At 45.6% G+C, this 576,716-nt stretch overlaps 3 protein-coding genes, 1 long non-coding RNA gene and 1 pseudogene across 23 annotated transcripts in view; 2 read left to right on the plus strand and 3 right to left on the minus strand.

The window, feature by feature from the left end:
• Window positions 1-22,328: 22,328 nt before the first annotated feature.
• Spry4 (sprouty RTK signaling antagonist 4) lies at window positions 22,329-37,181 on the minus strand. Of its 2 annotated transcripts, XM_085833447.1 has the most exons (3): window positions 37,008-37,181; window positions 35,458-35,561; window positions 22,329-26,781 (listed from the first exon to the last, which is right to left on the minus strand). In XM_085833447.1, exon 3 carries the CDS (start codon window positions 26,732-26,734, stop codon window positions 25,832-25,834), a length of 903 nt encoding a protein of 300 aa, XP_085689573.1. In that variant the 5' UTR covers window positions 26,735-26,781; window positions 35,458-35,561; window positions 37,008-37,181; the 3' UTR covers window positions 22,329-25,831. The 2 variants fall into 2 exon arrangements, with proteins under 2 accessions (XP_085689573.1, XP_021006217.1); XM_021150558.2 differs by lacking the exon at window positions 35,458-35,561 and having other exon boundaries at window positions 22,330-26,781.
• Window positions 37,182-37,345: 164 nt separating this feature from the next.
• Window positions 37,346-281,314, plus strand: LOC115029857 (uncharacterized). 8 transcript variants are annotated; one of them, XR_015046088.1, is made up of 11 exons: window positions 37,346-37,534; window positions 51,190-51,458; window positions 53,123-53,287; window positions 62,699-62,831; window positions 72,645-72,810; window positions 114,305-114,392; window positions 262,151-262,331; window positions 264,790-264,883; window positions 275,938-276,059; window positions 278,172-278,322; window positions 281,090-281,314. It is a non-coding gene; the product is annotated as an uncharacterized LOC115029857 (long non-coding RNA). The 8 variants fall into 8 exon arrangements; XR_015046087.1 differs by lacking the exon at window positions 51,190-51,458; XR_015046091.1 differs by lacking the exons at window positions 51,190-51,458; window positions 275,938-276,059.
• On the minus strand, window positions 154,419-155,023 carry LOC110285031 (large ribosomal subunit protein eL27-like; annotated as a pseudogene).
• A 650-nt stretch (window positions 281,315-281,964) lies between the features above and the next one.
• On the minus strand, window positions 281,965-371,854 carry Fgf1 (fibroblast growth factor 1). 8 transcript variants are annotated; one of them, XM_029471753.2, is made up of 5 exons: window positions 371,669-371,753; window positions 360,680-360,828; window positions 300,872-301,074; window positions 289,886-289,989; window positions 281,965-285,410 (listed from the first exon to the last, which is right to left on the minus strand). In XM_029471753.2, the coding sequence occupies exons 3-5, from the start codon at window positions 301,038-301,040 to the stop codon at window positions 285,216-285,218; spliced, it is 468 nt and encodes a 155-aa protein (XP_029327613.1). In that variant the 5' UTR covers window positions 301,041-301,074; window positions 360,680-360,828; window positions 371,669-371,753; the 3' UTR covers window positions 281,965-285,215. The 8 variants fall into 8 exon arrangements, with proteins under 8 accessions (XP_029327613.1, XP_029327612.1, XP_029327614.1 ...); XM_029471752.2 differs by lacking the exon at window positions 371,669-371,753 and adding an exon at window positions 371,510-371,662; XM_029471754.2 differs by lacking the exon at window positions 360,680-360,828 and having other exon boundaries at window positions 371,669-371,854.
• A 63,949-nt stretch (window positions 371,855-435,803) lies between these two features.
• Arhgap26 (Rho GTPase activating protein 26) overlaps window positions 435,804-576,716 on the plus strand; it is a 386,814-nt gene continuing 245,901 nt past the window's right edge. For 3 of the 5 annotated variants that reach the window (XM_085833661.1, XM_021150728.3, XM_021150729.3), the window contains exons 1-10: window positions 435,805-436,316; window positions 539,534-539,629; window positions 541,468-541,529; window positions 544,466-544,537; window positions 552,678-552,779; window positions 553,962-554,072; window positions 562,324-562,428; window positions 563,913-564,042; window positions 568,821-568,921; window positions 573,954-574,048. In XM_085833661.1, coding sequence (XP_085689787.1) covers window positions 436,163-436,316; window positions 539,534-539,629; window positions 541,468-541,529; window positions 544,466-544,537; window positions 552,678-552,779; window positions 553,962-554,072; window positions 562,324-562,428; window positions 563,913-564,042; window positions 568,821-568,921; window positions 573,954-574,048 — 1,028 coding nt within the window. In that variant the 5' untranslated portion in view covers window positions 435,805-436,162. Of the gene's footprint in view, window positions 436,317-539,533; window positions 539,630-539,855; window positions 539,968-541,467; window positions 541,530-544,465; window positions 544,538-552,677; window positions 552,780-553,961; window positions 554,073-562,323; window positions 562,429-563,912; window positions 564,043-568,820; window positions 568,922-573,953; window positions 574,049-576,716 lie in introns of those variants that run through there. The other 2 variants (XM_021150730.3, XM_085833662.1) reach the window with 2 other exon arrangements.

Raw genomic sequence — 576,716 nt, forward strand, 5'->3', positions numbered from 1 at the left:
GTTTTCAGGAGGCTGGTCCCCTGCGTACTGAGCAGAATATTGCAGAATAGTGGGAGCAGGACTGGGAAGATGGCTCAGTAGACTTGAGAGTGGATTCCTGGAACCCACTCAATAGCAGAAGTCTACAATGCCAGTACTCCTCCAAAAAGATGGGAGGCAGAGAATCCCCAGGAGCTGGAAGGTAGCTAGCCTGGTGTGCACAGCAGTGAATAGCAAAGGACTCCATCTCACACAAGGTAAGGACCAATGCCCTAAGTTGTCTTCTGCCTTCCACAAATGTGCCCTGGTACGTGCACTCGCACTCTCAAGAACACACACACACACTAATGCGTGAGCACACTTTCTCATGCAACACACACGTACGCAAAGATTTTAAAAGAGGAGGCACTCAAAGCAAGAAGAAATGACTAGAGGGGGCTGTGAGTGGCACATCGGGCTTCCTGGGTAAGTTGGGCATTTTGATCTCTCAGGAAGCTGCTTATCTCATTGGTCAGCAGAGAAAACTGAGGCTAATTATATTTGATGTTAATTCCATTCTCCTGTGAGTGGCTGTGAACAAGGAATGAGTCAGCACTCAGGTGATATCCTGTAAACCTGCTTCCCACCTTAATTTGTAAAATAAAGGAGAGCTGATGATTGGGCAGATAAAAGGGAAGGTGGAGCAGAAGGTAGAGAGAAGAAGGAGAAAATGGAAGAGGTAGAGGACACAGAGAAGGAGGAGGAAGAAAAGCAGAGCAGAAGCACATGGCCTGGAGAAACCACAAGTTCTAAAGGGTCTCATAGTTGTTGAAGGTAATAGTGTAGCGGTAGATGCCCAGTCTAGGTGCATAGCATGTATTCATATTAACTGAGTTGTGTTTTCATTGCCGGGGCATATTTGGGTTGGAGATTTACTGCAACACTGAGACTCAAAATAATCAAGGAAATCAACTAGCATTACTAAGCAAAGCAAAAGCAAAAGCCAGTGTGGCCCAACCTGGCTGGCACCTGCCTTCGAAAGTTTCCACAGGCCGTTTGCAAAGAGTCCCTAAGAGGAGCAGTCGGCACTGGGGGCAGTCTGAGGCTCTCCAGGTCCTGAAAGAGTTTGGCATGGTGTAGACACCTGGCATTCAGATACTGCGATCAGACTGTTTGGTACACACCTGTAGTGCCAGCACTTGGGAGGAAGGAGACAGGAAGTATCAGAAGTTCAAGGCCCTCTGCTACAGAAGACCCTATTCTTAAAATAAAAATTCAAGTTGCAGATGGCTTGGAGCTCATGGTGACCCCTCTTCCCTGGAAGGCTAGAGAAACACTCTCTAGGTTTGTTCTGTCCCAGAACAAAATTGGAGCTAAGGTAGGCAGCTGGCTTATCATGGGACAGTGACTGGCATCTTTTGGCTAGGCCCCTCTTGGTCCCAAAGCCAAGGCACAGAGGATTGGGAAGCACCATGCCTCACTCTTATGGAGACAGGAAGTGTTTGGGAATCTGTGAATGTCCCTTTTGTCTAAGACCTTCCTGTCTCACCACACCCCAGGTGACCGGTCTGAAGCCTTATCCCAGCCAGGCCAGGGGCCTCAATCTTTGCAAGCCCAGCTTCCAAATGGCCTCTTCCTAAACATTAAAACTATTCACTTACTCCAGAGGCCAATAGGTGATGAGGGCAACTCCCAGGGCTGGAACCCAGGTGGTCCCTTAGGGTGAGAACAGCAGGGACCAAATGGAGGCACCTTTTGGCTCCTCCAGTCACCCCATCACCCTGGGAGGTGACTCTTTTTATTTCCAGGGTGGGGAGGTCTGTTTTGTCCAAGGTTGTGGAGAAGAATGAGGCTGAGGCTCAGGATGGTGGATAGTGACAAGAGGCAAAAAGGCAATCCACAGAGAACCCGCCTCACTGCCTTGATGCCACAGAAAGGCCGCTGTTTACAGGGTCCTGGGTCTTTGTCCATTCCAGAGGAATTGGTCAGGATGACCTTCTCAAAGACCAAATGCCCTCCTGGCAGGGAGGGTGTTCTCAGCCACCCGATGTTTGCTCAAGACTCCTTTGGACCCTAGGAAGAGACTTAGCATATAGCACCTGGTCTAAGACCTGGAAGACCGGTTATGCATCCCAATAGCAGTGTCTCAAGAGTCAGGAAAGCCTTGATTTGCCATCCCTGGGAATGAGCTTTGGTGTTCTCTCGGAGGCTAGTCAACTATCGGTTCCTGACTTCCCTTTTGCTTTTCTCCGGTTTGCCAGTGGTTTCCATAAAGCCGAAATGGTGTCAACGGGTTCCAGGACACACACACACTCAGAGCAGTGCCTTCACCTCACCCTGACTCCCTGACTTCTCCATGTCTACTCACCTCCTGTCATGCTACCCCCTGCATCTTCTGTCCTCTCTGGCCACCTCAGCTCTGAGCCTAGTTGGCTATGACCTGTACCTACCTCTCTAACATATCCCATAAATGCCTGGTACATTAATTTTCCTAACAACAATTATTACCTTCTCTCAGGACTTAATAATCACAGTTGGCATTCAGTGAACAGGTTCTATGACTCAAATGCCCTAGAAATTTCCATTAAGGTTTCCGGTACTACCGCTATGCTGTACTCGAGGAAACAAGTTGAGGAATTTGTCCAAAGTCATAAATCTGATGAATGGCAGGATTCTAACACAGCCAGCCTGGGTACTGAGAGTGCACGGTTATCATTAACTGGACCCAGAACTCAGTCTTTCTGAACACTGACCAGGAAGAGAGCACACAGGCCAGGCAGGAGGGCATTTGAACCAGAAGAATCTCTCCAGCAGTCCCGGCCTCAGCAAGGGTCACCTAGGAAGGAAGACTGAGTAAGACAAGCCCAGAAATCATGACTGCAGGCAAGGCCAGGCCACATGCCATGGGCAACACCGGAAGAAAGAGTGAGAATTCACATCTGCCTTGGGAGACTCAGGTAGGAGATATCCCAGGACAGGGAATAGCTGAGGGGTGGTTTCACAGAAAAGACAGGCTTGGTGCCAGGATCCTGACAGGAGGAAGGCAGAGAGAGAACAAAGAGCATGGATCGGAGTTCCAGAGCTTGTAGAATAAAGGGGAGAAAGACAGGATGGAGGTTGAAAGTCCCTGACTGTGAGTCACCAGTGTAGCAGAACAGCATACAGTCTTTAAGGGTAGGCTCGAGCTGAGTAGTGTGGTACACTGGCGTGGGAGGCAGAGGTGGAAAGATCTCTGTGAGTTTGATATCACCCAATGAATTTTGACTACAGAGTGAGGCCCTGTTTCCAAACAAACAAAACATAAAAAGGGATTCTTGGGGCGGGCAATGTAGCTCAATGGTAGAACTCTAGCCTAGCATGTTCAACCTACTGACCTAGGTTCTACATCTAGTACTAAAGAGAAAAAAAAATTAATGATTAATATAATTTCAATGAAATATGTTTAGAAAATCAGAGCCCAGCTGGGGAGATGGCTCAGTGGTTAAGAACACTGATTACTCTTCCAGAAGTCCTGAGTTCAATTCCCAGCAACAACATGGTGGCTCACAACCATCTGTAATGAGATCTGATGCCCTCTTCTGGTGTGTCTGAAGAGAACAATGGTGATTACATTTAAAAAAAGAAAAAAAAAAAAAAAAAAAAAGCTGGGCGGGGTGGCGCATGCCTTTAATCCCAGCACTCGGGAGGCAGAGGCAGGCAGATTTCTGAGTTCAAGGCCAGCCTGGTCTACAAAGTGAGTTCCAGGACAGCCAGGGCAATTACACAGAGAAACCTAAATAAATAAGTAAACAAACAAACTTACAAAGCTGATGGCACATGCCTTTTAATCCCAGCACTTGAGAGACAGAGGCAGTTGTATCTCTGTGAGTTCCAGGCCAGTCTGGTCTGCAAAGGGAGTCCAGGACAGCCAGGGCAATTACACAGAGAAACCCTGTCTCAGAAAACCAACAAAACCGGGCTGGTGAGATGGCTCAGCCGGTAAGAGTACCAACTATTCTTCCAAAGGTCCTGAGTTCAAATCCCAGCAACCACATGGTGGCTCACAACCACCTGTAATGAGTGCATCTGAAGTCAGCTACAGTACTTATATATAATAATAAATAAATCTTTGGGCCGGAGTGAGCGGAGTTGACCAGAGGGAGCAGGGCTGACCGGAGCAAGCAGAGGTCCTAAAATTTCAACTCCCAACAACCACATGAAGGCTCACAACCATCTGTACAGCTGCAGTGTACTCATATGCATAAAATAAATAGATAAATCTTTAAAAAGAAGAAAAGAAAGGGAAAAAACAACAACAAAACAAAACAAAGCCCCCACACCTCATAATGAGCAAAACTTTTAAATAAAAAGAAGCCACACGGCTGGATAGGAGCCTGAAGCAGAAGGACAAATCAGCAATGTTGATACTGTCTTAAGATAAGATAAAGACCTCACCTCAGATGAGACCCTTCAGGTTGAGGGTTTAGCACCGCTGTCTGGCAGGGGTGTGGGTGTGTGGGGTTGGGTGGGGTGGTTTGGGACTGAGACAGAGCTGTACATGAACACCTGCTTCACCAAAGCTTCGAATCCCTGAGACCTGAGGCATATCTTTCCTTCCCTGGTCAGCAATGGGATTCCACACACATGCTGTGCCTGCTGGGTGAGTGGAATGCTTCAGGAATGGCCAGGGAGGGAGAGAGAAATCCTGCTCTGCAGCAATTGCCAGTGCTTGCTGGGGAGCCCAGCGGACCTGCACAGGGAGACTGTCTGCTCATTTCCGGTGAGTTATACTTGTTGGCCCTTTAAATAACAGCACTCCAGGGGCTGGGGAAATGATGGCTCAGTGGGGAAAGTACCAGCAGGGTCCGGACCTGAGTTCAGTTCCCAGAACCTACGTACACCCTGCAGGAGATAACCTCTCTCCCTCTACCTTGTGGGTCCTGGGAACTGAACTCAGGTCATCAGGCTTGGTGGCAAGCATCCTAGCCCATGGATCCATGATCCTGCCCATGGTCCCGATCCTACCGACGTTCACTTCCCAAGAGCTAGGACCATCTCTTACATGCATTTGATTCTGTGCGGGAACCAGCCCAAGGCTTTGTGTGTGCTAAGCAGGCACTCACTCCACCAATCAAGCAATCCCAGCGGTAAAACAGTTTTGAATAAGCAACATTTCTCACTCTTCCTTAATAAACTGGCTCCTCTCATTTCATTCACCTCTTGTCTATACCTATTTATTTATTTATTTATCTTCTTTTTTGAGATGGGATTTCTTTGTATAGCCTTGGCTATCCTGGAACTCGCTCTGTAGACCAGACTGGCCTCGAACTCACAGAGATCCCCCTGCCTCGACCTCCCGAGTGGTGGGTGTGAGACAATGAACTTGGAAGCCACACTAAATAACAAAGAAAAGCGTCACTGTCCTAAAAATCCTCTGCGAGATGGCGAGATGGCCCAGCAGTCAGGAGCACTTCATGCTCTTGCAAAGGACCCAGCCTCGATTCCCAGCTTTTATCTGACACCATACAAACACCTATAACTCCCCTTTCAAAGAATCTGACCCACTTCCATCTTCTCTGAGCAGTATACACCCACATGACACAAACACATACATCATGCATGTAGGCACATATAAAATACAAATAAATTTTAAAAATTTCTCAGCCGGGTGATGGTGGTGATGCCTTTATTCCCAACACTCGAGGGTGGGGAGGAAGTGGGCAGAGGCAGGGGGATCTTTCTGAGTTCAAGGCCAGCCTGATCTACAGCGTGAGTTTCAGCATGGCCAGGGCTATACAGAGAAATCCTGTCTTAAAAAACAAAAGGAGAAAAAAAAAAAAAAGATTTTTTTTTTCTGAGCTGTACCTGGCCAGCTCACCCCCTTTCCTCCCCAACATCCATTCCTGGTGAGATACAGTTTCCCAATCAAAACGATCTGTGTACTGCTCTTGGAGTCTTTCCTAACCAGACTGATAGAGCTGGCCTGAGACCTGGGCTGGTCTCTTCCATCCTGGAAGTGAAGCTCTAGCTAGGCCTGTCCGTCTCCCTGAGGTGGGTGCCCATCTACCTTCCACAGACTAGCATGGGTTCTGGAGCTAAGGGCTCTGTGGGGACTAGAAAGACAGATCTCACACAGCTGGAAGTCCCTTAAAGAAAATAAAATTGAGAGCTGGGTACATGCCCCAGTGCTTAGAGCAAGTAAGGTCCTGGGCCCAGTCCCCAGCATCAAAAATAAGCAAGTAAATTTGAGTCATGTGTGTTGAGATCCCAGGGTGGTCAGGGGATTCTCCTGGAACGAAGTGACAGAACCTGAGAGGGACTGTCCACGGTGGAAGGAACAGGAAAGGCAAAGCTTTCCCACTGGCCTCTAGGAATCCTAACCAGGGATCATGCCTCTGTATGCTACCTACTCTTTAAAGTCATGCAATCCTTAGGGTGGAATTGATCTGAGCATGCTCAGTGACCGTGGAATGGGTGGGGCGGGGCATTGCACACCCTTTTAAGGGAGCCTGGGAACACGCCACAGGAATTTCCGCCCAGTAGCCAGGCCAGTGGGGTGGGGGTCGGGGAGAGGGGTTGTTTGCGCTCCTGGCTCCTGATAACAACCAGCTCACCTAAGTAAAAAGGCTATTGCCTCTTTAAAGAGTTCAAAAGCCCAAGGCCTTCTTTTTAGAAATAACTTGTACCCTTTCACCAGCCCTTAAGGGAACGATTTATGGCCCATTTCCCCCCAAAGGCAGACAGACCTACAGACACATTACTTTCCTTGATGGCGGGTTCCTACAATGGCGGGATGCTTCACTTCCTCTTTGCATTTTATGATCTCCTGATTGCTTAATCCTGAAATGGGTTCCTTTTCAAGACGTGTGGATTCAGCTACCTTGGAAGCCAGAGGCCTCCCCAGACTCTGGAAGGGGGTGGTGGGCAGCGAGCGGGGCAGGTCAGGTGGGAACCCGGCGCTTGGACCACTATGACTCTCTCTGCTTTTATCCTGAGGGACATGTCCCAGCAGAGTGCATCTGGGAACTGGAGGCAGCACATTAGTTTCTCTTCATATAGAAATGGCTTCTCATCCTCAGAGCCCATGCATGCCCCTTGTGTATGTGTGAGCCAGAGGACAGTCTGCCGCTCCTCAGTCTGTCTTTCTTTTGTGGGGGAGAGGCGGCATTGGCAAGAGTGGAGCCAGCCCATAACATAATGAGTGAGCTAGGCTGGCTGGCTGACTGCCGGGATTGGCCTATCTTCTCCGCAGGGTTGTGTTGCTGTGGGCTTGTTTGTGATGCAGTCTGGGGATCAAACTCGGGTCCTTCTGCTTGGATGAAGAGCATTTTACTATCTTGTACCCTCTGCCCCGAGTCCTCCCTGCCGGTTCTAATTAGGCTCTTAGAGATTTCCAATGAGGTGGGGCTCCTTGTAACAGATGAGAAATGGTTCAGGGACAGGCTCAAAGGTGATGGTGGCTTTCAAAGAGGCACTCCAGGGAAACTGAGCAGGCTGCCTGGGTTTTCAATGGTGTGCAGTGAACCAAATGGATGGTCTAGCCTCATGCAAAGCATAATAGGATAGCCATATAGGTCTATGAGAAAGGCCTGTAGCAAAGATGGAAAGCCCAAGTAACACACAGGACTTCCAGGCTCCTTGCCCATCACCCAACGGCTCTCTCCTGTCCTACGCCTTTTGTCTAGTTCATTGCCTTTTGCCCAGAAGCACGCTTCGAATCCAAATCTCCTTCCTGGCCATGGAGTCTGAGACCAGTGGACTGGGGTGGGGCACAGGCTTCAGCAACTACAGCTGATATTTTAATCATCAAAGCTCTAGTCCACACCTCTCTCTCTCTCTCTCTCTCTCCCTCTCTCAGAGATTTATTTATTTATTTATTTATTATAAGTATACTATAGCTGTCTTCAGTTACACCAGAAGAGGGTGTCAGATCTCATTATAGATGGTTGTGAGCCATCATGTGCTTGCTGAGATTTGAACCCTGGACCTCTGGAAGAGCAGTCAGTGCTCTTAACTGCTGAGCCATCTCTTCTGCCCTATACTTTCTTTTCTTTTCTTTTCTTTCTTTCTTTCTTTCTTTCTTTCTTTCTTTCTTTCTTTCTTTCTTTCTTTCTTTCTTTCTTTCTTTCTTTCTTCGAGACAGGGTTTCTCTGTCCTGGAACTCACTTTGTAGACCAGGCTGGCCTTGAACTCAGAAATCTGCCTGCCTCTGCCTCCCGAGTGCTGGGATTAAAGATGTGTGCCACCACGCCCGGCTTGCTTCTTTTTCTTAATCACAGCTTCTAGTCTGTCCTTTGCCTGGCTTGAAATTAAATGTCAAGATGGCTCAGCTGGCAACGGCACTGACAACCTGGGTTTGAGTCCTGCGACCCACACACCATGGAAGAAGAGAACTGGCTCCTACAGGTTGTCCTCTCGCCTCAACAAACACTCCGTGGTACATGGAGACACATGTGTGTATCTGCACATATACAGACACACAAAAAGGAATGTGGGGGGGGATGACTGTCACTTTGGTGGAGTCGGGAAAGCTGGTGCTTGAAGCCTGGCTCCCACACTGAATCTCAGCATCCCAGCAGTAGGTGGAGTCTCTACCACTGCTCTGTCAGTGTTCTGAGTGGCTGATACCATGACAAGCCCCGCCTTTTTGGAAGGTATCGCAAGTGCTTGTCTCACTTCCACAAATAATTCCCCCGCTATCTCTATTGGAGGGATTCCTGGAACCCATTAGCCAGGGGCGTGCGTGGCCATATCGGTTATTTCTCTGCCAATGGTGAAGTGAGACAATTCAAGCTATAGATTCAAGCCAGATTAGACTATATTAAAGGTAGGTTTATTGGGAAACTGCTCTTAGGTGGGCGAGTTCACTGACCCCAAAGGCCAAGGCCAGGGAAGTTGCCTTGGGGAAAGAGGGCATAGAGGAGAGAGAAAGAAGGAGGGAGACCAAAATGTCTGGATTGTATAGGGAAGAGCCTCTGGGGGATGGGCAGCCCAGCCCCTGGGCAGGAAAGTTCAGGGTTGGGGACAGGATATGCCAGATAGAGACTGCAGGATGCTGGGAGAACCTGGAGGTCAGGTCTGCTTTGATATGTAAAATACTTACCTCAGTCCCTTGTCCCGGAGGAGTCAGAAACTAAATGTCCACCTAACCACTGTACCTTTGCCTTGTCTCCAGAGCTAAAAGTCCACATTCCCAGATTTGGGGGCCTGATGTGTGTATGTCTTGAATGGAGATGACATTAAAAAGAAGCTTCCAGCACTGTGTGCGCTTAGTGTGGGGACAAGTGTGATACGATTCTATGGATCCAAAAGGACTTGGAAGTAACTCTTGCTCCCCAGAGTGCATGACAGACAGTGATGGATAGAGAAGCCACAGTCCTATGGCCCAGGGCACAGGGACTCAAGAGCAGGTTCATATCAGAGGAGGGGGCACGTCACTATGGTAGCTCCCCCTCCAGGAATGGGACGTATTACAGGGTGTCTACCAGGACCTTAACTTTGGCATCCTGTGGCTACCATCCTGTCCATGTCAGTGCCAGTCAAGAAAGGTGAGGACAAGGGCTTCTTCTGCAGATGAGGAAACAGTGCCAAGTGATGGGTCTTAGCATAAGTGGGATTTGAACCCAAGGCTACCTTGCAAGCGTATGGTCTTCGGACCACCCACGCTTACTGCATTGGCTGGGTCGTCCCCCGTGCCTTTCCAAGGATCTGTTAAACTTATTTTCAGCGCCTGCTTTTTGGCCAGCAGGACCCCGGTGGAAGGGCCAGGCAGGCTCAGGGTTTGTTTCCAAACCACTTTGGGCTGGGTGCTGCCAGCACCAGGTCCTGTCCCTGAAGAAGGTTGAAACTCAGGGCAAGTGGAAACTTCCCCCTGCGTGGCGTTCAGAGATGGATTTTTTTTTTTTTTCCTTTTTCCCTTCTAATTTTGAAATAGCAGCAGGGTGGCGGCCGAGCGGGGCGGAGCTCCTCGGGGCTTCATGATTTATTCAACAGGTGGCTTCTTGCTGCTGAACGTGCACTGCAGGAATTGGTTGTAGTCGGAAGTGGAGACTCAAGGAAACCTGTGGGCTCTTATCTCCCACCCCCCAACTTTACCCCGAAGCGAACAATGGCAACCTCAGGGAGAAAAATGAGATTTGCTCTCCTACCCCAGGCCGGGTGACTGATTGCCACAGAGATAGTGTCCCAGCAGGAAACAATTAACTGCCATTGTATTATTTAGGCTAGAGCCAGGGGGAGGTGAGGATTGGGTGGGCGATTTGCAAGTTTATTAGCCCCCTCCTGCTCTTTTCCACACAAATGTACACTAATCCCCTTGGGCCCGGGGTTGGCTAAGCCAATAGTAAGGTCAAACTGATTGTTGGATTCCTTCCTTCCGGTTAGGTTAGCTTGAACTCTAGCCTCAGCCCTTACTAATTGGGTGGCAGTTTGTCCATACTTCAAAAGCCTCTGTTTATCTATAAACGAGCAAAACCCCCAATACTTCATGTGTCTGCCTTTGCGAGTGTTTGGTACCTGGCCTGACACATACAGGGAATGCCTTAGATGTAAGCTATCGCTGTACCCACTGCTGGCTCGGCAGAGCACCGCTGTGCCAGGTGTCCGATATAGTACCTGCGACCAGGCAGGAGAACCTTGTCCTCATGGGCCGCTGTGACAAAAAACAAACAAACAAACAAACCCGTGAAGGTGATTTGTAAGCGACAGAAATGTATTCGTGGCTCTGGAGAGGAGGCTCAAAATCCAAACCCAAACAGATTCAGCTTCCAAGATGGTACCTTGAGCGATGTGCTTGGAGGAGGGTGGGAGTAGGGGGAGCGCACTGCGCAGAATCTGTAATCTCACGAGTAGAAGGAACCGGAGGTAAATGCTGTAAGAAGCCTCTTTTATGGGAGGTTGACTCCTACTTTTGAGGAAGGAGACCTCAGGACCCAGCCCTGTCCTAAAGGCCCCATCTACTGTGCTAGAGATTAAGTTTCAGCATGAATTTTGGAAGGGAACGTTAAATCATCAGTTATAGCAAGCATGGTGAATGGCACAGGCAAGTCCTAGTGCCGAGACTCTGCATGGGGTCCCAGGGACCCGGGGAAGCCAAGTCTGCTCCATGCACTCTATGTTTCATGAGGAAAGAGCTCCACGGATGCATAGACTCTACTACAGAGGGACAAGCCACCTCCATGTGGCTACCCGGCTGCAGATGGCCTCTGTTCCCTTTCTCTTAACTAGAGGGCACCTGTGAGGGGAGAAGGAGGCCATGAACCAGGAGACCATCAGCAATGATGTAGGTGAGAAAGGATGGCTCCTGGATTGCTAACATGTGAGATTCTGACCTGTTTTAACAGAGGTGGTTTGAGTAGGTCATACTCTGGACATATTTGAATATATACCATATAATTCTTCGGTATAATTTTGCTGCAAAATCAGGCGTACTCTGGGAAATAGAGAAGCCAAGAATGAGTAAGCACGAGGTTCTCATTTATATTTTGAGACAGAGTCTCACCATGTTGCTCTGGCTGGCCTGGAACTCACAGGGACCCACCTGCTTTCCAAGTGCTGGGATTAAGGGCATCTGCCACCAGGACTGGCTTTACAAAAGATTCTTGAGCAAGGCATGGTGACACACACCTTTAACTCCAGCACAGGAGAGGCAGAGGCAGGTGGATATCGGTGAGTTCCAGGCCAGCCAGGGCTACAGAGAAAAAGGAGAGAGACAGAGACAGAGAGACACACACATACACACAGAGAATGTCTGGATTATGTAGGGAGGAGCCTCTGGGGGAAGGGCAGTCCCTGGGCTGGTAAATTCAGGGTTGGAGGCAAGGTATGCCAGGTAGGGACTGACTAAGGAATGCTGGGAGAACCTGGGGGCGGTACCTCAGTCCCTTGTCCTAGGGCCTGAGTATGGGTGTTTTGCTTGAAGTATGTCAGCAGCCGGGCGTGGTGGCGCACGCCTTTAATCCCAGCACTCGGGAGGCAGAGGCAGGCGGATTTCTGAGTTCGAGGCCAGCCTGGTCTACAAAGTGAGTTCCAGGACAGCCAGGGCTATACAGAGAAACCCTGTCTCGAAAAAACTAAAAAAAAAAAAAAAAAAAAGAAGTATGTCAGCTTACTACATGCATGCAGTACCTATAGAGGCCAGAGGGGGCGTCGGATCTCCAGGACCTGATATTATAGGCGGTTATGAGACATCATATAGATAATGGGAATCAAACCCAGGTCCTCTGGGAGAGGAACTAGTGCTCTTAACTGGAGTCATCTCTCTAGCCCCAGACTGGACTGTTTAAAAAGCGACAAACAAACCAAAACAGAACAAAACACATTTCAAGAATAAATGAACAGGCTGGAAAATGTTATTTATCTGTCCCACATACATTCCACATTCTTGGGCCAGGGTCTTTCACTTAGCAGCCCTCAATAGCCTTGAATTGGGAGTCCTCCCTGCTCTTTACCTAACCCTAGGTGAAAGAGAGAGAGAGAGAGAGAGAGAGAGAGAGAGAGAGGCCCTTTGCTGAGTGACCTTCTCACGTTGTGTTTACACTTTAAACCTTGTTTTGGCAGCTTTGACCTAAAGACAGCAGTTTCAATTCCCCTAGTGCTCCGGGGTCAAGGGGAAGCTTCCTGCCTTGACCTTTCAGTCCAGCTCCCCTTGACCCCTCCCCACCTCAGGCATTTCTTTGTGTGTAGATCACCATCCTGGTGGTCCCTGGGGAGAAGGGGGGCTGGGGGTGTGAAGTCTCCCTCCCCTCCTGTCAAAGGAAGCCCGGCTAAAGCTGGGAGCTGAAGCACTGTCATTAGGAGGAGAACAACACCTAAAGATCTCTATCTGGGCCATTTGTCTGGTGCTTCCCAGGAGCTCCGCAGTCCCTTCCTGTCTTGGCTTCTGCCCTGGAGGGAAGATTTTTTTTTTTTCCAGTTCTGAGAAACCCTGAGCTTGTCGCTTCAGCCATGCGTGTTTGGTGGGCCATTTGTATAGTTTTTGTCATTGAACACCTTTTATGGTGTGTGTGTGTGTGTTCCTGTATGGTAGGACTGAGTCACAGGAGGCCTGTTGGAGAAGACCATTTTTTCATGAGAAGGTTCAGATCTCAAACTTTCTTTCCTTCTCTCTCTCCCCCTTCCTTTCCTCCTTCCCTTTCTCCTCCCCAGTTTTCCATCCTTCCTTTCATAGCACTGGGGAACTAACCAGGGATTCCCAGATGCTATGCAAAGCACCTGGGACTTCACATTTCCTTCAGGATTTCAGTTCTCAGAGACACCCTGTCTGACCTCCACTTAAGGCCAGTCTCTCTATCCAGGAGCCTAATCTAATTGTTTTGTACCAACTTCCACTCTAAAACTTGTCCCGAACATCTATTTCTTAATTTCTTTTTTTAAAGATGATATTTTAAAATTCTTAACCATGTGTATAGATGTGCACATTTGTGTTGGTACCCTTGAAGGCCAGAGATGATATCTGATCCCTTAGAGCTGTAGTTACAGGGGACTGAGACCCTCCTGATGTGGAAGCAGGAATAGAACTTGGGTCCTCTGCAGAAGCAATGCGGGCTGTTAACTGCGGAGCCATCTCTCCAGCCTCTATGCATTTCTTATTTAGTTCTCATCTGCTTCCTTCCCTCTATACTGTAAGGCCTATCTGAAATGGTCTCTCCCACTACATGGCTTCCAGAGCCCAGACTATGACTAGTCATTTCCAGGCCCTTAGTTAACACTGAGTGACGAGCTGTGAGCTGCAGAGTCTGGGGAATACTCAGTCCCTGCCCAAGTCCTTTGTTCTATCTTTAATCTGAACTTGTGCTTCCTGTGTGCCTTTTGTAGATTGTGGGATTCCTGTCATCCTTTATCAGCAGGTAGTGAGGACTCTGACCCTTCAGCCCAATTCTTGTACAAGATAGAAGTGATAGATCTTTGGCAATCCTGTGCTGGGAGAATAAGCCATATGGTCCTTTACCCTAAGGAGTTTCCCATATGGCTGCAGAGTTCCTAGGTTTCTGTCCAGGCTGTGCTGTGTGCTCTGGCCAGGGAACCTCGGAGACACCTGGGGAACCACAGCAAAGGTAGGCAGCTCCAGTTGGCCCTTCTTAGGATGACAGTCATTCAGCTCTCTCTTCTTAGCCAACCCACAGATGTACAGGCTCACAAAGCTAATGGATGCCTGGAGTCCCAGCACTATGGCTAGAAGCAGTAAGATCAGGAGTTAAAGGCTGGCCATTGCTGGTCCCTACATGAGACCTTAAATAAACAAGAAAAAATTTTAAAGGAAAGAAGGGAGGAAGGAGAGAAAGAAGGAAGGAAAGAAGGAAGGAAGGAAGGAAGGAAGAGAGAGAGAGAGAGAGAGAGAAAGAAAGAGAGAGAGAGAGAAAGAAAGAGAGAGAGAGAAAGAAAGTCAACTTGTCCTACAATATGAAGGCTCATAGGCTTAACTTGCAAGAGCAGTTTGGGTGACCTTGGGAGGAGTAGCAACTGTCAGTTGGCCTTGCAAGAAGCTATCTTAGAGAGCAGGGGATGCTCTCGATGAAAAGATGCTGCTGGCCTCACTGCCACGTTGAAGGTGGCCATTATTTACAAGACAATCTTATTGAAGCCACTGACGTTAGGAGGAGGCAGGATGGAGACTGGATCTAACAAATGAGTTATTTATATCTCTATCCCAGACCTCAGAGGGAAAATTCCCGTACTTAGCCATTCCTAGATGGCCTGTGACACAGGATATTTAAAGTAACAATGGGTTGAATTCTTGTTCACATTTTTTGGCAGGGTTCCAGTCTGAAAGTCCGCAAGAGAAAGACTCGTTGGACTGTGTAGCTTTGGGGGGCGGGGACTGTTTCTAATTTGGGATCTATTTAAGATCCGACTCCCCTCCCCCTTCTTCCTGGAATTACAAAGAAAATAAAAATTTGATTTTAGAGACAGCATTCCCTGTGATCAACTTTGGAAGGTTTGGGAAGCGTAGTTCTTTGTCCTTTCCACTCTGTTGTTGAGGGAAATGGGGTTATGTTAAAGAAAGAATAGCATATAGTTTGAAAAGCCCAAACATCCTTCTTTAATTCTTCAGACTCGAAAGCGGAAATAACCACTACCAATGAGAACAGCCTAGTAGCCAAGTTCTGAACACTTTGTGACAGCTGTCTAGAGGCAGACATGGCTCTGTGCATAATCACTGACCCACTTACGACACACTTGCAGGGAGCCACTCAGAAAGAGCTGGAAATGACGACTGATTCCTTACTCAGTTGAGAAGATAGTCGGGTGACTTTTCCCATAACTGTATTCTAGTATGGTTGACATAAATAACAAAGCTGTGCACATTTAATAGATAGTGTTGGATGAAATACAATAATTGCTTTTTTTGTTGTTAGTTTTTGAGACTGGGCATTATTTAACCCTGCCTGGCCTTGAACTCTATATGTGGTAAAGGTTGACCTTGAACTCCTGGTCCTCCTATCTTAACCTTCAAAATGCTGGGATTATAGGTAAATTTTAAAAGGCTCTTCCCATCCCTAGGTTATTGCTAAACACCGGCTTTGTAAAGAAATAGAGATTGTGGGTGAGTGGCCAAGCCTGCTGGTCCACGGGCACCCTCATGGTGGAAGGAGAGAACAGGCTCCTACAGTTGTTCTCTGAGCACACATGTACCTTAGCATGCTCACACACTCACACTTGCTATACAGACCAGACTGGCTTCAAACTCTATAAAGAGTCGCCTATCACTGCATCTCAAGTGCTGGGATGGAGGCATGTACCACCATACCTGGTGACTTTAGCCCCCAAATTTGAAAATAAGAGAATGTTTTATCAGTGAGAATGACACAAAAGATTTATTCCCTTAAACCTAGGTGTCTCTAGGTTTAATGACTAATGAACTAGCTAACATTTTTATTTTGTTTTTTCTTTCTTTCCTCCCATTTTTGTTGTTGTTGTTATTGTTACCCAGGTCAGCCTCTATCTTCAAATGCGCTTGTTCATAGCACTAAGAAGGCTACAGTCTTATTGTAACAAAACCACAGCATTTACTTGTTTTCTTCTCCTGGGTCTCAAGATGAAGAATCTTTGGACTCAGCGGAAGAACTCTTGCCCCAAGTTAGCCAGTAGACTTCCTCTCCCACCCCATTGGCCAGCACGATGTCACATGTCCATCTGTGAGCCAATCACTAGTAAGATACACAGGTCCACTAGGCTTTGGTTAGACTCTCCTATTCTCCGCTCTAGACCAGTGAATTGTGAATTACTTTCCCGCCAGGCTGGTGGCCTGAGAATGGAACAATCTTGGGTAACAAACACATTCTGGGGATGGGTGCCAGCTAAGTTGTTTGCCAAGACAGTTATGAGAGGGAAAATGTGGAAGCCCCACTCCTGCCTGAGGAATTGTTGGTGATTCATGATTGGTGGGGTAGGGTGGGGGTAAGGTTCATCTTCCTCAGTGGTATAGCCACGATAACCACCCATGGTTGGGCAAGAAACTCTAATTAAACTCTGGGTCACACACAAAAGGAAGCCATGGAAATAGGAGATGGACTTGTTAAAAAGCAGGGATCTAGCCAGAGAAGAAGGAGGATGAGAAACAAGAATGGGAGGGGTGTCAAACTGACTTTAGTTCATTACATAGATGTAAGAAGCTGTTCAGCTTAATTGGAGGTAACCAAGGAGACAGGAAATATATAGAACTGCAGAGAAGGTAGTGGATGAAACCTCCCTTGGAGAGAGGTAGACAGTAAATAATGAACATGTATGTGTGTGAATTGGATACGCATACGCACCACGCTGGAGCTTCGGTGAGAGCGCCTTCCGGGTGAAAGCTGTGAGACAGATGAACCGAGCCAAGCCAGAGATGTGTGGGAGGTTGGGAGAAGAGGGGGAGCAAGAGCTGGTGTCGGGCAGAGGCAGGGCGCACCCCAGTAGGTTGGAAGTGCACAGACACGCTGCAAAAGCTGGACGACAACCCAGTACAGTGTCTTTCGAACACTGACAACGAGCCTGTTTTCCACATTAAGTTCAGTGAGTCTCAGAAGGGTTGTTGGTTTATTCTAACCCCCTTTTTATTTAAAAAAAAATTTAAGGCTTAAGCTATTATTTTTTAAATTTTTATCTTGTGTAATGGGTGTTTTGCCTGCATACATGTCTATACACCGTGTGGGTGCAGTGCCTGCAGAGGCCAGAAGATGGCGCAGGATCCCCTGGAACTGGAGTTAACACCCTGTTGTGAGTTGATGTGTGTGGGTGCTGAGACTCGAACTCAGGTTCTTTGGAAGAGCAGCCAGTGCTCTTAACAGATGAGCCACCTCCGCAGCCTTTATTTTGAAATAATTTTAGATTTAAAAAAATGTGCGCCTGGTGTGGTGGTGCAAGCCTTTAATCCCAGCACTCGGGAGGCAGAGGCAGACAGATTTCTGAGTTCGAGCCCAGCCTGGTCTACAAAGTGAGTGCCAGGACAGCCAGGGTTACACAGAGAAACCCTGTCTCGAAAAGCCAAAAATAAATAAATAAATAAATAAATAAATAAACATTTGCAAAAAAAAATGTAGAAAAAAAATGCCTCCTATTTTCTTTACCTTCTTCTCCAGTCTTCGACCAATGCACAGTTATCAAAACCAGAAACTAACTACAGGACAGGCTTCATTTGCCTTTACTCACCTTATTCCACTTTAGCGCATCTTCCCATCGATGGCTCCCCTCAGTTCCGGGGTCTGGTCAAGACACCACTGTACTTACTGTCTTGTCTCCCCCACTCTCTGACTTCTGTCTTGGTTTTCAGAACCTTGACTAGCAATGGGCAAGTATTTTGTAGGAGAATGTCCCTGCTTAGGTTCCTTTGCTGCTTTCAAAGATTCGAATGTTCTAGTAGAATATTTAGATATTTTGCTTACATGCCTGCCTGTGCACCACATGCACGCTTGGTACCTGTGGAAGCCAGAAGAGGTCGTTAGATCTCTTGGAGCTGGAGGTATAGATGGTTGTGAGTCATTGTGTGGGCGCTGGGAATTGAGCCCAGGTTCTCCTGAACAGCAGCCACTGCTCCTAACCACTGAGCTATCTGTTCAACAGTCATATTTGGTTTGGTTTGAGAAAGAGTCTTTCTAGGGAGCCCTGGCTGTCCTGAAAATCACTAAACCAGGCTAGCCTCAAACTCACTGAGATCTCCCTGCCTCTTTGCCTCCTAAGATTAAAGGAGGGATTAAAGGTGTGTGCTGACACACTTGACCCTTTGAAAGTATAGAGAGGGTATGGTGGGCAGCTTCATTTTGAAATTCTTTTTTTTTTAAGATTTTATTTATTTATTATTTGTAAGTACACTGTAGCTGTCTTCAGACATCCCAAAAGAGGGCATCAGATCTCATTACAAATGGTTGTGAGCCATCATGTGGTTGCTGGGATTTGAACTCACGACCTTTGGAAGAGCAGTCAGTGCTCTTACCCACTGAACCACCTCACCAGCCCCAGTTAAAATTCTTAACTAGTGCCAGGCATGGTGACGCACGCCTTTAATCTCAGCACTTGGGAGGTAGAGGCAGGTGGATTTCTGAGTTCAAGGCCAACCTGGTCTACAGAGTGAGTTCTAGGACAGCCAGGGCTACACAGAGAAACCCTGTCTCAAAAAAAAAAAAAAATCTTAACTAGTTAGTTAGGGGTTTTGGGGGGGGTAGGGTGCAGAGTTTCTCTTTGCAGCCCTGACTTCTCACTGTGTAGACCAGGCTGACCTCCAACTCAGAGATCCACCTATCTCTGCCTCCTGGATGCTGGATTTAAAGGCATGAGACACGGTATCAGGCTGAGCTTTTATTATTAATGTGTGCCTTGGGAGATGTGCAAGCCATGGCCCATATGTAGAGGTCAGAGGACAGTTTTGTGGGGTGAGTTCTCTCTACCATCTTACATGGGTCCCAGGAACTGAACCCAGGTTCTCAAGACTTGCACACAGCCAGCGCCTTTACCTACTGAGCCTCCCTTGGCCCTGGCAGCTTCATTTCGCTGGTGGTTTTCCTTTTTTGCAACAGTTCCATTCTTATAAAAGAGATGATCTGAAGCTGGGTATGGAGGTGCACTCCTGTCGTTTCAGCACTTGAGAGAAAGAGTCAGGCGCCTGGGCTATAGGAGCCCTTTCTCAAAACCCAAACCAAGATAATTTGATTCTTAATAAAATGTTAGAAAACAAAAACAAGCAAACAACTGTGCACCAAGCATGGTCACGGGCTTCCTCCGACTACATTTAGTCCATCGGGTTGGTAAGCTTGCCGGGAGATGTGCTTTGGTTGTTCTAATAGCCCTCATATAACTAGAGGGGTCCCTTCAGTGGGAACTGAAGCTGCAGACGGTGTGGTGGTAGCAACTCAGGTGAAACAGACATGCATTAGGTGTGAAGGAGAAGCAGGACCAATGACCGCGAATATGGGTGTGGTGAGGAGTGTCCTGTGCCCCACCACCACCACCACAAAGTGCTTATGCAAGGTCAAAACGTGTTCAGCAAGATCATCACATTCACTAAGAGCCCTTTCCCACACACCACTCAGCAGCTGTGACATAAGACATCCAATCAGGTGGCAGTTGCCCACCGGAAGTCTCTTTATTATCTGTGGTTGGAATGAGGGGCAGCTGCTTTTTTTTAACTACTTTGTCTGGGAGGCTGAGGCAATGGGAATTCCTCCCCCACCCCCACCCGAGGAAAAATATGAACTCAGGAATTTGAGACTGGCATTCATATAGCCATCTTTTCCCTGGAGCAACGCTTTGATGGGCAGGTGGCAGAAGGTGACAGAGATGATGGCATCTGCAGTGAAGCTGGCTCAAAAATACTCAAAAAGCAGCTACCTAGCCAATTACACGTGTCTGACACTTTCTTGTTCTTTTTTCTTTTCTTTTCTTTTCTTTTTTTTTTAAAATTCTTCTGGCTTTTTGGGACAGGGTTTCTTTGTGTAGCCATGGCTATCCTGGAACCAGCTCTGAGAACCAGGCTGGTGTCAAACTCCCAGAGATCTGCCTCTGGAGTGCTGGGACTAAAGGCATGTTCAAGATTGTAAACAGTAATGTCCGTCCCATCCGTGCTCCCAAGTGACGCTCTCTGCAAATGTTCCACTTGGCCGGTTACCCCGATGCTCTGCTCCGTAGCCGGCTCCAGACTTTCCCAGTAGTCGTTCCGATCTGAACCTCACCTGGAGCTCTTTGAGGTGTGGAGGGCTGGCTCTTTAATGCAGAGCCCTAAGTTACCTCCTGAGATTTTCCAGGTCCAACGGAGAGGATGGGGAGAGCGCGGGTGGGAGGGGCGAGGAGGGGCTTTCAGCTTGCAGCAGTTACTGTTAGCACACGTGTGGGCATAGGAAGCAGAGCCCAGGGAGTTTCTCAGTCATCTCCTGCTTAATGCGTCCAGATGCATCCATAATTAGCCCTTGCCTCTGGCCTCAGGGCCCAGGTGGGCTCCAGAAGGCCCACACTGCCGCCAGACAGAGAGGCCTTAAAGAACACCGGGCAGACAATTGGAATGCCATTTATCGTGCGAAACACAATAAAACCCTGAGCTCTCTTCCTGTCTCAGAGACCCATAAATTATGAAAATTATACCTGCCTCGGGCCATGGACATATTGTTTTATTAAAGTTCTGATGAATAAACTTCAGGTCTCTTAAAAATGTCCTCCCGGCTTTCATCTGGCAGCACCTCCAGTGTGGGGCAGGTCGCTTGGGGGTTCATGCTTTGGAAAGCTAGATTCACTTCAAGCTATTAGTTAACCTAGGCGGGGTAGAGCCCAGAGTGCATTGGGGACTCTAAACCAGGGGACAAGGCTGCAGAGGTGCTTGCTGGGTAAGTTCTTGGTGGGAGGCTCCCAACCAAGCCAAGGCCTTTGGGGTGGGGGTGGGGCAGTGCTGGAGATGGAACTCAGGCCCTTGCACATGCTGGCAAAGTACTCAGCACTGAGCTGCTCGGCCTGAGGCCCAGCCCATTCCTTCTTTGAAGAGCACCATGTGGTTACAGACAGGAAGAAGGTGGATATAGCTTCTCTTTTACTTTTATATTTGGTCACTGGGGCACTTTCAAGCTTCTTCATGGTGGACTTCCCCTAGTCTAGCTACTGAACCCTCCGTTTACATTTCTACATTCCGTATGTGCAGTCTTTCCCCCTAACTTCCATCTCTGCATCTCTAAAGCCAGCAGCTTCAGGCAAAAAAAAAAAAAAAAATCACTTAGCAAATGCGGACCTTTGGGGTCACCCTAAAGCCACCTGTACAGGGGAACTAAGAAGGAACAAGGCCATACAAGAAAGATGAGGGTAGCAGTTACAGGTTTCCCTTGTGGATATTCTTGGCTTCCTCCTTTTCCCTAAGGCCATTTGGGTGGTCGGTCACACATGCAACTCACGAGAGGGTTTTTGTTATTAACCTCTAAAACCCCCAGAATCAAAATGTAAACCCGACCAACCGAGCTATGAGTGACCCTGATGAGTCAATGCATGGTAGACACGATTTGGAACCAAAGTGTTACTTCTGCAGGGCTGGTAAAGGTCACACAGACAAGAAAGCTGCAGGGGCTGGACTCAAGTTCATTGTAGAATGGGCCCTGTGGTGGTAACAAAGGTTTTAATCCCAGCACTCAGAAGCAGGGGCAGGCAGATCTTTGTGAGTTCAAGGCCACCAGGTCTAGAGTTTCAGGACAGGCAAAGCTAGAAAACCCTGTCTCAAAAAGTTCAAAGAGTGGGACTAGGGGATCCCAAACCCTTACTTGTGGTCTAAAACCTCAAGATTGGATCCTAAGAAGCCTAAAGATTCCACTAAGTGACCAAGAGAAGGCAACAGAGCCAGGCATGGTAGTGTCTGCCTTTCACCCCAACATGCACAGCACAGAGGTAGGCAGGTATTTTGAGTCTGGGAAGCCATTCAGCGGACAGGCGGCCTTAAGACAAGCAGACAAGAGACCTTGGTTTGAGGTCTCATTAGTCCAGTAAAAACCTGTTGGAACTCTGCTAAGAGTCTACGGCCCCTTGAAGCCTGTAGATTTTGCAGCATCAGAACCAAAATTGGGCCCTTCCTTTTCCCAACCTTTAGAAACTTTTTAACCCATCTATGACTAGAACACCCAATGGCCAGGCCAGGCCAACCATGCAACACACACTTTTAGTGCTATCCTGGGCTAGCATGATCTTGGGCTAGCAAGGCTAGATCTCAAAAAGAACAAGAACTCCTCCAAAGCCCAGATAGCCTGTGTAAGGGGACAGGGCACCCAGGCTTTTGCATCACATGGCAGCAGCTGGCTTCACTGTGAAGTACAAAGTTCTTCAGTAGCTTCCCAGAGGCAGGATGAAGGTCTCCCCAGTCTATAGACGCCCAGCCCACTGTGTGCCCATGCCCATGCAGCCTAGAGTGTGGGATTTGTGGGATGTCAGGCAACTCAACACGACACAGGAAGAGAATGGCAGCCATGTGTATATTTAACAATATATATTTATAGATATCTTCTAGATCAGTACATTCAGTTTTTAACTTGTTTTTTTCTTCACAAACAGAAGAACTCTTACAACAGTAGACTTTCTAAAATAAATACTATTAAAATAGAGCTTCAAAATAAATATTTTTTACAAAGGAAACCTTCTGTGGTAACTTTTGTGGTGGGATGAACGGGGGGGGGGGGGCTACAGAGACACAGGAATGTGGTGGAGTGGGGCGCTGGGCACAGCTCTAGTGCTGCTAACAGGAAATCAACCACAGGACACAAGAGAGAAAAGCAAGCTAAGAAATAGCACAGTCACCCACAATCAAAATGGAAACACAGGATCGACATCCACCATTACAGAGCGGGGAAGGGCACGGAGCTACTCACCAAATGCATAAATCGGGAAGCCGGGGAAGCCCCGGATGTTCAATTGTACAGTGCAAATGTGTGCTGCCCACACGCCTCCACTATTTCTTGGAGCAGCACTAGAGACCAAGCTGCTCCAGAATGACGGGTACCTACCTGGGTTCTGCCCCTGACCAACTTGATGTGTGTTGCTCCCTTGAGGCTGTGATCCAGCTGGGCCCCATTGATGCAGAACTACACTAGCTCAAAGAACCTATCAGTTGTAAGGATGCCTCCCATCGCTGAGAAAGGCCGGTCTTTGCTCTCTTCCAGTTGGCTTGAGGAGCTTTGATGGTACCTTGGAAGGTGTTGCTAGCCTAAACTCAGCTCCCAGAGTGCTTACAGGAGAACCAGCCTTTCCCAACAATGGTACCAAGTAGCCCAGGCACCTTAAGAAAGATCCCGGAAGCCATCCTTGGCTCCAGGCACAACTGAAAACCATCCCAGGTCTAGAAGTGGGAACTAGCTGGCACTTTGGAAGTGATGTTAACTCAGCCAAGCAAAAGCTGAAAATGCTAGCCAAGAAGTCAGAAACAGCTACAGAAATGTTGTTTGTGATAGCCTGTGTTCCCAATGCCTGTTGACTAACCTGGGAAGGGAGGGGGGCCCTATAAACAAACTACCCCTTTTCTGTGTGTTTGCATCCCCTATGTGTGTTTGCCAAGAAGTCAGAGAAAAAACAACAGAGCAGAGGAAAAAGGATGCTTCCTTCCTTCCTTCCTTCCCTTACCACTGAGCAAGTGGGTCCCAAGGTCAACTTCTGGGGGGAGGGAGAGTTCTGTAGACATCATTTCCAAACCAGTAACAAGGGTCAGTGGGGTGGGGATGCAAACCAAAACCCCCAAAATCCGTGTTTACAGCTATGTACACAAAGTCAGGGTTTGGGAAGGGTTGCCAGGAAACAGGGTCTGTGTATGTAAGTGTCATGTGTGCATGTGCGCATACACGGCTTATGTAGCTCAACTGTCCACAGAAGTGTGCAGACCAAGATCACCCAAGTGCAACCTGCCACTGGGTCAGCTGTCCTGTGGATACAAATTAAGGGAGGGACCCTGGGTGAAGCTCCCAGGCTTCTTAGAAAGAGTGCACGTGTGTGCTATCGGTTTTTTTTTGGGGGGGGGGGTTCCCTTCACACCCCTCATTTGAGGAAAACATCTCCAGCCCCTTCAGAAAGCTTCTAATACATTCAATTAGTGTAAGTGGTTTGCTGCTGATCGCGGGGGTTTGTCTTCTATCTTTCCTTCTGTTCTGTGCAAGAACACTGCAATGTGGCAAGGGCAGGTGTATGTATGGATTAGTTATAGACGATGAAGATGCAGGATTTTATACTTGCCTTTTACAAGCCAGTAAATGTTACATAAATAAAGCTGAAAATAAAACCCTCCCTTCCTCCAATCAATAAATACCTATGGTTACAATTAACTTATTCTAAATCATAAGGTGTTACTATTACTACTAGTAGCTTCCAAGGTGGGGGTGGGGGTGAATCCTTGAGAAAAGAGCAATAGGTACACTCCACTTACAGCTACCTGACTCCTTGCCTCCTCCCTGGGGGCCGCTCACACAAAAGAACCAGAAATGCTCCACATGATTTTTGCCTAATGCTCTCTCAATTTACCTGGAGTACCTCTTCTGACCCAGGCTATTTCTTGAATCAGAAGCAGGGATGGGGACAAAAATACCACACAAAGAAAAAAACAAAAACAAAACAAAAAAACCCACCCACACAACAGCTGGGGGCAAGGACCAGAGACAACCATAGCTTTTTGCATGCAACAAGTACCTACCCACTGGACGGGCTGCGCGTTCTGAGTCCTTTAGCACCGTGAGAGAAAGAGTTGCTATGTCTTTGGGGGCTGTTGGGAGGGGTGTCTGTGTGTGCACACAAAAAGTGGGGCTCAAACCCAGCAGCCCCTGGAGAATCGTTCCCCACCTTCTCTGGCATCTTCCGACTTCCCCACCAGGGCTTCTTAACACTAAAATAGACTCTGTCATCTCTCTATTTACATAAAGACAGACGCATCACTATACACAAAAGGCTAGAGACAGCAAGCAGCAGAATCAGAAGAAAACCCAACCCCAGTTCGGCTCAACTGTCATCCTGCCAATGGGAGGTACGGCCTCTTCTTTGCCATTCTTGGATGTGCAGGGGAAACGCTCCTTGAGGTTGCTTGCCCCCAGATTTTGAAATCAGCCCTTCCTGGGGGTGGCCCAAAAGGAAGCAAGGTTGTTGTATTATTATTGTTTAAACACCAATAGCATCTAGTTTAATTAAACATATAAAAACATCATGGCTGGATCCAGAGACCACAGCCTCAGACTCATTGGCAAAATGATATTTGGTCTTGCTTGTGTCATCCTGGCCTTCTTAACCCAGCCAGTTTCTACAAAGAATCCGAGTAGAAAAGAGCTCAGGACGCATAGCAGGCAGGCCAGTCTGTGAACTGGAGGATGACGTGATGAGCGGACAACCCCCAAGTTAAGTGATTGAAAGCTAGGAGGAACGCACTGCCAGGTGGTTCCTTCTCCATCCTGCTACTCCCGGGAGGCAGCAGCTTACCAGCGATTTTGTTCTCAGACATCAAGTGCGTACAGCAGGAATTGCTACGGTGCACCTTCCCAAGAGGCCAAGGCCAACAGGCATGGACGGAGACAGCAAAGATAGAAGTCAAGGCTCTGAGGGTCTTCCTCGAGGTATCTTGCCTCCCATTAGCTGTTCCTCCCAGGTAGAAGGCTCCAGCAGGAGCCAGAGAGAATGGCAAAATGAGAGGAAGCAGAGGGGCTGGGAAGGCCATTGAGTGGCTGAACTTGCAGACCCTGTGTCCACATCTGTCTTCCGTCTTCTGAAATAGGAAAACTGGGCCCCTTTCCACCATACCCTAACACTGTCACTGCTGTTTAACAAAGTTTCAAGACCGTGAAAATCCCCAAAGTGCATCTTCATCCTTTTGGGGACTCAAGGCTAGGCAGTAGTGTTCTCTGCCGGTTTCTTCCCAATCTAGGGTTTTAGGAGAGGACAGATGAGCAAGGTCAGTCTCAGGAGACTGGCAGGAGGGACCACGTTTTTTTCATCCGAAGTGTCAGAAAGGCTTGTCGGACCTGCTGGCCTTGGTGTCCCCGCTGGCTGCCTTGCAGATGACGCTGTTCGTATGCTTGCAGCGGCAACCGGGGCGTCTCAGGCGGTCATAGCCTCGCTGGGCCAGCTTGACGCAGCCTGTGGCCGGCAGGTAGCACAGCAGACAGGGCAGCACCACAGAGAGGGCGCCCATGAAGGACCAGCGGGCGCAGCAGTTGGAGCCGGAACAGGAGCAGGGATGGTCGGCGCAAGAGCCCTCATCATCCTCATTAGTACAGTGGTAGAAGATACCTTGCACCAGGCACATGCATGTGCCATAGTTGACCAGGGTCTGAGCGGAGCACAGGCACTCCTGGTTGCAAACCCAGCAGGAAGGTAACGTCCGAGGGGACGCACACTCCTTGCACTTACACTTCCCACAGGCCTCACACAGCAAGAAGTGCTTGTCTAGCTCTGGTGGAGCTGTCGGGCCCTTGAGGTCCAGTGGCTTACAGTGGACCACCTTGGGCTGGAGGCGCACAGCCCTGGGTGAGGCCTGCTCAGCCACGGGAGGTGGAGCCATGTGATCTAGGAGCCTCTGGTCGGAGGAAGTGCTGCTGCTGCTGCTTACAGAGCTGGGCCGACCGCTGAAGGAGATCCAGTGGTGAGTAATATCCTGGTCACAGCGGGCAGGTGTAGGAGCCAGCTCTGGTGGCCCGCCCCGGGGCCGCTTGGGACCCGTGGCAGGGGCCAGGCTAGGGTTGTCTATGTAGTCATTCTCCACGTGGCTGGTCTTCATCTGGTCAATGGGTAAGATGGTGAGTGGGTGCTGGAGCCGGCTGTGGGGCGCTCTGCCGTCAAGGAGGGGCTGCACCATGACTGAGCTGGGATTCACAGGGACGCTGCTCTGTGGAATCGGGGGCTCCATGAGGCTGGAGGTACTGAACTGCACCAAGGGACAGGCTTCTAGGGGTCCTGAAGGAGAGGAAAGAAAAGGAGAAGATGGATTCTGAGCATCAATACATGGCCTGTTACTACACTCCTCTCGGCCTTAAGATGAAGTCTTGGGGGCCTAAATAAAACGGGAGCTAAATTCCTTCATTGAACTTCCTAGAAATTCCCAAGGCTTTAATGGTCAAAACATGTAAGCTGGGCAGAGGTGGCACATGTCCGTAATCCCAGCACTTGAAAGGCAGGCATTTCTAAATTCAAGGCCAGCCTGGTCCACAGAGTTAGTTCCAGAACAGCCAGGGCTACACAGAGAAACCCCGTCTCAAAAAAAAAAAAAAAAAAAAAGGTAACAATACTAGAAGAAATTACATCTATTGGGCTGAAGTGCAGCTTGGTGGTAGAGGGCTTTCCTCACAGGTTCTGGCTTTGGTCATAAGCACCACCATGTGGGGTAGGGGAGGGGGCCAGGCATAGTGGTAGATGCCCGTAATCCCAGAACTTGGAAGGTGGAAGCAAGGAGGGACTAGCCTGGGCTACAGACTAAGACTGCCTCAAAAAACAGCTTTAATCCTAACAGCATTGCTGTGAACAAGTTACAACTCCCTTTTAATAATTTCTGGGGGGAAGGGGATGTGGTTGAGACAGGTTTTCTATGTGTAGCCCTGGCTATCCCCGAACTCAGAGATCCAGATGTCTCTGCCTCCTTAGTGCTGGGATTAATGGCGTGTGCCACCACTACCTGGCTGAAATCTTTTTTTTTTTTTCTGGTTTTTTCAAGACAGGGTTTCTCTGTATAGCCCTGGCTATCCTGGAACTCACTCTGTAGACCAGGCTGTCCTCGAACTCAGAAATCTGCCTGCCTCTGCCTCCCAAGTGCTGGGATTAAAGACGTGTGCCACTGCCGCCCGGCTTGAAATTATTTTTAATGTATGTTTGGATCAGGGGACAACTCCTTCCCTCTGTCTTCCACCTTTCCGTATGATGATAATGATTGAACTCAGGTCCTCAGACTTGTAAGCAAGCACCTATACCAACTGAGCCCTCTCACTCCCCCTAGTACCTTTTGGGGAGGGGGGACAGCAGGGGAAGGTCTCTGTGTATAGACCTGGGCTGGCCTTGAATTCACAGGAATCCACTTGCCTCTCTCTTTTTGGTAAATGCTGGGACCCTGAGTTTTTTTGTCTTTAAAGGAGTTCTTGCAAGGATGAAATGAGAAAATAAATGTACACCAGGTACCTAGCACACAGCTGGGTACATAGACAGTACTAAACAATTCATCACTGCCTCAAAGGAAAACCATTTTGATTTCCTAAGGAAGCACTTCCAAGTTCTGCAGGGAGCGCTCTGCTCTGGGCACTGAGGACCACGTATGTGGTCAATATAGGAGTTCCTGTGTGCTGCCCAGAGCTCATGAGCAGGAGAAACAAAAGCCTTCATTTTGGCTCCTGAGAAGGAAGGGATGCATCTGATGCCTGCGCATCCAGGACATTAGCCCCATTACTCCCTCTTCCAAGAGCAGCCACCGCCAGCAGCCAATAACCCCTGGGTAGGTGAGCTCCCAGCAACCTGCATGGGAAATCCTCTCAAGGGGCACTCACATCACCCATTTTCAAGTGCTGAGCTGAACATTCAGACTAAATGCTATTTACTAGAATAGCTAAGCCAGCCCTGGGTCAGTTTCTAATTTCACTGAGAGAGTGCAATTTTAAGTTGGCATCTGGCCAGAGATTCAACTGCAGCGCCTGACACGGAACCCCAGGAAGTCACTTAAATCAAAGAGCGGAAACGGCTTGGTTCAAATTTAGAAAGTGCACATTGTTTTCTATTAGAAGTGCCATTTCCCTGCCTGCTGACCTGTACATTTGGAATTCGGATGGAGATCAATTTAAAGAAATAGCAGCAGAAGGCCGGGACCTCTGCTCAAAGGAGACACAATTTTGGAATCCAAAGGAAAGATTACACTGTGGGAAGATTCCACAAAGAACTTCAAGGGCCTGGGGGAGGGAGGATGGAGAAGAGGAAGAAGGGTCTCAGAAAGACAACACGCTCTGGGCTGTGTCAAGGGTGGTGTTGCTGTAAATGCCCTTTCAAAAGATGTTAACTATCAAAGGGGGACGTGAGGTGGGTTTCTGGTTTCTAGTTCCGGTTACCCCACTTGCTGGGACCATCTCAGTATCACAGGAGAGTGACACTTGTCTCCCTGGGAATCAAACTATGGTAAAGTTTGTGATGGAGGGAGGGGCTGAGGAAACTCACTACTATGCTTGCCCCTGCTCTTGGTTACACATAACGGAAGGGTTTCCTTGGAGGCTTCTAGTCTGCATGAAATAAGGGCTATCCACAGTCAATCTACACATCATCTATGTCACTAAACGCAAAGACATCCAGTCTTCTCTACCAGCTTCAGTGCTCAGTCATCAGACAGCTCCCATTCACTCACACAGATCATTCACTGACTACTGTGAGCCATCATACAGAGCCCAGAGCATCACCTTTGAGTCAGTTTTTGCCTTCACCCCCTGGCAAGGCCCGCCACTGAAGAACATTCTCTTGTCAAGGCAGCTTCAAGTGAACCGCCGTGGTCAGTGTTGGGAAGAGGCATCCATTGGCGGAGGGCATCTCTAAGGAATGCTACCTTTCAGATAGTACACTTGTCCTAAGAAGGTTCCCAAGGCCTTTCCTCTAGAAAATGTTACGATTGGGGTCAAATGATCAGCTAGTTAGAAGCCCCAGATTCTCCTTCCAGGGCTTTGGTTAAATGGGGGAAAAATGAAACTTTTGCATAATATAATTAAGTGTCATAGGTAAGACTCTCAGGTGTCAGTCAAGTAGTGCCTCAGCCAGAAACTTCCTCCTTGGACTACATTAACATGAGCCTCCGATTCCAGAAAGCCCAGGTTGGGAACACCTGCCAACAAAATGCCTCCGTATTGGCCCTTGTAGCTAGGGATTTTATCTCAGGACCCAGCCCGGAACTGACCAAGCTGCAGGAGAAAGAAGAGATACTCTCCTAAGCCACAGAGGTAGACTGATTTCCCTACTCTGCTTTCCCAAGCAGGATACCAAGACTTAAAAGAACAAACAAACAAACAAACAAAAAAATCAGCTGCATTTCTTGCAAATGAAGCAAAAAGCACAGGCAACTCTGAAAGATGTTTCACAGGCCCTGGAATCGAGCAGACAGACTCTCCAAACCATGAAACCAGTTTGGAGCAGTCACTGAAGGCAGTGAGGATACTGCCATCCACAGGCTCCCCTCATGCTCCAGAGGCAGCTGTCAACATCTGGGCCAACAGTCTAGGCCAGCCTCGAGAAAGTGTGGGATCTTAGCCCCCAATGACTCAGCTCTCTCAGGACACACAGCATCTATCTGACATTTGGTTCCAGAAGGCATGTTCAAAACGACATCTCCCTTCCATAACCCTCAACTCTTCCAGCTAGTATCTCAGCAAACCCCCGATGGCTGGCTCAGAGAGCCAAAGCTCACACTTGCTTAGGCCTGCCCCAGCCAGCCTCTGAGAGCCTCTGCTGAACTCATGTGGCTGACTGAGAAACACAACTTCCTAGACAGCCTGTCTTGACAACCCCTCAGCACAACCCTAGGAGGTCTCCCTGGCCTGGCAACCCCCTCTCCCATCTGAGCTCTATTTCCAAGATCAGTCTCCACCCTAGGACACTTCCACCCCTCAGTCAGTGCATCTTTGCAGATGTTAAGTACACTTCCACGGGCACCTCTGCTTCTCCTCCAAGGAAGAGAATTATATAAGATAAACGGGACAGGAGGCTTTGCCTCAGTAAGCTGTTGAGAAGAGCTTGATGGTCAATTTGGAAGATTCGGGATGGAAATGACGCCAGCCCCAGCCCTGCACTTAGCAGGAGGAAGTGCCTCAAGGCTATCCGATTAGCATAAGAAGGAACTTTCCCAGTCACCTCCCCCTCAACCAATTAATATTAATAATAATTGCTAATTATTAGGAGGGCCTAATATTTATGGAACCCTTCCTGGTGCCTGGCTTTCGCTGCACCTGGTCATGCACCTTTACCTTAGGGGACGGCACCCATTCTGGAGTTAGAAAAGCAAAGCAAAGGGCTAGGGCGATGCCTGGTCAGCAGTGTTAGTCATGCAAGGGTGGTGGTGGTGGTGGCGGCAGCGGGCAGCGGCGGCGGCTAAGTTCTATCCCTAAAGCACAGTTTTGTCAGATTTGTAACCCTAGTGTAATGAAGACAGGAGAAGCCCCAGAGCTCCCTGGCCAGTCACATTGCTAGATTATCATTGAGTTCCATCAAAAGACCCCATCCCTATCTCCAATGATAAGGCAGAGGGACTTGAGGACTTGAGCAAGCTAAGAGTGCTTGCTGTGTTCTTGGAGAGGACCTGGGTTTAGTCTCCAGTACTCGAATGGTGGCTCTCAATCATGTGTTATTTCTCATTCTAGGGAAATCTGACACCCTCTTCTGGCCTCCAAGGACATCAGGCATACGTGTGGTGTACATACATGCATACTAACACACATACATATAAATAAGATAGAGCCATTTGGGGAAGACAACACATACATGCACACGCATGAGAGAGGGAGAAGGCACTCTAAAGCGCAAAGGGTCACAGGGAAGATAGAGCAAGTGATCAGGGTGGGATTCATTTCTATACAGTCATGTGACCCTGGGGCTGAAGTCTCAGAGCCCTAGCTGACAAGGACTTGTGGAAGCTTTCCCTACCTGAGGTGATCCATGGAAATTGTACAAGCACCAATCATTTTCCTAGCCATGGACCCTTCAGGAACCACCCCAGCCATTAAGCTACCAGCCCCAGGGTGTGAGTGGAGGTGGAGAGAGAGATTCAGTAACCCAATGGGCAGATCAATGACGCCAGATGGGGCATTTGTCTCCGATCGCTAGCTAAAAATTTCAATTTAGTTTTCTGGGCTACTTTTTCTGACACTTCACCCTTTTCTTTGCTGAAGTGTTTGCATCTCTACGCAGATAACCTCACAGGGTTTCACTGTAAAACAGCCCTTAAGGGAAAGGAAACACTGGGGTGAAAGGGGACTCCCTCCCCCTCCTCCCCCATCAAGCTAAGCTTTGGGGCATCAGAGGCATCTTTGATGATAAGAGTTCCCAGTGCAGGTGTGTAGGGGAGAGGAGGGGAGGGAAAGGGAAAGACATTCAAGGAAACTAGAAGAGGCCAGGGCTGATGAATCAGTAAACTCTCCACCCCTCAGCCCCTTTCCCAGCACAGTCCCTTGATCTGGCAGCTCAGAGCTGCCTGTCTTGACTATCACTGCCAATGGTAGGTAGGTACCTTTGGGGAGGGAACTAGACCCAGGCTGCAAGAGTCAAGAGGCATGTCAACTGTTCTCACAAGCTGGTCATCCTACCTTAAGAAGGGGAGCTGGGGAAAGCTGGGCAAACCAACCTACCGGGTTGTACATGAAAATCTACAAGTCAGCTAATGCCAAACTGGCAAGAAGCTCTGAATGAATGTGCAGTTTTCTCTGCTACCCATTCAGTCTTAGCGGGTGCTTGCACAGAGGGGTGTTTAACCCTTTCAACAACTCGGAATATAAAGGAGTTTGGCTGCGAGAGCCCACCCGCCCCTCTGCAACACGGATGCCTGGTCCTTTGTGACACTGTCCCAGGTTAGTTCATTAAGCCACAGCCAGGGGATGATTTAGTGCTTTTAGAAAGACCCTTAAGAGAGGGGCTAGGGAAAAGCCAGGGATTTCCCTCCCTGGGCCTTATGGGGGAAGCCAATTTGTCAAGAATTGGCCCAGTGGAAGGAAGGCAGCGTCTGAGGACACACCCTCACCAGCTCCCTAATTTACTAGCACTAAAGAGCTCACAGCTGGCCATGTTAGGGTATCCCAAAAGAAAACAAAGGTTCTCCATCCTTTGTCCCATCACCAGTTTCCAGCCCTTTTCCCTTCCCTTGTTGTATTTCGAGCAATTCTGACCAGTTTTCAAGTTTCAGTGTTGGCGTATTCATACCCCTGTACTTACTGTCTGCCCAGTACCCCATTCAGAGGGATCAGAAGCCATGTCACAAAGGAAGGGGACTAGATGGAACCTGCTAACCAGTAGCACCATTCATGAACTACTGGTCCAAGCCAAAGTGTAACCTGCAGCCCCCTGCACCTTGGAAGGCTTCTTTTTAGAAGTCATCAAGATGGTCTCATTGTCTCCCTTAGCTCCGCCAAGAAACAGAACTGACAATAGATTTTTAGCTCTCTCTTGGGATTGAACAGGAAATGACTTCCCCTTTTCCCAGCCAGAAACAGACTGACAAGGGAAACCGCTCTTCTCCAAGTGGCCACCTGCCCCGGGGGCCCCTTCCCCTCCTCTGCTAGACCTAGAACATCTGTGCTCTCTCTACACTGCCTTGCTTCCTCTCTCTTCCTTCACAGACTGGAAGCCCTTTCTCAATAAGAACCCAACCACAGCTGAACAGCAGGGCCTCTTAAGCCTGACCACATGTCGTGGGTACATCCTCCAACCTAGTCAGCTGTCCCGGATCTGCAGGGTAGCCCCAGCTCCCTAAGAGCCAGTAATACCCCACCTTTTACATTATAGGTACTTCCTGTGCTTTTTATTCTAAATGTCTTTAAAACTTGAGGCTTCTCCTAGGAGTGCAAGATTAACAGTGAAGCCTAGTTCTAGCTACTCATTAGCAGCCCTATTGGCTGCCCCCTGGTCCCTCCCTCAGGCCCTTGGAGAGTTTGTTCTTCATTAAGTCCTCTGCTTACCAACCCCTAGCCAGGTCTGAAAAGACCAACAACACATAAAATTTCCCTGTGTTAGTCATTGTCTCTTCTCAAAAACCTAGTCACTGTATTCTCCTTTTACCATCCTTATTTAAAAACAAAACAAAACAAAACAAAAACCTGTTGTAAAAGGTGATCTGTGGAGCCTGCTCCTAATACCAACACTCAGGAGGCAGAGGCAGGAGGATTGCTCCAAGTTGAAGGTGAGCATGTCTACATGGGAAGTACCAGGCCAGCCAAGACCTTGTTTCAAAAAATTAAACAAAATCAAAACAAGGCACAACTCATCGAGATAGCACATCTATAAAACCGGCACTCAGGATTAAAGAGGAGGCAGGAGAATTAGAAACTCAAGGCTATGGGGCTGGAGAGACGCCTTAGTGGTTAAAAGTAGCATATACTGGTTTTCAGGAGGACCTGAGTTTGGTTTCCAGCACCACCATCCCATCAAGCAGCTTACAAGTGCCAGTAACTCCAGCTGCAGGGCATCCAACAGCTTTGGCTTCTGTGGACAAAGGCATTCACATGGTAGTTCCCGCATATGTAACTAATAATAACAACAATAAACCCTGTAAGAGTTCAGGACTAGTCTGTGCCTACAGCACAAGACCCTGTTTGAAAACAAGCAAGCCAGCTAGCAAACAAGAAACCCAGTTCAGTCTACTCTCCAAGTGCCAAACATTCTAGTAAACTTAAGTCAAATGGCAGTTATTCTCCCTCGGCTAGGCACATGGAACTCCCTTCCTTGGTTCCACCACAGGACAGACACCTGAGATTAAGAACCAAATTAAATTCAAATGATGGCTTTTTTTTCCCCCTTAGGCCACCTTGAACACCCAGGCCATATCTAACAGGCATGAATTAAAGAAAAATGTTAGCTGGATCCAGCTACACAAGACTTTAATTCGAGCACTTGGGAGGCAAAGGCAGGAGAATCTCTGTGTGGGTTTGAAGCCAACCAGGACTAGATCATGAGTCCATGTCTCAGAAATAAATTAATTTAAAAATGCTATATGAATCCAAAACAGGGCTGAAAGATACCGCATTAAGGGACACTTGACGGCAGAGAGTGGGATCTAAATCCCTTATGAATGATCCAAAGATTTTAGCACTAAAGAACATGTTAATGGGTTTTGTGTCTCCCTTAACGTTGGATCACGGATTTGCCTTCATTTGTTTTCTGTTGTTTTAGAAAGTCAGCCAACCCCCTGGGCACATAGAGCGCTCACTAAGTTTGCAAGATAGTGAAAAAGAGGCATGAACTGGGCAAAGGGTAATTTCCAAATTGCCAATTCTGGAATGAGATACAGGCAAAAAAAAAAAAAAAAAGAACCACAGATGCCCAGCCTCCCACCTTCCCTGAATGGATCCAGTCTACGTGCTGTCTGTCTCCTCCCACCAGACTGAACCAAAGCTGTGGTTGAGGCTACCATGTTAGAAGGTCGTGAGACCCAAGGAGAAGGCTGGGACATCCCAGGAGAAGGGAAGTGACTCTTGGACTTTGGTTTAAAAATTTCAGGTGGAATATAACCAAGGGATGTCACTAAAGCTCCTGCCACCTAGTTGACCATCTAAGAGTTCTGCAATCTGCTCTAGCCTGGCGAGGACTTTCCTGGAATCATGGGACCCTCTTCTCAAAAGAAGTAGCAACAGAGGAAATTCAAACTCAGGCAGGCGTGTCAACCCTACAACTTCTTTCTTTCAGAGAAAGGACCTGCAAGACTGCAGTCCTTTCCTTCCGGACCCATTCATATCCACAGGCCACTAAAGCAGCGTTAGAAGCAGAAAATTTCAGATGTTTATGCTCCATTTGTGTGAAGATCCGGAGAACTCTAAACATTGTGAAATGCAGCACTGCAATATTGGGTAGGGCCTTAGGCCAGACGGAACTCATTAAGAGATTGATAAACCCCTATTTCCCAACCACTCTAGGTCTCACCTTCCAGCTCTGTACCACGTAGAGGCCTGTCAGGAAGGTTGCAGCGCTGGTCAGCTACAGAGATGTGCAGGACTCCTGCACGCCCCAGGTTCCTTTTGCCTCTCCTGAAAATGGGGAAATCACGCCACTGGCTTGGAGACATTGAAGAGGAAGGAGGTTGCCACTGAGTCTGTGAACCCCCCAAAGAATCTATCTTTTCCTTGTAGCGTCGCAGGGTTCTGGGAAGCCTCCCTGCGCAGTAGGAGGCCTTCTGCCCCAGCCAGGCCTGACAATATGGATGCCCAGCCATTAGCTCTCCCCCTCGACTCAGCATGCAATCCCCTCCAGCTCACGTCGCCTAGAACTCCATTCCTTCAAGTCATACAATCATCCTTCTGCCTCTCGCCTCCTTTGCTCACAACCCCCAGCCCCCAATCAAAAGAATTGAGAAACCGTCTTCTTGCCCAAGAGCAGCTACTGTAAATGCTTTTTGATCGTCTGCTTGGAGAGGGAATTGGGGCACAGCCGTGGCCCCAGTAATGGAGCCAAGCTCCAGCTGCCCGGGTTGACCAAGCCCATCCTCCCCCTTACCCTCCTCAATGCCCCCGTGGCCCTGGCGACTCCGAGTTTTTCAGAACATACCGTCTTTATCCTCTATTCTCGGTGTTGTCAAGCCTGGTACCAACAAGGAGGGAAAGTGGGCACCTTATCTCTCCTACGCACGCAACCTCTTCCTCCAGCTCCCACAAGCCCGGCGTTATGTAAACGCACCTTCAGCCCCCACCACAGCCTAAGTGAGAGGCCCAGGGGCCGTGGGGCTTGGCAAAGATCGATGTCTGAGGATAGGGGGGCACCGGGTGGCTAAGGAGCCTCAGGCCCAGAAGAAGCGAAGCAAGGCAGTTGTACAGCATAAAATGAAGCAGCCGAGCAAAGGTCAGACGGCCTGGAACCTCCTAGCTAAGGAGAGGGAGCAGAAAAGCTCAGTCCTTGGCTGGCCCCACGCTGACCATCCAGTAGAGAAGCAGAAGGGTAGAAAACCTTGTCCGCCACGGGTCGGAACCAAGCAAGAAAAAGCTACGTCGAGCATAGGCCGCTAAGGCGAGCTGGGAAGACCCACGGCAGAGCTGGCACCATGGGCACGAAGCCCGGGGGTGGGAGAGCTGCCTAAACCTAGGGCGCCCCCCCCCCCCCAGTCCCAAGCGGTCGCTCCAGAGCGAGCCCGGGCTGCGGGTTCCAGCGCTCAAGGAGAGTGGTGGCAGGAGAAAAGGCCAGGCCAGAGGCAAACTCCCCTGACACCCACAGGGCTTCCAGAGTCGCACAGGGCGCGGAAGCCCGGCTTGGCAATGCCCGGGGTCGAAAACGGCAGTGCCAGGCTGTGAACACCCCCAGCGCCGTGCCGGCCGGGCGCGCCTGGTAGCTGCGGCGTACCGCAAGGGACCCGAGGAGGCGCAGACCGAGGGAAGGGACACTAAAGCGGATCGAAATAGTGCACCATTGGCCCCAGCCCGAGGGGAGCCGCGTCACGGTATCGAGGGGGTACTTTTGGTTCCCCAAACCGACTGTAGACTTACTTTGAGGAGCTGCAGAGTCACAAGCATCGCTCCACGTCTGTGTAAATCCCTGAACCCGAGTGGGTCAGTCGCCGTTGAAGTCGCAGACGTCAGTCAGAGGAGCCGGCAAAGCTCCCTGAGCCCTGCAGCGCCAGCTCCGCGCAGTCAGCTCTGTTCGCTGCCTCGGCGGCGATGTTGCAACCCTTGCCTGGGAAAATGGCTTTTTTATGAATGGGAGGGCAGAGAGCTCCAGTGCGCACGCGCGCCGCTCACGATTCTATGAATGGGTGGGCACAAGTGACCCCGTGCGCGCATGCGCTAGGCTCCTTTTTTTATGAATGGGGGGCCGGAAAAGAGCTTAACCCGTGATTGCTGGGGCCGGCTGTTGCTCCTCCTGGGGCCGTCGTTCTTTTACAAAGAGGGGTGGAGGTTGTTGTTCCTTTTTTTTTTTTTTTTCCTTTTTCTTTGTAATGAATGGAGGGCGGCGGCGACTGCAGCAGCTGGCTTAGCTGCGTGGGTTGTACCCTCCTCCCAGCCTGCGAGAGGAGGTAAAGGCCACCTTCACGCCACTGCGGGCTTGGGCAGGAACCGTCAGTGTGACTAGAGGGTGGGGGGCGCTGCGGCCTCCGGATCCTGAGCTCAGCGCAGGGTGGGGGAGGACACACCTCGATTTGCGTATCTCTTGTCACCGCAGGCGATGGGGAGGGGGAGCGAGAGGACCCCTACTGGGGACCTTCTCTTTTTCAAGATCTGTGGCGCCTGGGGACGTCGGGGGCAGGGACCTTACAGCCACGTTTGCCAAAAATTAAGAAAATGTCCTTTGTCTATTTCAAAGAAGGGCAGGGTGGGGGTTGTTGAGTGACTCTGGCTCCCTTTCTAAGTGCAGACCACTCCTCCTCCCATTTCTTGGGTGTGGACAGTATCTGGGCCGAGGCCTCTTCCGGCTCTAGTACCCCCCGGGGCGATTCTGTCCACTCAGCCAGAGGCCTGGCCCTCACCTCTCAGCGCCCCGCCTCTCCCCCGCCCCAGTGTAATGTCCGCAGTGCCTGGAGCTTCCGCCCGCTCTCTGCTGCCCTGGCTAGGTGCCCCCTTCACCACTCGCGTCCTTGTCTTCCAGTCCTTCTAGGCCTTTGTATTCTTGTGGCCCTCTCCCCTTTGTTATAGAAGGCAGTTTTCTCTAATGCTCCCCCTACCTCACTCCCCTAGAGGAATAGGGAGAATGAGCCAGGTGGATGGGTGGAGCAGGCCGCGGCAGGATGCTGCCGGGGTGGCCACGGTATTAAATAACAGGGCTCTTGAGCCATAGAGAGAATGGAAATGGCCGGAGAGCCTTTCTTTGCTAGAGGGTAGCAGCCCAAGCCGGTGAAAAGAGAAGCCCCTCCATTCGGCCTGACTCCTGTAGTCGGGAGCTCCAGCATCGGGCCCAGCTCCGTCTAGCAACAGGGAAGCCTGGGATAGAGGTGGCTTTGATGCAGTATAAGAACTGGTTTTCTGAATCCTCAGCAAGATAGATCTATCTTGCTGGTGTTTGGCCTTCATAGGTTGTAAGACTTTTTCTTCCTACGCCATCATAAGACTGCGCTCGCTCTCGGCTGTTGTCAGAGGAACCAATTGAAAGACAGCCCACCGGTGAGGTCTGGCCTGGGGCTGGGGCTCCATCTCAGGCTGTTCAGACCAGAACCCAAGGTCACTGTGTCTTAGCGTAAAATGCGGTCGCAACCCTCAGACTCAGTCTCAGTGATTACTTACTCAGTTCCTGGGACCAGAACAGACTCTCCCACGAGCCTCAGCTTCCTTCCTGGGACAGAACTTCCATCCAGAAAAGGGAGGGGGGTGCCTTTCGGCCTTCCTTATCACTGTTCCCATTTGTCAGATCTAGAAATGGAGGCCAAAAGTCCCTCATCTGGTGACACGAAGGACAAGTAAATGTGCTGCATTTCAGGGCTTGCAGCCCAAGTCTCTATTGAGTCTAACCCCGCCCCACCATCAGGGTGCGAGAAACCTATTTCTTGTCTTTTAAGCAGTTAAACAATGACATTTTTTCCAGCTGGTTTCACCCATGGCCCTTGTTCAGTTTCAAGGATGAGAATGAATAACTCCTTTTGTAAACTGTGGAGGAAGGAGAGAGGGATGCTTCCTGATCCATTCATTTAAAAAGTAGCCAAAAGACAGACCGGGTTCCACTTGGTGAATCTGTGCTGAGGGAGGAAAATGCCCAGCCCAAGGGAGGAGTGGGAGAAGCTTCAAGCCCCGCCACCCCTGCAGGGTGATCAGAGTGCCTGAGAGACCCTGGCGGGCAGCAGCTTCTGAGGAATCCATTTGCTCGTCGTTGCTGCTGTCTGTGGTGATCGGTGGGGGACAGATAATCCTCCTTGCCCTTGTGAAGAGACAAAGTGAATGCAATTTGAACATTGAAGTTAGCCCTCTCTGAGGTCATGGAAGTGAGGCATGTGAAAGGGGACTGTGTTTGCCTGTGCGTGGACAACAGAAGTCGATCCTTAAAAGAATTAGATTTATTTTTTTTTATGGTATGTATGTATGTAAACTCTAGAGGTGCCTGGTGCCTTTGGAGATCGGAATAGGATGCTGGATTCCTGGAAGCGGACTTACAGGTGGTTGTGAATTGTCAGGTGGAAGCTGAGAATCAAATCTGGGTCCTCTAGCAAGAGCAAGGAGTGTTCTTAACCACTGAGCCATCTCATCTCTCCAACCTCAGGCTCTCTCTCTGAAATGCACCTGGAACTCATTACTTAGCTAAAACGGGTGACTAGCAAGCCTTGGGATTCTCCTGTTTCTCCCTCCTAGGCTGTGGTGTTACAGGCATAGGGGTGTGTGTGTGTGTGTGTGTGTGTGTGTGGCTTTTCTTTAAAATGTGGATTCTGGGTATCTAGATGAAGGTCCTCATGCCTGCAGAGTGTCTTAGTTAGGGTTAACGTTATGACGAAACACCATGACAGAAGCAACTTGGGAAGGAAAGGGTTTGTTTGGCTTTCAAGTCGTGAGTCACAGTCCATTGAGAGAAGCCAAGTCAGGAACTCAAACAGAGCAGGAACCTGGAGGTAGGAGCTGACGCAGAGGCCAGGAAGGGTGCTACTTAATGGCTTGCTCTTCAAGGCTTGCTCATCCTGCTTCCTTGTAGACTGCAGAACCGCCAGCCCAGGTGTGGCATCCCTCACAATGGGGGCTGGGCCCTCCCCTAGCAGATTTTTTTTTAATTAGTTAAGAAAATAACCTACAGGCTTGATCTTCTGGAGGCTTTTTCTCAATTGAGGTTCCTGCCTATCAAATGACTCTAGCCTGTGTCAAGCTGACATAAAACTTGCTAGCACACAAATCAAGCACTTTACAACTGAGCCATTTTCCTAGCCCCGCGGGTGGCAGATTTCAATGTAGGTAACAGGAAGGATCTCCCAAAGGAGCCTGTGGTTTTAGATTGCAACTGGGGGCTGAGATGTGAGTCCAAGGAACGTTAAAGCACGTTAGGCAGAGGTGTCAGGCTTGGAGGCTCACCACACATGGGCAAAAGCCAGCACAGAAAGTCTTTGGCCACAACGCAATGAGCAAGGATGAGGAATTCTAAGCAGGTGCAACACCCAAATTTAACTCAGAATTAACCCTGAGGCTGAGGTTTCCAGGGAGTGAGAAGACAGAAAGATAGTGGGGGATCAAAACATTTGTTCCTCAGCAGGTGGAGAGCCTCACATTAACTGTTGTCATGTGGGCAGCTGGTAGGCTATGTGCGTGCCTTCCAAACTGCCAGTGGTCGGCCCTGGAATAACGTGGGTTTTTTTGTTTTTTGTCTGTCTGTGTGTGTCTGTGTGTGTGTGTGTGTGTGTGTGTGTGTGTGTGAGAGAGAGAGAGAGAGAGAGAGAGAGAGAGCTTTTCTAGCAACAGACTCTTAACACCCATTCAGCTCGCCTGTGCTGGTGACTGTCTTTTTACTAAGCACCAGTATAAATTCAGTTCATCCCCTGCAGGAGGAGTGGTTGCAGTTCTAGGCTTTTGCCCTTTTACCAAGGATCCAGGAGACATGTTTGAAGAGGGAAGAGAGACGTTCCAATTCAATGTCAGACATTAATGGAGCGCCTACTGTTTGTCAATCCTGTGCTCGGTGTATTTTTCACCTCCTAGCTTGCTTTCTTTTTTCTTTTTTTCTTTTATTTATTTATTTATTTTGTTATTTGGGCTTTTGTTTGGGGAGTCTATTATTATGTAGCCCGTGTTAGTCTCTGACTCAGGACAGTCCTGCCTCAGCCCAAGCAATCTCCATGCATTACCATGCTCAGCTATTTTCATTCATTCATTCATTCATTCATTTACTCATTTTTGAGACTTGGTTTCTCTACACTAGCTGTCCTGGAAAATACTTCTATACAAGGCCGGACTTGAATGAACTCAGAGACCTACGTGCCTCTGCCTCTCAAGTGCTGGGATGAAAATCATGTTCCACCACTGCCTGGCTTCAGCTATATTTCTTTAAGACGTGTGTGTGTGTGTGTGTGTGTGTGTGTGTGTGTGTGTGTGTGTTGGTGCTGAGGAATTCTGAGTTGGTACATAATCAGCAAGATCTCTACCACTGATCTACATCCCCAGCCCTGTCATGTTTCTTTGGAAAACTGTATCCTGGCCAAGGTTACAACTAGGAAGGAGGTTAAAAGAAAAAGATTGCAAATTCAAGTCCTGCTTGAGCTATGGGGTGAATTCAAAGCCACCTTGGGCAACTTAGAGAATATTGTCTCCAGATAAAAATTGATACAGGACTGAGATATAGTTTAATGATAGAAAATTTGCTTAGCAAGCATACATAATAATTTCCAGGCCCACTAAGGCCACACAATGAGACTCTTCTGAGAGAGAGAAGAAGAGACACACACACAAACACACACACACAGAATCTTGATGGTTTATAGATCATCTGTAAATTTTAAGCCTGACTAGGCTGAGGCAAGAGAATGACTGTGTATTCAAGGATAGCCTGAGCAACATAGCTATATTGTGAAGTAGAAGGTAGCCTGGGCTACAATAAGAGCCTATCTCAAAAAGGAGAAAGAGAATGAAGGAAAAGTCTTATCTTGGTATCTTAGTTAGGGTTTTACCGTTGTGAACAGACACCGTGACCAAGGCAAATCTTTTAAGGACAACACTTAATTGGAGTTGGCTTATAGGTTAAGAGTTTCAGTTCATTCTCATTAAGGCGGTAACATGGCGGCGTCCAGGCAGGCATAGTGTAGGAGGAGCTGAGAGAGCTACATCTTCACCTGGAGTTTGCTAGCAGAACACTGACTTCCAGGTAGCTAGGATGAGGGTCTTACAGCCCACACCCACAGTGACACACCTATTCTAACAGGGCCACACCTATTAGTGCCACTTCCTGGGTCAAACATATATAAACCATCATACTCGGTCTTTCTTTTACAGCTAAGAAGCCCAGGGTATTAGCTGAGTGGTGACACACATCTTTGATTACATCACTGGGTAGGCAGAGGTAGGGAGGGATCTTTGAATTCGAGACCAGCCTGGTCTATGGAGCAAGTTCCAGGACAGCTAGGGCTACACAGAGAAACCCTGTCTCAGAAAAAGAAAAAGAAAAAAAAAAAAAAAAGAGGGAGGAAGGAAGGAAAGAAAGAAAGAAAGCAAGAAAGCAAGAAAGCCAAGGTATTACCAATGGTGGCACACGCCTTTAATCCCACCACTTGGGAGGCAGAGGCAGGCGGATTTCTGAGTTCAAGGCCAGCCTGGTCTACAAAGTAAGTTCCAGGACAGCCAGGGCTATACAGAGAAACCCTGTCTCGAAAAACAAAACAAACAAAAACAACAACAACAAAACAAAACAAAAAAATTATTAGATGTTTCCTTTAGGTCAAATACACTACCAGGTGCTAAAGTCACAGAATAGAAGAGACAGACACTAGTGTTGAAGCTACAGAGAGGAACAGGGGGAATAAATACACAGTAATCTCCATGACCCACATTTGTGTGTTAGATGGATATTTCTCCATCCCCCAGCGACTGTGGCTGCATCTACATAGATGTTAAGTAGGGGAGAGAGACATTAAGTTAGTTAGTATCAGCAGTGTATACAAAGGACAGAATGCAAATGAGGGGGCACAGCCTGGAGCTCTGAGAAGTGTCCTTGATGCCTAGAGCACCACAGTGCATGCTAGGCTGGGATACATTAGCAGGCCTGGTATAATGGTGTGATATTAATTAGGCTTGGTGGTACATCATCTATATTCCCAAATCTTGGGACGTCAAGGCAGGTGGACTGAGAGTAAGTAGCCTGGTTGGATAGTGGTAGGACAGGTTGGAGTTCAAGACCAGTGCAAGTGACTTTTCATACCCTCTCTCCACTGGAACCTAGTGCTGCACACAGCAGGCTAGTTCTCTGCAATCTTGCCTTTGCATTCTTTGGGGACGGCGGTGGGGAGCTAGTCTTGAAAAAGATCTTGTGCCGGGCGTGGTGGCGCACACCTTTAATCCCAGCACTTGGGAGGCAGAGGCAGGCGGATTTCTGAGTTCGAGGCCAGCCTGGTCTACAGAGTGAGTTCCAGGACAGCCAGGACTACACAGAGAAACCCTGTCTCGAAAAACCAAAAAAAAAAAAAAAAAAGAAAAGAAAAAGATCTTGTTATGTAGCCTTGCCTAGTTTCAAACTAGAAATTTTCCTGCCTCCATCTCCTCCTCAGTATGGGTATTTTACCACGTGTCACCATGCCCCCAAGTTGTTAACCTCTGTGGCTCCCACCATCCCTTGTTTGGTGCTGTGTGAGTGTTAAATGGCCTGATACTTAGCGCCAGCTGCACAGCTTCTCTGTGCTCTTCTAATTGGTCTGTGTAACAGGGAGAGTTTGAAGATGCTGAGCTTGGTTACGACAGCATAGTTGATTAGCATCCCCTTTCTTGCCCTTTCTCTAAGAACTTAAGCAAAAAGATTGTTCTTATCTTTGTGTGTGTGTGTGTGTTTGTGGGTGTTCTGAGTTCGTTCATGCCTGGTATCTGAGGAGGCCAGGTGGCATTGGATACCCTGGAATTGGAGTTACAAGTGGTTGTGAGCTGCTCGCGCTATCTACTCTTAAATGCTGAACAGTCTCTCAAGGCCCAAAATTCTTTTTTTTTTTTTAAAAGGAATTTATTCATGTATGTGAGTGTTCTATCTGCATGTATGCCTGCATGACAGAAGAAGGCATCAGATCTCATTACGGATGGTTGCTGGGAATTGAACTCAGGATCTCTGGATGAGCAGCCAGTGCTCTTAACAACTGAGCCATCTCTCCAGTCCCATGTGCATACTCTTGCTGAGTGACTTTATGGGTAGGGCCTCTGCTGCAGAAGTTTGTGAAGGACAGTTTCCATTTTATTTTTTTCCCAGAATCTGATAAGAACTTTTATTTTTACTCAGCCAAACTGGGCGGTGGCCTATTGTGTAAAAGAAGCATTCTTTTTAGCTCATGCTTGTGCTACAGACCTGGAATCATACCTGCTGTGGAGGCTGAGGCAGGAGGATTTCCCAGTCCTAGCTAGGCTTGCCTGGGCTGCAGACTACCTATTGTCCCGCCTCAGCTTCCTGGGTGCTAGGATTCTACTGCCTAGAAGGAGAGAAACAGCTCCCTGAAGCTGCTCCCTACATGTGTGTGGTAGCACATGCACACCCCCAACACATGCTATGTACACATGCACAACAGTAATCAATAAAATTAACAAAAACTCAGCTAAGAAGAGCCTTGGCCCTTGCTTGCAAATCATGGGTTCAGTAACTTCAGACTCTTTTAAGATAAGGTAATGACTGAATGAGCTAGCCTGGGTGCTATGCTTCTTAGTTGAGTGTCTGTGTTTCTCTCTCTCTCTTTCTCTCTCTCTCTCTCTTTCTTCCTTTCTCTCTCTCTCTCTCTCTTTCTTTTTTTTTAAGACAGGGTTTCTCTGTGTAGCCCTGGCTGTCCTGGAACTCACTCTGTAGACCAGGCTGGCCTCGAACTCAGAAACTGGCCTGCCTCTGCCTCCCGAGTGCTGGGACTAAAGTCTGAGCTCCTTTCTCCTCCTGGGATTGTTGCGTGGTCTTAAGTGAGCTGTTCACAGTGACCCCATTGTAATGCATGTGGTGTTCTTGATGATCCCAACCCCACAGGCTAGTGTCAGTATCTCCCTTCCTAAGAGGCTCCTCTAGTAGTGGAATGGGAGCCTTAGGAGAAGCCCATGTGTCAGGAAAGGACTGAACTGTCCACCTGAGCCCAGGATTCAGCAACTCTCAGCAGGCCTAGACTAGTCTTTCCATGGGAGAAAGGGGGCCAGCTTCCTTTTGACTGGTCAGTGGTGCTTGGGACCCTCTTTTTTACCTGGCTCCCATTCATGCCACATCAGTTAGCCAGCCACCATGCCAGGTCCTGAGAATGCTGCAGCCAGCACAACGCCCTAGAGGAACACCTCGATTTCCCCTGGCATAGTCTGGTGAGAAGAGTCGAGTGGGCATCCTGGTGCTGACTGCCAGAAGGGATTAAACCCTGGAGGAAAAAAAAAAAGAAGTCACAGACTTAGTGGAAGGAGATGATCTTTTCTCAAGGCCCTGGGATATTATTCTGGAGACCAGGAGCCTCACTATGCCAAACAAGGAGTTTGTTAAGTCTAATGACCCCAGGAAGTCACACTATAGATTCTGGACCCCTGGACACGTCGATTTGAGATACAGGCTATACATTTAGGATACAGTGGACTTGGGCCTTGTTGGGGGGCAGGGGGAGGACTTTAGTAAAGTCAGAAGCCTTGGGCTCCAGGGAAGATTTTACACTGACCCTTAACCTGATGGCCACCTGCCAAGGAGCCCCAGGGAGACCAAACCGGATTTACTCAAAATCAGGGTTTTTTTTTTTTTTTTTAAAGAACCTTATTGAAAGCAGTTCAACTGGGCAGGATTTTTTCTTTTCATAAGTAATCTTTTTATTGAAGTATAAAGTGTAAGTTGGACCATATGTGACTGCCAGTATCCACCCACTTTTCATGTATAAAAATGCCAATTTCGTGTGATTTAACATAAGCACATTCAGAACGGGCCCCCGCTCAGAAGTGTACAGCCCTGGGAACGTTCACTAAATGAGCAAGCAGTATAACCAGTTCCAATTAAGAAACAGCTTTCCCCTGGCTGGGGGGTGTGGCTCAGTGAGTACAGAGCTTGGCCAGCATGCAGGAAACCCTGGGTTTGCTCCAGAGTCACAGAAAAACAGATAACGGTGATGCATACAGCTACACAGTCAGTTCGAGGCCAGCCTGGGTAACATGAGTTCCTGTTCTCAGACCCAAAATGAGCAAAACCCCTTCAACCCTCGAGCCGTTGGTTAAAAAGGAAAGAGAAGAGAAGGGCTGGAGAGATGGCTCAGTGGTTAAGAACATTAGTTATTCTTCTGAAAGACCTAGGTTCAATTCCTGCCACCCATAGGGTGACTCACAACCATCTACAACTCCAGTTCAGGGGGTCCAGTGCCACCTTCTGACCTTGTGGGTACCAGCCATGCCTGCATGCAGGCAAATCACTCATACACATAAAATAATTGTCTTTTTTTTTTTTTCCAAAAAACAAAAAAATCGACTGCATCTGGACCAGGAAATGGCTCAGTGGTAAAGCACTTGTCAGTCATAAAGCCCTGGGTTTGATTCCTGGGTTACATTGCAAAGAAAGGATATGAGACGGTTCTGTCTGTCGTCCTAGCAATGGGGAGGTAGAAGTAGGAGGACCAGATGTTCAAAGCCAGCCTTATCTATATAACAAGTTTAAGCCAGCCTGAGCTACATGAGATTGCATCTCAAACAATAAGAACCAAGGATCTGGAGAGATAGCTCAGGTTAAGAGCTCTTGCTAAGAAATCATGAAGACCTGAGTTTGAAACCTGATACCAACATAAAAAAAAGCTAAGTGTTGCCCCAATGGGTAACTCCAGAGCTCCTGCTTGCTCCCTTGCTCTTGCTCTCTTGCTCATTCTCTCTCTCTCTCTCTCTCTCTCTCTCTCTCTCTCTCTCTCTCTCTCTCAAAATCTCTCTCAAAATCTCTCCCTTCCCCTCCCGCTCTGTTTTCTCCCTGGGGTGGAGAGGGGAGGACTACTTGCTGAGTGTAGGCCTACCTAGTAAAAAGATAAACAAAATAGCAACTAAACAAGAAATGCAGAGGGAGTGTGAGGAGGTCCCTGACAGGGAGTGGTGTACGTTGGAATTGGGACGACCCTAAATCTAGGCTGACAGGCCTAGCCTGTGCAACCTATCTTGAGATACTGTGCAACATGTCATGAGATCCTGCCTCAGAAACCGAGACCTGGGCTCTGCAACACAGGGCTAGCTTAGCGTGTGTGAGGCAAGCTGACTTCTGAGCTAGCTAGGGCAGGGTTTGGACTTGACTGCCCTCCATACCCTACTCCGTATTGACAAGTTAGCTAATAAAACCACACGTGGGTGTAACAACTCCTAACTCGCAGGTTCTGCTACCCACACAGGTGTTAGAGCGGTGCCATGATGCCTATGGACTCCATTCTAGGACTGAGAAGTCTGAGTGAGGTCCTCTACAAAGAACAGATATGAGAAGACTCAGGGTGGCAACAAACGCCTAGCAGTTGGGCGGTGGAGGTGGGAAGATCAAGACTGGGACAGCCTTAGCTGTGCTCTGGTGCTGCGTACGATCCAGACAGGATGCAGTTGTTGGCCACAGACAAGATTTGTTCTGCATGACACATGCTGTTCAGGCTATAAAACACCGTACACTGTACGGAGACTGAACTCGGGTAGGGCTTGGGGAGTGGGGTGGGGGTGGGGGTGATGATTCAGCTGACACCCAAATGATAGCAATGGGTGCTCCTTGGGCAGAGGGAGGCTGAGCTTAGCCTATGCAAGACATGGAAAGGGACTCCCTGACTTTGGAGGCTGACTTTCTGAGAGAGAGCAAAGAACAGAGGTCTGGTCACGCAGGACCTTGAAGGCTGTGGTAGTTTGCATTTCCTATTAAGATCTGTGGAAAGGTTTGTTTGTTTGTTTGGGGGGAAGGGGAGCATAAAGTATCCTAAATACCACGATGATTATTATTCCTGATATCCATGAAGAGCCTCCTCCTCTGGAGGAGGGGGAGGAGGAGGGGGAGAAGGAGGGATGGGGGTGGGGTGGGTGGGGGGAGGCAGCAGCTAAGAGCCTTACTCTCCCCAGGTAGAACCATTGCATACCTTTGCTCCCTGTGAGTTCAAGACCAGCTTGGTCTACCTAGTGAGTTCTAGAACAGCCAAGGTTGCATGGTGAAACCCTATCTTGGAAAATAAAAGTTTACCTGGACCGGTGTAAGGTGTAGATTGGAAGGGGCCAAGAGGGGTTTTGGTAACTTGGAGACACCCCATCTACCCGCCCACCCTTGGGCTCCTGGGGTAACAATGGAGCTGGTTTCCTAGTTCGGGCTGGCTGCGTTCACCTCTTCTCTTTCCTCCCATCCCCTCTCCTCCCATTCCCTGCTCCTTCCATCCTTCCTTTCTTCTGCTTCTAGATAGGGGCTCATGTAGCCCAGGCTAGCCCCGAACCCACTGTGTGGCCAAAGATGACCTTGATTCTCTGATCCTCCTGCCTTCTTCACCTCTGGGATTATAGGCAAACACTTCTGCTTCCAGTCACACACGAGGCAAGCACTGTACCCGCCCAGCCACTGTCCTCTCAGAATCTTCTACCCACGTCTCTGCAAATAGCAGCCCCCCCCCCCCCCCCCGCCGGGAGAGGTCACAGGTGGACATCGTGAGAGGGAAGTTCAGCGTCTTTAATACTGGATTTGCCTCCTGAAAGTCTGCTAAACCTTGGTGTTTCAGTACATAGCAGTACACTTCAGTTTGCTTATATTATAAATACTGTGACTGGAGGTGCCTGTTGAGGTTGGTTCCCCTGGAGTCACAGAAGGTCGTGAGCTGCCTGACCTGGGTGCTGGAAACTGAACTCCTGTCCTCTGGAAAAGCAACAAGAGCTCTTAACCTCTGAGCCATCCCTCTAGTCCCAAGTTCACTTTCCTTTTCAGTCTTGAGACAGTCTTAGTAAATTGCCCAGCTGGCTTTGAACTTGTTTTGTAGCCTAGGCAGGACTTGAACTTTCAGTCTTTCTGCTTCTGCCCACTCCTGTGTTGCTGAGATTACAAACCTGTACCACCAAGCCCAGCTCAATGGTTTTTAAAGTGTAGCTTGTTTCTAGGAACTTCATGGGTATTCTCTGATGCTTGGGTTGGAATTATAGCGCTGCAGAGGTGTATATTAACTTTTACAAGTTAGTGAAGTTTTCCCCTTGGAGGACCTCATTCAGATCTGTTTCTGGCGGAGTGTTGTCTACACCTGCAAACCTCACATTCCGAAGGCTGAGGCAGGCAGGTCTTGAGTCTAAAGGCAGTCTAGAATACACTCAAACATAGAACTAAAATAACATTTCTTTCTGCTTGAGGATTTTTGACTTAAGTGGGTTACAGCAGCTGGAATGACTCAGGTTTAAGCTTATGGTAAGTAAGGCAGGCTTACAGCTAGGGGTTTATCTTATTTTACTTCTTTTTATTACACAGCATCTCATGTGACCCAGGCTGGCCTTGAACTCCATATATGTAGTTGAGGATGGCCTTGAACTTCTGCTCCTGCCTCTATTTCCCCAGTGGTGGGATCACAGGCATGTGCCACCATGGCAGGTTTATGTGGTCCCTGGGATTGAACCCAGGGCTTCATATGTGGTAGGCAAGTGATGCCCTGGAGCTACAGCTGCACAGCCCTAGCAGGCGCGCTCAAGGCTTACTTACTTCCTCTTTACAGTCCCAGCACTCAGGAGGCAGAGGCAGGTGGATCTCTGTGAGTTTGAGGCCAGCCTGATCTACATAATGAGCTCCAGGACAGCCAGAGATAAAATAGTGAAAACCCTATCTAAAGAAAGGAAGGAAGGAAGTTAAATCTGTCAAAGTATTTGTCGATATCTGTCAAAGTGGGGGTAGGGGGAGAAAAACCAAAATACAAGTAAATGACTGGGCAACAGAAAGGGTGACTTTGGAAAATGCTCACATCCCTTCACTGGCTCCTCTGAGGGAGGAGAGAGGGCTGAAGAAAAGATAGGGTCAAATTGGTTGTACTAGTGTATAATATGTAGCACTTGGTAAACTGAGGCAGAAGGCTTACAAGTTTGAGGCCAGCTGGCTGCATAGAGAGACCCCTCTCTGAAAGCAACCACAGACAATGACCACAGTCTTGAGAGTGGCCACATAGATGCTACCTCGCTAAGGGGCAAGGATTCAGGAGGAGGCTGAGATTTTCCTTTGTTTACTCTTTGGTAAAAGCACCAGCTCAGCCTTGTATGCAAAACAGGGGGACTGGCCTGACTTTCCATGGCTCTGTGGTTCTGGACCTCCTCGGGTTTAACAATTGGCAAAGCAATTCAGTGTTGGGGGGTAGTGGACACATTGTCTGATCGTTAGCTCATCTGGAACTGGAGTGTGAATGGTGGGCCCAGGTCTCTGTGTGGTCACATTGACCTGAGGCAGGAGTTGGAGAGAGGAATGTAGCTATAGCTTTGGGGGTTAGTGGATGTGGGTGACTCTTGGGAGCACTGGCTGTATGCTAGGGGTGACTGAGTTTGCCACCATTGCCATAACAAAACATTGATTGCAGACTGAGAAGCGCAAAACTCAGAAACTTACCAATTCACATTCCTGGAGACCATAAGTCTGAGGTCAGAGTAGTGACCAGATTGCTTTCTTCTGAGACTCTTCCTTGAGTTTTAGATGGCTGTCTTCTCTATCTTCACATGGCCTTCCCTGTGTCCTGATTAATCCTTGTTGTAAAGGTACTAACTATATTGGTTGAGGGCCCCACCCTGGTGTCCTCATTTTAACAGTTAATGTCATGAAAGTCCTTATAAATATGGTCACAGTCTGAGTTACAAGAAACTAGGACTTCTACCAATGAATGTAAGGATTATTAAAAATCTATTCTTAGCCGGGCGGTGGTGGCGCACGCCTTTAATCCCAGCACTTGGGAGGCAGAGGCAGGCGGATTTCTGAGTTCGAGGCCAGCCTGGTCTACAAAGTGAGTTCCAGGACAGCCAGGGCTATACAGAGAAACCCTGTCTCGAAAAACCAAAAAAAAAAAAAAAAAAAAAAAACTATTCTTACTTTATGTTGTGTGTATGAATCTTTACACAAATGTCTCTGTATGTGTTATGTATGTGTGCCTGGTGTCCATAGAGGCCAGAATAGTGTCCGATGCCCTGGAACTGGAGCTACAGATGGTTGTGTGCTGCCGTGAAGGTGCTGAAAATTGAACCTGGGTCCTCCAGAAGAGCAGTACTTTGAACCCCTGCCACAACTCTCCATCCCCCCAAGATGTGGTTTTTGAAGATGAAATTAAAGCCCTAAGGACAGATGGGAGAGAAGACACTAGCAGGAGAGTACCAAAATCCAGGACAGCCAAAGGAGACGGGTGCCTAGAGAGCGATCGGGATCGGAAGTGTTCGGTACGGAGTGTGGGATGCAGGTGGACCCTGACTGTTCAGTGGTGTCGAGGCCACCTCAGCAGAGCTGGCAGGAAGCTCTGGGGGGCTGAGCATAAGCCAGTGAGTGAGGAGTGGAGGGAAGGATGGGATGCAGCTTCTGCTTTCCCCCTCTGCACAGTGGATTATTTCTTTATATCACTGAAAAAAGATTTTCTTTTTACCCATTCCTCTGATATTCCAAGGCCTTAGGTTTCTTTTTAGAAATTCTGAGGAAAGGTCTGTGTTCTAGGTACCCCGACTCCAAACTTACCTAGGTGATTCTGGGCTGGGAATAAACCAGGGTAAGAAGAATGTCTAGACTATTCTTTTTGTTGCCTAGAATATCCTTACTTCTGGGAAGAAGGAGAGAGGAAGGAGGGAGACAGAGGAGGAAGAGCAAGGGCAAGAAGTATGAGCTGAGCTGTGACTGTAGTCCACTCGGTAGTGTACTTGCTTGTCATACATGAAGCTTTGGGTCTGCTCCCCAGCACTGTATGAACTAGGTATGGTGGCACCAGTAATCCTAACACTTGGTAAGTGGAGGCAGGAAGTTCAAGGTCTTTCTCAATTATATACCGAGTTCAAGGTCCATTTTGTCTGTGTGTGACTGTTTCTCACATATATGCACCCCTACCCCCCCCCCCCAAACCCTTCAGGCTTCTGGTATTGTAGTACATACCTTTAATCCTAGCACTTGGGAGGCAGGAGGAGGAGGATCTCTGTGAGTTCAAGATCAGCCTGGTCTACATAGTTTTCCAATCTAGCAAGGGATGCACAGTGAGACCCTATCTCAAACAAATAAAACAAAGGCTAAGTCAAAACTTGGTAGTGGGACCCTGAAGTTACAGCAGCCACAGGAAGCTGAGGAGAGAGGATTGCTTGATAGCAGCTGTTTAAGGCCAGCTGAGGCAACTTAGCAAGACCCCATCTCAAAATGAAAGGAAGAGAAGAGCTCTTACGGGTTCCTATGGGTTATAGCTCCATGGTAGAGCAGCACATAGCTACCATGCACAAAGCCCTGGTTCAAGCCCCAGGACTAACAGCGAATGAGTAAATTAACAATGAGTGTCTGCTGAGCCCCTCCTCTGAGTTAGTACAGTGTGAGAGGGCAGAAGGAAGCAGCACCAAAGCAAATATCAAGGATTTATTGATTGCTCATGCAATGCTGTGTCCTGTGCCGGGCACTTAGTGTGCATCCTGCTCTCAAGAACTGCTGCCGTGGCTTTTTATTGACAGGATAGTTTGATGACTCGCTGAAGGTCCCTGGGTGGGCAGTGAGCTCCTAAGACCCAGCCTTTGTTTCTACTATAGCTTTGCCCCAGACTCATACGCAGCTTCTCTGGGTACGGTCAGAACTGCGGGCTGGGTTGTGGTGGGTATGGTGAGTCACCCTGCGCAGAGTATCACAGTCCTGTTTCCTGTAGTCCATCCTGTCCTTGTCCTGTGAAAGGACACGGTGTAGTGGACAGATGTGGGCTGGAACAATGGTGCCACATCACTGCTGAGTGTACATTCACATCAGTCCCTGTCTGAGGCTCGTCACAGTGCCCGTCCCCTTGTCACATTTTTATCCCTCTAGCCTCATTGAAAACAAAGCAGCTGGGATTGTGTCTCATGAACCAAAACCGTGTTTCCTTCCTTCTCAGGGCCTTCTCAGGGTCACCTGAGAACACAGCTGGTTTCTGGAGTATTCTTCTCCATGTCCAGGATTTCCTCTGTGCTTCAGGGAAAGGGAGACGCCTGCCTCTGGGACAGCATACTGAACAGGTTCAGGAAGAGACAGCCCAGGGACCCTTTTCTTCTATTTTGAGGTGAGGAGGGAGGTGGCCCCGATGCTGAACGGTGAGTAAGTCAGTGGATGCATTATGGAACTCTGTATCCAGGTGGCAGAACCTGAAATAGAACCGAAAGAGAAGCTTCACTTTCTATCTAGTCTAATGTAGCATTCAAGAACAATGAAGACTTAAAGAGTCCACAGAGCTATGTATATAAGGATGTTCATTAGAATGTTCTAGAATTAGCAACCTACTAATCTCTAGCCCCTTGTGGAGGGAGGGGGCTGATGAAATCTGTGGCCATTAAGCAGTGGGTGGAGGACCTGTGAGATGTGGGCGTTGAAAAGTGCTCAAGGATAACTGTGTAGAGCTATCCTTGAGGTGCGATGGTACACATTTGTAATCCTAGGAGCACTGGGAGTTCAAAGTCAGCATGGACTACATGATACACACACACACAAACACAGAGAGAGAGAGGGAGAGGGAGAGGAAGGAAACAAAACAAAGCATTGATTGGTACATGTAGAGAGTTGGAAATATTTGTGTGTGCATGTTCGCGAGTGTGTGTGTATGCATGCACACATGCATATGTGTGTGCTTCTAAACCCATAGATATATTCTGGAAATGCACAGGAAAACCTGCTAACTGGCTGCTTCTAAAGCATATGAGTAGTGATTTGGGTGGGGAGTAAGACATTGTTCGTCTTGTACTCCAGTGCCTCTTAAGAACAGTGACCATGTGCTGCCTCGGCACTATCGTAGCGACAATAAATGAAGACTCAGGAGGCTCATAGAGCAAACATGTCAGACCTCAGGGGATTGAATCCAGAAGTGCTGGGGATGGAATACAACTGACTGGGACCTGAGATGTTCCAGAATGGCAGAGCTAGTCTCCAGCTCTTGCCTGTAGAAGTGTGTTTTGAGTACTCAAAAGTGGATACAGGGCAGGGCCTGGTAGGAAGTCTCTATTCATAAAACCGAGAGTAAAACAGCGTCAAGGCCAGAGTTCAAATCAAAGATCAGGGAGTGGAGCGTCTCTCTCCCAACTGTCTGTTCCTGGAGGCAGCTCTCATTGCTCTCTGTCATGTTTGAATTTTAACATGGCCAGAATAGGACATTTTAACTCTTCGTGCCTCTAATTATAGTACTTAGAAAACTGAGGCAGGAGAGTGGCCACTACTTCAAGGCCAACCTGGGCTATGCAGTAAGTGTCACTCAATCAGTAAATAAAGATCAGGTCTGGTGGTAGCACATACTTGTAGTGCAAGAACTTAACTTGAGGCCCAGGAAGAAGGATCGTGCATTTAAGGATAACTAGGGGCAAATATGAGGTCCAGACTCTCAGGGTCCACTTATCAAGACCTTATCCCATAAGTAAGTCAGTGTATAAAATAAGAGAACCTCTTGGGCCCCTTTATATCGAGAAATACCAAGGTTAGTTGGAAGATGATCACATCAAACTGAGTCAGCTTGGTGACTTGAATAAGGCACTCATCATGGTTGAATTGGCTGCAGTAAGTACTATTTTTTAAAAGTTAGGAAGATCAGCAAGTCTTTCTTTTGCTTTTCTTTTTTGTTTTTTCTAGCCCTGGATTAGCAAGTCTTGATACTGCTAATGAAGGCAGTCCACAGGAGGAATGATTTAAACTAGATCTGGGCCCTGCATGGTGCTACACCCTTACCATCCTAGCACTAGGGAGTAAGAGGCAAGAAGACTCCATCCCATAAAACAAACCAAAGTCAGAAAATAAATAAATGTAGACTAACTGGTTCTGGAGTGGAGGACTGGCTAAGCAGGATTATTTGGCATTTGGTATACTAACTAGCTAACTAGCTAGTATAGCTAACTAGCTCCATTGTATTGAGACACTGAAGCAGCTTGCTTCAGCAGAGCGAGAGTTGTAAGTGAGCAGATTTGTCTGCAAGGGAACCTAGACAGCACCAGTGTAATTCTTACCGGGAGTTGTTGGCTGAACCTAGAATCTCAGCATTGGAGAGGCGGCAGCAGCCTGGACTGCGTGGCAACTTTTAGGTCAGCCCAGGCTTACGTAGCAATATCCTGCCTCACAAAACCAATCCTGGGATATAGCAAAAGGCATTGGATTTGATCGGCAACACTGCAAAATGGTTTATAACAGTAATTCTAGAACTAAAAGCGGACAGAGGAGCTATAATTTAAGGTGAATAAAAATGAGGAGCCTTAGAAGGTGTTTTGGGGTATTGAAGGGAGTTATAAAAGTGATACCTCAGTCAGGGATCGAGGTGACTTGGAGTAAAGGAGAGATTGTTACATGAAGCAGTGGTCACAAAGGTCCAGTGGAGGGCCACCAGGAGGAAGAAGGCCAGTGTGACATCTGCAGAGAGAGTGGAAGCAGGAGAACCAGGTGACTGAGAGACACACTGAGGACTGTCCACTCAGTGGAGTGGCCAAGCCAAGCACTAGCTCGGGGAATAAAGTGCAGGCATCCAAAGGACACTGCCTGAATGGGGGTGGGGGTTGGGAGGGAATACATGATGAGCTAGGTTTTCATTTTGAATCCCCCTTCTCAGGATGGCCAAGCACTGTAGGGATGTTTTTGTTTGCTAGATTCTCTCTCTTTCTGTCTCTTTCTCTGTCTCTCTCTCTATCTCTCTCTGTCTCTCTCTCTGTCTCTCTCTCTCTCTCTCTCTCTGTTTGTGTGCAGTATGTATGTTCCTATTCATGCCAGTGCATGCACATGCATATGTGCTCCTATGCAGAGGCTAGAGTTTGACATGAGGTATCTTCCTTGATCACTCCACACTGTATCTTTTTTTTTTTTTTAAAGATTTGTTTATTTATTATATGTAAGTACACTGTAGCTGTCCTCAGATACTCCAGAAGAGGGCATCATATTTCGTTACGGATGGTTGTGAGCCACCATGTGGTTGCTGGGATTTGAACTCGGGACCTTAGGAAAAGCAGTCGGTGCTCTTAACCACTGAGCCATCTCGCCAGCCCCACACTGTATCTTCTGAGACAGGTCTCCCTGAATCTAAGTTTCTCGACTCAGGTAGGCTGGTTGGCTCCAGGGCCTGGCTCACCTCTGCCTTCTCAGCACTGGGATTACAGGTACATCTTGGCCATACCTGACTTTTCCATGGTGGCTGGAGAACATAACTTAGGTCCTATGTTTTTATGTTAATCTATCTCTTCAACCCAGCTGCTAGTTTTTCTGGTGCTGCATTAGGTATTCATTCAGCTTTCTTAATTAAGGGCAAGAGGGTGGGTCTATGAATCCAACCCAGTACCACTGAAGCTAGGCAAATGCTCCACCATTGAGATATTCACTTCTTCACTAACTTATTAACCTGCCTCCCTCCCTTCCTCCCTCCCTCCCTTTCTTATTCTTCTTTTTTTTTTTTTTTTTTTTTTTGGTTTTTCGAGACAGGGTTTCTCTGTATAGCCCTGGCTGTCCTGGAACTCACTTTGTAGACCAGGCTGGCCTCGAACTCAGAAATCCGCCTGCCTCTGCCTCCCGAGTGCTGAGATTAAAGGAGTGCGCCACCACGCCCGGCTCTTCTTTTTTTGATACTGGGTCTCACTATGTAGCACTAGCCTGGAACCCTCTATACTGACCAGACAGGCCTTCTTTTGCCTCTTCTTTCCTCTCTATGGGAACAGCAGTGAATAGAGCAGAATTGGTCCCTGTCCTCACAGAAGACAGATACTGGAGAAGAAACAGCAAGGGCTTCTTGTGTGCTCTGGCTCTTGAGGTGGCATGTCTGTCTTCTAGAGCAGTCCTTTTTTCTCCCACTGAATTTGGAAGGACCACGTGCCAGCTGGTAATGGCATTTATCAAACACTTTACCATAGATTATATCTTCAGATTTTTTTCACCGAGAGGTATAGCCCAGGCTGTGTTTAAACTCTGTGTTTTTGCATCAATCTTCCAACACGTGCTATCCTGCCTGGCACTCAATTATATCACTTAATTGGAAAATAAAAAAAACCCACTTCACAGTACATGATATACTTCGTGAAAACATCTTTATGAAACCATCAATATATGATGAATATATTCTGTGGTTACAGCACTTGAGGTGACATGGGTGAAGACCAGGTGATCTCCTAGGCCGAACCCACATTGATACTGGGTGGGTATGGTGGCCTGCCTGCAATTCCAGCTCCTGAAAGGTGAAAACAGGATCCCCCAGAGCAAACGGGTTAGCCAGACAAGCTATATCAGAGAGCTCTGGGCTCACCTGAGATACCTTCCTCAAGAAGATGGATCGATATTAAGAATCCAGATGATAATCTCAGGCGTATCCATACATGTAGCCATACATGCAAACACTCATGCACACATGGATGCACATGACACACTGTGTTGGCTAATTTTAGGTCAACTTGACACAAGCTATACTCATCTGAAGGGAGGGAGCCTCAACTAAGACAATGTCTCCGTAAGACTGGGCTATAGGCAAGTCTGTAGAAGGTTTTTTTGTTTGTTTGTTTTGTTTTTTTGAGACAGGGTTTCTCTGTATAGCCCTGGCTGTCCTGGAACTCACTTTGTAGACCAGGCTGGCCTCCAACTCAGAAATCTGCCTGCCTCTGTCTCCCAAGTGCTGGGATTAAAGGCATGCGCCACCATGCCCAGCTGTGGCTGTAGATTTCTTAATTAGTGATTGATGGGGGAGAGCTCAGTTCAATGTGAGTGGTGCCATTCCTCGGTTGGTGCTTTTAGGTTCTATAAAGGAAGCAGGCTAAGCAAGCCATGAGGAGCAAGCTAGTAAGCAGCATTCCTCCATGGCCTCTGCATCAGCTCCTGTCTCCGGGTTCTTGCCCTGCTTGAGTTCCTGTCCTGACTACTTTTGATGATAAATTGTTAAATGGAAGTATGAGTGAAAAAAAAAACCCTTTCTCCCCAAGGTGCTTCTGATCATGGTGTTTCAACACAGCCGTAGTAACCCTTATTAAGGTATATATAAACTAAAAAAAAAAAAAAAAAAAAAAATCTCAATAACCATTCATTCATTCATTCATTCATCATTCTTGTTTTTCTACACATACTTATGGAGTGGCACTTGGTATGGCTACGAATTGCTTCAGACTCTATCAGAAGAGCCAACGGTATAAACAAATAGTGATAATGTGGGGTAAAGGCATGCGCTTCATACCAGATGTTGTGGGAAGCGCCTAAGAGACAAAGCCACTCACTCACCCTCAGTGTGTATGCAGGGGTAAGTGGCTGGCAGGGAAGTCTCCATGATGACCCAGAATAATGACCCAGTTGTTTTTTACAGGTATTTAAGGCATAGTATGAATGGGGGTATTTGTTCTGTACAAAAAGAGGGACTCAAGAGATAGCTGAGCGGCTAAGAGTGCTTGTCGCTCTTGCAGAGCACTCTGGTTCCGTTCCCAGCCCTCACATGGCGGCTCAAAAAAGAAACCTGTGACTCAAAGACCTGGACACTGGAGACCCTCATACTTCTTGGGAACAGCGGCGGTCAAGCCAGGAAAATAAGATTTAGAATTCTGTAATCAATCAGATTGTTGTGAATCAATCAAAATATGAAGAATTTCAGATGCAGGAGTATGAACCTAGTGTCCTATCTACTGTGGGCTAAGGTGGGCGGATTGAGTCTGCCTCAGGGGAAACAAAAGGAATAAAAAGAGATTAAGTAAATGAAAGCAAAAATTAAGGAATAAAATGAAAGTTATTTTCAGATGTGAAGGTCTGAAAAGTTTACCACCTGCATTTCTCTTTGTAGGAACCTACTGGAGGATGTAGCCCAAGGAAATTAGGAAAATGATTGGATGCCAAGGGACTGACAGCAAGAGCCAGGCAGGCAGGACCCAGCAGAAGCTGCCATGGCAAGGGGTCTGGTGGGGACTTCAGTGGGGTGTCTTTTCTCCTTTCTTTCTTGTGGTGATGAGGATCAGTCCTGGGCCTTGACATACAAGGCAAGTTCTGTTGAGCTCCATTCCCACCTGGAAGTCAGGATCGCTTCTTAGAATAATAATAGATTGGTGCTCTAAAGTAGCAATTTTTTCTCCTCCTTCATATTGAATTCATGAGCCTTTTTCATTCTTTTTCTCTTAGAGAAAATTTTTTGTTGTTGTTTATTTTTCTGAGACAAGACAGGGATTTTCTCTATGTAGTTTTGGCTGTCTTGGAACTTGCTGTGTAGACCAGGATAGCCTTGGACTCACAGAGATCTGCCTGCTTCAGCTTCCAAAGTGCTGGGATTAAAGGTATGAGTCACCACCACCTGGCTAATTTATGTTTTTAATTTCTCTTGCCTGGAGATGGTGGCCCATCCATTTGAGCCCACTACTAGGGAGACAGAGGTAGGCAGACCTCCAAGTTCAAGGCCAGCCTGGTCTACAGAGGGAATTCCAGGACAGCCAGGGCCACACAGAGAAACCCTGTCTTGAAAGAAAAAAACAAAAACCCCAGAAACTATACTTTTAATTTTTTTATGTTTTGTTACTTTGAAAAACATTTTACTGTTTTTATTTTTTAATTCTAGAAATCAGTGTTACTTGGAAAAACTAAAAAAATATGTAGACTCCCACCCAGTTTATGGTGGGGTTTCCATTCCCATAAACTCACTGGACATTGAAAGCTCATGGAGTAGATCTCAGTGAACAGCATAGTAGCGCCATCTCCCTAGCTTGCTGGTAGCTTCCCAGTGCCATGAGAAGATCTGTCTGCACATTGATAGCTCAGGAAAGATTTACATTAGAAAAGAGGGAATATGTTGTCTACTTTGTTTGGTAGAAATATTATATTGCTGTAGACCCTCTTGCAGCTTGAGTAACGGTCGAACCATCAGAAGCTGAGCCATCTGTGTTCTTTGAGCAGCTTTATGTGGTTTGGCAGGGCCCTGGGAGATGCAGAGTCAGGAGGATAAAGGAAGTTTACAGGACTTGGGGTAGCTGGTACCTGAAATCTCAGTATGTAAGAAGCAGAGGCAGGAAGATTACTCTGATCTCAAGACCAGTGGGCATAAGAGCAAAGAAATCAAATAGGCAAACCAGAAATACGCTGCCCTGCTGCTGCTGCATGTCTAAATCCCAACCTTGGAGAAGCAGAAGCAGGAGGATTATTGTAAATTAACAGCCTCCCCCCATCCCTCACCCCCCCACCCCCCCGCCAGCTACAGATCGAGTGTCAGAGCTTCATAGTAAGATCCTGTTTAAAAAACAAAACAGAAAGAAAGGAAGAAAGCCCAAATAAAAGCAAAGGCTTTATTGGGATTTATTGAGGCTATGCCCAGTAACTATGGGATGTGGGAGCCCAGGAGCAGTGTACTGGAGAATGAGGGACGCCTGGCCTGGTGGTGGATACAATAATTTCAGCACTCGAGAGGCAGAGGCAGGCAGATCTCTGAGGCCTGGTCTGATAGTGATCCAGGACATCCAGGTCTATGTAGCGATACCCTGTCTCTGCTAATAACATAACAACAACAACAACAACAACAGTGATCCAGGACAGACATCCAGGGCTATGTAGAAAGACCCTGTCAATAATAATAATAATAATGATGATGATGATGATTGATGATGTTGCTGATTGATGATGCCATTGATGATGATGAGAAGGAGAAGGAGGAAGAGGAGAAAGAGGAAGAAGAGGGTGGTGGTGGTGGTGATAGTGGTAGCAGCAAGGTGGAGAGATGGGAAGGCCTATCTGCCTACAAGAGTTCAGCAACACTTCATTGTCCCAGGCCCCCTCATAGCAAAGGTAATCCCCGAGAGCATTTGTACTAGAAAGGCCTCCTTCAAGGTGCTTTTCCTCAGGCTCTGCACTTGTGATCACCAGGGATGGTGAGAATCAGTAAAGCTGTATGCCATGGCTGAGAAAAGGAGCTCTGTCTGTCTGTCTGTCTCCCCCCGCATGTGCGTGTGTGTGTGTGTGTGTGTGTGTGTGTGTGTGTGTGTGGTGCGCATGCGCGTGTGCGTGCATGCTCAGTGGCTTTAGACAATATTTAAGAGTTATATCTCAGCAGATCTCCCACTGAAGCCTGAGCAGGGATCCCGGTTCCCCTCAATCTGAAGCCAAAAGAGAACCTTTCAGCTCTGATCTCGGCCAACAGGAACTTTCTTCCTCCAAACCTGCATTTCACACAAAACTATTTAAAATGTCTGTACACACGCCAGGCTGTGGTGTGTGATAATGTTTACTGGTTTTGCTGGCCATAAAAATGGGCGTTCTCTCCAATTCCCCACCAGCCAGGAGCAAACCCTCCTAGTCCTTGCTCCAGAGCAGAGTTTTAAATAGCAGCGCTCCAGAGTTGGCTGGTGACCTGGAAAATTGCTTTTGCTTTGTTATGCTGCTAATGGCCCATCAGTTTCAATCTTCCATCCTCAGAAACTTTCTCCAAACTAAATTGGAAAGGAGGTAGTAGGTGTTTTTTGTTTGTTTGTTTGTTTGTTGTTTGTTCATTTGCTTTTAAGAAAAAAAGGGAGGAGGAGTAAGGAAGGAAGAAAAGGAAAGAAAGCAAAGCAATTACTATCTGAAGGAGAGTATTCGGGGAGGGAGGATTCAAAGCTGATCAGGCCCCTGTAGGAGCAGGGAAGGGAGTTTATCCATCTATGTCAGTCTGTAACAGCTAGCACTCAGCATATATGTTACCATGTAGTAGGGATACACTTTGTAGCGCTGGCTGTCTTGAAACTTACTACATAGACCAGGCTGGTGTCAAATTCAGAGATCCATCTGCCTGTCTCTGGGTGCTGGATTAAAGGTGTGCACAACACTAAACCCTTCATGTGTGTGCGTGTCTGTGTGTCTGTGTGTGTGGTATTAGCAAGCCTCCTGGAGGCTGGCAAGTGCTCCAACAATGAACCACACCCCCAGGCCAAAGGTGATAATTTTTGAATAACTAATAGCCCCATCACTATTAGATTTGAGGGAGCCCAAGCCCCTGGATGACCAAATCAGTGTGATGAGCTGGTTAGCTCAGTTCACTCCGCTTCCTCAGCTAAGGCCGAGGTTAATCACTGCCTGGGGTCTTGTACTTACAGTTCTGAAGCTGGCCATTTCCGAGTCCTGTGCGTGCCAGGTACATGGCTGAGGACTTGGCTTAATTGGTGCATTTCATTCTTACTGTCAACTACGTTTTCAGGAAGCGGGAAGGAAGGCTCAGAGAGGGTGAGAGAACTGGCCTTTGAGAGCACTGAGTTTTCCATCTCCTTGGCTTCTGCCTGAAAGCAGGATATTTTGCTGTTTCTAAGTGGAAGAGACTAAAACCAAAAAACCATAAGTAGGCGAAATCACAGAGTGATTTCTTAGAATCCATCCCCTTAGAATCCAATGTGGCAGCTTTTGCTGTTGGCCCAGATCATGCACTTGCTGAATTAGTTGTTCCTTACTGGAGGAGACTGCTCTCCATGGGATGGTATAAGCCGTTCCCACTGCATACCCCCCAATCTCTCTCTCTCTCTCTCTCTCTCTCTCTTGCTTTTTGTATTTCTAGACTTAGGTTTTGACCACCTGGGCCATTTCTTCCTCTCCCATGAACACTGTCATCTTTCATCTGTTGGAGCCTGCAGCTCCTAACTGCCTTCTGGAATCCAGAACACTTCTTGGGGCATGAAGGTTAGCCTATGGTAAGATAATGTCTACAGGAACGATGACCGTGGCAGACACGGTTGGTGGAGCCATGATGCTTAGACTTTGAGAAATGGTCTCAAAGGGTAAACTCCACACGATTGTTCCAGGGTCCAGCCTTAGTTTTGATACGTCCCCTTTTAAGATTTATTTCACCATAGTACATATGGCTGGAGAGATGCCTTAGTGGTTAAAAGGACTTTCCTTCAGGACCTGGGTTCAATTCCCAGCCCATATGGCAGCAGCCCCTCTGGAACTCCAGATCACCAGATCTGATGCCCTCTTCTGGTCTCCAGAAGCAGCAGACATCGAGCCGACAAAACTCTTACCCAGAAAATTAAAATTCTAAAAAGTTTTTGAAAAGATTTATTTCATCACAGTGGAGTGCTTACTTAGCACATACAAAGCTCTGGGTTTGATCCCCAGTGATTTTTGGATACTGTTCCTTGTGAGTGTAGTGTGCATGCAGATTTGAGAATGAGTAGATTTTGTTCACACTTTCTAGCTAGGGCACCGAAGTCTGGAGGATGTCTTACAGGTGTGGATAGGAAGTGGCACCGTTTCTACACGGTGTGGTGGTGCATGGTAATCTCAGCACTATGTAGAGGCAGGAGGACTCTTACACTGGTGTTCAAACGGCTACACAAGATGAGTTTCAAACAAAACAAAAATAAGCATTAAAAAAAATGTGTATTTATGCATGTGTGTGCCTGCATGCATACCTGCCTGCCTTGCCAAGAGTGCAGAGTTCAAAGGACAACTTCCAGGAATCCATTCTCTCCTTTCGCCTTGTTGAGGCAGGGTCTCCTGCTTCCTCAGCTCTGCCTACTCCAGGCCTGCCAGCCTTCCAGCTTCTCAGGCCTCTGCCTCCTGGTTCCCATGGCCCCTGTAAGAGTGCTGAGACTACAGATGAATGCTACCACATCCAGTCTATTCTGGCTTCCTGGGATGGAGCTCAGGTGATCAGGCTGGTAATTAAGAGCTTTTTATTAAAAACAAACAAACAAACAAACAAACAAACAAACATCATTCTGGCCCAGCATTGTCCTTAAATAACTACCATACAACTATTACTACACTTTAAATAAAATGGAGATTAAAGCAGAGAGTAGAAGTATACAGTGGTCTGGGCGTGGCTCTCTGTGAGTTTGAAGCCAGCACTGTAGAGTCTGTTCTTCCAGGGGATTAAGATGTTTGCAGTTTATGCTCGCCTATCACAAGATCACTGCAGTGCTTCCTAAACACTGGAGGAAGATCCTGCTCTGCACTTGCACATCTTGGGTTTCGTTTCTCTCTTCTCATAGGTAGCTCAAGCCGGTTGCAACCTCATGATCTTCCTGTCTCAGCCTTCCTGGGTTCCTTCTGGTCACTAGGACTCTTTCGGGATATTTTTGTTTTTACACGGGATCTCACATCTTATATCTGGTTAGGCTGGAACTCACCTAAGTGACCAGGCTGGACCCAGACTCTGAAGTGCTGGGATCAAAGGTGGACAGCATACCAGTCTGTCTTCAGCTTTTACCAGCACCACCCTATTCTACCGTAAATTCAGATGGCTTCCTTTTCTTTCAATCTCTGCCTTAATGGGACATTTCCTTCCCTAGGGAACTTCCCCTAGTTTGAGCTTTCACCACACCCTCCTCTGGATCCTGCCTCGGGCAACTGAACAAATGGGAAGGTGGTGACCTGGTCTTCAGTGGCTTCAGGTGGGGGATGTAAAGGCCCCTGGGAGAGTTCTATTGTAGGAACATCCAGGCAGTTTCTTCTCTGTGTTCTGCCAAATGGTTTCTCTGACCTAAGCAGAACCTCGGGGTCTGTGAGAATTGTCTCCGAAGAACCCAGAGAATCAGCAGGAGACAAAAAAGACTGTTATCTTAGGGCTGCACTCTGTCACTTTGGACCACTACCCTGGGCATCCAGGCCACAACCCCTGACCTCCATTATATAGGAATGGCCAAGACTCAGCCCAGATAGGTTATCTCTCCACTGGTGAAATAAACCAATTCAAGTCAGATACGATTATATTAAAGGCAGGTTTATTGGGAAGCGGTTCACTGGCCCCAAGGACTGAGGCCAGGAAAGTCACCATGGGGATAAGGGGAGGGGGAAGAGAAAAAGACAAAGGGCCCACTCTCTTTCAGAGAGAGAGAGAGAGAAAGGGAGAGAGCCAGAGAGATGGAGGGAGGTAGGGAAAAGAGAAGGAGGGAGGGAGGGAGGGAGGGAGTGCACCACACACACACACACACACACACACACACACACAAAGTTTGGATTATATAGGGAAGAGCCTCTGGGGGTGGGAGCTCAGTGCCTGGCCTGGAAAGTTCAGGGTTGGGGGCAGGGTAGGCCAAGTGGTCAGGACTTAGGGGGATCCGGGGAGGACCTAGAGGCCAGATCTGCTTTGATGTGTAAAATATGCACCTCAGTCCTTTCAGTCCAGGGGTCAGAAACCCAGCAAACTACTTCACCTGAAATCCACCTCTTCAAGGTCTTCCTGGCTACGTGACCCTGACCCTGACCAAGTTCCACTTCCTCCTTGTACCCGGTTCCTTATCTGGAAAGTGGGAATAAACGTTATACCTATCTTATTAGGCAATTTGTCTTCTAAGTTAAATTAGATGAAGTGTGTATGTCCTGGTTGCCTTGAAACCCACACTTCAGATTTCTAGGTACCTGATTCTGAGCTCCTCCTTTGAGAGATTGTGTCTTTTACTGCATAGCCCTGGCAAAGCAGGAATTTGCTATGTAGAGCAAACCAGCCTTGAACTCAGGGATCCACCTGCCTCTGCCTCCTGGGTGCTGGAATATAGAAGGACATCACAATTCTGGATCTTGGCAGTTCATGTGCCCCCTGTGCCCCCTGAGCCTTCACACAGTGCCTAGGCTTCCTTACCAGGAACTGTGATGCCTTAAATCTCAGGTGGGTTAGTGGTTTTGGTTTTTGAGGTACTGTTGAACTGACTTGGGGTCACAAGTCTGTACCCTCAATAAGTCAAGTTCAGCTAGTTGTCCTTAAAATTGTCAAATTAATATTTTTTAAAAAATTTATTCATTGTGGCCATATTGGGGAAGAAGCAAAAGGATCCAGTGTTCTTCCTTGTTCATAGTATCTATCCCAAGAATCAAATCAGCGCTAGAGATTCGCTTAAGTCTAGGGTCCAGCCTCAGCCAAGGAGACCAAGGTTTTGGACATTTTTTTTTTTTTTTTTTTGGTTTTTTTTCGAGACAGGGTTTCTCTGTGTAGCCCTGGCTGTTCTGGCACTCACTTTGTAGACCAGGCTGGCCTCGAACTCAGAAATCCGCCTGCCTCTGCCTCACGAGTGCTGGGATTAAAGGTGTGCGCCACCACGCCCGGCTTGGACATTCTTTTGAGAGTTCTAATTTGCATCCAGAGAGGATGCTCAGAGGCCCGGGAACCCCTGGAAATGTCCTTCAGGTGGTGATGGGTGACATACTGTCTCTACTTCCGGCTCTTTCCTAACGCTCTGCTTGGACCCTTCTTTAGGCCTTAAGTCTCCAGTGAGCTGGGCACCCCTTCCGAGTTCTTACACAGAACCGCTGTTCTGATCTTAGTCTACAGGTGTGAAATAGTCCACCCACCCATCACTCATCCTTAAAAGATGTAAAGATGTAGGCATTCTGGGGTCAAAGACCGTATCGGAGATATTACTGTGGTGCCGCGGGGCAGAGTGATGACCAGCACTTAGTAAAAAAATAATCATTAAGTGACCGAATGAACGAAATCTCGAGAGCAGTTGAGTGTTTTGTATTTTTGTGTATTTTTCCCCTAGTCTTAAGCATCTGATTCTCATTATTCCTACAGCTCGGAAATTCTCTCTCTGCCTTGGCGTTTTATAAATCTTGTGTGCACACATCGACATTTTAAACATAAATCTACAGGTCGGGGGCTGGAAAATTTGAGGAAAGGGGATTGGTAGAAGGGGATTAAAAAAAAAAAAAGTACGCAGAGGTTCAAGATCCGTCAGGCACAGCTGTTCGATTTGGGAGGGGTGACCCTGGATGCTCCACTGTGGAAGATGCAACAACCATAAGAGGGGTTGGCCACTGTTCCCTCTCCTCCGACCTTGGAGGGGGGCAGGCCGCAGAGAAAGGGGTACAATCTAGGTCGTGCTCAGGAGCCCCAAGAGCAAGAGCTTGGCCATTCTTTTTTTTTTTTTTTTTTATTTATTTATTTATTTATTTATTTATTTAATATAAGTACACTGTAGCTGTCTTCAGACACTCCAGAAGAGGGTGTCAGATCTCGTTATGGATGGTTGTGAGCCACCATGTGGTTGCTGGGATTTGAACTCCTGACCTTCGGAAGAGCAGTCGGGTGCTCTTACTCACTGAGCCATCTCACCAGCCCGAGCTTGGCCATTCTTGTTCTGAGGCGGCGCCTAGGGGAGGCTGGATGTAGAGATTTGGGGTGAGCTGGGGGAACCTACGGGGACGGGCTGGGGAGGGAGGGGCCTGTGCATGTCTCTTTAAGAGCCGAGTGCTGCCCCCGCCTCGCAGGCGCCCGGAGTCTCACAAAAGAACAGGATGTTGTTGATTTGTCACCAAACCACAGAGAGGAAATGATTGTAAATTTCCTTTAAACATCCCCACCGCGCTCCGGCCGCCCCCGCTTCCGCCTCCGCCGCCCCCGCCGGGCCCAGCGCAGCGGGGCCTCTGCGCTCCTGTGGCCGCTTCGGCTCCGGCTCTCCGGCCTGGGCTCCAGGCTCAGGCTCCTGCTAGCCCAGGAGGGAGCAACCCTCTGTGCTTGTGGGAGCATCCCAGCCCTGGGTCCAGCTGCTTGCTGAGAAGCATCAGGCATGCTTTTTTTTCCCCCAGCAGCTGCAGCCAAGGATGGTCCGCAGTCCGCTTGGGCGCTCACGGCTGGTCGATCATGCATTGTTGCTTCTGTTGCTGGGTGCCCTGCCCAGGAAGCGCCACTCCTCCGAAGACTAACCAGGGGGTTTATTATCTAGGGAAACCGAGGCACATATAGATGACTTGAGTCACCAGATTCTTTCTCCCCACAACTGGTTTAGGTCATCCAGAGCTATGTGCGGGGGAGGGGGCGGACAGGGGGGGGTATTATAGAATATGGTCCCAAGCCACGATGGCAATCTCACTTGTCAAGTCAAAGTAGGGATACTAATCTGAGTTACTTCATGGGGATCACACCTGCCTGCAGCTGGCGGTCTCTTTGGGATCCACTTGGGTTTCGGTGCGCCCTTGCCTGTCTGCCACTTCAACCCCGCCAGTCCCGTGGTTCTTGTTGCCTTCAGTTTAAGATAACCTGGAATTCTCTGATCAAGTTAGTGCATTGTGCCAAGCCAAATTGTTGCTTTTAATCTTGGCATTAAAACCAAGAGGTAGATGATGCTATTGGTATGAGCTGGTGAGGAAGGTTCTAAGTTGAACTGAAGCAGCCTTTCAGCCCAGTCATTTTTCGCATTACATTCTGATAACTGCTGAGCCCTCTGTTTAATACATTTGAATGTGTTAAGGTAGCTGCTGAAGTCTTTACAGGGGAAGTATTTGTTAGGTCTTTTGTCTCCTTAATGTCCAGGGGGACCTTGGTAAGTCGTTGTGCCTCTCTCTCAGAGCTAATGTGTTTCAGGTCCACAGGCTGGAACTACTATTTTCATGAAGTCCCCTGAGTGGCCATTAGAGCCGACTTGAGTGGCTTGGGACATGGTGTGGGACCTGAGCAATATATTCATTCTTTCTCTCCCTCCCCCTACCCCTCTCTCTGTGTGTGTGTTGATTGTTGATGTTGGGAATTGAACCCTGGTCCCACAGATGCTAAGCCAGTGCTCTGCAACTCTACATCTAGCCTTCCACTCTACTTGAATGGAAAAATGAAGTCACCTGGTGCTAGTCTTCGAAGGTTAAATAGGCCCTGAACTCAGCAGACAATGTTTGATCCCCAGCTCTAGGGGCAATGGCCAGAGTTGCCGAGTGGATGGGGATATGACTTTGGGTAATTCACATAAATCAGTTTTTGTTAGCTATTTGCCCCGTGCCTCGCTTTGTGTGGAACGCTGTTTAATTTTTCTCATTTGACCCTAAGAGATGAACAGTTGACTCGGGGTACTGGGTGAGGTTATATGCCTAACAGTGCTGAAGCTGCCGTGAGACTTGTACCCCGAGATCCCCGGGTCTATACATAAGGAGGTCGGTCACCCAGGCTCTCTGGATCTCAGACTGCAGTTGCTTGCCTTCAATCACTGTGGAAAAGACAAGAGGGTCCTTGGTGCTGGTGGAGTTGGAGAGACTTTTTGCAGCCGCCTTGGCTCCTGTGTGCTGCAGCTGTCTGTCATTCTTCAGCTTCAAGCACATTTGTTGCTGGACCTCCGGAGTGGATCTCAGTGTTTCCACCTGTCCTTTTATAGAATGCCAGTCATGGAGGGAGTTCTGAGTGCTCATGGACCAGAGTGTTGCTTTCCCAGATGTAGCATGAGAAGGTACTGGCCAGTGCCACTAATACTCTCTGGGCACTGAGTAGGTAAGCCCAAAACCGGAGCAAAGCTACCAAAAGGAGAGGGTCTCCACCCTCCCCTACTCAGGTCTAAGGAACTGGGAGCCAGAAGGCAGGTTATCTGATGGCTCCTAGTATCAGTTTCCTAGCTTATGAATAACTGGTCTTAGATGACCCTTCCAGCCATTATAAGAAAGTTGAATCCTGTATACTCACAGAGTTAACCGTTTTCAATTTTAATAACTTAATTTTAATACATATTTTGTGTGTACTTGTACACACACCTGCATGAGTTCCTGTGCATCACATGTATGTGAGTCAGATGGCTTCAGACCCTGTGGAACTGGAGTTCCAGGCATCTGTGAGTTGCACAATGTGGGTGCTGGGACTCACACCTGAGTCCTCTGCAAAAGCCTGAGTTAATATTTATTAAACACCCATTAAATGCCAGGCGCCACCGTCACAGGTCGTTAGAGATAACAGCAGTCAACAGAACACAAGCCTGCTTGGAGGTTAACAAGATCCCCAAAATTATGCATCTAGCTACCATGTATACCAATATGTGCACGTGTCTCTGTATATGTACATTAGGGAAAGAGCAGCTCGGACTTTGGGTTATGATAAAAATGGAGAGTGAATGGGAGCTTCAGTGTGTGTGTATGGGAAGGGGAGTTAGTTCCTTCTGGTGTGGTCAGGAAGCCTCACTGATCAGCTGGAGCGTGTGTGTGTGTGTGTGTGTGTGTGTGTGTGTGTGTATGTGCGCGTGCGCGCGCACGGCACACAGATTCTAGGAGTTGGGATGGCAATGGGAAAAGGCTGGGGTGGGGCTGTGCTGTGCTGTGCTGTGCTGTACCTGCTCTGCAGAAGTCTGGCCCGCCAACAGCTTTGTGAAGAAGGAAGCTCAGAGAGGTTATGTGATTAGCCTATGGCCATGCAGCTAGTACAGTGTGTAGAGGAGGTGATATTTAAGCAGCCTTAACTCCACCTTCCGAGTCCTGGGGTTACAGATATGCTGCTGGCTCTCTCGGATGCCATTCTGAACCGGCAAGCTTCTTCGCGCTGGGAATTCTGCTTTCACAGACAAGCTGGTGTTTAATTCATGATGTGGTTCTTCTGGTTTCTAGAGGGTTAAGCATCCCATGGACCAAGGAGATTGCTAGCCCAGGAGAAGTCTGATTGATCCCAGCTCAGTTCCTTTCTGTGAATGGGATGGAAGTGGTTCCTTAGATTCAGGAAAGCCCCGTGTTGAGTTATGGCAGAAGGGAGAGAAACACCTTTGGATTATATTGTAAATAAGAGAAATGGGAGTATTGGGGTTGCCTGGATCCCTCGGGCCCCCACCTTCATTTTAATTTTCCTAGGATATGCTCAACACAAGTGTGCTGTATTATACAGTGGTAATTAAAACACTTGGATTAGTGGACTGAGGTTTATAGGGCAAACAGGAGCCTCTCTTATTCACAGGCAGGAATCCAGATTACCACATGCTTGCATTTTCTTCCTGAAACCATGGCCTCCTCTGCTTAGATACCCTGCCTCCCTCCCTTTTTCCACAATCCTGCTCAGTCTGCTGTTTTAACCCAGTTTGTGAGGACTGTAGACCAGTACTCCCCTATCCCAACAGCCCAGGGAAAAGTGAGTCAGAATCCAGCAGGCTGCACATGAGTGGCAGAGAGCAGAGGCAGCCAGGAGCAGAACTCAGGGCCAGGGCGAGCAGATGCCAAGCCTCTCCCAGCCTCTCTAGACAGCTTTCCACAGGGTTGCTATGGGAAAGGGCAATGGGAGTTGACTCTTCCAAAAGCAGACCACCCCAGAGCACCTTCCCAGATCTGATGCTATCATACTGTACTGCATTCACAACATTGTTTTCAACTATGACATCGAGGAATAAGGCAACAGAAACGGGAAAAAAAAATGGTACCCGATTTACAGTCTAGATCCTAGAACTTGTTCTAGACCCTAGAACAAGGAATAGTTGGAAATAGCGGATGAGAAATTTTTGACCAAACTAGTTTGTTTGGGGTCCAAGATAGTTATTGAGCGCTTATTATAGGACAGATGTTCTTTTTGTTTGTTTTGTTTTCAAGACAGGGTTTCTCTCTGTAGCCCTGGCTGTCCTGGAACTCACTTTGTAGACCAGGCTGGCCTCAAACTCAGAAATTCGCTTGCCTCTGCCTCCCAAGTGCTGGGATTAAAGGAGTGTGCTACCACTGCCCAGATGTTTTAAGTGTCCATGCATTGGAGAAGTGGAGTTGTGGTTACTTATGCATACACCTTGTGGGTTTCTGTCTCTGCTTGGGTAAGGGAGGATTTGACTGGCAATCTTTGTTATAGAGAGCAGAAGAGGTATGCATGGTTTAAATAGCATTGGCCAGAGTGTAGTCTTGAGTTCTGGTTCTACAGGGTAGTCTTGTTAAAGCCAGAACGTCGTCGTCGGAAGTCTTTATTGCTTGAGGGGAGCAATCTGGACCCCAGAAGACAAATCATTCCTTCCCAGGGCTGATCTCATCTCATCACCAGGTGATGGCCTTGAAGTGTACTGTTCCTGGAACTCAAGGTTACTAAAGACAATGAGTAGAGACCTCTGGCGCCTTTGGGGTTTGTTTTGAAAACACCGACAGATACCTCAGTGACTGCTTGTGTTTCTGCCTGCAGCACTGGAGGGGGCTGAGAGGGTTAGATATCCATTGTGTTTTAAATAGACACTCCAGAGTGACTCAAAACACCTACCTGTGTACAGAGCAGATGACTGACCCAAAGTAAAGGAGACAGATACAAGAGGAAGGAAGAGATGCACTCTTATCCAGCTTTTAGTTGAATGTGGACCCAAGGACAGAGCCCGTGTTGCTCCGCAAAAGCAGCTTTTACAAGCCTGTTATAAAAAGCCTAGTGTGGTCCAGACTGACATCTGACCTTGAATCTGACATCTCCTGGTCATGTGACTCTTACGTTTTGGTAATTTACTGTTCTGATCTTTACTTTCCTCATAAAGGAATAAAATGAAAAAGAAATATATAAAGCACATACCTAATCAGGACTAGGTGGGATACTAATCTGTTCCGCTTAGTAAGTGTTAATAACGGGATGACCGAGGGCCTGAAGGATGATGACAGGTGGAAAGAGATATGGTTCCTGTTGCCTGCCCTTTGCTCCATATTCTTGGTTGGACCGTATGCCAGGAAGGCAGCGGGAGTGCGCGGGATTCTCACGTAGAGTTCAGGTGGGAGTGGCTTCAGACGCTGGTTTGGGATGTGAGCTACTGGATGGAGTAGAGAAATGTTAAGTGTTTGAATTCATTCTTCAATATTCTTTCCTACATGCCTTGTGTTTATCCAAATAGTCCACAGCAAGTCCCGTGAGAGGCTGACAAACAGGAAAACAACGGGCACCGGATGTAAGAGTTCCCTGCCAAGGTCACCTCCACTCTCCTGAGGAGGTCTCCTGCCAGCAGCCACCAGCAGTCAGTGATGAGAAATCAGAATGATGGACGCTTGGAGTGATTGCAGGTGGGCAGCACAGGGACACCAGAAGCAGGGCCTCCTCCACCTGCAGGGTCCAGCACTCTCCTGCTTCCCAAGAGGACCATGATGCCCCTCAAAGCTTTTGGACCTGCTCTGGGGGGAAGGGGAGGGGCTCATTACGCATAAAGGGGAGAAGCAATAAAGACAGGAAGAGAAGAGTGTGGGATGGAGGGGCTGGGGATGTAGTTCACTTAGAAGAATGCTGGCCAGGCATGCACAATGCCTGGGGCTGATCAGAAGCCTCACTGAGTATGCCAGGAATAGTGGCCCAGGCCTGCAATCAGTGCAATTCAGCACAGGCTGTATTTGCACTCACAATGAAAAAAAGATGCTCCAGGGTGACAGACACACGCTAGGTGAGAGTCCTCTACTTCCCTGAGGGTGTGCAATTAAAACAAAACCAAAAATGTCAGGCTTAGTCACTTCTACTGAGTTTTTGTCTGCTTGCTCTTTTCCTTCCTTCTTCCTTCCTTCCTCCCCCTCCCCCTCTTTCTTTCTCCTTTCCTTTCCTTCCCCTTCTTCCTCTTTTTCCTCTTCTCCCCCTTCTTCCCCTTCTTCCCCTTCCTGTTTAGTTTCTCCAGTCAGAGTTTCTCTGTGCAGTAGCCCTGGCTATCCAAGACTCCCTTTGTAGACCAGGCTGGCTTCAAACTCAGACATCCACCTGCCACTCTGCCTTCCCAGTGCTGGGATTAAAGGTGTGCTCCACCACACCTGGCCTTGTTTGCTTATTTCTGAATTAATGAATTATTTTTTGAGATAGATTTTCCCAATGTAGCCTTGGGTGGTCTAGGGCTTGATACATAGACTAAGCTGGCCTTGAACTAGTGCAGTTGAATTTGCTACTTTGTGAATTCTTTTCTAACCCTTTATCCCCTAGCCGCCAGTTTCACCCTCTGTCTATAGATAGGAGAAAAAGATAAGAGGGGAGAGAGACAGTGAGATCTCTAAATCTAATTTCTTTCTTCCTGTTTCTTTGAGCATGAATTTGAACAAGACAACCCCCACCACCAACCCCACCTATTGGGGCTCTAGCGTTTATATACCCTCAGAAAAATTCCCGGAATTCCGAATGTGACACTACTGCAGAAACTATCTGCAGCTGGCAAAACCAGACCTCTGTTAAAGCATGAGGTAAACCAGTCAGCTGCTTCGGACAGTTCAAAGCAGCGCTATATTCCACCCCTGGGATTAAAATGAAAATACTTTCTTACAGTATTTGTGTGTGTGTGTGTGTGTGTGTGTGTGTGTGTGTATAAAGAAACCAAAATTCTAAGATTCTCGCCACAGGCTATCAATGAGTCCTCCTACCTCTGCCTCCCACTTGCTGGGATTGCTGGCCTGCCGTGTTTTATGTGGAAAATATCGTTGAACAGATAATAATACAGATGAAAGATTAGCAGGCCATTTTTAGGAAAAGGGGTTTGCTAATGCAACCATGTCTATATATGCAATGAAAAAAATAAAAATAAAGGCCCCTGAGACCCTTCCTGGGACAACCAAAAAAAAGAGTGTGTCAGAGGACAATTTTCAGGAGTTGGTTCTAAAATTTGCTTTTTATTGTTAATGGCTTATGTCCTGGTCAGTTTACTGACAATCTGACCCAATCTAGGGTAAAAATTCTTCTTTGGGAAGAGGAAACTTCAATTAAGAAAATGCCCCCACCTGAATATCCGGTCAGTAAGCCTGTGGGGGTGTTTTCTTTTTTTTCTTTTTAAGATTTATTGATTATTTATATGTAAGTACACTGTATCTGTCTTCAGACACACCAGTAGAGGGGTCAGATGTCATTACAGATGGTGTAAGCCACCATGTGGTTGCTGGGATTTGAACTAAGGACCTTCATAAGAACAGTCAATGCTCTTAACCACTGAGCCATCTCTCCAGCCCCCCGTGTTTTCTTAATAAATGATTAATTCCTGAGGTTCCAGCCCATTGTTCGTGATGCCACCCTCCCCCCGTGGCAGGTGGTCTTGAATTTTTATAAGAAAGGTGGCTGAGGATGCCATGGAGAGCAAGCCAGTAAGCAGTACTCTGCCATGGTTTCTGCTTCAGTCCCTGCTTCCTGGGACCTGTTTTAAGTTTCTATCTTGATGTCTGTCTCTAAGTGACTGAGTGTGACCTAAGGATTGTAGGCTGAAATAAATCCTTTCCAAGTTGCTTGTGGTCATGTTTTCTCATAGCAATAGAAACCCAACTAAGGCAGAAATTGGTACCAAGTAGTGGGCTATTGCTGCGACAGACATGATCATGTGTTTTGGGGAAGATCGTGGTGGCATTTGACCTTTGGACTGGAAAAGCTATTGAAGAAGGTTCATCCCCATGAGCTGTTCCGTGGGAGCTTGGAAGGGCAGAATGTTGGGAGCAGGTGAAGATGCTGGCGGCCTGGCTTGTGAGGTTTCTGAGGGAAGCAGGGCCTCTTCACGTGTCATCTTGAATTAAGGTTCGGTGGTTCTGGTCAGCTACTGCTGAAGAACTGAGTGTGATTAACCAGAGGCCAGAACCAGTAAAGCAAAGTTTTGCTTTGCTGGGACAATTGATGCTAGTTAGGTGGGTTGGGCTGAAGAGTCAGCTGTCATGAGGAAGAAATCAGTGTAGCGGCACAGTGGCTCCTGTTTCATCCTCGCACTTAGGAGTCAGAGGCAGGAGGATCTATATGAGTTGGAGTCCAGCCTGGTCTACATAGTTCCAGAACATGAGAACAAATGAGACCTTGTCTAAAAGATTGCACACCCCTCCACGGGGGTGGGGGTGGGGTCGGTGGCACAGCATTATTGTGGTGAAATCTTGTTAGTATTTCTTCAAGGTTAACCTTCCTTGGGCTGGCAGCTGAAGCCAGTAATGTCTAAGAGTTTCTCAGATGGTAATGGTTACGGCTTGGCACTAGAGAGGCCATTGGTGAAGGTACAGCCTCAGCTGCGGTAGAAACCCCCACATTGAAGGGATCATGGCCAGATCGGAGTCACTGAAGACAGCCTGAGAGAAGCTGTTGGTGGAAGTGCGGCTCAGTGGCATCAGGGTTCCTGGTATGTTGGCGATGCTGTACTATGAAGGACCAACCAAGGACAGCAGCAGCTGTGGAGTGGAGCCAACCAGCGCCTAGAAGCCAATCTTCACTTGCTCTCTGTGGTAGAATCAGAGAAGCAGAAGTGCTTAGGCCCTTTGGAGCCCAGCAGGTCATGGTGAATCCCAGGTACATGGTTGAACTTTGGTTCTGATTTGATTGTAACTGTGCCCTGGCTATTCCTAAATAAGAAGTATATAGCTTCATCTATAATTTACAGGATCCCATAGTAAAGAGGCTTTGAAGTTTTAGACAGACAATGGATATTTTAGAGAGACTTTGGATTTTCTTTTTTTTTAAGAGATTGAATTTTTAAAGTGCTTGAATTTTTAAAGACTGTGGGACTTCTAAAACTTGGAATGTGTTATTTATTATTATTATTATTATTATTATTTGGTTTTTGGTTTTTCAAGACAGGGTTTCTCTGTATAGCCCTGGCTGTCCTGGAACTCACTCTGTAGAACAGGTTGGCCTCGAACTCAGAAATCCACCTGCCTCTGCCTCCCAAGTGCTGGGATTAAAGGCGTGTGCCACCACGCCCGGCTTTGGAATGTGTTTTATGTAGAGATAATTGATACTAATATGAAATCTTGGGGGATAAAAAAGAAAGGGAAGGTTATGGTTTAATAGTAGTGGATTGGTGTGTCAAGTTGACAGTGGGTCAGTTGTCATGATGTTTTATGTTTACTTTTTTGTAAACTTGACCCAGATTTGAGAAGGAAGCTCACTTGAGAAAATGCCCCCACCAGATTGGTCTATGGGCTACCCTGTGGAACATCTTAATGATTATGCAGAATGGCCCAGCCTGTGGTAGGCGGTGCCATCCAAGGGCAGGTGATTTTTGGTTGTATAAGAACGAGGCTGGGTAAGCCATTAAGCAGCATTCCCTCATGGCTTCTGCTTCAGTTCCTGCGTGACGTCCCTCAGTGATAGTGTGACCTGAGAGCTGTTAAGTTGAAAATAAACCTTTTCCTTCTCGAGTTTCTTTTAGTTATAGTCTTTTATCACAGCAATGTAAACCTAATTACAGCAATAGAAACCTAACTAACACAGATTAGATCGATAAAACAGGCAGACTTACACCCAGAGCCAAGCTTTATGGGTAGTGTTAACTATGTTTGTGTCTTTCAGAAATTTGGTCAGTTCTCTTTCTGTGCCCTTTCCAATGAAAGTGGAAGAAGCCACCATGGCGCTGTGTAAGGGATGTCTGTATAATGCTACCGGACGTATTTCTGACAGAAGAGGTTTTCTCTTTTGACTAGGGAATGTCAGTCCTCTCACATACAGTTCTGCAGGACTGTTGAGTGGAAACATCTGTGTTTTTCACCCCCTCCTTCTCCCTCACCACATGCTTGCTCACATAGTGTCTTAGGGTTTCTATTGCTGTGAAGAGACATGGTGAATACAGCAACCTTTATAAAGGAAAACATTTAGTTAGGCTTACAGTTCAGAGGTTGAGTTCATTATCATAGTGGTAGGAAGCCTGGTGGTACACAGGCAGACATGGTGCTGGAGAAGTAACAGAGTTCAAGGGCTGGATCAGCAGGCAGCAGGAAGGGACAATGAGTCATTGGCCTGGCTTTAGCATCTGATACCTCAAAGCCCATCCCCTAGTGACACCCAGCACTCAGGAGGCAGAGGCAGGCGGATTTCTGAGTTCGAGGCCAGCCTGGTCTACAAAGTGAGTTCCAGGACAGCCAGGGCTATACAGAGAAACCCTGTCTCAAAAAACAAAAACAAACAAACAAGAAGACAAGAGCTGAGATGGTGTCAGGACCACCAGATACTCATTCCTGGGAGGTGTACCTGCACCTGATGGTGATTGGTGATGTCTGTTTTCTGTGGAGGTGAGAGTGAACCACACAGATATACTCTGCTAAACTCTGTATTCTGGGGCAGTTCCCATGTGCATCCACTCTCAGAATGCATGTGGCTGCTCTAACTGCTAAACAGCAGTGAGGGAGGAGCAACAGATGGCAAAACACAAGGGAGAGAGACAGTGGTGTTTACTTTGTTGCAACTAAAAAAAAAAAAAAAAAAGATTATTGGCAAATGGTAGAGAATCTGACTGTGGCCACACATTCCCCCACCCCCAGGTTCTTCCCAGGGCCATGGAAAAGGCTAATGCAGAAATGGGTCCTAGGCTCCATGTCATGGCTGTGAAGTGGATCTGATTAGCAATTCTTAACATTGTGGTTGGGCTGGAGAGATGGCTCAGAGAGTAAGAGCACCGACTGCTCTTCCAAAGGTCCTGAGTTCAAATCCCAACAACCATATGAAGACTCACAACCATCTGTACAGCTACAATGTACTCACATACATAAAATAAATAAATCTTTAAAAACAGAACAAAACAAACAAAAAAACCATCATGGTTAAGAGGAGTTTCTTTCCAGGTATGGTGACTCTTAACTTTAATCCTAGTATTTCTTTTTTTTATTATTATTTTTATTTTTCTAAATGCAAATGCTTTATTTAACAGTTGCAGGTCATTCCGTGGGCTAAGTAGTGGATATCCAAAACCCAGCAGCAAGGTCAGCGCACCCTCTTCTCTTTCTGACTCCAATAGGTTGAGCACATCACCCTTTCGAACTTTCGAACAGGTCCTTTGACATTTCGGATGAAAGAACGGCTGGTGTCATTCATAAATTCCACTTGCACCTGCGTGCACTGTCCTTGAGAACCAGTCCTGCCCAGCACTTTGGTTACCCTAGCCAGCTTGATAGTCTGCACGCGCGCAACTCGTGTCCATGATGGCGGCGATCTGTTGGAGAGCCAATCTTAGTATTTCAGAGGCAGAGGCAGGCAAATCTCTTGTGAGTTTGAGGCCAGCCTGGTCTATGTATTGAGTTCCAGGACAGCCAGGGCTACATAGTGAGACCTTGTCTCAAACAAACAAACAGAAGGGATTTTTGCTTTTGTTTTGCTTTTTGAGTCAAGGTCTCTGTGTAACCCAAGCTGGATGCCATGTTGCTGCCCCAGCCTCTGGAGTGCTGAGATGACAGGTGCAGACTGCCATACCTGTCTAGTGCTGTGCCCATAGGGTAGCATGGCACTTTTGGCATGTGGGTTACTCAGTTAAGTTAATCAGGACACAGAAACAGTATGTCCATAACTGAGACTATACGCCCCGGTTAACTGTTTAATTAATTGGCTGTTTAATTAATTGACTGCTTAATGTCTAAGGTGGAAATCCTAACTCCATCGTGTGACTTTGGATGTGTGAGCAAGACAGCGCCAAGGTCTTAGAGAAAAGGTCTGTCTTGACCCAGAGCACACTGGGGACTGCCTGTATTCTATTCAGAGCCAAAGGTGAAGATGGCCCACCTGCCTCTCCTGTCAAGGGGAGTTTAACCAGCACTGGATGAGTTATCCTTTGGCCAAGGTTATGAAGAGAGGTTCCTGGGTATTGCTTCTGGAATTGGTTCTGATCATCCCTTCCAGAGAGTCTGTACCTTTCCCCGCCTCCCCAGCCTGAGTCCCTGAGCTGCTGTGAGGTTAGGAGTCAGCGGAAAGATCAAAGGTGAATGATTTTTTTTGCGCCATAAAGTAGCCTGAAAAACAAGTTTGGGAGATGAATGGCTTTGAGTCCGTGGGGCTTAGCTGGGCAGTTCTGAGAACTATTGACATTCCTGCTTGGGAGTTCTAGAGTCCTGCACCACTCAGAGGCCTCCCCCATATCTCCCCTCTATTCCAAGGGGACCACAGATTATGGGATGGTCACCCTGTGTCTCAGGACCCTGGAGATGAAGCCAGAGTGAGCCTTGTCCCTATATGATAGGGCTGTGATCCCAGGACCTGAGCAGGTGTAACTTGCAAAGCAGGGAAGAGATTGCAGTGTGGTTTCCCACACCTCTGTCCTGGTTCTCCTTTGCCTGGCAGCTGAGCTCTGCACCAGCGTCCACCGTGGCTCTTTTTGTGTTGACTGTGTCTGTACAGGCCGGCTTGGGTCTGCAATGCCTCCCTTTTTCATGAGGCCTCTAGTGGGACCGGCTGCAGGTGTTCGAGTCTGCCCTGTCCTTTAAAGACATAAGTAGGATGTGCCAGCCTCTGCCTTCAGCAACTTCACTCCACTCTACCCCATGCCCCCACCCCACCAGCCCTGGGATAATGTTTATATACAAATTCTGGCTTTGATCTCCACCCAGGAAAACACCAGCTGCTATTGGAAATCTTTTTGCTCCTGATAGAAAGCAGGACAGGCGGGCCTCCTGCGGGCCTACTCGGGCTTCTCTGGAGGGTGTTAGGAAACACCAAGTGTGCTTTATTTATATTTTTCAAAGTCATCCCAGAACCGTGTCCAGGCAACTGAAGGTCTGTCAAAGAGCTGAAAAGCCTAATTCTGTTTAGAAGAGACAAAGGGATTAGGTGTCCCTGGGACTTTAACCAGAGCATTGTTGGTGGTTTTGATTTAGGTTTCGTTTAGGGAAAGCAAGTGCAGAAAAGATGCCAAAGGTCTGGGCAGCCAGTGTTGTGGAGATGTTAAGAAACCGGGACACAATGAGGTGCTGGCAGGGATATGAATTAGTGTAGCCTTTTGGGGGAAACGTTGGCAACGTGTTTCGTAACAAATGAGTGTGACCTTAGATGCAGTAATCCACACACTGGAAACAGTCTTACTGCAATAGCTACACATATATGCAAGGACCTGTGTTCAGAAGTTCTCACTGCAAGGCTGGAGCTGTAGGTTAGTGATAGGGTGCTTGCTTGCTTAGCAAGTTCAAAGCCTTGGGTTCAATCCTTAGTACTGGAAAAATAGTACTCATTGAAGTAAAAAAAAAAAAAATAGAGAATCATCATCAAAGAATCAATAAAAATATTATATTGGAAAAGAAAATATTCACTTGAGTCTATTAGAGACAGGTTCAATTGGTTATGGTTTATCCAAGCATTATATAGGAATTAAAGAAAAAAAAAAGTAAAAACAATGAACAATATACAGATGGTACTTGGTGACCCTCCTATTCCCAGGGCTATCATTTAGGGTATTAGCTCACTTATAATATTAACTGAGCCTTCACAATAATACTTTGGTTTCTGTTATTAGAGCTTTTTTTTTTTTTTTTTTGGTTTTTCGAGACAGGGTTTCTCTGTGTAGCCCTGGCTGTCCTGGAGCTCACTTTGTAGACCAGGCTGGCCTCGAACTCAGAAATCCGCCTGCCTCTGCCTCCCGAGTGCTGGGATTAAAGGCGTGTGCCACCACGCCCGGCTGAGCTTTTTTTTTTTTTGTCTTATGGGGAAAGGGTTGTTATGTAACTTGGCTAAGGCTCCATCACTGCTGAGTACAGAACTCGGCTCAAACTCTCTGCCTCAGAGACAGTGACTACCATACAATACCTGTACAGACATACTTTTGATTTACCGTGAAGTGAAAGATGCAGGCAGCAGAAATATAGGGCATGATCTTATATATGTAAAAATGAAACCGTAGACATGTATGTTTATCTGGAAAAAGGAGCAGTCTGGAAGAACATACATTGGTTTAGCAATTCTTTGTAGAAAGGAAGGCAAAGTAAGCTATTTTAAGACGTTTTTTTTTTAGCTAGACATTTATATTTTTGCAGTCATTACCCCCCCCCCCCCAACATACACACACATAGACTTTACACAGTGTATGGAATTAAGTTCAGGGCCTCATGCATGGTTGCTGTGTAACAAAAGTTCCCTGGGGAGGTGCAACACACAGGTCTCACCCCTGATAGAGAAATTCCAGGATGGAATGAAGTACGGTACCATTAAATCCAGTTTGTGAACCCAGTGAGTTTTGTTGGGGTAACTTACATGAATGTGGGTTAGGGGTTACTTACAGGAGCAGAAATGACTTAAGACAGCTGCATCACCAAAGCCCCTTGAAGGATAGGTGACAGCTCACAAAACTGGGAACCTGGAACTCACAGCACAGCCTACAGGCAGCTCAAAGGCTTGGGAGAGTGTCCTGCCCAGGTGCCTGGGTTTGTCTAAACCTCTGCAGGCAGCTGCTCTGGTCTGTCTTCTTTGCCCTTTGTTGCTTGGCTTTGTTGGATCTAAGGGTGACTCTTAGCTTTTATTGATTATTCTGTAAGGAAGGAACCTAGTGAATCTGTCCAGTTTCAGGAACTTCCTGAAAGTATTCAAGTTGTTTTCCTTTCCTTCGTAAGGAGCCTCCCTTTAAAATGGAAAGTTTCAATTTTGGAGAAAACTGTTATGCAACATTTCATACATAAGTTTATGCCTCCAGCTCTCTTGAACAAGTTTTTTTTTTTTTTTTTTTAGAAGAAACAAACAAACAAATAAACAAACTCAAATAACCAAAGTAATACTGTCTTTGTTCTCTCTTGTTGTGATAAAGACCATGACTAAAAGCAGCTTGGAGAGGAAAGGGTTTATTTTTACCTTATATATCCCGGGTCACAGTCTATTGAAGGAAGCCAAAGCAAGAACTCAAGGCAAGAATTGAAGCAGAAGCCATGGAGGGGTGCTGCTGACTGGCTTGCTCTTCATGGCTTGCTCAGTCTGCTTTCTTACACCATCTAGGACCACCTGCCCAGAGGTGGCATTGCTTACATAGGCTGGGAACCCCTTCATCAATCGTTAATCAAGAAGATGCCAGCAGATTGATTTTTGGAGGTATTTTCTCAATATAGGTTCCTCTTCCCAGGTAATTCTACCTTCTGTGGGGTTGATACACACACACACACACACACACACACACACACACACACACCAACCACCTACCAGTACACTAATAATAAAAAAAACAAAAAAACAAAAAAAAAAACCCAACAACTTAGGGCTGGGGAGATGGCTCAGTCAGTAATTGCCTGTCACAAAAGCCAGTGTGGGGACCTGAGTCTGGATCCCCAGAAATCACATAAAAATCTGTAGATCCAGTGTTGGGAAAGCAGAGAGAAAAAGATCCCTGAAGCTCATTGGCCAACCAACCTAGCAGAACTTCCGGTTCAGCGAGAGACCCTGTCTCAAAAACAAATATGGTGGAGAGCGTTGAAGACAGACACATAGTGTTAGTGAGGCCTCAGGTCTCCACATGCACTCACATATCCAGATGGGCAAGCACCCCACCCCTAACCCCTCCACTCACACAGTGTGAGCCTCCAAAAGAAAATTAGCTTAGTTTCCTTTTCTAAATAGCCTATTAGAATGAGGAGACTTCCTGTAATCCTGGGCTAGGAGTGACTCTCTTCTGGGATACAAAATGTGGCACCGTGCTCAGTGGGGTTATAGATCACCTGAAGGGAGCAGAGAGATCCTCTCTTCTGGCTGGCTAAAGGTGCATGAGCTAATGATTGCTGACCTTGTCCTTCAAAGTCGTGCCTCCTCTGGGAAGGAAGCTTCGTCTCTGGTCATTTTCCTGACGCTAGCCCTGCACACTCCCTCATCAGCCCCATCCCCCATTCGGTTTGATCACTTAATGTACTGTTGGACATTGCATAAATAATCCAAGTACCTGGTCTCTGTGTAAACCCCTTCTTCTCCATCAGGGTCACTCTGCAAAAATGGGTTCCTTGGGCATTCTGTTTATAGGTTTCTTCACAATTTGCAAATCTGATTCCTAGTCATTACTTCAATTAACTGGGTTTGGGACCTGACCCTCTAATGTACCTTGTACAACCTTTCTTTGAGAGTTAAGCTATGCATGGGCTTAGGAGAAGTTTAGATGAGGAACATGAAGTCTATCAAACTGCCAATTCTCCCCACCCCACTTTTGTAGTGCTGGGGATGGAGCCAGGGTCCAGAGCATGCTCCCTGACTGCACTGACTGTACCTCAGCTGCACACTGCCTGTACCTCAGCTGCACTGCCTGTACCTCAATGTCTCTTCCCTTCAATTCTTTGCTGCTAAAAGCCACTACTCCTGTGTTCAGATACTGATTTCTGAGGTATCATATCACAGGAAAAAAAAAATATATATATATATACACATAAAACAGTACCCAGGAGGCAGAGGTAGGTGGATCTCTGTGAGTTTGAGGCCAGTCAAGTCCACAGAGCAAGTTCTAAGATAGTCAGGGCTACACATCAAAACCCTGTCTTGAAAAAGCAAAAACCGAACCAAACAAAGCAAAACAACAGCAACAGCAGCATTGTAGGAGCTGGAGAGATAGTGAGACAGTTAAGAGCAGTTACTATTTTTACAAAAGATCAAGTTCAGTTCCCAGCACCCACCCAGTGGCTTATAACCATCTGTAACTCCAGTTCTGGGAACCTATTGCCCTTCACATGTAGTGCGCACATACATGTGGGAAAACACATTTAAACAAAAAAAAAGACAGTAACAGGTTGTACTGGCTATTTTTTTGTCAACTTGACACAGCTGGAGTTATCACAGAGAAAGGAGCTTCAGTTGAGGAAATGCCTCCATGAGATCCAACTGTAAGGCATTTTCTCAATTAGTGATCAAGGGGGAAAGGCCCCTTGTGGGTGGGACCATCCCTGGGCTGGTAGTCTTGGGTTCTATAAGAGAGTAGGCTGAGCAAGCCAGGAGAGGCAAGCCAGTAAAGAACATCCCTCCATGGCCTCTGTATCAGCTCCTGCTCCCTGACCTGTCTGAGTTCCAGTCCTGACTTCCTTTGGTGATGAACAGCAGCATGGAAGTGTAAGCCGAATAAACCCTTTCCTCCCCAACTTGCTTCTTGGTCATGATGTTTGTGCAGGAATAGAAACCCTGACTAAGACACAGGTCTACCTGTTGTGTCAGGTCAGAAAGCACCGTGTTTCTGTGCTTTCTTTCTTTTTATTCTCAGGGTGAGTTTAGGGAGTCCTTATTATTATTATTGGCTTTTTTTTTTTTAATTTAAGGGCCATCTATTATTTCTATAAGGAAGCTAAGGCCGTGTGAAAGATCCTCAGTGTATCATGGAGAAGTAGGAGATGGATTTCTTTCTCAGGCCTGTCTGTCTGTCCCTGTCTACAGAGTTCAAGTGTTGAGCCTTTTCATGGAGGGAAAAATAGAAACAAGCAAAAACCAGGGGGAGGTTGCAAACATGCACCTCTCTAACATACTGTCAGCAGTTCCGCTTTATTCCTTAGAAACAAACCCGGAAAACCAAATTGGCCATCAAAGAGTAAGTGTAATAATGCTTAGAGCCTATTTTGATTCTTTCTCTTACATCATCGCTGTCATCCTGGTGAGCATCCTTCTTGGTGTTTCTTGCTGTTGTTTTAAATGATCACACGGTATTTCAGGAGAGTGGTGTCCTTGGGAGAGAGTCCTAGACGTGGGTTGAATAGATCCAAGAGCATCCATCACTCACGGCTGATGTTCTGTGTTTGTCAGCTCAAACTGCCTTCTAAAAGAGCTGTGGGCTTTTTCTTTTTTTTTTTTTCCCCAGTTTTATTTATTTACTTTCTTGATGAGACCTTGTCTTTTGTGTCCCATGCCAGTTCAGAACTCCCTATGTAAAGGAAAGTGACCTTGAGCTTTGAATCCTCTGCCTCTCTCTCTGCCTCCTAAGTGCTGGCAAAACGGGTGTGTGATGCCCTGCCCAGCCTCAAGAGAGCTGCACTAATGTGAGTTGTAATCAAATGGCTGCCATGTGCACCACTGTGTGTGTTCTTTTTTTTTTTTTTTTTTTTTGGTTTTTCGAGACAGGGTTTCTCTGTGTAGCCCTGGCTGTCCTGGAACTCACTTTGTAGACCAGGCTGGCCTCGAACTCGGAAATCCGCCTGCCTCTGCCTCCCGAGTGCTGGGATTAAAGGCGTGCGCCACCACGCCCGGCTCACTGTGTGTGTTCTAATGTGGGGTCTCACCCCTGCGTCACTGTGTGTTCTGAGGCAGGGTCTCACCCGTGCATCACTGAATGTTCTGAGACATGGTCTCACCCCTGCACACGGTGGTACATGGGCTGGGAAATGGAGTTGGAGAGGCTTTGCTACAACCCTTCAGCCAAGTTAGCCCTCTACAGTTTGTTTTCTCAAGTGCCTTTCTCCCTTCACTAGGGAAGACTCTCCCATCACCACTGGAGAAAGGCTGGCTGCTTGTTAAACACTTTTACCTTTCCTGCCTCAGTGTCCCCCCACACCCCATCCCAGTCATCACCCTTTCTTGCCCCAGGAGAGGCTGCCAGGAGACCTAGGATGGGTAGTATGCCCAGCTTTTGGCTCTAGGTTTTCCCACTGCAGCTTTTGTTGAATGCTGGTGCCCGCTGTCCCCAGCCCCTAGGGGACATTTAGGACCTGTTTGCCAGGCTCTGTTCATCTTGCTGGGGTCAGCAAGGTATAGCCTTAGGGTGTGGTCGCCCTCTTTATATCCCTCTGTCTGCCTCCCCCACTGTCAGCTGAAATCCTCTCTCAGGGAGAGGTGGTGTTTTTCCCCCCTAAAGTAGATGTGGTCATGTCACCTAATAGGTTTGCTTAGTGCCTTAACAACCATGGGAAAGGAGGGGGTGGGGAATGAAGTCGGAGGGGCACAGGTTGCCAAACTGGAGGGCTTTGCATTCGGAGAGGAAGGAGCACCTTCCAAGCCTACTCCTTGTTTATTGTTTCCCAATTCAGCATCCTTGGAGGAGGTGGAGGAGGGAGGGGGTGGGGCTCAAAGCTGGGCTGGGTGACTGCTGCTCAAGGGGGCTAGGGCAGGAGCAGTGCTTTGAGTGCAGGAGGTGGAGACTGTCCTGGTAACCCTGGAGACCCAGTTTCAGAAGAAGGGAAGCTGGGTGTGCTGGTTGGTAGAAGGCTGAGGCAGGAGAATTTTTTTATGAGTTTGAGACCAATATGGGCCATACAGTTTAAGGTCAGCCCGAGTTATAGAGTGAGACCCTGTACAAACAAAAACCGATGATGTAAAAGCCTTCAGACAAATTTGAAAGTGTAGAAAGTCCTAGGTAACAGCAGCCAGTAGTCTTACTAAGTGAAACAAGCTGCCGTCTGTACGTGGGCACAGTGCCTGATGCTTGGTTAGAACATAGCCTGGGCTCTGGCAAATTGTTCTCCTCACCAGCAGGGTACTGGGCAGCCCCGGTTAATCCTTTTAAAACTTCAGGGTTTTGTTGCTGTTGTTCTTTTAGGTGCCAAGAGCAGGAGACCTGGCCTCTAAATGTTGTACCCTGAAGTACAGTTGAGCCCCAAGCTATTTTATATGTGGCAGAGGAAATGCCAAGTGTGGCCATGCCTTTAACCCTAGCACTTGGGAGGCACAGGTGAATCTCTGTGAGTTTAAGGCCAGCCTGGTCTATGAGTTCCAGGATAGAGAGAGACCCTGTCTCAAAAAAAAAAAAAAAAAAAAAAAAAAAAAGAAAGAAAGAAAGAAAAGAAAGAAAAAAGCTAAGTATAGTGGGTTTTACCCTTCCTAATGCTGAGACCCTTTTTTTTTTTTTTCTTGGTTTTTCGAGACAGGGTTTCTCTGTGTAGCCCTGGCTCTCCTGGCACTCACTTTGTAGACCAGGCTGGCCTCGAACTCAGAAATCCGCCTGCCTCTGCCTCCCGAGTGCTGGGATTAAAGGCGTGCACCACCACGCCCAGCTCTGAGACCCTTTAATACAGTTCCTCATGCTATTCTAACCCCCAACCATACAGTTATCTTCATTACTACTTCATGACTATAATTTTTCTATGAGTGATAAACATCTGATATGCAGATGGTCTTAGATAACCCCTGTGAAAGGGTTGTTCCACTCTGCAAAGGTTGAGAACGGCGGGCTATGGGCCGTACGTAGGTTTTTTTAAATTTTTTTAATTTTTTTTTTTTTTTTTTTTTTTTTTGGTTTCTCGAGACAGGGTTTCTCTTTATAGCTCTAGCTGTCCTGGAGCTCACTTTGTAGACCAGGCTGGCCTCGAACTCAGAAATCCACCTGCCTCTGCCTCCCGAGTGCTGGGATTAAAGGCGTGCGCCACCACGCCCGGCCTAGTTTTTGTTTTTATAGAGTGTCTTGTGTAGCAGAGGGTGGCCTTGAACCCCTACTTCAGGATTACAGGTATGCACCACCACACCCCACATAGATGTTTGTATGTTTATCAGTATTTTCTTTTTTTAAAAGCTTCTGTTTCAAAGAAATCAATGGAACTTTGGAGGGAACTATATTCCTCTTAAGCCAGTATGGGGGAGCAAGCCATACAGAGAGAAGCAAACGTCTCTGAGAGCTGAGTTACCTTTCTGAAAAGACAAGATCACCCCCAAACCTGAGGATAAGGCTACAGCATCTCCACCCCATACTAGAGCATGGTGTTCTTTCTCTGTCTCTCTTTCTCTGTTTGTCTCTCTGCCTCTGTCTTTCTCTTTGTCCCTGTCTCTCTCTCTCTCTCCTTCTCTCCTTTTATTTTTATTTATTTTTTTTAAAGATTTATTTATTTATTATATGTAAGTACACTGTAGCTGTCTTCAGACACTCCAGAAGAGGGCGCCAGATCTCGTTACGGATGGTTGTGAGCCACCACGTGGTTGCTGGGATTTGAACTCTGGACCTCTGGAAGAGCAGTCGGGTGCTCTTACCCACTGAGCCATCTCACCAGCCCTCCTTTTATTTTTTTGAGACAGGGTTATTCTGTGTAGCCCTGGCTGTCCTAGAACTCACTCAGTGGACCAGGCTGGACTTGAACTCACAGAGCTCTGCCTGCCTCTGCCTCCCAAGTGCTGGATTAAAGCGTGCCACCACTGCCCCAAGGACATGGTGTATTCAATGCTAAACCCAGACAGTTGCTGGCATACCTGATGTTCAGTCACCTCTAGCATGGTGACAGTGTGTAATGGGATCCTGTGGAAAGCTCCAAGACAGTGAAGGGACCCTTGCTAGTGAAGGGCTTGTTTTTCCTTTCACTGTTTGGCAGATCCTCACCACACTCTTCTTCCCTGCCTTTTCAGGGAGCAGATCACTGCAAGATGCTGATGTACCTGGGTGGGCTGGTTAGGAGTTAGTAAAGTGCCCTCCAGAGGAAGGGCAAGGAGGTTTTAGCGCGTTACAGATTCCTGGGGTGTGAAGTGCCAGCGGCATCGCATGCACACAGGACGTTCAGTGCAGGCAACTCCACCTGTTCAGGCCAACTTGCTGAATGGTCCTTAGGGAAAAAGATTGGTTCCTTCCTCTTCCCCTAGGTACCTTCCTGACCTCTGGGTCTCGTGTGTTTAATATCTCATATGGGGTGGAGCCAATGCCAATAGGGACAATACTTAACCTGCAGCCCAGGGGGTAGCTGGTAGTGCCTCCTCTATGCCAAAGTATTTTGGAAAACCGGATTAGTGTTCCAAAAAACACCTGTAGCTTTGCATTCCTATGAGAGGCTCAAAGGCTGAGGAAGAGCCCACATCTGTTTACTTTTCTTTCATTTGGAACTCCTTGGGCTGTTCCTATAGCCAGTCACCCCTCCCCCAATCTACTGCCATCCCCCCAGGGTTTGGGTGGTTTGAGTTTTCGAGCCATTGGCCTTTAGTGGCTCTGATGGTTCAGTGGACACTTCTGCTGTCCAAAAGCACTCTTTGAAGGCTAGGGATTCGCTGATGCATGCTGGATTGGATGGACACTGTGCCTGTCTCTTGTACAGGCAAAGCTGGACTTGCTACTAGAAACCCAGGGCCTCAATTGCTAGGCAGATCCCCATTTACTGCTGAGCCACTCAAGGTCCCTGCAATGGTTCTTCCTCTCCCTTTAAATTAAGCTCTAGAGGGATCTAGGTGATGTATGCATGTTGTGGTCATGTATGAAGATGTCATATATGAAGATGGTCATGTATGAATGGATGTGTAGTCACAGCAAAAGGCTGGATGGGCATTGCAGAGATAAAGAAGGGAAGAGGGCAGATGGTCTATGCTAGATTCTGCTTATGAGCGTATTCTATTATTATTTATTTTGTCTGCTCTCTTTTTGTTGTATTGCTGGCTGTCCTAAAACTCTCTTTGTAGATCAGGCAAGCCTTGAACTCACAGAGATCTTCCTGTCTTTGGATCTCAGGTTCTGGAATTCAAGGTGTGAACCACCATACCCAGCTACATATTCTATATTCTATACTTCAGATTACATATGAAACCATAAAACCACCCTAAGATTGGGTGATCATGGCTAGGTGAAGTGCAGTGTCACACAGTAGAAGATTCAAGATTGAATTCCCAGAAGTGATAATGGGTAAGCCTGAGATCCACTGCTAAGTAGAGTAGATTTATTCATTCAACAAATATTTGCTGGGCTCGAGATGTAGTTAATCTGGTAGAGTGATAGTGTAACATGCATATGGTCTTGGGTTCCATCCCCAGCATCTTGTAATATGGTCGTGCACAGCTGTGATTCCAGCATTTTGTGGCTGGGGGCAGGAGGATCAGAAGTTCAAGGTTATTCTTAGCTACATAGTGAGTTTGAGGCCAGCCTGGACTGACTATGTCTCAAAAAAGAAGTTGGGCATTTAATAGAATATAAGGTAGAACTTGTAGAACTTCAGTCCAATGGAAGGAAAAAAGAAACAAAAGGGTTATGGAGTTAGAGGGTAGAGCTCAGTAGTGGAACACTTGCCTAAGATCTGTAATACCCTCCCAACTCACTCTCTCTCTCTCTCTCTCTCTGAATAAGTTTGTGGGTTCTATGAAGAAAAAAATAATCTGGGCTATCGGATACACAGAACAATAGGGATGCTCCTTTTGTGGCACTGGTATTGAAATAAGACATATACATGCAGCCGGGCGTGGTGGCGCACGCCTTTAATCCCAGCACTCGGGAGGCAGAGGCAGGCGGATTTCTGAGTTCGAGGCCAGTCTGGTCTACAAAGTGAGTTCCAGGACAGCCAGGGCTACACAGAGAAACCCTGTCTCGAAAAACCAAAAAAAAAAAAAAAAAAAAAAAACCCCAAAAAAAAAAAAAAAAAAAAGACATATACATGCACCGGGCAGTGGTGGCTCACACCTTTAATCCCAGCACTCGGAGGCAGAGGCAGGTGGATTTCTGAGTTCGAGGCTAGCCTGTTCTACAGAGTGAGTTCCAGGACAGCCAGGGCTATACAGAGAAACCCTGTCTTGAAAAAAAAAACAAACAAAAAGACCTATACATTCTAGGCAAACTATCCTGAGCTACATCTTTAACTCCTCGTTAAAGGACAGGGCTTTGGACAGAATCTTACTATGTAGCCTAGGGTAGCCTTGTACTTGAGATCTTCAGCCTTCTACATATTGGGATTAAGAGAACATACTGCCCTATGGTGGGAGTGCACACCTGTAATCCCAGCACTCAGAAGGCAGAGACAGGCAAATCTCTGAGTTTGAGGCCAGCCTAGTCTACAGAGTGAATTCTAAGATAATAAGAGCTACACAGAGAAACCCTGTCTCGGAAAACAAAACAACAAACAAGCAAACAAACAGGAAGTATATATTATGGCTAGCAGAGCAATTGTTTTGTTTATTTTTGAGATTGGGTTTACTCTGTAACCCAAACTGGCAAGAAACTATGTGCATAGAAGCTGTGGTTGGACTAGAATTTGTGTCCACCTTGTTTCAGCCTCCCAAGTACCGGGGTTACAGGCATAACACATCCAACAGGGAGGCTTTTCTTTAAAAAACAAAAACAAAAATAAGCAAACCTATTAATTTACTTTGTTCCATGTGTGATGTGTGCTCTTGTGCATGTGTGCGCATGAGCACATGGATACTTGTGGAGTGCACGTGGAGGTCAGAGGACAACCCGTAGGTGTGGGTGTTCTTCTTTCACCATCTGAGTCCTGGGAATGGAACTCAAGATGGTCAGGCTCACCAGCCGTTGTCTTCATCTGCTGAGCCCTATCCCTGGCCCCAGCGATGGTTTTTGATAGAGAGTGTTAGCAAGGTCTCTGAAGGGTAGAAACCCAGTGATGTGAAACAACTAGACTTTCAAATACCCACAGGAGGTAGGTGTTTGAGGTGTCTGTGCAGGGCAGCTAAGGGCATGTTACAACAACTGTAAGGAGGAGGTAGCTTGTAGAGGATGCTCTACGTAGCTGGGGGATGGATCTAGAGCTTGCAAGGCCTTGTAGGATGCTATGAGGAGGAGCTGAGTGGGCAGGGAGGAAGGACAATTGGACATAGAGATCTTTGCCCATCTGGAGGACATCAGTGTCTCAGGGGTTGCAAGAAGTGTGTACTGAGGGGCTTGAGTCAGGAGCAAGCAAGTAGCAGGAAAGCAGGCTAGTTGGGCAGAGTGGCTCTTGCCAGAGAGGGTGGAATGGGACACACAGGTCCTTCTCTATCTTTTCAGGCAGGAATTCTCAAAGCCTTCACCCCTGTGTAAAAATCAAGCCATAAAGGGAAGAATGCCTCACCGTTTAACTTGAGGAATTACAGAAGACAGAAAGACAGAGTTAGCTCAGATAAACTTGGAGCAGGCCTTGCTTGGCTGGTTGCCCTTCCTATAAATATCAGCCTCCCAGGCCTGGAAACACAGCGGTCAGGAAGCTATTGGGGAACATCCTTCCTGGTCCAGTGTTTAGGAGTTGACTGTCTGCACACATCTACACGCAAGTGCCTAGAAGCAAACGGGGTGGGCATGGCCCTAGAAGGTGGTTATTCTGAGACCACGCCCCTTGCCCGATGGGATGCCTTCACTTCCTCTGGGGGCCCAGACAGTTCTCTGGCGGGTCCTCAGCAGAGAAACCTGTAAAAGTCATTGGGCTGCCTTAAGAGAACTAGGTCTTTGTGCAGGGGCTGTTGAAACAGAGGGAGGTCAGCTCCCCAGCCAGAAAAGGCATGGTCCTCTGTTGGTGGTGAGCCATGCTGCCACTGTAGTCTCGAGGGGAAGAGTGGGAAATGGATGGAGGAGCTAGGATAATTCGGCAACATGTGAGTTAAACGGCCGATGAAAACCCACAGAGTAACCAGACATTCTTCCTCGCATGCAAGCTCCTGCTGAAAGTTGGAAGAGGAAGGGGTATTTGTCTTGCTTCTTAGACATGACATCCTGTGAGGGGAAGATTTAGAACAGATGGGGACCAGGGGAGCTTCGTCGGATTTGCTTGTTTCACCACAATTTTCCCCTGTCCTAGGGCCAGAAATGCCTCCCCCATCCTTTTGGGGAAGTTAAGAAAGAAAAGGGACTAAAAAGATGTTTCGGGTGAACTATGTGGCTCGGCTGGTAAAGTGCTTGCCGCTCAGGCATGAGGACCTAAGTTCAGGTCCCGAGTATCACATAAATGTGACATCAGGTCCATGGCAGTGTTAGCCCATAATTCCGGTGCAAGGGAGGCTGAGACAGGAGGCGCTCTAGGGCTTGCCGGCCTGCTCATCTGGCAGATTCAGTGAGCTCCAGTTTTAGTGAAGTGATGTCTTCAGAACTAGGGTAGAGAGCCGGGTGCGCACCGCCTTTAATCCCAGCACTCGGGAGGCAGAGGCAGGCGAATTTCTGAGTTCGAGGCCAGCCTGTTCTACAAAGTGAGTTTCAGGACAGTCAGGGCTATATAGAGAAACCCTGTCTCGAAAAACCAAAAAAAAAAAAAAAAAAGAAAGAAATAGAGTAGAGAGCTAGAGAAAGGCACACTGCAGCATCCTCTCCTTGTGCACGTGTACAGACATGCCTCTCTGCTTCCCCCATTTACAGACGTGTACTCGTGCATACTGCACAGACTCCCCGCCACACAGATTTAAACAATAATTCCACCAGCTGTGAAGGCACACACCTCTCATCCATCTCACTGTTCCGGGGGCAGAGTCAGGCAGATTTATCTGAGTTCAGTGCCAACCTGGTCTTCATAAGGAGTTCCAAGACATCAAGTAGCCAGAGCTACATTAGTGAGACCTGGCAACAAAGAGAGGAAAAAAAGATCAAGTCGAGTTTTTATTGTAAAGCATTCCTTTGGGACCAGAGATAGAAAACAAACTTGAAAATGTATTTAAGGGGGCTGGTGAGATGGCTCAGTGGGTAAGAGCACCCGACTGCTCTTCCGAAGGTCCAGAGTTCAAATCCCAGCAACCACATGGTAGCTCACAATCACCCGAAATGAGATCTGATGCCCTCTTCTGGTGTGTCTGAAGACAGCTACAGTGTACTTACATATAGTAAATAAATAAATCTTAAAAAAAAAAAAAAGAAAAGAAAAGAAAATGTATTTAATTTGTGATTTCAGAAGGAGGAAGGAGAAGCTGTCATGAGTTAGGTCAGGTCAAGAAAACATGGCCCTGAGGGCTGGCTAGTAGGAGTTTAGAGCAGCCCAGATAAAACAGTAATAACTCGGGTTATTGATAGCAAAGTAGATTTTAATAGCATAAAAGGGTAGAGATCTGCCCAGCTCTTATGCTGTTTTAAGCTTATTGTAAATATAAAGGTTGTGTGTTTTTTATCTAGGAACTGAGTGATCAAGACCAGGTAGAAACCTTGGATTGGGATTAAAAATTTCTACAACAGACTTCTCTGTGTTATCTATATTAAGGAGGGGAAGAGAAAGGACCCCAGTCAGGTGGGGAAGAGGCTGTCTGGCCAAAGTGAGGGGTGTTCTGAAATCTTCCAAGCACCATGTGTGGAAGAAAAACTGTGTGCTATCTCAGTTCAAGGATGTGGGCTTTGGACCCCAGTTTGGGTAAACAACAGAAGGTTCTCAAAGTAGGGTATAGAAGCCAGGTCTGCCACAGCATACCTATGACCTCAGCACTCAGGAGACTGAGGCAGAAGAATGGACTTTTAGAGGTCAGCCTGTGTACTGACTGGTTTTGTGTGTCTGCTTTACACAAGTTAGAGTCATAAGAGAGAAAGGAGCTTCGGTTGAGAAAAATGCCTTCATGAGATCCAGCTGTAAGGCATTTTCTCAATTAGTGATAGTGGGGGGAAGGCCCAGCATATTGTGGGTGGTGCCATCCCTGGGCTGGTAGCCCTGGGTTCTATAAGGAAGCAGGGTGAGCAAGCCATGGGAAGCAAGCCAGTAAGCAACAGTTCTCCATGGCCTCTGCATCAGCTCCTGCCTCCAGCTTCTAGTCATGCCTGAGTTCATGTCGTGACTCCCCCCAGTGATGGACTATGATCTGGAAGCATAGCCAAATAAACCCCTTTCCTCCTCAACTTGCTTTTTTTGTTGTTGTTGGTTTTTTTTGTTTTTTGTTTTTGTTTGTTTGTTTGTTTGGTTGGTTGGTTTTTCAAGATAGGGTTTCTCTGTGTAGCCCTGGCTGTCCTGGAACTCACTCTGTAGACCAGGCTGGCCTTGAATTCAGAAATTCACCTGCCTCTGCTTCCCAAGTGCTGGGATTAAAGGCGTGCGCCACCACGCCCGGCCTCAACTTGATTTTTGGTCATGGTGTTTTGTCACAGCAATAAGACAGTCTGGGATATGATGAACCTGTCAAAAAGAGGAAAAAACCAAACCAAACCAAACCAAACAAACAAGCCGGGCGTGGTGGCGCACACCTTTAATCCCAGCACTCGGGAGGCAGAGGCAGGTGGATTTCTGATTTCGAGGCCAGCCTGGTCTACAAAGTGAGTTCCAGGACAGCCAGGGTTATAAGAAACCCTGTCTCGAAAAACAAACGAGAGAGAGAGAGAGAGAGAGAGAGAGAGAGAGAGAGAGAGAGAGAGAGAGAGAGAGAGAGAGAAACCAACCAAGTGTGGTGGTTTGAATATGCTTGGCCCAGGTAATAGCACTATGTTTGGAGGTGTGGCCTTGTTGGAGTAGCTGTAGCCTTGTTAGAGGAAGTGTGTCATTGGGCATGGGCTTTAAGACTGTCATCTTAGCTGCCTGGAAGCAAGCTATAATCTTCTAGCTGTCTTCAGATTAGGTTGTAGAATTCTCAACTCCTCCTGTACCTTGTCTGCTCCTGCCATGATGATAATGGACTGAACATCTGAACCTGTAAGCCAGCCCCAATTAAATGTTGTCCTTGTAAGAGTTGCCGTGGTCATGGTGTCTGTACACAGCAGTAAAACCCTAACTAAGACACCAAGGCAGTGGTATGAAGGGGTCATAAAGTCCTCAAATGACTGCAGCACTGTCCTTCCTGGAGCCATGTCACCTGATCCCTGCATGAAGTTGGCCCCGAGGCTGTAATCAGCCAGTTTTGCTAGGAATATCTAGAGTTATTCCTTACTATGTTTCATCTGGGCTGTTCTTACCTCCAATGGCCAGCTCTCAGGGCCATGCTTTCTTGACCCAACATAACCCATTGGCGGCTTCTCCTTCCTCCTCCTGAAATCAGCGACTGCCATGTTCTGCAGAGGGAGCATGTCAGTGCTTTCTAGAGATTGGGAATCGAAGAAGGGTTAATTATAAAGGGGAAAAAGATGAAAAAACAAAACAAAACAAAAAAAAACCTTTGAGACAAACTCATACTTTCTAGCCCAGGCTGGCCTTGAATTTGATCTGTGGCCTAACTCCTGACTTTCCTGTCTCTGCCTACTTGAAGGAATTTTTTAAAAAAATAAAAAGTTTTTTGTTGTTGTGATTGTTTTTGTTTTGTTTTGTTTTGTTTTGTTGTTTTCTTTTTGAGACAGGGTTTCTCTATGTAGTCCTGCCTGCCCTGGAGCTCATTCTGTAGATCAGGCTGCCCTCAGACTCACAGATCTGCCTGCCTTTGCCTCCCAAGTGCTGGGATTAAAAGTGTATACCACCACTGCCCAGCTTTAAACTTTTGTTTTACATTATTTAGTGTGTGTGTGTGTGTGTGTATGGGAGATATGTATGTGTGTACTTGTGCATGTGTGTGTATATGTATGTGTGTATGTGTGTACTTGTGCATGTGTATGTATGTATGTATGTGTGTATGTATGTTTGTGTGTGTTTGTTAGTTGTGCTTTCTAACCATCTGTACCACTGAGTTATCTTGTAGGCCCCAAAGAAAGTTTTTGATACTATGAAAATGTTCTCTTCCATGACTGTGGTTTAGTAAGTAGTTATTAAAATTCATAGGACATTTTACTAAAAAACATGAATTTTATTGTATATAAATCTTACCACAATAAGCTTAACAAAAAATTCCTTACCTATTAGGTGGCTGGAGTCATACTTTGACCTTTCTTGTTTGCCTGATGTAGTTTTTGAGACACAGTCTCACTATGTAGCCCCACCTGGCCTGGAACTCTCTCTGTGACCAGGCTGGCCTGATTCACAGAAATCTGCCTGCTTCTGCCTCCCTAGTTTCGAGATTAAAGATGTGTGCTAGCATGCCCAACATATTTGGGCTCTTCTCTTCTCTTCTCTTCTCTTCTCTTCTCTTCTCTTCTCTTCTCTTCTCTTCTCTTCTCTTCTCTTCTCTTCTCTTCTCTTCTCTTCTCTCCTTTTCTTTTGTTTTTGTTTTTGTTTTTCGAGACAGGGTTTCTCTGTGTAGCCTTGGCTGTCCTGGAACTTACTTTGTAGACCAGGCTGGCCTCGAACTCAGACATCCACCTGCCTCTGCCTCCCGAGTGCTGGGATTAAAGGGGTGCGCCACCATGCCCGGCTATTTGGGCATTTCTTGAGAAAACTGATAACAAGACGCTTTCCCTGAGTGACAAAGTGCTAAAGCCTGTTGTGTCATGTTTAATGGAGTCAGGGAGGAGTGTGCCCAAAATATGAGTTTTTTGTTTTGTTTTTGTTTTTTTTGAGACAGAGTCTTGTAGCCCGGGCTGACCTTAAATTCTATATATCCTAGGGTGACCTTGAATTGCTGATGGACATGAATCTACCTCCCACAAGCCACCCCCCCCAGCTAGCCTCTCTTTCTTTTCTTTTTTCTCTCTCTTTTTTTCTTTCTTCTGACTAGTCTTCCTATATAGCCCTACCAATCCTCATGGCTCTGTCTCCTCCTCCTCTGAGGGGGGAGAGAGAGAGAGAGAGAATGCTCATGACCTGAACCAGACAATTCATTCCTTGGGATACTTTTCCTTCCCTTCCCATGTCCCTCCCGAGACATGGTTTCTCTGTATATAGCCCTGGCAGTCATGGAACTTGCTCGGTAGCCCAGGCTTGTCTCTTCCTCCCCAAACCTGGGATTGAAGGCAATGCACCACCACCACCATTCATGGTTCTTTTTTTTTGTAAGCTGGAGTTCTTGGGGCAGATGGTTATTTATTTATTTATTTACTTACTTACTTACTTCCTGTATTTGGTTGTATTAGAGCGTGAGGCTCTGATGAAGAATCTACTCATCATGCAGAGTAAAGACCTTTAGAGCTGGTTTTTGATGTGTCAACCTTGAGAGCCAGCCATGTCTGATCTGGCTTTGTACCCAGAACTCTCCAGGGACATGAGCTGATGATTTCTGCCCTTTTCCCACTTAAGCCAGATTGACTCGGTCTTCAACCACTTACAGATGTGTTTGTAGTGATGTACCTTCTGGGCTATACAAATTTTGACTGAAAAACTAAAGCTTCTTGTCCTAGCAGATTATGGTGTGGTAGAACAGACAGCTCAACCAATGACTCTCAAGAGAAGCCTCTCAGGGTTTTGGGGGCTCTTTTTATTATGGACACTGGAGCAGGAGCAGAGGGTTGTGATGGAGAAGAATTTGGAAAACTGAAGGCTGGGAGGATGGGCATGGCCTTGGCCCAACATGGGGGAATGCCAGGGCTCCATCCTGTCCCGGCAAGGGGGTCTCTGGTGGTGGCCAAAAAACCAACAGGAATCTGGACTGGAGAGAGTTCCCCACTGCAAGCCAATCATGTGACTTCTTGGGCCTCATTTTCCTTTCGATCAAACCCAGGTGCTACATGTCCATGATGAACTTGGCTATGGACACCTTCAGAACGTACTTCTGTAGGGAGGCTGGTCTCTTTCATTTACTTGAAGGTTGTTCTAGATGACATGGGCTAGAAAGAAGCTCAGGTGTCCTGTGGGACTTAAACCATGATCTGCTGCTCTTTTCCTGTGCTGCAATTAGAGATCTGGAGTCAAAGCAGGCATGAGGAAGGCTCATAGGTGTGGTTCTAGGGCTCTGAGTACCCACACAGTGGTGGGCGAGGATGGAAGGGAGCCTCCTGAGGCTGGGCAGCGCAGCCTCTGACTGAGCGCTCAGTTCAGTACCTGCTGCGGATACTCACAGGAAGGACAGGAAGCCAGGGTGTCTTCCTTTGAAAAAAGATTGGAGAATTATTTTTATTGTAAAAATGCCACATACTTGTTAAGAAGTTTGAAAAAATGTATAAAAAACTTGTGATAGGAAAGGTATGCCACTTAATGACCATTCAACTTGGAAAGAAAACACTGGTGAGTTTTTTTTTTAAATATTTCTTTCCAATATTTACTTCAGCATCACACACACACACACACACACACACATCAAATGACTTCTCAGAAAATTTGACTTTTTTGTATGGTTCAGACTTTTTCTTTTCTATTCCTTCTTTCCTTTCCTTTCCTTTCCTTTTCTTTTTCTTTTTTCTTTTTCCTTTTTCCTTTTTCCTTTTTCTGTTTTCCTTTTTTTTTCCTTTTTCCTTTTTCCTTTTTTTTCCTTTTTCCTTTTCCTTTTGGACAGGATCTCTTGCTGGCTAGGCTCACCCTTGCTGCATAGTCAAGGACAACTTTGAACTTCTGATCAGTCTGCTACTCCTTCCCAAATGCTGGGATTGCAAACACTATCAGGCCCTGTTTGATTCTGTCTGTACTTAATACATAATATAAAACCCTTGTCTTCCTTTTTGTATGGTCTGATTCCTCACTGTTACTTAACAGTTTAAACCAGTTCACCATTTACAATGTCTCACTTTTACTGAATAACTCTCTTTTCCAGAGTTGTCGTCGTCGTCGTCTTCTTCTTCTTCTTCTTCTTCTTCTTCTTCTTCTTCTTCTTCTTCTTCTTCTTCTTCTTCTTCTTCTTCTTCTTCTTCTTCTTCTTCTTCTTCTTCTTCTTCTTCTTCTTCTTCTTCTTCTTCTTCTTCTTCTTCTTCTTCTTCTTCTTCTTCTTCTTCTTCTTCCTCCTCCTCCTCCTCCTCCTCCTCCTCCTCCTCCTCCTCCTCCTCCTTCTTCTTCTTCTTCTTCTTCTTCTTCTTCTTCTTCTTCTTTTTGACTTTTGAAGCAAGGTTTCTTTGTGGAGCCTTGGCTGTCCTGGAACTTGATTTGCAGACAAGGGTGGCTTTGAATTTAGAGATTCAACTGCCTCTCCCTCCAGAGTGCTGGGATTAAAGCCACCATGCCCAGCTACCTTTCCAGATTTGGGGGCTTATAAAGCACCATGGTTAAATCTTTAAAGATATATATTTTTGCCCACATCCTTGACTATCTTCAGATGTAGAATTACGGGGTGAAATGGGATGCCCATTTGTTTGTTTTAAAATGGTGGTGCTGCTGGAGTTTGACTTTGACCATGCTAGCGAGGGCTCTTCCATGGAGCTACACCCGCATTATTGGGAGGCCCACTTCAAAGTTTTTGTATTCGTATGGCAACATTGGCCTTAGAGGAGGATAGAGGAGTAGTCCCTTTTCTATTTGGTGATTCATTGATTGAAATAGGGTCTTGTTGAGTGTCTCTGAATGGCTTTGTGCTCTCTGTGCAGACCAAGGTGGCCTTGAACTTGCAGTGATCTTCTGTACTCTGAGTCTGGAGTGTTGGGATTGCAGGAGTGTGCCACCAAACCCAGCTGAGAGGTTGTTCTGATTTGCTCTCCTGCTAATGATGTGTGAAGGTGTGTGTGAGGTACTGCTGGGCGTTAATGGATTTTCAGGACCTTGCTAACTGATACAAAGGAAAAGGTATCTCACTTATTTCAAGTGGAAAGGAATGGTGTTTTCATAATTTGGTACAGTTGGAAGACAGATCCTTGGGAGTTGTCTTTAGGTCACTGGGATTTATCCTTGAAGAGGATTAGGGCAGTCTGTCTCTTCTCTTATCTCTGCTTCCTGATTCGCAAGGTTGAGTGGTTTGCTCCACTATGCATTCCTCTAATATTTTGGAACAAAATAGGGGAGACATCTTGGTGATCGAAATAGCAGAAGGTTCTAGGGAAGTGACATGTTCTAGTGCATTGGGGATCCTTACAGATGTTCAGTTTAAGGTTGTAAATGACACGTTTAAATAAACATTGGAGATCTGAGAGCTGGCAGAATGCCTCAAGCATGTAAAGCCACCTGCTGCCAAGCCCGCCCACTTTAGTCCTTGGGACCCACAGGGTAGAAAGAGGGATGTAGCTCCCACAAGCTGTCCTTTGATGCTGTGACCTTGGCTGGTTCTCTGAAGGTTCCTTAACAGTTTCTTAGGGAGGCTGTGCCTCTATCCCAATACATGGAGTCTGTTCCTTAAAGGCACCTGAATTGGCTTGTGGTCAGCACCACAAGGGCTCTCAGAGGCCTCTAGCATGGAGTTCTGGAGGGGAACTTCCCAAATTGTTGGATAACCCTTTTCATTCCCTAAGTTACTTACATGGTAGATACGGTCACATGAGGCTGACAGTAGCGCTTCACGGCCTGATGTGCTAAGTCCTTTCTTGTTTATATCAAGTTGTCCAGCTTTGGCCTCCTGGATCATCAGATCTAAAGGTCTTACCAGAACCGTTTTGATAAGTATCTGGGTTGTGTGCTGTTAGTTCCCAGAAACACCATGGCAGGGGGGTGGGAGAGATCTTGGAAACTAGAACATTGTCCAATATTGCTAAGAATGTAATTGAAAGTGCACAAGGGGGGTGGAGAGATGGCTCAGTGGTTAAGAGCATTGACTGTTCTTCCAAAGGTCCTGAGTTCAAATCCCAGCAACCACATACATGGTGGCTTACAACCATCCGTAAGTACAAGAATTATTATATGTACTTACATATAATAAATACATCTTTGAGCCAGAGCGAACGGGGAAGGAGAGAAAGTGCACAACAGCAGCCTTGCTCTCGATCTTTCTGACTTAGAGATAGGTAGGGAGGTGACACAGTGGGTTGAAGTGCTTGCTATGTGAGGCCAAGGCTAAGCACTAAGCACAGGGCACTAAGGGAAAACGGCAGGCTCAGCATTGTGGTGTGTCTGTCATCCCAGCACTGAGAGAGTGGAAGCCAAGGATTGTGGGGGCTCAATGCCTGCCTAGTCTAGATAGTATGTGAGCTCCAGGTCTGGAGACCCTGCCTTTAAACAATACAATGAATGATAATAGATGAAGACCTGGTGTTGACCCCCCCACCCCCCACCCCCGCCTTCTACAAGAGTGCACAAGTTTGTGCTTCTATACACACGCATACCCCTGTGTAAAAATACACACATAAAAGTAAAATGTAATTCATCAGTAGGTGAAAAAGAACTCACAGAACAGTGAATAGAACTGGAATTTGGAAAGCACAAGAGTATGCTATGGTTGCTTATTATATCAGATTCCCCGGTCTGATACTCATTGCAGATCGATGAGTTGAAGGGCATGGAAATGTTACCATGGGCTGGTGTCAGGCAGACTGGCTTCCATGCCCACAGCACTACCTCCAGCTTGAGGTTCTGGGTAGGTGGGCAGTTGGTCTCTCTGATTATCTGTTCCCTTGGCCATGACATTGGCTGAGGGCCTTTGCTAGTGTTTGTGAGTTACTTCTTGTGAGCCAGGCACAGCTGTCAGTTCTCAGCATCCTCTCCCCACCCCATTCTCTCAGAGACAGGGTATTACCCTAAGTTGGCCTAGAGCTTGCTATGTAGACCAGGCTAGCCTCGAACTCACAAAGATCTTCCTGCCTCTGCCTATCGAGTGCTAAGGTTTAAGGTGTATACTAACATATCTAGATATCTCTTTCCCTTCTTTTGTACCTGACCCCTTTGTGTGTGTGTGTGTGTGTGTGTGTGTATGTTTGTGTGTGTGTGTGTTTAAGAATTAGAGTTCTGCCATGGGTTTGAGCCTAGTCAGACTTCTTTCAAGATCTAAAATCCTAAGATACCAGTCTGTGTTGGCACACTATCTATGGAGCCATGCTGGTCTGTACTCACTCTTCTGAAAGCAGGTGTCCTGTGAATAGTTGTCAGCAGGTGGAATGCCAGGCCAACTGGGCTGGGCTGGTCCAGAAATGCCACGTTTGAGCTGTGCAGCATTTGAGGTGCCCGGCATGCAGGGGTCTTATGTCTTTTCCTGCCTCTGAGGTAGCAACCTTTGTCCTGCTGGGCAAATGGTCATAGCTCCAAGAGTAGAAGCATCTGTTTAAGCATATGAGAGCAGGCAAGGTAAGGACTGGGTGTCCAGGCTTGTCTGGTCCCAGAGCCCGTGCTTTCTGCTCTGCTCTGTATGCTGGGTGAGCAAGGAGGCAGAGATAAGAGTGAGTTTGTATGAGCGCGGTTGGAGTAGGTAATAAACACATGGTCTCAGACATGGAATAAACTGAGGTTCAGATCCTGTCTTGTTCCTTTCTTATCTGAATATATTTGTTATGGTAGGAAACATCTCATTGGCTTATTCCAGTAGCCACCCCCTCTCAGTTCTTCCCCCTGTTTTATGGAAGAAGAAACAGGTTTTCAGCCTGTCTGGTACTTCTAGGATAACACACCGATAGGGACTTGCTGAGCCAGGAAGTTAAGGGTCTTGCTTTCAACCAAGATAAAAAGCTGTGGCTCTGTGGCCCTCAGCTGCCTCCCACTGCTGGATGGAGGCTCTGCAGTGTCCTTTGCTGCAGAGGCTCTTGGGTATTCTCCAGCTCTCTCCCTCTCTTAGGGTCCCCTTGCATCTTTGCCTACCCTGTGGTGTCCCACTGAGTCAGAGAGCCTATCCGTCAGACCTCCTCCCAGATTTCCCGTTCTACGTGAAGTGTAAAAAGTGGCACTTAGAACGAATATATTCCGATGGGAGCTGTATGAGACACGAAAATAAGGCTTTTGAGTTGCTGCACATAAACTTGAGCATCAATGAAAAGCGTTTTATTTGGTTTCCCAGCCAGACTTGGAGAAGACAGCGGGGCAGGCGGTCTGCTCTGGGGGCATGCTATCGGTGGTGGGTTGGAACAGGGGCCACTTTGAAGAGTGAGGAGGGAGAATTACTTTGGGGAAGTTAGGACAGCCAAGAGTCTGGGATGTCAATAAACACAGGTGGAATACAGAGAGGCTTTTCTGAAAAAAAAAATAAAATGGAAGTCAGCACCTCACCTCACTCTCCGAGTGTCTGAGTGGGGAAATGCTTAAAGTAGCCCATGTTAGCAACTTTTATAGCTTCCCCCTCGTAATGTGCTGGGCAGTCCCTGAACAGGCTGGTGTTTCATTTCCATGTAACAGGGCCCAAGGAGCAGGCACAGTTCTCCAGCAGAAGCCTGACTGGGGCCTTGCCCATGGAATGAGGGGATTGCTTTGAGCCATGTACGGCAGCATGGCCCTGATGATTGCTGGGTAAGCGGGGAGGAAAGTGAGGGGGGACCAGGATTTCTGGCCTCCTCTCTAAGCTTGTTCAGCTTGTTAGATACTTAACCCTAAGGTGCTTTACAGCCAGTGCCAACAAAGGAGGGGGCGGGCAGCAGTGGGAAGGCAGCCATGCTGGGGAGGGAGGCACCAGTCCGTGCTATCGATCATGCATAGGAACCTTGATGTGGGAAACCCACAGGAAGGTCTTTGTGGCCTGTGCTGGACGGGACACTCTCCATTACTTGATTTTTTTTTCTTTTTTTCTTTTTTTTTTTTTTTTTTACCTGCGCTTATATTCTCTTTGATAATATGTGCATCTGTATATGAAGTATTCTTGAACATGGACTTATGTGCATGGTTTTAAGACTATGCATCTGGTACATTAGTGATCTGTGTGAGTGCATTATGTAATGTTTTGGAGTGTTATACATTGCAGGGAGGCAGCAGCTAGTTGCTTTAAGACATGAGCAGAACTCACAACATCTCTCCTAGATGATGGTAGGCACTTGGGTTTACTATTTTACTATAGCAGTAGTAGATTCTTTCTCTTTTTTTCCTCCAGATATTGTTTAGAGACTATGTCTTTGTGTAGACGTACATGAGTCTAGCACAAACCCAGGGCTTTGCACATGATAGGCAGGTACTCTACTACAGGAGTCACATTGTTAACCCTTTTTGGTTTGGTTTTGTTTTGAGAGGGATTTCCACTATAGAGCCCTGGCTATTCTGGAACTTGCAATAAGACCAGGCTAGCCCAGAGTTCACAGAGATCTGCTTGCATTTGCCTCGTAAGTGCTGGGATTGAAGGCATGTGTTAGAAATGTTCTAACTAAATATTTCAAATATATCATACTTATAAATTTAAGTTTCTTTGTTTTGTTTTGGCTTTTTATGTCCAGGAGCCTGTAAGAGGAAATGGTTCCCCAGGTTCCCTTAACACGTTTCATCAGGGAAAGGGTGTGGTCTTCAGAGGCTAAGTCATTTGCACAGAGCTGTAGCTCAGCTCAGCAGCAGTGACACTCTCCTACTTGGCCTAACCTGTGTTTCTATCCCCAGCCAGCAGGGGAGAAAAAGAAACAGTTATTTGCTGAATGCACACAGCTACTGTAAGCTTTCCAGCCGGCACTCCTGTGTTCCTAAGACCACCTCCGTGACCCCCTTTCTCCTCTTCTAGGCTGAGGTTCTGAATGCAGATGTGTGTATTTGTAGGAACTAGTGTTTGCACAGACTGTGCATAAATGTTCCCCTCCTCTAGGCTTCCATCTCTGGAGCCTGCAGGAGTCAGACCTCAGGGACTGGGCATTGAGCCCAAGTCTCCATTCAGAAGAGGAGAATTAGGTCAGCTCAGAGGCCATCTGCTCTGTCCTGTGTTGGCCCAGCCTGCACCCCGCCCCCAGGGTGGATCTGGGCCATGCACTCCCATAAATCCTCTGCCTCATCTTCTTGGTTGTCTCTTCCCAACTCTCTTCCATGGTTGCCTCTTGGTGAAGCTTCCAGCCACTTGGCTCTGCATTCGCTCATGTCCCTCGTGTGCCTGTGCACAGCAGGGCACGGGTGAGCTTAGCTTCAATCCCTCTGACTTCATCCTCATCTTCATCCTGTGGAACTTGTCTCATCATCCCAATGCTTGTGCCTTGTGGCAGGTTGCCAAGGACAAGAGGAAAAGTCCTGTATGTAGGGAAGATCTAGAAGATACAATTTCTCTAATGTTCTCAGTGGAAAAAGTGTGTTTCTTCCATTCCGCCATTTTTGTCTCTTCCTGGCCAGCTCTGTCTTTCTTATTGCCTTTCCCCCCCAACTTCCTTTCATAACTGTAACTATTATCCTAGTCTCTCCTTGTAGAAAACTGACTGTGGCAGTCAACATTGGCATACAACATCTGGAACAAAGCAGATGTGTGTTTGTGTGTGTGTGTGTGTGTGTGTGGTATTGGATATTGAACTCAGGCCCTCAAGTGTGTTATGCAGTCACCTTATGACAGAGCATATCCCCCACTCCAATATTCCTGTTATTCCTGTTTCTTTAAGAAACCAGGGTCTCTGAAGTGGCTGTGCCCAGGTTTCCATGGGCTGTGTTTGCAGACTGGATGGGAATGTAGGGCTGTGGTGTTCCACCCTCCTGTACCCACTTCAGAAACACCATGTCATTCTTCGAAGACCCTGTGAATGTGCTTAGGTATGTGTTAGCATCTTTTGACTTGCTCGCATGGGCCTCCAGAGCAGTGAGAGTCAGGCATTCAGTCCCTCAACCTTATGCTTGCCTTTGGTGGAGAGCTGACCTCAGGGTCTGGGGCTGGGCCTGCGATGGTCAAGACTTGGAGATGATTAATTAGAAGGAGTGCCACCGGAAGCCAAGGTTGCTAAAATGGCATCCCTACCTCCAACCTCATTAAGTGCAGGTCCCTGTCCCCTGCTGCCCTCTGAGGCATGCAGAGAGAATTTGTTTCCTTACAGGAAGCTCCCTGGGCCAGCAGGAGAGGAAGGAAAGAGGATTAACCCACATCCTCCTTAGGCCTGCCTATCTTTCCTTAACTGCAGAGCTGAGACCTCTGGTATGCAGGGAGTGAGCAGTCCCCTCCCTAAACAAACAGGTGGGCATAGATAGGGACTTTTCAGCTAAGGGTGATAGGCAGACCTGACAGAGGGTCTTTTGTCAAAGGAAGAAAATACGGGTAGTTCAGTTATCCTGGTTTTTGTTGTTGTTCTTTTTCTTTGTCATCATCCAGTATCTCTTTGCCCCACCCCCTACCCCCCAATCTTCAACCCCCCTCTCCCATCTCAGATAGGGCTTCTTTGTTAGAGCCCTGGCTGTCCCAGAGCTTGCTCTGTAGACCAGGCTGTCTTTGAACTCACAAAGATCCTCCTGTCTCTGCCTTCAGAGTGCTGGGATTAAAGGCATTTGCCCACATTGGGGCTATGGTTTTTTTCTTTTCAATTGACCTGGGTTTGTTTTGTTTTTAAAATTAAGTCTTTGCAGTTTATTGTGGGGGGCTTCATTCCAGTCTGTGTGACACAAAGGTGTCAATGCCGTTGTTCTTACCCTGAAGGATGGTTCTTGGCCTAGCACCAGCTACAGCCCCTGGAACATGCTCGAAATATAGAATCCAAAATTCAGTCTCAACCTCACAGAACCAGAGTTGACAGTGTCTTGGGTCTGCTGGGGCCTTGCTTATGCACTGGTGTTGGGAAGCCCTGGACTAGTCCATACTGCCCACTTTGTCATTCTGCCCGTGACCCACATCACCAGGTAAAGGATGTTCTCACTGCTCTCTCACTGAGTCTCCAACCCGGTGTGACATATAAGGACACACAGGATAGGTGTCTATATATGAAGATGAGATGACAAGGCATATGTATATTGTGTGAAGGCGGCTGAGGTTGGAGGATTTTCAGCAAATACTAGAAGTGAGAAACTTGGAACAGAGTGTCTCCCAGATCTTTTGAGGTGATGTGAACACACTCACACACACACACACACACACACACACACACACTGATTCACACTTGGAGTTCAAACCGTGCATTCTAGGCTGTGTTCCAGGCTGTGGCTCAGTGATCAAGCCCTTCCCCTGGGTTTGAATCCTAGCATCTCAGAAACTGAAATAACAACTCGAAGTGCTTTAAGGTTTGAACGCTATGGCAGATGAAGCCGAGGTTGAGTGGGGATTGCATTCTGGGAAGTGGCAGGTATCCGGACACTCTTTTGATAAGCATTTTGGGGCTCTGCCAGTGAGGGGTGTGACACAGGACAAAGTTCCTGTCCTCGGGGGACTCAAATTACTATGGGGAGGACTGACCGATAAGCAGAAAAGAAATTTACAAACAGCCAACTTTGATGATCAATGCTTTGAAAGGGATAAACAATGGCGGAGGGAGTGGCCCGAGATAAGGGAGCCTGAGACAGGAATGAGATAGCCCAAGACAACAGCTACTGCAAATTGGCATGTTAGTCTTCCTTTGAGGACCGACATTTTATCCACAACCCTATCGCTTTTTAAATGACATACCCTCCCTCTCTTCCTCCAAACAAGCACGAGAGCCAAACATTTGCCGTTCTGTAGCCCTCGCCCTGTGACTTTCTCAATCTCTGATCACAAAGTCCACCCATGCTTCCAGCTGGAAGTGACAGTCTATAAACAGACAAGTGGGATTTCAGAGCCAGTGGACTGGTCCTCTGAGCCCTGTCATCAGGTGTATCTGAGTTGTCTTTCTCTCCCTTCCCTCCCTCCCTGCGGTGAGAACTTCCTTCCTCTTTGCAGTGTCTTCTGTCTCTTCTTGGGAATGTTGTCCCTGGTCCTCAGACTCAGGTCCCATCACATCCGTACCTAAGTGTTGCCTTTCCCAATCTCTTTCTTGTTTGCTGTGTGCCTGTTTCACACCAGGCCACATGCTGCATGATACAACTAAAGTGACCCCCCCCGCCCCCACTCCACCCTAAGGTTCACAGATAGACAAAGATGCTGTCGGTATCATTCTTCAGATTCGTGGGAAGGAAGCCATCCCTGAGCCTATCTATACTGGGGAGGAAACAGGCCCCTGGAAATGTGAGTCTGCAGCGGCCAGGACGGGCAGGTTACCTAAGATCAGGCAGGACTCAGAGTGTGTGGCAATCAGTAAAGAGGGCTGGAAGGTGTTTGTTAGGTGGAGGAATCCCCATGTGAACAAAGCAAGTCTTGAGCAAAAGGGCAGAAGCCCCAGAGAGAGGTGAGAGGACCCTGTACTCTTCCCCTCACACCTCCCTAAGTAAATAGCCCAGCTGCTGCCAGCCCTGCGGCCTGCCCTTGCCAAACCCAACAGCCACCCTCAGGCTCACTTTCTTTGACCTGTCAGCAGCAGCAGCAGCATTTGGCACAATTGACCATTTTCTTCTTCACTTGGTTCCCAAGGCTTTACTGCCTCCTGGGTCTCCTGTTGTCCCCACCCCCCACCGCTGAGGCTTTCTCTGCTTTCTTTTTTGTCATCCTTCTGACCTCTCCTGTTGGAGAATCTCTTCTGTCAGCTCTCATTCCCTCCATCTTACAGTGTGAAATGCCATCTCCCCAGCTCCACACCCCCAGCGTCCATGTCTCCTCACTGGGCCTAGCCTCGCTTCCCCATTTCAGCTAGACATCTCAAACTTTGTAAGGGCCAATTCGATCTTTCTCAGACTATCCTACCAGATACTTAGGGCTCAGACCTTGGAGTCTTTCTTGACCCTTGTCCCCCAGGTCCTCACGTTCCGTGTCACCAGTACCTGTCCGTCCATGTGGCATCTTTTAGCATTCTCACCCCCTCTCCCTGGTCTCCCCTGGTCACTATCAGTTCTTGCCTATTCTGTGTCAGCCAGTCTGACAGCTTCTGTGACTGACCCTGCCCTTTACAACTCAACCAACCAAAGAGACCTTCTGGAATATCACCAGGCTATGTCCCTCTGCTCAGTGTTTCAGTAGTGGTGGCTGGCTCAGCTGCCCCAGCACTTGCTGATTCAGTGGCTGCATGCTCAGAGTCAAAGCCAGTCTTTATAGTAGCCTCAAGGCCTAGGTGGACTTCCTTCCTCCCTCCCTCCCTCCCTCCCTCCCTCCCTCCCTCCCTCCCTCCTTCCCTCCTTCCCTCCTTCCCTCCTTCCCTCCTTCCCTCCTCCCCTCCTCCCCTCCTCCCCTCCTCCCTTCCTCCCTTCCTTCCTTCCTTCCTTCCTTCCTTCCTTCCTTCCTTCCTTCCTTCCTTCCTTCCTTCCTTCCCTTTCTGATGTTCTCAGTTTCATCAGAACCCAGGGCTTCCAAGTCCTCACACAAAGCACTCTACCAATGAGCCCCCAGGGTCCTTAGCATTCCTGCCTACCCTTTTACTAGATCGGTTCTGGGCCTGCTACTTTAAAAAAGTTGATGACTTTGGATCTAATCAGGCTTTCCTGGAGATACTCCCTCCAGTCAGACCTTAAACACTTTGTTAGTTCCTCTGCCTAGGCCCTGCCCACCCCCACCTCAAGAGCAACACTCCTTTCATATCAGGTCTTGTTAGAGTATCTCCACCTGTATTTTACTCCCTTTCCTCAGGCCATCTGATGCTCTTCCCTACATTTTTTTTCCTACTTCTCCTGTACTTACAGCTATGGAACACACCAATGTTTGGCTTGTTTATCTTTCTCAGTTAAAAGGTGAGTTCTGGGAGAACAGGAATTCTCCTGCTTCCTCTTCCTTCCGTGTGTGATATGTGTGTGTGCGGTGTCATTGTTTTGTACCTTATTAATAACCTTGAGACTGAGTTTCTCTCTGAACCTGTAGTGTGCCATTTTGGCTAGCCTGCCAGGGAGCTCCCAGCATCCACCTGTCTCTGCCCAACTGAGATGCTGGGGTGACAAGAATAGGCAGCCAGGCCTAACTTTTGCAAGGGAATGAAGATTTGAACTTGGGTCTTCAGGCTTGCAATATAAAGATTCTTGCTTACTGAGCCACTTCACTGACACTTTTTTTGTTGAGATAACATTTCCCAAGCCAGGAATGGTGGCTTGAGAAATGCCTTTAATCCCAGCACTTGGGAGGCAGAGGCAGGCAGATTTCTGAGTTGGAGGCCAGCCTTGTCTACAAAGTGAGTTCCAGGATAGCCAGGGCTATACAGAGAAACCCTGTCTCGAAAAAACAAACAAACAAACAAACAAAAAATCCAGTTCCAGGGGCTCTGAAGCCCTTTTCTGGTTTCTGAAGCAGTGCACACAAATAGCACATGGACATACACATGTAAGTAAAACACTCAGACATGTCAAACATCTTAAAGTAGTACCTATCAATCAGGAAATGCTAAAACACACCTTTTTTGGGGAGGTGCTGGAGATTAAAGCCAGAACTTCATACACAATGAGGCCCTAATGAACACACACACACACACACACACACACACACACGCATGCATATATATTAATGCATATACAATAACACATGTATATAGCATACAATAACACACAAATATATAATTCACATGTACAGTAACACACAAGTACACAATAACACACAGCAAGTACACCTCTCCACTTACACAGATCTTAATTAATTTCTCTTATAGTGGGTTTCAGTATGTATGCCATATGCAGACACTTGCTGTGAGTGCTCTGCAAGTCTGGGTACCTGAGTTTGAGTCACCAGTATCCATATGAAAGGCAGGCATGTGTGTGCTTGCGACTTCCATTGGGAGGAGCAAAGATAGCAGACCCTGCCTAGCTGAAATGGCTAGCCTTTGTCCTTCCATGTAAAGAGTTTAATATTTATTCTTTATAAGTAGTAGCAGGAAAGATAGCTTTGAGGTTGTCTTAGTCAGGGTTTCTATTCCTGCACAAACATCATGACCAAGAAGCAAGTTGGGGAGGAAAGGGTTTATTGGGCTTACACCTTTACAGATGGCGGCCATTTACAGATGGCTAGATGGAAAATGCGGGGACAGCTAAGGCACTTTCTTGGAGAATTCATGGTCTCAGTTTCTGCACTTCATCTTCAAGGCAGGATGTTTAGGAGACACATTCCAGCCTTTTTCTATCACTCTTTCTGGATACATTCCTGTTGGTTTCTCTCTTCCTCTCCCCTCTTCCTCCTCCTCCTTCTTCTTCTCTCTCTCTCTCTCCCTCTCCCTCCCACTGCATGCATGCATGTGGAAGTCAGAGGTAAACTTGCTAAAGAGCTCTGACTGTTCTTCTGAAGGTCCTGAGTTCAAATCCCAGCAACTACATGGTGTTTCACAACCATCCATAATGAGATCTGACGCCTTCTTCTGGTGCGTTTGATGTCAATCAGCTACAGTGTACTTATGTATAATAATAAATAAATCTTTGGGCCGGAGCAAGCGAGCAGAGCAGAGGTCCATAAAAACAAAAAACAAAAACAAAAACAGAAAAAAAAAAAAACAACCAACTTTCTTTTCCTATGAGTCCTGGGGATTGAACTCAAGTCATCAGGCTTGGTAGCAACTGGCATAATCCACTAAGCTGTCTCACCTCCCTGCTCTTGGTATCAAGCTCTCTGAATTCCTGGAGCATCCTGGATATGTTTATGAGATGAGGCTTCATGGATTTAGTCACTGTGCCAAGGCTGCTCCTTCCTTCCTTCATTGCTCTCTCTTATTCTGGCCCATTCCTTCTCAGGCTGGGCTCATGTGTTTCTCTCAGGGGCTCTCTGTCAGAGTAAGTCGTCTTCTTGTCAATCCTACCACGAGAACATGATCACTGCTTGATTCTTTTAAAATTCCTTTTTGTTTTTTGTTTTTTCGAGACCGGGTTTTCTCTGTGTAGCCCTGGTTGTCCTGGAACTCACTTTGTAGACCAGGCTGGCCTCAAACTCAGAAATCCGCCTGCCTCTGCTTCCCGAGTGCTGGGATTAAAGGCATACGCCACCACACCCAGTTTTAAAATTCTTTTAACATATGCATATTGTGTGTGTGTGTGTGTGTGTGTGTGTGTGTGTGTGTGTGTGTGTAGGCCACAGGGCAACATCTGGGATTTGGTTCTCTCCTACTGTGTAGGTTCCAAGGATCAAGCACCTTTACCCACTAAACCATCTGGCCAAACCCTTCTATTTTTAACCTTTTAGATTTAACAGTAGTAGTTTATAGGGCACAAGTACTTGAGTAGATGAGTGAAGGAATTGATCTTTAACTCTATGCTTCACTATTTCAAAATTACTTCAGCAGCTGGAATGGCTTTTATACATTAGATTGCATATCCTCTACCCAACCCCTGTGTGTGTGAGCCTGTGTTTTTTCTATCTGTCCATCTGTTCCTCTTCTCTCCTCTCCTCTCCTCTCCTCTCCTCTCCTCTCTCCTTTTTCTCCTCCCTCCCTCCCTCCCTCCCTCCCTCCCTCCCTCCCTCCCTCCCTCCCTCCCTCCCTTTCTCTCTGTCTCTCTGTCTCTTTCTCTCTCTTTCTCTCTCTCTCTCTTTGTTTCTTTCTTTTCTTCCCCCAACTGGTCTAGAACTTGATGTGCAGACCAGGATGGTCTCAGACTCACAGAGCACCGGCCACCTGCCTTCTGAGTGCTAGGATGAAATGCATGAGCCACCATAGCAGCCTCCTTTCTTTTCTGAGGTTGAACACAACTCTAATTTATCTGTATACTAGTATAACCAGGCCAATCCGTTCTTTTGTTTTGTTTTGTTTTGTTTTGTTTTGTTTTGTTTTGTTTTGTTTTGTTTTGTTTTGTTTTTGAGACAGGGTTTCTCTCTGTAGCCCTGGCTGTCCTGGAACTCACTTTGTAGACCAGGCTGGCCTCGAACTCAGAAATCTGCCTGCCTCTGCCTCCTGAGTGCTGGGATTAAAGGCGTGTGCCACCACACCCGGCCATTCATTTCTAAGTAAATATTTAGGTTGTCCCCAGTTCTCTTTCATTTTGGTTTTTTGAGGCAAGTCTCATGCAGCTCAGGCTGACCTCAAACTCCTGATCCCACTGCCTCTCCCTTACTCCTGAGTGAGGAGATTATAGCTATAGGTGTGTGCTTCTCTACATTTTTACTATGAAGAATAGGGCTGAAAATAAGATCTTAGAGATTCTTCCTTTCTCTCTCTCTCTCTTGTGTGACTGTATGTAGTGTGTGTGTGCGCGCTCACATGTGTGCATGCTCCAGTTCATATATGGAGGTCAGAGTACACATTTGTGGAGTTGGGTCTCCCCTTCCATCTTTATTTCCATGAGTTCCAAGGATCAAACTCAGGTCAGATTTCCAAAGCAAGTGCTTTTTCCTATTGAGCCATCTTGCCAGGCCAAGATCCCACTTTCAGTTGGCTTTATACCCAGCAGTGGGGTTGTTGGATGGAAGGGTAGTTCTAGCCTTAAGGTTTTGGCGCTCCCGCCATTTTCCATGATGGCTCCCACCATTCTCACCAGCAGTGCAGTTTCCCATCTCTCTGGATGCTCACCAATAAGTTGCCAATGTGTTGTTTTTATTGCTTTATTATAGCTGTGTTGATAGGTTCTGGTAAGGCAGCAGCTGCTGCTTCCACTCCTCGTCTTCCTCCCCTTCCTGTTCCCCTCCCTCTCTTCATCCTGACACAGTCTTTATGCCCAAGCTGGTCTCAGACTTGGGACCCTCTTTCCTCCATCTCCCATGTGCTGGGGTCAAAGGTGGGTGCCACAACACCCACCTGGCATTTTTTTTTCTCATGTAGCTGTTGGCTATTGGTGTGTCTCCGTTAATGAAATGTCTGCTTTTAAATTGGGTTTTTACTCTCTTGTTGGTGTATTGTATTGTAGAAGTTCCTTACATGTTTTGGAAATTAACCCCTGACCAGATACAAGTGAGAAATATTTTCTTTTCTATTCCTTTTTCTTCTTTCTTTTCTTTTTTTTTTTTTTTTTTTTTTTTTTGCTGTAGAGACTGCCTTTAGCGATTCTTAACATTGTCCACGGCCATTACAACATCAAAAAGAGGCATGAGCCAAATGTTCTTCACAGGAAACTGGGTAAGTAGATCTCAATCCATGCATATAACACAATTGCTCATGTTAGTTTAAAAGACATATGGTTCTGGGCAGATTGATGTGGAGATATATAAATAAATGTAATGTTGAGCAAAATGAGAAGTGTTTTTTTTTTTTTTAAAGATTTATTTATTTTTATGTGCACTGGTGTTTCGCCTGCATGCATGTCTGTGTGAGGACATCAGATCCTTTGGAACTGAAATTACAGGCAGTGTGTGAACTGCTATGTGTGTGTTGGGACGTGAACCCAGGTCCTCAGTGGAAGTGCTCTTAACCACTGAGCCATCTCTCCAGGCCAAAATAAGAAGTTTTAAAACTACAGATATGGCAAGGCTGTAGGGTGTTTGCCTAGCATGAGTGAGGCAAACACTCATTGGGGATTTGGTTCCCCAAGTTTGGAAAATCCCAAAGCTAAAACAAAATTCCACAGAATAAGATCCTGATTTCAAGAAACAAAAAGTTATAAATATATAGAGGCAGACATACTGTGAGTTAGTGTTTGTTTTATGTTTGAAAAGAGCCTTGCTATGAAATCCAGGCTGTCCTTGAACTGCTATCAGGCTTCTAGCCTCTGACTCTCATGTACAGGGATTACAAGTGGGAACTCCACACCTGGTGTGCATTCCCCTCCGCGTGCGCTCTCAAACACACACTCGAACACACACACACACACACACACACACACACACACACACACACAGAATATTGATATGATTTTAGAAGAACCTAGTGCTGTGGATGTAGCTCAGTGGTAGAGTGCTTTTCTATATCTATGAGGTATGAGGCCCTGGCTTTTGATTCCTTAGCACCACAAAGGGGGAGGAAAAAAGAGGGGAAAAAAATCCCTTAAGACTCAGAATGACTGGGACATGCAGTAGAAACTGTTTCATTCTTATTTGTAGACTTTGCTGCGGTTCGTTATGAACTTGCTTTTGCTTCTAGAATGTAAAAAGAACCATAGAAATTAAGAAAACAACACCTGACTGGAAAGAGTCATTACCGTATTAAGAATTCCATATGTCTCAAAAATTGATTCTTAGCTGGGTGATGGTGGCACACGCCTTTAGTCCCAGTGCTCTGGAGGCAGAGACAGGTGGATCTCTGAGTCCAGATTGGTCTAGAGTGAGTTGCACAACAGTCAGAACTACACAAAGAAACCCTGTCTTGATGAGAGAAAAAATTGCTTCTTAAGTTGATTATACCTTTGTGGATTTTTGCAGCATCTTCCAGAAATATATCACTTTCACCATTCTGCTCTTGTTTTTACTTTCAAGGGTCTTTTTTTTTTCCCTATAACTACTGAACTTTATTTATTTATTTTTTAAAAACAAACATTTTATTTATTTTTTTAATTCAAGGGTCTTTTTAGAGTGCACAGAAACCCAAGTCCAGGGAGGGGAGATGCAGTGTCTACCCAGAGTCAGAGACTGTAGATTGGGATTTTGTTCACATGGATCTAGCCCAGGATACATGCTAGGATAGGAAATCCCAATTACAGGCAGATGGGAAAGGTAACCAACTGTGGGTTTTAAGGCACATAGTCTTCTTTTTAACTCCTGCCTTTACCAGCTACAGGCTATGTGAGATCTTGGGTAAGTGGGCAAGATTTTTTAAAAATTTTGTTTTGTTTTTTGTTTCTTGAGACAGTGTCTCTCGTCGTAGCCCTTGACTGTCTTAGAACTCGCTATATAGACCGGGCTGGCCTCGACTCAGACATGTGCTTGCTTCTGCCTCCACCTCCTGATGGTAAGTTTCTTCACCTCCCTTTCTGAATGTGGGCTCTTATCATAATCAGAAATGGTCTCCTCACATTCATATTACAGGATTGTTGAGAGGTGAAGGACCCAAATGGTGCTTCATAACTGTTGGTTTTTGTTGTTGTTGCTTGGGGGGGGGGAAGGACTGCTCAGCACCTGAAAGAAATTAGGATAGATTAAAGGAAGTCAAAAGAGGAAAGGAAGATACGATTCCATTTCCTAGTCACTGTCTCCCTCCTCCCCACTCTCTTTTTTCCTTTTAATTAAGCCTCCTGTTGCTAAGTGCTAGCAGATGCGTAGTAAGTGGTAGCTCAGTAGGAATTGTAGGAAGGGCCTGAGGCAGTACTTTGCAGTCTGTGGAAGGATAGGGGGCTTGCATGGGCTGGTGAGAAACATCCACAAACAAGGGACCAGGTTGTTCTCGGCAGAACTGCGTCAACTCGGGAAGCCAGGGCCTCTCAGCTCTGAGAGAGGCTTACTAGTCATGAAAACACCCAGCCTAAGGAACCATAGCCTGGTGTAGATAGGGCTATTACAATAGCCCCTAGGCCAAGAACTCTGTCAGATTTTCTTGAGGTCTGTGCCAACTAAGAAGGCACCCTGAGATTTTCCTTCTGACGAGCTGAGAATTCCTAGTCTTGGGGGGGGGGGGCGGGGCGCTAAGGGGAGGGGAAGAGGGAGAGGGAGAGAGAGAGAGAGAGAGAGAGAGAGAGGCAAGAGGTGCTAGGTATTAGTAAATTATTTCTCTGCTGGTGAAATTCAAACCAGTTTAGATTAGATTAGATTAAGGGCCAGGACTCCCAGGGCAAGTTCACTGGCTCCAAGGACTAAGGCCAGAGGCGTTGCCATGGGGTGGGGGGTGGGAGGTTGAGGGTGGAGAAAGGGCATGCGCAGACAGAGAAGAGAGGAGACCACTAAGTCTGGATTAGTTAGAAGGAGCTTCTGGGGAAGCCTAGCCCTTGGGCTGGGAAGTTCAGGGGTGGGGCAGGATATGCCAGGTAGAGACTGAGGAATGCTGGGAGAGGCAGGAGGCCAGGTCTGCTTTCATATGTAACATGTCCCTCGTTGGGGGTGGTGTGGGGTTAGAAACCAAATAGAGGTTTGAGAGGAGTCCTACCTGGCACCCCATGCGGGTCTGCACAGAGGTTTCCCAGTCTGCCTTCACAGCCATGGGGATTGAGATGTATGGTTCTATGACTGTATCCAGGCTGGTGTAGTTTCAGGGGTGCCTCATATGGACCCTATAAGAAGCATTTTTTTGTTCTATACCATCCTAATGCTGCAACCTTTTAATACAGTTCCTAGTGTTGTGGCGACCTCCCCACAACCATAAAATTATTACATTGCTGCTTCATACATGTAATTTTGCTACTGTTAGGAATTGTAATGTAAAATAGATGTCTGATATTCAGGATAGGTGATATGTGAACCACTGTTTTGCATGGTGCTTGACAAATAATGGTGTGTTAGTCAGTGTTCCGCTGTGAAGAGACACCATGACCTCTGCAACTCTTATAGAGGAAAGCATATAATTGGTGCTGACTTACAGTTTCAGAGCATTGTCACCTTGGTGGGACGCATGCTGGCACGCAGGCAGACGTGACCCTGGAGAAGCTGAGAGTTCTGCGTCAGGATCTATAGGCAGCAGGAAGGGAGAGGCAGTGGGCCTGTCTTGGATGTTTGAAACCTCAAAACCAGTGACACCCTTTCTCCAATAAGGCCACATCTATTTCAACAAATCTATTGCTCCTAATTCCTGTCAAGTAGTGTGACTCCCTAATGACCAAACATTCAAATATGTAAAACTGTGGGAGCCGTTCTTACTCAAATCACCACAGATGGTAATAGGTAAAAACTTTTTATATAGTGTTTTCATGTGCTAGCCACTGTTAGATACATGCACACGTGCACACACACACACACACACACACGTGCGCACACATACAGAAATACACACACATATATACACAAATATGCACACACAGGGACACATACACACACATTATGCACATACATATGCACACACACAGGGACACATGCACACACACATACACACACACACACACACACACACACACTTCTTTTATTCCTCACAGTAGTTCTAGTGGTGAAATATCTTGTCTTTCCAGTTAAGAAAATCGAGACATGAAAAGGGTAAGGTATCCAAAGTCACTTGTAAAACCGACAGAAGCCTGCAGTGAGTGAGCTGGCTAGACTTGGGGTCCTCACTGCTCACTCTCCCATGTTATTATTGTCATTCAAACTTTTTTTTTTTTTTTTTTTTTTTTTTTTTTTTTTTTGGTTTTTACGAGACAGGGTTTCTCTGTATAGCCCTGGCTGTCCTGGAGCTCACTTTGTAGACCAGGCTGGCCTCGAACTCAGAAATCTGCATGCCTCTGCCTCCCGAGTGCTGGGATTAAAGGCGTGCGCCACCACGCCCGGCTCATTCAAACTTTTGAGCCTACAGTTAAAAGTGGGAGGTATGTTAGGCTATGAGAGAGCTGGCTTCTCTTGGTAATTCACCAGAGGATATGAGGATATTCTTATGTCACATAGGACATGTCTTAGTTAGGGTTTTACTGCTGTGAACAGACACCATGACCAAGGCAAGTCTTATAAAAAACAACATTTACTTGGGGCTGGCTTACAGGTTCAGAGGTTCAGTCCATTATCATCAAGGTGGGAGCATGGCAGTATCCAGGCAGGCATGGTGCAGGAGGAGTTGAGAGTTCTACATCTTCATCCAAAGGCTGCTAGTGGAAGACTGACTTCCAGGCCATTAGGGTGAAGATCTTATGCCCACACCCACAGTGACACGCCTACTCCCACCAGGTCACACCTATTCCAAAAAGGCCACACCTACAAATGGTGCCACTCCCTGGTCTAAGAATATATAAACCATGACACCTGGCATGCTAGCCCCTGAATGGAACATTGTACCTCAGAGTCCCCTCATTCCTGATCAAGTCCCTCCCACTTTATTCAGTAACCCATTTGCATTCAGTGTTTGTTTGAACTTGGAGCCTCAGGTACCACCTGTCAGAGCTGCCCACATTCCAGAACCAGATCCTTCTCTGCTTTTCCAACCATTCTTTCCCCCATCTCCCTCATCTCCACCCCACCCCGCCCCTGATCAATTCTCTTTGTTGCATTAATCTTCCGTCCACGTTGTATGATTGTGGCTTTTCCTTCTTATTTTATTTTATTGAGACAGGGTCTTTCTTTGTAGCCTTGGCTGTGCTAGAACTTTACTCTGTAGACCAGGCTGGCCTCGAACTCACAGAGATCTGTCTGTTTCTGCCTCCTGGGTGCTGGGGTTAAAGGCGTGCTTCACCATGCTTGGCATTCTTTATTTTCTTCAAAATTTATCCATTCATATATTTTCTTTTCTTTTCTTTTTTCTTTTTTGGTTTTTCAAGACAAGGTTTCTCTGTGTAGCCCTGGCTGTCCTGGAACTCACTTTGTAGACCAGGCTGGCCTCGAACTCAGAAATCCACCTGCCTCTGCCTCCCGAGTGCTGGGATTAAAGGCGTGCACCACCACGCCCGGCTATTTTCTATTTTTAAAAGTATATTTACCTTTTAACTGATGCTTATATCAAGAAAAATTGTACACACTGGGTTGGGGATTGTAGTTCAGTGGTGGCCCAGCAAGCTCAAAGCCATGTTTGATTTCCAGCACTGCCAGCAAGGGAAAGTATATATTTATGTGGTAGCAAGATTTCAATACTTATATACCTTGTCTACTGTTTAAATGAGGTTAAGCATATTTTCTTATTTATCATTGTGTGTATTGAAATCATTCAAAATCCTTTCCCCCTGATTTTTAAAATTGATTAAATTATATTTAAAATTTTTATTAGACTTACTCTTTTCATTTCTTTTCTTTTCTTTCTTTTTTTTTTTTTTTCAATTTTTTGAGACAAGGTTTCTATGTGTAATAATAGTCTTGGCTGTCCTGGAAGTTGCTCTATAGGCTAGGCTGCTTTCAAACTCACAGAAATCCCTCTGCAAGTACCGGAATTGGTGCCTCCCAAGTACCAGGATCCAAGGTGTGCACCACCATACCCAGCTAGATTTATTCATTTTACATATGAGTGTTTTGCTTGCATGTATATATGTGTACTGTGTGTGTGCTTGGTGCCTGCAGAGGTCAGGAGAGGGTGTAAGATCTTCTGGAACCTGGTGACCCACTATGTGATGTGAGTACTGGGAATCGAACTTGAAACCTCTGTTAGAGCAACAAATGTGTTTAACTGCTGAGCCATCTCTCCAGTCCCTTCAGCCCCTCCTCTAGCTCTTTAAAAATGTCCAGTGCATTATTATTCCCCTACTGAACCATGACACACCAGAGTGTCTTGCTCATCTCTCACTGTGACTTCAGAATGAAGGAAGGGAGTCTGAATCAGGCTGGAGGCACTTCTGAACTTTGCCATGCCCCAGGGCTGTGCTTTGCTCTTTGTGTTATTTCCCATTATGTGGTTTGGGAAGATGCTGCTAGATGCCAGGTTAGAGGCTGTGGTGGTCAAATTAGCCAGCGGTGCAGAACACATCCCACTAAAGGAGAAAGTGCTAAAAAGCCAAACTACAACTATAGTATGCTTTTGGAGACGGCTCTGGCCAAAGAGGCTGCCTTTTGCTTTACTCTGTAGTCCAGGTTGACCTCAAACAATCTATCCTGGCGCTTCTGTTTCCTGTGGATTGGGTTTATAGGTGGGTACCATCACACTCAGCTCTGGTTTAAAAAACAAAAATTATTGTTTTTAGTCAGGGTGTCACTATGTATCTCTGACTGGCCTGGAACTAACCCTGTACTCCAGGATAGCCTGGAACTCATAGAAATCCACCTGCCTCTGCCTCCTGAGTAATGAAATTAAAAGATTGAGAAAAAATTTAAAACTGTATTAACAACTACAGAAATTAAAAAAAAAAAAAAAAACATTTTATGAGCTATCAAGATAGCTTAGCCTGAGTTTGATCTCTGGGACCCTCATGGTGGAAGGAGTAAACAGGCTTTCTCATGTTATTCCCTGCATGAACACACACACACACACACACACACACACACACACACACACACAGAGAGAGAAAGAGAATAATGTAAATTTTTTTTTTTTTTTTTTTTTTTTTGGTTTTTCGAGACAGGGTTTCTCTTTATAGCTCTGGCTGTCCTGGAGCTCACTCTGTAGACCAGGCTGGCCTCGAACTCAGAAATCCGCCTGCCTCTGCCTCCCGAGTGCTGGGATTAAAGGCGTGCGCCACCACGCCCGGCTTATGTAAATTTTAAAAATTAAAAATTTTAACAATTTTTGTAAATTGCTTAACTGTGTGTGTGTGTTGTTTTTAACGTCCTTCTTTTCATTGTTATGGTCATTGTAAGATAATTGTAGAGTTTTATCCGATTTTTCAGGCACGCTTATCTGAACATCCCTAGAGTTCTTCTTAAGTGGCTCAAGAGATGGAAGGAGGGGCAATAGGGGCAGCTGAGAAAGGGGGCTTTGTCCTGCTTATGGTCCCCCAGGTGAGTCGGGGTCCCTGAACTCTTAGGCACTTTTGTGCTTCCAGCTGTGTGGGGAAGGGCGGATTAGCAACATAGGCAGACTTCCGTTTTTGTTTGTTTGTTTGTTTGCTTGTTTGTTTTTTTAAACTCAGCACCATCTGCTTCAGGGTCTTCCCAGGCTTAGAGCATTCCCCCAAGTCCCTCCTCCCAAGAAGGTACCCACATCTGGAGGTCTGAATTCACTCTGGACAAGTGACAGATGTCCAGACTGGAAAACAACAACCAGTCAGCCGGCTACCAACTCAGTCTGCAGTCATTTCTATCACCTAGGCAGAGCAAAGAGCCCAGGACGCTGCCGTGCAAAAGTAGCCCGGCCTAAAGAGACTTGGCTGCACCACAGTCTATCAGACAAAGGCATGCAAAGAGTTTGATGGCGAGGACATATAAAAGTTCGTGACAGTAGGTAGGAGTGATTACTCAGGCTGAGACTGATGCCCACAGGAAGGCTGCAGATGCCAAGCGCCATGGGAAGCTGAGTTCTCTTTGACAGGGCTCTGTCTTGAGAATCAGTGCAGTCCTGAGGGAATGTGCACAGTGCAATTAGAGGGAGACTGTGATAGGAACAAAGCTGCTTGTGTAAGTGTGTGTGTGTGTGTGTGTGTGTGTGTGTGTGCGCGCACTAAACTCTCTTCAGCGTAGTCCGGAAATTCATTCTGTAACAATGAACTGTAATTCCAAGTCAGTGACACCTTCTAAATCCTCGCAGACTCTGCCCAAAATTACAGAGGAGGCATGGTGAGTCCATTCCGTTCAGTCAGAACTGGATAGCTGTGTACTTTGCTCAAATGCCTGGGATCTAATGGAGATGGGCCGGCAGCCAGGAGCAAAGCGAGTCAATACAGGGCTTGGAGGAACGCTGATTCTCGGACAGATAGTGAGGAAAGGGCCAGGATTTGAAAGCCTGACCTCGGAGTCTTCCTGTGTAATGAACACAGCATAATGGAGGGCTGAGATCTGAGCCCCGGTGCACCTGTGTCTGAGCGAGCCAGCCAGCAGCTTGGCTGTATCCCTCAATAACGTGGTGAGCCCGGTGGGAACCCGGCGGCCTTCAAACTGCCTTGTCTGTGCACTGGACAGAGCAGGAAGCAAGTAATTTCTTCTTTGGGAGACAGGCATGGGACTCAGCGGTCAAGAACTTGAACTTGGCTTAGAGACCTCGTGTTCCATTTATTAACTATGCGGACTTGAGCCCATTTATGCTGAGTCTTAGGTTTATCTGTAAAGTCGGGGGAGGAAAGTATAGCACTTATCCTACGGGAATGTTATGAGGATTGAGTAAGACGAGGGATTTAAAAAGCACTTTACAGTGTATATGGCACTACAATTGAGTACTTGATAAATATATCCAGTTATTAAAGAATATGGTCATGGGGCTGGGGTGTGTGTCCAGTGGTAATGAGGCCCCATGTTTGTTCACCAGCACCGGGAGAGTGTTGGGGGAGGGAGATAATGGCTCAAATGACTGAGTGGGTAAAGGTGCTTGCTGCCTAGCCTGGCAACCTGAGTTCAGTCTCTGAGACCCACATAGTTGAAGGAGAAAAATGAACCCAGAAAGTTGTCCTCTGGTTACATGGGCACCACATTGCACATATACATGTATGTACACACACACACAGAAATATAATAACAAAATTGAAAAAAGGGTTGGTGATCACTGTAATAGTTAAGTGCTTTGTTGCTGTGACAGATTACTGGAAGATGCAACCTCAGGAAGGGTCCATTTTGGCTCACAGTTTGTGACATGTTCATTGACAGCAGGATGTGAGGTAGCTGATCACAGTGAGGAAGCAGAGACATGAATGCAGAGGCTAAACTTGGGTTTTCCTTTTCATTCAGTATGGGACTCTGGTCTGTGAAATGATGCTGCCCATGGCTCGCCTCCCCTCCATTTATACACTCTAGCTACTCCCTCATACATGCTTAGAAACTGCCAGGATCTGGTCTCCTTGGTGATTCTGGGTCCCTGTCAATCACCACTGCCATTACAGTATGATGATAACTATGTTTTCATCTCTCCCTCTATGCTCTCCTGGCATGGCTTCTTCTACTTTATTCCCCACCTCGAAATATAGAATGGACTCAGGCTGTTGGATAGAGGTGGGTTGAAGTTTTAGAACAAGGCTCTCATGACCACAGCCTTAAAATTCAGACTCACAAGCCGGGCAGTAATGGCACACGCCTTTAATCCCAGTACTTGGGAGGCAGAGGCAAGCAGATTTCTGAGTTCGAGGCCAGCCTGGTCTACAGAGTGAGTTCCAGGACAGCCAGGGCTACACAGAGAAACCCTGTTTCGAAAAACAAAAACAAAATCAAATAAACAAATCAGGCTCACAAACTCAAAGAACAGTTTTCTGAAGTTGAAGTGGGAGACTTGCCACAGAGGAATCATAATTTGATTTCACTCTTAGCCAACCTTGAGTATCTCAGAGAAATACTTCTTCCAAGATGGGAAGCTGTGAGTTGACCAGGAGTCTGCATCTCTAGCAAGCTCCCAAGTGATGCTTCTGCTCCTCGTTCTGAGATCACGTTTTATCTCTAAAAGTCCTAAAAGGCCTTGAGTCCCTTGGCACAGTAGCACATCTGAGCTTTAGACTTCTTCACTTCCTTGAACACACTCAGCTAGTATTGGATGTAAAGCACCTCACTTGCTAGGTAACCTTGGTTTTCAGATGAGAGGTGTGTGGATTCCTTTTGTTGACCTGTTGCCTGGAGCATCTTCCCAATGATTCTACTTGATTACTTTGGCTTACAGTTGGCATTTGCATTTAGTGGGAGATAGCCATGGCCAGTGGCCGTGAGGGTTCAGCAATCCCTGGAAACATTCACAGGATTTTCTTTGCCTGTGTCCTTGTCTGGAGAGTTCCTGTAGCTTTTAGCAGCAGTGTTTCCGGGGGAGTCTGTTTCCTCAAAGGCATTCACCCAAAATAGCTCTGAATATGGCCTGACAGAAGAAAATCGCATACTTACTAAAATCTTTTTGATCCAGTTGCGTAGTTCCCCACGTGAACGATGTTGTGTGTGGTGTCCAAAGGTTGGAGACGCCTACACGGGGCTGGAGAAGCAGTGAATTCTCCTTGGATCTTCACAGCATGCTGTATTCCCTCACATGTCCCTTTGGAAGGTATATATAACTACCCTCCTAGCCAAACTGCCACAATCTTTATTAGAACAGCTGTGCCCACTTGCAAACGATCATCACAGCTGGGCTCGCTGATGACCTTCCATCATAGAAGGAGTGTTGGGGAGGGTCGTGGGACCTGGCACTGGGTATCCAGGTACTCCTCCCAGTCAGTCATATGCAGTTCTGCTGTCATTGCGTGAGGCCTTGGGTTTGGAAAGGGACCAGCTTACACTGCCGGGGAAGACTCCTCCACAACCATCCTGGGGATTTTTATGTCTGTTGGGTGCAGACCTTCCAGTGTGGCTGCTTTCAAGTCATCTATGTTTCTGCCTGTACGCACTCACTTCTCTGCTCTGTAAGTAAAGTTAATGAACTCATTGGTTTTCCAGAGTAAACAATGGGGGATGTTATCCTGTTCTGTCATTGGTTGGGACCTTCAGAGATTGTTTACATCTCTCCCAGGGAAGGAGTTGTGCCAACAGAAGCCTAGACTCTCCCTGGTTGCTGTACATCTCATCTATTTCTTTCTCTTCTGTAATCTCTGTGGAATATGCTTTATCTTCTTAACTGTTTTTCTTAGGTATCTGTGTATCTCTAAACTTGGTACCCCAGGCCATAGCTTCTGGATTTGATCAGAGGCTTGGCTTCTCTCTTCTCTTCTCTTCTCTTCTCTTCTCTTCTCTTCTCTTCTCTTCTCTTCTCTTCTCTTCTCTTCTCTTCTCTTCTCTTCTCTTCTCTTCTCTTCTCTCTCTCCTCTCCTCTCCTCTCCTCTCCTCTCCTCTCCTCTCCTCTCCTCTCCTCTCCTCTCCCCTCCCCTCCCCTCCCCTCCCCTCCCCTCCCCTCCCCTCCCCTCCCCTCCCCTCCCCTCCCCTCCCCTCCCCTCCCCTCCCCTCCCCTCCCCTCCCCTCCCCTCCCCTCCCCTCCCCTCCTTTCCTCTCCTTATCTTTAGATAAAGTGCCACATCTTTAGAAACCTTTGTCTATTGGATAATGTTAGGTTTGGAATGTTAGTGCTATAGATTAATTTTCTTACTGCATTCATTTGGTCTGTGTATGGGCTGGGATAGGTGTGGGTGCAGCACTACATGCATGTAGAGGTCAGGACACAACCTGTGGGAGTTGGTTCTCTTTTCCCATCGTGTGGGTCCTGAGAATTGAACTCAGTTATCAGGTTTGGCAGCAAGCACTGTCACCCACTCCCTCTCTTTCCCCACTTGATTTTTCTCTTAAGGCAGGTCTTACTGTGTAGCCAAGGCTGGCCCTTCAACTGTGATTCTCTTACCTTACCTTCTCAAGTGCTGCTATTGTAAGTGCCAGCCACTAAGGTCCACTAAAGAAAAAGTGTGTGTGTGTGTGTGTGTGTGTGTGTGTGTGTTCAAGACAGGGTTTCTCTGTATAGCTCTGGCTGTCCTGGAACTCACTCTGTAGACTAGGCATTTTTTTTTTTTTAATGTGTGTTTTAAGAAGCACACAAAATCTGTTGCTTTCTGTATTAACTTACTGTCACTGTAACAAAATACTTGAAATGTTGGTCCTTCGAAGAAAACCCGTATTTTGGTTCTTTGTACTTCCCTCAACCCCTCTTTACCTATGTAGCTTAGGCTGGGCTTAAATTTGTTATACAGTCAGAGTGGCTTCCAGTGCGTGATCCTCCTGTCTCAGCCTCCCACTTGCTGGGGTTATAGGTGTATATCAGTATGCTTGGCTTGACTAGGGTTCCTGTCCGTGGTTGAGTGTAACCATTTGTTTTCAGCCTCTGGGGACAGTGTTAGCCCACAAGGATGGGGAGGATGCTTACCTCCTGGCCAAGAAGCAAGCAAGCAAACAACAACAAAAGAGCCTGGGGCCCTATAATCCAATTTTCCTAAGGGCAGTGACATAACCATCTCCCAGAAGTCCTTTCCCCTTAGGTTCATAGCATCTTTCAATAGTCGTTCCTCTGGGGATCAAACCCTTAGCAAGTTGGCCTTAGAGGACTACTATTCACCATCTGTTTACTAGACTGGGACAAAGGGCTAGTAGCAGCTTTGATCAAGCCATAATCCAAAGGTTCAGGTATTATGACCACGAACCAGGTTTTCTCTTTTTGTGAGCACCGAGGTCCCAGGTTTGTTGGTGATGGTTTTGTTTTGTTTTATTAGCTAGGTTATCACTGTGTAGCCCTGACACTCAGGTGTGCACGCAAATGCTAGGATCACAGGCACAAGCTGCCTTTTTTAAAATTTATTTTTTTGTGATGCTAGGGAATGGAACACAGGGCCTCGTGCATTCTCAACAAGTGCTCTACAGCTAAGCTGTACTGCTAGTTCTTTAAGCATAGTTTTATTTCGAGACAGGGTCTTACTAAATGGTTCTGGCTTGTCTACCATTCACTTTATAGCCCAGGCGGGCCTTGAACTTCTGCTGCTCCTGTCTCAGCCTCCTGCATGGCTGAGATTACAGGCCTGACATTGTTTTTCCAGGTGCTGGCTTTTGCCTCATCTTCTTCCATCCCGAGTGCTTTGTGTTGCTTTTCAGGTGGTGTGTAAGGCCTGCTCTTTGTTCTCATAGAGTATGCCTATAATTAGACCACAGCCCCAATGGCACCACCTCCTCTCTCGGTCCCGCATGGGATTTAGCATCATCTTCATGTCTGATCAGCATGACAACAAAATAACGATGTCGAACATTCAGGGTCAAGGACAAAACCAACAGCATGCCCCTAGAGACGGATGCTGCAACCCCTTTGAACAGGGATGAGCATTTCTCAAAGCCTGTGCTCTGTAGCATCCTCAGGGTGCTCCTCAGAGGTAAAGCCAAGATCAAAGGCACAGAGAGAACGTTCCGTACCTCTACCCCTTCTCCAAGACTCACCGTGGTGATTATCAGTGCACATTAAAAGTCAGAGAAAAGACAATGACAGGCTTAGTTTTCAGAACACATTTGACCATAAGGAGCCTTCTCTCCTTCCTCAGCACATACCACTCAGCCATGGTGAGTATGATCTATAGATTGGTATTCTAGAAAACAGAATTTGAGATGAGCTTGCATGGACATTCAGCTCATGACAGCCTATGGAGTGCTGTTATTCTGTGGCCCATATTCCTCTCTTGTCGGGCAGAAGGGGAAAATGACAGATGATACAAACTCCTTGCTTAAAAACAGTGTGTCTTGCCAGTCTGTTCCTCGTTTGGAAGGGAAATTCTTAAGTCAGCCCATGACTTGGGGGTATCCTGGTATTTTTTTAGGTATTATGTTACGAACAAAACTAGGTATATATTTAAACTCCCAGGCTGGAAGAAGCCTCAAGGGTGGGAGAAATCTACTACTGCTGGCCTATGGCTGCTCACTGTGGTAGTAGGAATCGGAGTGATGGAATAGCCCAGTTATTGAGGTTGGTGCGAGATCCTCCATCTGTCATATATTGTGCTATCTCTCTCATACCCTGAGGCTGGACAACACCAATCTTAAAGAAGTTCAGCATTGCAGAACTTAGAAAAGCTCTCCTTAAGAGGCACAATGAGCAGGGAATAAAGCCAGTACCCAGCTCAGTGTCTGGGTGTTCCACCCCGGAGCTGTGCACTCAACACATTCACCCTTCTGATTTTTTTCCCACACCTGTGTAGGCCTCAGACATTTTTTTTCCATGTCAGCTTTGGGTCTGACACAATCCCTGGTTAAAACGAGGACATCTGCAACATAGATGGCTTGCTCTTTGAGGGAGCACGTGACCTCAGTTGGAGACTTTACTGCTCGGAACCACAAGAAGTAAATGTGAGGGTTTCGAGTGTCAACTGTCACAGGCGTGGCACTGGATGTGCACCCTCCAGCTCCACAGAGCTTCGCAGGCATACTGTCCTAGCTTGCCCATGAGTGTCCCCTGCCTACTCCATTCCACGTTACCCATTCTGTACAAGCGCCCTTCTTAGTTTTCATCTTTTTTTGTGTGACCTCAGCTTGTCCCCAAGGAAAACCACTAACCACTTGGCTCCGCATTCAAGGTCTGCCGTGACCTGCCAGCTGACATCTACGAGGCTTGGAGGTGACCTACTTTGAATGAAATGCTGGCTTTTCAGTCCCATGTTCAATAGGCAGACTTGGCAGCTGGTCAGGAGGCTTATGTCATCGAGTGATTGTGTCAGTTCCCTCCCTGTTTGGCTTCCTACTGGCAGATACCCTCAGGGTACTCTTGGAAGCCAGAAGGTGTGGGAGGCCTGTGAGAGACCACAAGAGAGAAAGAGAAGCTGAGGAGACCCAAACCGAATTGTCAAAGAGGAAAACAAAAACATGCACAAGAAAAAAGGGTTTTCTCAAACAGAGAGACAATACCCTGCAGTGAGGTGACTCCCCACAGAACAGCTTTGCTCCCCTCTCCATTTCTTTAGTCTGGATGTTAAAACCATATCCCATCTCCTCCGTACTAATGACCTGCAGGGATGAGAGTGGACAGGTTCCTAGCCTTACGGCCCTGACTCTTACTCCACAATCCCCCCCCCCCCCAAGTTCCATGAGTCTCTCTGTGCACCTTTTCTTCAGGCTGGTTTTGTTAAATCTCACAAAGTGTAGCTGTGTTTGGGACCTAATTTCTCTGCCTCACAAGGGCATCCAGTTCCTGCTCTGTGGCTGCCATTCTGCACAGTAGCTGGGAGTCCTGAAGTGAGATGGTGTATGCCCAGAGCTTTGGCTCTGGGATCTGGGCACAGTAAGTCAGTGCCCTCTTTCCCTGGGGAGTGGCCCTTCTTTCTCTGTTAGAGTTAGGCCAAAGATTTCCAAGGGCTATGGGGACGCTAGCCTGGGGCCACATAGGGCCATCCTAGAGGCCTGATCCGTTCCAAGATCCCCTCCAAGGACTGCCTTTCTGAAGGCAAAGGCCAAGTCTGTAGGAACCACCAGAACACATGAATTGGTGAGAATCCTCTGTCACTTTTTCTAAACTGGTTAAAAGCTTGGATTTATAATTGTGAAGATTAGTCTCATATTTTCCCACCAGAACCTGCTCTCTCTCTCTCTCTCTCTCTCTCTTTTCCCTAGACAGGGTTTCTCTGTGTAGCCTTGGCTTTCCTGGAACGCACTCTGTGGACCAGGCTGGCCTCGAACTCAGAAATCTGCCTGCCTCTGCCTCCCGAGTGTTGGGATTAAAGGCATGCGCCACCACTGCCCGGCGAACCTGCTCTCTTGATGAATGTGTGTCTTCTAGAGATTAGAGGCCTTAGGCATGATTTCTTCCCAGGCCTCAGTCTGTCAGGTCATTCATTCATCCAAGTGTTGTTGCTCAGTCCTAAGTGTTGAGTGCTTTGTTTCTGGGTGCCAGACACATACAACAGACGAGACCTGTGCCTTGTGGTGTTGATGGTGAAGAGATAGGGAATTCAGGGGGCTGGAGAGATGGTTAAGAGCACTGGCTGCTCTTGCCGAGGACCCGAGTTCATTTCCCAGCATCCACATGGTGGCTTACAACCATCTCTTATGTGATCTGTTGTCTTCTTCTGGTGTGTCTGAAGACAGAGCACTCATACATAAAATAAATAAATCTTTTAAAAAGAGAGACACAGAGAGACACAGAGGCAGAGAAAAAGACACAGAGAGACAGAGATAAAGAATTCAGAAGTGAAGCCCTCTGAGCTCTGCTCAGTGCCAAATGATGGTGCTGCTATAATGTGAAGCAAGGAGAGGCCTCCAGTGAATCATTAGGCAAGGTCAACCTGAGACGGTGACATTTGGGCTCAGTATAGAGTATAGGAAGGAGCCAAGACACTGGAGAAAGCTGGTCTGCAAGTTGCCTGCACAGTGTCAGTAAATGTACACATTCCATGACAGAGTGAACTTGGCAAACAGTTCCATCAACAAAATGTGTGGAAGCAGGTGTGCTGGATAGTTTTATGTTAACTTGACACAAGCTGACGTCATCTGAGAAGAGGCAGCCTCCCGCAAAGGCCTCTGGAGTACCCAGCTGTAGGGGGTTCTAGTAGTTAGTGATTGACGGGAGAGGGCGCAACCCACTGTGCGTGAGGCCATCCCTGGGCTGGTAGCCCCAGGTTCTATGAGAAAGCAGGCTGAGCAAGCAAGGGGAAGCAAGCCAGTGAGCAGCATCCCTCCATGGCCTCTGCAGGTGCTCCTGCCTCCAGTGCCTGCCCTGTGTGAGTTCCTGTCCTGACTTCCTTTGATGTGATGTAGAAACATAAGCTGAGTAACTGCTTTTCAGCCCACTTGCTCTCAGGTCTTGGTGTTTCATTTCAGCAATCGGAATCCTAATAAGACACCAGGTGTGTTGGCTCCTGACCATATTCCCTGTGCTTGAGAGACTGAGGCAGGAGGATTGCCATGATTTGGACGTTAGCCTAAGTTATATAGAGTATTTGTAGCCAGTCTGAGTTACATTGTGAGAGCCTGACTAAACAACAATAACAACAACCAAAACCAAAACCAAAACCAAAAAACAGATGGGATTTGGGGGCTGAAGAGATAGCTCAATGGTAAAGAGCATTTGTTCTTGCAAAGGACCCAGATTCAGTTCCAAGCACCTATATAGTGCCTCACAACTGTCAATAACTCCAGTTGTGGGGAGTTCAGCATCCGCCTCTGACCTCCACAGGCATTGGACAAACACAGTGCACAGACATACATGTGAGCAAAGCACTCACACACAAAATAAAATAAGTCAGTTTAGAAAAAAATGACGGAGACTGGTGCTAAGTTCTGGGTTGTGACACAGAAACAAACACACGGCTGTTTGAAGAACTCAGGGGATGAACATCACCACATCAATAATTTGCTCTGGAAAATCTGGGACCCATGTGTGACAAACAAAAGATATGTAGCAGCTGACCCTACACTGGGTCTAGCCTTCTCTACCTAGCTTGGTATTCTCTCCTAGGTGTGTTCTATACCCTGGTTGTGTCTGTGTGCTAGCTGATCAGTGGAGTCTGCAATCCCTTGGCAAGTGTACTCAGAGGATCCGAGGCCCTTCCTGCCCCTCCCTCGTTCTGTGGGCGTGGTCTCTGCCGCCTGTTACTGTGCCACAGCGCTTGATGCCTGAAGTTAGAACAAGAGTTTGTGTGATGAGTGTCATTTGTGATGTGCCTGATGGTTCCCGTCAGAAAGTACAGTGTTCCTCTGTTCACAACTTGCTTTCCAGGATTTAGTAAACTACTCTGAGCTTCAATTCAACAGTAAGAGATGGAAAATTCTAGAAATGAGCAGACTATGCTTTCAGTTACTTTTATCATAGGGCGTTGATGGAGTTCTACTTTCATTATTAGTTATTGTTTATCTGTTATTTTGTGTAGTTTATAAATCATTATCATAGGTGTGTAGATGGGGGAAACCATTGTGTGTGTGTGTGTGTGTGTGTGTGTGTGTGTGTGTGTGTGTGATTAGAGCTCATTCATGGTTTCTTTTTTTTTTTTTTTTTTTGGTTTCTCGAGACAGGGTTTCTCTGTGTAGCCCTGGCTGTCCTGGAACTCACTTTGTAGACCAGGCTGGCCTCGAACTCAGAAATCCGCCTGCCTCTGCCTCCCAAGTGCTGGGATTAAAGGTGTGCGCCACCACGCCCGGCTCATTCATGGTTTCAAGCATCCACTGAGAGTCTTGGGCATTGTCCTTTGTGAATAATGAGGGTCCACCACCCAGGCCAGATGGCGTGGCGGTTCTCAGAAGTTAAAATACCTCAGCTGGCTGGTGTGGGAAAGAAGCCGGGAATCCATCCTGTATTTTCTGACTGAAAAATCACATCCCCCCCCCCCCCCTTTACCATGTGAAATTGCCATTTCCAGCCTGGATATCAATAGGAGATGTTTAATTCTACGAAGGGCTGGAATATTGGCAAAACCTCTTTATGTAGCATGAGCAAAGTCCTGGGTTCAACCCCCAGTACTGGAGGGGAAACAAACTGCACAGTCAGATCCCCTATCCAAAGAATTCGGAGCCTGAAAAACCTCCTCCTCTTGCCTACAAGGCCCATTGTTCTTGTCCCTCCCTGGTGAGACTTCCCTGAGCTGCAGGCTGGGTGGAGTGCTCAGTGTGTGTCCTGTTACAGTTTCATAAGGGAGTGCTGTGTCTCTCTTGGCAGCAAAGCCAAGCAGTGTTTGAGCAGGTGGTGGTAGCTGGGTCTGGGGTCCCTGGTCTTTGCTCAGAGACTCTCTGGTCAAGCCTTTGATACCAGAACAAGATGAGAAAGCAGCCGCAGGACACTTCCTCTGCCAAAGGCAGGAGAAAAGTTTTACTAGAGACACTTTTTTTTTTTTTTTTTGGACATTAGAGATTCCTGTCCCCTAGGAATCAGTCATTCAAGATTTGGGACTTGGGGCTGAGGACTCTTACACAGACCCACAGAGTACCAGAGTGTGTGAGGGGCGTTTGGACAGAAGTGAGATTGGTTAGGCCGGTTATTGCAACAAATTTCAAAGTGTAGCTGATTGGCTTCGTCCTCTGTGAGCTCGGAGTAGGCTCAGCCCTGACCACCCGATTTCTGTCCTCACAGAGGGTATGTCTCCATGATGGACAAACAAGCAGGCATGAACATCAGTGTGACGAAGTTTAGTTTTTTTAAACTATTTATTTTTATGTGTGTAGGGTTTGTACTCATGTTTGTCTGTGAGGATGTGAGAATGCTGGGCTGTGCCTGTGGAGGTCAGAAGACAGCCCCAGGTTGTCCTTGCCTTCCACCTTGCTCCTGAAGCAGAGTCTCAGCTCAAAGCATTGATGGTTTAGTTTACATTTATTCATTCAGTGTTCATGTTTGCTGGTTTGAACGTGAATGGCCTTCATAGACTCATATGTTTGGATGCTGGGTCCCAAGTGAATGGAACTGTTTGTGAAGGATTTGGAGGCGTGACCTTCTTAGAGGCGGAATGTCACTAAGGGTGGAATTTGAAGTTTCAAAAGCCCGTGGCAGGACTGGTCGTTCTCTCTGCCTGCTGCCTATGGATCAGGATTTAAAGCTCTCAGCTACTGCTCTAGCAGCGGACCTGGCTGCTCCCTGCCATGATGACTAAGAATCCTCTGAAAGTATAAGCAAGCCCCTAATAAAATAATGTTTTCTTTTATAAGGCTTGCCTTGGTCACGGTGTCTCTTCACAGCAATAGAACAGTAACTAAGATTGCGCATGTATGTGTGTGTTCACACACATGTATATACATTAAAGTAAGGACAAGGTGCAGTTGTCAGCTCTCTCCTTCTACCCTGGATCTAGGGATTGAACTCGTCACGCCTGGTGGCATGTGCCTTCATCTGTAAACCCATCTCTCAAATCTCTTTCTTTTTCTCCCTATTCTCCCCTCCCTCCCATTTCCTCCTCTCCTGTCCCCTAACCCCTGCCACATATATGTATATTTTGAGACCAGGTCTTTCTATGGTGCCCAGGGTGATGCTGAACTCTTGGGCTAATGATTTTTCCTAGCCTTAGCTTCCTTGAATGGCTGGGAGTATGGGCATAGATTGTCACAGCTAGGATGGTCACCTTCTCTCCCTCCTCCACTCCCTTTTTATGAGATGTGGTTCATATAGCCCACATGGCTTTGAACCAGCCACGTAACTGAGGAAACCTGAACTGCATCTTCTGTCTTGAGTTCTAGGATTAGAAGCGTCCCAGTTTTATGCACTGCTGGGGTTTGAGTCCAGGTCTTTGTGCATGCTGGGCAAGCATTTTACCAACTGAGCTGCATCCTCAGCCCAGTGTTTGATGATAGTTAACTTTTGTCTCATTTATTTATTTCTTTATTTCAGGGGCATGGTGGTGTGTGTGAGTAAAAGTCAGAGGACAGCTTGCAGGAGTCTGTTTTCTCCTTCTCCCATGTGGCTCCTGGGGATTGAACTCAGGTCATCATTTTGATAGCAAGTGTCCTTACCCATGGCACCATCTCATTGGCTCCTGCAATACTTTTAAAAAGAGAAATCAGGTGTTCAGATTTGTAGATTAAATCACGATTATGTTCTCTTTGTTTAGTGCTAGGATTGAACCTAGGGTCTTGCTTAATTAAGCTAGGCAAGTATGCAGTCATTGGACTATACTCTTGCCTGTAAACTCTTGCAATTTTTAAATGTCAGCACTAAATCCTTGTTTAAAAATTGTCTTGTGCTAGGCCTGGAGAGATGACTCAGTGGTTAAGAGCACTGGCTGCTCTTTCAAAGGACCCAGGTTCAATTCCCAGCACCCACATGATAACTCACAACTTTCTGTACCTCTAGCTATAGAGGATTCAACCCCTTCACACAGACAGATATACAGACAATACACAATGCGCATAAAATAAAAATAAATAAGTCATTTTAAAATTGTCTTATGGCAAACAAAGTTGTCTTGAGTTCAACAGTCCTTAGGTGGGCCATCTGAATGTCTTCCTTTCTTCAGATGACAACCTAACAGCCTGGCATGAGTGAGGGAAAGCTTTATGTCTCTACTAGAGCTGCAGGGAAGCAGTGTGTGGTGGGGGCAGATGACTCTGGCAAGCATAGATTTGTCTCCCCCATGATGAGCTAGACAGGGCTGGGCTTGCCCTCTCTGAGCTCCCAGTTTCCCTGTCAGTGAAAAGCAGCCGTGATAAATAACACCTTCATCTTGTTGTAGCAGAGATTTTGTGTGAAGGCCCCAGAGAGGCACTCATCCCAGGCCTGGTGTGGACTGTATACTCAGGAAACCGGGATTGCTCCCATGATTGTTTTTTAGTTTGCGGTGGTTCCAGCAAAACCCACGTGATTCTGGTAATGTGCTAGGGCCATCTCTGGGGCTGTATATGGAGTAGAGATGGCTTAGATGGGAAAATCCATGGACATCCTTTCCTCGATTGGTCTGGTGTTCACTCTGTGGGTAAAGAACCTGTATGTGTGTGTGTGTGTGTGTGTGTGTGTGTGTGTGTGTGAGAGACAGAGAGAGAGAGAGAGAGAGAGAGAGAGAGAGAGAGAGAGAGAGAGAGAGAGAGAGAGAGAGAGAGCGCTCTGAGGTATATCTCCAACCACACTCCCCGTCTCAGCACCAACTCTGTTTCTCTCATGGAATCACTGCTCTTCGTGACATTGTGGTGTAATCTTCTTCCCAGGCTGCAAGCTTCAGGAATCTTGCTCAGTCCATAGAGGAAAAGAGGAAGAGAGCAAACTCTAGTGAGGTTGTCAAATTACTAGTAAAGTCTAGGATTGTGATCTGCCATTGACTCTGACTGGATTGGCATCCCCAGGAACTAAGGAAGGCAGTTCTAAGTGCAGTTCAAAGGGCTGGTGAGATGGCTAAGTGGGTGGAGGTGCTTGCTGCCAAGTCAGAAGACCCGAGTTTGATCCCAGGGACTCACAGGGTAGGAGAGAACTCATTTCTGCGAGCTATCCTCTGACTTGCACATACAACCCTCCAAACAAACCGACATAAGCCAGGACATGCCATTTAGCTGCTCTTCAGTTTGGTCTCTGGTAGATTCAATGTTATACACATCTTTCCTTCCATCTTGGCTTTCTGAGGAAGATGAAAGTGAGGAGCCTGCTCATTCCACCTCTGGCAAAGACTGGTTTTCTTCTTGGCCTTAGGCTTGGGCTGTTTGAAGGCTTTTTCTTGATGACCTATATCGTTAGCAGGAACAGGCCAGGCAGAAGTAAAAGTATCCGGTGTTCTGCTGTGGGCCTTCCAGTAAATCCTATGTCATTTGATTTCCACAGTCAGCCAGTGGGGCAAATGTTTGTGTTCCCCTCCACTCTATTTTTAAAGTCAGGGTTTCTCTTTATAGTCCTGGCTATCCTGGAACTTGCTCTGTAGACCAGGCTGACCGGACTTCAGAGATTGGCCTGCCTCTCTCTGAACTGTGCTGGGATTAAAGGCATGGGTCACCTGGCCATAACTTCCCATCTTAAGGATCAGGAAGCTGAATCTCAAAGACTCGTGGGGTAGCCTCGAACCCTGAGGTGAAAATTGCAGAGCCAGCCTTGGAGCTACGTTATCTGGTTTTCTAAGCGACCTCTCCAGCTGTTTGATTTCACATCGTCATTGAATTTTGGCGTTGGGATATGTTACAGGGAGTGAGAGAGAGTAGAAATGGGTGGGGTGGGGTGGGGGAGGAAAAGTTTCAGATTTATTTTCCTAATTTTCCTTGGCTTAGGCTAATATTAAAATTATTTTGAGCACTCTGCTGGCAGAGGCGGAAGAGAGAACCCAGTTCGATATTAAATATTTGCAATGGAAAATTCACAAAGTCTTTCTGAATGGAAGATATTTCCGCGCGAGTCCTGTGGGACTCATCCAGCCCGTTGTTCCCTGCTGCAGTATGCTTCCTGTGGTTGCTACACTGTTCTCAGAAATGAGCATCCAGGACTTTGAAGTGCTGGGGTTATGCCGGGTGGATGCTGAGCTATGCCTTGGCTTCCCTGGCAATGGATGAATAAAGGGGAGAGGGTTGCAAATGGTACTCAATTGTCCGACTCGTAATTGTGTGATTTATGAAAATTACATTAAAGCAGGCGCCTCCAGTCGGGATAGACTATATCAGTCATAGCAGCGGAGGCTAACTCAGTATTCCCTGTGTGCCCTCACCACACCAGGCATCCCACATGTGTCACCTTTTAGCCCTCACAGGGAGGTTCTAGTCACCATGCTGTGTTGGCCAAGGAATGGGGAGCACAAAGGCTATGTTCTGGGTCCAATGGATGAGGAGCAAGGTTGGGAGGAGAAAGCCAAGTTGCTTGACTTACCCCATACCCCATACCCCAAACCATATGCTACAGTGATCTTCGGAGCTTCCACTTGCCCTGGTGAGGCGGGATTCCAGGCTTTAGGGGTAGAGCTTCTAGAATGACTCAGTTTACCCATCATCTGCTCTATTTCCATGGGTGGTATCTATCTAGCATACATCTGGGAAGAGAGGGGATGACCGTTGTTCTTCCCTTTAACTTTGCAAGCGTGTGCTCCAGATTGTCCAGTGAGTGTATGAAGTGGGACCATCCGTGTGCTCGATGTACCTTTGTAGTTTGAGCTTTTGGTGGTTCGGCCGGCCAGTATCTGGTTCCCAGCTAGGTTAATGTCTGGAGCATAAACTCCAGGAGGCCTGGGGTTTTGTGTGCTAGGGTCACTGTCATGTTCTCAGAACTGTATCTGGGTGTCATGGGAGCTCAGGACATATTTGTTGAGTCTTTGTGTCTAATAGGCTCTCTGCTTAAACTACTGACCCCGTTGACCTGCCTCACCTTAAACTGTACTGTTTTCTGTACTGTTTCTTTTGTATAAAAAGCTATCTGCACCCCCCCCATACATATCATGTGATTCTTACTGTGCCTTTTAGCTCTGCTTTAGGTCTGAGCTTAAACACGCCCCCCTCGTTGTCCATATGCAAATGGTGGTGTACTTGGGTCATATGTTTTCATAATTTTCTTCAAGACATATGTCTCAATTTATAGTTATACGTAGCAAGTAGGACTGCTTTACATTTGACCTCTTAATTTTTGGCACAGGGGCAGATAGTTCATTTATTTTTACTCTTCTACCTTCTCCCCCTCCCCAGGGCTTAGGACAAGGACTCAGTAAATATTTGTGAGCAGATCGCCTCTTTTACCCCCCTGCTGACATCAGAATCTCCGGAGTAGTAGCATCTTCTGCAGTTAATAAATACATGTGGTTGGATGAAGTTGTTTCTTTCTATCCCCAATGCTCACAGCCCTGGCTCAGTACCCACAGCATCTCCAACAAACTAATGCATTTTCCTGCTGGGTTTGCATAGTTCAGTTGGCTCTCTCTGCACCCCCAAATTCTAGGCCAGGGGACAAGGGTTGCTGCTTTGAAGGCTTTAGGCTTCCTGAGAGTCATCTATAAAAGCCTTTGTTTCCAATAATTTATTCAGTGCCAGCCTCACTCACTCCTCAGCACACCCAGCCCCCCTTCCCCCAGTGTCCTGTTAATACAGAACTGAATGAAGCAGTCACGGGGAACCTAGAGGAAGGTAGAAACATCAAAACCCCTAGTGCTTTCCTCCAGGTAGGAGCTGGGTTATGGCTGATATCTGAGGATGGACAAAGAGCTCTGGGGTTGAAGGTCAGAGCAGGAGGAAGTGTCTCATCAAAGCCTCTGCAGACTGTGCACTGCCCCTGGACTTCAGCATCCTCAGCCTGTCTTATCAATTGCTACTATGAAGATGAGACAAGCAAGAGTGGCCAGAAATTCTGCCTGCATCCCTCAGGTCATCCTAGCATCCTCCTTCAGCCATCTATTCCATTGACCAAAGCGGTCCAGGCTCTTCCTTGCCCTTTCGTCGGCAGTATTGACTTTCAGCCCTCCCAGCCGACATCCTGTGGACTCTACAGTTCCGATGAATAGCGAGAGCATCAAAGAGGAGCATGAATGAAAAACTGCTTTCTGTCATGCCTTCAAAGTGTCTCTTTAGAAGTTCAAAGGATGTGGAGAGGAGGCAGGGGAATCAAAGAAGATGAGGAGGGGAGCAAATTCTCTGAGGAATCATTGGGGTTTTCATTGTATATTTTCTACAATACTGTGATGTAAAAAAAAAAATCTAAAGTACCCCAGCACCATCACCTCCAACTCCCCCCCCCCCCCCCCCGGGGCCCTTCCCCTCCCTACCATGAGCGGATTAGATGCAAAAGCGGAAAGAAGCCACCTTGCAGGCCCAGGGCTTCATCCGGGTATATTAAGTCACGCATTTTATAGCTGCATTTCCTGTTTGGACCTCGATCGAATATTTTGATCTGGGCAAAGACTGTGTCCAGAGACAAAGATCGAACGCTGCTTATGTAGTTCAATGGCCATGAATAATTTAGTCTGTGCAGAAATTCCCATTACCTCTTCCATTTGAAGACAAGCTAGAGTCCAGCTGCAGCAATGAATGCACAGTTTGGGAAAGACCTGGCCCGGATGCCAGAGACTTCTGTTTTGGTGACCTGGAGAACCAGGGTCCTGCTGTGGACTGCAGGTGTCCCTCACTGGTGTGCCAGGGACAACCCTCTGGTTATTTCCCTGCAGTCTTGTGCTCAGCCCACTCAGAGTATGTTAACACAGTGTCTGGCATGTAGAAGGGGTTTGAGGGGTGAGGACAAATGATCTGAGAAATAGCTTTCTTTGCAGAATCTTGGAGTTGAGTCTCGCACGGCTGGCTGTTCTTGGCTTAGTCAGGCCCAAGAACTAAGTTGGGGGATGAGAGTTAGATTACTACCCTGGTCTGGTCTGCAGAAGATTTTAATTATAAGAGAACTCACCCTGATCCAAACTGCCTTAGATGGAAGGGATTTTCTTGATTAAATATTGAAAACCAGCAGTAGATTTGACTTTGGCTTAGCTGGGGGAGGGGTGAGAGGTGTGTACGCAGTTCTTTAGGGCTGTTCTACTCTCCCCATGCCTGAGCTTGCCTATTTTTTCAGCTTTCATATATATACACAGTGTAGCTGTGTTTAGAAACACCAGAAGAGGGCATCGGATCCAATTACAGATGGTTGTGAGCTACCACGTGGTTGATGGGAATTGAACTCAGGACCTCTGGGAGAGCAGTCAGTGCTCTTAACCGCTGAGCCACCTCTCCAGCCCAAGCTTTCTTCTTTCCATACAGAATGTCCCCTAGGGTGTTAAATATGGAGAATGTTGTGTTTGATGGTCCAAGAACAAAGTCTCTGGAGCTAGAAACAGCCACGAGTCTAAGCCTTACACCATCATCTATCCGTTGTATCACCCCAGACGAGGCATTTCGATGGCTTGGTTTTCTTGTCTTAATTAGTTCATTAATTAAGTGTGTTGTGTTGTGGATGGCAAGGTTTTACATAATACTAAGCACAGGCACTCCCGCCTAGCCTCCTCCCTCCTCCCAGTTTCCTTTTTTTGTCTTTAACAAATGATGACAATGATCGCCAGAGCTAAAGTTTATGTTCTTCTCTGTTCTTTCCATATTCAGTTCACTAACCTGCTGGGTGATGTATGAGATGGACCCTGCATTTGGCCTCTGTTTTATAGTTAAAGAAACTGGGGCCACAGAAGGCCTAAATACTACTAACCAGGCAGCATGGTTTGTGTTACTACCCTTTGAAATATATCATCTTGTTCCATATAAGAGAACTTATAACATGCAGGGTCGGTGTGGGAATTAGGTGCGGTCATGTTCCTCAGAACCCAAGGCAGTTTTAGCAAATGGGTCATTTAGTTTTCATCTTTAGAGGGGAAACATGCTAGCGACTTTTGGCCTGGATTCTGTGCGCTCGATGACATGAGCAGAGATGGGTGAGTGTCTTTCTCTGGTTCCACCGAGCTCTCCATATTGGGTCTTTACTCTTTAGGTCACACAGCATTGTTGACACAGCCGTGTTGGCTGAGATATCGCAGAGCTCTGTGAACCAGATGGTTCTGTGCCCCACTCACACCCTCTGAAGGACGGGTAGGGTTGCTGTTAATTAGGGGGAGAGCAGAGAGTTGCCAGGGAGGCTGCCTGAATTTCCCCAGATGAAGTTGCTTTACAGCGAGGGACTGAGAAAGGGGTCTGCAGCTGATCCTCCTCTCAATCTCACGGAGTCCTGCACAAAGTAGCAACGAGGGAAAGGGGTTGAACTACTTAGGAGGAAGCACATCTTGAAGGCCCCGCTATTGCCTTGCTCAGAGAGATTAAGTCCGGAAGTCCCCTGCTAGCTCTCTGAATCTGCAGGAGGGTAAGTCGGGGGACGTAATTACCCAAGTGGCCTGTGGGCAGGCCTGGCAGCCATCCTGTGAGGAATTCTGGGCAGGCATTCACAACCACTAATGATGTCCCTGAAGGCCTTGCTTGGGTGATGAGGCCACTGGATCCAGAGTCACTATTCCCATGGTTCTGGGTGAGTCAGGCCTCAACCTGATTCACCAGACTCACTTCTGGTCTTGCTGGTGGTCCTACCCACACAGTTACCACACCCAGGTTGGTGCTGACCACTGGGGCCAAAATTAGCTTCAGAGACAATATGGAAGTTTTAGTCTGTAACCGAGGGGCCTGATACTAGTTTCCTGGTTTCCACTTAATTCTCACTGCCTTCCTCTTGCTCCATTTTTGATGCCGGAGTTAGCATTAGGGGACATTTCCTTCAGTGCTAGCTGTCGCAGAGCATTTGAAGCAGGTCAGGAATGCCACTGTGAGTTAGGTTCTGCTGCTCTCTCATTAATGTGGAAGAGTCAAGTTGTTCCAAATACTCTTTGCCATATTGGTTGTCCCAAAGACCATGTGTTACCCTACCATACTATAATGCACGATTCTTTCCGTGCTTTGGTGACGTTGGCATTGAAAAATGAGACCATCATCTACATGCGATGGTGAATGTCTGTCATCCCAACACTCTGCAGGTTGAGGCAAGAAGATTGTGAATTTTAGACCAACTTGGGCTACAGTGCAGAACTTAGTCTTGGGGCCAGAGAGGTGACTCAGTGGGTAAAGCATTTGCTGCATTCATGTGAGGAGCAAAGATGAGATTAGAACCTATGTGAAGGCTGGGTAGGTGTTTGGGCCGCCCGTGATTCCAGTGCAAAGGAGGTGGGGGCTTTGCTCATTTTTTTTTATTTGTTTGATTGCTTTTAGTTTTTGAGACAGAGTTTCTTTGTGTATCCCTGGATATGCTGAAACTCACTGAGTAGACTCAGTAGAATTTGAGTAGACTCAAATTCACAGAGATCTGTCTGCTTCTGCCTCCCAAGTGCTGGGATTAAAGGTGTGAACCACAATTGCCTGGTAGCATTGCTAATTTGTAAACTTTTAAAAAAATTGTGTGTGTGTGTGTGCATATGAGACCAGATGACCACAGAGATGGTCACTAAATTGAGGAAGACACCTCACATCAACTTTGAACCTCCGCATGCACAGACACACGAGTGCATGTACACATAACCTTATAAACACATACCAAACACCGTGTGTATATGTGTGTGTGTGTGTGTGTGTACAAATGAAAAAGTCTACAACAGAAGCACACATCCTATCTCAAAAGTGGGGAGCAGACAGGAGGGATGGCTTGCTTCGCAGGCAAAGTACTTTCCACACAAGTATAAAGCCCCAAATGCAGTTTTCTGCCACCCATGCAAGAGCAGAGCTGATAGCTTAAGCATGTAACCCCAGTGCTTAGGGAGCAGAGACCAGTGGGCCCTCTAGGTTTGCCAACTAGCTGAACCCTGACCTCCAGGTTCAGTGAGAGACTTGTCTTGAAAAATAAGCCCAAGAGTGGTAGAGAAGGTCATCCCACATCAAACTGGCCTCCATGTGTTGGACACACGCACACGCACAGGAACACATACACACCTCAGTGACAGCTTTGTAACTCTGTCTCAGTCTTAGCTCTTCACTGTGGCTCCCAGACCATCTCCTGCTGAGAACACATTATTCTCTCTCAATTCTTGATTCCAATTCTTCTCCTTTTAACTTGACTAAGTTGACCCACCCTAGAAACAGTCACCTTCCTTTGCCTCGCCCCTGAGGAGCCCTTGCCCAGAGCCTTCCTCTTGCCCAGAGCCCCGAAGTTCTTTCTCCCTTCTCCATCTTGAAGGAACCTGCCCAACATCTTGGTATCTCCCCCCGCCCCTCCAGCTTCTGTGCCACCAAAGGCTTACCCTGGAAAGTTTGAAGTCTCCAAGGGCTTTAAATGGGTCTCTATCAGCAGGGAAAAAATGAGTACAGATCTTAGTGTCTGAGCACTCACTTATAAATAATATACATATGCTAATGTATGAGCATAGTGTACACACTAGAAAATGTAGACCAAAATAAATATTTTAGGAGATGAGTTAAATATAGAACTTGGATGTCTTCCCCTAGGGGAGTCTCCTGCATTCTTTTCTGACCTCATCACTAATTTCAGTCTCTTCTAGTTTGTTTTTTAAAATTATGTATATGTGTATGGGTATATATGTATGTGTGTGTGTGGGTATATGTGTGTGACAGCAGATGTCCACAAGAGGTTGAAAGTGATTTGAGGAAGACATCCGATGTCAACCTTGGGCCTAAAAATGTATATGCATGCATGTGCATCTACGTGCATACACACACACACATACACACACACACAAACATACACCACACATGCTCATGTAAATGTAAAAATATGAAACTAAAACAGACATCCTGTCTCAAAAGAGGAAACATGAGCTGGAGGGATGGCTTAGCCAATAAAGTGTTTGCTGCACAAGCATTCGGACCTCTGTGTATATACCCGAACCCATGTTACAATGTCTGTAATCCCGGGGCTGAGGTGTTAGATCCCTGGACCTGGAGTTAACAGGCCATTGTGAGCTGCCTGGTGTAGGTGCTAGGAACCACCATGCATGCTTTTAGTTCTGGAGTTCTGGGTCCACAAGCAGTACATTTTTAACTACTGAGCCATCTCTCTAGCAGGCCTAGTATATACTTTTTTTTGGGGGGGGGTTGGTCAGTTGTATTGGTGATACTAACTTAAAGCATTACAACCTCTGTGTGCGTGTGTGTGCGTGCGTGCGTGTGCGTGTGTGTGTGTGTGTGCGTGTGTGTGGTTTTATTCAAGACAGGGTTTCACTGTGTAGACCAGACTTTCCTTGAACTAACAGAAATCTGCCTCTGTGTCCTGAGTGTTGAGATTAAAGCAATGTGCCACCACCACCCAGCTACAGTCAGTTTTAAGTGTACAGTTCCGTGGGGTTTAAACAAAAGGATTGTCTTTGCTTTGGGACAGGCTCTCTTGTGTCCTAGGCTGACCTTGACCTCACAACATGCATGCTTTTATTTCTGGAGTTCTGAGAGTACATCGGTATGTCACCATACCTGACTTACACAAAGCCTTTAAACTTTTACCCCAGTCATAACATAGCACTTTCTACACCCCCGCCCCTCCAAACACCCATCACACCCCTCACCTCTGCTCCTACTACCTACCAACTAGGTTGTTTTTTGACTTTTAAAATCATTATCACTAGTATAGCCTTTTAAAGAATTCCATGTAAATTAAACCACACAGTAGGTATTTCTGAGGTGTGCTAGGCTTCTTTCACTTAACATGTTGTTTGGCTAAACTTGGCCAAAAAATCTGTCAATCTTGTTCATTTTTTTCAAAGAAAATTTTTCCTTGAGTCTTTTTGCTATTGTTGTTTCTGTTTTATTAATTTCTGCTCTGCTCTTTATTATTTTACCCTGTCTGTTGCCTTTGGGTTTGAGTGTTTGCTTGCTACTTCTTAGTACTCATCCATGCTGCTGTGTGTGTAGTTCATTTGTTGCAACACCTTAGTTTTGAGGTTTCATCGTACCGTCCTATCTGGCCTGGAACTTGTCTACAAGGCTGACGTGTGTTAATGGTGATCATCCTGCCTTAGTGTCCCAAGCAGTCGGATTCAGACATAGTGATCATGCTTGGTGTTAGCAGTGGTGGCTGCTGCTGCTGTTGCTTCCTCCTCTTCCTCCTCTTCCTCCTCTTCCTCCTCCCTCCTCCTCCTCTTCTTCCTCTCTCTCTCTCTCTCTTCTCTCTCCTCCCTCCTCCCCTCCCTCCCCTCCCTCCCTCCCTCCCTTCCTCTCTCTCTCTCTCTCTCTCTCTCTCTCTCTTTTTTTTTTTTTTTTTTTTGCAACAGGATTTTTCTATGTAGTCTTCTGGTTATCCTAGAACTTACTTTGCAGACTAGAGAGTCTTGAACTCAGAGTTGCAGTTTCCTAAGAACCTTCTAAGAGGTGGGACTAATGGTGTGCACCACCATGCCCGGACGGTGAGACATTTCTTTTATCCACTTTATGTCTTCAATTCCTTTCTATAGTTGAGTTCTAAGAGTTATTATATACCTTTTTAAATTTTGGTGGTTTTGTTTGTTTGTTTGTTTTTAATTTTCTGAGACAGGGTCTCACTGTATAAACTAGGCTGCCCTGGAACTCACTGTGTAAATCAGGCTGACCTGGGTCCCACAGAGATCTGCCTGTCTCAGCCTCCTGAGTGCTGGGATTAAAGGCGTGCATCACCACCACCTAGCCTTAGTTTCATTTTTGATGCTGTGATAAAACATCATGACCAAAAGCAATTTAGGGAAAGGAAGGGTTTATTTCTTCTTCTGTTTCCAGGTTGTTACAGTCCATCATTGAGGGAAGTCAGTTAGGAACTTGAAGGTAGCCCTGTCACTGTTTCACTCACATGGCCTCCAACTAAGGAACTCACTTCATAGCTAACGCAGTAAGTGCATCAAGGACCACGGGAGGGGGGGGGGAAGGATGCTCGTTAGCTGTCTTACAGTATGTCTGCCTTCCTGTAGCGGTCTTACACAGTTTAAGATCACAGCAGGTGAGACCTTCCATCCATTAATGATCAGGACAATCCCACATCTCCATCTGATCTGGGAAATTCCCAAATGGAAGTTTTCTTTTTAGGTCATAGCAAACAGACCTTTATCTGGGCTTGGTAGTCTACACTTTTGGTCCCAGCACCCCAGGCACAGAGGCAGGCAGAACTCTGTGAGTTCAAGGTCAACCTGGTCTAGTACAAAGCTACTATGATAATATTATCTTAAGATAATAAGAATAAGAAACTAACAGCACAATTGATAAAATAGCTAAAAACCAACACACTCATCATAGCTAGTTATCTAAGTCTGTTTTAAAGTTAAGATAAGCTGTAATCTACTCAGAAAGATTCTAAATGTAATACAGCGTTGTTATTTGTAATCTCAGAATATACTTTAGGTCCCTAGACCTGTTCATACCATGTGCTTGTCACTTGGCTTTTTCTAACCTACATCTTTCTTTCTTTCTTTCTTTCTTTCTTTCTTTCTTTCTTTCTTTCTTTCTTTCTTTCTTTCTTTCTTTCTCTTCTTCTTCTTCTTCTTCTTCTTCTTCTTCTTCTTCTTCTTCTTCTTCTTCTTCTTCTTCTTCCTGCTCCTCCTCCTCCTCCTCCTCCTCCCCCTTCTCCTCCTTCTCCCCCTCCCTCGTGTCTGAGTCTCTGCCTGTGATGATTGGCTTCTTTGTTGCCTAGATTTTTTTCTTTTTTAAAAAAGATTTATTTATTATTATATCTAAGTACACTGTAGCTGTCTTCAGATACACCAGAAGAGGGCATCAGATCTCATTATGGATGGTTGTGAGCCACCATGTGGTTGCTGGGATTTGAATTCAGGACCTTCAGAAGAGCAGTCAGTGCTCTTAACCACTGAGCCATCTCTCCAGCCCTGTTGCCTGGATCTTTACATATAGGTAAGATCAATGCATTATTCAGCCCTGTGTATCTGCTTTTACTTCATTTAACATAATGGCCTCCAGCTTTAGCCATGCTATGTCAGATGGTGGGATCTCTAGTCACTGTTCTATCAAGTGTACTGTGTAGACATATCTTTTATCAAAGACATGCCTTCAACTGTTTTTTTTCTCCTCATTCAGACATGGCGGTACTGTTAATCCCACCAGGAGAGAATAAGACTACTACCACAATTTTTGAGCCAAATTTAAAGCAAACTTTATTAAATTCTGGCCAAGACAATGTCCAGGTTCATTTCCAGGTCCCCAGAGTATGGAAGCAACTTGTATTTGTCAGAGACTTAGAAAGGCAGAACTCACAAGGCTCTATACTTCCTGCCTTCCTCCAGTGGGAGCAAGCATACATCCTGATGTAGCTCCTCCACACATGTGTGTGATCAAGCACATCTTGGGCAGTTGAGGCACCCAAGCTTGTTTACAGAAGTTTGAAAACACGTGGCTTGTTACCTTACATGAGCAGCCCCCAACATTCCAGGAAGTCAACTCTCCTTAGGCAAGTGGGGCTTCCAGGCGAGAGGCATTTTATGCTTTATAGATCTGTTAAGCGCAGTAATTTAAACTTAAAACATAACATCAGTCCTCAAAGTTCTATAGCTGGAATTTTTTGGGCAAAGCCTGAACCCTGAGAGGCTTGTTTTTTGTTTTGTTTTATGTATGTGGGTGTTTGCCTATGTGAACGTCTGTGTGTGCATCATGTATATGTGTACAGGGGTAAGGCAGAAGTACAGTGAAAGAGACACTTGGGAGCTGCCAAGTCAGTGTTGGGAGTTGAACCTGGGTCCTCTGTAAGAGCAATCAGAGAGCCATCTCCACAGCCTTGTCTTGAAAAAAGGAGCCGGGTGTGGTGGCGCACGCCTTTAATCCCAGCACTTGAGGGGGCAGAGGCAGGCGGATTTCTGAGTTTGAGGCTAGCCTGGTCTACAAAGTGAGTTCCAGGACAGCCAGGGCTATACAGAGAAACCCTGTCTCAGAAAACCAAAAAAAAAAAAAAAAAAAAAGGAAAAGAAAACAACAACAACAACAACATCCCAGCCTGGTCTACGTAGTGAGTTGCAGAACAGGAAAGTCAGGGATACACAGAAAGATCCTGTCTCTAAAAAATCTAAAAATAAAATGTAAAAATCCTGTGTGTGTATGTGTGTGTGTGTGTGGGGGGGGGATAAATCTCAGAAATTTCTTTTTGTCTTCCATCATTTGGTTCCCCGGGATTGAACTCAGGCCATCAGGCTTGGCAGAAGTGCCTTTCCCTTTGAGCCATCTCCCTGGTCCTTCTTTACATTTCTTCTGCTTGAGATTTGTCTAGCCTATTGCCTCTATGGGCTTTCCTTTTCCCCAATTTTGGAAAATTTGGGCTGTTGTCTCTTTGTATATATTTTCTCCCATCACTTCCTGCCTTCCTTTCCCCCCAAGTTCTTGTTGGAAGTACATCCGCTTGTGTACGGACGTCTCCACTTCGATGATGCACTGCTTCCTCTGGCATTGCTCTCTACTATCAACATTTCATTGTTGATGGTTTCTGTTGCCTGAATTTGTTATTTGTGTGTGCATTCCTCTCTCTCTCTCTGTGTGTGTGTGTGTGTGTGTGTGTGTAAGCCAGAATGATCATGTAGGTCCTAGGGATTGAACTCAGGTCTTTGGACTTGGCAGCAAGTGCCTTTACCTGCTAAGCCATCTTGCTAATTCCACAGCTGTGATTTTAAATTCTCTGAACCCTTCTTCTAATTGGCTCTGTGGCTTACCCCATTTGTTTTATTTTTCTTTGTAGATGTGACCTTTCCTATACCACATTCTCTCCCCATGATGCGTTGCTCTCTTGTTTCTCTGTGGAGCACACTGTTATAATTCCTCTTTGGTGTCCGTGTGCTCATTCTATCATCTGTGGCCTTTCTGGGTCTGCTCCTCTTGACTGCTTTTACCCTCATTATGGGCTGTATTTTCCTGATTTCTGGGTCTGTCCCTCTTGACCGCTTTTTCCCTCATTATGGGCTGTATTTTCCTGCTTCTTTGCAGATCTGACAACTCTGGATTTGGATGGTATGAGCTCTGTATTGTAGCATGCTGGGTTCTTGCATCTCTCTAGTTCCTGTCTGAACTTGGTTGGTCTGAGATGTAGAGCTCCTTGGAGAACTAGCTTGATCCCTGTGAGTCTGCTTTTCAGCACAGCTAGGGTGAGTGTAGAATAGTGTTTATCTAAACCAGAGGTTGCTGCACTATGCCCCACAGTCCAGCTGCCTGTATTGGGAAATAAAGTTTTATTGGGACACACCATGGCTGTCTGTTGACATCTTGTCTGTGGCTGCTTTAATGCTCTGGCAATAGAGCTCTGGGGCATTGCAGCAATGACCCTGTGACCCACAGCCGGAAATACTTAGTATTAAAGGAGCACTTTGCCAATATCTCGCTAATTTGGGCTCAGTAGGGAAAGGCCTGCTCTGAAGGACCGTACCCAAAGCTGTCTGTGTTCGGAAGTCATTCTAATCTGGTTGGGTGGAATGCGAACCTTTCCTTCCCCAGCAAGCTCCTAGATTGGCCTGCTTACTCATTCTTCCCTGCAGTGGCCCAGGACCCTGCCCCTAGGCAGTTTGCTGGGTGCTCCTGGATTTACCTTTATTTTTTCCCTCAGGGAATCCCTTGTCTGGTACTTGGTCTAAAAACTTACCTAGTTTCTGAAACCATTTGTTTTATAAATGTTGTGTTGTCTTTTGTGGCTGGAGGCTGATATGACTTTTGTCATTGTTTGAGACAGAGTGCCATGCAACCTACTCTGACTTTACATTCATCATTAGCTGAGGCTGGCCTTGAACTCCTGACCTGTCTCTCTTCACCTCCCAAGTGCCTTGCCCAGTTTACTGAACTCTGTGTCGTTGCTTCTGTGTCCTCTGGGTAGACACAGAGTGAATGCTTAAGGACTTCACATTAGTCTAGAGCTAGCCAATTCTGATCCGAACTCTCCATTATACCATTTGCTATGATGTGGGCGTACTCAGGTTTTCTGGGGGGGAATACATTTCTGACATTTTTTGCTATCTTGATGCCTAGCTGGGATGTGTCAAGGGCTTTATGTTTCTGCCCCGCCCCCATGCTCTTAGAGGGAGGCTCTGCTGCTGCTAAACATATTGTTAGATGGGAAAACTAAAGCTCAAAGATGTTGTCACTCTTCCCAAATGGACCCACTAGAATTTGGGCCCAAGTTGGCGTGACCAGCCTGGGACAACCCACTGGCTACTCTGATATCCTGAGGTTAACACTGCATGTCGGGTGACTGGAGACTCATCAGTGTTGGACAGACTGAGGCTGTTGGCACCCTAGGAGAATGCCATTTCCTTTGTAGAAGAAACTACAGGCTTGCCATGTACTTGGTATAAAAAAACAGCAAAGCACTCAGAGCACTTGTAATCAGGCCTGACACATTGTAAGTGCTTCAGAGAGGGAAGCACTCTGACCCTCTTCCAAGCCTTCTGATTATAGTACTACAAATATTCGCTGCTTTGGCTACTGAGTACTAGACTATCACTCCTACCTTACACGGCCGGGCCCATCCACCATTCCAGAGGCTTATTCCATCCAGGGGTAAACAGGACCTAACTCATGTTTCTCCTAGCACACTGGAATGTAGATCAGTGCTAGAGTATTTGCCTAGTGTGAGAGTGCATGCGTGAATGAATGAATGAATGAATGAATACAGTTTCCCTCAGAAGCAGCGATGCTGGAGTCAGTAATTCAGGGTTTACGGTGACTTTGTAGGTTAGAACTATTACAAATAGTGACAGACAGCCCTATTCTGGCTGCATCAGCTCTTGAATACTTAATAGTGGTTAACGTAGAAAAGAGGAAGTAGCTTTACTTGGCTTACAAGTTAACCCTGGTAGGAAGTGTATCTCAGTCAGGACTCAGCTGGAGAGGTGAAGCCAGGGGAGACTGCATATGTGAAGAGCTGGCTTACACAGAGGCTTGGGCAACTGTGGGGTGGGATGGGGAAGTGAGACTGCAATTTGCAGGGAAATGATTGAGATGCTCTCAGGTCTCTGTGGCTGTGCCAGCTGTCTGAAAGAGGGTGCACAGGAAAGGAAGGGAAAAGCCACTGGGGCTCCACCAGCTGATGGAGTTTGTCAGTCTATCTGTGGGTCCATCTGTGGCCCATCCTCCCCACCCCTCCTTCCTTGTTTACTTGCCAGGAAAATCTCAGTCCCTCTGCTTAATTGAGTTGAACCCACTAAGGGTAACCTGTTTAGTTAAAATCGACTAATTAGGCCTTTAATGAAATCTATAAAACCTCTCCCCAACAACACAGCAATTAGGGCTTCATTGCAGAACTGGAGGGTGAGGAGTGTGGTGGACAGTGGCTGCCTGCTCCCTTTAGACTCTGTTGTGTAGAAGCCCAGTCTGTGGATGTTTGTGGAAGTATTTTGTTTCTAGGAGTTAGAATGATAACCTTCTGTGTGGGCGAGGTCGCATGATCGTCCCTGGCTATCTTCCTATGCAGGCGACTTTTGTTTAACTTTTTTCTCAGGATGGTGAGTGGAGGATCATGGGGCCATCTTTATTTTACAGGCGGAAAGATTGGATGAAAAAAGTGAGTTACTCTATCAAGTGATGGGAGCAGGGCCTAGGCTCAGTGTGGCACTGGGGCATGCTTGCCCCTTAAACGCTCCTGCATGTTGTAGGAGGACAGGGTCTCCATGGGAATCCCATAAACCTTGGTTGGTCAGAAAGCACAGGGCCACACACTGTAGGGGATATCATCTCCCTCAGTGCTGCAGCTATAGTTTCTGCCTCAAGCATGCTCCTCAGGTGCCATCAAGAGACCTCTGAGCCACGTGTCCTGTCAACAAGATGTGCAGGGACAAAGATAGAGTACAGACTAAGAGAAAGGCCAACCAGTGACTGCCCCAAACTGAGACCCATCCCATGAGCAAGAACCAATCCCTGACACTATTAATGATACTCCATTATGCTTGCAGACTGGAACCTAGCATAGCTGTCCTCTGAGAGGCTCCACCCAACAGCCAATGGAAAGAGATGTAAGGACTCACACCCAAACTTTAGGTGGAACTCGGGGAGTTTTATGGAAAGATGTGGGAGAAAGATTGAAGAACCTGAAGAGGACAGGGACTCCACAGGAAGACCAACAAAATGAACTAACCTGGACCCTTGGGGGCTCTCAGAGATTGAATCACCAATGTACTGGCTGGTTTTGTGTCAACTTGACACAGCTGGAGTTATCCCAGAGAAAGGAGCTTCAGTTGAGGAAATGCCTCCATGAGATCCAACTGTAAGGCGTTTTCTCAATTAGTGATCAGGGGGGAAAGGCTCCTTGTAGGTGAGACCATCTCTGGGCTGGTAGTCTTGGGTTCTATAAGAGAACAGGCTGAGCAAGGCAGGGGAGGCAAGCCAGTAAAGAACATCCCTCCATGGCCTCTGCATCAGCTCCTGCTTCCTGACCTGCTTGAGTTCCAGTCCTGACTTCCTTGGTGATGAACAGCAGTATGGAAGTGTAAGCCGAATAAACCCTTTCCTCCCCAACTTGCTTCTTGGTCATGATGTTTGTGCAGGAATAGAAACCCTGACTAAGACAACCAACCAAAGAGCAAGCAGGGCCCCTGCACATGTGTGTAGCAGGTAAGCAGCTTGGTCTTCCTCAAACGGCTAGAGCAAGGGCTATCCCTGAGCCCATTGCCTGCCTGCCTACCTGCCTGTGGACCCTGTGCCTCTAAAAGGACCTCATTGTCTGGCCTCAGTGGGTAGGGGATGTGCCTAGTCCTGCAGTGACTTGAGGTGCGCAGGGGGTGGGAGTCGGGAGGGAGTGGGGTTTGACATCCAGAGGGGGCTTCTCCTTAAAGAGAAGGGGAAAAAAGGAATTGGGGGAAGGACTTACATGATGGGGTACTGGGAGGAGAGAAAGGGCTGATATTGGGTTGTAAAGGGAATAAATAAATAATTTTAACAACAACAGAATCCCATGAGCCATCTATGTTTGGAACCAAACAGACTCCTTTGCCACTTGTGCCACACCGGTACATATCCAGACTTGCCAGGTTCCTGTCCCGAGGCTTCACTGTATCCCTTGGCCAGGTTCTCACAGAACCTTCGTGATGAGCTCTGCTCCTCCCCATCTCCTTTACTCATGAACACCTGCACACTGTGGTGGTTAGGTTTCTGCTGGCATGACAGACAAAACATCAATGAAGAAAAGAACAAGAAGATCTCAAGGCAGGAACCTGGAGGCAGGAACTGAAGCAAGGGCCATGAGGGATGTTGCTTCCTGACTTTGTCTCCATACAATTTGGGATCCCATGTCCAGGGGTGGGGTCTGCCCCTGTGAGCTGGGCTCTCCCACGTCAATCACTAAATCAAGAAAAACGCACCATAGGCTTTCCCATAAACCACCCTGGTATGTGTGTGTGGGTGTTTTCAAAGTTGAGGAGGAACTCCCTTCCCAAATGCTTATATCAAGTTGATCCAATAAATTAATAAGATAAATAAATAAAAACAAACACGCAAAACCTATCCAGGACACGTGTGTCTAAGTCACGTTCGCCATGGGATGAGTATGGCACTGACAACTAGAGATAAGACATCCCTGGGACAAACAGTCATGAACCTTCAAACCTTCCATTCTCCTGTCCCAGAGAAAAGGCCGAGAGAGGAGGGTGCCACATGGAACAGGAAAGCCAGGCCCATCGTGCCCCCCCCCAACTGCCTCTGTCCTTCCTTTGTTCTGCAGATAAACACAAGACTGTGTGGTTTTCCTTTTATAGACAAACACATTGAAGTCATTGACGTCAGCCAAAGTCCCCCTTTATCAACATCCTTGCCTCTTTCCCCTCCTCTCTCGCAGTCTACTCTAGAAATGACCATGACTGCCTGCTCAGTGTGTACCTTCATAGGTTTTTAGTCCATGTACTTACTCGAAAGCGAATATGCTGTTTGGAAGATATTTATGACTATTTAATATAGTCGGTCTGTGTTTTCCAGTGGGTGGGAAGTTGGGAGGATGGACTGTTTCTATGGACTTCTTCCTGAGTTTTCTTGCTGCTTCCCAGATGTCTATATCCTTCCTAGGCACAATGGCTGTGTAAAGAAGGTCTTGTGCCTGGATTCCAGTTTGTACCTATGAGCTAGGTAAACTAGGCAAGGATGTTGGCGTCTGTTGTCTGTGTTTTAAGCTTGGGCTCTGAGACAAGACAACACGGGCCAGGTGTCAACTGCAGAGGTTTTGGTTCCCACAGCTGGGGGCTGAGATAACCAAGGTTGTGATGCCAGGGTTTGGTCTGGATCCTCTTCCCTGCTAGCAGACAACAGCTACCTTCTCATGGCGCCTTCATAATGCAGGGATAAGGGGTCGGGGGTAGAGTGAAGAGGGAAGGAGGAAATGCCTTCTATCATTTATTTATTTTTATTTTAAAAAATTTTAATGATGAAAACAAGAATATACCTAAAATTGAGGCTTCTGGAAAAACTATTTGTTCTTCCCTGTCTTGTTTCGATCCTCAAACTTGACCTTGGCCTCCTGCCTGGCCTTGCTTTTCAAAGCTGGATCTCTGATCACATTCTTGTTGACAACAGAGTTGTCCAAAGGGGATGTCAACAGAGCCCCTTGCTGGGCAGTGGTGGCGCATGCCTTTAATCCCAGCACTTGGGAGGCCAAGGCAGGAAGATTTCTGAGTTCGAGGCCAGCCTGGTCTACAAAGTGAGTTCCAGGACAGCCAGGGCTATACAGAGAAACCCTGTCTCGAAAAACCAAAACAAAAAACAAACAAACAAACAAAACAAAAACAAAACAGAGTCCCTTATGTGCATGAGGTGGTTGTAGTTATAAACTTTCACAAAGGACTGGATCTCAGATCGCTTGATGATTTCCTTCTTGCCCCTGGCAGCTGTCACTTTTCAGGGATAGCGGTCAATTCCAGCTACCAGGGCATGGCTTTAAGGGCTGTCTGAGGTGCCATCATCAATGTTCTTCACGATGACAGCTTTGCATCTGGAGCAGCATCCAGCTAGGACCAGCACCACTTTCCTGGGTTTCATAAGCTTGCCCATTTGGACTGCGATCAGCTGGCAGCCAGCAGAAAGGAAAGAAGCGCACTTCTGCTAAACCTTCTAACATTTCAAAAATCATGTAGTTCTTTTCATTATTTTAAATTATGTGTAGGTGTGTATGTGTTTGCATGTGGGTGGGTGTGTACATGTGAGCACAGATGCCCATGGAGCCAGAAGTATCAGATCCCCAGGAGCTGGAGTTAAAAGCAGTTGTGAGCTGCCTGACATAGATCATGTGGACCAAATTCTGATTCTCTGGAAGAGCAAGTGCTCTAAACTGCAGAGCCACCTCTCCAGCCACATAGTCCTCTTTTTAAAGGGGGAAGTTTGAAGGGACACCATTTATTCCCTAGCCTTGCCCACAGCCTTACCTCGGGGCCACCACATGTAGCTCTGAACTTCGCTGGTGTCCTGAGTTCAGGGTTCTGCCCTAGTGAGCCCTTTCTAGGATGCTCATTTGACACATGCACTTCTCACAGTGGGATGACTTGCCTGGACGGAGGGAAGCTGAGGGCCTCCCAATGGCCTCCATCCCTAGCATTCCATTTGAATTAGTGGAAATTTCAACCACCGCATTGTGAATGGTTCCAGATGTGAGGCCTGCAGAGTGAGGTAGCTGGAAAGGCAACTTAACATTAAAAGCTACGCTAAGCTTGGGGTGGGGGCCAGTTACCAGCACCTAAGGATCTAGGCTGGGGAGAGAACCATGACGGGATGCCTGAAGCCTGATAAAACGGGGAGCTTGACGCATGTCGCCATGAAACAAGTGGCCTGCCAAAGCCAATTAAGGGACCTCGTCCTTAGGCTCAGATCTCGGTTGGCCTAAAAGGCACAGGACAAAGACCGAAGGGAATAAAGTCCACACAGACTTACAGGGAAGAGACAGCTGTGCATTGGGGGATTTGAAGGCTTCAGAGGAACAACTGGGAAAGGCCCACATGGAGATTCTGTGGTGGGGACTGTGAGTCTCCCGGGATGCTCCCAGACACGTTTCAGATGCCAGGATGAAAGCGTGGGAAGTGGGGCTTTAGGGTAGATGGTGCGGATGACGTTTGTGGAGGCAATATTGGCGGAAATGAGCTCCCAGCTTGATGTGGCGGGAATGCTCGTAAGAAAGCTAGACATGAAGACAGCGTGCATTATCCTGTAATGGAGTGCTGGCTGTATATGGAGAACCGTGCGGCAGAGGGCCCACCAGGCTGAGCCTGGAGAAGGCAGAGGGTTGGTTGAGGGGACAAGAGGCTAGGGTGGCGAGCTGACCATTCATTCTCCTGGTGGGTTGACTCAGGTCATCTGTGAGTGTGCACGTAGGTGACAGTTAACTTTTGTGGTACCAGATAGTCACCATAGGGAAAATCACTGTTGGCAGTAGAGAAGGGGCAGCGGTACGAGGTTTGATTCTAGACTTTGTGATTAGGCAGCACTTCTGTAGGTGATAAAAAAAAATCGTAGAGTCAGCCCTTTGTATCCATGGCTCCCATAATCACAGATTCAACCAACTGTGGATGGAAAATATTCAGAAAAAAATAATGAAATCTAAACTGAAAATACACCAACATTTTGCTTGCCTTTCCTTAAACAAGACAGAATAGTAATTTAATAGTGTTTATCTCATATTAGGTATTGTGAGAAATTTAGGGCACAAGAGGTTGCAAATATCACTTATTTTATATCAGGAATATAATCACCTGAGGGCTGGGATATCCTTTGGGGTTCCTGGGACCAATCCCCTTCAAGGGTCCTGACTGAGGGGCTGAAGAGATGACTTAGTAGTTAAGAATACTGACTCCTCTTTCAGAGGACCCATGTTCAATTCCCAGCATGGACATGTAGCTCACAGCTTTCTGTAATTCCAGTCTCAGGGGGTCTGACACCTTTTTCTGAACTCCACAGATGCTGGCATGATCATGAAGCACAGACATACATGCAGACTAAATACTCACATGCATAAAAATAAATAAAACGAGCCACTACCACCACCACCACAGCAAAGGGGACTGAATGGGAGAAATACCAGGAAAGCAATAAATTCATTTACGACAAGTGCTTGTAAGTCCAGTTCTGACTGCCATGTCTCAGCAAAACAAACTGTGCTCTTACAATCAGGGAGAACATTTTCTGCTTCTTCAGTCAGGAAGAATAAAGACACAAAAGAGAAACTAACTAAGTGCAATCAAATGGATGTTGGCTAAAGTCACATGGAAGAGAGAATAGAAAGTTCTCGAATAGGAGTAGGAGTGTTTATCAAGTCAGGGGCTTCAGTTGAGCAGCTCAGGGGTGGGGGTGGCTGAAAGGGAGAAAATGAATGGGAGTGAATTGCACATGCCTGTACCATGTGTCTCAGTAAGGGGTTTGCATGGAGGTAGGGCAGCCAGCTCCTCTCTTGTAGAACGTACTGGGTGTGTTGTCTTGATGTGGCTGTAGCCTTAGTATAAGAAGTAAGCGGAACAACCTTGAGAGGGCTCAGAGTCAGGCACAGGCTGGTTCTGTGTCCTTGAAGGCTCACTGGATCTGCTCTCTGGTAGAATTTGAATGTGTGCTTTGTGTATTGTATTGCACCACCTCTGACCGTGCAGCTGGGTTCCTAGTCTTATTTCAGGAAAAAAAGCAAAGGGGGGGGGGATGTCTGGAAAACTCAGAAGTAAAAGAAAAACAGCCCCATGGGGGCACTGAGATTGTCACATCATAGATGAGGCATAAAGAGGAAGACACCCCCCCCTTTCTTTGGGTCACTCAGACAAAATTTGGATCAATGTCCCTTATGTTTTGTGTCTTTAACAGCCACTGAGATGACACTGCAGACTCTAGTCTTACTGCCTCTGTCTCTCAGGGACCAGTCCAGGAACTTTCCTTTCTAATAGGCACCCCAGAAGGTCTGCTGCAGGTGGCCCACAGATAACAGATTGAAATTTTCTGTGCTAGAGAAAACCTACGTCTTAGTTTTGGGCCTTCAGAAAGCGGGGCCAGAGGTCAAAGCTATGACAACAGTTATTGTTTGAAAGATGGAATTACAAAATGGCCCGAGTGACAGATAGAACCGTACAGTGGAACACATGGGCTTGACAGGTTGCTACCATTTCTGAATGAGCCATGAAGGTCACACAGTCTTCTGATATTTGACTCCAGGCATGTTCAGGGAGCAAACATCTCAGCTTAGTCAGACAGAGAAGGCAGTGAGAATCTGGGCTTCCCTCTATTTTTTCTTTACTCCTGTTTCACGGCAATGACATATTCACCCTGTGAGCAAACAGCCACACTTTCTAGGGTTAGTCAGGGATCTTCTCTGGATGGTAGACTTTAGACCTTTGGCAGGAAAGGGTCATCAGGGTAGGTGCAATGCTGGCCAGAGAGAAAAAGAAGGAAGCAATGGAGGAGTGTGAAAGGGTCTACAAGTTGGTCCCCAGTACGGTAGAGAAGCAAGGCTGGGAAAGATACATTGCTTGGACCATAGTAAATTGTTCTGAATAGGCAGAGGAAAGACTTATAGAGAAAAACAATCTAATTAGTTTTGTTAATCATGATGCTAAGAGAAGAGGTCTAGAATTTGTACTGATCATAAATACCTATTAGCTTTTTAAAATTCCCATTTCTTACCCCAGAAAAATTTCTGATAATAGAAGACACTGAAAATCAGATGACATCCATAAGAAGGTGCAAATTTCTGCAAAAGTGAGGCTTCAGAGGATGACGGTATCACGTGTCTGTATCTGAATTCTCTCTCCACCCCCCACTCCCCAGCCCCGTATTCTAATAAACGCTCTCACCTGGATCAGAAAGCAAATGAGCTTGTGAAGCTCATCCAGACTCTCAGGGCTCTTTCTCTGACAACTGTAAATTCACAAGACACTCTGACAGGCATATAAAAATAATAATTGCCCTTCCTGAGGGCTTCCAACTGTGTGCTGGGTTCCAGAGAGTAGTACCCTTATTTCATGTTTGCATGAAGGTTTCCATCTGTGCATTGACAGATCTTGGCTAACCCTAAATGCTGGCAAATGCCATGAATCTGTCATAGAAATAGGGGAATTTAGTCACAGGGACCAAAAATAACTGATCATGTCATTTAAGGAGTCTGCAGGAAGTAGGCAATTAGACATACTTTGTGCGACCACCCCGAGCCTTTTGAAAAAGTGTCAGGTACTTTAGGTTTGGTGGTCTTTCCAGCCATCTGGGAAGCCGAAGCAAGCTTGCTTGTTCCCAGGAGTTGGAAGCCAGCCCAAGACCCCCGTCTCTGAAAAGATATTTCAGGCAACTGAGACCTAACCATAGGAAGAAATACTTGTTTTACCAGAGAAAGATTAGTAAGTTATGAACAATTGATTTCAGAGGACTGTGTGTGTGTGTATGTGTTTACTTGTGAGCACAGTGTAAAAACACTGTAGCTGTCTTTAATGCACTTTAACTCCTTGTGAGACTAGAGAAAGGCTGGAGACGGCTGGGCAGGTAATTGACGGCATGAAGTTTAAAGGATGCAGAGGTGAGTGGTGTAGGGTACTTCAGTGTCTGGAGGCGGCTTAGACTCAAGAAGAAAGGGCTTTGAGCAACTGAAAGGGCAGACTCGTGAGCAGGACTAACCAGGATGCGGCTCGTATCAAAGATCACGGAGGAAGAGGTAGGATGTGGAAGTGGTCTATGCAGGAAGGCATCGGAAGACGCCTCTGCTGTAATAAAAGGAAAAGGGGAAGATGCTTTTGTTAGCTGAGAGGGAGCTCTGCAGTGTTCAGTTCAGGCTTTAGGGAACCCCAGCTGCATGTGGGACTCGGAGACAGCAAAGGGAAGAATTTGTCACCTGGCTGCTGTGGGACCTCTTCCCTTTACCGGCCTTCATGTGCACACCTGTGAAGAAACAATTGGCAGAGACAGCTGACCTGGGCCTTTGCCACCAACAGTTCTCTCGGCTCTGGAATCTTTGGCTATGGCCCTTCCGAGGTTGTCTCATTGTGTTCCGTGAAGGTTTGCATGCTCCTTGCCTCTGGTCTTATTCTTGCCAGACGGGATGATTTTATTCGTACATAGAAAGCCCACTGGAGCCAGTGCAAATACAAAAACAAGTTATTAATGTACAGTTCTTTTAAAAGTCCTGAGTGGATTCCTTCAGGAGTGGCTTGATCTATCATGGCAACTACCCAGTTGTAGCTTCCTTCTTTCTTTTCTCAGTTCTGTCTTCCCAGAGAGGCCTCTTTGTTTCAGATCTGCTCTTCCTTAGGACAACTATGTACAGTACTTCTAACCCCGACTTGAATAGATAACATGTCTCCCCCCCCCCCCAAGTGTTCAGAGGATAGTGCGCCTTGGCTCAAGTACACATTCTGGAAACAAATGGTAGGGCAAGAAGGGGCTGTGTGTGCACGTCGACTGTGCCCAGGCCACGTGCTCCTGCTTTGGAGTCCGGCCTCAGCTTTGCACACTGGCTTAACTAGGAAAGAGAGGAATGGGTTCTGGGTAGCCAAAAACTAATTCTGGGAGCCCACCCTCACCCCAGGCTCCATGAGACCTATAGGTAAGGGAGGGACAAAGATTTTGGGCCCAAATCAAGAGAAGGCCATGGGACTGAAAAAAAAAAAAAAAAGGCCAATCCAGAGAAGGCCTAGGGATATGTAGACGCCAGGACTGTGCCAAGTCTCCCGAGAGTGCCCTTTGTGCTGGAGGCACTGAATGTAAGACTTAGGATAAGGCTGATCCATAGGCCTGGCAGGAGATCTCAGGGGTGGGGGTGGGGGGTGGGGGGCTGGAGGAGGATGTCTGCTGGGCTTCCTGCTCTGGATGACACCAGCTGCCCTCCCCTCCCATGCAAGCAGTGTCCTCTCTACATCTCAGCACCCAGCCAGAAAACGCCTTTTGTGTTTTCTTGGCAAAACTAGGACCCCGTAATTAAAGTCCATATGCAAAGCTGCTACCTCCAGCGCACCGTGGTCTTTTAATTAGGATGTAATTGGTCAGAGAGGTACCATCAAACAGTTCCCAGCTTGGCCTACTGCAAGCAGAGTACTTGAAAAGACCCAGACTGGAGAAGGATAATAAATGCCTTAAGTCCCATCCGCTGGAAAGATTTGTTCAAGGTATACATTTCTGTTTGGTTACCTTTTTTTTTAATTGAATGAAGCATTTCTTCAAATGCTGTAGCAACTAGCATAGTGTTCTTTGGGGGTAGGAAGGTGAAGAAGTGAAGTAGAAGGTAGCTTAGGACATGCCTGTATCCCTGAGGGAAAGAGCATAGAGCGTAGTGGGCTGGGCAGGGAAGGAGGGAGGTGACGTGGAGGTCAGGTTTGAGTGACACGTCAGGGACTCTGCGGTCATGTCCTTCCATGAAAACAGCCCCTGGTTACCTCAATAGTCTGTTGCCTTTGAGGTGGCCATGCCCTTGCTGTCTATCCTTCAGCCTCAACCAGCATGGGCTGCTGTTCTGGGAGTCTGTCTTGATGTGACAAAGGATTTGGACTTTATTTTGATAGACAAGGGCTAGTAGCTGTGGGGGAAGCAGAGAGGGGGACTCATGGTGGCTCTCAGGATCTAAGACAGATTGTAGCACTAAGCCACCTGGTTTTATTTGACTGAAATATCCTGGGAGGGGAAAGACAGAGGAAGGTTGAGTCTCTTCAGGTTCGAGTTGTCCCATCAGTCCTTTGGGTAAAGCTGGTCTCAAAATTTAGGGAAAAAAAGGCTTAGGAAAAATTCTAAGGGCTATGGATATCACTCAGTTCCATTCCCAGCACTTAAACCAGGAGTGGTGGCCTAAGCTTGCAGTCTGGGTTGTAGGGAGGTCGAGACAGGGGGATCAGGAGTTCAAGATAATCCTTGGCTGTATCTCAAGTTTGAGGCCAGCCTGGGCTACATAAGACCTTATCAGAGGAGAAAAAAAATGAACCTAGAAACAATAGAATGTGTGCTTGTTGGGGCTACAGAATTGGGAGGAGAGATGGGGAGATGTTGGCCAAAGAGTGTGTACTGAGCTTGGTTGAGTAAGTTCACACATGCAGTGCAGTGTGATGTGACTGTTGTTAACGGTATCCTTATGATAAGGTTGGCTGAGTGAATGGATCATAGGTACTCTTACCGCAAGAGTGGTGATGGGTGGGTTTGTTACGCCCATTATGGTCCTCATTTCACAGTGTGTACATGCATCAAATCCTTACTCTGGTCTCTGTAAATATATACATTATGTTTTCCAATAAACTCCCAGCAAGGCTGTAAAAGAACAAGCAGAACAGAACAGTGTAAGGTTTAGAGGCACTGGGGTGGGGGTGGGATTGTGTGCTGGTGCTGGCTGAGGGACTGAGTTGGGAAGGCTCAGCTCCTTTGCCTCCACCTCGGGCCCTTCTAGGTAGTAAGGAGTGTGGCTTCCCTGTCACCCTGTCAGCCTGACGCTCCCAGGCTATCACCCTGAGGAGGTGTCAGGAGATGCTGTGTGCGGAATGATGAGGGGAGACAGGTGCAGATTTCAAACCACTGTAAGGTCCTCACAGCCTTGCAAGGGCCTCTCTCAGTCTCTTACTATGGGGCCAGAACCAGGATCCCTGTTGTCTCGGGGGAACCTTTTCTCCTGTTCTTCCCAAACTCTTTGCTCTGTGAGTTACGTGAAGAAGTCATTCTTGCTGTGTCAGAGCAAGAGATGGCATCATTTGACCTTAGACCTGGGTGTACTAAGTGAATGCCTGACTGACTACATTTATTTGAGAATCATTCATTCATACATTCATTCATGTGGCCCTCTTCTGGTCCTTGATTGGAAGTGGTCTGAGGGAGGTACCCTGGGGTTCTTGTCAGTTTGTTTTCTCTTGCTTACTCTCTTCTGATGTTTTGTCAGGGTGGCTGGCCCTCACTGGAGGCTCCAATTGGACCTGGGAGGGGACCTTCAGGGACCCTTGGGGTACAGTAGCTCACTGACTCCCGTGGGGACGTCCCAGCCCAACACTGGGGGTGGAGTTCCGCTCAAAGTTGAACATTTGCATTGCTGTGCTTTCTGTATCTGCCTTTTAGGGATCTCCTGGAGAGGGGTGGCTGAAGTACTGCAGAGCTTGAGTTTTTTCTATATCCCAGTCCCTGGTCAGTGCTGGGCAACTCTTCTTTGGACTGCTGCCTTATGGGAGATGGGCAGACTACATTCAGGGAGTAGGCCTGGAGTCTCCATTGGAGGAGATAGGAAAATCTCACTCTCCTGTTCTGTTTTACAGAGAGAGAGAGAGAGAGAGAGAGAGAGAGAGAGAGAGAGAGAGAGAGAGAGAGAGAGAGAGAGAGGCAAAAGCATGCATAGAAATTACCCAGGAAACCAGGAAGCGGAGGAGGAGAGAGCTGTAGAAATTGACAAGAAAGGGAGGCCAGAGAATCTGGCTTCTAGTGGAAGATAAAAGTAGCGACGGCTTTAAAATACCATGTTTAACATAAATTAAAGGGGATGGAGGCTGGAAACTGGAGTGTTATTTGTCTGACACGTAATTCCTTGTTTCTAGAATGCTCTCCTTGCAAAATAACAGTATTTTAGGCGTTGGTTGAAATGCCGTATGAACAAATCTAGGTTAGAAAAAAAACCCAACAAAACAAGTGAGTAGCTGCTACGGGTTATTTATAGAATCTTCCCGGCTGTAGCATCTGAAACAAAGATTGGTGTTAAGGAGCCTCTGGGGTATTCTACATGCAGTTTGGTGCATGGTCGAGGGATGAACCATTCCAGAAGACCATTATGGAGAAGGTGTTTCTTTGTGGCTCATCTATACCTGCTAGAGGTATGGTTCACCTCTTAGGATTACATGGCAGCTATTTGCCACCAATGGACACCAAGATTACAGTTAAACCCTGAATTGGTTTAAACCGTAGCATATGTCCACCAGACGGAGAGCAGAGTGAGGGGCTGGGGCTGGTGGTTGGAGATGCGTTTGGAAAGTGGTAGAAAGTTTCCCAGTCTTGGAGTGAAGTTTGTGCATTAGCAGTGGTTTCCCAGTGAGAAGCTGGAACAGGTGGGTTCAGACTGTGCAGTTCTGGTAAGCCTCAGTTTGCCCTCTTGGAAATGGATATGCACATACCCAGTCCAGTCTCAGTCTACAGGACCTGTAGGCAGGAGGTGCCTTGGCCAGCATTTTCCTATAGCTCTGTTTCTCTCTTAGAATACTGGGTTTTCCTGTTCTACCCAAGGTGCTCTCCAAACCTGCCTCTTTTCTCCTCCTCCTCCTCCTCCTTCCTCCTCTTCCTTCTTTCTTCCTCCTCCCTCCCTCCTCCCTCCTCCCTCCTTCTCCTTTCTTCTTCTTCTTCTTCTTCTTCTTCTTCTTCTTCTTCTTCTTCTTCTTCTTCTTCTTCTTCTTCTTCTTCTTCTTCCTCCTCCTCCTCCTCCTCCTCCTCCTCCTCCTCCTCCTCCTCCTCCTCCTCCTCCTCCTCTTCTTCTTCTTCTTCTTCTTCTTCTTCTTCTTCTTCTTCTTCTTCTTCTTCTTCTTCTTCTTCTTCCTCTTCTTCTTCTTCTTCTTCTTCCTCTTCTTCTTCTTCTTCTTCTTCTTCTTCTTCTTCTTCTTCTTCTTCTTCTTCTTCTTCTTCTTCTTCTTCCTCTTCCTCTTCTTCTTCTTCCTCCTCTTCTTCCTCTTCCTCTTCTTCCTCTTCCTCCTCCTCCCTCCTCCTCCTCCTTCCTCCTCCTTCTTCTTCCTCCTCCTCCCCCTCTTCCTCCCCCTCTTTCTCCTCCTCCTTCTCTGGAATTCATCCTGTTCAAAGCCTCGGGGATATAGGGCATGTAGAGAGGTGGTGGGGTATGCAGTGGGGGTGGTGGTAGAGGTAACTTTGATCTCATGTGGTATGGGGATCTGTGCTCCCCTTGGTGTATTTACCCGGGGTGTTACTTACCAGAGACCATTTCATTCCCCACAGGGTGTAAACTTTGAAGCTCTAAGGAAAATTTTCTCCCTGTTTTTTCATCCCTTCCCTGAAACAAGAAGCACAGGCTAGTCTCACTGAGGGCAGGACAAGGGTCATTCTCAGGACCATTCAAAGGTCATTCCTTCAAGGAAACCCAGAGACAGCATCTCCCTGTATATGATTCATGAATTGCTTGAAATCAGGGGCCCCTATAAACTTCACCCTAGAGCCTCCCCAGGTCACTGAAATAATATGTTATACAGAAAAGGTCCTGGATGCCTGTCTATTAATTATGTGGATTCTTTTTTGTTTTGTTTTGTTTTTTGAGACAAGATTTCTCTGTATAGCCCTGGTTGTCCTGGAACTCACTCTGTAGACCAGGCTGGCCTCAAACTCAGAAATCCACCTGCCTCTGCCTCCCAAGTGCTAGGATTAAAGGCATGCGCCACCACCGCCTGGCACAATTATGTGGATTCTTAACCTCTTATCCAGTTTCACATCTCACCAGTATTAAGAGACATCTAACTGTCTACATGGGATAGTATACTCTAAATAGAAAGACTGGAGAAATGGCTCAGTGCATTGGTTGTGAAAGCTTGGGGACCTGAATTCAGATCTCTTAGAAAAATGTCCCGTGCAGGTGTGTGCACCTGCAACTTCAGTGCTCAGGGAAGCTTGGAGCCCTCCTGGGGATTGCTGCCTGCCACCTAGCCCCAAATCCACAGGCTCCAGCTTCAGGTGGGAGAACGTGTCACAAGGAAATAAGGCAGCGTGATGGAAGAGGACACCTGCTGCCCCCTCTCATGTCTATGTGTGCACACCTGTTCACACATGTACACACATGTGGATACCACACATACACAGTATGAGTAAAGTCAATGCCGTGGTTGGTCTGACTGGATAAACAGGTAAATAAATGAGAGCAGCAAAGCCTGATACACTTGGTTCATCCGGCCATTATTTGAGAATAGTCCGTGGGTCATGGACTGTTACGGGAGACCATGACTAAGGAGGGCTTTAGCATTTCACCAAAGGAGCCAGCGTGTGCAAAGGCCCTGTGCCTGAAAGAAACATGTCCATCTTCTCGTGAAGCTATTTTGTCAGGCTATCAGATTATTTAATTTGGGACTGATTTCCTTAGGTACATTTGTCTTGGTAGATAAAACCTGCCCTTTTTAGAAGATGCCAGCATATTCTTTGTATCGTCTGCTTCATAAAGTGATGTATTTCTACCAAGAGTGATAGTTTTTAGTTGTGTCAGTCATGAGGGTGATACTTGGAGGACTAACCCGGGTATAATCTGTTGATTGTGATTACTCTGATCACTGACTTACCGCCTTTTACTTGGACTTGTGAAAACTTAGTGTTTGCAGATGTCAAAGTGAGGCTGCATGGGAAAGATGAGGTAAGATTTGAGCTTGTGCTGTCTACAGCAAACACGAATGTTCCCGTGGCTTAGTCTATGCTGGCTTCCGAGGACTGTTCCTTAAGAGCGAGCACACAGTTCTCTCCTGAGCAGTGATTCCCATGCCTAGGTTCCTTCTCTACTGTGGTTCTGCCACTGTCAACTCCAAGGCCGGGTACATAGAAGAGCCTGGTGCCCATTGGTTGAGGAGTTGTATGGCCCAGGCCTTGCAATGATAGTCATATCTCAGCCTGTTTTCCTCTGGCTGGACCACTCTCTGGCCATAGATGTTTGTAGGAAGGATGGGAAATGAGCCCAGGACAAAGTGGATGGAGTTAGAATGAGTGTCTACAAGTCTCCACCAACCTCTGGATGCAGGTGTGTCCAACCCTTTGACATTACAACACAATAGCATTGCTTTATAACTCAAGAAATGTGCACTCAGGTTAAAAAAACAAAAAGATTTTATAGGAGTATGGGATTTTGATTTGGGCTTCTCAGCTGCACACAGCTTCATAAAGCTATAGTTTAATTAGCCCTGGCACCTTTTCTTTCCCTATTAATTAATTTTGAAAGCATTACTAGGTAACGGGTTTCATTATGGCATTTTCATACATATATACCATTACATTTTAATTGTGTTCATTACACACATGCTCACACACACCTGGTACTGCCCTTCCCCTCCCCCCCTGCCCCTTCCTGCTCATTCCCTGCCCCTCTCCCACCATAGTCCCCCTGTCTGCTTTCAAGTCACATCTGTCCATCCTTCTTGCTTTTCCCCTTTCCCCTCCTTAAGTTCTCCCTTTTTCCTGGTCCCCTTTCTCCTTTCAACACACACTGAAGTGCATGTGTGCGTACACGTGCATGTGCAGATCTAGATTTAGCGTATGAGAGAAAGCAGGTGATGTTTTACCTGTGTTTCTGAATCTGCTTTATTTCACACTTCGCTTTCCTTCACATGTCGTGATTTCATTTCTTCTTTATAACTGAATAAAATTCCACTGTGTCTGTGTACTGAATTTTCTCTATCCATTCATCCACTGACGAATGTCTAGGCTGGTTCCATATCTCCGCTATTGTGAATCGAGGCGTGCAGCAGGACACACGGATGTGCAAGTGATGGGCTGGCTAAGGTTCTTTTGGGGATTGCTGTAGGTCAGATAATGTTGGGATTTTTTTTCAGTTCGTTCTGTGGTGCTGCGTGTGTGTGGTTGTGTGTGGGTGTGGCACCTCCATACTGACTTCTGTCATGGCTGGACCAGTTCACATCCTGACTAGTCCTGCCTGCCTATTCGTGTGTAAGAGCTCCTCGTTCCTCATTGAAACTTGTCCTGATGCTGTGTTTTTTGTGACAGGGTGTCTCTATGCAGCCCTGACTGACCTGAAAATCTCTACATAGCTCAGGCTGGCTCTTCTGTGATCCCTCTGCCTCTGCCTCTGCCTCTGCCTCTGCCTCTGCCTCTGCCTCTGCCTCTGCCTCTGCCTCTGCCTCTGCCTCTGCCTCTGCCTCTGCCTCTGCCTCTGCCTCTGCCTCTGCCTCTGCCTCTGCCTCTGCCTCTGCCTCTGCCTCTGCCTCTGCCTCCAGAAATTAGGGGCCTGACTGACTGCATCCAACAGCTGTCCTTTGTGGCCCTGATAATAGCCACTGTAACAAGGGTAAGAGGGAGTCTCAGAGTACGTTCAGTTGGCATGACCCTGGTGGCTGAAGTTGGTGAAAACACTTTTCAAAGGTCTATTGGCCATTTGTGTTTCTTCTTCTGAGAACTATCTACTGAGTTCATCACACCATTTCTGATTGGGTGCTTTGAGTTTTTTGTTTTGTTTTGTTTTAAATTTTGTTTTTGTTACTTAATTTTTCCAGCTCTTGATATATTCTAAATGTTAATTGCCTGTTGAGAGTTGAAGTCTCCAGAGGGGAGAAAAGCTGGTGCCAAACTCTACACCGCTATTGATAGACCGAAACCTTCGGTGATTTCAGAGGGTTAGACGGTACACGTTGGAAGCCAAATTATCTTGGGCTATGTTTATCCCCCTAAATTGCCATTTACTGCACACCTCTGCGTGTGACTCAGCGTCCTTGTGACTATGAGGTAAATCCTTCTGGGATGTACAAATACAGCCTTAGCATCCAGCCACCCAAAGGCTAAGAGTGTCATCAGACAGCGCCTGAGGCCTGGAATGGAGGCGTCTCCATCTTATCATTCCTCACCTCTCCGTGTTTCCACCGATGTATTTGAAAAGTGCTCTGGTTTGTGATCTTCTTTGTTTTATTCCTATAACAACTTCATGAGACCGTTACCAGATTGGAACACGGTATTTGGTATAGCCTGAATCAGTGTTCCTTGGCTGTGGCCCCTCAGATTTGACTTTGGAATAAACCATCCCTTCTTCCCTTTGAGGTGAGAGCTGCATTTGTATCATTCTGCCTGGTGGCGAAGCTTCCCCCCTGCTGCAAGCAGTCTGTCCTTCCGTTGATTATTCCCTTTGCTGCATAGAAGCTTTGTATCCTCTCGGAACCCCATTTGTCAGTTCCTGGAATGGTTTTCTGGGCCCTTGGGGGCCTTTCCAGAAAGTTCTATTCCCGAGCTATTTCTTAAAAGGCCCCCTAACACTTTCAGAGTTTCAGGTGTCACATTAAGATCTTTGACCTGATGCTGGAACGATGGCTCAACAGTGAAGACCACTTGCCGCTCATTCAGAGGATCAGGGTTTGGTTCCTGGATGCACGTGATAGCTCATAATCCCTGTAACTCTAGTCTCAGGGGATCCAACACCCTCTGCTGGCTTCTGAGGCTTGTGTATGTATATGATGTGCAAAAAATTTTGCAGGCTCTCTCTCTCTCACACACACACACATACACACATGCACAGAGACAGAGAGAGAGAGACAGAGAGAGAGAGACAGAGAGAGAGAGAGACAGAGAGGCAGTCAGGCTGAGACTCTATATATTCATGTCTGTCCTCAGATTGTCTCGAAATCATTGACTTCCTCCTGCCTCTGCCTCCCAAATGCTAAGACTAAAGGTGTGGGCCACCACACCCAGCTACATAAACTTAAAAAGAAAAAGAAAGGTTGACCCAGGATGAGAGCTGTGAATGTAGTTTCATTCTACATGTGAATATAGGTTATTTGCTGAAGAGGTTGTTTCTTTTCTAGTGTGATATGTGACACACACACACATACACACACACAAATAAAATTTAATTTTTTGGTCAAAGATGAGGCAACTGGAACCCTGTGCGTTATTTCTGGATCCTCCATTTTGCTCCATTGCTCTGCAGTCTTTCTGTGTCAGACCCATGCAGTTTCAGCCACTGTGGCTCTGTGCTGTCATCTGAGCTCAGACCCTGGGATGCCTTTTGCAGATCTTTCCATCTATCATTACTTTAGATATTTAGGATCTTTTGTGCCTCCATATGGACTTTAGATTTAAAAAAAAACCAAAAAACTTCTGTGAAGAACGTCATTGGGTTTTGGCTAGGGATTACATTTGAAGCTGGAAGGTCACTGGTGGTAATACGACCATTTTTACAGTATTAATTTTGCCACTTCATGAGGACGGGGAGGTCTTTCTCTCTTCCAGTGTTGCCTTTAATTTCTTTCATTGATGTCTTACAGGCTCACTGCAAAGGTCTTTGATTTCCTTGGTTAGTTATATTCCTAGGTTTATCTTTATGACGCTATTGTGAATGGGAACCTCTCCCCTGATCCACCTTAATTTGTTCTTGGCAGCTTCCTTATTCCTGTAAAGGCTACTGATTTTTGTGTGTTGACTTTGTACTTACTGGGTTTAAGAAATTATCTTTTCTTGGTTTCTTTGTTTCTTTCCTTTTATTTTTCAAGACAGGGTTTCTTAGTACAGTCCTGGCTGTCCTGGAACTCCCTCTGTAGACCAGGCTGGCCTCAAACTCAGAGATCCACCAATCTCTGCCCTTTTTTTTTTATTTTTTTTATTTTTTTTAAGATTTATTTATTTTATTATATGTAAGTACACTGTAGCTGTTTTCAGACACTCCAGAAGAGGGCATCAGATTTTGTTGCGGATGGTTGTGAGCCACTGTGTGGTTTCTGGGATTTGAACTCGGGACCTTCGGAAGAGCAGTCGGCGCTCTTAACCACTGAGCCATCTCGCCAGCCCAATCTCTGGCTTTTGAAGGCTGGGATTAAAGGCATGTGCCATCACTGCCTGGCAGGCCTAAGGCATTTCAATGGTATCTTCCTGATTCTTCTAAGAATATGAGCACACTGTTCACAAATAGGAATTTGATTTCTTCCTACATATGTCCCTTTCATCTCTCTTGTCTTATTGATTCTCTTTTCTCTGTGGCTTATATCCACTTCTTAAAAGGGACAAGCTGAAACTGGAAAGCATGTTGGCATGTGGCTTGCATAAATGATACCCAAAACATTGCTTGGTACTGTTCCTTTTTGTTTTTCTTCCTTAAGTGCCCCCCAAGCCCATTTTGAGAGCTAGGACTCTGATTCCTATGTTATGAGTCTGAATATTGTCAGCTTACCTTTCTTGTATTTGTCAGTATTATAAACTCAAGGAACAGTTTATAATTTAGGAACTGACTACACTGGTTTGGAGCAATCCCAAGGAAGCAGACGCCAACGGATGTGCCAGCAAGGCATGGGCAAGCAGGTGAGGAACCAACAAACCCTCTTCCATTGTCCTTATCTAGGCTTCCAGCAGAAGGCACATGGCCCAGATTAAAGGCCCAGATTAAGGGCTCAAGATCTGGATTAAAGGAATGTGAATTCCTTCTTCAAGATGCAGATCAAAAGCCTGTGCCTCAAGATCAAAAGGTGTATTATCTTCCTGTCCCAAGATACAGATTGCAGCTTTGCCCTTCAGTTCTGGATTGTAGTTCATTCGAGATATAGTGAAGTTGACAACCAACAGTAGTCATTACAGCCTGCCTACGGTATTGATACCAAATGTAGTAGAGGAGAAAGAGTTTGGGGTCTGTTTCTCACAGTTCTTAATTTTCCCCTTAATTATATAGTAATGTGAAATGTGGAAGGTATTGTGAACTCTGAGCATGGTCCCCCCAAATGCCTAGCTTCCCAAAGGGCTGAAGCTGCAGCTGACAGTCGTGTCTCTACTTTGAAAATCTTGTTGGTCCAGAGTGATTCGAGATGGGAATTATAACAGATATGATGATGGAGCAAGAGCTCTTCCTGGTCTTAAATGTGCTGGACCTTCTTGAGAGATCAAATAGCACAAGTGTCTGGCTACATGTGCCTCATCTGATCCTCTACTCTGTGAGTTAGCCCTGGCTTTGTAGGTGAGAACATTAACTCGCTGAAGACCCAAGTCATTTGAGCAGAGTCTTGGGGGAGTGCCAGGGTCAGGATTCAGATCTAGGATCTATTGCTGGGTGCTAAATGCCCATAATCCCATCACTTGGGGAGCAGATATAGGAAGATTGGTACAGATTTTAGGATAACTTAATCTATACAGTACAGGGCTGAAAAATGAGACCAGTCTAATTAGAACTACATAGTGAGACTTTGTCTCAAAACAAGCAAACAAACAAAGAAACAAACCAGTCAACCGGCAAACAATCCAAACCTAGACCTTAACCTTAACCTCTGTTTTTATTTGTTTGCTGGGATGTTTGTGTGTGTATATGGAGATGTGTTCACGTGGGTGCACATATGTGTATATGTGCATGCATGGCCACTCATGTACATATGAAGGCTTGGGTGTACAGTACTTAATGACACAGAGTCTTGTAGTGTCTAGAACTATGCCAAGTAGGCTAGACTGGGTGCTCAGCGGGCCCTAGGCACCTTCCTGTGTCTGCCTCCTCTGGTAATGGGATTATAGAGGCAAGCCACCATGCTTGGCCTTTTAAAATGAGTGCTCATAAGGATGGAACTCAGGCCATCATGCATGAACTGGGCCATCTCCCTAGACCTGTTTTTTGCTTGTTGAGGCAATCTCACTGTGAAGCGCTCCATGTTCTAGACCTTGCTACCAAACCAGGATGATTAACAATGTCTGATGGTTCTTCTGGCTCTGCCTCCCAAGTGCTAGGACAACAGGGATGGACTACCGTGTCTGGCTTCATCTCCAAAATTTGACTTCTGATCTTTCTCCAGAGATAGACTCGGCCTGAAGGTTTCTCTTTACCTCAATTCATGGCCACTCCATTCTGTTAAGCACTCAGGCTAAAAATGATTGTGGCATCCTTGGAATCTTTTTTCTTTCTTTTTTTCTTTCTTTCTTTTCTTGATACCCTAAGTAGAGTTTATCAAGAAGTCCATTGAATTATATCTTGAAACTCCATCTAGAAGTTGATCACACCTCATGTTTTGGAGACTGCCACCTTCATTAAAGCTGCCCTTGTTGGTTTCCTTGAGAGATGACCCAGTTGTCTTTCTGCTGCTGACCTAGTTCCTCCTGATTCTGTCTTCCCCATGGCAGCTAGAGTGAGCCGGGCCTAGGAAGCACCTCTGTTCTACAGACTCATCCTGCGACTGGAGACTGAAGTTTCCACCCATCTGGTTGTTCACCTTCCCTCGGGTTTTGTGCTCATCTGTGTGGTCAGAGCTGACACATGTCATACCTTCTTGGCCACTCACAAACATGGGTGTAAGAAAAGAGGTCATTTTTGGAAAGTCATTTCTTTTGATTTTTTTGGGCAACTTCACTGCAAAGGAGTCTGGGAGGGAAATGTGGGCTCTGGATAAATCACCACATTCTTAATTCCCTGAGAAGAGCAGAAGGAACTGATAATTATCCCCTAGATCCATACCACAGTGGTCAACTTCCTCCAGCAAGCCTCACCTTTCACTACCTCCTAGTATGTATTTAAGACAAGGGAGCTAATCCATTGAGTAGAGCAGAGCCGTGATGATCTAATTGCCCCAGAAATACCGTCATAGATACAGCTAGATATGTGCTGCACCAGTCTCCTAGGTCTTCCATCCTTCCTCCCTCACCTTTCCTCCCTGTTCTTCTCTCTCTTGCCCCCCACTCTCCCTCCCTCTCCTATCTTCCTTCCTTCTTCCCTCTTATCACCTTCCCTCCCCAAGCCCCTCCCTTCTTCTTACCCTTTCCCCTTCCTCTCCCTTCCTCTCCCTTCCTCTCCCTTCCCCTCCTCTTCCATTCCCTTCCCAAGGGTGAGCTTGAACTTGAGTCCCCTGCCTCCACCTCCCAAGTGCTAGGATGGCACTGCGCTGTCTTCATGTTTAAAGGCTCAAATACTGTTTTGTTTTGTTTTGAACTCTGCCCCACCCCCACTCTGGCCCATAGGTTTTTTTATTTGTATGGATGGTTGTGAGCCACCATGTGGTTGCTGGGATTTGAACTCATGACCTCCGAAAAAGCAGTCAGTGTTCCTAACCACTGAGCCATCTCATCAGCCCCGTCTTCATGTTTAGGGTATGTAGCGTTGGGGATGGAACCCTATGCTACAAACATGGCAGGTAAGCACTCTGCCAAATGAGCTACAGCCCCAACATAAATGTTTGTTTGTTTCCCATTCTTCTGGCCTTTATTGTCACCATCTCAATGTATACATGTCTCTTTTATGGAATTATACTGGGTTTTTGAAGACATGTTTCTTTTTATTTGCCCCGCCCCCTATTGTTATTCTCATTCTTACTTTTATACAGTGTACAAAATGCCTTCATTTGACCTACGTGTTTCTTATTTTTTCAAACTGACAATCCAAATTAACCGTTGCACTACCCACCATAAGAGTTTCTGTGAGGCACGAAAGAAGGGTGTTATTCTAAGTTCAGTGGTTGGACATAGTACATGTTTGCCTAGATAAAACATGGAAGTGCCGACCACGTATGACATACTTTTAAGTGACCGTGAAGGACATTTTCTTCATGTTCCAGGCATTTTTCTAGATGGCGAGGATCAGTCATGACTAGGACAGTCCATCTTTGTCTTCGGAGAGCTTATGGTCTAGCAACAGATGTGAACAATACACAGACAAACTCACAGATGTGATTTCAAATAGTGAAATGTGGCTGAAGGGCAGTGAGGCAGGGTAAGAGAACAGATGCGAGGCGGGGACACTGGAAGGTTTGTTCCGTAAACTGGTGCTTGATAGTCCTGTGCCCCTGCTGCAGCCTCTGCTTAAATCCTCCCTCCCCACCTCTTACTCTCCAGACCCGGCTCTGCCAGGAGAGTGGTGAGCAGTGGGGACATGGTGAGTGGTGGGGACATGGACTGCTGTGTCCCCTGTGTGGGCAGCTTTGCCTGCTGTGCAGTGTGCCCTTGATCAAGGCTAATAAGAACATGCAGCTTGCAGAGACAGAACCGGTCCTCACAGGCAGCAGCCTCAAGGGAGGGTCTGCTCCGTTCTCCATCTCCACACCTCAGTCCCCCAAAATTGTTTCTGACAGATGGATGTTTAGCATTTTCTCTAAAGAAGATCCCACATCCCCTCTGGGGAGATGTCTGCTGGCTTGAAGCATGTAATTCAAACCAGGTGAAAGAATGCCAGCTTGCCTACCTCTGCCGCCCCCAGTTTTTGGAAGAAATTAAAGCATACTGCTTTTTGTGTGTGTGTGTGTGTGTGTGTGTGTGCAAGGACTACACCCAGATTTTATTTATTTATTTATTTATTTATTTATTTATTTATTTATCATTTTCAAGATCTGGAGGAACTTTTGAGACATGGAGATTTTCTTTATTGCAGCAGCACTTCATGTTGAGAGAGTTTCTTCTGTAGAGTTTCCCCATGCTAAATTTTCTTCTCTGTTTCTTTTGCCTCACAGAGAACTTTATCGTAAAATAAATAAGACATAGAAGAGAGAGAATCAGGTAATTATTGGGTCAGAAAATTCATTAAAATGTCGATGGAAAAAAAATGGGGAAGGCCACACACTCAAATATACACTAAACAAACAAACAAATGCAATTTAAAAAAAAAAATGGCTTCGCTAAGCATGTCCCCAAAGGAAGCCTAACGCCTTGGGTAGAGGAGGCTCTGGAGCAGCTATGGTCAGGATGAATAGCAGAGCCCACTCATTATGTCTTCAGGAATAGGTGCCAGAGTAATACCTGCCCCCCCCCCCAACTCCCCTACAGCTGTGTGAAAGCTTGTATTTGTGAGTTGCCCTGCAAGATTGCATTGTGCTGATGGCCCTCTTGGTTATGGCAGATCTGTCTGGAGTGTGTTGTGCGTAGGGGACGTGCGGAGTAGGCATTCGAACTTGGACATGCTCTGGAGAAGGCCTAGGGCCAGGTGTCTGACTCTTTCCAGCTTTTATGGGAGTCAGTGCCCACTTCCCCTTCCCGGCTCACAACCGTGCTGGGGGTTGGGCAGGGGGCGGGGTTGGGCTTGGAGATACAACTCTTTCTGCCCCATTGTTGGCCTCCAGGGCTTGCTTTGCCCATCAGGGCTTGCTTTGCCCATCACCCTTGCTTCTTGTAAGCTAGGTCCTGTGCTGACCTGCCCACACTCCCTCTCTCACTTCAGTCTTGGTATCAAAAGGGAAAGGAGAGCGAACCCTGAGTCACTCCTTTTGCCTCCACCCTCCCCCAACAGTCACAGGTCCATTGATAGCCAGCAGACCCCTAAACAGGCTTCTTTGCACACAGCACCTTTGTCCCTTCCCCTCTGTCAGCCTTGCAGGCCTGAATACTTCTTGCTTGTATACACAGTGTATCCACCCATCTGTACTTTCCCATCTTCTCTTGGACTTCCTTCTCTTCATCTCTGTTATGTTTCTCCAGGCTCCTTCCACTGCTGGCTTCTTTTTCCAGGATAGAGTGCTGTCACTATCCCTTGCATGGGGCCCTTATTTTCTCTCTGACCCTGATGGTCTATGCATGCTGTGTTCACTTACCTGTCATCCTGTATTCAGCCCACTGCCCTCTGGCTCATTCCTTAACCCTGCCATGAAACAGGACACCCTGAAGCATCACAGCCCAGTACATTCTCTCTGTCTTTAGACTTCTGCTGAATTAGACATGGGGAGACCACTTGTAATTTCAAGCTCTCTCTTTCCACCCCACCTGTTCTCTTTATTTCTGTTACCAGCAAGAATTTTCCTCCCCACCAGGGGTGAGGACACCTCTCTGATTCCTCCTTAATGCCATCTTGTTCTGTTGCACTTTTTCCCTAGGGATGGCTCCACATCAGGGGATTGGGCCACCTCGTAGATGCTGGTGAGTCTTTAATGAGTATCCCCCATCTCCTTACCTCTTCCCAAGGTTCTGATTTGGAGTGTCAGATGAGAATGCCTTCAGGGGGAACTGGGGGAAGGTTGGACAGGTCATTGTTGGGCTCCAGCCAATTGTTGCAGATAGGAATTCAGAAACAATGTTGCTAAATTTTCCAGTTTTGAGCCTCTTAAAGATTAACAAATGTTTCTACAAGAGCCAGAGACTCTTGTAGACTCTGACCGTGAAGCAGCTCTCTGGGGTTGCACTCATGTAGATAGATGCTTGCTGACTGTCTTATATCTTTGTCCTAAGGTTGGCCCCTTTAACTGAGCTTGCCCCAGCCAGCTTCCCCTGGTATCCATTCTTCCAAGCCAGACATGAGTAGGAGGGTGACCTCACACACTTCTCTTTCTTTCTCTCTGACACTGTACTGTTCCTTCTCCTTGTTGCTGTGTTCAGATGCCCGAGAAGCAACTTAAAGGAAGAAGAGCTGATTGTAGCTTACAATTGGAAAGAGTCACAGCCCATCATGGTCACAAGACCTGGTAGCAGAAGCATGAGGCAACTGGTCATGTGACACATGTCACATGCCACAGGAAGAAGAGAGAGATGAACGTTGTTGCTCTGCCCATTTTCTTCTTGCTGTCCAATGCAGGACCTGACTCCATGGCGTGGCACCACCTACATTTGGATGGGCACTGTCATTGCAGGAACCCAGTCTCCAAATGCCTATACAGACATGCCTGTGTCCTGAGAAATTCAGCCAGTGGTTGTCAGTGTTTTATGTTTAAGAAACCCAGAATTGCTGGGTAGGGACAGTGGAACATACCTTTAATCCTTTAATAAAGAACAAATAAATTAAAAAAAAACAAAAATAGAAAGAAAGAAAGAAAGAAAGAAAGAAAGAAAGAAAGAAAGGAAGAAAGGAAGGAAGAAAGGAAGGAAGGAAGAAAGGAAGAAAGGAAGAAAGGAAGAAAGGAAGAAAGGAAGAAAGGAAGAAAGGAAGAAAGGAAGAAAGGAAGAAAGGAAGAAAGGAAGGAAGAAAGGAAGAAAGCCAGAAGTCCCTCTGACTGGTCACTTTCCCAGTTGCCTTGACACTAACCACATGCACTGTCTCCTGTTTGTGACTTTCAGTTCTCACAAGATAAAATCCCAGGGCCTTGGTAGAATATAGAACACTCTCCCTGACCATGTCTCCTGCATTGACACCTGAATTGATTCTCACTCCTTAATGCAAACATTATGGCCCTTGTGGTATGATTGGCTTCTGTTCTCTATATACATGATACATCTGGAGTGTGTGCCAGGAGCAGTCCACCTTCCAGGTTACAGAAAGATCCCCACGTTCATGGATTTCTCTGGCTGCTACCTGCAAACTCCCTATACTAGCCCTTCATTCTCCCTAGAGCACGTTTCCCTCAGTCCTTAGCTGACCCACACCCACCTTTCTTTTCTTTTTTTCTAGTCTAGAGTTGTAACCTTAGCTTTATTTATTTATTTATTTAAGTCCTAGTTTTGATTATATTGCTATCATAAAACATTATGACTATGTTTTTTTCTGAATTAGAAAATCCCCTATAAGCTTGCATAGTTGAATGCTTAGCATCTGGGAGTGGTACTATTTGGGAAGGATTAGGAGGTGTGAGCCTTGTTGAAGTGGGTGTGGCTTTGTTGGAGGAGGTGTAATCTTATTAGCAGAAGTATGAAACTGGGGGTGGGATTTGAGGTTTCAAAAGTGAGTGCCAGGCCCAGTCTCTCTCTGTCTCTCTTTGCCTTCTGATCAGAACATAGCTTTCAGATACTGTTTTAGCACCTGCCTGCGTGCTGCTATGTTCCCCGCCATGATGAAAGTGGTCTAAACCTCTGAAACTGTAAGCAAGCCTCAAGTTAAGTGCTTCCTCTCGTAAGGGTTGCCTTAGTCATGGTGTTTCTTCACAGTTATAGAACAGTGTCTAAGACGATGACCAAAAGAAGCTCAGCTAGGGAAGGGTTTATTTGGCTTATACTTCCATGTCATAGTCTATTATTGAGGGAAGTCAGGGCAGAAACCTGGAGGCAGGAACTGATGCGAGGTCATGGGGAAATCTTGCTTACTGGCTTGCTCAGCTTGCTTTCTTACAGAACCCAGACCTACCTGCCCAGAGATGGCACTGTCCACAGTGAGCTGGACCTTCCCTCATTGATGAAGACTTGCCGATAGGCCAGTCTGGGAGGATTCACTGATGAACTTTGAAAAAAATCCTTTAAAGTCACCAAAGCACAAAATGGGTCTAGTTTCTTAGCCAGCATAAGGCTGATCTTTAAACCAACCCCCCCCCCCCGCCCCCCGACCCAACACACACCATTTTCCTTTCCTGCTGGGCACAGATCACTCTGGACTCCTGTGAAGGGCCATAAAGTGTGGATACAAAGTAAATAACCCGTACCCTCCAGCCACCCCTGAAGGCAGACAGACACATAGGCCAGAGTGCAGTTGCAAGAGAGAAGTAGGAGGTTGTAGACCTCAGGGGAAGATTCTGTCTCTCTTGAAGATGAACTTGAACTCAGAATAGCTAGAAATCAGGTAGGCAACCTGGGGACCTTCTAAACCAGAGACACAGAGAGGTGATTACAGAAATGTGCATCATCCTGGAGAGCATGGGGTTCTAGTGGGTCATTGATCAGACATTAAGATGCCCAAGAGAAGGGCTGGAGAGATGGCTCAGTGTTAAGAGCACTGACTGCTCTTCCAAATGTCCTGAGTTCAAATCCTAGCAACCACATGGTGTCTTACAACCATCTGTAATGAGATCTGACACCCTCTTCTGGAGTGTCTGAAGACAGCTACAGTGTACTTACATATAATAAGTAAATCTTAAAAAAAAAAAAAAAGATGCCCAAAGAATATAATGTCTTGGATAGCGTTAAGCTAGCTCCGTCAAGACAAAGTTTCTCTTGGAGTTGGTGTTCCATGATTCTTGAATATTCCTCCCAGCAAGGGTTAAAGGTAGAAAGACAACCCCCCCCCCAAAAAAAAAAAAAAAAAAGCAGCCAGTGAAGGTAATTATACCACCCTCTATTTAACTGCTAAAGAATTTACCATTCAAGGAGATAGGACCCGCCTCAACAGAGGCGTTTAGCAGTCCAACACTCTCACATTACCCAGATTGTGTAAAGAGCATGAATGGTTTCCGCTGGCTCCCAGACCTCTAACGGAGGTGTCTCTTTACAAAGCCCCTGCTTCAGGCCAGCTGAATGCCTCAGCGGTGCTTCCAGAGGCCCAGGGTCCTAATCCCTTTAGCAACAAAGATCTGTTTCTTTGCTTAGCATGAAGTAGGCCTCAGAGGCCTGTGTGTGTCTTCGCCTGTAGGCCAGAAGCCTCCTGTTTACAATTTCCCTATTCCTGTTTTTAATGTTGTTCCGAGAGCAGCCACAAAGGGCTAGTTTTGTCCAGCAGGAACAAGGGAGCTATTAGAGAGGGACGGAGGAAGGAAGGAAGGAAGGGAGGAAGGGAGATGGCAGGGACACTTCTCCAGGGATTAGCAGACACAGCTGTTCCCGGAGGGAGAGGAGCTTTGGGCTGTTTACAATTTCTGTCACATTTACATTTTTTAATATTTTATTTCCTAATGTTCTTTTCTTTTTTCTTTATTTTATTATTTATTTATTTATTTATTTATTTATTTATTTATTTATTTTTCCTGATCAGTTTCCTACCCACCATTTAAAGACTGCATCTCACTGCTGTAGTGTTGAGTGGAGGCACCTGGTCAATTCAGATGGAGCTCTTTGCTTTGGTCCCCTGTAGCTCTGGGGTGGTAGTCTGTGGAGTCTGAGGTCACAGGCTTCAGACAACCAGATGCCCGAGGAAGTCCATCTTCCAGGGAAATGGTTCCCATGCTTACCCTGTCTGTATGCATGGCTGGAGCTTCCTGGGCCCGGCGTGATGCATTCAGATCCCACGGAACACTGCCCGTTTGCAGGGTATCCCAACCCGCTGGATAAATGGGTCTCATCCCTGTCTGGCTGTTCCGTAGCTGAGGGGTATTTTAAGGATGCTGATGGCAGGCGGAGAGAGGGAGTCTATCATACCCCGAGTTTCTAAGATACCTCATGGCAGTCGCTTTAACCAGATTATCAAGAGTTTGGACCAATCCCCAAGGCAAGCCATTTGCTCATTTGTGATTACCTGTAGTCTCCCCTCCCCCAGCCTGGAACCTGCTTGCTCAGGGGTGGAGTTTTCTGCTCATTCGTTCTGCCACGCCCACTGCTGGACCGTGCCGCTTTGCTGTTTAGAGCCACACACATGCTCACCCTGCTACTGGACCGAGATTATTTGGCGGGAATCGGGTCCCCTCCCCCTTCTTTTATAACTGAGTGTCGGAACAAGTAAAATTGAGCTTTGATCAGAGTGACCATTGTCTTGGCTCCGTTTCTTCTTTCGCCCCGTCTAGTTCATCTCTTTCAGCTCGAGTTGCCATCTCAGTTGAACCGGCCAGCCGCAACAATTACCCACATGTTCAGTTTTTGCAAAGTTGTGATGTAACAGGTAAAATAGGTAGAGGGGTTGGAGAGGTGGCTCTGAGGCTAAGAGTACATGCTGCTCTTGCAGACTTCCCGAGCCTGGTTCCCAGCACCCATGCCAGGCAGTTCATAACCACCCACAATTCTAGCTCTAAGGGATACCTTTATTCTAGGAAGATACCTGCATGGATGTACAGATATCTACACACTGCCACACATATATATCACATATATATGTGTGTGTGTGTGTGTGTGTGTGTATACACATATATTTAAACATGAAACACTTTTTGTTTGTTTTTGTTTTTTGAGACAGGGTTTTTCTATGTAACATTGACTGTCTTGGAACTCATTCTATAGACCAGGCTGGACTTGAACTTACAGAGATCTGCTTGCCTCTGCCTCCCAATAGCTGGGATTAGAGGTGTGCGCCACCTCCACCTGACTTAAAATGTATTCTTTAAAAAAAAAAAAAGGTTTATTTTTAATTTTCCACAGTGTATGCCTATACTACACAAAACAAAATTTCTTATCTAACAACTCTCTCTCCCTCTCTCTCTCCATCCCTCCCTCCTTTCTTCCCTCCCTCTCTTCCTCTCTCCCCTTCTTCTTTTGACCATTTCCCTGTTGTAAATAGTAGCAACTCACGGTATATTCTTCTACATCTTGCACCATGCCCAAACAGTAATGTGGAAAAATTAACCTTGGGTTGGGGGATGTTTTAGTCAGGGTTCTCTACAGCTATAGAACTGAGATGTAGTAGGTGGCCCATGTCATGAAACCCATGCATAACCTGCATCTCTGCCACCATGGCCACTTTGTTTATGGGCCCATTGGGCAATGACAGGGATGGCTGGGGAAAGAGGTTGAATATCCACAGACTTGCTCATCCTATCTGGTCCTATCACTGGACTTCTCCTCTGCTGAAGTCACCTCTTGATGAGCATTTACATGGGATACAAGTATCTTCACATTCTTTGATCATATGAAGAGATCTGTCAATATACTTCTTCCCCAGATTTCTTTCTCACCAGTTTTCCAATCAGGTTCTTTCTGCATCCCTGACCATCCATCCAGTCCATTGGCTATAACCCGCAAATCAATGACCAATTGCACATCTGACCATTTCATCCAAACAGAATGTATGATGATGTATGCTGCCTGAAGTTCTGCCCATTATGAAGATTGTACTTTACCAGTGTCTTTCATGGTTGTCCCAGAAAGAGGTTATAATCCTGCAGCTGTCTGCTTCTGGGTGGTGCCTGCATAGCATGTAGAACCATCAGTAAACCAGGCTCTAGTCTTCTCTTCCTCAGTCAACCAATCACAGACCACCCCCCATGAGGCTACAGGTACATGCTTGACAGCAGACAGCATTGTAAAGGGAGTAGAAACCATAGGCATTTGGGCAACTTCTTCATGAACCCTCAGGCTCTCAGGACCTGGTTGGGCCCAGTCACATATATACCACTTCTGTTTGTTAGTGGAAACTAGTTTATGATTTGGTGGATCAGATAACACCAAGTTCATAATGGACAGCTCAGTTAACACATGGTAACTTGGTGACCCATTGTCAAATGTTCAGTTTCCAGTAAGGCCCAATAGTGAGTCAAGAGCTGTCATAAGGAGAATAGTTCACTGCAGATGATGGTAGAGCCTTGCTCCAAAATCCCAAAGGTCTCCTGTGTGATTTGCCTATAGGGGTCTGTCAAAGCCTTGAAACAGCACCTCTATCTGTCACTGCCACCTCAAGTATCATTGCATCTGCTAGATCATATGGTCCAAGTGGTAAAGCAGCCTTCACAGCCTGTTGAAGAGCCTTCTCCTGTTCCAGATCTCACACAAAGCAAGCAGCCTTCAAACTCACTTGGTATATGGGCCAGAGTAACACACTGGGGTGAGGAATGTTTTGTCTTTAAAATCCCCAAATCTCCTACTAACCGTTGTATTTCTTTCTTGGCCATGGGAGTGGCCAGGAGCTTATCTTTTTCCTTAGAGGAAATATGTATATGCTCCACATCACTGGACTTCTAAGAATTTCATTGGTGTATAAGGACCTTGAATTTTGGTTGAATTTATTTCCCATTTTCTGATGCATGCATTTGTTACTAACAAGTTCAATGTGGTTGCTACCTCCTGTTCACTTGGTCCAATCAGTGTAATGTCATTAATATAGTGAAGTGATGTGATACTTTGTAGAAGAGAAAGAATCAGGAGCCTTTTGAGCTAAGTTACGACACAGGGGTAGAGGGTTAATATATCCTTTGGATAAAACTGTAAAGGCAGACTTGTGGCATTGCCAACTAACTGAGAGCAAATTGTTTCTGGTGGTTCTTTTGGACAGGTGCTGAGGAAAAGGTATTGGCTATATCAGTAGATGCATACCATGTATCAGGAGGTGTGTTCATCTGCTCATGTACGGACATCACATTTGGTACAACAGCTACAATTGGAGTCACTGCCTGATTGAGTTTTTGATAGTCAGCTGTCATTCTCTCTCTCCTACTGGTCAGATAGGACAGTTAAAATATCACTCTCCCTGCATCTTTCATGTCTTTGATGGTACTAGTTTCTGTAATTCCTGGGACTTAAGAAATAACCATGACATGAGTTTTGGGACCCACTGGACCTACTGTAAGTTGGACACTAGCCAAAACTCCATTAATCACAGGCCTTCATTAGTCCCTACTTTAACTGGAAGGACACAGTGTTTCTTGGGGGTCTTCTGAAATCAGCATAAATTCAGAACCAGTATCCAATAGACCCCTGGAAAGTCTGATTGTTTCCTTTCCCCAGTACACAGTTACCTTGTAAAGGGCCATAGGTTCCTCTGGGGAAGGACTGGAGAAAGGCTAACAGGAAAACTCTTTGATATCTTATCATGGCTCTTCCTCAGGGGAACCTGGCTGTCCATTCAAGGGATTCCGGGTTTGCAAACTGTCTCAGGTCTAGAAATTGACTCATGGTGACTCATGGGCTGAGGTTCCCGTTTGCCACTCTCCAACATAGCCATTATTTCATTTGTTTGAGAGTTTTTCTGCTTATACAGATCAAACAAAAATCCAGTAGGCCTTATATCTATTTTATATCCTGGAAACACCATGATTGATTAACCAGTACCAAAGATCTTTATGAGTCATGAGTCATACTATCATAAAAGTCACTTTGCCTGCGCAGCCTATTACAGGTCAGGCTGTTATGGACATTGCTTTGTCTATGCTGCCCATTACAAGAAGTACAGTCACGTTGCCTTTGGAGATTTAGGGCTACCACCTGGCCCCTGTGCCCAGTTAAACCCATTGTATTTAGTTCGTCCAGCTGAGCAGCAGCATCTCTGACCCTATGGTCTGGCACAAGGAAAGGGGCAACAACAAAACTCTTTGAGTGTGCTGGTGCCCCTCTCACCATTTTGCATCTTATAGGGTTAGTGAGGGCATGTCTTCTGGGCCTTCCCATTGTATTGGATTAGATTTTACACAGCATGCCTGTGTTAGTATTATAATTTCCCTGAGCCTTAAAATCCTTTCATCAATACTAACCCAAGAGGTCTCAGGGATCTCGTCTTCTACTGACTTCGTTTCAGTCAGCCATCTTTTAACGACTGCAGACGATGAAGGATTCATTTTCTCAGCTAAAGGAGAAAGAAGAAATATTTCAGGAGGGGGAGGGTAGGAGTACATCTTCTGATGAGGATGGAGAGAATATTTTCTCAGGTGAGCTAAACTCCTGAGAATCTGAGGGTTCAAAGTTTTCAGCTTCAATAGGTTTCTGCCACACATCTCCTTCCCAAGTTACTGGATCCCATTCTATACCAGTTAATGCCCTCACTTTACCCTCTGAAGCTGGGGCTTGAATTTTCAAGGTAATTCAGTCAATTTTGTGATAAGGTGCTTTGGTCTGATTTTCTACAAGTTGAGCTCTGTGAGTGTAGGAGAGAAGATTCTATTCCAGGGCATACTTAGAAACCTATAGGCCAGTGCTTCTCAACCCATGGGTCACAACCCACTTGAGGGGTCTGTGACCCTTTCAAAGGGGTTCCCTAGGGCCATCAGAAAGTACATAAATTTATATTACATTCATTTCATAACAGTAGGTGAATTATAGTTATAAAGTATAAAGAAAAATAATTTTATGGTTGGTGGTCACCACCGCATGAAGAACTGTATTCAAGGGTCACACCATTGGGAAGGTTGAGAACCACTGTTTATGCGCATCTGAAGCCAGGAAGTTCTATCACTGACTTCATTGTCCTTTCCTGTGTTGTGATATGATAGAAGTTGGTTAATTTTATCACAGAGCTCTTTCTTTTCCCTTGTCAGTTCATTCTGAAGTGCTAGGAGCAGCTGGCCATCAGGAGTTTTCTTAACGTCCCACAAATTGTCAGAAGTTTTATATCCAGAGTCACCAAATTCGTTGTCTCTCACAATTGGTGATTCAGGATAATCAAATATATTTGTCTCCCCACGTTTGTAAAAATAGTTCATACCCTGGGCTTTCAGCACTCGCTGAGATTCTAGAGAGGGTTCAGTTCCTGGAGAGGCTTCAGTAATTGTAGGTGTTAGCTAATGCGAAGCCTTTTACAGATACTTAAAAATCCATCCTTATACTTCTGTTGCTCTAGAAACACTTCTGGTACCAGAATCTGTATTAGTCAAGGTTTTCTAGGGGGTAGTCTAGAACTGATAGACAGAATCTATATATGTATTTAGAAAGGGGATGTATTAGAATGGCTTACAAGCTAGTCTAACAATGGTTGTCTACCAACAGAAGGTTCAAGAATCCAGTAGCTATCCAATCCACAAGGCTGGATTTCTTAGCTAGTCTTCAGGTATATGATAGAATCCTGAAGAAGTACGCTTTAATGCCAGTGAAGGAATGGACTTGGCAGGATAGGGGGGAAAGGAGCGGGGGGGGGGGGGGGGCGAGCGAGCGAGAGAGGGAGCACACAGGCAAAGAGCTCTTGGGTTTTAGCTAATTCCAGATGTAGTCAGGGTGACAACCAAGAACAGCCATCCCAGGGAATTGTTTTTTTCTTATTAAAATAGATCTGCAAATTGTCTGTTTCTCCATATCTTGCTCTTCTTCCTTGGCTACATTCAGAGGTCATTGTATTTCATTTATGCTCAACCCAACACAGTATGTGTAGCTCCACTTTGCTAAAGACTCTGCTTGGCTAAAGTTGCAGGTGCCTGTGTATAGGGAATTTTCATTTTGCTCTGTTTTGTTATGTTGTCCTCTTCCTGGGGAGCCTTAGTTAAAGAAAAAAGAATGATTTTCTTAAATGTCTAGTCAGCCCATTGCTGGCCCTCTGGGTTCTTGAGGTCTGGGGGTAAGTTTCTGGGCTGGAGTGTGTTTCTGATCTGGCTGATAGGTTACTACTATCTCAAAAGACTCTGTGCTGTTTCCTTTTGCTGGGGCCTGGGATGTGAGCTAGTCTCAAGAATGGACAGTGATTATTAACATTCTCCCAACCCACTCAGGGACAGCTGTTCTAAACCTTTCCTTCCTGCTCGAAGTCCTAACTAGTTTTCAAGAGGAAATTTAAAAAAAAAAATTCTTTTTTCAAAAAAGAATATGGAGTTCTTCCAAGATTGCTCAATTTTTCTTTCTCTAAAGTAGAATAGTTCAACCTATGTGCCAATCCAAATGTGCTTTCTGTATTTGGCTGTTGGAAATGTGGACTGGGAGATAAGATGCATGGCCTCTGGAATATTATTTTTCAGTGCTTGCCAGGAAAAAGCCACATTTTCAACTGCTCCAATTGCCCTTGTGCTTTTAAAAGTGAATACCAAGGGTATTTTAGGGAATACAGGCTTCCAGAAGCCTTGCTATCAAATGACTCTGGCCACATGGGCTTCCGTGCCAGGGTAACAGATTAGAGTTGGTGGTCATTGCTTTGGTGATCAGGAGACTGTTCTCTGATGAAGATGCCTTCCCATCGCAAGAATAAATTAAATGAAAGGCTCTGTGAATGTAACCAAATGCTTTTTTTTTTTTCAAACAAGTTTAAATTATTCAATGTACTCGTAGTATTTAGGTTATGACGTTAACATTTTATTAGCCCATGTTTGCCCTCTGCAGAACTGCCTGTGGGTTTCTTTGGTATGAGGTGGTAGCTACATGTCTAGGGACATGGTGGGAGCTAGGATGTCTGCCTGGCCGTTCTCAGTAAGAGCCAAGCCTGGACTCTGAATGGATGACAGACATCACAGGTCAGCGTCTTCCATTCTTGGAGAGGACATCAGTGAAAACCAGTAGGTGATTCGTGAGGCCAATAGCACCATAGTGTGTATCGGTCAGACTAGCTCCATATTTGTGTGCTGTCACAGCAAAGTCAAGTGAAGGAGAAAGAAACTGGAGTATTTTTAAAGAATATATATATATATATATATATATATATATATATATATATATTATATATATGTGTGTGTGTATGTATATATATGTATATGTATACACACATATGTATGTGTGTGCATGTGTATGTATATACATACACGTACGTATATATGCACATATACACACACACATATATATACATACACACATGCACACATTATGTATATAATGTGTATATGTAAAATGTATACATATATATATAATGTGTGTGTGTGTTTATGTAAAACCTTTTAGAGAGGAAATAACACAGAATCAAAGAAAGTCAAAGAGAAAGTCATTTGAGCACATTTGACCCACATTTGACCTTGGCAATTATTATTTGTGAGTCATTACAGTCAGTATAGGGGTACTTACATGGTCGGATTCATTGGTGACATGCTCACAAATGCTATGTCATGAAGATACTCATTCTGAAACCAGTTTTCCCAGATACTCATGGGAAACATAGAAGAGTGTTAGGAACAGGGTAGGATGGAATAGAATAAGCTGGTTTCTGGGATTCGGGCAATACTGGAGCAGTCTTATCTCTGCCTTTCTGCCCAAGACTGTGTGTGCCAGGAAGGGGAAAGCATCCTTCTGCTGCCAAAGCCTTTGACAGTGACAGTTTAGAGGCAAGTTCATGTTTGAGCAGGGTATTCCCTTGAGACAGGGTCTCACTGTGTGTCCCTGGCTTAGAACTTGCTCTGTAGACCAGGCTGGCATAAATTTGTGAGAATCCTCTCCTCTGCCTTCCAAGTGCTGAGATTAGAGGCATGCACCACCGTGCCCATCTCTTCTGCGCTGTTTTCAGACATGCCTTCACTATGTAGCTCAGGATAGCTCTCACTCAACAGTCTCAAGAATTAGGATAAAAGGGTGTGAACTACCATACTTAACTTGAGTAGAGATGTTTGTTACTTAATAGCAAAGTGTTCTATAAGCATTTTTTTGTTTGTTTATTTGTTCTGCAATAGTTTTTAAATGTATCCTCCACCCAGATATACTGGATGGAACCCAAGCTGTAGTGCATGTTTGACCAAGGCCAGTGCATCCCAGATACGCCCAGCTCTCAGTAGTTTTAATACTGTTTTAGTTAACAGTATTTAAGGCTTAGGCAGGCAAAGCACAGTTAAAATGATGGGTGGATTTTTGTGAAAAGGCACATGTCTCAAAATTGCCCAGATTTAGAGCCTCACAGGGGTTGGAAGTGATTGGAAAATATTTTTCCATGTCGAGCATTAAGGGAGGAAACACACTCCAGGTGCCCTCCCTTCTTACACTACAAATGGCCAAACCAGTTCTCAGAAGTTCTCTGTAGGAAAACCCAAGGAGGCCATCTACAGAACATGTGAAGGTTGAATTGGTGACACACGGCCACAGTTGTAGACCATCAAGATGTCTATGCAGGAAAATACCCGGAGGTCTTCTTTGTGATATTAGCTGTTCCTCATACCCATTCTGATAAACATTCTTCCCTTGTGTCCTAGGCAGTGACATGGTGCAGATTAGATCCACGTGTTACTCTTTCCACTCTCTTCTCTTCCGTGTGTGTGTGTGTGTGTGTGTGTGTGTGTGTGTGTGTGCACGCGTGTGTGTACAGTCTGCAGAAGCAGACTCTGGAAGCCCGTCCTGGGTTGCCAACATTCATCCTCTAAGAGGCTCTTTTGTATTAGCAAGTGCCCTTTGCTTTGCGACTGTAAGTGCTGAAGTTAGGAGCGGCAGCCATCCTTCTGACTTTCCAATAAGGTGTCCTTTGGGCTGGAACTTTCCATGCTTCATTTCTGCTCCAAGGTGAATTTATTCTGGAAAGTTCACACTAATTTAATTCATGGACTTGGAAGGGACGTGAGAGTAAAAATATACCTTCTTCTACTCTACAAATAAATGTAAGACTTTGGTCTTGGATAACTCCAGGGCAGCTGAACAGTGGAACAATAAACAGGCCTCAGAGAGTCGCTGTTAAAGCAGGTCGAAGTGATTAACCACACGTCTCCTTTCCTGCGTTCTTTGAGTTTTAAGAGTTCCTTGAGGCTACGCAGTTCCTTCTTAAGGACAATGGTCAGGACAGGGAATTTTAGGGTTTACACAGAGGAGATAGTCGACATTAGAGCAAACTGTTTCATGGTCCTACTAAGTTTAAAAGTACACTTATTATGGTATAGGCTCTTCTTGGAAAGGAGAGCAAAGTGGAATGCCCTAGGGTTGGAACTGACCAAGGCCCGTGGCATATCATCTGTGTGTGGGAGAGCAGTCCCTTGATATGGTGAATGGCAGGGGCATACCACTTCCTAGTATGCTACTTGTGTGAGCTGGAGAATTGATTGCTGGGCAAAGAGGCTGTGTCATCAATGCACTGTAGGACATTTCTTAACATCCCCAGTCTAGTATTAGAGTCCAGTAGCTGTCCACCAAATCACAGGTGCAAATAGTAAAAACTGTCCCCCAATACTACCAAATATCTTGGGGCGGTGGGCTAGGAATTGTCCCTGTTTGAGGACAACTGAGATAATTTTGAATTTCGACTTATCCTGAGGAAGGTTTTTAGCCAGAGATGGGAATCTGTGTGTTGGGAGTATGGTATCTGTAGCATAAGAAACTGAAGGACTATTATTGCAGAGAGATGGGCCTCTTGTCCAAAGCTGCCTGCTCCTGACTCATGCCTGGCATAAACTGGGCTCAATCATGGCTCCAGAATCCCCCTCTGATGTGCTATGCTCTGTCCATACAGTGAATAAAATAAAAAAAAAACAAACTATTTTTAAAAAGAGGAGCTTAGTATTTCTTTAAGCCCTCAATAGATGCTTATCAAGTATGCAAAGGCCCTGAACTAGCGGTTGAATGATGCAAAGGTGAGCTCTGCCTTGTGGCCAACAGTCCTCTGACTTTCCAATAGAAAAACTTAACAGATGCTCACTTAATAGTGGTGCACGCCTTTAATCCCAGCACTCGGGAGGCAGAGGCAGGCAGATTTCTGAGTTCGAGGCCAGCCTGGTCTACAAAGTGAGTGCCAGGACAGCCAGGGCTACACAGAGAAACCCTGTCTTGAAAAAACAAAAAACAAAACAAACAAACAAACAAAAGACAAAGAAAAAAAATAGATGTGAGTATCAGAGAATGTCACATACCGTGAAATGGCATCATGAGAAAAGTACAAACCAACAGCTTACAGCGAAGGCTGCTGAGAACATGCAGGCTTGCAAGGAAGGACAATACCACACTGCCTCCTGCTTCTGTGGGACCTGATTGTACAGGAGGCATTGTGCAGAACCCGAGGGAAGGCACCTACAGTCCAGAGGGGGATGAATCAAATGGTCACATATTTTTGGTAGGGGCTGCTCAGTTTCAATGGGAGATGGTACTATGGAAGAATCTAAAAGGGAATTGGCAAAGTTTGCAGGAGGAATCAGAACAAGTGCTTTTGAGGAAATGGAAGTGTGTGTGTGTGCATGTGTGTGGAGAAGAATGCAGATAATTGATGACTAGAGACCAGTATATACAAAGGTCCTGAGGGTGAAGAGAACACAGGAAATTTCAGAGGATCCAGTAAGAGTAAGGTCTGGAACCAGGAGCCAGAGTCTGGAGGGCCCAGTGTGCTGGGTTGATGATGGCTTTATTTAAAAAGTAGTAGGGCATCCATAAGGGAGTGAGTGTTATTATTACTGGATTCTAAATTTCAAAATAACCCTCTCGCTACAGTGATTTGAAAGAGTCCAATGCAGAAGATCGATCGAGTTGCTTTTGACTATGCCAATGAGAGATCTTGCTATACAAAGCTCCTAAGCATGTTTTCATTAGTGAAAGATTTTGTTCCGCACAGCTTCCGACAGTTGCCGACAGTCCTTGGCATTCCTTGACTTGTAGGTAATAAAATTCCACTTGCTGCCTCTGTCTTCATGTGGCTGCTTTCTATCTCTGTGTTCGTACCTCCTGCCTGTCCCCTAGTCACTGTATTAGGGCCCACCCCAGACTAGGATGACCTCATCTTGATTAAACTCATTACATCTGTAATGACTCTTTCCCCCAATAAGATTGTATTCCAAGGTTCCTGGGGGATATAGGACTGGACCCAGCATACAAACCATCCTGACAGCTCCTCAGGACATTGTTTATGGAATTATTTCAACCAGAAGAGTTCTGCAAAGGAACTCAGTTCGAGAACATCCTGAAGTTGAAACCATGAATCACAGCCACGAGTGGCCTCTCCCTGGACAAGCAGGTGTGCTCCAGTTGTCGCTTAGAGTCCTTCAGTCATTTATTTTGTCTGGCTGGCTCCCAAAGACATTTGAGCCTGCGATCCAATACTGCAGGCAAAGTGTGCAGTATTCTGGTGAGAATACAACTTAAGAGTTTGCTGGGGAGCCAGTCACAGAGCCCCGGTTCCATAGAGACGGCTTGGCGAGTGCCAGAAGAATGCAGCAGGCTCGATCTGGGGACCGAATCTCCGGAAGACCACAGATGATGTCTATTATGTCCCCAGGCATCGGTCATCACCTTGGAAGCAGGCCATCTGACAACACGTCAAGGAAGTTGTTACACAGAATTATTTCAGCCGGAAGAGCTCTCTGCAAAGCAATCCATTCCAGCCTGCTGTGTCATGGAGTGGTCCCCACGTCCCGGACTTTTTTTTTTTTTTTTGCTTGTGATGCAGCGGTGGCCAGCGTGAAGCCTACACCTGTCATGAGCTAATGTTTGATCCTTGCCAAGGTTTGGCTTGGGCTCCATTAATAAGCTGGAAAGGACCTTCCAGGGAAGTGTGTTAATAGTTAACCCTTTCCTGATACTCTTCCTCTTCCTGGGAGGAAATAGCAGCTAGCCAAACCACCCCTGGGCAGCTTGGGGTTTTGCTTCTTGCTTTTCAATATTTTTTTTAGTTTGGGAGACAACTGTAGAAAGAAGTTGATAGAAACGGAGCCTCCCAGGAGCTGGGGCTGTGGATTAGTTGGTATAGTACTTAGATTAGCCCTGACTTCAGTCCCCAGTACCACATAAGCATAAAATTGCCCCAGTGGCTCTTGCCTGTAATCCTAGCACTTGGGAGGATCCGGAGTTCAAGATCATTCTTAGTGCAAGGGCCAGCTTAGGTTACACGAGGCCTTGTTTAGAAAGAAAAATAGACAAAGGAGAAAGTGAACATTCCATACAAGGTCTGTAAATCTTTATGAAAAGAAAAACCAGTGTGCATCGGAGCCTGGGCCAGGAGAGCGTTGTAAAGCAGAGGTAAGAGCCAGACTATTGTAACCTCCCTACCTATAGCCAGAGCAGACTCAAGGCTTGGAGTGGGCTGGGGGCAGTTGGCAGCTCTGACCTCAACACCTAATCCCGTCTGTGTCTTACAGGCTCCGGGGTGTTTTTCCTATGACGATTTCCATTTTGCTGTGTGAGTTTCTGCAGTGGGACCCCAGTGGTGGTTGTGGGGGATGGTCCTTCCCATTTCTAGCCCTTGTGGCCTGGGATGCTTCCGTCAGACCACGGGTGCTCTAAGAGCGTCTCTGGGAAGTGCTGCAGAGGCTCAAGGCTGTGGTGGTTGAAGAAGAGTCCACCTGAGAGGGCTGGGGCTCCACAGGTGTGGAAACCCGAGTCCATGAGTTTAAATGACCCTGGTAGCAGAAAATCTGGGGTTAAGGGACAGGTTGAGGGAAGGCGCAAGGGACGAAGAAACTACCAGGGAGTTCAGTCCAGAGTTTGTAGAACAGGGCTGGTACATAGAAGACCCTTGGGAAATATTTGTTGACTGACTGACTGACTGAATGAATGAATAAGATGAGATGAATAGAGAACTTTTGTTAGTAGAAAAGTTAAGCTCTCCTGAGGCTAGTGAGGGTGGTTTGTTTGTTTGTTTGTTTGTTTGTTTGTTTGTTTTTAATGTTATCTTTGTGTATGTTGGGGAGAGATGCAGTCCATTTTGTGAACAAACCAGCAGCCCTCTTTCTTTAAATGTCTTAACACATTAAAATTATTCTACTTTTATAAACTGTATTTGCATACATTTGTTTGTATGTATGTGTTTTGTATACATGTAAGTATGTGGGTAAAAATGCCCATACTTGTGTACCCAGAGGCCAATGGAAGATAACAGACAGCAGGTTTCTTCCTCCATCACTGTCTTCAGTATTGCCTCAAAACAGGATCTCCCAGGAAGTAGGAAGCTTGCTGATCCAGCTAGGCTGGCTGGCCAGGTATGCTCCCTCCACAGTTACCTGGCAACAGCCAGGTAGACCTGGCCCCCTATAAAAGGGGCTGCTTGCCCCCTCCTCTTTCTCTTACAACTGCTTCTCTCCCTTGCCTCTTACTCCTTTGTTCCCCTCTCTCCCTACTCCCATCCCCACCCCCATCTTGGTCTTGGTCGGCCTCCACTTCTCTACTCTCTCTCCTTCTCTCTCTGCCTTTCTCTGCCTCTACTACCCTCTTAACTCTCCTCTCCATTTTCTGAATAAACTCTCTTCTATACTATACTGTCATGTGGCTGATCCCTCAGGGTGAAGGGGTGCCTTGGCATGGGCCCGCTGAGGCACCCTCTTCCCCCACACCTCACCACACCCCCATAGAACATATCCCTATATTTCATTATCTTTTTATAATCACAACATGAGGGATTAGAACTTTGGTCCCAAGTACTTTTAACCACAGAGCACTCTCCCCAGGTCCACACATCTTTCTTATAAGCAATAGCAGAAAACTTCAAGTAAGACAGAGGTATTCCGTGACTAGCCTGAATTCCAGGATGCTTCATCGTACTCAGATCTTAGCTTCATTGTCTGATGTGTCACCTGACAAGCTTTGATGCACAAGAGCACTTAGACACATGGCGCATCATTTTGCTTATGGGTGAGGAATGTTGACATGTAAATGGCATGGCTTTCTGTGGCCAGTTGTTTTTGTCACTCAGCAAAGTGACCTGGAGACCTCTCTGCTAGTCTGTCCAAACATACCTTATTTTCTCTAACTGCTGCGCAGTACTTTTGGGTTTTCTGGTTTGCTGTTTGCTGAATCACCTCTGTATGATGGGCATTTAGCCTGTCCCCAGTGCAGTGAAGAATACCCCTGCATGTGCCTCCTTGGGAAGCATGTGAATTTAATTCCATTAATTACCCATCTGGAGCCAGGCTGGCATCCTGAGATGTTTGGCCTTCTTTAGCACAAAAGTTTTATACTTTGGCAATCGTACAAGGATGGAGCAAAATAGGTACCTTATAAGAAGAAGAATAGCTCCTTCCAGGCTCAGATCTTCAGAGGAAAATGACTTACCCATGGTAGTGTTTGCTGATGGCACAGAGCTGGGACAGCATGCATCTTTTATCATGCATTTGACAGGTTGGGAGCATGGGTCACTGGGGGCACTCCACAGGAGACTGTCTGCATTAGCAGGCTATATTCCTGTTCCTGCTTCTATTCTGCTTGGCTTCCATCTAGCCTCAGGCTGCCCCGAGGGTGATCTTTGGCTGATATATGTGATGCAGAGGAGGCTGGTGTGTGCTTATGTGTGTCTGTATGAGGCAGGGGCAGAGAGAGAGAGAGAGATAGAGATAGATAGAGAGAGAGAGAGAGAGAGAGAGAGAGAGAGAGAGAGAGAGAGAGAGAGAGAGAGAGAGAACGTGAGTTAGTGTCTTGTAGCTTGAACCGTATTCCCTTGAATCCACTTGTTGAAATTGCTTCCTCGGGGCAGCAGTGTTTGAAGGCCTTCAGGAGATGAGAAAGCTTACCTGAATGAGTTTTCTCCTTCCACCCCTCTGCCCAATGAGGATGTAGCCTGCACTTCCTTTTAGCAAGAGGATGTCGTCACCTTGGCAACAGAGAGACATCAACCCTTGACAACTTGCCAGACACCCAACCTGCTGGCACCTTTATCATGGATATCCTGTTCCCAGAACTGTGAGAAACAACTTTCTGTTGTTTATAAATGAGCCTCTCTGCGGTGTTTTGTTGCAGCAACACAAACAGAGTAAGATGCTATCTTATCCCGAAAACCCGTATCTCCTTGTCCGTCGTCACTCAGTGTTCTGGGGCCTGTTTCTGAAGGCATTCGACTCCTCTGTATGATGAGGGTTTGGTTTTCCATCCCAGTGGGAGCTGTCATCAGTGAGATCCAACCCACTCTCATGCCATTGAATAAATGTGTGGTTCTGTTCTCAGACTTAGAAAGTCTCTTTGCTGATCTCTGGTCAAGCCAGAGCATGTCGTTTCTCATATCATCTGCCGGAGCCTCTAGGCAGCAGTAGAGCATTTGCTGGCCCAGTTGCTAATTCTACCTCAACCATCCTCACCTTCTTCACAACATTCCACAATGCATGTTACCCTTGTGGATGTATGGTAAATGGATATGTTGTAGACCTGCTGCCCTGATGCAGTGAGCTTGGTGCTGAAGGCTAAGAGGCCACTGGCAATGGCAGGGTCTTAGAAAAGATGAGGAGAAACAGATTCAGTTATTGTACTCTTGGGAACAGTTCTCCAAGAATCACTTCTAGCCATAGCATTTATAGAGCCTCGATCCCTCCCTTCCTTCCTTCCCTGCTTCTGCCTCCTGAGTGATGGGATTAAAGGTGTGCACCACCACTTTCCGGACTTTGTTTACAGATTCTCAAACATGGCATCAAAGGACATGCTAACTGGTTTTCCCATCTTTGGTAGCCTTTGACAGACTTCTCTGAGGCAACTAAGTTTACAGTAATAAGCCTTTAAGTTTCAGGGGAGCCGGTCAGGACCTTGCTTCTGTTGCTGTAACAAAACACCTGGAGTTGGCCAGCTGATTTTTTTTTTGTTTGTTTGTTTGTTTTTCGAGACAGGGTTTCTCTGTGTAGCCCTGGCTGTCCTGGAACTCACTCAGTAGACCATGTTGGCCTTGAACTCAGAAATCCATCTGCCTCTGCCTCCCAAATGTTGGGATTAAAGGTGGGTGCCACCATGCCTGGCTGCCAGCTGACTTTTTAAAAAACTTAATTCTTAAAAAAACTTAATTAATTCTTTGTGAGTCTGACATCATGTAGCCCAGTCCCCCTCATTTCCCTGTTCCTTATGCCCAACCATTATCCTTGCAAAGTTCACCCAAATAAAACACAAGCAAACAAACAGCAGCAAAACAAAAACAAAGCAGACAAAAACCAAACCCAAAGCATAGAAAATACCTCATTGTGTAAGCTGCACTGTGTCACAGTGTGTCCCCACAGTACAGCCCACTGTTCACACATCTTCATTGCAATGAGTCATTGGAGTGGTTCAAGGTCTCTGGCTTCTGTGACATCATCAATATTACATCCTCACCAGGACTCCTCCAGATTTCCCTGTTGTTGCCCTGTGTCATGGAGATCCTGCAGTTTTAGAACAGCAGGACTGGCTCTTTCATACGTTCCCAAGAACTGTTCACAGAGTATATAGATTTGGGAGTGGACCAGTTCAAAGCCCTAGGTCTGGGCCTGGGTGGTAGCTGAGCTGTTCAGCCTGTCAGCTCTCCTTTTTCTGCACCACCAGGGTGAGCTCTCCAGCACTGCTCTGGTAGGCCACCCAATGCTGTCCTTGGCAGGGTCAGATCTTTTGTTTTCATGCCCTTGGGACTGGCTCACCTGAACCTGTGCCTCAAAAGCCAGCTCCACTGTACTGCCTAGTCAAGGTTCTGGGCCTACTCTCCCAAGTGTTGCAGCCTTTGAGGGGCTGGGCCAGCTCTCACACTCTTGGGCTGGCTCACTTTTGCCTTCAATATCAGGGCCAGCTCCACTGTATTACCAAGGTGAGGTTCAGGGCCCTCTCTCCCAAGTTCTACAGCCAGGATTGGGGCAGGGCTAGCTCTCCCATCCTAGGGTCAGCTCTCCTGGCTACTGCAGGTAACAAGGGAAGGGGAGGGCGTCACCCCTGCAACTACTGTGTGTGTGTGCGTGCGCGCGCACGCACAATCTTAGGGCTGGTTCACCCATACCCCCATTCCCCTACCCCTACTATGCCAGGATCAGCTTTAGTGTGCTGCCTGGGCAAGGCACGGGGTCAGATCTCTGGAGTGCTGCTCCTGGTGAGAGATGGGGTCAGCTCTCCTGAGCACTGAGTCCAGTGAGGGGTGGGCCTGGCTGTGCACAGTTCCTGGACATCCATGTGGTTCCTAGCAGCTGCCCTGACCAGGGACAGCACCATGTTCTCTAGTGGTAATATGAACCATAGACATCCAACACCAACCCTTGCCACTGTGTGGACTCAGCCATGGTCCTCAGTGGCAGCTCAGGCTAGGACCTCACCATGGCCCTGGGTGGCAGGGCTGGCCACTCACAGCAGGCTACTCCTCTCCACCCTTGAGTCTCCAGTTCTATCTCTCTTCATAAGGCTCAAGCTGCTCCACGTCTCTTTCTCTCCCATTTGACCACCAAATACTTGCACATTGTGGTGGCTCCCATTGCAGGCTGGCCATGTGGCTGGCAGGCCCCTGGGGCATGTTTTCCATCCATGCTGCATGGTATGACAGCAAGTGGATCTCTGAGGCCTGCCTGGGCCATGCGCTGGCTGGGGTGGGGGGTGGAGCAGGTCTGTGTGTGGCCTGGTGATCCACAGCTCTGTCTGTCTTTCTTTTCCTGCACGGTGCTGCCTGGATTTGACTTGATTTCATCTCATTTCGTTTTATTTTCATGAGTCCTAGGCATAAGACAACTTTGGCCATCAAGCCAGGCGTTGAGCTAGGATGAGCAAAGGACTGCCATCTGCTCTTTTCATGACTTCATAACAATGTTCTCCCCTGAAGTAGCTTACTGAGAAATGACAAGGTAAAACGTCCGTTTCTTCTGAATGAAGGCGGTGGTACCCTCCCTGATCCTCCGCCTCTTTTATCTATTGTTTATTTATTATAGTTTTTTGAAGTATGGTTCATATAGCCCAGTCTTTTCTCATCTTCACTGTGTAGCCAAAGATGACCTTGAACTTCTGGGCTTCCTGCCTCTACTTCTTCAGTGCTGAAATTATAGACGTCCATCCCCACACCTGGTGTGTACACACTGCTGGGAATGCAGCTCAGAGCCTCGTTCATGATAGGCGAGCCTTTATTTATTTATTTATTTATTTATTTATTTATTTATTTATTTATTAGACAGGGTTTCTTTGTATAGCCCTGGCTGTCCTGGAACTCACTTTGTAGACCAGGCTGGCCTTGAACTCAGAATTTCGCCTGCCTCTGCCTCCCGAGTGCTGGGATTAAAGGCGTGTGCCACCATGCCCGGCGATAGGCAAGCCTTCTGCAGCCCCAGCACAGACTGGCTCTTAAAGTTCTAGCACTGAGAGTTTTATGGTGGGGACCAACACTTAGACTGCACCTACATCACAGTGTCTGATACCTTTATGTACAGCTCCATCCCATTAGGTTTGGCTTGCCTTAGTTTTCTACGGAGGTCAGATTTTCACATCTTCCTGTGCTTTTCTTTGTCCTTTGGGCCACCTTTGATAAATAGGCCTGAGGCTTCTCCCTCTGCTGATTCCAGACTCCAGAGTTAAAGATGTTGACTTAAAACCTGGCTTCATCTCTTACAGGCAGAACTCCCACCCACCCTTGTATTGTATTTGTATAGGAAATCCCTGGGTCTTCCGTTTCAATAGAACGGCCGGAAGAATCCACATGTTCCTTATTCTCTCACTGAAGTGAGAAAGCCTGCTGACCATGACAAAACAAGTGACAGAGATGACCAGCAGAGGTGGTTAAAAATAGTCACAGGACTTAAGACCTGCGAAGTCTCTGCTGTAGCCTGAGTGGATGACAGGGCTCTCAGTCTTTGGAGGGTTTTCTTCCTGTTGGTATCAGCTGCTGGGGCTATTCTAAGAAATCGTGTTCTATAAATCAAGAGAACAGAGAGAGAGGTTGAAAATGTCTCCCCGCCAAGGTGGTTGTCCAGCCCAGCTCACCCTGGCCCTAGTCCTGCCAGAGACCACATTAGCTGTCAGGAGGTTTCAAGCCAACTTGCTGTGGCCCACAGTCAGCCACAGCCAGGCTGAGTGATTTCCTCTCTTTCCCTTTTCATTCTGCCTCCGTCTAAGTATTTGAAAACCCAGAAAACTATGATGGCCGTCCTTAGTGGTTGTGAAATTTTTGGAGGTTTTTATTGTTTGTCTCTCCTCCCCCTTTTATTTGTTTCTTTTCCTTAAAAAACATATTTATTTATATATTTTTTATTATTTATTTCGGTGTGTAGCGGGCACACATCGTAGCTTATGTGTGGAGGTCAGAGAACAACTTTGAGAAGTTGGTCTTCTCCTTCCTCCGTGTGCATCCTTTACCTGTGGAACCACCCAATCTCACTGTGTTTCTCTTCTCTTTATTAAAAGGCAGAGCCAAAGTAGGGATGAAAGAGGACTGTGTGGCTCAGGCTCATAATTCCAGGTACTTGTGAGACTGAGGCAGATTGTGAGTTCAAGGACAGGCTGAGTGATTTAGTGAGGCTTTTAATCTCAAGATGAAACCATAAAGAGAGCCTATCCATAAGCCCAGGCTGACCTTACAGTCTTCGCATCCCACCTTAGCCTTTAGAGTCCTGGGATTGCAGGCATGCACCGCTGTGTCCAGATGTGCGGATGCTTGGAATCCAAACTCTGTCCCTTATGCTTGCTTGACCTGAGTCATTTCCCGAGCCAGAGAGGGAAGCTCTCCTTTTTTGAGACATGGTCTCATTTTGTAGTCCAGGCTGTTCTCAAACTCATGTCAGTTTCTAATACCCCAGCCTCCCAAGTGCCGGATAGATGTGCACCACAGACCATACCCAGGGATACTTATTTTTCATGATCTGAAATTCCAATCTACAGAAAGGGTCTGGAGGTGTTATTAGGACAGACACATGCTGAGCACAGTTGAAAACTGGTAGGTGGACAGGGGAGCCAGGATCAAGGGCAGCTTTCCCCCATACACAAATGAAAAATATAACATCTGTCTGTAGGGCCAGTGGATGCTTTCCCACAGCTGGCTTTCCATACAACATGATGGATGCTGCACATAGACTTCTACGTTCTAGAAAGTCAGTTGTTTCTTAACGCACAGTAGAATCTGTTAATAGCCATCAGACAGGATTTCCTCCTGGCCGTTCCATTCTTGGTTAAGTTGGATCCACAGAGCAGGAACTGAATTATATAGTGGTGCCTTTGTGTTTGCCTCAATGTTGTCTAGGAAGAAACTAGAATTCCTCGGGAGAATGTTCGAGGATCGATGTGGTTTGATTCCGGTTATTTCCCACATTCCGCTGTGGAGCTATACAATACGTGCAAAGCTTGAACAGGAGTTGGCATCCTTCTTTCGTGCAAGCTTTTGATCCTTGAATAGCTGTGGGGAGGAGAGTGATTGAGGTCCAAGCACTACTGTGTAATGGAACATGGATTATTAGGAAAGAGCCGTAAGGGAGTCTAGAAACCATGAGGAACTGAAGAAGAAAAGGTGGGAGGTGACTGGAGACTTCCTGGGGTGCCATGGAAAAGTGGAAATCAGCTGGGCTACGTTTGGAATGAGAGAAGGAAGCTGCCCCTCAGTCCATGAGTTCTGTGCCAAACACAGTGGATCTTTGAGTCTGCCTTGCCTGCAGTGAGATATGGGGGTTGGTAAGTCCAGAACTACTGTATTTTCTCCTAATGGTCCATGATGGTATAATGTAAAATGACAGTGAACAAGTACTGTGACAGCCATGCCCCACTCATCCTGTTCCTTCTGAATGAATCATGGCAGGCTCAAGAGAAACCCCTTGAGCAGGTATGAGAAGCCACTAGCCTGCATGGCAGCTCTGTCTTACCAATAGTACACTCACAGCAATCAGATACTTACACACAGGGCACAGATTCAAGCTAACTGGTTACTCACATGGAGCGAAGTTGGTCATCGATCACATAACTCTGTCATAGTTACTGTTCTATTGCTGTGCAGAGACACAAGGCAGCTTATAGCAGAAAGGACTTACTAGGGCCTTGCTTACAGTTCCAGAGGGTTAGGGTCCATGGCTGTCTTGGTGGGGAGCATAGCAGCAGGGAGGCAGGATGGAGCTGAAGCAGTAGCTGAGAGCTCATATCTTATCTGCAAGTAGGAGGGAAGAAAGGAGGGTGGGAGGGAGGGAGGGAGGGAGACAGAGACTAGGAATGGCATAAGTTTTTAAAACTTCAAAGCCTACCCCAGTGACACCTCTCTAATTCTTCAAAAGCTCCACCAACTAGGGACCAAGTAGTCACATTTATGAGAGCTTATGGGGCATTCCCATCCAGACCACCACACTCAGTAAGGGTAACATTTGAAGCAAAGAATGATGCCTGAAAATAATAAATGTGCCATGCTCACACAGTTCCTCCCCGAGATTGCCTAGCAGAGAGACTAAGTCTTGCTTGCAATCGCTAGTCTACGTTTCATCACGAGAAGTCCCAGGAGTGCTTGTGTTGACTAATGTGCTGGGGATCTGATCTCAGTTCAAGCTTTCATGGGAAGAATTTTATAGACTAAGCCATTTCTCTAAGCTCATGTGTGAATTCTGTTGTGTCAGTGTGCATGTCTAGGTCTGTGTGTATGTGTTTGTAGTGCATAGGCACATTGTAGCTGCATGTGCACATCCACACATGTGCATGCAGAGGCCACAGGATGTCAAGATGTCCTGATCAGTCACTTTCTGCCTTATTCCCTTGTCTCTCACTGAACTCAGAGCTGGACAGGTCTGATCTGATCTTGTCTCCCACATCCCCCAATCCCACAGTGCTGGGGTAACAAACACATGCACATGACCATATCCATATTATTACATACACGCTGGGGATTTGAACTCAGCCCCTCATGCTTTTGGATCTTAGCAAAGGGTTCTAAGCCACTGACCCAGGTTTAGCCTCAGCATCTACATGGTGGCTCTCAATCACCTGTAACTTGAGTTCCAATGTCCTCTTCTGACTTTATATGTTTCCTGCATATAGATATGCTCAGACATAATTAATGAATGAAGTATTAAAAATAAAGTAAAAATGAAATATAATTTATAAAATAAGAGAAATAAATTTAAAAAATGATTCTGAGTGTGATTACTTGTATGTACTAGTCCTTGGCAACCAGAGAAAGTCCTTTATGGAGTCTGCACCCTCCTCAGCTTCCTGACTGGCCCAAATGTCTGTTGTTCTTGGCCTTTGACATTGCATGCTGTTAGAGAAGTCAGACATGGCTGCAGATCAGCCTGTAGTTGTTCAGATCAGAAGTCCGAGTGGCTCTTGGGCAGCTCTTTTTGGAGGGCCCCTCGGCCGTTGGAACCTGGTGGTGGTATGGGGCTAGTCTCCTGTGTGAAGATGCTGCTCTGGATGCTAGGGCAGCAAGCTGATGCGAATGTGCCAGGAAGTATCTGCCAGGTCATCTCGTTGGACAGTCCAGATGGCAACAGAGTCTAGAAGTCTCTGATCTGCTCTGCCCAAAGGTGGCCTGCTGACAGCTTGAAGTATAGTGCCCTGGGTAATTGGCTTTCTCATTTAGTAATTTGTCTGCTTTCTTTCCCCTTCCTCTGCTTCCTCTCTTGTAAACTGATAGCCTCCTGCCCCTTCAGCAGACTGACAGAGCCAGTCCCCTGAGCAGAGGCCACAGGGTGGGGTGCCAGAACCCAGGTGGAGGGAGAGTCATTTGGAAAGCACACACAGAAAAACACTATGTTCCTTCCAGTGACTCCTCTGCCTGCTTGTGGAATCTTTAGCTTCTCTCTGCTGCGTCCCCGAATCTCGAGCTATAGTCCCTTGTCACTATTTTTTTTTCTCCTTTTTGTCTGCCTCCTTTTTGCCCTCCCCCCTTTCCTTTACCCCTGCCCATTGCTTTTGCAACTGACCTAGTTAAAATTCAATTCAGAAAAGGAAATTATACATTTGTTAAGGTTAAGCTACCCGTTTCTCTTTCTTTTCCTTTTTTCATGTAACTATTTTTTTCCCCTCTCTCTCTCCAAGGAAGCAAACTAAATTAAAAACACACATTTCTGGTTCATTCTGGCACCTTTCTCCTCTCAAATGTGTTTGTCTTTAGGTGTCGGAAGTCCCAGGACCCAACATCTCTGCTTCATTGAAAATACAGATACACCACTCAAAATTGTAGCCCCCAGAGCGGGAAAGTGACGTCTGTTTTCACTTAATAAGTCATTTTGTTTTCCAGGTGGAATATAGATTATTCTTGGACAAACTTAGGAGCAGACCTGCCCTTGCTGCTGGCAGGGTTAGGTCAAATGTCTGAGCCTGTTCTCCATCTGGAAGGGCAGTATCAGTGTCCACCCATTCCTTGTTGCTGTTCCCAGATGTTGAGCCCTCTTGGCATCATGGGTAGAGGAGGGGCTCCGCCTCTGCCTCATAGTAAGCCAATCGGTGCCCTTGCATGTACCATTACAAGATGGGTCCCACTGGCCAGCACAGGACCATGACTGGTGTCCACTGTGCTCTTTTGTTGTTGTTGTTGTTGTTATGGTTATGATTTACAAGGGGTCTGGCTCACACTTGGCTCTACCGAGTTCCGTGGAAGCAGGTATCTAACTTCAAATCCTAGCTCTGTCAACTGTGAAACACAGTCTCCTGTAGGGTTATCATGAGAATCAGTCAAGTCAAACATTTGCGAACTTGTTTAGACAAGTTCTTCACCCCCTTGGGACATCAGCTCTCTTTAAGCTTCATGTGAAGCCTAAACTCTTGTTTAGAGCCATATTCCCAGCATTTAAGGTGTTCAAAAATAAATATATTCCAGGAATGACTATAGTTGTTAAGAGCAAGGATGTGTGCTCCAGCCAGTCACTTCACCTTTTGTGTCCAGTGTCTTTCGGGGAGGGACATGGGATTTCTAGGCTGCCACACAGCTATAGTTTTTGCAGTAGAGTTACTCTTTAAACTCAGGGTGCTGCACAGTCATATCCCCTCTGGAGGATCCAGGGGAAATTCTCTTGCTTCATGTAGTTGTGGCTCTTTGTGGCCATCAGCTGTGGAAGCTCCTCTCTGTTCTCTATCTTGATCTTCACACAGCCTTCTTCTATCCTATAAAATACTTGTCATTGGGTTTAAGATAGGATTATGGATAATGTCAGCTCAAGACACGTAACTTAATTATATCTGCAAAGACCCCCTTTCTAAATAAGCTGTCATTCATAGGTCCCAGGAGTTAAGCTGTGCCCGGATCATTTTAGGTCCTCCTGTAGGGCTATCGTGAGAATCAGTCGAGTCAAATGTTTGCGATAAGGCCTTGCAGGTAGTAAAAGGGAATTAAGTGTTTTCCTGTGTGTTACAGAAATCCCATTATAAAATTTGAGATACATGTGTAACACTGAACGGTGCCTGGAGCACACCTGGTAAGAGCTCAGAAAATTCAGTCGTTGGTTGACTTAGAAAATCAGTGTTGAAGGCCTACTGTATGCCTAAGTGCATTACAATAATTAATCCATACTAAAAAATGAGTAAGAGACAGAGAGCACCTTTCCCTTTGACCATGCATATGCTCCGGCATTTTACGAACAGTATCTTTTGCAACATCACTGTAGCCAGCCCTCTGAGTACCAGCCTTGGAGTACTGGGATGCCCCAACATGACCCTGAAGGATGGAAGAGACAACAGAGATCAGTCTAGAGCTGAGACCAAGTTTCTTGCTTGTGGTTCCAGAAGCATAAAAAGATCAATTTTAGTTTCAGAAAAGGCGAGTTCAAAGGTTTGTGGTTTGGTTTTCTAGGGAGCTTTTTGCTTTTCTAATTTGTTGGGATCTGGTAGAGGAATGAGGGACATCAATCTTGCCTGAAACTTCAGTCAGTCCTTGTGTTTCTGGTGGTGTCCAGGCTGCTGGCCCAGATCAGGCAGAGCTACTGGGGCTGAGGCCCAGAACCCTGTGGGCAGTGGGCCATGGCGAGCACTAACCTCAGAGCAGCGTTGCTGATCCCTGTTACCATGGCAGCAGCAGACTGTTGCGAGAGACCTGAGAATGAATTGAGTGGAAAGGAAATTGCTGGTGCCTTCAGAAGAAAAACAAGAAACTGAAGCAAGTTTCTCGGGGTCTGTGGACGTCACGTTGACCCCTTTGTCCTGTTGTCTGTGTCAGCAAGGGACACCTTGGTGATAAAGGTTGGGAGGACCTGCTCTTCTCGTGGCATGACCTTCACAGAAGGAAGATTGGCTCCTACAGATGGAAGATTTTTCAAGGCTGCAGGCTGAGTGAGGGACCCTGTTGTGGGTGGCAGCCAGTGTTCAGCCATGGCAGGAATGGCTCGTTTTATCTTCAAGTGCATCCCACATCTGTGCATGTCCTGGTGGGACATGGTGACCTGGAAACTCAAAGCCTTGTTTGGGAAAAGACTGTCGAGAAAGTAAACACATGGGATAAATAAATAAATCACAGGACAGGAAGGAATGGTCTGAAAAAGTTACCAGGAAAACCACGACTGAGGGCAGGTTCAGAAAGTCTTTTGCTCCTGGGGCCCCTCAGCGCTGACATCACTGGAATTGCTCAATAGAGACCTCCAAATGGGGCAGTTGCTTTTGGAGGCTGCCCAGTGCGCCCCCCAGCTACCAGACAGAAGAGCCCTGACCTACTTACTTTCTTTCTTTTTGAAAAGAACGTTTTGCTGCTTGCTGTGGGGCCTCAAACAAGGCAGTGGTCTCCAAGAAGTGGAGTTATATGTGTATGTGCCCCTTGACCACCTTTGCACTGTTTAATATGTCAGATTGCATATGTGTCCTGTATGGAGATGAGTGAGCCTCCACAGGACTTGCATGGGGATAGGACCAAATAGACAGTCTAAGTGTTGCGGTTGCTTCCTTTTGATTTTTCCACTCAGCATCATCAGGCGCTCTGATTCTCTACTTAGAGCTCTTCCCTGCTGCAACAGAGCTAGGCATTATCTTTGTGTCTAAACAGAGGCAGCCTGCAAATCTGTCTCCTGACTTGGACTAAAGGCTGTGTGGTACCCTTGCTGAAAACCAGGTCCATGGCTTTCCTTTGCATCTAGATTGACTCTGTACAATGCTGAAGTCAGTTGAATCCTGCCTCAACTGGTCCCTGCTGACTTCTCTGTCCCCATCTGCCGATACCCACCTTTCTCCTGTTCCAGTTACATGCATGCACTTTTTCTGATCAGGTTCCTCCTGCTCGCTCACTCCTCCCTAGGTCTCCACACAGAATCCTTTACTTGCTTTAGAAACTCCGTCCCCAGGTCTCAGATGCTGACTGTTGCTCTGATTTGCATTCATAGGATCCTTTCTCAGGTTAGACCCATGTCACCATGGTGTCCAGAATGTCCATCCCACTGGTCACTGCTGATTATGCTCTCTGCTTCGCTGCTTCAGGTCACTTGCCGCTGTTGGAAGTCATCAGATTCACTGGAGCTCTAGGTCTGTCTTTTTTTCCTTCTTATTTATTTTAATTAATAATTCATTAAATAACTAATAACAAATATTAATATTTAATTAACAAGTTAGTTAATTTTGAGACAGGGTCTCATATAGTCCAGGTTGACCTCAAGCTCAGTATGTAGTTGAAGCTGTCCTTGAACTCTTGATCTTCATTTTGCCTTTGGAGTACTTGGGCTGTACATATGTGCCTGCATGCCCAGTTCATATGGTACTAGGGGGACCTAGAGCTTCCTAAGCACTAGGTAAGCACTCTACCAGACGGGCCACATCCCCTGCCCTCCTCTTATTATTTTAGACACATATTCCATGCTAGCCTCAAATTCACTGTATATCCAAGGATCATCTCCAACTCCTGGTCTTCCTGTTTCCACCCAAGTATTGGAATCCTAGGCATGCACCACCATCCCTGGATTGAGCTGGCCATTCTTGTTCATTGAATACATAAGTGCTTACCAAGAGGGAGGGCTTTCTTGGGAAAGGGAGATTGAAAATCTCTAAGGAGTAAAGCTTCCCTTAGCCTCCTGACCCTGTCTTCAGAGAACAGCTTGGCTTAGTAGCTCACTTGATGGGATCTGGTGATCGCCATGGCTGGGGTGGAGTATGCCGAAGATTTCCAGAAAAAGAGATGCTCGTGTTAACCTAACTGCTTTTCCTCCTTAATTTCAAGGAAAGTGACCTCTTGCCAACTTGCCACACAAACACATAACTATTAAATCATAACCTTTCCTCTCTTGTTCATTCCCAAGGCCTCATGCTAATTTCAAAAATCACAACATGTTCCAACTTTGTAAAAGCCCCATGCCCTTGAAAAATTCCAACAACACTTTAAAAGCTCTGTCTCTTTAAAATATCCAAAGTCTTTCAACTGTGGGCTCCTGTAAAATCCAAAGTAAGTTACATACTTTCTACTCTTTCTACTTCCAAGAGGGAAGAGCCCCAGGGCATAGTTACAATCAGATCAAAGCAAAACCAAAATCCAACTATGTAAAAATCTGTGTCCCTAGGCTTGGGCTTATGATCTTCTGGCCTTCAAAGGACTTGGGCCATTCCACTTCTCAGGTTCTGCCATTGACAGCACACACAGCATGTCCAGTATGCTCTCTTCCTTACCTGATGTTGGCCTTGGCAGTCAGTCACCTTACAGCCCTGGCATCTCCACTATCCTGGTGTCTTCACTCCAACTGGGCTTGCATCTCTCTGGGCTTCTCAGGGACTTATAACTTATTCAGTTCTACAGTGTTCATAAGGCCAAAACCAGTATCATGTGGGAGACTCTTCTACTTCATCAGGCTCAACTGTTGACCTGAGACATCGTAGCCTTGAATCCCCATGGTCACAGCTTCTCCATGCTGACTCTGAGGAAACACTTCCCAGAGGATTTCACCCTACTGATACTGCTCTCTTGTTAATCACAGCTGATTCTTCAGCCCCAGCTGAACAGAAACTACAGATTCTTAAAATAGGGTCTCACACACACACACACACACACACACCCCCCCCCAAAACAACCCCCCCCCAAACAAGGTATCACATGAATGGCTCTGAAAGAGGTTTGTGCTTCTCTCTAAAATTTCAAAAGCCAGGCTCCCAGCATCTACATTCCTCTCTCAGCATTATCTTCCAAGATTTCACAGATAATTCCATAAAGTTTTGAGCGCTCAGTGGCTTCTCCAAGCTCAAAGTTTTAAACACTCCCATAGCCCTTTCCAAAACAATATGGTCAGGTCTGTCACTGCAGTGCACCAGTCCTGGACCAACTTCTGTCTTTGATTTTTGTTGTTGTGCTAAAACATTGACCTGAGGCAACCTGGAGAGGAAAGGCTTTATTTGGCTTATGTAACCCAGCCATAGTCCATCATCGAGGGAAGTCAAGCAGGGGCCACAGAAGACTGCTGCCTATTGGCTTGTTCCCCAGGTTCGTTCTTTCTTTCTTCCCAACCCCCCGACTTAATTCATTTATTTTTCTTGTATTAAAACCACTTATGTGGTAGCCACAGCTGGAATCTGGGTCCTCTGAAGAGAGACTCTGGTGTGGGTTTTCACAAGATGATCAGTGAGTTCCTGATAAGGAGACTTGGTGAACACAGTCTCTTTCCAGAGGTCGGGGATCAGGTAGGTCTTGGAGATGACATCAAAGGTGGCCTTGGCAAAGTTGCCCAGGGTGGCAGCGCAGCCTCTGGCTGAAGTGTAGCAGTCATCTATACTGGCCATCATCAGGAGCTTCTTGGGCACAAGAAGGAGCAGAGACAATGACAGTGCCTCTGGGGAGCAGAGATGAGATGCATCAGCACAGAGTCACAGTGGCCTGTCACCTTTCATGGAATAGTGTGGGGCTTGCCAATCTTGTTCCCCCAGTAGCCTCTCCACACAGGAACGATGGAAAGCTTGGCCAAGATGATGTCCCCTCAGATGGCAGTGACAACCTTCTTGGAGCATTTAATACCAAGACCAACAAGACCATTGTAGTCCCCAATATCGACGAAAGCTTTGAACCTGGTCCGCTGGCCAGCCCGAGTCTGCTTCTGCACTGGCATGATTTTCAGAACCTCATCCTTTAGGGATGCACCCAGGAAAATGTCAATGATCTCAGACTCCTTAATGGGCAGGGAGAACAGGTTGATCTCCTCCAAGGACTTGATCTTCATGTCCTTAACCAGGTGGCCCAGCTTAGTGACAGGGATCCACTCCTTGGCTTCAGCTTTACCTCCACTAGCCTGTGGCCTTGACCACAGCCACAGCCATGGCCTTGAACAGGACCGCAGCCCCTAAGACCACTACCTTGGAAGCTGTCACAGCCACCTAATCCTGGGCCCCTGGTCCTCCGGGCCCTTCCTGCACTGGCTGTCATCTGCCATTTGGTGTTTTACCAAAGAAGAGGAAGCTCCATGTTCTTTTTTTGTTTGGGTTTGTTGTTATTGTTGTTGTTGCTGCTGCTGCTCTTTGGACAGGGTCTCTTTATGTAACCCTGGCTGTCCTGGAGCCCATTATGTAAACAGGGCCAGTCTTGAATTCACAGAGATCCACCTACCTCTGCCTCCCAAGTGCTAGGATTAAAGGTGTGCGCTACCATCCCGGGCCTCCTCATGGACCATTTGCCTAGGGTAGGCACCATGGACAATGAATGGCTGGGTCTTCTTTTTCCCTTCCCTTCCCTTCCCTTCCCTTCCCTTCCCCTTCCCCTTCCCCTTCCCCTTCCCCTTCCCCTTCCCCTTCCCCTTCCCCTTCCCCTTCCCCTTCCCCTTCCCCTTCCCCTTCCCCTTCCCCTTCCCCTTCCCCTTCCCCTTCCCCTTCCCCTTCCCCTTCCCCTTCCCCTTCCCCTTCCCCTTCCCCTTCCCCTTCCCCTCCCCTTCCCTTCCCCTTCCCTTCCCCTTCCCTTCCCCTTCCCTTCCCCTTCCCTTCCCCTTCCCTTCCCCTTCCCTTCCCCTTCCCTTCCCCTTCCCTTCCCCTTCCCCTTCCCCTTCCCCTTCCCCTTCCCCTTCCCCTTCCCCTTCCCTTCCCTTCCCTTCCCTTCCCTTCCCTTCCCTTCCCTTCCCTTCCCTTCCCTTCCCTTCCCCTTCCCCTTCCCCTTCCCCTTCCCCTTCCCCTTCCCTTCCCCTTCCCTTCCCCTTCCTTCTTTTCTTCCTTTCTTCTTTCCTTCCTTTCTTTCTTCCTTCCTCTCTCTCTCTTTCTTTTTCATTTATTTATTTATTTATTCATTCATTTATTTAATGGTTTTAGAGATTTATTGTAGAAAGGCAGGGAGAAAGGAGAGAAGAGAGAGAGAGAGAGAGAGAGAGAGAGCAGCCATGGCTATGTGGAGAGATGGGGGAAGGGAAAGAGAGAAGGAGGACTAGAGAGTAAGAAAGGTGAGAGCTTAAGAGTTCTTTTTCTTTTAGATTTATTTTATTTATATGAGTACACTGTAGCTATCTTCAGACACACCTGAAGAGGGCATTTGATCCCATTACAGATGGTCATGAGCCACTATGTGGTTGCTGGGAATTGAACTCAAGATCTCTGGAAGAGCAGTCAGTGCTCTTAACCACTGAGCCATCTTTCCAATCTGGGCTGAGTCTTCTTATGTCAATCATTAATCAAGAAATTACCCCCACAGACTTGCCCATGGGCCAATCTGATGAAGACATTTTCTTAGTTGAGGTTCCATTTTCCCAGATAACTCTAGCATGTGTCAAGTTGACAAAATAAAACCTCAAAACAAAACAAAACAAAAAAAGAAAACAACCAGTGCAGGAAGCTTTTTGTTAGGGGTATACACAGGTATACACATACACAAGAACACCTGGCACTCAATATGATTTGTTTGTTTGTATTCCTCCAGTCTTGACAGCATAGGACCTGATGACCTGTGCATGCTGGAGCATTCTCTCTCCCTCTCCCTCTCCCTCTCCCTCTCCCTCTCCCTCTCCCTCTCCCTCTCCCTCTCCCTCTCCCTCTCCCTCTCCCTCTCCCTCTCCCTCTCCCTCTCCCTCTCCCTCTCCCTCTCCCTCTCCCTCTCCCTCTCCCTCTCCCTCTCCCTCTCTTTTCTCTGTGTGTGTCTCTGTTTCTCTGTCTGTCTTTTTCTCTCTCTGTTTTCTTTTTGTCTCTGTCTCTCTGTCGCCATCTTTTTCTCTCTCTGTTCTCTTTGTGTCTCTGTCTCTCTTTCTCTCTCAGTTCTTTGAGATGGGGTTTCACTGTGTAGTCCTGACTGATCAGAAACTTACTTTGTAGACCAGACTGACTTCAAAAATCACAGAGATTCACCTGCCTTTCTACCTCCAATGCTGGATTTAAGGGTTTGTGCCACTACTGTCTGGCCAAATGTGGTGTTCTAAGCAAGGTATTAGAAAGAATACCTAGTGTTTCATGTTTGTTACTGTCGTCAACTCTTCAGTTTCTTCGATGCTGTTTTCTTGACACACTTATTATTTTATTGTTATGATGATGATGATTATCATCATCTTAGTTTTTCATGATGGAGTTTCACTGTGTAGCCCTGGCTGTCCTGGAACTTGCTCTGTAGACCAGGCTGGCCTCGAACTCTCAGAGATACCCCTGCCTCTGCCTCCCAAGTGCTGAGATTAAAGGTGTGCACCACCACCACTCTGTTCTTGCCATATTTAGATAGGAAGAAAAAAATTGTAATCACATCTCCTATCTGCTGAAAGCATTTAGTTGCAAATAGGCTTTACTATTTTGTTGACAGTACCCAAGGCTGCTTCATGACTAAACGCTCTTTCTCATATTTTACTTAGGCCAATCCTTCAGGAGTTAGCCCTTGTTAAGGCTTATTTCTCTTCTGTGTTGTCTTTCCTTGAAATGTTAACTTCCCCCATTCTTCCTGAGCATCTCAGTGTAAAGTATGTTCACAGATACCAGATTCCAACTTGTCTGTGTGCAGTGAGATAGAGCACTCATGCATACGGTGGATTGATTACCCATGATAAGTGTAGGGGGTCCATAGACATCTAGTTCATTATGAACTAGTCCATTAAGGCACAGAAAAGCCACCTGGGGTGATGGAATCTTACCTGCATCTGTCTGTTTTACATAGTGTCAAGAGACCCAGAAAGCAGCTTGGCATGGGCTTTATACCTCAGGGCTATTTGAGTCCCTGGGAGAAGGCATTAGAGGACATCTTGTTTCGAGGTTGGAACAGGGCCCAGGCTGTACCAGCCAGCTCCTTATCACAGGCTGGTACCTTCCCAGCCCTTCGTACAGCTGTTGTGAAAGTACAAATGAGACAGATGTGGCCAGTCCAAGTTTACTCAGAGCACGGCCCTGTGCATAGTACAGTGATTAGGTTATATCAGACTCACCAGACCCAGAAACATTGTGCTGAATAGTAAAATGTTTCCACCTATAAGAAATAGTTTTTCCTCACTATTCGGATGAAAGTCTTGTCATGGTCACTTCTGAGCCTTAGACATGAAGTGTTGTTATAGTTGGGGCCCTTCCCTTTTTTCCATAAGGAATTAGTTACTAGGTGACATTGTGGGCATGCATTTTGATAAACCCTATTAGTCCATAACAGTATATAATACTTTTATTTTAACAATTTATTAGATGGCATTATTGTATACATGCACTGTCTCTCCCATTCTTTCTTCTCTTCCTCCCTCCTAAACAGGGTTTCTAGCCAGGTTGCCCTTGAACTTGCTAAGTATCAGAAGATGACCTTGAACATCTGATCCTCCTGTGTCTACTTCCCGAGGGCTGAGATTAGAAGCATGTACTACCATGACCCCTTCATGAAATGGTAGGGGTTAAGCCCAGGGCATCCTGCATGCTAGCCAATTATTCTGCTCAGTGAGCCCCACCCCAGCCCTGTGGACACCTTTGAAACATGCTCTGACTTTATGCTCTAAAGATTTAGCTGTGTGGATTCAGCAGACAATGTTCTCTAAACAGTTAAATGAACAAACATTACCAGTAGCAACACAGAACTGTTTTTTTTTTCATGTTTCTATGAGCACTTAATATTATTGTACTTAAAATATTTTTGATAAATACATCTCATTTTTAAAATGCTTACATTTGCTAGGTTTTTTAATAAAATTAAGGTTCTTTTCATTTGCACATAGAAACATTTTGGTGGTTTTAGGAAGTTGCTAGTAGATGTAGTGCTCCTGTGTCTGTGTTCGGTTGTATATTTCCTGCTGATCTGCAGTTCTAAAGGAGCCATTGACAGCAATATAACAGTTTCCATGCACCTCACTTGGCTGCATGTCTCCTTTATTTCAAGTCATATCATAAAGGGATTTAAAATTTTTGTGTTGCCAAATTAATATACTGTTCCTTTATACATTTCCCTTTTTGTTTTGTTTGTTTTCTGTTTGAGACAGGGTTTTAATATGTACCTTGGGGTGACTTGGAAAGCACTAGGTAGACCAGATGTCCCCCTGCCTACTTATACAGGGATTAAAGTTATATGCCACTACACCTGGCTTTTTTTGTTTTGTTTCCTGGTACTGGCTTTAGGAATTGATGCTAGGGCCTCTTGTACACCGGGTAAGCACTCTACTGCTGAGTTGCACCCCTCTACACCCCTTTCTTAAACATTTTTTAAAATTAAATTTTGAGTCAAGGCCCCATTAAGCTATTCAAGCTGGCCTTGAACTTTTGACCCCATATCAGCCTCCTGAGTAGCTGGAACTGTAGGTCCCACACCACCAGGCCTGACTTCCATTGTGTTTCATGTTGTTTGTTTAGAAGATTCTTTATTAGAACCTTATTAATATTTTCCTTTCTTTTCTTCTAGAAGAAATGGGTGGTTGAATTTTCACAGGTAAAAATTTTCAGTCATAGAGACTTAGTTTTTATATTCCTACGTGGGGAAAGAAAGGCCTAGCTCTTGCTCAGATCTTGTTTCTGGTTGTTGTTTCCCTGGTTGTTGTTTGCCAGTGCTTTCCCAGGGAGGACTTGTAGTTTGTGCATCAGGCCTTTTCCTAGACACTTCTGTATTCCCACTCCTCTGCAACTTTGGCCCAGGCAGCCTTTTAGGTTTTAGATGCTAGAAGTGAGGCTTTCTCATACTTGTGTGGAAAGGCCAGTGTGGAGGAGTTGCCATTTCCAAGTGCTTAAGATGGCAGAGAAGAGCCTGAGCAGATGGCTCAGTTAGTAAAGAGCTTCCTGAAGAAGGAGAGGGAGAAGGAGGAGGAGGAGGAGGAGGAGGAGGAAGAGGAGGAGGAAGAGGAGGAGGAGAAGAAGAAGAAGGAGGAGAAGGAGAAGAAGAAGAAGAAGAAGAAGAAGAAGAAGAAGAAGAAGAAGAAGAAGAAGAAGAAGAAGAAGAAGAAGAAGAAGAAGAAGAAGAAGCTGTCACTAGTCACAGTAATGTCACAGCAATGCCAGCTCTGGAGAAATGAAGCCAGGAGGACCACTTGGGCTTGCTACCAGCCAGGTTTAGTGAGACCCCATCTCAAAAAGTAAGATTGAGAGCAACTGAGGAAAGCATCCAGAATCACCCCTCCACACACATGCCTTCCCTATACATGCCCACACATGCATGCACACACAGAGGAACCAGAAAACCAGAAAAGGAACATGACTTTATGCAAGAGAACACAAACTCTGCTTCCCTGGGGGTAGGATGGCCACATACAGGAACATACAAAGGGTGCCCTGGTTTATTTCTTTTTAACTTGTAAGCACAGTGCTCTCTTCTCCTGTTCATTTTGAAGAGTCTTCCTGGGATAACACTATGATGTGTCTGCCTGTTGGGACAGCATCCCAAACCTTGTAACACACTAGGAAGTATCTATGTCTGCAGTTGTTTTATCACAGGGAAAATTCTAGACCCAAAAGTGAGAATAATGGGAGTATGGCCTTCAAATAAATGCTTCTCTATGTCATGTCTGGAAACCAGTGTCACAGCTTTCAAAGCTTTGACTTCAGATGGGAATTGTGATCGTTTTCTGATGGTTCTAGGGTTTGAACCCAAGGCCTTGCATGCTAAGCCCCTCTAACTTACATGTCAGGCTTAGTTCATGCTTTGGGAGAATTGCCTGACCTTTTACCAGATTTCAGAAGAAATTTAAATGTCTGGGTGTTTCTTTTGTTTAGAGTACTGTTAGCTTACCTAAGCAAGCCAGAGGGGCAGAGAGGGATTACTGTGCCCAGATAAGGTCAATTCCTGGGAAAGCAGCAGACAGCCCCAGGAAAAGGGCCAGCTTTCTAGCAGGCACACCTCTCTCTGACTTATCTCTCTTGGGAAATGCTTTGCTGTGTGTTTGCCTGGTGCTGACAGTGCCGAGTCCACCTCCCTGGCCATAGATAAAGTAGAGCCGTTCGTCATTAACCTCTTGGACTTTGCTCGGACACCTGCTTATGCAATCTAACTATCCCTGGTAGCCGGAAGCTGCTGGAGTTGTGGACTACCTTCACATCTGTAACATAGATCCTGAGGCCACTTCGGGTCAGTGGTGCTTATGGTTTTCCAGTGCTGAGATAGATCTTAAAGCGGTCGTGGTCATATTAGCTACAGTGAGGTATCCAGAGGCGTCCTTGAGTACACAAATGGAAAGCCAGATAACACCAATGATATTAACGAAGCCAGGAAGATGGAAGTGTCTTTGGCTATGTTCTGTATTTATTATCTCTAGAGTTTATTCAGTGTTATTAGAAGCAGAGGTGACTTGAGTTTACGAGTGACACCTTTGAGTGATAGGAAAGTCATTTGTAATTTATTACGGAAGGGATTGACTATCCTCTCACCCAGAGGAAATGGTAGGTAGGGCTTCTGCTGTCTATACAAAGAGTTAATAACATTTTACACAGGTGTTAAATGTAGACTCAGGAGGTGCCTTTTTAGAATCAGATAACAATGGGATTGGCTCTCACTGATCGTTGCATCGTTAACAAGCTAGGCTAGTGCACTGTTTCCTTTTCTCCTCTTTAGGGACATAGACAGTAAGGAAAACAAAAAACAAACAAACAAACAAACAAAACGAGGCAAGAATAGGCAGCTCTGTACGACAGCTGTGGCCACAGGCTTGGTGACGGTCTCCAGTTAGTGTCCAGATGTGCCCTGGTAGCTCTGAGAGTAAACCAGAGGTGCTTCCTCTCTCTTGGTCCCCATCCCCTCTCCTGCCACTGTCCTTGTTGTCCCCCATTCAAGGTAAAACTTCAAACCTTTGTCCTTCCTGCTGTCTGGACCCCCCCTCCCCTTTATCACCCCCACCCTCCCACCGCAATGCAGGACTCTGACCATCATCCATACGCATGCCTCCCAGTGTAGACCAATAGTTGGTCCTCTCTCATTACCCTTAACTCACAACAGCACCTAACACCGCTCCTCCTGATTGGGCTTCTCTTCCTGGTTCACTGGATCATCTCTGGCCTTTTCTTTTGTTGAGCTCTTCTCCGTTCAAAGAGTTTGGCCAGTCTAAGGCTGTTCCCAGTGCTCTCTCCTGTCTCCATCTTTGCTTTCTTCAGTGGAACTCTTTCCTTTTCTCTTCCTTTCCTTTAACTATAAGAACAACAATAATGATAATAACAATGATTACCTGCTATGCCGGCAATGTTGTTGTCTACCATTGACTAACCTCACCAATTATGCTTTAAAACATCACCCTGCTCTATACTGTATATCAAGACTCTAGATCTGTGACTTTATCTCCAAAGCCCTTAACTCCAGAGTTCTGGGGATGGATCTGGCCACATTCTTGATGGTTTTTCCTTAGTAGCTCACTGGAGTCTCAAACTTAAGAGATTGGCTCACTCCAGTTGTCTGAATCTTTTGAGTTCATTAAAAGACAACATTTGCATACCCACCCCCACCCCAGGAATGTCTTAAAGTCACTCATAACATCTAGTCCTTTAGTAAGTCCTGTTTATTTGACCTTCACACTCAAGTCTAATCCCTGTTTATCTTTCTCTTTCTCTCCTCCCTTTGTACGAGACATGTGGCCAACTCTTTCTTGGCACATATTTCAGCTTCGTGATTGATTTCCTTGCTGCAGCCATTGACCGCTGATAACATTTATTAGCCCCACAGCCAAAATAATCTCTGGAAGAACTATCTAAGTGCTTGTCAATCTCTCCACTGAAAATAAAGGATGGATCACTTCCAATAATATTAAACTAATTCTGCTCACATCACCTCACACAGATAACTACTCCGGGTCAGCGCAGATAGATCAACTAGAGTTGACAGATGTGATTAGAAGGGAGTCTGTATTTACAAAGCTGGATATATCAAAGTGGAAGTGTTCAGAACACTCCGTAACTCTATACAGAATGATGGCAGCTCTCTGAGTTGTACATGTAATGGTCTCCATGCTGGTCAGAGTGTGGTGTACAGAGCTCAACAAAACCAGCAGCTGTCACCTCCTCGAGGGACATAGAAGTAGGGATTTAAAGTCATTCAACTCAAGATTTTAAAATAATAAGATAATGGCGTATGCAGCATGGAGAAATATTAGGGTCTTCATTCTCATTCTCTAGGGCGCAAGTGAAGAATCACAGAGTAAGAACTAGGAAAACCATCTGAAGGAATGATGGCTTACACGCATTAAGTCTGTGCATCGAATCATTTGTGAAAGCCAGTGACCTCCACCGAGACTAAGTACGAAGAAAACTGTACCCAAGCAGTACCGCCATCTGCAGAAGAGGAAAAGGAAAGAAGAATGAAGTCAGTCAGCTTGGCCGTGGACATCCTTGTCTCCAGACATGTGACAGTGGGAAACCAGAACTTCAAGTACAGACATTTAAAAATATCCACCTTCAGCCCAGAATCATGTGCCCCCCCCCCATAGTGCAAACAAGAGGCTGGCAATGTGGCTCAGTGGTAAATGGCTGGCAGGATATGCCCTCCAAGGCCCTGAGTTTGGGATATAGCATTAGAAAAAACAAACAAATGAACAAACAAATGGAAAAGGGGGAGGTGTTGGAGAGGGACAGTTTTAGGTCAGTGAAGGGAAGAGCCTTAGTGGCCAGCTTTCAACTCTGTAAGACATGTTACAATGCTACAAAGTTGCTAAGAATGAGATTAAAGAGCTCTAGCTCCTCAGAGGGGGCTGAAGAGTTTTAAACGTGAATATTTGAACAGACAGACCAGTTTCCCCTTCCTCTTCCTTTAAATGAGGGCACTGAATGTTGTAATTTAGCATTGTTTACTGTTTACCAAAACAGTTGCATGCTGAATGAACATAGACAGTGGGCTTTGGCAGGGGTAAGGTTGTTACATTTATGTGACATGCTGTATTTTTTGTACAATAAATACTTATTTTTATTTTATATATACACGGATGTTTTGTCTGCACATTTGTCTGTTTACCGCATGTATGCAGTACCCGTGGAGGCCACTGAGGGCGTTGTTTTGTATTCTCCTGGCACTGGAGTTGTTCTAATGCTCAGAGGGAAAAAGGCTGGAGGGGTTAAATGATAAATTGGTAAGTGCCTTCGTTCATGCTTCTCTCGGATTTCAGAGGTTTCCCTCTGCACGTATCAGACACACAGGGGCAGCCATGTGTCCTTGTTTTCCCACCCTGAAAAACATTAAGTAGCGACCTACCAGTCTTCTGTGGATAGGGGGTCTGCCTGAGTCAGGGGAAAAGGGTGGTGGATGACCCTAATACTCAACCATGGAATTTGGGGCCTGGGGATCCAGGACTGCTCCAAGACCAGTCTATTAAACTATGTTCTTTAAAGACTAAGGAAGCGTTAGGAAAACGGGTTACTGCCTGTCTTAATTAGGGTGTTGTTGCTGTGAAAAGACACCATGACCAAGGCAACTCTTAAATTGGGACAACATTTAGTTGGGGCTGCCTTATAGGTTCAGAGGTTCAGTCCATTATCATCAAGGTGGGAACATGGCAGCAACCAGGCAGGCATGGGTGCAAGAGGAGCTGAGAGTTCTACATCTTCATCCAAAAGGAAGCCAGGAGCAAACTGTTATCTTCCAGGCAGTGAGGAGGAGAGTCTTTAATCTCACGCCCACAGTGACACACTTCCTCTAACAAGGCCACACCTTCTAACAGTGCCAAACATGTTCCAACCACCTCATTGCCTAGTCTGCTACTGTGCAGTATACTCAATAATGTATGCTTCCACAGAGAGAGGGAGAGGCAGAGGCAGAAGTAAGGGCAAGAAAGAGGCAAGAGGCACAGGCACAGGCAGAGAGACAGAGATAAACACGGAGAGAGATACACCTAGAAGATGGAGTTCACCTGATGGAAAGTAATTGATTTAGTTTAGCAATACTTAAAAAATATGCATATACTTTGTACTGATTACTACTTTCTTCCTGCTTATTTCCTTTCTAGAAAATTCCGTGCAGGGGAACTGATATTTGCTTATCCCCTCTCCTACCTTCTCCAAGATCAACCCCATTTTCTTCGTCCACCAAATTTTGTGTTTTTCTTTTTGTAAATTCATCAAGTCCTATTTTTTGTTGCCCACATATTCTTGGATGTGTGGGTTTCTACTAGGTCATGGTAAGTCTACCAGGAGCCTCCACTCTGGAAGAAAGTGGACTCTCCACTTTTTGGCAGCTATCACTTACCAGTAGTTCCTCATGCAGAGGTGGGGCTCTGTGGCCACCTCTCCACGCCATCCTGGGATGTGGTCTGGCTTGAGCTTGTGCAGATCTTGTTTTGTTTGTTTGTTTGTTTGTTTTGTTTTGTTTTTTTAAGACAGGGTTTCCCTGTGTAGCCCTGGCTGTCCTGGAGCTCACTTTGTAGACCAGGCTGGCCTCGAACTCAGAAATCCCCCTGCCTCTGCCTCCCAAGTGCTGGGATTAAAGGCGTAAGCCACCACTGCCCGTGCACAGATCTTGTACATGCTTTTACAACCACTGTGAGTTCACTTGTGCACCTGTCTGTGTCTGGAAAACAGTTTCCCTGCCTCTGGATCTTACAATCTTTCTAGCCCAGCTCCTGTAGTGGTTGTGAGCCCTGGGAGAAGGGGGGTGTGATGTTCATGTCCCATTGATGCGTGAACACTCCCTTCTTTCATTCTCTGCCTACTGACAAGTTCTGGGTCTTTGAATTAATTGCCATCTACTGGAAAAAGAAGGGAAAACAAGGATAAGAAATGTACTAATGTATTAATCTATGGGTGTGAAGATAGGAACGTGGAGATTTAATACTATGTCCAATGTGGAGTAGTAGAAGTATTAGGTTCTTAGCTGGAGTCTATGACCTAGCCCATTATGAGTTTTTGGCTCAAGTTAACAGTACCAGCCATGAATTCTACCTCGTGGAGCAGGCTTTAAATCTAAATCTAAAATGGTTGGTCCCATAACATTCATGCCCCTATTCATCTCTTTCTAGGCCAGTCATTAGTATAGCAAGGTTCACAGGTGGGCTAGACTATTGATGACTTTTTTCCTGTGAGCATACTTGGGATCTTCTAAGACTATAAAAGGCATGATGCTTTCATGATGGTACTAGCTCGATTTATCCATATCCTTTAACTAAAGTTTGTGATATCTTCAGCATTTGGATCTTACCATCTAGTTGTGGAGAGTACCTAAGCACAATAGCAATAGCCTGTAATGTTTGGGGAACTCCACTGACTAATTACCCAAAGAGAAGTAATTCATACCTGTCACTGAGATTTTTATTTGATGGTATATGATGCCACAACCTTCATGGCTTAGGGACTGTCCTAAATGGAGAATGAAGAAATGACAGAAACACATAGAAAAGTCTGAGATCAAGGGGCTGCAGGCTCTGCTGGAGATGCACCACCAGCTCGTTTACATTGAACCAGGTGGGTTAAACTAACCCTGGTGGGAGGTCTCTGTAGGGAGCAGTCTCAGATTGCTGTCATCTCAGAAGAGGAAGCTTCCCTTAATACTTTCTCCACACACTAATTGTCGATAAAGATCAATGATCATTAACACCTTCAGGCCAGGGAAAGGCTTTGCCAGTCTGCAGAGCCTGTTCTGTGGGTCTGAGACATTAGGGCCCTTGGCATGGCCATGCTCACAATGAATACACATTCATTCAGAATTTCACCCAGTCTCTACACTATGGTGACCGTGAGAAGCATTGTTCTCCTGGTTATAGGCTAACTCCTTTTATATATACACGAATAAATATTTGAAGAAATTTCTACAGCAGCGGTTTTCCATATGACATTTCCAAAGGTCTTTCATGTTACTTTTTTTTTGGGGGGGGGGGAGGCATATACACAGGCATCCACAGTCTGAAACCATAAGCCAAATGAAATGCTTTCTTCCATAAGTTGCCTTGGCCGTGGTGTTTTATCACAGCGATAGAAAGGTAAGGAGCACAGCCTCACCCTGGTGCTGCTGGGATTGCAGACCTCGGAATGGAAAGGTGATGTGGTCCAGGTCAGGAAAGGTTCCACCGAGATTCTAGGGAGAAGCCTCTGAGTCCAGATGACAGATGACAGCAGCAGAGTCCTGTGGGGACCCCGCCCCTAAATAGTCCATGCAGAAAGCTTGTAGGGCAAATCCTAAAATGCATCAGAGACCCCAGGAAGTTAGAGATGCCCAGAACACAAATTATCTGCTGAAGCAAGCCACAGGCACCAGGCAGAGCAGGCTTAAGAACAATGTGTGGCAGCAGGGCTACCCAAGCTCCTGTTATGACACCATCTGCCCCTGTGCTATGCACAGAGCCACATGATTCAGTATCTTCATTGTTGGATTTCGGTCCTGATTTGGCTACATATACATATACACACATATATGTATATCACTGAGATTTTTATATATACATATGTGTGTGTGTGTGTGTGTGTATACATACATACATACATACATATATACATACATACATACATGTTATCCTCCTGTTCTTCCATTTTACAATAGAAATGTTCATATGTGGCGATCTGGGGAGATTCAAAGACTACGGCTGCTACCACGGTATTACAAAATCTTCCATCTGAGTCATTCGTAACTAAATCGTTATTTGTGAAACCAGCCTCATCTAAGTGAAAAGCATCCATCATGTGACAGCCATGGTTGCTACTGCTTCGTGTTCTGCCCTTAAATCTTTGGGGGACAGAAAGTTTTATGCCTTACGGCTGCCGTGTCTATTTCTATTCACGTTTTCCCCTTAATTCCCCCTGTCATCTTATTCTGAGTGATGCAACTTTGCAACTTCTCCTGAAGGTCTGTCTACCCCGAAGCAAGTCAGATCGCCCAGCATACTTCTGCTCTTGCCACCCCCCCCCGCCACGTCAGCCATGATAGCTCACCCGCTTCTCAGACTGAGCCAACCTCTAAGAATTCTAGTTCAGACTCCATTCACACACACTCAGATGTTTAGAGCAACTGTCCCCATCCGAAAGCATACCACTGTTTTCTTATGTCTTTTTTTGTGAGTATAGATTCACATCACAGATTTCAAACTTTGACCCATCTGCAATGTGTTTCGATATATTGTAAGACTCTAAGGATGGGGGCATAGGGTGGTGGAGAGCTTGCCCAGTATGTGCAAGAATCCTGGGCTCCAGCTCAAGGATTAAAGAAAATAAGAACCTAAGCTTCCCTCTAGATGATTTGTCAGCCACAGTGAAATCATTAAATAAGCCATTCTTGTTCTATTTAATGAGTTCTTCAGCACACATATATTGTGCACACAAGTATGCCTACATATGCACACACAGATAAAATCCTCTAGGATTTTATCTCTGTTCTCTTCATCTATATGACTATTAGGTGCAAGATCATGGTGACTTGGTTCATTTTAACTACTGAATACATTTTAGTTGCTAACCTTAGTGTCTTTTTGTACTCCCTCCTCCTCTCATCCTCTCCCCGGAATCTCTGGTCCTTCCTGTTGGTTAAATCCTTCCATCTCTGTGGGCTTCTTCCTCTCTACCTATAAACACGTTTGTGCTCCACATATTAAATAAACCAGCAGAAGTCTCTCGGGGCTGTTGATTTCCTCCATCTGCCATCCTTGGCAGAGGTGGCCTCAGCTAGAGGGCAGAGTTCATTGAATTCTCACCACGGCATCTCACTGGTGACATCCTAGTTGCAAACCTCAGGGAGCATCACACGTATCCTTTCTGTCTTCTGTGCTGCATCAGACTCGGTTGACCAGTTTGCCTTTCTTGAAACTTGTTCCACACGACCTTCTGCCCCAGTGTTTCCGAGGTCTGTCTCAGCCTCCTGTCCCTTTGTGAGCCCTTAGCAGTCAGTGTTCCCTGGGATTCTGGGCTCTGCCCTTTTCATACTCCGTCTTTCCCATTTCATTTCTCCCATTAACAGTCCCAGCTTAGCTTCTCCACCGCCTCCGTATGTACTCAGTGATGCTGGCAGGATGTCCTGGTCAAGAGTCCTGATTCAGAGCATCCTACCTTTCCCCATCTGTCTACTCAGATGTATCTCAGTCAGTGGCTTTACCACCTCTCTGGTCTCCTGAGCATGAAAGGTGAGCTTCGAGTCTCACCTCCTGCTCCTCTTCCTCCCTCAAAAGCAGAGCAGATCCTTTGAACGGAGACAAGCTCCTCTTCCTCCTCACCCTGGTCCTTGAGATCTCCTTTATCTTTCAGATAAAGTTTCCATTGCCATTCTAGGAAGCAGGCGTGATGGTGGTACCTAACTTAGAGGTCTTTGGGGGACGGATCCATATAATGGGCATCTAAACCAGCCCCGGCTTAACCACTAAGCCTTCCAGCCTCAGTTTCCCTCTCCATTCTCTGATGGTCTTTCCATTTTGGTGTTCCTCACCTCTTGTCTGGACAATTCTAGAAGCCTCTGACTGTCTTCTTCCCTTGGGTCTCATCAGTCTGAGTAGCACACTTGGGTTGGTGTTTTTGTTTCTCCTTCACACCTTCTCCTTGCACATGTGACCCTGAAGGTCCTAAACTCTCAGTGGATAGAGTACATTGTACTTAGTGTGCTTTTTGGGCTCACGGACATTCAGATCTCACCTACCTTCTTCAGAGGGTATATAAATGCTAGGGCCCAGGAGTCGGGAGCTGTTGGTGGGTTGCTACTGGTTGCCATTTAAGCACTTGTACATGCAAAGAGGAAATAAGAAGAAATTAGAGGGCTGGAGAGATGGCTTAGCGGTTAAGAGCACTGACTGCTCTTCCGAAGGTCCTGAGTTCAAATCCCAGCAACCATCCAATAATGAGACCTGACGCCCTCTTCTGGTGTGTCTGAAGACAGCTACAGTGTACTTACATATAATAAATAAATAAATCAGAAGAAGGAGAAGGAGAAGGAGAAGGAGAAGGAGAAGGAGAAGGAGAAGGAGAAGGAGAAGGAGAAGGAGAAGGAGAAGAAGAAGAAGAAGAAGAAGAAGAAGAAGAAGAAGAAGAAGAAGAAGAAGAAGAAGAAGAAGAAGAAGAAGAAGAAGAAGAAATTAAGATATCCTGACAGTGAAGATCAAACTTGCCCCCAAGGAACTCAATGCTCCTAATCAGCAGGAAGTAGTTGGATGATAATGTTGTCCCCTTTCTTCTCTATCCTTTTTTTCTCCCCTATCTAGTGTTAGGAGGTTGAAAGGGTGGAGAACAGTAGAAGAAATAAGAACCCACAAAGTAGCCAAAGCCAGGTATAGGCTCCATGCTCCCTGTTCTGACCCTGCTCTGTGCATTTGCCGCACCCTGGCATGTCCTAATATGTGCGCTCTTCCTTGTGCTTCTTTGCGTGTGAAGTTTTGCGTGCTCTCATTTCCTTTCTTTCTTTCTCCATCCCTGACCTAGATTGGGAATTCCCAGTGAGCTCCTACTGATAACTCAAAGCTTGTCTCCTTTCACAGTGTAACTCCATATTATAATTTTGTGGGGGAACTCTGCAGTCAGAGTTTTCTTATTTTCTTCTCTTGCTTGCTTTTCCCCATTCTCTCCCCTACTCTCAAATGACTGAGAACTTCCTAGAAGGAACCATAGACACCCAGAGCTCAGAAATCAGATCCCTGTGTGTGCTGACACACCCCTGCCCTCATAATTCAAATCCTATGCTTACCATTTGCTTACTTGGTACCTTGGCCAATTAATTAATTTGTACCTCCATCTCTTCATATATAAAATGGAAGCACCCACAGTAACCTACCTTGAAAGGCTATTTTGAGGTTACACATAATTCATGTAAAGAGCTTAGCTTATTATCTGGTACACATTAAGTACCCAATAACTGTTAATAGTTGCTACTCCCACTTTTATCAGTTTTTATTACTATTGTTATTTCATTATTGAAAGTAGGAGTGTCACACCCATTCCAAACCTCTGGCACACTCATGAAGTATCAAATATTATCTCCAGGCTACATCCATATACCCATATTCTAGTTAAGCAAACTGAGTCATAGAAGGGAGGGTGTGTATCCTCCATGTCTCAACTAGTAAGTGATGGAGTAGGGACTTGAATCCAGTGAGCTATAACACCCTTCTATACCCAGCAAGGGGACTGAAAACTGAATTTGGAGCCAGGTCAGACAGACACTGTCATTGTGCTGTCAAAGTTCCGAATTTAGACTCATGTCAAAACGAAAGTTCATAAGAAAGTAAGATTGACCTGATTTTTCGAGTTACCATAACTATCTTTGTTGATTTTGAAGACTCATCGATGTTTCAGATGTTAGGATGTCCTTTTGTCTTGCTAAAACTGGAGAGTTGATACGTGTGTTCTTTACCCTAAAGTGATGTCCTCAGGGCAAATGGTTGAGTGCATCAAATTCTCAGGTCCCACACTCAGCTCTGTCGTGTGCCCTCAAATTCAGGGTCATTGTGCAGTCCTGGCACAGGCACTGGTCAGGAACGTAGATGCCTGAGGTTAGAATGTGAAGGAAGCTTAAGGACCCATTTAGTATGACAATAAATGCCCATAACTTAGGGACACTTGTCTTTAATGATGACCCAAGGCAAGCACTCTCTCTTCCAGCCAGGTGCTCTCCTGGTCCATGCCAGTTTGATGAACTTGGCAAGAGACAGCACAGAGAGACTCCTGCTGCTGCTGTTGCTGCTGCTGCTGCCGCTGCCCCTGCTGCTGCTGCTGTTGCTGCTGTGAGAGATGCCAGCTGAAGCCAGGAGGGAAGGAAGTGGGAGGAGACCGGCCTAAGCAGGCCTAATTTCATTATGAATTCCTGCCTATTCTGAGCAGATTGTCCCCAAATTTGTCATTAAAAGTGCAATTTCCTCTATGCAAACTATCTTTTCAAGGACCCCAGGAAAGATGATGAGAACAGGAAATGGGGTTTCCAATTATTCATGTCAGTAATGAACTTGATTCGGTATTCATTTCTGTATGGATTCTGCGTTCTGTTCAGTCTTGTTCAGTAATAAAGTTAGCTATTCCTTTTAATTCTTTCATTTGTGCATTTGAGGAACAGACATTTCTTGATTGCTCACTATGTGCAGACACTGTGCTGGCACCAGGCATGTGGTAAAAAGCCCTGGTTACTGCCCTGGGTGCTTCTGTTCCACCAGGGGAGATTCGCACGAAGCATCTAATTACCAACCAGAGTTGCATAATTGTCGGGTTACTGTGCTCTGTGGAGAATCACAGGATAAGATGGAAACAGCTCATGGGAGGGGCTGGCTGTGTTCTGGCCTTAGGAAAGGTAAACCTGGCAAAAGGAAATTGATTGGGGTAGGAGCTAAAGACAGAACAGGTGAAAAGATGGGGAGAAAAGCCCGAGTGTAGCTTGGTGGTACAACTGAACGTGGATGAGTCTTGGTATGGGAGGGGGTGGGGGAAGGGAAGGAGGGAGGCAGGAAGAAAGGAAAGAAGGAAGGAAGGAAGGAAGGAAGGAAGGAAGGAAGGAAGGAAGGAAAGGAATGGAAATGATAGACTTATAGGTATACACAGCCACATCTGGTTTGCATTTGTGTGCCTAGAATCTTTTGAGTTGGCCAGATCAGTTATGAATTCAAGACCAGCCCAGTCTTCATAGTGAGTGAGTCTAGGCCAGCGAGAGTTTTACAGTGAGACCCAGTATCAATTAAAAAAAAATTCTTTTGAGTCAGAGTGGTTAAAAAGATGGAATGGATTAGGGAAAACTCCCTTTCTTCTTTCTTTCTTTCTTTCTTTCTTTCTTTCTTTCTTTCTTTCTTTCTTTCTTTCTTTCTTTCTTTCTCTTCTTTTGTTCTTTTTGTTCTTTCTTTCTCTCTCTCTTTCTTTCTTTCTTTCTTTCTTTCTTTCTTTCTTTCTTTCTTTCCTTCCTTCCTTCCTTCCTTCCTTCCTTCCTTCCTTCCTTCCTTTCCTCCTCCTCCTCCTCCTTCTTCTTCTTCTTCTTTTGCTGTTCTTTTGTTTGTTTTTTGAGGCAGGGCTTCTCTATGTAGCCCTGGATGTCCTGAAACTCTCTCCATAGAAGAGGCTGGCCTCAAAATCAGAAATCTGCCTGCCTTTGCCTCCCAAGTGCTGGGATTAAAGGCGTGTGACACCACACTTGGCTATCTTTCATCTTTCTTTATTTCTTCCTTTCTTTTACAAAATATCAGAGTCTATATATGGGAGAAATTACAGAATCAGAAAAGTCAGATTGCTGTTTTTAGAGCTTTTATAGTACAGATAGAGGCTGCATCATGAAGTTTTGTTGATAGCAGGCCCACATAGACAGTGAGGTTCCATTTAATTAGATTGCCTAAGAAACTGGACATGAGAGGTATACCAGTAATCCAGAACTCAGGAGGCTGAGGCATAAGGACCACCAGTGCAAGGGCAGACTGAGTTATATGACAAGATCTTTTGGGAGGGGGGAGAGGAGAGAGAGAGGGGAAGAGAGAGGGAGAGAGAGGGAGAGGGGGAGAGAAAGAGAAGGAGAGGGAGAAAGGGGAAGGAAGGAAAGATGGACAGAGAATGAATACCTAGACACATCATACTTGCCTTGATTTGTCAAAGTGTACTCCATAATGTTGGCACAATGAATGCCTCCCCATTTTAAAAGAATCCTGCATTGAAAAGCATCACTGCATGCTGGAACCATTGCTGGAGGCTTGGAGATCTAGCTCAGTGTAGAGTACTTATCTAGCATGAGTGAGACCATCCAAGTACTAGGTACCATCTGAGAACTGTGAAATGATGGTGGTGGTGGAGGTCGTCATAATGATGTTGACGCTGATAGTGATGATGGTGATGCAGCGGTGGTGGTGATGTTGATTAAAACCATTGGGCAAATGGAATCCATACAGTATTGCTGAGCCTATTATTATGCAAAAGGAAAGTGTGTATTGCTGAACCAAGCCCATTTTGTCTACCACGTAGCATGCCAATCACCATAAAAGTGTGTTTATTTCACAAGGAGGCCACAGAGAAGGGAATAGGAAACCCAGTTCTCAACTCCACCTTCCCAAGAACAGGGCTTTGGGTTATGGACGATCTAAGGTGTAAGGAAAGGTGATGGAAGGAAGGTGAGAAGAGTGGAGTTGTTAATGGACTGCACATATGCAGTCAAACTTGATGGCTCTTCCTGGGTCATATTCAGAAATTAGTGGCATGAGTGTTCTGAGGGTAGGTGTTTATCCTTTCATATCAGCAGGCCACCCATTGGATACTTTCAGAGGTCCGAGTGAAGGGTTTCAGCTGCTTTGAGTTACCAAATTCCTGAAAAAAAAAAAAAACCCAACTCAGGCAAATACCACAACCATCACGACCATCTGTCAGAAATGTGGTCTGCAGCAGAGTAATGGGAAAACATTGCTTTTAGCTTCATGATCACCGCAGTTGCTGATAAAAGCAAGCAGTGCTTAGAGAGAGAGAGCTTAGTCCTCATCTTCCTCCGTCCCTCGTGTCCTCCCAGTGGGAGAGCTGGCTAACTGCCTACCCAGGGACTGAGCTTAGAACCACTGATTGGGTGTCGGGTGTGTGCTGGTGTGGTTGAGTAGGAGGTACATGCCTTACCCGTATACTGCTATTGCCAGAATCGGCAACTCGAATCACGTGCCAGAAAAGCAGACAAGTTTATGAGAACGCTATCCAAAGCCATCAGCTTGTGCTCTTCCAGAATTACTGAAGAGGGAAACAGGGTTTGCTTTCATATTCTAGAATTGATGACATAGAAGCAGGATTAAAAGAAATCAGTGCCCTGACAGCTAAATGAAGTGTAGAGCCTTTCATTAGATCCTGCTTCAACCAACCAAGCAACCAACCGACCACATGTGATAGAGCTATCCAAGTGTCTATCAGTGATGAACTGATGATATGTGGTATAGCCATCAGATACTAACTAATGAGAAGTAGGAATGAAGGGTAGGGGATATAGCTCAGTTGGTAGAGAGCTTGCTTAGTAGGTATAAAGCCATGGGGTCCATCTCTGTCCCAGATAAAACCAGGCGTGGTAGTGTATACCTGCTATGCCAGCACTTGGCAGGTGGAGGCAGGTGGAGGCAGGTGGAAGAGAGGTCAAGGTCATCGTTGGCTATTAGCAATTCAGAGCTTGAGATCTTCTTTCTCTCAAGAAGAAAAAAAAAGCAGAGACAGGAGTAATGATGAATAACAGACACTGCCTAAAGCATGCTGAGCCCTGAAACCATGCCAGGAGCCCCGAATGTGTGACTCATGCATATGCAATGTCCAGAACAATCAAGTCCACAAGGATTGAGAGGAGATTTGTTGGTGCCAAGTGCCAGGAAGAAGAGAGTCCGGTGCAGAATTTCTTCCTGGAGTTATGAAATGTCTTGGTAGTATACCTTGTGAATATACTAGAAGCATGAATTATACACTTGAAAAGGGAAAGTTTTATACCTGAACTATATGATTTGGTTTGGTTTGGTTTTGGCACTGTAGACTTGGGGGAGAGGGGAGGGAGAGGGAGTTGGTTCAGTGTGTAAAGTGCTTATTAGTGTAAACATGAGGTTCAGGGTTTTAGCATCCACATAAAAGCCAGGCACGGTGGCATGCATCTGCAGCCCAGCACTAGGAAGGTAGAAGCATGGCAAGTCCTGGGGGTGGGGGGCACTAGTGGAAATGGTGAGCCTCAGGTTCAGTGAGAGACCTCGTCTCAGAAGGTAAGGTAGAAGCTAGAATCATGGCTCAGTCAGCAAAGTGCCTTCCTTGAAAGCATGAGACCCTGAGTTTACCTCCCAGCACCCACAACCACCCACAACCAGTGAAGTAGGAATGGAGACAGTTGGATTTCCAGAGCTTATTGACCAGTCATTCTAGCCAACCAGTGAATGTTGTTTAGTGAGAGGCCCTGTTTAAAAAAAAAATAAGGTAGAAAGTGATGGAGGCCCACATCAACTTCTGGCCTTCACAGGCACATGTGCACACACACACACACACACACACACACATAAATCAAAATTAAAAATTATAAAGTAGAGGGTGATCAAGGAAGATACTTGAAGTTGATTTCTGGCCTGCACATGGGCATTCAGGTCGAACAATTCTGCACACACATGTGCACACATGTGTATATCATACACATTTGAGTACACAAATCACTGTAAAAGATACAAATTAAGTATGACTGTTGAGGAAATTTGAATTGTGTATTAAGTATTTTCTTTCAATATTAAATGCTTTGGGTTTCATAATAATGCTATAGAGGTATCTAGGAAATTATTTGAGGAAATATTTAGGGAGGAAGTATCATCATATTTATATTAATTTCAAGTGGATCGGAAAAACATGTATAGGGAGAAGTTAAACTTGACAATATTTTGACAACTGACTCATTATATTATTCTTTTCATTCCTTTTATACCTTGAATTATCTTAAGATAAGGGTGTGAGACCACTTAATAAATATCCATTACAAAGCATATAGGAGATGACAAATTCTTGTCTGTTGTCACAAAGAAACTTGCAAAGTCGAAGCTGTCCCCCTTCTGCGGACTTACAGTGGAGAGTGACTTGTTTGTTTCCCATCTTAAACTCACTTGGTCCACCAGCATCAGAGAGAGAGAGTCAAGCTCCGAGAAGGTCATTTTGTGCTTATGCTTCAACATCAAGTGGATGCTCCATGCTTATTGGTGACTCCATAGCATTGACTGGGTGACACTTAAAATTTCCCAGGAGTATAGTGCTTGCCTAGCATGCATGAGGCCTTGGTTAATCTGCAGCACCCTTACCACCAACCAACCAACCAGTGAAACTTAACAGAGTGCTAATACTGACTTTGTTGGAGACTCAAAGGCTGATGAGTTGGTTGGGGTTGACGATATAGGGTTGATGTATGGGCATGAGTGACTTATAGGGATGGAGGAAGTCAAATGGTCCATGTTTGAAACTCAAGATTTAACAGATGAATACATCCACAAGAATGAGGCAAGCCAATGCCCTAATCCCATTTCAGACTCAATAGCAAGCAGGGACCATGAGGCATCTTTTATCCAGGTGCTCTTAGCTAGTAGGCAAAAAAGACGTGACCTGCCTCCAACTTCCCCGTCTCCAACTTCCTTCCTCACATTAACCCTACACTCCTGAAACTTTTCACCTGCCTGGCTTGCACCTACCTTCCTTCCTTCCTTCCTTCCTTCCTTCCTTCCTTCCTTCCTTCCTTCCTCCCTCCCTCCCTCCCTCCCTCCCTCCCTCCCTCCCTCCCTTTCTTCCTTCCTTCCTTCCTCCTCCTCTTCCTCTTCTTTCTCCTCTTCCTCCTCCTCTTCCTCCTTTCTTGGCATGATTTTTCCCTAATATGTTCAGAGAAAGCCTTCTAGGGCTTAACCAACTGGAGTTTACTTTTCAGACAGGAATCCAGGGGTCTCAGCATGGAGCAGAGGTTATGGGTGTTGGAGACAGTAAAGCAGCAAGAACATAATGGAGTTCTGTGAAGCTAAGTGGAAAAAGCAGAGACGATTGGATTTCTGGTTTACCCCTGACCACGGGTGCCTCCTGTTTTTAAAATAGACAAGCTTCATCCTCCCCAGAGCAGGGGCCAAAGATGGGAACGCAGAATGAGAAGTCCCAACTGGGGAAATGAAACGGCAAGAGCTCGGGGCTGAAAAATACCGACTGTTTCTTTTTTTAAGTTAATATTCCAGATTTCTTATGAAAGTCAACTTAAGACATCCAGGACACAGGAAACAAGGCAAGAGGCCACAGCCAGCTGCCTCAGAGGACTCGGGACACTTTCTTAATAACATCCAGATGGTTCCACAGAAATTGTTAACATCTTGGGAAAAAAAATCAGCTGCAGAAGAAATGAGATTCAAGTGGTTTAAGGAAGGACACAGCCTTGGGGAGAGTCCCCAGGGACTGAGTGGGTCTGAAATATAACCCGCTGTGCTAGGATGGCTGCTTCCTATAGCAGGGAGGCGGAAGGGTGCAGGCAAAACCAGCTGGTCCCAGAGCCTTCTGGCTGGTGCGGGTGGCCCTGTGGAGCCAACTTTCTGTTGAGGTTCCATTCACTAGTTGGGGTTTGCAGCAACTTTTTAAGGTTATGTTATGGTTACTGGTCTAGCTTTAACTAGAACTAGTTACTTCCCAGTCTGCTGTCTCTGTGAGGTTCCATGGTTCAGAGCCGAGCCAGTTGGTTTTTAAGCACTTCTGGACATATTTCATCTTGTTAAAAAAAAAAAAAAAATATATATATATAAAACACCTATGGTGTATTTATAAATACAATGTATTTGTAAAATATTAATATGTTTTCTAGTGTATGAAAATAAACCCCACAGCATTTAAATTAGTGAATGTCTAGATGACGACAAAGACTAGCATTGTTTTTACTCAAATGGTTCTTAAGTTTATTGTTCATTAAGGCTTTATTGCATTTGAAAACAATCTGTACCTTAGATTTTCTCATTTCCTAAGGACTTCTTAGACATCAGTTCCTTGGAGCCAAATAAATTTGGAAGGGAAATTTAAAAATTCTTGCTGGCTCAGTGGTTGAGTGCTTCCTAGAATTTGTGAGAACCTGGGTCCTATCTTCAGCACCCCACATTACAATTACAATTAAAATCCTTCCATAATTTTGTTGAAGAAAGTAGAATGTCTTTACAAGGGATCTGAGGCTTTGTAAAATGTTGTCATCAAGTGGAGAAGAGCCGGGAGCCCTGGGAGGGGGGGAGGATATGGGGGTCTCACCACAGGCCTGAATTTCTGTGGTGTCTCTTCCTCTCCTCCTGGAGCCTTCCCACAGGAAGAGGAAATGAGTTGCTTGTGGAATGCAACTGTGTGCACGCAATTCCCTTTGTTCCAACCAAAAATGGATGCGAGGGAAGTAGAGTCCACAGATTCACCGATTTGTCAGCCTTCAGCAACCCTAGGATTGTGTCATTCCCTGATGACGTGCCACAAACCCTGATGACAGGGTCCCTTCCAAACCCTCGATGGGCAGCTCCCGCCTCCCACCTATTGCTTCTACCATAACAGAACCCTACCCTTCTATAACAGCAGATTAGTGCCTCTGAGGACAAGCTGGTGGCCAGCCTCGCAGTTTCCAGGTTCTAAATCAGGAAGCACGCAGAAGCGGAGGAGGGACGGAGCGGGATGTGCACTTCTTGGAAGTTCTAGGCTAAAAGGTCTGGACTTAAAAAGAAAAAAATGGTGTGTATGGGAGCAGTAAGGGCACCTAATGCAGGAACCAGAATGTGGTCCAGTGAACGGGAGGGCCTGCCCTGGCTGATTCTTCACCAGGTAAAATCATTAGGAACCGTTTCTTCCCTTTGGGAGATGACAGACATTTAAGCTCTGGCTTTTTGAGATTCTGCTGAGCCACTCTGGTGGAATTCAGTGACTCCTTCCTTCCTTCCCAAGCTGAAATCTGGGGAATTACTATTCCAAATGGACACAAAGTCCTGCCAAGTGTATAGGAAACTGCAATGACAGTCCGTGTGTGTGTGTGTGTGTGTGTGTTCCCACCGCGAGGGAGAGCAGAAGCCGAGTCCCCCGTGACTCCCATCTATTTTTATTTTAAGGAGCTCTGTGTTTTCATTCAGCTTTGTGAACCAAGGAACCCACACGGAACACTCAACCTACCCTGATAAACAGAAAACATGCCACTCGTCAGTGGTATACTGAAATAGCCACAGGTTCATGGGTGGGTCAGAAAGAACCGCAGACATTGGAATTTGAAGACCTGTGAGAATTCATCGGCTCATTTCTGATGGGTGCCTCCGAGCACACAACAGAGAACATTATCAATCACTAAATCGCTGTTCGACACAGTCCCTCCCCACCCCAGTATCCCCACGCCCTGTGCTGGCGAGTAAGCACAGGGCTTCCTGTATGTTAACCAAGGCCTCTACAATTGAGCTGCACCCTCACTCCCAGATATGGTCTTCGATAAAGTATAGCTCATCATTTAGGCCTGGACAGGAGGCTCATTTGGCAAAGTGCTTGCCACACAAGCGTGAAGATCTTCATTTAGTCCCCAGTACCCATGGGGAGGGCTGGGCATACCTGTGTGCCTTTATAATCCCAGGGCTGGGAAGGCAGACACAGTGGATCCCTGGGGCTTGCTGGCCAGCCAGTCTAGCAGGGTCTGTGAATTCCAAGTCTCATGAGAGAATCTGTCTCAGAGAATAAGGTGGAGGAGAGTAGAGGAAGACACTGGACATCGGTTCTGTCCTCCACATACACAGACACACAGGTACCAGTGTAGATACATGCACGCACAAGAAAATGTAACCTATCATTTACTGTGATGTAAGATAGCTGCTCTGAGATACACAGTTTGTATTAATATGTGAAAATGTAAGTACATATACTTGATAGAGAATGCAAGATTTAACAGGTGGGGTGGGGCAGGGATGGAGACGCAGAAGTCCCTATGTATAAAACAGGTAGATTTTCATTGGCAGTTTCCATTAAGCATCTTGAAAATACATGTTCTTGGTAACTCTTTGAAATGATCTTGTTCATATATTTATTTACTGTGGGACGCCTGACTCGCCAGCAAGAAAGACACCACAATAGGATCCTTCTGCACACGTTTATTGGGCTGCGCATTGACTGTGTAGGCGAAAGACCCCGAGCCCTGGGCCTCTCACTCTTATATACTATCAGTTCCCATTCAGTCACAGCAGGCTACATCACCTCACCAGGTACGCAGCTTCAGCTAATCAGGGCAGCAGGGGCATATCTCCACCAAAATGGCTTCGCCAGTAACCTGGTACACCTGCGCAGCTCTCACGATGTTTGTGGCTTATATTCAGATGTATGAAGAAGTCAGGTGCAAGTCATAAGACTTAGCTGCAGTCCCTGGCACCTTTGGGACTGCCGCCACACCCGCTCCCCACAATTTACTTATAGAACTTCCTGCTTCTTCCTTTAACTTCCCCCCTTCCCCCTCTCCTCTTGGTAATTATTTTTCTTGCTTCTGTACCTCCAGAACTGGAATAGTGTCCTAGAAGTGGTAGATACTCTATTAATGGCATCCTCTCTGCATTCATCCAACAAGTAAGGGATTTGTTCTCTTTCCCTTTTTTTCCTTCTTGCCTTTCCTCCTAACCCTCAGTGCTGGGGATCAGAGATAGGGCTATATGCATGTTAAGCAAGCATTCTCTGCAACTAAGTTATATATCCAACCCTTAGGCTTTTAAGACAAGGTCTCTAAGTATATTAGGCTAGTATTTACCAACTGTGTAGGCCAGACTGGACTCGAACTCATGACCATCCTGTGCACACCCTACTCCCTCTCACCCGTCATTCTTTTCCTTTCTTTAATTATTTTTTAGAAATAAATTTATTTATTTATTTATTTATTTATTTATTTATTTAGGCATGTTTGCCATCATCCACTCATGGAGACTAGAAAACAACCTGTCGGGGTCTGTTCTCTCTTGCCACCCTTTGAGTTCGGGGATCAACCTCAGGTGGCAAGTGCCTCTACCCCCTGAGCTACCTTGCCAGCCCCACAGCTGTTTTTTAAAAGGTCACTTATAGAAAAAAAAAAAAGACATTGTACATATTCTTGTAAGTGACTAGGTTTTCCATTGTTGCTTATTCTTCGGACTGAAGCTGCACATTAACTGGGCCATGTGCAACATTATTCATTTAAAAAATATTTGTCTGCTCCGTACCAGGCGCAGTTCTCAAGTGAAAAAATGCTGTATCCACGGATCTCGCATTCCAGTGGAGAGGGGCAGACTGGAACAAGGAAATGTGCTCTCTGTCAAGTGGAGTAAAGCACTACGAAGGAAACCAGGGTGAAGGGTACAGGGACGGTTCTGCTAAAGGCAATCTGGAGAGAACCTCAGTCGGGGGCTGTCCTCGAAAGGCTTGGCATAACTCAGTGCACAGCCCACGCACACTGCCTAATTGGCCCTGGCATGGAAGCAGAGGTGAAGCCAGCGAGCGGGGGGGGGGGGGGGCGGGGGGGGGCCGGGGGGGGACTGGTCAGAGAGGTGAGTCATGTGAAGCAAGTGCTTTGACCTTTGCTCCTTGTGACATGAGGAGGCCCTCCAGGTGTTCAGAGCCAAGGCCCCTGGTGAGGACCATCTTAATTATTATCTTTATTTTATGTGCATCGGTGTTTTGCCTGCATAAATAATCTGTATGAGAGTGTCAGATTCCCTGGAACTGGACTTAGAAACTGTTATGAGCTGCCAGGTGGGTGTTGGGAATTGAACCCAGGTCCTCTGGAAGAGCAGCCAGTACTCTTAGCTGCCGAGCCATCTCTCCAGCCCCTGGGTAGAGTTTTAAAAAAAAGTGTGTAGTAATCCAGGGCTAGTGGCAGATTCTAGAAGTGCTGTGTAGTTGGGGCCAGGAGGATGTGCTGTGAGGGCAGAAGGCTGTCAGAGTGAGCATTTCACAGACACCTAGCCCGTTCGTGAGGCAGAGAGAGTGGTGAGAGAGCCTTGTGGGAGAGGTGAGAAGAGTGGGTGCTGCGGTGTGTCGGAACTGTGTCAGGGCTGTAGAGAAGAGACCACTTAGGCCAGTGTATAGGTGAGGAGGAAGGGCCAGCTTGTGACCTTCACTGGTAAGGAAGCGCTAGCCAAGGCCCAAGAGGATAGGGCCAGGTGGGGTCAAGTGATACAGATGTTGAGCCTGGGTGACCATGGACCCGATAGCTGTGTAGTTCTCAGGGAAGTCTGCCAGCGGGCTTGGAGATCCTACCTCCGAGTCTTCGGTGGGGGCCTTGTTTAGTCTATTGCTTTCCTGCTAATGTCTTTTTTCTTTATTTCTGTACCCTCTCCTATTTATTGATCGAAGAAGTATAAAAACCAGCCGGGCATGGTGGCACTCGCCTTTAATCCCAGCACTTGGGAGGCAGAGGCAGGCAAATTTCTGAGTTCAAGGCCAGCCTGGTCTACAAAGTGAATTCCAGGACAGCCAGAAACCCTGTCTCAAAAAAAAAAAAAAAAAATATATATATATATATATATATATATACCCACTTTTTTTCTTTTTCAAACAAGACAGGAGACAACAACATGGGAGGTTTAACTTCAGAGTTTAAATATTTGGCTTTTTACTGCTGACTGGAGGGCATGTAGGCAAAGAGACATAAAAGATCCCGTCCTGCTGGAGGGCATCATCCTGAGTGAAGTAACACAATCACAAAGGAACTCACACAATATGTACTCACTGATAAGTGGATATTAGCCCCAAAACTTAGGATACCCAAGATATAAGATACAACTTGTTAAACGCATGAAACTCAAGAAGAACGAAGACCAAAGTGTGGACACTGTGCCCCTTCTTAGAATTGGGAACAAAACACCCATGGAAGGAGTTACAGAGATAAAGTTTGGAGCCGTGACGAAAGGATGACCATCTAAAGACTGCCATATCCAGGGATTCATCCCATAATCAGCTTCCAAATGCTGACACCATTGCATACACTAGCAAGATTTTGCTGAAAGGACCCAGATATAGCTGTCTCTTGTGAGACAATGCCGGGGTCTAGCAAACACAGAAGTGGATGCTCACAGTCAGCTATTGGATGGACCACAGGGCCCCCAGTGGAGGAGCTAGAGAAAGTACCCAAGGAGCTAAAGGGATCTGCATCCCTATAGGTGGAACAACATTATGAACTAACCAGTACCCCGGAGCTCTTGACTCTAGCTGCATATGTATCAAAAGATGGCCTAGTCAGTCATCACTGGAAAGAGAGGCCCATTGGACTTGCAAACTTTATATGCCCCAGTACAGGGGAACGCCAGGGCCAAAAAGTGGGAATGGGTGAGTAGGGGAGGGTGGGGGAGTATATTGGCAACTTTTTGGATAGCATTGGAAATGTACATGAGGAAAATACCTAAAAAAAAAAAAAAAAAAAAAATCCCGTCCTGCATATATTCCTAGGAGAGAGCTCTCAATGTCTAGGATATCTGTCAGAAAATGCTAGAAACAGCCTGGGCAGTGCAGGCCCAAGTGCTCTTTGCTGAAAGAGCATTATAAGTGCCTGGTGGGGTGGCTCTCAAGGCTAGCTGCGGGCTGGACCTGGGACAGCTAGCCACTGTCTGCTTGGGAGCAGAGTCTGTCTTTTCTGTAGTCGTCCCCAGGGACCCAGGATAATCAGTTGGCAAATTCCTTTCGAAAAGGACCTAACCCTAAAGCTCCACGGGCTTTTCCCATAGCATAAATAGCATGCTATTCCGGTGCATATTGTCTCATTCACAGGAAATAGTGTGTGAATGACATCACAAGCCAGTTCTACTCTATCCCATTGACATTTATTACGGACCCATTGTGGGAATGGCATGGTTCCTGTCCCACATAGTTAGTATATCCTACTACCTATTATGTTCAGGATTCTAGAGCCTGTGTCAGCGTGGGAAGAGCAGAGGGGAAAATTCCAGGATGTCGTACTGTCTTCAGTGTCTAAATAATTCCTGGGCTCCTTGACATCTGTGACAAAGCAGGATGCTCTTCCGACCTGTGGGGAAGAAGAAGGAGGCTGTGAGATAGATCCGTGTGTTATAGAGAACCAGTTAGTCACGTCTTGCCTCTCCCCTACCCTCACCCCCATAGAATCTGTCCTTCAGTTCTGGCTTAGTAACAGGGCTCCCATGCTAATCTGGTCCTGTAGCCACCTGGCATTAAGACGACCCTTTCCAGTTTCTCTAGCTGATGGGTAGGCTGAGACTGGCTTCTGACCGATGTGAGCAGTGAGCCTAACAGCAGCAAATCCCCCGGCCTCCTGAAGAGACCTTGGGGGTGGGCTTCACTCCTCTGCTACCCTGATGTCTGAAATATAGACACACCCTTTCAGTTGAGTTCATCAATGGTGGAGCACCCAGCGATTGCATGAAGTCATCATATTAACTGTTACCTGGGCCTTTCATACAAGAAGGAAAGGAACATTTACTCATTTTGCTATATTCTACAGCGTCATTCTTGGCTGCTAGGAGCATTGCCCCCATCCCTGCCCACAAGCCCCCGGACTTTTACGTTGTCCCAAGATCCTGCAGCTTCTTCAAGGAGCCCTATTGTTGCCCATGTCAACTGAAGAGTCTTTAAATTGCTAGTGGCTTCATGTTATCTGTGACTTTTGGGCAAAACTCGTGTCTTCTTGTTGCATAGCCTGGCATGATTATTGCCAGCTAAGGTATGGGACGGAAGGGAGAAGTATCTTGAAAAATGAGGGAGTTGCAGCTGAGGCTCTTTGGAGGAGTGAAGCCTCAGGAATGTCACAAGAGAGTACAGACCATTCTTCTAGACACACCAGAGTCCAGGGAGAGCTCCAGACTTGGAGAAAGTCAAAAAGTAAAGACTTACTCCAAACCTGTGCTTTCTACCCTCTTAGCTCTGCATCCTTGAAAACGAGGCTTCAGGCCAGGCCTGGGGAGCAGTGTAGGTGGTGGACCGGTTTCCCACACTATTGCTAAGGCCCGCAGCTGCTGGGTCAGTGCGTGGAAAGAAACAAGAATCCCTGTCTGAAGTCTGTCTTTGTTGTCCTCTTTGCATCTGCTCCTGCTCCCTAGACTCCTGCCTGCTGCCCATTAGATCAGAAGAGGAGCGCTTTGTATCAGAGGCGGCTCAGGCAAGTGGCATGTTGTCCTCAGTGGGGCAAGGGCTGTCTAGGAGCCCTGGCTCCAGCCTCACTCAGGTGACAGGCCCTGCCAGGCTCTCCTGGAGCATCTGTCTTGGAAGTAGGTAGCACCCTCTCCTGGGCTCAATCCAAATGTTTTCTGTATCCTGAAACCATCTAGGATAAGCTGCATTTGTCTTTCTCCAGCAAGCCTGCCCCGTCACTGCCCCCTTCTGGCCCCTTCTATGTTTTATTTGATGCCTTACTGGGCTTTTGGTAAATCCAACACAGGAGACTTTAAGGAAGGTCTATATGGAATCAAGAACTTATTTGAATACTGTGTTTAAGACACAGGGCAGGGCTGCAATTATTAAAAATAATAATAATAAAATCGTATGATCAGTATAGTAGGAAACATGAAGATTTGCACATGAAACACTGTTTTAAACAGCGATTGTCAATGCAGGAGCTGTGGGGAATCTGGATTTGGCACAGATCCTAGGGTACAGAGGCTCATCACCTAGAAGTCTTCTCATGCAGTGGCAGGCTTTGGAAAGGAGTTGCTTAAGGAATACAAGTGTGTACTCACCCCCGAGGAGTGTGTACTCACCCCCGAGGAGTCTCTGAAAAGGGAGATCCTAGAAGGTTCCTGTGAGGAGCCTGTTAGCAGAAACTACAGAGCAAACCAGAAACAAATCTTTTGGATTTCCACCGACCTCCAACCACCTCCTGGGTTCTTCTTCTCACCTCCCAGGCGTTTGTTCCTTAATGATGCTTACAGAAAGGAAGGCTTAATGTCTCCTTCTCAATACTCCAGTATCTGTTTCATCAAAAACATTTCCTGTAACAGGCACACAGCTTTATCTAACCCTGTCTGTTGCTAAGGACAGTGGGCACTTGCTCATCTGTCAGTGAATAATTGTATCCGTTTTGGTTGCAGGCATCCTAGTACTGCATTAAAAAAATGATACCAGGTGTCACTCAATCTTTACCTGAAATCAGACACATAGTAATTATACATTGTTCTGATAGATACCCGAACAACAACAACAACAACAAAAACTATCTTTGTTGTTCTAAGTTTCAAAGGTACCAGGTAACACACCAACATTACAAGGATGGGATGTGAGCTTGGACTTGTAGCTCCGGAGGCCTTGTGTATATGTCTCGTCTTGGTCACGACACACACAGTAATTGAATGACCAAGGGAGATCTCCTACCCATAGTCAATTCTAACAGAGAGCATCATTAGCAGGTATAGTTCCTTAAAGGAGAGCCAAGTGAGCCGGAGGCACTTCAGACATGATGGGTAGAGGCCCGTGTTCTCCGTGACTTGGGAACACTCCATTAAGGAAGAGGACTGGAAATCAGGAATGACTTCTGAGAGCTAAGCAGGGCGTGAGTCTGCTTATACCCAATACCCAAAGTCTGGTCCATAGTGTCGTCAGTAAATCCTATCTGTCCTTCCTTACCGAGTTGCCTCAGAATGGTGCTTGATAGTGAAGTGATAGTGAAGCACCCTCAGGTACCCCCGGGACCTTCAGATTCTATGGGCCTCTAAACGTGTATTCTCCTGCCTCAAAGAGGAAGGGTAGGATCTCACTAGGACTTTGGCAAAGGTATAGGCTGGGAACATTCCTAGTCCTAAAGGTCTGAGGGAGACTGCCTGAGGCAACCAGTCAGGCCAAGGTCCAGGAGTGACTTGCAGGTGGATGTGGAACATAAGCCTGCATCATAAATCCCACAGTGATCTTCAGGAGTGGGGGTGGGACTTGTAGGGTTCACACACAAGATGAAAGGAGCTGATGATTTAGGTATAGCAGGCTGCTTAGGAACCCTTTCCCTTCCAATCCCAAAGAAAGGGGCGCAGGGAGTGTGAGGCATTGGAAACTGCTGTATCTTGCTTCTAACTCTTGCTTGGCTACTCACCTGTCTGGGCCTGGGCACACTGCAGGGGAGCACCTGGTTGGGTCCGGCGATGCTAGTGGGGGAGGGGAGGGGGTGGGGTGAGGACGGGGTGGGGGGAGATGGGTTGGGGGCACCTATGGTGAATAGCATCACCAACCACAGGGTCCAGCTGGACCACGGCTGCAGGGCTGTTTATGAAGGCGCCAGGGAATCGCTTCCTGCAGCATGTGAGCATGAAATCCGTAGTCCCAAGCTGAACCCAAATGTGGAGGGACAAACACCTGGCACCAAATAGAATTTCCTCTCGCAGCTCATTGCTGCCTGAGGCAGCCCCTAATTTCCAGAGCCCTTCTCCTCCACTGACACGTAATTGTCAGATTGTTTTATGAGCGCAGCTTCCTGCCCCCTTCCGGCCTGCGTCCCAAATGTGCTCCTCCCTTCTCCTCGCCCTTAATCACGGCTTTCCTGCCCGCAGCCCCAGGCCGGCGATTTCTTAAATCACTCGCAATTGGCTTCCAGCGCCCCGGGTGGGCTCCGGCTGCCAACATCCTGACCCCCAGGTCCCAGCATCTGTTTGATGCCTCCTCCCCCATTCCAGGCTCCCCCTCTCCTCCCTCCTCTGCCGCTGTTGCACCTAAAGCCAGGAAGAGATTGGAACTTGGGTCCGAGCTCTGCTGTCTCCGTCTCTCCCTCTCCCTGTCTCCCTCCCTCTACGCCTTCAAAAGCCGAGTCTCAGGAGGAAGTGCTAAATTCTAACGTTTTGAGTTTAATTTTACCCATTTGAGGAATTTCCGAGGAAGCAGCGTGTGGCTTTTTATACTTTAACTATACTTTTTTATTACTAAAGAAATTCACAATCACAGTAAAAATTTCAAACAAGATCGTTTCCAGATGGAAACCACAGTAACAGCATTTTGTGTATTATTCCAGGAAGTTCCTGTGAGCAGACCAGCATACCGCTGTAGCATCTTCTTTTTATTTAAAAGACTGGATCTCAATATATAGACAAGGCTCCAGTTCACAGAGACCCACTTTCCTCCGCTTCCCAAGTGCCGTTTAAAGACCTGTACCATCACACCAACTTTTTTTTTTTTTTCTCTTTTACACAAATGGGAACATCCTTCTATGCATCTTTTTCTACAGCTTGCTGTTTTTCCTTTAGCACATCCGAGAAGTTGCCATTTTGATAAGTTTAGATTTATGTAATATTTGGTCTTTAGTATTTTATTGTGTAAATATACTAATATATTTAAATCAACCTCTTATTAATAAAAATTTCATGTTTGCTTTATTGCAACATGACATTACCAAGAGTGTCTGAAGTTTATATTTAAAGCCTCATTTTGTTTCTTGGTTCTCATTCCTGGCTTTTTCCTTTCCTTTCCTTTCCTTTCCTTTCCTTTCCTTTCCTTTCCTTTCCTTTCCTTTCCTTTCCTTTCCTTTCCTTTTATTTCCTTTCCTTTTCTTTCTTCCTTTCTTTCTTTTTCTTTTTTTTTTTTTTGAGACCGGGTTTCTCTGTGTAGCCTTGGCTGTCCTGGAACTAGCCCTGTAGATCAGGTTGACCTCACATTCACAGAGATCATCCTGCCTCTGCCTCCTGAGTGCTGGGATACCACCTGACAAGTCCTGTATTTTTATGATCACTTCCCTTCTAAAATTAAAGCACCTGGATAATGATAAATTTTGAGAGATAACAGATTGTGGCACAAAGGTGATTCCACTTCAAACTCCAGCAGTGATGTGTAGGAGCGCCTGACTGCTGGCCCCATCACAGACGAACGCACCACCAAACCTTTACATCTGCCAGCCTTACAACAGCTGTAATAATTAAATCAATATTTCCTTAAGGTGGGCAGAGGGGCAGCAGGCTGGGTGGTAACTAGAATTCCAGCTGCCTTGGTGGGGGGGGGGTGTCCAGCCTTCCTAAATAATAATGCCTTTTTCCCCCTAAGAATTTCCTGCACATTGTAATTTTTTAAATTATTATTTTGTCTACATCGTCTTGACTTGAAAAATCTGTTTCTATAAAGAAAAATAATCCCTCTGTGTCTTAGGTTCTGTCACCACTTCTGAACTCAATCCATTGTCATTGGCTTTTATGAATTTCTCTTCCCATAACAATTTAAAAATCGAGAGTAGGGATATAGCTTTGGTTAATAGAGTATTTCACTAACACGTGTAAGGCTCAGGGTACGATCCCCAGCACCTCTATAACAAACAAACAAACAAACAAACAAACAAACAAGAACTTTCTATTTAAATATTTAATTGGTTTTTCCCGATGCTTGGAAGATCAAACTCAGAGCCCCATGAATGCCGGTCAAGTGTTCTGTCCCTGCACCACACTCCCCCCTCCACACACCCCCCACCCCCACTTTCCACGTTCAGGTTTGCTTACAGTTCCTTCTATAAGCCAAGTTTTTCTTTTCAATCATCCACTAAAAAAAACCCTTTTTTTGTTTGTTTGTTTTTGGGTTTTTTGAGACAGGGTTTCTCTGTGTAGCTCTGGATGTCCTGGAACTCACTGGCCTTGAACTCAGAAATCCGCCTGCCTTTGCCTCCCAAGTGCTGGGACTAAGGGCGTGTACCACCACTGCCCAGCTAAAAAGCCTTTTTTTTTTTTTTTTTAAATGTTTAAATCCTGAATCTGTCTGGGCTTGGTGGCACACATCTGTAATCCCAGCATTTGAGAGGGACATGCAAGAAAATTATGAATTTGAAGCCAGCCCATCCTGCATAGTGAGCTCCAGGCCAGGCTGGGCTGCACAGTGAGACCCTGTGTCTAAAGTTCTAAAGTAATTATAACTATTGTTACCATTATTATTTGGTAAGCCAGAGTCCCTGTGTAATTCTGACTGGCCTGAAACTTGCTATGTTGACCAGAGTAGCCTTGAACTCACAGAGATCCACCTGTCTCCATATCCTGAGTGCTGGGGTTAAAGGCATGGGCCACCACACTTGGAAATAAATTTTTAAAAAATTAAGGAGAAATAAATCACACAGTGAAAGAAATTTTTTTGTCCTGTGTTTCTAAGCAGTAGTTTGTATAGTATTTATTAACTACCATGCATTCTAAGTACTTCTAGAAATAAAATGGCTTACTAGTTCGTAAGTATAGCTTCATTACTGTGAGGCCTTATAGAGAGAAAAGAATCTAATCCTTAACTGACTTAAGGATGCTAAGACTCGTGTTCCAGAAAGAACTAGTTAGTTGGTAGTGTTTGAATATTTGTAAAATGAAGGGATCATAAGATGGGCTCCTAGAGGCCATGCTTTTCATTCACATTCATTCATTCATTCATTCATTCATCCATTCTGCTCATGTTACATCTGGGAGCCTCTAGAGTCACAGAAAAAGCTACCTAAAATTTTGTCCCCTGAAAACACAGTTTCATAGAGAAATGTTAGCTCATTCATTTTGTGTGTGTCACACACACACACACACACACACACACACACACACACACACACATGTTCACACCCCTAGTATTTTTCTTAGCTATCCTCTACACAAAAAGACAACAGATATGTTGGATTAGGGCCTGTGCTGGTCAGTGTTTGTCAACTTGACCCAAACTGCAGTCACCTAGAAAGAGGGACCTTCAACCAAGGAACTGCCACCATCAGTTAGCCTGTGGGGATATCTGTGGGGCATTTCCTAGATTAAAATGATCAGTGTGGGAGGGTGGAGGGAGATGTGGGGATGTGTAAGATAGCAGGCTGAGCTAGCCAGGGGGAGCAAGGCAGTAAGCAGCACTCCTCATGGCTTCTGCTCCCCCTACCTTGGTTTCCCTGGATGATGTGACCTGGAAGAGGAAATGGACTCTTTCCTCCCCAAGTTGGTTTTGGTCAGTGTTTTATCACAGCATCAGAGAAACAAACCAGGACAGGCCTAGCCTCACAACCTCATCTGAACCTTTTAAGGGCTCTGTAACCAATTACAGCCACACTCTCTGGTCTTGGAGGTTAGAGCCTTAAGGAATCTGTGCGGAACAGTGAGCTAGGGCCGAGCTGAGCTCCAGCCTGGCTTAGACCCTGAGACCTGAGCCGGACATCCTTCTCAGATCAGCCTGGCTTGTGAAGAAAGAGCTGTCCTAGTTATCATGTGATCTGAAGCAAGTCTGTGTCAGGAGAAGAAGCCTGACGGCAAGCATGACTGCACCCACAGCCCTCAAAACTAAGAATGAGCAGCTGAACAAATCCCGACACCTCTGATTTCAGACTTCTTATAAAGACTACTGTCTTGGGGTGGGAGAGATGGCTCAGCAGTTAAGAGCACTGGCTGTTCTTCCAGAGGACACAGGTTCAATTCCCAGCAACCACATGGTGGCTCACAACTGTCTTTAACTCCGGTTCCAGGGGGATCCCATGTCCTATTGTGACCTCCTGGGACACCAAGCACACACATGGTATATACGCAGACATAAATGCAGGCAGAACATTCAGACACATAAAATAAATAAAAACAAGTAAATATCTTGAGATGGCTTAGCAATTAAGGTGACCTGAGTTCAATCCCTGGGACCCATGTGGTAGTAGGAGGCTCCATGTGTCACCCTCTGACTTCCACACATGGTCAATATGACACATGTGCCATGGTGCACATGTGTGTATACACAGATAAATATTTTAAAAGAATAAATGTTTTGGGCTGAGGCTGTCGCTCAGTGGTGGAAAATTTGTCTCAAATATGTGAGACCTTGGATTGGATATCCAGCAACACACACACACGCACGCCTGAGAAGGGACACCTGTCTTTATATTTTTGATGCCATCTTTCATTGTAGTTCTGAGAGTGTTTATACTAGCTTCTGGTTATTACTTGTAGGTTGAGAGTATTTCTTCACTGAGCTCTACTCACTCTCAGAGAGAACCTGGATGGTCTGTCTCCTATTAATTTTTCTTTCTTTCTGAGGCATGAATTATACCTCTTGAGTACTGGGTTTGCAAGCATGCGCCACCATGCCCAGCTTATTTGGTGCGGGAGAGTACACCTCAAGCAGTCGCATGCCAGGGAAGTGCTCTCTCTTCTAACTGAGCTGGACTCCCAAGAATCCGCAGACACTGTGGGTAAGGATGGTTTAACACTTAAGAGCATGGTCTGCTCCTGTAGAGATTCTGCTTCCCAACGCCCACCTAGGGTGGCCCACAGATGCCTGGAGTTCTAGCTTCAGGGAAATCTATGCCTCTACATACACACACACACACACACACACACACACACACACACACACACACACACACACACAAATTTAAAATAAAGAAATAAAGACACTAGGAAGCCATGGAAACCTTTCCTGCCTCTACAACCTAAAGGGATGGTGAACCCAGACTGCATCTAAAATCCTTCTGAGTACTTTTGACCATCTTGGGGGTAACTTCAGGTGCTTGTTATGTGGAGCTCAGCATTCAGCTCTAATTTTTCCCTGGAATCATTTCACAAACTCCCGAAGGCAGCCACAGTTTCCCCCATGGGAGATCTGATGAGCGAAACTGTTTTTTTTTTTTTTTTTTTTTTTTTTCCCCCTCCAAGTAAACTGGAGCACACCAAGGCACACCTAGTTTATATCTAGGGTGTACCAGCAGCGTTTGCTTTTGTCTATTGCTTCTTCATGTTCATGGATGACTTTGATCATTTAAAACCATGAAAGAATATAAGAAAAGCACCCATCTCTCTGTCTCCTAAACAAGAGCCCTAACAGAGCACTCCTTCATCAGATGCTGTTTTATTTAGGCTACTTTTCAAGGAAACCGTTTCCATCTTGCAAAGGGGAGAAATGGCTTTGAAAAGGGGCCTGGGGGAGGGGGCAGGGGCTACTGCACAGCAGATAAGGAACAATGTTTGGATGCATTCTTTTTAAACCCGAATCCTTCTGCCCCTACCAGCTGTGTGACTTGGGGCCAGTTGTCTCGCCTCCGTATGCTTCTGTTCCCTCATCCAAGAGAAGCTGGCAGAAACTGGTAGTCAGGGAACACATTTGTCATGAGACTTCAGTCCTCCTGGCAGCCGGCGCTTGGATCTGAGTGCAGTATGTGAGAAACGCCAGGGTGCACAGTGTCTTCTGTGGCTGGTGCTGGATTTTATTCTGCTATGTATCACACTGGGCTCCAATTCTTTCAGAGTCACAAGTTTCTAAAACTTTCATATTTGCCTAATTTTAGGATTAAAGAAAAGTTGCAAAAAAAAAAAGTGTTACAGGGAGAAATTGCGGTTGTCGATTTTGACACAGTGTTTCAAGTACCTCAGACTGGCCTTGAAAACATTTAAGTAGCTGAGGGAAGCCTAGAACTTCTGATCTTTTTGCTTCTGCCTCCTGAGTGCTAGGAAAACAGCACCACGCCTTGTTTGTGTGGTGCTAGGGTTTGAACCCAGATTTCTTGCATGCTAAGCATGGGCTGTACCATGTGGGGCCACATCTCCGTCCCTTACAAAGGGGCTTCGGTATCCCTTCTGTCCAAACTCTGTGGATACCATCTTATATTATTGTGGCATATTCATAAGATCTTAGAAACTGAGAAACAGACTCAAGAATCTCGTCCAGAGAGCCAGCTTGCCTTTCTACTCTCCCTGACTGCTCTGGTCGGAGAGTAGGCCAGTCTCCCCTTGCTCTTTATGACCTTAGCATGGCAAGCTCTGGAATCTCCAGAGGATGTAGAGAATCTGGGTTCCATAATCTAGAGCTTTCTGTTTTGGAGACTTCTGACCCTGAAAACTAACAAAACCAGCAGCAATGAATGTTGAACCTCCTCTGCAGCTCTGTGGTGTGTGCCAGCTGCATGCATATGCCAGAAGCAATAGTGTGTGGCCATGAGAAGGCAGGCGCCTTCCTCTCTGAGTGGGGAAGAGCCTCTCACATGAACCTGTTTGCAGATGAAATCTGTCAATGGAGGTTAGAATAGGGGTATGAGCCGAGAACGGGCAGTCTTAGGAGAAACTTGTATGGAGTCAGCAAGGGAGCTTTTGCGTCTCATGTTTAGAGGCCATTGCAAGCTCTTCCCATCAACCTTTACCTGGATGGGCCTCTTGGTCCCTATTGGGTAGCCCTACAAGGGCCAGGGCAGGGAATTCATCTCTAAATGAAGAAGGAAGTCTCTGGGAAGACAGATCCATAGCCACACATGTGAATACCTTCCAGGGCTTTAGACTTTTCCATTCATGGTCAAGTTCAGGCAGCCTCAAAGCAAAGGACATCTGAGGCTCATTAAATCCAGACGTGCATTCTTCCTTAACAAATCATAGTACTTTAGAAAGTTTGTTTATTTAACATAAAGTGCAATTTATAAAATACGGTTTAGCCTCTAGATTGCAGGAGTTTATGTGACTTCATGCCCCGCTTTCTGGAGTAGAATAAATAAAACGGGGAAATGGCAAAGCCCATGTAGCGTTTTCCTGCCTTCCCCTAGCTGCCTTGCCACTGTTTATAATATTGTTGGGTGAAACTCAGTGTAGGAAGTGGGGGTGGGGTGGAGGGGTGGGGGGACCATTCTTTAACTGAATGGTTTGTATTTCTGGAAGTTGATTAGTTTTGGAAGACCTAACTTCCACCTTAACATTTTGTTGTAAACTTTATTCTTTCTATTCCAAGCTGAGAACCCGATTTTATTGCCCATGAATAAGCAGTCTTGCAAAGAACGTTGGTCGGTGGTGCTGAAGACTCTAACACGGTTTCTTGCATATTTTATGTGTGGTGATAGGAAGTGGATTTGAATGCTTTAAAATGTGCCCCAAAGGCTCATATATTTGACACTTGATCTCCAGCTGGAGGCGCTGTCTGGAGAAGTTGCTGGAGGAAGTGGTTGTTAGGGACAAGGCTTTGGCATTTGTAGTCTGGCCCCACTTCACACTGGGATGCAAGCTGCTTCCACTTCCATGCATATCTATCCAATATTTGAACTCATGCTTAAAGTAATTAGGGAGAATAATGAAAATTGCCCAGCTTACGTTTCTGAGGTGAAGGACAGAGATCGAGAGCTGTCTTGTAAAGCCATGCTGCCACGTGTCCTGGGAGATGGGCTGGGCTGGGTCTCCGAGTGAGCAGACTTGGCAGATGAGATGCAGAGCTAATGCCAGGGCCAAGTGCAAACACGATCAGCTTGGAGGTAGGACCTGGCATTGACCAGTATCCCTCACCCCTCAGCCCAAGGTGCCAAGACAGCCCCTAACAGAGGCCCCACCTTTCAACTTCCTTCCCAGGAGGCTGGCAGTCTTCCTCCCCGGCTTCCTTTTCTTGCGTCTTTCATCGAGATTCAACCACCCCTCGTGTCAACGTGCTATCTGTGAGGGCTGTTGAAAAGGCACCACTCTTGGAGTCTGTGCCAAGGGAGAGCTGTTGGCTCTACTTCCTTCCCCATTGCCGTGGTTCCTTCCCCTAAATGAGCCTGTTTAATGAGTCAAGAATATTCCATTAACCAAATGAGTATGGCTGCCAACAGAAATGTTCCAAAGAAAACACATGAAAACGTATCTACTTCTCACTGTTTGGATGGGCAGCGTTTTTTTTTTTTTTTTTTTTATCATGCTTCCCAGTTGGTCTCCCCTTGGATTGTAGAACATTAGAGCAAACTTCTGCTGGGAGCCTACGCTCATTCACAACTCTTTTTTTTTTTTTTTTTTTTTTTTTTTAACAGCTCTTTACAGTGCTGTCTGTTCCCTGCCTAAGGCGTTGTCTGGTAAGAGGCAAAGAATTAAAGAAACACACTAACTCTTTGGGCCTATTGGCTTGCAAACATAAACGTTCCATGCAAGTCTAACAACAAAGTGGTTTATTTTAAACTGATGTAGTGGGCCAACTGGAAGGCAGTACTCTCCTGTCCTTTCATGTGACAAATCTCTATCAAGTGAGGTTGCAAAGTGAATAAAACTCCAATATCTCCAAATGACTAATATCAATCTCTTTTCCACTTTGGCAAGGATGAACTCCTCTTGGTTGAAAGAAGATGGGCAGCTGCCCTGATCTCTCTCCCAGACCCATCTTAGGTGCCTGGTGGACCAAACCTTGGAGCCTTGGGGAAAGGAACTTCTCACAACCTCATTCAGGTTTCTGGCAGAATCCAGGCTCAAGTGGTTATAGGACTGAAGTCTGAAGTCCCCATTTCTTGCAGTCATCTGAGAACTTCACTTAGTTTCTAGAAGCTTCCAATGAGCTAGACTTGCCAAGAAAAAGAAAAGAAAATGTTAGTCAGCTTGAAAAAGGGCTCTTAACCCCTGGAAGCTTTGAAATCCAAGTTTTTAGGGACCATCAAAGGACATTATGCTTGTGGAATATGTGTGTGTGTGTAGTGTGTGTGTAGTGTGTGAGACCAAGTTGTCTGTGGGTGTGCATGTATGTACAGATATGCATGTACATTTATGCATATATATATGTATAGTTAGATAGATAGATAGATAGATAGATAGATAGATAGATAGATAGATAGATACCAGATGTTGATATCAGCTGTCCTCCTGACCTCCAGTAAGACAAGGTTTGTCTCCGAACCTGGACCTCACCAGTTCTTCAGTTAGGCTGGTTGTCCAGCAAGCCCTAAGGAACCTCGAGCTCCTTTCTCTCTCCTGACCCCGGCAAGACTTACAGGTACACACAAAGGTATCTGGATTTTTATCTAGGTCTTGGAGATACTGAGGGCTTCATGTTTCAGGACAGGCCCCTCTACCCATTATGCTATCTCCCCAGTATCATTTTTGTGGATTTTGATACAATCTCCCTTCCTGGTAGTTATTGGACATATAAAACTTGTCAGGGTTTAGCTAGCTATTTTATGCTATTCATACCTCCCTTAAGACCCCCGTGTGGCTACATCACAGAATCCTTGGTGTTGGAAGTAAGTTTTACTTTAGTGATCAGACCTCCTCAGGCCAATCGCATTGGATATTGTAACATTTTTAAATACCAGGCCCCATTACACAAGCTTGGTTTCAAAGGTTTTTCTTTTTGGTGGTTCTAGAGAGCAAGCCCAGCACCTCCTATGTATGCTAGGTATATGCCCTAACACTATGCTACAAACCTGGCCCCTAATTTAAGTGGTTTTTAAAATACATTTTTAGCCAGTTTACACGCATCCAAGCCTAGTTCTGTTTTGATGAGCTTTGAAGAGGGCTCACCCCTCTACGCGCTTCCATGGTCAGTGCATACTTTCTGCTCATGGTCCAGGTCACCCTCGCCCCCTCATTCTTCTTCCCATCTCGGGTTCTGCTGATCTGCTCTGTTACTTGCTCTGTCTTCTCCAGGGCTGCACACAAATAGAGCTGCTCATCTCTATTTTTGCACATAAATGTTTTAATCCTGTCTCTTGGGCTCAGTGGAGTAGTAATGCTTTTTGTGTCTTGTGTATGCTGTTATGGGATATTGGTAGTTTGTTATTGCTGAGTTGTTTCCTTCCTTCCTTCCTTCCTTCCTTCCTTCCTTCCTTCCTTCCTTCCTTCCTTCCTTCCTTCCTTCCTTCCTGTCTTCCTTCCTTCCTTCCTTCCTTCCTTCCTTCCTTCCTTCCTTCCTTCCTTCCTTCCTTCCTTCCTGTCTTCCTTCCTTCCTCCCTCCCTTCCTTCCTTCCTTCTTTCCTCCCTTCCCTCCCTCCCTCCTGTCTTCCTGTCTTCCTTCCTGTCTTCCTTCCTGTCTTCCTTCCTGTCTTCCTTCCTGTCTTCCTTCCTTCCTTCCTTCCTTCCTTCCTTCCTTCCTTCCTTCCTTCCTTCCTTCCTTCCTTCCTCTCTCTCTCTCTCTCTCTCTCTCTCTCTCTCTCTCTCTCTCTCTCTCTCTCTCTCTCTCTCTTTCTTTCTTCTCTTTAATGTGTCTTTGTATGTACCTGTGGACAAGTATCTTCAGAGGCCAGAAGAGGGCCTCAGGTTCCTTGGGACTGGAGCTATAGATGGTTGTGCGCTGTCTGTTTTGGAGGATGGAATTGAACTCAGATCCTCCTTAGGAGCAGCAAGTGCCTCTTAACTGCTGAGCCACCTCTTCAGCCCCCAGGTTTCATTTCTCACGATGCTTTTCCTCTGTTGGGTATCAGAACACTACAGGCCACATGAGTGGAATGGAGAAGCGTTGGGGGTATTTATTGCTACTTGTGGGTGGTTTTTCTTGGCTGCCTGTTGGGCATTACTGCCTCAGGGGACCAGTGACGTCTTTCCCCAGAGCTTTTCTACAAGCCCAGGGACGGTGTAGAAGCCCCTGGCATTACTCTTAAAGTTTTGTGGCTTCACAGTTATTCTCCATTCCTGTTCAGCACATGGCGTGCCAACAGGGCACAGATGTTCAAACACTATACACGGAAACTCCTAAGCCTTGACCTTGTAAAGAATTTCAGCCGCCCTATTGAGTCTGGCTGCTTCTGCTTCTTCAGCACAAAGCAGTGGCCTCAGCCTCCAACTCTGGATGATCCAGCAACCAAAAATGCAGCTTGTTTCTAAAAGCAGAGATTGGGAGGGGGAATGAGTGGTGAGAGGAGGTGCTAAGACCTCCGGAAAACAAATTAGGCTCTGCAGAGTGGGGTGGGGGAAGAGAGACACTTCCATTTTCCCCCAGTAAGTCCCTGAAAGTGGGGGGGGGCAAGAAAAAGGTGAATTTCTCATTAAAGTTGGCTAGTAAAGCAAACCAAAGAAAATTTAGTTTCATATACAAATTTCAAGAAAAGGAATCTTGCACATCATATAATGTACCCCCCCAACCATTTACAAATATAAAGACTGTCTTTCATCCCCATCCCATAGAGATGGCCAAGATATTTGAAAACCACTGTTTTATGAGGTTTGGGGGCCTTCAGGGAAATAGCATTCCTGTGGATCAAGGCTGATTCTCTGCTCTCCTGAGTTGGCATGCAGATCATGATCTTGGAGGTCTGAATTAGCCGAGTCAGGACAAAGAACACATTATGATGGTTTTCAGATTTGGACTGAAGCTACATCCACAGGTTGTTGGTATTTGGGGCTAACCATTATAAGAAGAATCACCATCACCATCAATGAATGTGGTCTAATTCTTACTGTGTTAAGCAAGTGTGTGTATTCATGTACCCATAGAATGGTTGCATGATGAAGGCATTAGCAGACTGACTGTGTAATGCACCTTTTGAGATCTTCACAATTGAAGCTGAAACAGGTTAGCAGAAGCATGGCCATTTGTGTAAGTCTAAGAATGTTAGCCCTACACATCTGGTAACTTTTCTATAAACCAGCCACATAGCATAGACAGGAAACCCAAACCAGGAGGGAGGTTATGAGACAGAGTGTTTCATTTGTTAGCAGAGTAGGAATTGGACTTGAATCACAAGACTTGAATAAAGTGGCTGCCAGAACCAAGATGGTACTGGGAGACCCAACAGTCCAGACCCAAGGAGGAACACACTTTCAGGCAGGATCAGTCATTTTGTGATAATGCTCCTACTCTTTTTGGATGTTTTCTCTCTGAAAATTATAGATAAGGGACCAGAGGTGGGGCTCATTGGCAAGGAGCTTGGCTTGCATGCTTAGGTTTTATGGAATAAGGAAGAAACCAGGAAACTGTAGATGAGTTTCCTCATTCATAAGAGAAAAGTTAAGGAGGCCTACAGTCGCCTTATGTCTACACACTAGGTCCTGAATTTGAGCGTGAGGAAATGGTTGTTCCTTATTTTGTTTGCCTGTTTAACAGTCCTCTGTAAAATCAGCAGGATGTCTGAGCCATTATGAAGGAGAACAGAGAAAGGGGTTTGCCTTGGCTTCAGCTGGGGGTGGTGCTTAGACACAAAGAAGATCCAGGGCAAGACTCAAAGATGGCTGAATATTCCATCCTTCTAGAAGACTGTTGTTCCATTTTCTACAAGAGTCTAAAGATTGTTACAGGGTCTCACTATATAGCTCTGGCTGACTTGAAACTTACTACGTAGACCAGGCTGGGCTTGAACTCACAGAGATCCATCTGCCTGTGCCCATCGTGTTTTAGGATTTTTTTTTTAATATTTTTATTACATATTTTCCTCAATTACATTTCCAATGCTATCCCAAAAGTCCCCCATAGCGCCCCCCACTTCCCTACCCACCCATTCCCATTCTTTTGGCCCTGGCATTCCCCTATATTGGGGCATATAAAGTTTGCAAGTCCAATGGGCCTCTCTTTCCATTGATGGCCGACTAGGCCATCTTTCGATACATATGCAGCTAGAGACAAGAGCTCCGGGGTTCTGGTTAGTACATCATGTTGTTCCAACAATCGGGTTGCAGATCCCTTTAGCTCCTTGGGTACTTTCTCTAGCTTCTCCATTGGGAGCCCTGTGATACATCCAATAGCTGACTGTGAACATCCACTCCTGTGTTTGCTAGGCCCCGGCATCGTCTCACAAGAGACAGCTATATTTGGGTCCTTTCAGCAAAATCTTGCTAGTGTATGCAATGGTGTCAGCATTTAGAAGCTGATTATGGGATGGATCCCTGGATACGGCAGTCTCTAAATGGTCCATCCTTTCATCACAGCTACGAACTTTGTCTCTGTAACTCCTTCCCTGGGTGTTTTGTTCCCAATTCTAAGAAGGTGCACAGTGTCCACACTTTGGTCTTCATTCTTCTTGAGTTTCATGCGTTTAGCAAATTGTATCTTATATCTTGGGTATCCTAAGTTTTGGGCTAATATTCACTTATCAGTGAATACATATTGTGTGAGTTCTTTTGTGATTGTGTTACTTCACTCAAGATGATGCCCTCCAGGTCCATCCATTTGGCTAGGAATTTCATAAATTCATTCTTTTTAATAGCTGAGTAGTACTCCATTGTGTAAATGTACCATAATTTCTGTATCCATTCCTCTGTTGAGGGACATCTGGGTTCTTTCCAGCTTCTGGCTATTATAAATAGGGCTGCTATGAACATAGTGGAGCATGTGTCCTTTTTACCGGTTGGGACATCTTCTGGATATATGCCCAGGAGAGGTATTGCTGGATCCTCCGGTAGTACTATGTCCAATTTTCTGAGGAACCGCCAGACTGATTTCCAGAGTGGTTGTACAAGCTTGCAATCCCACCAACAATGGAGGAGTGTTCCTCTTTCTCCACATCCTCGCCAGCATCTGCTGTCACCTGAATTTTTGATCTTAGCCATTCTGACTGGTGTGAGGTGGAATCTCAGGGTTGTTTTGATTTGCATTTCCCTGATGATTAAGGATGTTGAACATTTTTTCAGGTGTTTCTCTGCCATTCGGTATTCCTCAGGTGAGAATTCTTTGTTCAGTTCTGAGCCCCATTTTTTAATGGGGTTATTTGACTTTCTGGAGTCCACCTTCTTGAGTTCTTTATATATATTGGATATTAGTCCCTTATCTGATTTAGGATAGGTGAAGATCCTTTCCCAATCTGTTGGTGGTTTTTTTGTCTTATTGATGGTGTCTTTAGCCTTGCAGAAGCTTTGTAGTTTCATGAGGTCCCACTTGTCAATTCTCGATCTTACAGCACAAGCCATTACTGTTCTATTCAGGAATTTTTCCCCTGTGCCCATATCTTCAAGGCTTTTCCCCACTTTCTCCTCTATAAGTTTCAGTGTCTCTGGTTTTATGTGAAGTTCCTTGATCCACTTAGACTTGACCTTAGTACAAGGAGATAGGAATGGATCAATTCGCATTCTTCTACATGTTAACAACCAGTTGTGCCAGCACCATTTGTTGAAAATGCTGTCTTTCTTCCACTGGATGTTTTTAGCTCCCTTGTCGAAGATCAAGTGACCGTAGGTGTGTGGGTTCATTTCTGGGTCTTCAATTCTATTCCATTGGTCTATTTGTCTGTCACTATACCAGTACCATGCAGTTTTTATCACAATTGCTCTGTAGTAGAGCTTTAGGTCCGGCATGGTGATTCCACCAGAGGTTCTTTTATCCGTGAGAAGAGTTTTTGCTATCCTAGGTTTTTTGTTATTCCAGATGAATTTGCAGATTGCACTTTCTAATTCATTGAAGAATTGATTTGGAATTTTGATGGGGATTGCATTGAATCTGTAGATTGCTTTTGGCAAGATAGCCATTTTTACAATGTTGATCCTGCCAATCCATGAGCATGGGAGATCTTTCCATTTTCTGAGATCTTCTATAATTTCTTTCTTCAGAGACTTGAAGTTTTTATTATACAGATCTTTCACTTCCTTAGTTAGAGTCACGCCAAGATATTTTATATTATTTGTGACTATTGAGAAGGGTGTTGTTTCCCTAATTTCTTTCTCAGCCTGTTTATTCTTTGTGTAGAGAAAGGCCATTGATTTGTTTGAGTTAATTTTATATCCAGCTACTTCACCAAAGCTGTTTATCAGGCTTAGGAGTTCTCTGGTGGAATTTTTAGGGTCACTTATATATACTATCATATCATCTGCAAAAAGTGATATTTTGACTTCATCTTTTCCAACTTGTATCCCTTTGATCTCCTTTTGTTGTCGAATTGCTCTGGCTAGGACTTCAAGTACAATGTTGAATAGGTATGGAGAAAGTGGACAGCCTTGTCTAGTCCCTGATTTTAGAGGGATTGCTTCAAGCTTCTCACCATTTACTTTGATGTTGGCTACTGGTTTGCTGTAGATTGCTTTTATCATGTTTAGGTATGGGCCTTGAATTCCTGATCTTTCCAAGACTTTTATCATGAATGGGTGTTGGATCTTGTCAAATACTTTTTCCGCATCTAACGAGATGACCATGTGGTTTTTGTCTTTGAGTTTGTTTATATACTGGATTACGTTGATGGATTTCCGTATATTGAACCATCCCTGCATCCCTGGGATGAAACCTACTTGGTCAGGATGGATGATTGTTTTGATGTGTTCTTGGATTCGGTTAGCCAGAACTTTATTGAGGATTTTTGCATCAATATTCATAAGGGATATTGGTCTGAAGTTTTCTATCTTTGTTGGGTCTTTTTGTGGTTTAGGTATCAGAGTAATTGTGGCTTCATAGAATGAGTTGGGTAGAGTACCTTCTGTTTTTATTTTGTGGAATAGTTTGTGAAGAACTGGGATTAGATCTTCTTTGAAGGTCTGATAGAACTCTGCAGTAAACCCATCTGGTCCTGGGCTTTTTTTAGTTGGGAGACTATTAATGACTGCTTCTATTTCTTTGGGGGATATAGGGCTGTTTAGATCATTAACCTGATCTTGATTCAACTTTGGTACCTGGTATCTGTCTAGGAACTTCTCCATTTCATCCAGGTTCTCCAGTTTTGTTGAGTATAGCCTTTGGTAGAAGGATCTGATGGTGTTTTGGATGTCTTCAGGATCTGTTGTTATGTCTCCTTTTTCATTTCTGATTTTGTTAATTAGGATGCTTTCCCTGTGCCCTCTAGTGAGTCTGGCTAAGGGTTTATCTATCTTGTTGATTTTCTCAAAGAACCAGCTCCTTGATTGGTTGATTCTTTGAATAGTTTTTCTTGTTTCCACTTGGTTGATTTCACCCCTGAGTTTGATTATTTCCTGCCGTCTACTCCTCTTGGGTGAATTTGCTTCCTTTTGTTCTAGTGCTTTTAGGTGTGTTGTCAAGCTGCTAATGTGTGCTCTCTCTAGTTTCCTTTTGGAGGCACTCAGAGCTATGAGTTTTCCTCTTAGAAATGCTTTCATTGCGTCCCATAAGTTTGGGTATGTTGTGGCTTCATTTTCATTGAACTCTAAAAAGTCCTTAATTTCTTTCTGTATTCCTTCCTTGACCAAGGTATCATTGAGAAGAGTGTTGTTCAGTTTCCACGTGAAGGTTGGCTTTCTATTATTTATTTTGTTATTGAAGATCAGCTTTAGTCCATGGTGATCTGATAGGATGCATGGGACAATTTCAATATTTTTGTATCTGTTGAGGCCTGTTTTGTGACCAATTATGTGGTCAATTTTGGAGAAGGTGCCATGAGGTGCTGAGAAGAAGGTATATCCTTTTGTTTTAGGATAGAATGTTCTGTAGATATCTGCCAGATCCATTTGATTCATAATTTCTCTTAGTTTCTCTGTGTCCCTGTTTAGTTTCTGTTTCCATGATCTGTCCATTGGTGAAAGTGGTGTGTTGAAGTCTCCCACTATTATTGTATGAGGTGCAATGTGTGCTTTGAGATTTACTAAAGTTTCTTTAATGAATGTGGCTGCCTTTGTATTTGGAGCATAGATATTCAGGATTGATAGTTCTTCTTGGAGGATTTTACCTTTGATGAGTATGAAGTGTCCCTCCCTGTCTTTTTTAATGACTTTGGGTTGGAAGTCAATCTTATCAGATATTAGAATGGCTACTCCAGCTTGTTTCTTCATCCCATTTGCTTGGAAAATTGTTTTCCAGCCTTTCATTCTGAGGTAGTGTCTATCTTTTTCTGAGATGAGTTTCCTGTAAGCAGCAAAATGTTGGGTCTTGTTTGTGTAGCCAGTTTGTTAGTCTATGTCTTTTTATCGGGGAGTTGAGTCCACTGATATTAAGAGATATTAAGGAAAAGTAATTGTTGTTTCCTGTTATTTTTGTTGTTAAAGTTGGCATTCTGTTCTTGTGGCTGTCTTCTTTTAGGTTTGTTGAGGGATTACCTTCTTGTTGTTTCTAGGGCGTGGTTCCTGTCCTTGTATTGGTTTTTTTCTGTTATTATCCTTTGAAGGGCTGGATTCGTGGAGAGATAATGTGTGAATTTGGTTTTGTCGTGGAATACTTTGGTTTCTCCATCTATGTTAATTGAGAGTTTGGCTGGGTATAGTAGCCTGGGCTGGAATTTGTGTTCTTTTAGTGTCTGTATAACATCCGTCCAGGATCTTCTGGCTTTCATAGTCTCTGATGAAAAATCTGGTGTAATTCTGATAGGCTTGCCTTTATATGTTACTTGGCCTTTTTCTCTTACTGCTTTTAGTATTCTATCTTTATTTAGAGCATCTGTTGTTCTGATTATTATGTGTCGGGAGGTATTTCTTTTCTGGTCCAGTCTATTTGGAGTTCTGTAGGCTTCTTGTATGTTCATGGGCATCTCTTTCTTTAGATTTGGGAAGTTTTCTTCTATAATTTTGTTGAAGATGTTTGCTGGTCCTTTGAGTTGAAAATCTTCATTCTCATCCACTCCTATTATCCGTAGGTTTGGTCTTCTCATTGTGTCCTGTATTTCTTGGATGTTTTGAGTTAGGATCTTTTTGCATTTTACATTTTCCTTGATTGTTGTGCCAATGTTCTCTATGGAATCTTCTGCACCTGAGATTCTCTCTTCCATCTCTTGTATTCTGTTGCTGATGCTCGTATCTATGGTTCCAGATTTCTTTCCTAGGGTTTCTATCTCCAGTGTTGCCTCATTTTGGTTTTTCTTTATTGTGTCTACTTCCCTTTTTAGGTCTAGTATGGTTTTGTTCATTTCCATCATCTGTTTGGATGTGTTTTCCTGTTTTTCTTTAAGGACTTCTACCTGTTTGATTGTGTTATCCTGTTTTTCTTTAAGGACTTCTACCTGTTTGATTGTGTTATCCTGTTTTTCTTTAAGGACTTCTACCTGTTTGATTGTGTTATCCTGTTTTTCTTTAAGGACTTGTAACTCTTTAGCCATGTTCTCCTGTAATTCTTTAAGTGAGTTATTAAAGTCCTTCTTGATGTCCTCTACCATCATCATGAGATATGCTTTTAGATCCGTGTCTAGCTTTTCTGGTGTGTTGGGGTGCCCTGGACTGGGCGAAGTGGGGGTGCTGGGTTCTGATGATGGTGAGTGGTCTTGGTTTCTGTTAGTAAGATTATTACGTTTACCTTTCGCCATCTGGTAATCTCTGGGGTTAGTTGTTATCGTTGTCACTGTTTAAAGATTGGAGCAGAAGCTGTGTTCCACTCACCAGCAGTCTCAAAATCCTGCGGCGGGGTCGTGGGAAGCTGGCGGTACCCAGGGGCTGGTCCAGCCGGAAGAGGCCTGTGGTCCTACTCAGGCCGGTTTTCTGCTTCCCTAACTAATGCAGTCTCTGGTCCCGCGTGCAATTGGATTGGAGCAGAAGCTGTGTTCCACTCACCAGAAGTCTTAAGATCCTGTGGCGGGTGTTGTGGGTAGCTGGCGAGTGTCAGCCGACCCTGCGCCCTAGCTACCCCGGTGCTTTTCTGGCCGGAAGAGGCTTGTGGCCCTACGTAGGCCGGATTTCTGCCTCCCCAACCAAAGCAGTCTCAGGTCCCGCGTGATTGGACTGGAGCAGAAGCTGTGTTCCACTCACCAGCAGTCTCAAAATCCTGTGGCGGGGGTCATGGGTAGCTGGCGGGTGTCAGGCGACCCTGCGCTCAAGCTTCCCCTGTGCTGATCCGGCCGGATGAGGCCTGTGGCCCTACTCAGGCCAGTTTCTGCTTCCCTAACTAATGCAGTCTCAGGTCCCGTGCGCAATTGGATTGGAGCAGAAGCTCTGTTCCACTCACCAGAAGTCTTAAGATCCTGTGGCGGGTGTTGTGGGTAGCTGGCGAGTGTCAGCCGACCCTGCGCCCTAGCTGCCCCGGTGCTTTTCTGACCGGAAGAGGCTTGTGGCCCTATCCATGTTTTAGGATTAAAGGTGTGCTCTACTACACTAGGTAACTGGGTATTTTCTAATGCAGTGCTTTATTAACTTGAGAATATTATACAATGTAATTTGGTTATATTCACCCTTACCCCTTGCCTCAATTTCTCCAAGACCTGTCCCTGCTTTCTACCCTCTTTCTACTTATTCACAGTGTGTGGGGCCATCCATTGGATCATGGTTGATCTACCAAAGGCCTCACCCTTAAAGGAAACTGACTCTCCTTCCTCCAGAAGCTATCAACTGTCAGTGGCTTGTGTGCTTCTCTCCCCTTCCTGCTAGAACACGACTGACATGATCTTGTGATGGTCTTCTCTGGGCAACATCTGCTGCTGTCAGGTCGAGAGTCTTGGCTTTCTTTTTCCTTTTTGTCATTGAGCTAGGGACTCTTTAAGTTACCCAGGATGGTTTTGAACTCACTCTGAGTAGGAGGTAGGCCTTTTACCTTTTGATTCTTAGTGCCTCAACCTCCTAAATAGCTGGATTGTAAACCCCTGCCAACAAGCCTAGCTGATATTGTGAATTATTAACCACAGTTTATGTATGTTTTGCAACTCCATCTTATAAACTCAGAGTAGGTCTTACAGATAGTTACAAGGAGCTTAAGAACTAAGAGGTCCTGGAATCCTTAGAGGATCCCGTGACCAGTCACTCCAACCCCAGACAACCATTCCTGTCTTCTGAAAACTCCCTATCACCCCCACCAATGAGCAAGTCCTCTTCTGTGGCCTCCCTTCCCCCAGCCTGGAACCTGCTTGCTCAAGGGTGGAGCTACCGGCTCATTCGTCCTGCCACGCCTACTGCTGGAACCTGCCTTTGCCGCCTGGAGGCACACACGTGTTCGTCCTGCTACTGGACCCTGAGTTACTTGGCGGGATATTGGGTTCCCTCCCCCTTCTTTTATAACTGAGTGTCTGAAAATAGTAAAATTGAGCCTTGATCAGAACGTTGTTGTCTTGGCTCCATTGTTTCTTCCGCCCCATCTAGATTCCTCTCTTTTCAGTTCGAACTGCCATTCTCAGTTGAACCGTTCGTGTTGTGGACTGCGGGCAGGCCGCAACAGTTGGCGCCAGAACTGGGACCTGAAGAATGGCAGAGGGATGCTAAGAGAAACGACTGCTGTGTGGAGCTCCACAAGAAAGGAAAGGATCTTCGTATAGGAGGAGCATCGGAGCAACGGACAGGTACACATGCTAGCGCTAGCCTAAAATTTCAGTTTTGTAAAGTGTTGCTGAGGATGCGGTAGGATATGAATCAAGTTTGAATCAGTGCTGACCCAACACTGTTTCTGCTTGGGGTCAGAAGTTCGTTAATTGGAACTAGATACGGAGACAGGCGGTGTGCCGCAGCTTTTTAGAAAGCTGTTTAGGTGGAAGAAGGAAGGGTTTAAAGTCATGGATCAGGCGGTTGTTTTTAGCTTTCAGGAGTTGCTTCGGGCCAAAGGAGTAAGGCTTGAAGTACAATTAGTAAGAAATTTTTTAGATAAGATAGATAGCTGTTGTCCATGGTTCAAAGAAGAAGAAACGATAGATTGTGGAACCTGGGAGAAAGTTGGTGAGGCCCTGAATATCGCTCAGACAGATAATTTTACCCTAGGTCTCTGGGCGCTTGTAAATGATGCTATAAAAGATGCAACTTTTCCAGGGCTAAATCGCCCTCAGGCTGAGTTTGTGGTATCTCAGGAGGAGTGCCTATCAGAGAAGGCCTCCTCAGAAAAAGATCTTCTTAACTCAAAAATTGATAAATGTGGTTCCTATCCTAAATAGTAAAATTTAAGATAAGATATAAAGCAATGCCTCTTTATTAAAGCGTTAAAGCTTGCTTTAATAGGTATTCATAGGTATTAATTGATATCCAAACTTCGTAATATGATAGTAATGCTTCTAATATTGATTTTAACAGTGATAAATTGTTTTAAACATAGGTTTTGCTTTCCCAAAGTTGTAGGTATTATCCTAACCTTGCACAAAAACTTAAAAATTATGGTTAAAACTGCCATTGTTCCATTGACTGCAGCTTGCAGTTTGATTGCAAATTTAAGATTAATGCTCAGATTAAAAAGTATTTTACCTTTGAGTCAATACAGGGCTCTGGGCAACCCCAGAGCGGCTTGTGGCCCTTTCTTTTGTTTTGCAAACAATGCCTAGAAAAGTTTTTCCCTGTGTTCAAGAAAATTTCTTTTTAACAGTGTTACAGATCTATTCAGATGTTTAAAATAATGCTTAAATTCAAAGATTTTTGCTTCTAGTAAACTGGTAATCACTAGAAAATTTTGCCTCTACGTATGGCTAATATAGCTTTACATTATGTAAGAAAAATGTTTATTGTTTCTGCTTCTTTACAAGAAGCCAAAAGTTTTAATCTTTCAGTATATATTGTTTCCTAAGTGGAAAGTATTTTATTAACTAATGCTTCTCAAGGGAAGTTTACCTTAAATCCTTGCTTGTCATTTTTCCAGTTTAGACTAGCTTCTAGCCTTTTAACTTTATGGCAATAGTACATCAGAGACTGTATATTCAGACTTAGTAAAATTAGTCATTTAATAGAGTCATAATGATTTTTCACTCTTCTTCAGTGTGACCAGCCATTCTAACTCAATCTTAGACTGGTCTAATATTCAGTTCAATTATTAGAGATTCCTATATTCTAAATTACCTAGCAAAGTTAATTCAGAGCATATCCCCCAAGGTCACCAAAGGCTCATCTTGCCTTCACCTTATTTGTCCTAAACTTTTTGCAAACTGACATTAAAGGTCAGTCTGCAGCGGAACGCCACTGGCACCCAGTTACTTCTAATTCTTATGCATTGGTAAAATGGAAGGACGCCCTGACTAATAAATGGAAGGGTCCAGATCCAGTTCTAATCAGGGGAAGAGGCTCGGTTTGTGTTTTTTCACGAGATGAAGATGAAGCACGGTGGCTACCAGAGAGATTAATTCGTCAGGTAAACACAGATTCTGTCTCTTCTTGTAAGTATCATTCTAAAGACTAAAATTCCTCTTGTGCTTAGATTTCAGCTGGGAGTGGAAGCTCTCAAAAAAAAAAAAAACTGTTTTCCTCTGAGCCAATTCCCCTACAAGAGGCCGGATTAACTTTAGCTTTACAATTTGCATCTAAATAAAGTACCTTGACTTCTCCAAACAGAAAATTTACATTGCTACACTCTCATTGTTTAGAATTCTTCCTTTTCTCAAGCAGGTCAATCTACATTCTCCGGTTCTCTGGTTCTCCAGACCCTAAGAGCAAACAGGTGGTACTGCTAATCTCCCTCCCAAGGACATCCCAGCATGTGGCTTTTCAGTCTAAGATAAGATTTAGATTTACCAGGAGAGCTAGGGAAGTAGAAATTTCATATATATTTACAGAGATTAGTTCTTATTTTGATAGAGATGGGCTTAGTCCCTTAGCTGGCCTCTGGCTTTTCACCCTTGCTGTTACTGCAAGGTGTCCTTAGTTCCTCAGGCTAGGGAATAACAGGGATGAAGAGAAAAGACTTTCAGCTCCTATTTTAACCACAATCCATGGTGTTAATACTGACATAATTCTTGTCTAGGCTTTGCTAAATCTGAGGTTGACAAGTCTCATATAGAGACCGCGAATAACTAAGAACTGCGATACTGATTCATAATTATATGAATACAGTATGGGTACCGCTTGGCGCAGGAGATTACTGCGGAGGGAAGGTCCAGCTTGACCGTTTCTGAGTTCTCTGTGCGACACACCTGATTTGAAAGAGGTTGGTATCTGACTCCAGCTAAAAACCAAAAATACTTAAGGCTCTGCCTCCCCTCCCCAAAAGATACCAAGAGCCACAGATGTGAGTTGTTATAATGCTCACGGGAGGAATCAGGTCAATGTCCACCCAAGTCAAGGTTAAAGGCCCACTCATCTATGGATGAAAAGAATCATTTGATCACCTCTGTTAAGCATTGCCTATTTAAACTTAATTAATAGGGGGGAGAGAGGTTGGAGACCTTACTGTTGTAAGAGCAAGCCCTTCACTGCCTCCCACCCAAATAAAAAAGCCAACTGGCCTTGTACTAAAGAGCTGGTCTTACCCCCTTCTCACTGTTTCCCCTGCCTGTCACCCAAAATTGCGGAGGATTATCAGCTCAGTGTTATTCTAAATTTGTTTAGTTAAACTCAGCCAGGGTTCCAACGCCCTACTTAAAATGCAAACAGGTAGCTACCTATTCAGCACTAATTAGCATTATAAAGTCAGAGCCTATTCTGTTAAGTGGTTTACTAGGATAATAAAGACAGTCTTAGCCAAATACAGTTTACCATTAGAAAAGTTAGGGAATCCCACGGAAACAGGTTTTTTCTTTAGCCCTAAGAACTCAGGCAGAACTATTGAACATAGATAATTTTTCTGCCTCAGGCCACCCCCTTTTTTATTTTTGTTTTGTTAACTAATGGGAGGAAATGTGGCCTCCCTTCCCCCAGCCTGGAACCTGCTTGCTCAAGGGTGGAGCTACCGGCTCATTCGTCCTGCCATGCCTACTGCTGGAACCTGCCTTTGCCGCCTGGAGGCACACACGTGTTCGTCCTGCTACTGGACCCTGAGTTACTTGGCGGGATATTGGGTTCCCTCCCCCTTCCTTTATAACTGAGTGTCTGAAAATAGTAAAATTGAGCCTTGATCAGAACGTTGTTGTCTTGGCTCCATTGTTTCTTCCGCCCCGTCTAGATTCCTCTCTTTTCAGTTCGAACTGCCATTCTCAGTTGAACCGTTCGTGTTGTGGACTGCGGGCGGGCCGCAACACCCTTCCCCATGCCTGTTCTCCCAGCCCAGGGATGAGAGGGATGTCTATGTGATATGTTGACCCATTGGCCTTCTATGACTGAGGAAACACCACAGGAACTGTTTTGTAGTGATCTGTACTTTGGTGTTCAGAATCTTCATGATGAACAGGGGAAGGGGAACAGATTCGGGACCGAAGGGAACATGGATGGTTTACAGGATACTTATAGATTACCTACCAGTCGGTGCCCAGTGGTCAGGTGAACCAACTGGCCCACATCTCTCTGCAGAAGATTAGACGAAGACTGGGAATCAATTTCAAAGTCTCCTTAAAGGCACGAGAGCAGCTACAGCTACCTATGGTGACTAGAAGAGGATCAGAGGGACCCTGAGGAGAAAGGCTAACTGGAAGAGAGTGGGAGATGGGGAAGGCACAGGCCAGGCCTGCACCATTCCTTAGTTCTCCAGTGGAGCAACTTGTCTGTATACATGCTCTATGCCTGTTCCACAGATCTCTGCTTTCATCTTTTTTTTTCCATCTCCAGTGTTAATATTTCCACTATACATTAAAGTTCTTGCTTGTCTAGCAGTCTGCCCATGTGTACCATGAATTTTTAAGAAAATGAAATGTCATGTCTTCCCTTGTATTTCTGTCGTGTTTGGAATCTTTTCCAGTCAATTAGACCACAGAAATGTCTATTAGAACCTTCTGGAGAGATCCAGAAACAGAAATACCATAGCTCTGCTAACTTTGCTTTAAACCAAATAAAATAGGTAGGGTTGAGAAGCCATCTTTTAGCTTCTTGGTGGACCATTTGACTTTAAAAATAAGCTCCATATCTTTCTGTAAAAACGATTTCTGTTGCGTGTTGTTTGCTTATTTAGTGAGTGCGCACAGAGATCAGAGAATAACCAGGAGGACTTGACTCTTTCATTCTACCATGGTTTTTTTTGAATGTCAGGTAGAAGAAATGACAGCAGTTGCTTTTGTTGCTTTTGTAACACCTCATAAATGCTTCTTCCCTCACGCCCCTCTCCCATGCCCTTCTCCATTTCTCATGGATTTCTCTAGATCTTAAAATTGGCCAAAGATCTCTAGCTGGGAATCCTGTTTCATAATTATCGTTAAAGGTCCATATTTCTATTCTGACAAGAGACCCTTTGCTCTGCATCTCATCTAGCCACAGATCTCAGTACTTGGCTTAGCAGCAGGTGCCTTTACCCATGGACCTATCTTTCCAGCCCACTCTCTACCTTTCTTTTAGCAGGTAATCAATGAAGGAAGGGACCATGTTCCCTTTGGGCAACTGAGCCTGTCATAGATTCAGATAAAATCTAGTTTTGAATGTTATCCAAAGCCTTGCAAGATCCTCTGGGCCCATTTCCTGCAGTTCTCACCAGAAGCTAGACTCCTTGCTTCATCAGAATCTCATTTCTTTCTCCATTTTTAGACGACTGGGGTGTGTGTGTGTGTGTGTGTTGCTGGTTAGGGGAATAATTTCATGTTTGGGCTCACCAGTCATGGGATAAATGGACCTGGCTTTAGTTGAACTGTATCTCTAAGGTTTATTTGTGTATATAAAACACAAGTTTTACACACACACACACACACACACACACACACACACACACACAGAGTTTTCACTTGGGTTTAAAAGAAAAAAAAAAGGTAGTACTTGGGCTTTGTTCAAGATTCACAAAGCATGCAGCTCTTGGCTGATGGAACAGCTTTAGTCCCTGGCTATTTATTTGTAGATGTCTGTGCAGGGAGGAGTTAGGAAGTCATCCTTACTAAAGAACCAGGGAAAAATGGGAGACTGATTCTGCTTTCTCTCTTTTCCTTTGGGTAAAGGTGTATGCTCCTAAATTGAGGAAAGCCTAGCACATCTTTTTCTCCTTGTCACGTCCTTCCTGTTTGGTTCGTGATCTGGCACAACTCTTATGGTCAAAAGGGGTGTGGGTCATTTTTAGAGCAAAGTGCTGCCATTTCCTCTTCTGTGTGAGCCTAAGGAACCATCCCTCAAAGTTGTTGCTGAGCTTCCCGCCTCAGCGGAAGCCCGTGAGGAGGAGGTTGATGAGGTGTTAGAAGATGGCCGGAGCCACCTTCCACCTTCCTAATTGAGAGCTCTGATAAATGGCTTGCTTCCAAGATACTCATTCACTGGTGACATCCCACCACAGCAAGGGAGGTGAGGAAGTACAAGGGGGAGATAAAACGGCGCTTGCCTTGCTTTCTCTCCAGTTTATTCAGTTCATAAATAACGTCTCACAGGTCTTCCAGAGGCTTCCAGAGGCCAGAGAAGCCACTGCAGCATGAGTTACTTCAAGATAGCTGGGAGCCTCCACTGGCCGCTCTTCTCTTGAGAGCACAGGTTTGGATCTAGAATTCCCTGAAGTCTTTTGTGTTTGATAGGGTCTATTTGGGGACTCGAGGAAGAGTCTATTTCCAGGTCCTCACTGTCACACACCAGGATTTCAGGGTTGCTGTCATCAAACACCTAGGATAGTTGAGCTGTGAGAACACACATCTTCCAAGCCTTGCCTCAGAAGGAAGGAGCGCCTGCTTCTGCTGTGAGGGATAAGTATCCTGATGTTTCCCAGGACTCTCTGTGGGTGTTACACTGGGATATGGCCACATTTCTTGTTCCCAAGTGGAAAAGTTTTGTCCAGGAAAAACATCACAGATAAAAAAACAAACTGTGAGTCCACAAAATGGACAGGTGCAGGGAACGGGGTCTCTTCTAAGAATAGAAATATGGATCCTTTGTTACAGCTTTACAAGGCATGCTTCCCAGATAATGATCTTTAGCCAATCTTAAGAGATAGAGAAATCCATGGGAAACCCAGAGTGGCTTGGGAGAGGAAGCACTTATGGGCAGTTATGACGGCAACCATAGCAATCACTGTCATATTGTCTACCATGTATTTTTTTGAACTTGACTTTAGAAATTTTGGTGACTAATTCCTATGCATTTTCACGTCTGTATAAATCCACAGTATTGCAATCAGGTCCCATTGTCACAAAGCATTTTCTTTTGTCATTATCCCTGCCCCCCACTACACTGGCAGCACCAATGTGGTCTCTGTCCCACTTTGAGAGCATGACTCACTGGGCCTAATGCCCTTGAGTTTAATGCTCCTTTTCCTTATGCATTAATAATTTATCCCATTTTATTCCAACATATGGGTGTACTCGTTTTTGCATTCTTTTACCTGTTGAAGGATATTGGGATTGATAACCCAATTATTTGGGTTTCTACTTTTTTTTTTCTTGGTTTTTCGAGACAAGGTTTCTCTGTATAGCCCTGGCTGTCCTGGAGCTCACTTTGTACACCAGGTTGGCCTCGAACTCAGAAATCCGCCTGCCTCTGCCTCCCGAGTGCTAGAATTAAAGGCGTGCGCCACCATGCTCGGCGGGTTTCTGCTTTTTTGAAAAAATGTGTGGTATATCTGTCCACACACACATATCTTCTAATATGCATGTACACACATTTTATACTGTCACAGATAAAACATAAATTTGTTCCTTTAGCCATTTTAAGTGTATCATTTGGTGGCATTAATTGTATTTACTGTGTTGTGTAGCCACTGCTATTTGATTTCTGACTTTTTCTTCACCTAAATGAAACTGCTAAACATTAGGCAGTAACCCCCTATTCCCTCCAGCCCGTGGCAGTCTCTAGTCTTTCTTGCTCTATGAATTTGCTCATTTTAGATACCCAGAATATATGGACATGGCAATGTTTGATCTTGTGGGTCTGGTGTATTGCAGTTAGCGTAATGATTTCAAGTTTCACTGCACATTGTAACCTGTGTTAGCACCCCCCCCCCCCACTTTCCTTACATCATCCCTTTGCCTTTGGAACTCCATATATAATTGAGGATGACCTTAAACTCCTGATTCTCTTGCCTCTACCTCCAAAGTTCTGGGACTATAGGTATGCACCATGAAGCCAGGTTTAATTCAGGCCAAGTGATTCAGTTGGTTTAAATTCTTTCATTTTCAGGATGCTGGTGTGTGTGCCTCTCTCTCTCTCTCTCTCTCCCCCCCCCCCCTCTCTCTGTGTGTGTGTGTGTGGTGTTGGTCTTTATGGAAGCATTATTAACTTACTCTGAATCCCCACTGCTGCACTCTGGCCATATTCCTGTAGGTCCCAAGTGTGTGCTTCCACAATGACCAAGGAAAGGGTCGTCTTCCCATTGCAAAGTAAATGGAATGTAACTGTGTAGAATGGTGTGACCAGTGGCCTTATATTACAACTGACACTTAGATATTCGCTACGTAGAGCCGTTCCATGCATCCTCGCTTCACTGAGAGTTTTTCTACAGATGGAAGTTTTTGGGGGATGCTTCATAAAGTTGGTTAGCTTTTCAAAATAATGAGTATGACTGGGGGTACAGTCAGTGGTAGAGTTCTTGCCTAGGATTTGATTCCTAAGATAAAAACCAACCAACCAACAAACAAAAAACCCAAAAAGTTAAGGCAGGAGGAGAGATAAAACCACCCCAAAGCCCACATTTCAGCTCTGACAGCAATAATTCACCAAGCCCGTTGTATGTGCTGGGCGCGCACCGGCTAAGGGCTTTCCTTACAGTCTTCCTTGGATCCTCATGGCGGCCCTATGCATAGGTCCTTGTGTGATGCCATCTTACAGACAACAGGTAGACATGCAGGACCATAAGTCAGTCACCTGCCCATGTCACATGTGGCTTTAAATTTGAGAAGCCTGGCTCTAGACCCAGGTTTCTTCAGAGCCACAGTGTACTTCAGAGCACACTGTGCTATTTTATGTGAGATGCACAGAAAATGCACAGTCCCACTGTGGCCCCAGTGCCTAAGAATCTGGGAACAGCCCACCTGACCATCCGCAGGTGGGTAGAGAGCAGGCTCTGCTGCCTATGTATTCATATGTTTTGGATTTTATTGGTATTGTAATTTTGTTTTTAATTCATAAAAAGCCTTTTATATATCATACAGTTGTCTAGCTTTAATAATTGTAAATAATATACACAAAAGAAGTTTATACCTAGTTTTACGTATCTGCATATTTTAGTAATATTTCAAATGGCTTGGCTCAACGCTGGCACTCCACAGTGTTCTACCATTAACACCTCAAGCACATTAACACTGTTTACTTTAAATAAAAATCCCTTCACAGCTTAACACAGCACATATTTTGATGGGCTGGGAGCAGAAATGGCCTGCCGTGACAAGGTCCCCATGACAGACAGGCTAACTGGTGTGTTCTCTCAGCTCTTTGAAGACTGGACTCTTCTTTCCTTGCTACTAGGGTTGTGTTGAAATGTCATCTGCTACTCTAACCACCACGTGATGGGTGACCACTCTTCCCTAGAGCTGCAGGTAGGGTGGTTTCTCTGGTGCACTTCTTTAAGGTTCTTGGTCCTGTGCAGGGCATCTTAAGCTACTGGGAGCTTCGAGTTCTTATCTCTCATCAAAACCAGTGTGTGGGCTTTTGCCTCCCATCTCTCCATGTTCTGTTGCTTTTTTGTCTTGTACCTCTGTGCCCCCCTTCTTGTCTTCCTGGCTCGGTACCCACCATTGTCTGAGCTTGCTATATTGGATACTCCCTTCAGAGCTATGTTGTGGTCACTCCTAAATCTCTTTAGATATTACCTAGTTAGGTTTTTAAAAGTAACATGCAATGCTATATTTCACTCCCCTTGTAGTAGGTTTGCTTTTCACCCTTCATTTTGTGTGTGCCTGTGAGTGGATATGTGCTTGTGAACGGCGGCGTCCACAGAAGCAGGAGGCATTGGGTCTCCCTGGAGCTAGAGTTCCAGGAGGTTGTGAGCCATCAATGGACCTACTGGGGATCATCTTCTGGAAGGGTAGGAAGTGCTCTTGACTTCGGAGTCCCATTTCTCCAGCCCCAACTTCCCTTTTAAAATAAGGTATATGATACAGTTTATACACACATAATACTGAGCAGTTACGGGGAGTTTTAATGAGTGCATAAACCACCACTCTACACAAGACACACATTTTTATCTCAGTTTCCTTATGTCCCTTTGGGAAGTTTTCAGGAAATCTCTCTTTTTTAAAAAAAATTAAAATTAATTTTAGTATTATTACGCACTTGCTCATGATGTGTGTTTGTGCATCTGTGCATGTATGGAGCTCAGAAGACAATGTGAGATATCTGTTCTCACTTTTCACCTTTATTTAGACTTTAAGGAGGGAATTAAGGTTGCTACAATGGGATGGCAATTGTCTTTACCCACGGAGCCATCCTGTGAGGTACCCCCCCCCCCCCAATCTGAATTACCTGTGTCGAACATTTAGATATTGTTCCCTCAGGTCTCTGAGGCTTACTTAACTTCTTATTCAACTTTATTCTTTAGTTTTATTGTTATCTTTTAGAGACAGGGTCTTAGGATGTAGCCCTGCTCGGCCCTAGATTCCTAGCAATCTTCCCGTCTCACCTCTCAGTGCTGGGATTCCAGATGTCCTTTCTGCTGTTTGGATTTGGCATCTCTGTTAGTCTCTTTATGTTCTCTGGTATGTCTTCTGCTCTCCCCAGGATTTTTGGTTGAGCTCTTGTAGTGAACTTTAACATTTCAGTTTTCTTCTCTTTTGATCCCAGCTTTCTGTATTAGCCTTACTGTTTTTTGGAGGTTGTTTTGTTTTGTTTTGTTTTGTTTTGTTTTTTAGTTTCCACCTCTGTGTTTAGAGTTCTGAAAAGTCCATTAAGTATATCATATTTTCCTTTAATTTTTTTGGAGTATGGTTTTAATAGCCGCTTTAAAGATATTTTTGCCTGTTAATCCAACATCTGGAACTACTCGAAGACCGTCCGTTTCTCTGGGCTGCTTAGCCCTGAGCGCTGAGTGCAGCTTCGTGTGTCATGGAATACGTAGTAATTTCTGGTTGAAAATTGGGCCTTGTAGATAATATTCGATGGCAACTCTAGAGTCTGCCGTATTCTTCTGAGGATCGTTGCATTTTTGGTTCAACAGGAAATCTCCTGTGTGTGGCATACAAGAGCCCACAGCTCTCTTCTCTGGCTTCATATTTCCACATTTCCCCCTGGCTTCTTGGGGGTTCCCCTGTTTCTATGTCGTTTGATGGTTAGCCAAGGAGGTCAGCGGTGAGAGAATTCACTCTCTAATATCTTCCTTTTAAGGTGCCTCTCCAGCCCCGGCTTTTTAAACAGTTTTGAGCTTTTGAGCTCTAGCTTTGGTATTTTAAAACCTAAAAGATTTAATTTTTTTTTTTTCCAGAGCTGGGGAGGCAGCTCAGTTGGTAAAGATCCGCCGGGCATATGAGAGTTTGGATCGGCTGGGCACGGTGGTGGGCGGAGACATCAGGTTATCCAGATCTCATTGGTCAGCCAGTGTAGCCAATCAGTGAGTGACAGGTTCGGTGTGTGCCCTTGTCTCAAAAGATAATGTGGAGGGCCAGCCAGATGGTTCAGTGTGTAAAGGGGCTTGCTGCCAACTCTATCACCTTGAGATCGACCCCTGGGACTCCTACAAGTTATCTCTTGACCTACACACACACACACACACACAAATAAATACATGTAAAGAATTTAAAGGTTGAGAGTGCTAGAAGAAGACATCCAGGGTCAACCTTTGACCTCCACAGGCATGTGCACACATGAGCATACACATATACCCATAAATTAACATTAATACAAAGAAAGTTTTTAAAGGTTCCATTTTCTCCCCACCTGACTTGTTCATAGATGGGATCTGTACTGGGTTTAGAATGGACAGTGTCTACTATGCAGGTCTGTCCACCTTCTCCTTAGGTCCTTCAGGGTCTCTCACATCAGCATGCTTTAGTTTCTGGTGAGGCATCTGGGCAATTTATGCTCTCAGTTTTAGAATTCTTCCATGGTTTTGGTTCTCACAGTGTTTTTCCTGCAGACTCCATCTATGTTTTCAGCCTTGGACTCTGCTCCCTGGCACCACCAGCCTCTAAGGCTTCCTTGCCTCTTTTTCTGCAGCTGTGTCTGAGGATTGGGCGTTGCTGGCCGGCTGGGAAGACAGCAACCCGAAAGTCTTACTCCTTACTCTTTTTTTTTTTTTTTTTTAAGATTAATTATTTTTTCTCTCATGCTTCTGCTTAACATTAGATTCCCTTCCGAGTCTTAGTAATCTTCATTGTTGTTGTTATATTTAATTTTTAGCTATCCTGTATTTTATTGTTACGTCTTTCATGGCCACTTGAGTTGTCGGTTCCCCAGGCTCCCAATTCTACCGTTTCTATTTCTTCTTTGAAGCTTGGGTTAGTTCCTTTCTGAGTTAAATCTGTCTTGTGTTTATGGTAGCCTTTGTGTCCTTCAGAATCAAGTCTTCCTTGAAGCATGCATTAGGTCCCTGTAAAGGTGGTTCTGTGGAGTGTGGGGAGATGGCTCGAGCTTGTAACCTTAGCACTTGGGTGGCTGAGGGAGAAGAGTCAGGAGTTCAAAGGCAGTGTTGGCTGCATAGTCGGTTTGGGGTCAGCTTGGAATATAATATGGCACTCTACATCAAAGGAAAAATAAAGGAGGGAAGGGGTGGGGAAGGGAGGAAGGGCAGAAGGGATGAGGGGAGGGAGGAAGAGACAGCACACTGGACAAGACTTGTATGGATCTAGCCATTTCAGCTCCTGAAGCTCTTGGGCGTTCAGTGGGTGCCATTTGTCTCAATTATTTATCTCTCCTAAGTAGTTTTTAGATTGTGAACTTCTGATTAGACGTGCAGTAAGCATGGAGCCCTGATTGGAGTCTTCAGGGAGTTTTCTGTCTGCCTTTGCTTGGCATTCTATGAATGCCACAGACGAACTTCGAACTTCTATGTTCGTCTCTAAGGCTAAGAGTTCCTGGATCAGGCAGGGAGAAGCCATGTGTCCCAAGTCTTCTTGAGGACAGGCTGGTGATTATAATCCTTAGGAGAGCGCGTTTCCTCCTCATGCAAGGAGGATGCCTGATGCCTAGTCTCTGGGCTGGTCGATCATTTCTCTGGCCTCTCCCATCACTGACTGCAGACAGGGTAGCTTTGTAACTTTTTGTCATGCCATTCCACGAGGACAGGAGAAAGGCTGGTGTTGGGTTCTCTGTCACCAGTCCTGTTGAAAAGGTCAGCGCCCTCACGGCCCAGTCAGCTCGCAACACTGTAACACTGGTGAGGAGGCATCAGCCCTGGATATTTTGGAGGGTCCAACCATTGCATCTGTTCATCTCTTCAGACACAGTCCCAAGTTGCTCCCCTGGGAAGTTTTCTCGGGCTCCCCTGGGCAGGGTTTTCCCTCCCACCTGTGTTCCCATAGCATCTAGCACATGTCTCTTTCAGCCTTGTCATGCTAGTTTTCAGTGACATGGTTTATATCCCGCCCTCCAGTAACGTAAATGTCCCAGTAGCATTTTCTGCTTGACTCTTCAGGGTCTGTTAATACCCCTCCCCCTTGGCAAGGACTATCTTGTTTGATAGTGAAGCGGGTGCTGATCTCACGGAAGCCAGAGAATCAAAGACATTCTTCAGTCACTTCCTACCAGGTTCCTTTGTTCTCCAAACCCCCCCCCCCCCCCCGGCCCCATGGAGGTGTAGCAGGAATAAGCCAACCATGTCTTCACTTACGCATCGTCCCTGTTCCAACCCTCACCTACGGAGAGTGGGGCAAACCTTGTCTCGCTTTTGCACGTAAAGGGATTTGTTATGAACAGAAAGCGTTTTCCTGTCCTCCACCTGCTGCCTACGAGGAACAAAAGCCTCGGCAGAGAAGCTAAATGTTTAACAAATGTAATCTCGGCCTCCAAACCGTCAAGCCTGGAATATATTTCACAGGCTTACGGATTTGAACCCAGGCCAGATACACGCATTTGGATCCTGATTATTTGTGTTCTTTGGCAGGAAGTCGAGAGATGTGTTATAATTCAGCTGTGTGCACAGATATTTGCAGATGTTGCTAGTGGAGTGCCCCCAACTTTCTTCTTTCTACTACGGTCTCCGTCTCCCTGGACTGTCTAGTTCATTTCATGCTTCCTACCCCTAGTTTTTATTCTTGAGTCTTACTGCTGGCATGTTCTCTCTGGCTGCAGGGACTTGGTCTGGCTGCTACCTCTGTCTGGAATGTTCTTCTCAGGCCTCGCTCATACCTCTTCATCTGGTTAATTCCTGTTCTGCCTTCAATGTCAGCTTACTTCCTTAAGACATCTCTTGAGTAAGTTAAAAATCCCCTGTTTTTATGGCCTGAGGATGCCGGATCTATTTCTCTGTGTGAGTCTTTATATAAAGTACATCCTGAAGCAGAGTGTCTATGTGGGACACATGATGCACAGATGTTCATTTTATTATGAGCTATATATTTATTTTAATGTATACTTTTATATTATAATTTTATAATATATAAAATATATTTTAACTGAAATAGAATTTGTCACTTTGCAGCGATCCATTCCATTCTCCCACCCCTCCCTGATATCCTCCCTTTAACCCTTCCCATCCCCATTCAATTCAATAGCTTCTCATTCTTTGATTTGCAAATACTCGTGTGCATGAGCTCGCGAGTGCGCCCCCCACCCCACAGTCACAGTCACACATGCACGTGCACTCACAGGTATATAAGTATACTTGATGAATTAGTTTTTGTGGCTGGTGTACATTGGGCTTCAAGGCTGACCACTCTGTAATGAAGAACCAATAAGGGGACTCACCCTGAGAGAGGCCAGTTTTTCTTCTGCCAGTAGTTCTTAGTCTAGGGTGGGACCCTGTGGAAATTACCCCCATCTGTGTTAGCATGTGTATTGATATTGTTACAGCCTTGTTTTTACAGCCATTTCTAGGTCCTCTGGCTCTTACAGTCTTTCTGTCCTTCTTCTTCAATGTTCCCTGAGCCTTCCATGCAGAGCTGGGATGTAGATGTATCCATTGGGGATAGACTCCCCATGATCTGTTGAGACATGCATTGTGTTCAGTTGTGGTTTTCTGTAACAGTCGTCATTTGATGAGGTTTGGTACTTAAACTTATCCAGTAAGTGTGGCTCATTCACAAAGAGAGCTTATGTGCTGTGGGTCTCTTAATGAATGCTTTAAAAATGCACATCGTCCACTGGCATTTAACAATCCTTTGTGAACATTGCAGACCATCTTACTCTGTACCGGCAGTAGATATAACTCAGTCTACCTTAAATAATAAATTTATAATAAATAATTAAATAAGTTGCCCGAGTTAGAAGTACCGTCATCAGGTAATGGACTGATGTGGCAAACGAGCCTTTCAGGAGCTGTATAGAAATGGCTGAGAATGCGGGGATGATGCACTCACCAATAAGCCCTGGCAAAGAACTTTACTGTGCACCACTGTCATATCCAGGCTTGATATATAATTAATAGTTGTTAAGAAGTAAGGTATTGTATGTCTGTATTCCCAGCACTTGAGAAGTTAAAGAAGGAGGGAGCATAAAGACTAGTCTAGAGTACATAACAAGAGCCTGCCTCCAAAAAAAAAAAAAAAAAAAAAAAAAAAGTTGAAAGACTGCACACGTGATTGAATGACCAACGTAACAAATGCCCTTCCTGGAATGATATCAACCCAGTGACAGGCCAGAGAGTCAGAAGGGTGAGATTTTTCTTGCAGATCATCCACCTGGAATACATACAGAGAAGGCAGGGTGGAACCTTGTAAACTTAGGGCCTGTACCTTCAGATACCCAAAGTCTCGGAGAGTTACTGGGCTGTAGCTACTTCTGGCCTTACCTGGTTTTGGACAGGTATTGCTACACAATCCAGAGGGACCTACCCTGAGATGGTAAGTGTGTTTGGGGTTACAGAGTCCCCTGGTCCTCCCAGAGAAAGGAAAGTAACAGGTAGGGTGGAGAGGAAGTTGAGGTCATCTTAACAGAGTCCATCTCTGACCTTATGGTAAGTTCTGAAACCAAAATGATCTTTTAGAGTTATTGGTAAAAGTATGACCTTGGGGATAAACCTTCTAATAAGATCCGTCCCTGGCTGCCTGTGTGTGTTGCTTCCGACAGCCAGAGGGTGGCTCCTGACAGGGATGGGAATGCATGTGCCTGTGGTTGTGAGAGAGACTCCTAGAGTGGCAGATGTCCATCCCTCTCTGTTGGTATGTCTTTTTCACTCGGTTAAATATTGAGTGCAGTCTGGTAGCACCACATGTCCATTGCATGTATTCTCTCTTCCCAGCCTTCCAGGGCCTCGACAGTGTCAGAGAAAGAAAGCCTGGCCTGCCCAAAGCCTGTACCATTGTCCGGCTTTTAACGCAAGCGTTCTATCCTGAGAGAGTCATAGGTTTTCCTCTTCATTTTCACAGGAAATGCTAAGCGGGATGCTTGACACAGTTGGTCACTCCCAGGCTCCAAACGTCCTGACTTTCCATCTCACACAGAAGAAATTGGTCTACAAGAACATTACTCTCACCTACTTCAGAGAAGAAAGCGGGTGCTTTTGGCTAAGGCACATGGGTAAGAGAATCTAACGTCTTATACTTATGTATCGCTGGGCCAGACTCTACACATCGTTTTTCCCGTGATAGGAAACCATGAGATGTGAAAATCGCAGCGAAGTCTATTTCTGTGTAAATTGCCTTTCTACGTTCACATCCTCAAACACTTGGCCCCAGCAGATCAGTTTCTTAAGCGGAACAGAGTTCCCAGCAGGGAGGACCCGACCAACCAACCCTTCATTAAGGCTGAAAGAAAAGCACAGCTAAGGCTGGGTGAGGCTTTGCTTGTTTATGTAATAAGATGGATACCAGTGTTTAGCTGCCGTGTGTGTAAATTTAGCCTATGTGGCGTGATGGGGTAGGAGGTGGAAGCAATTTGGGAAATACCTCTTCCCCACATCACAAACATTTGTAACCCATCAGAAGACTCCCAAATTATGTGATCACATCCTACAGTATGCGATTGGATGAAGTAAAAAACCCTTCTCTGCTTTGGGTAGTGTGTGACCTCATTTCTTGTTTTAATAACTATGGTGTAAAGCTAACAGTGTAGTATGCTGTGGCCACTATGTCAGTTGTGAAGTGGGACTAATGTTTCAGGGAGATTCCAGATGTCCTCTAGCACGGCTCCCCAAAGCTTGAGGGAGTGTTAGTAGGGATGGTATGCCTGCCTGATGTGACATCCCCATGCCTTGAGCTCTAGCCGAAATGCAGAGTAAATCTTATGTGCAATAGCAAAAGGAGGTTCCCCTTAGGGAGAGAGTAGAGGATGTGTTTGGGAGGAGGATCATGTTATTCTAATGATTGTGAAAGAAATGACCACTGCTGCCTTTGAAATGGAGAGTATATAGGTTTCACAGTTCATTTGGCCTTCAATCTTCCGACAGTGTCATAAATGCTCCTGACAACTTTTGTGGGCTGGCGGAGATGACTCAGTGGTTAAAATGTTCACAGTGCACAAGTGAGGATGGAATTTGAAACCCCCCCAGAACATACATAGATGCCAGATGAGTGGGATGGTGTGCTTGTAATAATTCCAGCTTTAGAAGGTAGAGAGACAAAGAGTCCCCAGATAAACCTGCTGGGAAGACCAGCTGTATCGGTGAACTCTGGATTGATTGAGAGACCTTGTCTCAATGACTAACATGGAACAGGGATAGAGGATGATTTGTAACAACAACCCTGGACCTTTATATCCATGCCCACACACATGGGAATGCATCCCCCCTCCACATATATCCACACACATCATAGCCTCCCAAGTGTGTCCACACACATATGAGTGCATACCCCCACACACATCCAAAACAGGCATCCAAACATGCACATCACTTATACATGTATAAAAATGGAAAAAGAAACAATTGTTAGTTTATGAAAAGTGCAGTTGAAGACACCTTTTGGCTACGGTAGCCAATATGACAAGAATCTCCCTGTGCTTCGGACCCTGGACTCCTCTCTCCAGCTCCAGCAAACAGGGATTCTTCTATAGAAGCATCAGAAGAGATTATTTCGTTTCCCTTTTGCTCTTTGTAGTCAAGTGCACCCCTAAGAGGCAGAGTCTCAGCTGTCCTATCCCCTCAAAGAGTTAAAAGGCACAGAGTTACCTTCTAAAAGTTGCCTCATCAAAAGTGGAAATTCCAAACTCCACATCCAGGTTACATTGTAGCAGAAATGGCGTTTGCCCCATGACTGAGGCATGTTGGTAATTTTGTGTGTGTGTGTGTGTTTTAGGCAGATAAGTGCTAAGTAGGTCATTTCCAGAAATGGTTACTCAAAGGCCTCAGGTTTATAGCCTTTTCCTGGCACAGCCCATTCACTAATTTCATAGAAATTATGATGAAATGGGACTCCTCTGGGGACCAAGAAAGATTAGAGAGATAAAGACTGTGGGAGCCAGTGAAGGGTAACCTTAAACTCCAACGTGTGAGAATTCTCAAGAAAAAGGAAGTGGCCTTGGGTCTCCAGGATTCCCACAGCAGAAATGTGCAGGCCTGTCTTGGAGGCCACCAAATGCTTGGGCGGCTCATGATTTTGCTCACTATGCGTCACTCAGGGCTCAGAGGACACATGGAGCTTTAGAACAGATGGTGTCTGTATCCCAGGAAGTCCCCTTGTCCTATTTACTCGAGAAAGCCACATCTTTGTAAACACTATAGCCACAGCACAGAATCATAATTGGGCCTCTTCATCTTTGGAAAGGAGAGTGGTTGCTTTAAGCTAGCATTTTTTTTTTCAAACTGTGGTTGTGGCCCGTTAAAAGTTGTACTTTGGAACTGAGCTATGCTTGACCAGCACCTTTGAGTTCACAGAAAGAACACAGTGTACCCCATACATTTTATAAAATGTAAATTGTGTTTCAGCTGTGTGTATGTGTAAAGGTTTCCATACTCTGAGTTCTGGCAGAGGGTAGGAGAGCTTCAAAAACTCTAAAGTACCACTTAAGGCAACTTACAATCTTTTTCTTGTTCTTCTTGTCCTTGTTCTTCTTTTTCCTCCTCCTCCTCCTCTTCCTCCCCCTCCCCCTCCTCCTTCTCTTCTTTCTCTTACTACTATTAGCAAGCATACCCGTCATGATACACATGAGGACAGCCTTGTGAAGTGGATTCTCTCCTTTCATCTTTACCTGGGCTCTAGGGATCAAACTTGGGTTGCCAGGCTCACACTGCAAACACCATGAACTTCAGAGTCCTCTCTCCAGTACTTAATTCAATGTTAGAAGGAGAAGGAGCGACCGATTGTAATTACCGAGTGAGTGTGTGATTGTTTGTATATGCTTGTCCTAGGGCATGGCACCATTAGCAGATGTGGCCCTGTTGGAGTAGGTGTATCATTGTGGGCCTGGGTTTAAGACTCTCATCCTAGCGGACTGGAGACGTCCTAGCAGCCTTCAGATGAAGATGTAGAACTCTCAGTTCCTCCTGCACCATGCCTGCCTGGATACTGCCATGTTCCCCGCCTTGATGATAATGGACTGAACCTCTGAACCTGTAAGCCAGCCCCAATTAAATGTTGTCCTTTATAAGAGTTGCCTTGGTCATGGTGTGTGTTCACAGCAGTAGAACACTAACTAAGACAGAGTGCATGTTGCATCTGTTTGTTTTGTGCATGAATAACTCTGTGTGTGTGTGTGTGTGTGTGAGAGAGAGAGAGAGAGAGAGAGAGAGAGAGAGAGCGAGAGAGAGAGCGCATAACTCTGCCATATGCTAGGGAACAGGGTACTTGTTTCTAAGTCTCACATCAGAGGTCTTAAAGGTATGTAGTTTTTTTGACATTGGATCTAAAATTCTGAATAAATCCTTAATTTTTCCTGTTCATAATATCTTTTCCTAAGCAGAAGCACATTAGCTTGATCACATCAGTGTGATCTCACATACCTCATACAAGGGAGATAAAGCCCAAGTCATGAAGAGTACCTGCAAGTTTCCAGATTATTCACCTTCCTGAGGCCTAGAAACTCCCTCCTATTGCCTTCTTTCCAAATCGACAACGTGAGACTGTTTGTCTCTTAGCTTTTCTCACCACCTCACTCGACTTTAGTATCTCCTATCTATTAGGAAGATGATGGTAGAACAGGAAGCAGCTGGTTCCTCTGCATGTCACCTCAGGGACACCCAGTGTCCTTCCACAGAGAGATGCTTAGAAACCTGGAGACAAGTCAGCCATTAATACAACATTTATTAATATTGATAAGGTGCAGAGTGTAATACAGTATGGGTGCAGAGTGAACGTCAGGCGTCATCTCCATCAGAGCCTGCTTTGCAGCCAGGGACCGTGATTGCTTTTAGGCGGTGTTCTCTGCAGAGCTGAGGATTTGGGCTTCACTGCCTTCAACACAAAGCAGGGGCCTTGTCTTCAATGGCAGCTGACGCACCAGCTAGGATTTCTGTAGGGGCACACTCCTGGCCATCAGGGGATACACCCAGCTCCATATCCATTGTGTCACTAATTGTCAAAAGCCCATATGCTCCTCACAGTTCGTAGTGAGTGTTAGACACCAGGTTGTCGTCAGCTTGGAATTGAGTGCATACAGGAGGCATGTGACAAGCAGATGGTCTCGGGACTTCGTACACAACCGAATGTTCCTATGATCAGTGTTCCCACCAGCACAGGGACAGTCTCTCTGCTCCCTTTCTGCAAGATCCGATAGCTTTTTTTTTCTTCCTGATTTGAAACTAGTCCACTCCTCTGAGAGGCCTAACATTGAAAGTCCTGGGTTTACTTGGCAAAGCTTGTCTCTGTCACTTTGTTGGGGGTGGTGTGGTGTTACTGACTGTTGGGGGTTTCTAGAACATACTGTTGATTCAGTAGGAAACTATGAAGTCCATGTTTTGACTTGACTGAAGGAAATGAATCCATAGCATCTCTCTTTACAAATATATGCCCAGAGAGAGGACAGCTGACAGACATTGTCCCCAGGGGCCATATCCAGTGCCTGACACACATTGGATCTGCAGTATATTTTGAGCAAATACTTGGATGGTGACTAGGTTGATGGTTAAGGCTACAATGACCATCATCAGTGCTTTGAGTCTCTGAGGTCTCAGACTTCATTTCATCCTTGTGCAGTGGTTTTTAATTTGTCTTGATCAGGGTTATACTTGTGTTTGGTTCATTTGATAAAAAAACTACTCACTATTCTAAATATCCTAGATTTCATCTCTGTATACTTTTCTGGGCCAAATCTTTATATAAAGACATGGGAAACCATACTGTATTATCTCCAGTGTGCCTACGATTTACTAAAACAAAACAGAAACATATTATTTAAGTTATAGACTTTAAAAAGCCATGAATCATCTTTTTGTAAAAAAAGCAAAACATTATTATGATTAAAAAAAAAAAGATACAGGGCCTTTCTATATACCCCTGGCTGCCCAGGAACTCACTGTGTAGACCAGGTTAGCCTCAGTCGTACATAGATCCACCTGCCTCTGCCTCCTGAGTGCTGGGATTAAAGGTGTGCATCCCCACATCTGAAAGAACATTATTATTAATCATGTTTTGAAATAGCTCCGTTTAGTTCTCCCATCAGCACTCTGAACTCCCAAGAGTGTCATCTGACTTCTGTGCTAAGATATGATAGTATTGTTATAAGGATTTTTTTTTCCAGCAAATAATTACTTTAGATCCCTGTCAAACAAATGAACACAGTCATCAGTTTTAATCCGCAACCACCATATTATTGGCTTATATTTCTGAAAAAGTGTGGGTTTGTACATGTGCATGCAGTTCCCGTGGAGTTAGAGTTAGAATTGGGTCTGGGCATCACTCTGTGAATGCTAGGAACTGAACTTCTGTCCCATCTCACCAGCCCCTAGATACCCATTCTTAAAGCACAGTGGAAGACAAAGAGGAAAAGGCCTCATGAATGAATGTAGCATGTTAGATAACTAAGTAGCTTTTACATTCTAGGTTGTTATTATCCTCTGTGGCTGATTGTGAATCTATTTAATGCCTTCAAGCTATATAAGATGCGATGAGAAGATAAGTCTCACAGTATACTGAATTGGGTTATGAAAGGCCTTCTCATGGCGTTTGTGTCCTATGTCAGAAATGAATAGTGTTTCTAATTTGCTGGGCACTTGGGCCAGGTTTACTTTAAGGAGGAAGCCAGTTTGGAGAATTAACGGTAACAGACATGGTCTCTTGGGAAAAAGCTTTTGGTGAGGTTGAACCTTTTTTTTGAAGTACGGTTTCAGTGATTTCTGAGTGGGCATTTTATAGGCACTGGGCCAAGGTGCCTTGAAACCATGCTTCACTAACTATGGACACTGCCTGGATGGATACTCAGGGAAACCCAGGTGCTGGAGGTAAAAGAGAGTGAAGTCTGAGCAACCTTCATTTGAACAGCATTCTCTGGGGCTGCTCTTGAAAGCATGGTGGGGAAGCCAGCAGCATCTATGGGACCTGGGGGCCTTTCAAGACACAGACCTCCTCCACACCAGCCCCACCAAATCAGGTTTCACAGTCATACAAATGAATCTGAACACAGATGATCTGAATGTATTGGCTATTTGGGGCCATTGTACTGGGACCTCCACAACCCCAGTTTTGTGGTGGCCAAGCACACAGTGACATGATCTTACTTTTTCTCTCCTCCTCCTCCCGTCTAACATCTTCCTTTTTAGAGGCTAACATCCACGGCTGAAGACATCTTGTCTCCTTGCTCCAACACCCACTCTTCAGACCCCAGATCTCTGTGCTTGCCATTACTAAGAAACCATTTCCGGGGCTCTTTCCCTGACTGTGGACGTTTCCTTGGTAACTTGGTAATAACTGCTGGGCTGTGGGTTCATCCTGACTCCCTGTGGCTGACTCTTGCCTTCTTACTCTGTTCTGAGATCCCATGCTTCTAGGCTGTCCCGGAAACGCCACACTCCCTTTTGGTTTTAAGTCTTGTCCATATGTGGGGGCTGAGGGGTGGGGTTCTCTCTATCATGAAATTCCTTCGCCTCACTACCGGTCGCTTTACTGATATTCGTGAGGTTCTGGTAGAGGGAAGGGTAGTCACGCTAACTGCCTGGGGTGCTTAAAACCAGGGATTGCTCAGAAGGGGAAAGAGCATGCAGTGGGTATCTTTCTAAGAACCCACTTCTTAGACCCCTCTGGATGCTTCGTATGGCCCCCATCTTTGCATCACCAGGTCCAGCTTGTAGCAGGTGCCCCGAGGCATCCGGATATCCAAACCCAGACCTAGAGTGGCCAGCCAGTTGTCCTCTTGAAGCAATTTGGTCCCTGTGTTCCAAATTGTGCTGGGGTGGTGGGGAAGGGCTCAGCAGAAAAGTGAACTGGCTATTTTAGAAGCACTGTTTACAAATTCAGGCTCTGTGGCCTGAGGGTTAGCGCAGCCAATGGTCAAGGGAACATGGTAGGGTCAACCAACATAGGGAACACTCAGAACAGACTCCTCTAGTCAGAAGACACCGGGAGGGGCAGAAACAAGATGGCTTTCTGGCCATAGTGAGTCCGAGGACCGCGCTTACAGCTCCCGTTCTTCTTGAGGCCCACAAACCAGTTCTTCTCCGCATGCTTCTTGGAGGTGTAAGTGTTATAATGGTTTTCTTCCAGCCTTTCCAGGAACAGACATTCCTCATTTGGTGTCTGCTAAAATGATAGAAACCGGTGTGGGGGTGGGGGTGGGGGGTGGGGAAGCACAGTTAGTGAGTGCTGTTCACCAGCTGTATGAAAATCTGAACATTTCTTTTGTACTGGCGATTTTTCACTGAAAGGCTGGGGTTTTTGCCTCAGAATCATTATGAGCATGAATACCTATATAAAAATTGTCCTGAACATAAAAACATATACTGGAACTTTATTGCCTTTCTGTTGTAGTTTTGAGACATGCCCTGAACTCCTGATTCTCTTCCATCTGCCTTGCAGGGACCTATAGAACCAGGCAAGTGCTCTACCACAGAACTGTTCCCAGACTTAGACAACTGTTAACAGTTCATGAGTACTGTCCCTTATTTCATCAAACACATAGAATATATAAGGACCTATGGATATAAACTCATAATCTATTGAGGTCATATTCTACTTATCTGCTGTATTTTTCTATTGTTATCTTTGTTTTCTTGTTTTATTTTTTTCAAGGGTTTATCTAGAACTCACTTTGTAGACCAGGTTGGACTCACAGAAATTCATCTGCCTCTTGAGTGCTGGGATTAAGCACATGCACCCCCATACCCATCCTTAGTTACTGTATTAATACTGGGGAAATAAACTTATGAAAATGTATTCAATATTCCTACCAAGGAAAAGTGAAGTTAAAATATTAATGACCAAGTGTGGTGGTGTACACCTTTGATCCCAGCACAAAGGAGGAAGAGGCAGGGGAATCTCTGTGAGTTTGAAGCCATCTTGGTCTACAGATCAAGTTTCAGGACAGCCAGGGCTGATCAGGTTCCAGGACAGCCAGGGCTATTACACAGAGAAACCCTATCTCTAAGAAGAACAAAACTAATGAAAAACAAACAAACAAAATTAATCATTTGTTAGTTATGGTATCTTTCTGAGTATGGCTTGAAGATAGGTATCAAAATCTGAAACACCTCTCCCTGTCTCTGTACCCCACTGTTCTTCTCTCCCTCTCTTTTCCAGTACTACAAATTGAACTTAAATCTCCCCATATGCTGGGCAAGTACCCTACACCAAGCTATATTCCAAACCCTATAACTTGTATTATCATTGATCCAACAATTTCACTTCTAAGACTACCATTATGAGGCAGTTGAATTCATGTAAAGGTCTATTTTTGAGGTGGGTTTTGAAGTACCGGCTATTGTCCTGGCAATAAATGTCTATGGCAAAGTGATCAGTAGAGGGGATACAGTTCCCTCCTCGCAGTGGAATCTGGTGCAACTATAGGCTTATTGCACAACTATAGGCTTATTGAAACAGCCCAAGCACATTAATAATATGGCTACTTGAAAAATATCTGTCAGCTGACAGTTTATCTAAAATCTATCTATTAAAAGGGAGAAAAACTAATGTTTCAATTATTTGATTGCACCAGGTTTTGGAATGAACACTCTCAATTTGGATTTAAGGCAACGATGTGGGAAGTCTTAGGTTGGACACTGTCTTTTTGGTGACCTGCCATATGTGACTGTGCGTTCTTCACGACACATGATCCTCATGGACTCCTTACCCACAGTTGATTTGTGATTCCCTTCCTCCTGGTTTATGATCAGATCTTTCATTGATCTTTATGTGTGGGCGTGCTTATTTTATTAGGGTTTGCTGAGCAGAAAGGTGGAACCTCCTTACCCTTTATGGTCTTGTATCTCCCTCTATACACAGATGTAAAGGGAGGTGATGTCTCCTCACTACCTAGGAGTAGGTTAACGGAATTCTTTCTTTCTTCCTGCTTGGGTAGGAGCCAGATTCCTGCTAAGCAAACAGCTTACTACTGAGTGCATCCCAGCCCCAGAGTTAGCTTTTATTAGCAAGGAACTATGCAACAGGAAGTGTTCAGCTTCTTATTCATTTATAGTCTAGGGAAATGACACCTGGGTGAGACATTGTGGACCCTTCTGGAACAAAATAGGATATAAATATAGTATTTAATTGAATGACTCTGCCTCTGGAGGAACTTGGTCCAGACACTAGTACTGGGCACATTGTTGAGAGAGAAGGAAGGAGGGGGTAGAAGACTGTGTGGGTTGTCATGACCCCATAATAGCATCACCCTGTGATGGCCCTAGGTGGGTGTCAGGCCTGTGTTCACTGATGAAGGTGGGGATGGTCACATTATGCATCTGTTTTTCTCTGTCACACTGGTGCAGCCGACAAGCAGAGTGGCTGAGTCACGGCTGAGCTGGCCAGCCATCTCAGAGGTACTGTGTCCTTCAGTCAGGCTTTCTGTCTTATTCTACCCTTGGCACAGTACTGGTGACGTGTTCCTCAGCTCTTGATTCATGCCTATTGTTCTGGTTGATTCTATTTTTATATTTAGCACACTTTCCCCCAATTACTTAGGTGACATACACTCATTGTAGAAAATTTGGGAACTACAGGAAGCTATTAGTGTATGATAAACCCACCCACTTACACCCCTGTAGATAACTGTATTAATATTCTGTTATACAGTGTTTCAAACTAAAGTTTTCAAAATAAAAATACCCCCTATACACAGACCAGAATGGATGCATGCCTAAAACTTGTTCAGGGCATGAGGTAGCGCCTTTAGCTGTGTTAGAATGTTTCTTTGTCAATTGGTATATGAGAAGACTCTTAGGTAGGATGCTAAGATCATGTTTGGGTGACTTACAATGATGACCCCGGTTGATGTAGGAGAAGACCCCCCCCCATGAGAGTCTGCAGGACACTAGTTTCACGTATTTTTCCCTCAACATTAGTATTCAAGTGTAAAAATATTAGAATAAATGTCAAAATTAATTTCAATTAAAAAAAAAGAGCTAAAAGTCGTGCCATGATCTTTAAGACATAGTGAGAATGTGGGGCACACAAGCTGCTTGTTTGCCTTAGAGGCGTCGCCAGTGCAGTGTCCCCCAAGTGCCAGAAGCTAGTGAGCAAGTTCTCCTTGAACTGTCTTCTTGAACCATCTATGTGAGTGAGGTGGGTACTGTTGTGGCTATAGACAACTTACACAGTGGACAAACAAGTTGTCAGAGTCAGAGAGGTGTGAGCTTCATTTGTGAGTCTAAGAGGGAATGGTTGATCAGTTGACTGATTTGATAGCCGATTGGAAAAACTGCCTTAAAGTCTATTTCCTGTGTGGCAGTGGTCACTGACCAACTCCAACCACCTGACGTCATCTTCTCCCGTGACAGGATTCCATCTCCTGCCCTCTAGTGGGCCATGGGAGAACTGCACTGTGTCCACACTCAGGCTTCTTGTGTCTATGCGGGTTTGGCACTTTGATACCTCTGAAGGCACGGCCAGACTAAACCTGCCCTACAGCCTGCCTTTTTGTAAGCACCATCTTCCTGAAAGGAAAGAATTGGGTCACAAATTACAGGCAAGATTCTTATAAGTGCTCGGATGCAGAGACGGGAACACTGAATCCCCAAACTTTAAAAGTTGATTTGACCTCTCTCAGCATAATTCTCGGAGCAGAGATACAAGGGGTCAGTCACATTGCATCTATTTCTGCCCCTTTCCACTACAGCAAGGTTTACTCAGTCAGACCAGCATCGAGCTTTGACTCCAAGAAGGAAGGAACAGATAGAGAACCTTAGCTACTAAGAAACAATTAGATGCCATTTTTCCACGGGGCTCATTCATCCTTACGGCCTGTCCAGCACCTACAGATGAATGTTGAATTGAATTCCTAAAATTTGCTTAACATTTTAAAATCCTGGAATGGAAAACATTATCTTCAAATTTTAATACAATTGAATTTTTTAAAAAAAACTTTAAAGGACTGTAATTTTGATTTTTATTTAAAAAAAAAGAATTAAGAAGCTTGGGAAATAATATACACAGTACGCCTAACTTCAGAGTCCAGTGCCTACATTTAAAAAAAAAAAAAAAGGGTCAGGCACAATGGTGTGTTTGTCCCAGCACTGGGTACCGGAAGACAGGTGGACCCTGGGGTTTTCTGGCTAGTTAGCCTAGTCTGCTTGGCAAGTTCTAAGCTAATGAGGGATCCTGACTTTTTTTTTTCTTTTAAAAGTTGACATCACCTGAGGACTGATAACCAAGGCTATTCTCTGGCCCTCAGGTGCTCATGTGCAAGTAGGTTTAACCCCCGGCTCCCAGGCAGAACATTAAGAGACACACATAGCCCTCACTCAACTCAAGAAACATTTTTGGATTGAATGGATAAGGTAGGATTGGGTATTCTAAAATGAGTGCCTGAAAGGTCACTAAAGTACCCGTCACCCTTCCTTTCCCTTGTGTCCGTATGATAAACTGAGTATTTTGAGAGGCTACCACAAGAAACTCTTTTATGCCTGTGCCTAAAATAAGGCAAGGTAGAGGGTGGGAATCGTACTGGAAAAAACAACAAACAAAGACTAATTGACGGTGTCTCATTTGCATCACTCCGTGTAACAAGCCTTCTGGAAACCTCAGGCCTTGGCTGAGTCTGGAGGCGTCAGCCTTACACTTACCGAGCCGTATAAAAGCCCTTCGGTGTCCATGGCCAAGTACTGGCCCGTCTCCGTACCCTTTATATACACTTCGCCCGCGCTTTCCGCACTGAGCTGCAGCTGAACTGGAATAAAAAAATAACACAAGGAAAAGTCAACAAACACACCACTTTTGCCAATAGCCCTACAGCCTGGACGGCCGGCCATGGAAAATTCTGCTTATCCGTTTTTTTTGTAGAGCTCCAAGGATGAGCCAGCCCTCGGTGAATCACAACAGTAGTTTCCTTTCTGCTCCAGGGAGAGCTGTCCAAGGGAATTACATTCCTGAGAAAAAGAGAGACAAGGGCTGGCTTGCCAGCCCATCTACCCTGTGAGTACCTGCTCACTTCCTCTGTCTTCTGCCTCTGTCACCTGAGGGAAAATAATTATAGGGAGAAGTGATACTGGTTTCCCTGGTTCTGCCAGCCCAGAGTTCTTGGAGTACAGCAGACCTTGTAGAACAGGCAGTGACAGCTGCTTTAGCTGTCACCCTGCTGGATACGGACAGGGAAATGATGGCAGATTGGTGATGTTTTAAACCCAGACATGGTTCGTTTCCTAGAGAGGAGAGTTCCTGGGAGTCAGGACTCACTGCTTCCTAGGAGGGACTTACCCATAATGAGGTTCGGTGAACCCCTCAACCTCCCAAATGAGGCCTGGAAGAGAGGAAGTGCTCAGGAGAGGGTGCTGGGAATTGAATCCAGGTCCTCTGGCAGCATAGACAGTGCTCTTGACTGCTGAGCCATCTCTCCAGCCTCTAGCTTGCTCTTTTTGCTAGCTTGCTCATTCTCTACTCTGTAGCTATCTGTATCCCAACAGTTGCCATGTCTCGATGGATGAGCCGGTGTTTTCCCCTCTCCCTTTGTTCTCCTCATCCTCCAATTCACATTTAAGTGACAAATAATTATGTCACCCCTAGAAGATGCACCTCTCTGTCCTCAGAAGTCTGCTTTAGAGACTCAAGACTTCCTCCAACTTCCTGTGGTGAGTAGAGTTTATTGAAATTATAGGAAGGGAACTGGGAGCCACTAGCTTTCATTCCTACTGGTCTCTCTAGCTTTGGTCATCCCTGAGAATATATGGTCATGAGACCACAGGCCAAAGGACACCCACCCAGCAGTTGCCCTCTCCAGCCTCAAATCACATACTTGTTCCCTCTACGCTACCTATATAACTTTTTAAGTTCGTGTGTGTGTGTGTGTGTGTGTGTGTGTGTATGTGTGTGTGTGTATGTGTGCGTGTGTATGTGTGTGTGAGTGTGTGTGTGTTTCCTCCAGGATCTATCCACTTAGTTTTTTGAGATAGAGTCTCTCATTAGGTCTGGAGCTCTCTGATTAGGTGGGGCAATGGCCGGCAAGCCCAGGGACCTGCCTGCCGCTGTCTTCCCTAGCACTGGGATTGCAAGCCTATATCAGGACACTCAGCTTTTCCACATGCCTTCTGGCAGCTGATCCTGTGTCCTCATCCTGGCATGGCAAGTATCTTCCTGACTGAGCTATTATCCCAGCCCACACCAAACTCTTTTGTACCCAAGAATCCTTGTACATCCTATGCCTCTCTGTCTGGCACCTTCTTCTTCCAGTTGTTTACAAGGCTAGCTCTCTTCTTCCTTCAGGCCCTGCCTAAATATCTTCACAGAGAAGCTACTCAGGTGGCTGTGTGACTCTCTGCCAGTGGGTCCTGTGGTCCCCATGCTTCCCTAGTGCACATGCAGCATAAATTGTTTCATTGTTTAGAAAGTTTATCTGGGAACAGAAAGAAAGGAAGGGAAGGAATTTCGTCTGTCTTGTCTTGACCCCTTGGATCCCCGTGTGTATGGTACAGTGTGATTTCCTATCACACAGTGTCCAGTTGGTATCTGTTGAGTGAATGTCACCAGGTTAATGTTGACAGAGGTGGTTCTGCCAAGCTATCCTCAACAAGCTGTGGTCTTTGAATTGCATTTCCAACACATTCTCTGGAGTTAATGGGGTCAAGATGGATGAAAGGCATAAGGCAGGAGGCTGGCCCCTGCCCTCGACTAGCCCAGAATGGGAAAATCTGTAAGTATAGTGAAAAGACTCCGACAGGGGATGGGATGGAGGTAGAAGAGGTTAAGAGCCTTGGAGATCCTTTTTTTTTTTTTGAAAATCAAAAATAGTAGAAATGTTTGTATAACTCTGGGAAGAAAAATTGTAAGGGCCAGGAAGATGGCTCAGTGGATAAAAGCCACTGTTAAACAAACCCAGTGACCTGGATCCCACAGTAGATTAGGGTTTTTTATTTGTTTGTTTGATTTTTGAGATAGGGCTTTATGTAGCCCAGGATGGCCTCAAACTTGCTATATAGCCAAGGATGACCTTGAGCTGTCAATGCTCTCCCCTCTATTGCCCAAGTACTAGAATCACAGACTTGTGTCTTCATACTCAGTGAGGAAGGGTTTGTTTGTTTGTTTGTTTGTTTGTTTGTTTTTACAGCATTTCATTTCCCAGTTCTGTCTCTTGCTGCAGGGCTAGGTGAGGGCAGGTTCTTTCCTTCTGTGAAATCCCATCATGGCCTTGGAAAGGTCTCACAGAAGTAAACAAGAGCTGGGGGCCTGCCTAGCTCATGATCTCGGCCCTCAGCCCGGGACGGTCTACTGGTGAGAGTCGGCTCAAACCTTTCCTCTAGAAATCGTATTTTTCCAGGATGTTCAAGTTTCATAGCTCATTTTCACTGGGTTTCTTTCTGGCTGAGTTTCCTATACATATATTTCTGTGAGCAGGGCGGGGCAGGAAGGCACAACACCCAGCCTACAGTGCTCAGGTCAGAGATTGGACATCCAAACCCTTTAGTGGGAACTCCATTCTAGTACTGCAGACCTATACCCTCCCAGCTGCTGGCTGAAGGGAACCATTAAGGGAGGAGGAGGAGGTGTGACCTTAGAAAGATGCAGAGTCTGGCCACACAGCACGTACGCTTCCTCTGGTGGCAGCAGAATAGGGGCAAGGATCAAAAGCCATTTTGTGCCCTCACATGCACACAGATGAGTTCACTAAAGTTTATGCACAGTGCCAGACATGGTCCAGGCCTTACAGATGTCACACAGACCTGTGACTCAGCAGCTCAATAACAAAAACAGATACAAGAGTAAAAAGGACAATTGCTGTCACCACACCTCCCCTACCCCGTTACTCTGTCCCTCTTTCTGTCATCTCTCCCACCTTTGTTGTTGTAGAGAAATGCTGGAGATAACATACAGTGAAGAGAGGGAAATAAGAAATCCCTGATGGAAACTTCCTATGAAGCATGAGCTAGTGTGTATAGCTCATGGGCTGATGTATGTAAAGTATAGGCTGAAAAGGTGGGCAGGGGACTGGGGACCCCTAGTGTGTGGAGGGGGCAGGGGGTCTGATTCATCCCCATGTTCTATAAAATCAGTTCTGCAACCATCTCTGGGTTCTGGGTTGATGGCACTTGCTGGTCTTTGGTCTGTGTCTAGTGCATGTTTTTGTGTTATAACTATATACACACGAGCTATTATGAAGTTTTTATCAAAGACTGACCATCTCCCACAATTCTTCCTGCCGTCCAGGGGTGGAAATGTTTTAAAGGTCCATTCCTAGTCAATGGACAGAGCTATCCAAGACTCTCGTCCTTTCCTTCCTTCCTTCCTTCCTTCCTTCCTTCCTTCCTTCCTTCCTTCCTTCCTTCCTTCCTTCCTTCCTTCCTTTCTTCTTTCCTTCATTCCTTCCTTCTTTCCTTACTTCCTCCTTTTGTCCCTTTTTTTTTTTTAAAGATTTATTTATTTTAGGTGAGTACACTGTATACTGTTGCTGTTTCTGTCTTCAGACACACCAGAAGAGGACATGGTTGTGAGCTACCATGTGGATGCTGGGAATTGAACTCAGGACCTCTGGAAGAACAGTCAGTGCTCTTAACTGCTGAGCCATCTCTCCAGCCTCCTCTTTGTCTCTTTTTCATTATTTGTGTATGAAGTGTGTATGGAAGGGGGTGTGTATGCTATGACATAAAGTGTGGAAGTCAGAAGATAACTTTATGGAGTCAGTTCTCTCTTTCCAAAACCTTTACAGGAATTCTATTCAAAACCAAACCAAACCAAACCAAACCAAACCACATTCAGGTTTTAGACTTTACCTACCAAGCTACCTTGCTGGCCCAAAGACTCTTTTCTTGCTCCTGGTGATCTGTGACCCATCTCAGGTTTGAGTACAGGGAACCCATAAGATATGAGTGTCCTTAGGACCTAGAAGTACCGGGATAGGGTGCAGGAAGGCATGAAGGGTCACAGGAGCCCTGCATTCTCTGTATTCAACACCCACCACCAGGTGAATGGTGTCCTCGTTGGGAGAGAGACCCTGCTGTCTGTGCACAGGAAGGACAGCAGCCCTGGGCGTTTCAAATCGCTTATTATTGAAAAACAAAGTCTGCAGCTAGCTGAGTACTTCCTCTAACTCAGTTCTGAAGTGGAGATGGCAAATTTTGATTCGGCAGAACAGGAAACAGCTTTCTAAAGGCAATCTAGTGGTCGATAGGAAATTCTCTTAGAAATTCATAGCCTTTTAAAAATTGACTTGAAGAGGGTTAGAAAAGGCTTATGTGGTAGATTTTTTTTTTTTTTTTAAATCTGACAATGTGTTGTTCCTCTGTAGCCCAAGCTGACCTGGCAGTTGCAGTGATTCTCCTGCCTCAGGCTCCCAAGAACTGTTATGGCAAGCATGAAGTGCCGTCTCCATGTTGTTTGGTGGATCTGTGGCCCTAAGTTTGCTGAGGGGGACTCAGGCTTGTACCTTAAGTGTTTTGTTCCTGGTTTTGGTTTTTGGTGCTGGGCATTGAACCTCGGACCTCGTGCTCAGCGTAGATATTGAAGGGTGTTGGTTTGAGAATAATAAAACCTAAATGTCAGCCTGAAATGTACAAGATCACCTTGGAGGCTCACGCTGCTATGCTCCATGCTTACTGTCCATCACCCTGTGGTCTCTGGGCTCTTACACCTCCTTCCTCAAGAGAATCCCAGTGCTTTCCAGAGGCTCCACCAGCCCCTACCTGGGTATCAGTCCCTTGTGCCTAAGGAATAGCTGGCGTCTGTTTTCCTATCTGTACCCATAAGCTTCCATGTGGTCATAACCAAAGTTTATTCATGGAGAGGTACATGATTCCTTACTGTCTAAGAGCAGAAAGAAGGGAAAAGAATCCAAGGTAGCTAGAGCCAGGAGCAGTGAGCTCTGGGGCCACACCCCATGTCCACTCCTGTCCTGCGCTAGAGCTCTTTACTGCTAAGGCAACAGCTGGTATCTTGGGCTGGGAGACCAGAGAGGAGGGCTTTGCTCCTGTGTGGCATGGCTGCCCTTTATGCCTGCTGCCCGGGGAGAGGCCACAGAGATTACGTGCCCAGTTTATTCTGGGTTGGAGACTTCCCGTCCTTGGTTGTGTTTACGTAGAGTGAGGTCAGCCTCATTCAGAACTCAGCCAGGTTGTTTTATGTCAGTGGGGTTTATAATTAAAATGTAACCGCAAACCAGGCTTTGCAAAACATTAAAGACAGAGAAGAGGAAAAATGGACTGGAGGGGGGAAAATTCCAGTGGTTTTCAGTGTGTGTGTGTGTGTGTGTATACATATGGAAAAGAGTTTTTGCTAACATTTGTGAAGGTGTCTTGTCTTTTAACATCTGGAAAAAAGTCAGGGAATTTTTTTATTTAGTCCAGAGATTGACTGACATATTTGTGTGTGTGTGTGTATGTGTGTGTGTGTGTGTGTATTCATATGTATAATGTAGGTTCTCTACAAGAATTCTCCTATAATCAAATAAGGGGTCTTGGGTTAGACTCAGGGACCTGGGAGGCCGATGTACCGCATATGGCCGGCTGGCGCATCCTGTTGGGGGGACATTCCTTCCTGTAGGCCTGCCCCTCTCTCTGGTTACAGCAGCAGGGCCCAGACCTCCCCAGTGTGGTTATTTGGAAAGCTGTTCTGACTTGGAGTCCAAGCTGGTGGGGAATAGAATGCCTTTGCCATTAAATGTGGATTCCCATCAGACCAGACAACGGAAGTCTGGACTCCTCCCAAACAGTATACAGGGAGGGATTTCACTAGAGTGTGGTCTGCTTGGATCCAGGGCAATGCAGTGAGATCCTTTGGACCAGCAAACTCCCCTGGTGCCTTTAGGATGTGGCTAGATTTATAAATATTTGATTGGCACACACTCTGCTGAAGAACATTTCCATCTGTGTGGCGAGTGGGGCAGAGGATCCCCCCTCTCCTGTCCCTATTTTCCTTCCTACATGCTGGGGGAGGCGGGGGGGGGGTGGCTGGGGGCTCCACACGGAGGCTGGGGCTTAGGGATGCTCAGGAGTATGCCATTTCTGTCTCTACAACTGCTGTTCCAGTTGCTGATCTCATGGAAGAGTAAGTCCTGGCACACCTTCTCCAGAAAGGAAACTCTGGCAGGCAGGAGAAGCAGACAAGCTTAGAACTTTTGCCTTGATGGCCTCTGTGCCAGGGAAGTAAAATGGGAAGAACCTGGTGGGCTACGGTTTGGGCAGGCCGTGTCTCTGTGCCAGGTCTCGGGAGTTCCAATAGAGACAGCCCCACCGGAGAAGCTGGGGTGTAAAGTCACTGGAAGTTCTGTGAGCACGTTTAACATTTGTTTAATGGCCAGCTATCAGTCCTAGGGAGGAAGGCAATAACAACCATGGAGGATGTCACCTTTTTGAACGGTGCCTGACTGTGTGCTGGGACACCCTTAGAAACATCATATCTCACATCCCTACTTTCCAGTGACACTGTTAGCATGCTTGTTTTCAAAACAAGGAAACTGAGGCATAGAGAGGGAAAGTAACTGCCACAAGGTGGCACAGACCTGGTAAATACAATAAAAAGGCTTCAGCCTGTCCTTGCCTATCTGCACCACATGATAGGATAAGCAAGCCAATGTAATTAGTTTGTGGGGTGAAAATGTTAGGATCAGGGTGGTGGGATCCTCAGGGGAAGCAGGTTAGTATTAGGACAGAGAGATAGGCTCCACATGCTGTCCCTGTGAGGGGCTGGTCACATCATGTTAGCTTTTGGGTTTTCAGCACAACGGTGACTAGTGATCTCGGAGGGCTGTTGTTAGCTGGGAATGTTGTTCCCTGTGCAGCATGTCAGTGCTTGACTGGCATTTCTTGACATATCGTTGGATTTAAATTTCTCTGCCAACAATACAAGTCGGTGGCTCATCAGATTAAATGCTCACTGGGCACTGAACCAAAGGACGGTCAGTACACTGGACACAAAAGCTGCAGTGCAGAGCATCAAGAGCCAGAGTCCTTGTACTCAGGGGGCCCTACAAGAGAGAAGTCCAGTAAAAAAAACCAGACAAGTAAATGCAGAAGTGTAAATTCAGAGGAGAGGCGCACCAGACTGTGGCATCCCTCACATACTCCGTGTCCTAAAGGGACACTTAGCTGCTTGTCTCTCAGGACTAGCATTCTGCTGTCAAAAGCACCCTTTCCACAAACTGCATCCCCACAGATTCCAGAGTCGGCAGCCCCCGACGTCTGCTCATCTCTATCATCTCTGCCATGACAGTGTACCTAGCGTGATACCGTGTGTGGATAATTGCTTGTGGCTCTGTCCCAAGCCTCGGTGAAGCCACAAGCTCAGACCCACCCCTCTCTGCAGGTATCTGGTTGAGACATTTTGCTTGAATCTATTTTAGGACAATCAATACATAACATCCTCCCGAGGTTGATGCCACGGATAAGGTACCTGGGAACTGTCTCTCCCAAGGGTAAGACAGACAAACTTGAATAATCTCCTCACTGTGCTCGAAGCGTGTCAACTCACTGAGGACAAACAGATACTGTGAAAGGAGTTAGTTTTTTGTCTTTCAGAGCTCCGAAGCAAGTTGTATTTTGTGGGGTTTATAATTTACATAAGTATCTGATTGGCCTTTAGGGGCTCTCTTCCTTCAGGAAGCTTCGGAGTACGGCTCTGCCTGTTTCCGAGGCCTCTCCTTATGCACAGACCAACGATTAAAGAAGAGAACTCCCATTTGGCAGACTGTGTGTGTGTGTGTGTGTGTGTGGTGTGTGGTTTGTGGTGTGTGTGTGTGTGTGTGTGTGTGTGTGTGTATCCTGACTTTCCAGGCTTCCACTCCAAACGGCCTAAAGCTGACTCTGGTTCTTGGAGGCCTGAGCCTCAGCAGTGCCAACGCTAGGCAGAAGAGGGCGACAGAACCACACTAAGGGAGAGCACCCATGCCCAGAATGGCAGGCCGATTGGTAGTGCGAGGGCCCGGAGAGTGAGGTTAACATGTGAACTCCACAGGGAAGGGAGTTGAGTCTCAATGAGATTAAGAGACTGCCCCAAATTAGGCCTCTGGAGACACTGGGGATCGGAAGACTCATCGGCTAGACAGCCTGAAGCTTCTCTCCCGAGCACTTCATGCAAAACAGAGAGAATCGTAATTGTCTGGTTAGAAAGGGGCAGGCTCGGGTGCGAGCACCAGCATTCCAGGGCCCTGACTGCAGAGGGTGGGCAGATTGTCCATTGTGGTTTCAACTGGTCCAGGGCAGACTGCTGCCTACTTACTGCAGGACTGACTTCTGCCCCCTTGGCCCTTGTTCTTCGTTTTGGAGTAAGCAAACAATAAGCTTATATAACTGCTTTGAATGTTGGCCGAGACTTAAGCCTCAATCCAGATTCCAGCCCTTTCTCTCATGTTGTGTATCCATACCCTGCAGGGGGTCTGTAGGCTGTGGGTGGTAACAGCAAAGTGCTGAACAGTTTACCTTGGGCCAGGGAGACGCTGTACCCAAAACAGTGACTATATTATTTCATTTAACTCTCCCAGGAAAGCTTCCATCAGTATTCTCACTTTTTTACTCAGGAAGATAAGGCTTGAAAATTTGTGTCTAAGTTCACACGACAAGCCCCTGAGCAGTGCTGGGTTCCCAAGGCTTCTGACAGCTTAAGCCCTATAGCCAAATCCCATGACAAAGCCGTCCCAATGTTATGCATCCGGAAACATCCTATGCTGCTAATGATAGAATGATCATAGTGAAGGCACCTGATATTTGTCCAGAAACCCAGTGATTGTAGGTTCTTCTTACCCCAGAGTTTAAGGTTTCTAAGAACTAGGCAGACCTTAAGAAGCTGGTCGCTGTGGTCGCTCATTGGTTCAGAAAATTGATAAGACTAAGTCGAAACATTTAAAGTCAGAGGAATTAAAGCTTGATCCCCCGAGTTGTGTTACTATATTGCTTTCTGGGGATGGATGGGACAAAGCTGTCACCCATCCCAGTTACACGTGAATCTGAGACTGCTCGGAGGTGTATCTCTGAAGCCACCACTGTGCTGAGTCTGTGAGGTATGGTACCTATACCAGGTACAATTGAACATCTAACACACAAGCCATCCCATCAGCAGTATAGTATAATGGGGTATTTGTCTTATGAACTTGGACACAAACTTTCAGGCCTTATTTTTCGGATTAAGATATGCAAGTACTGAACACAGGTTTCTTGGGAGAGTCACATGACATACTACAGCACTACAACTTTTGCTTTTGACTGTGCTCCCCTGCACCTCCCGAGGGTTGAGATCCTAGATGGGGGGCATCGTGTCCAGTTTCTCTATTGGTGGGGCCTCCCATGCTAGGCAAGCACCCTGTCAACTGGGCTAGGTATAGCCGCAGCCCAAACTTGACCATTTTGAATGTTCTAGAGTCTCTATCTTTGGCTTGTTCTGATACCTATTCTTCATAGAGTGGAAAACATGTAGGAGGTCCTCTTGAAGACAAGCTATCAAAACAAAACCCCTGAATCATAATCATAAGCCTGTGCCAGCTGCAAGCCCGAGCACCTGCCTTTTGGGGGAAGGAGATGGACAAAGCCGTCACCCGTCCCAGTTACATGTGCATCTGAGGCTGCACAGAAAGGGTTTCCCTGAAGCCATTGCACTGAGTCTGTGAAGTGTGGTACCTACACCAGGTATAATTAAACATTTAACACACAAGCCATCTGCATCCCAGTCCCAAGCCAGTCCCATAGAACCTTGCTTCCACCTGCATTCTCCCTCGTCTCCTGACTCCTGACTCCACTCCTTGGTTCCGCTCTTGGCCTGCAGCACGTCTGGCTCTTGCAATTGCTGCTCCTCTAAGCAGGGATCAAATCTGACATTTGGCTTCCCTACAACATCTAATACCCTAGTGGTACTCAGGGAATCTCTGACTCTTAGTAGAAAGCAGACACCTAATAACACACACACACACACACACACACACACACACACCAGCCCTAGAAGTACTGGCCAGGTAGATTCTTTTTCCTAAGTCATACCTCCATTTATCAAAATGGTCTGAAAGCCAGGCTGCTGGGAAAGCCCAGAATGGTCAGCCTATGGCTCTGTGGCTCCCATCTCTGGCTCCATTAGTGTCTGGAGAATGACTTTACCCCTTCTGCATACCACAGCCACATCTGCACAATGTGCTGCGTGCAGGAAAAGCTGCATAATTTATAACGTGTTAGTCTGTGGTTGGAGACCAGGATTCTCAAATCAAGCCCAGTGGAGACATCACCTGGAGAGTCTGTTAACTTGAAATTGAACCCATACCTTTATTCAGAATTTCCCATCCCTGCTCGTCAGGTTCTTACCGGTGAACAGTAAGATTGGGGGTGGGGAATGATCTTATGTTATAGACCTGGGGGGTGGGGTGCAGTGATTAAACTCCTGCAAAAGTTACATCAGGTCAGCAGAGAATCCTTCCAAAAGCTTGCAGAGAGATGTAATTAGCTAAGGGTAGCCCACAGTTCCTCATTTTCCAAAGCCAGATATATGTGTATTCTTACCATATAAACTTGGTATATATGTGTCACCTTACTTCTCAGTGCATTCTGCCTAAATAGAGCCTGGGAAAATGGGTTCCTGTACCCAGTTGCTGCCCTCCTCCCGTGCTGGACTAGGGAAGGCACAAAGGCACGAGTGTAATTCACGTGGCTGCTTACTGTGCTGGTCGCTCCTGTCCCTTGTCCCATCCACTGTGCCATCGGGAAGGATCCTCAAGAAGTGGCCCCCGTTGCTGCAGTAGAGCAGTTTGGGCTTTTTGTAGTTTCCTAGAGGCAGGTTGAACCTCTCGGTCAGGGCTGCGAAGGTTGTAATCTCCCCTTCAGCCATGGCTCGGCAGCAAGCGGCGGTGGTAGGCTCAGCACTGAAAGAAATTAAACACACCTGTAGACTGTTCTTCCAGTAAATGGATGGACATATTCAGGAAGGGAAGGGTCACTCAAAGCCACAGACTGCTCAGGTGATACCCAAAGTGACTAGGCCTGTGGGGTGGCAGATGGCAGAAGAGGAGGACAGTTCCTGGCCTGGGAGAGGGTTTCCAGCCAATTCTCTCTTCTCAATTGGACACAACTTTGCAACAAACTTGATTTTTTTTTTTTTTAAAGAACTTCAAATTTAATCATTTGGTCAAGAGGAAAAGCATTATGTCTTGGTCCCTCCTTCTGGTCTACACACATCTTCAAATTAAATACTCAAGTTGCACTAAAATAACACCTGGGGTCTGGCTGAAACCCACAGAAGCCAAGAGGCCGAGGCTGAGGGTTTGCTCTCCACCCTCGCACTGTTTTGACTAGGTGCTGCCAAGCCAGAGTGGCACAGAGGGCACAGAGGGCACAGATGGCCTGGACTATTGGCCACCTGTGAACCAAGGGTGCTGCAGGGCCAACAACGGGTTAATATGAATTGAGACCATCTAAGTTTGCTGGAGGAAGGGGAGGAAGAGAGAAGGACTTGGGGCATTTACAAAAAGCAAGCGTTGCTCCTGGGACACTGTCTGAGACAGCACATCTGAAGGCTGTGCTTGGCCACTGCTTTGTCATAGTCTTCCACAGACCCTCTTATCACATGGAGAACTCAGGTCTGTCCCTGTGCCCAGACCATCTTCACCTTAATTGTTTTCTAATATAAGCTGTACACAAATATAACTAATCTAATATACACTACACTATAATATACAGATATACACTAATATTACAGAGTCTAACACAGAACATCTTCTGAACTTCTAACATTTTATATTTATATATCTACTATATATAGATTCATATTGGTGTAAAATATATCAATTGTTGACACAGGGAACTTAAAAAGAAAATCAATAAGAGAGATAATTTTAAGCCCGGTATTTGCCCAAACATTTAGGAGAAGAAAGTTCTGATAACTACAAAGATAGTGAAAGTTTTTTGTTTTAGTTTGTCTGTTTGAAGAAGAGCAGGGAGCTATTTACATACATACATACATACACACATGTATTATGGTGGTCTTATGATAACAATGATTAACAATGATCATCATCAACAACATATTTTATGTTGAAAAGATAGTATTTATTAATTTAAACATGATCCTTTAATGTGGATGCCAATACTCCCATTATAAAAAAATTAAAATGGGCTGGAGAAATGGCTCAGCAGTTAAGAGCACCTTCTGCTCTTCCAGAGGTCCTGAGTTCAATTCCCAGCAACCACATGGTGGCTCACAGCCACCTGTAGTAGAATCTGATGCCCTCTTCTGTGTGTCTGAAGACAGCAGCAGTGTACTCACATACATAAAGAATAAAAACCTTTAAAAAATCTTTAAAAAAATTAAAACAAAGGTTGGAAATGTTAAATTGCTTGTGTAAGGTCAACAACAAGAAGATAAGTCTCAAGATGAATCAGTGATCACAGAGCCTCAGTTTGCCCTTAACTGCTGAGAAGGTTACATGATTTCATTGGTATGAAAGTATTGGGACCAGAAGTGGGGTTTTTACCCATTGCATCAAATGTACACTCACTCCCATGAACTTGTCTTTAGCTTACCATTATGATCTAAATGCTAGCTATCTCCAAAACCTCCTTTGCATCTGTTCCCTGCTCTCTCTGTAGCAGGATTCCACACAGCTGCTCAGTCCAGAGGAAACTCATGCCAGTGGCCAACCACAACCCCACATCCCATGTGGTATCAAGTCCTGCACAAGTACTCATGGGAAACTATTCCATCGTAAACCAAAGCATCAATCTGGATAACTTCTCTTTATGACCAGAATATGAGCCTGAATTGGAAGTGTCTACTTTTTTTCTCTGCTCTTGGCACATCCTCTGACTCTGCAGTCCCACAGGCCAGTTATGGACTTCAGTTTCAGTTACTGTTTGGGGTGCCCTTGCAAACACCATTTCTTCCCCAGCTCCCACCCCCAATTTAAATATACATATACTTTCAAAGACAGATGATCACAAATGGCTCTTCAATAAAATGGTGCAACATTGTTCTTGCCACATATTATAGGAAGAGGCAGGACATGTTATTTGCATCAGCTGCAGAGGGAGGGTTTGCCTAGCATGGTACATTGTGTTTTCCTTTCAAATTCTTAATATTTTCCAAACAGTGCCCTTTCATGTCAAGCTTCTGCTCTCTTCGCCCACCTCCCCCTCCTCTCTCAACTTTTACCCCACTCTCATTCCTTACTCTGCTTCTTTCTGAATCACTTTATCCCCCCCCCCCGAAAAGTGCTGGGGATAGAATCTCCAGCATACTAGCTTGTTGCTTTTTTGAGATAGGGTTTCTCTGTGTAGCCTTGGCAGCAACTTCACTTTGTAGACCAGGCTGGCCTTGAACTCCTGACCTGCCTAACTCCTCAGTGCTGGGGTTAAAGGCGTGTGCCACCACTGCCCAGCTCTGCGTATTAATTTTACATGCACTGTGCCACTGAGCTATACCCCAGCTCCCTCAATCCCCTCTGATGTAAAGCAATATAGCTCTTTCGAGTGGGATGGAGGTCACATGTCTCTTCATTAGCTCATAGATTCCCCTTCCTTACCACGTCACTAAGAGATTATGTAATTTTTTTCCATTTATTTTTATCCCCAATACTTCTTAAGTTGTGCACTTAGTTTGCTGTATAGGAAACAGTAGCCACACGGGTATTAATCTTAGTAGGGTAGAACTTTCTTGTTGTCTCAGGGTCTCCTCCAATGGTGGTTTCTGATTGCATTTCCTATACCTCCTAAGCTGTGTACTTAATTTACTCTACAGGAAACAATAGCCTCACTCTAATGGCTACCACTGGTATTGTCAATCTTAGGAGAGTAGAACTTTCCTTTTATCCCAGGGTCTCCTCCAATCAAAGATTCTGTTTGTATTTCCTCTGATGTGTGCCAACAACATGTTAAGGATGGTCTTCCTTCTTCAGTCCCAGCCAGAAGTGGCTGTTAGATTGTTTTCAAAGTACTGGGCATGGATTTGATTCTCCCTGCCTGTATCCTTGCCTCTATCAATTGGGACAAAGAGGAACAGTTAGATACATGAGAAGGCTGGATGGGGTTGGAGGTACCAACTCTGGCCAAGGATTATATTAATGTTCTCATTTACATGTGTGTATAAGCTGTGCAGTCTGAAAGCTATCCCCCAGAACCTTCAACAGTTTAGTGGCATTGGCCAGCACCCAGAAGGTCCTTCTGGTCCTTCTGGAATGCAGTGAGAACTACAGTATCTACAGTTCTTGATTTCTGCCTGCTCCTCCTGTAAGCGGGGCAGTCAGGGGTGGCTACAGTTCAGATGCTTTTCTGTACTGACCCAGAAGCTTACACTTGTACACGGATGCTGAAGGTCACATGCTGCCCCTTTAAAATAAGCCTGGTGTCACTGTGGAGCTGCTAGCTGTGGCAGGTGGATTTATGAATCATCTGAAGCCAGAGGGTGGGGCATGGAGAACCTCCTATTCTTAATTTTATTTGCAATTTATCTTCGTTTTGAGAATTGGACAGTCCAGGATTCTTTGGCCAATCCATTGTTTGCTAATGGATATGAATAAAGGAAGTCTATGGCATGGCAAAAACCATAAGGCAGCAACATTAACAGGTCCCTGGGAATTTACACAAATTGCTTCCATAAATGAATCCATCAACTGAGTGAAATCAGGCGTTAAGTATAGTGTGGATTTGCAAGCCCTGATTTTCATTACTATTGTCTGGTTTAGTGACTATCTGGAGAGGGGATTTTTTGTGTGGGAGATGGGGGAGATTGAGTCCAATGGATGCCCTTTCATCCTTTTACACCAAGCTGGCTCCTGGATTTGGGACACTGCTGAGATTTTTAGGAAAGCCAGATGATTTTCTTGATTTGCCAGCGACAGAGAAGTAAGAGGAACACTAGACCAATTGGAATGTCCATGTTAAAGCTGACAGAGTCTGTCGGCTGTGGCCTCTGGACCAGACACATGAAACGGGGAAGTTTATAGCCTTGCCTGGGAACTCGTGTCATTTCTCCACGTGGGATTCCGAGTGTGTACTGCACAGCCCTCGGCATGCACAAATGCGCCATGAGAATGTGGCTGTGCCACCCTGTCAGGAGACGTTTCCTCTATGATTCCCATGCTACCTGCTGCACAGAATCCTCTAAAGGGTTAAACAAACACAACATTCAAAAAACACTTGGAAAAGAGTAAAAGTGTGACCCGACCTGTTAGACACAAGAGCACTGGTTTTATTAAACTGGTTGAAGCCTGACGCGACCTGGGTCAGCTTTATTTAAGATAGTTTTTTTATTCTCTTCCATATGTGGCATAAATTAGCTAAGCTTTTCCTCTTGTTAAATCACAAAGAAGATGAAGGAAGCAAAGATGAACTGTTGTGTAAGGGAGAATTCAAGTCATTGTTGCAGATTCAGATACGGGCATCTGGATGGTTATGGAAGTGACTCTTGGGGATTGGAGAAAGGTTTATAGTTCTGAGAACCAAAGACAGACAGACATTGACACCTGTACGTCTGTTTTAACCCCTGTTGCTGGTTATGTAGCAGAGACTATCCATGTACAAAAGCATTTTGCGAACTGCATAAGGCCATTAAAAATAGTGAGTTTCTATTAAGGGTGTCCTCAAACCTAGCACGTAGAAACAGGACCTAGCTTCAGTTCTATATACTGTTCATGTCTCTATAAATGAAACCACCCAGAAGCCTTTCTAGTGCCTCTAGAGATGTTAGCTCACTTTAGATTTTATTAAGTCAGATGTGTATGTTAGATGTTAAAAAATAAATAAAATGCATTTTCAGCTAATAGCTAGCAGGGGCTAGAGGGATGAAACAGAGCAGGTAACACTGCATTTGTATAAATTATCCAGAAAAAATTTAGAAAGGTTAAAATAGTATCCAAAAATAGATGAATAAAATCAATCCAAACATACTTATAACCACAACAAATATAAATGGACTAAATTTTTTAGCTTAGGAGCTCTTTAAAATAAATATAGGCACATATATTTTGATTACAAGAGGAACATTTAAAATATAAGCATACAGAATGGTTAAAGCAAAAAGGTAAAAACAAAAACAAAAACAACCAGCTTCAGTGTCATGCACACTATGGCCAAGTCAGCAAGACTCAATCTTAAAAAACAAACAAACAAATAAACAAACAACAAAACAAGTGGAATGAAGAGGCAGCTATTATGTGGGAGAAAATCTTTACAAGTTGACAAATGCCTTGTCAACTGACAGAAGGTTAATATCTGGGATATATAAAGAACTCAAAAAAAGTTAAACAAGAGAAAAACAACTCACTCAAAATATGGACTAAGAAACCAGACGGAGAGTTCTCAAAAGCAAAAATACAGATGAGCAATAAGTTTTAAGAAGGGATCGCCACTCATAGCCATTAGGGAGATGGAAGGAACCACTCATAGCCACTAGGGAGATGGAAGGGAAATGCTTTGAGATCCATCTCACCCCAGGCAGAATGGCTGCCACCAAGAAAGCAAACGGAACGTGCTGGTGAGGATGTAGGGGAAGGGGAACTTGATAGGACTGGGAAATGCAGCTGATGACAGTGTAAACTGATGCAGGACTGTGGATATCTGTGTGGACACTTCTCAAAAAGGTGACACTACAACTCCCATGTGACTCTGCTATACCATTCCCGAGCATATGACCAAAGTACCCTTGTGTCCTAGGGCAGAGTCACTTGCACAGCCAAGCTCATTGCTGCTGTATTCACAATGGCCATGAGATGAGGCCAATCTAGATGCTAATCAGCTGATGAACGGATATTGAAAATGATCATATACCAAGGGGGATTTTGTGTACCCATAAAGAAAGGAGAAATATAAAGTTTACAGAAAAAATGGACAGAACTTGAAAATATCACATTAAGTGAGGTAACTGGGGTTCAAAAAGATTGTATTCGCTCTGATATGGAGATACTATCTTCCAATTATTATTATTATTATTATTATTATTATTATTATTGTTGTTGTTGATTTTTCGAGACAGGGTTTCTCTGTATAGCCCTGGCTGACCTGGAACTCACTCTGTAGACCAGGTTGGCCTCGAACTCAGAAGTCCACCTGCCTCTGCCTCCTAAGTGCTGGGATTAAAGACGTGCGCTACCACACCCGGCTATCTTTCGATTTTTGTATTATGGGTTTTTTTTTTTTTATGTGAGTGTGCTTAGAGACTAAACAACTAGAAAGAGGGCCATGGGAGGGGACAAACAGGCTTTAGGGGAGAGGGAAGGTGGCAGAACATATGTAATGTGGGAGTGGAAGGAGGGGTACGGGGGGTGGGAAGGTTGACCAGGTATAAGGGGGAGGGGATAGAGAGGAGAAGGATCAGGTCAGGCCAGTCCAAGATAGGCATGCAAGACAGAGCCATGAAGTATGACTGGGGAGAGGACTGTCAATAAAGTGCCTGGCACTTAAGGATGAGGCCGTACACTCTGATCCCCAGCATCTATGAAAACACCATATGATGTAATCTATAATTCTAGGGCTGGCAAGGCAGACAGGTCCCTAAGGCTCAGTGGCCGGCCAGTCATTGAGTGAGCTCCAGGTTCAATGAGAGATACTGCCTCAGAAAACAGAGTGCAGAATGATGGAGGAAAATGCCCAGTGCTGACTTCTAGCCTATGCATACCCATGCACATGAACATGTACCCATAACCACCCCCCCACACACACATTCTCTCTCTTTCTCTCAAATAAGTATTTTAAAAATTTAAACATGATAGACAAATAATAATAAAGGCTAAAAGTTGCCCTGGCTACATTGATATGAGATAAAATAATTCCAAAGTAAAAAAGAATGATTAAAAACATAAAGGAATCACCAAGCAGTGAAAAATGGAAAAATTCAACAGGTAGACTTGAAATATCCAAGTTCATGTATATCTGATGATACAGTTTCAGTACATTCAAGGTTAAGAAAAAAAAATCAAGAAGTTGATAACCTTACAATGATGGTGAGAATCTTGGCCGGCCTTTGTCTTGGACAATAGTACCAACAGATAAACCTCAAACAAGGATGCAGATGATGGAACGGCATGACCACCGTTTAACTGAATAGCTGTCTGAGAAAATCTTCACTTACCAATGAAGTGACTACCATTACTCTCAGGGATCCATGGGATATTTACCAAGATCGCAAAAGCAATACTCAATCAACCCAGAGAGTAGCATTTGTTTTCCCAGACTATTGTTTGAGTAGAAACCACTCCTGCCCATCAGAAGGTGGCAAGACTCTCTCACCTTTTAAAGTCCCCGACCTTGCCCAGCTCCCACCTGCCCAGCTGTGGCCCGCACAGTACTCTGGTCTCTAACAACACTCACTTCAGCCCTGCTCTTCAGGACCTCCCCACCTCAGAAACCTGAGGATTGCTCCCTCCAGGAGATGTTTGGCTTGGCAGACTTCTGCTGCCCGTAGGAATAAGTGCAGATTCCTGTCATGGTCTCTGTGGCTTTCATGATCTGGTCTCTGCCCAACTATGTTACTTTGTCTTACTGATCTTTTAATACATCCCCCCTCCCCATCCCCCTTCATACTTTTCCAGGCTTTATCCCAAACCTGACAGCAGCAGGTTCTTTCTCTCCTCCATGGTAGCCCAACCAATCATATCCACCCTTCAAAAATTCAGCTCTCACAATTCCTCCTCCAGAAAGCTCTGTGTACACACACTTCCCCAACTCTGACCTCCCAACACCCGTCCACACCGCACACACCAGGTCAGATGTTGGTTCTTTGGGCTCCTTCAGCAGCAGTGTCACCCGAGTTCCATTGTCACACCCCTCCAATGCATTCCTGCTGCTGTGGGAAGCACCAACACCTTGCTACAGTGCGCTGGAAGCCCAGGCCTTGCTTCTCCCATGCCTCATCTCCTATCGGTGTCCTCTGCAAACCTGCCTTCTACTTCCTAGAGATTCCTGCCCTTCCCCACACCCTTGGCCGCTTGTCCCTGCCCTTCCCTCCATCTGGAATATTTTCCCTGTCCCTCTGCCCCACCTACCTGGTTAACCGCTCGTTTGTCTTCAGTTCTTTCAGAAAGCCTTTCCTGCCTTCTCAGAACTTAGCAGGGCTCCTCCTGTCCTCACAGGACCATCTTCCATACCTTTGGAAATCCTGCATCCATTTTCAATTACTCCTTCATGCTCGTGATTATTTAATTAATATTTCTCTTCGTGATTAGGCTGCCAGCTCCACAGAGGCACAAACTGGTCTGTCTTGCTTACCATGGCATTCCAGAGGCTGGCAAGATGCCTGGCACCTAACGGGCCCTTGACAAATATTTGTAGATTGAGTGGGTGAATACAGTTTAACCAGCTCTTGACTGCCTGCTTCCTTAGTCTCTAGAGCTCGGAGATGGAAGCCACTGACTCCAACACTTGACAGATATCTTTGCCTGTTTGCCCCAATGGAAACATGTTCTCAGGAGGCCTAATTAGCAGGGCTGTCCTGCAGCTATTGACAGAGAGACTGAGCCAAAAGTCTTACATGATTTTAATTGCAATCATATTAGACAGGAAACCCCTTCCATAGAAGCAGACCCCACAGTTTGTTCCCACTTGGAATTATTATTTCCTTAACTTCTTCAGAACAAATACTATTAAAATTACTAGGTCCAGAAGGGCAAGGGTCAAAACCCTTATCTGGAGGTCTAGCCTCCTTATCTGACCAAGAAAATGTGTTGACGGTGCCTGGAAGAAGGATTTCAGGGCTCCTTCTTTCTTCCACACAGGGTCCTGATCAGGCACACCCTCTGTGAAGGAAAGTTGGCTGCAGGCAGGGAGACAATGTGTTCCCAGCTCTCTTTATTTCTCCTGCTGTGTCCTAGGTGCTCTGTATGGATCTGAGTGTGACCTGGCTGGCTGGCTGGCTGACTGGCTGGCCTGGGTTGGCATATCAGCCTGCTGTTCCAAGCCAGTTCTCTTCCACGAGCTGAAATCCTTTTTTTCCATCATTGACAATAAACTGTGTACTCAACTTTGAGGTGGACTTTGACCAGAGCATTCAGGAGTTAAGCCCTTCAAGTTCCTGAAAGATCATAGCCCAGGCAGAAATCTGTCTTCTATTAAACCATCATTAATAGCTTGAAATAAGCTCTTGAGAGTATTTATACAGTAGAGATGGCTGCATAAACAAGACTGGATCAATGGCAGTATCAATGGGCGTGTTAACGTGGAAGGGGGGAAATTGCAGAGGGTCCCACCCTAGATCAAGAACTACAGTTAACTAATGACTACTGGGAGAGAAATACCCACTCCCAGGGATGAGCCTCCTTACTGGCTGTCCAATGTAGAGTAGCCTTGAAGCTGTGTATACAAATGACAAAACCTGACCCAACAAATTATATTTATATATGTACATAAATATACAGTTATATATATGTAACAATAATAAAGAAAAAGAGGCGATCCACTTGAGTGGTGGGAAGAAGGAAGAGGTTGAGGGAAGGTACCTGGGAGGGGCCGGAGGGAGAAAGGGGGAAAGGTGGGAAGTGATGAATTCTATTTCAATTATATATATATATATATATATATATATATATATATATATATATATATCCCCTACCTGATTTACCAGCATAAATCTGACTTGAGTTCAGATCTTGCTGGACATTCATTAGCAATTATCCTTTCTTGCAGATGCTTATTTCCCCCATAACCACAGCTGCTGTGCTGAGTCACTGTGAGTCTTAGCCTATGATGCATCCACAGTGCTTAGCCTGACCGTAGAGAACGTGCAAGCATTTGGTTGTTGCTAATTTGACTGTCACTGTGCACACCCCCATGCCATTGATGTAGAATGGGAAGAACTTGAGTCTTAACATTTAAAGGTACTTTAGCAGTGCTTGGAAAGAGTCATTCTGCTAGACTGGAATGTCCCATCATCATGTACATGCAACGGTGTTGTTTTCTCAGTTGCTTAGATCAGTGGCTCTCAACCTTTCCAATGACGCCACCCTTTAATACAGTTCCTCTGTTGTAATGACCCCCAACCATAAAAGCATTTTCATTGTTACTTCATAGCTGTAATTTTGCTACTGTTATAAATCATAATGTAAATATCTGATACGCAGAACATCTGATATGCAACCCCTGTGACAGGGTCATTTGACCCCAAAGAGGTCACAACCCACAGGCTACAAAACACAGACAGGGGCCCTCTGTGTATTTGTGGGTTTAAAGTTTATGTTGTCCATGAGTACAGGTAGCCTAAGTAGTTTTATTAGATTTCTTCTCCATTCTTTTCAGCACTGGGATGGAACTCAGTCTCTCCTGCATGCTAGCCAAGTTCTCTACTACTGATCCACATTACCACTCTCTTCTCCAGTTCTCTAGGAGTCCTCTAGTCCCAAGGAGATCACAAGTTACTAGACATACTGTTTCTGGGCTTCCAGAATCAAATACTTGGGGGACATCAAGATGACATACTTCATGTGTCAATAACTTCTATTGGTCACATGCCGTGGAGAGAGTGCTGTAGAGGACCCGGTAATTTAGAGAAAGAAAGGAAAAGAGAGCCCCCGAGTCCCTAGTTTCCAACCCAAAATCTTAAAAAACTAGAAGTACTTTCATAACTCAGTGGCCAAGCACTCTACAGCCTTTTCCAAGTCCTTGTTTATCCATTGTTAACTTCCATCTGATTGCCTGTAGAATGGCTATTATGTTTGATTAGGCGAGTGTGCTAGATCCCACTGGGGTTGTTCCATGATGTGTGACAGATGAACTATCCCAACTCCATTTAAAACAATCTTTCAAGATAGGGTCTCTCTATATAGCTGTGGCTAACCTGGAACTTGCTCTATCTGCCAGGCTGGCCTTGAACTCACAGAAATCTGTTTGCCTCTGCTGCCTGAGTACTGGGATGAAAGGTATGTACCACTGTGCTTTCTACCCTCAAGGTGGCTTAATCAGCCCTGACAGGCTCAGCCTGAGAAGGTCACTGTTGTCTAGACCAAGGGCAGCTGGCAAGAAGTGAGACTGTCATCTCATCCAGGTGCATCACCCGGCAGCTCAGTCACAGCCCGTGACCTTATACGGCTCCACAGAGACCAAGAGAGACGGATGCATTCCCTCCCCATGAGGGTCATCTCCGACATCCTTTATTTCTCCCTCCATATGAGACCTTTTATCCTCTGCAGTCTGGTTTGTTCACCCTCCAACCTCCTCCCTACCACGAGATCAGCATCCAACCGGAGGTCAGACATTCTTTTAAGTGCCTTCAGAGAGCAGATCCACATGGAGAGGAAAAGCAGAGGCTCCCTGGGCAGTGCTGTGCTCTGCTGGCCCCGGTTCTGTCTGAATTTTAATGGCACACTCTGGTCCAGAGTGTCCTGAAGACCTGTGCACATCTTAAACAGAAAGATCCTTCCTGTAGACTGATGCATTAAAGCCTGGGCTCAGAGCCAAATGTTAAGTGATTCTGCAGGGGTTCCTGCAGCCCTCAATCTTCTTCCTTCAACCTCCTCTTACTGATGTGTCTCCAAAAATCTTTTTAATCTGTTGTGCAATTTTACAGTCTCTAGGATGGGCCCAGCAAGGACATTCCTTTCTTCAGGTCAGCTGACTTCTCTGCCCTTTAGAAGATGGAGCTTGCAGAGCCTTTTCTCCTGCCTGCTCTCCCCCGACTCCCCCGTCCCTGCTCCTGATCTAGAAATCTTAACATCTTCAAACTCAGTCTTTTGACGAGTATGCTTGTTATCTATTTGGACCAGTCTAAGCTGTGCCCTACCAAAGCATTACTCAACAACCTGCCTTGGCTATAACCATAAACAGTAAAAGTTCTTAAACATGCGCAGGGGACCAGGCATGGTCCTAAACATGCTGAATACATTGATTAATTTTCAAAGAAACTGTCTTAGAGAAGCATTGTCCCACCCCCTTTTAACAAAGGTGGTAAATGGATAGAGTAATATCTTCAATCCTGAAATGTATCCTGACCCATTTTAGTGTTGAAAGCTTATGATCTGAATGGAAGGTTCCTGGAATCATGGATTGAATGTGATCAGGAGAACAAATGCTCTTTGTACCGGGTGACCCTTCACTTTCTCTGTTCTTTGTACCCTACCAGCTTTTGTGACTTGTGTAGCCCCATAGACAGCATCAGAAAAGGGATGCTTACTCTTGTGCAAGTTGCCCGAGATAGCTGTCCCTTCTCGGGTGCTGCAGTGGCCACCTCTGGCTTGTCCCTCTCATGCTTCAAGGTGAGCACAAAAGGAGCGCTCTCACGCTTTTTGAGACTTTTAGTTTGGTTTCTGTGGTGTCGTTGACCCCTGTATGACTGGCAAGTTACTTGACCTCTCTGTTCCTCTGGGTTATCTGGGACTTGGGATATAGCACCGTGGCAAAGGTCATGTTTAGCAGGTAGCCCAAGGTTCTATATACAGCAGATCATAATAAAGAAAACCAGGAGTGCCAATCTTGTGAGAGTGTCATAAGGAAACAGAACAAGGCCTGGGCAGGAACCTGTCACATGACAAGTATTGGTAGATGCTATTATTGCATTGCTCATTGCCCCTGTGCTTTGGTGGGTCGATTCTTAATTAAACTACTGGAGTTTCATGGAGCATTTTGAGCAAACGAGCTTCTCTCAGAGGCTCATTTGGGGAATGCTTTCTATTCCTTCCGCGAGCCATTTAAGTAGTGCATTTTTCGCCGCCCTAGACAACTGTGCTGTAAAGGGACTGCACATTTCAGCAAAGTAAACCTTTGTTTTAGCCAAGACATAAACCCCTCAACATTTGTTTATAACATTGCCTTGCTATTGGGCAGCCTCATTTTCTGTAGTCCTGACTCACTTAAAACTGTATGAAAACGAAGGATAAAATTCATGTTTTGGCCAGACAGATGCTATCCAAGTGTCTCTGGAAGAGTAGGTGGCAGGGCTGGGGTGTGGCTGATGTTTAAGATGCTTGGTTACCACGGGAGAAATGAAAAGCCATAGAGCTTGCTTATCAGTCCTAGATTTTGAAAGAAAGCTATGGAGGCACCCACTGGGTCCTGAGAATTCCAGGCTGGGAACCAGTGGCAAGCCAGGCCCAGGGTTTGCAGAGGGACTCTGTGGGTATCACAGGCAAAAGAGCAGGGACGAAAGAGCCAGGAGCTCAGGCGCAAGCATTCCAGGGCTGGTTTCACAGGAACGGCAGTGGAGCAGGGGCACACTTGCTCCCTTTGGTATTCTTCTTTTTAAGGACTCTGGTTATTTTTAGATTTCCTTGTATTTACCAACTCTCTCTGATCCCATATGAGTAGCCCCCAAAAGGCTGTTTTTTTCCATTTGCTCTGCATTTCAATGCTCCCTGCGGCTCTCAGGATCCTGTGACAGAGCTTTCCATATACAGTGGAGCACCCAAGTGCACATTATGGAAGGTATATGGAACAATATCACTGCAGGTCCCAAAGGAATGGCCAGCCTTGGATAAGGGATGAAATCACTTGGAAGTGAGCTGAAATCTCATGCCCTTTTAAGAGCTAACTTAAGAGATAAACCTGCCCTGGTATCTCCTGTTTCCAGGAAGGTACATGTTACGGTCAAGATGCCATTTTTTAGAAAAGGTTGAGGGCAGGTAGGTACCACTAGCCGCGACTGCCCACCCCTCTGTCAGAGGAGGCCTCCAAGCTTGGCTGGTAGCTCAAAGCACACCATGCTCGCAGCCCTTCAGCACTCATGGCCTCCTCCTTTGAGTGTGTTTTCTATCTGACCTTCCAAAGCCATTTGTCTTCTTCAGCATCCACTACCCCTCTCATGATTTAGGGATCAAAAAATCACTGTGTTGGGTGTAGCCGTTTGAGAAAAGAAAAAAAGGAGGCACTTAAGTTATTGGCCTTTGAAAAGAGATTGGGCAACAAGGATGAAGGAGAGGCTTCAAAGGGTCTCCTGTCTTCTCTCTACTGCCGTATTTATGTGAATAATTACCCTGGACAGCCAAGGGTCTACATTCCCAGATCCTCCCTGGTCTTGTCGAGTTCTAGAGTTCTGTCAAGCGCCTTTGGATAGGCTCAGAGCGGGACACAGAGAAGGCAGACGTTTCCCAGTATTTTTACCCTACTGCAGTAAGCCCCCACAGTGGTGTGATGTTCCCATAGATCTGATCTTCTAGGAAGTACGTGCATACATGAGTGTTGCTGCTCAACGTGACCTTCCACAGGGATAGTCCTTAGACTGTAGCATTTCACAGGGTGGAGAATTTGATTGACAGAAAACCCTTATTAGCACACAGCCTTTTGAGGCAGGGCTTTTGTCTCCTTAGCATCAAATTCTGTTGTATCGCCTTCATCTGAAGAAGTCCCCCTCACTGCCCTGCGTCATCTCAGACCTAAATGTGTCGTGGTAACTTATGGTTCTTACTACCATCGGTCTCACTACTGTATACACACGCCTGTCCATGTGTACACACACACACACACACACACACACACACACAACTATTAGGTTTCATGTCATGTTTGTTTTGCTCACATATTTTTACCGTTCTTACTCAAACTGTCTTTGCATCCTCTTCCTCCTCATTATTATTGTTATTATTTCTAATATATTTTCCCCATTGCATTGAATTTTTAAATAAAATGTTGCATGATTGCTAAGTAAGGTTTCCTTCATGCTACCCGAGTCCCAGCCTTATTAACTGTCTGACATCCCTGAGGTATACTGATCAGATTCTGACTCCAGTGAAGGCTCACCACACGTACACCTCATTACCAGCTCCTTTGCTAGTTCCTGAACCGGCTACCACATCTTCAGTTCTGTCTCTTCTTCTTTCCTTTCCTTTCCTTTCCTTTCCTTTCCTTTCCTTTCCTTTCCTTTCCTTTCCTTTCCTTTCCTTTCCTTTCCTTTCCTTTCCTTTCCTTTTCTTTCTTTGTTTTGTATTTGTTTTTGAAGGTAGGGTCTCACTGTTTAGCCTGGCTGTCCTGGAACTCACTATTTGGACCCTATTTGGACCAGGCTGGCCTCGAACTTACAAAGTTCCACCTGCCTCTGCCTCCCAAGTGCTAGGATTAAAGGTGTGTGCCACCACGCCCATCTGAGCCCGTGTTTCTTATTTGATTCGTTATGTTACTTAATTCACAGAGTCACAAAGAGCTCTAAGAACCAGCTTCAGGTTGATCATTCCCTGGCTTAACATTTTCTATAATTTTGCATTTCTATGAAGCAAAATCTGGTATGGCCCTTATGATGCTGTGTGACCCAGACCGTCCCCACACGACTTTGTTCCCACAGTCCAGCCTCCTCCTCATCTACTCTTGGATCCTAAGTTCATTGTGGTCTTCACCATACAGCCAGCCTCCCAACAAACAGTGCCCTTTCCAGCAGTGTCCTTCCCAGCAGTAGCTGTTGTCTGGCTTCTACTCACCCTTTTGATGGTGGCTGAGGGGCCATCTCCTCCGAGATATTTCTTGACCTCCCCACCCAAGTTTAGTGCCCCCTCTTCCCCTATGTTCTCTTACTTTCTCTCAAAAATATATCAACTTTTGAAAACTTTCTGTGTATGAGTATTTTGCCTGCATATGTGTATGTGCATCATGTCCATGCCTCGTATTCACAGAAGTTAGAAGATGGTACGGGGTACCCTGAAATTTGAGTTATGGACAGTTATAAGCCACCATGTAGGTACTGGGAATCAAACATGGGGCCCCTGTAAGAGTAGTAAGTACTCAACTACTGAGCCATCTCTCCAGGCTGTATAACCTCTTGTTCTTTTCTTCCTTACCACCACTTGTAATTCATTCTTTAGCTCTCACCGTGAGCTCCTTTTTGCTGTGTCTCCTTTCTGACACAGTGAGCCTCTAGGGTAGAGTCCATTTTTCTTCACCTTCTTCTTAGCCCTCAAGGGTTGGCTCAAATGCTTGTTAGGTGATGAGGAAGAGATGGGGAGAGGGAATGAGCAGATAAATGAAATTTCGGGTTGCAGATTCTTGACCCAAGGACTCTGCCCCACCGAGGGACTTTCATGTGCCTCTCTAAGCTCTTTTGTAATGAACCTTCTTGCACTTTTTAAACAGGTGGCTTTCCCCTAGACGATTTTTATAGGAAACAAAAAGAGGCAAATATAGAGATAATTACTGATTCGCACTCATCAAGTCCCTATTCCCTATCACCAACATCCTCTTCAGAGTCTGCTGCAGAATTTCTGGGAACCACAGGAAATCAGTCGACTGACCACTTGAAATGTTCCTACAAAAATAGACCGGATTTGGCCTTCTTCCTGTGAAAGGATGCCTTTCCTCAGGGCAAACATTACAAGGAAATTTTATCTGCGTCTAGGAGAGTCTCTCTTCAATCATTCTCTCAGCAGACTCTATCTGGCCAGACTCAGATATCCGCTCTGAAATTACCCCCATGCTGGCTGGGCCATTCCTTTAGTCAATTGCTCATTTATTATTTTGATGCTGTTGTTTGTGCATTAACATGAGAAGATGGGAGGAAATCAAGCTGCCAGGCTGATCCTCCAGGAGAGGAGGCTCATTCCACCACCCCCCCCCCCCCGCCCCAGAGCTCATGCCTGCCTCCAGCCCAGGTGTGAGGCTTCCCTTCTCTGTCCTCATACGTGGCCCCTTATTTGCAACTTGTCAACTTGAACTTAATTCTCCTTATTAAAGGAAGCTGACTCTGTGGGGTAATTGCTTAAGTCCAAGTCAGCTATAAATTCCTAGAAGAACGAGTGTTACCGACTCATCCATCTCGTCTTTGGTTGCATCCTGCCTACAGAGTGCTTTAGGTTATCACAGAATAGCAGTGCTTCCAGGGAGTTGGGAACACAAAGATCCCAAACAAGAATGTTCTCCTTGTACAACAAAAAAACATACGCCGGAGACTTGGGAGGGGCTTTCATTTGCTATCACAGCATCTCTAAGACACATGTCTTCTCCTGTACCACTGGGCCATGGTGCCCCATACCTGGGGAACAGGGATAATTTTTACATATGTGGTAGCAATTTAATAAAGCAGGAGGTAGACAAATTTATATAGGTAGGCAAAGATAGGAAAATTAGACTATATATAAGTAATGATGAAAATATTTTTAAGTTATATGATTATTTTTGCCAGAATTAATTCTTATTACATTTTCTTTTCTTTTTGACAGTCTCATGTTGTTCAAACTGGCCTCGAACTTTCTGTGTCCTAGAGGTTTGCCTTGGTCTCCTGGTCCTCCTTCCCCTATCTCCTGAGTGCTGGGTTCATAAGTTGTGCACCATGATGCTGGGCTCTCCGGTTAATTTTTATATTAAAAATGTAAACATTTTATAAAATAAAATTATATAAACATACACTTAAATAAACATATTATAATGGTTACTATTGATTGTCAACAAGATCTAGAATGCCTGAAGAGACAGGTCTCTGGGCATGTCTGTGAGGGATTTTCTTGATTTGGTTGAATGAATTGGGAAGACCTAAACTATGGCATCATGTAGGTGACGTGAGCTGAGAGTGAGCATTGGTCACTGTGTGCTTCCGGAGTGAGGACATAGTGCGACCAGCAGCCTCATGCTCCTGCCAGCATACCTTCCCTTAATGGTGGACTTAATCCTCAGACTTTAAACCAAAAAAAACCCCTTCCTTCCTTACGCTGTTTTTGCCAACATATTTTACCACAGTAGCATAAAAATTAACTAGTGCAGAAAGTTGGTATAGGGAGTGGAGTTGTCACTCTGATAAACCTGAGCGTGTGGTTTGTAAGCCTTTGGAGCTGGCTTGTGGGAGGAATGTGAAAGAGTTCAGAACTTGGGGCTAGGAATGCTAGCACGCTTTAAGCAGAGCTTAATGGGTCTTTCTAGAAAGTGTTTGGAAGAGGAGAAGGCTTATCTTATGAGGCCTTTTCCATTTGATCATAAGTATGGAGAAATCAGGGAGATGCACTATAATGGTTTACACCAGTAACTCTAAAGTTGGGGACCTGGCTTCCCATCTACTTTGGTACCAGCTCACTCTGGGCAAGTCTCCTAGGTCCCCTGAATCTCAACATTCTCTCTCATAGACTGATGATGGTAATAATCTTGTGTGAGGTGGCCAGGTGGAGTAATAGACCTAATGCATGTAACACGCTCCACATTCGCTCAAGGTCTTGATCGACATGATGAGCTACTACCAACTTCTGGCCAATTCCACTGCCACCATTGTCTTCCTAGTCTGTCACGGGTCCCTGTTGCTAGGTTTAGTTCAGGCAGTGTTAACTTAGTGAATTAGTGGAATCTGCCCCCTTTTTTCCACTTGCACTAGAAGAGGGACCAGCAGATTCCATCTTTCTGCATGTCAGAGTTTGATGTGTGGCATTTTTCTTGGTTCAGCATCTTTGGCCCTTGCCTTTGGAATTCCCAGGAGAGTAGAGGTTCCTTGTCGGCTGCCTCTCCTGTTACCAGCACAGGACCCACCATGCTGCTCACATCCTGAGCTTTCTTCTGGGCGTGGCCCATCTCTCTGGGAATTATGACCAAGTCCCTCTTCTTAGTTCTAATGCACTGGGCCAAGTAACCCTGGGAACCTCTCATCTAGCAGGTTACCCCAGGGGACTCTGATGAATACCTTGCTGTGTGAAACATGGGCCTCAGTAACTTTTGTTTTGTAATAACATAAAGAAAAGTGGTGCCACCTAAGGGGATCAAACTTGATTATTTTTCTTCCTTTAGCAAAGTCACTGAAATGTCTCCAAATCTACTGTGTATGTATGTATGTGTGTGTGTGTGTGTGTGTGTTTAAGCAGTAGCTAAGGGACACTGCCCATTCCAATGTTTATTTTTTTCTCTTTCTTTCCATTACTTGTATTTTCTTTACTGAATAATTGTTGTTGCTACTGGGGGGTGGAGGAGGAAGCAAAACAGAGCACGGGGCAAGAGGAGGGCAGGCTCCCTGCTCTTGCGCTGTGCAGCAGGAGGCTGGGGCCATGCAGAAGCACCTGCACATGGTTTGATGTTTGTGGGTTTTTTTCCAAGGCTTTGCTTTGGCATGGCCTACTACAAAGGCCCAGACTGTTCCGAGCTCAGCCAGCAAGTGGTGCTGAAGAATTAACTCAGGCTTACCCACAGCACAGAAGCTGACAAGCCCATCCCAGATGAAACGATAGTACTGAAACCAGACAATAGCATTATGTTTTAGACTCTTTCTGCCCTTATTTTATTTGGAGAGGTTGCTTCCATGGGTTCAGGAGTCTGGATGTGTATGCCTTCACGTAAAATGCATTGACGAGCACCTAGTAGTGCCAGGCATAAGGAAAGTAGTAGAGACTAAGGCACAGGCAGCGAGGCACCCTTGAAGTTCAAATTCCAAGGGATTCTGGATGAACTAGACATTAGAACAGAGAAGTGGAAGGCTTTCAGGGAGGCATATGACAAGCGCTCTCCAGAGCCTGAGAGATGGCAAGGTATTCTAGAGGAAGGGTTGTTCCTAGTGGAAGTCAGTAGAGAAAGGCATACGCAAAAGCACTGCATCCAGAAAGAGAGTATTTCAGCTGAGAAACTAAAGAATCCATCAGGGAGGAGGAGAGAAGGTTGTGGCTAGAGCAGCTGGTGAACTGCTTGGAGCTTTGTGGGCCTTTATTGGCAGGACTATGGGAAAAGACCAGACAAAGTAGGCTGGGAAGTGACATCATCAGATTTGCAATTTTTAAAAGGTCACTTTGGCTGCTGAGTGACGTGGTGGACAGGTAGAGCCGGGGTGTGCATGCAGAAGGCCACATAATAGGTAAGGGAGCCTCCCATGTGTGGGTGTGTTTGCCAAGGGCAAAGTCAGTCTTCACAGCTGCCTGACCTGAATATTTTGGGGATGTCAGTCCAGGCACCTTCTCTGAGAAGGTGGCAGCATGTCTTGGGAATGTGGGACTCAGATGTGAAGCAGCTGACTGAGATGAGACATAATTATAGCTCAGGCAATGACACCTAACAGAGGAGGCAGCTCACCCTCTTGTGCCAGGCGGGGTACTGGGACCATTGTCCACTCCTCTTTTGTCTGTTTTCCACTTATGGGAGCCTAGACAGATGGCCTGTGCTTCAACAGATGAATGTGATGTCCAGACCTGCCTTCCAGCCACATGGTCCTGACCATTCTGACAACTGCTGTCATTTCTAGGAGGGTTATGGACAGGGAAGACAACCTGTGCTCCAAATCCCTAGCCACTTCTGTTTTCTCTGGCACTTGGTGATGCCAGCGAAGATGGCTGAGACCACCTGCCTGACATCTTTCATTTATTCTACAAATGGCCATGGAGAATCTACTGTGTTCCAGTCCCATTCTCTGCTGGTGAGCACACCCGCAGAGTGTATATTCGAGCTGTTTCCTGGTCTTTGTATTGAGAGGAGACAGATGGCCCAAGAGTTCCCTGGCATCACATCCATCAGTGGCTTCCAACAAGAGTGAACTTCCAGTTCCAAAATATGCCAACATTGTGTTCACCTTTGATCTTGCTTTCCTGTTGGCCTAGAGCCCTCTCTACCAGCCCTGTCTCTACCCAAACTGCCTTGGAAAGACGGAACACTTCTGCTTTCCCACAGACTCAGAGCAAGCCTCATGCTTGCTATCTGGCTGTTTGCATTAGGGATGGAACCCCTATCTGTCTTGCTTAGCTTTTCATTCCCAGTTTCTCACATAGGTCTGGCATGGAACGCATGTTTAATAAGTATGTTGGGTCATATAATATAAAAAGATCAACTCAACATGGATGGACATCTTATGTATAAAGCCAAAACTATAAACTACTAGAAGTAAATTACATGATAAAAAAAAAAACTTCCTAAAAATGGTCTGGGATGGGTTTTGGGGTGGAAACATGGCTCAGTGGTTAAAAGCATTGCCTACCCTTGCAGAGTACCAGGGACCAGTTCCCAGCACCCACACAGTAGCTTACAACCACCCAGAACTTCACTCCCAGACAATTCAATGTCCTCCTCTGGTCTACATGGGTACCAGGAATTTATATGATATACAGACATACATGCAGGCAAATACTCATACATATAAAATAAAAATAAAGAAATCCTTGGGCATGAAGAGATGGTAAGTGGTTCCACTATCGAATATATTGAAACCACTGTATTAAATAAGCACCTTAACCCCCACATCTATTGCAACCAAGATATTTTTATCCTTGGATCTACTGCAACCAAGATTACAAATCAGCCCAGATGTCCATCAACAGATGGAATACTCTTTAGCCTTAATCAAAAGAGAAAATGCTGCCATTCGCATCAAGATGGATGAACCCAGAGGTATGAACTAAGCAGATAAGCCAGGTACAGAAAGACAAAGATCACAGATCTTGCTCATCTATTGAATCTAAAACAAGTCAATTTCAAAGCAACAGAAGGAAGTGGTACCTGCAGAAAGGAAATGGAAATGAGAGGTATTAGCCCATGGGTCTAGTTAGTCAGGATGAGTAAGTTGTGGAGCTCTGTTTGTAGTATGGTGTCATTAGTTAATAATAGTGAGTTCTTGGGGCTAAGGGTGTAGCTCAGTGCTCCTGGATTCAGTTCCCAGTATCAGATAAAACCAATGTTGTGGCACACACCTGTCAGCCTAGCCCTTGGGAAGTGGAAGGAGGAGAATTGTGAGCTCCAAGTCACCCTCAGTCACATGAGACCCTATCGTAGAAGGATGAAGAACAAAGGAACAGACTTTAGTTAGTAAGGAAAATGCGAGCGCTTCCTAATCACATCCCTTCCCATAAACTGTGTCCGGCTGGTGTCCACTCGCTTGAACAAAGTGGTAGTCACTGCCATGTTCTGCGGATACTCACTTTAGTGGACTTCCAAACTCGTATATTAGCACGCACGTCGATGAAGATTAAATCAGGCAATAACCATTTCAGATATTAAGAACTATGATTTCAAAAGGCAACACCAATGAGTATGACAGGGAGGGAAGACTACAAGTTACATACATACATCTGCACACACGTTCTCACTATAGAATACATACACCTCTCAAAATATGATCAGAGCCAGCACTGAGTGGTAAGATTATAGCTAAGATACCTTTAGCAGTTTATTGTTTAATATCAATGGTTTTATTTTTTTTGTGTTGTACTATTTTTGTACAGTTTATAAGGAACCCTTTTTATATAACCAGGGAAATTTTAATAATTAATTTTTAAAATGCTGAATATTTCCCCCCCTTGCTAGTCCAGAAGTTAATGCCTTGAGTTTGTGCTGAAAGGTTCTCTCTTAAGGCTCCCTCTAGGAAGGTGGAGATCCCCCACTCAAATGGATCTTGAACTTTCTCAGTAGCTGATCTTAAGGTTCAAATCAGAGGGGTGATTGCGCAGGGAGACCTTGCTATGCACTTAGCATCGGTGAAGAGAGTCTGCTTCTCAGGTGGTCACCTGACTTCTTCTAACCCTCAATTCCTCATGCTCCTGTTAACATACAGCTGTGGTCAGCCACATCTGCACTTGTACCCTGGTTCCCCAATGCCCCCCACAGAATCTGAGCCATGTGATCAGCCTTTGTGCCCCAGTCTCTCACCTGCAAAGTAGCAGGTGTACTGAGAAGGGGACCGTAGACAATGTTTGTCAGCCTGTGTCGACACAGCCCTGTAAGGCTGGCTGCTCTCTTGTCCTTTTTCTTCTCCTCACCTTTTCCACCTACCACATGAGGAACATTGCTGAGTTAACTGGCTCTATAAGTCCAGAGTCATACAGTAAGAACCATGTCCTCCAGATTGGCCCGAGGAGTACATAAATACAAAAAAGGCTTAAAACATAGTTGTTCCTTACCTGCTGGCACGTGGCAGGCTTTCTGAAGAGGTGGTAGAGCCTTCAAAGATTAGAAGATGTCTCTGGCCAAGGATCCCCTAAGAACCTGGCTGTGCCTGGTGCCTGCTTCCCTCAGGAAGCCTGGGCTCTCTTTAAGCTGGGCCTCCTGGCTTCTCTGACTCAGACAGTCTTAGGTCATCCAGAGCCAGCCTTCTCCTCCCTACCTTCCCCACTTTCTACCTGCTTCTCTGGACATTTGTCATCCTTGACTGTTCAACATCTGGAGCCCCGCCCGTCTTCATTGTTATCTCCCTGCAAATACCTCTGTCTCTGTCTCTCTGTCTCTGTCTCTGCCTGTGTGCCCCCCCTCCCTCTCTCTCTCTCTCTCTCTTTCACACACATACACACACACACACACACACACACACACACACACACACACAGGTATTGTCTAGGTGAAAGATGCCTACATTGTAACTCTGGGCTACTGTGCTTTCCCAGTGACCCTTGGAATAACCTCAAACTTCTCTCTTCAGCTTATTTTGTTTGCCTACAATTCTGAAAACCAGCCAACATTTTCTTTGTCCTTCCTGTCTACCATGGCATCCAGTGCTGTGGCTGCCGGTCCCCAAAACCTCCCTGGACTGCCGGATTACATATTTTATCTATTGCTTGTGACATTTTACCACACTTGCCTGTTTATCTTCCCTAGACTGGTAGCTGTGTAGCTGCTGGCAGGATCTTTAGCAAAGAATCAGAGTGCCTGGCACATAGTAGGTCCTCAGGAGATGCCACACAGGCAAGTAACACCACCTTAGTATACGAAGGGGGCTCAGAGGAAGCCAGCATTTCAGGTGGAGAGCCGGCCAAGCCACCAACCTCCACATACCCTGGCACCTCGCCCAGTCTGACTCTGGGGCATCCAGATTGCCTTCAAGCTTCAGCAAGCAAGCAGGTCTTCCTGCAGTGCCCCGGGTGGGAGGGTGTGTGCCAGCCACCTCTTGAAGGGGGTGAGTAACTACCCAGGCAGTGCTTAACTTTAAATCATGGCTTACACTGTGGTCATCTCCTGAAGCTCCCTGCTTAAAATGGAAAGTGGCATTACTCATGACGAAGGGCAGACAATAAAAAAACCCTTTAGGTCGGGCCAGACACAATGGTGTGGGTACTCCCAGTGATGGATGAGTGCATCGGCTCTGAGACAGTTCAGTCACAGAAGGGTTTTGAGTTACACTTCCAAATTAGCTCATCACTCAGCACCTTGCTCTCTGAGGTGCCAGGAGACATCTCGTTCCTCGGCGATGGCAGGCTCGATGGGAGCAATGTCCCTGAATCAAGATCAGAAGGTGGGAGACTAAAGCTGGATCTGAATCTCTGCTCTTGAAGTCCCTGACACAGTGACCCTGAGTAATTTACCAGCCCCAAGCCCACCCTGCCCTGCACCCCCAGGCTCCTCATATGTGAAATGAGTAAAATAGTCATACCTCCTCCATGGTCATTGCAATAAGGTAATAATGAAAACCAATAGAAAATGTCTACTGCGGTGTCTGGTGTGTGGTTGACATTCCATTGGTGGTGGCCGCCATCGTTGGCTATGTCCTCTTGCCGTCCTCTTCCCACATCCTCTCTGTTTCTTTGTCTACACACTCTCCTCCATCTCTCTGTTCTGCATGCTCTTTTCAGCTTCTCCATCTATACGCTCTCCTCTGCTTCTCCGTCTGTATGCTCTCCTCCCTTTCTCTGTATACATCCACGCTTTCACTCCTTCATCCATGCTACATGGCCTGCAGACCTCAGCTTCTACCTCTACCGTCCTCCTGAACTCAGACCACAGCCCAGTCTCCTTCTGCAGCAATCCTCTTCGTTCTCAGGTACTCTCTCATTTTGTAGGAGTCTGTCAGCTTGCATATCAAGACCCCACTACCTGATATCTGACTTCTCACCATTTCTTTCCATTTTCAGAATCCGTGACCCAGCCCAGCATGTAATAAAGTGCATGAGAATGGACAAATCTGGTTTTCCTGAGGGCTCATGGACAGAATGGACAGAGGGCTTAAGATAGAAATGTAATATTTTTATCAGGAAATAATGTGTTTTTCTGATAACAGTGCCATCAGTGGGTTCTTTAATTAGATTCATATTTTTCTCAAGAAAGGTGTCATTTGCCTACAGCACACAATAATCATTGGAGACACATGTGTTGAGACTCTTTGCATGGCGTAGCTGTAGACACTGAACCAGGAACACAGCTATCTTGAAGTCTTCTAAGGATTCAGAGATCTCCCCCTTTGACCACCAATGACTATATAAAGGTGACAGTCACCTTGAGACAAAGCCCCCTCACTCGTGGCTCACTTTCTCAGCACACTGAATGTGGAGTTCTCTCTGTGCTGAGCATACTTCTGTATAGCAATGGAATGTAGTGTCAAAATAAATTAAGGAAGTGGTTCTAAGCCCCACATTTTAGGATTTTGACTACCATGGGAGATTGACATGCATAAATAATTCTCATAAAGAAAATATGGCAGATAACTAATGACTGGATGTTTTGTTTGTGTCTTGAGACAGGGTCTCCCAGTACAGCCTACAAGTGGCATGAAACTCTCAGCCCTCCCGTCTTAGCCTCCTCAGTGCTTGTATTAGAAACATCTGCTACCACACTCTAGCTGGCATCCAGGTTTTATTTTGTTGCTTGTCTGTTTGCTGAGGGTCTCATAACCCAGGCTGGCCTCGAACTTGATGTGTAACTGAGGCTGGCCTTGAACTCCCGATCCTCCTGCCTTTACCTCCTGAGTGCCAAGATTAGAGATGTGTTCCACCATACCTTGTTTAATGTAGTGCTGGGGACTGAACCCAGAGATTCATGAATGCTAGACAAACACTTTATGGACTAAGCTATATCCATGCTCTCTACTTTTAATAGGAGTCCCCAAGGATGGTTTGATGAGGAGTAAGGTAGCTTGATCATACATGATTAGTGTTTCAAGAAGCTAAGAGTGGCAGGTACATTGGGCAAAGGTCACTACATAGTAAGGCAAATCACCTGGGAAGAAAGAGAAAGGAAACTGTCCACTTTGAGGCATTTAGGAGTTCATTGGGATGTGGTAAGTGGGAACACGGGGAGTGGGGGACGGAGATCATATATAACCAGACTTTACATCCCATTACCTGCTTGGCACCTCAGCTTGGAAATGCACTAATTATCTTTATGTAATGGAACTGTTGGCTCCTCCAAGCTCTTCTTTGCCCAGTATTTCAAATTTTAGTAAATGTTCTCAATGCCTCAGCCTCAGATACAAAGAGCATTTCATCTCTCCTCATCTAACTCATCATCAAGTTCTGTTTCTAAAGTGTGTCGTCATTCTGACGTCTGCTTTCTCCACGGCTGCCACCATGTCCCAGACTGCCTGCTTCCAATCACTGTGCTCCTGGATCAATTTTCTTGAGATAGCTGATGTTTCTTTGTTTGCTCAAAATGCTCCCACCGAAGCTGAGGGCGCAGCTAGGTAATGGGATGTGTGCTTTGTGGGCTGAGCAGCCTCTGGGCTCTCCCTGGCCCTGTCATTCTACTTTCTCTGCTCGTCAGCAGAGCTCCAGCCATGCTGGAACTTTCTTTGCTTTCCTAACAACAGATAGTCGCCATTCCCTTTGCCCCAAACACCAGTCCCTGAACCCCAGGTATGCTTAGCTCTTAGCTCTGTGATTGTTGACCTACTCACTACTCAGGTGTCAGTTTTGATGCCACTACTACTACTCAGGTGTCAGTTCTGATGCCACTACTACTGAAGAATCCTCCTTGATACTCAAGTTCCCAAGATGCCTCAGGTGACTCACAGGTGACTCATAAACATATTCAATTTCAGAAGCCCTGGTCTAGTAGAAAGCAAAGTTCCCGAGGGATAAATGTTATGAAGTTGGCAGGCTGTGCTCGCTCTGTCTGTAGGACAGAGGAGGAATGTCCCTTGGACTGAGGAATGTGGTTCTGAGGCCACAGAGCAGTCAAGAGGCAGTGAGCATCTTCATTGTGACACTCTTGATGAAAACAACTGTCCTACCAGCAAGGCCTTCTGTGGGCCCATCCTTCCCTGGATTGTTGATAACTTGGACATGGTTGTCTCCTTATGGCACAACACCTGGCTCACATAAATTTACTTCAGCCATTGCCATTGGCTTTCCTGGGCCCTCTTGGAACATTGGCCCACTTAGATGGTTTCTTAGTCCAGCGATCACCAGCCAAGCAGACTTCAGGAACCATGCTCTTCCTTGGCTTCTTTATTCTCTTTCCTATCTGAATAACCCAATATTTCTGTTTTCTCCTGAGCACAAACTCTGGGCAGAGGGGCTTCCCATTTTCCTGCCATCTCTTAGCTTTGCTTCATGTCTGGAGGAAGGACTTTGGCTCTGTCCTTCTCTGTCCAGCAGACAGGTAGGTACTGCTCCTGCAACGTCTTCCCAGTTGTTTTCTGTGATCCTCTTCATACCTCCTCATGGCCTTCTCCTTTGTACTTTCTCCACATGGAGCTGTTTATGTCACAGCTCTGTCTTCAGACCCATCAACTGTTTTTGCCTCCTTTGAACGTTCACACACCTCTTGATTCTCTCTCTCTCACACATTTAATCTGTAACTTTTACATAGCCAATAAATGATAATGGTGGACAGATACCTATAACTGCTTGTTTGTGACAACTCAGGCTGGCTTTGAATTTTCTACCCTTTCCCACCTCCCAAGTGATTATAGGCATGCTTAACACACCTGCTATCCTATAACTGTTCTTAGTTAATAGATTTGATTTTTAAAAAAAGTTTCAAGGTCACAACAAAACCTAGCAGAGGGTACAACAAGTCCCACACACCCTCACACAGCCCCACAGCCCCACACCTGCCCAAAGCTTCTGTCATAGTGGCCACCTTCTACTAGAGTGGCACATGAACCTACACTGACAACACATTGCTGCCCCGGGTCCGGAGTTTATAATGGATTTTCTCCTGGGGTTGTACCTTCTAAAGGTTATAACAAACATAATGACAGCTGTCTCTCCTCACAGTATCACACAGCTAGCTTCCCTGCCTGAAAACAGTCATCCATGTCCACAGATTTATCTAACTGTAGGTGGCCATGGACATCTTTCTGCCTCCATGTTCTAACTTTCTCAGATAACCATAGGGTAGGAGTCAGACAGCCTGCAGCCTTTCCGGTTGGCATCTCTCCGTCGTTTGTCTTTAAAATGCCTCCATACTTTCTTGTAACTTGATATAGCTCTTGACTTTTTAGTGCTAAGCACTATTCTGCCATGTGGACCTCTACTATCTTTTATAACTCCATTTCCGGGACTGGCTAGCAAGGTAATCGGAAGCACTAGCTGAAAGACTTCACAGTAATAGCCATTACGGATATTTACTGAATGCTTTACACCAGGCATTCTCTGGAGTAGCCTTCAGCACATCGTTCTTTTTAAGCCCGTCATGTAGGTGATATCAACCGTCTTACTTTACAGATGAAGACTAAAGCCCAGGAGGTTATGTTACTGTTCAAGGCCACATGTTCAGGAAGGGGTCTTCATGGGACCACAACCCAGAGACTTTGACCTCAGGTCTTTAAGCAGATAGATGTACATTTCACAATAGGGCCATGCTCCAAGAAATGTGTCACAAGGTTGCTCTGTCATACAAACAACATAGACACTACTTAGACAAACTTAAGACAGTTACAACATCCCTAGACTTTGTCATCTTCTGGGACCACCCTGTTCAGCAGCCCAAGATCAACCCTGTGGAGCTCATGACTGCATTTGACGTGTCCCACCCAAGAAGGTAAACAGTGTTCTTCTACCATCATCAAACGTTGCCTCTTACTAATGTCAATATTTTGGTGTAGGACTATTGGGGTTATAATTTCTTTTCTGATGAGAAATCCAGAGCACTGTGATGCTCAGAAATAGCCAGTGCTTCTCCAGTGAGCTGTGGAACTGGAGCTGTCGCCTTTCAGTACAAATGTTCAGCCCTACTCTGAGAAAGCAGCAATCAGCTACCAATCACTCGCCCAGTGGATCATTTTATCCATGGGCATCATGACCCTCTTAAAGCAGACGTGCCCCTCAAGCCTCATAGTGCTCCTCCACGCTCCTCCCCATATTGCATGCCCTGATCCCCACATGAGCCAGTATGTGCAACCCTAGGAGCCTGAGTTTGTCTGGATGGAAGCCATGTGGGTACTGCCTTTACTATTGCGCTCTCTCTCTCAGCACACACACACACACACACACACACACACACACACATCATCATCATCATCATCATCATCCCCAACTCCAAAGGCAGATGGTTCAGCCTGACTACATCTGCTCACTCCCTGTCCCCTCCACTTCCTTATGCCCTGAATTTCCAGACAGAGTCAAAAATGGGCTCACATCAAACTTGTTTTCCTTCAGTGTAATTTTCCATTTATAGCTAGTCTTCTCTTGAAAGGCTCTGCCTCCCCCATTGCTTCCACCCCCACCCCCAACCTTGGGATATTCAGGATAAACTCTTTGGCTTTTTTTTTTTTTTTAATCTTGTGGTCAGCTGGCCAACCAGTCATTCATTCAGAATGTCTCCAGAAAAACCAGTGGTTACCTTTACAGACATTTACGCTAATTTCCATGGCTTCGGAGACCTCCTGGCCTGGCGCCCGCAGATTCATGTGAACTATCGAACAGGAGCACTAGACTAGTCTGCAAGGACCTTTCCTGCAGGCTGAGCCTGGTGAATAGGGACACCGAGTTGGTAGTAAGGCTCACCCATTCCACACGGTGTATCTACAGAGGAAGAAGTGTGCTCAGGGAAGTGAAGACCACTGTCAGCCACACCCATTGGGGGGAGTCTGATTGGCTAACTTTGCTGGCCTTGTGTTTCAGGCATATCTACCTTCTTCTGACTTCTTAGCTGCTGCAGCTGCAGTTTGAATATGAAATGTCTCCCTTAGGCTTGTGTGTCTAAACATTTGGTCCCCAGAGGGGTGGCTCTGTTTTGAAAGGTAATGAATCTTTAGGTGAAGCCTTGCAAGAGGAAGTGGGTCCTTTGAGGGTGGGCCTTGTGATTTGCTAGCCATGCTCCACCTCCTGGCAGCTCTTTGCTTCCTGACTGCTGGAATATGGCCATCTGCCTCACACTCCGGTCACAGCGATGGACTGTGTCCCTTTTTAAGCCCCAGGGCAAAGTCAACCCCTTCTCCCTGAAGTGGCTTCTTGTCACAGTGATAAGTTACCAATACAGCTCTACCCTGTGGCCCCTGTCACCTTTGCCACCTTTCCATTCTTCCTGTGCCTGGAACACTCTTGCAGCCAATTTGCCTAATGCTCCTCCACCCCAGCCAGATTTGGCATCAAAGCTGCACAGCACCACCTGCCTCTCCTCCACAGCGCTGCTCAGACTCCAGATTCTCCTCTTATTTGAGTAATTTTCCAATTAACATCTGGCCAGTCTCTCCAGACAGCAACTCCACAGTGCTCCCGGATGTGGCAGCCTCTCCTTGCACCTATCCATTCGGTACTGAAATGTTGTTTGCCATGTCTCATTCTAGGTCCTTGCGTTTCCTGAGGGTGAGTCCAGGTCTTTTCCTAACACACGGTACTCAGTTCAATAAATATTTGAGGAGCTGGGCTGCATGAGCTGGGATTGATTGAACAATGTGGCTTTAGATGGGCGCTGGAAATATTGGAACTTTTGATGGAACAGCCCTATAAAATGTAGCCCTCCTCCAGATGGCTTGGAAAGTAGAATAGTTATAGAGAGAATGGTAGCTTTCTTCAAAAGCCAGGTTAACTGGCAGTGAAGAGAGAGAGAGCTCGCTGAGCTATGGGCAGTAGACTAGGACACACAGTTTTCTCCAAGAAGCATCGGTACTATGGTTGTAAATCTGGGAGCATCTCTGACCTTCTGAGATCCAGCTGGAGTCTAGAGTAAGTCCAGGCCGAAGCAGCTGATGAGCACTTGCTGGACACTGTATTGGGATTTGGTTCCTCACAGCCCTTGGTCTTGTGTGGGCTACTTTGCATATCTCTCTTGCATGGCAATTTCTAGCTCACCTGCCAGCACTGTTGCCTACTGATTTCCTGTCTTCTATTCCATGCATACTGAGGCCTGGCTAGGGTAGCCTGGGTCAATCCCTCTGTTAAGCAGATAGGCCTCTGAATGAGAAAGAAAGGAGAAGGAGGCTCCACTTCTGCCTGGAGGAAGAACAGGAGAAGCAGGGCAAGGTAACTAGGCAGAAGCAGAGGGTTACAGACCTGTGGCTCACCAGCAGGCTTTACAGAGTTAGTGCCAGGTAACCAGAGACTCCTGCATCCAAGCAGGTCCTGGCCTCAGTCTGCTCTCGGAGCTCCATGGAAAACAGTTATTTGGAAAAGTTGCTTTTTTGTCATGCTAGCTCCTCCCTCCCATCACAACAGACCATGAGCCTAGTCCTTGGAGAATTCAATAGCTTCCTTTAAGGATGCTATAAAGAAGCCACTGTGGAACTGCAAGAATTAACCTAGCTAAAATGAATAGTCACAGGATAGGACAGATTAACACCTGGGCTCCAGTAAGCAATTAGGATGTGTCTAGGTTTTCAAGTATTTCGCAATAAAACTCCTGCTCAATTAGCAGTAACAGAGTGGAGAGTGATGCTGTTCACAGCTTGCTGGCTGCAAAGATGGGCTCTAGCACATTTCCTGTCACATAGTAGGTACTCAGAAAAATATTACTAGATGAAGACAGGAAAGTCAAGGAGGCCAGCTTTTCAAAGTGGTCAGAAAGCCTGAGTCCTCGGCACACATGACGTGTAATGAGTAGCATTGTAGCTTTCTGCTTTCCTTTCTAGATCTACTTCCTGTATATCCAAAGTCTCAACTCAGATCTAAGGAGGGTATCAAAAAAATGCAGTCACCAAGGACTCAGCCCTGAAGAAGAGGCAGAGCTCTGCCCAAACTGAAAATCTAGCACAAATATTGAAAGAGAACACCTTGGGGTTTCAGTGGCTTCGGCGTAAGAAAATCAAAGGCTCATTGATGTTAGTGTTGGTTGGAGAGGTAGAGCTGACTTCCAAAAGATGAAACTCAGGCTCCTCCTGACCTTGACTGGGTTGGACTGGGGTTGGTGCAATGGGGCCTAAGGCCAGAAGAGGGCGCTCTGAGACAAGTGTGTTGCCTCCTGCAGGGCGAGCCAGGGGTCCTTTGCTTTCTGGTCTTCACCTGGTTTTTGTTCTTTCTCTGAAGGCTTTTGTGTTCTCTGTAGGGAGCTGAGAGGGCTTCCCCACTGAGTGCCAAAGATAATCTTGTGAAAACACAATTTAACTCATGTGTTAAATACCAAATTCCAGGGATATAGTCATGTTCACAAAACATTTTAATAGACTTGAACCCTGAAATATGCGAACAATTAACATGCCACACTCTTAACAGTCTAAAAATGCCACAAGGAGGCAGTGACCCCTTCACATATTGCCTGGGCATAGAAGATAGTTGAACTGAGAAGGCAGACTGTCATGTTCTGTCCTTGAGAGGGGCTTCCATGTGGTGCATATCACATCAAGGTCATCAGGGTTGCTTTTGCATAAATATATTGCCTATAGCTTACATTTCAATTAAAAAGAAAACAGTGCAGCCATTAAGTTGGAATACTTTTAAATCCCTGTTTTCAGCCAATGTATACAAGCTTCCGTGTTTTTTTCTTCCCTGCACTTCTCAGTCTCTGTCCTTCACAGGAGAGCGGATGAATTTGAGCAGGCCTTTTGGGAAACAGCCCAGTTAGGTATAGAACTATGATAGACAAGGCCAGTCTCTTACAGAACAATTCACACAAACACTCTAAGATGCAGTGTGAAAACCGCCCCCACAAAGCTGTGTGCAGGAGGAAAAAAAATAGAGGAGCCATGCAGCATCAGTAATGGCCTGAGAAACCAAGTTATTTAGCCCAGCACCTGATAGACACCTATGAGGTTTAAAGCACAGAGAAAATGGGAATCTTGAGTGCAGAATTGTCTCAGGACTGCTTTCGAAATCACCATGGAGGGAACTCTGAAGAAATGAATTCCTCGAGGAAACAGAACTTAACTGTAATCTGGTTGCTCTCCACATCCGGGTCCTCTCCAAATCATCTGCAGCCACGGGGAGTTCACTGAGACGTCCCAGTGTCCTGATTCTCCCTACAGCTCTCTCACATCACCTATGGAAGGTCCCTCTCTCACATCACATCACCTATGGAAGGTCCCTCTCTATCTCATCACCTATGGAAGGTCCCTGCCTCCCGATGAACCCTCCAGGGCTCTTGCTTCCCTCCCTCCATCTTCTCATCCAAGCTTCCCAAAACACGTCAGCAGAATGGGCCCAGAACTTGAATGTAGCCCAGAGGATTCTCCCTTCTCTGGTCTCTTCAGTAACTTAGGCTTCTGGCTCTTTACCTGAATGCCCACGCCTGGCACCTGTTCCTTTAGCCACTCTTTGAAGTATGGCAGCCTCAAGCACCTACCTAGGGAGTCTATCAATATGTTTTCTCTGAGTGTTCTTGGCAACTCCAGAGACAACTGTGTCTCCTAGAGTCTGTCTTGCTCCCACCCTAATCCCCCAGAGTCATAGCCCCCACCCCCTCCAAGAGCATCCTTAGGCAATGTGCAGTCTTAAGATAATACTGTGACCACCAAGGACCTATTCCTGAAGGGGGAGCCCCACCCAACCTGAAAACACCCACTGTCACCCACTTCTTGTCTCACTCTCCTGATTGATGGCAGTGCAGGGCTTGCAAAGTCGCCCCCAGTGCAGCTGTGGCCACACTTCCTGTCTCTGACTGTTCGTAGGCCTTTTGTCAGGATCTGACCTATTAAAATTTCCCTCTCTGCCATTATTGTCATAACAATGAATTCTCAGCTTACCAGCAGAAGTTGCTCCTATACTCCTCCTCCTCCTTTTTCTTCTACATTATTTTGTCCACAGCCTTGCCAGCCTTTCCTTATACACTGCAGATTAGATCATACCTTACCCTTGATCAATGTACTGGCTAGTTTTGTGTCAACTTGACACAGCTGAAGTTATCACAGAGAAAGGAGCTTCAATTGAGGAAATGCCTCCATGAGATCCAACTGTAAGGCATTTTCTCAATTAGTGATCAAGGGGGAAAGGCCCCTTGTGGGTGGGACCATCTCTGGGCTGGCAGTCTTGGGTTCTATAAGAAGAGCAGGCTGAGCAAGCCAGGAGAAGCAAGCCAGTAATGAACATCCCTCCATGGCCTCTGCATCAGCTCCTGCTTTCTTACCTGCTTGAGTTCCAGTCCTGACATCCTTTGGTGATTAACAGCAATGTGGAAAATGTAAGCTGAATAAACCCTTTCCTCCCCAACTTGCTTCTTGGTCATGATGTTTGTGCAGGAATAGAAACCCTGACTAAGACAATTAAATTTTCACTTTTAGTTTTTATTGTCTAGAGGCTAAGCTTGAATTTTACAGCTCGACTGGAATGAATACAGCAACCTTTATTTATTCAAGCAACAGACTAGGTACTGGAGGTGAGTCAGGCCTTAGAGATAGATACCCTGTGTGATTAGCTTTGGTCTGTGTACTGGGGTGGGGGGCACACTGTAGCAAGGCTACACACACACACACACACACACACTTCATCATTACCATTATCATCATCATCAAAGGATATAAAAAGAAAAACAGTACATTGCATATGAAAGATATTCTGTTTACTTTCAAGGGACCAAATAGGAATAAAAAGTGAGATGGACAGGCAAGATTCTTTGAAGAGCAATGTGCATGCCTTGCACGCCTAGACCAGGGGTAGGATACAGGATGCAGAGGGCCATATTCCTGGTATCTGTAAGTAGTATTTGTATGTTCTGGTTCCTGAGGGCTGGGAGATGTTTTTGACTGTGCTCCTCAGGGGGGATCTCCTGGACATTTGGGTTGGCAATGCCTGGCACAGAGTAAGTTAAAAACCTGTGAGATGAGAAACTGGATGGATGTGTGGATGGATAGACACACACATGCCTGGGTAGACATATGTGGGCTGAGCTCAGTATGGTGTCTTTTAGGAACAGTTACAAAGCCGACAGTGCCGAAGCCTTGAGGCAGACAGAATTTACTTTTGTGTTTTGAAGATGGCTGAAATAAGCTCTCAGGTTCTCTACCACTTTGGTTAACTACCTTTGTGTGTTTCAGTACACATGTGAAATGAGTATGTATTTTACAAATGGAAGTATTTTTTAATTTGTCTTCAAGAAACAGCCCTTACTTAGAGCCCTATGGGTAACTTTTTTTTCCTTAGCAGAACAGAGAGGGGCAGAAAAGGGCAGCTCAGTGCTCAGCCTCTGCAGTTAAATCAAATGCTGGCCCAGTCTTTTACCCAGACCCTGGGAAGCCTCACCAAGGCTTCAGTTTCTATGTCCAAGAAGCATGTGTGGCTGTATCTGCTTGCAGTGGCTTTCTGGGAGGACTTAGGGCACATGGAGTGAGCTGGCCTAGCATTTGGGACAAGGTAAAGTCTTAGACGCCTTTAAGCATGGCTCTTCCAAGTGGCTTTCTGAAAGATTGGCCACCAGAGACAAAGAAGAGAGGCGCTCTCTCTCTCTCTCTCTCTCTCTCTCTCTCTCTCTCTCTCTTTTGGAGGGGCTGGGAAAGTTATAGTCTCCTTTGACTCCAGCTGTCCCTGAAAATGACTGAGGGCATTTTCACTAATTAGACATGTCATCTCATCAGCAGAGTACAGGGGACTTGATACTGAGCCAGCTGGTGAAAGTCAGATCCTTGGGCCCTCTGTATAACATGACTGTTCTTTCTTTCTTTCTTTCTTTCTTTCTTTCTTTCTTTCTTTCTTTCTTTCTTTCTTTCTTTCTTTCCTTTCTTTCTTTCTTTCCTTTCTTTCTTTCTTTCTTTCTTTCTTTCTTTCTTTCTTTCTTTCTTTCTTTCTTTCTTTCTTTCTTTCTCTTTCTTTCTTTCTTTCTTTCTTTCTTTCTTTCTTTCTTTCTTTCTCTTTCTTTCTTTCTTTCTTTCTTTCTTTCTTTCTTTCTTCCTTCCTTCCTTCCTTCCTTCCTTCCTTCCTTCCTTCCTTCCTCTCTCTTCCTTCCCTCCCTTCCTCCTTCCCTCTCTCCTTTCTTTCTTTCTTTCTTTCTTTCTTTCTTTCTTTCTTTCTTTCTTTCTTTCTAGACAGGGTTTCTCTGTGTAGCCCTGGCTGTCCTGGAACTCACTCTGTAGACCAGGCTGGCCTCGAACTCAGAAATTCGCCTGCCTCTGCCTCCCAAGTGCTGGGATTAAAGGCGTGCGCCACCACACTTCATGACTGTTGTTTCTTATATTGAGGCTTTTTGGTGGCTAAAAACACCTTGTCTATACACATCTTCTTAGGCCACGTGTTGTCCCTCAGACTTCTCCAGCTTCACCCTCCCTGGCCCTCAGTGGTGGTAGGAGAGAGGAGTCAGGGTTCCTCTGCCTCTCCAAAAGAGAAGAACTTGTCTTCCAAGGCTCTTGCTCTGGGCCTCAGCCTGTCTTAGTCTGCCCATTCCTTTGCCTTTATGACTCAAACTGGAGCTGTTGGTCTCTCTTGGCTGTGTTGGAGCTAAGGGCGGTTCCTTGGCTGACCAGCTCTTCCTGGCTGTGGGCCTTTGCCTCCCCACCCAGGAGGTCTGCCCCTGACCCCACTGTAGGGTCACTCCACAGTGGCCTCTGGCTCATATCATGTGGGAACAGTATCAGAGTACACCCACTCACAAGCTGATGTACCCATTCAACCTAGCACTCCCTGTGACCCACAGTTTGTGAGGGCTGAGTGTTTGGTGTGCCCCTAACTCATTGTGATGCCTGCAGAGCTGAAGATGACCCCCGTCAGATCTCTTCTACAATCTCATCTTTGGTTCTAAACTTCAGAAGCAGACAGGTAAATGCCCTCCCTCCTCACTGCTCCCAGAGTGGCGGGAACTCCAACTTGTGTCTGTCTGGCCTCATCCTCACCCTTGTCATGTGATAAGAGAGCGGAAGCCATTTCTCAGATCACCTGAGCTGAGAGCAATGCCCACAGGTTTAGGCAGTTGAGTCAGCTGTCTTCTTTGTTCTGTGTCTCTGGTCTTTCTCTGGATGCCAATGACAGGCTTGCCATCTTAGCCTCTGAGAGGGTTGGGGCACCGGTTATGAGCAGTGGGGTAGGGAGGTACGATGAAGGTGCGTTGCTTCACCTCAGTACGACGTCCCTCTCAGGCCCTGTAGCTAATGGAAGAGCTGATACCCTGCAGGGACTGTGCTGCCCAACCCCAGTCAGGACCTGCCTCACAAACTTTCAAGTAATCCAGACTTTCTTGTCTCCACATGCCAAGATGCTCACATCTTTAGCCACTGAGAAAGTTCAAGGTCCAGAGCCCTGCACCATGTCACACCTACCAAGAGGACCTCAAGGGAAAAGGTAGACAGCAACAAGTGTTGACCAGGATGGAGGAAATGGGGCTCTTGTGTGGTGCTGCTTGGAGCACAGAATCATGTGGCCACTTTGGAAAGGGCTGGCAGTTCCTTAAATAGTGAAGCATGGGTTAGCTTATAACCCAACAATCTCACACCTAAGTATATACCTAAGAGCAGGGAAGGCATATGTCCACATAAGATGAGTCTTCTAATGTCGGTGGAATTACTCATCCGAGAAGTACCTTCATGGGATGGATTAGTCAGCCATAAAATGGATTTAAATTCTGCTACAAGCTTCGGCATGGTGAACTGGGCTGTGAAAGACACCAGTCACATTTCGGAGAATTCTACATATATGAAATGTCCAGAATAGACAAATCCATGGAAACAGAAAGTAGGTTAGTTATTTCTAAGGAGCAAAGGAATGAAAAAAAATAGGAAATAGCTGCTAATAGTTATGTCCCCAACTAGGCAGTAGAAACACTTGCATGATTCTATAAATGTTTCTAAATGATTCTAAAAGCCACTGAGTTGTGTACTTTATAATGGTGAATTGTAATGTGTGAATTATATCTCTAGAAAGCTGCTTTTGAAATACTTTCTGCTATTTCAGTACTTGGGGGCTGAGAATGTAGCTGGGCTGACACAGTGCATTTTTTCCAAAGGTTGTTTCTAATACACTTACAATAGTCCAATATTCAGAGGGTAACAATATAATCACTTAAAAAATGGCATTTTCTGCTAGAAGGCAAGCTTCAAGAAGTGGGAGATTTTTGTTTTGTTTATGTATTTTTTGTTATGTTTACCATGTTTAACACAAGACTTAGTTCACTGTAGGATCTGTAAATGTTCATCAAATGAAAGGAGCCTTTGAGGCACTCCCGTCTTAAATGGACACACAGTCTCACTGGTGACTGGGAATTCTTTGCATTTCTTCGTTTTCAGATTTGGTACTGGGGGGGGGGGTCTGGGTATCCATCAAAGAGCTTTGTATACATTTGACAAGTGCTGAACCACTGAGCTACACCTCAGTCCTCAGCACATGCATTCAGAGGCCTCCTGGGACTGTAGGACGGGTAAATGAAGCAGGCATCTCTGTGCTCTCTAGAAACTTCCAACCGAGGAGACCTATGCTGAGCCAAGTGTGCCCTTGAATGCTGCGAGTGAACCGTGCCAGTCAGGATTGAAGGCGTGCTGGCATGGCAAGTGTCTCAGGGTTCCTCCTGGTGGGATCATGTCAGGGAGCCAGTGTGGTGAGGATGGGTTCCGATGGGTGAGGCTGAATGAGAAGGTCAGGGAAGAAGGGAACAGGCATTTCCAATAGAGAGGCCTGGCTAGTTAGGAAGAGGTCCCAGGCCATGGTTTTATTGTCTCTCTGAAGCAGGGAGTAAAATCAGGTGAGAGAGAGAGAAAGAGAGGTGGGGAGTCAGGGGGGAGTACCAATTCCTAGTCTTCATCTTGGGGAAGGCTTTGAGAGAGGTGTGGTAGGAAAGGGTGACTCAGTGGCCGGGAAGGGAGAGAATAAGAGCGTCTGAAAGCGATGGGGAAGACTTGAGTGGGAATATTTACCTTTAGCACCATGGAAAACTGGGGAAGGAGAGACAAAGGTCAAGGCAGAGGGTGATGTGATACAGGAGTTGGGAGCCAAGAGCTGCTTGTCTGTGTGATCCATAGTCAACGGGGAAGGTCAAGGGGCCACAAAGCGAGCAAGAAGACATGTCCAGTTGTCTTTCTCCCACACAGACATCTCTTATCTCATCCCATATTTCATCTTAAGAGGCAGGAATTCTAGGAAACTTTTTCATGAGATGGATATGTGAATGGGCCAGGAAGTGATTAAGACATGAATAAGGCTTTGGAAGAAGGCAGGGAGATGCTGAAGGGTTAAGATGATGAGGGCGGTGGGAGGAGGCGAGGAAGATGTGGGAAGGATGAGGTTCAAGGTCAAAGATGATGCTATAAAATCTGGCACAAATCACCAATGGAGGCTTGGGAAATGAAGAGATGGGTCAGAAAAAGAAAGACCCATCCCAAGCAGGCTTATGAACCAGGAAGCGAATAGCCAGAGCTCTGAGCCTCTTGCAGAAGTTGCCTGACTCCACAACCCAAGGGCAGATGTGTAAATCCCAGGGAGCCTGAGATAAAAATGAGCCTAGGCACAAGTGAACCCAGATGGGTAAGGGCGTAATACAACAAGGTTCCCTTTTCCCTACAGTTTGGTGGTTTCTATTTGCTGAGCCTAGGAGGAAGAACAAACGCCAGTGTGGCTTAATCGTTAGGGCAATGAGTTTGGGCACAGGATAGATCCAGGCTCTGTGGATCCCCAGCTGTGTCACCTGCCACGGGTGTAGACACCACTGCTCTAAGCCTTGTGTCCTCTCCTCTATAACCAGGGGATACAGAGGAGATATGGCTGAGATGGCATGGAAGTAGAAACTGGACTCCTGACCCACTGGGGTGCCTAATCTTTCCTAACCTCAGATGCACACATTGTAAGTAGGTTGGCATCTCTAGAGTCAGGATGGGGGACATTTTTCCTCAGTGGTGCACACATTGATTTACAACTTACAGTACTCAAGGTCTGGTCATATGTGGAAACAGCATCTAGGAAGCAGGAATTGTGGTGCTGGGTAGCCAACTGCTGCATGATGCTGTAGATGTGTCAATAGCTATCTATTCTCTGGACTGGTTAAGCCCTTTACCTGGTGGGTAGGAGCCAAGGTGTTGGGCTCATTACAACTTTCTGTGAGAACTGGGCTAGGTGATGGTGATGTTACCTCTCTGACCCCCGTTTTTCCTCTTCTCCTTTAAGCCTTTCCCCCTACCTACGAAGTCTCATTTCAAGCCTTATGTCTTCAGTAGCAGTGGCTGATCCAGGGCCTCTCTATACCTGTAGACATTCAGGTCCTTCCTATCCACAGTACCCTGGGCACAGAGATTCTTGCTTTTCCCCAGACACACATAAGCTTCCCTTTGGTGGTCTTGGTGGAAAGGTCCATGGGTAGACAAACATTGCCTCCTCTTTTCTTGATCACTAGTCTGCCTGTCTGCTTCATGGCACTGAGGACAGAGCTACTGACCTCTAGCCAGACTGGCTGTCTGCAAACCCTTCTCTTTGGGGATGAGGCTCCCTCCTGCAATTTATTTTCTAATTGTCCCATTTCATATTCTGGAAACCAAGGTCAGGAAAGTCAGTCCTGAATTAACAACATTGTCAGTGGAGAGCCACGCTGCATGGAATATAATTAAAGTCTGATTTTGTTGAGTGAAGCGCAGCTAGAACATCAACCCCATGGACCTGATATAGAGGACTGGCTTTTCTAGTGACACTTGCAGATGTCCCCCAGGAGGCCACGGAACTGGAATATAACTGATGGTCAGAGGGGGCATATCAGAGACGCTCCATCTTCCCAGTACCTGTTTCTGACCCTTAGAGAATCTCATGATGCCTTGTGCACGTTATAGCTTTCATGGAGAATTCCAGCAGAACGGCATCAGTGAATCAGGAAATCATGGTGTGCTACATTAGACCCTCCAGCATCAATCACTCATTTATCTGTCTGTCTGTCTGTCTGTCTTTATATCCTCTGGTGCATCTTCCCAAAAAACATGGCAGCTAAGTTGAGCTATGGCATATGGAGTAGCATATAAAGATGAGAATGTGGCTGGTAAGCCAAGTTCAAGCCAAGGAAAGAAAGTAAATCTATATTCTGTTGCTAAATAGAGTCACCCACTGGGTTTTATTTATTTATTTATTTATTTATTTATTTATTTATAAAGATGTATTTATTTATTTTATGTATATGAGTACACCGTAGCTGTACAGATAGATGGTTGTGAGCCTTCATGTGGTTGTTGGGAATTGAATTTAAGACTTCTGATCACTTCGGTCAGCCCCACTCACTCTGGCCCAAAGATTTATTTATTATTATAAAGAAGTACACTGTAGCTGTCTTCAGACACACCAGAAGAGGGCATCAGATCTCATTACGATGGTTTTGAGCCACCATGTGGTTGCTGGGAGTTGAACTCAGGCCCTTCAGAAGAGCAGTCAGTGCTCTTAACCACTGAGCCATCTCTCCTGCCCGAGTAACTTTGAAAGAATGAAGATTTATTTAACTCATGGCTCTGGAGGACAGGAAGTCCAAGGTCAAGGGGTCATATTTAGTGGGGGCTGTCTTCTCTTCTCAGAGTTACTGGCAGCACAGGCATCAGGTGGCAAGAGAGACACATGACAGAGTCAGAGCTGACTGGCGGCTTGGAAAGACCTAACCTGAGCTGGTGAGTTGGTTCAGACCATTGAAAGTTCTTGCTCCCCAGCCTATGACCTGAGTTCAGTACCCAGGACCTACATGGTACAAGGAAGAATTAACTATTGCAAGTTGCTCTCTGAGCTCTACACACGTGTTAGTATGTACGTATGGACATGGACACACATATGAATAAGGAAATAAATGTAAAAACTGAAAAAGAAAAAAAAAAACCTATCCTGAAGGGAAGGTACATAGCTCAGTTGGTAGGGTGTGTTCCAGGCATATATGAGGTTCAGGGTTCAACCCTCCACACTGAAGTGGCATATGCTTGTCACCCCAGTCAGGGGGATCAGAAATTCAAAGTCATCTTCCTTGGCTACATAGTGAGTTTGAGAACAATCTTTATTAGAGACTATCTCAAATTTAACAAACAAATTTAAAGACCTACCTTGGAGATAACAGAGTAGCTCATTACTCCATGAGGCTGTTCAAAGCCCTCATGACCCAGTCACCTCTCCTAGATCCTTCCTGGTCTCAACTCTGAATATCTTACAATGAGGATGGCTTTCAGCTCGAGAGGGCTGCTACCAAGTCCTTAGTTCCTTAGACAGAGGGGCAAAGAAGAGGGAGAACTGAACTGCCTGTCTTACCTGCCAACAGATATGGCATGCTTGGGGAACCCTGAGGAGTTCAGGGTCTGGGTCTTATTCATGACCCAGAGAGAATGGAGGGAGCACTCTGGCTGGCCTGCTGGTGGCTGTCTGCAGAAAGCTCTCCCACTCTCTCCCTTTCCTAACTTTTCCAACCCAACTGCCCATCTGGCCCTGCTTCCACCGACTTGGGATGCCACAGAGGGCTACCCACCCACTTGTGCTCACAAAAGTAGGCCTGTCTGGAACTGAGTAGGGTAATACACGGGGACAGGCTTGGGAGCCACACCACTCTCCTCTGAGGAAGCTGGCAGGGCCTGTCAGGAGGGAGGCCGACCCTCTCAGCCCAGATAGAGGCAGCTACATGAAAGCCTGGGTTCAAGCAGGGCTGCATGATGGGTTTGTGCCGCTGACCCAAAGAGTCTAAACTAAGCCGCCATCTAATCTTTTGTGGTAAACCAGTTCAAAATGTTTACTTTTCCATTGGCCACCATCGCCCTTATGCCCTCAGTCAGCCATTTTCAATCTGTGGGTCTCGACCCCTTTGGGGGTTGAATGAGCCTTTCACAGGGATTACCCAAGACCCCAGAAAATATGGATATTTACATTACAACTCATAACAGTATATATACAGTTAGGAAGTAGCAATGAAAATAATTTTATGGTTGGGGTAACCACAACATGAGGGACTGCATTAAAGAGTGCAAGCATTTGGAAGGCTGGTATCTTAGCTAAGATTTTACTGCTGTGAACAGATACTATGACCAAGGCAACTCTTATAAGGGCAACATTTAATTGGGCCTGGCTTACAGGTTCCATTATCATCAAGGCATGGCAGCATCCAGGCAGGCATGGCACAGAAGGAGCTAAGAGTTCTACATCTTCACCTGTAGGTTGCTAGAAAACTAGCTCCTGGTTAGAAGGAGGGTCTCATTGCCCACACCCACAATTACACACTTCTTCCAAGAAAGCCACTCCCTGGGCCAAGCATATTCAAACCACCACAGTAGGGAACCACCATCTTAGATAAGTACAAGAGAAGATGTAAACACTAACTATGGCATTTGCCAAGTCTTGGTAGCTGTGACTTACAGCATGATATTGGAGAGACTGCCCTGGGCTTCCCTATCCTGTCAGGGAGTCGCCCCACGAAAGCTATGATGAACAAGAAACCTATTATGAACAAGAAACCTGGCTAGACAGAACAAGAGGATAAAGTTGGAATCATGATTAGAGACATAGACTTCAATGTGAGGCTTTCTGGATTTACGCCCACAAAGCCAGGTGACCATTCTGACCTTCAGTCACCACACTTGTAAGCAACCGCAGCTGCTACCCTTCGTGCAGGTTACCCAGATGTGAAAGAAGCATTCTTGCCAGCCCCTGGCCCACAGTAAAACATACATGGCAGGATCTCATCTTACAGCCTCTGTTTGTTGTTCGGATGATTCAGGATGGATAAGATAGTCTCACTGTCTTTGAGAGAGGATGCGACGTTAAATCACAAGCACCGTATCAGGCTCTGCTAAGTGCTATGAGAGCCCAGTACCAGGAGCTGAGGATGTGGGCTAGGGAGCTTTGGTGGAAAATGAGGCATCTCTGCCAGAAGCACAAGCAGGTTTTGCATGTGTGGGAACAGAATAAAGGAATCACTTGAACAAAGGTCCATGGGAAAACAGAGGGCATCTCCCTAGCCTTAGACTATTGAACAGAGGGTATAACAGGGATGTCCAGGGTTAGTGTTAGTTTGACACTAATCATAGAGGACCTCAAATGATGTCATTTCAATGAGCTTAGACTCTCTCCTGCCTACTTTTGTTTATGGCTTATCTTTTCCCTCTAAGACTTGTAGTAGCCTAAGAAAAGAAGCCCATTATGTGGTGTTTATTTTGTGTTAGTGTATGTGCACGTGCAAGCAGATGTGCATGTGTGTATGTGTATGTGTGTGCACTCACACACGTGCAGTTTTGTATACACTCATGTATTTTGAGTGACAGGATGTTATCCTCCACTAGCACTGGCTACCTTACCTCAAAGGATAAGGTGGAGTCTGCCAGTGAATGCTGCACTCGCTAAGATCCACTGTCTCTGCCCCCGCTGACCCACTGCTAGACTTACAAAAGCAAGCAACCATGCCTGGCTTTTAAATGTGGGTTTGGGAGACCAAATTCAAGTTCTCATGTGTGTACAGCAGGCACTGTAGCCACCAAGCCATCTCCCTACTCCCAAGAGAAGCCATTTTATCATTGATTGTTCAGCAGTGTGGTTTCTTAACACACAGCAGGCACACAGCCAACACCAGCCAAGTGCATAGGGTGTGTGTGTTGCTAGACAGTCAGATGTGCTATCGGTGATCTTGATATCGAACAGACACGGCTACACATCCTAAGACTTGCAGCTAGACAGAAATGGGAAAGCTTAGCTTGGCCATCAGCAGTGTTTTATTACACACGATACCTGCGGCAGTGGTTTAAAGAAATCCTTCCACAGTTCTACCATGATATGTTCCAAGAGCTCTGATGTAGAAGAAAAAAAGTACTCTACGTTCAACTGACAAACTCAACTCTCACTTGTTCGTTTAATCATCGGTCGGTCAGTTGGTCTCCAGCCCTTCCTACAGTGTCGGCCAGTGTTTCCATTAAACAGGTACTCTGGTTTACTCCTTTATGGTTTGCTGTTGGTAAGAAAAGTGTCTGCCCATGCTGTGCCTCCAGCGCAGCTCACTGAGCACCTACTATGTGCTTGTTAACATCAGTGTGTTTAGATGAGACACAGTGCCTTAGTAAGGTTAGCTCTGTGGTCTGCACAGCAGAGTCAGTTATTTCTGGATTGTTCTATAAAACTGGGAGCAAATTAGGATGGCTCTAGACAGCCCTGGTTTTTTTTTTCCACTCTATTTGTTTAGAGTGAGGATAGACAGTTATAAAACACAGCTGGCTTCGGGAGAAGAGGGACTACATTCTTTATGCAGCTGGGAACCATGGAATTATTTAAATTTAGCTCTAATCCAACTAACCTAGTTCTTGGTAAAGAGGACAAAAGAACCCCTGTCTTTAACATGTTAGGGTTTGGCATCTGTCCCAATCCCAAATGAGGAAAAGGAGCAATAAAGATAGCAGAGATTTTGACTGCTTTTAAGATTCATTCTCCTGGGTTTCCACTGGGGGTGGTGGGGGGGACGAGTAGGAAATTGTTTTCCAAATCTGAGGATAAAGTTCCCTTAACTGTCATACATTACCCAGTGTCCTTTTCATTGATACACAGGGACCAGAAGTTCTAAGGAAGGGTCTTCTGTGGTCACCCGGATATTGAGGGGTCAGACTGCCTGTCTTCAGGGTTCACATTTTAGTCACAATTGGGATGTTTCCCTAACTTACCCCATTGTGGTGAAATTGCACCAAGATCACACTGGAAAGAAGAGCAAGGAGCAGCTCTGAGGAAATGGAAGGATTTCAAACACATCTAGGTTCTAATTGTTCTGAAGGACAATGGCAAAAAACAGACCAACTGGCCCACCACAAAAGGCCAGAGGGACATGCTCCCCTTTTGTACTTGAGTGGGTTTCCTTGACTGCTACCATCTGAACAGTTTGTACATCCCCAATTCCCATGCTGAGTCCCTTCTTCAAGATGGTAGTAGGAGGTTACTGCTTTTGCAAATGAGTAGAACTCAGGGGTGGAGCCCACATGCAGTAGATTGCTGGGCCACAGAGATTCATCACCCCTCAACTTCACAGGAAAAGAAGTCAGCCCACATCAGACACTAGGTCTGATGGCTCCTGAGTTTTGGACTTCCCACCATTCAGAACCATAAGAAATAAACTGCCTTCACTTAGGAACCACCCAGCGTCTAGGAATTGCTGTAGGACCCAATCATAATGGTAGCAATGCATACTTGTTTTTGAAGGATCACATTCAATGCAGAACCATTGACCATTGCCAAGTGAATATCCAATAGTAAGAGACTCACTAAAAATTATAGAGGAATATGCTGCCACAACTCAAAATTCTGTTTCAGGAGAATATTAAATAGGATGGAGAGTATATGTGCTTTATTGAGGGAAAAGGCTATAAATGCAGTTTGATACTGTGTTTGTTACTCATGCATGTAATAGGTAGGCAGGTAAATAAGTAGACAGACATAAGCCCAAGGACAAAGCTGCCACAGCATAAGTCAACATTACTAATATTTTAACAAAAACAAGTATATTTTTACTTTTTCTAAAATTTCCTACACCTTATTTTACACTTCTGATAATAAAATTGGCTCCTTTAATTATCCCAAAATAATTTTGAGTGACATCTTCTCATTAATTCAAGAATGTAATTCAACAAGAAAAAATTCCGTTATTCCCTGTGAAGATACTATGTTCGAAATCACACACGTTGAAAAAGCATACACAACAATCTATCCCTTCTTTAAGATTGGCAGATTTGAGCCATGCTTGATGACGTAATCCTTTAATTGCAGTTATTCAGGAGGCCTAAGCAGGAGAATCACAAGTTCAAGACCTATCTGGGCACTTTAGTTAGTCCCTCATCTCAAAATAAAAAGTGGAAAGAGAACTAGGTATGTACATCAGTGGTAAAGCAATTGCCTAACGAGCAAAAGACTTTAGGTTTAAGCCGCACTAGCACATACATGCATGCATGCACACATGTGCACGTGTGCATACACACACTCACACATACACACAAGTGCATTTGCCACATTTGGCTCCGCAGCTTTTCCAAGCATATAAAGGACAGAGTCAGTACCACGATGCAAACAATATTTACACACCTTCCAGAAGATTCGAAGGGGACCAGTATTGGGCAAAAAAGCTTACCGTGCTTAGAAAGCTAATAAAGATAGCAGTTGTAAGCAATAAATAGGTTATTCTGAGTACACAGATTCTACTAAGCACCTGTGACACGGCGGCTGACTATTCCTTTGTCCTATCTTATAATTGTATGATACAGTTCTGCCAGCTTTTGGAGGGAGAATGTTCAGTGATTGGCAAGTTCGAGGCAACAGCCTATTCCTAGGATGGCCCTTCTGGCCTGTCTCTCGAACATCTCTTCAGTTTTTCTTTCACTTTGTTGAGTCTGTTCTGCCAGGAGCCAAGTGACAGTTTAACTACCGCCATCATCACCCACTACCCGGTGGCTTTCCACAGCCATCAAAATAAAGCCTCAAGTCCGCATGGCTCCAAGGTCCTATATCATCTGCTCATTGCATGTCTCCCAGCCTTACCCAGACCACTTCCTCCGCCATCCCTGGGCTTCCTGCAATGTTGTAGAACACACCAAGCTTCTCCCACCTCAGGAAGAGAAAGGAACTCTGCCTGTTCTCGGCCTCTGCCTCTATCGCCTCTCAGAGATTTGCTTCTCGGCCCTGTTTATCAAAGTCTCCCCAGCCAAGTCTTCCCTTGTAGTGTTTTCCAACACAGACCTGCCACAGCCTCTGCTAATGTCTCTAATTTCTTTTTTGGCATACCATGTGTGCACCTGCGCGTGCTTGTGCTTTCTTTGACCCCTGCCCTTGCTTCTGCCGCATTAGAATGTAAATTCCTTGAGGGCAGGGACCGTGGCTACCCTACCTTTGTAGTCTGTGCAGGTTCCCTATGGAAGTACCTGCTAAATCAAGGTGAAAGGAGAGGAATCAGCCGGCACAGGAAAAGGGTTGTCTTTCCAGGCAGCCCTGTTTGCTGTGGATGGAGGCAGTGAGTCTTGCTCAGGCCTGGCATTACAGTGCAGGTTAAAAATACCCCCCCCCTCCCCGCCCCGGGTGGAGTGAGGAGAGAGAAGATGGGGAGAGATAATGAGCAACATAAGCTGGCCGGCACAGCCTAGCAGGATGTGAGGCTGGCCAGGAAGAAAAGGCTCTGGATACAGGAAAACACTGACAGGGCCGCCTCCGCTGACAAATGGACAGCTCCTTGCCCTTTACCAGAAGGCCCTCCTCCCTCCAGCTGCAGTATAGGAGAAGTTTTATGAAATCCCTCCTCCCATCTCTCTTTGTGTCTGTACTGCATGCATGTATACAAGCTTGTTTGTGTTCAGGGAGGTGCATACATATGCATGTATGTGCAGACACAAGAGGAGGCCAGGTGCCAGCAATGGCTTTCTCCATCACCCTCCACCTGATTATTTTTCTTTGAGACAAAGTCTTTCACTCACCTTGGAGCTCACCGACTAGGCAAGCCTAGCTAGCCAGTGAATGCCAGGAATCCTCCTGCCTCCACCCACATCCCCGCACCCCATCCCACTTCCTCCATCATGTCAGGGTTATAAATGTGTTCTATGGTACGCAGCTTTCTATGTTGATGCAGGGGAATCAAATACAGGCAGGCATTTTATTAACAGCGTCATCTCTGCAGCCCATAAGGCTTTTTCAATAATCGAAACAAACAAAACAGTCTCTTTATGTAGCCAGGTAGACCTCAAACCCCCAACTCAGCCTCCCAAGTGCTAAGATTACATATAAATGCCACTCTGCTGATGAAAAGACATCATGTCACCAATTCAAGATTGATTTCCCTCTTACAGTCAAGACGTGCTAAAAGACTTTCAAGACAGTTCCTAGAACAGAGGTCCCCAAAGCCCTCAGCTGACTGTTGAAGAGTGAGAAGGAGAGAGGAGATGAGGCCCTCCTTGGCCCGTCCTTCCCTTGACCTCCCCAGGGCCTATCCAGCGTGGGATCTAAACCTCCCACCCAGCACAGTAGGCTCAGGCCAGCTACCCCAAGGTGAAGCCGCCCTCCGAAGACTTGGCTCAGTCTAGGACTGCGTAAGGCAGGGAGGGTCAGGTCAATGGGTCACCAGAAACAACTGGGGCTTTGCCTTAGAAACGCCCTCCCTGCTTGCTTGCACTGCAGACCTCTGGGTCCACCCTGATCCAGCTGTGTATTAAACCCTCAGGCCTTAGTGGGAGGCAGGGGAGTATCAGGAAGGGCTAAAGGGGGACTGGAGAGGTTCCAGCTTTCTTTGGGGGGGGGGGAGGAGAGTATCAATCTTCAGTGAGCAGCTGCCTAAAGACCCTGGAGAGCAGCCAAGTTTAAATCCATATTACTTCCTAGGCCTCAGAGGTAAAAGATTAGCTGAGTTGGGTGTGGGTGCAGCCGACATCTTCTCCTCCAGACCTCAGCCTGGACCCCTTCCCAGACTTCATCTCTCTGTGCTGCTTCGGAAGCCAAGTGATGTGCTCATGGTCACCTGGTGCAAGGCAAGCGATTCGCACATCACTGAGACATTGATCCCACTGGCTGTTTCCATAGCCACAACTCTGAGCTATCACAGGGCAGGGCAAGGCAGGGCAGGGCGGGGAATTAAAGGCATCAATAGAGGCTGCACTCTGCCATGTATCACCTCTAGTCTGACTGTAGCCCTCCCCCTGTCAAGGCTTTCTCACAGAGGGAGAAGCAGAAAGGGTAGTTCCTCAGCTAGGAGGGAGGGCAGAGCATCAGGCAGGCAAACGCTATGCAATCTGCCACTGTCAGCAGCCACTGCCATCCTTGCCACCCTTTTCCAAGTGATCTGAAACTAACACCAGTTTCGGGGTCACTGAACAGAATTTTGTTGGGGAGGCCCTGCATTGAAGAACCATGGTTCCTGGGGTAGAAAGCCCAAAGCCTTTGTGTGAAGGGCAAAAGGAACAAAGGCCTACATGTCTTTAGTCATTGTTGGGGACATCGACAGCTCAGTGTGACACATAGGTAACCTGCATCTACTCCGGCCTTGAGCCTTCAGCACTTAGAGAGCTCTTAGCGGGCTGCTCCAGGTTCCTGGCATGAAGAAAAATCCAGAATGATAATCTTCCTTTTGAGGATGGGGGTCTCAGGGCAGGGTCACCAGAATCAGCAGGGCAAGAGGGAGCCTTCATGGTCCTGAACTTACTTTCTTTCTTTCTTTCTTTCTTTCTTTCTTTCTTTCTTTCTTTCTTTCTTTCTTTCTGTTTAAAAAAAATGGTCATATGGAAATTTCCAGAAACCTTGAGTTTGTCAGTAATGATAATTGTTCAAATTTCATTGAGGAAATATTAGCTGTTATTGATGCACTGTGAACTAAAATATGGTGGGTGTTGTCTCAAATGTCTAACCCTCTGAGATGGGAACAGCCGACCCCAGGGCAGCACTGTCTGCGCTGGCAGGCACTGTGAATTTCACCCGTGTTAACTCACAAATGCCTGGCAAGAACCCTAAAAGACAGGTGCTGTCAAGATGTTTACTTAATAGAGCCATACACGTTCTCTAACTCACTTGGGAGCACACAGCTATGGAGCGCTGGATTCTCGATTTAAACCCAGGCCATCCTACCCCCTAGCCTCTATCCTTGACCACTATGCTACACACTTGAGCACCACAGGCTGGCGGAGGATGGGTAAGAACGGGAGTTGTCAGAAAATGTCCTGACCTACTCAGATGCCATTTTGAATCTAACCTACACCAACCATTTTGAAACATCCATGTACCAGACATAATAATTGCACTGAAGGAAGAATACTGTGCCATGCGACTTACTCCAAAAGTCAAGCCACCCAGCCTCTGAGATAGGGACAAGGCTCTGGAACATTGGTTCCCAACTCCCACCCTTGCTGGGTATTCTTGACAAGGATTCTGATGAGGCAGGAGGACCGGAGCATCTTCTAGAAGTACTTTCTTTCTCGAGTCTGCAGAGGGCACTTTGTACACGCTGGGTGATGACTGTGAGCCACTCGGTTATCCCCATCAATGGGGAAAGCCCTGTGTCTTTCCCAGGTGCTTGACGTCACTCACCTGCTTTAGGTGCCCCTCATCCATGAGATTATCCATCTCTATACGAATTACACACTTGGGATAGGCTTCCGTCGGCATAAAGCAGAGGTTCTCAACCTTCTTAACACTGTGACCCTTCAGTGCAGTTCCCCGTGATGTGGTGACCCCACACCCATAAAATTACCTTTGTTGCTAGCTCATAACTATAATTTTGCTCCTGTTAGGAATCAAGTATCTGGTATTTCTGATGGTCTTAGGCAACTCTTGCAAGAGGGTCGAGACCCACAGGTTGAGAACCACTGCCCTACGTGCCTCTGCAGAGGTGATGTCAAGCCAGCTAAACCTGTCAGCTGAGGACTGGCAGGTCCTGAACCCAGGTTTCAGAGCTCTGCTCTGAGATGCAAAGGAGTTGTGAGAACAGAAGAGGGTGAGCTGGACGGACCTCTCATTGCTGCCCCGGGCCTTGGCTCTCTAATTACCAAGATGAAGTGATTTGCTCATTCACTGTCCTCTGTGGCTACTACTGAGCTGTGGCTCGCCTCTGTCCTGGGGAGGGAGCTGGAACAAGACAGACAAGCGCCGACTCCCGCACTGTTAGGTTTGTGTTCTAATAGAATAGGCAAATGTTTTTAAAATTGGTACAAAGGCTACTGATCGGGGTAAGGCCACGTAGGAAAGACAGGCTAAGACTAGAGTAAGAGGAAGCCTCTTTGAGGTAAGGCCTGAGGCTGAGAATAAACAAAACAAGATACCTTGCTATGTGAAGAACTCAGAGGATAGCATTCCACACTGAGGGCACAGTGGCAAAGTCCAGGGGCTGGAACAAGCCAGCAAAAGAGAAGAAAGGAAGCCACCCGGCTCAAGTGCTAGTCACAAGGGTTAGGCTGCTCTCTCTGTTCCCCAGTTATTCCGTTAATTCATCCCTGCTTAGCAATCTCCAGGGTCTCTGTTTAAATCTGAAGGAATCAGGGATTTCTTCTGTGGATGAGAAGGAACAAGGACGTGAAATGCATTCAGTTTTCTCCAGCAGGACTTTGGGGACAGGTGACTTATCTCCTTGACAGTCGTTACTGATAAGTTTTCCAGGGGAAGGGAATGTGGTATCAGGTAGCAGAGGCAGTCAGATACCTAGTAGGACAGCAAATCCAAGCCAGAATCCACCCCTAGGCCTAGCTTACTCCTCCCCTCCCCTCCCCTCCTTTCTTCCTTAACAGACCCCATCCATGTAGCCCATGTTGTCCTTAAACTCTGATCCTCCTGCCTCATCCTCCCCAGTGCTGAGATTATAAGTGTGCTCCATCACTGTTGTCCTCAGCCTCTTACATGAAATCATGACTAAGACACTTGTAGCTTGGTGGCCTTTGCACGAAGCAACTTCGATCCCTTTTCATACCTTGTCTCTACAAGCTTTCTCTTCTGTTTACTGCCACTTCTCCTCTGTCTCCTCCTTTCCCCAGCTTTGTCCACTATCCCCAGCCCTTGCTGAACAATTAGATCCCCAAGTGTGTACCAGCTGTTGCTACTGCAGGCAGAGCATAAGCAGAAACAAGAGGCTATGTTGTCCCTGGGACCTTTGTGCCCTTCCAGTGAGGTCCCATCACCTGAAGTATGACACTGCCTAGCTTACTGCTGGGTTCTAGAGACCACAAATAATGGTTTGCTATAATTTGAATGTGAAATGTCTCATGTAGGCTCACATTTGAACCCTTGGTCCTCAGCTTGGAGTTCTGCTTGGAAGGCTGTGGAACCTTTAAGAGGTGGAGCCTTGATGAAGGAAGTGCCCACCCCTACTTCCTGTGGTTTCTCAAATGGTGGGTCGTGACGGACCCTTTGGGGCTCTCATACCAGCAGTCCTGCTTATCAGATATTTGTTACAATTAAAAACAGTAGCAAAATTACAGTCAGGAAGTAGCAACAAAATAATCTTATGGTGGTGGTGGGGGGGGGGGTCACCACAGCATAAGGAACTATATTAAAAGGTCACAGCTTTCTGTGGCCTAACAGCTTAAATGCCTGTCCTGGCTGTCCTTGATTGGCGACTTGCCACATGTGGGAAGAGGGGACTTCAAATGAAGAATTGCTGCCATCCCCTTGGCCTATGGGCATGTCTGTAGGGATATTTTCTTGACTGCCAAGTGATGGAGGAGGGCCCACGCCACTGTGGGCAGTGCGGCCCTGGAACCGGTGGTCCTGAGTTGCATAAGGATGCTAACTGAATAGAAGTGGGGAGCAAGCCAGTTAGCAGCACTCTGCCATGGTCTCTGCTTCAGTTTCTGTCTCCATGTTCCTGTCTTGAGAGCTAGAGAAGGACACCTCACCTCAAAGTTCCTGCTTTGGCCTCTCTCAAGAACAGGCTGTAACCTGTCACCCCAAATTGTGTTTAGCGTTTATCCAGCCACAGAGAAGCCAATGAGAACAAGACCTTCCTTGTAGCCACTCTCCCTGTCTCCCAGCCACACTGGCCTCCTTTTGACTCCTTGGTAGCCACACTTCCTCATGCCCTGTGACCTTCTGGAGTCCTCTGTCGTCCTCCACCGCCACTTGACAGTATTTCAGATCTCGGCCCAGGCAAGTGTCACTTCAGCCATGTGCTCGCCATGCCACCCAGAAGAGACTGCTATACTTTCATTTGTGGCCTCTCTTGTCAGGAAACTGTGGGTCGCAGCTCTGCTGCAGCCGTGCAGAAACTTTGGCATGCTTCCTGGCCACAGGAGGCTCCCAGGAGCGAGCTGCAGAAACTGGACCTGGTCTTTACATGCACCCATAAATGATCCCACAGTCCCCATTTTGATTCTTTCTCCTGCTTTCTTTTCTCTTCCTTCCTCAATCCTTTTCTTCAGTCCTCTCTCTCCTCCTGAGCATTGGGCCTTTTGGGTGCTCTCAAGAGCAACACTTAAGACAAGAGAAAAGCTCTCAGAGTTGAAATTCTAAAATGTTGTGCCAACCTGACCTTCAGCTAGATCATCCCAAGGTCAGAACCTACAGGAAGCTCTGGGAACTTGGTGTCCTACTATAAGACCTGGCTGTGGCTTTTGGGTGGGGAAAACATCAGAAGGGTATTGTCAGGTTGGCTCCTTCTGAGGGATGTGAGGGAGGCCCTGTTCAAGGCTCCTCTCCTTTGTGGCTGTGTCTCCTCAAATCCTTCTGCCTCTGTATGTGTTTCTGTATGCAGAGTTCCCTTCTTTATAAGGACGCTAACAACCTCATCTTAACTTGGATATCTTTGAAAAGATTCTATTTCTAGATAAGATCATGTTTTAGGGTTCTAGGGATGGGGTGGTTTCGGCATATGAATCTGACCTATTACTCCTGCTTCCACACCCCTACGTGAGCCTGGGAAAGCTGGGCAAGACAAGAGTGGGAACTAGAGATGGACACCCCACCTATGAATGAGAAATGAAGACTGATCCTCTTCTCATGGAACAGACCCTCCGTTGTGCATTTGGGCTCTGCTAATCTGCTAGTCATGAGTTCAAATCCCAGCTCCACTGCTTTCAGGTGGTGGACCCGTTTCTTCTGTTAGTGAGATGTATGGATGTCTTACCTTGTGAGAAGGTAACATCTACCTTGTGGCATTGTTGGGAAGGACTCGTGGGCGAAGAGCATCATGGGAGATGGACACAATAGTGTTGTTATAATAGGTCCTCTGTCAGTCAAGTCAGTATGACGGAGTAGCGAACTGCTAGTCAGGCCACACAACTCTGTGTTCCCCTTATAATAATAAAAAGGAAGAACCCGTAGTGGGAAGCCAGATCTAAGCTTTGCTAAGTGTGTCTCATGGATGTCCAGGACCACCTGGACATTGCCAAGGAAATGCCGAATCCTGGGTCCCATTGTGAACCCAATGAATATCACTTCTGTGTATAGGACTTAGGAATCTGAGTTGCCCCGCTCCCTTTTATAAGGCTAAGGATTAAATGTAGGATCTTGGGAATGCAAGATGCTCAACTATCTCCCCACCCTTCTTTCTGGTTTTCATTTTCGGATAAAGTCTCTTTAAATGCCCGGGCAAGCCTCCCGAGCAGTTGGGCTTACAGGCCTGCACCACTGAGCCCAACAGGAGTCAGATTCTTTATGGACCTTAAAGGTTTAAAATCCCTGGACCAGAGCACAGTTCCTGGAGGGGCAGGGTTGAGTCCTGCCCCAGAGTAACCCTCCACACCAACCCAGCCTCCTGCAAGGTAGGCATGCCCTTTCCCCTCTGCCGACATCATCAGCCTTCTTTGAACAAGGTTAGAGAGTTGGTCTTGAGTGGTCACGCAGACACCCAATCTCCACAGGTTACACTGGATGTATTTAAAAGGTCCAGTCTTTGCCTTCACTAGAAACTTGCCTGGTTAAGACAATTAGTTTTTGGATTATCTATTCCTCCTATCTCTACAACCAAGGTGACCCAGTGTTACCCTCAGAGAGCCCTGATTCAGCCTTCTCTCCATGCTTGAATTTGTTCTTAGTCTCACTTCCTGTACTCTGGAGCCCCACCCACTGCCTGGTTCAGGAAACTGGAGGCTACAGCACCTGTGTAGCCCATCTTGTTTCCAAAGGCCCTGTCACTCAAGGCTGTCCGTGGTGTCCAAACTCAGGACATTGAGACAGATATTCTCATCTACAAAGTTCAGTCAAGAACCATGAATTAAGTTACAAAAAAAGAAAGAAAGAAAGAAAGAAAGAAAGAAAGAAAGAAAGAAAGAAAGAAAGAAAGAAAGAGAAAAAGAAAGAAAGAGAAAAAGAAAGAAAGAGAAAAAGAAAGAAGAAAAAAGAAAGAAGAAAAGAAAAAACTTTAAAACAAACAAATAAACACAGCCCTCCTCATACTGTTTTAAGTAAGTTTATAATTTTATGTTGGGATGCATTCATGGTTATCCTGGAGTGACTGTGGCCCACCAGCTGCAGACTGGACAGACATGCCTGCATGTAAGTCTTGAAGATTGAGACCGAGCTCATGACCGACGCTAGAGCCCTGCCATCTATAAACAGTGGCTACAAACTCTAGCCTATTCTCTGAGGTCTTCAGATGTCATCTGTTGCTGAATTCTTGTCACCAAATTCCACCTGTCTCTTAGGATGCCTCCCCAGTTAGAAGCACAGACCTGTTGGACAGCCTGACTCCACTGCCCTTTGGTAGCTGTGGGCTGGCAAGTAAGTGGCCCCTCCACTGAGCCTGAGTCCTGCATCCGTGCCAGCCTCTGATTCTCTGGGATGTTGGCAGACTTAAAGCTGAGCCCAATGCCGAGATACAGAAAGGACCAGAACACTGGTGACTAGGACAATGACAGTTCTGTCTCCAGATCTTCACAAATGCAAACCAAGCCCCAAGCCTAACAAGTACAAGTACCAGAGGGTGGTGCTTGGGGCACTACAGCCTCCTCAGCTCTCAGTAACACAGAAAGCCGGGCTGTAGACTAAGGCCATTACTCATTTGATCTTGCCCTTATTAGGTTAGCACTTTATCACCCTTTTACAAATGAGAAAACTGAGGGGCAAATCACCACACTAATTAGTAAGAGCATCAGAATGTGGGCCTCCGCTGCCTCACTGCAGAATCCGTGCGTTTTGTCACCGGGTCACGTTGTTTTTCCTGAGCACATGCATGTGTGTGCTATGTACATGTTTATATACATGCACATGTATATACAGGTATGGTGATATATGTATTTATGTATATGGAGGTCATAGATTTGCTTTATGTGTCTTAAGTTGCTCGCCACTGTGAGTGTCTGTTTGTGTATTGTATGTGTGTGTGTATGCATGTATTTATGTATATATGCATTCATGTGTGAGTATAGGCATCTTAGCCCTTGCCTTCCACTTAGTTTGAGATTAGGGTCTCCCTTTGGTTGTTCCTTGGTATGTATGCAGACTCTCTGACCTATAAGCTTCCAGTGTTTCTCCTGTTTGTGGTTCCCATCTTACACAGGACCCCTGAGATTACGGATGTGTGCTGTTGTTCCTTTGCATGGGTGCTAGGGGTCCCAATTTTGGTCCTTATGTGTGTGTGTGTGGAAGTGGCTGTGTCCACTGAGCTATTTCCCTAGTCCCTACAATGCTTTTCACTGTGACTTAGGAAATCACTGCTATTCCATCCTCTGCCTCGCTGCCAAAGTTCCTGAAGTCCATTGCCCTAGAGCTGGCTCCGGTCTTCTGTTTTGGTCTCCTTTGTTAACCTTTCATCCCAAACCTATGCTATTACCTATATACTCAGTAGCTCCCTTCCTTTCTCTGTCTGATTGGGCTCTAGCCAGTCACCTCTGATACAGGACATCTGTTGGTAGTTAATGGAAAACTGCCTGTCTGTAAAAAATATTCACCCACTTGCCATGTGTGTACAGTGAATAGATGTTACTTTTACTTAAAGCAGGGTATGCCCATAGCATGAGTCCTGTCTTAGCAACTTAAATCAAGGGTACTGTGTCAGCTAAGCAATGCCTTGATAATGGGCAGAAGTATGTGTGCTCTCTGTGCTCCTGGTACACAGGATGGCAGGGCCTTGATTATTAAGTTTCTCAGAGCCCAGAGAATGCATGTCTGCAAAAAGTCTGACTTCAGCATCTCTCCCTGGGTTGGACATCCATTTGCTAGTGTAGATCGAGTGTCCACCTGTCATCACCCCTGTAAAGAGCATCTGCATGGCTGGTGCCCTCACCTGTGGCTCACACCACTTGACCGTGCCCTCTTAAGAGCCAGGCAAGGGCACGCAGACAGCGTTGCTTTCCTGCCTGACTTGTCACATTCCGCTTTTGCTTTAAACGAAGCATCTCGTTAGCTAATCCACCTACTTTCAAAGACAGCGACCACAAGAAGAAAGTGTTCCCACATCCTCAGCCAGTTGTCCTCAAACTCTTCAGCTTGCCTTCCAAGATACAATTTTAAGAGGGGACTTTCCTGGGAAACCCAGAGTGATCCACACTGAGGAAAGGCAGAGGGAGTTGGTGGCTGTGAATCAGAGTCTCCACCAAGCCACACTTATTTACACAGCCAGCAGGCAACTGTTCACAGATCATACTATCCCCAAAGGAAGGCCATTTGTTCTCAGTTTTGTGTGTGTACTCAGATATGTATATATATACACACACACATGTACATGTACATGTGCATGCAGAGGTTGCCAGAGGACAACCTTAGATGTCACCCCTTGGAAGCTGTCTACCTTAGGTTTTGCTTGTTTTCTGGTTCCTGCTTTTATTCTGTTGTTTTTGAATTTGGGTCCTTCATGGACCAGGAGCTCAGTGAGTATAGTCTGGAGACTGGCTGGCTGGTGATCCCTAGCAATTTATCTGTTTCTACCTCTCTTGTACTGGGCTTTCAATCATTCACCACTGGATCTATCTCAAAAACCAACCAACCAACCAACCAACCAACCAACCAACAACAAGAACGACAAAAATAGTGGCTTACTGAGATCCAACTCAGGCCTTCTAGCCTGTATGACAAGCGTTTTACCAGCTGAGCTATCGTTTCAACATTTTGCCAGGTGCCAAGCTGTGGCAGCAGTTGGAGGTGAAGGGCACAGGGCAGCCTTTCTTGGGATACCTGTCTCTCCCCACTACAGCATGGGGAACTACCCCACCCCCACCCCCCGTGCCCCGACATCCCCAAGGAGAGGGAAAGTGAAGGTGCTGGTCACCAAAGCAGACAGGCAGGAAGAGACACAACGGTGGATGCTAAATGGGTATAAGAAGGCATGGAGGTGCCTGGTGGTGGTGGCGCATGCCTTTAATCCCAGCACCCAGGAGGCAGAGGCAGGCAGATTTCTGAGTTCGAGGCCAGCCTGGTCTACAGAGTGAGTTCCAGGACAGCCAGGGCTATCCAGAGAAACCCTGTCTCCAAAAAAAAAAAAAAAAAAAAAAAAAAAAAACCAACCAAACAAACAAACAAACAAAAAAACCCAAAACAACAAACAAACAAGAGCAAAAAAGAAGGCATGGAGGCTTAAGCTGAGACAGAGAGCTCTTGGGACTGAGATGGGCGGCAAAGTTTCTGCACAATGACCCTCGATTAAATGCTTGAAATTCCCACATGGGCACCACCCAGAGGTCTGAGTCTCAAGGCCTCCTGTCCAGGAGCCTTGCACACTGTTGGTATGTTCAGGAGCTTAAGAGACCTGTCCTCAGATGAGCCTGTGACTATGAGAGAGGATCAGAAGGTGATGAGTAACTCAGGTGTCAGGGCAGGGAGCCTCAGAGTCCATCCTATCAAGTCCTTCAGCTTCTCTGTGAGGCAGCCGATAAAAACCCAAGCTTCTCACAGCTTCTCCTGGGGCAGCTGAGTTGCTAGGCTGTTGGATAGAGTGATCATGACACAGCACGATACTGCCAGCCAGACCCACTGTGGCCATAGCTTTCAAGCTTCCCCAGATCTCAAAGGCTGCATCCAGGGCTGCTGTCAATCAGATGATCCCCACCCCCTCCACTCTTCTTAGGCTGGCACTGGTAGGAGATGATGATAGGGCAGCCCGGGGTAGGATTACTTGTGCAGTCTCTAACCTGTAAGTGTTCTTTATCCATGTCTGTGCTCTCAGCAGGCCCTTCCTCCAGGGCTGCTCTAACCTGTAAGTGTTCTTTATCCATGTCTGTGCTCTCAGCAGGCCCTTTCTCCAGGGCTGCTGCACCTCTGTTCAAAGTGGCCAGAGGAAAGCCCTTCCAACACACTGGCAGGCACAACGGCTCCCTTCTAACTGTTTAAAACACTTCTCTACCCTTATAGGTTCCCCTTCTCTTCCCTTCCTACTAGCTTTGTACAAACAGCCAAATCCAGCTCGGGATAGAATGAACACACCCCTAATTCTTACCTGAAGAACTGGCAGGCTGGGGGCTCTCTTCACTCCACTTTATCACAAGACAGGGATGAATCCGCTGGGTAGCCTTTGCTCTGTCACAGAGTTCCTGGGCTGAAGCTGCCTCTCCAGCCGGCTCTCTGAGCCTCAGGATTTCTGCAGCTCTGTGTGGGGAGAGGGACGGGCTGTGGCATGCACATCAGGTTGCTGGCCCGCCTCCAGACACCATGCCAGTCCCAGAGGGCTGTGTGGGAAGCAGGGAGGCGGGTGAGGGAGCAGAGAGTGCTGGCCTCCAGGTCTGCCCTTGGCCCTTGCTCATCAGCAGAGGGGGCTCCGCTCCCCTGCCTGCAGACCACCCCACAGCCCCACCCTACCACATCAGTGCACAACAAACTCTTAAGTGCCCCTAGCTCTTCACAGTCTGCAGCAGACCTGGGACTGCAGAGAGACGGCAGACAGGGGCAGCAACTACCTTGGGTGTTATTTTAGCACGGTTTGTCTTGGGGCAGAAGTCCGAGCCCAGTGGACTAATGTCTGAGCAGAGAGTCCTGTTTATTTTGAGGCCTCTGTCACCAGGGAAACAACTGGTTGTGTTGAAAGACACTCCTCTAAAATCACACCGCTGGTGAAAGGGAGCCCTTCTCTGTTCTGTCATCTGTCCCCATGCAGGGTGTAGGTGTCTGTGTGTGGCAGTGTCTGTCTATGCATCCACACCATTCCCAGAGCCAAGCCCTACCAAGTGTGTTCTACAGAGCTAGGCAAGGTAGTGACCACCTGGTTAGGGCTAGGGAGGGGCGGCAGAGGGAGGTCCCCAGCATTCTGCACCATAGACCACCCATCCCTGCTAGACTAGGAGAGTCCGCAGGTGAGCCTGGGACCTCCTCAGTGGGCCCTGCATGCCATCTTCATACCACAGAGAGGGAAGGAAGGTTGTCATCTGAACAAATAAGTCTGGCTTGAAGGGAATGAAGTGGACTCAGGCGATATGGATCAAAGCAAGCAACTGAAACCATGATCAGTTGTTTCCGATCATTGGTGAAGAGAGGCTCCCTTCCACAAGCGTTTCAGCCTGGGAGGCCTGAGTGAGAGAGCGAGCATGTGTGTGTGTGTGTGTGTGTCCCAGCCTGCCCACCTGATAGTTCAGACAGAGAGAGGCACATGGACCTAGGGGAACTGGGAGTATACTCTGAGGTCTCTCTCCTCAGCCAGTAAAGTCGCTCTGGGGCAGTGAGTAGAGTGAGGGTCGGAAGAAAGCAAGGTCTGAATTTGAAAGGCTCCTCATGCTTTGAACACTTACTTGGGCTCTAGCTTGAGGCACTGTTTTGAAGGCTATCAAGTCTAGAGGCGGGGCATATTTGATAGAAGGAGGTCAGTAGGAGCAGGTCTTGGAGGGTTGTACATATCCCTGCCTCTGGTCTCTCTCTTTCCACTTCCTGAATGAACATCAATGAACAGCCACCATTCCTGTCACCGTGCCTTCCCTACCGCTGATGGACTGAAATGTCTCTGAAACCCTGAGCCACAGAGAACCTTTTCTCCCTCCCTTCACTTGTTCCTGCCAGGCATTTTGTTATAGTTACATAAAAGTGACAGTGAGATCTGTTGGCTGAGAGAGCATCCAGAGCCATTCCTGGCTGGACCTTCAGCATAAGGAGTCCTGAGGAGTTCAGCTCTTAGAGCTAGGTCCCAAACTGACATCACGTGGCTCTGACTCGGATCTCTCAAAAGGGAGCTGGTTCTCAGGGAAGCCCTACAGAGGGACTCCATCATCAGTACCGAACCTAGTCTCCCCGGAAAGAACAGAAGTACAGGCTGGCCCGGTCCCCAGTTAGATAGGACCAGATTCTACCCTTGACATATGTGTCACACACAGAACAAGACTACAAGTGCCTCATGGAGCTACCCTCAAGCACAGTGCTATGTGGGAGTCTGTCCCCAATCAGTGTCCTTATACAGGAGAGTGGGTGATCATGTCAAAACCCAAAGTTTTGGGTGTGAAATATACACCCTTGATGTTCATTCAGATGGGAGCAGGTGTTTCTTTTCTTTCTTTCTTTCTTTCTTTCTTTCTTTCTTTCTTTCTTTCTTTCTTTCTTTCTTTCTTTCTTCCTTCCTTCCTTCCTTCCTTCCTTCCTTCCTTCCTTCCTTCCTTTCCTTTCCTTTTTTTTGAGACAGGGTTTCTCTGTATATCCCTGGCTGGCCTGGAACTCACTTTGTAGACCAGGCTGGCCTCGAACTCAGAAATCTGCCTGCCTCTGCCTCCTGAGTGCTGGGATTAAAGGTGTGTGCCACCACTGCCCGGCTTGAGAGATGGCTCAGCCGTTAAAGGCTAGGCTCACAACCAAAAATATAAGGTGTTTCTTGTTCAGGGTCTCTAAGCTGAGGAAGAAGAGTTCATTTTTGGAGGAAATTACAGTGTGCTCATTTCGGATGTGGCAGCTTTCATTCCGCAAGCCACAGGAGTTCAAATCAGAAGGTGTTTGTGGTGGTTGGCATGAGAGGTCCCCTGTAGCCCCTGGCATTTGGATGCTTGGTTCACAGTTGGTGGCTCTGTTTGGATAGGCTTAGGAGGTGTGACCTTGCTGGAGGAAGGCTGTCCATGAGATGAGGGCGGGCTTTCAGGTTTCAAATGCCACTCACAATTCTTAACTGACTCTGCTTCCTGCGTGGGTTTTATTTTATTTTATTTTATTTTTTAAAGAATGAATACACTGTAGCTGTACAGATGGTTGTGAGCCATCATGTGGTTGCTTGGGAAGTGAACTCAGGACTTCTGCTCACTCTGGCTGTGCTCGCTCTGGCCCAAAGATTTATATATTATATATAAGTACACAGTCTTCAGACACACCAGAAGAGGGCGTCAGATCTCATTACAGATGGTTGTGAGCCACCATGTGGTTGCTGGGACTTAAACTCAGGACCTTCGGAAGAGCAGTCAGTGCTCTTAACCGCTGAGCCATCGCTCCAGCCCTGTATGGGGTTTTCGATGTGAGCTCTCAGCCTGCTCTTCCAGCTGCTACCATGCTTTCCTGCTGTGGTGGTGATGGCTCTTATCCCTCTGAAGCCTGACACCCTTCCTTCTATAAGTTGATTTTATCATGATGCTTTATCATAGCAATAGAAACAATACAGTGCCAACATGGCATTATGTGTTTGAAAAGGAACAGGTCAGCACGCTGGTGGATCTGACAGGAGACCTGTCCAGCTATGGAAACAAAACCACCCAGTTAGCAAATCTTTGTAATATTTTAATGATGTGCTGAAAGACCCTTTCTGAACCAAAGACACAGAACCAAAGTCCAAAGTCGCGTCCAGAGTCACATCCCCCATGTAAAGTCACTGTGTGACTAACCCCCCCTCCCTACTTCAGTCTAACACTCATTAACCTGAGGACGCTGTGTCCTTGACCACTCCTGTGTAACTCAGCTCTTCCAGGCTCCAGATTCCGTCTTTCTCGAGGCGCTCAATAAGAATTCCAACTTACGGCATCCCTGTGAAATCGGGAGCATTGCGGCAATTTAATGTGCCTAAGCATGTGCTGGCGTGCTCTTGGGTGCAAGGGGAAACACCTTTGTCTCATTTCTCCATTGTCTCCAGCAGAGAGCACTATCATACACTCCTACACCTCACCCCTACTGCTTAGGTAAATACAATCGCTAATTACTGACCTGTGTTAATTTCTGTACTATTGTGAGTGTCTGGCATTATTATGATCCAAGTCCTGGGAAATGAATCCTTAGTTCTTTAAGGTACATTTATAGTATGGTTCTCCGATTGTTGGCATTTAATTTTTTTTTATTCTAACATTCTTCAATTTATTTGTTTATTTCAACATGTTTAAAGGGTCTATACCTATCTTTGACACAACACGTGCAGAGTTTTAAAATTTTTGAGCAACAACAATGAGAGGCTCTGGGGCCCACTATTGTTTGGAGTGGGAAGAGACGGTGAGATTATGTAGTAGGAAAGTCTGGCCCCAGAATAGATTTGAGTCCTGAAACCAGGAAATAGTCTGTGGAAAAAAATAGCTGTCATAGCCACTTATTAAGCACCCACAGTATTTTAGGTTCTCTACAGTGTGTGTGTGTGTGTGTGTGTGTGTGTGTGTGTGTGTGTGTGTGAAATCATATTTTCTCTGGACGTTCTTAGGCTACTTTAAACGCTTCCTCTGTCACAATAAGACCTTTTACAGAAACCACATACCACTGCAGAGGCATGACCTGAGGGAAGACAGAAAACAATAGCTCTTTGAGGACAGACCAAATCCTGGTATGGTTATCCACAGAGATGTGGGCTTGCCCAGAGCTGTCAGAGGCTAAAGTGCCAGCTGGGGCAGTTAACAGAGGTGACATATTCCTTCCCAAAGAGCCAGACTCGATGCCTGGCAGAATGTGACTCCAAACCTCTTAGGATAGACCTTAGGAAGGCCCACAAAGGTGGGGACAGCATGTCTGTTTTGGTTGTTTACTGCTTTCATGTTTGGTGATCTTTTATAACCGACATGGAACCCTCTACTTTTTAACTTAGCTGACTTAAAAGAAGCACCAGTGCATAAAAGATTGGCAAGAGTTTGAAGGCTGCAAGAAAGTACAGTTTCTTCCTCTCAGGCAGAATTGCCACCCTGGCATCTCATCCTTGACTCCAGCCTTCCTTCCTCATTCATCTTGCTTGACTAAGAGACTCAGCTCTGCAGAGAGAGACCCTTCCTAATCTCACTTGACCTTTTGACCTTGTTCCGGCCCAGCCAATCCTAGTCAGCTGACAGGCAAAAATCAGCGGCTGAGTGGCAGTCTCTAGCTGAGCATTTCCTCCTGTTCATGCCCAGTCAGCCGTTAAACAAGGGCATCCTGGCCACCTAGGGGGCTGGCTGCCAATTGGACTCGGAAGCACCTCCGACGTTCTTAAGAAATTGCTATTAGTTAGCCAAGGTGACCTCACAGCCAAATGCATCAGCAGAGCTGGAGGACAGATGTTGGATACAGCGGCTCACGAGAGGGGGTGCCTGGCCATGCCTCATCATTACCCAAGTACATTAGCAAATTTCCCGGCTGCTGCAGGAGGATCGCTTGGAAAGGGTCCCTCCCACAAGTGGGCTGCTTCAGTTCTGATACGGATGCCCCAGGGCCTCTTCTGGTTTCTCCTTTTTTTGATTTGGAGACAAGGTCTCTTGTATCCCAGGCTGGCCTCAAACTCAAATGTAAGCTAAGGATGGCCTTGAAGTCCTGACCCTCCTGCCTATACCTTCCAAGTGCCAGGGCTACAAAAGCACAAGAAGCTACCACATCCAGTGTATATGGTGCTGGGAAATCCAGCCTGGGGCCTTTCACTGCTTTGAGACAAGATCCTACTCATTTGCCAGGGCTGGCTTTGAACTCACAACATAGTCCAGATCGACTGTGTTTCAGCCCTCCCAGTTGCAGAGATTACAGGCCTGCCTGTGCTGCCAGATCCTGCCTGCCTGATTACACTGATGTGCAGACGCTCTTGTTGTGATAAGAACATACAGTACCCCGAACTATTAAACACTCCTCGCTAACTGTCCTCCCTGAAGATGGCCAGATATGTGGAATTAGGCTCTCTCAGGGAAAGATGACAGCTTACTGTGCTTCTACAGAGCTGCCGTTTGATTTTATTTTATTTTTGTTTTGTTTTGATTTGTTTTATTTTTTTCTTATTAATAGACCTCTAGGCCGTGTAATGTAGTATAGGCCTGTGATCTTAGCAGTCTGGGGGTAGAAGCAGAATATAGGGAGTTCAGAGCTAGCCTGGGTTAGGCTGTGTGATATAGTACAGGTTTATGATCTTAGCAGTCTGGGGGTAGAAGCAGAAGATAGGGAGTTCAGGGCTAGCCTGGGCTACATAATGAGAGGGGTTTTTTTGTTTTTATTTTTGTTTTTGTTTTGAGATATTGGCTAATTTATTCAAGCATTCATTGCTTTCTGGGATTATTGATTTCAGTAATTTCCCTTTCATCTGTCCTCACATTTCTTCCTTCAGGCCCATGAAGAAGAATCTTGCTGAACGGTGAGTTAGATTGCAGCTCTCTTTGTTCAGAACTTCCTGGTACCCTTCCTTGGCACTAAGAGCCAAGCCATGCCCACTCTTACCTCTGTGTCTCTTAGTTCACCCCATGTAGCTCTCTTTATTCATTGTGTTACTTGTGTACTGCTTACCACGTGGTGTAGAGCCTGCCCAGATGGACCCAGCACTGTGGTTCTGTTTACATTTGGTCTTTTTCTGGGCTAGACTGAAACCTTCTTAAAGTTTTTGTGCCAGAAAGAATCCAAGTTTTGCCAGCTAGTACAGTTTATCAGCCCCATCGACCAGATGCCCAGGGATGAGAACTCTCCCAGTTTAGAGGCCTGAGGGAGGACCCGTGAGAGCCACTGCTGTTCTCAGCACATTGTCAGCCCCAAACCTGGCCTAGCTGTGTGTCCCTGGGTGTGGTAAGTATGGCTGGAGCAGCCTAACTGTGCTGCTGTTTCAGAATCAGCCTTTGGTGCTCAGAGTCCTGTTCCACAGCAGACTATGAAACAAAGAGAGTCTTCGCCCCTTGAAAATCCCACAAAATGTATATGCCCTCATTCTCCAGAAAAGTAAGCGTGTTTGCTCACATACACATGTGTACACAACAAGATGTCCCAAGCTCAGGTTAGTCCCAAGCAAAGAACTTGCAAAACTTGCAAAACTTGCAACAAAAAAAAGCAAAGAACTCCTGGTTTGCTTGCTATTCAGTGAAATGAGCAGATTTGGATCCCTAGTCTACGATTTAAATAAACCAGAGTCTTAAATGTGAGAGAGAGACAGACAGACAGAGACCTTAAGGGAGCATTCCAGGTAAGCATTACCACAAAACATTAGTGAGACAGACAGTAGATATTTACAGAAGGATGGTTTGAAACCAGGCAGAAAGAAAACCATGCAAATAACACAGGCTTTAAGGGATCTGTGTGGGAAAGGCGGCAGGTCCCTGGACCCATCTCTTTCCCATCGACGGTCTTCCCATCTGTGTCCATGTTCTGTGGGAGAGACTTGAACTGACCAGGGCGCAGTAGACCACACCTTCAGCCAATCCTTGTCATGGGTTAAGATCCTACTTGATGTCGGCGCTGGCTAGTTTTTTGTCAACTTGACACAAGCTAGAGTTCTCTGGGAGGAAAAACGTCGGCTGAGAAAGTGTGTTCACTCAGACTGCATTTATTTTTGTCAGTGATTGATGTGGGTGGAGCTACTTCGGAGCAGGTTGACCTGCCTGAGTTGTTTGGGCAAGCCACAGAGAGAAAGCCAATGAGCAGCTTATCCCACGGTGGCTTCTGCCCCAGTTCCCACCCTGATTCCCTCAGTGGATGGTGATGTGGACCTGTAAGCTGAAATAAACCTTTGCCTCCCCAAGTTGCTGTTGGACACGGTGTCTTTTCATAGAAATAGAAACCCTGAGTAAGACAATGTCTTAAGGATTTTGTTCAGTTATAGCATACATGACCTATGCATCACAAGTGTCCAACAAAGGTCTCGGTATATTCACAGACCTATGCAACCACAAGCACGGTCACTTCAAAAGAAGCTCTGTGCCCCTTAGTCGTCAGCTGCCATTCCCCCCTCCTGCCAGGCTCAGACAACCACAGCTCTACTTTCTATCTTTGAGGAGTCCCTGTCCTAGCTGTTTTGTTCCAATATAACCACTCAGTGTTGGCTTTTCCCCTTAGCGTAATATCTGCAGGTTTCAATCACACTGCTGTAACATGCATCAGAATTTATTTATAAACCTTACTGCAGAATTTTTCATTGTACGGATACACCTCATTTTGCTCTATCCACCAGCAGATAAATAGGTAGGGATCTGTATTACAAACAATGCTGCTGTGAATGTTTTTTATAGTGCTATGCCGTGTTCTTTATATACTTACATGTTTCGTATGTATTTGTGTGCCTGAGTGTGTGTACCTATACCACATGTAGGCAGGTACCCTTGGAAGCTATAAGAGCACATCTGGTAACCTTGAGCTATAGTTACAGGTGGTTGTTAGCCACCTGATGTAGACGCTGGGAACCCCGATCCTCTGGAGAGGGGTCAGATCAAATAAGACTTCCTGTATTCATTGCACTGAGATGTCAGGTGACAGGGATGTGTCTAAAACATCTAATGGTGATACTATGGAGTCTGCCAACCCCCTGGGGTCTCTTGGGCTTTAAAATTAGGCACCAGGATATGCCACTGACAGGGACCCATATGTTAAACTGGAAAGGCAGTGGCAGGCATGCCTGGGGTATACTCCAGTGTCACCACTTACTGAAGTATGCTCCAGGGCATGCACTTCCCCCACCAGACATGGCACGGTAGTAGAACATGCCTGGAGGCCGGGCGTGGTGGCGCACGCCTTTAATCCCAGCACTCGGGAGGCAGAGGCAGGTGGATTTCTGAGTTCGAGGCCAGCCTGGTCTACAAAGTGAGCTCCAGGACAGCCAGGGCTATATAGAGAAACCCTGTCTCGAAAAACAAAAACAAAAAAAAAAAAAAAAAGAACATGCCTGGAGAGTGGAGGGGAAGACTTCCTGGGATTGTGCTATTGGGTCTCCACATGCATTCTGCGCTCCACCAATGCTTGCTGGAGTTATATCACCGTTAAAGTCAGAATTGAGGCCCATGAGCAGGCTAATTTTCTATTGGCCAATTAATTTAACTTACTTAATTGGACAGCAGTTATGGGTCAGAGGGCTAAGAATGAACTTAATTGTTCCCCCAAGGGTGCAAAATTCAGGTAGGAAAGAAACTTAAGAATTATGAAGTTTGTTTATTTATTTGTTTGTTTGTTCTAAGACAGGGTCTCACTGTGTAGCCCTGGCTGGCCAGGAACTAGCTATGTGACTACCCTGGGTTTGATCTCACAGAGATCTGCCTGCCTTTGCAGTGCTGGGGTTGAGGGCATGAGCCACTCCAGGGCCACAAAGGAAATAGGACTTAGAGGCTGGCAGGTGCAAGGCAAGGCAAGTTCAGTCAATGAAGTAGAGGGGTTGGGGGCAAGGGGTGTGGAGAGAAGAGCATGTGTGAGGCAGGAAGGGATCCCCTAGAGGAGTCAGGGCATGGGACTGGCCTAGACCTGAGCCAGAGTCAGCCTTCTGGGGTTAGCATCTTCCTCCTGACCAGGATTCTCTGGCTATGACAAGCTATGGTGACGTTTTTTAGTGACCTGTTCTACCAATAACTATTCTGCCTCTGAAACCGTTTATCAATAACACTGATGAGTGAAAGAGGAAGGGAACCAAAGTCACTGTCACAGAAGGAGCAACTGCTGGCCCTGAGTCTTGCAACCAGCCCTGTTCTCTTGAGATGAACACTTTGCCTCTGGGGAGCCAGCCCCGTTGCTCTCAACCCAAGTGGCATTGGAGAAGATGACTATCCCCCTGCCCCCATGGTAGCGATGGATGCGGTCCCTTCCACAATGGTTCTATGAGAAGCAAGCCTAAGACCAGCTGGAACAGGATGTCAGCAGAATGTCAACTGAGCTGCTGGAAGCCACACGGCCACCATCATGGCAATCCCTTCTGGGGACAGAACATTACAGGGAGCCAAAGAAGAAAGATGGAGAGAGAAGGATCAGTTTGCCATTACCTGTTATCTTAGGGTTTCATTGCTGCCAAGAGACACCATGACCAAGGCAACTCTTAAAAGGAAAACATTTAATTGGGGCTGGCTTATAGTTTCAGAGGTTCAGGGCATTATCATCATGGCAGGAAGCATGGCAGCATGCAGGCAGACATGGTGCTGCAGGAGCCAAGGGTTCTACATCTTGATCTGAAGGCATAAGGGGACTGTGTTCTGAAGGCAGCCTGAAAGAGACTGGATTCCATACTGCATGGAGCCTGGGCATAGGAAACTTCAAATCCTGCCCCACAGTGCCACACATCCTCTAACAAGGCCACATTTTCTAATAGTGCCACTCCCCATGGGCCAAGCATTCAAACACAAGTCTATGGGGGCCATACCTATTCAAACCACCACACCTACCCACCTAGAGCCACCATACCCAAGTCTTTGCTTTCAAGCTGAGGAGGAAAATACCATCCTTTTGCCTAAGTCTCTCCAATCTTGGTTTATAATCATTGAGAAAAAAAAAATCCCCGATTCATGCAAGTACATGACCCTGTCAGGATTTTATTTACATCTTATTGACTTGGATATATGCAAGCCACAGTGCAGCGTCTGCAGTAACAGACCCCATGTGCTGGCAAGAGTGGGCCCTGTGCACATCCCCAAATGATCAGGGGTGCAGAAGGTTAGACAAAGATACAAACTGTACTCCTCTTCCTCTGCCCTGCTTGCCCAGCGACCATCCCACAGACTCTTTATTTCATTCTTCCTCTTCTTACAGCATGGAGTTACTGAGTCTATTAAGTCTATCTTGCAGGACTCTGAAACATCAGAGGGGCCAGAAGCAGAGAAGATTTGCAGCTCTTAGGGGTTTTTTGTTGTTTGTTTTCCTCCCCCACCCCCCCACTTTTTGGCCCATTAAGGGCGAATCAGCTGGGTTTCTTTTATTTCCTGTTCTGCGCTGTGCTTTTTAGAAAGCATTAACTTTGTGGTGATGGGATTTGGCCAGTCTACAATTTCCTGTAACCTCTTCTTGGATCTAATCACAGAGAATTCACAGGGTAGGACTCATTTCCTGCTTCCCCGGCTAGGAACTGGTCCTACGCAGTTCTTTCTGGGGGGCGAATTCGCATCTGAACTAGAGGCTGGAATCTTTGCAGACTCCAGCCTGTCTTCCACCCAGATCCAGGTCTGGAAGTGGGGGAGCGAGCGAGCGAGGAAGGAACAAGTGGGCAGTGTGGGGAGCCGGCACTCACCTCTGTCTGCTCTGGGAGGCTTCCTGTCTGGGTGGTGGCAGCAGCTGCAATCACACTGGGCTACCGGGATGAACTACAAGGAGGCTACTGAGAAAGGGAGTTTCCATTCACCATTAGGAGGGAGTGTCCATCCAGAAAAGGCGTCAGGCAATGCCTTACCTCCTAGAGCCTATTGAGCCACATTCCTTTATTCTTCTCCCTCTGGTGTGAACAGGGCCAAGGAGAGCCCCCAAGAGAAAGGCTGAGCAAAACCACACACCCCACTGGCCACTTAACAGGTGGCTTCCTGGCTTTGGGACCGTGGGAGGAGGCAGCAGAAGGAGGTCTTAAGGCCACCCCCTTGCACCCCTGTAAGGCTAGCTGGCACTAAAGGACAAGGACAAGAGCCTATGCTCATTTCCCCTCTCGTGTGATTTATTTTTGGATTAGACACGCAGGCTATTTGGGGGCTGGACAGCTGCCAGGTGAAAGGACAAATATGTTGGCCAAGCTGTGTCTGTGCCCTACTCTGAACTCATCCTTGTCCCTTCTCCCCTATGACGCAGAAAGGGGGGGTAGGGGTCTTACTCGGAGTGACTTTTGCAGCTCCCCGTGCATTTCAACTGATTAATCGCTTCCCTGTGAGGCTTCACTGAACATGGACGTGACAGAAGCTGCCTTCACTTCCATGAGGCAGGTGGTTGCGGAGGCTGGTGGTCCTGTCAAACAAGGAGACCCTCTATTCAACACAGGGCAGACCCTGAAACTAGAAGGCATTGCATAAACAGTGTGGAGAAGCTGGGCTCAGGTACTAAGTGCACAGTTCTGCCCTGGTCTGCTGGTAGTTCCTGCTTCCTAGGTTTGTGGGACATAGATAGCATTGAAGTGAGTCGATTTCTCACCTCCTGTTTTTTCTTCACTGACCGTGAAGAAGGAGAGTTGAAACAGTAGTACTTGACCAGCTGGCATGCAGCTTAACCTCGTCATCCCCACTGTCATGGGCTCCTGCTGAGTGCCATCTCCAGCATGTCCCAGCTTCTTTAATCCTCAAGGCAGCCAACCCCTGCCTCTGTGGGACAGCCAGGAAAGCTGCGATTCGGAAAGTCCGAACCATACCTTCAGGAAGGTTGAGGTGCGGGCTCCAGACTGTCTGACTCCAGAGCTGGTGTTCTTGGCCACTTAGCTCTGCTGCCTTCTCAACGAGAACTAGTTGAGATTCCACTGCCCTTTTCAGAATGAAAAAGAAAAAAGAAAAAAGGGGGGGATGGGCACCAACAAAAAAGCTTTGGGGATGAATCCCACCCATTAATTCAATCTTCAGTTTCATTCCCAAGTTCATTTTTTGAAGGGTGAGAGCATAGCTTGTGTGTGTTAACTGTCCCAGGCTGAGTCTAGGTACAGGATGGAATCTCTGGTGTCCCTTGTCCTTGGAGACATTTCCCTATGAGTAATTCACTGTGCAAACACTAGAGAAAGCTGGCCTGAGCTGCCTAGACTGGGCTCCCAATCCTTCTGAGCCCAAGTGCCCTGTCTCTTTGAGAAGGAGCCAGAGGTAGCAGTCAACTGCTTGTCCAACACTGCCCTCTGCAGGTGTCTGTGCCCCATTACACAAGGGTGGTGTCTTTAGGTACTGCAAGAATGAGTTGTCTTTTTCCAGGTTTCCAAAAAAACTGGTTTACCTGGGACCATGTCAGTGCTCATATAAAAGTCAAGAATTCCCATCATTCTAACAGATTTGAGTAAGGTGTCTTTACTCAAATCTGTTAGAATGATGGGAATTAAAAAATTCAAGTTCCCAAAAGTTCCAGAAGCCTCTTTTGGTAATTTAAATCAACTTGACAAATTAAGCATTTCCTCATTGAACATTCCCCCGCCCCCAGAAGTTGACTATCGAGTGCTAGAATTCTAGAAGCAGTTCAAGAAAATTAGAAAATTTACACTCCCTCCCTGTCCGTGTGTGTGTGTGTGTGTGTGTGTGTGTGTGTGCATACACCAACTTTATGGGCTTGTCAGGTGTCTACCTTAATTTTTGTGATTAGATTCTTGCTGAACCTTGAGCTTGTGGAATCAGTTAGGCTGTCTGGCCAGCAAACAAACCCCCAGGACCCTTCTGGCTCTACCTCTCTCCAGTGAGAGGATGACAAGCAGAAAGCAGGCATGCATGCTGCAGTGCTAGGATGACAAGCAGAAAGCAGGCATGCTCCAGTGTGCCAAGCTTTCTCCCACCGTGCTTAGCGTGCAAACCCAGATCCCGTAGCCCTCGCAGCAAGTGCTTTACATCCTGAGTCGTCTCTCCCAAGTCCTAGAGGAATAGACATACTCTTAAAGAATGCTGCCCTGATGTAAGTTTACAATTCCAGTATTTCTGACTTGCTGGAAGTCATTATCTTCAAGCCCTATGTACTTAACATACCATTTTAAAACCTGAGAGGTTTACCTTTTCTTTGTGACTCTTAGATTTTTGTTTGGAGCTGTCCTGGGAATTGACCCTGGAGTTTTATCCACCCTGGGCAAGCATTCCACCCCTGAAGTCTAGCCCAAACTATTGCTTTTTTTTTATTTTTTAAAACTTTTTATTTTGAGCCTGGGTCTTGCTTTGTTGTCCAGGCTAGACTTGAACTTGCTCTGTAGCCTACTTAGACCTTGAACTTGCTCTGGAGTTTAAAACCCTTTTACTAATTTTTTCTTTTCTTTCTTTTTTTTTTTTTTTTGTTGAGAATTCTGTCTATGAGTGTAAGGCATTTTGATCAAGGTCACCTCCATTACCTTTTTTGATCCTTCCCTCCTCTTGCTGAACCCCTTTTATGCCCCAATGAAATCACTTTCATTTCCAGGGGGTGTAATGAGGTCCCGACTAAGTGTAGTTATGGTTGCTTATCTGGACATGGGTGAGGGATTATGAGAATACTGACAATTTACCATTAGCCATACCACTAAAGAAACTCCCCCTTCCTCCAGTAGCCATTAACCACTAATGGTTCCTCAGGGAAGGGTGAGGGTTCATGGGCTCCTCCCCATGCATGTCAGAATGTTGTCAGGCCCAGTCTTGTGCGTGTCCAATACGGTAACTCCAGTTGCTGCTGGCACATGGGTGTGACGTTCACGTCAGAGTGGAAAGAATTCATTCTCTAGCACTCCTCCTCCTCCTCCTCCCTGTCCTCTGACTCTGACTGACATTCTTACGGTCTCTTCTGCCACATTCTCCGAGCCTTGAAGGGGTTGTATAGATGACCCTTAACATACCAATTTTGATGGACAGGTGGTGTTTTTTAGAAACAGCAAAAATTCATGAAGATTGCTGCTCGCCAGGGCTGTCTATTGCTGCCTGAAAGCAGATCATGATCCATTCACTGAGTATCTACCATTTGTCAGGCCTTTAGATACCCAATACAAAAACATGGAGTAAAACCCAAATGGTTACATGCTGAGACCTTTGTCGTGGCTTCCTGTAGGGTGTCGAGTGAAGGAAGCAGATTAGTAATTACTTAAATAAGCCACAAGAGTTCAGGTTGGTTAAGAACTAGCAAAAGGGACATTTAGTGAGCTAAGAATGCACAGTGGGCATTGGCCCCAGGAGCCAGGCTCATCCTTGGTAAAATGAGAGACAGTGGCTTTAGAGACATGAACTCTAAAGCAAGAATAATGCTCCAAGAATCTGGACCAAATGGCGGAGAAAGCGCTGTCTAGAAAGGGCTTCCAGACAGGTAAGAAAAAGGGACTGTCTTGTTTGGTTTCTTGTGCTGTGATAAAACACCAACCAAAAGCCTTTGCGTGTGCATCTGACTTTGGAGAAAATTCTCCCCAAATTCCTTATTGTGGCTACCTCTAGAGGGCGTGAGAATCAAGCAAATCCAGCTAGGTCACCCGTGATGGCTTTCCACCTAATCCCACCCCATCCTCCAACCCCGAGGCTAGATTCTCACAGTGTGCTCTCTCCATCACTGTTAACATTCAAGCACTTTCCAAACTACAGCCTTCAACTTCAAGGACAATATCCACCACTTATTGTTAAATGCAAGGTCCTTCAAATTCACCTGCAACCACACATCATAAGCAGCTCCTGGAGTCTGCTTTCCCTGTCCCAGCCCTATTTCCTGAAAACCAGCCTACGTCCTTATCCAGGAACACCCTACCCCATTGACATCCTGATGCCCCCAGTTCTAACTCAGAAAAGACTAAGATATGTTACAGTTATAAATACTCTCCCAGTGACTTGAAGTAACGAAGGCTGGGAAATCTTGATTGCTAACTTGAGAGACTTGGAAGCAGGATAGAAACACACTGACAGACTAGTCGGTGTGTTTCCAGAGAGCAACCACTCAGGACCGGAAGACCTTCCCTCAGTGGGGGTAATACAAACTCCTGGCAGCCCAGATGTGAAGAGACAGAAGGCAGAATTGGGGTCAGGTGCCACCTTTACTGCTTCCTGGGAAAGTGCATCTGGGGATGCAGTCCTCTGCTGACAGACTACAGCTTCTCTAGCCTTCTAGTGTAGATTTAACATCAGCAACTCTCCAGGGACTGCCCATGCCTTCAGTGTCGGATTGTGACTGCAGAGTCGGCTTTGTGGGTGCAGCTATGGGGTCCCTACCTCTCCAGTACTCCAGCAGGCAGATGGCCATTGCTGGACCACCCAGGCCTATTGTACAAACCAAATCTAATAAACTCCCATTTTATTCTGCACACCCACACACCCCCACTTGCACACATGCGCACACATGTGCATCCATTCTAATGATTGTGTTCCTCTAGATAACTGTCTCTGCTTGGTACATTCACCAGTATCCATCCTTTTGCAGTTGGCTGGGAAGACCACCTCTACACCATCCTCACTCAGGTATGTGGTCCGAAGCAGCTCCAAGGCTGCTTGCCTTGGAGGGGAAAGATGCTTGCCAACACACTGGAAGTTACTTTTCACATTTCTGTGGACAAAGAAAGTCACCTACGTGGCGCTACTGTACAGAAAGCAAGGTAAGCGATTTCAGGGCTATTGTTTTCTTGCAGGGTGGCAATGCCATAAACATTTGAGGAACCTGAGTTCTGTAATTGTTTGGCCCACAGAGTAAAGCGTGTTCAAATACTGCCTATTTCCCCATTCGTTTATCTGCTCACTTCATGTGGTCTTTGACAGTGTCATCTGTATGTATTTGAAGCTGTGTTATATGGTGTGTGCAAATTTTATAACCAATGGGAATTAAAATCTTTTATCATCGTGTGTTCTCCATTATCAACATATTGCTTTTATCCTAAAAGTCTGCTGTCTCCACAGTACTTTAAGTGTTTAAGTCCTATAGGCAGGGGGATTTCTGAGTTCGAGGCCAGCCTGGTCTACAAAGTGAGCTCCAGGACAGCCAGAGCTATAAAGAGAAACCCTGTCTCAAAAAAAAAAAAAAACTTTATTATAATTTTTATTAGCATTTATATTACCACTCTATCATTTCATTTTAATACAAAGTTCCAGATTTTTTTTATGAACAGTGCATAGAGTTTTAGCCAGATTTATAATTGGCTTTTAATTAAAGCAATTCATTCATTTATATTGAATGTAATAGCCAACCTTCCTAGACTTAAACCTAATGCACTCCCCTTGGTACTGAGAATTCCACTGAGAGCTTCACGCATGCTAAGCAAGTGCTCTACCACTGAGCTACATCCTTAGCCGATTGAATTTACTTTGCGATAAAGTCTTTCTATAGTGTCCAAGCTGGAGTCAAACTTAAGGTCGTCCTGCCTCAGTTTCTGGAGTAGCATACTCTAGATTACAAGCATAAGCATAAGACTCCCGTTTTTAAATCCCCATCTTATTATTTATTTATTTTCTTTGTTTTTGACAGGGTTTTGATGTATAAGGCAATCCTCCTGCCTCTGCTCTCCTAGTTTTAGATGATATTTTCACATTTCTTAGACCCCAGCACACATTGTTAAGTTGTATCTCTGTACTTCATTTCTTTAATTCTGTCATCTTCAGCCATTTGGCTTTTCCACAAAGAACACCCTTTAGGTTTTGTGCTAGTGAAAGTTCCTGAAACTTAACTTCTTTTAAATTATTAGAACTATTCTCACTGGGGGTTAGAATTCTAGGTGATAGCTAGTTTCTTTTGTTGCCTGAGTTGTTTAAATGTCACTAATATCTACTTTCCTGGTTTCTATCTGGTTTAGCAAGGGTAGCTTGCTCTAACTCCCTTTTTCTGTTTCCCATTTGTTTTATCTGCTTGACTGTAATGTACTTGGATGTGGCTTTTTAAAAAATGTGTCCTGCCTCTGGCGCCTTGGGCTTCCAGAATGTGTCACAGGATAGGATGCTTTGGTCACTATTGGAAGCATTTCTGCCATTTTCTCTCCACTTGTTGCTGCTTCCTTGTTCTCCCTCACTTCCTTTTATAAATCTCAGTTTTCAGCACTCACAGTCTTTTCTTTCCTTTAGCAGTTTTATGTCACGTTATTAGTCCGTGTTTTCTCATGACGTTTTCTTTTGACCTACACCTCCTTCTTAGTTTACCAAGTCTCCCTTCAGCTGGGTTTCATCTGTTAATCACCTGCGTTCAGTTTCTCTGTTTTGTTGTTGTTGGTTTTTAAGATAGGGTTTCTCTATGTAGCCCTGGCGGGCATGGAAAACGTGCTGACCTCAAAATCAGAGACCCATCTTCCTCTGCCATCATACCCAGCTAAAGTTTTGCGGGGTATATTTTTCAGTTCTAAATTTCCATGTGGTTAGCCTAACAAACTATCTTTTTTATAGGTTTTCAGTTCTCTATTTCTTCTCTTGTATTTTGTCTCATTTAGTAAACATAATATGAAGCTCTTTACATTTCTTTATTGTGTGAGTGTGTATGTCTATGTCTCTGTGTGGGAACACGCGTGCCACTAAGCGTGTATTGGAAGTCAGAGGATAACTTGAGGAGGTCAGTTAGGTCCTTCTACCATGTGGGTTCCAGGAATCGAACTCAAGTCATCAGAGCATGGCGGTAAGCATCCATACTCACTGAACCATCTCACTAACCCATTCATAGTTATGGTGTTAAGCATCCTTACGCACTGAACCATCTCACTAGCTCATTCATAGTTAGGGCAGTAAGCGTCCTTACCATCTCACTAACCCATTCATCGTTATTTTTAAAATCTTTTCTGCTAACTCCAAAACACTGCAGTTCTCTGGGACTTTTTCCTATTTAAGCTGTTTCTGCTGAACAGTGCTGTTTTATTTCCATGTGTCCTTGGTTATTTTTATGTATGCTGAAATTGTACGTGAGAATTGTTAGGAGAAGTAATGAGAGGATGTTATAGGATGTGATTGTGTTCTCCGGGGAGTATTTACGCTGCTTCTGCAAGGCACCTGGGAGCCCTAGAGGGCTGGGATCGCCTCATTCTAATTTGACAAATTAAGTTAATTGGATGTTGGCTGAGGCTCTGCAAAGCCCATCTGCTTCCAATCCATCTAGCCCTGAGGTACCGTCCTTTGATGGTCCTGGCCCAAGACTGGGGGTTACAGGCCTTCCATCGTTTGGTGGACACTGTCTTCCTGCTTTGCTCCATGGAGGCATGCCGAGCTCATGAGCTGCTGAGTTGCTGCCTGACCTATCACTTCTGATTTGTTTGTTCCAGAAGGGGTGGACGTCCCATTGGCTGAGTTTGCTTCCCTGGATGCTAGAACTCCCCAGATCCTAGACTGATGGTTCTTTGTCATCTCTCTGCTTTCGAGAAGATTTCATTTTCATTCTTTTTTTCTTCTGCTTTTCTCATTGCTGCCGGCATGTAGGAATACAGGTCTGAAGTCTGAAGTCTTCTATAACCAGATCGCAGGTGACATAAATCTAGATGCAGCCATAGGCACACGCGGCTGTATCTGTGGCAGCTGTGGCTGCCCAGGTTAGGAGTGGACCTGGTGGGCGTGAGGGCCTTGTACTGCCAGCTTGGAAGTACAAGAAACAGAAAAGGACACACAGGCTTTTAAAAGGCAACATCCCCAAATCAATGCTGGTGAAAATGAAAACAACAACAAAAAGCCCCTCTCAGGTCAGGTACGATGGTCCACACCTATAGAGCCAGCACTTAGCAGACAGAAAGAGGATACTGTGTTCAGGGCCAACCTGGGTTACACAGGGAGACCCTCTCTCCAACCAACAATTAAACAACAACAAAATATCACCCAACCAAAAGGAACCAGAAAAACACTTGGGTCCATACCCACCCCAAGACTCCAACTTAAAATATGAGAACCATCTGGGCCTTTAGTCCCAGTACTCAGGAGGCAGAGGCAGGGGGATCTATGTGAGCTTGAGACCAGTCTGGTCTTCAAAACAAGTTCTAGGACAGCGGGGGCTACACTGGAAAAACCATGTCTCAAATTAAAAAAAAATCAAATAAATAAATAAAATATGTAAACTAAAAACTAAGTTACAGGGAGAAATGTAGGCAAGTAAAGACGTCTTCCTATTAAATTCCAGCCCCCCTGGTAGTTGGGGATGTCTTGAGTAAACAACAGCCACCCCCCCCCACCCTGTGCCCTCATGCAAAGCATAGTTTTAAAGTTAATTTATGTCTTTACTGAAATCTCTTTAAAATGCCAAAGGGCCAGGGGGTGGATTCCATTCATAACACCAGCAGCATTTCTGAAAAATCCTCTTCTCTTGTCTCTCTCCCAAGCCCTCCTAATGATAGCCTAGCATCTATTCCGCCTCCTGAATCTGTCTCTGAAATTCCCACCCATTAATTCAGCACCCCCGGCTCTGTCTCCCTTATCCTCCCCCTGGCCTTCTGACCTCGACTTCTTCCTTCAGAAGAGAGCCTCTTTTTAGGTGGCCCACCCTCAAGCCATCCCACCCACAGAATGGCATCTTTCAAAGATCCCTTCCCAAGTTTCCCTATTCTGTAGGAGAAATGCACCGGAATTTAGCTGCAGGAGACTAAGCCCTCCCTCGCAGGAAATGGGGTTGGGGACACTGTTGTAAATACTCTAGAATGCCTGCTTTTTCCTGTCCCACAGCTATGGCATCTGGGGTGGTATCATGATTGATATAATTTCATAGGAGGGAGAATCCATTTCTAGGAAGTTTTGGCATTCTGCCCCCAGATTCCCGCTCTTTTTATTGATAGGTCAAGGTCCCCTCCCAAATCATCACACCCTCCCCCAGCCAGGCAAAACGGGGAGGGAAGGGTGAGTCCAAGAAAAACCAAGCTCGGTCGTCCCCCCCCCCCGACATATCTAATAATAGAAAGTTGGCAAAGCGTATCACAGCATACAAAGTATTTGATAAAAATAACGTCTGTTCGGCTTGGGAGTCAAGCTGGAGGAACATGAAAATGTAATTTATTTCTTCCTTGCGTGTTCTCATCCTAGAAGACCCATCCTGTCTCTCTTCTTAATTATAGATATTTCAATTGTTGTCTTCTGTGGTCACAATGGCTTCTTCTCCCAAGGACTGATAGAGGAAGTTTCCAGGCAAGGGAGGCATAGACTGAGGGCTGGTTCTCCAATCCCTCTGCCCCCTTTCCCGCCAGGGTGCAATGCCAGGGCCTCCCATGCCAGTGAATGAGCCAGTGGGGATCTAGGAGATAATATTTTCAACAGAAACAGGATGTCTCATGGGGTGGGGGCAGTTAGCCAATGACAGGGTGTCCTTTTCTCCCCCCGCCCCCCCCGCTGGGTCTGCCTGTATGGCCGAGAGTCCTTGAAATTTAGGAAGTCAGGTTGTACAGCCAGTAGTCCTTCAGGGGGGTCCTGGCTCCTTTAAAGCAGCAGTTTTCAACTCAACCTGTGGGTTGTGACCCCTTTGGGGTTTGCCTGTCAGTATATTTACATTATAATTCATAATGGTAGCAAAATTACAGTTATGAAGCAACCAAAAAAACTTAGGGTTGTGGGGTCACCACAAGATGGGGAACTGTATTAAAGGGTCGCAGTGTTGGGATGGTTGAGAACCACTGCATTAAAGACCCACTCTCAGTATGGGCGGGGGCTTCAGTTTGCACACTAGAGTGAGGCTGAAGGATCTGGGAGAACCCCACATGACTCAGTTGGGAGTCCACTGGTAGGTGGGTGAGTTTAGTTATGATGAAATATACGTGACAGAGTTTACAGTTTAACTGTTTTTAAGCATATGTTCACACGATTGTGCAACCATTGCTGTCACCCATTTCCAGAAATCTTTCACCAGTGTCGAAAGCTCCCTCCCTGCAGACAGTAACCGCCCAGTCCTCCTAGCCCCTTAGCTCCAGGCAGCCACGTTCTCCTTTGATCCCTCTGGGTGGTCAGCAAAGTGGACTGGGGTGGTATTTATCCTTCTATGTCTGGCTTATTTCTCTTAACATGATGTCCTCAAAGTTCACCCATGTGGCAGCACATGGCAGAATTTCCTTCCTTTTAAAGGCTGAGTAGATTCCATCTACCTGATGACTGTAATGAATAATTATGAACAAGGGATAATACTTTGTAATAAATAATAATGAACAATAAATTGCAACAAACGCACATTTCCACTCCTCCCCCTTCCTCCAGTCCCTCTCCTATCCTCCCTCTCACATCTCTTCCAGTTGTTATCTGGGAAATCATAGGCAAACTTCTTAAACTTGGGTCTCTTTAACCTGGACTCTAGCAAGGCGATTGCTGCATGCCTCCTTGATGGGCCTACGAAAAGATGTAGTGCATGCCCAATGCCGAGCCCAGGGCACAGCTCACGGGGAGCGTCTTGTAAAGATTCGCACTCATTACTGATCTTTCTTAAGTTGACCATAGAATCCATCTTGATTTTTAAAATTACATTTATTTATTTTTGTTGGAGGCAGGCAGCATCTACACGCCATAGCCCATGTATGGAGGTCAGAGGACAACTGGTGGCATTCAGTTCTCTCCTCCAGGGATTACACTCAGGTTGCCAAGCTTGGTGGCAAGTGCCGTTGCCCACTGAGCCATCTTACCAGCCCTGTCTCAGTTTTAATACCCGTAAAATCTGAGTGATAGTTAGTCTTAAAGACTTCACATTGGGCAAGAATATCCAAGCCGTAGTGTCATTAATATGTCATTTATTTCACGCAACGCACATCAAATGGGCACCAAGCGTGTCTTCTGCATATGGACCAGATCCTTGGCGGTGGTGAGCATCTCCAGTTTCCTGGTTCTTTTGTCAGGCAGATACAATTTCAAGGTTGGTTTACCTTGTTAAGGGGAAAGGCAAGCACATTAAAGAGCAGGTTGTTTACATGGTGACCACAAGAGGGCACCCTCAACTCAGCCATGAGTATCTGTGTGCCACACACAGCCAAGGGCTTGAATAGGGAGGGGAGTGTGAGGAGACAGCCACTTGTCTTCTGTAGATCCCCAAGTGATAGACTTTGAGGGTTTAAGTAGACCTCACCCTTGCAGTGTAGAGTCAAGTCGCTCGAAGTGTGGTCCCGAGAGCAGCAGTATTAGTGTTCAGCCACCGGTAGCTTAAAGGATCCAATTCTCAGACCCTGCGGCATTCTGGGATCTTTGTCCTGGGTTCAGTGATTTCTGGTTCTGTTATCTAGTGTTTGGATTTTGTTACTTTCTAGGAGCCAGGGTCTCCATACATAGCTTAAACTGTCCTTGAATATATCCTTCTGGTCCAGCTTTCTAACAGTTGAATCTATAGGTGTGTTCCACCCTGACCCCACCATGGACACATACCATTTTTATATATTTGAGACAGGGTGTTGTTCTATAGCTCAGGCTCACCTGGAACTGGCAGTGATGCCCCTGCCTCTGCCTCCCAAGTTTTGGGATCATAAGCCTGTGTCACCAATTTCAGCCAAAATAATTTATTTATTTCATTTAAAAAAAAAAGATTTTGCTGCATAATCCAGGCTGGCCTTGAACTCACAACAATCCTCCTGCCTCAGGCTCTAGAGTTTTGAGATTACAGAGTGAGCATGCAATCTCTGTTTCCACGGCTGTTCCCCATCCCCATAAAGGTTACAGTAGACTCAAGGTCTGGAACGTCTGCTCCCTAGTCAAGGATACCTTCCTGTATGTTTACTGGTGATAACGCCGCCATGTTGGTATTTGATCTGTTTACACTTTTGCCAGGAGGTGAAATAGGAGAGCAAGCCCTCATTGTCTAGGCTAACATCTTAGAGTCATTCGCCTGAAGACACCCAAGGGTGTGAAGTCAGTTGTTCTGCACACACGAATCTCAAGGCTCTCTACTGGACCAGGGGCTGAGGCAAAACAGCAAGTACTCAGCTGTCCTTTCATGGGCTCCAAGGCACTATGGAAGCAGCCAGAAGGGAGCAGGGCTGTGAGCTAATGTTACTAGGAGCCAGGGGATAAGAAGGGTAGAACCTGCTTGAGACTGCCAGTGAGGAGGGGGAAGTGGGGATGGTGTAAGGGTGCCTGGAAGTGGGAGACAAACCTCTGGAGCATCTAGACAGGCTATGGGAAGGCCCTGCATGGGGAGTGTTTGCTGGCTGTGGGAGGAATGGATGCCCTGGGGGAGAAGGCTCATTTCAGCCGGAGCATGGCGCTTAGAGGCGAGGTTGTCTGGCAGGCCACTCTGACTCTTGCTAGTTGTGGGATGAGCCACAGGCAAGTGTGACCACAGATCCTGCACTTGGATGGGCCGTAATTTGCCTGCGGGCTTGTTTGCAAGCCATCTTATCTTGTGCTTGTTCCTGCGGCTTGCTTATATCACAGCTCCTGGTGTGGACAGCTCCTCTGGCAGAGTGTGTTCTATCCTAGGCCCCTGCAGTAATGTGGCACCTGCCGAGGAGGAGCCCATCTGGTTGGCAAGATGTCGCTGCACAGGATGCATGGCTGCCACGGTGGCTACTGGGTGGCTCGAAGATACAGCTGCCACCAAATGCATTGCTTCTTCATGATTAACTAAGAGCAGACCACCCACCCACCCACCCATCCCAGGGGTGGTGGTGAGGGCAGGGCAGGGGGCAGGGGAAGAGGCTGGCTACTTTCACTTGGGATTCCTCCCTGTGTAGAGAAGGAGAGGGCTCTATAAAGTGATGAAGAGTGCACTCTCCATTGCTGTGAGCCTTTCTTCCTTGCTGGACCACCACAAGGGGGGTTTGTTTTGGGAGAGTGTTTGTGTGTGTTGGGTATACATGTATGTATTCACATGTGAGTGAGCACATGTGTGGATAGATAGATGCCAGGCTGGAAATTGATGTCCAGTGTCTTTCTTAATCACGCTCCATTGTATTTACTGATCCTAGAGCTCGTCAACTGAGCTAGATAATGTACAGTCAGTGCTCTGTCCGATGAACCTTTTCCTCAGCCATATATAAGGAGGGTTCCCCAAAGGTTTCTGTGCTAGGTATGCGCGTGGGTGTCCAGGAAGTGATGATAAGAATCCAAGAAGAAGACCATCAAAAGCAAAAGTTGATCTGAATGCTTCTTTTCTCAATGAAATAAAGTCTCCAGCAGTTATCTGTGTGTCAGATTTCTCTGGGAAATAGAGCACACCCAGGGCAGCTCACTCTGGATCGGCAAGCATGGGGTGCTATCCAAACCCTTGAGCCACAGCACCTCAATTCACAATAGGGCATAACCTCATAATCTCACTGTAAGTTGAAGATTATTAGTCAAAAATGTATTTGTACCTAAGCTACTGACACCCCTGGCTTGACAACACATCACGGGTAGTGGTGGTTATTTGCCTCAAGTAACCTCCCCCTCCCCCAGAGTCAGGGCTCGCTTCTGCTGCCCAACATCACAGGAGTAACACACTGTGTTTTACTACCTATCAATACTGTTAGCCAGGTCTATAGACTAATTTCACATAGTATGGCCTTATCCAGGCACCTATAGTAGTTGTTAGAGGTGCAGGGTCCTTGACCACACTCTAGGGCTACTCAACAAAGAGCTCTAGAGGTTAGATAGCCTTACTTATTTTTTTTTTTTTGAGACAATGGTCTCTATCCCAGGTGCTCCAATCTTTCTTCCAATCCAACCTCCCACGTGATAGGATTATAGGTACGGATGCCATGCTCAGAGCTTTCTGCATGCACGGAAGCCAGAGAACAAACAGCCATAGACAGGCAGAGCACCTAGACATGCTTTTTAACATTGCGTCATAACATTTCAAAAGTGGCAGCAGCCCACAGAGATGTAGACATCCCGGAGAAAAGGAATAGAAACCAAGGGGAGGGATGAAGGATGCAAAATCAAGAAGTGCTCTACAGCAGAGCTCCACCCTGCCACCCCAGCTGCTGCATTCTAAACAGCCGACCTTCAGCAGAGGTGCCCGCTTGGCCATCACTACAGATCTGATCCTGACGCACTGTGACACGTGGAGAGCTGTGGCTCGAAGCTCAGATTTCTCCCTCGTAGACCCTCGATCTTTTTTTTTTTCTCCAGACTCAACCACTGCTCTTTAGGAGCCAAGCTAAGTGTCAGCCAACATAAGACAAAGAAGCAAAGAAAGCAGGAACATGATGTTATGTGAGGCCATCTTGAGTCCGAGGCCAAGAAACGGTGGTGGAAAAACACAGAGTTCCTCACCTGGGTGCTCACCCAGCCTTGAGGCTGAACTGAGTGTGTGAGAAGACTAGCAAAGTTCTTCATGGAGAGGCTGGTTGGAGTTAGTGCCCTCGTCCTAGCAGCAAAGCAGCTAAGCCTTTATTCCTCTGCCAGCTTGGCTTCCCACTTCCCATGGCAGTCTGGACCTGTGCCTATGCTGTAGGAAGCTGCAATCCCTAAGGATCCCTGGCTTGACCCCCCAGCTTCCGAGCTCTGAGGGAGCAGACGGTATGTCTGTGAGGTAGCTCAGTGTGGCTTTGCTTTTAGTCCTCTGGAACCTTCCGTGTGGAGGGAAGAACAGTGCTGTTCTCTAGGGACCCAGCCTGCGGGGACAATGCCGGCTCTGTTCCTGTGGTTCCTGGCACCCAGGCAGTTAACCCAGAAACCTTCCCTGTGCCCTTCAGGGCAGGCAAATTTTAAAGCACTCCCTTCAACTTTGGCCCAACATTTTACAGGCTAAGAGGACACAGCTGCTTCTCCATGCCCTGTGACCATGAGGGCCTCCTCCTTAGCTAGTGATCCCTGGGACAATTCATAGAGCTTCAGAATTCCCCTGGAGACTCCCTGAGACAAGAGAAATCTGTGTTCACTTAACAAGACGGGGCTGTGGATTTGTACAGTGTCTTTCTCTTACCCCCCAGTGGCAAACAGCCACGGAAGACCAGAACCACCCCTCCCCCCATAATTTTCACCTTGTTCAATAACATTTAAGAAAGCTAACAGAGATGTAGATCATCCCAGGAAAAGGAATAGAAACAAAGGAAGTGAAACTAACAGAATAAACAGAATATTTGTGCATAGATTCCCTAATATGCCTACCAAAGGCAGCAAACAGATTTAGTTCTGAGATTTTTTTGTTTGTTTGTTTTGTTTTTCGAGACAGGGTTTCTCTATATAGCCCTGGCTGTCCTGGAACTCACTTTGTAGACCAGGCTGGCCTTGAACTCAGAATTCCACCTGCCTCTGCCTCCTGAGTGCTGGGATTAAAGGCGTGCGCCACCATGCCCGGCTTAGTTCTGAGATTTTTTGTTTTCAAGAAACAGAGGTGCTCGGTATTAAAGACAACCTGGATGACGCTCAGCTCCTTTACCCTTCCCTGTACTGATGAAAGGTCAGCTTATTGAGCTTCAGCCAAAGGCTGGGCTCTGCCCTGGGCACAAGGAGCTACACAGCCAAGAGGATGTCAAGTATCTGTCTTCATGGAGCAGACTCTCTAGCAGGGGATGAGGAGGGGTGTGGGGAGGGTAGGTAAGGGTGTTGGGGTGAGGGTATAGGGTATGGGGGTGAGGGAGGATTGGGACAGAAACAATATACAAGCAATGAAATCCTTAACAACTCTATGTGAGAAGTGCTTGAAAGCAAGATGATGCAGCATCCCCTGGCACAGGGAATGGCCCTGATCATTTTAAATAGAGTCCCTGGGGCATGTCCCCTCAGGAAGGAACAACTTTTGACCACCAAGCTGCAAGTGAACCACTGGATGTGTGGGAGAGAAGTGTTTTAGCGTGGGGACAAAGCCATACAGCATGCCAGGAACCTCTAGAGTGGCCCCAGCAGAGGGACCTGGACTGGGAGGAAGGGGATAAAGAAGCTTGGCTGCCCCCTGGAGTTGTGTAGCATCCTGCACTGGACAGGGTGATGTCAGAGAACAGGGGCAACGGATGGTTGGCAGAGAGCAATGGCATTGCTGAGGCAGGGCACCATGGTGTGCACCTGTGGAGTCCCAATGCTTGGGAGCTGAGGGAGGAGGATGAGGCGTTCAAGGACAGCTTTGGATACATAGGAAATTAGAAGAAAGGCTCAGGGGGGAGTAGGGTGTGGGTAGGAGTGCTAGTTCAGGCTGCTGCAGTAACCAGCACAACTAGGTGACTGGCACAGCAGTGGCCAGATGGCCAGATGCAGATCTTCTTTACATTTGGCTTTTCCGCCTCTCAAGTTTGTTGTTTTTCTGGTAGTGCAGGGGGGGGGGAAGCCTGGGGCTATGAGCATGCTAGACAAGCATTCTATCACTGAGACATATCCCACCTCCTTTTTGTTTTTCTTTTACATCCATTGACTTGTCTGTGCATGCGCACACGTGCTTATGAAGGTCAGAAAACAGCTTGGTTCTCTCCTTCTACCATATGGGGACCAGGAATCCAACTCAGGTCATCTGGTTTGGCATCAAGTGCTTTTACCTCCTGAGCTAGTTCCCAGCCCTGTCCTTGATTTTTAACGACAGCCTTCTTACATGGCCTTACATTATTTTTTTTCCCCCATGTGCACATCGTATGTCTTCTTTGAGTCCCTTGGTATCTCCTAAAGGCACCATTCAGATAGCTTTAGAGGCCACCCTGATGGCCTCTTGAAGTCACATTCAGTCATAATCAGAGGCACTTTAGATTAGAAATTAAATGCATTAAGTTTTGGGGAATAAAGTTTGTCCCATAAGAAGGCAATGGTAGGGGCCAGGGAGCTGGCTCAGTGGATAGGGAATTTTCTGTATGAGTGTGAGGACCCACGTAATTGACAGGCAGGTACATTGGTCAGCCTGTCGTCCCAGTGCACAGTGTTCTTAAAATCCACTGATGGCCATCAGTAACGCATCCCTTCCTGTGGCTGAATAGGATCCCACTGCATCCGGTTCCTCTGTTCACTCCCCAGTGGTCCTTCAGGTTGTTTGCAGTCCGAACTGCTGTGAACGCTCGAGAACAAGTTTCTGTGCGATGGTGCGTGTTTTGTTCTCTTAGGAGAGGGATGTCGGGTCATAGGTCCTGTGACACTCTCAGGAAGAGCCAGCCACTTAACAGCTCTGTCATGTCACAGTCTCATCAACACATGAGCATTCCAGTTTCTTCTGGGGACCAACAGGTTTTACCATACATTCCAGCTAGTGAGAGGGAGGTGGAACTCGTATTGTGGTTTTGGTTGCCTTTCCCCAGTGAGTAAGGACTTTGGACATTTCTCATTTTTCTTGATGGTCACATGTATCTCTACTTCGGAGGAAATCGCTATTTAAATTACGTGCCTATTTTTCTCCGTTGGGTTGCCTGTCTGTTTAGGATTGAGTAGCAAAGGTTTCTCATGTACTCTTGATGGAAGTCCTTAGCTGATATCGGAGCCTCAAACATTTCTTCCTGTCCTGTGGGTTGTCTTTTCTTTCTTGATTGTATCTGGTATAGCATAGAGCTTTCAGTTTTGATGACTGACCATATAAACTTGAGAGTCTTAAGCATCTCCACATTATTTAAAGTCACAAGTCTTTACAAGGCTCTTTAACCCAGGGTCTTTTTTAAAGAAGGGATTGAATTATCTAAGAGCTAAGCCCAAGACTGATCATTATTCAGGGGTCTCGAGATGGTGAGATGGAGACATGGCGACTAAGGAGCCTGGTCTATGACCTCTTCCTCTGTTCTGTTTTAGGGTACTCATCTCTTTACAGCATACCTACAGAAAGATCATAGTCCCTGTTTGTTTGTTTTTCAGGAAGTATACTTCTGACTGTTTTAATTCTCTCTCCTTTGAGGCTGTCCTTGTTCATTCTGGTGTGGACATCTGGCTTGTTGAGTCAGACCCCTGGGAAGCAGATGCCAAGAAGGTGCCAGAGATTTATTGGCTGTGACTTCTGGGAAAGATGAAGAGGGCAAGAGGCAGGAGCTGGTTAAATATATGTGTGAGACTTCATGGAAGGAAGAAGGAGAAGAAAAGAGGATTGCAGGAAGAGTTTTAGACTGCAGTGCAGATCTGAGAACTTACTGACACCTCCTTCAGGGGCTTGCCCCAGAAGTGGTCCATACTGGCTAGAAAATGACCTAGCTTTATAATTTCTGACATTATCAGTCTTTGGCTGGGAGATGTTTGGGGAGTGAGTGGTCTTAGCATGAACACTGAGGTTGAGTATGAAGATGCTATAGTTGGACACTGTTGGCAAATTACAGTTCTCACAGCAGCTTGTCTCGTAGAGAGACACTGAGTGGTGGATCCCCATGCCTTCAATGGCCCAACTTCATACTGACAACTGGACTCCTTCATATAGACTCAGCTCCTCTACAGCCTCATTGGTTTCTGTTGGGGAGGAGGGTGAACATTAGAAGGAAGTCAGAGCCAATTGCATGCTGGGGACACAGCTCAGCTAGTAAAGTGCCTGGCATGCTAACAGAGAACCCCAGAGAATCCCTAGGACCCTCACAGAAAATTCAGGGAGAGGTCCTGTCTGAGAGACAGTACCCAGGGTGCATCTCTGGTGTTCACATGCTTACACACACACACACACACACACACACACACACACACACACACACACACACACAGGGAGCAGGAACCAATTACATCCATTAGGGCAACACTAGACATCGATCATCTCGTATCTCCTTATTCTCTACCCACTCACAATCCCTTTCACCTTTAGTTATCACTTCTGCAAATCTTTGTGGTGTGCCTGTGATGAAGTACCACTGCCAAAAGCATCCTGGGGAGGAACCGGTTTATTTCACTCCCAGTTCCATATAGCAGTTCCTCATGGAAAGAAGTCAGGACAGGGCAGGAACCTGGAGACAGGAGCTGATGCAGAGGGCATGGAGGGATGCTGCTTACCGGCTTGCTCCCTGGGACTTGCTCAGCCTGCTGTTTTATAGAACCAGGACCACTAAACCAGGGATGGCACCACCCACCATGGGCTGGGTCCTCCAACAATGATCACTAATTGAGAAAATGCCTTACAGCTGGATCTTATGGAGGCATTTTCTCAATTGAGGCTCCCTCTTCTGTGATGACTCTAGCTTGTGTCAAGTTGACATAAAACTAGCCAGCACAGCCTCCCAAGACAGAAAGTGTCACCCAGTAGCCTGGGGGAATAGCACCATGTCAGAGGCTCTGTGAGCTTGCTGGGACTATAGTAATAGATTACTAGAGGAGATGATCTACTTAACAGAAACAAGATAGCTCCCATCTCTTCAGGCCAGAAGCCCAAGAGCAAAGGTGTCAGCAGTGCTGGTTCCCACTGAGGGCCTCGAAGGAAGAGCTCGTCCAGGCTTCTTTCAAGGGCTTGGAAATGATGTCTTCTTCCTGACTTGTTGCATCTTCTTCTCTCTGACTGTGTCTGGCCCCAGATCTCTTCTGGCAAGAATGCCAGTCACACTGGATTAGAGCCTTTCCTAATGACTTCACTTAAGCAATGGCAGGTAAGCGGGAGGACACAGTTTAGATCATCATCTGAGCTTGGGAATGGTTGTTGTTATTGCCCAGTAGAGCGTGTTGATGGATCAGCCATGGTATGATGGCAAGTAGGGATCATGTTGTTGGCATCTTCAGTGGGTCCCTTTCTCTGTTACCCATCATGCATCTGGCTCTTTTGGCTGAGGCATTTTGTCTATTTGGTTGTTCTGTGCCTCTTCCATGAAGGGTGCTTTCTGGTGGGTATCAAAATGTGATACAAACATTTTCATTTTGGGCCTCCTCTCATCTGTCCATCCACATGTCTGGGCCCCAGATCTTGTCTCTGACAATCCAGATTCCTATTCTGGTTATCCACCTGTCTCTGTGTTCTTACCCCTGAACAGGAGATAGGGGTACACATGCATCACAGTCAGTTCCACCTACTGGGTGGATTTCTGTCTCCACCCACTGTTTCAAGACCATTCCTGAGTATAGCAGCAATGCTATTATGACACTATGCAAGCAGCCACCAAACCAGTCAATCACAATCCACACTAGGGCTTCTTCTTCCTTCATCCTGACATAAGGACCCCCAGCATAATATAGGCCCCTGTTGGGGAAGGCATGCCAGGCAGGCCTGAGGGTCTTGGCTGTCTGTTGATGAAAATTGATTCTGTAGCTGGGTGTTGGTGGTGCATGCCTTTGGTCCCAGCACTCAAGGAGGCAGAAGCAGATGGATCTCTGAGTTGAGGCTAGCCTGGTATACAGGATAGCCAAAGTTACATACACAGTAGCTCCACCCCCCAAGGTGATTCCATACAATATAGCCCCCTAAGCTTGTCTAGATTACTGAGTTGGAAGATTTACAGGTCCCAGCTCAGAGAAATTAGTTTTAGATTCATGGTCAATTTGTTCTCCGTGGTCAAGCAAACTATGTCCACCAGGGTCCTGTGCCTATTGGGAGTGGCTTTGCTTGTGTGCTGCAGACAGCATGGTCCTGTTCTGAAATCCCAGGGCTACACTGTTATTCTTCCACTGCAGCAATGTCTTTTACCTTAAAGGAGACAGTTCTGCCACATTCATGGAAAGTTGTGGCCCCTGAGTCTTTATAGCAGTCCTGTCCCCTCTGTGAGGTAGCCTTGTCTCACCAAGCTTTCCCAGGCTTAGTCACTCCTGGTGCATCCTGTCAGAACAGTATGATGTCATCAACAAGATGTGGCCCTGTGATTGTTCTGTGAAGAGCACAGTGCTCTCTTCAGGCTGTCTTACCATGAGAACAGGATCCTTAAAATAGCCTAGTGTCAAAAACAAATCAGCGTTACCAGTTTTATGATAAAGTAAAATGGTACAGAGTCTCCTTTCTAACTAGAATAGGAAAGCGCATATGAATCAAGGTAGTGTCCACACACTTCCTGTGTGTGGGAGGCCTTATTAACCTGCTCTGACTGAAGTGCCACATTCAACACTGTCACTGAGCTCAAGGCCACACCCTTCAAAGGAGCTTGTAACTGCAGTTATTCTCCAATAGTGGTCCTTGACAGACTCAATGAAGATGTCAGCCTTGCATCCCTTAGGGTCTTCTGGGGCGAGACTTATGGTAGTAGCCTAGGCTGGCCTGGAACTCACAGTTAAGCCAATGACATTGAACTTGAGATGTTCCTCCTAACTCACCCTCTTAAATGTTGGAATTGCAAACAAGCCACCATGCTCAGGTAGTTTTGCTGTTGGGTTGGCTTTGGTTTTCTTGCTGTTTTAGACAAGGGTCTCACATAACCCAGCCTAGAGTCAAATTCTATGTAGCTGAAGAATTCATTGACCTTCTGATCTGCCAGCTTCCATCTTCCGATTGATGACAGGCATGCACCCTCATACCTAGATGGTGCTGGGGATCAAACCCAGGGGTTCCTGCAGGCTAGGAAGGCACTCTGCTGAGCTACATCCCCAGCACCCTCTTAGATTTTTAATTGTGATATTATCTCCATTCCACATACAACATATACCTTTGTTTACTGTCTTGATCAAGAGGAGCTAATAGCTTTAATGGTCTCTTATCCTTCAGACCAAGTATTCAATGTAGGTACTATCCCAACTGCTAAGTAGATCAACTTAAAGACTAAGTTGATACACTCAAAGACTAATGCTTCCTGCATGGTTTCCCAGAGACATTAGCCGACCTTTTAAAGTCTCCTCTTTAGTAGAGGACCAGCATAATACCTTGTGTGTCTGAGCATCTGTATTACCTCAGATCTATCCAGGAGTATTTTGAACATTGGCTACCCCATCTCTTCAGTGTATGATGATGTATGTTCTCAGATACACTTGTTATCCTGCTGCTGGGTTCTTCTTCTCAAAACCCATCTCCCTCTTCAGTCAACAGGTTCTGAATCTGAACATTGACTCTGGTCCAGACCTGAGTGAGGGATGACGACTTCTTACTTGGGTAATTTAACTCAGACTCCTGAATTTTCTCTCTTGCATCAGGGGTGTGTGTATGTGTGTGTGTGTGTTATTAACATGAAGCTCCACCGTAAAGGATGCTTTTCTGTGTGGTACCTGGAAACCGCCATCCTCACAATTCCATGAAGGTGAATTTCTCTTTATTTCTCCAGATTTTCCAGTCATTATGGTAAATGCTGCCAGAACTAACTAACTGACTCCTGATAGTTAACATACCTGGACACTGTGGCCTGAGGATGGAGGACCATTCCCATGGATATTGACTAGTCCAGCACTCTGACTACCTCTAGCCTTCAGAGGAGAGCCCCTGCTGAGGTCCTCAGTGATGCTGGAAACCCTGGTGGCTGTGGCTAATGATGTATCTCATGAAACACAATCTTCTGGGTTCACTTCCATTGGTTTTGTTTCCCCTTTCTCTACCACGGGGTTTTGGGTTTGAGCTCATGCCATTCCTGGTTACAGCTTTTTCTTTCCTCCTTACCCTTGCCTCTTGCCTGTGGATGAGTACGAAAGATCTTAGCTCCTGCTTCAGGACCAAGCCAGCCTTTGAGCTGCAGTGCTCCCTGCCATGATGATCACTGACTCAAACCCTCTGGAGCTGTGAGCCCTATAGCATTTTCTTTTATAAGAGATGTTGCTACGGTCATGGTGTCTTCACATAGGATGAGAAAAGTAAGACATCTGGTGTATGCTTGGTCTGCCCAGTGTCTCTTCATGGAAGAAAACTGATTCCAAGCTCATCAATTTTCACTTTGTTTAGTATGAATTATCAATCTCTTCAGTTTTCCAAGAACTGTTGGCTTTTCTGTTGATTGCAGGGGAACAAATTCCCTGTAACCTAGTGGCTTGAGAGACTAGCCCTGTCTCACAGTTTCCTTGGGTCAAGATAAAAACTCTTTAGCTAGATGACTCTACTCAGGGACTCTCCGTGGGGTCAAATTGTCAGAAGGCTCACTTGATGGCTGGCGGTTATGCTGGATGTCATGGCTTGTCTTGGGCCTCTAGAAGGTCTTTCAAGTCCATTTTTTCACACAGTGTTTCCAGTGAGCTTCTCTGGATTTCCTAGGCCAAGACAGAATGAGTCAGATAGACCAAGATTAAACCAGTGTAGTCATGGAAGTAGCATTTTCTCACCTCTGCAGTATCGTAGTTACTAGATGGCTAGCGCATGCTCAGTGGAGAGAGACTTCACGAGGCGGTCACCAGCAGCCATCTTGGAGGCTGTCATTACAACTGCCGTAAGAACAAGTTTGTTTATTTATTTGTTTGTTTGTTTGTTTATTTTGGTTTTTCGAGACAAGGTTTCTCTGTATAACCTGGCTGTTCTGGAACTCACTTTGTAGACCAGGCTGGCCTTGAACTCAGAAATCCGCCTGCCTCTGCCTCCCAAGCTTACTCCAACTTCAGGAGCTCTTGACAGAGTAGTTTTCTGTTGGTTTTGCTTTCATTTTAATACATTTTCAAATTTTATTTATTTTAAGTACTATTGGTTTTTTTTTTTTTTTTTTGAGTTTCTCTGTGGAACAGTCCTGGCTGTCCTGGAACTCACGTCATAGACCAGGCTGGCTTTGAACTCACAAAGATCTACCTGTCTCTGCCTCCCAAGTGCTGGGATTAAAGGCTTGTGCCACCACACCTGGTCTTAATTTTTAATTAACATGCAAAATAGTAGGTCTCACTGTAGCATTTTCAAATATGATCTGTTTTGGTGTTGTTGAGCCTCTTCTCCTCTTCCCCACCAGCCCCTTGCCTCCTTTTCTAGCCTCCAACCTCTTCCTTATCTGTTTTCAGGTCACCCTTCCTCAATACCTCTCTCCTCCCCTCTCATCTCTTTTTTAGTTTCCTGCCTGTACCCACATTTATAGAATGTTCCAAGAACGTGCTTCAAAGCCATGGCTTCTTTATTCAGGACTGTGCTGTATGTGACGTATCCTGACTAGTTGCCAAGGGCCAACCTTGGCGCCATTCATACCGCCTAGCTAATTCTTCTAAACCCTGCTGTACACATTCAAGGCTCTAGGAGGTGAAGGCAGCCAAAGAGGCCAGGATACCTGTTCCTTATGGAGGCGAAGTCTCTGCAGGATCACCCAGTGTGGAGAAATGCTAACTCTTCCTAGGAAGAAGGAGTGAGTCTTCTCTGAAGTACAGAAACACCTGTGGGGAATGCAGAGTCATTTCCTCAGGAAAAGCTTAACATATCCACACAGATGTTTGTATCCATACTTTAGAGCCCAGGTTTTTCCGTCAGGATCCAGGCTAAGCATTTGAGAGTGCTTGGAACTAACTGCATGGCTAACTGGTCTACCAGGTTCCTCAGCCATGGTAGCTCTTCCTCTAAATGAAGGAAGGGCCCTCTGTAGGCCACTAACCTTCCAGTTGAAGGCTTAGTTTCTCCTCCTTCTGCAGGGCTTCAAAACAGTTTAGTAAGCTGAGGGTGTGCCTCAGACAATAAAGGAGCTGAATTTAGATAAAGCCCATGTCAAAAGCTGGGTGAAGTGGTATGTGTTTGCCATCCAAATGATGGCATGACAGGGGTAGAGGCAGTGGATCCTTTGGAAGTTTGCTGGCAAGCCAGCCTAGCCTATCTGGTGACGTTCCAAGCCAGTGAGAGACCCTGCCAAACAAAAGATGGTAAGTGCCCAAGGACCAAAACTTGAGGTTTTCTTTCATAGGTATGCTGTGTCAGCACACACACACACACACACACACACACACACACATACACACACACACTTTAGTGGGAGATGCTCCATCTCAGCATCTTTCAGATGCCTGGTTCATCACATCAGCAAGGCTGTTTTCTTTTGCTAAAATCCTCCCCTAGGTGTTCACATCACTGTGGAGCTTCTGCAAGAACTTTCCTTGACACCACATCTACTGAGGGATCCTCTCCGAATTTCTGATGCTGAATGAGGCAGTTCCCGGGCCCCGTCTCTCAGCCTGTTTTCACTGAGAGTTCCATAGCTGGCGTGTGCTTTCTGAGAAGAAATCTCTGAAAATGGAGGCAGCAGGACCTGGAGTGAGACACTCCCTGTAGTGCGGGTCTGATGCCTGTTTAAGAGGGTGGAGAGGGAATTGCTTGGCAAGAGTGCCAGAATAGTTCTTAGAAGGTACATCCAGGCCACCAGAAGAGCACAGCCAAATACCACCGTGAGGCCACACTTCCACTGCCTGAACCTGTCCCTGGTGCAGGCTTGGTGGTATCTGAAATGGAAACCAGGGGTGTGGCATATGGACCTTTGAAGGATGATGCAGAGGATGGGCACAGGTGGCATCTTCTAAGGGTCCCAGTAGGAGTTCCTGGCCCAGCGCAGAAAGCCTGGAACACTGAAGCTCTGTCAACAGCCACTCGACTCTCTCAAGCATACACAGAGAGGATTGTAGCTCTTGTTCAGCATTTATGGCTTTAACTTTCGCCATTGGAACTGTCTCTTTGCCTAGAGTCCAGTCTTTGGCAGACCTTTTATATTAGCTTTGTGTGTGTGTGTGTGCATGCGCGCACACACTTGTGTTGCACATGTATATGCAAGTGCACATAGGTGCGTGTTAAGTGTGGAGACCAGAGGTTTCCTTTACATCACATTGGCAGTGTCTTCTTCAATCATTTTCTACCTTATTAACTGAGTCAGGGTCTCGTAGTGAACTCAGCACTCGCTGTTTCAGCTAGACTGCCTGGCTAACAAACTCCAGGGATCCTCCAGTCTCCACCTCCGCAGGGGTGGGCTCACAGGTGAGCCACCAGGTCAGGCTTTTTTTTATGTAAGTTCTGGGAAATCAAACCTTGGCGCTCATGCTTATGAAGACTGAGTGAGCCATCTTCCCAGACCTTCTGGATCTTTTCCAACCCCTTTCTCTTCCTGTCTCCTCCAGCTTTCCTCTACTTGCCAAGGATGAGCTGATTAAAGAGGAAATACTTCCAGGTGAATTCATTTCTGAGTCATTTCCTTAAGCTCAGGAGTAAACCCCAGGGCCGCAAGAATGCAGGAGCGTCGAGGGTGAAGAGGTCTGGTAGGTGAAGAGACCCTTGATGTAATAATCAGCTGAAATGATTGCTGTTCCTCCCAGGAAGGAGCAGGTGATGTCACGTGCGTTTTTCCATGTGGTTGGTACCTGACTGTTGAGTGATAGGTCCTTAGGCGTTCTCATGTATCTGTGGGACTTCAGATGAATGAAGAAAAGAGCTTCATGGGAAGACAGGTCCCAAGGGTGAGAATCCTGTACCTTGGGACTGTACAAGTGCAGAGTTTAGGTGTCTGGTACCCATGGGCACCCGGAGGAGGCTCCTGAGGCCATCAGTTACAGCATCTCCCTAATGCCGGGCACTCAGAATCCTGCCGAGTAAGGGAGCTGCAATAGTAACTGAGGCTGAGTCTCCTGGGAGCCTGATCAAATGGGGCTTGCAGTTGGATTTTGTTTGATTTCCTTTAAGATAATGAAGTGACGGGTGGGCCAGTTCATAGACAGCTGCTGTCCTGACACCCATGGCAGAAGCCCCAAACTCAATGACAGCTTTCCTTTAACCTTAGCATACTTGTCCTGGCATGTGCACTTTCCTGTATCTCTCCCCAGGAGTCTCAAAACAATACCACGTGAGATGTTCTGTCTGCCTGCTTATCTGTCTATCTGATTTAGAAGGCAAAGTCACCAAAAGCCTTGGCAACTAGCTCCACATCTCTGGAGACTTAAGTGGCAGAGTGTGGGGTTCATACGGTCTGCACCCCGAAGAGGAGACTCCACTTTGAAGACTGATCCTCTTGAGACCAGCATCTCTGCTCTTACACGTCCTTCTTGTGAGGTTGGTGAGGAACCCACAATCAAAGGCAAGCCCTCAGACTTAAGTCTGTCATCATTAGCTTGTCCTGCAGCTAGATGTGAGCAGGGCTGTCTGCCTCTTGGTGGAAAAAAGCAAACCCAGTGGCCCTGCATCCAGGAGGAAGGTATGCTGCTCTGCAACATTACAGCTGAGAGAACTGAATGAACAAGAAATAAAAGAAAGGACACAATTGCTCCGGTGTATGGTGGAGAGGGTTTACTATAGACACGTGGGAGAGCACAGCCAGAGGCAGGGACATCTGGGAGAGTCCAGAGTGGACATGACCCTGACCAGGGCTATGTGAGGATGGGGTTGGGGGAGAAGAGAAACAGGAGAGAGGGGAACCAGGTGTAGCAGCCAGGAGGCCCAAAGAGAGTAGGGAGAAGGACCAGGTAACCAAAATGGTTGGATTATACAGGGAAGGCTAGCTGCAGGAGGGAACCCAGCCCCTGGGCTGGAGAGGTTGGGGGATGGGGACTGGGGTATGCCAGTCTGGAGGACCATGGAACAGGTAGGGACTGAGGGATGCAGGAAGAACCCAGTGGTTAGGTCTGCTTTGATATGTTAGGTAGGCACCTCAACTCTTTGTCCCTGTTTTAAATCTAACAAGGAAGGATCCTCCTTCTCTAGTTTGGTTCTGGGATGGTTTTTATCCCTACAAGGTCACATTGTGCCCTTTGCTTTTTCCAGCATGTGCCAGACTGCAGTGCTTCTCATTCTATGGGTCGATTTGGGGGTGGGAGGGTCAAATATGAGGTATTTACATTACAATTCATAACTGTAGCAAAATTAAAGTTATAGAGTAGCAACAAAATAATTTTATGGTGTGTGTGTGGGGGGGGGGGGGTAGGTGTCACCGTAACATGAGGAACTGTAGTGAAGGGCCACAGCACTGGGAAGGTTGAGAACCACTGTACTGGGCTGGAGGCTCCCCCAGAGACTGCCTATTTTTATTCCTTTCTTGGTCCCTGATTGGCTGATGTGAAGGTTGTTTTCCTGCCTCAGAGTCACAAAGATCTCTTCCTAAAATACCTATGGGCAGTTGGCAAAGCCTTTCCCCACCCCAGGTGAGGCTCAGAGGGATGGCAAAACCTTCTTCTGGACTGAGAGTGAACGTTGAGTGTTGAGTGTGTGCAATAATTGCCCATAGTAACTCTCTCCCCATTCGTTTATTTATGACCCAAAGACGGATCTTCTACAGAGAAGACTGCTCCTGCTGAGATTAGCTAAACCTGTTACCTTGTGTAATAACCCTGCCTCCTTGTTTATCTGTATTTAATAACCCCACCTCCTTGTTCAGCCATATGTAAAAACCCCATCTCCCCATTCAACTCTATATAATAACATGCTGGGTTTCTGGGTGTGCCGTGACATCTCCATCTGAAAGCCTGACCCACCGGACCCCAGCTTTTCTGTTTCTCTGTATCTGTGTCTGCCATTTTTTCATTCCTTCCATGCCCCTAGTCAGGGTTCCGGGACCCATGCATGTGCGTGCACGTCCAGGATCTAGGACCATGTGCAAGGTCATGGTGGCTCAGTGTTTGCAGGCTTGGTGGACACAGTTTGAAAGCAGAAGGATGGGGTGTTATGTGAGCAGAGACTACAGTTGTCTTCTTTGCCCCAAGAAAAGTAATTAACATTCAAAGTTAAATCAGATGCAACTAAGGATCTATTTGTTTTCTGAGTCAATCATTTGGGTATTTTTTTTTTTCTGTCCTTAGTCTGTGGTTCCTTGGATAAGACTATCCCTTGATTAACTCTGATGTTTCTGTCAGTCCAGACTTGTGCTGACATATGTGAATCCCCCTTTAGGAATTCACAACACCGGATGCAGCCCAGTGATGGCTACAACACGACTGTTGTAAGAACATAGAGTTGATCCAATCAAAGGTGATGTCTTGGGTCTTTATTTTCATCCCTAGCCTTTGTTAATGACATTCAGCCATCACACATACACACACCAAATGGAGTTAGGATGTGCTGGAGAATGTGGCTTCTCTATAGGAACTTAAAATCCAGAAACTCACCATCTGGATTTTATGTCTTCTTACACAATAAGGCAGCCACTCAAGACGGCATATTTTGGGGACAGCTTGGCAGCATTCAGGAGCAGCTCACTTCCTCTCCATCCTTCCTGCTTCCAGATGGCCAGTCCAGCCCTGAGGCTGACGTGGGGGAAAGGACAGGAGTGAGGGAGCGGTCACCCAAGGTGACTGCTGACAGGCCAGGATCCTTCTCATGTCTCTTTCCTGTCTTCCCTAAAGCTCAAGGAATGCTTTCCTTTCTTTTAAAACTTCCTGAAAGATGTCATGACATCTTGGCCTGCCCCCTCACCCACAGTTGTCTGCTGTTACACATGCATTTCTGAAGGTTGGTGGAGCTTTTCAAGGAGGGCAGGCAAGGCTGTGCTAAGCTCAAGTGCTTAAAACCTGAAGCCACCACTACCCTGCTGGTGGTAAGATTCCCACATGTGGGACTTCTGGCTTCTCTGCCTCTTACTATTTGTTCTCTTGTGCGAAGTGTTGGGTATTAGTAGATATTAAATGCCATGGTGAGTGGTGCAGTTCAGTAGTTGAACATTTGACTAGCAGGTCCAAGGCTTTGAGTTCAGTCCCAAGAATTACAAATAATTGCAAATAGCATGCTTTCCTAAGTTTCAACAATTTCTCATTGGTTTTAAATTCTGGTGTACTGTTATAGTTTTCAGTCTACTTTGTTATCATCTTATAAAATCAATTTCTTTGGCATTCTATAAATTATATAATTACCACAAAATGGTAATGATTTAAACATTAAGTAGTAAGGAAATAGAAAATTTAACATATTACTAGTTTAGATTTAAAAACAAACAAACAAACAAACAAACAAACAGGCTTGGAGCCAGTTCAGTGAGCGAAGTCCCTGTCATCTCCAGGTCAACTCGGGCCCAGTAGCATGCATCTGTCATTACAGTGTCATTCTTCTGTAAGAGTTGGAGAGGACAGAGACAGAATCTTGTGTGCACACAGCGGCCAACAACAGTAGAGTGTGTCTCAACCAAGGTGGAAGAGGAGGTCTCACATCCAAGGTTGTCCTTGGACCTCCATATGCACACTATGGCATGTGTGCACATACATGTATGTTTCAAATAAGTTTAAATACAAGATAAATGTCAATAAGCCATCTAGGTCCCCTGACACTTGTGGACGATGACTCTGCTGACAGACTTTGATTCAAAGGGTTGCAGGAGGGCCTGTCATGTCCTTCAGACAACCCTATTTGGGGAGCTCTGACTAGCTCTGATGGTCAGAACCTACCCTTCTGTTCTTGGGGGTACTTTCCAGAAGTGACAATTCCCTTCTTCCTGCCCTGAAGGCTACTAAACTATTAGCAAGCCAGAGAGTGAAAATATTTAGCCACCATAGATCATTCAGTTCCCAGATAAATCCACAAGACCTTTGTATTTATAATAAGCCTTTAAAGCACTAGAGCTGGGCAGATATCTATCCTCTAAGCGATTATGTTTACTTCCCTATCAATAACCCTGAGTTATAATTTACCATGTTCCACCTGGGCCACTCTTACTCCAGTTGACCAGTCCTCATGGCCAGGTTTCAGGATTCACTTCCTCCACAGTATCTTCTCTTCTGACCCTCCATGGTCTCCTGCCTCCACCCTAAGCCCAAGAACCAAAACCTCACCTATCTGTCTCTTGCACAACTATAGGCTGTAGGCATCTTTATTCACCAATCAGGAATAACTTAGCGGACAAGGTTACATAGCTGCACTTGGTGTCTGTGAGTATCTCCTCATCCCTGAGGTAACCAGGGCCAGTCTTTAGTGTGACACTACATAGCAACAAACCAAATCTCAACAAGTTTTAAATTAAGGAGCAAGGTTTGCCCAACAAAGGCTGGTAAACATGAGAATTCGCTTGTAGACCTAGACCTTTGGGTACAGAACTCAGCATTGCAATGCACAGCCACAGACCAAGCCTCAACAAGAGAGAATGACCTCTACCAGTCAGTAATGGATACTGGCATGTTAGCCCCAGTACCCTCCCCCTGCATGGGAAGGGGCTCTCTGCTTCCTGGAGTTGTTCTGTGAGGAGCTAGGCTCCAGGCACTTGCTATAGTCACTGCTTGATAGCACATTTATAACCAGCTGCCTTCTTATCTTCTCTTGTTGTCCTAGTCTTTTCTTGGTGTCCTCAAATGCTTGTTACCAGATGTGCTTCTGGGGGAGTCTACACCAAGTCATGGTGTTTGATTTCAGACCTGGGACAAGGGACTGAGGTACATATTTTACATAACAAAGCAGACCTGGCTTCTAGGTTCTCCCAGAATCCTTTAGTCCCTACCTGACATACCCTGCCCCCAACCCTGAACTTTCTAGCTCAGGGGCTGAGCTACCTTCCCCCTGCACTCCTCCCAAAGGCTCCTCCCTATATAATCCAGACATTTTGGTCTCTCTTTCTTCTTCTTCCTTTTCCTCCTCCTTCTCTCCCCCCCTTCCTCCTCTTCCTCCTCCTCCTCCTTTTTTCCCCCCCGTGTGCCCCTTTCTCTTTCTCCCTTCCCTACTCCTCCACTTCCTCATGGTGACTTCCTGGCCTTGGTCCTGGGAGCCAGTGAACTCACCCCAGTGCAGCTTCCCAAAAAACCTGCCTTTAATATAATCTAATCTGGTTTAAATGGCCTCATTTCACTGGTGGCAGAGAAATAACCTATCACAGGGTACAGAGGTCTCCTGCAAAAAGTCATACTAGGTCTGTGCGTGGTGCTATATGCCTTTACTCTCAGCACAGGGGAGGCAGAGGCAGAAGCAGAGGCAGAGGCAGAGGCAGAGGCAGAGGCAGAGGCAGAGGCAGAGGCAGAGGCAGAGGCAGAGGCAGAGGCAGAGGCAGAGGCAGAGGCAGAGGCAGAGGCAGGAGGATCTCTATGAATTCAAGACCAGCCAATCTTCACAGTGTTGTGGGACATATTAAAAATGAATTCACGGGCTGGTGAGATGGCTCAGTGGGTAAGAGCACCCGACTGCTCTTCCGAAGGTCCAGAGTTCAAATCCCAGCAACCACATGGTGGCTCATAACCATCCACAACGAGATCTGGCGCCCTCTTCTGGAATGTCTGAAGACAGCTACAGTGTACTTACATATAATAAATAAATAAATCTTTAAAAAAAAAATGAATTCACACTATTGCTGGTGAGGCACTGGCAGACAATGGCCAACCTATTCTCATCTCTGACTCAGAGTTCTGAAATCTCTCCACCCAGATCACTAAGTTCCCACTGGCGAGCCACTTCCACACCAGCCTGATGCTTTAAAACTCCCATTTCCTTTTCAGGGTGCACATTAAGCAAACCCACGCTTTGCCACTGTGTGAAGGAAAACACCACACAAACTTAGTTCAGAAACAATGGTAACTTAATTGCTGGGTGCAACATTTAGAATCCTAATCTTGTAAGTCATATTAAATCTAAATCCTCTAATGGCGAATCCTGGTGGATTTGCCATCTAAACTGGGAGACACTAGTAGCTACATCTTGTCTTCTCCCTGTCCCTGTCAAAAAGCCCTATCTCCCTCCTGCCTCCTTTGATCCAACCTGGAAGTCCTGCCCACTCTCCCAGTGATTGGTTCCTTTATTCATTAGGGGAAAGTTCACAAGAAGTCACCTGACTGACTCAATCCTCATTCCAGAATCCCCTCCTCAGAAAGTGGAATTAACATCAAAATACAAACAGCACTAGGGCCATCCACAACAGCACAGTGAGTTCCAGGCCAGTCAGGATGACATAGTGACAAGTTCTACCTCAGTACTACAATCAAAATGAAAATGAACTGAATAAAACCTCAGCCCAGGAGACAGTAGAAATGAGATGAGTTGAAAAGGCAGGCACATCATGGTCTCTCTACTTTGTTTCTTTGAATATTTCAAGATGACTGTCTCTTCCCAAGGGTTCCCCCTAGCTATCCAGGGTCATTATCAATGGAATCCATTGGTTGTCACAGAATCTATTTGGTTAGCTTTCTGGGTGCAGCGAGCAGAGGAGGTCAAGTCCCACAGAACATAGGGCTCAGACAAAAGAAAGAGGGTTAAGCCATTTATTAGATCACTCTAAAGTATTGTACATGGAGGAGAATGTTGTGTTGTCGAGAGAGAAATCAAGAAGGCTCCAGCCTATTAGCTGGGGTCAGGATTATCAGATTTTGCTGAAATTTGGAGTTTGTTTTTTCCACATGAGGAGGCAAAGCTCATTATCTCGTCAGGGCCACATGTTACCTCTCACTTCTAATCTGCCATAGTTAGAATATGACCTTGGTTATAAGCTTTCAAGAGCTCCATCTATCCTGATGTGGCCAAGAAAAAAAGAGCCGAGTGTAGGCAGAACTAGCTTGCATGTTGAGTTGGTATCTTTCTTAGGGAAATTTCCAGAAATAAAATCTAACAACTTCTGTTCCCATCAGAAGTATGTTGGCCGGGCGTGGTGGCGCACGCCTTTAATCCCAGCACTCGGGAGGCAGAGGCAGGCGGATTTCTGAGTTCGAGGCCAGCCTGGTCTACAGAGTGAGTTCCAGGACAGCCAAGGCAACACAGAGAAACCCTGTCTCGAAAAACAAAACAAAACAAAACAAAACAAAACAAAACAAAACAAACAAACAAAAAAAGAAGTATGTTTTGTGGCTACCTACCACTGTAGGAGAGGCCAGGAAAAGTTGTATGTTCTGGAACCTTCCCCAGTTCTACTTTAATCAGAATAATATTAGTAATAAAGAAAAGAGGATAGATACTGGAGAGATGAAGTCTGCCACAGGATGGAGCTGAAGAAAGTTCCTTTGTGGAAGTGATTTCTAGGCTAAGCATAGAGGATAACCTATGCCAGGAGAAGTGGAAAGAGAAAAAATAAATAAACATTTAAAAATATGGGTGTGGTGGTGCACATCTGTAATTGCTGTGCTAGGGAAACTAAGGGAGGGAGATTATGAGTTCAAGGCCAGACTAGGCTACATAGTTTGAGGCCAGTTTAGGTTACATGGTAAGACCCTGTTCCCCAAAGAAAAGCAAAACAACAAAAAACAAGAAGAGTGGAAGAGAAATTTAGGAAGAAAGAACGTAATATGTAAAGGAGGGAGAGATTCGTGGAAGTGCAGTGCCTCAGCATCCCATAATAAGCAGCATTAGACTATTCTCCCCTTCCTGGCTGTCTCTGGAGCAGCACAGGAGGGCTATAGTCAAATAATAATTCTCAGAAAGAGAATATTATGTAGTACCTTCCCCATGACTCACTTCTTCCCACATATCTTCAGTGTCGAGCACGAAGTGCTTTTTCCACTGGAACTATGAAATGGTAATCCTTTATCCTGCCAAGCTTCTCGTCCGCTTTGTTCTGGACATTGAAAAAAAAAAAAAAAAGAACTGCTGCTTCCCGTTCTTTGTTTCCTGACTGTAGCCTTTGATAGGGCCCTTCCTTGGTCTCACAGTGTTGATTTCTACGACAGGCCTAGGTCAGCTTTTTTTCTCCCACAGATGCTAATTAATCACTCACAATTATCTAAGACAAAAAAATGTCTCCTCTCTCCCAAGGGCAGTTTTCTTCTTGGATCACTTTTCTTTTGCTGTTTTTCTTAGGTTTGTTTCCCAGGATCTTCTCTGCAGAAACAGGAAGAAATAGCAGGTGTTGGGGGGCCTGACTCTCCTGGGGAACATACAGGAGTAGAATTGGTGTCAGACCAGAAATGATGTCATCAGGTCGCTGGCAGTAAAATGAAGAAAAGGGAACTCTTAAAAGAGTCCTGGGAGTGGGATGGAGATATGATTCTGTGACCAGAAGAGGGAGTAAGGGGAAATGGTCTGGGTTTACATAATTCTTCCAGCTTCACCTTCTTTTTTTTTTTTTTTTTTTTTTGGTTTTTCAAGACAGGGTTTCTCTGTGTAGCCCTGGCTGTCCTGGCACTCACTTTGTAGACCAGGCTGGCCTCGAACTCAGAAATCCGCCTGCCTCTGCCTCCCGAGTGCTGGGATTAAAGGCGTGTGCCAACACGCCCGGCCCAGCTTCACCTTCTAAGCTTACTAAACTTTGGGCATTTATTTAACCCTATTCAGCTACTTAAAAATAAAATCTGTAAAAAGTTAATAATAGATAATCCTGTGATGGTTAATGTATGTGTTGATTCAAATAGGATAATAGATGCCCACATTGCTGGTAAAATTTTTTTTTTTTTTGATGTGCATAGAAGGATATTTCCAGAAGAAATTAGCTGTAAAGGGTATAAAGAATAAGGAAGCTCTTCCCTTCCCTCTGTGGGTGGGTGTGCTAGTTGGGGCTCTCGAGAGGAACATACTAATGTACTAAACCTATGGAAAGGGGCCCTGCATGAGATAGCCTCGCAGTCCAACAGCTACTGTTTTCATAGTGGAGAGGCTGAGAAGCCAGTAGCTACTTAGTCTGCAAGGCTGCACTAAAGGCCCGGGGCATTTCTGGAGAGCTCCTGGCCTTCAGTCCCTGTTAGAAGGCCAAAGTAACTAAAGCTTTCCCCTTGGACTTCCTGAGATCTGGAGTCCCTCCAGAAGGTGCCACCCACTTCTCAGTTCAATGGACACAATCATGAATATCCCTGGCACGCATGCCCAGAGGTTAAGTGCATCTCTCTCTCTCAGGCATGTCCAGAGGCTCATCTCATATGTGACTCGAAACCGTGTCATGCTGACAATCAATGTTAGTTATCACAGTGGGTGTCGCTGAGACTACAAATAGACCATAAAGAAGAAGGAAGGATGTATTGGCTCTCTGCTGGATCTAGGGCCTCCAGTCTCTCCTGCCTTTAGACCTTGGCTGGGAGGCACACCACCAGCTACTCTATTCTTCCTACTTCTGAACTCAGACTGAATTACATCACTGGCATTGCTGCTTCTGCGGCTTACAGACTGCACACTGTAGGATTTGCCATCTTCCTAACCACGTGTGCCATTTTCCAGTATCTCTTCCTATGCTTATATGTATCTACTCATCCATCCTATCGGTTCTGTTTCCCGTGAGAGCCCCAGTACATTATGTCATTTATTTATGCTGAGGATGAAATACAACGACATATGTAAGCTTCTGACTCATAATGCCAAAGAGTAGGTTCTTGATCAATGGTCCTCATTTCTATTTCCAATGTGATTTTTAATTAAAATAATACATAATAGTTTCCATTTTAGCTATGGAAAAAATACTTAGAAGAACACTCATTCCTTGGCATGGATACAGAGATAATGGTTGGCATTGACTTTGAACCCTTTCTCTGTGGATTCTCGAGAAATAGATTACTACACTCCTGTGAGGGAGGCAGCTTTGGATAAATGATATTTCCAAGTGTACTCAGTTTGAGAGTGGTCCCCACTTTCCATCTTACCTGGGAGTGCCTGGGGATGAGGGACTATTGTGGAGTCTCTTCAGCTGTCACTGGAGTAGTCTGTTGACAGATGAGGAAAGCCCATGGAGGATACGGAGTTAGGAGGCTTGCTTCTCTCTCTCACTACACAGAGAAGACGCCTTTTTAAATCCTTCTGCTGGTCAGTTAGAGCTCTTTTGTCATTCACTGTAATTGAAGGTAGCTCAGGTAAGAGGAGTCGTAGGCACAGAGCGGGGAGAGTGAAGACCTGCAAACTGCACTTAAATATTCTGCCATATGGGTTAGGACAGGGTAGACTACCGGTATGCAGAAATGAGTAACCCTAAAATATCATTGGCTTCATACAGCAAAAAGTTGTTCTTCTCACACTGCATGAGCAGATCAATGTCACCTGTCACTGGTAGAGAGAAGGACGACAAGCACAAGTATATTCTAATCATATAAAGCTCTGTCTGCATTTTAATAGCTCAAACAGGTCCTGTAGCCAACCAGCCTTAGAAAAATTCTCTCGTCACTTTCTATAGCTGGGGTGATGGTAAATTTTGATTGTCAACTTGATTGAATTAAAAACTACCCAAGTCTTTGGGAAATATACCTCTGGGTGTGTCCAAGAGGATGTTTCTATAAAAGACTTACCTTGAAGGGGAAATCCACCCTGAAGTGGGTGGCACTATCTAATACACTGGGGACCAAGACTTAGTTAAGGGGGCTGGGGTTGATAAAGAAGAAAACCATGTGAACAGCAGCATTGACCTCTACTTCCTGGTCTACTGATATACGAGCAAGTAGCCTCATGCCCCTATTGTCACATCCTTGAGTGTTGACTCTGCCATGCCTTTCCCACCTTGATCGTCAGTATTCCAAGCCAAGAACCAAGATGAATCCTTCCTCTTTTAAGTCAATTCATATCAGGCATTTGGTCATAGAAGCAAGCAAAGTAACTAAACATCTGGAATGTGACTCCTCCCACAATGCCTGTGTGTTAAGAATTGGCCACTAAGGAGATGGTGTTAGGAGGTGGAGTCTTGTAGGAGATACTCAAGTCATGGGTATATGCCAGCAAAGGACATAAATCCTCATGTTTTGTTTTGTTTTGCTTCTTGGCCATAAAGTAAACTATTTGCTCTGCCATGGTTCCCCATGGTGCTATCTGGTAGCCTCACCAGAGAGATATAAAAAGCAATGAATCCAATCACTCATGTACCAGAATATGTAAAACCAAAAGAGCTAGAATAAACCATTTCTTTAGTAAGTTAGTGTCTCAGGCATTTTGTTATTGTGATACAAAGCTGACCAACACATATTAGTGTTAAAAATTTCCAGTCCAACTCAGCTAAGATGGAGGGTGTCTGTGACCACAGCTACTCTAGAGGTTGAGCGGCAGGAGCTGGAGTTTGAGGCTAGCTTGGGTAACACTGCAAGGCCTTGTCTAAAAAAAGAAAAAGAAGACCAAGGTTTTTTTTTTTCCTTCTTTCTCCAATTCAAAGTGGCCTGCCTATGATCAGTGTATTTTGAGTCTTTGAAATGATCTGATTGAACCTGCAGACAGGTGACTAGTGATGTGAAAAGAGACAGAAAAGGCACTAGAATAGCTTACTGAGGGTAGTTTTCAGGAGAATAGGACCAGGGATGGGTCTCTGCGGTGTAGCGCCTGCCTAGTGTGTGGGCCACACGAGGTTTGACCTCCAGCCCAGAAAAAGGACAGCATAGTGTTTCATCTTCTCACTTTGTTCAACATCAAACCTGTCTCTTGCCTTCGATGGCATCTTAAAATAGATGCAGCAAGTTTGGGCAGTTGCACAGTCAATGCTGGTTTTCTTTGATAAATGGTCAGAGTAGTCTTTGTAAGAAAAGGCGATTCAGGGAGGTGGGGAGAGAGCTCAGGGGACAAAATGATTGCTATACCAGTGTGAGAACTGTAATTTGGTCTGTTAGTCCTGATGTTTTAAAAATCCAGGTGAGTGGGGTAGCTTGGCCTATAATACCAGCACAGAGGCAGAGATGGGATTTCTGGGGTAATCTAGCTCGTTAGACAATGCAAGCCCTAGGTTCAGTGAGAGGACCAGCCTTGGTTAAAAATAAGAAGTGGAGAGTGACTGAGGAAGACATCTATGATGCTTAGAATCATCTGAGAACAGAGAACCCACTGAGGGGATTGCCTAGGTCAAGTTGGCTGTGGGTGTGTCTGTTGGGGAAGGTCTTGATTGTTAATTGTTGTAGGAAGACCCAGACCACTGTGGGTGGCACCATCCCATAGGCAGAGGTTCCTGAACGATACAAGAAGGAGAAAGTTATGTGAAAGCAACCAGGCAACATGGGTAGTCTCTCTCCTCTTTGAGTTTTGTTTAAAGAAGGTTTATAGTTTATGAAGTCCTACATGTCAATTGTTGGCCTTAGTTCCTGGCCTCTCTGCTCTTGGCTGTGGATGTAATGTGATCTGCTCCAAGTTTCTGCACTGGCTTCCCTTCCATAGTGGACTGTAGGCCACATGAACTTCCCCCATGTTGTTTTTAGTCAGGGAGTTTTTATCATGGCAATAAAAATGAAACTAGAATGCACCCCTACACCAACATCTGTTTTCATACAGATATTTGTACACACACACACACACACACACACACACACATACCCCACACACATGAATGCTTGTATTCACACACCTACATATACTTGGATACTTGTACACACACATCAGCATACACATGCACCTATGCACATTCCAACATGTCAATATATATGCACACATACCAAACGCACGCATAATAAATGATCATAGAGTTAGAGTATATGAATCCTTACCCAAGGGTGATCAGAACAGAAAGTCACTCATGTAGCATTCATTCCAGTTTCTAAGTTGAGAAAGTTAGCTAACTGAAGGATACCTCCAGCTCACACTTGCCAGTTAGAACAAGAAGACACCAGACAGCCGGGCGTGGTGGCGCACGCCTTTAATCCCAGCACTCGGGAGGCAGAGGCAGGCGGATTTCTGAGTTCGAGGCCAGCCTGGTCTACAAAGTGAGTGCCAGGACAGCCAGGGCTACACAGAGAAACCCTGTCTTGAAAAACCAAAAAAAAAAAAAAAAAAAAAAAAAAAAAGAAGACACCAGACTTCTTACTGTTAAGCATAAACTGTGTGAACAAAGCCAGCAGTGCTGTTACTGCAATGAAGTCACCATTTTCTGACTCCTAGTCACATACCCAGCATGGCTCTAGGCAGGCCATATACATGATCATAACTCAACAAGGCCCCCTCTGGCATTAAGAATGACTGTGTTCTGCCTAAGCTCACAATCTGGACCGTGGCATAGCTAAAGCCTAGCCTGAAACCTCAAGGTCAAACTCATAGCTAAACAGTAGTGAGTGAAGGAGACTGACTACCAAGGGAGCCTTCTGGAGCTGGTAGGGAAGTTCAGCAGGTGGGTAAGTGTCTGTTTGCATCTTTCCATGTGAGGAGTTGAAGAACAAAGTACCTCTACAATCAGCCAAGGCTTAGTTCCAGCTCTGAAGATGATCGAGCTACATGATGCTCCCTGTCCTGGGGGAGAGTATACGCTCTGGAATTGAGCTCTTTGAAAGTTAACTTGCCCTGGGGAAGGCATTGCTGCTATCCCAGACTTTTATCTTATACTGATCACAGGAGAATGTTGGAAGCTTCTGCTCTTCATGAATTCAAGCCAAAGCATAGCTGTATCCAGAAGACAGAGCCCAGCTTCTGAGCTTCTTGGTTTAGAATCACCCAGTGTTGTTTGATGGCTTAGCTATACTTCAAAGTTGGCTGGCTTTAATAAGCTAGCAAGGGGTTTTCATCCCCCAAGAAGAGATTCCCTTCTCTTGATTTTCCTTCTCTTCCACTTCCCTCCCCTCTCTTTCCCTTCCCTCTTCTCCTCTCTCCTCCCCTTCCTTCCCCTTCCCCTTCCTTTTCCTCTTTGGTGTTGGAGTCTAGCCTCATGCCTGCTAGGCACACTCTATTTCCAGCTATTCCCCAGCCTCTACATTCTCTTCACTCTGTGATGATTTGTGATGATTTGTCAGTCTGAGGGCCTTATAGGATATTCACTGATTCTCTAAGTATGTTTTGAGTACTTTCCCTGTGCTGGGTATATCCTGGCAATCCTATGGAAAAACTTACTATAGTCTGGTCCGGGATTCAAAGCAAGATATGGAGCGGTAAGATGAATTCCTGTTTTCTTTGAGATGGGATGTCTCACTTAACACTCTACAGTGTTGCCTTGGACTGGGCATGCTTCCAATCTAAGGCAAAGAAGCATTGGATAAGAAAGACCTGGGGAAAGATGAGTAAATGAAAAATAAGAATGAAAAAGGAAGGACATGACTGCTTCTGGTATGGTGGAGGAGAAGGTTTATTATAGATAAAAGGGAGAGCATTTGCAGAGGCCAAGACATCTGGGAGAGTCCAGAGTGAACATGAGCCAAGCCATGGGAAGAGAGATGGGAGAGGGGAGAGCCAAGAGAGTGAAGGGCCAGGGAACCTAAAAGGCCAGATTTTTATAGGGAAAGGACATCTTGAGGAAAGACAATCCAGCCCCTGGACTGGGAAAGTTTAGGATAGAGGGCAGGGTATGCCAGCCATACCCTATAACAGGTAGGGACTGAGAGATGCTGGGGGAGCCTGGCAGCCACTTTGATATGTTAAATAGACACTTCAGCTAGCCTTTTGTCCTGAGCTCTAGACCTAACAATGAGGACACAGATTAAGTGATCTCATGGCTAACCAACCCTCAGGTTCAACCTCACTGAGCTTCCCTCCTTCCTTTCTGTAAAATGGGGGCAATGACATTGGCATTCAAGGGCATATAGTAGGGGTTAAATGAGGCGATGTAGGCAAAAGTCACCTGTGGTGCCCAGTTCACCGGAGCTGCTCAGTCACTGCCTGATAGAGTCAGGAGGGTGTTGGCAGTGCTAACTGCCACTAAGAGATGAGGGAGGAACAGAACAGTGGCTGCTAAGAGAAGGTATCACCTATTAAAGCTATTTCCTTTGTATATCCTGAATGTAATTTCCATCCCTCTTCAAAATACTTCAAGACTTGAACTTTCCTTGAATTCATGTGTATAGGGTAAATGAAGTTGAGGGGGTTGTTTTAAACTGAACCCCAAACTCCTCTTTTCCCCTCATCCTTTCTTTTCTCAAGGTCCAGAACAATAATCCTTGTTTAGGAAAAGACTTAGCCAAAAATGAAATTCTGTTTCAATTTGAGATATTTCAGCGAGACAGTGAATAACCATTTATCTTACTGAAGATTTTTTTCTTTGCTTCCTAGGATTACTGGAACAAAGATGTCATTATTCAAATATGCTCTTGATCTCCCATGGCATGGTCTCTATCGTCACAAAAGGATCATTCTTAGTGGCTTTATAAGAATGGAAACTATGGTATCATTATCATATAGAACACTCTATCAAAGATCTTGATTCGCAGAGACTCCGGGTTCGCTGTAAAGTTGAACAGACGGGCTCACTTCAGCAACACAAAGGATTCACTACAAGGCTGTGGGTTACTTATGGATCCCTAGGGAAAGCTGGGGTGAGGGAAAGAGAGAGAATGAAACAAAACAAAACAATAAACCTAGATTTCAGAAGGCACAGGGCAGAAATGAAGAGACTCTCAAATTTAATTTCCTGTGAGTGAGAGAATCTGATTGGCTAAACTGGATGCAACAGAGCGTTTTGATTGACAGTCCTACTGGCCTTCTGATAGTTTACACCTGAGGTGTGGTCCCCAGTAGGATGAGAGAGTGGGAAGAATCTCCAAAGAGCTTCTGGGTCAGTGAGCTAATGCAGGGGCCACTGAGGTCTGAATAAAAGGGCTTTGTCCCAGGAGCCAGTTAGTGGCAGAAATGAAATCTCTTTGTCTCATCTGCATGGCTTTCCTTGTTGCAAATTGGATCTAGGGTTGTTTATGTTGGGCAAACACTCTACCTCTGAACTACACCTCTAGCCCAGAAACAAAACCTTCTGATATAGCCACATGGGAGGCTTAAAAACTCTTTTATTTCCAGCTTGCCAAAGCAATGGTTCAGAGATCTGTAAGATTAGGATTATCTGTGACAGTTGTTAAAATAAGAAAGCTACTCCCCAAGAGTCATGGAATATCTAACAAAAAGTCCCAGTGCCAGGTATGCAAAATCCTATTTCCAATGGTTGGTCATAGGGGTCCAAGAGACATCCTCCCCCCCACACCCCCAAAATAGGCTATGTCTCTTGTCTCTGTTTGCTTTCCAGAAGTTGAAGGTAAGTCCCTATAGTTGAAGATGCCATGCACTTCAGGCACAGCACTCAAGAGAGCAAGCTATATGTGATCTTGAAGACCAGCTCTCATATTACCTGCAGGAACTATACAAGCTGCCAAGGAAGGGAAGCCATTAATAGTCCTACCTAGCTATGGCACCAACGAACCACACCAATAACCAGCATGGCATGATAACCCTAAGGGCAGTAGTGGCACCCATATCCTGGTGGTAACCAACAGCTCTCTAATTGGACTTAAGAACTGCTCAAAGGGGCAGGGGAGATTATGCGTGGTACTGAGAGCTAACAACTACTCACTCAGGGCTAGTAAGATCATGGTTGCTGAAGGAGAAACGACAACTGCTACTTTACTAAACCAACATGATTCCTGACTGCATTCTAAATATTTAATTCTTATACTCACCCCTCATACAAAGAAACTTCTCTTTGCAACAGATCGAGACCATTAAAGAAAACTACAACTGGTAAAAATGCAGAGAACAATTGATTAAGGAGTAACCAGTTTCCAGTTGATGTTTTTAACAATATAACAAAATGCTCAGGAAACATCATAGCAAAGGGTGGGGGGAAGTCTTTGTAGTTTAGGGCACTAGGAAAGGAAGAGCTGAGAAAACAGGCTGAGCAAGTCAGAAAGAGCAAGCAGGGAAGCAGCACTCCTCGGTGGTCTCTGCTCTAGTCCCTGCCTCCAGTTTCCTCACCTGACTTCCCTCAGAGATGGAGGATGACCGGAGAGTTGTAAGATGAAATAAACCCTTTCCTTCCCAAGTTGCTTTTGGTCATGGTGTTTTATTCTAGCAATGGAAACCTAAGACAGCTCGCAGTTATGACCAGCGGACTTCCCTTCTCCATTGACTCGGAAGGTGGATGGGTCCATGTAGCTTACATTGTTTTCTACATTGTCAGATTTGAATGTTTTTGGAATTAATATAGTAATTTTTCGAGTGTCCTTATAGTCAATTAACCAGAAAAGCATTTGGGGGAGGGGCATTGTTTGTCCTATTTGAATAACTTAGTAAAACAGTTGTCACAAAATGCCATAACTTAAAACAACATTTTCTGTACTGTATTTCACAATTCTGTGAGCCAGGAAGCCAAACAGAGCTTAGCTAGAAGATTCTTCTGTTAAATGTCGCATTGGCTGAGGTCACTAATCGGTGTTCGTGGGCTAATGGACTGGTCTTTATGGTTCAAAATGGCTCCTTTCTGTGCACATTATTTAAGTCAAGCGAGACACGGGGTTTCTGTTATATAAAGGCAAAGGGAATGCACATAATTAAAATAAATTCAGTGTTTCCTCAAGCCTAGAAAGATGTGTTCCTGTTCCTTTAATGCAGGAGTCTGTAAGCTTTCTGCCACAAGAACATACAGATACAGCTGCTCAGCCCAGCCAAAGGCTTGAAAAAATCACCAGCCATGGAAAATACATTAATGAGTGAACATGGCTGTGGTCCAGTAAAACTTATTTATGGTTACTGAAACTCGAACTTCACATAATTCCCATGCATCATGAAATGTCATTTATTGTTTTGTTGTTTAGTCACTTAAAAAATGTAAAATCCATTCTTAGAACCAAATAAAGAAAATAGGCTGGGTTCTGGGGGTGGGTGGGTGGGGAACAGTTTAGCCAGCAAAGTGCTTGTCACTTTGGTGGACTTGAGTTTGGACACCCCTCCCCCCCAGAAGTCATGTAAGAAACCCTGTGCTTGTAATCTTAGTACTGGGGTGAGGGGTCAGGGAAGGCGTGGGGGAGGGGGGAGACAGGCAGATCTTTGCATTTCATTGGTCATCCAGCCTCGTTAAATTGATTGAATTTCATTGGTCAGCCAGCCTAGTTAAATTGATGATCTTCAGCATCAGTGACAGACCCTGGGTCAAAAGTTAAAGGTGGATAGTGATCAAAGAACCTGACCTTTGCCTCTGGCCCCCACACTCACATGCACATATCAGCATGCACTCCTGCACACATGTGTGCACATACCTATGCCAACAAGTTCATGCACACATACGCATAAATATTCCATATACCACCACTACTACCCCTCTACTCCCCCTCTACTCTTCACCTCTAGAGTGATGAGGAGGAAGAGGGAGAGGAGAAAGAGGGAGAGAAGGAGGAGAGGAGGAGGCAATAAGATTGGGTTTGGTCTCTGGATTGCAGCTTGCTAACCTGTACTATGTCACAGCAAGCTTGCTTTATGCTCAGGACCTTTGCCCGTGCTGGCCTTCTGGGACACTGCCTCAAGTCTACCTTCCCTGATCACTCTGTCACAGTAGTTCCCCAGCCTCTGAGACACATTACAGTTTGTTTTGTCATGCAGCACTTCTCCCTGGCTGACATTTCACTCACCCATTTGTTTATGTATGGGATGAGGCCTCTCCTCTGCCCCCATGGGGGTTTCCATCTGAAGGAAGAGAAGATTTTTGCCTCTCTCATTCACTGTGACTTAGCACAGCGCCTGGTGTGTAATGGACAATTAAAGATTTGTTGAATGTATAGTGATTACAGCTCAGTTCTCCAGAGCTTGAAGAGCCCATAAAAGACAATTCAATTTATATTTATTAGACAAGAGAAAGATAATAATAATGGAGAAGGGAGGCCAAGTCATTGTGTGTATACTCAGGAGAGCTTTTGTCCCTTTGTTATCCCCCAATGTTTCTGGAAAAGCTGAAGAGAAACTCTATCTATGATTCTGAAGGTGGCTGTTCCCCTTCCCTGGCAGCTATGAAGGGCTTTTCTTACCTCGACTGGAGGTGGGAGAAGAAGAAGCAGCTTTATATGAAGGAGGGTGAATGCTATGTGAGGTTATGAAAGGATGACAGATTGCTCTAGATCACTGAGTTATGATTTTAAAAAAAATTCCCAAGATCACTGAAAGGGAAATGGCTTAAGTCAGAGGTGACACATCAACAACAGAGATGATGGAACCGGAAATAACACCGGGCAGAACCTGCCCTCAGGAGGGAAGAAGGAAAAAGCAGCAGGCTAGATCCTCGGGACCAGGAGGCTGGAGCTGGAACAGCGTGTACCTGCTGGTAGTGCTGGGTGGGGGCCAGAATCTGATAATTTGGCACTGGGTTTTCCAAGTCTGGGGACAGAAGTGGCTCGCAGCCAGTGCTGCCTCTTCTTATTCAAACAAACAAACTGGCTGGGTAGAAAGAGCCTGCTGTAGGTGATTAGAATAAACAGGGAGAGTCCCTGAGAAGCAGTGAGGCCAGTTGCTGAGGCTGGGAGTTCAAGTTATTCAGGGGAGGAACAGATCTCTGAGCTAGGAGTACAGGGTGGAGATAGCATGGGAGGCTACCCTGCAAATGTGCGCATGATGGGCTGGCTGGGAACAACTGTGGCATTGGATAGTTGCTTCCCTGCTGGAGGATGAAGCAGGGAACACCAAGATGAAATTAAGTTTTTCACCTGGACTTTGTGGTTACAAGCAATGAGAAACTCATAAAGATCCGACCAAGTTCAAATAGAGACCGCATCGACTCATGCTGATGAGTGTATCAGTATGCTGGCTTTGGGATATGGAGAGGCCAGGTGTTAATCAGCATCTAGAGCACTTGGTCTCCGTTTTCCATCAGCATTAGCTTCCTTCTCCAACAGTCTCGACCCATAGTGTTTGACCACAGCGAGTCCAGGTGCACATCCATCCAGCTTCGGGTTCAGCAAAGCGTGCTGTGGTCTGGTTGCTCCATCAGGCCCAAGTGTTTTACCTCATTGCTTCTGACTGGGTCATACGTTCTTTGCCCATCCAAACATAAGCTACAATGCCTTCCTGATCAACTGTGAGCCCTTTGGTTTTTCTGGGAATCTTGGAAAAATCAGCTCCTCATTAACCGCTTGAACAAGGAATGAGAAAAGGATTTTCTCTAAGAAAAACTTCGCTGCTGCTACCATAAGAGAGGAATACAGACCCCCAATAGGCAAAGAAAAAGACAATCATAAACCAGATCTAGCCAACTAGCTGTCAGCTTACACTTTTTCAAAACCTATTTTAGTAAGGTTCTTAAATGCTTCAACCTCCCTTATAGTCCACTGACCAAAGGGAGGGGAGGAAGATGGCTAATAGAACAAGGGGGATGTGGACCTGTTTAGAAGTAGTTCTTTGGGTCAATTCCAGTTTTTGTTGTCAGCAGTTCAGTCCACTAGCAAAACACCAAACGGGAATCAGCAGCATCGGCTCGATCCAGAAGAAACCGCGAGGCTCCGCCGATCAGCATGAGTCTGCTAAAGCAGCAAGAAACATCGAGAACACCCCCAGAAGTTCTTTGGTGTGTTTCTTTCTATGAAGTCACAACAAGCAAAGATCAGCAAAGAAAGCAGGGTGAACCAATGCCAGAGCATTGTCCACTGTGAGCTGGGTTATACTTGCATTCTTTCCAAACATCACATGTCCTGTCAGGGTTTCCCTCCAGCAAAACATTGCATGCCCTTTTACCAGGCAGCCTCCCGAGAAACACCACATGTCCATTCTCTGCAAAAACTCCCTCTCACGTGTCTGCCTCAGCAAAACATCCTCTCATAAGATAACTGCCAGAGAAACATCAGATGACAAAATGAAACCAGAAATTCCCACTTCAACCAGCAATTACCATGCTTATATGGGAATGATCAGAAGCTAGATCTTTCATTGGTACTCCTTACATTCAATATGCAATGCTAAATAAATGTTACAATCAGACTACTCGGTTCGGTGTATGTTGGCCACACTGCATCATCTGGTTTAAGTGAACAGTAGGCAGTTAACATCAGGAGTAAAGAATACTAATCATACCGTAAGTGGTGGCACACATCCCCGCACTCGGGAAACAGAGGCAGGTAGGAGTCTGTGTGGTTGATGCCAGCCTGGTCTACAGAGTGAGTCCTGGAACAGCCAGGGCTACACAAAGAAATCCTGCCTTGAAAAACAAGACAAGACGAGATGAAACAAAACAACCATAAAAACAAAACAACTAAAATCTAATCGTAAGTGAGGAAAAGGTAACAACAAATTGTTTAATGATAAAGCATACATTAACTTTACATTTAAATTTTGTAACAAAGAATGCAATACACCCCCTTCAGTCAGTAAGAAAGCTCTAGAAAAAGCAACCCTCCCGTGGGATGGTAAATCTTTATTGCCAACTTGATGGGATTGAGAATCACCTAGGGGAGGGTGTTTTCAGAGAGATTGAACAGAGGTGGGAAGACCCACCATGGATAGTGATGGGCCTTTCTCATGGGCTGGGGTCCAAGACAGAATGAAAATGGAGCCGAGCACCAGCACCTGCCACTCCCTGCTTCCTGATTGGAGATGCCCTGTGACTGCTGTTTCATGTTCCTGAATGGAGACTTGCTTACCATGATGGAGTGTGAGTCTCTGTTCCTTACAGTATCAGAAGTATCTTGTTAGGTACTTTCTCATAACATTGGAGATCCCATGGCTTTCCGAACTTTCTATTGAAGAATAATTCATGAAGAGACCTTACAATGGGCAAAAGCTCCAAAGGCCTTGGTACTAGTCATGTTCTTGGGGTTTTTCCGACTTTGCCTTTCTGACTGCTCTGTTTCTGCCTCCTTTACCCTTTCTGTGTGCTCCAGGGGGTTGCCTTTGTGCCTTTGTGTGTTCCAGCACTGTGACTTCACCCATGGATCAGGTTCTTTCCAAGAGCTTCCTTGCTGTCACAGTGCCAGCCATTCTCAGTGACTCCTAATTCTCCCTTCAAATTCACACTTGGGAAGTCCTATAGAGGGACTTCTCAACAGAGTTTTAATGGATGGGTGAATTTAAATGAATGTTTTTCCCTTACTGTTTCTAAGTCAAAATACCCGTGACAGTTAGTATCAGCAATTTGACAGGATCTAGAGTTACCTAGGAGACAAGCCTCCAGGCACACCTGTGACTATAAAAGTAGGAGTGTCATTGGTGCTTGGGTCTCAGACTATATAAAAAGGGAGGAGCTAGCTGAGAACATTCACTTGCCTCCTCCTGCTTCCTGCTTCTTGCTTCCTGGCTGTGGATGTCTTGTGGTCAGTACTTCAAGCTCCTACCACCTGCTCCCCCCTACCCCCATGATGTACTATCCACTAGAACTTTGAACCAAAATAAATCCCCTCTCTTTCAAGCTGCTTTTGTTGAGGTTTTGTTTGTTTGTTTTTATTATTACAATAAAGAGACTATAATTAAGATAATGGCTAAAATCTCATCCTATTTTACTTATGCTTGAAATACTTCTAAGACAGAGATTTCAGGGTTTCCCTGATTCCTCTTTCTAGCCATCCTTACTTTAAGTCTTACTGACTTTGATCCATTCCTTTTCCTGCTTCAGAGTGACATCACCTTTGGTCATTTGTTACAATTTCCATATCATTCTCCTTGCCTCTAAGTGTGTGCATATGGCATCACATTTCACAGATTCTTTGGCTTTCCATCATCATTGTCCTCAGCCATACTCTTTGGCCTGCTAAATAAGGCTTCTGTGTTGTGCCCTGTGTCCTCTTTCAGCAGCACCTCTGAGTGAGCTGTTGTGTGTGTGTGTGTGATTTTTCTGCATGTAGCATATGGCTCATGCCACTAGGGCTTTGCTTATGTTATACCCAGTGTAGCAGATGACACATCTTATACCTCTAATTCTGCATGACATAAGCTTCAGCTGAGGTACCAGCTTTCTAGAAAACCTTGTAGATTCTTCAAGGTGATCTGGATTCCCCATAGCCGGCTCCATTTCTATGTCTTTCTCTCTTCCCTCCTCTCTCTCTCTCTCTCACACACACACACACTCACACATGATTGCACTAAAAAAATCAGGTGTTTGGTATGCTATGTAGCCTCCTTGTAGGGATGAAAACTGCGAGTTCATCCCTGACTTTTGGTGCCTAGTCTTGCATGAAAACAGGAAGATTTTAAGAAACATCCACAGAAGGAGTTATCAGTTAAAGTCTGTAAGTCTGTGTTTCCTCTTAGAGCCTATGTTATAACCACAGGTCAGGTTAGCTGTAAAGTTCCTCTTGCTCTTGGTACTTTCCACAGTATGGAAAGGACGTTCCCTAATATACTATAGGAGCTAACGGGGATTTTGTTGTATAGCAGTTTCCTCTTTGATTGAAATCTTTCATCATGTAAGTTCAAGGTCAGCCCGAGACTGTCTCAGTTTTTTACTTCTTTACCCTTAGTGGCATGGAATTATTCAGCTTGTGCATGTTCCCTTTGTTCTTCTCCCCAGAAATCCAAGTCCCTGAGGGCCAAGTCTTCACAGCTAGGCCTTCAGGGCATGAAGTTTACTCTTTATTTTTTCCTCTTAGGTAGCTGTGAGACCAGTTCATCTTCCATCCACACTTCTAAGCAGCGCTTGGGGCGTTTAGTGTATGCCAAGTTGCCCATTCCTGAAATCCTTCATTCTTTATTCACTGGGTATCTGGCTACCCTGGAGTTGACAAGTCATGGGAGCTGTTCTAGGTGCTGATGATACATCCACATAGACTGGGCTTTGCCTTTAAGAAGTGGGGCCCCGATTTTATTGGGTTAAGAGGTCCAACAATTTTCAATTGCGAAGGTAAAAGAATATATCTGAGGAGTGATGCCCCAAAGTAAGTGTAAGTGTAAATGTAAAAGTAAAATGCAGATCTCTTTAGCATCCTAAGTGGAACTTGTTCTGTGCTCTTATAGCTCATGGCTTACTTTTTACATCAAATACATCTACCTGCAATTCTACTTTTTTACCTGAGCTCCAATCTCTATCATCCACAATATTATTCTGAAAATCAATTCTCTTAAAATGTACGTAATTCTACTTGAGGAAGCAAAAGAGAACTGAAATTCATTAAAATCCATCTTTCAATAATGTACCATTTTATTGTACTAACTTTTTGTTTCAAACATAACACTTAAAAATACTGATCCAAGTAATAATTTATGAGCATATATCATTGCAACTGTCTGAGAAAGGCTAGGTTACTGTTCCCAGTTTTCACTTAAAAAATAAAGGGCTTAGAGAGATTAATTGCCCTAGGTTACATAGACATGAAATATTGATTAAAGCTCAACTCTGTTCTACACTTATTATTGTGCTTTTAGTATTACTCTACAAGAGACAAGATAATGATATTATAACTACAATCTTGAAATACTAGGTTCTGTCAGGTGTGGTGGCCCCTAATCTCAGCACTGTGACATGATGGACGAGTTCAAGGGTAGTCTTGAACTATAAAGGGTGAGTTCAAGTTCAAGGTAGTCTTGGCTACAAAGGGAGCTCAAGATCTGCATGGATTATATGAAACCCTGCCCGGCCCCCAACACCTCCCACAATACACATACAAATGAATAAAGACTATATTATTAATCTTTACCAAATTATTTACAGAAAAGAAATAGACTCTAGGCTGTCTGTATAGAAGAATAATCTTTGGGACATTTCAATGACAAATCTGCTTTAATTGTGTCCTCCACAGGGAAAAAATATGTGTCCTTTTCTAAGAATGCTATAAATAGATATTTAAGCAAATTATTTCAACCAGTTATGCTAAAACTGCTTTTGTATGAGTGAAATATTTTCATTTCATTATTTAATTCAATTTAAAAACTGTGATTTCTAGATTTTTAAAAAGCTATGGTAAATGGATTTTTAGAAGCATATACAATAATAGTGCAATTATTCATTGGTAATTTGAGAATTTTTTTCTTTTGAGATAGGATTTTACACTGTAGCCTAGGCTGTCTTGGGACTAACTTTGTAGCTTAGGCAAGCTTCAAATTTGTGGCCATCCTTCTACCTAAGTCGTCTGAGTACAAGGATTACAGACATGTGTCACCAAACCCAGCTTTCACTGATCATCTATCTTAGTTAGGGTTTCTATTGCTGTGAAGGGACACAGTGACCATGGCAACTCTTAATAAGCAAAACATTTAATTGGGGCTGGCTTACTGCCTAGTCCATTATTATGATGGCAGAAAGCATGGTGGTAAGCAGGCAGACATGGTGCTGGCTGAAAGTTCTACATCTGGATTGGCAGGCAGCAGACAGAGAGAGTGAGACTGAGCCTGACTTAAACATTTGAAACCTCAAAGCCCTCCCCCAGTGACACACTTCCTCCTACAGGGCCACACCTCATAATTGGGCAAGTCCCTATGAACTTATGGGGGCATTTTTATTCAAACCACCATAGCATTTATGATATACCTGGCAGGGCATTCTGCATAGTATTTTACTTCTTCTTGATTATAACTGTATGAACTATCAGTTGATTATTACACTTGATGATCAAGATATAGAGACTCAGAAACTTTAGTAACTTACCATCAATGAAAGCCTGTGAGTACCAAAGGCAGAATTCAAATGTAATGTTCTAAAACACTTTTCATTAAGACTTTTCATTCTATGACTTTGCTTAAAAAACATTGTGATTGATGGGGTGCTCTATTGTTTCTTCAGAGCCATGGCACTGGTTCTGTGAGCCCTTGAGCTTAGCTCAAAGATAATCTTTCAGGGGCGGGATAGGGATGGGGGGACAGCTCAGTTAGCATGTGCTTGCCTCACAATCATGAGGATCTGAGTTCGAGCCTCAGAACTCACATGAGAGTGTAGGGCATGGGCAGGCACTTGGAATTCCAGCACTGGGGGTAGGACTCACTGGTTAGCTAGTCTTTCTTAGTTGATTAGTTCTAGGCTAAGGAAGGAGTTTATCTCAAGGGAAGATGACATCTGAGATTGTCCTCTGGCCTCTATGTACCTGCACATGTGTGGATACCACATCTTTTGATATTCAGTGGGCCCACTTTTCTGATCTGTGATTGCTTTGGGGAAAAAAGTAGGAAACTGGGTCTTTAAAATGACCCCAGTAGACACTTTTTTTTTTTAAAAAAAACCTTCCCCTCTTATATTCATATATATGATCTATTCCTTTTGGGTTGTAAAACAGTTTCTCATTGCCATTTTATGGAGCAGCTGGCTGGAAGAGCCTCCCAATCATTTGGTGTGGCCAGCCTGGCCAATGTGGCTGCCATTGAGCTCAGATCTGGTGCTTCAAGTTGGTCAACCCCAACACCTATTCCATCTACGAGCTGCTGGACCACGAGGAGAAGCTGGTGCTGCGCCGTAAGATCCAGGAGCATGTTGTTGCCAAGGAAGATGAAAACCTGAAACAAGACTGTGATTGAAGAGATCTTGGCAATCGTCCTGTATTTACAGTGCTTCAGAGACCAGAGCCCTTGAGCCAGACCAGTGACTTGCGGCGTTGAGTATTTATTATGTAGAGCTGTGTGGGGGCAATATATGTACTGAGTTCCCAATGCCACTGTGATGAATGGTTTGGGGATGGAATGGTGGGAAGGCTGGAGAAGAACAGTGTGAGTATGCTGTGGAGGGAGGCTGAACCACATCTGGGGTTGAGCTACTGCTGGGGTCCAGGCTGATGCCTCTAGTTTGTACTGCTGCCATGGGCCATGTTCCAGGCATGTTTGGGTCAATGGTTCTGCTGTAGCTGGAGGGGTGAGGGAGGGGAGACCTGGGAGGAGTGGGGAGTAAGGGGGATCAGGTTACATCATGTGAAATTGCCAAATATTCAATAAAAAACATTGTGTTAAAAAATAGCTGGAAGGTCTAGATGTTGACTGCTCTTCTAATTTGTAAGTAGAAAACTAGTAATCTGAAAGTTACTGCAGATTTGAGTAACCTGTGTTGCATATTGAGACCAAATTGATATCTATGGTCCATGCTATAGCCAGGGGCTGTGTCTGGATCTCTGGTCTGCTGTGGGGTCGAATTAATATCAGTGGCCTGTGTTACCACCAAAATCCATGTGAATGTCCTTGATCTGTGCTGCTGCCTGAAGCCATGGTGATCTCCATGGCCAGTACTGCCACAAGAGACCAAGCTTAAGTCTGTGGCACATGCTGATACCAGAGGCCAGATGGGTGTCTGTGGCCTGTGCTGTCACCAGATACCATGAACCATGTTCCTGCAGACTGTAAAGGACAAGAAAGCCTCTCCTACAGTGGTATCAATGACTGCAGACTCATAGTTGGGAGAGAGAGACATAGAAGGCTTCTGTGACAACCCCAAGCCCAACATCTAACACCCCTAACGGAGTGTTAGATCTAACATCTAACATCCCTAGACAGGAGGCCATTGATGAGAACTCTTAAAAATTGTCATAAGGATGCTGAAGTGTAGCCCTCTACAATAAACAGCTACTGGCAGGAATGAGGGTGGAGAAGGACTCCTTTAAGTGGATGGACACTGGTAGTTAGAGCATGCTCCAGTGAGTATAGGGAACACACAAATTGAACTTTTTTTGTTTGTTTGTTTGTTTGTTTGTTTTTCGAGACAGAGTTTCTCTGTATAGTCCTGGCTGTCCTGGAACTCACTCTGTAGACCAGGCTGTCCTGGAACTCAGAAATCCACCTGCCTCTGCCTCCCAAGTGCTGGGATTAAAGGCGTGTGCTACCACGTCCCGCTCAAATTGAACTTAAAAAAAAAATCTTTATATATATTGGAGGGGAGGCCACAAGAGTCTGGGGGTGGGGGAGGGAAGACCTGGGAGGAGTAGGGAGGAAGGGTGATCAGGATACATTATGTAAAATTTCCAAAGATTCAATAAAAATATTAGGTTAAAAAATTAACTGGAAAGACTAGATGTTAAATGTTCTTCTAATTTATAACTAGAAAACCAAGCTACAGTTCCATCTGAAATAGGTTTTCCTCATTGGCACACACAGTCTGGAACTTGTAACTGGCCTTGTAGTGCTAAAATTCCTTCCCAGGAGAAAATATAAGCCACATCATCTACCTTCCCTCCTATGGTCCCAACCACAAACTGAGGCACGGTTCTGCCAAAGTTCATTCCGAGGAAAGAAATGAATTTTATTGGCTTCTTTATGGAGGTGAGGGGTTACCTACATGGGTGTGGGTGTTCCCCCCTCACTTAATTTTCCAGATCACACTTAGGAAGCCTTTACTCAGCAGGGATGAGGCCTTCTCTGTAGTTGTGTGGATGGAGCCCCTTCTCCATGCAAGCTTACCTAATCCCAGTGATTCACAGCCTATGGGTCTCACCCCCTGTGACAAACCTCTGTGTCCCAAAATATTTACATTAGGATTCATAACAGTAGTGACATTACAGTTATGAAGTAGCAACACAAATAGTTTTATGGCTGGGGGGGTCACCACAACTTGAGGAACTGTGTTAAAGGGCCGTAACATTAGGGAAGTTGAAAACTACAATCCTAACTTCTTCCCAGGCCCAAAGCAGTTAAGGCAGCATTGCATGCAGCAAGTGGTGGGAAGCGGCTAGATACTCTGCTGAGGGTCTCATGACCCTCCCCACCTCCAATCAACAATTGCAGCTGAGAGAATCCTTTTGAAAGGGGGCCAGTTGAACTTCCCAAGATAGGCATTTATTGGCTCAGAGAACAGTCACTCACAATACTTTGCTATTTCCTTGGTCCATCTTTCTTTTGTTTGGCTAAAGCAGAGATGGACAAAGGATGGCTGTGGACTAATTCCAGTCTGCCCCTGCTTTTGTTCATATCCTCTGCGAACTAAGTGTGGTTATTGCATGTTAAAAATAAAAACAATCCCCCCCCCAAAAAAAACCCAAGAAGACTATTTAATGACACATAAAAATTGTGTGAAATTAAAATTTCAGTGTCCCCAAGTTTATTGGAACACAGCCACTACGCTAATTCATTTACATAACATCTGTGCCTGGCTTCAGACAGGCCTTAGTGGCAGAGTTGAGTAAGTTTAGTAGGAAAGTTGGACCTTCTATGTCTTGATGGGAGAAGTTTGCTGGCCACTGGCCTAGCCTGAGAAGCTGGCCTGGTTTCTTGCTCTTTCTGATGCAGATCACAGGGCAGAGGCAGCCTGAGCTCTGCTTACACTTTTGCATCAGAAGTAAAACAAAGAACAAATGAAGTTGGAATGACATGTGATATTAACGTTGATTTTTGACACTGATTTTTCTAAAGATTTTTAAAAGAAGATTTATTTTTATTTGTGTGTGTGTGTGTGTGTGTGTGTGTGTGTATGCCATATGTGTGTGGGTGCTGGCTGACGTCAGAAGAGGATTTTGGATCTCTTGAGGAAGCTGGGGTTATGGGTTGGTGTGAGCTGCTTGACATGGGTACTGGAAACTGAACTTGGACCCCCTGAAAGAGCTGGAAGCACTCTTAATGGATTAATATCTCTTTAGCCCCTAAAGATAAAACTAGCTACTGTTTTCATCTATCATATCATTTAAAAATGGGTGTGTTCACTAACACCAAACACAAGTACATTATATAATCCCCAAATTAAACAAAATCCCCAAAAGTCATTGTCCTCATTGTTTGTCTCCTTTTGAACCAATCAAAGCCAACTCCTTTCTTGACTAGCTTAGCTCCTCAGAGCAACTCTGGAAAAACTGAATAAAGCACAGAACAAAGGGGGAGAGGAAACAAAGAAATGAACGATCAAGCAAAAACAAAATACAAAACAAAACAAAAAAGCCAAAGAGGCCAAAAATGCTTTTAAAATTAATATTATAAGTTGGAGAAAAAAAAAACTATGTTGGTAATAGAATACTTTAGCCTGAAAATATAAGAAACGCCAGTTATTTTAAAGTCTAATTTCTCTAAAAATGAGCATTGGGTAATCGAAATGTAATGATGATGCCTGGGTCTGACAGTGCATGTCTGGAATATCAGCATTTGAAAGGCTGAGGTAGGGGCATCATCATGAGTTTGAGGCCAGTCTGGGTTGCATCGATCAGTGGTTCTCAACCTTCCTAATGGTGCGACCCTTTAATACGCTTCCTTATGTTGTGGTGACCTTCAACCATAAAATTATTTTCATTGCTACTTCATAACTGTAATTTTGCTGGTGTGATGAATTGCAGTGTAAATATTTTTTGAGATAGAGGTTTGCCAAATGAGTCACGACCCACAGGTTGAGAATCTCTGACATAGCAAGATTCTATCACAAAAAAAAAAGAAAAAGGAAAAGAAAATCAACAAGACAAAAAGAAATAGAATCATGGGACATTCTGGAAAAGAGATTCAAAGAGAAGTAAGGCCACAAATCTACGAAGTCTGTCACAGTCACTCTTCCCTGGCCATCATAGCCCAATTGCTGGGTGTGTAGACACAGGTATTTCACTCCTGTTCTTTTTGTGGTTTTACATCTCCGTAGGCAAAGAGGATCAAAGAATACTTTATCTCTTGAAGTATTGCCCTAGTTTCTCCCAACCAGGGATTTTCAATAAATCTGGGTACTCCCTTGTTGTTTGGCTTTTCCTGATGAATGTGAAAAATAAATGTCTATTTCACTTTAGAGAGGGTCACAACATACCAAAAAATGACTATATTAAGTCCAACGTAATGAAACAGAAAGTTTATTGGAGTTACTTATGAGAGAATGGTTGAGGAAGAGACATAAAACTACCATTACTCAAAAGCCTGAGCAAATGCATTCTTTAGCTGCACACATTGGAGTTCTGTGATTAACACAGGCAGTGTGAGCTAGACTCCAAGTGAGAATTTGTGTTGGTTTTGCCACTCAGCTGTCTCAGCTCATTGTCACTCAGATGACTGTTGGTGGTTCGGTTCAGTTCCTTCTATAAAAGGAAGATATGATGGTAAGAGTGTTGGTAAGAGACTGGGTTAATATTTATTGTGTCTAGAACTGTACCTCGTTCATAGTTGAAATACATGAGTGCTTTCTCAATCAATGACTAATGGATATTCAATAGAAAAAGTAGCAGGCTTGCTACACATTGTGTGAATCATTAATTACATGAGGAAAAAATGTTATACAAACACTGTTGCTTCACATAAAGAACTATGAGCCAATATCATCATCAAGATGGACTTAATGTTTTTCTTTCCAAGAAAATGAAGGTTTCATGTTTACATTAACCAGTTGCTTTAACCCAAAATATAAGGCCTTGGGTTTAAAGACTAAGCAAAACCATATACTTTTCTTCCTTCCTACCTTCCTTCCTTCCTTCCTTCCTTCCTTCCTTCCTTCCTTCCTTTCTTTCTTTTTGGCTTTTGTTTTTTTAGAGACAGGGTTTGTCTGTATAGCCCTGGCTGTCCTGGAACTCACTCTGTAGACCAAGCTGGCCTCAAACTCAGAAATCCACCTGCCTCTGCCTCCCAAGTGCTGGGATTAAAGGCATGTGCCACCATTGCCTGGCTAAGAACATGTAATTTTTGATATGTCTGGGATAACAAAACAAATTCTGGAAACTCCTGCTGTGTGACAAAAGTTTTCCTGGGGAGATGCCATACATGTTCTACTCACCCCAGATAGGGAGCCCATGACAGACCAAAGTATGAATAGACCTCCAAAATTCAGCCTGGTGAACAATGAGTTTCATTGGGGTTACTTACAGGAGCAGAAGTGACTCAAAGCTAGGTGCCCCACCAAAGTCCACTCCAGCATGGGTGACAGCTCACAGAAACAGAGAACAATGCTTGTGCTGCATAGCCACGCTGCTATCCCAGCTGCTATAGGCAGCTCAGTAGATTTGAGAGGGACACTCCTAAGATACTCAGCTGGTCTAACCCATTGCAGGCAGTTCAGTGGGTTTGTGCTTCTTCCAGGCAGCTGCTCTGGTCTCAAAAGTCTTCTTTACCCTTGGCTTGTCTGAGAGTGACCCTCCCCAGCTTTTTTTTTTTTTTTTCTTTGGTTTTTTTTTTTTTTTTTGGTTTTTCGAGACAGGGTTTCTCTGTGTAGCTCTGGCTGTCCTGGCACTCACTTTGTAGACCAGGCTGGCCTCGAACTCAGAAATCCGCCTGCCTCTGCCTCCCGAGTGCTGGGATTAAAGGCGTGCGCCACCACGGCCGGCCCTCCCCAGCTTTTTTGATTATTCGGAGAGGAAGGAGCCTAGAGCATCTGGTCAGTTTCAGGGACTTCCTGAAGTTATTTTGATTGTTTTTCTCTCTGCTTAAAGAGCCGCTCTGAAGGATACAATGTTTCAGTTTGTGAGGAAACTGTTCTCCAACACCCATTTCAACGTTTGGAACTTTTGTTACAGCTATATGTATGGAGATAGGTTTATTTTCTATTTTTATTTTTTAGAGATACAGTCAAAGCCTAGCTTTACTAGTAAGCTATGAACACTTAGATTCATTACTTCTCTAAGCTTCCTAAAATGGCAACAGGACCATTTCAGCTTCTCTTATCTGTAAAATAGTGCTAATAACAATGTCCACTTTGCAGGGTTGTTAATGGAAATGTAGTGAAGTATTTGACATTGCTTCTACTGCACAGTAAATACTTAATAAAGGTCATCAAATCACTGTCATTGTTTAAAATATTCTTCAAGGAGGTGTAATTTAAGTGTAATAAAATGCCCCCCATAAATTTTAACAAATCCTATGTTCATGGGACCATCATCACCATAGAGGTACTCGACACATCAACCAATAATCATTATCTTAAATGTTAGAACACTAGTGTCTTATTTCACACTCACCAAGAGAAGTCACTATGTGAAGCAGTATATGGTTTCGGGCCATAGAACAGTGAGTAAGTGTAAGCTACAGAAACTGTGGGGAGCCATAGGAAATGAAAGTATGGGAATAGAACATCAGGGGAACTGATCCGGAGGGGGTTGATGAAGGGTTCTGTGCACTGCACACTGCTGTGCCTGTCCAGTGTCAAGCCCCTCAATCTCCAATAACAGCACCTTGCTTAGCTTTGATGGGTGTGTGTGTGTGTGTGTGTTCCCCAGTGCTCCATGTGTTTGTAGGGGAATCTCTTCTACCCTTGGCTTCAATCTTGTCATGTCTGCTGCAACCTTAGGAAGAAAACTCTCTTGTGGCTAATTCTCTTTGTACTAAGGACAGATGAACCCAGGGCCTTAAAATATGTAAGACTCTACCATGGAGCTTAGGCACCCAAAACCTCCATCCTCCTTAAAAAGAGAGAGAGAGAGCGAGAGAGAGAGAGAGAGAGAGAGAGAGAGAGAGAGAGAGAGAGAGAGTTTCAGTAATTAAAGCTGTCCTTGAACTCTAGATCATCCTCCTTCAACCTACTGAGTAGCTGAGATTTTAGGCCTCCAGTTCTGTATCCTCCCTTCCGAGAGACCCTAGAGATCACAGTGGCTGGGAGAACTCAGTGGAAAGTGTTTGCTTAGGGTGATGGAGAGTCTTTGTTTTGTGCCCAGCATCAGCTCAATACCACCACCACCATGACCATGACCATCACCACCACCATCTGAAAGAAAGTAGGGGACTTCCATACCTGTGGGCAGTGGGGACTGTAGCAGTAAGTATAGCAGCTCAGGCCTGCTGGGACAGCCTGCAAAGCTGCAGGCTCTTGGACCATATGGCCAGGGATGGGAGTGGGGGGTGGGAGTGTGTGTGTGTGTGGGGGGCACACCTGCATGGGCTGCATGCAGCAGCTAGCAGAGGGCTAAATAGGACACAAAGTGGTGCAAAGGTTTACAACAGAGTTTGGAAAAGTTCATTGAAGGCGTTACACAGAGGGCTTGGAGCAGACAGAAGAGAAAACAGAGGCATAAAGGATCTCTTTTTATTGCTCACAAAAGATCCTGACTAATGTTAGAATCCAGAGAGCTGTTAGGTAGCCATTTAGATTGATTATCAAGTGGATAGAGGGGCCAAACCTGGACACTATGGTGAAATTTAATGTCTAGGAGTTTTAGCTGTTTGAGATTCTGGAAGTGACATCCCAAGAGCAAGTCAATCAAAATGAAGCGGATGGAATAGAGACCAAGCATCCCTGTGTCTTACGAGAGGCCAAGGAGAGGTCTCTGGGAGGCAGTGGGTGGTCACCCAGGCTCCATATCAAAGAGAGGGATCCCAGTGGGTCTGAGGCTTATTCAGAGGGGCAAAGGACTCTGGATTCCAACAGTGAGACCACCAAGAGTGACCAAACTAGATGGAATATGCACAACTAGCCAGTCTGTGGTGTCTACCCTAACATGTAGTGTAGGTCATGGTGGGGTGCAGTCTCCCCAATCCCACAGGACAGAACAGGGGCACCAGACACTTGAAGTTTGTCACTCGATAACCTGGGGGCTATATAGGTTACCCAGGTTGGGGGACTTACCAATCAGCAGCTGATGGATGAAGGATGGGCACCAGAAGAACTGGAATGTGTGAAAATGATCAGTGGGTCACTGGTCTATCTACTCACTGCATCAATGAAGGAGACTTCTGCTCAGCGGAGTCCCCTCCTGGACCCCACATTAGGCCAAGACTATACCCAAACACCTGTTTTAACAGAGCCATCCTTTATTAAGCTGGGAAGAAAAGTTAAAAGTGGCTGCTTTCTGACTCAGACAGAAAACCAGCAGCAAATGACCTTGCAGGTATAACCTTTAAGAAGAGAAAAAGAGGAGGTCTGTGTTACAATGGGCTAGGATAGAGTGCTATGGTGATATGTTTTGATTTGGCGTGTTCATGAGGTGAACCAAAGGGGGTCTTTGATTGCTGAACTTCAGTACTTTGAGAGCTGGACTTTGATAGCCTCAGGAGGAGGAAATGGCCAAATAAGTGAATAGACCTTAGTAGTGAGTTTTAGGATGTAATCTAATGAAAAGGGCCAGGCCCGAGAGAACCATGCTTGCTATGCTCAAAGTGGCCAAAGTTTCTTTCACCACCACCAGAACCAGAACCACCACCACACCACCAAAACATAAGCAAATGAACCAAGCGAATAAACCCCACAGCAAGAGAAGTTCAGCTCTAGGGCCAGAGACACACTGGTGCTGGTGTCTCCTTTTCAGATGAAAGTCATTGCTGACCTCGCCATCTTCCATCTAGTTTCATGTCTTTATTACCCACGTACACCCCCTTATCCCATTGACAAGCCTGCATCTCTGAAGTCCCCTTCCTTGTGGGGCCTGCTTTCTAAGAAGAGCACAGGCACACCCTCTACATGCAGAATTTTGTATTGAGCATTGCTGTATTCTAAGTCCCTCTTTCTCACAATACTGCCAAAAGAGTGGGAATTTACTTGCCAGGACTCCAGAGTGAATTTACAGGACTCTTCTCCCTTATCTACACACTTACATAGTTGTGAATGGCTGTAACAAGGACTTAGGGGCTGCTTTTGCTGCAAGTAGCAACTCTTCACCTGGGCATGCAGATGCCGGAAGTTGTCCAGCGGGGAAATGTAAACATGGTAACAAGTTATCATCTCTGCTCCCACCTTGCTCCCAGCTCCCTAGCTGCTGGTTACTAGCTAGGATCAACAGGCTAATCATTTCCTGGCAGGAGCTGTGGATACCTCCCAGGCAACAGCAATTTACTTAATGCGTGAGATAATGATCGAGTAGATCACTGTTCACCCAAGGCTGTTTGTTTAACTATGTATGCTCCCTGTCTTCCGCCTCTGGCTCTTTTCTATGTCATCTGGGAGTTCATGTCAGTACCTCTGAAGGGTTGGTTTTTCTTTCCTCTGGGTATAGCCACACTGATTAAAATCCCCCTCTTTGCTTTTCTATCATCATTTTCTCTATTTTGGGGGAGGCGGTAGGGAGACTGGCAAGTGGTTGAAGCTGGCTTATTAGAACCTGCATTAGCCCTATAGCCTAGGACACTAGTAACAGTTCATATTAATTTACATGGTTGTGAATATATTTGTCCCACACATATTGATTAACTACATAACCTGGTTCAAGTAACATAGTACATTGTAGACATTAATTACATATCAAAAAGTAAAACAGTTAGCAGAGACTGAATAAATGACAGTGAATGTATTATTTGCTATATATACATGTACTGCTGTGTGCATATTTACCCAATATTCCTTAACAAGATTAAACAGCTAATAGTGGGTCTCATTTTGTTTCATTCATTTAACATTTATTGAATGCTACATGATATGCCAAGCCTACCATGGCAGAATATGTACGTCAGAAATGGCCTAGGACAATATTGCCTGTTCACGTCATTCTCCTAACTAGTGGTAAAGTTGAGTCCCCCTCCATTTGCATTGGAGTGAACTTGTGACTAACTTGCTAGCAGTCAACAAAGGTAGAAGTGTGACATCCACAGTTAGGTCACGGAAAATGATGGCTTCTCCTTGTTGGCTACATGTTCTGAGGAAATTAGGCTACAGAGAGTCACATGGAGAAGCCTCCAGTCTTTCTGAGGAGACAGATGGATCCAGCTGAGGACTCACCGCTCCAGTATCTACCACCAACGCTGATCACAGTAGGGACCCACACAATAGGCTGCATCCCTGCTTCTCTAGCCCTGAGTCTTCACATAGGTTGTCAATGTCTTATAGCATGAAAGCTTTGTGTGATCCATTAAGTAACAATAGATAATCAGAGTGCCTACCTTTAGGTACTCAAGATAAGCCTAATAAACAGATTTACTTTCATGGAATTTCCATTCCAGATTTTTTTTTCTCCTCCATAGCAAGGGAGGAATGACTGTTTCCAGGATTTAATTAGCTGTCATCTATCTGCTGTCTCTGCCTGATCTCAAGCCTGGCTTTGTAGATACAAATTATGAAATCGACCACATTCATTCATTCGATAAATACATCAATTAATTTCCCACGCAAGGACTCTTTCTGACACTTTGGAGTCTGAAACTCGTTTTCATTGTTCCCAAGGATCTAGGGCTTCCATCCTTACATCAGACAGCAAAGCTATTCCTTGGTTGATGCTCCTCTCCAGAACAGAAGCAGTCAAGTTTCAAGGTCTTTCTGGGTTTGTGGTTCCATCCTGAGTCTAGTGCTGTGTTTATAATAGCAGACCAATTGAAAACACAAAGAAGCACCTTCCCCATGTCCTCCACCCCCAAAGAAGGTGTGTTGTTAGTTAGTATAGAAATAAGTTAGCCAAGGGCAGTCTCTGTTCTCTAGGAGTTCACCATTCAGTTCTAGACACTGGGAACCAACCTACCAAATGTTCTGAGGGAGCTGTAAACCTTGACTCCTGTGATTGATCAGAGGGATGATGGTCACTCTGGAAGTTGGAGAATGATGCATAGTTTTCTACGCACATGTTAGACAGCGCATATTATCTGTTCTTAAATACTAGTCGCTGTTCTAGTGGATAGGATTGCAACACCCCACCAGAGAACTGCGGAGGCACGTGCCCTCGTGGAGCTGGGCAGCAGCGAAGAGTAGCAGACATTGGACAGAATTGTGTAAAAACGGTGTTAAGAATCCAGTAGGAAAGGCTGAATTCTTGCTAAGGACGTTAGAACCTTCTGTAGGTTGCGGCCGTGGGCGGGTTTTGAGCAGGAGTGGCCACTAGTGGGACGGACAGTAGGGGGCGAGAGGACTGCAGGAAAGGGGAGTTGGGGATTTCAAAGAAGCAAATACGTTCTGCTTGACTGGAAGCAAGGGATTGCGAGCTCCGAGCGCTCAGAGTTCTTCTGGGCAAGGGGCTGTAATTTGAGTGCAAGCTCGAAGGCTCAGAGGTGTCCGGTGGGCAGCGGCGAAAGGCAGTTCTCATTCTGGATTTTTTCTGCTCCGCACACCTAGGCTCTTCGGTTCCCTAGATCAGCAGACGTCTCATTTCAGGCTCGGATTAGAGTCACACGAGGCGGGCCGGGTTCACGGTGGCAGGGGGGGCGCACCCACTACAGAATGCAGCACCAGGATCTCCTAGCTCTGCAACCTTCGCAGAGCAGGAGGGGGCGGGGCTTGCTCTGCGGACCCAGGGGGTGGCACGGACTCCGCCCCTCTCCCCAGGCTCCGCCTTCAGAAATATCTGATTGGATTAGAGCCGCGGAAGGGCAGGGCGTCCCCTGGCGGCCCCGTGGGTCGGGCCGAGGCAAGCTTATTGATTGGCCCTGCAGGGGATTAGGTCATCGCTAGCAGGTTCGGGCGGCCCGGACGCCGGAGGGGCGGCTGAGGCTTCTGTGAGAGGGCGCTCGAGGCTGCTTGAGGCTGCTGAGGAGCAAGCCCGCAGAGGAGGCGGGGAGGCGGTGGCCGGGCTCGTTCGCTTCCAGGCTCCGCCAAGGGTCCGCCGCCGCGCTTTCTGCTGGTGTGCAGTTCGGTGGCTCTCCGCAGGAGCAGCCGCCGTCCGTCCGGGTCCCCGTTGCGGTCCTGAGTCTCCTGGTCCCGCTGACCCCGCGCGCGGGGTAGCCGGCGCCACCCACACCTGTGGATCGGCCGTCGTCGCGGGTGTCCGCCGACCAGCGTGCGAGGCGCGTCCCCTCAGCCCGGCTGGCTCCGCGGGCAGAAATGGGGCTCCCGGCGCTCGAGTTCAGCGACTGCTGCCTCGACAGCCCTCACTTCCGAGAGACGCTCAAGTCACACGAAGCGGAGCTGGACAAGACCAACAAATTCATCAAGGAGCTCATCAAGGACGGGAAGTCGCTCATCAGCGCGCTCAAGAGTGAGTGTCCGGAGCAGCGCAGGAGGGCACCCGGCGGCGGCGCTCAGCTCCGGGTCGCCCGCGCGCTACCGGCTTTCATCCCTTCCCGGGGCGCAGAGTGACCGGTGTCTATGCTCCTGCGAGGCAAGAAGGATACGTAAAAAGAGCGAGTCAGTTGCCTCGGAGGAATCTGGTCGCCCAGCCCTCGTAATTCGGGGACGGCCGGAAGGTGGCCATCAGGGTGGTACTCTGGATTGGGTGGGTGTGTGCGACACAGGTGTTTCTGGAGTGAGCCTGCCGCAGCCTGTTGGGGAAAACCACTTCCACGCTTCCCATGGCTTGGTATCCTTAGGGGGCGAGTTGCTCACCTCGGTGCCCAGCCTTGGGAATGGAGCGTGCGGAGGGGGCGCTGCCCATCCCCGGGAAGAGGAGGGTGGTGACTGCTTCGAGCCCTGCAGGAGCCCTGCACGCAGCTCTCGCCTAGTCCAGACTACCGGGTTCTCTGCGTTGGGGTGATTGGTTAGCTGCATTCCTGGGAGCACTGACATTAATCCCTAGACATAGATCAGCGCGGTGTACGTGTGCAGGTTTTGATTCTTGTGCTTAGCAGAAGGTGACAGGGGTGGGAGTATAGGACCAGAGTGTTCCTTTACTCTAAACTGTAGGCGAAGGTTTAAAAATAGACCGAACACATCCGTCTTTCTCCTTCTCCCGCTCCCTTGCTCCATACCCGTCCTCTCCCTCACTATCTTTTAAAATTCAGAAGGCTGAGAGGGAATCCTCAGCCCTTGCTCAGAAAAAGAGAAGTTTTAAGCTCATTTAAAAGGTTCCCTGAGCTTCTGTGGAGCCATTTTTTGCTGCCCTGCCCCCTTCTCGGTACAAGGTGTATGTGTGTGTTAAAATGTGCATGCCCTCTAACTTTTGAAGAGGAAGCCCAGAGTTTTTCCTTGGGCCAAATCAGAACATTCTAGGCTTGGGCACCTTGCAGGGCAAGAAGGGTACCTTTTTTCATTGGGTTCATTTAAAAATAGTTCAAGCGATTTTTTTTTCTTCATTTTGATAACTCAGGAAGGGAAGGCAGATAGTGGAATTGTCTTTGACTCTTTACTCTTCCTGTCTCTGTGATGGGTTTCCTAATAGATGGTATCATTCAGCTAAGAATGGTTGCTTCAACAGAGTAGGATTCTAGCTGTTTGAATGGTCTGCAGGCTTCATTAGAGAAAGTCCTAAGTGCCAAGATGTCGTTTAGTAAGCCTGTTGCTTTTAAAACTGAAGAGTGAAGGGATGGAATGTCAGGGCAGCAAGTGCCAGTCTTTCCTGGGTGAAATAAAAGCTCAGGACAGCTATCAGAAGGCTTTCCAGGGCCAAAGACCAGGGCCTGCCTTGTTTCAGGGGACAAGTTACCTCTAGTTTGAGGAAAGTTTGGAACCCACATAGAAGCTGGGTCTGGAAATTTTGGTTGACCCTTATGCTTGCTTGATTGGTTTCTTCTCTCTCTTCTTCTTCTCCTTCTGCTTCCCCTTCCTCTCTCCTTTCCCTCTCCCACTCCTTTCCCCTCTCTCCACCTCCTCTTCTTTTCATTGAAACAGGGTTTCCCTATACTTGCCTGGAGCAGTGCCCTTCCTGCCTCAGCCTTCCAAGAGTGCAATGATTGAAGGCATGTACCATACGGGCATGGCTGACCCCAGGCTAGCCTTAATTGATCTTCTGTCTCACTCAGCAAACATATGAAGTGCCTGCACTTCCTGGGCATTGCACTAGATGCTAGGATGTAGCAATGACATTTGGCTGCCCCTGTGGGTGTGGAGGCACAGTACTCTGTGGCAGCCATGGCTTTATTTGTGTGTTAACCTCACACTTGGGGAATCACTAGCCCAGAGTCCCATAGCTTCATCCACTGGCCTGGGGTTGTGGATTTTGCGTGGTCCCTTTGTGCCCAGAATGGAGCCTTATAGGACCAAACCTACTAGAATTTGGACTTGCATTTTTGTATCTGAGCATTGACTCTGAGGAAGGCATTTTGGGTGACTGGCAATTTGCCTTCCACTATTTTTGAGGAGCATGAATTCTTTAGATAGGAAGACTCATTGCAGTATTGGGGTTCAAAGGTTAACCAGACAGGTGGGTCAGCTCTGAGACTCTGTGGAAAGACTGATAGTGGCATAAATATGCCTGTCTTTCCACTTTATGACCTACTACCCCCAACCCCCACTACTTGTAACTACTGCTTTAACAGAACATGTGATTGACGTGACTTCTTAACACTCAGTGTTTGTATTGTGTTATTGTGAGGTGCTTGCTTCATTGTGCATCATATTAATTCCTCTATGATAATTTTCTTCAGTCAGACCATCTTGATCATTACTGTTAATGAAAAGCCAGTGATTGTCCACTATAGCTTACAAATAAATACATAGCTATATAGGAGAATATGTAGGTAGCATTTCTTTTGTGTTGTAGCTAGTACTTTTACAGGTCTCTGGGTTCAGATTTCCTTTATCTGTGAGTCAGAGGTGATAAAAAGGGCCTTCAGCAGTTGGCAGAGTTTAGCTACATCATTTTAATATTTCTTCTACTTTGTGAATGATGATGCCAAACAGCCCAGGAGTCAGTAACCTGCTCAAGGTGGCATCAAGGTATTCAAATACAAGTTGGCAAATTTCAAAGACATTGCACTTAACCTGAAGCAACACTGTCATCTGGGTTAGCCTAAACCCTAGCTTCTCTTGTGTTTTTCTCTTGAATATGCCAACATTTCCATAAAATGACTTCATAAAAACAAACCTCTTAAACTCTATATGGCTTCTCCATCCTTGGTATGGGCACAGAGCATAAGCAACAAAATATTTTGGGACACACCTTAAAAAGTGAGAGTTCTTATTGCTTCAGTCATTGCTGATGGTGATTTGTTCTGACATTTTCTGCGTGGTACTCAGTCACCCAGGGCCCCCTTCTTCTCGCTGGCTGATCATTCTCTCAGCCAAGATGATTTTGTGTGTTTAGGTCTCGTCTTGTCTTTCATTCTGTAGAAGTGATAGAGGATGAGTGAGCTTTGGAGTTTCTTGGGTTCAAATCTAGACCCCAATGACTCTGGGCACCTTACTAAGCCTGAGCTCCCCCTCTGTAAAGTGGAAATAGTCACCCAGATCTCTCAGAGGCTGAAAGACAAAGTGAATGTTAAAACAATCAAACCAAACCCAGCCCAAGCCTCCACCACCACCACTTGGAGACCCTTGGTACCTCTTGGTTCATGTTCAGCAATACTCTAGTATGCCAGCATTCAAGGTTCTCAGGACTTGGTGCCCCTGAAAAAGAAAAGGAGCAGAGGTACGTGTGGTCAGACCTTGGGAACTCCAGCAGTTGTGTGTGTTAGCCACCGATGGGCACACTGTAGGATTCTGGTAATAGTGCTTGTATCAAGTCATGGTTATGCAAAACAAAGTGCCAGAGGTTGAAAGGGACAAAATATGTAAGCCTCCCAGTGTCTCTTCTGTTCCTATTAACTTATTGTTAGGTGAGGTTTTCCCTTCAGAGGAAGAGGCTGTCTGCCTCTCTGTCTACATAACAGGCTTGCAGAATGCATTGGCCTTTCTGTGTGACTCTTTTGTGGACTTGATGTCAAGTGTGGTTTCACAGACATGAAAAGCTGTTAGTCAGAAGGGTTTGGGCTTTGGGGAACCATGCCTCTTTACACATTGACAGTCGATTTCTAGATTTGTTTCTGGGGAATATCCCTCTGAATTTGACTTCTGCTTTCTGAAATAGAGAATCCTTATTCTGACAGAGTAAGTGGGTGGGACAGAAATGTGAGTCTTAAAAGATAGTGGTACTACTGAGATGTAAGTCACAGTGTCTTCTGTAGATTATTCATCCAAAGCATCTGATTCAGTGGTTTAGTATATTCACGGATCCATCATCACCAGTCATCTCCAAAGAACGTGCTTTCACCACTAGTCAGCTTTATTTCCTCCCGACCTCTGCAGCCCTGGCCAACCACTGAGTCTTCTACCTCCATAGATTGGCTAGTCTGGACATTAGAGGTACAACTGCAGCCATCCAGGTGGCAGCAATCACTTTTAGGCACCTAGTTCATGACTGAATTTCAGATGGGAGATGCTGAGTCAACAAGACATTCATTCTTTACAAGGAGAGGCGAGGGTACATTGTTTATCTCCAAGGACTTGGAAAATGTGTTCTAGTGTTTTCAGTCTATGGGAGGGGCCTGGATATGGAGTCTACCTCGTTTGATGGATGCAGAGTTAATAACAAAGGCAAAACTAAGAATCCAGCCCCTCCAGTCAAGTTAGGTTGGGTATGTGATAGTGAATGAAGCCCTACTACAGGTTGCTCTTCCTCAGAGTGTTATACTTTTACTAAGTGAAGCAAATGCTTTTATGTTATATTAGCTGATCCCGGACTTTTTAATGGGGACGTTTGAGGACAATGTGCCTTTTTCATTGCATTCTCAGATGGTACTGTCTCCGTTCTTTCTCTCCCATCATATTGTCAAGGTCATTTTAGACAGCTAAATAGCACAATAGCACATTTCATTTTATTGAGCATTTAGTAAGTGCCAGTTCCTATGTCAGGGGCCAAATATTGTGCCATGTTACCATTCTGCAAGATGAATGTAGTTGTCCCTCCGTATCTACAGGGGAGGTTGGTTCAAAGACCCATCTTGGATACCCAGATCCTGAGGTGCTTTTATTATTGACAAGTCACTTATACACATCCTCCTGAATACTTTAGGCAGCTCTAGATTGCTGCTAATACATGCCATAACGTAAATGCTAGGCACATAATTGTTACATACTGCATTGTTTATTCAGTAATGACAGAAAAATGTTTGCACGTGTTGAGCACAGACACAGCTCCCCAGCCACCCCCCTTCTGGCAAATATTTTCCATATTTGTTGGTGGAAACCTAAGACCCAGATCTGTAGGTAGGGTGAGAGCACTGTCCTCCTGCTTCTGCATTTCTGGGATAACTTGTCAAAATTCACAGGGATAGGAAATTATGTAAGCATGCTTTGAGCCTGGCGGTGATCTGCTGGTCCTCTTCCGAGCATTACCCTGTGGTTCTCTCAATAAAAGCACTGGTAGTGAAGACGCAGACTTTTCATAGATCCTAGAAGAGAAAAGGTGCAGCAGGTACCAGGTCAACTGAGAAGTGACTAATGCTTTATAGATTTCCAGCCAAGAGTAGCCAAGGCTAGCTAATATTCTGTGTTGTACTCAGATTTTCTTGCCCTCGTAGACTGAAAGAGCCTTGAAGGCTAGAAGGGTAGATTAGGGGGGTGGTTTTGTTTTTGTTTTTGTTTTCTTCTGTCTTTGTAAAGCATCACTTTCTTTTTGGGAACTACCAAGTGATTATCAGTGATTCATTTTTAATTGAGTAATAGAGCCTTGAATAAGGAGGCCAAAAACTTGTTCTTGGTCTGAACTTCTAAAGTGAACAATTCGTTGTCTTTATTCATTAAAACAACAGTAAAATAATTACCAAATGTGTGTACTTTACAACTTGTTCACCTTTGTAGTTTTTTAGAATTTAATACAGTTTTCTTCCACAGTGAGTAGGAGCCGTGTGTGTGTGTGTGTGTGTTTGTGTGTGAGCACTCACACGCTGCGTGTGGGGTATGCACATGTGTGAGCTGTTGTGTGTACACCTGTGTACATATGTGATGCACATCAGGTATTCTGTTCTATCACCTCTGACTTATTCAGGGTCTTTCACTGAACCCAGAGCTCAAATATTGGGTAGGCTTGCTTACTAATCCCAGACCTTTTTGTCTCTTCTCTTTAGAACTCGAGGTTATAGGTTCAAATGTGGCCACCCTGGCTTTTTTGTGTGGGTTCTGGGGATCTAAATTCAGGTCTTCATGATTGTATAGCAAGAGCTCTTTCCTGGATGAATCCACTCCCTTTGCCCTAAGAACGAGTTGTTCTTGAATGGCGTAAGCTCTCAGGTGATGTCCAATGCCAGTTCCAGGTGCTTAGCAGTAATTATGTTAGTCATGAGAAACCTTAATGGAACAAGCAAATATGGAGCCAGGTAGCAAAAAGTTGTTTCCCATTCTTTTGTGAAGAAAAGGGGAAAAATGACTTTCCTAATTATTTGAAAGTAGTGGTAATTTGCAATACTGACATTTGGAGTATTACTCATACAAATATAAACAACAGCTAATTAAATTCAAACAAGATTTTTTTTTTGTTTTTATATAACCCTGGCTCTAAAAACATCTCTGCATCTCTGCATGTTTCTCTATTCAAAGTTGTACTGAATAAATTGCATTTAATCGCTAGTCTCCAAGCCACTCCCTGTGGCTTAGAACCATCTTCTCATTGCTAAATAAGGACTAGACTCTGCTCTGTAGATTGGCTTGAGGTTTAGGACACATTTGAGTAGAATATATACAAGGTTTCCATTATAGCTTAGAGTGTCTGTTACTTCTGGTTTCTCCCTCCTCCTCCTCTCTTTCAAGTCTTTCAAAGTCCTGATGCATCTATTACTGCTGATTAACTGATATTGATTTTATTTTATCTTATTGGCACTGGAGGTTGAAGCTAAGGCCTTGCACAGGAGAGCACACACTCCACACCCCTGGTCCTTGGCAGACTATTATTAATGTGAGTTTCTTGGTGGTGAACAGTTGATTGACAGTGACTGTACAGTGGCTTGTACCCATTGTACTGTCGTTATGGTTCCACTGTCTTAAAAGCCCTCTATGGTCTGTCGCACACCCTTTTCTTCATCTGCTGCCCGCTGCAGATCTTTTTCATTGTCTTCCTGTTTGCCCTCTTTCACACTGTCGGGTAGCTAGAACCAGTGTGTAGCCCTTTCCCATTGCCTTGTGTCACTTAGCAGTGTGCATTTACGTAGTACCCATGTCTACTATTGGGTTTCATTGCCAAGTACCAAAATGTGTTTCTTCTTTGACCTGTGGAAGGATGTCTTGATTGCTTTCAAGTCTGGACAATTATGAGTGAAGCCAACAGTTATTTTGTGCATAGACAAGAGGCTTCAGATCTTTTGGGTAAAGACTAGGAATATGATTGTTGGATCACATGGTAAGAGCATGCATTGTTTTTTAAGAAATAACCAAACTGTTTTCCAAGATGGCTGTACCATTTTGCATTCCCTCCAGCAGACAGACAGACAGACAGACAGACAGACAGGTGGGGGGATCCTGTTGCTCTGTATGTGACGGTGTCAGTGTTTGGCATTTTGACCATCTAATAGATGGCAGAATTCACACTCGCCCCCACCCCAACTCTCCCCTTCAGTTTTCCGATGACATATGCTATTAACTATTTTTTCACATGCTTATGTACCATTTGTGTATCCTCTATGGTGGGATGTCTGTTCAGCTTTTTTTTGCTCATTTTTCAAAACAGTCTTATTTTTATGGTAAGATATACCCAGCACAGAATTTACTACTTTAAGAGCTTTTAAATAATTCTATCCACTTCAGTGGCATTGAGTACATTCACGGTGTTATGTAATTGACCATGCTCTCTAGTTTTACAGCTCTTGCTGCATCCCAATGTGAAATTATATCTGTAAAATAATGACTCCTACCCCTGTCCCACCCTAGACCCTGACGAGATTCTTTTATTTGTTCTAGGCATCTCTAGTATCAAACAGAAGTTATCATTGGTGTGTGGATTATTCTACGTAGCATGATATTTTCAGGGTCCACTTATGTTATGTCAGATACTGGAGTTTGATTTATTTTTATGGCTGAGTGTCTTATTGTTAAATTTTAATTACTAGCAACGACTACAGTGAGGCACTGCTCTTTCTCCCGAGAAATCATGGAAATGATTTTTCCTCTCCTCTTTTTCCTTTCCCTACAGAATGACCACGATCACTTACATTTGACATGCCAATTTCTCAAGTGTCTCCCAAGAACATTCCCTCATGTGTCCTTTCAGAGTAGCCATTTGTTTCAGGTCAGCGTGCTTTGGGGGAGTAGGTGCTCCCCCTCCACTGTTAATAATTTGGCTGCATGTGCCCTTCATTCTCAAGCCACTCACAGCAGCTAATCCCCCTCCCTGTCTTTAGAGTTGTCTTTTTTTTTTTTTTCCCCTGGGAACTGGAGCTGCGTAGAGTCATATAGGATGTGATCTTTTATATCCAGGCTCTTTCACTTAGAATGTTGATGTGAGGCTCATCTGTGCTTTGGCTTTTATTAGTAGTTTGTTCCTTTTTATTGCTGGGGAGGCTTCTGTTTTGTAAACTTCAAGTTGAGTTTCAGCTGTTAGCTTTGGTGAATGATGCTGCTCAGAGTGTTGACGTGCCTGCCTTTGCATGACTGTGTTTTCACTTCCAGCTTCGTGTCTTACCTAGGAGTGGAATTGCTGAGCTATATGGGAAACTTAAGTAAAATTTTGATTTAGACCCAGGCTTGAAGGAAACTTAGGTTTAACTTTTAAAAGCTCAACAAACCATTTTCCAGGGCAGAAGCACCATATATTACAGGGCCCCAGTGTATGAGCCTCACCAACACCTAGATCCTCTTTTTGATTGTAGCACACTACTGGGGTCATGTATTTCCTTTGGCTCTAATCTCACTGATGACTGATGGTGTTGAGCATCTGTCCTGAATGTATTGGCTACTGGTTCACTTACTTGCCGAGATGTGTATTCACATACACAGCCTCTGCTTTGTCCCTTACAACTTTTGACAATGAAGTGAACGGTACTCAGTTCGTTTTGTCCATTTGTTTCTTTTGGGGTCTTCTTTGCTACCATTTGCATAGTCTGTCGTGTATTTCAGGACCTGAAGAGATTGGTTTTAGGGGGACAGTGGTTCGTTCAGCTGTCCTACCTAAGCCCGACAATGTCTCTCATAGTGGGTCTTACAGGTAGGCATTCTAGTCTCTAGACAGTGACCAAAACCTCCAGCACTGACAAAGTTTGGAGGATAGTAGGAGAAAACAACCTCTGAAGGTAACTGTATTATCTTGTCAAGGCCCTGGCCTATCGAAAAGTTAGCCTAGGAGGGGAGTGCCATTATAAACCTAATTGTCAAAGTGATTATTTTAGATTTACTCCAGTGAAATGTGGCTTTGCTTTTAATTTCACAAATTACAACTCAGTATATTTCAATTGAGACCTTTTTTTCTAATAAAGAAAGATTTCATGCACAAACTGAGAGCTTATGCTTTGTCCTTGCCATGCACTTTAAAGCCAGGGACTATGATATGGATTTTGTGGTGAAGTGGCAGGTGCAGAAGCCTAGGGGAAGATGGCATCTGTGAGACGGGAGCACAGTGGTGGGAAATGGACCTGGAGTCTAGAACCCAGGTCATAGGACTCTTGAGTGTTTGAAAGGACTTTGGTCTGTCTCATCCTCTCTGTGATGGATGGCCATGGGATGTTGTTATACAATCCAGTTTGTACTTTAAAAAGATCATGGGGATCTGGTATTGTGGTGAATCCCTTTAATCTAAACACTTAAAAGGTAGAGGCAGGCAGGAGGATAAGTTTGAAATCATTTTTAGCTGCATAGGGAATTCAAGGTCAGCAGGGTTATGTGAGACAAGATAGTGGGACCATCTGGAACTAGGAGCCAATTAGGAGGCTGTTGGCCTCTTAATTAGAAATAAGAGCTATGACACCTTGGACCAGGATGGTAACACCAGAGGCTGGGTGCTTTATAAGTAGAGCTGGCATAATTTGATGTTTAGTTGAATATGGACTATCAGAGAAAAGAGAGAAATCAGGAATGATTCGAGATGTTTGACCTGAGCTATTATGTGAATGCTGCTACTGTGTTCTGAAGTACAGAGAATTTGAGGAAGATTAGATTTGCAGAGAAAATTTGCAGTGTGTATGGATGGCGTAGTTCAAAGGCAAATTGAAATGATGCTGACATACATAATTCACAAGTATGCACACATACCAGAGAAGTATACAGAGAGTAGGCTTTCCCTCCCTCCCCTCCACTCTCCCCACATCCTTCTCTTTGTCCTTCCCCCTTCTCTTTTTCATTCTCGTTGTTCTCAGTTCTGGAGATCAAACTCAGTGTTCCACACGAGGGACTAGGTGCCCTCTGTCTGCGTTCCTCCCACAGGCCAGGACTTTCTTCTCCTTCACTTTGGGATGCTCTTTTCCTTATCCATTCTCTCTGCATTATGTTTTAAAAATGGGATTTTAGCTACATAAATTTTTGTTTTACTTTCCCCATGACTCCCCTATGGTACCTTTTCTAGGTCAGTCCATGTATACCCTGCATTCCTTTTGATTACCTCAGAGGGTTGGATTATTGGATTATCTCAGTTTCTCAGTTAGAGAAAGGGCTGCGGTGACCATTCCCATGTCTGCCTTTGTGTGTGGGTCCCAACATTTGAAATACTTTGGGTCTGCCTCAGAGTCCATTATAGCCACTAAGTATTTTGCTTCCTTGTAGCTGATTGGTTTGGTGAGTGTGTGCTAGATTATGTTTTTGAAGCTTAACTTTTTAGTTTAATAGGAAGGAAGCATTTGGAATAGGCTGCCTTTTGAGGTGTGGATGTTGATTCTGAAAGAATGAAGTGCCCAGTAAGTGTTATGGTAGGGCAAGAAGTGCAGGCTTCCGTACTAGTTTTGGGCCTGTCTAATATCTTTTCTGGACTGCAGATTCTTACAAGTACAATGGGAGATGAACCATACGTTGCCCATATTGAAGCGACTCTTCCAAACTCAAACTGTGGGGCCTGGCGGGAAGAGCATGTTTGTTAGGATGAGAGCAAACAACGTAAGTAGCTAGAGGGATTTTTTATAAATTGGTGTCACTGGGGTTTCCACATTTTGTAGAAACCCAGCGTAGAGGAAGAGAGGAAATAGTGAGGAAACGAGCTTGGCAGTGGGGCCAGAAGCTGTCACAGCGTGTTTATGTCTGGCTCATTTCACCTTGGTTGGAAGGCACAGAATGCTTCGGAGGGTGCGTTTGGAAGCTCGGCAGTTGCCTGCTATACTTAGAAAGAGGAGATTCCTGGGGTCGGGATGGGTGTTCATGTGCATGTGTGTGTGTTTTCTTTGCCAGATGGACAAAGGTTTGGGGCTTGAGAATTCTGGGTCAAGGCTTATTAGCCAGCTTCTCAGGGCCAACTCAGTAGCTGTGCTTTGACTCCTGCTGCTGCCACACAGGAGAAGCCAAAATAAACTCTGTTTTGTATGGTTTGTAAAGATACCACAGGTAGGTTTGAAAGCTCATTTGATCTCCCTATCATATTAACGTTTACTGCAGGCTCACTGGAACACTTTGAAAATATGAACTGGCATATCTCGAGTGGCTTCAGCAAGATTTCCGGGCAGCCGAGTTGAACTTTGGCTGCTTCTGTGCCAAGGTCACTGTTGAGCAGACAGGACCAGCACTGCAACAGTTCTGATTGCTTATCTCGTCCTTAGCTTGCGGATCAGCTGTGGGCAAAGGCAAAGATGCAACTACAGTGGCATATTTACTTTTTCCACATCTGTTTCTTTATCATTAAATAGTTAATATCTACAAATGGCACACAGTTCAAAAGCCCCAAAAAAAGACTGTGAGTTTTCCTCCATCCCCTGTGTCTTGATCCCACATTCTATGGAAAGCAACATTTTGCCATCTGAGTTATTTTTTTTAAGTGAAATATATGAATGTGTCAGCAAGTGTATGTGTGTATTCATTGGCACACTTATATACACTTAAGCAATACACTTATGCACATGTATTGTCATACACCTAATTGTGATTTATTTTCATGTTCTGCACTTGTGCATGGATGAAGTACTGCTTTTTTAAAAAAAATCTCCCTATTAAACAATTAAATGATTTCCAGTCTTTGGGCTTGTGGCATGACTTAGTTTGTTTTGTAGGGTGCTTGCCTAGCATGTATGAAGCTCTGAGTGTAAGCCTCAGGAATAAAACTGAATATCATGGCATTTGTCTATGATCACAGCATTGGGCGGGTACAGGTCGGATGACCAGAATTCAAAGTTATTCTTAGCTACATAAAGAGTTCCAAGCTGGCTGGCTGGCCCTTAGATTTCCTGAGACTTTATTTATATCTATCTCAGTATATGTACACAGGGATATGTATATAAACATATATGTATACAATATGCATGCATATAAACAGGTATATGTATACACATGTATATAAACATGCTCATACAACATATACAGATGCCATATAAACATGTGTACACACATGTATTTAAACATGTATATGCACTTAATACATGCATTTATAAACATACATATATGTACACATATATGCTTTGATGTACATACCTCTGGCATGGGACACAGAAATGATCATAGCTGTAGGATGAATTTCTACTCCAGATCTGCTCAGCTAAAAGTGGTGTGTGTGTGTGTGTGTGTTTGTGTATATATATATATATATATATATATATATATACATATATGTATATTTTTACTGTGATATTCTCTGGAAAATTGTCTAAAAATGTTTGGAGTGAGCTGAATTTCCTTAGCCATGACTTTTAGAGTAGGAAATCAGGTTATTTTTTCTATTTAGAATAACTTCTATAATATAAAACTTGGAATATTCTTCTGACTTTTATGTTTTGTTCATCTTAGGATTCTTAGGATTAAAAGCTATAGTGAGCATTATTCCCTAGAATGTGGCACAGCTGTATCTTAGCTTTACCCAAACACAAGGCTTACTCTTATGTTCTAGTGTGGTATTGTTGTGTTTCATCTGGAATAGTGTGTGCTCTATTAAGGAGGGTCGGCATGTGCTAGATCTTCTGCAGAGCTTTGGTGATTGGATATAGTGACTTTGAGCTAGTGGGCATGTCTTCTCTATGGTGGAAGCTTGCCTGTGGGCACTGGAATTCCTGGCAGGCAAAAGATGGGGATGTTTTGTGTGCCATCTCCCCATGGTGGCTTTTCCTGCAGATGTCTTTTGGATGGAGGACAGGATTATGTCACATGTTGTCTTACTTAGAGTTTTACTGCTGTGCACAGACACCATGACCAAAGCAACTCTTATAAGGATAACATTTAGTTGGGGCTGGCTTACAGGTTCAGATATGAAGTTCATTGTCATCAAGGTATGAGCATGGCAGTGTACAGGCATACATGGTGCATGCAGAGCTGAGAGTTCTGTATCTTCATCTGAAGGCCGTTAGGAGAAGACTGGCTTCTAGGCAGCCGGAATGAGGGTCTTAAAGTCCACACCCACAGTGACACACTTCCTCCAACAAGGCCACACCTCTAACAATGCCACACACTTCCAAATAGTGCCACTCCCTGCACCAGGCATCTTCAGACCACCATACATGTACTCTTTGGTTTATGCTTAGGTACTTAGAACAGCTCCTATAGGTCTAGGGCAGTGTTTTTCAACCTGTGGGTCATGACTCTTTAAGACCATTAGAAAACACAGATATTTATATTACAGTTCGTGACAGTAGCAAAATTACAGTTAATGTCTGAAATAGCAACAAAAACAGTTTATGGATGAGGAACTATATTCCAGGGTCATAGCATTAGGGAGATTGAGAACTGTTGGCATAGAAATATACACTGGTAGAATCTGTCAGAGTGGACCAGGCACTTGCCCCTCTCCTGGGTGTTAAGCATCTAAAAAGGAGGCAGAAGATCACTGCCAGTCCATGGCTCAGGAGTGAGTACTGGCAGCTTGGAGGGGTACTTGGGAGAGGGAGCTGAGACCTTTGGGAAAGGCTACTTAAGGCTTATCAAGTCCAAAGAGGCCCGTGTTACTTATCTGCCATTTGTAGGTCACCTCTGCTAATTTTGCCTCACCTTCAGGATTCTTTATTAACTTTGAGACAGTCTATTCAAAATTTCATTTATTTTAGAAGGGAAGTTTACAGCAATAAGAATTCACAGGTTTGGTGTGTTTAGCTACTTTGTGTTATAAAAAGAGTCATTGAACCATAATCATTAAATTAAAAGGTAGTTGCCATGGCATTACTTAAAATAGCTGCACGTTTCAGCAGTAATGCAAGATCCACTGTATGCTTAGCACTGTCCTAAGGTAGATGCATTGGAGAGATCTGTCTTACGCCTGGTAGGGGAGTAGTTGGTTTCACAGACTAGGATACAGTAGTCCCTGAGGTGGGAGGGCAGGGCCCTGTGCTAAGGAGTACAGAGAGAGTGACAGGAAGTAGTACACTCTTGTGTATTTTTGCTTGACTCAGTGGGATCACTACTTAAACATTCAGAGTTATGGAATGGAATACAGGGTTCTGTGGAATTTTTCAGAGGAAATGAGATGATACAAATAAAAAGGAGAATGCACACTCAACTGTGTCAGGATTGAGAAATGGAAGAGATGAGGGCCCAGGGGAAGGAGGAGCTGGGCGCCTCCGAAGTGTCTCTCAGGTCCTAGGTGGCGACTAGACTCCATCGCATCACTGTAGACTTGTGGTGTGTGGTAGAGACATGCAGTTGGGTGATGCTTGTTTCTATAAAGTTGTTCTTGTGGGGCATGCAGGTGGAATAGGGTTGGAGCTCTGGAAGGAACTTGGGGGCTTTGGCTCACCCCAGGTGCTATTTGAGGCCCTGCAGTGAATGCACAGTGGTTCTTAGCCTTTGGTGTGCATTGGAGTCTGGGAAGTACTTCCCCCCCCCCCCACCCCCAAGGTTTTGATGCAGTATGTCTAGGCTGGGAATTATAAAACTTCCCAGGTGATTCTAATGGATGGTAGAGACCCTAAGAGAAGAGAGTGGAGGCTGAAGTTACATCAACACATAGCAGGCAGGTAGAGGAGGCTTGGAGCTCATCTGAATGGATGACTGGGGATTTTGTCCTGATCATTTTGGATGCGAACATTCCCAGAAGCCTTTGGATTTGACCTTTGGAGGACAAACTGAAGAAAGCAGCGTAAGTGTAAGGCGGTAATTACTATCTGTGTAAGGGTATTACTGTGAAACACAGATGAGAATTCTAGATGGTGAGTTTAGTAGCATAAGCACAGCACAAGTCAATTATACATTGAAATTGGTTTCTTTCTTCACTACCTGATTGTCCTGACTACAAGGTGGTGGTTGTACCCATTCAGGTTGCCATGACTGCAGCCATCTTAAGCCTTCCATATTTTCCCCAGAGCAACCTAAGTGGTTTTGTTTTGTTTTGTTTTGTTTCTGCCTACATTTTTGTTGTTGTTGTTGTTGCGGCTGCTGCTGTTGTTTTGTTTTAGACACGGTCTTCCTATGTAGCTCTGACTGTCTTAGAACTTTCTGTGGAGACCAGGGTGGCCTTAAGCTCCCAGGGATGCTTCTGCCTCTACTTCCCAAGGACTGGGATTAAAGGTGTGAACCACCAGGCCTAGCCTGTTGCGTGCATTGTTAGAAGAGAGAATGCTGTCTGTAAGATGTTCTCAGACTATAAATTCTTAGGCTTTCAACCCAAGGAGATTCTGATTTCAGAGCTCAGGGTAGGCCTGCAAATCTGTGTGACCCATAGCTTACTCTCCTTTCTCCCTAGCGATTTGCATGTGTGTGGGGTGTGAATGTGTGGGCACTTATGTGTATGGGTGTGTCAGACCACACAGGAAGTCAAAATAGGCCAGAAGAGCTTCTGTGTAAACTTTGTCCTCAGAGCATCCTTTCCTTTCAATGTGCCTGCTAAACTGCCCAGCCCTCCCTTGGGACAGCTCAGGTATCTGCAGGGTATCAGGCAGCACTGACGCAGGTCAAAGGGTGATGGAGTGTTCCAAAACTGTACGTGTTTCAGGAAACATGCTGTCTCAGCCAGTGGGGCCTCATGCCTGGGATCCAGTTGTTCTTAAGCTCTGCCTGGGAGCCTGCTGGGACCCTCTGAGCAGTGGGAATGGGGTGTGGGGGTGGAGAGCAAGAGAAAGGAAACTTTATATTCCTCAGCAAAAGTAGGGCAGTCAGTCCCTCACCTCCCCGCCGCAGTGAGTCCTGGTTGATTTCCTCAGGGCTAAAGGCAGTTGGGGTCAGAGCCTGTAATTATGTTCTTAACCCCCCCACCCCCCTTTAGAACATCCAGGAAGTACAGCAACACTGGCTGAGCTGCAGCAGAGGCTGGGTATCTGAGGAGGGACTGTCTGTTGATTGGAGCATGAGATATCCCAAACCCAGTGAGAGCAGATTGCCCCTCCTGCCACTCAATTTCTGCCAAAGGCTCCATCTTCCTTGGGTGCCTGTCTCTGTTCTGATCTCTGCAGGGCTGGGTGGAGAATGCTACAGCTGCTGGGCATGAAATCCCAAGATGCCCCTGTGAGGGCATCAGTGCTGCTGTGTTTTTGCATCTATCTGCATGCTGTTCTTCCAGCGACAGGGCCTTCCTGCTGTGGTGTCTGGAACTCACAAAAGATGCCTGAGACAGACCCTACCCTGGGTAGCTTATCCAGCAGCTCATCAGCTGCCTGAATCCTGCTGTGGACAGTATGGCTTTGTGGGAGCTGGAGGCCAGGCAGGCTCTGGGGATGCTCCCTTGGCATCCTCAGGCCTCAGCTTCCAGCCGTTTGCCCAGGATTTACATCTGCCAGCCAGGCCATGAGGCTGTGTGCTGGCTCTCTGACCAAAGCTGCTGGAGTGGTGTGCAAGGTCAGCGAGTTACCACGTGGCCAGTCTCATTAGAGCAGCAACATAGTTCTCTTTTGGAAGGAATCCTTTTTCTTTTTTATGAAGCCAGCACACTGGTAATAAGTTCCCCAGCAGGGACGCTCTGCTCCATTGCAGAGGACGTTGGGGTGGAACTGATCGCTTTTGGCCTCGGTGTCTTTTGGGAGATGACTTTGGCTAGTTTCTCCGCTCCCCCACCTCGTCTGGGCAGCATCCCTTCATGCCATCACAGCAACACAAGGCTTAGGGGTTTGTGCTTGAGGCAGCCTCAGTTTGTGCAGAAAGGTGATAGTGGGTAAAGGGGCCATAAAAGCAGGCTCAATTTTTACAAGTCTGTGTTCTAAATGTTGGGTTTCCTTCTATAACCCTTAAACCTGCATCCCTTTAAGAAAAAAAAGTGTTAGTTTTTTTTTTTTTGATGGTTATTTTACATGAGAAACTCAGCAAATGTCAGCTAGAAAAGGATGAGTCATCTCTGTATGTGCCATCTCAGTCAGACTGGTGCTGAGTTCCTGGTGTGGGGGGCACCGAGGTGGGAGGCAGTGATGAGCAGAGACCTTGGGAGTTCTTCTTTAGGACTTTGAAAGTGGCTTTATTACACTGTAATTCACGTACCACAGGATCCCTTTCCTTTATAGCATATGTACCTATGGCTAGTTGTAGATTTTGTATGCTTCTACAGTCATTTGGGAGAATATCTTTGTCATGTGTATAGTGCTTACATATTCCTTCCTGTCTTTTCTACTTCCCCAGCCATAGGCACGTTCTTCCTTGGGACTTTCAGCCTTGTGCATCTACTAGGGATGCGGCGATGCCTTTGCCTAGGCGTAGGGACCTGGCACTGTTACATCTTCTCACCCTGAACGATTTGCTGGTTCTGCGAATCTCACTGGACCCTGAGAGTACCTGGAGGCTTTCTCTTAGCCTCCCTTTTTATCCTGTGTCTGCCTGGGTGATGAGTCTGCTTTATTGAGTAACTTCCTGGCCGAGAGTGGGAAGGAAGAGTTCAAGATCTAGGCTAGCTAGCGTCATGTGGGAATCAAGAAAGGAACTTTCAAAGTTTTTAGTTTTTGCTTCCTGCTGGTGCGAGGAAATGAACCCAAGGGTTTGTGAATTGTAGGCAAATGAGCCATACCCCCATCTGGAGGAACTTTTGTCTTCACAGCAGAGAACATTTCCAGTGGTATTCTGATTTGGAGAGTCATATTTGGAGGTCATCAGCTTTAAATATTTTGGAAGCCGGATAAACAAATGGCTCAATTCACTGATACGGGGTGGTTGGGAGGATGTGTACATTTTAGCGAGCAAGTCCTCTTTTCTCCCTTGAGATTTTTCCAGCCCGAGGAGTAGAGAACGCTTGCTGCCCTCTCTGCCTTGGCTCTTGCTCCCGTGCTCACCCTTCTTTGTGTCCCTTCCCCACACCCCACTTTCTTTCACTGTGACTGCTGCACAGAATGTCTTGCTGAAAGGCCAAAGATGTGAGCCCTTGATATCCTGATGATGATGATGGAGAGAAAGACAAAGCCCTCTTTAAAAGGGAATGACCCAGGCAGATTCTGGAGTAACAGTTGTAGGGAAAAGACTGTAGAACCCAGAAGACTCTGCCGGCAGTCTTCACGACTGTAAACACCACCATGCAGGGCCTCTTTCCTGTTCCAGTTCCTGTGTTATGTTCCAGAGGTGAGTGGGCCTCTCAGAGCCAGGGTGGGTGCACAGTGTTCTGTTTCCTCTCCCTGGTTGGCTGCTATGACCAAAGCATCTAGGTTCTTAATTTTGCTTCTCCAAGGGGACCTTAGGCAAGCTTTTTGTTTCCCATTTTTATCATCAGGCTGGAGCAGTGCTGTGAAAATCATCTGGAATCAAGGAGGCCACTACTTATATTTCAAGGAATTAAAAAAAAAAAAAACGGGGACAAGGAATGAGAGCATTATTTGGGTTAGTTGAACAGCTCCAGATATAATTAAGTATTTATAATGCCACCCAGAGAACCTAGAAACCTATTTGGGATACGTCAGGGGACTGGGTGTGAGTACTGCATTTAGAAATTCCAGGAGTGACACACTTTGGACATATATAGATAAGTCCTGGATTAGATGGAAGGCTGACGTCTCCCTGGAGCTGCCAGTGCCACAGCTCACAGAGCCACCAACAGCAAAATAACAGCCTGCCCCTCCTGCCTTTCCCGGGGGGCTTATGTTGCTTCTTGCTCTTCACATGTGTTAGTTGTTTAAAAGTTCAGATAAGCATTTTCTTCCGATGACACAAATAACACGTTATTATATGGAGAGTATTTAGAAATTAAGAAATTTAGAAATTTCTTTTAGAAAATGCAAAAGATATTAGTAGTGCCAGTTAGAGGTGGCCATTTAGGTTTTATCATCTTTCCACTCAGTAGCTCATGACCATTTGTGTATGACTACCACTCTCCAGCTGTTCTGTGTCAAGACTTCTTGGACCAGTGCACACTTTTCGCACGGGTAGGTCTCGTGATTCTCTCCTCTCCTGAGAATTACACAGTCCTTAATGTAAATGGGCCACAGGTCTCCTTTGGATGAATCACACAGGCTGCACTTGCCTTCCTTCTGGTCCATTTTCAGCCTCTTGCCTGATCTTTTTATTCCTCTGTTTTGTGCTTCTGATTAAGCAGAATTTTGGAGGCAAAGCGATTTATTTTTTTCCCCCCAGAGACCCACATGTTGAAAACATGATGTTAGATTGACTTGAACTGTAGTAATGCTAACAGAATATCCACCATCACTTAAATGCTTGCAGTGTGTCAGGTATGCATCTCTTGACTGTTTTATAGACTTAAAAATATTTTCTGTGTGAGGATCAAGTCCAGTGGTGTGCACAAACTACACAAATGCTCTACCATAGAGCCATATCCTTTCTAACCCTTACTTTTATCTCACTGAATCTTCATGATAGTCTATGAGATATGACCAGCTATACCCCTAGAAAATTACTAACAGGAGGGGGACTTTGTTAGCATCAGGATTTGAATGTCATCCAAAGCTAGTCCTTTTGCCCTTGGCCAGTCTTACACTGCTGACATCCGCCCAGCTTCTTACACTGTTTTCTCCTTAAAAAAAAGGGGGGGGGGAGGGGTTACAGTAATATTAAGAGCATTTTAAAGATTAACAGGAGCTATATGCAAAAAGGTACCTGGTATTAAATCATAGTGGATATGTCTATTATAATGACTATTTTTTTTTGTCTTTTATAACATGGTAATAACATGGGAATTTAAAATATTATCTTTGTCCCATCCTTATGTCTAGATCTTTGGCTTCCTCACTGAAGATGAATCCTCGTGTGAAGAGTTACCTCTGGGAATTAGACTGGACCTTATGCTTTGCCTGTATTATACTGAACTTAATCTAGATGTTTTTGTGTTAAACATGCTTGGTCACAAAGATTCTATAACATTCTCAAGAGGTCTGAGATACCGACTTCTCAAAAATCAGAAGTACCTAATACATAATTAGAGTTCAGTTACAGGATTCACATAGCACATGTAAGGTCTCTGCTGTGGCCTACCCTTGTCTACTGGCCAGAGACAGACACCCTTAGTGGGAACTGACACTCCTCATCAACTGTCCCCTGGATTCATCATAGGTGCCTGCTGTGGTACTTAATGCAAAAAGGGTTTAAAGTATAAGTCTCCCTATAATTATAGCCTTCCCATTTCCCCTATCTCCCCATTCAAATCACTTGTATCCTAACATCCCCACTCTTGTGCCCCACCCCACCCTACTGCCATCATCTGTTTTGACTTTCCTGGTTTCTGTGGTTACTCCGTATTGAGTACTCACCTCTGAAGATTTGGAGTTAGAAGTCACATGTCAATGAAAATGTGCTATATCTTCTTGGGTTACTGCATGCAAGATGATCTTCTCTAGCTCCCTCCACTTACCTGCAGATTTCAATTTCCCTTACAGCTGAATAGTATCCCACGTGTAATAGTATCCCACGTTTTCATTCTTCCTTTCCATTTCTTGGATATTATGAATAGGGAGCAGTGAACGTCCTGAGCAAGTATCTGTAGAATCTTTCATTGTTTCTTTTGTTTTGTTCCCTGCATGTCACCCGCTGACCTTTCTAAGCTGGAACTGCATCCCCCATTCTTCCTGTGGACACTTATAAAGACACAGTTTCTGCACGGTTTTTCGTTGAGAACTCTGCGGTGACTTTCAACAGGATTTAATATCAGTTCGTTTGGAGAGCTCCCTTTGCTGGCATGGTTTGTAGCAGGAGTTGAACAGACAGACTTGTGCTTTTCGCACACAGCCTTGACCTTTTTAGGAACTGAGTCCTGATAAGCAGGATTTAGGAATAAAAGCCAGTGTCTCCAGCCCCACTTGGGCTCTGTGTGTGGATGGAACACCACCATTCCTAGATATTTAAGGGAGGAGGAAGGGACAGCATTGCCTCTTTCAATCTGCGAACATAGTACCCTGTTTAATGAGATCTAAGCGCTGGAGACTTACTGACCTACATAGTGTACAGAGATCTAATACTACAGAACTTCAATAGGGTGTGACCACACAGCTCTGTCTCCATTGACTTCTCAGGGCTGGAAATGAGCTTCTGACCTAGAACAGCTCTGTGGCTGTGCTTTGGAGCCGGAACACGGCTGTAGAATTGAGTAGCAGCAGCAGAGCATGCAGAAGCCCTGGACCTGAAACACAGGCTGTCCTGCTATGCCGAGGTACATTTGCCTTACCCTGCTGATTTCTAGTATCCTAGTAAAGAATAAAATTAAAGGCGTTTTCTCTACTTTTTTTTTCCCACCAGCTGTTTTGCAAAGCCTTCATCTGATTGGGGACCTTCCATAGCTGGTGCTCATGGGGGACATAGAAGTTACAAGGACTTTAGCTAGGTGAGAATGAAGGAAACCTATGAACAATCTGGAGCCTTCAGATTCTCTATCTGCTGTATTCTTTCAGCATTGTAGAGGGAGCCAGCTCTGCCCTCTAACAATGGGGTCTGTTATGTGACCCTCAGGTCTAACATTCAGTCCCCTGGCCACTGGCATGGTCAGGTCCAGATTGGTTTCCATGAAACCGTGGAAACAATAGAAGCAGGGTATTTGCTCTGAGCCTTTTGCCCTCTGTCTGTCTTCTGTTTCTTTAGAGGTTTGAAGGGTAGCAGTTGTGGGTAGGCATGGATGAGGGACTCAGATTTAAAACACTGTCTAATGGTTCCAGCTCAAATCAGATAATGTGCTATTAAATTAGAAGCCCCTGACGTATCCAAGAGCTCTGTGTACCTGGAATCGGTGGAGGGAAGAGCAGTGAATTCCTTTTTGGTCTCAGCGGGATGTGTAGTATTAATGACCTACAATAAAGTAGCTGCTGTTGTCACCATCATCTTGTCAGTGTCAGTAAGGCACGTTGGTAGAAGTGATGCTTCTGTTCTGGCTGCAATAGCCAGATTACTTAACAATCTGAAGGAGTGAAAACCTAGCAAGAAGCTTAAACAAAATGCATTTGCTATGGTGTGTAGCTAGAAAGCCCAGGGCTATTCCAAATTTGCATTTCACAGGATCCCTTAGCCCCAAAGGATATCTTCAGCTCTGGTTTCTCTCTGCCATTGAACTCCTTATTCTTCTTGGGTCGTTCCATTCTCCAGTGCCTCTTCCCTCATGTTTGCAAGATGACTTATGGCCCGCGTAAGTTCAGAACTTACGGATAAGTTCCTAAGTCTGAGCTTGGGTTTTGTTGGCTTGTTCTTGAATTATGTGTTCATCCTTGAGATAACCTTTGAAGCCGGCCTGAACCCAGAGTAGAGTAACTGCATGTGAAATAAATGTTCTGGAAGCCAGCTATGGATGGTGTCCCCAGAGGAATATTAGGGTGCTATAAATACAGGGGAAGTGGGGGTGGTAGCCAAGGCAACCACAATTCTCCACACTGCGCCCAAGTAAGTGAGCAAGGTCATCCAGGGAAGGGAAAGAGCTTTCCCTCCCAGACAGATCACGGCTCTTATCCACTTTTGGAGAAAATAATTTGGGCTGTCAACTTTGTGGTTTTAAAAGTAATCTTGGACACTTAGATTTTGAGGAGGAGAAATGAGATAGTTTTGAAATATTGGACACCATTACATCTGGATAGACCAGGTAGTCTAAAAGATGTCTAAGAGCCTGGTGCCTAGAGAATAGGGTAGGGATCTGTCAGGGAGATTGTAGTGTGTGTGTATGTGTGTGTGTGTGTGTGTGTGTGTGGTGATGCTCTTGTAGACCATGAGAACACAATGCTTAAGGGTTGAGAAGAGTATAGTAGAGTTGCATAAGCCCAGCCAGCTGTTGACCGTGTTCTCACCAGCTGTCATGGGAGCTGCTTCTCCATAGAGCTCGTGTTTCCTAAGGATGATATTTACAGTGGGGGAAACCAAAATGCATCCAGTGAAATGTTCTTGGCGTCTGCTGTGGCTACGGCAGTAGATTTGACTCTGGGCTCTGACAACCTCCCTGTAAGGGGACAAGTAGTAAATAAGCATTTTAGGGTTTTAGGGTCTCTGCTGTGAGTTTATTTTATTTTGTAAACATTGGTGCCAGTGATTGAGCCTAGAGTGTCATGTGTGCTAACCACGTGGTTTAGATCTGTGTACTTTTTTGCTTGAGAAAATAAATGATCTGTAATCCTTTAATAATAATAAATTTTTTTTTTTTAGGTCACAAGTCATTAGAAAATAGGCCAGGAGCTGAAATTCACGTAGTCCTAGAGTGAGTTTGGAAGCAGATAGAACTGGACTCTAGTATTTGCTGTGTTGTTGCAAACCATGTGGAAGTTTTATATTTTAAGACTTTCCATTTTGGGGGCTGGAGAGATAGCTGAGATGGCTCAGTGGTTAAGAGCACTGGCTGCTCTTCCAGAGGACCTGGGTTCAATTTTCAGCACCCACATGGCAGCTCACAACTGTCTGTAACTCCAGTTTCAGGGGATTTCACATCTTCACACAGACATACATGCAGGCAAAACACCAATGTACATAAAGTTAAAAAAAAATGAAAGAATAAAGAAAAATCATATAAAGCTGGGCTAGAAAAAAAAAGACTTTCCATTTTCTCCTCTGCGAACAGTCTTCTGGAAGGAAGCACCTGTTGTCACCACAGAGGGGTAGTTACTGTGAGGATGCTCAGTGTTTATCTATGGAATTAGGACATTGACCCTGTGCCTACACATTCTCTGGGGAAGAACAGTGAAGCCATGCTCTAAGAATCTTTGCATTATGATTCTTCTTTCTCTTTGATACTCCCCTTTTGTCTCTCCTGGGCAATTCTTCACCAGGTTTGGGTACGTTGGTCTTAGTTTCATTTCTGGTGTTTTCAGGAAATGACTCACATTTTAATCTGTATTTGGCAGAAACTCAAATTAATTGGCTTGCTCCATTTTCAGAGTGCAGACTATGTACTTGTTTTGCCTCTAGCCAAAACGTTCTTCCTCTCCCACTTTTATTGCTATGTAATATGTTTATCGGCTATGTTTGTCAGAACCAGAAGACCTCTCACCTCCCACCCCCTTTATCAGGAAAAATGTTACAGTGTGGGTTTTTGTTCATTGATCTTGTTTGGTGAGTAGATGCCAGGACATTTGGAAACGGGTTGGCATTAATGCCTACTGAGCTATACAGGTAAACGATGACGGAGTAGGTAGAAATCACGTGGTCTTGCCAAAGCTCCGTATCTCTCAGCATCTTGCGTGCACTTGCCTCAAATTCTTCTCCTGTTACTTCCTCAGTGAAGTCTACGCTGATAGCCCTCCACCAAGCCATTTCTCTGATTTATTCTTCTTTAGTACTTACATTGTCCTGGCACACCATATAATTTATTTATTATGTTTTTGTGTGGGGCTAGGGGAGGGCAACTGTCTGTCCTTATTAGACTGTAAATTATATAAAGGCAAAGGTTTTTGGTTCTTGTTTATGCCCGATTTAGAATGACATCTGGTACTCAGGTAAATATTTGATGCATGAATGCATGGGTTCTTTAATTCTTCAGAAGGTTTACTACATCCTATTTTTCTCTTGCCTAGCAGACATGAGATTTGAGTCTGAGTATTGACTCTGCCACAGATTGCCTTAGTCTTGAGCAAATCATTTAATCTCTCAAGAATGTTGTCCTCTTATCTTTAAAATAAGGGGTTAGAGTACATGATTGCAAAAGTTCCTGGTAGTTTTGTGATTATAATCTCTGGTTAAAAGAGATCATGTACTGCTATTAAAATTTCCACAGATGTTTCCTACAAACTAGTTTGAATTTCATTGATGGGCGGTGTGGCCTGAAAGAGAACTTATAGAAAAAAAAAAAAAGACTATAGGTACCCTCTTCATTGACCAAAACAGTTCTTAACAAGGTTGTTCTAAGGAACATCTTTACTACCCCTTTTAGGATAAAGTCTAGACATCTTGATCAGGCGTCTGAAACACATGGACGCTGAACCCTGCTGCCTCCTCTTGCCTCTTTACTGTAAATGTGTTGATACTGTGCTTTGGAACATGTTTGGTATCTCTAGTAGGTAGTGGGTTTCCTACCTTCAGTTCCCCGAGTCAGTCCTGTCTTCCCTTCCTCCATTGCCCTCTCTCTCACTTTCTTGATCAGTTGTTAATGTGTTGGGCTAGGAACTGTGACTGGCCTGGTTTGGCTGGCACATAAAGATGCAAAGGTCGCTGGGATGAGATGATGGAAGATCTGGGGACCACAATGATGAGTCGCTCTTATATCCTGGATACTAAGAAGCTACTAGAAAATTCAAAGATATTTGTGATTGTTTTAAAGTTATGAGTATGTATGTGGGTCTTGCACATGAATGTGAGTGCCCATGGAGGTTGAAAGAATCGGATTCCTCTGGAGCTGGAGTTGCGGATGGTGGTTGTGAGCTGCCTAGCATGGATTCTGGGACTTGTTTTGGGCCTTTGCAAGAGCAGTAGACTGAGCCATCTCTCTAGTCCCCATATCAGTGTTTTTGAGTAGCGTAGTAATATAATTAAACCTTTATGTGATATATTATGAACATACACCTTAGAGAAAGCAGCATTTTCCTAAATCCCCAAAGCATTGTTGGGGAGTAAATGTTAGTTCTTCTGTTCTGTAGATGTGGCAAGGCTGGGGCACGTATGGATTAAAGGACTTATTTTTTGGCGTCACAAAAAGCTGTGCTTTGAGCTAATGGTGTTTTCATAGTTAGATGGGATTGTGATCTGCAGGTTTGATGAATGTTGCATTTGTAAGCGGGTAGCAAGCTGAACAATTGTGTTGAGCTCGGTGAGACTGATTATTAAAGTTGCCTGAATCACAAATGCTTCTGGAAGCTTCGGCTGTCTTAGGCTCTCGTTGCATGTTTGATTATACAGAGGCAGTATGGGCCAGATCCAGGGCTGTCATTTCCCTTCAGGGCTACTGTAAGAAGAGCATTTATTTTCATGGTCAGCCTCACCTATGAAGCTACCATACTTAAACTTGAAGGCAAATACTTAGTTTTACAGCTCCATTACAGGCACCGGATGAAGATATAAAGTCTTGTGGTATGACTGATGATCTCAGAGGACCAGCCAGTTCCCGTTGAGCCAGGGGGTTAGTCATTCTGAATGCTTCTCTATTACCTGGGGGATCTTTTTCTGGTGCAGGCTCTGGGGCTAGAGTATAGCTCAGTAGTAGGACACTTGTTTCCCTGGCATGCATAAAGCCTTGGGTTCTAACTCCAGAACTGCCACAAAAACGAAGCAAACAACAACAATCCTCCAAGCCCTCCAAACCCCTCAAACCTGTTTTTCCTTTAGGCTCTGGTTGATGTCGCTGCTTCTGAGTTCGTGTGCTATACCAGGCTTTCTCATCTCGTTCCACTCCCCAACCCATCCTTTTAAAATGTCTTTTCTGTTCTAGGCTTTCTCTGTCTATCCCAGGATTCCCCATAGTCACTTGCCCCCAGAGTTCCCTTCAGACAATTCTTCTCATTTAGTGACTGCTAGTGTTTGACATCAGAACTCACTGATTCGTTTATGTCTGTAGCCGGAGTGGCCTTTACACATGAGAACTTTGCCCTGTTACTTTATCTCTCAGAGCCAGTTGGTGGCCTTGCACTGCTGTTAGAACTTCTCAGTCAGGCCCTTGACTGCCTTGACTCAGCCTCCTTCAGCTTCATCTCCCATCACCTTTGCATAGCCCCGCCACGTGGCCCTTTAATGCCTCCACCAGAGTCCTGCCACTGCACTTGCTCTGTGGTTTCACCTAACTCCTCTTATTTAAGTCTCTCCTGGAGTGACTCTGGGGGCTGGTGGGCTCTCAGTCTGGAGACTTTCTGTGCTGGCCAGACTTCTCGTATTGCTGGGCTTTGGAGGCATGGAGGTGGGGGGCACGGGGCATGGTTAGATATTGGGCTTTGTGCTCCCCCCCTCCCCGGTCAACACTGGAGCATTTTAGGAAGTTGTAGGTTGCCCAAGAGCTGATGTAAAGCCACACTTTCTGGAAGGGCAGTGATGGTGAAAGTGAGTGGGAGGAAGAGGAAGAGTGAAGCGCTTCGGCCGGTGCCCGTGTTATCTCACTTAAAGCTGGCTTCGGAGGTTGCTCCTCGTCTGTATTCATGTATGCAGTGAACAGTCCATGTTCCTCATCTGATGTGCATACTTCTCCTTTTTCTATTGTAGTTTTCTAAATGCAGAAACTACACCCCAGAGGAGAGAATTGCCTAGGTGAGAACTGTAGAATATACGACTGAACTAATGGTAATTGGTAGCCCTCTTCTCCTACCATATGATGCCTGACCAGCAGTTGAGTGGTCTCCTTCAAGGCCTGCCCAATGTTTAACAACTCCTAGATGTAAGAACAGGTCAGTTTAGGTAACACCATTCCCAACCAGACGAGAAGGAATACCTTGACTGTGTTGTGCATCTCATCTAACAAACGCCACGCATCAGACTACTGTTCATGCTTCTCCTCAAGGGAAATGTGTGGTGCTTAAGTACTCTCACAGCAATGAAGCACAGTTAGTGTTTTAAAAATATTTCTATTACATTTTTGTGTCTCTGTGTCTGCACGCACACCTATATGTACAGGTTACCTGACAACTTTATTGCTTCTTTCTTCCATCACGTGATCTTTGGGATTGAACTCAAGTTATCAGACTTTGAGGCAGACATCTTTACAGCTGAGCATGCCTGCTCTAGCTTTTCTTTTTAAAAACAAAACAGGGTTTATTTGTGTAGGCCTAGATGCTCTAGGACTCATTCTGTAGACCAGACTGGCCTTGAACTCAGAGATCCATCTACCTCTGCTTCCTGAGAGCTGGGATTAAATCTGGGCACCACCACATCTGACTTAAAAGCCTGACTCATCATTTTTGCAGACGGGCTTGAACCCAGAGCCTCACACAAGCCAGTCAAGTGCTGTACTACTTAGCTTTCTTCCCCAGTACCAGCTGTGGCTTTTTAGAGGTGCTTTGGAATGTCTTCTTCTTCTTTATGAATTTATTGTTTGTATTTTTGAAATTTTAAGACTTACTATAGTGTAAATGATAAGATTCTCTTAGATGCTAAAAGAGGTAAGATGCTCTTAGATGCTCAGTGTTGTAGCTTGAGTGGTCTACACGGTATCTAATAGCCGCTCCACAAAGACTTACCCTGAGAAATGCCTTAATTTATCTTATGCTAGCACTTTCCCCTCCTATCAGCAGCCCTGACTGTGGATGCTTTGAGGCCAAGGTTCTTTGTACCTGTGCATTCCTCAGCAGGATTTATTCCTTAAGCGACAGGGGAATGACTGGCCTGGCCTTCTTTGCTGCTTGATTACTTGCCTGATTCATTGGCTTCACGCCATGGATTCTGTGATAAGTGAGCAGCCTTGATCCATCCATAGAGAAAGATTTGAAAGTGATACATTTGTTTCCTTCTCATGCTTGAATTTAAGTTCTGGGAGAGCCATAATTATCTTCCTTTGTCTGTGATGATGATCCAGAAAGTGCCAACTGCACTAAGTAACTATAATATGTCCAGACTAAGAAGCTGGATGCTGAATATGTTTGTCTTAATTTAAATATCAGAGTGTGGCGCTAAGGTGGGCTAGAAATGTGCAGCCTATTAGAGTTTCTTTCTTCAGTGATGAGTTGGAGCTGAAGGTCCCCCCTTCTCGCCCCCCTCCCCCTCACCCCGTTCCAGTAAACTGCCTAGAGAAGGCCAAGCTCCTTGTCTGTTTCCGTCACGCGAGCTTTGGTGTAGACCTGCTTGTGGGATTTCCTAACTCTCTTACCGTGAGCCCAGCCCCATGTTCTTCAGGTGTAGTGTGAACGCCACTGTTAGAATGCCACTTAGAACTGGAAGGTCTAAGCATAAGGGTGGAGGAGAGCAGGGGCTGTGGCACAGAGCAGCCGAAGTGATACCAGCTTCACTTCTGGTTTCAGTCTAAGGAACTGTACAGACCTCTACATGGGATGGCCATCCTACCTGGTGGGGATCAGCGGGTCCCAGCAGGGCCTCAGGACAGCAGCACATGTCTTGTGTGTGTCACCAGCTCAGTCAGGGGGCTGCTGCTTGTTCCTAAGGCATCTAGGATTGCATAATGTAAGTTGCTGTGTGTGTGGTTTAGTTTATCAAGGGCACTAAGCTCATTGCTTTGTGTTTCTTTTTAGACTTTTTTTTTTTTCTGGCATATGCTCTTTGGGAGTAAAGCTGTGATATTTTTATGGGTCACTTTTACACTTGCATTTCAGTTAATATATCATCCAGTTCTACCTCTGTGCCGGCTGGTTTTGTGTCAACTTGACACAAGCTAGAGTCATCAGAGAGGAAGAAGCCTCAGTTGAAGGAAGGCGTCCATGAGATCCAGCTGTAAGGCATTTTCTTAATTAGTGATCAGCGTGGGAGAGCCCAGCCCATGGTGGGTGGTGCTGTCCCTGAGCTGGTGGTCCTGGCTTCTATAAGAAAACAGACTGAGCAAGCCAAGGGAAGCAAGACTGTAAGCAGCATCCCTCCATAGCCTCCGCATCAGCTCCTGCCTCCAGGTTCCTGCCCTGCTAGAATCCTGTCCTGACTTCATTGATGAACAGCAGTATGGAAGTGTAAGCCAAATAAACCCTTCCCCCCAAACTTGCTGTTTAGTCATGGTGTTTCATTGCAGTCTCCTATCATCTCCCAGTTAATTTCTCTTCTCTAGTGCTACCCTGAGGAGCAGTGAGAGAGCATGCTGTTGGTGTTGGTGATGCCCTGTGTACCAGATCTTAGGTGCACATTCTCATTCAATCCTCAGAGCAGCCCCAGACAGCTGGGCATGGTGGTGCACACTTGTAATCCCAGCACTTGGGAAGGGAACACAGGAAGGCCAGGTATTCAAGGTCAGCACGTAATCCATGAGAATGTGTCTCAAAATACTAAATGCAAAGCTGAACATGGTGCCACAAACCTTTAATCCCAGCACTAGAGGCAAGCAGATCTCTATAACTTCCAGGCTAGCCTGGTCTACATAATTAGTTCTAGGGTAGCCAGGGCTACATAGAGAAACCCTGTCTCAGAAACACCACCACCACCAAAAGACAAAACACAAATCAAAACAACCACCCCACTCCTAATCCTTCCTCCAAGTAACTAAACCTAATTTAGTCAAACCAAACCAAAACACCAACATCTAAACCAAGCCAATCAAAACCAAATCTGATAATGTCACCATTGTCACCATAGCTTACGTTTTAGATAGTATTGCCATGAGGCTCATATGAAAGACTAGATGCCCCCTTTCAGGCAGAAATGAACAAAACAAACTATACGTACCAAGTCTCACCACCATGATTGCCTAAGCAATTGTGTCACACATATGACAGTAGACCTAAGACAGGGAAAGCACAGGAGGTCTCGTCCCTACACAGAGCTACAGGCAACCAAGGGATGTGGAGAGTGAGAGAAACAGTCTTCCCAGGGAAGAGCACACCAACTGGTTCTCCAGTGGTCAGCCCTGAAAATGTACACACAAGTAACACCTTACAGGGTGAGCAGGTTATATTTACATATTTAGGGTGTGTGTGTGTGTGTGTGTGTTGTGTGTGAACAATGAAAACAGAGACCACACACTTGAAAAAAGAGAAAGGAAGGGTATGTGAGAGAGCTTGGGGTAAGAAGACCCCCAATAGAAATAATAGAAATTAAAAAAAATACCCCCAAACAAAAGCCACCCCTCACTCTAACTGCAAGCATCCTATAAGAACAAGAAATGGTTGGTTACCTTACCCAAATGGTGAGAGCATTTTCTAGGCTGCCTGCTAAGGTATAAGATTTAGTAGAAGTAGTCCCTCCCTTTTCTCTTTTTCTTTTTTAAGACCCGTTACCAAGGAGATGGATTGCTTTCCAAAGGCAAATATGATAAAGAATACCTCGCCCCCTGCCTTTGGCTCCTCTTGTGTTTGATAAATGTGGCCCTACCCAGCTGTTTTCTTCAGGCAGTCTGAGGATGAAAATGCTGGCCCTGGGCCCCCATGGCTGCAGAAGCCCACACCCCTGGGGAACACTATGTCTCTAGCATATTGATTTAAGTAGAGGCTGTTCGTGTTTGCCTTTAGTACCACCCATTGTCTGTGTGGCAGGACACACTGTCCCTGTGTTTTGCGGAGACTGGTGAGCGTATGGGCCAGATTTAGTACCCTTGTGGAGTGAGGGATAAACCTAAACCAGTAAAGGACATCAAAGAGAATCCTGTTCCCCCTGCCAAAGCCAGGCTGCTCCAAATGCTGAGATGAAAGGAGAAAAGCTGTTGTGTAGTATTTTCTATATGAATGGACTATTTGTTTACAACATATGTCCAGGGAGTTTTGTTATTACAGGAATGACTACAATTTTTGTCAATTTTAGCACAGCCTGGTTACCGTTGGTGATGCAGGCTATAAATGGATGTATGTGTGGAAGTCGGCATTGTTCCGATTTAAACTTGATTCTAGTCTTAGGTCCTAGCCACCCTTTTATAGAGCTGCATGTAGTTGGCAGAATAATGGCTTGTTTAAAATTTGGCTCTCTTTGGTTTTTGATTTTAGTGGAGATGTCAATGAGTTATGAAATTGAAGAGATGAGGCAGAAATGGAAGAGAACGGCTGGCCAGCCAGCAAGGCATTGGAGACTAAGGTTTCTATTTCATTGATGTAGAGTCACTGGAGAGAAAAACTTAATGGCTTTCTTGAGATAATGTGAACACAATGTTGGAATTAGCCATTAGAGTGGACAGTAGACTTACATCTGGGGACTCTGATGTGAGGCCTGCAGCCTAATTTTTTATTCAGATTGAGAGACCTTGGGTTTATCTTCTCTAGGTCTCCATTTCTTTACATGTAAAACAGAGAATAGTAACATTTAGGTTTACTACTCTGGGGAAAGCCAAGGGAGCAGAGGCTATATCTTGCAGAGCCCACCCAACACGATCCTCAGTCTACAGTGACCCATACAAGTGCTCACAAACTCTGGACATCCTGTTTCTCTGGCTATCATAGGTTTTCCTTTGTGACTTAAGAATAGTTATTTGAAATGAAAATATATGTATAATCTTTAGGAAATAAAAAGTGATCTGTGGAACAGATTAAATCTAGGGTTGCTAGATAAAATGTAGGACGCTCACTTAATTTGAACTTTAGGATACACAATGGGCAGTTTCTAGTCTATCTTCAGATATTCATTGTTTACTTCACATCTATGTGACTGTTCTGTGTTTTTATTTGTGGAACATGGCATCTTTAACATTTTCAGTCTACAGTCTTTTGGCTACGCTTCTGATCTCTTCAAAGGAATGAGGAATTTCACACAGAATGTAGGGATATCATTTTCTTTACATCTGCTCATAGCTCCTGTTGTTTGTTGTTATAAGAAGAAACCTGGGGTTTCATAGATAACCCATCCATCCATCAAAACACTGGTTACATAGCAGCCAAACATTTGTGTTGAGAAATAAGCCAGAAAGAGCTTCCTCTGATGACACTTCCCTCTTCATTGGATTGCTGTTATGTGCACACCCGTGGAGAGGAGGATGTTGGAAATGGAATTATACGAAGCCTCCTGCAGCACTATCGATACTTCTCAGAGGAGAAGTGGTCTGTGGGTAGGATTCTCTGCCAGCCTCCGAGGAAGCAGTTCCAGGTCTTAGCAGTCAATATGGAGCCTCACCTGTGGACACTACAGGTCTTTATACTGAGCAGACACATAGGCACAAAAGATGTAAAGACCCGGGGCCTTGATGGCTTGGAATTCCATTGATAGATAGGACCTGTGTGTGTTAATTATTGTTATAATTTACAGAATGCATCCTCTGTGACTGTGTGTTAGCCATAGTAGGTGCTCTCCATACAGTATCATTGTAAGACCACAACAGCCTTTAGCAAGATCCTGTAATCACCCCTATTTCCCATATGGTGGACCTGGAACTTGACTTTGTGCTGGAGCATAGTGCTACTTAAGGCCTGCCAGACTTGAAAGTATCTGCTCTAGGTTGAGTCATTTGAAATGGTCATTATTTAATTATTTCTACCTATAACGACATCATTTCATGCAGTTCTAACCTAATCAGAGTATTAGACCCAATGCATATGTAATGACTATGCATAACTTTCTGAGGCTGACTGTTACTCATGGACCTGGTTGAGGCCATCCAGAGAGGCTTCTGGGAAATTCACTCCTCCACTTCTTCATGGGCTTAGCTACTAAACAGAAATTAGTTACTATATTCTGCCAACATCTTATAAAGCATGATTTTGAACAGATTAAAGAAAACTTTTATTATTAAAAATGTCTTTTCTACCCATTTGTCTTATACCCCCTCCCTTTTTCTCTCTCTCTCAGGCTATCCATGGTCTGTATATTGCATGTTGGCCATGTTTGGAGATTTCACATAAATGGAATCATATTATATGGTATTTAGTGTCTGGCTTCTTTCACATAGTTCAACATCTTTTTCAGGTTTAAATGTTGTATCTTATGTTACTAATCCATTCCTCTTTATCACTGATTAGTGTTTCATTGTGATTCATACCATATTTTGTCTTCTATTTTTCCTTTATCACTATTTAGATAATTTCTATTAATTTTTCACATATATAGATTTATTGATGGTATGTGTGCACACACACTCAAGCACATGCCACACATGACACATATGTAGCTGTCAGAGGACAACTTACTGTACTCAGTTTTCTTCTTCCTCCATGTGGGTTCCAGATATCAAACTCAGGTCGTTAGGCTTGGTAGCAAGCTTCTTTCCACACTGAGCCATCTCGTTGACCCTTTCGTATTCATTAGAGTGTTTCATGCAAGTTTCTGTATGAAAGTATGATTATTTCTCTCAGGTAGGTGAATGGAAGTAGAATTCCTGAGCTGTATAGTATATTAGTTACCTTTGTGTATTTTTAACCAAAATTCCTAACAGAAACAAATTAAGAGAAGAAAGACTTATTTTGGCCCATAGTTTATCAAGACCTCAGTCCAGCAAGGCAGAAAAGGCAGTTATGGCAGTGTGTGTGGTAGAGCTCTTAGCATTTTAGCCAACCAGAAAGCAGAGAGTGTACTGGAATGAGTTAGGCATAAACTCCAAAGTCTTCCTCCCCAGTGATTTGCTCTGCCTGCTTGCTATGCCCTTCCTCTAAAGCTCCACATCCCCCCACCCCAAATCCCCCAGCTGGAGAGCAAGCACTGTAAACATGAGCCTGTGGGGGGCAGCTCCCATCCACACCACAGCATATGGTAAGCTTATGTGTAGTTTGAACAGGTTTTCTTTTTTTTTTTTTAAAGATTTATTTATTTATTATATGTAAGTACACTGTAGCTGTCTTCAGACACTCCAGAAGAGGACGCCAGATCTCTTACGGATGGTTGTGAGCCACCATGTGGTTGCTGGGATTTGAACTCTGGACCTTCGGAAGAGCAGTCGGGTGCTCTTACCCACTGAGCCATCTCACCAGCCCTTGAGCAGGTTTTCTAAGAGAGAGTGTGACTAGTGGGTTTGTCTGAAGATGGCATCAGCCAGCAATGCAGGTGTCACCCAGGGAGGTGTCCCAGACCCAGGAAGATGAGCTAGGCAGATCTGAGACTAAGATCTTAGCAGAGCAGCTGGAGCTAGCCCAGGCTATCCTGGTGTCCAGCCTTTCCTGGCAGGTTGTTGCTGCTCCATATTTGACTCTGCACATTCATCAGGGGAGGCAGAAAGTTTCTCTTTCTCTGGCTGTTTCTGGGCACAAGAGTTGAAATGACACTGTAGAACTATCCAGGGATGATAATCCAGTTAGCAAGGTAGCAGATCCCCTCTCCACACCAGGAGTCTTCCAGTTCTCTTTGGGAAAAATACAGACTGATACATAATGAGCTTTTTGTAAAGCTAAGCTTATTTGCAACCACAGAAGTCTGTCTGTGTCTTATTCTGATGTTGCATATTTTGAAGTAGATAAGACTGCATGACCATTTTTTAACAACTTTTTAAAAAAATTTTTAAGTGTGCTTGTGTGTGTGTTCTGTATGTGTGTGTGGTGTATATGGTATGTACATGTGTGCATAAGGGTATGAAAGGCACAAGGTGGGGAACATCTCCGATTCAAACCATCACATATAGTAATTAAAGAGCAGATTTTCTAGACAAGAGAGTGAACAATTGGTTATTTGAAGCAGGACTGAGCTTTGCCTGTGCTCTGCCTTTAGATTTTGAGCCAGAATCTCTCCTCTCTCTGAACCTGAAGTTCATTGATTTGGCTAGATTGGCTGGTAAAGCAGTGAATTGTTAATCCACTCTAAACTCCCCTGCGGATGTGTGCCTCCTCTACACCCACCCAATTGTTTTGGATTCATGAATGAAACACACACACACACACACACACACACACACACACACACACACACACAACCTTATTTTTAATATGCCCCAAGCAGCTCAATGGCTGGGCCACTCCCAAATTTCCCCATGGCTAACACTACCCTAGACCCAGTGGGGGAGTAGCCCTAGGGCCCACTTTCCTTGATTCCTACATGGCTGGTTCTCTCTCTTCCACAGCTCTGATGCTTGCATCCTATTCCTTTCCTGGCATGGCAATTCTAAAACCTTCTTCCCATGGTCCCATGCCTGGGCAATCTAAAGTCCTGCCTCTGTCTCCCGGCCTAGCCATTGGCCACTTTATTTACCAGTTAGAGACAACTGGGGGCAGAGACCCTCAGCATTTAGATGTGCAGATTCCTGTGTGATTTGGGGGACCCAAATGAATACAAAAAGCATTAGAACCAACCCATAACAAGCTGGCCAATGAGCTCCAGGGATCATTACACCCCTAAAGTTGGTTTCACAGGCACATGACACCATGTCTTACGTTTTATATGGATTATGTGGTTTGAGCTCAGATCCACATGCTTGCTTTACCAATCCCTACCCTGCAAAGACTGCTTTTAAAAACTTAAGTGAGACACCTCAGTGGTGAAGGGCTCTTGTGGCTTAGCCTCTGGTGACCTGATTGTGATCCCAGGAACTGACTTTGGGGTTGTCCTCTGATCTTCCCATGTCCACCATGGCATGCATGCACACACACAAACACATACAAATAACTGATAACAAAAATTAAGTGTCATATACGTTTTATGGTTGTATGTGACATAATAAATTATTGGTGCCCAATTTATATATGTTGCCTGTGTGTGTACAAGTGTGTTTAAGTTGGTCACTGAAGTTCCCTATAATCAAAGAGCACTGCTCCAGAGGCTTGGGGTGGGCCTCAGTTGGATCCTTGGCCTTTGTCTCTATTCTTATTGTCTTATGCACTGCAGAGTGCAGACACCAGGGAGATGCAGGGGTGAAAGTTAAGTCAAAAAATGTTGGAATTAAGAAAGCACAGTTACAAGGTCGTTGCTCCATTTCCTGGACAGCTGATCCTCTATAAACACATGCATTTTATAGCCACATGTCATCTTTAGCTCCTTTGGGAAGCCCAGGGCACCAGAAGCAGGCTCAGGCTGGATTTCTTGTCCTTCTTGTAGATTAACCAGCAGTTGGATCTGCTGAGGGTAAGCAATTGTTTTCTTTGGGTGGCTACTGGCTGCAGTTGGAGGCAATGGAGAAATGGCAATGGTGAAGAAATGGCTGTGAGGGGAGAGTTTGGGGATGGGCAGGAGCACCGAGTCCTAAATGGGAAGAGTCTGGAGGAGTCTTGCCATAGATACGCACGTTCTCTAGGTTGTACAAACAAGCGGGATTTTCCTCTAACATGATCCCGAGGTAGGCTTTGCAGTTTTCTCTACTTAATTATAATGGTAGCAGTAGTGCTACCATTATTAATGCTCAAAATTGCTAAGCCTGAGATTCACTGAGCTAACACTGGGCAGGCTTTTCAGGCTGATGCTATTTGACTCTAGAAGCAGCTGTGTTTGCTAGGGTTGGTTGTTCCATTTTTGTGTGAGGCAGCTTTGGGCCAGGAGTGTGTAACAACTTGTTTACCGAACTTGTCATAGAATGAGAGGTGCAGAACCCACTGCCAGTGAAGAGCTAAACTCAGTCTATTCTATCAACCAGGCTGGGCGTGCCACATTGGCAGTTTCTAGCCCAGATCTTAGGTTAGAGGCCCAGCTGAACAGTTCAGCAGGGAAGCAGATGCTTGGTATATGAGAAGGGAATTGGGGACAGATTTCACAGACCTTGTTGAATAATGTCCCTGGGGCAGCTGGCAAGGCTAGACTGGCTGTGTCTTACACACTCTATTTGCTGCCCTCTGTCTACAGCTGGCTCTATTGATTTAGCTTTGGGAAGTCTTTGCCTTGGCTGCCCTCCACACCCCTTCTGTTGATACATCCTGGGAATGTTCAAGTTTATATTGCATTACAACCTTGGCTCTTGAGCCTGATGTGAGTGAATGCCCCTGCCTTGGTGCTTGTGGATGTCAACAGGACTGAGGATAGAGGGTTATGTGGATCTCCTGCTGTGGCTTCCTCCTGCCCCGCCCTTGGGAAAGAACAGGGGACTTTTCACCTGATACCTTCAGCAGTTCTCACAGGCTGTTGGAAATGCTGTGTCATATTCCAGTGGGGATGAGGAGTAGAAAAAGAGGAGCTGGGAGCCTTTCTCTATTTTTCTTTTAAGTTCCTCAGTGTTTTAGGAGACCATTGCACTAAATGAGGTTTTGAACCTCTCTCTCTCTTTTTTTTTTTGGCTTGTTAAACTGTCCAACTTTCAGAAAGTGAAATGCTATCCATCTAACTGGTATCAAGTTTGGACTAGGGATAGTTCAATACAATCATTTGGTTAAATGATGAGAGGTGGTGTGCTCTAAGAAATGCACCAATCGGCTATTTTGTCATTGTGGGGAAATTGTAACACGTCCTTACAGAGCCCTAGATGATATGGCATATATCCTTGTGTTTGTGGCCCATCCATGACCAAACTGCTGTTGTGTGGCACATGACTGCAATGTGTCTTCTTGGCTACCTTTACTATCCTCTCTCCCTTCTCTCTGTCTTATGCACCTTGCCTCAGTTTATTCTTATCTGTCTATGGGCTATATAGCTGGTGTTCCTTGCTTTAGGAGAAAGAAGTCACCAAGGCACGAAATGGTTCCATGAGCTGAAAGGTCTAAATGGGCTCTGATCTTTGGGTCTTTTGCTTACTAGCCCAGCTGCTTTGTTTGCGATCATTGTATATAAAGCATACTGGTCTTTGATAACTAGGCCTGAATCTGGACAGAATCAGTGCTTGTGGATGATGGGTAAGCCAATTGGAATGTGGTTCATATGTTTGGGAGTAGTGCTCTAGGGTAGACCAGCTAGCTCTTCTTCCAACTTATGAAGACCTTGGCTCTTCACGCAGGCCTTCCATCTGTTCTGCAAGAGATGCAGCCTTTCTTCTTATGGATGAACCAGAGCATATGTACTGACAGTTTAGGGCCAGTGGCTTATTAAGCTCATAGACCTTGTGCTTTTCTAATACTGCCACCTCACCCATCACATAGCTGTCCCCTTTTATGAGATAAGTGCCTGGTGGCCAGTGTTGTGATTTTAACACCAGAGGGTAGACTTTTATCACAGATTCACTGTTTGTTTTTCAAAGGATATGGTTGACTGCAATTGCATAAAATGGCTGTGTTAAGTTTTGTAATGTACAAATGTTAAACTCTAACTATAAAATATGCCTTTTTAGTGTCTTTTTTGAATGATTGTATATGTATTTTATCAGTCTGTTGGGCATTTTTATTATTCCTGTAATCTATCTTCATTATAGAAGGATTAGAAAATGCAGATAAGCAAAGAGAAAGGGGGTGGGGGAGGAAACAAGAAAAAAAAAAAAAAGCTCCAAATAAAAGTCCCTTGAGAGAGAAGCCAAGATGTGAAGGACTTTGAACTTAGCAGGAGGGAGCCCTTCAACCAGTGGGTGCAGGCCAGTATTGCCAGACTCACTCTGCTCCTCTTTGTTTCAGACGCCAGAAGCTGGTGTGTGTAAGCAAGCCCACGCGAATAGGAAGCATATAGTGTGCTGGCCTATGAGCCCTATGAGTCAATCTGCCACCCATAAAGGAAGGTCTGAAATGGGCGAAGTAGTCCCTAGGATACGGTCTCTTTCTTCATATAGTTGCTAGTCCCTATGCAGAAAGAGGAAAGAGACCTCTCAGTCATACTCTACCCCAACTCCAGAACTGTCCATCCAGCCATCTGCATGTATCCCTGTGTCCATTCTACTTAGTTTGTTGTGTCGCTATTGCGTACCAGATTGTGTTTGGCTTTGGGAATTCTGTGTAAATGAGACGACAAGTCTCTGCTCTCATAGAGCTCACCCTAGGCCAGTGTGGGCTGTGACTTCCTCCCCTCCCCTCCCCTCCCCTCCCCTCCCCTCCCCTCCCCTCCCCTCCCCTCCCCTCCCCTCCCCTCCCCTCCCCTCCCCTCCCCTCCCCTCCCCTCCCCTCCCCTTCCTCTGTCCTTCCTCTTCCCCTTCCCCTTCCCCTTCCCCTTCCCCTTTCCCTTTCCCTTTCCTTTTCCTTTTCCTTTTCCTTTTCCTTTTCCTTTTCTTTGGGGGGGGGTGAGTGTTAGGATAGCATTTATTTTGTTTTCAATTAATATACAAAGTATCAGACTAATGTGAAGGTTGGACTTCCATTCCTACACACTTCCTCTGCTTGTAAGAGAAGATATAAAGCATCTCAGGCTGGCTTTCACTGTAAAGCTGAGAATGAACTTCAACTTCTGATTTCTATCTTCATCGCCAAGTGCTTATAGGCGTGAACCACCACACCACTTTTGTGTAGCCCTGGGATCTAACCTATGGCTCCCTGAATGTGCTCTGCCAACCGACAGCTCCCTGGCTCCATGGCTTCCTTTCCCATCTTTTCTCCCCTTGCATCCATGTGTAAGATGCTGTGAATCTGTGAGTGAAAGTGTTTATCTCTCCTACTTTGTCCTCTCCTAGAACTCAGCTTACCCTCACATCCACAACTACCTGCAACTCAGTCATTTCTAGCAGGGAAGTTCAGGAGGAGGCTACGCTTAGCTGAGAGAGTTCTCAGACTGCGTCTTTACTTCTGATCGGGAGGGGCTTTATCAGAGAGAGAAGGCCTCATTGTTTGTTATTGTTGGAGCAAGTTCCAGAGACCACAGTGCAGTTCTTTTGACAGGGCTGAGCTGAGCTGCCATCTCAGAAGAATGGAGTGGGACTTCGGGCAGTGTCAAAGGGAGCTCTGTGTTCCAGCCCTCGCCAGGCAGAGGGCAGGACTTGAGCTTCAGGCCAAGCCCTGGTGTCAACAACACAGCATTTTTGTGAATGCCTTTTGTGTTTGTATGCCTGCCCTTCCTCCTGGCTCTTCATCTTTCCCTCCAGTGTATAGTCATTTAGTAAGAAATTTTGGCGGAAAATTTGGAAAATGCAGTGTCTGGAAACTCCCTTCCTTTTGAACTATGACACACCTGGGTGGGTTTGTGAGTTGCAAGGATGCGGACATTTGATACAGAAAACCAAGAAAGTTCCAGGAAAGCAGTACTTTCCCAACTTTAATCATTTCCATCTTTTTCTGCCACTTGGATGTAACACCTATTGTCTACCTAATATTTTTTAAAGTTGGGAATCTTTGATCTTTTTTTCAAAGGATATTCTTGGTTTCCTAAAGAGCCAGTCTGACTTGCCCAGATAGAAAGCTAAGTAAAAATTTGTTACGTAAACTCCATTGTCTGTGAGTTACTTACCGCAGGTGACTCCAGCCCCCACCGAGCTGTTTAGGCATGATACTTAGGGAGAAGCTGAATTGTCGACCGACAGTAGCATCTTGATTCAGCCGAGTGCAGGAGTGTCAGGAGGTTACACCTGCCCCTTCTAATCCTTTGTCCTTCCCTCTTACTATCAGTAAGGCAAATCCATGCCTATATCCCAGGCTGAAAGGCTAGATGCTCCAGGGAGTGTTATAGGACAGGGGAGGGAGCATTCTTGGCTGTGCTTCTCTGGGGGCCCCTTTCGTATCCTCAATCAGCATGGAGAGGAAGCTTACTGTTCAGTGTGTTGTGGACACAGCGATCTCCAAACAGGTTATTTTGCTCCCAGTTCTCTAGCAAGCTGTCTCTGCTCTGTAGGGTAGAAAGCAGAAGCCGAGAGGGTTCTCCAGACAGATCATCTACCTGGACTTCAGTCCTGGGCCTGTTTCTTTTCGGACTGATACCTCTTTTTTTTTTTTTTTTCATTTATCTCGAGAGTGTGTGCTTAAGAGTCAATCACTGCTTGTAGGCTCTAGAGACAGTCTAGAGAGGAAAATAGGAAGTGGGAGGTTGGGAGTATATCATGCCTAAGTAGACCTTGTATTTATGCTTAAGTGGAATAGAAACAGACTGTGGTCCTTGAGAGGTGTAAATGAGCACAGTGCCTGACTCACAGCCATGGCTTAATACCCGCTGGCTGTTTACGTAGGGTGCCTGTGTATCTAGCATTGCTCCCGGAATGAACGGGACTCACTCTGATCTTTTCAATCCTGCTCTAGCTTGAGAAGCAACTCACTGAAACCTCCTCTTTGTGTCTCTTGGCTGTTAGTTATTCTAGATGCCTCCCAGTCTCTTGGACTCTCTCACAGCTTGCAGCCTTCTCATCTGACCATGAAATTCTCCAAACTCCTGCTCACCCCTGAGATATGCTCACTCATGACTCAGCTGCCCAGTTCAGTTGACACTCTCATCTCCTGAGTGATGCCTCTTAGAATGGTGCTTTTGTGGTAAGGGTCCCTTGTCCCATACCTTCCCCCAGTGTTTCCGCCTTCCTGCCCTTGCTGTGAGGGTTGTTGGACCTTGAGTTGCTCAAGCCAATCTTCAATGACAAAAGGGAGGATTTGACTGGCTTTGAACTTGTGTGTGAATCTTGTTGGTGATTCAGGGCAGTTGACTGGCCTTCAGGAGGGTTGGCTAGGCTGAAGGTAGGTGGACAGTTTTATACACGGCCAGCATGCAAGCTCCCTTTGTGCCTATGCCCTGGCTACTTCCAGGCAGGGCTTGAGGTAAGAGAGGAATAGTTTGTTAGAGGATTGTTAGCCCTGAAAGGGTGACACTGCCCTCCACACAAACTCAGAAACGTGTCAAGAGATGGAAAAGCCACAGCTAGAGCTTCCCAGTAACCCATGCCCCCCTTTTCCGGTTCAGTGTACAGCAAGAGGGGTTTGGAGTCTGTTGACTTTGGCTGCGGTATAGTTTAAGGAGATTCATCACTTTCCAGTTCCTGTTCTCTCAGGACACTGAGTATTGCGATGACCTGGAAGATTGATCTTTATTCAAATCGGAGGAAGAGTTGAGCTGTTGTGAGGGAGCAGGGGAGGAAGGGAGCAGACAGCAGGAGTTCCATTGCATTCCTCCTGAGAGGATCTCTGGCTTGCACCGTGGCTAGGTAGGTACACAGGGGCCTGGAGCCATGGTGCAGCTGGGCTAGGTAAGCTAGTGGGCAGGACTCCTAAAGTATTGACCGGGCAGCTCTTTGTGGTGTACTGAAGGATGATGGTCAAGGTTATAGGCCATAGTGTCCCAGTGACCTGACTAGAATCTGGCTTGCTTCCCCTTACATGGGTAAAATTACACCAGTTATTATACATATGAGCTCAGGCTTTTTTTTTAACTGTAATTTTTATTTACTTATTTATTTTTTTATTTTTTGTGTTAGCTCATACCTTTAGTTCCAGCATTCAGAAGGCAGAGGCCAGCAGATCTAGCCTGGTCTACAGAGTGATTTCCAGGGCATCCAGGGCTACTCAGAGAAACCCTGTCTCAAAAAAAAAATTACATTTTGTTACCAGGCATGATGTTGCATTCTTTTAATCCAAGCACTCTAAGGCTAGCTCTCTGTGAGCTTGGTCTACATAGTTAGTTCTAGGCCAGCCAGGCCTACAAAGTGAGACCCCGCCTCAAAAGAAATTTATGTTTGTTTATTTATTGTGTGTCTGTGTACACGTACACATAAGTGCATGCTCCAGGAGGTCAGTGCATAACACAGGAATCAGTTTTCCCCTTCTATCGTGTATCCTGGGGGGTCGAACGCAAGTTGCCAGGTTTGGTGAGAAACAACTTTACTAAGCCATACTTCTGGATCTGTGTTTCAATTAAAAAAAAAATGGAATGAAAGTCGTATTGGGATGTCATGAAGAGCCAGTGAAGTAGTGGTTGTAACAGCCTTCATCAATGCTCAGTGATTGGTAGACTCTGCCCTTATTATCAGGGCTGGATAATTGATAGGCCATTTCCCAGTCAGTTGCTAGCTTCTAGTTCAAGGTCAAATTGGCATTGTGCTGCTATGGAATTACATGATTTTTACCAGGTTCCAACCTCATTTGTTTTTCTAATGCTAGCTAGGAGATTCTTCTTCTTCTTCTTCTTCTTCTTCTTCTTCTTCTTCTTCTTCTTCTTCTTCTTCTTCTCCTTCTCCTTCTCCTTCTCCTTCTCCTTCTCCTTCTCCTTCTCCTTCTCCTTCTCCTTCTCCTTCTCCTTCTCCTTCTCCTTCTCCTTCTCCTTCTCCTTCTCCTTCTCCTTCTCCTTCTCCTTCTCCTTCTCCTTCTCCTTCTCCTTCTCCTTCTCCTCCTCCTCCTCCTCCTCCTCCTCCTCCTCCTCCTCCTCCTCCTCCTTCTTCTTCCTCCTTCTCCTTTTCTTCCTCCTCCTCCTCTTCCTTCTTCTTTTTTTTTTTAAGAGAAGAGCATTTACACCTAAAGAGCAAATGGTTTCAAATGAGAAAGGAATATATTTCAAATTCCAGGTGGTGTGTTTTGTTTTGTTTTGTTTTGTTTTGTTTTGTTTTGTTTTGTTTTGTTTTGTTTTGTTTTGTTTGTAGGTGTAAGGTTGGCAAGTTGGAGAGATGAGGCCTCCTAGTTGGCAAGGGTCATATCCGTTCATACTCATGCTCTTACTTGAGATGCCCCTTTCACTCTCTTGCCTAATTCCCTAGCTTTCTTTACAGTCTTTGGTCACACTGGCCCTCTCAGCTTTTGCCCTCAGGGTCTTTGCCCTGGCTGTTTCCAGGACCTGGAATACTTTCACCACTTCTTTTCGCTGCTGGTCATTCTAGCTATGTTCCTTCAAGCTCGTCTTCCTGGTCCTTTTATCCAGTTTTCCTTAGGACCCTTACTCTTTTCCCTGTATAGCACAGAGCTAGGTGTCATCAGATATACACTTACTTGGTAAGGTTTGGTTGACGTTTATCTGTCTGTAGATAAGAAGCCCAGTGTTTCAGTTTCATTTCTGTTTCTGTGATAAAGTATCCTACAAAAAAAAAAGCCCACAAAACAAAAAAAAAAAAAACAAACAAAACAACCTTAAGAGAAAGAAGGGGTTTATTTCAGCTAACAATTCCAGATTACAGTTCATCACTGTGGAGAAGTTAAGGCAGGAACTCCACACAGCCAATCACATGATAGCCATAGTCTCAAGAAGAGAGATGGATACATGCATTCAACTGCATGCTTGCTTGTGCTCAGCTTAATTTCTCTATTCATTCAGTTCAGGATCTCTTGCCTAGGGAATAGGGTCACCCACAGTAGGCTAGGTCTTTCACATCAATTAATTTAAAACAATCCTCTACAGATATGCCCGTAGGCCAACTCAATGTAAATACCTTGTTGTGACTTTCTTTCCTGTTGAGTTTAGATTATTTCAAGCTATTAATTAGAACTAATCACCAAACTCAGGAAGGTAGGACCTATGGTGGTTTATTTATTTATTTATTTATTTGAGGCTCCCCAACATATGCTGAGCTCCTTGTTGCAGCATAATAGTATACAATAGATGCTGGGTTTGCATGTGTGCTGAGTATATGGGTATTGTTTAGGTAAGTAGTGCATCCAGTAACAGGAGAGAGTTGCAGCAGTAAAGCTCTTTCAGTCCTCACCCTGGGGATCATAAAACACAGTTAAAATAGTGAAGGAAGGAAGGAAGGAAGGAAGGAAGGAAGGAAGGAAGGAAGGAAGGAAGCTGAAGCTTTCATGCAGATAGAGTTCTTCGCTGTTGTGAGAGAAGCGTCAGCATCTCATAGGCAATGCCTTCTCTATATCTCCTGAGACAGGAGAGAGAGTGTGTGTCAGGTTTGAAGACAGGAGAGGAAAAGGCATGCAGGCTGGAAGGAACTCTGTGAGCAAGGGCTTGGAAAGTTCAGGGAGCTGCCAGGGAAGGGGAATCATGTGACTTGGCTGGGGCCCAGCAGGCTGGCAGGGATGCGGTGAGTAGGAAGTTAGAATGTACGTCAGAGCCAGGTGGTGGCAGCAGTCCAGCATCAGACAAGGTACTTGGGTCAGCTTGTAGGAACAGGAGGGCATAGGTTGTTTGTCTCCAGCAGCCCATGATGGGAATCTGCTCCCAAGTGCTCCCAAGGATTCTATCTGTTGTCATTTGCATGAAGACAGAGCAGGGAGTATGGCAAGAGGAGGGGGCTGAGTGGGATCCCAGGAGGGGCTGGATAGTAAGAGTGGAAAAAACATTATTGGGGCTTAGAGGGAGACAGTGGCATTTTGCATCTCTGGCATTCAAGAAAGCGAAAGGGCCCAGCATGGTGCTTGACAAGTGCGGAAGCTCACAGAATGTCAGTGCTCTGCTCTGTGCCAGAAATAAGGAGCTCAGGTGGGTGGGGAGGGATTAGGATGGAGGTGCCAGTGCAGCATTCAGGTGCTGTGGCTCCTCAGGTGGCTGGAAGAACAGGAGTTGCCAAGGGAAAGTGGTGAACGTCACCTTCCTAGAGTCATTGCTGGAACAAGGAACTGGAAAGAGCGTGGGAAGAACAAGGTGGGCGGTGGTGGGGATGACTTCCGTTGAGATTGGATGATGGTAAAGGAGCCAAGTGAAGTGGGAAGTTGAGGGTGGGGAGCAGTGTTGTGAGATGAGAGTCTTGAGTCTTGAAAGTACCCCTGGGTGGCCTTGGATCTTGGGCTGGACCTCCCCGTCAGCCTGGCATCTTTGTTACTCCTGTTTCCTGACTCTGACTCCTTCCTCAGTCCAGGTAGCTCCAGCTGATGCTGCCTCTCAAGAGGTGGTGCAGACAGATTAAGGCAATGTGAGTGTTTGCCTCAGGGCTGGCCAAGAGGGCCATTTTACTCATGCCTGTCAGAGTGCAATGGTCACTGCCATAGCAGAGACAGTGGCCGGTGGATGTATGAACACCATTCACCATTCTCGCAGGGTCAGCTCCCTGTACCAACACTGAAAGGCTCAGGGGCCCTGTGTAAAACTCCGAAGCGGGAGCTATTTTGAACTTCAGAGGTCAGCGGTTTACAGTTTCCTGTGAACTTTGACAGGTTAATTGTCTGCTCTAGGCTCAGGTTTAGCAAAGGGATCCCAGGGATATCAAAATGAGCTCCGAGGCTATAGTTAAGGTTTGCTTTCTCTTTCTTAATACGTCAAATCGTCCCAACCCCTAAAATGTGGGTTCTTTTCCAGCATTTGCTAGGACTTCTGACAGCTCAACTCTTGGCAGACTTACTTAGTTCTGTCTGGCCTGGGAGTGAGTCTTCTCTTCTACCCCATGTGGGACCACAGAGGAGGATGCCATACACCAATTATTGCTTAAAAAACAGTCGCTCTAATTTAGTCTCTTGTCTGTGGTCTGGTGCCATGCCAGCTCCACGGATTCTTGTTCTAATCAGCCACGCCATGTCATGTCAAGGTGGCACAGTGTCTCAGCCTTTGTCCCTGCACAGCTTTCTTTCTTGGTGCCCTGCCCATAGGTGTGGTGGTGCTGGCTGGGGTCATGAACTATCCCAGGAGGCAGGTTGGTCCTTGCTGTGGTAGAATGCTCCTTTGGTGATTGTACCTTTGTCTGCCTGTTTGGGTTTCGGTGTATGGCTTAGGCTGCTCTGGAATTATATAATACAGGTTGGCCTTCAGCTTGAGGTAATGCTCCATTCTCAGCCTCTTGAGTGTTGGGATTGAAGAAGAGAATGACCATGCTGGGCTCAGTGGCTACATCTTAGGCTGTCACACAGACACCAGGTTTCCTGGAGTTTCCTTTGTTGCTATTGTTGTCATTGTTTTGGACTAGCAAGGCAAGTTTAAGAGCTTACACTCTGGGGTTTAGATTATCTGTTTCTTAGCTCCACCTCCACAGCAGTCACTTAACAGTTTTTTTGGGTCTTAGTATCCTCATGTATGAAATAAGGAAAATGACACAACTACGTTTGAGCTTTCAGGAAAATGAAATGTGATCATTATTAACATGGGGTCCATTTGCCATCATTTTGACTCTGCCCGTCCTCAGGAGGAAGGAACTTGAGATGATAACCTTGAGCCAGCTTCTCTCTCTGGGACCTCTCACTTGGAGTGATGTGGAGGAAACTTGATTAGACTCCCCTCACTCTATCCTAGTCAAGCTCCATCCTCTCTCAGGGTGTGTTCTAGGAAGGACACCTTTCCTGGTCCTAAATGTCCTTTAGCTCTACTTGGCCACCAGTGGTCCAGAACTGAACATCACATTGAGTTGTAGTTAGAGGTGATTCCGTTGCAAGGAGCAGTTATGTGCTCCAACTGCCCAAAGCTAGGGGCAGGGAATGGAATTACAGGACTGTCTCATGCATCACAAAGTCAGGGAGTCTAGAACCAGGAGTTAGACAGTCAGATACTTAGATTGTTGGCACTTTCTTCCTGGTGCTGCTGCTGTCTGTTCATGGGCTTATAGTGACTAGTCTCTTCTGCTTCAGTATATTCATAAGGCAGGAATAGACCCAGAAATCCCTCAGTTTGTGTGATCAGCATCAATCAACAAGCTCCTTTGGGCCCCAATTACAAATTTTCTTCGAAGAGAAGCAGACAGGGTTATCTAGGACTGCTGTCCACTCTGGTCCATGTAGTAAGAAGACTGTGCTGGAGGCTGGGTGAGCATGCTTGTGGAACAGACAGATCCAGATGTCGGGACAGGTTGCCATTTCTCTCTGGGGCACAGGTCTTGCCTTTTCTGTAGCCTGTTCTACCAGGTGTATATAGATGGAAGCTACAAGTTGGCTCTAATGGAGTTCTTCAGAATAGTCACCTCTCTATCCCATGCCATAAGTGCTATCCAGATATCTTGGTGACATACTGTGCCTCTAAGAGAGGGAGTACTCTGATATAGGTGATATGGGAGGTAGCATGGTGATAGTATTTTGTATTGATAATTACAGTTTTTATTTAGGGAACATAACTTAAGGATCAATCTCAGTTTCATATCTACATAATATAAAAATATAAAATTTGCTTTCATAATACATATGAGGAAATGAGTTTATTAAAAAAAAATTAAACAGAACGGACTTGATGTAAAAGAAAAGGTAAGGTGTGGGGGATTGACCTTGGGAAGTGATTAGCCCAGTGGGTTTCAGAGAGCCAATGGGGGGGGGGGACTTCCTGTCTGTGAGGTCTTAAACTGTGGGTAATGTCTTACATGTATTTATGTTTTTCCTTTCCCTCCTTTTTCCTGGGTTAGGTAGCTAGGTCTTTGCTTTAGCATTTTAATATTCATTGGAACTTTCTGGGGGAACTTTATTAAAAATTACAGTTGTCCTCCCGGGCAATTTTGATTTGGCATTTGGAATGACAGCCATGAGTGTGCATTTCAGAAGCATTTAGGTGACAGCCAGGACATTCTGGAACCTCATGTCGAGGAGCGTTACTTAGTTCAAAGACCTGAGTGTTGAGAATCCAGTTCTGACCTGTTCCAACATCCTTAGGATATTTTTGGATCCTGATAAGATGTTTTTTTTGTCAAGAGCTTCTGAAATTCTTGGACAAAATGTTGCCAGATAAATTGGGATTACAAATTATTAAGGGATTTTTATTAAGGTGGTTCTCTTTTCTCTGAACAGCTGTGTTGTGTTAGGGTTTGTGTCTAACATGGTAAAAAAGAAAAATGACAGACTTGGACGGTGAAGGCTGGGGTGATCTTAAATGTGGTGTTAGAGGAAAGCACTCCTGGCCGCAGTGGCTGTTAAACAGCAATCAGAGGGAGGTAGAGAAATGGCTTAGTGGTTAAGAGCACTGGCTGCTCTTAGAGCAGAGCTGGATTCCATGTTCAATGCCTACATGATTGACATGCTCTTCTGCCCTCTGCAGTAATCACATAGACATGGTGCATAGACACATATGCAGGGGAAAAACACCTATACACATAAAAATAAATATCTTTTTAAAAAAGGCAGCCAGAGACATTTGTGGGCAGCAGGTGAGACCACCAATATGGTTCTCCGACAACAGACATAGTTGCATGGCAGGAGGACAGGCCGAATTTATGGTTGGCCCTTCAATTCAGAAATGAAAGACACCTTTTCTTCTGAATGCTTCACATTCATAAAGATATAACGATAAAAGCATACTGATAACTACACATTTTGAGGCCACTTTCAAAAGTGCCAGCTATGCATTTTTATTATCTTCCCAGGTACTATGAAACAGTCTGCCCCTAACAGAACCCTCAAGTGTAACTAACATGAGAGCTGACAGGGCTAGTCTTCTGTCCTTAGGTCCAGGCTAGACTTCATGTTTCCCTGGAAGGCTGTTTCAGGACATGGTAGGTTTGAGCAGGCCTGTCTGCTTAGGACAGACAGGATGCTATTAATAGAAAGGACGATTCCTTGTGATGGGAGTTCAAGCCAAAAAAAGGAGATGTTATTGGAGCCAGATCCAGAACTTCCAGATTTGTGTTGATCTCTTACTATTTAGCCCCTCTCCATCTTCAAGGGGTCCACTGTGTTACTATGGACCAAAAGTAAGAGAGGGTGAATTGTCTACATATTTGTCAGAGCAGTCAAAGGCATGTATCCTTCCACTTTGTCCCTCTTCCATTCTATGGGGTTGACAATAGCACATGACAGACTTCCTAAGGTAGAGCTCACCAGAGTGGAACTTATGCTTCCCCCTGGTACCCTTCAATGGTCTGTAACAGAGGTGGAGATTTCACATGTCTGAGACCACACCTGAAAATGCATTTTTCTCCTTTTTTTTCTTGTTTGGTAATTTATCTCTTGGTTTCCATTATATTCTTGGAACCATCTATAATCCTGAACAGTTGCCTCATGGGAAGGGAATGTTCCATTACTAGACTATGTCTGGGTGGTCAGGGTTTCATTGCTTTCTGAAGTATGGCTCATGGAGCAGCAGCAGCACCACCTGGGGGATTTGTTAGAAATGTAGTCATGGGCTCCATCTGGTCCCCATAGAATTGGAGAGTTCCCAAGATACCCAGGTGATTTGTCTGAACATTAAAATCTGAGACACACTTGGTCTGATTAACTCACCCCATCTGGAGAGTCACTTTCCGAAGCATCACTGTGCTAAGAAGAATTTTAAAGAAAATCTATATTTCCTCTTAGCCCCATTTAGAAAATAGGATGTTTCTAAGTATAATATTTCATGTTTTTGTCTTCTATATATTGGTTCTCAGCTGATCATAAATTGAGTCATACCTAGATAAAGGCATTTTGACCTACACTAGTAAGCTATTTAGGTTAACCATACACCGGCAGCTGACCTAACTAATCCTTTGAGGGAAATACAGAGTTGGAGGTGATAAAATATTATCTGTCAAACACACCCTACTCCCTCTTGCCCAGTATAGCATTCCCTTTAGAGTTTCATTTGATGTAAATGATGGCCGTGACTTCTCAGTTTGTTGTGGTTATCTTAGAGAGGTCTTTGCCAATCTTTCATCTCCCACTTCTTGTATTTTGGCTGGAGTTGGTCCATGCTTCATTGCTTTTTGATGAATTGTCAACAGTAGGGCCCTTTAGTCTTACATTTACCTAGAGATACAGATGACGAATCCTCTCAGTTAACAAGTGCAGTCAGCTGGGTGTTCGTGGACTTTAGTCTTTGGGATTGTGTGTTTTCTGGCTCCTTACACACTGACTCTGTTCATCTCTGCAGGGGTAGGCTGCTTTCATTTTGGTGTCTATTTATCTGACAGCTCCTTCAGATAGTGCTGAACTTTAACCCATTGTTGAACATTAACTCTCTGTGAGTGAAAACTTTAGGACTGAATCTCAGTGTAAGACTTATGAAGGAAGAAGATGCAATGTAGTACTTCACAGAGACACACACAGACACACATGCACACACATGAGTACACACACACACACACACACAGAGAGAGAGAGAGAGAGAGAGAGAGACAGAGACAGAGACAGAGACAGAGACAGAGACAGAGACAGAGACAGAGAGAGAGACTTATTTGACCCACACAACAGTTTAAGTCCATTCTGAATTACAGTTTAGGTGTTTGAACCATTTTGATATATACTCTTAGTTTTGACCCACATCCTTAGGGACTCTATTGGTTACACGAATATGTTGCTACCAAATTGGGGCCTGTTGTACACCTAACCTCCAGAATGGTGCTCAGCACCTGCAGGAGAAGCAAGGGAACTGGCTCACCAGTGAGCTCTCATTGTATTGACGTGTTGATGCTGCTGACAGTGGCAGCTGTCATTTTTCTGAGTGCTGTCTAAGAGAGATACTATGCTTAGCACTTGGTGTTCTGCTGTTTAACTCTCTCACTGACCTTATGAAGCAGGTGATGTCAGCCTTCTCATTTTACAGATGAGCAAACTTATAAAGTAACGTGACTAGTGCCATTCAGCTGGTGAAGGTGGAGCTAAGCATTTAATTCTTGCTGAGATGATCTTAGTGCTTGTGTTAAACACACAAGCATTTCCTTCTCCTTAGTCCAGGGCACCGACCTTCAGGAAGTATGGGATCTTGGGGCCATGCATAAGCCTCTCCCTTCTGGGCGTGTCTCTTCTCTGCAGAAAAAAAGTCACTGGTTGGGTATACTCCCAGTTCTTCCATAGTCTACCCTAAGGTCTGGCTGCAGGGACTCGGTGGCCTTACAATTGCTCTCTTTGTTTGGAAACAAACCGAGTCACCTTTTCATAATCAGTATTAGCAAAATGATTTCAAAGCATTTGTCATAAATATCAGTGCATTTTGTGTGTTTGTGTGTGTGTGTGTGTAGAGGGTGGGTGGGTATGGAGGGTGGTGGTGTGGGAAACTCTATTTCTCTCCATAAGACCCAGAACTGAGAGTCTTATTTGAAACATTATTCTAGATTTATCTTAAAAAATGGTACTCTGCTGTCTTCTTGTAATCAGTGTCACGGTGTGTATGCTAGTATGCAGCACTTGACAGTAGTAATTGCTTGTGACAGCTTGGAGCTTGCTGGTGGTTATTTTAAGGCAAGCCTGACTTAGGTTTCATCTCTCCACTGCTTTCGGCAAAACGTTTTGTTCTTTCTTAAAGCCTACCTTGCCAGTATCTGTCTAAAAGTGGGCAACTTCTTTGTAACCATGAAAAGACTTTTCTTTTTTTCTTTTTTTTTGTATTGTAAATAGTCATGGAGTATTTCACATAATTTCCTGTCATCTTGTGCTAGTATGACTCACACACATTTTGGGACAAACACCATGATTATTTTCACGTCATTATTTTTTTTTTGTTGTTTGTGGAATACTGCATAACACTTCAAGTGGTGTGTGTGTGTGTGTGTGTGTGGTCTTCAGTTTGCCTTCCCTTGGGGTCTTTTGTAGCTGTGTTTGGGATGTTTGGAAGCCTGGTTTCTGGAGTATGTTATTGTTTGCTAAGCAGAGCTCTGTTGACTGATTGGTCTTTAATATTTGCCAAAATGGGAATTTAGGAAAATTCTCAGGTTGCTGAGCCTGGGATAGTAGGCTTCCAAAGCTGTCTCCTATTAGGCATCTATACTTGGTGGCAGGCCAGGGTGGGAAGTATGGGGGAACAGTGGTCCTAGTACCCGCTGATAAAGGCAACACCCTACAGGGATGTAGCCCTCACATCAGCAGCTGTGAAAAGTTCCAGAGTGGGCGTCCTAGGAGGAGAGCCGGACAGGTGAGTCCTTAAATTATTACCCACGTACAGCCTCTGGCCTCTGGTGATAGGAAGTGCAGAGCAGGGCAGGATTAGCAGGAGAGGCCAGTTACACAGTCAGCAAAGGAGGGGGCCGGACACATAGTCAGCAGAGGGAGGCTACTGGCTACCATTGCTTCCCTGTTGAGACACCATGGCAAGTGGTCCTCATAACAGTGATTAATTAATGAATTAATTAATTAAAATTTGAGACAATGTCTCATGTATCCCAGACTGGCTTCAAACTCTATATGAAGCCAAGGATGACTTTGAACTATTGAACCTCCTGTATCTACTTCCTGACTACGGAGATTGCAGGTGTTCGCTGCCACGCTTGGTTTATGTTCTTGATAACAGGCTTTCTGTGTGCTAGGCAAGCACTGATTTTTTTTCTGAGCTACCTCCCAGCCCATGGGAACTATATTTTAAGAGTTGGGGTGAATCTGGCATATGTTAAATATTTACTGACAGTTTATAATCTCTGCAAGTGCAGACAAAGACATCAGCAGATACTCTTACTGATAAACAGTGAAAATGGGCTTCTGTCTTCCTTTATAAGTCAATGTTTCCTGTAAGTGAAGTCTGTGTTCCAGACTTCCTATAAGAACAAGATGCACCTCTACTCTTCAGCAAGCTTGGGAAATGGGCTCAGCCAAGTAAATTCTGAATGAACATCATTGTCCATGTGACTTTGGGAGTTATAGCCCTGCCTCCTAAGGATTGAAACCAGTTAACACATTGAAGTACTTCTAGCAGTACACAGGACATGGTATTACTACTTTTTCATCATGCTACTGACTAAAGAGGGATTTTGCGGGGCTGGTGAGATGGCTCAGTTGGTAAGAGCACCCGACTGCTCTTCCAAAGGTCCAGAGTTCAAATCCCAGCAACCACATGGTGGCTCACAACCATCCGAAACGAGATCTGGCCCCTTTTCTGGAGTGTCTGAAGACAGCTACAGTGTACTTACGTATAATAAATAAATAAATGAAAAAAAAAAAAGAGGGATTTTGCTCTTTCAGGGGGAGGCTACTCACTGCCCCTTCTGATGGAAGTGGGCATGGCATGGTGGTAGTCATAGAGATTTCCAGGGCAGGTTATTTCTCATTGCCCAGGACGGGGCCTATAATCAGTATCTTTTCCCTGGAGACTGCCTGGCCTTTATAAAAGGAGAATTGGCTCCTTTGATTTAATTTCTTCCCTGTTCACAGGCCACCTAAAGTACAAAGGGTCATTATTATTTCTCTATTGTACTTCCTTAGTGGGATGATATTTCCTTCCAGAACATTAAGGACTTAAATTTTTTTTTTCTAAAACAAAGCTAAATTGGCCATGGAGACTAAATGAGTAAGTCTAAAAGATAAGGTAGGCAGTAGGGAGGGGCCTGTATTCTGGGAGATCTTCTGAAAGGGCCTTCTGTCCAGATGAGATTCCAGAGCGGAGAGGAGGAACCTCTCTGAGCCAGGAATTGTTATGTTATCTGTGTCCTTGGTAAGGCCAGTGCTCAGACGGGGTCACAAGTCCCTTGGCGACAGTGTTGCTTCCCCCATGCCTTGAAGATTTCTGCATACAGTTATATCCCATGGTTATGGAGAGAGATTGAGAAAAACAGCCAGAAGATCTAGGTTTATTACGGAATTGGTAGCCTAGAGAGCCACTTCCGGTTTGCTTATAAAACTAGAACAACACGCTCACAGGGTATTGAAGACAGCCAGACTGTATCAAATTTAGGGATTGTTTAGAGAGAAAGGGAGTGTGATATTCATTGAGTTTGTATTCCACACATTTGACAGACCAATAAACTATTGTTTGTTTTTTTTTTTTTTTTTCTGTTGTTGGAGAATGGGTTGCTGCGTTCTAAGCCAGATTTCTAGAAAACTGAATGTTGGCCATTTGATTGTCTTGAGGTTGTAAAGTTCTAGATGAGGCTTATAGCATTCATTCATTCATTTACTTCTTACTACTGTTGCACTATATAAGAGTAATAAAGAGGAAGAGTTGAAGATTTAAGAGAACAGCCGTTCTCTTAAATCAGTTAAAACAGTACAGCGGCACTCATGTGTTGAGTAGCTGTTTCCTGAGTGTCCACTGTGCTTGGGTGCCAGGGCTGTCCCAGTGAGCAAACCAGACAGGTTGTGAGTGGAAGCCTCCAGAACTCTTCAGGATCGTCTGACTTCACACCACCTTCATTCTTACAGAACATTAGCGGTGGGAAGGACAGGGCTTCCTGGAGGAGCCTGCTGACTGGCGATTGCTTTGGGTCTCTGGCCACATCACTGGGTATGATGTAACTCTTAGGCTAAAGCTCAGATCGTCCCTAGTCCTCTCTGCTTCCTCTCACTAGCACCTCTGTCCCCTGTGATTGCAATTTCCAAGACTTGAAGAAATTTAAAGTACTTGATAAAAACCTGGGGTAAGTGTTAGGCATGCACCTGCTTTTTAAAACAGGGGCCTGCTCTTGTCCATGACCCGGGCCTCTCCTTATGGGCCTCATCGCTGCACTGTACAACTGAGTCTGTGCAGTTCAGTGTTTCGTATTCTTCCTCTGCATATCGGTTGTCACCTTGTCTGTGGTCACTGGGCTTCTTGCTAACTGTCCCACTTTGCTTTCATCTGCCAAGAGCAAGAAAACAGAGATTCGGGGGTGGGGTGGGTTGTACTGTTTCTGTTTTATGAAAAGCAGGAAGTTGCTGGGTGAGATCTGTGGATTTGTTCCAGCCCCTGGTGTAGCTGGCTTCTATTGTTGGTTATGTGGTAAGTCCTATGTCCTATGGTCATGGTCTGATGACAGCAAACCCTCACTTCTGCTGAGGGGCTTCGAGCTCAGGTGCTAGCATCTAGTATACATAGATTCAGTCCTGTGTGGACTACTTATCAGTTTGGGATCTGAGTTAACTTTACATCTTTGACCAAAAGCTGTCTTACTTTGGTACAGGAGCCTTCTGTACACAGTCTTCTTAATCATTGCCAGTGCCAGTGTGAGGATTTGCTTGAAGCCCAGTGCCTGTGCACATTTTGTGGTGTTGGAGTGGAGGTCAGGCTATATGGGGTCCAAGACCTACCACCTCATTCATCAGCTGGGTAACTAATAAGAAGAGGACAAATATAATATAGAATAAATATCATGGGCACTGGGTTTAGTGCTGAGGCTCACTTTTGGCCATGCCTGACTCTGGGAGACATATATTTACAAGATACTTCAGTTTTCTACTCTCCAAGTCAGGGATGACACTAGGACCAGGTGAAGGCTACATCAGCAAATGTACAGAAGAATTCTAGCCTTACCTGGCATATGTAAATGATCACATACAGCAGCTCTTCCTAGCTAATGACACCTTTACTATCCAGTAAGAGATATGGATATTTATTCTTTAAATGCTATCATTTAGTTCATGCTGTAGTTGCCCTTGTCTGAGCATATGGGATTTCGTGGTCACTTTTCGTAGTCTTTGTTTTTGTTCTCTTTCTTAGTTTATCAAAGCCAGAAGTAGGACTAGTAAATGGTTTACTCTGGAAAGAGCTACACACTCTGTTGCAAGGGACTGAGTTCTTTGCTTTGCGAGGTTGCCAGTATTCATCCTAGGATGTGAAATTAGCTTCCTTACCTGGTGCTTAGCCTGGACCTCTCCAGAACTCCCATGCCTGTTAAAAATCAAAGGAGCTTCTGGGAGGAGAGGGAGGGGAACAGTAATTAGAATACATTGAATGAAGAAAATCAAAAGTGCTGCACATGGATCACCATTCTTTTTTAAGGAAAAAATATATTTTGGGGTTTATTCCTGCCCTTTGGCGTCTTCTATGTGTACACACTTAATTTTTTTTCACCATGAAATGAGTTATGAATTGACAATTTTATTCTCCCTCTGTTTATTTTACATCCAATAAGCAGATAACGAAATAGGATCCTTTCTGGTCCATTTCTGATCCATTCTGAAATGGTTTGAAATAATGAAATAAAAAGGGAAATTATTGAAAAGAAAAGCAACAAGTACATATGTGTATGTATGTGTGTATATATATGTGTGTGTGTGTGTATATATATATATATATATATATATATATGCATTCATATGTTGTCTTTAATATGGCTGTTAATCCCAAGTAAGCCCGGTTTGATAAGGCCACTCCATATATAGCTAACACAAGTTTCTTTGGTGCCATGGTTAATGGAATGGCTGCAGTGTCCTGTGTGAGGTTGCCTGCTTCACCACCTAAGTCAGAGGAAAGCAGGGCTCTGTGGAGCTGTCACATTGCCACCTCATTCATCTGAAAACACCACAGGCCTGTAGAGCACAGGGCACTTGAGACGGCTCCCACCCCTGTTAATACAGGAACCATCTGATTTAATTGGTATACACTGGCTTGCCACCAAGGATTAGAAAAACAATGCAACAAACCTTCAAGGTTAATTGGCCAACTTCAGACGTGATGATTAGGAAAAGAGCACAACCTAAACGAAGTGATGGAGGACTTCCTCAGTGTCACCTGTTCAGGGAGGTAGCGGCCTAGTGTTTTCAGTTCTTGACTCTACAGTGCTTTTACTCCCATCACCTAGGGAACAGGCTGAGCCAGAGCATGATTCATTGTTCTAACCTCATCAGTCAGGAAGAGCAGAGGCGTGGCTTAGGCTTGAGGGGTTATATATTTGTTACCTTGGGGATGGTTAGAAAGTGCATGTTTTCCATCTGATTGGAATGGGAGGAAGGGCAACTGGTATGAGGAAATAAATACTGGTCCAGGGTGAATCTTTCCAAGTCTGTGTGAGTTAAGTCATTTCCCTAGAACGTTGGCTAAGCCTCAGGAACACAGCACGTGGGGATGTTACTCATGTTCAATAAATGTCAAACAGTATTCACAGATTTATGGGTTTGTAAAAGCCAAAGGAACTGTTGTTATTAGGGTTTGTCACAAGCTCAGGATTGCTAACATTTTTTTCCTGATCATTTCTAATAAAATAGCTCATTACTATCAAATATGATTTAAATAGCTGGCTGAGAAAAATGAGGTGACTTTATGTGTCTTGGTCAGTGCAATATAAGTGACAGTGGCAATGATTAAAAATGGATTTGTGTGATAATGAGTTGTGGTAGGGTGTGGGAAAAGTGAGTGAAGGATTTCTGATGCTCAAGTCTTTTTCTTCATGTTACTATCAACTTTGGGCTATCACTGGGAGTACACCGCATTCTGTTAGACTAGACTTGTGATGTCATCTTGGTGAAGACTTGAGTGTTTAATGATGTGGTGAGCTCAGATTCTCTAGCCACTGTACCTGCAGAGGTTGAAAAAAAAAAAAAAAGATCAGCCTTCAGAAAAGTAATCCATGGCTCCATTTGCACTGGGGCATCTGGTGAGACTAACCTGGTTTTGTGTTTTTCTGCTAATCAGTTTTTGTAAGAGAAAAAGAAAAGGAGGGTAGGTTTCTAGAAATAGTATGTATAGGATAGACAGAGAAAATGAATGAATGAATGAATGAATGAATGAGTAAATGATGTTTCTCCTGGGAGTCAAATCTGTCTGCTGTCATGAATACTTTGGCCACTGTGGCTGGTCACCCATGCAGACTTTCCCACACTCTGCCTCTCCCAGTGTGTATCCTTTTTCTTGCTATCCGATCCCACCTACATGTCTGCTTTCACTTCTCCATAGCTACATCAAAATATCCATGAGAGGCTTGTTTTGTCCCCCCACTCCCAGGCAGATGTGACCTTGTAGGTATGTTCCTTTCATTGCTAGCTTTGTTTTTTCAGAGACTGTCCTGAGTATGTATTCTGATAACTCCTACCATGGTGGGAGTTCCTGAGGGGGAAAGCTGATGACTCAGAAGCTAGGCACACACAGGCACTCACCAGATAGTGTCTGTCCCTCTGGTACTTTGTTATTTCTTGCTTTGGCCCTTCCACCTTGCTGAAGTAGTTTTCCTGCAGATCCTGTTGGCCGTATAGGTGCCCAGAGCGAATGTTGAGCTGTGTGATGTCACTGTACCTCCTGACGAAACTGAACACTGTCCTGGAAGCGTTTCTGTCTGGGCACTGTATTCTCCTGATGTTCCTCCAAGCTGTCTTGCCTTTTGCTTTTGCTGTCCTCTGCCCCACCCCAGCCAAAGAAGGCTATCTCCCTTTCTACCACCACTTACATTTTCTCTGCTAGCTTACTTATTTACATTGGCGATAATTTGCCAAATTTCCTTCCTGGGATTCCACGCATAGTTTTCCAGGTACCTGTCTACTGTCTCTGCCTGGATGCCTCCTGGTAGCTTGGGCTCACCACAAGTACCAACCACGCTTCCCTTGCTCTCACATCCCTAGGTCTTTAGACGGTGCTGTTCTTCTTCAACTCCATCCCTGGTTTTAACCTCAATGATGTCTTTGCCTCTCCTTTCTGCTTCCATCATCCAGGCTGCAGCAGTTTCCGGTGGATCAGACCATGTGGATGCCCTGTGTTTCTGCTCTTTCTTTTTCTTTCTTTCTCCAATTAGCAACTTCCAGCACCTACACAACAATTTGCTGACTCTGTCAGTGGCTTCCTTTCCTTTTTTTTTTTTCTGAGACAGGGTTTCTCTGTATAGCCCTGGTTGTCCTGGAACTCACTTTGTAGACTGGGCTGGCCTCGAACTCAGAAATCCTCCTGCCTCTGCCTCCTGAGTGCTGGGATTAAAGGCGTGCGCCACCATGCCCGGCTTGTCAGTGGCTTCTAGCAGTAGTTCTTACCTCCTGGTTTTCTCTGTCTGGATCCCCATTCGCTGCTTCCTCATTCATCTTACCAAAATACAGGTCTGGTTAAATCATAGTCGTCCCCCAAATCATTTCTTGGCTTTGTGTTCTTCATAAATATAGGAAGATAGCCTCAGACTTCATACCTGTCCTTGATTACATGACTGGATGTCATTGCTCTGATGGCCACTAATAATAGTCTAATTACTTGGTGATCCACAATTAAGGCGACCATAGTCTTTCTCCACGTCCATAAGCAGGAAGCCTTTCTGTGACTAGAGTCTATGTAAAGGTAAGTGAAGTTGAATGAGATCATATGACAAGTTAGGGTCAGTGTCCTTTTAAGGAGAGATACATAAGAGCTCTATTTTCCTCCAATGTGCAAAGAGATCCTTTGAGTATATGATTGGAAGAGTGAGGTTCTGTCTTATCAGACTCCCAGCCTTCAGTATGGTGAGAAGGTGAGCTCTCTTGTTTAAGCTTTTCAGTCTGTGGCATTTTGTCATGACTTCTCAGCCCAACTAACACAAATAACAGATACTTAGTTTCCGTCTTTTGTGTACTAGACTTGGGAGGTGTAGTGGGACAGCACCCATAGTACTGTGGTTAAGTAAGCCATTTAATCCTCATCCTGATCCAACAACTTACAGTCAAAATGTAAGATGAAGACAGACATTGAGCCTGCAAGGGTAAAAAGCTCAGGATGTAGGGAAAGAAAGAGAAATGGATTAATAACAGGTTGAGTAATCCTTATGCTAAATGCTTGGGGGTTTCAATTGGTAAGTGTTTCAGTTCTGGAACATTTGCACGCAGATAATGAAATATCTTGGTGATGAGAATCAGGTGGAAACATGAAGTTTTATTTATTATCCCTATATACCCTGTATAGCTTAAAGAGAATTTTATATAGCATTTTTGTATGTGAAACAAAGTTTCATGGTCTAGAACTTTCTGTTTGGAGGATCATATCATTGTTCAAAAATTTTTTTGGATTTTAGATATTCACACTGGGAATGACAAACCTATATATTTAGCTAAAATGATTTTTTTAGCAAGGAATTTTAAGTAATGGATGAAGTTAGGAATATAAAAAAAAGATTTGTGTTTTTACCTTCATTTTAACATTTTTCCAGGTTTTTACTTTTTTCTTTCTGGTTATAAAAACAAAAAGTGAAAATATCTGCACCTTGTAAAAAATTCTGGAAGCGTTGAAAATTATGGAGCAGTAGGATGAAGCCTACCAAAGAGAGAACGTGTATTCTCTTTAAATGTCTGTCAGTTTGTATTCCAGGATGGCCTCAAACTCTCCATTTTCCTTCCTCAGTGTCCCAAGTGCTGAGATTATAGGCATTACAGATATGTGCCACTATATCTGGCTCCTTCTACCCACACATTGCTTTAAAAAAAATCATATCAAGGGCTGGCGATGACTTAGATTTTGTAGTGCTTACTGAACACACCCAAGAGCCTGAGTTTGGGTCCCCAGCACCTATGTAAAAACTCCAGGGACCCATTCCTGTGGATGGGGGCACTCTCTGTGTAAGCATGGGGACCAGAGTTCAGATCCCCATGTGAAAAATTAGGCAGGCCTGGGAGCCACTGTAGTCTCAGTTTCTGGACACAGGGACACAGGAAATCGCTGGGGCAAGCTGGCTGGCTAGACAAGTTAGAATTGGTGAGCTCTAGGTTCAGTGAGGAATGGATACAAACACCACACACGCGCGCGCACGCACGCACGCATTCACACACTCACACACAGACATACACCACACACACACACAAACACACACACACACACACACACACACACACACCACACACTTATTGACTCCTTTTGTGCATGAACATTCTTTTTTGACTTTGGCACTGGAATCGGAGAGGGCAAGCCACCTTACAGAGTGTTTGTGATGTAGAAAGGAACATGAATCCATGAGCATAGAAGTCTAGAAGACCCTTCGCCTTATGAGTAATTTACATAGTTTTTTTCTGAAACAACATGGCTATTTCAAACAGCACTTGACACTCATGTGACTTTGATGTCCACAGTTTCCGGGGGCGTTGGGCCACGCTTATGTGCATAGCCTTCATAGCTGAGAGAGTCCTGCATTAGGCAAGGAGGACAGGTACGTGTACTTAACAAGCCATGTTCAGTTCATAAACTCGTTTTGTGTGTTCTGTACAAGTGTTTTTCTGAGGAAATTCTGGTTAGTGGACAAAAATTACAAGAATGCTTGCTTATTTCCTTTAGCCATATGTCCATTTATCAAAGACATTTGCTAAGGATGGCTTATTTAAGATTTAAAAAAATAAAAGTTTAGCCTATATCTATAAAAGTGTGTGGTTCAAAAGTATATAACCTGATAAACTATAACAAAGTAATACACCCATGTAATTACTTCCTAGGCCAAGAAATAGAAATTATTATCCCAGTAAACTCCCTCTTCCCCATCCCTTTCTTCTTCTGGTAACTACTGTTAACCTAGATTTTTGCCTGGTGTGGAGTTTAAGAGAACACGCCAACTTTTATAACTACATTGAAAAGGTTAAGCCATACACAGTTCGCCTGCATCCTTTATCATGGTTCTTTCTGGCCTCTGAGACAGAGGACAATAGCACTCATTTCTCCTGTCTCAGTGGGCCTGCTGGGTGCTGCGCATTGGGGCTGAGCAGCAGGGCCTCCTCACCTTGTGGTCTCTCAGTCTGGGATTCTCCATGCTGTTGTAGTTTCAGGATAGCATTCCAAAAGGTAACAGTGGGAACTGCCTGATGGAATCTGCTGTGTGTGGAATCTGCCGAGGGCCATTTCTGCCGCCTCCTGTGGACCAATCAAGTCACAAGGTCAGCCGAGATGTAAAGGAGTAGAGAAGCCAGGTCTACCTTCTGACAGGAGGAATAGCCAAGTCACATCGAAAAAGAGAGCGCGTTGAAGATATCCTACTGTGCAATAGTTACTCCTGTACAGAGCATGGTTCCTGCTTGCACAGAACTGTTCAACAATGGGGTTCTGTCCCACCTGCTTCATATTTAAACAGTGAGAGCCTAGTACTCTGGGGTAGGTATTGGGTGTTTTTGTGTTTATATGTATGAGAGGGGCCTAGTTGGGAGGAACTATGTTCAACACCCATATAAAAAAGCCAGGCATGGTGGCATATGCCTGTAACCCAGGTTCAAGGTAGATGGAGACCAGTTCATCCCTAGGGTTTTCAAACCAGTCATCCTTGCTGAATTGGCAAGGTTCAGTGAGAGACCTCAAAAAAATTAGGGGGAGAGTCATCAAGAGAGACAAGGGATTGACCTCTGCTCTCCAGTGTGTGATTGCAGATCATGGCCTCTCACACACAGGCGTGCACCTATGAATGCTTGCTTGTGTCTGTGCGTGTGAGGGCACACAGAAGGGCTGGCTCGGCAGTCTTTTCTTTCTTTGCTACATCATTTCCTATCTTTTAGTAAATGTTCATCTAAAAATCTCTCTTTACCAACTTGAAGACGTTCTAGGGCTGTAATGAATTCTCTTCCAAGCATGAGGTTTCTAGAACAGCAGACAGAGGGGTTATGGTATGGAGGCCTCTTGTCATTTCTTCTAGTCGTGGACTCCAGTGTGGGAGGTCAGTCTGGCCTTATTTGTCTGACTTCTGCAATCTGTGTCAAATGGAAGTAACCGAGTTAACGTCAAGGGTGTTTGGCACAAGAAGTCTAGAAGAGTCATCAGGAATACATGATTGACGGGTGCCCATGAGATGCCTACAGGACAACTAAGCTTTATTTTCTTTGACTTATCTTTTACCCAGGTAACTTCTCAAAACTGAGCAAAAAGGTGTTTTGGATTTGGCATGCAATTTGATAGTAGTAATAGCAAGGAGTAAGTCCCCTGTGTTGAAAAATTTCTATGTGTGGAGAAGGCACTGGGCTTAGTTTTTATATACATTGTCTCATAAGGTTTAGGGGAACACATACGGTTATTATGTACAGTGATGTGGTTAGCATATTTGAGGTACATAATAAAAAGCAGAAAAATGTTTAGCCAGCAGCAGTAAACAGCAGATAATAATAGCTTTCACTGATTTAGTAACTTCATGGGATCAAACTCTATATTTATAATAAATCCCACAATCTTCACAAAACCCTATAAGCTTGATTCTAGCATCACACCCATTTTATAGATCAGGCATGGGGAGTTGAACATAGTTCTGAGCTAGTAAGTGGCAGAGTCAGGATTTAGACTCAGGTCAAACCTTTTGAGTCCAGGCCTTGGTGCCCTTTCTTGATTCTGAGGAATCATGGTGTCTGGGTTGTTGGAGCCCAAAGGCAAGGTATCTGACCGTGTCCCAGAGTTCAGCTTTCTTCTCTGTTAGCCCCAGGTAGGGGCTATGAACTGGCTTTTCGAAGTCAATGTTTCCCTTGGCTAATGGTCTCTCTGGGGCTTTGGCTTCTCCAGCCCTTAAGCAGAGGTTTATTCTCCCCCCCCCCCTTGAAGAGAGGAGCTGGCCTCCTTAAAGCCCAGCAGCTCCCCCTGCCCCACGGTAAAGCAGTCAAGTAAATGATTTACAGCCTATTCTGAAGGGGGGTGTTCTTTTCTCCTAGTGGAATTCAGTGGCCTCTGGAAGGCAGGAGCCCCATGCCCTGGCCTTCACTGTTAATTAGGCCACCTGTCCTCTCTGTCTCAGACACTGTCTGAAGGAGTTGCCGTGGTTTTTCCTTGGCAGTGGGGTAGTTTCTACACTTCTTGGAGGCTTTTGTTGTTACAGGAGAAGTTGGCCATGGACTACATGGAAGAATTAAGATCAGAATAGAACTGTGGGTGCCCCCATTTAATTTCCCCACAGGATAGCCAAAAGGTGTTTGAAACTATACAAACATAAACGAGACTTTGTGGTTCAATTTTTGCATGCCTCTTCTGCCAGTTGAGAAAAATTTCTGGTCAGATGCCATGGTAGGCAGTTCATATCCGCTATTTTGTTCACCCTACAGCAGAGTTGCCTGTGAATGGTTCTACTCTCGGTCTTCCATAAATGTGGAAACCAGAGGAGGATTTGCTAGCCCATCCTGAGGTGGGGATTCAGGAAGCAGATCAGGTGGGCTGCTGTCAGGGCTCAGAGACATCTTTTTTTTTTTTTTTCCTGTGTGACCTCTGTGCATCTGCATGTGACACAGCCTTCAATGTCTCATAAAAGCTTTAAATGTCTCATAAAACAAAATTTGAGGCTAAAGAGGATTTTTGTCTTACAAAAAGCATTTTGGGAGCTTGCCATAATGAGTGCTCTGTCCCTCTCTTCTTGCCCCTCACCCTCCTCTTTCTGTTTGTTCTCTGAGCTCCCAGTGAAGTAATGAAGTTTGGAGGCAAGAAGGTCTGGGATTAGGTTCCCTTTAAATGACTTGGCAAGAGAAAACAAAAAGGGATACGTCATGAGAAAGTCTCCCGTTGGATGTCTCAGCTCAGTGGAGGATATGGAAAGTTCTTCCCACTAGAGGAATTAAGAAAGGGAAGAGAGAGCTTGGCAAAATCCTGTTTCTTCACCCTCTCCTACAGAGCAGCCCCAAAGCCCCATTTTCTGCTCGCATTTTCCACTACGTACAATGCCTCTCACTCTAAGCCTATCGGTTTTTATGGGCTGTCTTGTTGTTCTCAGTTCTCACTTGGCCTTGGCGTTGAGATGGTAGGAAAGCTTGCTATTCAGGCTCCAGTGCCTGGGTCTCCTTCTCTGTCCTGTGTGTCCCTTTGGCACCATGTGGAGCTGAGGAGTTGAAGGTTGAGCAGGTCATGTCTTTGCTCTGCAGTACAAGTTAATCTTGCATGGGAGAACACCACTAAGTATTTTGTCAGGTCCCTGGCTCCTCCTGTTCCTTTTTGGACACTATGAATTATGGGAAGTTTTGGATTGGAAGTTTTACTAAAGTTTATTCATACTCCAATCAATTTCCTTTTTTTGAGATTAATGGACAAAGCATTCTAATCATTTGAGATGAAATCAGGTTTAAAGAATAGAAATACTTTTGAACGCTGAAGATCAAACTCTGGGACCATGAGAATGATAGGTAAGCACTTTCAACCTTGAATTAAATCTTCGACCCAAGAATAATCCATCATGTATGCAATTTTATGCTAATAATCAGAATTTCCATTTTTTTACATAAAGCAATATTGGCATATAGCAATCTGAATTTAAAATTTCACAATCTATCAGTAACTTCTGTAGCTTTTCCTGTGGTGCTAAGATGGAGACAAAAATAAGTTTTGTGTTTGCTTCATATCAGTGGGAACTACTTTCAGCCAAGCATTCACTGTCCCACCTTTTGACTGAATGAAAACAAGGATGTGCATTTCTGCTATGATGGCTAGAGGCATAGTGATCTTAAGGGCACAAGGGTTGGGCCAGGTAAACCTGGGATAGAATCCAATCTCTGCTCTTTACTAGCTGTGTTTAACCTCTCTGGCTTGGTTTTGTTATTTCCTGTAAAGTGAATCAAACACCCCCAAAGTGTCTTCCACATGGTACAGTTGTAGTAAATGATAGCTCCTATTTTGTTTGCTATAAATACACAAAACAAGGCAGACTGAGACATTTATGTCCAATAGGTGTGTTGTGGGATCAGCTGTGGCTTTTAATTCATGATCCTTCTATTGCAGTATGACTGATTTGGTCTACAAATTCATACCAGCATCTCTAGGGTAAGGTTTCCTGGAATCAACTGGGGAGGAAGGGAAGTGGGGCTTTGGTTAGAAAAGTAAATTCCTGGACTCTTTCAGTGAATTAATGAATCAAATCGTGGAGGTATGGGCAGGGATTTATATTTTCGTCTCCCCTCCCCACTGTGAGTGTCTCTCTCTTCCTTTCTTTGTGGGAGTAGAATTTCAATTTGTTGTCCTAGCTGGCCTGAAATTCTCTAGATAGATCAGGATGGGCTTGAACTCACAGAAATCCTCTTGCCTCTGACTCTTAAGCACTGGGATTAAAAGCATGTGCCACTGTGTCTGGTCTGGGTCTGCATATTAACAAACACCACAGACGATTTGTATATATCTTATGAATTTATGTTTACTAGCATTTGAGATGAGCAGTGAGTTGACTGTGAATTTGAGCCTCTTTTCTCTTTTGCTATGCTGAGGAGTTGATCCTCATAGCATGAACACGGAGGTACCAGGGCCTCAGTCATAGGAACCAATCCTAATCTGGTGATGTTGGTAATGATGCTGCTGGTGGTAGTTACCAGCTGTGGAATGCCTACTATGTGCCAGGTGTGAGCTGGCATTTGAAATGTGCCTTACTCACATAAGAGTTATTAAAACTCTTCCTAAGTGTTTTAATAACCCTACTTAATGGGCACAGCAGTCCTTTGAATGTTATTATTGGCTCTTTTATTGACTTAGTGAACTAATTTACAGAGAAGTCAAATGACTTGCCCAGTACCACCTAGCCAGTAAGTAGCAGAATTGGTACTTGAACTCATGTATGTTTGATATTAAAATCCCCGTGTATAGTAGGCATTGCATGTGAAATATTTATTCAATAAATACTAAAAACTAGGGGCTTTTCCCCATTAGATGAATAATCAAAAGTTTGGTTGATACAATCTGTTTATATAGATGTAAGAGAAACCTCACACAACTAAATGATACTTATTCTAGTTTATTCAAAACCAGAATGTTCTGGAGTGGGGCTTTCCTTGCCATGAAGAAGCCAACAAAAGGAGTTTAAGAGGTTAGTGGCCTCACTTTCCACATTAGGTGTACAGATGAAATAGATAACAGAGGGTGTGGTGGGCTGAATATGCTTGTCGCAAGGAGTGGCACTATTTGGAGGTGTGTGGCATTGCTAGAGTAGGTATGGCCTTGTAGGAGGAAGTGTGTCACTGTGGGTGTGAGCTGTAAGACCCTCACCCTAACTGCCTGGATGTCAATATTCTGCTAGCAGCCTTCAGATGAAGCTCTTAGGTCCTCCTGCACTATGCCTGCCTGGATGCTGCCATGTTCCTACCATGTTGATGATAATGATCCGAACCTCTAATCCTGTAAGCCAGCCCTAATGAAATGTTCTCTTAGAAGACTTGCCTTGGTCATCCTAACTAAGACGAACGGTAAAAGTGACAGCTGTCAAAAGCTAGATGCTGGTGTTTCCTTAGGTCTAAGGAATGTAGACACTTGGAACCTTGGCCAGTCTTGTGTGCTGTGTGGTTTTCTACTATTTTTACTGCTTGTTTTATGGTGTTTCTGGACCTGAAAGTTGGAGGCAGGCAATATATACTGAGCCTGACTATTGCTCATAGGATTGAAGAGATGACAACTTTTACCACAGTGGCTATGCACTGTTCTAGTCACCGGGCTGAGTGACAAACCACCTAAGACTTGGTGGTTTTAAAAAACAGAAATATTTACTTTGTCCTCATCAGTGTGCAGTCTGCGCATGATACTGGACATCCATTTCTGCTTCGTTGGCCTCAGTTGGGGTTGCCAAAGGGTTGGAATCCTCTCCAGCCTTGCCCGCTCTTAGCTGGCCTCTGGGTTGAAAAGACAGAACACCTGAAAAAGGCAACAAGTACCATCCTTCCATACAGATAACTCTGTCTTCAAAGTCATGGGTATGGGGAAGAAATGCAGCTGCCATGTTGTCTCTCATGAATATGACCTAAAGCAGTGTCACTTTCACCATGCTTGCTGTGGCGATTCCAGGTTCCAGGGGAGGGACCAGCGACACTCTGCTTGGTGGAAGAGTGCCTATATATTTCATTTAGTAGATGAAGAATGTGCTTGGTGAGATTAACACTGGTGGGGCTGTTTGGAAAATGAAATCTTCTACATGTGTTGATTCTACTCTCCCTAAATAGGCTTATTCAGGACCTAGTATCTTATTGAGTTGCTTTATTCATATTCTGTATGATTTATAAATTTTCAGATGTTAGAAAGGATAAATTTAAACAATTTTGGGTGGAATCTGAACTGTCTTTCCTCAGAACCATGTAAATATGTGAGGGGGAGTGGCTGGTAAAACCATACCTCACCATTGAAGAACAATACATGGATTAATCTTTGTTTGGAAGGAGTAAATCCTTAGGCTTTGTCTGAAAGCTTAGGTGGCGTCACTGAAGTGCACAATCATGCAAGGGTTGTTTGTTTATTTTTCATCATTATTGACCATTGTTTTAAGGTTGAAAATATTCTTGACATTTGTGAATAAGATAAGCAAGGTCTTATTTATATGAAACTTTGAAAAGACGGACCTTGAATAAGAAAATGTCTAAAAATGTAGACAAGAGTGTCAGGTAGCCATAGAGTTCTTGCATCAAAGAATGGGGAGGGCCCATGGCATATGGCAGTCTCTATGATGCTATATGAGTCTCTATATGGAGTCATCGGGGAAGGCAGGTGAGCACTTCCACTTAGCCCTCCTGGGTGCTGTTTATGACCCGAGACAACACTGTCAGGGGAAAGTGAAGTCCTTCTCAAAATCTCAGAGTTCTCACCATTAGTCCTTCTAAACGAAGAGGCAATGTGGGAAAATAGAAATGGCTATTGCTTTTACTTATATGGTGGGTAGTAAACACGAGGAAGTTATTTTTCTCAAAACTAAAGGTATAAATGGATATAAAAACAAAAGTATATGAATTCATTAAAAACAAAAAATTTGAAACAGGTTATTTGGGGGGCAGTTTGGTAATGTCAGAGTTTGTCATTGTTTGAAATTGCCTCAGGTCATTCTCTATGATTTTCCACTGCTATCAAGACCTTATCCACACAGTAAAAACACTGTTTGTTTTTTGTTTGTTTGTTTGTTTGCTTTTTGTAGATCAGCATATGGGGTTGTGAAATAAAATAAAGTAGCTACCAGGGTCCCTACTTCCATGTAGACACACACACACACAAACCAATATGGCTAATCTGTAAGTCCTAAAATGGCCAGGAAAGAAATTCTGGGTAACAGGATTAATTTACTTATGTATTTATTTACATTAATTTAATTTAATTTTGAGCTCAGGTTGGACTCAAACTCACTATGTAGTTGAGGCTGGCCTTGAACTCTTGATGTTCTTGCTTAAATACATCTTAAGTGCTAGGATTCCTGGCATGTTCCACAGTACCCTGTGGGACTGACTTCATATGTGGTTTTGAGGGTAGACTCTGAGGAGATGACCACAGCTGCCAGATAACATGGTGCTAAGTTAGATAACTGTGCTGAGAGGTGCCTAGGACCATACTGGGAATGTTATTGCCATGACAATCATATTCTAATTGAGAGATTGGATATGAACTGGGGGTGGGGAGGGTGCCTTAAAGTTTAGCAAACTCGTTAGTCTGCTTGATTGTCCTGGTTGGTTGTTGACATTGAGGGCAGTTCTGCAAAGTTCTGCAGCCTCTGAACCCTCGGCATGCTGAAACTGAAAACTCTCTTGGCTCTGTTTGAAACACGTCCCATGACCACTGAAGAGCAAGAGATATCACAAGCCTGACTTCATCTTGGCTCCTATTTTTGTTGGATGGTAGTTGCTAAGCAACAGATCTCTCTGGCTAGAGCCAAGGTGGCTGATGAGAAGGGTGGAGGCAAGCCGACTAGTGCATTGGGCGTCTTGAGTGATGACTTCTAGGAATAAGAACTCAACAGTTTCATTTCAGAGGGAAGTCCTAGCACGGAATTTTCCTTGTTTGTACTTACCTCTTTCCACCTCGATTCTGATTTCTGCTCAGGATTTGGGGTTCTTAGACTTACTGGTTTTGTAAGTGCTATGACTATTTTGAGGTCTGGCACTAATTTCTAGATCAAGGTGGCCTGGTGTATTATAATGTATTTCCTCTTGTACAGCTCTTGGAGGAGGAAGGAGCCTTTAAATGAGAACATTTGGTTCACATCTATTTTGATTTGTATTAATGGGTGGGTTCCAAAGCTATGACTGGCTGAGGGAAATCTAATGAAGAACACTTGGAGGATGTTGTGTGTTTTTAAGAGATAGTTCTTAGCTCTTTGCAGGTCACCTTTATAGAATATCATTCTTTAGGTATTCCAGTACCATTTGCAGAATTTTGATGTCTTCTATTCAAACTGTTGTTGAGGAGAACGTGGGATGAGGGTGTTGTAGAGAGTTCTAGGTATGCAAGTCTGTGAAAAGAAAGTTTATGGATATTATCCCCATTTTCCGTTTCTGTTAACATGTGCCTATTTTGTCTCATGTATGCTTCTGTCTTGCATGTTCCAAGTGTAGGTGGCCCTTAGGTTAGTGCAGTTTATCTTGGATTCTGCACTCAGCATAAGAAATCTTTTGGATTAAGATTTACTGGAGAGGCTGTGGATGTAATTTAGTTTAGGTATTGGCTAGTATGCATGAAGTCGTGGGTTCAACCCTTAGCACTCCATAAAATCAATCATGGTTTGTACATGCTGTAATTCCAACACTCAGTAGGTAGAGGCAGGTAGATCAAAGCTCAAGGTCATCCTTGTATATAGAGAATTTGAGGCCAGACTGTGTTACGTGAGCTTCTATCTTAAAAATAAAAAAAAAATACAGGTAGTCTGGAATAAATTAGTCCTCTTGCTTCTGAAAGGACTAGGAGAGATGGTTGACTAGAGATTCTGTGGCCAGACTTCACTAACCTTCTAAAACTGATAGAGCACAGGACTTATTAATCTGTGTCTCCTCTTAGCTCTGCCGCCTCGGGCCAGCTATCTAACATTTCTGTTAGAGGGCCACTTCCCATCTATAAAATGGCCATGGAAATGGCCTCGAGACTTTGAGTACTACATGGAAAGTGAGGGTAAGAAGCTTGGTACATAGAATAGCTGTTAAATAAATAGTTGGCATCTAGTATTGCTCGTGATTGGTGTCTGTGCAGCCTTCATGGATTTTCCTAGAAATTCAAAATTCTGGCTATGAATAGGACAAACTCACAAAAATTACCCCCGTCAAATAATTTAATTTGTTAGATGGATTTCTTACAGGGATGAAGGGGCTGTTCATCGGAGGTTCCCCCAAACCTCTGCTTTCCCCAGAGCCTGGCCTGACCAACCACACTTTCATCTGTTGGCCTGTCTGGTTCAGGGGTGGTATCCACCTCACTTTGACAACTCCTTGTATCATTTTTTTCCCTCCCTGTGGTATCTTTCTCACTCTGGAGATGCTCGCTATGAATGTTCCATACTCCCTGTAATCACCTTGGAGGGTTCCAAGACCTCTCAGCACCTCGGGTGATATTGGAGACTTGGCTCCGGAACCCAGGCATGCACCCAAGTCTCGCTGGCAGCTGCTGCTGCTGGCTTTACACGCATGCAGCTGAGAGGAAGAGCACGCTCGTTCTTGGGAGCCAGAGCAACCTCACCCTCCTGGTGTTGGAGCAGAGTTCTGGGAGTGGGAACTGAGCCTATCAGTGCGGTTAGTGTGCAGCCATATACTTTTGATGTTTCACCAACCTCTGATTACAATCATGCCTACTATTCATTGAGTTTGTACTCCATGGCAGACAAACCCAGTTCCTTTACATGTTTTTGTCTTATATCATTTGATTTTAGTAATGTACCCATGGGATATGACTTTAAAAAATCCCCATTTTTGTAGAAAAAAAATTAAAACATTGTATTTATGTACCTGTTAACTGCTTTTTTCCTAATGGTTACAAATTTTCTCAGCCTGAGTTGTGTGAGGACTTGCTCAAACTGTGTATGGTAGAAATAGGGTTGAACTAAGCCTAAACTTTGGCTTCATCTTCATGGGTTTGGGTGTTGGCTCTGCCATTCGCTAGCATTTGCCCCTGAGCCTCAGTTTCCTTCCCTGGGGATGCTTTCCCTCCACTGCTGTGGGTACAGCGATTTTATGGGACAGCACATGGCAGAGACATTGAGATTTTATATTTTCTCTTCTCAGACATGATGGTTTTCCCTGAATGACTTTATGAAGCACCTCCCTCCACGCCCCCTTCCTGGTGACTCTGCTGAATACCCTGTGAAAGTTCTAGACACTTTCCCGAGAAAGTACATGCCAGGCAGCTAATTAGTGTTCGCTTCTCCAGGGTAATGCTCTGTCTGATGAGCATGCTGGCCCTTAGTGATGACAGGCCGTGTGGATGAACCCTCCACGAAGCCTGTTGGGATGTGCTTCCTTTTCCTCTTCCTCCTGGCCACTCTGTGAGGCACTGCTGCCCTGAGCAAGCACGAGGAGGAGGTCCTGTAGGAGCTGTGGCTCTTGAAGGAGGCTACAGGAGGAACCAGGAGAGCAAGGCTTTTTCTTCAAGTGGAGTGGTTTCTGATGAGAGGGAGGGAGCAGCGGAGGCCAGGATTTTAGGACTGACCAAGGTGCTTTGCACTCATGCCTTCTTATCTCTTCAAGATAAGGTGACTTCTGTTTTCCCCATTTTACAGACGAGCAAACGAGCCAGGGAATTTCAGGGATAATAGCAGGCGTCAAGATGGGCACCAGTTCGAATGAGTCTCAGATTGAAATGCTTGTGTTGCCATCCAGTTTCCCAAGGTAGAGTCAGAGCTCTGGGGAGAGGGAATAACTCCACGCTCTGTTAGTAAAGGAAATGCCTTTCCTCCTAGTGGCCAGATAGCCGCAGCTACTGTCTTTGTTGTGTACTCTAGATGGCCTCCACGCCAGACTGCAGCCTCCTGTGTTTTCAGGAAAGGAAGTGACCGTGTGCACTGTTCATGCACAGGGATATCTTGGCTCCTGAATATTAGAGTCAGCTAAAGCCATTGTGTGTCAGCCTGCTTAGTGCCTGTAAGCGAGCGTCTTCTGCCCAGCTGGTATTTGCTATGCTGACTTCAGGGACAAGAGTCTTAATTGGTAAAGCCAAACTCTTTGAGACCCCATAACAGTGTGCTTCCACTTGCCCCCAGGCCTGAACTTGCCACCAGACAGCTCCTTCTATATCAGCAAGCTGGGCAGGCCACCCCAACATTTCTCTGCTTGCGTTGCTCTTCTTTATGTTATGATTTCTTTCCTGTCTCCCTCCCTCCTCACCCCAACTCCTTTCAGATCAACAGCATTTTGAGTTTTCATGTTCTGTTCACTGAGCTGCAGCTAACAACTGGAAGCGTCCCTGTGTTGTTAGGAATTAATTCATGGGGCCAGGCTGCTGTGCACAGAAGGGAGGGACTGCAGTGTTTAGGTCTCTGCTGTCTTCTTGCATAGCATCTCTGAATTGTTGTTGCCTGGCTGCATTTGTGACTGACTCTTATCAAGTGCTTCCACTCTGCCAGACTCTAACTGCATGTATCAACTGTTGAGTCCTTTCAGTAGCACTGTGAACACTGTTCTGTCATTGTCTGATGGGCCTGGGAACTACCCAAGGTCATTGTGTTTAAGAAAAGCTGAGGCTCTTGTGCCCAGAGCTGGAGTCACTACAGCAGGGAGGAGGGTGGGGCAGGCCAGCGATTTCACCTCCCTTCTGCTCCCTTGTTGGCTCAGTATAAGAGAGCCTGAATTTCAAGCCCCTTTGAGTATTAGTGGCTCTGACTGCCCTCCCTCCATGACAAAGAGGATTTGGATGAGATTTTTGTCTTAGTGAGGGCTGCAGAACCGGGTGTGCTGCTTCTGTATTGTGCTGTGTCATCCTTCCTCCCTGGGCTGAGTTTGCCTCCATCTTCTCTCTGATCCCTGGAAAGAAAGCGGTACCTCAGAGACACCTGGGAGGAAAAGACCGTGCTGGTCTGTGCGGTGCTTTCTATAGGCTGTTGAGTGGCCATCTGTAAGACACATCCTGACCTAACTTTGGTAGTGTCAGATGTCCTTTATTCTTTATTCTCTTCCTTGTTCACTTGATACCTGTTGTGCAGTGTGCTTAAAGCACACGTGCATGTGAATACTCCTCCCTTACAGGAGGATAGTGTGGAACAATAAGGCCAGAGGAGCCAGTGTGCTGTTTGTCTCTGCATAACCCAGGTTGGGGAGAGAGCTGAAGGGAGGGATGGGGCTGTAGCAAATGGAGATGAAGGGAGGAAGTGGTGTTTGCCACCAGAACGAGAACCTCAGCTCTGATGCTTGACTGAATCTTGGTCAAATTACAGATCGTCTAATTCTGTTTGCTCCTCTCTGAAACAGTGCCTATCCCATAGGATTTTGCGGGCCCAATAAAATATTATTCATGAAGTTTGCAGCACTTCTGGTATATAGTAAGATCTCCATGCAAAGTGGCTTATTTTTCTTTTCTTATTGATGTTATCTCCATCCTCAATAATGCAGAACCCAAGCCTGGGTCACCCAGCAAACACTACAGCGAATGCTGGTGTATTCATTGTCATTGGGTGGAAGGAGCCAGGGTATTTTGGAGAGGTTACTGAAGACAGTACCTGCTCTGTGTGGGTGGAGGCAGGTGGCTTCAGGGTGGCACTGGGACAACTCCAGGAGCCTGAGACCTTTCCTGCTGGGAAAACTGGAGACCAGGAAGCTCAGCGTTGCTGGAGCAGTGAACAGCAACCACAACATAGGCAGCAGCAGTCAAGAGTGGGTGCTGCTGGGTAGCTTCTGACATCCCTGTGTACCCGCCAACTGGGAGGGGCTCCACAAAGATTCCTACACTCTGTCGGAATGTATGGGTTGTGGGCACAGCTTTGGTTGTTAAAGAAGAGTCACAGGGAAAAAAGGAAATTTGAACTGCAGTTGGAAAAGGGTTCAGAGCAGGACCTGGGACCATGTGTCCCTATGCCAAAGTGCCAGTACCAAGTCTTACCTATCGAGTACTAAACTAAGTAGCTCCAGATATTAGTTTTGGTTTTTCCTGGACTGTTTGAGCTCTGCCCCTAGGGCCACTTAAACTTGAGACCACAGAAGCAAGTACTTGTTTAAAGTAAATGTAAACATGCTTTCTGCCATCCCATTTCTCTTCTTAAAAAAATTTTAAAATTAAAATAGAATCACACCACCTCCCCTCTTCCTTTTATCTAACCCTCCTAGGTACCGTACCTGCAACTCCCCATATGTTTCCTAAGTCCCTCCTCTGTACCCTCAAATTGAAAGCCTTTTTCTTTGATTATTACTGTTATATATATATGTAGAAATATGTACATTCAACCTGCTGAGTTCTTTTTTTGTTGTTATTGCATATATGTGATTTCAGGGCTGATCATTTTGTATTAGAAAACCAATAACGGGGTTCATTCTCGGAATAGGGTAATTCTCCCTCTCCCAGCAGCTATTAGTTGACTAGAATTCTTTTTATATATGTGGGACCCCATGAAATTAACCCCCTTCTGTATGAGTATGTCCATCGTTCTGGTCTTGTTTGTGTAACCATTTCTTGGAGAGACTCTTTCACAGTAGACATCCTGGTATTCTGGCTTTTACAATCGACTTTCTCTTCTGCCATGTTCCCTGACCCATCGATGCAGGAACTATGATGCAGATGTATACATTTGGGGCTGGGCTTCCCTGAGACCCAGTCTGTTGATCTCTGCATTGTGTCCAGTGTGGTTTTCTGTGATGGCCGCCATCTGCTGCAGGGAGATGCTTCTTTGATGAGGTGTGGTTGCCATATTTACATCGCAGATTCGCAGCTAGGAACTCGAGAGAGAACGTATGTGTTTGTTTTGGCCGGCCTGGGTTACTTCACTTAGTAGAATCTTTTCTAGGTCCATCCATTTCCCTGCAGTTTCCATGAAGGCCATTTCCTGGCTATTGTGAAGAAGGCCGCAGTGAACATTGTTGAACAAGAATTTTTAGAGAAGGTCGGTGAGTCCTTTGGGCTATGCCAAGGAGTGGTATCAGCTAGCTCCTATGGTAGATTTATTTTATTTTATTTTATTTTTTTTTTGAGGAATCTCCATGTTGCTTTCCAGAGTGGCTGTACCAATTTACAATCCCATCAATAGTGAATGAGGGCTCCTTTTGCCCACAACCTCACCATAGTTTTTAGTTGTTTTGTTGATCTTATATACTGACTGAGATGAGATGAAATCTCAAAGCTGTTTTAATTTTCACCTCTTGAATTGCTAAGGATGCTGAACACTTTTGACATATTTCTTAGCCATATTTATTTCTTCAATTGAGAACTCCATGCTTTGAATCCTAGCACTTTGTTTATTTATTTATTTTTAAATTGGGTCATTTGCTTCCTTGGCACTTTGTTTTTAGAGTTCTTTGTATATTCTGGGTATTAATCCTTAGTAAAATCCTGACAATCTGAATATGAGTACATATCAAGAAAACCATCCACCACAATCAAGTTGGCTTTATCTCTAAAATGCAGGGTTGGTCCTTTATACATAAACCAATAAATATGATAAATCTACTATTATCTCAGTAGATGTAGATAAAGGCTTTCACAAAATTAAACATGCTTTCATAGTAAAATTCCTAGACAGAAAACTGGAGAGAACATATCTCATCAAATAAAAGAATATATATGACAAACCCGCAGCCAGTGTTATCCTAAATGGAGAAAAGCTTGAGTCAATCCATTATATCAGAGACGAGACAGGGCCACTGTCTAACCCATGTCCTTTTCAATATAGCGCCAGAAGCACTAGCTGGAGCAGTGGGGCAAGAGAAGGATATTGAAGGATATAAATGGGAAAAGAAAATTTGCAGACGATATGATATTAGTCATAAGAATTCCCCCCAAACCACCAGAAAACTTCCAGAAACAATTAAAAAAATCAGAAAAGTGCTACAATGCAAAATCCACTTAGAAAATCCAGTAATCTTTCTACACATCAACAGCAAATGTGGACACGCTGCCATTTATAATAGAATCAAAGACAATAAACTATCTAGGAATAAACCTAACCAAGGATGTGAAAGATTTCTATAATTGAAACTTTATCTCTCCAAAGAAAGAAATAGGGAAAGACTAGAAAATGGAAAGATATCCCACATTCATGGATTGGTAGAATTAGTACTGTGAAAATGACTATCCCATTAAAAGCAATTTGCAGATTCAGTGCAATCCTAATTAGAATCACTACAACATTCTAGACCCAATACCAAAATTCATATGGAACCAGAAGACTCCAGATAACAAAAGCAAACCCGAGCAAGGAGGGATTGCTGTTTCAGATTTCAGGATAGAGTAGAGCTAAAGCAGTAAAAACAATTTAGTGCTGGCACAAAAGCTGACATGTAGACTGATGTAATAAAGTAGGACACTCAAACATGAGTCTCACAGCCAGAGCTACTTAACACTTGACAAAGAGGCAAAAGCAAAACCAAACCAAACCAGGTCTCAGGACTGAAGTGCCTTACAACAGGGACCTGCTTCCTAGATGTGTATGGTTCAGCTGTGGTTTGTGGCAATCAACCAGTGGAATCAATCGGATCTACGGGACAGGCAGCAACTCCTTCCTTCCTCTTTGCAGATGTGGCTGAGTTATCCATCCTGGGGCAGTCTGTTATTTTTGTACTGCGTTGCTTTTGTCTTGGAGGTGATGATGGCCCAAGACATGGGCTGTGATGTCTCCTTCATGCTGTTCATTGGTTTCATGGTAATTCCATTCCTAACTCCAAATGCATGAAAAAAGGGGTTCCGTCAATCTTCCCTGAGTCTCTAACAGTGCTTTAAAAAGGCACAGAGATGCCTCGGTTGGTAAGATACTTTCCATGCAGGCATGACTCTGAGTCCAGTCTCTAGCATCCATGGGTTGTGGTTTCGAAAGATGATTTCAATATCGAAACTATTAAGAATTCAGGAGAATTTTCTTACTAACCAAAGCAATTAAGATTGGTTGCCGTTGAGAGGTAAGTGTGGACTTTGTTTCCTACCTTTGGATGAGACAGGTTCTCATTTGAGAAAGCAGAAACTCCAGAAACATAAATACAAAGGAAACACTGGACCTCAGAACAGGCGAGGCCACTGTGCCTCACGCCTCGGTCCCTCAAAGTGTCGTTGTGTCCTTCTTGTCTTCTAGAGAGGTGAATGGTGCTTGAGAAGGTCTGTGTTTTTCAAACAGTTGCCTGACAGGTGGCTTTTAAATATTACGTGCCATCCGTACGGTCAGGAGGAGAGGGGGCTGTTCCCTGCTCTGGCTAGTAAGTAGCTAGAATAGCCACTTACCTCCAGAGCTGACCTTCTGCCCCTTCAGGATTTGAATTCTATCTGCCTCTCTGGACACTTGCCCCAACTTAGTGCCTCTGAACAGCAGCTCCTCCTCTCTGTGACAAACTTTCTTGTGCTTGTAAATATGATAATATATAATTAATCTTTAAAACAGAAAAAGTAAGCCAAATCCAACAAAGGTTCCCTTTGTACTTCTCCCGCTGAGGTACCATCTGTGCCACAGCTTTCTTAAGAGTAGACTACTTTGCAGAGTATCTCAGCCTAACTGCCTCTTCTGTTTTACCTTCAAAAAAAATTTTTTTTTGTCATCCGTTGTGCCTACAATCCTAGGTTCTCTTCTGCAGTTACTAACTCAAAGGCTCAAGGAACCATTTTGCTAATGACACTAACACACTTGTCTTTCTTGAAGCTTCCTTCTTGCCTGAAGGAAGGATCTAGGCTTCCTTCTTCTCCTCTGAACACCCGTACTTGCTGTACTGGTGGGGTTCTCTATCAACTTGACACAAACAAGAATTGTCTGGGAAGAGGAACCCTGATGAAGAACATCCTTCTACTTGTAGACAAGTCTATTGAGGCCATTGTCTTGGTTGCTAATTGAGATGGAGGAGGGCCCAAACCACTGTGGGCAGTGCACATCCCTGGGCAAGTGGTCCTAGATGGTATGAAAAAGAAGGGTTGAGCAAGCCATCAGGAGCAAGCCAGTAAGGAGCGCTCCTGTGTGGTCTCAGTTTCCCCTGACCATGGACTGAACCCGTAAGTCAAATAAACCCAATCCTTCTCAAATTGCAGTTGGCTATTGTTTTGGTTTTTTTTTTTTCTTCCCACAGCAATAGAAGCCCAACTAAGACACTTACATCTTGGTTCTGTGGGTCTTCCCAAGACTTTTCCTTTTGTCTCTCTGGCCACACCAGGTTTGTCTCTTTTGGTCACTCATCTCTCCGGTCCCTGGCTTCTGCAAGCATGTGGGCATGGCACCCAGACTGGCCTTCAGTTCTTTCTTGCCATCCATCCGAGTCTTATCTGTATGTCTGGTGTCTCTAGCTTGACAGATCACTACCTTTACTCTTCTAGCCTGATAATAGTATTTAAGGGTAAAATCTGAGAGTCGGACCTGTCCTTGAAGACACAGTTTTGAAGTTATTAGGTTCTGTGCTGGGGATCTTGGTATCTTCAACCTTTGCTTCTCCACAAAATTGAGTGAATGGTATCGATGTGACCTAGCTGTTGGCAGGGTTAAAGGAGACAGCGCAAGCTGATGCCAGGCGAGAGACTGTCTCTGTTGGGTTCTTCCTTACCTACTCCGATCAGGACTGCTTGGATCCTTTTGTTTTTGAGTCGTGCAGACACCTCACATAAAGAACAGCTATTTGATGAATATGCAAATGATTTGAAGGACCCTTCAAGAGTGTTTTTTATAACTGTTCCTTTAATGCACATTCCCTGCATCAGAAAAGAGGGTAAGCTTAGCGCACAGCATAAGCCACACCTAGATTTCTGCATCATATCAGAGATCTGAGTAAGTTAAAGTAGAGATTAGTCAAGGCACATTTGATGATGAGATAACTTAACTGTTTTACACATGGGCAGTTTTTGTATTCTTGTTGACACAGAAAATACACTTTGATGTTAGTTAAGATATCATCAGCTATTAGGTTGTAATTAGAAGTTATTCAACTATGTACAGGTTGAGATTGCAGTTCCGGTAGCTTAGTTTAGTTGTTTTATGCTCCGTGATTTGGCTTCTCACTTTGGCACATGGAAAAAAGCTGAGTTTTTCCCGCAGGAACCAAAAGGTGACTACCGCTGTCAGTGGATTGCTCATGGCACTGTGCTTCTTGGTAGGGTAGCTGTGGAGAATTGTTTGTAGCTCTGAAAGCCCTGTGTAAGGCCCCCTCTCCTTACTCTATGCTGGCCTCTCCCCTGTGATTTCTTTAGTGTGCTGCTAGCTGTAGTTGCTGTTTGCAACCTCTGATCCAGCTTCCCTCCAGATACCCTTGTGCACGGGGAGCTCTCCTATCTCCCTGTACTTCTTGAGAGGTGCAGAGAGATTCGAGACTTGCCTGGTTGCTCAGACAGTCTCTAATTCCAGCATCTGTTCCATATACACACCTCACCTTGGATTCACTTTGGCCAGAAATAGACATGATAATGTTTTCTACCAATAGTTTGTTTGGGCTTGTCCACCTTCTTGCTCTTTTGGTGATAGATGATAGATGTTTGCTATGTATAGATGCTAGGTAGGTAGACAGATAGATGCTAGATTGTTGTTGCAGGAGGGCTCTCAGTGTTTTAGTGAAGAGGCAGGTAATGCTGTGCAGGGAAACATTCAGCCAAGGAAAGGTCTGAAGAGGCAGTGGGGGCACCGCCCGGGGGGATGGGTTTGGAGCAGCCAGACAGAGCTTCTAAACAACAAGTCTCAGGTGGGAATCTTTTAGCTTGTGAAGCTTTTCTGGTGTAGTCACACAAGTCAATATTGTTGTTGAGGATGCTTGTCCTCCTGGGACAAGAACTGGCTCTCGTCCCATCCACTGCCAAATGCACCCGCTGGCCACTGCCTTTCTCCAAAGGCATTCTTGGGGGAGGGAGTCAGCATGGCAGGACCTAGGTTTATTTAAATAAGTCTTTTGTAGCTTTCAGGATACTCGAGAGCTTGAGTTCTTCAGGGGGGCTTTCTTGGAGCATGTGCACTTTGTTTATTTTTCCTTAAATGACTAATTAGAGCGGTACTTCTGTTAATCGCAGAGCCCATGTCTTGTAACAACAGGGAGCTTTACCCGCCTCACATGCATTTTCACGGATCTGCATTTAGACTGCTTGCTGCCTGTGGACTGCCAGGAGAAGATTGCTTTTTCATGACTTGGCTAAGTGTCCTGGACAGGGTAGTGGGAGGTTTCCTCTACCCAGAGGAGGTATGCCTTCCTTTGGTCCCCTGTGTCCTTTACAGCCATGATCTTACTCAGGATGTTTGCATCTCAAAAGACCAACAGCCAGGCCGTGGTGGTGGATACTAGCACTTGGGAGGCAGAGGCAGGCAGATTTCTGAGTTCAAGGCCAGCCTGGTCTACAGAGTGAGTTCCAGGACAGCCAGGGCTACACAGAGAAACCCTGTCCCAAAAAAACCAAAAACCAAAACACAAAACAAAACAATAAAAGACCAACAGCAGAGAAAAATGTCCCCATCAGAGTGTTGTGTACTGTTTCTCGTGGAAGTGGGGATTCAGAGATTTGAGCTGTTTTCTCTTCTTGTCTGTTGGATACCTCTAAAGCCTTCACAAGTAGGTGTCAGAGTCAGTGAGTTATAGAATGCTGCAGCTTTGAAACTTATTTCTATCACTTTGCCAAACCTCAGAGCTGCAAAAGGTACCCCGAGGGGAGGCTCAGGGAGTCTGGCCAGTCAAGAACAGTGTTTTTGAGAAGAGTCACTTAGGCTATAACAGAGCTTCTGGGACAACTGATGGCATTGTAGCTGGGATTTAAAAAACTGTAACTTAACATAGTCAGGCTTTCAGATCTTGTCACTGGCACTTTTCCCATTTGAAGAGTGGCTTTAAACAATAAATAGTCCCTACCTCTGAGGGAGCTGGAGAGAGTTAAGTGATTAATATATTTAAAATCCTTAGTGCCTGGGCACACACCAGACTTCCAATAAAGCTTGTTTATCACAGCTTCTTCTTCTTCTTCTTCTTCTTCTTCTTCTTCTTCTTCTTCTTCTTCTTCTTCTTCTTCTTCTTCTTCTTCTTCTTCTTCTCCTTCTTCTCCTCCTCCTCCTCCTCCTCCTCCTCCTCCTCCTTCTTCTTCATCATTTTAATCTGGGTCCCTCTTTGTAGGAGGCTCCAAGCTCCAGGAGAACTGGGTTGGGAGTACGTATCTATGTGGTGTGATGAGGAACACGGATGGCCCATTGTAGGTAATGCATTCTTTCTGAGTATGTGGAGTAGTTATGGAATTGTAGGGTGGTGTGTTTGGTGAACTTTGTTACTCTGTCACCTCAGGAACCTTTATCACTCAGAAGATCATCCGTGTAGGTAGCAAGATAGCATGTGAGCTCAACTGTCCACCACATACCCCTCACACAAGGGCATAATCTGATCAATTTTCACCTCTACCTGTAAACTCTGAAGCCCGTCCTGCAATATAAGGAGAGACTCAATGCCTGTCTTTAACGTATTTAGTTTCTCTGGAGCTGACACACCACTTCTAATTTGGCCTTGGATGTGGTTTTTCGTGTCATTCACTCATAGCCTTCATTATCTTTCTGTTTGTTTGATTTTTTTTTTTTCCTTTCGAGACAGGAGCTCACCATGCTATCCAGGATGGTGTTGACTTCTGTCCTCCCACTTCTCCCTCTTGTCGTTCTGTGTTTCTGCCTCACCTCTGAGATGTCAGGCTTGTGGGATGCTGAGCTACTGACACACTGCTCTGGGAGGCAAAACACAGGGGTAACAGGCTGCAAGTCTGCCCTGCTGCTGGGAGCTAGACCGCTGCCTAAATGTCACTCAGGGAAGGTAGAACGCAGTCTAGGATAGGGGGTCTCAGTCTGTTTTCTTCTGGGTGAGAGACAGCGGGGACTGAGACAGGTGTGGTTCTCAAACTCGGGTGCACCCAGACACTGCTGGGAACTCCAAGGAGTTGGGAACAGAGGGGCTGTGAAGTACAGAGGGGCTGGAAAAGAGGACCTCTACAGGAAATTAGGTGTGGCTCTATATGACAGAATCCCCCCACCCCTTGATGAAGGAGACATGAGGATTCGTGGTGGATGCAGGGTGGATCAGGGTTAAATACTGTTTGCAGGAAGGGATGCCCAAGAAAGGAAGCTCACTGACTGGGGCCCTTCTAGATACCTCACTAGCATGGAGAACTCTAGGTTTTATGCTATGTGACCCGTCATGGTCCTTTTAGTGGGATGCTGTGGTCATGTGTTCCAGGACAGCAACCTGGTTGGGAGCTAGTTCGAACTCTTGCTGTTCTCAATTATGAGATTTATTGGGGTTCTGAACTTGCTACAACCTTACCAGTTTTTCTGTCTGGTGGCATGGTTCACTGCCCCACAAGGGAATGCTGGGATTATAGGCACATGACACTGTACTTGGCTCATATGCTAACATTCTTGTCACTGATACTTCTGTATTAGGTTTTGGGTTTGGGGAACTCAGGGGCGAGGCAGTTTTATTCATTGTTATATTCTTGTTGCCAGTCACATTTTCTGACATGTAGGAGGAGCTTAATAAAGAGGTATGGGATGAATGAATGAATGTATTTACAGAATAAATAGATTGTTCACCATAGTGGGGCCTGGTGGGTTGTTCTTAGTATAAATTATTCTTGGGTTCAGCAGAGGGACTCAAAGTGCTTTTGGAAAGTGCTGTGGTTTGAATGTGTGCCTCCAGGGTTCAAGTGTTAGTCTTCATATTTCTGCTATTTAAAGGTGGGCTTTTAGGTGGAAGTTAGAGTTTAACAAGGGCATGAAGCTTAGGCTCTGTTTCTCTGAATTGTTGCTGACTTTGTAAGAAGAGGAAAGAGACCAGAAAGCACACCTGACCATTGTCTAACACCATGCCCTCTACCATGTTGTTACGTTGTGACTCAGATGTTGGTGCAATGCCCTTGAGCTTCCCAGCCTCCAGAACTTGGAATAAACGTAGATGTTTCTGAGATGGGGGTCTTACTACCAGGTCTTAAAGCCCTGTCTGGCCAAGGATTCACAGAGATCTGCCTGCCTGTGTCCCAATTAAAGGCATGCACCACCGCGCCCTGCTAACTTTTATTCTTGATAAATTATTCAGTATATGTTATTCAGTTATAATGACCCAAAGAGGCTAACACAAAAGGCCCTGTGGGATCTGAATTATTTAAACTTCTTTGCTGATGTGTGAGATGAAGTGGATCCAGGAAATAGGAGGACTCTAACAGGACACAAGCCAGAGCCAAGGATAGGCATATGGAAATCTCTTCTGCCATTCTGGGGTGCAGCTGTACGGGGTTAAGTGTTTATGTTTGGGCTTTTTCTTTTTTTTTTTAATTGCAAACTATTTCTCTATTCGGCTGCCATGGAGTGGGACTTAATTGGGTATGTTGTTAGAAAGTACCCAGATCCTCTTTCCCTTCAGCTTGTGGTTTTCTCCGCCCCCGTCCAAACATGACAATGGAATAGCCGGCGTTAGCGTTAGATCCCTGCAAGAAGTCCTTCTGAAGGCAGCAGATAAAGGAAGAATCATAAAAATAATAATTAAAAACAACACAACCCTGCAGGGCTGTATGCTGTGCCTTTTGGGCAAGAGTAAAGTCAGCACTTTAGAATAGTAAATACTCGCTGTGGTAGAGGGCTGGCAAAATAGGCTTTCCAAAGCACTATAGAGAGAACAGGGAGGGGTAGGAAGCACTATAGGGGGGGTCTCTCTCTCTCTCTTCTCTCCTCTTCTCTGTGTGTGTGTGTGTGTGTGTTGCGTTGCTGAGTCCTTTTCTGCCCAGTGGTTTACAGGTGATGCAGAATACCTAGCCCATTTAGAGTTTCTGCTTCTTTCAGATGCTGGCAGCAGCTGGTTATTCTGAGAGACGAGGTGGGTTGTGCACTTTAGTATCTTTTTTGCACTTCTAAGCTGTATTTTATTATTTTATATACATTTCATTCCTGGTGCATTGATGTCTGTATACCCATCCATCTTTCTGTCTGTCCATCTCTGTATCACTAGCAATTGCCTGTTACCTCTGAGGCACTAGTCCATCTGCCCACCCACCTGCGCCATCCATGCATGCATCCGTCTAGTCTGTACTTCTTTCTCCATCTCCATTATCAAGAGCCTCTCTATATACTGTGCATTGTCTAGACACTGGAACTGAGCACTAGGTAGGAATTAGCAGGTAACCGGCTTTTGAACAAAACCCTGGGTTCCTTTTCAGCTGTGATGTGGGTTACGGAGTGACTTATATCCTGGACTCCACCTTGTAGTGCTACAGAGTCACCGGCTGTGTCTATTTCTTACCTGGCTTTGTCTCTCCAGTGATTCACTTGCATGATGGTGCATACATAGATAAATAATACATTTTTGTGAATGAGTCCCTGAGTGAATGAGTTATCTTTGTGTTAGTTCACTTCTTTTATAGCAGTATTCTCACAGATGTGAGAAGACATATGGAAGACAGGCTGTATTTCTGGCCTAGTCGTGAAGAATGAAGGACATTTGCATTGGCCTGTTCAGTTAAATATACATTTACTCCCATGGGCTGAGCTGTGGGGACAGCCAGCTGTGACTCTGTATGGGACTTCTCTGTCTGAGCTCTCTTAGAGCTTCCCACACTGAGGAAGTTGGGAAAGTTCAGGGAGAAGTCCAGCTGCCTCAGAGGCTAGCATGAGCCCATAGAAGGGTGTCAGGGCCATTTTGGTGAAACCACACCTTATAGGGTTTTCTGGAGGAAGCTAGGTTTCAGTAGTATCTGGGCTGGGGAGAGGACTTTCATATCCAGGCAGAGCTTGTGAAGGCACTGGTATGAGGGAGAAGTTAGGCAGGCAAATGGAGAGCCAAGGTGAGGGGCTCCAGATGAGACTGGTACACCTTCTGTGAGAAGAACGATTCCTTTCCTTTTATTGCAAGCTGTTGGGTTCAGTAACAATATGATTTTAAGCTCAAGTTTATAAGAAAGGAAGGTCTGTTAGTATCTTAGGGCTTCCAGAAAAAATTACCACAAATTCATTTCCTTACCATTCTAGGGACAGAAATCTGAAATCAGGGTGTCAGCTCGGACACCTGTACCCTGAACACTCTAGAAAAGATTGTTCCCTTCACTGTCCTAGATTGCAGTGGCTTGGACAGGCCCCCGTGTCCCTTGACTTCTAGCTGGCTCACCCTAGTTTCTACCCCTGTTCTCACAGGGCACATTCTCCTTGTATTTATTTTTCCTTCTTCTACAGGGACACTAGTCACTGGATTTAAGACCCATCTCCACCCAGTATGGCTGAATTTTAATTGATTATGTCATCAAAGACTCTTCCACATAAGGCCACCTGGCAGGTTTTGGGTAAACACAGATTTGGGGAATTATTGCTAAAACTCCTTCCCCAGGAGAGACATCAGTAGCATCCACCTATCTTCCTAAGGTTATGGGGATAACAAACCAAAGGTATGAATCCACCAAAGTCACCTGGGGAACCAATCAGATTACTAGGCTCACATTCAGAACTGCGTGAGGGGTTATGGAGCTTAGGTGACCTTAAAAGCAGCCACACTGGAAGGTTTGCCCCTAGCAGAGATGATGGCTAGACCATGGCAGGATGAGAGGGCTTCTCTTCTCATCCTCCCTATCTACATCCTTTGGCCCCTCCCAGAGTCTCAGAGACCATGTGCCATTAGTGCAGAATTGCATACAACTGATTGGGATGGATGGATGGTCTCTCAGTGAAGATCCCATGAGCCTCCTGTCCCCTCATTTCAAGATGAGCCATCAATAGCCAATAAGCCCAGCCATGATGACGTTTGGCAAACATGCCCATCCTGACTGAAGATGGCAGCAATTTGGCCCTGCATAGCATGGCCCTATCACCTCAGGGTAGGATGTGATCTTTCCATTTTTTTAGTTTCTGGTGGGTGGGCATAGGGATGCTGGCCAAGGGCTGGAAGGACAGAGGGCAGATGCATCAGCAACAGGAATTCCTGACTGTGGTCAGGGCACGGGGGCACAGACTGCTTCTCTCATACCCCAAAGCAGCCATGAGGATATGAGAAGTGGCCCTGTCATAGTCACCTTGGCCTTCCTGCAGCAAGGGGACCATGTCAAAATTTTTTAACCTTTCCAAGTGCACCTTGAGATAGGAGGAAATGCCCAGGAGAGTAACATGGCCAAAATAACTAATGACCCAGCAAACAATGGCCCCGGGTTTTTCCATGGTCCTTCTTTTCTGTGGGAACCGCTTCCTGCTGCTGTCTTGGAGGCCTGCTGCCAGGGACTTTCCAGGTCCACAGGAGGCCATTGCTTTCCTTTTCTTATTTCCCTCCTTTCCCAGGTTCGCCGTTGTTAGCGTCTTCCAGTTCTCTGGGATTCGGACCTTGTGTGCAGTGTCTTCCTGTAACAGAAGTCCTTCAGTTCAGTGAGCTGAAGAATCACCCGGAGAGCTTGTTACAAAGGCAGAGTGTAGATACGATTCTCTGACTTTCTCATTCGTTGAGTTGGGATGACCTGATTTCAGGTGAACTGCAAAAGACAAATCTCGAAATGCTCACCCGGAGGGCACGCTTGCGGATGTTTTCCTTCAAATGCTACGCAATGCATAGGAATGATGGCTTCTGCATTTACCTGAGGTTAATTGGCACAGTTTCCACTATATTAGGCATTTAAAATTCCAGCCTCGTCTACTCCATTTACTCGAGTGCAGATTTGCTCCTAGCATTTGCTATAGCCTGAGTGGTCTGCAAGTAGCGCTAGTGGCCTCTTGAAAACATCAGAACCATCTTGCTGCAGAAGAACAAGTCAGAGGAGGGCACATACTTTGTGGTTTTAAAGGCTAAACCCAGGAAATGGGTTTAGGTTGTTTTGCATCATGAAGGGATGCGTAACATCATGACCATTTTGCCTCTATTTCTGTAACTCAACTTTCTCTTTCTGTAAAAAGAGAAATACAGGGCTTATCATTTTTTTTTTTTGAGCGAACCCTTTAGAAGTCAACGTTCTTACCTTGTATCTGTTTAGACATTTAAAGGTATTGCCGGGCAACTGGAGAGGTAGCTCAGTAGGCCAAGGCACTTACTGCTAAGCCTGATGACCTGAGTTGTATCTCCAAGATGCGTATATTAGATGTATTTACAGACAAGGGTGGAGCAGGGGTGTGTAAGGATTGAGGATGCCGTGGATGGGACAGGTTTTCCTAAACAAGTGATGTCTGTGGGCCAAGCTGCAGGACCTGGATGGAGGTGAGGAGAACTCCAAGTAAGAGAGAGCAGGCCAGGCCTGTAGGTGGAGGTTTCCTGGCACACTTCAGGATCAATATGAATGCTAACCTGGGGCTAGGCCATAGACAGAGGACACGACCAGTGGCCTATGGAGACAGACCTTGTAAGCAAAGATAAAACTTTGTTCAGATTCGTCTTGAAGAGAGTAGGGACAGTTACAGTCGGGAAGGATGGTGGTGGTGGTGAGCAGCAATGAAATCAGATGTGCCTTTGAAAGCCCAGACGTGTACCGGAGTGAGAAGTTGTCTGGAGGGAGAAAGATGGCTGGACAGCTATGAGTTAGCCAGAGATGGTGATGTTACAGGGGTGGAACACCTTCAGGTACCACCTGGGAAGAAGGGGAGTTTTAGTTGATATAGCAAAGCAATTCCAGGGCTGTGCTGCATAATCTTTGTGGCTCCTTGGTTTTTTTGTTTTTGTGTGTGTGTGTGTTTTTTTTAACAGCAGACATCAAAGCTATAAAAGATATTAAAATAGAAAGCTTCTTTCCTGTTGACTTGTGGTGTTTTAATTTGTAATTTAATGTTCTAAAAAGAAATCCTTGAGTTATCAGTATGCATTTCCTGTTCATCTTTATATCTGCAGTGCCCATCTCGAATGTAAGTTTAAATGACTCATCTGCAGCAGCATCCAAATTTATACAGCTCATGCTCTGTGCCTCACATGTGCTCAGTCCCATTAACAGTGGAAGCACTGCACATCTTGATGCCTGCGCATCCCCAGTCTGCTTGCTCTCGGCTTGTTGATGAGTAAGGGGGGACTGAAAGGAAGGCAGCATGCCCGGGCTTTCCAGTTCCCTATTGTCACGGTCTGCAGCAGTGCCTGGCTTAGTCAGAAAAAGCAGGAGTAAGAAAGGCTCCACTAATATCACAGGGTTATCTGAAGCCCTTCAAATGCTCTTGCCTTCTTGGAACAGAAAGTGTGGCCTTTCATGATTGTCACTGTCCCACCTCCACAGCTGTAGACCTAACAAGCTCCATTAGGATTCATTTTGATGCTTGCTAAGACCCCCATATACTATGGGTTTCCTAGAATTGAGGGCATCAAAGCACTGCATACCCAGGAATATCTTAATCTATGCTCACTCGTGTGCTCCACATCCTATGGGACTTCAGTTACCCAAATAGAAGTTCAGAAGTAAAAACATTTAAAGGTTTAAGACAGCTTCCACAGAGCCGTGCACTAAACAGCCCATTTCTGAGCATAGGATCCTGCACAGCTATGAACACTACATGCCAGTGCCTTGGGCTATCCTCTTGAGATTTACTTGGGTCTCTGTGTCACAGAAAAGTGCCCAGCACAGAGCCTGTACTGAGAGTCCCAGCCAGGCCTGCGATTTAAGCTTCCCAGAAGCTGAAGACAGCTGTACCTCTGTGGGAAGCTTGGTTTCCTGGTGGGTTTCTGTGCAGCTAGCACTGAGCCATTCATCAGCTTCAGGTGCCAAGAGCTGAGCTTTAGAAAATGGGGACCAAACAGGACTGTGGTTCTGCTGGCTTTTTGAATGAAACAATGAAGTGCATTGCTGATTGATTGGTTGACTGATGATTGATTACATTTGTTTGGCATGTTTGCCTGTTCCCACATGTGCCATAGTCCGTATATGGAGGTCAGTGGACAATTTATGGCAGTCAGTCCCTCTTCGCACCATGTGTTCCTGTGACATTCAGGTAGTCAGCCTTGGTGAAAAAGATCCTTTACTGGCTCAGTTATCTGGCTAGCTCTTGGGAAGGTTGTTTTTTTTTTTTTTTTTTTTTTTGTCTGTTTATTTGTTTTAGATTCTAGTTTTGGAATTTTTGAGTTTTTGCTTGAATTACATTCCCTCCTCTGGTCCTGAGCTGTTACTATGGTTTCTTTTGTCTTGAGCATAAGTTGCCAACTCTTAGAACACTTGCAGACCTACAGTCAGATAGTCAAAGGTGAACTTGGCCTTAGGATCTATCTCCACCTTTGTCATCAGCAGTCATTGTGGGTACCTGGTACTAGATGTTCTGAAGTTTGTGGCACTTCTTGAACTTTAGCAGGTATAAGACTGATTGACACCACTCTGGCTTGATAACCCAAGGTTACAGTAGCAGTACACAGGCATTGGCAATGGCTGACAGCTTTCTAACTGGACTTGAGACCTGCTCAGCAAGAGGGAGATCATGTATGGCCCTGGAGACCTAGCCAGCTACCCAGGGATAGTGAAATAAATCATCACTTTAATATACCAGCATAATCCCTAACTACATTCTGAATATTTATCCTTACACTCACAGATAAAGGTAACTCACATACTTCATCAGGTAATTTCTCTTTGTAATAGATAGAGACCATAACAAAACCATAACCTATCAAATGGAGATTATGTAGCCCAGGCCCAGTTGATAGATCTACAACACCACTCCTTTACCTAAGGCTCAGGGATCATAGGGGATTTGCTGTGAGATGTTTGTAACATAGAAATGTCAGAAGTTAGAACTATGATGACTCATCAATATGACGTGAACAAGAATGACACCAGTGGACATGCTAATGAGCATGGGGGAAACCCTGAGTGTCCTCAGCTCTACACAGAGAATTACAGGCAACCAAGGAATGTGGAGAGTGGGACAAAGAGCCTTCTCCAGGGAAGAGCACACCAGTCAGTTATCTGATATCAAATGCTTAGCTCTGAAGACTGTGTACATATAGACACATACAAGTAGCATTGCACAGGCTCAACAGGCTATATTTGTGTGTTTAGGAAAACACATAAACATATATATATGCGGCTAGTAACAAAGAAAAAGAAGCTTTGAATTTTAAATAGAGCCAGGTGTGTGTGGATTCCTCGTGGGAGTTGGAAGGGAAAAGGGGGAAATGATATAATAGTATCAAATAAATAAATAAATAAATAAATAAATAAATACCTGGGAAGCCCGGATTGTGATCTAGAGATCCCAGCCCTTCGAGGGCCTCATGATTGAGGTGGCTGAGCACAGTGCAGTGGTACTGTAGTTTGAGTACTAATTGGCTTCTCTCACTGTGTGGTAGGCAGGAGTAAGGGGTGCTCTGAGAAGCACTGGGGCATGAATGGGGACTGGGTATAAGAGGAGGTTCCCAAGAAGGGATCCTCTGAGGAAAGTGGGTGTTGGCCCAACTGGGCCTCCCTGTTTTGTCACTAGAGCACAAGCTCCCTTGCCAGAGCAGCGGCAGCAGGGATGTCAACATTCAGGGGATAGAAGGAAGCGAAATGATTTCTGAGAACATTATTAGGTGTGGCTCCTTTCAGAATTGCTGAATGCTTTTTTTTTTTTTTTTTTTAAATTTCAGGAAGTGTTTATTGAATCCAGTGGGGGAGACAATGGAGTTTTCTTTGTAATTGAACTCCTTCTGGTACTGGGGAGCTGTCACCTGGTGCCCTGTGTTGTATGTTGAGAAGCACTTGAGTGGTGCCTGGAATTAGGCTGATGAAGTCTAGCCCCTAATCCTGCTGCAGGGAGCCTGAGTGGAGGAAGGCCAGGAGTCAGTGTGGTGGGACCATTCACATGGCGAGGAGGCAGCGGGGTGGCTGGCTGGGCCTCACTATGGACATACATCTGCTTGGTGTATTTATGCCATCAGTATACAAAGCTGTCCTGGATACCTCTGGTTTACTGAGCGCTTCCTACAGGCCAGGCCCCTTGCTGAGTACTTCCATGTGCTGTTTCTCTTCTCAGAGGAACTTTGGAGGTGTAAATTCCCCTTTAGCTCCATCTCGCACAGGTGGAAGCAGTACGGTGGCCCGGTGAGTGGTGGAGATGGGACTTGACCTCCTGGGAGCCTGTTACAAAGCCCCAGCACAGACATGGAGCCGACAGGCAGGTCGAAGACCTTCATTTTCTTCCTGTGCTTTCTCTTGATTACTTGCAAGTTTGTGTGCACTGCTGGTGTGACCTGCAGGACGGGTGTCTGCTACCTGAATATGGCTGGCTTTGCTGTTCCCAAGTAATCGCAGAGTGTCAGGTAGACTTCGGTTCTATGGCCAGGGTTTGTCCCCCCACCCCTTCTTTGTCCTTTGCTGGAAAGGCTTCAGGGGTGACAGGGAGGTTATTGGCCTCAGTGTAGCTGCTTGTGTTTTCCCAAGTGAGGTTCTTGCTTGTCTGGATTTGTTCAGAGCAGGTGTGACTGCAGAGAACTGGGAGAGGCAGGTCTGGTCTGGGGGGGCGTGGAAAGACTAGATGCTGAAGTCTTCATTCACAAGCATAACTCCAATCTAAAGACCTTGATACAGAACATTTAGTGTCCCGAGAGGACCTTCCTAAGTGCTGGAAACCCTTTACTAGCCAGACCCTACTATTCTGCAGTCTTCCTCTTTGACGTTTAAAAGCTTTACAGTTATTTAGGTAAACCTCTCTGGTGACTCCTCTGAGTTAGTAGTATTTGTTTTCCCTTTACAGTGTTCATAAAGGAAGGCACAGAAAGAGACAAGATGCGACTTCCTTGATAGGTGTCTGGTAGAGGTGGTATCCTTCAGTATGAAGATGTTTGCTGAGTTCACGCATGGGCTCTGTTTCTGTAAGCCGTGGTAAGCAGAGCAGTGCTGCTTCAGTTTTTTTACCTCCTAGATTTTTTTCTGGCTCTGTGTCCTGTCGTTAATTTATTGGCAAGGCTTTTCTTTTGCTTATAACCCTTTCCAAGAAGGTCTGGATTTTGCTGGAAGTTTATCACTGTAATTTTTCAGCTAGTACACGTCACCCTCTTAATCTAATTGAGCCAGCACATCACCGAGAAGGCATCATTTTATTTGGGTGGTGTTAGTTGCTATGGTTACCTGCTGAGACTAACAGAGTCTGCGTTCCGTTCCCTCAATCAGCTTTTTGAAAACTGTTCTCTCAGAACAACAAAGGCGAGCACCTTGCTGTAGAAATATGCTAAGTATATTCTCACCATCAATCAAAGAAGAAAAAACAGAAGAGAGTCTTCAGTGGGATCTCTGAGCTCTGGTCCAGCCCTTGGTTTTCAAATGAGTTCTTTTCAGTTGTGTGTGTCGCGCAGTGGCTCGCACTGGGTTCAGTGTATGTGGTGGCCTCGGGAGGCGCCTGCTGTTTCTGCTTCTGATACAGGTCCCATTATATTTGCAGAAGTTTTCTCATGCAACCATCCTTCCAGAGTCTTTTGAGATCTTGCACATCACTATTGTGCGACAAGGGCAGGCAGCTTTGGTCTTTGCTTGCAGGTCTTAGGTAGGAGTTCAAATCCCAATTCAAAGCGTATCGTGCCTTGAACACCACCTCAGGCATCACCTGGGACCTCACGCAGGCCTGGAGATCCTGGCTTGCAGGACTCTGCATCAGAATATGCCTTGAGAAGATACTGATGTGATCTCAGCATCACAGAATATGCATTACAAGATATGCTGCCCTGGAGGGAACGGCTTTCCACAGTGGAAGCTGAGGCTGGAGACTCCAGGCAGGGCCCCATGCTGGCCACCTCCCTGCTTGTTGGGCTTCTCAGGCAGTTCTGGGGCACTGAGAGAGAAGACTTCTTCACTCTCTGGTTTTCTTGGCCCTTCTGGAATTCTCAGCCTTAGTCTTACTTGTTTACCTGCAGACCACTGGTCTCATCTGGATGCTCTCATTTTCCCCGTTTGAGACAATAGTCCAGGCTGTCCTAGAACTTGTGATTCCCCTGCCCCAGTTCTTAACTCATCTTCTCCTTTCTAAAACATAATTATGGAAGGGCAGTTTGCAGAAAAGCCTGGCCTTCCCTAGAAGCCCAGTCTTTGTATGTTGGCCTGGTCCTTTTACCTGTCCAATCTGGGACTGTGATTTTTCCCCTTCCAGGCAATAGACAAAAATGGTCTGATGATACCAGCACTCCACCTCTCCTGCATTTAAAGGCCTACAAACTACACTTGTCTGTTTGCTTGTTTTGTCTTGTTTTTTAAATAACACTGTTTTTAAAAATCATATTACTTTTGGAGGACTGTGTGACATATCAGGTAAGTAGTTGACAAATTGTGCTAAATTCCCAGCCTCCAAATAAATTCTGCCTCATTTTTCATCTGGGAGGAAATTGTAAATTTGTACATGTTTAAAATTCTCTAAGCAACTGAATAAAAACTTCAAACGAATTTGTAGTAGTGCACTGGAGTATGGTTATTTGGTTAAGCTGTGAGTCAGCAAGGCAAACATGTTTCACGATCATGACACTTAAGGTTCCCTTTCGTTACACTCTTCCCTCTAACTGGCTAATGGGGTTTTGCCCCATCTCTGCTCCTGGGCAGGAAGGCAGATCAACAGCTGTCTTGTGCTAAGCTTTCTCCACTTTTAATTCCCAGGACACCTCTGGGAAGTGCATGTTGTCCTTATACTTTTATAGACACTTGGAAAGGTGGAATAGTTTGGCTGAAGGCACAGAGCTAAGAAATGGGAGACCTGGGGTTTGCATCTGTGTTTGTGGAACCCAAGCATGGCAAACCTTTGAAGTAAGTGTGTGTGTGTGTGTGTGTGTGTGTATGTGCTTGTGCGGGGGGGGGGGAGAATATTAGCATATTTGTGTATGAAAGGAAAGAAAAAGAGACAGGGAGATAGAGACAGAGACAGAAGAGACAAGAGAGAGACTGATTAATTGATCTGTACTTGAGCATCCTGGAAATACCCTCTGGTTTTTTGCGCCCTTACTGGGTTAGTTTTCAGAATGCGTTTCTTTGTTTCTAACTAACCAAATACCAGCTTTCCTTGAGGGACTTTTCCTTGCACCAGCTTTCTGTCTCATTGTCGCTTAGGATAGCTTTCTGAATACAGTACCCACTTCTCAGGTCCACTTCTGCTTCATGGCTGGGCTCTTGTGTCATTGACCTGATACTGATGAAAACAGTTGATGTCTTGGTCCCAGCATCGGCAGATGTTTGCTAAGCACCTCATGCAACACGCTGTCTTTTAATATGTTCTGGGTGGTGGGTGTAATTAAGAGACAAAGCCTGCGCCTATCATGTGTGTGGCCCTACACAAAAATAAGCCCCTAAACTTTCACCCATGGCTCAGTGATTAAGAACACTGGCTGCACTTCCAGAGGTCCTGACTTCCACATGGTGGCTCACAACCTTCTGTGATGGGATAGGGGCCCCTCTTCTGGTGTGCATGTAGACAAAGCCCTTATGTACATAAAATACATAAAAAATAAACTATAGAAAGTTAAAAGATCAGTCATTAGCGTTTAACATCAAGGGTTCTTATGGGGATAAGCTAATATTTATAACATATAAAGCACATAAATAGTGTAGAACTATAGATGTATTTGTGTAAATGTGATAGCTCAACATATTAAAGCATATAAAAACTATAATACTTGGGAAATACAGGTATGTTTATATCTGTCATATCTACATACATAATTCAGTGAATCTAAGGACTACTGATCATTCCTGAGAGGACTTTAGGTTTTCAGGAGGAAGCAAAGTTTCTTACTCATTGCATACTCTCTTCATTGACTGTCCAGTGCTCTTTGTACACAGGTCCAGTTGGAGAGGTGTCCTCTGTCAATGGCTATCCCTTGCCTTGGTTTCATGATCTCTCAGCAAAGTAAAGTAAGCCAGAGTGGCACCTTATTAAAGACTTCACCAGTGTTGAAGGTGATCTTGTTACTCTTATGTGACGGCCTGGTTCCAGTTTCTACACGGGAGAACGTCTAGGTTCTGTCAGTTAACATGGAAGCCCTTCTGGTGGGTGATTCAGACCTTTCTTTGCATTCCTTTCTGTCTGTTTACCTGGCTGTCTGTTTCTGACAGTTTCAGTTTGCTTGTTTGTGTACGTTTTTGCTCCATTTTTTTTTCTTTAACTTCAGAGTACCTTTCCGAGCCTGCCTTCTGCCCACATCTCTTGTTTTCTGTATATCCAAACAAGGCTCAGCATAAACATTCTTCTCTGTTTTTCTCTTTTCCCTTTGTGTTGTTGCTCTCTCCTGTGGCCCAGCTGCAGTAGTACCCCACATGTACTTCTGTAGCTGCCCCCGTCTCTGATGGCCTTGGCACGTGCTAACTTAATTTATAGTTTTGTATGTACAGATTAGACCCTTCTACCTTGAATTATCTTTAAGGATATGGGACATGTATAAGCCATTCTTCTACTAATATATTGACATTAGAGCCCCAAGCATTTGAGTACACCAGGCATCAGAGCATAGGAGGAGCAGGTTGCTTATACTACCAGATTAATTAACTCTGAGGCCCTCAGAAGGGCTAAGCCTTTCTGAGCATCAGTCTCCCTAACTATAAAATGTAAGGAAAATAAAACCAACCTATTTTATAGGAGGCAAGATTTCATCATAATTTAAAAACTGTATCACAGTTAGAAATCAGTCAACTAATACATAATCATAGCTATTTTTGATGTGTATTAATGTGGGCTTGAGACTTCTTTATCTTTAAGGGAAAATTGATGTAAGTAGAATTTAATTCAGTTCCCTCATCTTGGAAAGAGTCACGCCCTTCCTTGTCCCACTTGATTTCATTTCTATAATCAACCCTGAACGTTTTATTAGCTTTGATACTACAGTCCCAAACCAAATTCTTCTGGGTTAGTGCTGACTCTTGCTTCATTTAGGAAATAAAGATTTAGGGAATGGCTTTAGGAGAATCACACAGATGGATAATCAGAGTACATATCATTTATGCGGTTGGCTGATCTTCACGGTGTATCATCTACTTTAGATAAGAGGTGTTTTGAGTTGATCCCAACTAGATCTGGAAGAATAATAAGGCATTCATTTTTGGCAGTGACTTCATAAAATATATCCCCTCCAGAATATTCCAGATAACATCCATCCTCTGAATATCAGCGCATCTCTTCCCACTGGAGGCTAGGATCCTCCTATAATTAGAATCAAGCATCCTCAGGATACTTCTTTCAAGTTAACAAGTCTTCATTAAAAGGGCCAGGATCTTTCTTAGGTATTGTCCAATGTGGTTGATCGCCACCTAGTGGGCACAAGTAGCACCTTGCAACACAGACTCTAGTCGAATCAATTCTTTTTGTCTGGTTCTGAGATACAACATAGTCTTCCGGCTGATTCATAGAGGGGTGCAGGATGTAAAATGGCATTTAGCAAAAACACTATCACCTTTCCTCTCCACAGCTAAGTACACTAGCGTGTCTGTAAAACACTGTGTTCTGAGCCTGGGAAAGCTTGTCTTCAGTGTGGTTTCTGTAAGAAGGACTCACGCTCTGAGAACTCTTAGACTGTTGACTTGGGGCTTGGGGACGTGTTGGGGCTGGCATGTGGCTGTGGTTGCGTCTTAGTTTGCTGCTAGTTTATCTCTCTTGGCCGTTGGTGGAAAGTTTTGTTTAATGCTCCTGCTGAAGGTAGCTCTCCCTTCAGCCTTGTGAAAACTGTCCGCATTGACAGTATGAGAGGAGGTGGTCCCATATTAGTGGTAAGCACATTCCATATACATCACCCTCCACCTAGGTTCCCATTAGTCAGAGAGCTTTTACTGACCTACTAAATCTCCTATCACCCCCCCCCCCCCCGCCTCCATCCAACGTGGAGCTGGGAAGTTTACCTTCAGTGAAAGCTGATGTTTCTGTGGAGATCCCTACGTCTGTCTGTCACTGTTCCCTCTGTGACTCTTGTTCACCACCAGGCTTGAGCTGAATTTTAGAGCGCTAAGGGAGAGGCATTAAGGGACACTATTCTGTTTGGGTAGAACTCACTACTTTAAGGCATATCACAGAGTTACAGGAACTAACACCAAGTTTCTATGAAGGAGGATTTGCATAGTGTTCATGAAGTAAAAAATAGGGTCAGATTTGGGTTGGTTAGAAAAGCCAATGAAGGCTTCTTGAAGAAACCTCTAATCTGGAGGGCAGACTGTCCTGAGATTAGGCGGTGGCAGGTCACATCTTCAGTGTTTTTCAAGCCTTTGAGAGGGCTTCTAGTCTCCTCTCTAGCTCTCACAAGGCTGACAGAGTTGGGTGGAGAACTTGCCATGGAAGTAGTGGGGAGAGCAGCGAGGAGGCTGGGGCAAGCATGTAGGCCAATAGTAATATTCATTTGGGACACAGGGCATTGAAGGCAATGGGAAGAACTGGCAAAATTAAGAGCCATTCAGCACAGATTAGGCTTGGAGACAGTCACTGTGCATGAGGTTGACAAACTGGGGTCAACATGTGTGGCAAGACAGGGAGGCCCTTCCTCACCTTTGGCTGATCTTCTTAGAAAAGGTTAGATGGGTGTAGAGTTTGAATTTGACTGTTTAGAACTTCACTTATGGGTGAAGAGGAAGAGTAAAGAGTAGTCCTTCAGGAACCATCTCTCTCTCTCTCTCTCTCTCTCTCTGCTCATGGTGGTCTTCTCTGGTGACTCTCAGGTACCTGCACGCTGCCTTGTGCTGCTGCGTCCAAACAAGGCAGCACAGCATACTTTGGAGGTGACTGCCTAGGGACCGGAGGCATCCTTTGTATGTTATGAGATGAAATCACTGAGGGAATGGCTTCGGAATCATCCCAAATGTAGGGTGATGGGGTGGAGGAGGGGAACCTTAGCAAGCAAGACCTAAGGACTTTGGTGTTGAGCTTTCTGTAGCCAAGAGGGCAAATCCTAGCAAGTTCTTATATTAGGAGTCTGCTTTTAGGAACTACAATCACTTTCTACATCTGGAGAGAAAGATGTGACTAATGGAAATTCCTAACATAGTTAGATGCAATTCGAGTGACTTTGAGGGCACAGAAATACAGCATATCTACTAAAATGAAGTGGAATTATAAGGTTACCTTGAGTTCCTTATTATGTGGGTGTGTACATGTGTGCACAGTTATGTTAAGTTTTACCCAAGGAGAGAGATTGGATTGACTGTGATATCACTGATAAAGTGAAATTAAGGTTGTTTTCTACAGTGTTTGGAAAATAATGACACAGCTTCTGTGCTAAGGCAGCACCGTGCTTGTATTCAAGCCTCTTGATTGCTTTGCACAGGAGTATTTGCTAAGGCACAGCTTGGCACCCTCCGAAGAGAAGGGCACCGTCCTCTGGCCTCAGTGAGTAGAAGGTTTTAGGAGCAGTTTCTCAGACGTCCAGGCTTGAAGCTGCTTTCCTGTCCTTATTTTCCTCATCTCCTTGAAGGTCTTGTATTTCTTGGATGTAGGCAGTACTCATTTTGAGCTGCCCTGCCAGCATCCTGCCCTCCTGGAACAGCAGTTGTGCAAAGTGAGCATTACCAGCGTATGCAAAGTAAACGTTACCGACTCTGGCTCCATGCTGCGTCTTGTGCTGCCCGAACATCAACCAGCAAGGTTATATGAGCAGGGACTGAGCACCCAGCCCCAGCCCCAGCCCCAGCCCCAGCCCCAGCCCCAGCCCCAGCCCCAGCCCCAGCCCCAGCCCCAGCCCCAGCCCCAGCCCCAGCCCTTTAGCCCTTCTTACTGGACTGCGCATGCTTGAGTCCTGTTTACATGGACTCCAGCAATCTACCTTTAGAGAGCTGTGTACCCAGAGTGATGATTGACACCAGGATAGCTACTAAGAAGCAGTGACTTTGAGTATTCTTACTTTCTATTTTCAGCATTGTTCTAAATGCCACAGAGGGGCTGAATCAAGGGACTGAGCAGTGTAGAGTCCCCACACACTGCAGGGACCTCAGTCCAGAGGATCTGATGAGTCACAAGTATGCAAAAATGCTTGTATAGTAGGTCTCCCTCACCTGTGGGACACCCCCAGGCTCTGTCCAATGACTGACATTTTATGTCTTATCTGGGATCAGTTAACATAGGTAATCTGGATTTGAACCCAGGATCCAGAGCTGGTTGGAGTAGAAGCAAGAGTTTAGGACTGATCATTCTGTACCATGCATCTCAAAGCATGCAAGCAGAGAAGGGTACTTCCCTAGAGTAAACTAAAGGTGCTGCGCTTCAGGCCAGGCACAGATTCCAAGCAAGCCAAACAGCAGGTGTCTCTACTAGGTCCAAGGTAGCTCCTTTCCAGGTTCCAGGCTCTGGAATTCGCATGGCGTTCAGCTCTCCGCTCTGGCCTAGAGCCCTGTATTGACTTCAGTGCATCTCATTACCTCATCTTCCACCAGGCCCAGATCTAAGCCTCTCATCTGCTGAGGGCCACCAGACAGTGAAATCAGGTTACCCTGTGCCTGTAACCTGGCAAGGCAGCACGCCTTCAGAAGGCCCACAGAGGCCCCGTTGTTTGGCACAAGCTGATCCCTCATCCTTGATGTCAGCTGCTGGCAGCATAGCCTTTCAGGTGCACCCTGGAAGCTTTCCAAGCCCAGGCTGTGTTTCAGTCTCTACTTTGTTGGGGTGATTGTCAGCATAACTCTTTCTTGTCCCGCTGAGGAGGCAGAGGAGTGCCATGCAGAAAGTGAAGAAATCTCACTCACACACTCTCTGCTCAGGCCTTATTTCGTGAGTCCTGGTCGAGGGCCCGTTTGGACTAAACTATGACTGTGTGCAGCCACACTCACAATTGTTATGCTGTGCTTTGGGGCTCTTGGGGTCTTTCTCTTCCACTTTGAAATAACTTCCTTTGTGTTTCCTCTCTTGTCTCTCCAGAGTCTTGAGTTTCCTTCCTCCCCGTAGTGTTCTGACTTTGAGGCTTGCCAGGAGTGAACTGTGTTCTGAAGGAGACCCTCTGTCCAAGAGGCCGGTTCTGAGAGAAGCCTGGTTCCTAGCTGCTGTCATGTTTGGACCCTTTATGAAGGAGTCTTCCATCAAAGTGTCTGTACCAGGGAGTGATTTGAAACTGATCCTGTGTTCCTTTCCACCCTAAGTGCCTCCTATTGTGGAGTAGAACACGGTGCTTTGCCTAGGACCCATGTCATCTGAGCTGTGGAAAGATGGTCCAGGATCTCTTCAGTAGCACAAGCCCCAGACTGAGAACATCAGCACCCCCTGAGCCCCGTGACCCTTTACTAACAGCTCTGGCTTGGAAGGGACCCTAGGGGCTGGGTTTGTATATCATGCCCCTTCGTCATTTGTTTAGCATACGCCAGGCCGATAGCACTGCACATAGCAGAAGAGACAAGCCAGTCAAACGATGGGAGCCGCCAGTCTTAACCTTAAGGGAGAAAGGGGGAGCAAAAGAGGGGAGGGCTGAGGGACTAGGATACTTTAAGAAAAACAGTTGTTTCAAAATTACAATGTAATTATTTCAATTTCCCTTTCCCTCTTTGCTCTCCTTCCATTCTCTCCCATGTGCCCCTCCTTGTTTTCTCTCAAATTTATGACCACCTTTTCTTTAATTTTATACATATATAGATATAGATATATATAGATATATACACACACACACATGTGTGGGAGTCTGGGTCTGGGAGGGTTGGAGAACTTGGGCCTTGTCTGTCTGTAGTTGGAGGAGGAAGCCATGTGTGTGTGTGTGTGTGTGTGTGTGTGTGTGTGTGTGTGTATGGGGTGTGTGTGTGTGTGTGTGCATGGGGTGTGTCCGTCTCTGAATAAAAAAGCTACTGTATGACCCAGCTATCCCAGTCCTTGGGCATATGCCCAAAGGCCCTGGCATCCTATATATACTCCACAGATACTTTCTCAACCGAGCTCATTGCTGATCTGTTCCATAATAGCTAGGGAATGGAAACAACTTAAATGACCTTCAACTGAGGGAAGGGATGCTTCTGCTTAGCAAGTCACGTTGATCCAGAGAGCCAGACCCTCCGGTCTTATTAGATCCAGGCCTCGTTACCACTTGTGCTGCCTCCTCTTCCCCTCCACTGGGAGTTTGAACTTAATGCCATTTCCCCTTCAATGTGGGAAGCCTGGATAGATGGTAATTTGGATGATTAACCTAATCTGCAGGAAGGCTGCATGTGGAATTAAGTTAAGCAGTCTTGTCTGTCAGGCCACTTAAATGTACCTTGGTGATTTTCTGCCCTGAACAGAAGCCGAGGGCTCAGGAAGGATCGTTAGCTTTTATTACTGTCTTAAAGGAAAGTTTAGTTTTTAAATTTGACAAGGGCCCCAGAGAGTCTTCATTATAGAGACCATGTGTGGGGTTGGCTTCTTAGGAAAATCCCAATAGAAAACATTGGTAGGGCTTTGTTCTCCCGGTGGCTATGGAAACTGACTGGAAATTTGTCAAGCTGTGGTCTAATGAGAATGGGTCTGGGAGGGTCAGAGAACATGGGCCTGTCTGTCTTTAGTTGGAGGAGGAAGGCAGGCACGTGTATACTTTGAGACAGCGCAGCACAGGCTCTTCCTGAGTTCTCTTGGATCTACAGGATGGGTTCCAGAGTCACACTTGGGGACAGCTGTGCTGACCACATGGAGGGTTTGGCGGCATGGACCTATAGGCTACAGGGAATGCTGCTGCTGCTAATGTTGCTTCTGAGCCAGGCTTCCTCCCTGGTCTCCTGAAGTGTTAATATTCCCAGGTGCCAATTGGAGATGATATGTCTCAGTGTGTGGTTATAGAAAGCATACATAGGATTAAAACATACATGCGTGAATGCATACATACATACATGCATACATACATACATACATTGTGGTGTAGGGAATCAAACCTACAGCCTTGTGCATGCTAGGCTCGCACTTGATGACTGGACTGTATCTCCATCCCATAAGATTTGAATTGTTAAAGCAACTGCAATAAAAATGTTAACTTCTAGAGCAAGTTAATACTTTATACATAGCACATTAACTATTTGTATAAAGTACTGTCCTGTAAACAGGCATTTACTATTTTGAGTTAACATTTGTCCTGTGAAATGGTCTAAGGAACAAACCTTGCTAAGTATACACAGAAGATTCTAGAAAGGGCAATGAGTAGGAAGGCCAATTTAATGTCAGTAATTTGTGTTTTCCTCTTTTTTTATTTTTTTTCTTATTAGATCTGTCTTCGGCAAAGCGGAAGTTTGCAGATTCCTTAAATGAATTTAAATTTCAGTGTATAGGAGATGCGGAAACAGATGATGAGATGTGTATAGGTAAGTCACAACCTTACTGAAGATGAGAACATTTGCCATTCACTCCAGCAAGCCTTTTCCTGGGCTAGGAAGCCCATAAGATTGGTAAGTGCAGAAATTCTGCAGATCATGAAGAGCACAGATGTGCGGAACGGGATGGGCTTCTCCCTGCACTGGCCTCCCTCATTGTCCAGGGGCAGGAGGAAGCTAGAGTTTATATGAGATGCTCTCATCCACCTTCCATCAGGGTTCTTCTGGCTGGTTCTGTGACATCCCACAACGCCTTAATCCAACCATGGCACTAAGGGCCTGGGGCAAGAGTGAACGCAGTGGTGGAGAGTGGATCAAGGTTATACAATGTAAGCTAATGGACTGAGATAAGACTGGCACGATGTTTTAGCTGACTTTTTACAACTTTAAATCTAACTAGCATGTCAGTGAACTTATCTCAAGTTCTTTTGTTTTTTGTTGTATCTTTAGCTTTTCAATTTTCACAATTTTGATCTAGTGGCTTTCCATTCTGGCCTGGTAACAGGAGGCTGGAGCCATGTAACTGTCACTACCTGCTGAGTAGAAGCAGTGCTAAGTGGCTAGCTCCCTGTGTCGCCACCGAGGCTGAGGTGAGCTTCTGTGCGTCACCATGCTGCCCTGCTCCCCTCTCCCCTGTCCCTTGCTTTCTTCCGGAGGCAGTTCTGCACAGTGTTGGCATGGTCAAGACTCACCACTTTTCTAGGTCTCATTGTCTATTCTTTTCCCTTACATTGGGCTTCTTAATTGATGCCATAAAGGGAAGAAGAATTAAGAAGAAAATAGGGCTGGGATTTTAGCCCAAGGGTAGAGCATGGGGTTAGTGTAGGCTCTGGGTTCAATTTCTAGTACCAAAGAACTGAAAATTGAGAAACCTAAGGTTGTTCATTAGCCCATTAGATTTTGTTTTTGAGTCTGTTGCCAAGCAGAACAGCAGGATTTGGGTCTGAGCAAAGGCAGCTGGGGAGTAGCTGAGTGCAGTGCAAATGTATCCTTGTTGTAAGTCAGCGTTGCCCAAGTATCCTGATGATTTGGGCTCTGTCACTGAGTGCCTGTTGCCTTCATGAAAGAAGGATTCTGGCACAGACCGTCTGTGTTTGACTGCTGTGCTGCAGGCTGCATCCTATCAATGAGTGGCTTCAGAACTCAAGGTGAAGGAACCAAAGGAGATGCCAGAGATGTGGCTTCTGTTGCACACAGAACTATTTGTTTAGTTGTCATGTTCCCCCCACCCCCCCCAACAAAAGGTTGGATTCTGATGCAAAAGATTGAAGGTTAAATCCTGAACAGGAAATCTTTCAACTCCTTAGTGGAGCTCTGCCCTTTCCAGCCTCAGGGCTGGGAGCCTGCCAGCACCTCCTTGGTCCTGGGAACTCTCAGGAAGGGGCGGGGCTTTTCCTTGGAGAAATCCTTCTGGCTGGTGTTCCAGGTACAATTAACCCACATTTCTGGGTCATCCTGCCTTTAGTGGTTAATGATTAAAGATGAGGGAGTCTGAGGACAGCAGTTGACGTTGGGTGTCTCTGTATAAAGGGATTGAAATCCGTAAGTTGCTCTTATGCAGTCATCATGATTGAAGTCTGTAAGTTGCTCTTACACACCCATCATGATTGAAATCATTAAGTTGCTCTTACACACGCATTATGACTGAAATCATTAAGTTGCTCTTACACACCCATCATGATTGAAATCCAATCCCTAAGTTGCTCTTACACACCCATCACGATTGAAATCCCTAAGTTGCTCTTACACACCCATCATGATTGAAATCCCTAAGTTGCTCTTGCACACCCATCATGCTACTTCACCTAATGGCTTCTTTCTTTTTCCAGCGAGATCTTTGCAAGAATTTGCCGCTGTTCTCCGGAATCTTGAAGACGAGCGGAGTCGAATGGTGAGTGTCCTGGGCTGACCGCTGGGCTGCTCTCGCTCCCGGACAGTCTGGGTACACTGAGAGAAAAGGAATTTGCTGTCAGAAGACTCTGCCTCTATGAACTTGCAGGCTGTGAACCTTTGCAGAATTTGAAGCTCTCTGTGACTGTTAAAGAATTACTAGTGCATAACTTCGGATGAGTATCATTGTCCTAAAAACTCACTATAGACCTGGGGATATTCACACATTATACCAAAAGATGGAGGAATTTCTTTAAGGCCAGCAGAGACCCTCCCTTTTGTGACTGCTTCCTGTGGTTTGCTTGAACTCAGATTGGTCTGGCAGGGGCAGGGGCAGGGGCAGGGGCAGGGGCAGGGGCAGGGGCAGGGGCAGGGGCAGGGGCAGGGGCAGGGGCAGGGGCAGGGGCAGGGGCAGGGGCAGGGGCAGGGGCAGGGGCAGGGGCAGGGGCAGGGGCAGGGGCAGGGGCAGGGGCAGGGGCAGGGGCAGGGGCAGGGGCAGGGGCAGGGGCAGGGGCAGGGGCAGGGGCAGGGGCAGGGGCAGGGGCAGGGGCAGGGGCAGGGGCAGGGGCAGGGGCAGGGGCAGGGGCAGGGGCAGGGGCAGGGGCAGGGGCAGGGGCAGGGGCAGGGGCAGGGGCAGGGGCAGGGGCAGGGGCAGGGGCAGGGGCAGGGGCAGGGGCAGGGGCAGGGGCAGGGGCAGGGGCAGGGGCAGGGGCAGGGGCAGGGGCAGGGGCAGGGGCAGGGGCAGGGGCAGGGGCAGGGGCAGGGGCAGGGGTGGTGGTGGGTAGATGGGGGTGAAGACTTGAGTGTGCACGTGCAAATGCCGAAGAAAGGGAAACGGATCTGCTGAGTCTGATTCTTGGCCCTGCCAATATTTGGGGCCAGGGTATAGTAAGCAAATTGCTGTGGCTTGTAATAGGAGAACAGTGCTTGGATTATACCTCTGCAAATTTATCATTACTCTGCGCTGTCTGCATCACAAGCCTCTTCCCACCCTGGGAGAGCTTTACCATCAGCTAAGCCCAGCAAACTCCACCCTTTCGGGGAGCCATGGTTCTGTGAGATATTTGGCCGTCCATTGTGTTATCGTTCCTCACATTCTGCACTTACCCCATTCCTGGACAATTACTAGGGGCACTGCGTGGCTAGTAAGCATGAGTTCCTTGTGGGCAGAGAATGGCTCTCTCTGTGCTCCACCATCAGTCCCATTACTCCTTACTGTCTTTAGTGAGAACACAGGTCTTGTTGAGACCAGACAAGATAGTGCTTATAGTCCCAGATGAGGACTTGCCTTGCTTCCCACATGAGCAACTGAGCGCTGGCATATTCTGAGTCTCCTTAGGACTAGAAGCTCAGCATGGGTGCCTGCTGAAATAACCTGGGGGTGGGGAGGTACTTCACTAACACTGAGGTCTGGGACCAGGACCAGAGGTTGTGTTGTTGGTCTAAAGCTGGCCTGGCTCCTGAGATGTGTAAATGATCTCTCAGGGATTCTCACGTGCAGCTGAAGTGGGAAACCACTCACCCATGGGCTCAGCACACCTTTTCGAGCTTCAGAAACTTGCAAACGGTTTGTAGGAAAGACTTCCATAAAAGCATTAAACAGTCCCAGCTAGCAATAAAAACCAGAGAAGTTCAATTCTGTTGCCACACTGCAGCGCTGATGTGCGCTCTGCCTAGGGAAGTGCTTTCAAAATTAAGAAACAGGCAGTTGGGGATAAATAGGGAAACTGGCCCTTTTCTGTCCCTCCCACTGTCCGGTCCGTTCTTCACTGTGTCTGTCAAGAGCCTCTGGCATTTACTGTGTTGCGTTTGTGAAGGGCATGCATATGATTTAGAGAAAATAATGCTTTGTTGAAGCGAGATTCCTGAAATAATTAGTTGAGAGGCATGTGAGCAATGAGTAAAGATTGTAAAATATTGTGCCTCTTTAGAGAAGACTGTAGAATCTTAGAGCCAGTACAGTTTAGCCCCCTCATCCTTTGGATTAGGAAATTAGAGCCCAGAGAATTTCAACGTTGTGTTCATGGTCACACACTTGGCAGCTTGTCAAGAAGTCATTCATTCACTCTCTAGGTCATTCAGAAAGTGTTTGAGTGCTCCTTTGTTTCTGATTTCTTCAACACGTTGGGAACACTGGGGAATGAGTGAGTGTTTACAGGGCGATGTACATGTGTCGGTAGATAGTACTGAGCCAGAAAACTACCTCGTGTATGTGTTCTGAAGGGTTGGGTTTAGAGAGAGCATCTCTGAATTGCGGTTTTGGAGGTCAGGGAAGGCCTCTACAGAGAAGCGACCTTTAAGCTGAAACCTTGATTACAATCTGTACAAAAACATCAGCAGGAAGAGATGGAGGCAAAGGTCCTGAGGTAGCCAGATTTGGTACGTTTGAGGTCCATTGGCGTGGCAGTGAGTCAGAGTGTGGGAACCAATGGCTGAGCACTGTAAAATGCAATTGGGAGGCAGCCAGCGGTCAGGAGGCAGAGGTCTCAGGCCCCAGTTAATTCCCTAGGCAACTCATGATGCTTGAAGGGTCCTTTCCATAGGAGATGTCCAAAGGTGTTTCGTTTTCAACAGGGACTCACTACTCATATACTATGCCTGAAGCTTGGGTGAATGGTGAACTTAGATCACTTGAAACTGGAAACTTAGACTGCCTCTGTTACCAGGTCCCTCCAACTAGTAAATGCTTTGCCTACCATCTTGATTCACTTCTTTGAAACCTTGGAATTCTGGGTTGAGATGATTGTGCTGGGCTCCACAGTGAGTGTTTTCAACAATAGTAAACGTTTCACAAGAAGATGGTTGCATCTGGAGCTTCCACACGGATTCTCTATTAGAGAGTGAAGCATGGGGAGGTGTGGGGGCATTGGTGAAAGAGCTGCTGTAAGTCATTACTGAACTTGCCTCTGCCCCTTGCCCTCTGCTTTTCCTTGTCAGATCGAGAATGCCAGCGAGGTGCTCATCACACCCTTGGAGAAGTTTCGAAAGGAGCAGATCGGGGCCGCCAGGGTGAGGATTTTGTAAACTTTGTTCATGCCTGAAAAAGGCAGTGTTCCCCTTAGGAAATCTAAGGGCAGCACATCCTCCGAAGACAAGAGAGCCCGGTTCCTCTGCACTTTGCAAGTGGTTGAGGTGCAGCTGTCTGTGGCCACCATCAACCACCATGCTAGTGTCTGTTACCTGATTAATTGGTGCTAGTTCACAAACCACATAAGGTACCGGTATCACCTCTGTGCTTGGTGGCTGTATGCCGGGACTGTTGACTGACTAGTCAGCCTACTCACTTTTGTGTAACTATGAGTATGGAGGAGGATCAAAGTTGCATTTAAGCAGAGTTATGAACAGGGCTTTGGGGACACAGGGACTCCTCGTACGCCTCATTAAGCAAAGCACATTTATTTAATTGTATGTGTGTTTGTGCATGCATGCATGCAGACATGGCATAGTGCTCATGTAGAAGTCTGAGAACAACTGTCACCATATGAGAGCTGGAAAACAAATTCAAGCTATCAAGGTTAGTGGCCAGTGGCTTTGAACAGTTGAACTATCTTGCCAGCCCTCAGCTCATTTCTTGTTATGTATAGAAATGAGCATATCTCTGCTCCTTTTCAATTCTTCAAGAGAAACTGAAAAACAACAACAACAACAACAAAAACCCCAACAACAACAAAAAAGAAAACCAGAGTCTTTTGGGAGATTCCCAGTGGGCAGATATTTTAAGAGAATACATATCCTTAGTCTAGGTGGGGCTCATGACTGTAGGCCTGCTTTAGCTCAGAGGTCACCATTTGTTACCACAAACCTAGAGACACAGACACCAAATAGCCAAATGTTTCTTTCTTTGTAATTTTAATTTTTATTGAAAATACTTTTTTATCATCATATTCTGATCATGGGTTTTCTTTCACTAATTCTTCCTGGATTCCTCCCACATCCCCATCCACCCAAATCTATACTCGTTCTTACTCTCTCTCTCTCACTAAAAAACAAACAGGCAATTAAAAGGTAAAACAACCTCCTTAAACCCCAAAACAAACAAACCAGAATAGGACAAAACAAACAAACAAAAACAAACAAACAAACGGCCAAAGAAAATGCACGTGAAACACAGGCAGGTCACACACACACACACTTGCACACTCAGAAAGCCCATAAAAACTCAAAAGCAGAAACCAAATTACATAAACAACCTTTAAGGTTGAAAAAATGTCCAGACAAATCACTATGAGACAAAAATCCAAAATAAAACAAAACCAACCAATCAAAAAAAAAAATCCTCCAAAAGTAGGATGGAGCTTCTTTTGTGTTGGCCATCTAGTGCTAGGCATGGGGCCTCCTCTTAAGTGGGGTTTGTTTCCCAGTAAGACACTGTTGGAGAAAACCAATTCTTGTACTGTTACTAGAAGAGGGCAGAGGGAAGCCTGTTCCTCTCCTTAAGTTACCAACTAAACTAGCTGGCTGACATTCAGCAGAGTATTATGAGGCCACCTGCAGGGGAGATTTTTTTTTTTATTGTAATTAACAGCAGCAAAAGACTGTCTCATATTTTCCTATATTCTAGAGTTATGAATGAATTCAAGCACAGCCCCTTGTACCATCTGCAGTGGGGTCGAGGCCTCACCACACACCGTAGGTTTTACTTCGAAAACTAACCTGGAGAACTCATTAAGAGCTTGGCTCTTCCTCTCCCTGTATCCCCCTCTGCCTTCCAGCTGCTTTCTAGAAATAGGCATGATTACTGAAAGGGATGTTATTTAGTCAAGGCTTTCAAGGGATATGAAGGAAAGACCAAGAAAGGATTTTTCTCCTGGCTTACAACAGATTTGTATCAATATAAGTGTACATTTAGGAAAGAAAGGAAGAAGCACACATTGGCTTTGTTTGAGAGATGAAAGAACACTTAATGGTACTTAGTCTTCTGCTAAGCTTGTTCAAGACTGAATCTCTCTGTGCTTTTTGAGAATGTATGGCCAGTGGACTCTCTCAGTGGTCCAGGGAGCAACTGTCTCTTGAGTGGCCTGGGCCTGTGTTTTAGTGTCCAGACGCACATGGCAGAAGTTTCTAAGGAGCTGTGGCAGAGGGGTGGGGTGAGTGAGTATTTACAGGGGTGGTATATGTGTCTGTTGATAGTACAGACTGTCATCTTTAGCTGCTTCTGAGCACAGACCCCACACACTCTGGCCCTTCTTTGTAATGTTTGCAGAGTTACCACAGTTACCAGGGAGGAGAAGCACATTTCCCTCTGGGGTTAATGTCACAGTGATCCTATGTCAAGAACATGCACCTTTGCCAACAGATGGGATGTGTGTCACTACTCTAAGGTTCCCCCAAGGCATACTGAGTCTCCTAGTCACAAATCATTGATTATTAACTTTGATATTTGGGGTGTTTCTCATCCCTCTTCCTTTGTTATTTCTTATTTTCTTTTCCAGTATTTTCCCTGGACCCATACATTTACATCACAGATTCATGTAAATTTAAGAGAAAACAAACAAAGCTTAAAGATAACCCAGGAAGCAGCCTCAGAGACACCCAAGGAGCCACTAGGGCTCTTTGCCTGTTTCAGTCAGTGGCTTGTTCCGGACCTCCACCTGTTTGATGCTAAAATTACTTTACTCACTGCCTGTTCTCTGCTGCAGCTTTTGTTGCTATAACAACCTGTTGTACAGGGGTCCTTGTGAAAGCTCCCAAGAAGGGGAATTTGTCTTCCTTTCTTTCTTTTTTTTTTGTTGTTGTTGTGATCAAATACCCTGACAAAGGAGCTAAAGGGAGAAAGGGTTCTTTTCAGCTCACAGTTCCAGGATACAGTGCATCATGAGTCACATGGGTACGTGCTTGAGAAAACTGGGCAGGTCACATTCACAGCCAAGACACAGAGAGCAGTGTACCCTGCTTCTTCCCCTCAGACCTCCCAGGACTGTGCTGGGTCCTACTCTGACGGGAGACTCCCACAGTGGAAGGGTCTTCCCTGATCAGTTCACGTAATCAAGATAATCCCCCCATAGGTATGTTGAAGCCTGTCTTCTAGGTGATTCTAGATTTTTGTCAAGTCCACAGTTAGCACTAACCATAACAAGGCCTTAGAACTACTTGTGCTAGAGGTTGTTCAGGAATAAAGTGTGACCCCAGATCTTGACATAATTGTGACCCTAAGTTTATGTTTCTAGATAGAGCAGGTTGGCTTTTTCTGCACATGAGGTAGAGTTGTAATGCTGTGCTTTGTTAAGAGTTGACCTAGAACTAGGCTGTGTCTTCTAAATTTCACTTCTTCAACTTGCCTGTGAACTTGGTGAGGTTTCTAAACCCCCACATCCCTATTTCCTCATCTTAAAAGAGAGATCATAAAACCTTACCCTGTGGAGTTCTTAACCAAAAAAAAAAAAAAGAATAAATGATTGAATTCATATAAGGTACTTAAAGTATTATGTATTCATGGCTATTTGAACTGAAGGACAGTGTTCGCCATTCAGCCATTCACTTGTGGTTATGGCGCGACCTATACACTGAGAGTAGACGAGAAAAGCTGAAGAGGTGGTTCAGTGGACTAGTGCCTTTTCTTTCCCAGAGGACCCATTGGTTTGCTCATAACTGCCGGTAATTCCAGCTCCAGGGTATCTGATGGCCTGTAAACCCTGCCCCCATGCACACTTTTAAAAATAAAACCAACACAAAATAATATATGTGAGAGTTAGGGTTGGTGGGTAACAAGCAGATATGGTTGTTCCTACAAAAGAGAAAGGCATTTGACACAAAGCCAGTTCCAAGTTGTGGTATGTGGTCAAGGAGGGTTTCTTTCATCACGTTGATATGTGCAAGTCAAATGTTGCATTTGATGAAAGGGAAGTGGTTGTGGATGACAAGGACCTTACCATCATCAGTACTACCATTGCCAACCACCAATATCGACGTTGCGGTTACCATCTCTGGTGAGAATAGCAGCAGCAGCAGCAGCAGCAGCACCCACTACCACTAGCATTATCACCATTACCACCGTTGTCTCAGTTAGCATTTCAGTGGCTGGGACCATGATCAAAAGCAACTTGAAGAAGAAAGGGTATCACCAAAGGAAGTCAGGGAAGGAACGCAAGGCAGGAACCTGGAGGCAGGAACTGAAGAAAAAGCCACAGAAGCGCACTGCTTACGGCCTTGTTCCTCCTGGCTTGCTCGGCCTTGCTTTCTTGTAGCACCTAGGACCCCAGCCCAGGAGCGGCCCCACCACCCACATCAGTCAAGGAACTGTAATGTAGGTCAATATGGTGGTGGCATCTTCTCAGTAGAGGTTCTTTCTTCTTTCTTCACAAATGGCTCTAGCTTATATCAAGTTGACCTAAAATTTGCCAGTTCAACCATTATCACCTCCACCAATCATGACTACCACTACTACCACCATCATAACAAGTGCCACCACCATTATTATGACAGTTACTACCAGCAGCAACACCACTGGTATCACCACCAGTACTATAAGTGGCCTCTGTGACCTCCATTATCACGACACCATTGCTATTGGCACCTCAGTAATCATCTCCTCGCCATCATCACCGTGCCGTGGATGTAGTTGACTTCACTTAATCCAAGCGACTCTGTGCAGACAGAATGTTCTTATTTTATTGCAGAGTTGTGATCTGGAAGATAAAACTTGAGTGATGGTCTTGTCTAGTCACACTGTGTTTGTAGAGAGAAGAACCCTAGAAAGAGATGCTTAGAATTTGCCATGCTAGAGTAGAAATTATATTCCAGGATCCAGATCCTGTTCTGTATCTGTCCCTCAGTGGTGTCACTCTCTAGAAGGTAGAGACTTCCTTAAGTCCTAAGTGCCTAAATAATGCACCCACCTGGGGACTATTACCTTAATGTGACGGTTAATATTGACTGCTAACCTGACAGGGTCTAAAACTTCCAAAGAGGTGGTCCTCTGGGACCACCTATATGTAGGCAGCAGTATCTCCTGGGCTAGGAACCTGGGCTACAGAAAAATGAGAAAGCTAGGGTCTGGATAGATGGTTTAGGCTGTACTGCTCTCATAGAGTACCAAGGTTTGGTTCCTGGTACCCACGTTGGCCAGCTTACCATCTGTAACTTCAGCTGCAGGGGATCCTTGAAGGGAAACTTAACGTGTTCTTTGGAAAGTAGTTGGGTGGTATTTTGCTGGGACAAACATGTGGAAGAACATTTAGCTGAGGTGGGCCCAGGTGCAAGACGAAGGCAGACTTGTGAAGGAGTGTTTCCCTGAAGCAGTTACAGGAGAGAGGATGTTCTGCCAATGCAAGCATGAGAAAGGCCATGCGATGAAGGGTTCTTTGCTAACAACAGAAATGTATTGGTCCACCTCACATTGCATAGTTGAGCTGCATTTGCAGGGACTCCATAGAGAGAAATGCACCAAGAAACTTCTGGTGGTGTGCTGCGGTTTCATGCCTCCTCAGACTCCGGCTGATTGGCAGAGTGATGTTGCTTGAGATAGATGCCCATGCTGAAAGAAAACCCGTGCTGGGGCAAGACCCGTGGAGAACATGTGATGTTTAGAAGGCATATAAGAAGGACTTGATGGACAGTGACGGAGGCTGAGCTAGGCTTGCTGGTACAGCTGGCTGTGTAATGCTTGTGGGTCTTTAGTCTCTGCTGATTTTTGCTTCCCTGAGAGAGGCACAGCCAAGAGTGCCTCCTGTTCCTCCTGGTCCCTCCTGCTGACGGGTGCCTAGGCTGTCTCTGCTAGGTAGAGAGTGCCACTCCTGCTGATCCATGTTTGCTATCCTGACTCTACGAGAGACTGGACTGCTGGAGGATCTGTGTTTGCGAGTGGATTGAGCTGCCGCTGCTGCTGATGTGTGAATGGAACTGCCAGTTCCTGACAACACAGACAGGAGTTGCTCCAAAGAACCATTTCTAAACAGGCTCCCTTCCCCGTGTCCTGTGCGCTTTCTTTTTCACTACCTCTGGTGGGTGGTGGGCTACAAGGGAGGTTAAAGCATTTAAGAGCCATCATTAAAAATAGGTTTAAGAAAAAATTAAACGTTACGGATCCTACTCCCTATTCTGGTCTCTTTGGGCACCTGGAACTCAGGTGCATGTTCATAGATGTATACATACAAAGTAAAAAATAAAATAAATATTGAAAAGTACAAGGGCTGGAGCTCTGTCTTAGTAGTTAAGGGAGACACGTATCATCCTTCCAGAGGGCCTAAGTTCAGTTTCCAGCATCCACATCAGACGGCTCTTAACCTGCAGCTCTGATTTTAGGGCATTCAATTTCTATCTCCTAGCTTCCAAAGGCACCTGCGCTTATATGCAGGTAGCCCTAGACAGACGCACAGAAGTGCACATAATAAAAATAATATTTCCTCAAGAAAGAAGAGAGAAAGCTAGCTGAGCTCCAGCACTCGCTCCCTCTGCATCACTGACCCTGGGTGCAGCGTGACCAACTGCCTCAGACCCCTAGCACCACAGCTTATGTACTTGCTGCACCGGAAGTTAGCCAGAATAAAGCTGTTCTTTCTGGGCTTGCTCTCATCGAGTGTTGTGTGTGATAGCAGTGAGACAGGCTGCTGGCATACTATGTTTTAGGACTTTCCCTGCAAGTCCACTGTCTCATATATGGGGACGACTGCTTTTTCTTTCCTCCTGTCTCTCTGCTGTCTTCTCTAATTATGGCTCTCCATTGACCATGGACCGTGGAGGCTCCAGTCCCCTGAAAGTTACAGAATGCCAGTGGCTCGAGTCTCCTGGCCTTTTCTAAGCTCTGGCCAGTGACACTGCCTGGCCCTAGGATGCTCTGTGGGGTTGCTGGCTACTGGGCTGGTGAGAGTGGATATGTGTGATATGAGCATTGAGTGGAATTGGAATCCAGCCCCAGGCTTGTGGGTTAAGGGACAAGTGTTGCTTGCTGGGACCTTTCTCAGACTTGGAGGGGAAGTGTTTCTATAAGTCTTCTCTTCATTCGTATTTGCTCGCTTCATGGTTTGCGTATGAGTAGGCTCTTAAACCAACCTCAGATCTATAGAAATGGATTCATGCCTGCTAAGTGGGTATGTGACCATTTTCTGCTCTCTGGGATGCTTAGGATCTTGCTGTTGACCAGGTAAATAAGGGCGCTTGGGAGAACTGCTTGGCTCAGAGTGTTCTACTCTAGGGCATTAGCACTGTTTGTGGCCTTCTTTCCTGGAAGCCAACCCCCTGCCTCCTCTCAGGTTACATCTCCTCTTCCCACTGAGGCCTTACCCTTTATCACCCCCCCCCCCAGTGTCTGACCTATTGCTGACTTGTTTCCTGGTAGCTGTGTTTCTCTTCCTACTAGAATGCTCCCATCATGGGAGAGAAGTCACTGACCAAAGCAGAGCCTAGGACGGAGTGACCGCTCATCATGAATTTGTTAGATGGATAGAGAGATGGCTTCTTTATTTGGCTAGAAACACCTTTTTCTTACAGGCTTTAGAGTTGCACAAAACATATCTCCCTGGGGCCCCAGATGAGTCAAACGCAGGACTGACACTGAGTTAGGATAACTGAGCACTGGTGCAGGACCAGAGTGGCTTCTTATCCTCTAGCTTGCCCTGCCCACTGAAGTGTGGAGAGCAAGGAGTCAGCCTGTGACTGTGTCTCAAGTGGGCAGAGCGTGGGTAGATAGTGCTTGACGTCAGCTCTGTCATTCTCTGGGACATTTTGTAAATTGGCTTCCTTCTGAGTTTCCTTACCTATAAAATAGGGAGTAAAAATAGAACCTTGGTGACTCAAGAGCTTGGTGGGAGAACACACGTTGACATGTATATTAAATTATTTTTCATCTTTAGACAATAATTTAAGCCAATAGAAACTTCTCAACAGAAGGAGAGAGTTTCCATGTCCCATTTCCTTGACTCATGGTTATGTGAGCCACAACAGGTTTGTCCCATGCTGTCCCTGCTCTCCAGTCTGCCCTATGCCCACCCGGTTACATTCCCTGGGTGTCCGTCCCCCACTGTTGTCATCACAGGCCCCATCAGTGGGCAGCAAGGATGCTTCTGCTTTTGGTCTGGGAGTTGCCTGCCTCGGTGTCCATCTGAGGAGCACTCATCACTGTGGGTAGAGGGAGCACACAGAGGTCCCGAGGGATCCAGCCACCTCACTCCAGTAACCTCTTATTCTTTCTCCTCCCCTTCTCCCCCATCTCCAGGAAGCCAAAAAGAAGTATGACAAAGAGACAGAGAAGTATTGCGGCACCTTAGAAAAACATTTGAATTTGTCTTCCAAAAAGAAGGAATCCCAGCTACAGGAGGTAAGGGAGCACAGAGCTCCTGCATGGTATCAGCTATGCACGGTCTTGGGGTACATGCTGATTGTCATTTGTGAGCCAGTACCTGGATTGGAGATCTGAGAAGTTAGCCCAAGCCTCCTCCGGGGCCACGCCCTCCTTGCCCCACCCTCTTCTGTGCTCTCTAACCTGCCAGTGGCAGAGGAGCTCAGTGCTGCCCCCTGTCTCCCGAGTGGCTGTGCCTGTTTCTGAGTGTGCCTCTCCCTTTCAGGCTGGGATCTGTCTTACTCTTTTCTTGCCCTTGGACTCAAGGCTGCACTGTCACCCATCTAGGGCAATCTTGATCTCCTGCCTCGTATCAGTGACTTACAAGACTGGCATCTGAAACACGCTGGTTACGTTTCCTTAATAATCACATTTTATTGTTTCAATACAGTATTTGATACTTACCTTATTCTCTTTTTTAGTTTTAACACTATTTTAGCCTCATACTTGTATTTTAAGCATTGTTAATCTTTTTAAAGAAAATCTTCTTTGACTGAGCATGATGGCAGAAACCTGTAATACCAGCACTTGCTAGGCCAAGGGAGGAGGATTATGAGTTCAAGGCCATCCTGGGCTACATAGGAAGGGACCTTGTCTCAAAAAACTAAGGGTTAGGAGTGTAAGCTTACAAAACATTAAGACCATAGGTCGCTCTCCATGCACCATAAAAAAGAAGGAAAAAAAATTCTCTGGCTTGCTCCTGGGTTTCTTGGATTTGAATTTAAAAGAACACCATTGAAAATTCTTTTAAAAAGTAGTTAATTTGGAAAGAAAACTCAGCTTGGCATCCACAGAGCTGCCTCCGTTTTCCCTGTTTGAGTCCATTAAGTCGGGGGGTGGGGGGGGTGGGGTGGGGGGGGGCGGTGGTGGTTAACGGGCAGCAGTGTGGGATGATGCTGCCATCTAGTGGACAATGATGATATCTTAAAAAGCAGTGTGTTCTTCAATGACTAGGGAGTTTGCACTCAAAATAGTATCTGTTCTTCAACTAATATTTACTCTCTCTCTCATATGGCATAGTGTTCAGTAGCTTACCATTTGTCTTCAGTATCATGCTGTTTGATTTATTTTAAAACTTCACCTCTGTGTTATATATATTTCCTGGCATAGTGAACTCCTTAGGTAATGATTTGATTTCCTGTTAAATTCTGTCGTTTGCAGGCAGACAGCCAAGTGGACCTGGTTCGGCAACATTTCTACGAAGTATCCCTGGAGTATGTCTTTAAGGTGCAGGAAGTGCAAGAGAGAAAGATGTTTGAGTTTGTAGAGCCTGTGAGTAGCTGTTTTGTTCATCTGAACTAGCCAGCAGGTAACGATGCTGCGCACCCCACAGGAGGAGGTTGAGCAGCCCAGCCCAGGGCTGTGCCTTCATTTCAGGGCCAGAGCCCTGTCACTTTGGCTCCCTGAATTCTTCCCAGCATGGGAGCATCCCAGCTCAGTGGTGGAGATGGTATAGTCAGCATCTGCCTTGCCTCTGGCTACCTACTGTCAGACTATTTAGTTTTCAGAGGGAAAGTGCAAATGGGAGTCCAGGGGATGCCTGTCACACTGCTGGAAAATAATCGCCGTCTCACCGTTCTGCTCTGTCCCACTCTTCCATCAATAATCCAGATGTAGGGGTAACTGCAGGAAGCAGTGGAACGGACACTGTAGTGATCTCATCCTGCCCCTGACTCCAGAGCCCCTTCTAACCCAGTCAGGTTGGATATAAGGTGATTTTTCACAGTAGATTTGCCATAAGCAAATAGAACAGCACAGATTCGCTTCAGGGACCATGGTGGAATTCAGACTTGGCCACTGTCCCACTGGGCATGAAAGAGTGCTGTGTGGAAAGAGGGTGACCTTTAGGTTGTCCCATCATCATGATGGTTTCATTCAGCTGTGGTGCCACTTTGCCGACAGTGGGCCCTGAGCATGGGTCCCACATAAGGAAGACTTCATGGAGACCCCAGGCCAACAAGAGCCGCCACTTAAAAATCATCAGGGCTTTGCTGCTGTCTGCCGCAATACGGCCACTGATTTAGACTCAAGCTTAGGGTGTCTGTATACATTAAAGGTCTTACTTTTCCAGGTTGTCCACCAAAAACCCACAGAAGGTCAAGCTCATCGGTACCCCTGCCTGGGACCTCGCAGGGCGCAGTCCTAGGTGGGAAACCACAGGTAGTCAGTCAGCAGTTACCAGGGGAGAGCATGCCAACCTTTGTCAGGCCTCTGGTAGATTGCCCATGCTGGACAACTCTGACTGACTCAGTAGGGAGTGTGTGTGTGTGTGTGTGTGTGAGAGAGAGAGAGAGAGAGAGAGAGAGAGAGAGAGAGACTGTGTGTATGTGTGTGTGTGAGAGAGAGAGACAGAGAGACAGAGAGAAAGACTGTGTATGTGAGAAACAGAGACAGACAGACAGACGGACATGAGGAGTTGGGAGAAAGATAGGGAAAGGGACAGGGGAGAGAGGTTGGGAGGGGTGAAGACTGAACTTTGTCAAAATGCATTCCTATATGAAGAGTTTTTAAAAAATTAGCTTTTTAAAAAAGACCTTTCTAAAAGTAAGAAATAGTGTTCTTAAGCAAAATATGCTTATTTTTGGTGACTATTATTCCAGCCAGCCCATCTGACTTTTGAGTTTGATCTTTTGAGTAGGCACATTGAGCCAATATCATGCCTATTAGTTCGGGTTGAATGGCAGCCACAAACCCCCACATAAGATAGGTGTTGACTTCTCACACGTTTGTCACCTGGCTGCATAGGCTTGGCCCGCTTCTTTTGGCTGAACTTATCTTCTTCTTTTGCTCCCTCCTCCTCTTCATCACCATCCATCCTTATATTTTTGTTAAAAACAAAACAAAACAAAAACATTTGCAGAGGCAGTTCCAGCTCTGCTTCTTACTAGGCGAGACCTTGCACAGGATTACATCTAAGTGTGTCTACGTGTCTTCCTTTGACAAGAGGGATAAAACCAGTACACACCCTCACAGGTGTATTAAGAATGATGTCATACAATGAAGGTAGAAAAGCAAAATCATAGACTTATTTCATGTTGTCCTTTTGTACAATGTATTTTCAATAGCATTGCACAGCATCCTGCCCTGGACGCTCACTAAAATGCAGATTACAGGCCCAGCCCTTCAGTGTTAAGACTGGGATAGAAGAGGACAATTGCATTTCTAACACGTTGAAAGCCACTTTGAGAGCTGGGATGGCTTGGTTCCTCACTGTGAAATGGCATATGACTGATTACCGGCAGGAAAGTCGCTACAAGAATCCATTGAAAGTGATTGCTGAGTACACAGGTGTCAGTCACTGAGCATTTAGGTTCCCTGGAGGGCTCACCTACAGACATATTGACCATGTTAGCTTGTTTCTTAGAAAATAATTCAAAGTCCCGGTATATGTATATGATTGGCCTTAGATAGAAAAACAAACATAGGATGTGGGGGATGTAGCTCAGTTGATAAAAGTGATTGCCTAGAATACAGAAGGGCCTGGACTTGATCCCTAACACTGCAGAAGCCAGATGTGGTGGCACACATCTGCAGTTCTAGCACTTGGGAGTTCGAGGCAAGAGGATTTGAAATTCACAGTCACCCTCAGTTATACAGTGAGTTCCAAGGAAGGAAAGTTGGACTATTGAGATCTAATCCATCTGTCTGTTTGTCCATTTCTCCCCGGCTTTCTCCTTCCCACTCTTCCATTTGTCCTTCCTTCCATCCACCCATCTGGTATGTGTGCCTGAATGAAGCCTGTATCTTCTTGTTGAGACATCCCATGTTCTAGAGATGTACGTTGCAGACACCTGATGTCACGAAGCTGAAGCTGTGTTCTGTCTGTGCCTTGAGATTCCACACCTGAAGGTTGGTTAGAGCGCTCGAGAAGTTGTCCCACTGGCCTCTCCACCTCTGAGTTGTGTCACAAGTGCTTGCACCACTGTGTCGTCTTCTCCTTTCCCATTATTTATCCCATTGTAAGGCTTCATTCTTCCCTTGTCACTTGCTTCCTATAGGGGGCTTCCCCCCTCATAGCAGTGTGTCCTCTAACACATTCTGAGTGTCTCTTTATGGAACAGCTCCTTTGCACTGTATGGCAAGCCCATCCCATCTCTGATTGACTTCCAATATCCCTGTGAACTAATACATACCATTATCACCTTCCTGCTGAAGATGGGTGAAACGAGTTGTGTGGCTTACCCAAGCCAGCTTTTCCTCCCTCGGCAGCTCGCTGTTCTCTATTCTTGGTAACTATGCTGGTTTGCTGGGGCTGCTGTAACAAAGTACTCCCAATGGGCTTCCTTTCTGTACAAGTTCTGGATGGAGGAAGGCTGACTGAGGTGTTGGGAGGGCCGTGCTTCTGTGGAAGCCTGTGGGGAATGGGTCTTTCTCTTCCTCTCCTAACTTGAGTGACTTGCCCACAACCCTTGGCATTCCATGATTTAGAAATGCCTCCCTGTGTTAGGGTGGAAGCATTTCTTGGTGGCATATCTGGTCCTTGTGCCTCCTGTGGAGAGGGATACAGGAAGATGGAGGCGGAAAATGCTGTGAGGGGAGAAGAGAGGGCCCAAATGACAGCACACAAGGAAGATTACTTTTATATTGTATTTATTATTTTATATTTTTATGTAAGTTATTTAATATCTACTATAAAAATAAGACCAACGGAAGTGAAAACCAATAAAAATCTTAGCAATCCACCCCTCTTCTGCTTCAACAGGACTTGGTTGTGCCTAGGTTCTGCTATTTGAGAAAGTGTAGACACTCAGTAAGACTGGTCCTGTTTCCTTCAGTGAAGGGAAGGCTCAGCTCACAGCAGTGACCGTAGCTTATCTTGGACATCAGTCTTACAGAGCTAAGGGCTCGAGAGATGGTTCTGTGCTGGGAGCACTGGCTGCTCTTCTAGAGGACCCAGGCTCCGTCTTCCAGCACCCACACAGTGGCTCACAGCCATCTATCATTCTGGTTTCAGGAGATCTGATGACCTCTTCTAGCCTCTCTAGGTACTGTGCGTACATGTTGAGTAGACATTCCTGCAGGCAAAACATCTATACACATAAAACAATAAAACAATGAAAAATGTAAACAGAAAGCAGGCTCTTGGGGCTTGGGAGCAGTGTGGGGCCCAGCCTTTCAGCTGTACTTGCAGGGAGGAAGGAGAGGCAGGAGCAGCCTTCACTGTGGATACCCAGGCATCAGCAGAGCCCATCTTCTCTATTTCTGGAGTTGTGTGGAAGGAAAGGGATGTGTGCCTTCTGCTCAGGAAACTGTCATGGAGAGGAAGTCTTGAAGCTCTCGTCATCTCTGAAGGAAAGAGTTCAGTACTGGCCTTTGGTACTCTAGGACATTAATGCTTAGTTACTGATGTGACTTAAGGTGTCACTAGATATTTTACAGACAGAGAACCCAACAATGCCTCCCCCTTGACCTCCAATGAGAATACAAAGGGACAAAACAGTGGGAAGTCACACTACCATTTCAATATGACTTCTGGAGTTGTTAGGGACAGAGCCTAGGTTGTTGTTGTTTTTTTTTTTTAATATTTTCTTTATTTACATTTCAAATGCTATCCTGAAAGTTCTCTATACCCTCCCCCTGCCCTGCTCCCCTACCCACCCACTCACAATTCTTGGCCCTGGCGTTCCCCTGTACTGGGGCATGTAAAGTTTGCAAGACCTAGAGGCCTTTCTTCCCAATGATGGCCAACTAGGCCATCTTCTGCTACCTATGCAGCTAGAGACACAAGCTCTGGAGGTACTGGTTAGTTCATATTGTTGTTCCACCTATAGGGTTGCAGACCCCTTCAGCTCCTTGGGTACTTTCTCCAGCTCCTCCATTGGGGGCCCTGTGTTCCATCCAATAGATGACTGTGAGCATGCAATAGTGTCTGGGTTTGGTGGCTGATTATGGGATGGATTCCCGGGTGGGGTAGTCTCTGGATGGTCCATCCTTTCGACTTAGCTCCAAACTTTGTCTCTGTAACTCCTTCCACGGGTATTTTGTTCCCTATCCTAAGGAGGAATAAAGTATCCACACGTTGATCTTCCTTCTTCTTGATTTTCTTGTGTTTTGCAAATTGTATCTTGGGTATTCTAAGTTTCTGGGCTAATATCCACTTATCAGTGAGTGCATATCAAGTGACTTCTTTTGTGATTGGGTTACCTCACTAAGGATGATGTCCTCCAGATATATCCATTTGCCCAAGAATTTCATAAATTGATTGTTTTTAATAGCTGAATAGAACTCCATTGTGTAAATGTACCATATTTTCTGTATCCATTCCTCTGTTGAGGGACATCTGGGTTCTTTCCAGCTTCTCGCTATTATAAGTAAGGCTGCTATGAACATAATGGAGCATGTGTCCTTATTACCAGTTGGAACATCTTCTGGGTATATGCCCAGGAGAGGTATTGCTGGATCTTCCGGTAGAACAATGTCCAGTTTTCTGAGGAACCACCAGACTGACTTCCAGCGTGGTTGTACAAGCTTGCAATCCCAGCAGCAATGGAGGAGTGTTCCTCTTTCTCCACATCCTTGACAGCATCAGCTGTCACCTGAATTTTTGATCTTAGACATTCTGACTGGTGTGAGGTAGAATCTCAAGGTTGTTTTGATTTGTATTTCCCTGATAATTAAGGATGTTGAACATTTTTTCAGGTGCTTCTCAGCCCTTCGGTATTCCTCAGTTGAGAATTCTTTGTTTAGCTCTGTACCCCATTTTTAATGGGGTTATTTGAATTTCTGGAGTCCAGCTTCTTGAGCTCTTTGTATATATTGGATATTAGTCCCCTATCAGACTTAGGATTGGTAAAAATCCTTTCCCAATCTGTTGGTGGCCTTTTTGTCTTATTGACAGTGTCTTTTGCCTTACAGAAGCTTTGCAATTTTATGAGGTCCCATTTGTCAATTCTTGATCTTACAGCACAAGCCATTGCTGTTCTATTTAGGAATTTTTCCCCTGTGCCCATATCTTTGAGGCTTTTCCCCACTTTCTCCTCTATAAATTTCAGTGTCTGCTTTTTTTTTTATGTGAAATGAATTATTTTTATTAAACTTCCTTTCTCTGTTTTTTTTTTGTTTATTAGGTATTTTCTTCATTTACATTTCAAATGCTATCCCAAACACCCTCCCCCACTCCCCTACCCACCCACTCCTACTTCTTGGCCCTGGCGTTTCCCTATACTGAGGCATATAAAGTTTGCAAGACCAAGGGGCCTCTCTTCAATATCTTTCCACAAATCCAGTGTCTCTGCTTTTATGTGGAATTCTTTGATCCACTTAGACTTGAGCTTTGTATAAGGAGATAAGAATGGATCAATTCGCATTCTTCTACATGATAACCGCCAGTTGTGCCAGCACCGTTTGTTGAAAATGCTGTCTTTTTTTCCACTGGATGGTTTTAGCTCCCTTGTCAAAGATCAAGTGACCATAGGTGTGTGGATTCATTTCTGGGTCTTCAATTCTGTTCCATTGACCTACCTGTCTTCGCTGTACCAGTACCAGGCAGTTTTTATCACTGCTCTGTAGTACAGCTTGAGGTCACAGAGCCTAGGTCTTATTGTCCATGTAGGTTTGCTCACCCATCCTTAGTATGCCAGTTAAAGCAGAGGTCATTTCGAAAGGAACAAATAACAGTTCCAGTGAACCTGCCTCCCCACGTCCGTCTTTGAGCCCCTGAGACAAGGTTTAGGTTTAAATAGAAGGTAAGAGGTATGCATAACTAAGTATTTCTGGTCAAGGTGCAATCCCGCCCATAACTGCCTCAGCTCCAGTCTGTCCTGAGATTGGATGGGTTGTCGGGACTGTGTGAAAGAGGTTTGTCCTCTGTCCAGCCCCAGGTTTCAGAGATACGCTTTCCTTCTCCTGACTTGAGATCCTGAGGAAATCTGTTCCAGTCGTCTGGTAGCCAAAGGCAGGGGTGCAAGCGACAATTCCTAGAATGTATTCACTCCTGCCATTGTGGCCACACTGGCATAAAGTTCTTTGATTGGCTGGGCTGGGCATGCAGTTCATCCTGAAGCTAACACTCCCTCTCCAGTGTGAATCGCTCCTGCCAGGAGCAGGTGCACAGAGCACAGGGTGAATGCAGTCCCTTCCCAGGCCTCCAGAGAACTGCCTCTCCGAAAAGTGGTGTGGGGGAAAATATGTACAGCTGTGTACCTAGAACAGCACAGATGACAACAGACGCATTTCTGACTAATGGGTGTGGCGGGGGTCTGGAGGTCAACACACCCAGGTGTGCCCATAGCAGCCAAAACAGCTGTGATCGCAAAGAGCGCAGGTCCTTCCCAGCCCTGTTCTACCCTTCTCCATGTCAAAACTGTGAAAGCAGGCAGTCTGGCGAGGACGTGGTAAGAGCCTGGAGGGTCATGTGTCAGCTCTGTGAAAAAGTACACACTTCTGGTTGCTGTACCTTGGAAGGTTGTTGAGGATATGAAAAATTGTGTGAGAACTTTGGTGAGCAGGTGTTTTCACCACTCAGCATGAGGGAGACGAGATCACGAGCATGCTCACCCGTTATTAGCCTTAGGGAGTGTCTTAGTCAGGGTTTCTATTCCTGCACAAACATCATGACCAAGAAGCAAGTTGGGGAGGAAAGGATTTATTCAGCTTACACTTCCATACTGCTGTTCATCACCAAGGAAGTCAGGACTGGAACTCAAGCAGGTCAGAAAGCAGGAGCTGATGCAGAGACCATGGAGGGATGTTCTTTACTGGCTTGCTTCCCCTCGCTCGCTCAGCCTGCTCTCTTATAGAACCAAGACTACCAGCCCAGAGATGGTCCCACCTACAAGGGGCCTTTCCCCCTTGATCACTAATTGAGAAAATGCCTTAAAGTTGGATCTCATGGAGGCATTTCCTCAACTGAAGGTCCTTTCTCTGTGATAACTCCAGCTGTGTCAGGTTGACACAAAACTAGCCAGTACAGGGGGTTTAAATGAGAGTCAAGGCACCCAGGATGGCATAAGCCAGGGAGGTGTATAGTCATGTCATAGAGGGGTTCTTACTGTTTACTGTGGGGAAGTTGAAGAAAGCACACAGAACTGCCCCTTACCCGAACGAAGCCTGTCCTGGGCGATTTTCTGTGATTTGACTTTGCTCATTAGGTTACAGGCTCAGAGCACACCAGCTTCCTTATCACGTTCTGACGGCATGTGATAACCTGATGTTATTCATGTTCTAGAAGGCAGCCAAGGTACAGCTCCAGCCTTTAGTTCCTAAGAGGTGATGCTCTTAGGCAGTGGTAAGCATTGGTACCAAGGAGAACAGAGTTCCAATCCCTGTTGACACTCACTGTGAGTTAGGGAGGAAGTTACTAGTCTCTGAGGTGCCTCCTCGCTATTAAGGTGGGTCCTGTTAGTGCTTAAAGTGGTGTGAGCACTCAGTGACGCAGCAGGGGAGGGCAGTATCCTTCCCACAGAGCTGCCCAGTGTGTGTGTTATTAATATTGCCTGTTCTGGACCTCCCAGACAGCCTTGGAAACCCAGATCCTTCTCCTCTCGTCCGGCCTCTGTGACCTCTGCCTTTTTCCTCTCTGCAGCTGCTGGCCTTCCTGCAAGGACTCTTCACTTTCTATCACCATGGTTATGAGCTGGCCAAGGATTTTGGTGACTTTAAGACACAGTTGACCATCAGCATACAAAATGTGAGTGGGGGCAGGGGCAGAAGAGGGAAGCAGGAGAGGGTGTGTTTGCCGCAGAGCTTCCTCTGTTGGCATTGGCACGAGGTGTGTACGGTGGGGTCCTGGCTGGGTTCAGAGGACAGTGGGGATCTGACGTTTCCAGAATGCAAGCTAGCCCAGGTTTAAGCAGCAGTTCTGTTCCCGGAAGCGTTGCTGCTGGTTATGTTATTTTTCATAGAACTGTCAGGATTTCCTTTGGGAGTGGAAATCCCAGTTCAGCCCAGCCCTGCCTAGCTGCTTTCTGTGCAAGCAGCTGCCTGGCCACCCTAGGCCTTACGTGAGTGTCCAGGAGTAGGAAAGGGAGTTGACCTCAAGCTCAAATAATGTGTTCTTGTCTCATTCTTGGCAAGACTGATAAGGTGTCTAAGTCAGTGCCCACAAACGCAGTTGCCTATCTGGCTTGAACATGGGACTTTTGGGTGCAGAGTTGATGAGAGTGTTTGGGCCCTAAGTCATGAGGCAAGCTCTCTTCTCAAACTTTGCGATTGATCACAGGTCTCAAGGTACTCTGGTGTAGGAATTAGATCCAGGTATTTCTGCATGGCTTCTACTTCATGGCTTTTAGAAGTCTGGAGCTCATGTGGTTCTTTGTTGACTTAGAGAAAAGTTGAAGTATGTCAGAAATGGTTTTATGAAGCATAATCCCACTCCTTTTATTCAGGGGATGAACACAAGTTCCCATACGTGCTAGGTAAGCTGCACTCCAGTCCTAGGGGTCTTCTGAGGGCAGGCTTTGAAACAGAGACCCACAGGCAGCAAGGAACTCAGAGCCTCAGTGGCTGAGTATGGAGTGTGGTGGGCCATCGGTCCATGATGCAGATGCACCTGAAGGCTTTAGGCTGTGCCTCTGGGGTTCTGAGTGGGCCTGGGGAAAGACCTAGAAAGCCAAAAGCACCCCTTTCATGGGGGTGGATCTCTGAACCAGCTACATTCTCTGCAACTGGAATGGTGAGGACCATAATCCTAAAGATGTGAAATGAGTGGGCCACCTGTTCTGGAATGCTTGCTTAAAGTGCCCTCTCCTGGTCCAAGAGCCACCACGTGCTCTTCAGGAGATAGGCTGGGTGTTTGCATTCTTCTTAAATTTCCTCAGTGATCTTGGTGATTGCTAGAGTTTGAGTCATTCGGGTATGGAACCAAAGGTATACTTTTTTTTTTTTTTTTGAGACAGGGTTTCTCTGTAGAGCCCTGGATGTCCTGGAATTCACTTTGTAGACCAGGCTGGCCTTGAACTCAGAAATCTGCCTGCCTCTGCCTCCCGAGTGCTGGGATTAAAGGTGTGCGCCAGCACGCCCGGCCCCAAAGGTATACTTTTGCAAGTGACTATTTGCCCACTTCCTGGACCATTCAGTGCCCCTTATTTTCGATCTAAGGCTGATCTTCTGAATTACTACGAGATTTCAGTTTTCCTTCATTTGATCATTTGAGTAAAATTCCTTTCATTGCAGACAAGAAACCGCTTTGAAGGAACCAGGTCTGAAGTGGAATCGCTGATGAAGAAGATGAAGGAAAATCCCCTGGAGCACAAGACCATCAGCCCGTACACCATGGAAGGGTACCTGTATGTGCAGGAGAAGCGTAAGTGTGCCGACTGGCATGGTGGGCTGCACTCGCAGCCTTGGGCAGGCGTTGCTTCAGGAGGTGCCTGCAGATCTGTGTCCACAGTCTTTGTCACCTCCAAGTGATAAGCTCTGTTTCCTCTGTGCTAGGGTTTTCTTCCAAGTATCACTCTCCTTTTGAACCTGTGTGCCTCAGTGTGCTTGTGCACCCCACCCCGACTGCATGGGCAGTGGAGAGCTCTGTCTTACATACCACACCTTCTCGAGTGCCTTCGTATTTGGTGATTCTGCTTTCCATCCAGAGAAATCATGGTTTGGGCTCTTTTCTTCTTAATTCCTCTCACTCCAATACTTTGGTTTTGTGCAAAGTCAAAACAGAAGTGAGAGGCAGGAAGAAGACCCATCTTCTTGTAATATAGTGAAGGGAAGAAGTGCTGGGGCTGCTACTCGAATTCAGGTTTTAGTAAGGACTCACAATTCATACCTTAGGCCTTCCGGAAGGCTTAGAGGGATGCTAACCAGGGTAGCACCTCCAGGTGTCAGGAATGACGTAATGAAATTTTTTTTTTTTTCTTTAATGGTAGCCTACACCTCTCCTTCTTAACAGGATCTTGCTAAGTAGCCCGGGCTGACCTTGAACTCACGATCATCCGGAGTTCTCCTTCTGAGTTCTATAGTTACCCATCTACCTGCATGCCACCATGCATAGCTTTTCCCCAACATGATCTTAGCAGGATATATTACTTCTGATCTGTGCTGGTTTTGTGTTTTTCTCTTAGGCAGTGGATTCACTCCTGAAAGCTCTAGGTAGAGTAGGCTAGAAACACTTTGTTTTAGTGATCATCTACTTAGTGCTAATGCTCACACATAATTGCTTAGGCTCAACATTGTTCCCTTCTGACCGTGGAGACTGAAGTGGGGGTGGAAGTACTGACTACCATAAGGGTTTTTTGTTCTTTATTCTTTCAGCAGTGAGCTCGAGGCAGTTTATAGGAAGCAGAAGTCACTTCATTTGTATATTTCATTCCCTCCTTGCCCTGTGGTGGACTCCCTCACTCCATTCCCACTGCCCATTTTCGGAGGTACCTTAGAAAGGCAAACTCTCACTGTGCCCCTGGAATACAAAGGCTGTTACTCTTCTTCACGCATGCATGTAGAGTCGCTTTTGCACGACTCTGTTCAAACATTGCACACACCCTTTGACACTAATGTGCTTCTTTTCGGTAGAACTATCTTTTGGTTTTCCTGCACATCTTCAGGCATTTCATTAGGATACAGTATAGTTCTAGAACTATTTATGATCATTTCCAGCTTACAGAAAACTTGCAAGAATGGTGTAAAGAAAGCATGGATCCACCGATATAACTCCTCGGCACTTTGCTGCTGCGATCATTTCTCCTCCTTTCTGTGTGTGGGTGTGGAATGTACAGCACTCTCCCAAACACTAAGGCTTTCCTGAGCTCTTCCGCTCTAATGCTCCACCATGGTGCCCATCACTCCCTGATGGTCCTTTTCCCCACCATCCAGTCTAGACATTGTGTAGCCTCTCCACTGTGTGGCCACTGTTTTCCCTTTGTAACTAACTAGCATTCTATGGGAGTCACCTTACAATAATATAAAAATGGTTCTCCTTGCCGCATGTCCCTCCTCAGAGTTGTAGTCTATTGATCCTTGCCTGGACTGATCTATGCTGTGATAGGGCTTTCCTATTTTAGCCCATGTTGCCACATTTATTATTTCTCTCCCCACCCCATCTTTCTTATCTGTTCATCTGCACATATGTCGGTCCATCTGTCCATCCCCATCTTTCCACTGACAATAAAATTGTAAGATTCACATTTCAGTCACAGGCTGTAATCTGTCACATTACTTTACCTTGACAAAGCACTTCCCAAGTCTGAGAATGTTTGGTTTCTTTTTTTCTTTTTTTCTTTTTTTTTTTTTCGAGACAGGGTTTCTCTGTATAGCCCTGGCTCCTGGCTGTCCTGGAACTCACTTTGTAGACCAGGCTGGCCTCGAACTCAGAAATCCGCCTGCGTCGTGGTATTTTTAAAATTGCCTTTAATGACCCAATGTAAACGCTAATGTATTGCTTTGTGTGTGTATGTGTGTGTGTATGTGGGGGGGGGCAGGGTATGTATATATGCATATATGATCTCATGAGTATTTATGTGTGCCTATACATGTGGTGGCCAGATATTAACCTCAGGTGGTGGTCCATAGGTGACATTCTGTAGCGTGAAATATTAAAAATGCACCCACACTACTGCCAGCAAGGCACTGGCAGACTGGCCAGTCTGTTCTCAGCCCAGCAGACCTTCTGTCTCAGAGTTTCAAAATTTCTTCACCCAGCTCGCTAAGTTCCCATGGAGGGCTGTTGCCACGTTAGCCTCCACACTTCCAAACTCTTGTGGCTGGCTGGGGTACCCCACCACCATACTTTTTCTCTGGAACTCAGTTGAGTCGCTTCGTGAAGGGAAACAGCACACAATCTTACTTTAGAATTGAAAGGCAACACAATCGTTGGGCACAGCAGCTAACATCCTAATGTTGTAAGCTATTTTAAGTTACCAATCCTCTGATAGTGGACCCTGGTGGATCCGCCACCTGAACCAGGGGCCTCTGTCCGCTCCTGTACGCCAGCCAAGTCTCTTCTCTCCTCCGTCCCTTTTTCCAATCCGGAAGTCCTACCTACTCGTCCAGTGATTGGTTCCTTGAAATCTTTATTCTTAGGGAAGGTTTACATGAAGTCACCTGAGTACTGATTCACTCCCAGTCTCAGGCTGCTCTTCTTGGGGAAGTGGAGTTAGCATAAAAATACAACCACCACCAGGGCTATCCATAACAGCATTCACCTTGTAGTTCTTTGGAGGTTTTCTTGTTGGCCTGAAGTTCACTGAGTAGGCTCAGCAGACTGGCTAACAAGCCCCAGGGATCTGTCTGTCTCTACCTTTCCAACTGTGCCCCACTAAACCTGGCTTTTTTTTTTTTAATGAATTTTTAATGAATTACTCTTTAATGCAGGTTTCTGGGATCTGACTCAGGTCTGCATGCTTGCATGCTTACCTCCTCTGTCTCTTCGGCCCCTAGGTTGCTTTTCCAGGTTATTAAATGGAATCCAATACTTGGAATTTGGCAGTCACGTGAAACCATTAGTAACTGTTAAGTGACTGCTTGCTCTATTTACAGGCCATTGTTAATTTTGATCAATTTTTTTTAATTTACTTAAAAACTCTAGGAGAGTTTGCCTCTTTTTTTCTTAAAATTTTTATTATTTAAATTCGCTTTATACATCAAACATATTAATAATTTGAATATTTTGAGAATCAAATAATACATAAAAATTTGTTCAACTTTCATATTCATATCCTTTCATATCCTAAAAATATCATTAATGAATATTTAGTATTATCTGTAACTGAGGATCCTATATCTAGTGTTGAGTCCTAAATTGCTTCAAAACATACAAAATATTCTTTGGGAGTTAAGCATAGTAAAAGAGCAAAAAATATTTAAAATGAATCATTAAGAAATATATTCAGCTGGGCGGTGGTGGTGCACACCTTTAATCCCAGCACTCGGGAGACAGAGGCAGGCAGATTTCTGAGTTTGAGGCCAGCCTGGTCTACAAAGTGAGTTCCAGGACAGCCAGGGCTACACAGAGAAACCCTGTCTCAAAACCACCACCCCCAAAAATATATATTCAAAAGCCCTTATATGATATCACCTGACATAGAGAGGCTATTTAAAACATATTATATATCTGTGTATATTGTCTAACAATCAGTTTACTTAAAAAAGATTATCAGTGTTTCTAGGAGAGAAATTATTTTATCAGTAAGTATATTTTAAAAATTTTAAAATAGCAAAAGCTCATTGAAGGTAAACATTAAGAAAATGCTAATTTCAAGCACAGTGAGGAAAATTATCAATAATATTTCCACAATGTTTGTTGAACATGATTTTAATATTTTCAACTGTTGATATACAACAAACAGAGTTTTGATCATTTCTATTGTGTGATCTCTGTGAACATCTAAAACCAGTATTGATTGAAGTCCTGGTAGGTCAAAGATGTCTTCATCTTCTAATAGCATCTTGTTCTTGAAAATAAAGGAACTGGCCAGGCACTGGGTATAGTCAGAGACTTTGGTGGGCCTTGGTACTGTGATGTTGTCCTCTTTCCTGAGGGAGAATTTTGAGACAGATTGCATTCAGCTGCTGTTTAGTCACTTCCAGTCTGCATCTCTGGTGTCTCTGAGGTTACCATGTCTGCTATTCAGATCTTTTTGAGTTCTGCTGAAGTAAAAATTAGGGGTTTGGATGTAGGTCAGAACCCCTGAGGTTAGGCACTGGGCAGCTGTGTGGGAGGTATGACGAAAATGGTGATTGACACTTGGAAGAGCATTTCCGTGCTCTTTCCTCAGTCACCTCAGTCAGGGAAGAAAATGGAAACTTCAAATGGAGACTAATGGTGGGAATGTGACTCCATTTTCCCAGGGAACCCATACTTCCCCTGTATTTGAAGACCCACTGGATAGCGTTATTGGGAGTTTGGGGTCCTATCTGTGTGGGGAAAGCATTATTTTGGTTTCACTTTCAGTCTTGGGATCAGATTTCTCTGTTTCAGTGTAGTTGTGTATCACCCCACCCCCAGGCCCCTCACCCCCAAAATGCATTAGGGTGGACGAAAGCGTTATGGCTGAGCATTGCGGCCCATCTCTGTGATATGGCCATTGATGTGTGTAGATGTGTGTGGATGTGTATAGATGGCTAATAGGCAATGTTCCCTTGCAGGTCACTTTGGAACTTCCTGGGTGAAGCACTACTGTACGTACCAACGGGATTCCAAACAAATCACCATGGTTCCATTCGACCAAAAGTCAGGAGGAAAGGGGGTGAGTGCACCGTGAAAATGTCTTGCTTGGTTTGCTCAGTGAGCAGATAACAATCGTGGTACATGGCTAAGAGTCCAGCATTTCACTGTAAGACTCTTAAATTCTGTGCAGTAATTCCAGGAGGCCTCTTGCCCTGAAAATGGCTAGAATAATCATTGTTAGCTTACTTACGTAGCTGTAATTAAGAGTCTTTTATTTTCCATGTACACATTATTAAATGTGTTGCACAGCAATGACTTACTAGAAAGTCCTGGCTGATTGACGACCTTCTGTGGGACTGATTTATGCCTCTTCTGCTGGATCCCTGGAGTTGCCAGTGGACAGTTTAGAAAAATTAGTTATTTCTGTGTTATCAAATTACCTCTACCCTTTGCAGCTTTCAAAATCCTAGCAGCTACCTTAATAGTTGTGCATAGCCTTTGTGGATCAGGAACTCGGGGACCATCTGATGGGTAGGAGGCTGAAGCTTAGTTCAGTCTAACAGCAGTGAGGATGGAAACTGTGGACCTGAGAGTTTAAGGCTGGCCAGACATGGCTCCTTCCTCCTCTAACCTTCTCTCTATTCCTCCACCCGCCCCTCTTCTTTCTGTGGTCTTGGACATTGTGGGACAGAAGATACTCAGTGACTGTGTTTTCGAAGAGACTGCCAGGTTAGAGCAGGTTACAGCAGGCTCCCTGGCAAGCTGTTGGTGGCTCCCTGTATTCTCCAGGGTGCTTCCCTTTATAGAAGAACTCTACTGCCTCTTGCCTATGTCGGACAGTTGTCTCTGCTGGGTTCTCAGTATAGAGATGATCGGTGTCTCCTCTGGGCTGTCTTCCTACCCAGCCTCTCCTTTGTACTCTATATTTCTTCATGTCCTAGGATGGAGGTTTTGTTTTGTTTTGTTTTGTTTTGTTTTGTTTTATTAAGCTGATTGCTTGGAAGTTTTTGTTCACCTTGGATTTATGGTTTTACTTTAATTCAGACCTGGAAAAATATCTTTAGTTACTAACTTTGAATTTTACCTCTCCCTAATTTTTGCTATTATTTCCTTGTGAGTATACTTAACTGTTTTAATAAGAATATTTTTGGTTTTCCTCTTCTGCCCGTCCATTTTTGTAAGACAGTCTCACTTTGTAGCCTAGGCTGGCTTCGAACTCATGTGTAGTCAGGCTGGTCTCCAACCACAGTGGTTCTGCCTCTATTCTCAGCCTGTATGCTTTTAATCTTTTTGAATATCTGGAATCCATTTTGAATAATTTATCTGGTTCTATCTTTGGTTTAAGTTGTTTTTTGTTTCAGTTGTGTCTAATATATTGGTAAGTTAGCACTTTGCTAGCCCTCCTCGTCTGGCCTTCTATGGACATTTTTGTGTACCAGGTTGAGTTATTGTTTGGAGGGCATTCAAGTGAAGAAGTGGAAAGAGCACAGATTTGGAAACTAGACATGCCTGGGCTAGCACTGGACAGTGCTGTGCTGTACTGTGCTGCGCTGTGCTGCGCTGTGTGCCTTTTGCTCTCTTCAGCTCCCAGCTTTTCTTCCTGGATCTGCTTCTTTTACTTCAGTGACAATAAAGAGTTTTATCAACATCTCTGTTCATTCCTTATATCCAGGCAGTAAGACAGCCCTTTATTTTTCTATTATTATTATTATTATTATTATTTTGGCAGAGGTGGTGTTGGCTTACAAATTATCTCAGGAAGACACACATGTTAGCAGACAGAGATAGAAGAGAGTATTAAAAATTATACCTAAGTCACTAGGTGTCCCCTGGTTTTCATAGAAGCAAGCCTGCTTTGTTCAGTCATGGTCTCGGTCCTTTCCTATCTGTTACTCCTTCCAGAAACCAGCTGACTGGCTCATTCTCGTCCACAGGGTTGGCTTCAGGACTCACATCTTTCATGTTTCCAAGAGTTTAAAGAACTCAGTTGCACCTCACAGTTCCTATCTCAGTGAAGGGTGAGGCTATATACAGTGGTCAGTGTTGGGTATCTAAGGACTTCTGTGAGATCCCATAGAGCACCCCGGTGGGTTGTCAGTGTGGGGTAGGGCCTGAGAAGGTCCGCTTAGGAACTTGCCACTGTAACAAGCCATCCTCCTAACCCTAACTGGCTGTATTTATGCTCCATTTCATAGTGGTCTGTGTTCTTGATCGTCTTTTGTTGTGCTATTTGATTGAGCTTTCCCCCTTCTCACAAAGGGAGAAACTGAGGATCAGAGAGATCAGTTTACTTCTAAATGTATACCCGTTGAGTTCCAGAGTGAGTAGACTAACCTCCCAGTCTGCAGTTAGAAAGTCTTGCTTCTGAAGCCAGATCTTTTTCTGATGCCACTGTGACCTAAGTTGTCCAGTAGAGGAAATGGGAGCACAACTGTCTAGGGGTCTGGAGGTGAAGTGCTAGCAGTTTGGGCATGTCACCTTTCATTTAGATTGTTTTCCTTTCAAAGTGCCTACACTCCTTTCTACCGCCAGCCTTTGGGTTGATTTTCTGAGCAGATTTGCTCCATCCTCTTGAGACCAGACCTCGTGTATGGTTAAGAATGTCTTTGAATCCCACCCTCCAAGAGAGGCAGCCCCTGAAGCCTGCAGTAGTTAGACCAGGCTTTGTCCTTGTCCCTGGCTACCCTTTATTACTCTCCTGATCCTTACGGAATGAAGACTATATTCCAGCCTTGATGGCTCTCCTCAGCCTCCTCCTCTCTTCTTTTGCCTCTTACCATGGGCTTCTGGCTATACTTCCTTCCCTCTGTCCGCCCTTTGTGCTAATGCCTGATGGGACTTAATAGATCTCCGTTACCTACTCTTTTTTCATGGTCCTTACTCTAAGCCTTCATAATAGAAGCTGGCCCACAGCTATTGAATTTGAACTGTAGTTGAACATCACCAAGGTCAAATTTCTTACATTTGGGTGAGTACACTCATCAAAGGACAGAGCTGGAAGCACGGAGTTGAAAGAGGTTAATGACTGTATTTTCAGTTCTAGAATTAGGCATCACCATTTCATAGACCTAAACAAGTGTCGTGGTAAGGCAAGCAGCAGACATTAGTTTTAAGGCAGAGGAAGGCTTAAGAATTCAGAAACAGCACAGAATAATTGGTGATTTCAAAGTGATTTCTTTGGTTTGGGAGTACAACTCAGTGAAGAGCTCTTGCCTAGAATGTAAGAAGCTGCAAGTTTGATCCCCCAAAATTGCAAACAATGATAACATGAAACTTATTTATTTTATAAAGTAGGTACAGGAGACTATTCAGTGGGAAATATCCAGTTGATTAACACTAGGTAATTTAGGTTACTCCATGTGTGTGCATCTGTGGAATAATCAAGGCAGAGAAAACTTCCGTTTTCCTTGCTAATTGAAGTAAACCCGTTTGAGCAATTGGACTGTTCTCTCTCATTTCTGGTTTCCTGGGAGATAAACAGCTTAGTTTCATGATGGAGAATATTTGCTTGGGTGACTCCAGGTTGAATTTTAGTCTAATTTTCTTTTCAGGTCCAATGTAGGACCTTAGTCTAAAACAGTGTCCGCTGTGTGACGCTGGGTCTCTAATCTAAGGTCTCCCATATACCAGGTGAAGACTTGATTGCAGAGATAGATCTTCAGCCCCTGTCTTCTGAGGTAGATTTTGCTAAGTTGTCCGGACTGACCTTGAACTCATGTAGCCCAGACTGGCCATGAGCTGAGGAGACTCCTGTCTTGGCTTCACAAAGAGCTGGGTTTGCTAGGCAACCTTGTGCAGCGTTGATTTAACACACTTTTGCATCTTACAGAGTGGGTAAAGATCAGGTCTCAATCTGAGAAACTAATCTTTGCTCTCTAGTAAGTAGGCATAGACATAAAGCATATGAACAAAAATGCTTTCTTCCTAGGCCTGTGCTTGTCTGCTTTGCCGATTTTAGTGGGTGGTTACCTCCACCCTCTGAAGTTACACTTCATCTGATGTTGGCAAGGCAGGTGAATTTGTTAATTTTACCCTTTTCAGAAAAAAAAATGGGAGAAACAGAAACATTAATAGATTTGTAGTGACAGGAAGAAGTTGCAGTGAGCTCTTGCTGTGTTTCTGGACAGTCCGTGAGTTCTGTGAGATTGTCACATTCTACTCACATAGTGACACACTACCGAGTAGTAAAAACCCAACTCTCGATATGCACAGCATGGACGAGCCACAGAATACTCATGCTTAATGAACGACCCAGATACTTACTCTGCGTCTGCATTTGCATAATGTTATAGAATGCAAACAAACCCATAGGAGCAGAAAGCAGACAGACCCAATGGTTTCTTGGAGGTGATCTAGAAGGTGGGTGGGTCACCACAGGGTGTGTTTGGCAGGCAGGGGTGGGAGTTTATCTCAGATTCATCAATAGCTTTATGGCTATCTACAGATGTCACAGTAACAAGTTGTACACATTAAACATATGCAGTTTATCACATCTTATTCGTCAACAAGGCCGATATAGGTTGAACAACTCTTCTGTCCAGGACCTAGGAGGACTCAGAAGATACAAGAGTAGTAAGCAAAGACCACAAGCCTCTGACCTTAGGGTGCTTGCTGCCTTGTGAACCTCCCATCAGACTCGATGGGAAGACGTTGTTTTATTCCGTGTCTTCCGTAGCAGACTGCTTTTGCTATGGTTGGTACCAGTGGGACGGAGAGGTACTTGGCGCCACCTGAGCACTTCTTACGGATCTTGACCTGTTTCTTGAAGAAATGATGACTAACCAGGGATCACAGTCAGTTAGGAGGGGACTGTGGTCTTCATCTCTTGTCACCTCTGCAAATCAAACCTGATTGAAATAGTAGTACTAGATGTGCACTGTGTAATGTAGCAGCACCCATCCTCTACCTGTGTGACTACGTCCTAGGGCTCCAGGTCTTAGCTGTAGAGATGCTTGCTTGAGACGCTCAATGGTCAGCATTCCCTCTCTGTAGGTTGTGAACCCACAGATTGGAGAGTTGGAAGTGTCATTCTGTCGATATGCCATGCTCGTCCCAGAGTCCCGCAGACCTGCCTGCTGGCCTCACCTTGACAGTCTGTGTGTTCCCACCAGGGAGAAGACGAGTCCGTTACCCTCAAATCCTGCACACGGCGAAAGACAGACTCCATCGAGAAGAGATTCTGCTTTGATGTGGAAGCAGTAGACAGGTGAGAGGCTTAGGCAACCTTTTCAGGAACAGATTATTAGTGTATTTGGATTTCTTTCCTTTCCCTTAAGGTTCACTGTTTGTACCCCTGCCCCCAGCCCACTCTTCAGTGTCCAGTTGGAACTGGATGCTAGGTCATTGCGGAAGGTCAGTGCAGCCTCCCGTTGTTTAGTTCACGTCTGAATCACCAGGTTTGTTTGGTTTTACTTTAATGCTAGTCTTCCATGCTCAGGAATGTGTGCTATGTCTCCGGGAGGTGGGATAGATATTTAAAGAAAATAGTCTGTTCAACATGATGATATCAGGTGTTTGGTTGTTTTTTCCTTTAAAAAATTAATATAACAAATAAGAATTGGGAATAGAAGTTTTACTCAAATAACTTTTTAAGGCTTATAGTTAATTTTTGTTTATACCCAGAAAATACACCAAGTCACTTCCTTAATCAGCCAATAGATAGATAAATAGACAGACAGACAGACAGTGAGCTTATGTGTCTTCTTTAACATCTATGGTTCAACCTCTCACTCAAATGCACACATGGTACTAGGCTTGTTCAACAGGATTGCAGTTCTTTGAGACACTTTCCACGGCAGTGGGTTCTTTCAGTGGAATCCGTATGTGGAGCTTATCTGAGCTGCCTGTTCCAAGTCAGCAGCCTTGGCACCGGGGCCCTTAAATCTCACTGCAAGGCCCACACAATGCCAGGAAGTCTCTTTCCTAATTAAAAAACAAAACAAGAAAACCAAAAACCAAAACTAAAACCAAACCAAACCAAACCAACCAAATAAAAAAGCTCTATGGTGCTTTCTGGACCTCCTGTGTTTTCCATGTCTTCAGAAGATTGCCTGGGAGTTACTTTAGGGACAGTTAAAATCCTCTCAGATGTCAACTCTTGATAACACATCCAAGAACCCTTTGCAAGCCAGGCATGGGGATGCCCACCTCTTCAGAAGATGAAGCCAGGAGGATCTCTTGAGCCCAGGAACTCAAGACCAGACTGGGTTGTTAGTAAGACCATGCTTCCAAAATAGAAAAGGGAGGGGAGAGGCTCTGCAGGCTCACATTCTGAGCCAAGAGTAAGTGTTTCATACTCAGCATGCGGAATAAACCTGGGGCAGTCCTTTTCTGTCACACTCCTCAGCGGCTTCATACAGATGGCGTTGGGAGGATCCAGAAGGAGACTGTAGAGTCTCCACTGAGGAGCAGGTGGATTGGTAGGAGGGTGACTCAGCCTTTCCTTTCAGTGTTCCCAGGGGACCTCATGGATTGGGCCACAGAGCTCAGCATTGCTTGTCGCCCCTTTTGTGTGACTCTGGTGTATTATAGACTGCTCACATACCCACAGAGTGTGAGGTGGGGCAGTAAAGCAACTGTCAACATGACCCCTCCATTATTAAGGAAGATTTTTATTGTATGCCTATAGAGAGAATGGCCAGAGACTTCTAGAAGAGTCCAGAGCAGAGAGAAAAAGTAGACTGAGCATAGCCAGCAGGTTGGACATGGCCAGGGCTAGGGAAGTGGAGAAAATAATGTGGCTAATAAGATAGGAAGACATAGAGAATAGTGCATAGTGAGAGCAGTGGGGGTTGGGGGAGACAGACACACAGACAGATAGATGCACAGAGAGAGAATAGTGGTTTCTAAGGAGGGTGAGTAGCAGGAATAGCAGGAAGGAGACTGGGATAGGAGCTTTAAAATGTATAACAGGTACCTGTGATACTAAGGGACCCCACCCCCACCCCCTACTGGATGGGCTTTGATACCCAGCCATAGGCTGTGTCCTTTGATTTGTCCTTTCTGCTAGAGGTAAGGTGAAATGAAGCCTCTTGGCACATGGGAACTGGTTTTACAAGTTCCTGAGGAATGCTGGCTCTTATCTAACTACCAGAAATCCTCCTATAGTCTCGGCTGAGCTCCTTTCTGGATATTTGGACAGCCTGAGACCTGACATTGGATAAGAAATAAAAGGTATTTCTGTGTGCTAAGTGGCACCTGCCTGGAGAGCTTTACTGTAATCCTTTCTCTGAGGGTTCCCACCCCATGCTTTCACCAGTGCCCATCAGCAGGGAGGGGCTGCCGGTGCTAGAATCTGGTTTTCTAGACTCTGCCTCCCCCAGAGTGCTCTGTCTTGCTTGCTGTGTCTCGGAGGCACCTAGGAAATGAATGCAAAAGAGGAACTGACAGAAGGGCTGAAATGTTCCCAGAGTGTGTTATAGGAAGATTAGATAAACTACTATATAATAAGTTATATAGGAGCTGCTAATGTGGTAATTTATCAAGATGCAAGTGTGATTTATATTGTTTAGACTATGAAAATATGGTGTGAAATATCCTGACTCTGTAATATGTGATATTAATGGTTAGTTGTAACTGTCAGCTTGACACATTTTAGAATCATCTGAAAGAAAGTGTCATTGAGGGGTATGGTCTAGATTAGGTTGGTTTATGAACATGTCTGTGGGGGGCTGTCTTGATGATGTTAATTGATGTGAGAAGACAAAACCTAAAAGTGGATTTGGATCCTTGGCTGTATAAAGAACAGACACAGTGAGCTGAGCTAAGCATGCATGTGCACAGTGCTCTTGGCTTCTACACCCTGGATGCAATGTAGTAAGTTTGTCTTGAGCAGCTAGAGCCATGACTTCCCCACAACTATGGGATGTAACCTG

This window comes from Mus caroli, unplaced genomic scaffold, assembly GCF_978045245.1.
Source record: "Mus caroli unplaced genomic scaffold, Mus_caroli_1 scaffold_19, whole genome shotgun sequence".
NCBI classification, from domain to species: domain Eukaryota; kingdom Metazoa; phylum Chordata; class Mammalia; order Rodentia; family Muridae; genus Mus; species Mus caroli.

What these genes read in the sequence shown, in the direction of transcription:
- Spry4 (XM_085833447.1), bottom strand. Translation starts at nt 26,734, where the DNA reads ATGGAGCCCCCGATTCCACAGAGCAGCGTCCCTGTGAATCCCAGCTCA.
- Fgf1 (XM_029471754.2), bottom strand. Translation starts at nt 301,040, where the DNA reads ATGGCTGAAGGGGAGATTACAACCTTCGCAGCCCTGACCGAGAGGTTC. An exon ending in GGACAGGAGCGACCAGCACA is followed by an intron (nt 289,990 to 300,871) that starts GTAAGCAGCCAC and finishes TTTTTATTCCAG; the next exon opens with TTCAGCTGCAGCTCAGTGCG. An exon ending in AAGGGCTTTTATACGGCTCG is followed by an intron (nt 285,411 to 289,885) that starts GTAAGTGTAAGG and finishes CTATCATTTTAG; the next exon opens with CAGACACCAAATGAGGAATG.